Genomic DNA, 472,415 nt, shown 5'->3' on the forward strand with positions numbered 1-472,415 from the left:
CGTTCAAGATTTCAAGATTTTCTAAGGTTTATTGACATATCATATAGGCCTACACAACTATGGTGTAGTTCTGCACTGAATGAAAAATTTGGATCGCAGGTTCCTCAACAGTGCATTACAAGACATCTATCAATATGTGTGCATACCTCCAGCAATGTTAACTATGTTGAAGCACTTATTTTAACTGATATTATACATAATGTATTATACTCTTATAAGATGTATGCAGATATTTCATCTCCGGCCTTGTCAGGTATTGAACAATCAATAAATAAAGAACACAGAATTGTTAAATATAAAACACAGAATTTGTGTGAGTATACTAAATGATTTACAAATAAACACCACTGCATTACAACTGTTACACATGCTGATGTAAAGCAAATGTTCCAACTTGGGATCAATAAAGTATATCTTATCTTAAGCTGATCGATGGCTACTGCCATATTTGCAAAATTTGCCTCTGAACCTTGACAAGTGCATGTTTCAGGCTTATCAATTAATGTAATGTTATCAATGAACAAGAGGAGGGGTCACAAACATAAGACCAGCTGTTAAATAAAGCTCTTCTGACCTTAGCTGGCATGTGTGTATATATATTAATGCTGCCCATTATGGGCACGAGCAATTTTCACCCATTTGTTAATTATATGTTAAATGTGAGTGTTTCCTTTCCCCTAAACCTCCAGGGATGTACACAGTTTAATACTGGCAACTTCTTATTATGGGAAATACGAAAACGTCTTTTAAAACTACAACTCCCAGTAGATACGTGCCATATAGAGAACATGTTGCGAAACAGAATAGCCAGCAGGTGTAGTTCTGGGGACGGGGTGGGGGAGGGGGGGACGCGGTGGACCCGTTCAAATCCAGTTTTGAACAGTCTGCCGTGGTTCCATCCCATTTCAAGTGCTGTTCGAGGCTCGGTAACCCTGGAGCACACTCTCCAATCACAGAGCTTGAGGACTATCACGGGGTTTGTCAAACAGAGCACATGGTGTAGTCCAAACGATAGCTAGGGATTCTGGGTAGTGTAGTGTCTTCTGCCATCCTTTACTCCGAAAAAAGATTTGTTTCTCCGAATCGAAGGGGAAAAATACAAAAGCATTGCACACAATTTAAACCAATCAATGTTGTGTAATTAACAAGGATAATCTGGTGTTTTTTAGTCGATGAGTAGTGCAGATATCACTGTAAAATCAATCGACAGTAAGGGGAATACTTACTTCCGGGTGTACAATTCTCCGTTATCCAATGAGAATGGACGCTCTCATTGCCTTTAAGGGCAGTCGACACAAACGAATGCCGTGCTTCTATGAGCGTCCATAGAAGCATATGGACATCCCGGAAAGCTGAAAATGGACGCTAAGGGCCCTCCCCTTTCGTTGAAAATTGACTCTAAGGCCCCCCCCCCTTGCGTTAGAAAAAGCCGGCAGGGGACTTGACATAACGTCAACATAGGCCGACCTGGGAGTGAGGATGTGTTGGTCTCGGGGGCACGTCCGCCTGAGTTCTTGGTGTTACCTGCGTGCAGGTCGCTCCATAACTCCGCCGGGTTCCAGTGCGTAATTACCCACCGCAAGCCACATGAAGACTAGGGGAGATTAGGAAGATTTTGTTTAGGTAGTTAGGGGGAAGTTCTCTGTTGGGTTAATCTTATGCCCATGCGTGTTGGCAGTTTAATACTTTGCTTTCTGATTGGCTATTATGACTTCTTTGTCAGCGTTTGTGGATGCGCCCTCAGTGTCTTTATTAGATGATTGCCAGAAGGCGCAGTTGATCGAAATAGCAGAGCGCTATGATATTGCTGTGGTGGGGAGAAAGCGGAAACATGACATTAAAACTGTCATTGTGTCATCTTTGTTTGAGCAGGGGGTGTTGCAGAAGAGTAAGTCTGGTGCGGCAGGGTTCGTGCCGGTAGTGGTTCAGACAGTTAGTTTGACGTTCGAGCAGCAAAAGGAGCTTTTGGCCATGCAGTTTGATCAGGAGAGAATGAGGTTGGAGCAGGAGAAGTTACAGTTGGAGATGAGGGGTCAGCAGCAGGAGGTAGAGAAGCGTTTAGAGGTGGAAAAGACGCTGGAGGTGGAAAGGATGAAATATGAGGTGGAACATACTAGATTACGGCTGATGGGAGAGGGCAAGTTTTCTCCAGGGCAGGTTGGTGGTGATAGGTCGGCATCAGGCAGTGGCGACATCATTTCTTACTTGCGATTAGTGCCAAAGTTCAATGAGCGTGACCCGGACATTTTTTTCACTCCATTTGAACGCATAGCAGAGGCAAGAAACTGGTCATATTCGGACAGAGTGCTGTTACTTCAGTGTGTACTCACTGGGCGAGCACAGGAAGCCTATTCAGCTGTTTGTGGCGAAAAGGCTTTGGACTATGATAGAGTAAAATCAGCGGTGTTGAAGTCTTACGAACTAGTTCCTGAAGCGTATCGTCAAAGGTTCAGAAATTGGGTCAAGGGAGATAAGCAGACACATGTGGAGTTTATCCGTGAGTTAACTTCTCATTTTCAGCGGTGGTGCGCGGCAGCAAAGGTTGCCAGTTTTGACGGTCTTTGTGAACTCATTGTCTTGGAACAATTTAAAGACATTCTCCCTCAGCATGTGGCCACTTATGTGAATGAACAGAAACCTTCCACTGCGTTTAGAGCTGCTGAATTAGCAGACGATTTTGTGTTGACACATAAGGGCAGTTTTACTGAGAAGTATTCTAGGGGGGATTGGAAACGTGGAGAAGACAATGGCTATGCCCGCGGTGGTGCAAAGTTTTCACCAGGCTCCTCCCGTAGATTTGTAGGTACAGGGCGACCCGAGGGGGCCAAAGTGGACCTATGTCATTATTGCAGAGGAGAGGGTCATTGGAAGGAGCAGTGTCCGTTGCTGGAAACTAAGGGGAAGCCTCGTTTGGCACCACATGCTCCAGCCATGTGTTGTTCTGCCGTGTTTAAAAAAAACCCGTTGGGTGTAGGCTCGGGCATGGTGCCTGATAGGAAGCCGATTTGTGCTGACCCGGATGCAGGTTCTGGTTTTGAGCCGTTCATCACTGAAGCGGTTGTATCAGTAGTCGGTAGTGACAAATATGTGCCAATTAAGGTGTTGCGTGATACAGCGGCTAGATACTCATTCATTGTTGAGTCAGTGTTGCCTTTTTCGTCAGAGTCAGAAACGGAGGATTTTGTGCTGATGAGGGGCATGGAGATGGGCTTGATTTCTGTGCGACGTCATACAGTAGTGCTGGATTGTGAGCTGGTACGTGGAGTTGTGTCTATCGGCGTGCGTCCCGCGTTGCCACTTGATGGGATACATATGATTTTGGGCAACGATCTCGCTGGTAGTGCTGTGTGGGCTGGTGTGCCACCGCCTGTGGTGGTTTCCAGGCTGGTGGCATCTGGGGAGTCAGATGAGAGTGGTTTGCAATTTCCAAGTTTGGATGAGTAGGCGGAGTCTTGGACGCGATTGGTCAGGAAATGTGTGATTTTATGAGTGTCAATTAAGTTAAAAACTATCCGTTTTAAGCAGACCTTGTTGTTCTTGAAGATATCATATTTATGGCGATGCAATAATGAATTTACTTAAGCCTTTAGGGTTTTATTAAAGGTAGACAACAGTGTTTAATTTTGTATTTAAGCCTTCACTCCGCTTTTAGAACCATGACCTGATTAGCCAGGTTGGAGTGGGAAGGCGGGCCGTCTCCTATAAATGTGGTTGGGAAGAGAGGGGAAGGGGCATTCGTTTTTGTGTGTGTTCCTTGCTGGTGAATGCAGCACCAGGCATGTAGTTTGTGTTTCTGTGGAATAATGTGGAAGGCTAAGAATAAAACGCCTGTTTATTTTTGCAAGAAAACCCTCTCTCCACTTATCGTTCTTTCACCTGCACCTCACATCGTAACATACTTCGTTACTCTCTACATAAAGTAACTCGTTACTTTACTCGTTACTTTACTCGCAGGGCTGGCCCGCCCCTCCAGGCAGATCACGCAGACTGCGGCGCACCTACAGTGTAAGCGCACCACAGTTTTGCCTCTGCGAGACTCCACTTGCACCCCCAATTACTATTGCATTAAGGAAGACATAACACAAGTCTTTCTTTTTATATGCTCTAAAATAGGCTACCAGCCTACCACAACAAGCTAACAGTCTGTGAAACGTCAAGACACTAATTAATGAAACCAGTTCAAGACGCATTATTCTTATCATTCTTTATGAGCGCAGTAACGGTAAGGTATCTAATTACTTGTTTATTCAGTATTCCATAACTTAGGGTGCATTCACACCTAATAGTCCGCTCTCTGGTGCGCACCAGACGACAGTTTGTTACATTGTTTCATTTTTCAGAAGGTTCGGTTTGCGTTCACACGGGCAAAACTCAAACGGACTATAAACTTTAAACACAAGTCATGTGCTCAGAAATGCTGTTCAACCATTGGTCAGACATTAAGGGGGTACAAACTAGGGATCGACCAATATGGCTTTTTCAAGGCCGATACCGATACCGATTATTAGTAATCAAGGAGACCGATAACCGATATTTGGAACCGATATACATTTGCAGTAAAAAAAAAAATCTTGGTGTCAAAATGTAGAATAACACAAACTCCAACACAACTTCTTTGAAATGCATTTAAGCATAGCCTATATTATGTTTAATTAACTTTTAAACATCTTACAACTGGTTTCCTCTCTGTGCCCTTTTCTTTAGTGCAGTCATCTGCAATGAGTTAGAGAGAGACAAGAAGTGGGGCTGCAGGCTGACATGCTTAACTAACAATAATGCTTAATTTATTATATCTGTCTATCTAGTATAAAATCCCAATAAGCTGCTAGCAACTGCAAAACACTAGTGCTAATGTTTTGCAAACTATTAAAAGTGAGGTTATTAATGTAGACCTAACGTTAGTCTAGTAGCCTCACTTCTAATATTTTGCTAAACATTTGCTAGATACATGTTTGCTAGCTAATGAGCTTCACATATCAACCTGAAAAACTGCGAGGCTCCACTCGCAGCCCCCCCCCCCCCCCCCCCCCCCCACCACAGTAACGGAGCGTCCACACTACAGCTTCAAAAATAGCTTGGAGCTGGGCGTGTCTGGAGCTTGGGGATTTTATTCAAGCAACACGACCAACAACCAATCACATGAATCTCCCGCCCCCGACATACAAAGCAAAAACCCCCCGGGGATTTTATGCGAGCAATATATATATAAACTCCCCAAACAGGCGAAAACCTACCAGTTTCCCCCACTGTCTCTGCCACCTCCCTCCATGCCTGGTTCCTCCGGTTTGTATCCCGGTAGGTGAAGAGGGTCTGGTCATACAAAACCGGGTAATTTGCTACGGCGATAGTTAGTTTCTCCTCCGACTTTTTTTGAAATATAGAAATGAACGGCGGGATATCTCTCCCAGCTTAGGTTTGATTGGCTACGGCTTCAGCTGTCAGATTTTGGGAAACGGGATTTGATTGGCTGGCGCTGGCTACTCCGGAGACGCCTGAGACGGACCGCTCTGCTACCCACAATTCAGTTCGGCGAAAAAGCGCGGCTACGTGACGTCACCCCATTGAAAGTGAATGGGCAGATTGGAGCTTTCGACGCTGTAGTGTAGACGGGCCGTTACTCCGCTGCGAGACGCTTCACGCACCCCCAACTCTGACTGACTTCCCGCATCCCTGTGTAACTGGGAAAACTGATAGAATTGGATCATAAGATCGTGGTGTTTTTGCAACTTCAGCATAGGGGATAGGGATGTTTATTGAACTTCGGTTTAACACATGTATGGCTCTGCTGCTCAGCGCTGCTGCTTGCTTCAGTCTGTGTCTGCGTTCTTTCGCACCTGCCTGTAATCTGAGAAGGTCCCGCCTCTCTGGCTGGCTCCCGCCCGGAAAATCTTCAGTAATAGCCTATCACAGTGACCACCAACTGGCGGCCCGCGGGCCACATCCGGCCCGCCAGACATTCTCATCCGGCCCGCACGACGGGGGTGACTGTGGCGTTGGCGGAGTGCTTACTGCGTTCGCCCCCCACCCATTTCTTTGTTTACAACAACTCGTGAGGAAGGTGCAGTACCGGAGTCCAACAGAGAGGCAGCAGCTGCGGGACAGTAGACTGCGTACTGCGAAATCTTCCTTCCCCTGAAGAAGAAGAAGTGATCCATCATCCTTCGTTGTGAAGAGTCTGGTTAATGCGCTCTGCACCACAGCAGTAGCCCCGCTGCGACAGAGTCCAACAGAGAGGCTGGAGCTGCGGGACAGTAGCCTAGAAGCAGGGTTGGGTTGTAACGGAATACATAACGGCGTTACGTAATCAGAATACACAAATAAAGTAGGCTAACTGTATTCAGCTGGCGTTACATTTGAAAGACGAGTGATCTGATTACAGTTACTTTCGTAAACCTGAAGTGAATACATTTTGGAATACTTATTGGAGGAAAAGTTTCCTCACAAAATGTAATATTCATTACCGGCAGAACTGTGTGCACACTGCACAAGCACAGCGCTGCAGCAGGTCTGTGAGCGAGAGAGAGATGCAGCGTGTCTGTGAGGCCCCGCCCCCGCACGCAGATGAGAGAGAGAGAGAGATCTCTTTTAAAATATATTGAAAGTTAGAAACGGAGATGGTTAGATAAAATGTGCAAGATAACGTTTATGTATCATTTCTTTATTGTCGAAATGATGACATTTCATAACGGGATGAAATCAAAGTGAATGGCCTGCTGCTGCTGAATGCATGGGGAAAGTGACTGGAAAAAGTTTCAAAAGTTATTACATCGTTTCAGATAATAATAATAATAAATAATGATAATTCATTCTATTTAGGGGCGCCTTTCAAAGCACCCAAGGAGACTTTACAATGCATAACATATTCCAAGGAAAGGTTTTAAGACAGTACAAAGAATGCAGTCCGGGTGATGTTTTTTCTGTGGGGTGCAGATGAGGGGGAGCTGTCCAGAATGACAATGATGTTGTGTTTGTGCTCTTGATAAGCCATTAAAACAGTAAAATACGTGTCTCCTGTTCACCAAAACATACCCATCTGTTATGGAAAAAGAAAGTATTCCAAAAGTAATCTGAATACTATTTATAAAATTCTGGGCTATATAAAAATCGCTGGCCCGCGATAGTGTCTATTGGTTACATTTCGGTCCTTGGACAAATGTAGTTGGTGATCCCTGGCCTATCAGATAGCGCTGTGGGCGGGACATTGCTCGTGTACACAGAGTGGTGACTGCAGCCAGAGAAACGGCCGCATCAGAGCCAACGTTTTATCGGCAATTTGATAAAAAAAAGGCCGATACCGATAATCGGTCAAATGCGGAATATCGGCCCCGATAATCGGCCAAGCCGATAATCGGTCGACCCCTAGTACAAACGCAATCCCGGCAATTTCTAGCGGAGCCTCCGCCATGGAGCATCGGCACTTTCGGCAGGTTATTCTCATGCTGCTGTTAGTCTGGAGATCAACAGACACTAGCGGCCCGCGCAAATGATTATATAATCAGACAACGTCCGTTAAAAAACATTATTACATGGCTTTGTTGAATACTCGATTCTGATTGGTCAATTCAAAACACGTGACACGTTTTTAATCCAGAACAGACAGACCGCTGTCAAGGATTTATTGATCGTTGTTAAGGACGCTCACATCTGCACAAAGAAGTCCGTTCGATTTAACTGTATACAGTTTGGCTGAAACTAACTAACTGACAAGACAAGAGCGACAAGAAAACAGCGGAGAAGTAACGGGCAGAAACCCTCCTTTTTACGCAGCGGTCCAGACTATAGGTCAGACGGCGACACATATTCAGTTGCCAGTTACTTTGGCATTAGGGCAGGGATATCTAGATACTTCCCAAGGTTTGACATAATGAATTGTGCTACTTTTAAAGCAAGCAACGATTTTTTCAAATCTGTAATCAAAAAGCTCCTCAAAAACTCTATCGAAGCAGTTCCTGCCGTTGCTACGTTAGTTCAAACAGTAACAACGGACTATTTTTCTTTGCGGATGCATGTCAATTTAAATACAACTATTTTTTAAATCAATAAAATCATTTTCTAAATCCACAAAAGCATTTCAATTAATATTGGGAGTCATGTCGTTACTTTGTTGAGAATGTGGCCATGTAATAAGCGGGATAATGTGCAGCATTATCCATGAGAGACGTTCTGCAGAGGAGGGGCGTTTCACTGACGACAGGTGTTCTTACTTTTATGTAGCTGACGGAGAATTTTTACTTTACACGACACTGTTCAACACTTAATTCTGCTTTACTCTTTAACTAAACAACCGCGGATGTCTTGAAAGAGTCTTTCGCTAAAGATTTTTGAAGATATCCGCGTTCTTGTGACACGTAAATACTGCGCTTCCTATGTTTTGGTGCGGACTGCGTTCACACCAGCAATGAACCGCTCCAGAGTTCGCAAGCAAGCGCTCCGAGACCACCTATTTTAGCGGACCAGAGTCCGGTTGTTTAGTTCACTTAAGAGGTCTCGGACTGCGTTCACACCGACCCAAATGAACCGCACCAAGCGGCTAAACGCATCAGGGTTCGATTCAACCGGACTATACAAGGCAGGTGTGAACGCACCCCTAAGTAACATAGATGGTCAAACTAAAGTGGTAGAGACATGGCAGAATTCCTACAATGAAGCGGGATATTGAACTGTTCACCCGGGCGATCAACAAAAGAGAGTGAGCGGACCCGTTGAGGGAGTTTACAGATGAAAGGACTCAGCCATGTTTATGCAGCACTGCACGTGGAGATGTGGTCTCGCAAATCGCGCAGATTACATAGGCCTACATGTATATAAACCATAGTAAACCTGCGGCGGAAACCCCTCTTGTCTGTCAGTGAGTGTGATTATTTTATAAAAGTAACGAAGTAACGCGTGTCGGGGCAATGTTAGTAACTGTAGTGATTACTGAATTATAAAAGTAACGCGTTACACTACTCCGTTACCGACAAAAGTAATATTATAGTTGAGTTACACCCAACTCTGGTTATTAGATACAACTCCACCAGAGGCCTGTACTACGAAGCTGGTTCAACCTAACCTGGATATGTTTGAGTTAGCCGGTTGGCCTAATCCAAAACATACACGCTCTCGCTAAACGGTACTACGACGCGGGTTATCAAGTGGATCGTTCAAGCCAGCCGTGTCCTATCTAGTTAGGCGCACGTTCACATGAAAGGGGTGGTATCTGGAGCATTCGACCAATCACAAACATGGAGAAGCGAACTGACAGCGCAGCGTCGTACTTCCTGAATGAAAAGTCAACTATAATATTAGACATATGAAGAAGTTAAACTTTAAACATCTATGACTTAAACACTTTATCCAGGATAAAAGCCACATAGCTGCACCTGCAAGGTGAATACAGCTGGTAAAAGAAAAAGTTTGAATGCGTACATTAACAGGTTTATGATATCACTGCCCCGTCTAAGACACGATCTGACTTTAATTACATTTGTCAGATAAATAAATACATAGTAGGTGGCGATATATGCTGCAGGCAGACCCCTCTCGAAAATCCTGCTTCTTAGTAGGCCTATACCCCCCCAGGAGCTGTCCACAATGAGCTTGTGTCTATCGGCCTGGCATCGGTCACAGCACGAGGCACATAATGCATTCAACCCTTCGCTGATTAAGGTACATGGTTATGGGCTCTCTGTTTCAGTTGATTAATAAACAGTGCTTAATTTAAGACTTAAGAAAAACATTCAGTATTTATTCGTAAATCGAAAAGAGTCGGAAGCATTAAGAGAGACAGTTGAGTTTTTAAAATGTTTTTAATTATGAAATAGTTTTTTGAATTGTGGCTTTTTTTGTGGTAGCTGTTTGACATATGAAAAAGTGAAAGTGATTATGTTCTTGCTGCAAGCTGCCCAACATATTCTCTGCACAAATGTTTCTTACTTCTTTAAATCCACGTTTGTTGGAAAACACCATTTCTATCGGGTCATATAAAACATTTATTTCAAATAACTAGTTCATTGAAATATATAATAATAATAATAATAATAATAATAATAATAATTAACCAAACCGAAACTTAATATCACATTCCATTGGTTTTAAACCATATAGTAGCCAAAACTCTAAAGACCATGACCTGCCCATTAACAGCCAAAACAGATAATGTACGGCGAAATAGCATTTTTGTTAAGAATTTAAACAAAAAGTCATATAGCCTACAGTCTGAGCAGAACTTATCAATTATTCAGAAAAAATCAAATGACTTATTCAACTGTTAAAGTGAACAGAAGAGCGGCCTAAATAAAGCATGCAAATTATATCAGACGAGCAAAGTGCATTTCAAAATCAGAACAACCTATCACAACATACTCATAGCGAATACAATTATTGTTAAAATAAAATTCAAATTGTTCCCGTCCCCTCAAGTCAGATACTTATCTCCGAATCCTTGCTGACGGAATCCTCGGTTAACATGTGTACAGTCAGTGAATCACAGGAGGAGCTCAACTCTGCTCTTTGCAGGTCTGCTGTGGAGGGAATGGAATAGAATATGTAGGCCTATTGCAGTTATAGGCCGCATGTTTCCTTTTACCGTTTCCTGCATCTCGGGCACACTCTGCCCCACACATGCTTCACCGTGGCCTGCCTGAGAGCCGGGCTGCCCCACAGGTACACGGCTGGAGTGCACACAGCGTTCAGACGAGCCATAATTGCAAAGACATTGGTGGCCTCGTTCCTAAATATCAGCCCCCCTCCTAACAGCAGTCTGAGGACTATATTAACAAAAGAGGGACCCCACAACAGTAAAAAGATAATGACAACAAAGATGATGATTCTTAATGATTCCTTGTTGTTTTCTCTCTCTGCGCTGGGGGGGTCTCTTGCCAGCTGGTACCTGGCAACAACATACAGTTTGATAGTCATGATCACTTTGGTGAGCACTATGATTTGTAAGCTGACAATTCCGAAAACATACATCTGTATCGCTCTGGAAAGTGGCAAGAACAGTAAAATGATGGTCTGAAAATAAACATGAATCCAACAGCAGGCATTTACAGAGATTACCACCCGTCGGGTTATGAAGCGCGTGTACAAATATGGGTGGCAAACAGCAAAATAGCGGTCAAACTGTGCAAATAAAAACGTCATTAAGTTTACCCCAAGAAGAGAAGGTAACATATTATAACTGCCATTTCTCGAAGGAAATCCTTCCTGCACATCAAACAGACCGAGATAATACACTGAACACCCCACCAGCGTGTCACAAATACTGGTGTTCAGCATGAAAATGAACCTGTTCTGGAGGTGGAGAGCTTTGGTGGACAATATGGTGATGACTAAATGTCCTGGTACCAGAACAGCAGTTGTTGCAAAGATAAGTTGAAAAATAAAAATGGCATAATCCACAGGGCTGTCAAAGTTCACTGAGAGAGGTATACCTACTCCTTCAGCGTCTGTGGTGTTGCAGGGGAGCATTGTTCCAAACTTTCATTGTTAACATCCTTTTAAAGCTGATTATTAAGGCGTTGGCCGAACAATTTCCCCACGGGACGTTACCTAATCTCCCTTTTCATACTATTGTTTAGGGCTGAACCTTTAATGTGTTTTTTTAAAACATTGGAGTAGGTTTAAGGGATATGTTTTGACACAATGCATTGTATATGTAACAGTATTGATACAGAGGATGCTCACTCCATAATTATGTAAAATATACACACATGGTACTTTGTAATTATTCGATTCAACCATCCAAATATTTATATTTATGTTGGTGCCCCCACTGCTGCATGTTATATGTCATGTCAATTTTCTTTAAATAAAAATACCCAAACACATAGTGACCACTTTGTGAGGTACACATGAACAATCTGCAATCAATGTTTACTTTGAGTGGTAATAATTTTGGTTGTGGCCTAAAATGAGGTCGGACTGTTATATGAATTGATCATAGCTTAAAAACCCATTTGCCACAAGCATCAAGAGGTAAAAACTGCAGCAACCCTTATAGTTTAGCAACTTTAGAAGCCTAACATGCTTGCCATAATATTACTGAATGACATAAAAAGCAAGGCAGATTCTTTGTTTAGTTTAATTTCTTATACAACATTTAAATGAAAAAAATAATAATTTTGGAGCCAGCATGTGTATCTGCTACATCTGTATTGTGTTGCCTCTCCACAACAATTAAACTGCAACTATACAATCAGAGGTTGCTACATAATAATAATAATAATAGAGTTCTCTAGATCCCATTTGACACTAGCTTATTAAAGAAACAATCGCATTGATCTGCCTTGGTAAGCCGTTCTCAAGACAGGGGTATGTTAACATTTAGTTTATTGGTGCATTTAAAAGGATCCCAAGATTGAAAATTGAATTTATATGGAGGCATTGTTTTGCAATAGTCTTCCTTGATTAAGATGTATTGTAATTTACCTTGAGGTCCTCAACTGCTTGTGTAAACTCTTTTTGTGAGGAATTGTTTATTTTACAAATCAAGAATTCAATCTCCAAAATCACATCAAAGCATCAAGTGTGTCACTAAACTGGATATGTATATCTTTAAAAATCACCAAGATCCCGGGAAATACAAATAAATGGATTCATGCTTCGTTTTTCTCAAACAAACCTTTCAAAGCATCCTCTCAATGTCCCTTTAAAATAGTGGAGACTTTCTGACTCGATACTAGCAGGAACAAAAGAGTGGTATTAATTATATTATTTTTTGCGACTTGTCCATTTTTACAAAACCTATGTCTACTAGAAATATTTGTAACACCATGTTTTCCAGATTGTGGTTAGAGTCAATATGCCTCGATTAATATATGTGTAAATGCAACGCCTTTCTGTGAAACATCTATCCAACCGCAAACAAGCCAAACTTAAAAACATGCTACAATTCAGAAAACAGATATTGTATTACATTTTTTGTAATAAAAGTTGTGCCTTTAACCGAATCTGTATCAACATGTTGCTATACTTGACAGACATGTTATATATTATCGTTTCATAAAAAAAAATATTCAAGGAAATAATTCCGCCGAAACGTGTTTGATGATGCTGATAAGTAGAAGTAAAGAAAAAATGTTTTAGTTACACAGGATTGAACAAAAAACCCCACACAAAACAAGGAGCCTGAAAACTCTATCTGCAGTTGAAAGGCCTATAGCTTTTCACTGTTTTTAAAATCGTTTTGCTGTTTGAACTCCGATAGCAGTATTAGCAAACAATATTTGACTTTTCATAAACATTTTAATGTAGTTTCAATGTAAATGGTTATGCAATCTGTTGAAATGGAGCAAATGAAGTTGAACCACTCCAAAATCCAAATCAAGTATATGTTTTCCCTGCACTATTTGGGAGCAGCAGCAGACTGCTCAACACAGTTTTCCACGAGGCCTCCCGTAATGAAAGGAAAGGCTTATATCTCTTAATACACAATGTAATCATCTGTAAACATTCAAAATGAAGGATTTAAAACAACAAAATGGAGCTGACCAGGGTCCTGAACAATTTAACCCCTTTTAATCACAGATTGTGATTGAATATGTTGGCCCAATTGCAGCTATGCAATCATGAGAAATACCAAAACTGTACGGAACATGAGAATAAACCGACAACATTTTACAATGTATCGCCTATCCGTCACTGTAGTTCAAACATTAGGAGTCAAGCAAATCTACAGCGAGTAACCCACACAGCTCCATATCAGCACACTGGGCAAACATCGTTACACCTGTAGACATTACAAATACACTATTGCAAAAGACAGGGAAGTTACTAACTTCCCTTAAGGGAAGACTGAGTCTGTTAAACAGTTTCATGTGCTTGAAATTTTGTACATGTTTTAATAAACTTCACTGCAATTGTGCTGCTTAAAATGCCTTTGTACCAAACTTATAACATATCTGGGTATCAATCGGTATCAATGAGCATCATAGTAGGCCTATTAAACATCTAAACTGCTCGAGATTAATTCACCTTAAATGTTGACATGGTCTGTAATGACATATATCATTAGAATTATATGTAATTAAGCGAGTATAATGTTTCTTTAAAAAAAAGAAACATTATACTCTTGAATAGGAAAGATGCATAGTCAAAACAACAACAAAACAGTTTAAATGAAAAGTAGAGATAACAACAATCTCCCATAACCTGCAGCGTGAGCATCTGCAGAAACACGAGTTTTCCAGAAAATAAAAACACAGATTCCACAGATTTTGAAATAAGCGTAAGAAATTAGTCAGATTGTACAACACGTGTTTTCTAAATATAACTTTAATTTTACTCAGTTGAAAGCGTTTTTTTTTTTTAAAGTATCACAGGTGAGTTTCATGTTGAAAGAAATTGTTTCCAAATGAAGAATTTGGGGTTTAAGCCCCAAACTGTAATTGGTTGTCCTCGATAAATGCGATGGATCTCTACATTCTCCTCACCTATCCCCCAAAACAGGAGCTATAAGTTACTCCAACATTCATCTTTATATAAAGATCTCTCAAGTGGATTTGTTTTCAGTCATTTTCAAAACGTGATGATTGAGAACTCACATTCATTCAAAAGTGATTACGTGCACGTGTCATGTCCACTTCAGTCGCGTGGTTTGAACACTTATCCAATCTCCTTATGATGCCACATCATTTGTTCGTCATTAAAGTTAAAGCCAATTCTGAAAAACAGAGGAGAGAAAGAGAGAGTTTCTGTTATTTTCTCACACAATATTTGTTATTCACACACAACATTGGAAAAACAAAAAAAACTCATATGCTTAAAAACGTTGCGTAAGACACGCATTACACATAAATACTGACATTTGAAATCTAACAGTGTTCACAGACCAACTCTCACCTGACCCTCCGGCAGGGACACAACCTCCGCCACACCTCCTTCCACACGGCCTCTCGCAGCGCCGGGCTCCCCCAGATGTACACAGCCGGGGTCACCAGTGCGTTCAGCCGGGCCAGGATAGCAAACAGGTTAGTGGCCTCATTTCTAAACCTCATACCTTTCCTGGTCAACTGTCTCACAATTATATTGACAAAGGATGGACACCACAGAGCCAAGAAGCAAATAACCACAAACACAATGATGCGTAGCGACTCCCTTTTGCTGTCTCTCTCCGCACTGGGCACCTCTCTCGCCAACTGGTGTCTGGCTATGATGTACAATTTAATAGTCATCAACACTTTAATGAAAACTATAATCTGAAGAGTCATTACACCAAACGCGTTTATTTTGGCCGCCTCTGATATAGGCACCATGTTCTGCACGGTGAGGATGGAGTATGTGTAAATCCAACAAAACGCACAAATTCCAAACACAAAAGACCTCGTTATGAAACGGTTGTAAAAGAAAGGATGGCACACAGCGAAATAGCGGTCAAACTGAGCAAAGAGGAAGGTTAACACATTGACACCGAGAAATGAGGGCAAAATGTAGTACGTCCCGTTCCTCGAGGGATAGCCCTCCTGGACGTCGAAGAGGCCGAGGTAGTAAACCGAGAAGCCGGTCAGAGTGTCACTGATGCTCGTGTTCAGCATGAATATGAAGCGGTTCTGGCGCCGCAGAGACCGGGTGGAGGATATCCCGAACACCACCGAGCCGGCCACCAGCACGGCGCTTGTGGCGAACAGAATATGGAAGATGAAGATGAGGAAGTCCTCCGGAGTGTCGAAATCCACCGACAGAGGGATGGTGGCGTTAAGGGGCATCCTGGCACCTCGCCAGAAGACCAGTGTTCCTTTGTATTTATAGATGATTGATTTTCAAATAACAAACATTACACTCTCTAAAGGGCATATGTGACATGTTAACACTTCAGACACATGTCAGACGTAAAGAATAAACGAGGCCTGATCAGAGGAGCCTCAGGAGGGTTTGTTTATGGTAAACACAAAATGATCAGCAGTCTCTTGTTTTGCTTCATTTGGTTTCTGAAGTCTTCGTGTTTAAGGATCTACTTTTATCATTTTTGTTTGATTAACTCTCCCAAATTCTATACCTCTTCAGAGTTTTTTCTTAGATGGTTTCTGAATCAAGCTTGGTCTTCAAGAAACAAAATGTGCTGTACTTGCCATGCGTGAGAGCAGCTCACAAATGGAACAGTCTGTACTATATAACTGTAAATATATACAGTCTGTCAGGGGCGGAATGGGGGGGGGAAAGTGGCCCGGGGATTAATTGACAGACAGGCCCACTTAATGCGCGGCATGTATCGGCCGGCCGGCGACGAAAGTATGTTACTTAACAAAAAACCCTATGCCGTTAATGTTATTTTGGACAATTATTCATATAGTAATCACATTGAGCCCTTGAGTTGCCTAGATCAAAAATAGTTACGGCATATATTTAGTGATTTTAATGTTAACAGATCATTGATGCAATAACATTTTGACCCAATTTGCCTGACTTGACACACGGAATAAAACATGGGCGACATACGAAGCATCCTCAATGTGGGTGAGACAATTTAACAGGGGGTGTGGGCAGGTGGTGGACCTCACCTCCTCATTTTTTTTTAAATGTTGAAGTTAAATGCATCAATCTGGTCCATTTTGAGAGCAAAATTAGGGACTAAATCTATGGCAGTCAGTAGGGGCTTGGACTGTGAGCCGTAGGGTCGCCGGTTCAAGTCCCCGACCAGACCTATTTGGAGTGTGGACATCTACTTGGAGAGGTCCCAGTTCACCTCCTGCCCTGATGTGGTGCCCTTGAGCAAGGCACCAGACAAGGCTGTACCTTTAGTAATGAATATTAAATGTTGTGAGGAAATCTTTCCACCAATAATTTCAATAAGTAATCCAAAATGTATTCACTCCAGGTTTACGAAAGTAACTGTAATCAGATTACTCGTTTTTCAAATGTAACGCGAGCTGAATACAGTTACTTGATTTTTGTATTCTGATTACGTAACGCCGTTACATGTATTCCGTTACAACCCAACCCTGGCCACACCCTGGGCCGGAACACTTACAAATGTGGACCAGTAGGATTTAGGTAAGCAAACAAAAAAAGGGAGTGGCCGGAACACTTACAAATGTGGGCCACATGTATGATTTATTTATTTTGGCCCTCCGGCCCACACACAGCACCGGCCCACCGGGGAAACTCCCGGTATTCCCAATGGCCAGTCCGCCCCTGCAGTCTGTGGCCATATATACAGTCTGTGGCCGTTTCTCAATCGCGAGGAAACTGGCTTCCAAGCCAATATTTCAAGGATACTACGTCATCGAGTGCCGCCGAAGGACTGTTCCAATCTCCAGCATACAGCATACAGGACGACACCTTCTCTGCTCTGCTGTGCTGCTGTAGCTGAGGCCTGGTTCCACCTGCTCTGCTCTGCTGTGCTGCTGTAGCTGAGGCCTGGTTCCACCTGCTCTGCTCTGCTGTGCTGCTGTAGCTGTAGCTGAGGCCTGGTTCCACCTGCTCTGCTGTGCTGCTGTAGCTGAGGCCTGGTTCCACCTGCTCTGCTCTGCTGTGCTGCTGTAGCTGAGGCCTGGTTCCACCTGCTCTGCTCTGCTGTGCTGCTGTAGCTGAGACGGGGTAAAGAGGCTGCTTTGAAGGAGGCACGCCGGGAGGTTGCTCGCAAGCCCTGGCTCAGGAGCTTGTTGCCGGAGTGGCTACAAACCTTTTCAAGTAGCCCTGAGGAATTGGCACAAGCTTCTAACCCTTTCCTGGGATCCAACTACTGTCCTGTTGAAGGTCCACAGAGTCTCCAAGAAGCCTCTAGGAGACGCAGGGCCAGGATTCCAGCCCGTGCTCCAACAGCCATGATCCCGGCTTCAGTTCCGGTTTCCACAGCCATGGATCCATGCACCAGTACCGGCCCGCAGAGCTATGTTTCCTTGCTCGATTACCTGGCCCACACAGCCATGATCCAGGCCTCTGTTCCGGTTCCAGCGGCTCCAGTTCCAACCTCAGACCTTTTCTCAGGAACCCGTCTGGCGTTTGGAGGTCCACGGAGCCTCCAAAAGGTCTCTGGAAGATGCAAGGCCAGGATTCCAGCCCGTACTCCAGCGGCTCCGGCTCCAGTGCCGGTCCCAGCAGCCATGGTTCCGGCCCCAGTCCTGGTCCCAGCTGCCATAGTCCCTTCTCTAGTCCCTTCTCTAGTCCCTACTCAATTCCTTTCTCAAGTCCTTTCTCAAGTCCCTCCTCTAGTCACTTCCCTAGTCCCTTCTCCAGTCCCCCTTTTAGTCACTTCTCTAGTCCCTTCTCTAGTCCCTTCTCTAGTCCCATCTCCAGTTCCCTCTCGAGTTCCATCTCTAGTTCCTACTCAAGTCCCGCCTCTAGTCAATTCCCTAGTCCCATCTCTAGTCCCTCCTCTAGTCACTTCTCCAGTCCCCTCTCGAGTTCCCTCTCGAGGTCCCTCCTCTAGTCCCTCCTTTAGTCCCCGCTCTAGTCCCCTCTCTAGTCCCTCCTCGAGTCCCCTCTCTAGTTCCCCTCTCAAGTCCCCTCTCGAGTTCCCTCCTCTAGTCCCTCCTCTTGTTCCTCCTCTAGTCTCTCCTCAAGTCCCCTCTGGAGTTCCGTCTCTAGTTCCCCTCTCGAGTCACGTCTCAAGTCCCTACCCAATGTCCTGGTCCGTTGGAGGTTCCGCTGGGGGTCCTGCCAACTCCATGTCCTGTCCCGTTGGAGGCCCCGTCGACTACTCCTCTGCCGGGGGTCCTACCAATCGTATGTCTGTCCCGTTGGAGGTCCCGCCGTCTACTCTCCTGCCGGGGGTCCTGCCAGCTTCTTGTCCTGTCTCGTTGGAGGTCCCGCCGTCTACTCTCCTGCCGGGGGTCCTGCCAATCCTATGTCCTGTGCCGTTGGAGGCCCCGCCGACTACTCTCCTGCCGGGGGTCCTGCCAACCCTTTGTCCCGTCCCGTTGGAGGTCCCGCCGTCTGCTCTCCTGCCGGGGGTCCTGCCAGCTCCTTGTCCTGTCCCGTTGGAGGTCCCGCCGACTGCTCTCCTGCCAGGGGTCCTGCCAACCCTTTGTCCTGTGCCGTTGGAGGCCCCGCCGACTGCTCTTCTGCCGGGGGTCCTGCCAGCTCCTTGTCCTGTCCCGTTGGAGGTCCCGCCGACTACTCTCCTGCCGGGGGTCCTGCCAACTACTCTTCTGCCGGGGGTCCTGCCAACCCTATGTCCTGTGCCGTTGGAGGTCCCGCCGACTGCTCTCCTGCCGGGGGTCCTGCCAATCCTATGTCCTGTTCCTCTGGGGGTCCCGCCGACAACTCTTCTGCCGGGGGTCCTGCCAACCCCTTGTCCTGTTCCGTTGGAGGCCCCACCATCACCTGTCTCACCGGGGGTCCTGCCAACTACTGGTCCTCTTCCGTGGGGGATCCTGCCGAAGCCTGTCCCACTGGCTCCGGTTCCTGTTCGGCCGACACCGGGTCCTGCCCGGCCTCCGGAGCTGTCTGGTCTTTGCCCTCGAGCCCGGCCCCCTGAGAGCCGCGGTCTTCTCCCTCGAGCCCGGCCCCCTGAGTGCCGCGGTCTTCGTCCTTGGGCCCGGCCCCCTGACTCTTCCTGCCGCTGCTTTTGCCCTCATGCACGGCCCCCTGAGTTTGCCCACTGTGGCCTTCGCCCCTTTTTGAACTTTGCCTTGCCCCCAGGCCGTCCACCCGAGACCCTGTCTTTGGTCTCTGCCTTGCTCCCGGGCCTTCCGCCCGAGACCCCTTCCTTGGTCTCTGCCTTTCCCCCGGGCCGTCCGCCCGAGACCCGTCCTCCAGACCCCCTCCACCCACCCTTTCTTGGCCCTAGTTATGTGTCCTCCCTCCGGTCCCCCTCCACCCACCCTGCTGGACCTTTTTTTGGGACGTCTGGGATCCGTCCCTTGAGGGGGGGGTTCTGTCACGATTCTCATGTTATGTCACGTTTGTAGTTTTGTCTGTGTTGGTGTTTTTCTTGTCTTTGGGTTTTATTGTGTAAAGTGTTCACCCCCGTTTCCTGCCTGTCTGCTTTCTGTCGGTTTCCCTCCCTGATTACCCGATTGTGTTGTCCTTGTGTTTCTCCTCCCCTGTCCAGCTGTGTCTTGTTCTGTGATTACCCTTCTGTGTATTTAGTCTGTGGGAGTATTTGCTAATGATGTGAGTGACCACTGTGTTGTAGCCACAATTAGGGACACTAAGGTCCAAAAGGTTAAACCACGTATCATCACAAAGAGAGACAAAAAACACTTTGTGGAGCAGGGTTTTTTACATGATCTGTTTGATTTTGATTGGGGTAAAATCAATCTGTGTGCTGATGTAGAAACTGCATGGTCTTATTTTTATCTTGGTTTTATGAAAATTATAGATAGACATGCACCTCTGCGTAAATTTAGAGTGAAGAGACGAAACAATCCCTGGTTTTCTGCTAAGCTGTCCAGTCTACTTCATGGGAGAAATTATGCTTGGGCTAAGGCTAGGAAATCAGGCTCAGAGGTAGAATGGCTACGTTTTAGGCAGCTAAGAAATAGCTTCACATCTCAAATAAAAAGTGCTAAATCAAAGTACTATTTGTCGGTTACCACAGAAAACCTGAATAATCCTAGGAAATTTTGGAAAGCCATAAAATCGATTTCCACTGGTGATATCCCAAATGAGCTACCTCCGTGCCTTACCACAGCATCTGGCACTATATCAGACAGGGCTACTATGCTAAATTGCTTTAATAAGCATGTTGTGTCTTGTGGCTCTATGTTTGATTCTGTCACTGACTGTACTACTGCTTCTGTGAACACTCCAATCCTTGACTCTGAACAATGTGGTCTGGAAAACCCTTTCAGTTTTACTCCTTTTACTATTGTTCATGAAGCATTATCCAAGTTAGATCCTAGGAAACCGGCTGGCCCGGACAAGAACCTTTCTTTTTAAAGATAGCTGCAGATTTTATTGCTCCACCTCTTACTTCTCTTTTTAACCTCTCCCTCAGCACAAATGCAATTCCAAAAGTATGGAAGTCTGCTTATGTCTTGCCTTTGCTGAAAGGAGGGGAGGCAACTATTTTAAATAACTATAGGCCAATCTCTAAATTGTCAGTTCTGGCTAAGGTGCTCGAACGACTTGTGAGTGAACAAGTAAAGGAGTTTTTATCTATAAATGATATCCTGTCTGTTACGAATGGGTGAAGCAGGTAGGACTCAAATGCAGAATAACGAAAAGCGAGCTTTATTAAATAAATTAAAGCTGTGGCAAAACAAGGCAGAATCCAAAATATCCAACACCAACGAGCAGCACAAGGAACACAGACCGTGGAATGACATGGAGGGGAAACAATGAACCGACATGGAACACAGGGGAAGACTAGACTAAATACACAGAAGGGTAATCACAGAACAAGACACAACTGGACAGGGGAGGAGAAACACAAGGACAACAGGTGAACACAATCGGGTAATCAGGGAGGGAAACAGACAGAAAGCAGACAGGCAGGAAACGGGGGTGAACACTTTACACAATAAAACAGGAAACCCAAAGACAAGAAAAACAACAACACAGACAAAACTACAAACGTGACATAACATGAGAATTGTGACACTGTCTAAACATCAGTCAGGATTCAGAAAGAAACACAGCACCATCACTGCCACAATGAAAGTGGTAAATGACATTACTAGTATTTTAGATAATAAGCAGAGTTGTGCAGCTCTGTTTATTGACCTTTCCAAAGCGTTTGACACGTTGATCATCGCATCTTAAAGCAGAGGCTACTCAGTATTGGCATATCCAGCCTTGCAGTGGGGTGGTTTGTGAACTACCTCTCTGAAAGGTCCCAATGTGTTCATTTTGATGGACTGTCTTCTGAGTGGTTAAACATTTCTAATGGTGTACCACAAGGTTCTGTTTTAGGACCACTTTTATTCTCCATATATATTAACAGTGTAGGTGATAATGTGGATGAAGCTTACTTTACATTTGTATGCGGATGATACTGTGATGTATTGTGCAGGTCCCTCCATTAAAGAGGCTGTTGTTAAATTACAGGCTGTTTTTAACACTATTTCAGACTCAGCTCTCTGAATTAAAGCTTCTTTTAAATGTGGATAAAACCAAAGTAATGCTCTTTTCAAAAGCAAAAAAGACACCAGAGCCTGTTTTAGATATTGTAACTACGCAAGGAACAAAACTTGAAGTTGTTGCCTGTTACAAATACCTTGGTATCTGGCTTGATGATTGTCTCACTTTTAAACTTCATGTCAATAACCTGCTAAAAAAACCGAGGGTTAGGCTAGGTTTCTTCTACAGGAACAAGTCCTGTTTCTCGCTTGAGGCCAGGAAAAGGCTAGTCACTGTGACCTTTTTACCTGTGCTGGACTATGGTGATCTGATGTATATGAATGCACCTGCCAATTGCCTGGTCAAGTTAGATGCTGCGTATCACAGCGCACTAAGATTTGTGACAAACTGTAAAGCATTCACCCATCACTGTACCCTGTATGCAAGGGCTGGTTTGCTTTCACTAACTGTACGGAGGCTCAGTCACTGCTACATTTTTATATACAAAGCCATGTTAGGGAAACTTCCATCTTATATCTGCTCCCTGATCTCTCGGAGAATTGTAAGTGGCTACTGCCTGAGATCGAATGCAGTGGTTTTATTAAATGTGCCAACTGCTAGGACTGTCTTAGGGAAGACAGCTTTTAGATGCGCAGCTCCTCTGTCTTGGAATAGTCTGCAAATTAAATGGAAACTGAACAATCTGGTGCCACTAAATGTTTTTAAAGCTCGGTTGGATGCTAGTCAATCGGAAGCTATTGGTACCTGTTTATGTGGATAATTATGTAAATGATGCTGTATGATGTCCTTTTGTTGTTTTGTTTATGTTTTTATGTTTCATGTGGAACTACTTGAGCAGGGGCCTATGCTACGAAGCTGGTTCAACCTAACCTGGATATGTTTGAGTTAGCCGGTTGGCCTAATCCAAAACATACGCGCTCTCGCTAAGCGGTCCTCCGACGCTGGTTATCAAGTGGATCGCTCAAGCCAGCCGTGTCCTCTCTAGTTAGGTGCGCGTTCACATGAAAGGGGTGGTATTTGGAGCATTCGACCAATCACAAACATGGAGAAGCGCACTGACAGCGCAGCGTCATACTTCCTGAATGAAAAGTGAACTTTAATACTAGTCAAAAATGAAGAAGTTAAACTTTAAACATCCATGACTTAAACACTTTATCCAGGATCAAAGCCTCAGAGCTGCACCTGCAAGGTGAATACAGCTGGAAAAAGAAAAAGTGTTTGAATGCGTACATTAACAAGTTTATGATATCACTGCCCCGTCTAAAACACGATCTGACTTCAATTACATTTGTCTCGAGTGTTTCGTCAACTTAATGTGTTGCTTAAAATAATACTTCTGCATACAGTATGTGACACTGTGAGTGTTGCACGGCAAGATACGGCTCAGCTGACTCAGATAAGGAGAGATATGATACATTATGAAGTGATATGCCGCGGACTGTACTTAATGTACTCTGATCCGGTTACTTATGTTGTGGCCGATATTTAAGTAAGCTTTCTTAACGCTAATGTTATAATAGTCAGATTGCTCTGAAGATGGGAGGTGATATTCTATTAATGTTCACGTTCACACAGTCGGTGATTTTTGCCGGCCGTCTTTCCTGCGACGGCAGTTTTTCTGTATTTCCTTTCTCCTGTAATATGACTTGATCGCTTTAAACTCCGCACACTGAGCTCTGATTGGTCAGCAGGCGGTGTTTTCACTGAGTTGAGCTCTTAGCCTGCAACCTAACCTGGTCCCGACCAGGTTAGCTGCTTAGCATATATTACCATGGAGATCTAGCTTGCTAAAAAGAGAACCAGCTTCGGATGACCGGAAAGCCGGAGTTTTCCCTGAATTTAGCCGGCTAAGCGAAAATCCTGCTTCGCAGTATACCCCCCAGGTCTCCCTTGAAAAAGAGATCAATGATCTCAATGGGATTTATCTGTATAAATAAAGGTTTGAAATGAAATGAAATATAAAGCTCTTTATGATGGAACTCACATCAGGTCAATAAAGACTTAGATATAAGGTCGTCTTCCGATGTATTCCAATTTTTATTATTGTGGCATTAAAGGTCAAAGATCAGATGATGTTGTCCTGGGTCATGAAAGGAATATTGTGGTTTGTTTATTGTATTGTTGTTTTAAAAGTGTTTGATTTTGTCCTGGTTTTAAAGTATTTAACGTTTACCTCGATTTGAAGTATTTCATTATGTGCTTTGCAGCTGGAAATAAGACAAGATAACTGGCCCTTTATTATTTAAATATAAATTAATTTGTGTTTTGAGAAACTCACATTTTCTCTTGACACTGCAGGATAGTGTAAATCCTTTTAGGCCTCATTTTTATGAGACAGTTGCAATTCAAAGTTCCCAAAAATGCCTGATTTACTATTTGTAACCCTATTTCCAGTTGTTCACAAAGGGTCATGGCAGGGTCTTCTTCCAAATGAGTCTACATGGACATGAAGTGTTAAATCATAAAAACATAACCAACGCATAACATTACAAAAACATGAACACAAACCATAACAGACACTTTTAGTCCGGGTTCACATTGCAAAATGTTTAATAAAAAAATTCTCATAGAGTATTGATCAAACATCGTCTGTGATGACCATTCGATTGTATAATCATCATTTCATCTCCTATTGTTGGGTTGCATTAAAGTCTGTCCACTTTTTAGTCATTGAATCATACAGCACGATCTGTTAGAGCTTTCATCCTACCATATTCGACTAAGCCGATTCATATTTCAGCCACTAGAGAGAGCTATGCACCATGTCTCCACTATGATTCTAATATACTTTTCTATGCTCTTGGCAGTAGTCAGTCATCTCATTCTGTATAGGCTTTTCTTAACGTTTTGATTCCAACTAAGCTCAGACTCAATATATGCAGTGTAGTAAAGTATTGTCCTTGTTTACTTACATTGGCCCTCACCGTTTACAACAAGATGTAGAAATACTTTAGGTTCACTGCTTCATTCACTGAAGTTTTCTCTTCAAGCACAATCAATTATAACCAAAACATATAAGAAAACCAGTGTAATAAAAGTCACTGAAACGCACAGTTAAGTTTACTATACAAAAGTAGGTCTGTTTGCATGAATATGTGTAACTGTGATAGGCCTACTAAATGAGAAAGTGCATGTTTTATTTACACATTTAAAAAAGCTAAACCATCCAGTCAACTACCAAACCCAATGTGAATTCATAATCTGCCCTGTTAGAGAGGGTTTAGGCAACTGTTAGATAAGCTTGGAATCAAAATAAACTTAAATTGTTTTGTTTATTGCACATACTTAAAGGATTCTATTGATGCTCCTGCCCTCAGACCCAGAGCAAAGGGATGTTTTACAATCACTGAAGTCAGGACTGTAAACGGTTCATGGAACTTGAAAACTATATGCACAATAAAGTACTTAAGTTCTTAACCACTGGGGTTTTACAAATAGGGCTTGTTAACTTGTTGTCCATGGAAATTAAAGTTCAGCATTAATCAAAGTTCAAATTAAGGTCACCCAGGGCCTCCATCCTATATAAATAAGAGCAAAAATGAGAAGCCCCTCAGCTGCAGACACACATGTGTCTAAGAACCCATGCACATGTTCTCTCTGCTCCGATGACTAACAGCAGCCATTGGTTGTCTCCTGTACTGCCCCTCTCAAGCTTTGGCAATGTGTTGATGTTTATTTTCAGCATTTCTCTGGCTACATCTATCATTGTCCTCAACGTGTCTGTGTCCTTCTCCATCCTGCTGAACAAGGCTCTGCGCAGCCAGAACCGCTTCATGTACATGCTGAGCACCTGTCTCAGTGACATCTGCTCCGGTGTGTCCTATTATTATGCCGGTGTTCTTGACGTGAGAGATAGCTTCGACTCACCTACGAGAACTTTTTACATTGTACCCACATTCCTTGGGCTGTCTTACATGGCAATCCTGGCCGCACAGGCCGACAGGTACCACGCGGTTGTATCACCTTTTAAATACTCCCAGCTCATGACCCGAAACCGGACCCTGCTGGTCATCTTCGCCTACTGGGTCTACGCTTTCCTCATCGTGGCTGTGTACAACTTGGTCACAGTCGGGATGGCCAAGAGGGTCACGAGCATGGGTACGTTTGTAGGAAACATATTCACGGTGATTATAATGATAGGGCTGCATGTTAGGCTGTTCATTATAGCTAGGTTCCAGCTAGGGAGGGAGCCGCCCTCTGAGGAGAGGGACAGCAAGCGCTCCTCCGTGTATCTCATACTGGTGGTGGCAGTGTTTTTCTTAGGGACGTGGCTTCCTATATTCAGTCACATTATTGTCTGTAACATCATTGGTTCCACCTGTTATAGCTTCAGAAATGAAGGCACTGACCCTCTGCGCATTTTGCCCCGAGTTAACGCTGTTCTGACCCCCATCCTGTACATCAGAGGCTGCTCTGCGCTCAGAGCCACGCTGCTCACCAGAGTGTGGAGACACTGCTGCAGGAGGAGGGTGATGTTTGACGAGTCTGAATGTGTACGCAAACGTTGCAATACATGATAGTTAAATCCTTAACATTTTATTGGGACACACTTGAGCCCAGAATGAATTAAATCGGCTGCAGAAAAACGGATTTATATTACTTAAATCAATATGTATCATGCTTTTTGCGCCTTGTTGTTGACACGCATATTATAGCTCGCTATAGATTGCCACTTTAGGCCCTAAACTCAAACTACAGAATCTTTTGTATGTTTCCCCATGTTCATTTTTGTTGAATCTTGCTTGAATGTATTTCTCTTGTTGTCCTCACTTGGCTTTATGACACAAACAGTCCCCGAGGTTTGTTTCAGAAATATGATTGATGTCAAACGTAACGTGGTTTTAAATCCATGCCAACCACACGTATTAAAGACTACTCATGGGTTTTTATTATGAACGCAAGCTGTCAAACCTAGTTTAAGGACATTTTCAGGCTTTGTGTTTCTTGGAAGATGTTGAAAATGTTTCATCATGAAGTCACATTTTGTAAAGCTATATCATTTCCTTTGTTGTCCTCAAATCGCATTGAACGTATTTTTGATATCGTTGTTAAAGTTATAGTCTGAACTTCCGAGTATACATGTTCTACACATAAGCTAGTCAGTTGCAAATAAACAGATTATATATTGCCTGTTTGAATGTTATAGTATACATTACGATATTAAAAAAGTAAAGGTTGTCAATAAATAAAGGTTTACTTTGTAGGCTTTATGGCTTCCCTGTTGTGTCGGGACATCTTCATTTTTCGATATAAACTAATTCATTTCCTTCTTTGAAACAATAAAATCTGAAAAATGCAAATAAAGTGTGTCTGCCTTTATAAATACTTGTTCTGATAAGCTTTCAACGTCTTTCTGGTGCTGTTGGTCCTGTAACCTTGAATTAATATACAATTTGTTGCTGCAGTGAATGTTAACTGTGAAGACATTGGTGGTATGAGTTCACTGAATTCAAGTTAAACATAGATATTTGATTTATGTCATATCTTAATAACTTTTCCCCCAAATACTACCTCTTCAGAGTATATCTTCAGATGGTTATACATTGGTCTTCAACAATAACCAAAACTTGCTGTAGGCCTACTTAAACCAGCCATACCAGACACGTGAGCAGCTCCCAAATGTAACAGTCCACAACACCGTATATAGTTGTAAAGCTGATGGAACTTATCACATCAGATCAATAAAGAGTCAGATATAAGGGCATCTTCCGATGTATTCCAAATGTTTCTTATTGCAGCATTATAGGTCAAATGATGTTGTCCTCAGGGTCATGGAAAGTCTGCTATGTGTATTGTATTGTATTGGTCTCATACCTTTTGTGTCTCTTGTATCGTTCATAACTTTTATCCGGGGACTGGGGCTGGAAATAAGACAAGATGGTCTAAATCCTTTTACGCCTCATGTTTGTGACACAGTTGCAATTCAAAATCATTCTGTTCTCACAAATTCCTGATTTACCATCTGTAACCCTATTTCCAGTTATTGTCAAAGGACCATGGCAGGGTCTTCCTCCGAATGAGTCTGCATGGACATGAAGTTTTAAATAATAAAAACATAACCAACACACATCACATTACAACAACACAAACCATTACAAACACTAGCCCAGGTTCACATTGCAAAATGTTTAGCAAAAATGTCCTCATAAAGTATTGATCAAATATCTTATGTGATGACCATTTGATTGTATAATAATTGCATCTCCTATTGCTGGGTTACATTAAAGTCTGTCCACTTTTTAGTCATTGAATCATACAGTATGATGACCTATGAGAGCTTTCATCCTACCATATTCGACTAAATCAATTCATATTTCAGCCACTAGAGAGAGCAATGCACCATGTCTCCACTATGATTCTAATAGACTTTTCTCTGCTCTTGGCAGTAAATCCTCGTCCTCATAAATAGGCCCTCACAGTTTACACAATTATGTAGAAATACTTTAGTTTAAATGCTTCATCCACTGAAGTTTTTTCTTTAAGCACAATAAACTATAAATATAAAAACGCAAACCAGTGTCATAATAGTCACTGAAACTCACAGTTGAGTGAACCCATTCAAAAATCTTTGCTTGCATGAAGCTATTTTGGTGACATACTGTTCGCAGCTTTCCAGCAACAGTGACTACTAAATGGGAAGTGTTTTATTTACACATTGAACAAAGCCATACTATCCAGTCAACTACCGAACCCAATGTAAATTCATAATCTGCCCTTTAATCCTCCTGTTGTGTTCGCTTGCCCCCCCCCTTACTTTGGTGTTCCCGGTCAAATTTGACCGGTCCTGTTCTAAATGCTCTCACAATAATACAAATAAACATGAATCATCACCAAATTATATTTAACACCCTTTCAAATTGTAAATAATGTATCAGACTACTGCTATACATGAAAAACTGCAGTGAACAAAGAATACACTGATCATGTATTGTTTTGTATTTTTGTGATGTAATTAACATTTATTGTAAAAAAAAAAAGCATTCAAAACAGAGAGCAAATTCAAAGACCATCAGAACATCAACAAGAATAGTCGTCTGTGTGTTTGTGTGTCTGTGTGTCTGGCAGGTGTGGTTCACGTTGCGGGAAGGGTGTTCTTCAGTTGCCTCTTCCTCAGTGGCCTCTTCCTCGCCATCTCAAAAGAGTCTGGATCAAATCTGGATCGATATTGTCTTCCATTTCTGAGGCATCTTCCTCTATTTCAGGTTCCCTCTTCATCTGGCTCAAAATTGTGGTCAAGAACCTCTCTGACAGATAACAGCATAATCAGTTGCCTACTCATGGTGCTCATGGAGTCAAATGAGAGCAAAGCAAAAATAAAATGATACATGACACATTGTTTAGTCTGCCTCGTGTGGTTCACGTGGGGGGGATGGGCACATAAGAGCGGGAAATGCAACAAATTGGTGTGTGTGTGTATGTTTTTATGTAAGGGGGACCCTTATCAAAAAAGTTACATTTTATAAAAGGTGGGCCAGCAACAGCTCGTTTGCATTTAAAGCTACAGACACAGAATCAGCACTTTTGAAACAGGGCTGAAACAGAGGGGTTTACGGCATGCTACAATGACCTGTGTAGTATTTTGAGCAAAACACTTCAGAGACATGTTTTGTATATGTCTGAGACTTGTAATAGGATGTAGAAAAAGAGTATAATAGGGGACCTTTAAAATAACTCTTATTTGCCAAATGCATCAGAAAGCACTTTTCAAAAAGAAGCATTTCAAACTAATGTGTGCCATTTAAAAAAATACATCAGGCTTTGTATTTTTTCTAAAAGGAGAACAGATTGCCAAGTTGACTTGTTAAGGTTACAGGATTTGTTAATCACTCTAGCCAGGGTATTCTTTTTAAAGTTCACAGCTAAGGTGCCCATACAGAAGCTCAGGAGTAAATGTAATGTCCTGTTCGGACCTGCAGATCATTTCACAATAGCCACTTCTCTTCTTCATTAGTTTTCTTCTTCTCTTTTTACCATCTGGAAGGACTCTCCACCGAAGGTCGAGCCCCTGGTACTTTTGTTTGAGCTATTTAAGCAAGAGATGATAAAAACACGCCTTTAGAAAAAATAAGCTTGTCATAATGTTGTTATGACATTTTAAAGATAAAAATGTATTTCCTGCAAAATTGCATCGGACACAGCCTTGTCATTGAAGTCTGGATGGATCTGACTTTATTTTCACCCTCACAATCTTTACATGTTTTTTTTTGGTCCAAACAAACAGAAAAAATACATCTGTAAATGTACTTCATTACATTCCACCACTGCTTTCAATCACTTTGGCGTTTAGATATAGACAATGTACTTGATAGAATATATGTAATGCTCACCCTTATAGCAGTAATGACATTTGCCAGTACAGCCTCTGTCCCACCAATTCTTGGAAGAGGACCTTAACAATGTACAGGTTCCATCAGTATTTGCTGACCTGCCTCCCAGTGTCTTAAGGGACTTTTACTCTGATCCAACCATTGCCACTCATCTATAACCATAATATATTGGATACATTTCAGTCCGGCTTTAGAACTAACCACAGCACTGAAACAGCTCTAATGAAACGACCTAATGACATCACTGACTCCAACAATGTAGCTGTTCTCTTTTTGTTAGACCTGAGTGCAGTTTTTTGATTGATCACAACATTTTAATAAGTCGTCTGGAGAAGTGGGTGGGTCTCTCTGGGACAGTACTTGGCTGGTTTCGATCGTCTAAAAACGACAGAAAAATGTTTATAAACTTGGGAGACTGTGTGTCAGATACAGTCCACATTCAGTATGGTGTTCCTCAAGGAAGCATCCTGGATCTATCCTGTTCTCTCTGTACATGCTCCCTAGGCAACATTATTAATCAGAATGATGTCAAATATCACTGTTATGCTGATGATACGCAACTGTATGTCTCCATTTCGCCAGCAAACCCAAGTTCTTTTAATGCACTTTTAACCTGTCTCAATTATGTTAACATGTGGATGAGAAGTAACTTTTTAAAACAGAGTGCGTGTTCCCCCCGTGAATCTTAGAACAGCAAACTCCCTTGAAATGTTTAAAAGCAAATTAAAAACCTATCTTTTTAATATGGCTTTTAATTTGGGTTAACTTTCAATTGTCACTAGTATCATTGTTCATATTTTACTGTCTCCCGTCACCCCTGTGAATATTCCAAAAATATATTTTAAGATCAAAAGGTTCCAAGAGAATAGGAAAAACACACACATGCTTAGTTTGTATTGGTTTTCAGGTTTTTGCATGCACCTTTCATAAAGACACAGTGTCCAATTATCTATATAAAAGCAGCTGAGGCTTACGTTTTTGATCAATCTCAATCAAAAAAGGGTTAAACCTGATCAGAGGGTAATTTAGATGAACTAATAGGCTATTAAAGGTAAAAATAAGGTTACATTGATTTGTTTATTGCACATGCTTAAAGGCCTCTCTTGATGCTCCTGAACTCAGACCCAGAGCAGAGGGATGCTGCTCTTTTATTTTTTATAATCACTGAAGTCAGGACTGTAAATGGTTCATAATGGAACTTGTAACCGATGCACGAAAAAAGTAGCTGAAGGACTCTTTAGTCAAATTTGAATAGCTTCTAAATATGTTGACAAGTTGTTAACCTTTTTTTACTAGGGCTTGTTTACTTGTTGTCCATGGAAATTCAAGTCACCCAGGGCCTCCTCTCTCTATATAAATAAGAACAAATGAGAAGCCCCTCAGCTGCAGACACACATGTGTCTCTGCTGTACTAAGAACCCATGCACATGTTCTCTCTGCTCCGATGACTAACAGCAGCCATTGGTTGTCTCCTGTACTGCCCCTCACAAGCTTTGGCAATGTGTTGATGTTTCTTTTCAGCATTTCTCTGGCTACATCTATCATTGTCCTCAACGTGTCTGTGTCCCTCTCCATCCTGCTGAACAAGGCTCTGCGCAGCCAGAACCGCTTCATGTACATGCTGAGCACCTGTCTCAGTGACATCTGCTCCGGTGTGTCCTATTATTATGCCGGTGTTCTTGACGTGAGAGATAGCTTCGACTCACCTACGAGAACTTTTTACATTGTACCCACATTCCTTGGGCTGTCTTACATGGCAATCCTGGCCGCACAGGCCGACAGGTACCACGCGATTGTATCACCTTTTAAATACTCCCAGCTCATGACCCGAAACCGGACCCTGCTGGTCATCTTCGCCTACTGGGTCTACGCTTTCCTCATCGTGGCTGCGCACAACTTGGTCACAATTGGGGTGGCCAAAAGGATCACGGGCATGGGTACGTTTGTAGGAAACATATTAACGGTGATTATAATGATAGGGCTGAATGTTAGGCTGTTCATTATAGCTAGGTTCCAGCTAGGGAGGGAGCCGCCCTCTGAGGAGAGGGACAGCAAGCGCTCCTCCGTGTATCTCATACTGGTGTTGGCATTGTTTTTCTTAGGGACGTGGCTTCCTATATTCAGTCACATTATTGTCTGTAACATCATTGGTTCCACCTGTTATAGCTTCAGAAATGAAGGCACTGACCCTCTGCGCATTTTGCCCCGAGTTAACGCTGTTCTGACCCCCATCCTGTACATCAGAGGCTGCTCTGCGCTCAGAGCCACGCTGCTCACCAGAGTGTGGAGACACTGCTGCAGGAGGAGGGTGATGTTTGACGAGTCTGAATGTGTACGCAAAAGTTGCAATACATGATAGTTAAATTCGCCCATCTAATTTATTTTTGGACACACTTGAGCCTAGAATGAATTAAATCGGCTGCTGTGATTTATATTTAGTCAATATTTATCATATTTGTTAAGCCTTGTTGACATGCTAGCTCATTATGGATGGTCACATCTATGACTTGTTGCATATTTTAGTTTTTCCCCATGTTCATTTTTGTTGAATCTTGCTTGAATGTATTTGTCTTGTTGTCCCCACTTGCCAACCAAACGTAGGCCTATTCAAGACACATGGGTTTTTATTATGAATGCAAGCTGTCAAATGTATAGTTAAAGGACATTTTCAGGCTTTGTGTTTCTTGGAAGATGTTGAAATTGTTTCATCATGAAGTCACAATGTGTAAAGTTTATAATTTCCTTTGTTGTCCTCAAATCGAATTGAACGTATTTTGATATCGTTGTTAAAGTTATAGTTTGAACGTCCCAGAACACGTTGCACAAAGACACTAAGGAGTTGCAAATAAACAGATTACCTATTGCCTGTTTGAATGGTGTGTCATAAGTTACGATATTTAAAAATTAAAGGTTGTAAATATTTAAACGTTTACTTTGTAGGCTTTATGGCTTTCCTGTCCTATTTTTTATACTCATTAATTTCCTTCTTTGAAACAATAACATCTGAAAAATGCAGATAACGGGTGTCCACGCCTTTATAAATGATTCTTCTGATAAGAAGAATTCAAGCTGTCACCTTGAATTAATACGCTATTTTTTGCTGCAGTGAATGTTGATTCGTTGTCATTGAAAGGTAGCACACGGTGAAATAACAGTAAAGATATTGGTTGCATGTGTTCACTGAGTTCATATAGAAGTTGCCATAGGCTAGATATTTGATTTATGGTATATCTTATTGCATTTGTTTCACATGCTTGCCTTACATCCAGTGCAATTATTTGTGAATGACACTCAATTATAGGCCAGGCTTATGCAACACCACAAGGCCATCTGAGCACCTTTATCACACACCTCAGTGAAGGGCTCCCCGCAGAGGATGCACTTTCCGTGGCCACCACAGCGGGTCAGAAGAGCACTTTGGCACAGCGCCATAACTCCGATATCCATGGAATGTGAACCATAAACTTCAAGCATGGCAGATTAAAGTGCCACACTATATGGATCAATCTATACCTCTTCAGTAGCGTGCACGCGATGGGCAAGAATATTAATTATTGTTGGCAGCCAGATGGCATCATCAAAGTAATCTCATTGATAAATGTCCAGTAACTGTATGTAGGTGAAACCTATCATGTATCCGGGTTTCTATTGGCTGAGGGCAGGTTGGGGTCCTCTGGGCTAAGAGGAGGAGCCAAGAGATCGTCACACTTCCGCACATCTGGTGGCCAATGTTTGAACCAGAACCATCTCTCTCTATTTTCTGCTGATACCCATAAATCATCTGACCATTAATCATCTCGAGAACCGTTAAGGCTCTGAACTCAAATCTAAAGTTTCCAGTTGCATTTTTTAATCTTAAATGCACCTGATAATTCTAAATTCAAAGTGAACAGGGTTCTTTGAGTTTTCTATGATTGCAATATAGAAATGAATAAAGTGCGTATTGAAACTGCATAGTTTAATATTGAAGACTCGTGAGTTTGTATAGAAACATAATGCACACTGCAAAAAATACATTAGTAGCCTACACATAATCCGTATCCATGGAACCAGCTTCAGCTTGGTATATTAACCGGTTACAATCAGACAAAAAAACATATTGTTTACCATATAATGATCTGATCATCGTTGCCAAGTCATGGCCTACTCACACCTTTATACTATTTTGTTGAAACTGCACTCGAAACCTGCAGGTTTCACTAAGACCCTACCATAAAACTATTGAGTTGTTTAATTATAATTTTTTTAATCAGAGAAGCAGACCTATACATTGCACAATATAAATTGTCAGACATTTTTTGCAGCGTAGAGCTGCAGTCAGCAGTATGGCTGAGTCGTGCTGCTGGGAGAAGAAGGCCTACATATAATATATCCCTCCCTCAGTCTTTCTCTCCCTGCCATCTTGCAGGTAAAGTTGCCAGGGGTCCTGGGCTGAGAAAGTGGCCAAACCCTCCCACAGTGGGATGTTTCCTCTGCTGCACTCTGGGCTGGTTTCTATTCAAATGTGGGTCAGGGGTGAGGAAGCCTAACGTCATAAGCTTGCAACATGGCGTCCCGAAGGCTGTGAGATGAGCAAGAGGATGGTAAAGAACGCTTGAGAACGATCCTACCGATGTAATAAGGTATTTAAAAGACATTATTTATCTTTAAGGTGGGAAGTAAATGCGCAACGGGGTTGATTTCGTGTTTGTTTTGATCGGATCGCCTTCTCCCAGCTGCTGCAAGGATCGCACGGGTTTTCGGCGTTACGGTGGTGTTTTTTCCACGGCGTGCCAACAAAAAGGGTCTCCGGTGGTGCCTATTATGGCTCTACCGGCCTCCTTGGCACGCCGACAAATCTAACACTATTTGTTTTAGTTTATCGCAGATTCATCTGGAAACCGCTAACATGCTTTGCAAATGTTGTGGCGTTTATTTTGACGTCGTGGGCATAAAAGAGATGCCCCACGGGACAAGTGAGGACCAAATATTCACCAGGATGGCAAAGCACATTAGCGACAGAAAGGGTCCACAAACGGCTCGCTGCAGCGCCTCACAAACGCCACTTTATCTCGTTTTCTCTGGTTTTCTAATCAAAATGTTAAATGAATTGTTTACCGAAATGAAGACAAATTAGCTGTCGCTCTCATTTCAAACGATATGTCTCGTGTAATCATAACATCGAGTTTTTTTAATTGCAGTAACTTGCACTTATTGTGTAAAGTAACATGGATAACTTTGAGGATTTTACGCACTAAATGTTGCGCAATATTCATTACAATCATATGTTACAGCCGATACCTATAGTGTAGCTTGCATTGTTATGTAGATAGGCTTAGTTTTAGGTAGTCAATTAACAAATGATATAACATGATTGTCTAAAGTACAATTAGACTCGGTAGTTTTCTGATTTGAAACGTTTTCGGTTAAATGGTGTCGATGCATTGAATTGTATGTCTTATAGCATATAGGTGGGCTACTGCTATACATCGACCATCTTTGTGATCTGCTACAGTGTGGGTGTAACATTACATTGTGACCCAAAACTGCCTTATAGAAACAGTGCTGTATGATATTGATTCCCGTGTTCATTAGTATTCTGATAAAACGGAAAACTCCTGCATGTTGAATACTTGATAATTAATATTGAACTCAAGACAACAACAAATCGTTCAATAGTTTATTAAACTATGTATTTGCTCAGGTGCAAAGGCAGCTTGGCTTCTCAGGTGATTAGTGTTGTTAAAGTACCAAGGGGCATGAAGATAATGAGGTACAGGAATGTCAGTAATGTGGGTTCCTTTGACTGGCTGCCGTTTTTTTATTGCCAAATTGAAATTCTGCTAGAACACTTCCAACTCAGGTCTCTTTTGCTTTGCATAGTTTCAACTAAGAACAATTACACTATGTACTTCTGATAAGACCAATGATTTTCTCAAATGTATTCTTGTATTACTGTACATGTCACTTATGTTCCTTGAGTAATACGTCTTGCCCTAGCTGAAGCAAGAGACCCCACTTAAATAAGTTGTTATTTTTCAGTTTTTGTCATGCATGACATAAAGGTGCATTTAGTATTGTTTGTAGCTTAATCAAACAAAGTTAACTGTAATATTCTTTGGATTAGATACATCCAGGGAAGTTTCTGTCATATACTTATGTTTTGAGTAAGCATTATAGTATATAGTTTATAGTTTCTATAAAAGCTGAGGCATTTTTAGACTCTTGACTTGGGAAAGTTTTGTCACAATTTAAGAGCATTATTAAGATAAATCTTTGTATTTTCACAACCTGTTATCCTCAGGGTTACAAGGTGCTCTAACTTAAAATGTGAAGATCATAAGACTGTATTTTGGCTGGTTACACCCTCCCACAAGTACAGTTGAAGTGAGCAGTTGCTCTGCTTGTTAGTCTTAAAAGTTGTTTAGCAGTTAGCTCAAGTGTGTGTTTCAACAATACAGTTGAAAAGATTCTGAGCAGCATCAAAATACATATTACACCTAATGCACATAGTCCAATTTGTTGAGGCTTGTGAAGTTTGAATAGGGCTCTTGGCTGTGCAGTATTGTTTGTTTGATAATGACAATCTTGCATCTGTAACAGCTATCAGCTTTGAAGACTGACAGTGCTCAGTGCTGAATTAATTTGATACTACTTTAAACAGTCTCTCTTATGAACAGAAACACCCGTTCTTCATTTCAGAAAGGAACAATGTGTGTGAGTGATTATACTGTGTTGCATTTTTAAAGAGTGGACAATTATGTTACACTAAAACATGTTTTATGTATGCTCTGTGGCAGATAAGTAGCAAGCTGATAGCTTAACTAAAACACTGAAATGAGAAGGATATTGTGACTAAAAAGTTTGAGAATTACTCTGTTGCCTGCTTTCCACCAAGCCTGCTGGAAGCATTTTGTATCTGTTGTCCAATATACATTACATGTTGCTACATGCATGGTCTAGTAATAACTGTCAAACACGTTTATTTAGTGGCATTAAAATGACCAAGTCAACTGATCAGTGTGACTAGTTTCATTGATTACTATGGACTACAAAGGGGGGCATGGGGGGTAATTTGAGGCCTGTGTATGTGTGCCTCATGATCAGCCCATTGGTTTTGCCTCACCCTACATGTCTCTTCACTGACAACACACGGTATCCTGTGTACATTTTGAATGTGGCTTACAGTGGCGTGTGTGGGCAGCACAGCGCAGTAAGGCTACTTAGGCTATATGTTCTGCTGACATGATTGAAGAGGACTTATAGATTGTGCTAGGCTGTTGTATCCAAACTGATCCGCCTGTTCTGTTCTGCGCTGTGCTGCTTGTTTGAGGGCAGTTTGGTTGGTGCAGTGACTGAAGCACCTCAGGGCAGGGTTGTTGTTGTTCTTAAAGAAGAAGAAACAGTCTGTGGAATGTAGTGCTGATAGCCAGAAGGTTATGCAGTGTTTAAAGGCTGGAGGAGGGGGAGGAGGGAGGGAGGGAGGGGGGGGGGGGAAGTGGCAGCTCTGTAAAACCTTGGACGATCCAGGATCTCGCCTTACCCAACATGCCCTCTGTCCTTAGTCAAAGCATTAGGCTCCAGGTCATGTGGGTCTGCTGCTTTTTACAGGGGAAGTTATCTCATCAACAAAGTTGATTATCTCAAGACAGAGGCCACTTCATCATGCCAATCATACAGTATGTGCACTTGTTAGTGGAGCTGATGATTACTTCACATTAGGGGTGTAACGGTACACGTACCCGTACCGAAATTATTCGGTACGGGCCCTTCGGTTCGGTACACGTGTGTACCGAAGTGTACCGAACGAATATAACGTTAAACGTAAAAAATTGAGAACGTGAACAACTTCTTGGAAGTAATCTCAGGTGGCAGCTCTGTAAAACCTTGGACCATACAGGATCTCTCCTTACCCAACATGCCCTCTGTCCTTAGTCAAAGCATTAGGCTCCAGGTCATGTGGGTCTGCTGCTTTTTACAGGGGAGGTTATCTCATCAACAAAGTTGATTATCTCAAGACAGAGGCCACTTCATCATACCAATCATACAGTATGTGCACTTGTTAGTGGAGCTGATGATTACTTCACATTAGGGGTGTAACGGTACACGTACCCGTACCGAAATTATTCGGTGCGGGCCCTTCGGTTCGGTACACGTGTGTACCGAACGAATATAACGTTAAACGTAAAAAATTGAGAACGTGAACAACTTCTTGGAAGTAATCTCAGGTGCTGCGTCGCAGCAGTCAGAGTAATTTGCTCCTATTGTGATCAACGCGTCATAGAGCGAGCAAGTCATTTCATTGGACGAGCTGGTCAGAGGGATGCGTTCAAATGTAGTCAGTAATTTGAGGAACTATCGAAATGGCGAACGCAGATAAAGTTGAGCTCGAAAATCCTCCAGCATCATTGAAGTCTCCGGTTTGGGAACATTTTGGTTTCGCAGTTACGTACAAGGATGACGGACAAAGACAGGTGGACCGAACCAAAGCTGTTTGTCGGCATTGTTCAACTAACATTGGTTACGCGGCTGGCAATACATCAAACTTGCACACTCATTTGAAAAGGCATCACCCGAACGTGAATATCACCGGTACCAAAAGACTGAAGTGCAAACCCAACTCCCACTAGCATTTAAGCCTCCACCAAAAACTTCAGACCGAGCCAAAGCTATTACAAACGGCAAATATCCTTATGTTGCCATGTTAGCAAAGCGCTACCTGGCTGTATCTGCTACCTCTGTCCCTAGCGAGAGGGTGTTCTCCACGGCAGGAGACATTGTTAGTGCCAGCAGATCTGCCCTTTCTGCAGCAATGTGGACAAGTACATCTTTCTTTAAAAAAACATGAAATGACAAGCAAGTCCTAATGTCAAACTGGCTGCTTAGGTACTAGTACAGTACAGTACAAATACAGATTATTTCAGTTCATCGAAAAGCTGCACCTTAATGTTTATTTTATTATATTTTATATTTATTTGAGTGAATATTCATAGTTTAATAATAATTAAAAACCAAAAACTAATAGTTTGTTTTGTGAGTACTAGTCCAGTAAAGTTCAAATAGATTATTTCAGTTCATCGAAATGCTGCACCTTAATGTTTATTTTATTATATTTTGTATTTATTTGATTGAATACATTATTCACAGTTTAATAATAATTTAAAACAAATATGTTATGTTTTGTGATAATTTTTTCTGCTGTACCGAAAACGTACCGAACCGAACCGTGACCTAAAAACAGAGGTACGTACCGAACCAAAATGTTTGTGAACCGTTACACCCCTACTTCACATGTGGCGAGGGTACGCAGTTGGATACAGAATGTGTGGGTGCCCATCGATCGGAAGTATTTGCTGGTAGGCTCATTGAAAGTCTCAGTGTTTATTTCGGTCTTTATTTAATTACTCTAGAGGGCACTTTGATGAGGATTGAGGACACTGAACATGGATACATAAACCCGTTGAGAGAGAGAGGGCATTACCCTTTTACTGTTTTTGAAAAACGCCCACTTAGTCAGACAATTCTATCGGTTATTATCTGAATCTGAATGTCAGTCGAACAAAATTATCCTTTTGTTGATAAATAATATACATTGTCGTCTTGTTATTATTTGGATATGAAATTGTATTAATAAATGTTGTTAGATAAAATTACTGGAAGCTAAAGCTAAAAAGTTTAGTTAAGGCATTTGAAAGAATTTGGTAAAGTGCAGTGACTCTAACCTGCTCCTGTCATGTTGTTGCTTTCTGGTTCTTGACAGTTCTAAGAAATGAATATCTATATACACGGCACAGTTTTGCTTAAGATATAATTCAAATGTATTACATATATCAATGTCCTCCATAATAACCCATATTTCCAATAAAATATTGAAACACTCATCACACACATTTTTGCAGAAGTACTGAGAACCATAAAGGGAAATCTCCTAAGCCACCATAAATCAAACAAAACAGTTCCAGAGAATATACATTTTAGTAAAACATTGTGCTTTAGTGTACAGAACTTTTATCTTTTAGCTTTGTATTTTCAGCTTCATTCACATGACCCCTGACCCCTGCCTGCAAATACTCCCATACCTGGAGCCAGCCTTAAATCTAGCATTCTGCCCTGCTCCTACTTTTATTATATTCATTTAATTATGACATTAAATTGTCACATGCTGATGAATAACGTTTGGTTGTTTTTAAATGGGGGTTTTCCATATGGAGATTGTGCACAGTAGGGCTGTGCATATTCACTGGTCTCACGATTCGATTCGATTACGATTATCCTGTCAACGATTCGATTCAATTCGATATCCCGATGCATCACGATTCATACCAATGCGTTGCATCCTCAATTTTATATATTACTGCACATGGCTTATTTTTCATCAATGCATACATGCAGTAAATACATATGAACTCTCTTTTTATTATTTAGAAAGTGCTTCAGAAATCAATAACATAAATGTCTTGACATTAATTTATAAACCAAAACAAATGAATTGTATAGGTCTAGCCTCCGTGTGTGAAGTTGTTCCATCCTCAAAAACAAAAAGCTACTGCTTCTGCAGTCGAGCTGCAGCTTCTAGCCACAGTCTTCTGTTAAGAAAGGACACTGAATGTCCTGAATGAGGCATCACACACAGGACTTGAGTCTGAACACAGCAGACAACAGGAGTATTTACAACTGCATATACAAACAACATACTGCATGTGGGTGCACACTTACATTCTCTGTTTTACTGTTACATAAATCCCATGAATGTATGAGATTAAATTAGCTTCATTATATCTCAGTGATTAAGTGAATAATAAAGTTTCTATCGGGTCACTATCAGCATGTCACTCATTATTTTCAGGGAGGGGGCGGGGCTTGGAGGAACGGAGAGGAGACGGTGATCGCGGAAGCTTTTTTCCTCCTGCCTTCACAAACTTTACACACGTATATATCGTCTGAAAATTGCTAGAGGACATTCATACTCTGCAATCCAAGACTTAATTAAATCCACCAAAACCCTGACATGATTGTAACGCGATTGTTTTTGAAAAACATAAATCCCTGTCTGTGTCTCTGAGCCGCAGCGACACGGAGTGATTCAGAGCGGGTCCTTCTGCTGTGGGTTCTGGACTGGTGTTCTTGTGTTGGTGGATAAAGCAGACTGCTCCGTGTTTGGTGTTGCTGTGCCGCTGTCACGTCTGTTCCCTGATCTTTACGTCACCGATATTAAAGTGACAGAACAAAAAACGTTAAAGTAAAGTTTTCCGCGGCCGGAAAATCAGGAAGCAACGTTACTACGCTATAATCGATTATCTTCCGTCACTGCATCGATACCGAATCGTCCACGTCCTCATCGCAATGCATCGTAGAAACGATTATTTTCAACACCCCTAGTGCACAGGTTAGGCAACTGCATCCAAACCTGACAAAAACAATAAATGTATGAGGTTGTACATGCTATTTTTGCACACTTGATAAAGTATACTGTTATGCCCTCTAGATTTGGCTGTAGCTTATTTGTCTAGCTATGGATGAAATGCACACCACAGAATACATAAATAAATGACCTGTTGTGGTGTAGGAAAAACATTTTGAGACTTAGGCGACTGCTTTATCCTTTGAGGGAAATCTTAAGACACGTCTTTCTTCTTCGATGGTGTTAATGCCCTGCTGCAGGAAAAGTTGTCATTTACTACTAGGCATTTTCATTTTACAAAAGTGCATGAATTCAGTCATGAGTTTGATTACAGGTTGACTTGTGCTCCTGTAAGATGGTTCACATGTTTGTGTATGCATGTGTGTCTGTGGCATAGAGAGAGAATATGCTCTTCTTCTGCAGCACAGCCCTAGTACATATGAGGTTCACAGCAACCTTTGGCCCCCTCCTGTGAAGAAGTGGACGGGGCTCCTTTCATTCCAATGCACCCTGGGCAGGACTTATTTGTCTGTAACATGGCTGAACTGCCTGACAGACAAGGAGTCTTAATTGGAAGGTTTCTACCCAGACTGCGGAATAGATACTGTAATGCATGTGCCCCCCTCACCCTTAAGCTAAGCAGTACTAGGCTCATTCACCTGTTCACGAGCATTTGTATCCAAAAAATGTATAGAAAGCCACTTCTCTAAGACAGTAGAAATTAGCATTAACTTCTTATCTTCATGTTTCTCAGCATTTGTATAGCAGGACGTCTCCCCTGCAGCTTTTTTGAAGAGATTATAACCAGAAATGGATCAGTGTTCAAAATTCCAGCAGATGCTCTGCAACAGTTCTATTCAACCACATGCCATGGAGACACAATAAAAAGCAGGTTTTATTCCAAGGAAAGGCCACAGCTGGTGATTTCACTTTTTATTTCACCCTCTGTTTTCTCTGGTCCGAGCATCACCCTGAATATTCTGCTTTTCATGGCACCACATTGCTGCAGATAAATAGATAAACAAGACTATACGGCCAGTTTAGTTTGACTTTGCCCCAAAATTGGAAATAGTTTATTTTTGGAATTAACTTTATGTATTCGACACGTATAAATTACAAATGGTTTCTAACGTGTTTTTGTTTACCTATGTGTGCATGACAAAGACATCAGAGAGTGGAGGTACTGCTGTGGCAGCGGTGTGGCAGGATGAAAGAAACATCATTACTCTTAGAAGTGCTGCATGTAGCCAATAGAAACTTAAATAAGTAAGCCACAATACCACATCATAATATTGCTTGAGCATCCACACAGGATGCATTGCACAGCCCGCCCCAACCAAAAGCTTTGAAAAAAGGAAAACAGTTCCCTTTCACTAATAATATACTTATACATCATGATGTTAAATAAAAATCATCAAGGGAGATATTACTAACTGATAACATGCGTTTAACTGCAGGTTTTCCGGTTTCCAGGTTACTATAAAGAAACATATTAATTTCCTGATTTGTGCTCATATTTTCTGTGTGCATTTAAACATATTAAATGTCGACCTGAAATGTTTCTGCAAACTGAAATATTACTCAATCGTTAGAGATCGGTTTATTGCATTTCTTCCGGTGCAGCATATATTACACAGGTGTAAAGGAACATGTAGAGCAGGTAGCTAAAAGCACAGCTGTAAGTTTAATATTATCATCATTATGTGGTGAGCCATCCCTTCTCTCCAGCAGACCTGAAACCCAGTACCCACGAGTCTTGCGTGGATCAGCCTTACCCATGTAGCAGCGTCAGCCATGTTGGAATGGCTCAGAGGTGGTTGCTCTGTGTTTGTATTTCAAACTGGCTTTGTACCATCCCCCTAACCCCTCCCCCATTCCCCTGCCCACCAGCATACTCTCTGGGTGTGTGTGTGTGTGTGTGTGTGTGTGCCGTGTGCATGTGTTAACAGGCTCTGTGTGTGTGCACACTCAGGGAGGCCTTGCGCTCATGTACAGGATTGGCTGCCTTTCTGTCTGTTTCAAACACTCTTTACCTGCACATTGGTCTCCTCGGCCCACCCTCTGATCTATGTGACCCTCTCCTCTACACAGTTATACAAAGTTATTATGTATTGTTGAGAAGAATGGCTGTGAACCATAACCCTGCAGTAAAGCCTGGGTTAAATATGTTTTTAAAAGCCTAGATCTTGTTTTCTATTGGTTGTTTAGCAAATTACCTTTCCTAGTAGTAGGGTGTGTTTGATATTGCGCCACAGGACTTTGCCTCAGCTCTGCCCTCTCTCCTGGCTCTCTACCCTCTGTTCAGGAGATTAGTGCCACAGCCCACTGCATGCACACCAACTCTGAAAGGTTTACTAGCTTGCTGTTTAATCTATAAACTCCTTGGAAAAAAGATGCAATAACAGCCACCAGCAAATTAAGTAAAACCAGATCATCCAGATCACTGGTGTAACCAGTTTAATTTAGAGCAGACTCACCTTAACTCACGGCGTGGGGCACTGTAGCCATGTTTCCACTGCATAATGCAACACACCTCTACTCAACTCAATTTGCACCTCTTTGGTTTAAAATAAGGACACGTTTTTATTTTTTTTAGTACCATTTCGTAAAGGGTTCTAAACGAGCTGAGTTGAATCTGCAACACTGCAGACTAGGGCTGAACGATTAATCGATTTTAAATTGAAATCGCGATTTGAAATGATGCGATTATCAAATCGCAAAGCCTACGATTTTCTTAACATTTTTTTTTTACTTCTTGTGTGTCAGTCATCAATCAATCAATCAATCAATCAATCAATCAATGTTTATTTATATAGCCCAATATCACACATGTTACATTTGTCTCAGTGGTCTTCACAGTGCGTACAGAATATCAGTATGACAATACGACACCCTCTGTCCTTAGACCCTCACATCGTACAAGGAAAAACTTCCAGAGAAAACCCATCCACACCAGATGTGCTGTGCTCCACATGTACCAGCCATTGTTAACCAATCAGAAGTGGCCCATGATAGAAGGTGATAGACAGATTGATCCAATCATCTGCCAAGTATTTTTGAAAGTGCCTGCCCTTTCCAAATGGCTTCCAATGGAGCTTTCCTAGATGGTTTGGTGAAACAAAGCATCTGAGTCAGGTCAGTAATGCTCCATCACATGTTCTACATCTATCACAGGGTGAGTCTTAAACTGAAGCTTGACTTTAAAGCAATCCAATGGAAGTTTCATGTAAGTTTAGTTATTTAACTCGTAGCTCGGGCTGCGGGGGTGCTATAAACGGGAGCATGTTGATGCGACCTTCCTAGCTGGAGATATGGCCGCATTTTACAATAAAATTCCGCTGGGTGTCTTAAAAACAAATAGTGCAAATCGCAATATTTGTCAGAAAAATCGCAATTCGATTTTCCCCCAAAATCGTGCAGCCCTACTGCAGACCACTGAGAGGTTGGGGAGAATTGTAATTGGCACTTAAAGGGATCTCCTGCACAAAGCCCGGGTACTGTCAATAGCGATTGCATTTTTAAAATATCCCTGGATACTGTCCATAGTGGAGAATTAAATGGAGTAAAGCACATGGCAAGGCAAGGCAAGTTTATTTATATAGCACCTTTCAACACAAGGCAATTCAAAGTGCTTTACAAAAAACAAAAGACATTAAGAAAATGGCATTTAAAATCAGTCATTAAAAAGAAAAGATAATAAAAAAAATGGTACTTAAAATTAGTTGTAGTATGAGTTGGCATTTGATGCTGACTATTTTTCTCTCCCTCCTGGATCTACACACGGATATGTTATCCTGATCACACCTGTCAAGTCTGTGTATACAACTCTGTCTGTTCATCTCCTCATCAGCAGACTACTGACACAAGTCAATGTGGAGGCTAATCAGTAGGGTGCTGTGTCTTAGAAATTAGGTGTCCCCCCTCTATCATTAAGCCACAGTCATTTTTTGAACAGCTTAAAGGTCCCATGTCATGCTTTTCCGGTTATTACCCGTCCCCTTGTGTGTTTATGAAGGTTTTTATGCATGTAAACGGTCTGCAAAGTCACAAACCCTCAAAGTACACCCTGTAGCGATTAAAACTCTAACACAGAAAATACCTGTCTATGCTGCCCCAGAACGCCTCGTTGGAGATTTCTCTTTTTCTTCCTGGGCACACTGACGTGCCCATACTCAAATGGACCCATTGGTCCAAATGGACAAATCCGTGTGTTCGGGCTGGGTTCAGCTGTGTCTCGCTGTCTTGCAGACGGCCACTGGGCTCATATGGAGGAGGGGGGGCAGGAGCTCCAACAAGCCGTTTAGGACAGAGAGTGAATACACATACTATACAGAGATGAGCTCAAAACTAAATCTGGCACTGTTAAGCTTGATACATTTTAATGTTTTAAGTGTTCATTACTGTGCATTGTCCCTGCCAAATAAACTATTAAATGAGAAAAAATGCTGTATGAGAAACCAATGCGATTTTGGAAAATTGCACAATATAAATCTATTCTAGTATACCTCAACAATGGAATTATGATCAGTAGAAATGGCCATTACATGGGACCTTTAATACTGCAGAGAAGGTAAACTGATCCTGTGCACGAAGGGCAATGTCTATATCCTGGTCTGTAGTACAAGCCCAGAGCTGCTTTGATGGGTATGTGGGGCCATATTTGGTGATGGCAGGTAATGTTTTTTAACAGCATTGCTTTTAGCAGCCAACTTGCTATCTCTAAACCTCCTTGCCAGCTTTTAGGAAGGGACTTCGAAATACAGGGACACAAGCCAGCTACTGACCTTACATGATAACTGTGAGGCTGCAATGCTGTACCAGCCTACACCTTGTCTTGAAAATGGTTCTATAGACTGCAAGAAGGGCCATGCACTCACAGATGGAGCTGCCATCATAGTGCAGGCCTATCCGTCTCCTGTGGTATTAAGCCTGCCTTCCTGGGCAGCACCATTGGAAGGAGAGCTGGGCCTACACGTGTCCCACCCTTGCTGCATATAGATCAGCCGTAATCCATTAGCAGCTCCCTGGAATCCAGCCGGCACAGCACTGGAGGGGCCAGGGGGAGAGGGTAGCTGTGGGTGATGGGGGGGGGGGGGGGAGGAGGAGGAGGAGGAGGAGAGAGAGAACGAGGGATGAGAAGAGGAGGGGGTGGGGGAGGGCTTTTTCTCCTGAGCTTGCTTCTCTTCTCTGAGCCCAGCCCCCTTTTTATGTTGGCCTGCTGGAAAAGCCTCCTGAAACCCCCCCATAAAGCCTGCAGAGGTGTGTGTATGTAGGGAGAGAGACTTGACTGATATATGGCTTCCTGGCTGGCATCATAGCAGAGGCCCTTCTTTCTAGCAGCCCTCTTCTCCATTTCCGCCTGCAGGGCAGAGCGCCACACACCCCTCCAGCACATTCTGCAATTTAATGCATATCTTGGTGATGTGTTCCAGAATGGCTCATTATAATTCATGTTGGGGACAGCGAACTGTTCCTGGGATTTGTCTGCATGCCCGGTGAGAGGCTGGTGAGGGTGGGAGGTAATAGAGAGAGCGAGCGAGAGAGGAGAGGAGAGGAGCAGGGGAAAGACGGGGGAGGGGAAGAAGAAGAAGAAGAAGAAGACCATGAGTAGAAGTGTCAAAGCGGAGGAGACAAGCCCAGGCCTGGACCTGAGAATAATGATCACTCCAGCTGATTGTATCAGCTAGTATGACTGTTCAAACAGTCGCTCTGATACACCAGCCAGCCATCTCCATTTAACAATCTTCACCTTGTTGTTCTTATATGATTTTCAGTGTTCCCTTTATAGATTTTTCTCGTCATGTCTTACAACCTCCTCCTATTTTGTTTCAGAATGTAATGATGCATCAATATTGTGCTGGAAACCTCACATTCTTTGAGAAAGAATAGCTAAAAACATGCTTGGTTAATGTATTTACGCTCAACTGAATGGTAAAGAGCACAGTAGTTGTAGCTGATGGCATGCCTTCTACCTTTGTGCAGTTGTTCTTGATGGTATACACCAGACCTATTTGAAACTGGAAAAAAGGCTGTACTCCCTGCCCTCGGTTTAGTGTATGAACTTTAGCCTGATACATTCAGATGAGTTATTCCAGCAGGGCTTTTGAGAAAAGACGAGTTTAGTGGTGTGTATTTGCATTTAAGCTTTGCCCTCCAGTCTCTCTAGCTGACTTTAGAAACCCCTCCCTTCTTTTCTGCTGCACATTAGGAAACATGATTTTCAGAAAATATCTAGGTTGGCACTTGGTTTAAATGGCACATTTTCAAATGTATTTATGGCTTGAGTTAAGCATTTCCCTGCATTACAGTGTAATCTCCTATAATACGATATAACCTGCTCCGATCGGGGGCATTACAGATGTGTGTCCATACTCCCAGCATGCCCAGGGCTCTAGGAACATCATGAACACAAGTAAAGGACACTCCCTGCTACAGTTACATCACTCCTGAGCTCTGGCTATAGCTCTGTTATTGCAGTACACCAAATGTGTTCTTCAGTGTCTAGAAGTAGAGCCGTTTGGTACAGAATAGGTCATTAATATATGGTTTTAACAGTAATTGAGATTCATCTGTCCTATTTCCATATGAGGGCCTCTCGGGAGGATCAGGTGTTGCTGTCCTCTTCTTTGAGCCACACCCTCCCCCCCCCCCCCCCAGTCTCTGCCCTAGCTCCTGTGTAGTTTTACCTGCTCAGGTGTCACCTAATCCCTCCCCCCGGCCCTGCTGTGGCACCGACCCCCACCTCTAGACAATGGGGCAGGGCTGACATTACCATGACCTAATGGAGGCGAGAGTGAGCCAGGTTTCCAAAGAGGGCACCCCACCAAAACTAGAGTTACTCTGCGGTGATAGGGATGAGAAGCTGAGGGGAGGCACCTTAGGAAAGTAGTCACTCTGCCCTTTCTTCTTCTACGCCCCTTTGGCCTTTGTGCCAGAACAGTGGCAAGGTGTATCAGAACTTGATCCATGTAGAGTTTCAATTTGTTTAAAAGGGAAGTTGGGAGGAAGGGAAGGGTTCCAGTTTCTAAGCAGTTGTTTCATTTTGTGGCACGCCATGCTAACAGTTGACTAATTATGTGAGAGCTAATAGCTTGGATTGCTAACTCACAGTTGGAGTCATAACACATGAAGATTAATAGTTATAAATATCAGACGTCCAACCACTGTCACTGTCATGGTTTTTTCTTACTGCACTGCAATAAACAAACAATTTAACCAAGCTTGCACAAACGCACAACATTTTCTACAATGCAAGCCCTGTGTGCTATCTCGTACAACTCATTGCTTGGTAAAACAAGCTTTTTCTGAACTTGAGCATGTCACTCTTAAAACTGTATTGAAGAATAATTTATCATAGTCTAATTCTTAATGTATACAATGTAAAACTAACCGCCTTTTTCTTTGTTTTTCTTTCAGCTTCAGGTGGTGCTCGTGTAGGAAGAGAGAGAGAGAGCGAGAGAGAGAGAGAGAGAGCGAAGGAAAGCAGGAAGGTGGAAATGGAACTGCCAAATCATGCCAAACAACTGCTGCTGCAACTCAACCAGCAGAGAGCCAAGGGCTTCCTGTGTGATGTTATCATCGTGGTGGAGAATGCACTCTTCCGCGCCCACAAGAACATCCTGGCGGCCAGCAGCATCTACTTCAAGTCTTTGGTCCTTCACGATAACCTCATTAACCTCGACACAGAGATGGTTAACCCTTCTGTATTCAGACAAGTTCTGGACTTCATCTACACTGGGAAGCTCATGTCCTCCTCAGAGCAGAGCAATGAACAGAACTACACTGCCCTCTTAACCGCAGCCAGCTACCTCCAGCTCCATGACCTCGCTGCTCTGTGCAGAAAGAAGCTTAAGCGCAGTGGTGGGAAATCCCTGCCAAGTAAACCCTCCACTCCAGGTCCCCAAAGCCGCTCACGCCTCAACAACCAGCGCCTTTCCACTTCTACGCCAGCTGGCCCCAAAAACCACTATCCTCCGACCCCATCCGACGTCGACCAGCCACAGCCAGATGAAGGCCTTCGGGACAAGCTCTCAGATGACGAAATGTTTGTTGGCAGCTCTGGGAGGAATGGCAATGGGGGGAATGGCAGCAGTAATGGAAATCTCAGCAGTGGAGGAAGTGCTGGGGAACCAGACCTTGGACTAGATCTTTCCAAGAAGAGCCCTCCCTTTGCTGGCACAGCCACTGATGCCCTCAGCCCACACAGCATATCCCAAGAGTCCCCTCAATCTGCCTCAGTATCCACAACCAACAGTGCCTCACTGGATGACTCCTCTACCACCCTACCAGGTGTCGACACCGGCTCAGAGGAGCTCAACTCCTCCTCCAAAGCCTCAGAGGACAACCAAAACCAGCCAGATGGCCCTCCACCCCAGAAGAAATCTCGGCAAGGTGCCCGCAAGAACGAATGGCCTAAGAGAGAGGCATCAGGGTTGAAGTCTGAGGATCATGAAAGGCCTCTTGTTAACGGGGTGATTGTGGGTGCTAAAGATGGACGCTCCTCTGACCAGTCCTTCCAATGTAAAGATGAGGACGAAGGAGGGGAAAATGGTCAAGACCACACTGATGAAAGCGGGCAAAGTGACGGAGAGAGTGCAGGAGGTGGAGGAGGAACAGGAGGGGGAAACCACAGCGCCAACTACGTTTACCGGCAAGAAGGTTTTGAGCCAGCGTTTGGGGACAACCTCTATGTGTGCATTCCCTGTGGTAAGGGCTTCCCCAGCTCTGAGCAGCTCAATGCTCACGTGGAGACTCACAATGAGGATGAGCTCTACATCAAAGAAGAGGCAGGGACCTTTGTGAAAGAGGAAGACGAGGAGGAGGCAGAGGACCTCTCTGCCCCCGTGGGTCCCTCTAGCTTTGGCTCTGAAGCGCGTCCGTTCAAGTGTACAGTCTGCAGTAAGAGCTACAAAGACCCCGCAACTCTGAGACAACATGAAAAGAGCCATTGGCTGACCAGGCCTTTCCCCTGCAACATCTGTGGCAAAATGTTCACCCAGAGGGGCACCATGACACGCCACATGCGCAGCCACCTTGGCCTCAAGCCGTTTGCGTGTGAAGAGTGTGGCATGCGCTTCACACGCCAGTACCGTCTGACGGAGCACATGCGTGTACACTCTGGGGAGAAGCCGTATGAATGCCAGCTATGCGGGGGGAAGTTCACCCAGCAGCGCAACCTCATCAGTCACCTGAGAATGCACACCTCACCCTCTTAGAAACGCATCAAGCCAAAGAACTCTGGGAATAGAAAAAAGTTCTCTACCTTTTTTTCCATCTCAACAGCAAAGAAACGCACATGTCCACATTTACTTGCAAACACTCACAGTTCTTCATATTAATTCCAGTTTACGATGCCATGGCTAAGTGAAAGATGTAGCTGTTAGCCACAGTGGGCTCTTGGTGACGGTGGGAACTGTTGATGCAAGGATCATGTCATCATTAATACCAAGCAACGTCTACTCACCTGCTCAGCAGTTCAAGAGGGACAATTACTCCTGTCTCTCTCCAAAGACTTCTGGTCTGTCAAATGTGAATGTGGGTACTGATATAAAGTCAAGCCCCCTCGCCTCATACCCCTCAGCAGCCTTTCTCTCTTCTACCTGAGTATTGAGTTTTTCAGATTGGTCTTCATACTGATGAACTCAAAAGTCCCCTCTGAACTCCAGTGCTATTTTGACCAAAAACCTGCGCAAACAATACTGGCAATAATTCAGCAAAAGATTATTTTTACCCTCACAGCTTTATATCCTTTGTTATGTTGGTGATGGGGATCTGTATGTAAGAGGAGGGGTAACTGGGGTTGGGACCATCTCCATGCTTTAACTGAAAGACCTCAAAAAAGGTGGAATGACATTGGATTATGTTTTTATTTTCACAGACCATGAAAACTCAAAGTCCTCTATACAGCTGGAGGACAGGGAGGATTTTCAATGTTATTGGTTTTGCCTGCTAGTGCTCCCAGGAGAGAATCCTGGTTCGAAACCCCTTGAGGTACTTGATTTACTTAAAGAGCTTGTAATGTTTCAGTGAATGTTTAAACTGGAAAGTCTTGGGATGTTTCTTGTTGAGGGGAGGGATTTGGGCTGGGGGGGGGGCTGGCTAATGAGAAGGGGTTTTAGACTGAACGTTATGTTCAGTGGGTACGTATATTTTTTTGTCTGTATAGCTTTCCTCCCCTCAGAAAAAAGAAAAGTCTATTTATATAGGCTTGTGACCTCGCTACCTCTGATTATTCTTACGAACTCTATGTTGATTAGTTGAAAGTTCCTATGTAATTAATTGTAAAAAGTGTGTAGATTATGGTAACTTTTCACCTAATGCTTTAACCTGCCCATCTCTCAACACAGGTTTTTGATGCTCATAGGTTTTACACATTAATATTGTTTTTAGCTGTTGTATTTACTTGTCAAATATAGCTTTTCGGGTGCCCTGGTCAGTGTGGCCCCACCTCAAAGTGTACTGTAGCTTCCTGCCTGGAGCAATTAGTGGTTAGTTAGTGTAGATGTATAGTGTTCCAAAGATCTTATGAATGTTGAGGAGAACAGAGCTAACTAACATTGCTAGACAAGTTCATAACCAAAGTTTTAAAAAGATGTACTTAAGATTTATAGCATACTAAATTATTTCACTTTTTGATTTCCTTTTTGCTGTATAAAACAAATTATGAATTATATTCTAAGTCCAGACAAAGAAATCCACTCTTTTGATGGAATGTTGGCCAATGACTCTGAGACTGAGGAAGTTTATTGTGGTTTGCAAGGAAAGCTTGTGCTGATTGGTGGGCCGGTATAATTAAACTTTACCACCTAACGAAATGGTGAAGTTTAAAAACGTGTTCCCTGAACATGTTTTCTTTTCGTTTGTATCCAGAGTCCTTATCACTTTATATTCCCTGACTTTAAAAACAGGACTTGATGACATTGTATGTGTTCTGTTCAGACCAAAAAAAAAAGAAAAAGACAAAAAAGATAGGAATTATAATCAGAATTTTAATGTGAAGTTCAAGTTGCTTGTTAGTTTTTGAGCCAGACTTGTGAAAACTTGTAATAAGAAGGGAGAAGCAGAGATGCACTGGACAGCTGAACAACTCATCGGTCTCCTGCGGCATCCTTCTGTTTCTGATTGTATTTCATTATGTCACAGAATGATTTAAAATGATTTAAGACCGCTAAAGCTTTACCTCATCATAAGCAACCACACGTTGGGAATGGCCACTCTGTTATCTGTCCAGTGTATCTACTCTAACAGTTACACTGTGGAGCATGAACCTTCACTACAAGTTTTTGGTATAGGCATTCCTCTATTATGTTGGTTTAACTGTCTTCTTGATTTTTTGTATTCCTCTTTCGTCCTCATGTTATGGTCTGTGAAATGTTTGTTATCATAGGGATGCAGCTACAGTTACACAAACATCACTACCGTTTAAAGGTACCTGCGTCCTGGACTCCCGGGGCTGTTACTTGGTTATGTTGGATGTTGGTGTCTTGCTGTTTAAGCAGTTGCTGTTCAGTGATTGCATGGTACATCTATGAATTTTTCACACTCCCCGACCCAACCACAAACATGTTATTTATCGCCTGATCCACTGTTGCTTGTGACCTCTTCTAGCTTAAGAGGGAGTCCACAATGCATTGCCTTCAAACGTTATTGTACTTGTCAGCACTTACTGCAGTACAGCATAATGTCTGTCATGCAAAAGGTGTTTTTATACATCAAGATCTCTAGCCATCTCTGCAAAAGACTTTGCAGCTGCATTTGAATGCTTGCTTGCTTGACATAACGAAGAAAAAAACTACGAACTCCAAACTGTGACAATACTACTACTATTACTACTACTACTACTACTACTACTACTAGTACTACTACTACTCAAATACTTCAGGGATTGTTCTGCATCTGCGAACGCAGACTCTCAGCTACATTTGTAAGACATAGTATTGTATCGATTTCTCTGTATTTTAATCATGGGAAAAGCAAAACACTAGTTTCGTATTTAAGACAAACGGGCGGGGTACTTTTTCAACTAACACAAAGAGCCTGGACAAAGGCGAGGCAGCTTGAAACAAGTCTACATTTTAGTTGGTAACACAGTATGTTCAGAAATAGTTTCAAAGTTGTATAAAGAACTCAGAAGAAGAAGAAGAAAAGAAAAGCTCATACCCAAATCCACAAACTATTTTTTAAACCAAAGCACATTTGAATGATTATGGAACCATGTGTGGCTCTAAAAAGAAACATATGTATTTATCTCATTGTTTACATAAACTTTTACAGTTTTACAGACCTCAATCGAGGCTCGGCCAGACGGAGAGGTGATTTTGTGTATTTTGTTTTATTCTTAAAGATGCTTTTCCACAGAGGTTGCTGCCAAAGCAAAAGCATAGCGTCAAACATGGGGTGAACTGCTACATATTCAATTATGGGGAGGGGCTAGTGGTTTAGGGGCTCCCCCTTCTCTGCCAGCTGGCTTTGGGGTGACCCTGCGCCCCGCTCCCCCTGCCCTCTGGCCTGTCTTCTGATGGGAGCGCAGCGATGGGGGTGGGCAGTGCGTCCTTGACGTATTAATCAAAAGGCATTGTTAGACAGGGTCTTTAGCTACATTTTGTGACTCGGTTTGCCCAAATGCACTCGGACTACCTCTGCTGTGAGGGTCCCATGATGTAGTGGGTGGGTGGGTGGGTGATGCTAGAATGTTTTGGGTGGTTTTAGTAACATGGTACATCTCTCATGCTGGCGGTTCACGAAACCTATTTGGAGAATGTAGCTTTGATTTGTTCACTGCATGTAAACAGGCTCAGCTGATAGTCTTAACTGTGAATGTTATTGTCATTTTTCTGCTTTATGATGTTTTTTTCTTAGCTGCCTGTGTTCTGTGAGTAAAAGCAGCACAAACCTCTGGCTGGCCGGGCCTCAAACAAAGTTGGTGCACACACTTATTGACAGTGTTCTTTTTTTTTTTATCAAATGTCTATTGTCAGTGATGAATGTATTTATTTCTGGTCCTGTCCTCACCCCTGCAAAGAATGTGCTCAGTGTGTGAGACTGAGGTGGAGGCAGGACCCCTTTTTGTTATTTTTTCGTTTTGAGGATTTCAAGCTGAGAATCAAAAGTGAGACACAAGACCACAATATGTGAAGTTGACTTTTTTTTGTGGGAGAACTGATTTTTTTTCCAACTCAAAGAAAATGGTTTCTTTCTCAGTTATACCGGACGGTCTGTAAGGTTTTTATTTCATGTGATTCACGATGGGTGTTTTTTGCCCATGTGTTCTTGAGTTCTCACTGAATGACTGCACACCAGGGGAGTTGAATTGTAACCCCTTGTGTGTGTGTGTCTGTGGACACAGGCAGGACACAGACCTGCCTGTGCAGAACGGAGGCTACTGTATCTTTTTTAGCCTGCTCTCCCTGGGTGTTGCCATGCTGCTGCCATTTAAAAAAAACACACACATTCACAAACATGCACATAACAACTCTCTCTGCTGAATCGCAGTGTTCTCATGACTATTGTTACATTTCTTGTCTTAAACGACTAGCCACTTCGTCTTTCTTATTTACATGTATCCGTTTTTAGTGTCTATTAGTTCTACATTGGAGGATTTTAGAAACGTTGGGTGAGATAGCTTTACTAAGTGCACTTTGTATGTTTTTCAAAGCTTCTGGGAAGACCCAGGCGCTTTCATATCAGTTCCCATTAACTGACGGTTTACTCTTTGTCTTTCTCTTCTTACCTCATCATTGTTCCTGTGTGTTTGTTGAAATCTCATCATTATGCAGTGTTACAAAAGCTTTAAAATGAATATACAAAGCAGGAAACGCGGAGAGAGTGTACTCGGCTCTACATATTCACGTTTCCATTTCATTTCATGGTATTATCGTTGTTACACCTTGTAGGGTTGTGACTATCCTCTCCAGGCATTTTGTAGTAGAGGGTCTGTCCAGTTATTATGGAGATGCTCCTACTTACCTCGGCAGACTTAACCAAAGCCAGTTTTAAAATGGCCTCTGGTGCCATTGAAGCATTTCTCAGCTTTATTGTCCCTTGCTTTATCTCAGATACACCTGACTTCCTGCTTTAGCCCTTTGACTCTCTGTAATCTGTTACTGCCTAGGCGACTTTATTCTCAGCCCTGCTGCATTTGACATTTCACGTCAGTATTTACTGTACCTCCAGTGACGATGCGCAGTAGTGACTGAAAAACACCAAATTACCTCAAAACTTTCAGTGTTTACAGAAATGTGCTGTCTTGCCATTACATTCTAAGATTTATACTATTTTTATTTTGTTGCCGTCCAACTGTAACCAAAAAAAAAATCCTTTTTGAAATAGAGTTTGTAGCAGCCTATTTTCATACATAACCTTAATTTACATCTGTTTTTTCTAATTTACCATGGCACAGTGTCACTTTGGTGTGCACTACATTAATGGAAGACATGATTAGCTGCTAAAAAATGGTACTTGAAGAGTTGATCAGTGGAGCTCCCCATGAAGTGGGTGTATCATGCTTCCTCTCTGATCTGTTTTCTTCAGGATCATCCTCTCAATAATGTATCAGGTTCCGTAGGCTGAGAGGCTCTGGAAGGGACATGTAGGGTCTTTGCTGATGAATAATTAAAGGTCGAGAGGCCTTCCCCCCTTGGCAAACACACTTCACATGCAAAGGTGTACACACCCAGGTGCTTTTTCCTGGCTTGTATGCGCATAGACCTCCACTCATGCACACACAAATGCCACCGTCTAGACTTCATACACAACCGAACATGCAGACAGCAGTATTTAAAGGTGAGGTTCTGTGACCCTTTTTGGTGGCTTTTGGCAGCACCCAGGCAGGGCTCTCTCTTTATCTCCACTCCTCAGAGAGCTCGTATTCAGGTCAGAGCCACCGCCGTGCATAGCGATGGGGCTCGCAAACTCAAAGTGTCATAAAAGTGTAATACAGCTGACCTCAGCACTCACAACCTTGCAGTCTTAATGTACAGCAGTGAGGAAAGATAAACTGTTATTTTATGATCTTTTCATTAAAAGCTTGATTGAAAACCAAGAATGTTTGAGTTTCTGTCTTTTGTGTTCCTGTCTCGAGAACAAGTCTCCTTCTGCCTTTGTGTAAGGGATCCTTGTTGTAGATAATATATAATGGGTTCTATCTCCCCACTCACAGGTGGCATTTCTTGCCATAGTTCAGGTATTGCTACCCTGTGCAGTGTGCCTCAGGGTTAGTTGATGCACATTCTGTGAACATGCCTGTGACGTGTTGTGTACGAGTAATTCATTTGTGTGAAGTGAAATCCGGTTTCCTCCATAGACAATGTACAGGGTGGGGACAAATAACACTTGAAAACCAGTCATGCTGTAATTATATGTTTTCTGAAACACTGTTTTAAAGAGATATTGTCTTAATTTTGTGGTTATTTTTTATCTATAGCTTTTAGTATTTGCAAACCTCCTGTCAAGAATATTTTAAGCAGTTGACAAGGTGACCAACTTGTGAACACTAGCTTTCCTTTGATATACTCTGTGTTGGGTATTTCCTTTCCTATATTGCATAATCATACTTTTTTGCCACTGATGCACCAGCACTTAAATGGTGATGACTCTGGCCTATTTGTATCTCCATAGTATGGTCTTAGGCCCCGTCCACACGGAGACGAAAACGAACCAAATTCGATATCAAAAAAGTCTTCCGTCCACACGGAATCGGCTCAAGAAACGTGCCAGTCCACACCAAGCCCCCAGGAAGTGCACTGGACTCTGTGCCCAAAATTCGTAGTGTCCAAACGGCGGTAAAACAATTTCCGTATCAGTCCGTGATGTCACTGGGCCCAGAAATACTTTTTCCCATTGACTAACATGGGGAAAGAGGCGTCTGTAAATCAGCGGATCATTTTATCATCATCATGTTATAGCCCTTATTAGAATCATTAAGTCCTTAAAGTTGTAAAATGTACTAAAAGCTGAATCTAGATTTATTTTCTCTCCATTCATTCTACTGAGCCGAGAGTGGGGGTGCGGCATGCTCTGACTGCACATACGGGTTCTTCTGCTCTGACAGCCAGGCATGACGGGTAATCTGTGATTTTTAGTGAAGTGAGAGAGGAGACAGCGTCTGGCAGAAAACATGTGTCACTTGCACACGTTTGGCTGTCTGTGGAGACCGAGTTCCCCCACCTCGCCAAAAAGGCTGTAAAAGTGCTCATTCCCTTCACCTCCGCCTACCTGTGTGAGTGCGGGTTTTCCGCATTGACTTTGATCAAAAGCAAGTACCGGTCAAGGCTGCAGCCAGAGGATGATCTGCGTTTATTCCTGGCTACATTGCATCCCGCATCATCCGCCTGTGCACATCAAAGACGCAGACTCATTGTTCCCACTAAAGTAGGGGTGAGTGTAAAAAGGAGGCAAAGTTGACGTTCAGTGTGTTGCCGGGAGAAAGTTGTTGTTTAATGTTTTAAAGAGGTTACGCTACTCAGCCAATCAAATCGGTGCAGTCAGTGAGTCAGCACGATAGATTCAAACACACATACTACTTCCCTGATGGCTCCCACAAGATTGCTGACATCCTCGTGGATTCATCTTCTTATTATAGACGCATGCATTTCCAAACATTTGGTCTACCTACGTTGTAAATGTATTATCTTTTCGATTTACACACGGCATCTATTGCACGTCTGTCCGTCCTGGGAGAGGGATCCCTCCTCTGTTGCTCTCCCTGAGGTTTCTCCCATTTTTCCCTTTAAACTGTGGGTTTTCTCCGGAAGTTTTTCCTTGTACGATGTGAGGGTCTAAGGACAGAGGGTGTCGTATTGTCATACTGATATTCTGTACAAACTGTGAAGACCACTAAGACAAATGTAACATTTGTGATATTGGGCTATATAAATAAACATTGATTGAGTGATTGACACACAGAGACGAGACAAGAAGAAACAGTCGGAGTCATTTAAAATGGCGTGCTCAAAAAAGGTAGACAGCGAAAACAGAGCATTTAATGACATTTTCTCTTACTGGACCTCTTTGAAATGCAATTGAATACCCCTGCATTATAGCAACAACAACAATAATAATAGCAATAATAATTGGGAGGGGGGGCGTGGCTGTTCTTATGTTCTCTGAGGGGAGGCTCACCTTCCCACACTTTGAAAACACCTGGTCTATACGATAGAGAACGTTAGCGGATTCAACTGATACCGTCTCTGTGTGGACGGGGCCTTAGTTATTATGACTCCCCTGTGGAGCTGCAAATGCAAAAGTATGTAATGTGTCAAAAGGGAAAGTCTGAAAAGATAGGAAAAAAGCCAAACACAGGGGGTACTAGTCAGAATCAGAATACCTTTATTATGGCGCATTTCCACTGCAACGGGGTAGCCCCGTTTAAGCGTCCCTAAGCGTCCTCGCTCAGGCCTCGGGCTGCCTCGCTGGCCGGCCGAGGCCGTGGCGCATTTCCATTACAGTTTAGGACCTGGGGTAGCAACGCAGTGTAGGCGGGGCGATCAGCTTTTTGGTCGGAGCGACCCTGGGTAAAACTGCAATGGCGTCATCTTCAATGCGACACAACTCACAAAACACACACAACAATGGAGGATGTGGAAGCGATCGTTTACTTGTTTCTTGGTGTGTGGCTTGTTATCACAGCAAGAAGGAAAGTGATCACAGCAAACATTGTATTGTATTCATTGTATTGAACATAAATAAATCCTTTTTTTTCCATATACATGTGTTTGTCAAATGTTTTAAACAAATATTATCTGAATTGAATATTTGAAATTCAAGCACCAGTAAGTACTGCCCCATAATAACATTTGAGGAAATATCAGATCATGAAAAGAAAATCTTTCTAATCAATTAAGCGAATATCAAAGCTAACTATAAACATAAATACTAAAGTGTAAAACACAGCAAAACTATATTCATAAATGCAAGTGTAAAATAGTGTGGACAATTGTAAACATGGATGGAGACTAAAGTATCCACAACATAAAATAATATATTAAATATAACCTCAATCTTTCTTCTAGACATGTTAAAAGCTTGCTTGAATGGGTTATAGGTTTATTTTGTTCTCTCGTCTTTGAAATATATAAGGAATGTGTTGTTTGAGTCTAGTAGAACGAGGGTATTACAATTGAGCAATTTCTACATGTATTATGTATTTATCATGTATTCTTAAAACCATTACAAAATAAACATGTAATAATGTTTTAGAGTAGGACCTCAAGCTAGCAAACTCAATTTCTTGCTTTAAATCTCTTAAAAGTAAGGGGCTTTTTCCTAACTGATGGTGTTTGTTATTGCTTTATAAATTCATGTATGTTTATGATTTTTTTATGTTGGGTGCCATTCATTATCAACAAGAGATAAGATAAGTCAAAGAAGTACTTTATTGATGGCAGTATAAAAATACAAATGTTGTATCAAAAAAGGCATGCCATTAAACAATACAAATAAAAAATGTAAAACTGTATTGCAGCCAGCATAAATATACATGGAATTGTAAATATAAAATGAACATTTTAAAGAAAATAAATAAACAAGGAAGTACAAATGTTGCATTTAAAAATTAACTAGATAAAAAATATATAATATGTACAATAACTATTAAGGTTGTTTGAAGTATCAGGGAGCGTGGGCCACGTCGGCTGCCCAGTCATGGTGCCGTTCCTGCTGGGCCCGATCCTCTCCTCCTCGTTTCCTCTTGCCTGGGTGACAATAAGATAATAATTAGCAATAAGGAAAACACACAGGACAGGTACAGGTCACACAAGGATATAAGAATAACATGTATAAACAGAACAACAGTAAGGTGAACTAAAGAAAGTTCTGGCCCTAGATGTTTACAATGATTGTGAAAGTGAATTACATTATGTCCAGCCTCTTGATAATGAATATAAATATATGTATATGATAGGATGTCACACACAACTGTACTAGCTGCTTACTAGCTAAGACTTTACTTGTAACAGAGCATTTCCACACAGTGATATAGCTTATTTTAATTACTGACGATGGATGATCCACGGTTTAAAAAAACAAAAAAACAATTCCAGTCGTTTTGCCATTTCTATTTCTTACCTAGAACCACACGCTGTGGTGTCGTGATGGCACTCGGTGTTGGTGGTTGAGTCGGTGTCGATTCTTCGGCTGGGGTCCGTTCTGGATTCGATGACGATGTGGACGGAACACTGCCATCAACCGTTGTTCGGGAATGTTCCTCCTCACGAGTCCCAATGTAATCATCTAGAACAGCAAAATGACTTGTTAATTCCACAAACTACTGCAGCACAATACTAAATAGCAACAACAACTATAGAAAAGAAAAACTGAACGTAAACAATGGCACATATGGTGTTAGCAAACAATAGCTCTAGCTAAGGCTATCTGCCTAGGCTATCTGCCTTAGCTAGCTATGTAGCTCTTCGGAGCTCCATAAAAGCACGAGTTGTCGAACATTAATGTAAGGATAAAATAGACTTCTTTGTTAGAAGTGAGCGTACCTTGCAGGGACTCCAGTAAAGCCGTTGCCGTTTTCCCTACATCGCAGGAAAATCCGCGCTCGGACATCTGTGCAGAGACATCCTGGAACACTTTCACATTTCGCGTTGTTCCGTCGAGCTCCCGCTGGATTTTATCATCCCCAATGAGATGTAGGAACGTCGTCACCTCCTCGGTCGACCACGGTGTGCTTTTCTTCGACGTTGCCATTTTTGTAGCTCCTCCGTTTACAAAATGCTGCAAGCTTGCTTCTTGATATACATGTGACGCGAGGGATGATCTCGCGCGCGATCTTGTGACGATTCTCTCTGACCAATCAGCAGTCGAGTGTTGACGTCACAGCCCTGGCCTGGTCTGATAGAACCACGATTTTATGGGGCCGGAAAAAGAGAGAAAAAGTACCCGCTAGCCGGTACTAGGCTATATGGAAATGCCACCAAAAACTGGCCTGGCTGCTTGAGGACGGTCCAGGACGCTTAAACGGGGCTACCCGCTGCAGTGGAAATGCGCCATTAGTCCCACAGAGGGGAAACTTGCATCGTCACAGCAGGAAAGAGCCACAGACAGCTTAATGTTACCTATGTTAAGAAAAAAGTGAAAGTAAGTACTACACTTACTTTCAGTGGTCACAAGAAAGTTCCCATCACTCAGTGAGGGGCACCTAAAACATTTTGTTGCCAAGATACATTAAAATAGGCCAAATAATGCAGAGCCTTATTTTAGGCTATTCCTCTCACATCAGCTGATCATCTTCAGCTGTCACATATCATTAGCATATTATTGGATCATATGTTTTGTACCAAGAAACCAGTCATTAAATGCTCTGGTATTTATTCTGCTGATTCTCTTATCCCAAAGATGATAGCTGCACAACTGACAATCATCTTCAACTCTATTACAAGCTCTCAGCAGAACCATTTTTACTGTTTGGATTCATTGAGAGCCCCCTTAAAAAGAAGTACCTTTTCCCCTTGATCCAACTATATAATTATTGGCCAAAAATGCTTAATCCTTTGACTTGAGCGTCTCTAACAAAACTACATTCTAATGGGGAAATGTGCTGCTGTGAGGTACAGGGTTAGACAAAATACTACAAAATACCTTTAGTGACTTTTCACAAAGTTGCTGCGTCTGTTACCCTCCAGTCACCCTGCATTTAATCTTCCTTTTTAGCTAGCTACAGCTTCGTGGATAATACACAAATGGTATTGATGTTCTCATCTAACACTAGACATAAGTCAAAAAGTGTATTTCCCGAAAAAGATCAAATAAAAAATCAGAAAACTGGACACAGTGGCCTTCACCCTACTAGGCTTCCTTCTGACGCCTCCTCTCCTGTCGTTGGGACATACCCAGCTGTGGTAAACACTGTATCAATACCTCTACCCTCCCCCAGTGTCTCTTTCTCCTATTCCTTTTGATGCCCAGGCAGGAATGCCCATGGCTGAGGGCTGCTGACCTTCCCATCACTTACGGTAAACACACACTCTCATAGATCACACATACTGGGGCACGCACACCCTCCTCAGGTATGTAGATGAGCTCCTTGAAGCGTCTGGTATGCTTTATGTCTGTTTCTCTCACTGCCATCCATCCATCATGCTGTTGCTTTCTTGTCGTTAATATTGAGACTGTAGATTTGCCTTCCTTGTGCCATCCACCTTCCTTCCTCCTTATCTCTCCTACTTTGTTTCTCATCATGTTGGTTCAGGTCACAGTGTAGGGAGCTGGCACATGTGTTGCTCTTCTGTGCCATTAGCAAGGCACTGTGCCCCCAGAGGTGTCACATGCTAAATGACCCTGAATGGGGGTCGCTTAGAAACAATGGCCCTGGTGTCGTTAGCCCTACACTGCCCTCCCCCACCCGAGCCCCTCTCTTCCATAGCATCAGCGCCAAGAAAACACAATAGTGAGAGCGGAGGGGGGGTAGGTGGGTGGGTCGGCACAGGGTGGACGTTACCCACAGCAGAGACCTGGAGTGTTTGCCATGTCGAGTGCTGTTTTGGCTCCTCCAGAACAAGCATGAAGCTCGGCTGGTTCAAATACTGCTTTCGATTTGATCTGGTGGAGAGCAAAGAGACATTCCTAAAAATGCCCCAACGTCTCCCCAGCTTTTCTTATCCAAGTGGGTCTGCGAGCATGAGAGGAATTTACCAGGGTCTGCCCAGGTGGGTCCAGGCTTGCCTCTGCTCGTCTGGGATGGCCCTCTATTATCTGAGGAATGTGGAGCAGAGATGCCTGGCCTGCCCATGGTGGGCGAGGGAGATGGACAGCGTCTGTTAGGACCCACACCCACCTTTATCTCCACTGCCAGACGACCTCTCTTGTCTAGATGCTGATATTAGGCAGAATAACTCTAGTCTTGTCTTGGCTTTGTTTTAACCTCTGTGTGAGAGATAAGACCCGGGTTGACAGTTTTGGAAATACACTCATTTGCCTTCTTGCTGATAGTTATATGAGAAGATCGATACCTCTCTCACAGAAAAGGGTGGTATCAATCTTCTAATGTTGTGCTCTCCATCATAATGAATAATGTATTTCACAAACTATAACTTTTATCCCCGTAGAATGTGTCCTTTATTATTTAAAAATTGATCTAAAAATAATGTTTCTCTCCTTACTCTATTGTAGCTTTATGATTCTTGAGAAAATCTTTATGTTCTGTACATTCAAGGAAGGCTTGTCTAAATAAGAGGATTTTATAAAGATACATTTGATTTAAGAGCAGTTTAACCACTAAATGGAATATGTGTTTATGTATCTACTTGCTGTGTTGATTTTTAGGCAGAAGTTTGAAAAAAAAGGTGAATATCGGTGAGAGTTATTCATGCAGAGTCTGAATGTCTTTCTATTGGTCCAAAGTTGCTGTTGCTGTAAAGAATTAGGAAACCTACAAAGCAGGAAAAAACCTAGAGAGTGGATCCTCCACAAGTTGAATGTATGCATTTTGATCAATGTGCATACATCTTCAATGTTTTGATGCACATCAATTATTAACATGTGCTGAATTCATGCCTGGGAGCCACAGATTGTATATACAGCCGTTATGAGATGCTGCTCCTGGTGGAGCAGAGGAGAGAGACGTTGCTTTCCCGGCTGACGCAAAGCTCTGTCCCATTCTAACACTTTGTCTTTTCTTCATAGTTGCATCTTTTCATCTCCCTGGCTCTGCCTGTGGGGCCGTTCCCTCTGTCCATGTAGTTAACCGTGCCCTCCTCCCTCTCTTCTCCCCCACGGGAGAGTGCAGTGGATCCTGTCCATCCCACTGGGAAGATGTGTGTCTTGGCACAAAAGTGCAACGCTGCAGGCAATGTATATATCTCCATTTGTGTGGAATTTCATTGATTTTTGCTGTGTGAGTGTGCACCATAGACTGTATATATAAAGGTGTGCACACAAATATATGACAACACCTTGTCTTAGCTCTCTCTCATTATATCATCTCTCACACACACACACACACACACACACACACACACACACACACACACACACACACACACACACACACACACACACACACACACACACACACACACACACACACACACACACACACACACACACACACACACACACGTTTCCCAGGCAGTACTGATCTCATGATGGTGCGGTGCAAGGATTCACTCACCCCTTCATCAATAACCCATCAGTATTGATGGGGGCTGAGTACGCTCTCAGCATCAATACTTGATCTTAAATTCTGCGGGTCTGTTTATGGAGCATGGGGAGTATGTCCAAGGCCTCAGGTATGGTAACAAGACAAGGCCAAACTAGCCTCAGATGAGTGCTTGCACGAGATATACAAACTACAAGTTGCAGGTCGTGATTCTTGCTGTCCCGAAATTGTTATTTTCTCCAAGAGAGTTACAGAAACCTTGTCTTTCTGCAACAGCCATGAAAATCAGCCAGGTGCAGCTTAGGCCTCTCTTTCAACGCCAAACAAAATACAGTACCTATGTATCTGCCTGCTTCTTTCACCCCTTTCACTCTCTCCCACTCAAGAAATTAATCTTTTTTCTCTCTTTTTGTACCCTTCTTTTTTTCTTTATTTCATGAGGCCTCAGCCTGAATTGAGCCTGGACTGCTGAGTCACCGGGCGCTTGGCGGTGAAAGGCAGAGAAAGAGAGCAGAGCGAGAAGGGAGAGATGAAGGAGAAAGAGCTCAGCAGGTGGTGGGCACCGCCGCAGCTCCAGCCCGCCAAGTCTTTTCAGCTGGCACACAACTGCTAGGCTGCCACAGAGGCCCTGCTTTCCATCAGAATATTCCCCGCTCTTCCCCCTCTTTAAACGATAAACGAGGAGAACAGGCTTGGGCCAGAATAATAGGATCTTTTCTTTCTGCCTCTGCCATGTGTGAGGACAGGAACAATGGCAAGGACCGGGAGGGGAAATGATTCAAAGTGAGATTTTCACCTGCTCCCTTCAACCCCGGCCCTGCTCCTTTCAGAGCATGCTAATGCCAGTTCATTTACAGAGTAGTACTGTAAGCTGTAACACACAGGCACACACTGAAAATGCACAGATCCTTTTTCTCTCTTTGTGATGGACAGTTTAGATTATTGTGCTCCAAGACGTCCATTTTGGTAATCATACTCATTATCATCATTATCCCATTTTCAGGGCTAAATAAGAATTAGAGACTGGCTGACCTGCTTCGTGGAGGGGTCTCTGCTTTTGTTTTTTGTTGGTCAGAGTGAGGTCCCTTATTTTGTCAGCTGATGCTGTGGTTTTCTTTAAGAGCAATCGGTTTCCTTTAGGAAACTATTTTGTAAGCTTTAAAAAGGTATCCATTTCCAAGGACATGTTCCAACGACTACTCTCAACACCTATATTGAAAGGTCTTTGATATATTCATGAATACTTACTTATGTCTTTATTTCCGAGTGATCATTGCATTTTTAACACATGCATATATATATGTAGAAAGTAGTGTTTATGCCACAGTGAATGCTTTTATCAGCATTCTTGAGGGCACACTCCAATCTAATCCAACATTATTTATAAAGCACTTTAAAACCTCCAGACCAAAGTGCTGTACAGAGAAATACAGATTCACACAGCGCTCTCAAAATGCAAAATGCTAAGGAGAAGAGGTGGGCTTTAAGACGAGATGTAAAAACGGACAGTGTTGGAGCCTCTCTAATGTGGAGGAGAAGAACGGTCCACAGTTTAGTGATTATAGATCTAAACAATCAGAATTCAAACACTTAAATAAACTGATGTAAAAGTGTACTACATTCAATAGGGATTGATGCTGTCACATTGACAAGCTTTCTCAGCAGTTAAACTTACCCAGCTGTTGTCGATTTATTTTTCCTTGGTTCCGCAGCAGTTTACAAAACAATTTAAAACAAGTACTCAGAAAATACATTTATAACAAGGGTCATTCTCTGCTGATGAGGATCAGTTGTATATAAGCAATACAGAACAGCAGAGCTTAACATAACCTGAGTTGGGATTTGTGTTTTGCCATTGGCTGTTCCGAAGGTCCAAATGAACATTGAAAATCTAATAATTATTAAATCAAGGGGGAAATTAATAAACAACAATTCTGCCAAATATGCTCTGGCTCCTGCTTGTAAAATGTGAGAATTTGTTGTTTTATATAATGCAAAAATTAAAATCTTTGTCGCTCTTATTTAGACTCAACCATTAAATTGAAGTTATGACACGAAGATTTTGAATATTGTGAACTCTATTTTTGCATTTAATCAATTAATTTAAAAAAAGACTTCAATGCCACTAAAGCCACATTTATGGCAAACATCCAGCTCCTCCACAACACAAAGTCCCGTCCTTTAAATGTGATGTCATTCCGTTTCTTATTCATGTGTCCTCCATAACGAGCCATGTAGAACAATCAGGTCATAAACAGTGGCAGAATATCATGAGGGGAAAGGTATTTGTCTCGGAGTAATCAGCGTCATGGCGTATGGGTAAACTCATTTGGTCTCTAATCTCCTCCCCTTTGTACTAATTTGTTTATCTCTTTCCCTGTGTGTGTGTGTGTGTGTGTGTGTGTGTGTGTGTGTGTGTGTGTGGTTTTTTTATTTTTTTATTGTAATTCCCTTTGTTGTTGAGTGAATTAAAACTTGCCTAATTTATCATTCACTGGCTGACGTTGTGTTAATCAGTGTGCATATTAATACACACACAGTCACACACAGATAAGCTTGTGTGGAGACCATAAGAATGCAATTACTGGCTTTTATAACATGCTGCTGAATTTTACCACAAAAATCATTCAAATGCAGATATGTGCATTCACAATAGGGTTTTCTTATAAAAAAAACTAGGATGTATTACTTTATTTCACGTCAGCTTAAAAGCTTTCCTTATTTTCCAATTATCTGACCAAATGTACAAGTCAAAGCAGTGTATGTGAACAATATATAAAAAAACATGTAATTTCAGAGGAGAATAATTTAAATGGAGTAACGGTGTTGGCATGAAAGAGTCTTTGAATATCTGTCGCTGTTAGAAGATCAGTGAGTGAGTCTGTGAAGCGCCACGTGTTTCAATTTCAGAAGAATTCCTATTGTTTCCTTCTTGATCCTCATTACAGGCCCAGATGAGAAGCTTGTATAGGGGCTTTACATGGAAAGATAATAGTCATACTGTTGATTAAAAGGAGACATAACACACTTTGCATGTTGATTTGGAGTTATTACATCATGACTGTTGGTCTTTAAAATCAGCTTTTTGTTGTTGGTTTGTTACAAGATGGTGTGTGTTCCGGTTTTCATTATAGCCCATCAAAACATCAATATGTTCATATAGTTCATACAAGTGTTAAGCTTGTGCTTGTAAATAAAGCAGCATGTTTTTCTCTTTCTTTTAATTTATTTACTTTCTTTACCTATCTTTTTAGTTACACAGAACAGAATAGCACATAATACACTTTCTTTATATATATAAAAAGAAGCTTATTAATGAATTTACCTGCCTTCTTTTTAGTATTTACGACATTATAGCTTAATTTTTTGTCTCTGGCTTATATTCAGCGTGCAAATACAGGCCAAGTGACACGTCGGTTCTCCCATTGCATCTCATGTTGGATACATTTGAATAATTATTTCTTTATAATTCTGAATAAACAACACCCTCCTCTCCTCTCCTCTGTCCTGTTACATTAGTTTAGTAGGGAATACCTCCTCCTTCCTCTGACCGTTTCACTTTACGCCTGAGCTCCTTCTGTAATTGGACAGAATTTGAGCTGCTTCACTTTCTTTTTCTTTTTCTTTCTTTTGTCTTTTTTCTTATTTTCCCTTTTTGGTTACTTCTCTGTCTTGCTCTCTTTTCCCATAATTCAGTCTATTCATTTAAAAACCTTTGTTAATTCTCTCTGTTGCTTCCACTCTCTTTTGTGTCTTCACTTTGTGTTCAAAGACAGAGGAAGACCAGGGAAGAGAAGGAGAGTGTAATAGAATAAAGGTAATGGCTATGTTTTAACTGGCAGGAGGAAAGCTCCCTTGCGGCACAGAGCTACACCCTTTACCCTGAAGCCACCACAGTGCATTGTGGGAGGCAGGTCAGTGGCAGCCTCACCCCAGGGAGGAACAGGCAGTTTGCACAGCTCCTCACAACAAAATGGCATGAAATCTAAACAGCCATGTATTAGGGACATCAGGCTGTTCTGTGACTGATAATAATCTGCACCATCCCATTTAGGAAAAGTGCATTTAGCCAGGCTGTCTTTTCATTCAATGCATCCCATCAATGGAATTCAATACCACAATCTATAAGAGAGTCCTCATCCTACTACTCATTCAAGCACAATGTCAGCACTGATGTGTGGGTGTAGGTGTGTATGAGTGCGTATTGTGAATGTTTTCTTTATTATTAAGACTTGCTCCTTACTTGTATTCAGTGATGTCGTCTATTGTAAATATGTACTTTCTTTTTATATAAAAATGTGGTGGTGTTTTTATTCTTGCTTTTAGGATCACCATCATGCGAAGGGACTATCGGTGAAAACTAGCATTTTGGCTAATTTGAGTACATTTACATGTTTTTAATATGCTGATTAATGTACACTGTCCCTTGTTTTAAAGAAATCAATTAAATTAAATTCAACTAGTGACTGGAACCAAATGACAAAAACGACATGTTGCCATGTTGTTAAATATCATATTGTTGGCCTATGATGAAGCTCTTGATTTATGGTATATCGACGAATAGGGTTGTACACTAAAGTCTGTTTTAAAGGGGCACTGCAACAGTTATATACATGAAGTATAGCCTACTTTAATGTATAAAAACATAACCCTTTTTAAATACATTCTCCGATGATTTTATAATAAAATACTGATCATGGTAGAAAATATACAACTTTTAGAATGAAAAGGTGTACTGAGGTTTGTGAATGTTCCTTCCTTACGTCCTTATTTGCACGTACAGTACATTGTCTTTTAAAATTGATCCCTGTGGAAGCTTTTCTGTTCCTCCCACACAGAAATTCAATAAGGTCCGCCTAATGCTGATTTAACCCACCCTGACCTAACATTCCTAGCCAATTGTTTTTTAATTTTCTAATGTGCTTTAAGCCATTTGGGAAGTTGGACGGCATTTTACTGTCGCTCACTTAATTTTTTAATCCAGACAAGGACCCTTATCTGTTCCTGCTAAAAACCTTTGCACATACAAAAATGTGTTGCCACAGTATACCTGCTTTACGTACAGTTACATCTATCACATGAATAATATCAGTGAGCCCTAAGATGTCCCATAGGATGATCCTGCAGCCACAGTTGAACAGGATAATCTTTTGATTTAAGGCACGAGGAGTGGGTCTAATAACCTAAGAGCTGTTCCTCGCCCTGTATTCAACACACCATTACTATGTTAATGCTTCCACAGCAATTGTGGCAGTATTGTTCAGTGACGGCTTCCTCAAGCATGCTTGTATATGTGCACTAAAGAGGGATAGGGTGAGGGAGTGAGTGTACGTGTACGTGTGTACGTACGTACGTGTGTGCGTGTGTGTGTACGTGTGTGTGTATACGTGTGTGTGTATGTACACAATTCAGTTTGTGCCTGCAGTGGAATCGGATACTTCCGTGTGTGATACTTTCCAGGAGATAATGGAGCCCACAGTGAATGAGTGAGTGGCAGCTTCTTGCTGAGCCCAAGGATTCATCAGCTCTTTCTTCACTCCCAAGTTTCTCCGTGCCCTCCCCCAAGCCTCCTCTCCTCATTCTCGGCTTATGGTGATTGGCTGGGTGCATGAGAGGATGTTATGGTGTATGAATAATTGAGGGGAAGGAGAGGAAGAGAGACGGAGAGATGTGTAAACTGACCCTTAGCTGTCCTCCTCACCCATAGCCAGGCTTGCACAGGAATCCACGTTCAACTGTACACAACCCAGGTGTCAACCAGCCACCTATTGGAAAGGGTTAAAGACAGATCCAGTTAAATGGCGATGCTGGATTCCCCTTTGAAGCCTTGTGCTTGAATTTGTCTTTAGTTGAGTGTGTGCGTGTGTGTGCACATGTGTGTATGTGTGTGTGCACATGTGTGTATGTGTGTGTGCACAAATGCATGCACCTTCAATCAACCAAGGGTCAGTTTGAGGTTGCATTGCACTTACCCTCCATTCCCACGAGACCACCACATTCTGCAGCTCTCCGTGTGTGTGTGTGTGTGTGTGTGTGTGTGTGTGTGTGTGTGTGTGTGTGTGTGTGTGTGTGTGTGTGTGTGTGTGAGTGTGAGTGTGAGTGTGAGAGAGTGGGTGGGTGAGGCAGTGAATGAGTTTTATGCCCTCCTGGTTTCTTTTAAGCATCCCAGAGCGCCACAAAGGAAGAAGAGATTGTTGCCATGCAGGCTTGACCCTATTCAGCTCCTGAAAGACGTGGAGTTGGTCCGGCGAGGGTCGGTGCAGTTAGTGAAAGTGTGTGAGGCTGATGGGCACTGGAAATCCTTGAAGGCAAATAAACACACCACACACCACACACCACACACCACACACCACACACACACACACACACACACACACACACACACACACACACACACACACACACACACACACACACACACACACACACACACACACACACACACACACACACACACACACACACACACACACACACACACACACACACGCGCACACACACACACACACACACACACACACACACACACACACACACACACACACACACTCCCACTATACCTAGGTTGCCATGGTTTCTGGGGAATGTCGTTGGGCAAGTTGAAGCACATCTCTGGTAATTCCACCCTGCCTGGCAGCCATACCGTGTGTGTGTGTGTGTGTGTGTGTGTGTGTGTGTGTGTGTGTGTGTGTGTGTGTGTGTGTGTGTGTGTGTGTGTGTGTGTGTGTGTGTGTGTGTGTGTGTGTGAGTGAGAGTGTGTGTGAGTGTGTGTGTGTGAGTGAGTGTGTGTGTGGCAGGCAGCAGGAAGGAGGGTAAATATGCTGTGGCTTGCAACATAGGAGTGGATTCCAGATTTCACATGAGCGAAAGATGAGCAGCTTATCTATTTAATGTTCATTTGTGCTTCCGCAGCTTTATCAATTTTCTCTAGATGAGCACAAAAGAAGTGTGGATGATCCATGTCTAGAAACGCATTAATACAACGAGTCATAAGAAGGCCTCCGTGAAATCGATTACAGAAAACATTTCAGATTTTCTTTTGTGTGATTGTGTTGTGCTTTGAACATGTTACGTATGTAATTAACATGACATAGTTACAGTGTTAATGGTTATTGATTTGGTGTGGCAGTAAGGCTGTTGATCACAAGGCCGGCCTCCACTGTGGCATTTCTTCATGTCGTGTCTTCATCGGTCTTTTCCATTTGAAGGCCCCTGATGGCTCTCATTTAGGACAACAGATACTTTTCCTGCCATACATTGATCTTTATACAGCATATTTCCAGTAATCTGATAATGCAGTTTTGCTCAATGATTCCACTTCAAATCATAACATTTGTTTTGCATACTTTAGTCTATTTCCAAAAAAATACCATTTATTTTACATCAAACAGCTAAACCATGCTGTTGTATGTATTTCTAACATCTTATGCAGCTTCTAGTTTCATCAACTTAAAATCTGCATTACTATTATCAATGTTACAAATCAATTATCCAACCAAATATCCAATCTCACTTACCCTATTGTATCTAGACAAGTACTGTAGATATTTTTATTTTATTCTTGTCTTTTTGGCCACCACTTCAATGCAATGAAAATAACTTCTATTATGGTGCAGCATAGACAAAAATCCATAAAGAAATGTAAATATATATCGTTAACTGAACATGAGAGGTCGTGCCAAGAACTCACTTTCAATAGTTTTGACATGAACACATTTGTTGTTCATTGTAATTATTACAAAAATAAAAGCAAGTTTTGTTCGTATGATAATTCATGTTTATGAAGACAAATGTGTATGAAAAACAATGGCTAACAGTAAAACTAGAACATATATAATAAAAACATGTAAAAACCCTTCACAAATTAAAAGTAATCATAATAGTTATAGGTAGATTAGACCTATTAGCAAAAACACCTGTGTGGTCCTTTAAGTCAATTGTTTGCCTGCAAGCCTTCTGCCAAATAAAAAAGCGGTATCCACAAACACTCACACAAACACACACCTATGCATAAAAAGCTGTGTCTTGCAGCTCGGAAGTGGCCTTTTGACTTTGACAGTTAAAACAATAAAAGGCCACTTCATTATGGTCTCACCCCCGGCGATTGGACGGTTACACTGTGGCAATAAGTCGACGGGCAATAAAATCATGAACTACCTCAAGGGGACAGAAGAACACACACACAAATGGATTTAATAATCTTCACTCAGGGTCTTCACAGACACACACACGCACACGCACACACACACGCATGCACACACGCACGCAAACGCGCACACGCAGACAGAGTAAACCATTGGACTAAAGGTAAACTCAGCATTTTCTTTGTGCTTTCCGTACTAAAGCACATTTTCTTTTTGTGTTTCCTTTTTGAGTCTCTTCCTCTCAAGACTAGACTTCACAACCCCAAACATACTGACAGCTACTTCCTCCAGGCTTCCTGTTTGGCCTTTTTCTTCGAGTGTTCAAAAGGAATCAAGCTCTGTATCTGTGACTGACACTTTAAACATCAACTGTGCACACGCTAAAACTCCCAACCACTGCACCAAATGTTACAGTGACATACAAATTATGTCATTTCCTTGTAAGTGTCCTCTTTATAAGGAGAGTATTCTCACGTGTTTTCCTTTGCAGGAGGAAACGGGGGGAGATTATTTGCCTGTAATGGCTTTTCGTGGCCCATCTCAGCAGATCTCTCTCTTGGTGGGGTCTCAGTGGCCCTGTCCCCTTCTTCGCTCTCCAATCCAAATCACCCACCCTTCCCTTCCCATAGTGACACAGCCCACCTTGAGCCTATGTGGTTTAGCATACTCAGTAAAACTGTGGTAATCAGTAATCAGCCTATGGGTCTAAGCCTCTCCTCACACTAACAGCTCCTCAGTCATCACATCCCTATCAGAGGCATATGAGCGTAGCATCCCTACGCCTTCCTATTGCTCACACAGGAAAAAGCTATTGTCTTTTTTTGTATCAATGGAAAATAACTGCAATGATTGGCTGTGAAGAACTGAAAATAAAACTAGAGAATGCAATTCCTGAAGAAAGGGCTTGAATGTGTGATGAGAGAAGAAAATAAAGTAAAAAGGCTTGGAAAAGCAGCAAAATATTTGAACTGCAAACTTCTGAACTAACTTGATGGTGAATGATCTGTCGCCATGGCAACGGCATTTGATGACACCCCATAATATGCTTAGATGCGTTGATGGCTGCATCGTTATCAAACCTGTGATGTTTTGGGGCGTTTGGAGCAGTTTCACTGAAGTTATGAGAAAACCGTGTGTCATGGCGAGCATTGTGTTGCCATGGCAATGGCATTTGAAGAAATCTCAAAACTGTCCCGTAGATGTATTCACGGCTGGACTGTTAGCACACATGTGAAGTTTGAGCACTTATTGAACATTTTCATAGGAGTTATAGCGACATCATGTTTTATGGCAAGGGATGTGTCTCCATGGAAACGGCATATGGTGAGATCTCAGATTCGGCGTAGAGCAGTTGAGGCATGGACCGGTGATATACAAGTGAAGATAGGGGGACGATTGGACCGTGTCGATTGGACTTACAGCGACATCGTGTTTCATGGCGAGTGGTCTGTCGCCATGGCAACGGCATTTGATGACACTCCATACTACGCTTAGATGCGTTGATGGCTGCATCGTTACCATACCTGTGAAGTTTTGGGCTGTTTGGAGTATTTTCACTGAAGTTATAAGAAAACCGTGTTTCAAGGCGAGCATTGTGTTGCCATGGCAACGACATTTGAAGAAATCTCAAAACTGTCCCGTAGATGTCTTCACGGCTGGACTGTTAGCACACTGCTATCTGAAGTCTGCTGCTCTGAGCATGCCAGTTGGAGTGATGACATCATCGTGTTCCATTACACAGGTGTTTATATTTGAGCTAACGAGGTGTGCAGAGATCAAAGGTTTCCATTGTTCTGAATGAGAGATAAACCTCTTACATGTGAACGTTTTGTGGAAGAACCATAACAGATATCTGTGAAATTTCAAAACGTGAAGCATGTCAAGGAAGTTGAGTATCTGAAGTGTAATTTTTGTGTACTTTCGGGTTAATAATGTGGCCTTTTTGGCAGTTTAACTAAAGGTGTGCGGCTGCTACCGTGAGGAAATATCAGCCTGAAATTACAATGGGGTTTAATGGAGGCATGTTGAAAGTGTTTGTCACTTCATGCCCTCAAGAAGAATTTTGTTGAATTATTTTTGATTAATTATCTGTCATTTTTCAAGCTACGAGATGTTTTCCTACGTTTGTCAGGAAAAATTATGTCTCAAGAATGTAGGGTTTGGGAATTATGGCAGTTTAAAAAATATATATGAAGGCAAATTTCAAGATTTTCTACCCTCTGTGACATCACGCACTCTAGTTAATGTTAAAATCTGAAGAAAACCTCTTTAACAAGGTCTGAACAACGTTTAATATCTCTAAAAGTAAGAATCAGATTTAAAAGTTGTTTTACAGGAGTAATGTCAGAATGTTAAAAATGTGATGTATTATGGGATGTATCTCTGGAATTATGAAAGTTATGAATGAGAAAAGTATTAGCCATCGATTCCCGACCCAGCTGAACGTTTTTATGTATGAACGGAGTTTCTGCGATGTTCAATGCGGGAGGAGAAGCGCGGCAAAATACCGGCGGAATAATAATAAACTTTTCGTGCGTAGCATAACATTTAGTCGGAATGCTGTTATCAGCATTCCCACTAAATTATCAACTTTTTAAATGGCAGAAAGACTAGTCATAGTATTCCTGCCCGCAGATAAACTGAGATCTCATAGCGACAGCATAGTGTTTGCAGATTGACACCAGGGCAGACACACAGTGAGACACGTCTGCGTAAACACAGATAATTCAGCAAAATAAATGTATTTACTCGGCTCATGAGAACGTTTCAGTTTAGAGAAGATGACCTGACATTAACTGGGTTTCATTCAGACACACTCTGTAAGACTTTTTAAAGATTGGTTATCCAATATAGTGTGCTAATGGTTTTTTCTTTATAGTTGTACACACTCTGCAATCAGACAACGAGAACATGCTCCATTAAAAAATGGACAATTCTATGTGTTTGGCAGTGATCATAAATCTTAACTGTGAGAACACAAGTCTCTTGAAACATCAACCACAGATACACACCTGGTTAATGGTTTGCATTACCAACCTATGCAGCAGTAGCAGCACTTACATAGTATCTTGAGGAAAGGACCAGCACACATTGATAGGGGTGGGGGGGGTGTCATTAGGGTTGCCACAGCAACCTCCATCACCCACCTCCCTCCTGATTTTATGAATGTCCCCCTCTAATACAGCCCAGATACATGGTAGCGGTAGTAAATGATTTATTAACAAGCTGATGGAATTATTTCTGATCATCATTCATGAACATTAATTGTCAAAGTGCTCAATTGTGACATTGTACATGCATTAATTTGCAATATAAATAGGCATTTACTGGTTGGCAATTCACGGGGGTCATCATTATCATCTTACCTTGGTTCGCTTTCATTTGACACAGAATATAGAAGCACAACATCTGCAGCGCTATCATAGTTTATAATCGTAGGGTCATCATTGTTTCACTCAGGCTGCCTGCAGCGACGTTGAAAGCTTCACCGTTCAGTCTGTGTGCTTCAAGGCTGTTCACAAGATGGAATAACCCACTCCCATCCTCCATTCATCTGCAGAGTGTAACATTTCTGCAGCTCTTTATTAGGACCATGAATCGTTTCATTGTGCACATAGGAAGTACACTAGATTTGTTAGAGGAAATGTATAAACAGTTAGTGTTGACGCAAAAAATGAGAAAGTAGCCTAAAGTAGATTGATATGTTTCATCTTGTGCTTAACATACACCATAACTCTCCACTCTCAGCAGGTAAACTCATTGGGAACACATAAAGCCTGTTGGTCCTCCAACATACAAATATACATATGAAACACACTTCAGCATGTGGTTCATCCAAGCACTTTTCATAATACACTGTAACATATGCTGAAAAAACCATCTTTGATGCTTTGAAGTTGCTCTCTCATGTGATGTAGAAAAAGTGAATCATCTGTACTAAGGAGAATAGAGAAATGAAACATGATAGAGAATCAATCCGTTATTAGGGCAAATTGCACTCTATTGTTGAGATGACTAAAAGGATCATTTCATTCACTCTACAGTTATAGAGTATCTCCACTCCCACAACACAGACTTACATTTCAATATTTGTTTACATTATTAGCTTATTTGTGCCCCCCTTATATGCAGGGCAGGCCATCTCCTTTCAATGTGAGGCTTTGTTCTCCCTGCTGTCATAATAAAACCTGATCGCTATAAGATCTGATGGCTGACTGTGTGAAATTACATCCCCTCTGATCGCCCCCTTTTTTGCTGTCCCCCTTCACTTCATTCCCTTATTAATATCCTTCCTAGTATCTTGCAATCTCTCTCTTATTCCGCCTCTCTCATAACCACCCCCTCTCTCTTACTCAACCCGCTCTTTTCTCTTTCTCTGCTTTCTGGCATGTTCATTAGTCTGACAGGAGAGTGCTGTTAATCGGAGGAGGGAGGTGAGAGAGCCCCGGGTCCATAATGGGAACCAGCATGGTGCATATGGTACATACACACATCAATGCTGCCACCTCAGACGCCCTGCAGAAAGGGAACGGAGTACTGTGTGCACATCGCCTGCAAAACATCATTATCATGACCGTTACAGGTATGTGGCACACTAAGAGCTGGTCTGGATATCTGGAAAACAAATAGTGTTCAACACGTTCCCTAACACTCATTATACTCTACACAACGGTACAGGTCTTTACTTAAAGGTGCTGTTCCTTACATCATTGTCAGCTACACATTACATCCCGCTGGATAATCACCTCAAATACATGCTGGAGCCATGGTGGTATCAAGGTCCCATCATCACACTACAAAGCTCAATATTCACAGACCCTAAAATCTAAGACCACCCATATGCAATGTAGCAGTCTATTTAGGAAATCATAATGACACAAAATAACTAGTAGCCATTCAAAAAGCCTTTCAAAGTTGTATTGGTATTCTTTCTCACAGAGGTGTATTCAGAGTGCAATACTTCTAATTATTGACAACAACTTGAGCTGTTAGGCAGTCTTTGTCCATGTACCAACCACATCTAGTGTGTTTATGAATCAGTTTGGACACAGAATATTTCAATAACTTCCCAAAGGCATTTCTTTGCATCAATTCACTAGAGTGAATCTGCATCCGCTTGCATAATTACATTGACTTGTGTAATTGTGCAGCCTCTAAACATCCCTTGGCAATCAGTCAATCAAAATACAATGCAAATTAAACACATGCATTCAGAGGGCACATATCTGGCAAAGATGTTCAATTCAGACTTTAAATGCAGAAGGCCCAACCACATGTCATAATCACCCTAACTTTTCACCAAGCTCTCTTTTTTAATGTTTTTTTTTAAACATATTTGCTGACACATTCATTTGGTATAGGTAAAGATGAACACTTTTGCTCTTGCCAGTCCGGCTCTGGGAATGTTACAATGAGAGCCCAAGGAGAAATCATGAATAACCTTTCTTATGAAACCTTCATTAGGATCTGTCAGGGCTGTTTGATTAACATTAATGGGACCAGCCCCTATTTCTCAAATCGTTCTTACTGCTTGCCCTCTCCCCTGTTGTTCCTCCCTCCTCGTTTCTATTTCCGTCCGATCACTGCATGCTCCGTGGTCCAGGTGCATCTTTTTCTTTCCTCTCACTTTATTTTCTCTTGCTTCACAGACGTCATTCTCTTGTCTGATGATGATGATGATCCCTTCCATCCTCACCTCCAATGCAGATGGCCTCCCTCCAATCTAGTCCAACACCTGCACCCTCCCCCATCTAGTTTCTCGTGTTATAGTCTCACCTCCCTCCCTCCTTTTTTCTCCTCACCCCTACAGTCTCTCCTCTCTCCCTGCATTTTTCTCTCCTCACCTACATGTTCTCCTTCTCTTTCTCTCCTTTTTATGCAGAGAACTCCCTCCGCGCTCTGATCTCTGGACCCCTCGTTGCTGGAAGCCGTGTGGTCCAGCTCCATTCATCTCTGTCAGCCTTCATTAGTGGCACACACACACACACACACACACACACACACACACACACACACACACACACACACACACACACACACACACACACACACACACACACACACACACACACACACACACACACACACACACACACACACACACACACACACACACACACACACACACACACACACACACACACACACACACACACACACACACACACACACACACACACACACACACACACACACACACACACACACACTCACAAGCCAGGTCCCTGGTCTGGTCGGCCATGGGGGGGTGGGGAGGCCGTGACAGCAGGCCTCTACGAAGCTGGCCAATGAATATAGATCACCTACCTATTCCCAGCCATAGGGGCCCCGAGACCCTCGCTGGCCCTCTGGGACTCTGGGCCTTTAGACCGGGTCAGACCTGCTCCGTGTGCACATGCAGATAGAGCCTCCACCAACACAGCACCAGCACCCTTAATGTGTGCGTATATGAACGATTTGAAGTCCAGTAACAGGCAATGTTGCAGTATATACAGAATGCGATGTTATTCAGCACACTTCAATTTGATTTATTTGAAAGGAAACTGAAGTGTTGTCGCTCTGCTAGGAGACAACAGTCTTGGGAATAATAGAGGGTTTACTTTTCTCTCAGCAGAGCAGATGGGGCTGGAACACATGAGACATTTTCTGTCACAGTATAAATGAATACTTGTGCTCATAATATGGACATGTTGCTACGGCTGCAGGTTTTTGTGAGAGTTTATGGAAATCTTAAGTTTACTTTTTATAGCTAAAACCTCACACATATGGTATGTGTATTTTAAGACTCAATACATTTGAAGTTTACTATTTTACAGCCAGTAAAGATAAATAAAAGATTACGTTTTTCCTCACCAGGATTCAAATCACTGTGGAGGAAGCTTTACAAATAATTTAAACCGGTTAGAGGGTAAAGAAAGACATTTGGACCTATGGCTATAAAAATAAACTAATATCACATTAAAATCTCCTATTGCTTCTGTTTGTATGATTTTCTGACACCACATCCTTGTGATGATGTTTTTTTGTGTGCATGTTGTTATGAGAACAGATACTACTGCAGTCTGTGTAAAGAAACATCAGTTTAACTAAAGGAGGTCCTGATGTAATAATTGCAGTTATTGCAGACTGGTGTATTTCTTTTTACAAGGTTTATATATTTAAGTAAGCCCCACCGGTCTATAAACTAAGACTCAGAGTCTTAGAGGAACACACATATGTATTCACTCAATATGTAAAACATTGGAATATATTGTAAAGAAAACACATTTAAACATGTATTCGAAAGTCATATTGAGAAATAATACATGCCATATGCTCAGGTGCGTAGAGACCAGCATGCATTGCAGCCACGGGACTATTTGGTTTGAATATATGCTGTACTTCTCCCACTCTGTCACAGTTTGCTTTCTCACTCACCTATTTTCTGCATTAACTTTCCTTAGTCACCTGGTAGTCACACCCTGTCTCTCTCTCACTCTGTTGCACCCATCAGCTCCATTAGTATTTAGGCCCACTTCACTTTCACCTCAGTGCCAGATCGTACTTTGCAGCATGCCAGTCTTTCCCGCATTACCCTTCAGATTGCTCTCCCGGTTTCGACCCTGCCTGTCCCTGACCAGCCTGCCTCGCCTGCTCCCTGACCCGTGCTGTACCTGCGACTCCCGTCCTGCTTTCTCCTGGAACCCTCGCCTGTCCCCGACCAGCCCTTTGCCTACTATCTGCCGTTTTGTCTCCTACCAGCCTATTGCCATCAATAAAGCTGATTACCGACTATCCCTGGTTTCCCGTGTTCTGCACTTTGGTCCTCAGCTCGATTGTGACAGAACGATCTGGCCAGAAATGGACCAAGCAAACACCGGGTCTCCTAGAGACCGCTTTGAAAGGGTTGAGGATGCCATCCAAAGACAGGAGGTCACGATAGCTACCTTAGCTACCGAGACCCACCAGACAACCTCAACCCAGGGACAAATGCTGGATTACCTTACCTCCCAGATGCAACAGATGGGCGCCACGGTACAACAGCTAACTGCTACCATGGTTTCTACCGCCCCTCCGCCCGCAGCTCCGATGCCCGCTCCAGCCCCGGGCCCGACGGGATACGCTCCGGAGCCTCGTGTGGGAACGCCGGAACGCTACGCTGGTGAGCCGGAGGGATGCAGTCCTTTTCTCACAAACTGTTCCATATTGTTTTCACTGCAGCCCCACACCTTCGCCTCCGAGGCGGCTCGTGTAGCTTTCACCGTTAATCATCTGACGGGAAGAGCCCGGTTATGGGGAACTGCAGAGTGGGAGCAGCAGACGTCATCCTGCGCCTCTTTTGCTGCATTTTCCGCGGAGATGCGGAAGGTGTTCGGTTCCGTTCGTCTGGGTCCCGACGCTGCCGGGGGTCTGCTGAGTTTAAGCCAGGGTTCCGGCACGGTGGTGGATTACGCTCTTGACTTCCGCACCAGCAGCCGCCGCAGCAGCTGGAACGAGCCGGCGCAGTGTGACGCATTTCTGAGAGGATTAGCGGATTATATGAGAGATGAGCTGGTTTCCTATGATCTCCCTGCTTCCTTGGATGGGTTGATTGAGCTCACCTCTCGGATTGACAGACGAATCCAGACCCGGAGAGGAGAGCAACAGACGCGAGCGGCGGGCCGCTGCTCGCGACAACAACTTCCGGTTTCTGGGAGATTTCGACTTCCGGTTTCGGCGGAGAATTCCCATTCCTACTCTGACTCACGGTACGGGGAGGCCGAGCCCATGCAAGTGGGTCGTACCAGTCTTACCTCTGGGGAGAGGGAGTTACGTCGAAGAGGTAATCTTTGCCTTTACTGTGGTCAGGCTGGACATATGGTTTCCCGTTGTCCGGTAAAAGGCAGAGCTCATCAGTAATGGGGAGTATACTGGTGGGCCAAACCTCTGAGCTGATCCCCAATCTAAGACCCTTGTGCCATGCTCAACTCCTCCTGACAGGCAAATCTCAGGCTCTGGCTGTTTTTATCGACTCCGGATCAGATGTCAGCATCATTGACGAGGAGCTCGCACTACAGCTGGGCATCCAACAGGTTCGGTTGCTCCAGCCGGTACCGGCTAATGCTTTGGATGGTCACCTACTGGGAACAGTGACACACCAGACGACGCCGGTACATATGCTCATGTCGGGGAACCACCATGAGACAATCCAGTTTCATGTGCTACGGTCCCCCCAAATCCCTCTGATTTTGGGCTATCCGTGGCTCCGCCGCCACAACCCAAACATTGACTGGGCAACTGGGTCTATCTTAGGTTGGAGTTCCTCCTGTCATCAGGTTTGCCTCAAGCAGGCTTCCACACCTCAACTATCTGTGGATATGAACCTGGTTCCGGATGTTACTGGGGTTCCGGCAGAATATTTGGACTTTAAGGAGGTTTTTAGCAAGGCTAAGGCGACATCTCTCCCACCTCATCGGCCCTATGACTGCGCCATTGAGCTACATCCAGGAGCAGTTCCACCCAAGGCCCGGTTGTACTCGCTTTCGGCACCAGAGAGGAAGTCCATGGAGACTTACATCAATGACTCTCTGGCTGCAGGAATTATTCGTCCTTCCACATCACCCGCAGGAGCAGGTTTTTTTTTTGTGGCGAAGAAGGACAAGACCCTGAGACCCTGCATTGACTATCAGGGCCTGAACGACGTCACGGTGAAGAATCGTTATCCCTTGCCACTCATCTCGTCAGCATTCGAGTTACTACAGGGGGCTACAATCTTCACTAAGCTGGATCTACGAAACGCGTATCACCTGGTACGAATCCGTGAGGGGGACGAATGGAAGACCGCCTTCAACACCTCTTCAGGACATTACGAGTACCTGGTGATGCCATTTGGACTTACCAATGCCCCTGCAGTTTTCCAAGCATTGGTGAACGACGTACTCCGGGACATGTTGGATCGTTATGTTTTTGTTTATCTGGATGACATTTTGATCTTTTCAAGGAACCTCAAGGAACACGTCCATCATGTCCAGACGGTCCTCCAGAGACTTCTGGAGAACTCGCTGTTCGTCAAGACGGAGAAGTGCGAGTTTCACACTTCCTCGGTCGCCTTTCTCGGCTACATCGTGGGTCAAGGAAGTGTGGAGATGGATCCTTCTAAGGTTTCTGCGGTTACTTCGTGGCGGGTCCCTGATTCCCGGAAGGAGCTGCAGCGTTTCCTGGGATTCGCCAACTTTTACAGACGGTTCATCCGTGGCTACAGCACCGTGGCCGCCCCGCTCACCGCCCTGACCTCGTCCAAGGTGACATTCCGATGGTCCCCTGCAGCCGAGGAGGCTTTTCAGGACCCCAAGGGCCGGTTTACATCGGCTCCTATCCTGCAGGTACCAGATCCTGCTGGTCAGTTGGTGGTGGAGGTGGATGCTTCTGACGTTGGGGTGGGGGCCATCCTGTCGCAACGTTCTGGGGAGAACCAGAGGCTCCATCCCTGTGCTTTCTTTTCGAGGAGATTGAGTCCGGCGGAGAGGAACTATGACGTGGGGAATCGGGAGCTTCTAGCAGTCAAGTTGGCGTTGGAGGAGTGGCGACACTGGCTTGAGGGGACAGAACAACCATTTCAGGTTTGGACCGACCATAAGAACCTGGAATACATCAGGTCGGCCCAAAGACTGAATCCCCGACAAGCCAGGTGGTCGTTATTTTTTACCCGGTTTAATTTTTTCCTCTCCTACCGCCCGGGCTCCCGCAACGTTAAGGCCGACGCTTTGTCCCGGCAGTTCGAGAGGGGGGGAGACAACTGGGGTATTCCGGACACTATTCTCCCTGCTCCTCGGGTGATCGGCGTCCTCACTTGGGAGATTGAGGAGAGGGTTAAGACCGCTTTGGTGGACCAACCCGGTCCGAGTTCTTGTCCTCTCAACCGTTTGTTTGTGCCTCAGGTTTTGAGGGCTGAGGTGCTTCAGTGGGCTCACAGATCCAGACTTTCCTGCCACCCTGGAATTCAACGTACCAAGGGGAGGGTTCTAGAACGGTTCTGGTGGGCCACGCTGGAGGCTGACACTCGGGAGTTTGTGAACGCCTGTCCTGTGTGCAATCGGCACAAACCATCTCATCAAGCGCCAGCGGGACTCCTTCATCCATTACCGGTTCCACGTCGCCCTTGGTCACATATTTCATTGGACTTTGTGACTGGTCTACCACCGTCCCACGGACATACTGCCATCTTGACGGTGGTAGATCGGTTTAGTAAGATGGCTCATTTCGTACCCCTGCCTAAGATCCCGTCAGCTAAGGAGACGGCAGAACTGATTCTTATCCACGTTTTTCGCATTCACGGACTGGCGACTGATGTGGTTTCTGACCGGGGGCCCCAGTTCACCTCTGTGTTTTGGAGGGAGTTTTGTGAACTGATCGGGGCGACGGTCAGTCTCACCTCCGGGTTCCACCCACAGGCCAATGGCCAGACCGAACGGAAGAATCAGGAGATGGAGACCACTCTCCGCTGCATGGCTTCCGATCATCCCACAACCTGGTCAAAACAACTCCTGTGGGTGGAGTATGCCCACAACACCCTCATCAGTTCCGCTACTGGTCTTTCCCCTTTTCAGTGTGCATACGGTTTTCAACCCCCATTGTTCTCTGCATTGGAGAAGGAGGTTACCTGCCCGTCTGTCCAGGCTTTCATCAGACGTTGTCGGAGGACTTGGAGGCAGGCTCGAACAACTCTGCTTCAGTCTGCTAACCGGTACGCCACATCAGCGAACCGCCGACGCACCAAGGCACCTGTGTACCAGGTAGGCCAGAGTGTGTGGCTTTCCACTCAGAACATTCCCCTTCGGGTGGAGTCTAAAAAGTTAGCACCCAGGTTTATTGGACCCTTCGAGATTGTCAAGGTCATTAACCCCGCAGCAGTTCGACTGAGTTTGCCCCGGAACATGAAGATCCATCCCACCTTCCACGTTTCCAGGATTAAACCGGTCCGGGAGAGTCCTATGATTCCCGCCGCCCCTCCACCACCACCCCCTAGGATGATCGATGGGGGCCCTACCTACACCCTTCGTCGTCTACTCCGTTACCGTCGCAGAGGAAGAGGGGTTCAATATTTGGTGGACTGGGAGGGCTATGGTCCCGAGGAAAGGCAGTGGATTCCTGCTCGCCATATCCTCAACCCTCAACTCATCCGAGACTTCCACCTGCGTTACCCGGAGCAGCCTTCTAGGACCCACGCTCAACCAGGCGTTAAGCCAGGGGGCATTCGTCCGCTACAGACCAGAGGCTTCGTCGAGGGGGAGGGGGAAGCGTCATCAGTCGAGGAGGACGAGGATTTCCAGGAGGGAGAAACCGAGAGAGCATTCTCAGATGAGTATTAGCCTTTCCCCATACCTCCACCTTCCACCCTTTGTCTGTAAGGTTTTTGTCTATTCTTCTTAGATATATATATATATATATATAGTTTTTCTTTTTTTTTTTCTCTTTTTCTCCTAGAAATTTTCTTAGACGTCAGGAGCCGTCCATTAAGGGGGGGGTTCTGTCACAGTTTGCTTTCTCACTCACCTATTTTCTGCATTAACTTTCCTTAGTCACCTGGTAGTCACACCCTGTCTCTCTCTCACTCTGTTGCACCCATCAGCTCCATTAGTATTTAGGCCCACTTCACTTTCACCTCAGTGCCAGATCGTACTTTGCAGCATGCCAGTCTTTCCCGCATTACCCTTCAGATTGCTCTCCCGGTTTCGACCCTGCCTGTCCCTGACCAGCCTGCCTCGCCTGCTCCCTGACCCGTGCTGTACCTGCGACTCCCGTCCTGCTTTCTCCTGGAACCCTCGCCTGTCCCCGACCAGCCCTTTGCCTACTATCTGCCGTTTTGTCTCCTACCAGCCTATTGCCTTCAATAAAGCTGATTACCGACTATCCCTGGTTTCCCGTGTTCTGCACTTTGGTCCTCAGCTCGATTGTGACACACTCTAAACTATATATGACTCTTTCTCCTTTCTGTGTGCGCCTCTCTCCAACCTACAGCTGAATAAACACACCTGAGGATTGCTTACAGGAAGTCATAAAACAGACGTAAAGCAGTTTTTTTTTTTAAATCGTCACACAAATATAAAACAACTTACTGAATGCACCATTCAAACTAAATGTTACCTCTTTAAATAAACATTACACACCAGAGGAGATTATCTCTGAGTTGCAATGTGAGCGCTCATGTCATTGTTTTTGTTGATAATACTATGTATTGTTTAGAATGCAATATGACCTCTGTACAAACAGAAGAGATCAGCCCCAGATGATCAGGCTCAAACGCTTGAGTGCATGGTATGTGTACATGTGTGTTCATGTTGGTGTGTGTACTTGTATGTATGCTTTAGTATGTTTACAACATGCATGTGCAGCATATCTGGAAATAGTTGCATCATGTGTGTTTATGAATGCCTGTGTTATCTTATATGCAAGAGTATAAGAGGGAGAAATGAGCAGTATTAAGTCTTTCCTGGAGCTCTGTTCGGCCATGTGCCACTGTGGAGGTAATCTGTCTCGCTGTATTGTTGGACCTGTGTGCTTGTGTGCCCAATCCCCTGCAAGCATGCAGTAGGCATCCTAATCTGCTTGGAGAATTACTAAACCAGCTCTAAGCTCAATACTGCTGTTTCTTGAAAAACAGCATAGGAAAAAAGAAGGGACAAGTGTGTTGGACCTTTTCTAAGACCCAATTGTCTATTTGCGGTCATTTATTCAAAGCAGCAGTATTTTTTAAGCTAAACGGGTTCTTTCATCACATTGCAGGTCTCCCTTGAAAAACAGATCTATGATCTCAATGGGACCAATCTGGTTAAATAAAGGTTTGAAATGAAATGAAAATTGTATCATAAGTAAAAACAAATGTATGATTTAAAACACTACTAAATAGCTCAGGAAATAGTGTTGTATTGATGTACGGTTGGTGGGATCTCAAGCTCAAAGCATTGGGTCCCCTTCCTTGATCTCATTAGGTGCAAGTGAACCAGTTGGTGTTAGCAGATTGCCGATGTGTGGACCACTCTGAGAGCTAAATGGCACCACAAAAAGATTGCACTTTTACTCCTTTGTTCAACAATTTGATATTCTATACATGTTTGATCCTCCTGTTTTTATATTCAACTGAAGTTCATCATTTAAGAAAATCAGGACTACAGTATATACCGGAAGTGCATGATGCAACTTGGTTCAAACCTACTCCACTTTGAAACACATCTTACATACGGTGTGCTAAAGACTCAAGCCAAACTTAAAAATGTTTATAAGATGTCAAACTTAAACATTTGGATCAGTTTAATTCCTTACATTTATTATAGCGCTTTTCCAGATGCTCAAAGCGCTTTACAGATACACATTGCACATATCATACATGCAATGGTCACCACTGTGGACAATACCCACAGGAGCAAATCCGGGTGAAGTGTCTTGCCCAAGGACACAACGGCCTGACGCAGTGGCGGCGGGAGCGGGTTTCGAACTGGAGTTCCCCAACGCCCCCCTTGATCTGATGATCAGATGCACAGACCAGACAGTCCATTATTTTTTCTGTTCTGTTACACCAGTTTTAACTTTTCATTCACGTAAGTTCTGAAATGAAGCTCCAAGCTTCCTCTCACCCCTTCACTAACTGCAGGCTGACTCCTCGCCCACTCCCCCCTCTCTTCAGCTATGTGCAGTCTTCTAGTTGACTATCTTTCTCACACAGGTCTGTGGTGTTTGTCCTTATTTGATTACTATCACATTGTCACTCCCCTGTTCACTGCCATGGCAACTTATGGTTGGAACCTTTCCCCACACACACAACTCTGTATCTCGCCAAGTTTGTGGTATGCACAATTGTTTTCATTCTTCTGATCCACTACACCAATATTGTAAAACATATTGACACCATGTGAAGCTGCACAGTGTTTTCCTTGTACACATATTGAATCTGTTCTTAGTGGGCCTTTACTTATGTGTGTGTATTTCCGGCCTGTGTGTATGTAATTGGTAAAAGATTATAACAACAATTGAATTTCCCTCACATAAAGGAAAGGTTTCTTTCTTTCGCCCATCATCCTTTGTTTTCAACGTACATTAAACATTATATACAAATATTAAACATTGTTGAATGTTGCTAATATGAGCATGACTGTTCTTGCATCTTTTTCATTATTTGTATTTCTTATAATTTAAAGACGTGTAGAGCAGAAAGGCAACCAGTGAGAAAAACTCATTTAGCCTATGTTGATTATAGAAAACGTTTTCTGTTTCTGGTTACAAGTTACAATAAGGCATGCAGTTTGAGGAAACACTTGAGTTGCCTCTATGAGTCATGGCCAGTAAGCCACAGGTGTCACAGCAGGAGCTGTCCCCTCACATGTTTGACACTAAATCATAATAAATGTGATTAGTTATGAATACATTATGTTCAATTACATTACAACTAATAAAAACCTCACAGCAGTCTATTGAATATAATTTACAACAACAATTGTGTAACTTGTTTTACGCCTGCACATTTACCTCCAGGGTAGAAAGTCATGCTGGTCAAATTAAAGTAATGGTGCTGTGTGCAGGACGTGTATGTTTCAATATGTAATTCTATTTTCTTTTTTTTAATCCATATGTGTCTGCCTCTTTCTGCCTGTGTCTCTCTCACACGCCCAATGTAAATGTCCTTCTCATTTCGGCATATGTTTGCTCACAAACACTTATAGACACATACAAATACCCGTAAAACCTTTTGTATTTTACACACATATATTGCGAGGAACCAGTAGATGAGGGGCCACTGGTCATGCAGCAGTCAATAAAAACACACCAAAGTCAGTTACCACAATCATGAATGATACCTTCCGAACGCTGTAAAGTTGCAATTGTGTTTGGACAGTCCCAAAAGGTAGTCAGTGTCACAGTTGAAGATGTTTTATCATTTCTCCCAAGATGCAGAATTGCCATCCAGTGATGAGTAGTGTATCCCTGGGCTATTTGACATTCAAACAGACAGTTCAACTGATCACACATCCACTCCTATAATAGCATGCAAATAAAGGGAATGGCTCGCAGGCCCTCGGGGGGAAGTGCATAGGGTAGCAATTAGAGACAAGAAAAAAGAACAATAGATTACAGAGAGACAACAGACTGATGGTGACAGAGAACAGGCTACATTCCTCCATGCCATGGGAATATTTGCTGCAAAGAAAATAACTTCCTTACAATACCTGTCAATGTGAGCATTGTAAAGCTGTGCATTAAAACCTGTGGTACAGGTTGCCCTGCTGAGAGCTGTCACTAACATGCTTCTGCTGACTAAAACAGCCCGAGATTATTTGCAAGCTGTAATGCAATCAATATATGTGCACGCAGTGTCATAACTGTTTGTCCATCAGCCTTCAAACAAACAAGGACAGTTAAAAAAACATCAAATATATCCACTTTTTTGTTGGCGACACATTCAGGGACAGCCGTTAAGTTCCGGATTCTTCTTACATGTGGCACATGGGGCAAATATCAGCCGGCTAAGTGAAGCCATGTTTGAGATGGGAGTAAGGGATATATACCGAACAAGGTCTTCAAAAATATGAATACCAATTCGCTCAACACAACAATATTACAAGTCAGCACATTTTTCTATAAACTGTAATTACTTTTAGCAATGCAAAAACACATTCTGAGTTAACATTTTTTACTAGAACAAATGTCATCTCTTTTGGAGAAAAACTTTAAGTTATTGCTCCAAATGTTGACAGTGATCCCGTACTTCACCAACTGAGCCAGTAAACTCTGATTGATGTTGGGGTCATCATTTCTACAGTTTGGCTGCCCTGATGCTTTCTGTGAAACCTAAATGATCATGTGCCTGCTTTTGTTTCCTACCTCGTCAGACTTTTCAGCTTTATCGCCACCTTTCTGTGCAGAAAGCTAGACTCTGACGATGGCTAACATCAGAGCTTTTCAAAGTGAAAGACTGGTCTCCCCAGGGGGGCTCCAAAAGGTTTCATGAAAATAATATGGAATATCCTTAATGAGTGTGATTTAGTTATGGAGATGGTTCAGGTTGCAGTCTAACAAAACAAAAACACCTTGTCTCGATCGTGTGTGTGTGTGTGTGTGTGTGTGTGTGTGTGTGTGTGTGTGTGTGTGTGTGTGTGTGTGTGTGTGTGTGTGTGTGTGTGTGTGTGTGTGTGTGTGTGTGTGTGTGTGTGTGTGTGTGTGTGTGTGTGTGTGTGTGTGTGTGTGTGTGTGTGTGTGTGTGTGTGTGTGTGTGTGTTGGAAGTGAAAGAGAGAGAAAGTTGTTGCCTGCTCCCTGACCCCTCTCATGTAAACACGGACACACTCCGGCGAGGTGCTGAATGGCACTGATTATGAGAGAGCTTCAACACACACACACACACACACACACACACACACACACACACACACACACACACACACACACACACACACACACACACACACACACACACACACACACACACACACACACACACACACACACACACACACACACACATACACACACACACACACACACACACACACACACACACACACACACACACACACACACACACTGGGACCACTGCCAAGGAGGGAAGACCTACAGAGCAAGGCTTCCCCTGGCCCGCTGCCAACACTCCATTAACAAGCAGAGGAGGAGAGGGAGAGCAGGAGAGGGAGAGGAGGAAGGAAGAAAAAGGGAGGGAAAAGCAGAGGCAGAGGGGAAGGAAAGGGAAGCGGATAGAGTTGACAGTATGGGGAAATGGAGGAAAGAATAAAGTACTCAGTGACAGTGGATTCCTTTTATAATCTCAGGATTAGAGCTGGGTTGATAGGATAAGAAGGTTGATAGAATAAATGACTCTCACTAGATTCAATTAAATCTAGAAACTTGTCTTCAAACTGTAATTGTATGCAATTATATATTTAAGTTGAAAGACAGTGATTAGAAGCGGAAGTATAAGTATATATATATTGTTCTCAATGAAATAAACTGTAGAAAATGTCTGTAGTTCAAACAAAACTTTAATGGATTATGAAAGCAATGTTAACCAAAAGTTAATGAACAAATCCAACAGATTCACTATGTTTTAGAAAAATGGCCTTCAATCATTTGAATCTGATTGGTGACTGAAGTTTAATGGAATTTTATTTTATTCACTATGGTCGCTGACTAGTGTTTTTTTCATTTATATAACATATATTTAATAAGAATAATAACAATCCATACAATAATATTTGTTGTGATTGGACAGACAAAATAAAAATGGAAAATCAAGACAAGCAACAAAGCATTAATAAGGACCAAAACACGTTTAAAATTCATCAAAACATCCCGGTTGTCAGGAATTAGAAACTCAAGTCTCTTAAGAAAGCAATGCTATACAGATCCCTTGAACTCGATAATTAATCCCTGGAGCATTAGCTTCACTGACAGAGAAGTGCTTGGTTGAAAAAGCTGATCTTAACACACATCTGAGGAGTGTCAGAAAAAGCAAGCAATTATAAAAGGAACAAACAAGAACAAATAGACAAAGATATCTCTTGAGGTCTTGTGTTGTTTACCGAGTCATGCTTTTCCTGTCCTTTGCCCGTCTGGCCTGTTATCAGAGACTATCTCGGCCTGTCAGCTGACCACAGATGACCATGTGTTGACCTCCAATCAAACCACAGCTCCATTTGCTCCAGAGCTGCATGCTGATCTCCAACAGAAGAGGACTTTATGAAGCCTTTAAAAAAAAAGCTGAGCTCATGTCAACGCACTTAAGATGAGACCTCTGACTTGGAGGCACTTCGCACTTTACGTCACGCTCTAATCCAGAGACAGTAAATAACTGACAGAAAATGTGAGAGATGATTGGGTTTTACACTCAGCTCTATCCTTTTGTGGCTACTTCGGGGCCAGATAAGTATTTCAAAATATTTCCCTTTAATGTGATGGTATTTAGTTTCACACCACCAATATCCAATTGACGTGAGTCACATTAAGTCTCAAGTCAGCTTCCATCAAGATGACCTAAACAATGTTGATAGTATAGAAAAGCTCCTAAATAAACTGGGTTTGACATTGTGTACTTGAATTGCTATAACTCAAAAGAGTAATACAGTTTGTACACATACAGTCATATTTAAAGATATGTATCAGCTTTACTTCCTGTTAGTTTTTATGATAGAACTGTATTTCTTTAACCTGACTCTCAAAGCAGAAGAAATGTCCATCTTCCCCGATGAGACTGTGTCATCATGAAGAGCGCCTTATTATGAATTAAATAAAAGGTTAGTGCTGTATGAGGGATTGTCGGAGCACATTTTATCATGTTAAATTGTAACTCTAGCCTCTTGTACATTTTGATATAAAGTTACCGCAGACCAGCACTTATCAATATGATATGTGGCGACTGTGGCTCAGTGAATCATGTGCTGGACCTCGAATCATGGGGTAGCAAGTTCAAACCCCATTGCAGTCAGCATGTGGTTGTGTCCCTGGGCAAGACACTTCACCCCAAATTGCTCCTGTGGGGATTGTCCACAGTACTGAATGTATGTAAGTCGCTTTGGATAAAAGTGTCTAACAAGTAACATGTCTTGTCTGCAGTTTCTTTGGATGCCTGTTATTTTGGAGATGCTGTGTGCAGCTGTGGGAGTTGCTTGATTTTATGATTTATGTTGCACTGGACGGTTTACTAAATCCATTAGGAATACAAATCTAAAATCTAGTGTATTGTCTTGCAGCTGCACTGATCTACCACAACTTAATGGAGTGGCTTGTTGGAGCAGCAAACAAGTGTACATGTATCCCTTTCCTCCATCATCACATTCACATCTGATCTAATCTCACATGAGGGTATTTGTGTCACAAGCAAACCGCTACTGATACAGCAAACACTGTACATGACCGAGTCTGCAGGGGGAACGGAGCACATCACTTGCCGGAGGGAAATTAATTTAATGCATGTGTGGGGTTTTATAGTAGAGAGGAACAACACAGGCAATCTCACATAACAAAAGACACAACAGTGCACTACTACGTCTGGGTCCAGATTCAACTTTTCTTGACTGATTTTTCCATTTCAAACACTGCTGCAATTGCGGAAGATAAAATGTATCCCTCGCTTTTATGACCGGGTTAAGGGGACACCTTAAGCTACTTCTCAGTCCTCACAATCCCATGATCCACCATGCACCGGGGACTATTTGAATAATTTCCTTATGAAGTGTGGAACACAAATGGGAAATATCAATAAACATGGACTACAGAATGAGCTATTTTATTTAGGAGCATGATAGATTCCCCCCGAGATGCCACAATAAAAGCACTGTTATTCTTTTACTGTAATGCATCCTGATAGACCAGCTAACAACGTCACAACACTAGCTGTTCAATGGCGTGTCCAAGCAATCCTCATAAACCCGTAACGTTGGTAAATATGACATGACTTAAAGTATCACATGAACTAATGAAAATGAATCCGTCACATGGCTTTGCATAAGTTATTAGGATATGTTTAACCTAGACACCATTTGCCATTCATCCCTCATATGTTTGTAATGCTGTAAAATCTGGCATTGCTGAACTTGCTATATATGTTCCCAAAGTTATTCACACTTTATCAGCCATTTCTTATGTGCTGCTTGTGGTAAAGAAAAGACTGGCTCTTTATTCACTTCCTGATATTGGAAATAATATAGTGCTTTCCTTGGTCCACTGAACACCAGACCAGGCCTGCAATACGAGCCTTCCTCTGTGTGTGTGTGTGTGTGTGTGTGTGTGTGTGTGTGTGTGTGTGTGTGTGTGTGTGTGTGTGTGTGTGTGTGTGTGTGTGTGTGTGTGTGTGTGTGTGTGTGTGTGTGTGTGTGTGTGTGTGTGTGTGTGTGTGTGCGCGTGCGTGCTTGTGAATGGATTCAAAGCTCACATTTCTTTGATGCTGCTAAGCTGCCCCGGCAGACTGCAAAATGGAATTTGACCTATGTAATGTCCTTTTTAATCAGAGGTAATTGACACAGATAGACCTTCATCATAACTGCATATGCCCTTGCCCACCATGCCGGAGCCCTGCAGTGCACTGCCTCTATTTTCACTTCCTCCACTTACAGTAGACTGGATAAATACTTTCCCACAATTCAAAGATTAAGAAGCCACCAGGCCTAATTGAATATGTCACCTTAATGCAATGATATTTTAGAACAAATTCCTCTCTTGAGTATAAACTGTCCAAGTTATGTTATTTTTCTAAATTATGGAAATCCAAAGGAACCTCATAGTCAATGTTTCTATCCTTACTGTTTCTGTATCTAAAAATATTTCTCTCCATGCTCCCCTTTTTTGTCAGCCTTGCGCAAAAGAGTTATGTGCAAACGTTGTTCCATTGGATGGTTCAATTAATAATATACAGTAACCAGTTTCTCCTTTTACCCTCCATTCTCCTCCTGCCCCTGCTGAGGGGAAAAATGTGTCTCATTCCAATTTAATGCATGGCCAATTCCCACCTCGACAGAGCAGTAATTAAAATCCACACGCAAAGCCCCATTCATCAGCCGAGATGACAGAGAAAGAGAGAGAGAAGACGTGGGGGACAAGGGGCTCTGTTGCTGTACCCTTGGATTTAGAAATCCAAACTGGCTTGTGAAGAGTGAAAAACAGGAAGGAGAGTTGAAGCTGATTTCTCCAGACATGTGGTACATGTTGTTTTCCGTCCGTCAGCCCTGCATTTAACCCTTAAACAATCACATGCCTAAAGTCAGTTTGTGTGTGCACACATTGAAACATAATATATTTATGTGAGCTTGGATAATGCTTTAGTCACTACCCTGCAGTGTTACCATTTGATTAACATAGCATCCACCAGTTTAAGCCTATGTCTCCCCCCCACCCATATTACAGATCCCCCACCTTTTGCACCCCATGGCAAATGTTGTGTTTTGACAGCAGTCCTGCTGTGCTCTCTAAGCATCACACACACACACACCACACACACACACACACACACACACACACACACACACCACACACACACACACACACACACACACACACACACACACACACACACACACACACACACACACACACACACACACACACACACACACACACACACACACACACACACACATACACACACACACACACACACACACACACACACACACACACACACACACACACACACTCACACACACACACACACACACACACACAAACCCACACAAACCCACACACACAGAGGCACTGCATGACCATGACCCTCAGAGGGCCCTGTGTATATTCACAATGTCCTTCAGGGACGTAGGGACTCCAGCGGGGCTCTGGGAGGTTGGCGGGTGCGTGTGTCATTGTTTGCGGTCTGTGATTACGCGTGTTGCCACCCAGCAGCTGTTTGCATGTTTTATCTGCTGTCCAGCTACACAGGGATGGGGCCGTGTCACTCTGGAGCTCACTTACATCTTTTTAAAAAAAATTCCCCCAAAACATAACATCTTTTCGTGAAATCATACAGTACACATGCAGTGTTTTGAGAGGTGGATCAGAGTTGATATTATTTATGCACACCACCTTTCCATCTGTATCACTTTTATTCTTAACTTGAGATTTTAAAAGAAAGTAAAATGGAACATTGAAGAAATAAAAGCAACGTCTTTCTCCCTGCAGCCTCTGCAGTCCCAGTGGTGGTGGCATATGTCCAAGGCCTCTTCCAACACCCCGTACCCCCCCCACTCCCAGCCTTCCCTCTGTCTGCCTCCTTTCTCTCGTCCTGCAGTGGACTGCACTTGAGCTTGAATGGCCAGAGCAGGACAGGCAGCTGCCTGGGCCCGGTGCTCACAGAGAGAAGGAGAGGAGGGGAGTGTGGGGGGGTGCTCCGAATGTAATGAGATGCACAGTGTCAATGGCCACTCTCTCTGAAGAGGGCAAGAAGAAAAGGGTGCTCTCTCTTTCTCCCCACTCCCCTCTCTTCTGTGCCCCTTCCTCGGTTCCCTCTCTCTCCCTGCCCTCCTCCCCAGCTGGCGAAGGGCTTTGTTCAGCGCCAGATGATACCCAGATGCCCCAGCCCAGCCGCCCCTTTCAGCTACATTCACCAGCCTCCCCTCAGGTCAGAGGTCACCACCGGGCATCTGAATGGGTCTCCGTGGCAACAGTGGCAATGGCAGTTGAGAGAGTGGCAGAGGCTTTTTGTTGTTTGTTTGCTTAGTTGCCACGGAAAGAGCTTAATTAAATCTTATTTAGTTCGACTTAAGAACTGAAGTATGAAATGACAGAAATCTTACTTTTTCAGATTGATGTGGTCAAAACACAAAATAAATCTTAAGATGTTATTATATGGAATATTCAGATCAAAGCGTTGAAAGAACATTTAGTTCAAAATGAAAGTGGGACTCACAAAACGACGTGCATTAAGTTTTGCATATATCATACGGAGATCATCTGTCCTGTATTAATTGAGTCAGTGCTGATGTTCCTGCAGGTGCAGCTTCAGCCCTCTGCTGGGCAAACACACAACTGCATGTCTTCATCCGCTGTCTGGCAACAGCCAGTAAACTGTGGGTCAACTGAGAAGACCCGTAATGTTTTTGGAAATATTTTGTGATGCTGATTAAGAGAGAGATAAAAACAAAGTGCGAAAAATCTGTCCATACAATCCTTTTTTTTAAGGATTCAGCATGGCTGATATAGATCTGGATGTTCCACTTTGGACTGTTACAATAAGTACAATTAGATGTTCAATACGTGTCGGGGTGATGGACAGAAGAGGCAGCAGTGGTAAAGTGTGTCAACAGGACATAAGGGAGGGAGAAACAACAAAGGGTTAAGAGGGCAAAGGCTGACTATGCTATTTTTACTAGACACGCTATCTAAATGCAAACAAGTGGTGCCATGATGTTCCACAGAAAAGGAGATTTAGGTTAAAAAAAGTGTTGACATCCTAGTTTTCTTTCAAAAATTTGCATCCTGAGATCTCACTGTATATGTTGGGTGCTGGCATTTATGAAGTTGACTTATTTGGTATGTGAATATAGAGGGAAGACTCAGTAGAGCCCTGAAAGAATGTTACAAACAGTGTGTGAATAACACATTTTATTGAATCCACATAAATATGCACTTGATTCAAGTGAAATGTTGAGGCTTTTTCCTTTTTTTCACCCATTTAGCGCTTTAACGATTGAATTGTGCTGTTCTTCTCCTTGCAGCCTCTGTTGGTCACACTGTCCAAACAGATCAAAGATCACACGATAAGGAGAGGGCAAACACTGGGGCCCATTCAGCAGTGCGGACCAAAAGCGTATAACACGTGGGCACAGACAGAAAAAGACAGAGAGAAAGGAAAGAGAGAAAAAAGTGTTGGGCCCAGTGTGTCTTGACAAGTCCTTTCAGAGTTTTGGCAAAGTCTTTTCACAAGGGGAGCATTATAAAACATTGATTTGTTATGCTAGTATGGCAAAATGTGTTGAGTAAAGTAAAATGTATAGTTCTGCTGGATGCAGTCCTACAGTTGAAGAGCAGGACTTGTGCATGTCCTGTGTTTGCTGTTTGATACTGATTACATGTTGAAATGTACAGCGTTGCCACATGACTTTAAGCTCGCAGGTAAACAGTATATTTTGTTTAAGCCTGTGGGTCTGACCTCTCCCTTAAGCCATCACAGTCACACCATCAGATAACAATTGATCAACAGAGACACACTGCAGAGGAGAGGCTGGCCCTAACATCACCCTCTAGTCTCGTGCAAACTGTAGCAAACAGACGCCTCACAAATATGACCCAAGCAAACGACTTCAGTTTGGGCTGGGGCCAGTTATAAAACAATGGGCCCCTGAGCACTGACACGTAAAAGTTTCCACCACCCCTCCAACATAGGAGAAAGACACACACTCTTTATAGTTGTATCCTCCTTTTCCTGTAGCTGTGTGTCTCTTGTGGTCCTTTACTTTTATCTTGTTGTTGTTTTGTGTTTCTCCGTGCTCATTTTACATGTCTTTGTCATGTGAGTTTCTTAGAGTAACATTTTGCTGTTGGAGGCCAGCAACACCCTTAGACTTTGGCCCCTGGGCCTTTGCACGAGAGGCAGGTATGAGTTTGGGGGGGAATTGAACTGTTCTTTTTACGATCAAACACTTACTATACGATATAATGTTTAGTTTTTATTTGGCATGGTTGGAAGTGTTTGAGGGTCTTGATTCAACCTTGTGATTTCTTTGGAGGATGTATTTGAAGGTGCTGTTAAACTGTATTGTGTTTTACTTCGAGGTGTTTCTATTATTTTGTCCACCCTATCTTTTCAGTAATGCACATTTATCCATCTTGTGTGCTGAGACTGTTAACGCATGTGATCAGAAAGTGGATTGTAAGTAGTATATGAGCTTGTTCCTTGTTAAAGGGAAACTAGTGATTTAATATATATGCAAATTGTAATTTGTGTTTTCATTAGACCAGACATCCATCTTTGTTGAAATCTTGAAGTGACTTTTAAACAAGCTACTTGATCTAAACATTTGTGCTAAGATATGCAAACCATATCGTTAATCACACCCATGAGTTTGTTTGGTAGGAGCAGGAATAGAAGTAAAGGTCTCCTCTTAGCTTAACATTCTCTTTAAAACAAAAGCAACATTATTCAAAGTCTTTGTCATGGCCATTACAAATACCAGCCCTTTTATGATGCAGGTAATCTCTTAAAACTGAGCCAAAGATTAGACACTGGGGTCTAGTTGTATTGGATGCACTGATGATGAAGATGAAAATAAAAGTTATGGCAGCGGTATCGAGGGGTACAGCCTGACTTTTGTGTCGCTGGTTTCCCTTCTCCAACAAAATAACACACATCAACGCTGCTATTGAGGGCACTGCAGCCACTATTCCTGATTAGCTCCAGTATCTCATCAATAGGCCTGACTGTCTGCTCTGGCCTTTGGACAAATAGCCCTTTCTACTCAGCCTCACTCCTTATAGCTGTAATGGCTGGAACGGCTCAGAGAAGAGTTAATTATTGCATAGCACATGGCTGGCATACAGCACTGTGGCTGCACCAGAATAAGAAGCATGGATGTGTCACAAGATGCTCCGCAGTGAAATGCATGTGATGAGTAAGGATGTATGGAGCTATAGCATGTGTTTGCATGGAGGGAGAGAGAGAGCGGAGAGAGATTTCAATGAATAGATTAGGTGGTTTTACCCAACTATGAATTCATGCATGAGGTAATACAAACAGGAACACCTCAGTATGCACATGCTGGATGATCAGTCACATGTGCTGACAAATCAAATATCAATCCCTCCAACACCGCCACAAACATATAGCATGTACTGTACCACCCAAACACACACACACACACACACACACACACACACACACACACACACACACACACACACACACACACACACACACACACACACACACACACACACACACACACACACACACACACACACACACACACACACACACACACACACACACACACACACACGTCCACTGCTGTCCACGTTTGAAGTTTGCAAAAGAGCACCTGGATGTTCCACAGCACTACTGGCAAAATATTCTGTGGACAGATGAAACTAAAGTTGAGTTGTTTGGAAGGAACACACAACGCTATGTGTGGAGAGAAAAAAAGGCACAGCACACCAACATCAAAACCTCATCCCAACTGTGAAGTATGGTGGAGGGAGCATCATGGTTTGGGGCTGCTTTGCTGCCTCAGGGCCTGGTCAGATTGCCATCATCAACGGAAAAATAAATTCTCAAGTTTATCAAGACATTTTGCTGGAGAACTTAAGGCCATCTGTCCACCAATTGAAGCTCAACAGAAGATGGGTGATGCAACAGGACAACGACCCAAAGCACAGAAGTAAATCAACAACAGAATGGCTTCAACAGAAGAAAATACGCCTTCTGGAGTGGCCCAGTCAGAGTCCTGACCTCAACCCAATTGAGATGCTGTGGCATGACCTCAAGAGAGCGATTCACACCAGACATCCCAAGAATATTGCTGAACTGAAACAGTTTTGTAAAGAGGAATGGTCCAAAATTCCTCCTGACCGTTGTGCAGGTCTGATATGCAACTATAGGAAACGTTTGGTTGAGGTTATTGCTGCCAAAGGAGGGTCAACCAGTTATTAAATCCAAGGGTTCACATTTTTCCACCCTGCACTGTGAATGTTTACATGGTGTGTTCAATAAAAACATGAAAACATATAATTGTTTGTGTGGCTTTAGCTTAAGCAGACTGTGTTTGTCTATTGTTGTGACTTAGATGAAGATCAGAACACATTTTATGACCAATTTATGCAGAAATCCAGGTAGTTCCAAAGGGTTCACATTTTCTTGCAACTGTACATATCTTTGAAGCTCTCCTCATCATTCTCTCATGGTTCGATTATATACTTCAGAGTCAGGTTCAGCTTATGCAAGACATAAAAGAAATGTGTCGGTCTGTTATTTATAATTTCTCTTTTTGATGATGATCCATATCAAGCAGATGTTCACATATGACGATGTGTATGTGCTTGTTAAACATAATTGAAAAGGCAGAACATCCCAGATTTGAAGTGAAATGTAGGTATTATGTCCATCTTGAGAAACCTGGGATGTGCTACCTTTTCACATGCTCATTAGGTTTTGACTGTAGCACTTCACGTAGGAGATTGTGTCGAGATCGTAAAGTTTTTCTTTATTTCTCTAGAGATGTAGAGTTGTGTGATCTTCTCTATTGTTGCTGTTCTTTTCAGGCACTTCTCCACATGAAATAAATCTGTAACCCAGGAGAAATTCTTCAAGTAATGACACATTATGAAGAACATAATAAAGATGTCCTGACAATATTATACAATAGTCCATCCATCCATCTTCTCCCGCTTATCCGTGGTCGGGTCGCGGGGGTAGCAGTTCCAGCAGAGAGCCCCAAACTTTATTTTCCCTGGCGACATCAACCAGCTCTGACTGGGGGATCCCAAGGCGCTCCCAGGCCAGCGAAGAGATATAATCCCTCCACCTGGTCCTAGGTCTACCCCTTGGTCTCTTCCCAGCTGGACGTGCCTGGTACACCTCCCTAGGGAGGCGCCCAGGTGGCATCCTAACTAGGTGCCCGAACCACCTCAACTGGCTCCTTTCGACGCGAAGGAGGAGCGGCTCAACTCCGAGTCCCTCCCTGATGACCGAACTTCTCACCTTATCTCTAAGGGAGACACCAGCCACCCTGCGGAGAAAACCCATCTCGGCCGCTTGTATCCGCGATCTCGTTCTTTCGGTCATGACCCATCCTTCATGACCATAGGTGAGGGTAGGAACGAAAATGGCCCGGTAGACAGAGAGCTTTGCCTTCCGGCTCAGCTCCCTTTTCGTCACAACGGTGCGGTAAAGCGACTGCAGTACCGCTCCCGCTGCTCCGATTCTCTGGCCCCTCTCACGCTCCATTGTTCCCTCACTCGAGAACAAGACCCCGAGATACTTGAACTCCTTCACTTGGGGTAAGGACTCATTCCCTACTTGGAGTGGACAGTACATCGGTTTCCTGCTGAGAACCATGGCCTCAGATTTGGAGGTGCTGATCCTCATCCCAGCCGCTTCACACTCGGTTGAGAACCGATCCAGTGAGTTCTGAAGGTCGCAGACCGATGAAGCCATTAGAACCACATCATCTGCAAAAAGCAGTGATGCAATCCTTAGTCCACCGAACCGCAGACCCCCTCCCCCACGACTACGCCTCGAAATCCGATCCATGTATATTACAAACAGGATTGGTGACAAAGCGCAGCCCTGGCGGAGGCCAACCCTCACCGGAAATGGGTCCGACTTACTGCCGAGGACCCGGACACAGCTCTCGCTTTGGGAGTACAGAGATTGGATGGCCCTGAGTAGAGACCCCCTCACCCCATACTCCCGCAGCACCTCCCACAGTAACTCGCTGGGAACTCGGTCATACGCCTTCTCCAAGTCTACAAAACACATGTAGACCGGATAAGCGTACTCCCAGGCCCCCTCCAGGATCCTTGCGAGAGTAAAAAGCTGATCCGTTTTTCCACGATCAGGACGGAATCCGAATTGTTCCTCCTCAATCTGAGGTTCGACAATCAGCCTGACCCTCCTTTCAAGTACCTTAGAGTAAACTTTCCCGGGGAGGCAGAGTAGTGTGATGCCTCTGTAATTGGCACACACCCTCTGATCCCCCTTTTTAAAAAGGGGAACCACCACCCCGGTCTGCCACTCCTTCGGTACTGTTTCCGACTTCCACGCAACGTTGACGAGACGTGTCAACCATGACAGTCCCTCAACACCCAGAGCCTTCAGCATTTCTGGGCGGATCTCATCCACCCCCGGGGCTTTGCCACTGTGGAGTTGTTTGACGACCTCAGTGACCTCCCCCCGGGAGATTGGTGTTGATCCCCCGTCATACTCCAGCTCTGCCTCTAACATAGAGGGCGGAGTTGTCGGGTTCAGGAGTTCCTCAATGTGTTCCTTCCAACGCCCTAACACTCCATCAGTTGAGGTCAACAACGTCCCATCCTTACTGTACACAGCTTGGATGGTCCCCTGCTTCCCCCTCCTGAGGTGTCGGACAGTTTTCCAGAACAACTTTGGTGCCGCCCGAAAGTCCTTCTCCATGTCTTCTCCGAACTTCTCCCACACCCTTTGCCTCGGCCACGGATGAGGCTGCTGCCCTTCGGGCCTGTCGGTACCTTGCAACTGCCTCGGGAGTCCCCCGGGATAACAAATCCCTGAAGGCCTCCTTCTTCAGTCGGACGGCTTCCCTGACCACCGGTGTCCACCAGGAGGTTCGAGGGTTACCGCCCCTTGAGGCACCTAGGACCTTGAGACCACAGCTCCCCGCCGCGGCTTTGGCAATAGAGGCTTTGAACACCGACCACTCTGGTTCAATCTCCCCAACCTCCACAGGAATGCCCGAAAAGCTCCGCGGGAGGTGTGAGTTGAAGGCCTCCTGAACTTGGGCCTCCTCCAGACGTTCCCAGTTCACCCGAACTACACGTTTGGGCTTACCAGGTCTATCCAGAGGCTTCCCCCGCCACTCGACCCAACTCACCACCAGATGGTGATCAGTTGACAACTCTGCCCCTCTCTTTACCCGAGTGTCCAAAACATACGGCCTCAGGTCCGATGATACGATAACGAAATCGATCATGGACCTTCTGCCTAGGGTGCTCTGGTACCACGTACACTTATGAGCATCCTTATGTTTGAACATGGTGTTTGTTATGGCCAATCCATGACTAGCACAGAAGTCCAGTAACAAACCACCACTCCGGTTCAGATCAGGGGGGCCGTTCCTCCCAATCACGCCCCTCCAAGTGTCTCCATCATTGCCCACATGTGCGTTGAAGTCTCCCAGCAAGACTAAGGAGTCCCCTTCAGGAGCCCCATACAGGACTCTTTCCAGGGTCTCCAAGAAGGCCGTATACTCTGAACTGCTGTTGGGTGCATAAGCACACACAACAGTCAGAGTTTTTCCCCCCCATAACCCGCAGGCGTAGGGAGGCGACCCTCTCGTCCACTGGGGTAAACTCCAACAACGAAGCACCCACTTCGGACTTGTGAGTATCCCCACACCCGCCCGGCGCCTTACACCTTGAGCAACTCCGGAGAAGAATAGAGTCCAACCCCTATCCAGAAGTAAGGTTCCAGAGCCGACGCTGTGCGTAGAGGTGAGCCCAACCAGATCCAACTGGTACCGCTCCACCTCCCGCACAAGCTCCGGCTCCTTCCCCCCCAGAGAGGTGACGTTCCACGTCCCCAAAGCCAGCTTCTGTCGCCCGGGTCTGGTCCGTCGAGACCCTCAGCTTTCACTGCCACCCTTCTGGCAGCGCACCCGACCCCATCGATGTTTCCCGTAGGTGGTGGGCCCGAGGGACGGAGAAGCGGAGGTGTTGCCCACGTTGCCTTTTCGGGCTGGGCCCGAACCAATCTTAGTCTGGCCCCTTGCCTGAGACCAATTTGCCATGGGAGACCCAACCAGGAACACAAGGTTCCAGACAACACAGCCCCCAGGTTCATCAGGGCACACACACCTCTCTACCACGGTAAGGTGCTGGTTCTTCAGAGAGGTTATTATACAATAGTGATAACCATAATTAAGGAAGGTTGCTAACAAAACTTTACGTTGGTTGTCATTCATAGTTGATGGGACAGTGTAACTTTGAAGTTGCATGTGTCACTCTTTTGCATTAGAAAAGCAAGTGTGAATGTCCATACTGCTTTGAACACACACACACACACACACACACACACACACACACACACACACACACACACACACACACACACACACACACACACACACACACACACACACACACACACACACACCTGCAGGACCACAGGGAGTAGCCATGGCAGTCAGTGATCTGATCTCATCAAAAATACATCAAGGTGTTTCCCCTCTGGACATCTGTATGCAATGAAATATTAACTAAATATAGCATAAAGAATCCACACATAAACAACCATCACCACGTTTTCTCTTTTTTTCAATTAAATGTGTAGGCTTTTCATTAAATGCTGCTATATGTGCTGTGAGAACTGAAAGCCAGACCAACTCAGGGAGCTGTCATGGGATCTCTTGCTTTCTTTCTTTCTATTCGGCATTCTTGTTTTCGCTCTCCAACTCGTTGTTTGGCCTCCAGCACATTGACCTGAGCTGAAGAGGGTCTTTCCTCTAGGCTCTCATTCTACTCTCCTGACACACCCAACATCACTCACACACACACACACACACACACACACACACACACACACACACACACACACACACACACACACACACACACACACACACACACACACACACACACACACACACACACACGGTGGTCAGGCTTTTTAATCCCAATCTTTTTCCAGCATCAATGTGTTTAACATAACCTGTTTTGCAATAATATATAGAGAGTATTTCACACGGCTGTTTCAAGGCCGTGTTTCACAGCAGCAGAATCAGGTAAGCACATGTTAGCCTCCATTTGCACTCTGCTGTCAGAGGCCAAGATCTTCTTCAAAAGCATCAAAGCTTCAAGACCCACTCAAGGCCACTCTCTTTATGTGAGAGGGAAACAGTTTGACAGCTGTTAAGCCGGAGCTCTGCTTCAGACATGTTTCCTGATGTTGCTTTAGTATTTCCTGTGTCCAACAGAGAGGCTTCCTAAAAACAGTGCCGTGTGCTTTGGTGGCTGGTTTTGTCTCACACTGGTAATGATTGAGTGGTATCTTCTTAGAAGTGGAACCCACCATTACTTGGAAACAAATGAAATCTGTAATCATGTGCTGCCCTCTGGTGGATGTACATTTAAAATACTGCATGAAGGTGCTGACAGATATTATTTCAAACTAATGTGCGACTTTTTGAGAATAGAGAAAAACACCAGTCTTATTGTTTGTGATTTAAATAAGACAGGAGCTGTGAGTTGAAGAGAATCAATATAATGAAATAATCCTGTTATACTTATTACAATTATTTCAAAGGCAGCTCTATGTTTGGATATTTTTCACAGTCAGCTTCATAATAATATGGCCCTCTAGGTTTAATTTTGAGTCCATCATAAATAGAGAAGAAACATTAATGGAATCCTTATTGCATACAAAGAGTCAGTAAAACACACCTTGTGATTAGTGCACATGTAGAAAATAAAGAAATCAATGTGATCTCTGAAGTATTTTAGACATTACAATTTCAATATTTGTTGAACAATGAAGCATTTAAATATATATATATATATTCCGATAATTTTATTGAATTAATCTGAAAACTTCTCGTGGCACGGACCCTATGTTGAGAATCAGTGCTAACACGTGTAAAAGTGTCTTCAATATGGATGGGTTTCATAATTGATATAACACCACCAGCTTAAAGTTAATAGATCTTTAATTTATTTCATATCTTATGCAGTATCATTCAAAAAGGCATGAAGATAGAAAAGGAGACATAAAATGGGCCATGAATATAAATATACAAAGAGGCAAAAATCTTTACAGTCAGTAAACATTACAGAAAGGCTTAAGCGTTCATATGGACATGGGGCACAGCACTTAGGATTACTAAGGAAACTTTCACCAGAACCACATTGGACACAGGCTACATGGTCGTTGACGCTTAACTTCATGCAACTGCCCAACATTCAAGCTGTATTTTACCTTCATACACAAAAAATAAAATACAAAATGCTTTATGTGCATTATATTCTCTCCCCCTTTGGCAAGGCTAAATATACAAAACTCAGCCGGAGCATTTCCCCCAACTCTTCAGCATAATTTCTCCTGAACTGCAAATACGGAACCCTAAAAATAAAGACATGTGTAACTCCATATATACAGTCGTCACTGGTAAATACAAGACAAGTACCATGCTACTGATCAAAGAACTGGGACTGGTCCATTAAAAAGAGAAGCACAGTAGTACAGTCAGTACGAGATGAAAGAATAGGCCACATTGGTCGGATCTGAAACCGGTCTACTTCAGCTACTTCAAGTATCCAATTACATTTCAAACCCCATCTAAAATCAACAGCTTTAAGAATCCACATTCACAACATTTAAAGTGATTTAGAATTGGCACAAACTCTGGTTAAGTATTTACTGAATGTGCAGAATAGCAAGAGCACAGAAGTCAAGATGCTAGTGCAATAATATAATAAAAATGAATAACAACATTTCAACGTAACATAATAAATAGAACCTATATAAAGAAAAATAAAGTTTTGAGAAGAAACAAGAAGCAAACACAAAGGAGAACATCCCACAAACAGCAGAAACAATGAGCCACAGCCTTCAGTGTCGAAAACATTAACAAAGGCACATACGCAAACACACCATGTACCAGCCAGTATATGCACATGCTGAGGCACAGACGCTTAGTATGGGATCTGGTTTTGGTAATACTGGAGCATATCGTAGGTTCTACTCCTGTAAGACATAAACAAAGAGAAATCGGGCAAAAGTTAATAATGCATATTAAAATGAAATAAAAACGATAAAACAAGAATCTGTTTTAGGTTGCGCGCTGACCTGTTGCTAAGGAAGCAATTCTGGATGACTTTGATGATGAAGGACGCTGCGTCTTTCTCACTCATGCCAGGGTTGAATCGCTGCCTATGTTGGGAAAAGAGAGTTTTAGTTACCACAGAAAATTACAATAAAACTGCTTAGCCATTATCACATTAACACACACATGCCGACACATCCACACGCCTGACTCACTTGAGCAATTTGATGGTCTGCCCTCTGAAGCAGGGAAGGCCGGTGTCCAGCATTAGTGTTACTAAGGAGACCACTCCATCCATGTAGGGCCTGATTCACCAGAGAAACGTGTCTTAATGGTACATGTCAGCCGTCTTTATGGTGCAGTGGACACTTACTAAGCAATACTCACCTGACGGCCAAATATCCCCTCACACACATCTCCATGAACCATTTGAAGGGTGTCGCCTCCATCTTCCCTCCCATGATCATCACCATCTCATCGGTCAGTTTGATATCTGGCTCCCAGCCGAGGTTCCCACCAGGAGAGCTCTCAAAAATGAACCCAAAGTCTGAAAACACACAAACACAGGAATAAACACACTGACCTGATAGCTTAGGACTCGTCTTTACTGCTTTAGTATCATATTGTGGCATCAAGACGATGTCTGGCACTTTGAAATCAAATACAAACACTTCAAATGGTTGGTAAAGGCTGCAGTCAGAAGGATGCAAAATAAAAGCTTGGGTTACAAAGAGTTATAATCCCATTATTGTCTCAGGTAGGGACCGACATTTTTTAAGTTGAAATTCACTTTGACAACCTTAATACAGCCAGTGGTACAAATCATTCTCCAAAAAGTACTAAGAGTTTTTAAAAGTGTTTAGGCATTGTCCTCCGTTCGATACAGCCACAGATTTCTAAGAGAGAAAGTACATTTTTAAAGTCAACTTGCTACATCTAGTGGAGACATTTTATATTGCAACTGAGTACCCCTACACTCACCCCTTCCTTAACAAGCTTTGTGGAGAACTAAGGTGGTCTTTAGGTTATGTATAAAGGTAAAGGGCCCTCTATAGAAACAGAGTATGGGTTGTCCATCGTGGCTACTGTGAAAAGGACTAGCTCCCAATGTATATAGGAAAGGCTTATTGTAACAAAACCAAAGCCATTCTTATTTTTGGGTGATTATATAAAAACAAAAACATAGTTATCATTATTTTATAACATTTCTGTAAATAGATTTCCTAAAATCCTACACACTGGTCCCTAAATGTATTTTCAAGGTTGGTAATTCATGTAATTCAGTGATAGGGATTTGTATAGATGTTTACGTAACTAATGCATAAGCTGGTTTGAAGAGAAGATGCACTGATACTGAACCATTTGTCTGACTTGGATTGGACAGTATTGAGTCTGGTACAGCTCAAAGTTCACATCAGATCCACACATGCTCATCAACTTCAAGGGCACACAAACGCACCGATGTGGATCAGGTGGCCCTGGCTGTCCAGCATGATGTTGCCGTTGTGTCTGTCTTTTATCTGCAGCAGGAAGAGCAGCAAGCTGTAAGCTGCCATGCTGCGGATGAAGTTGTACCGTGCCTGAGAAGAGGGAGCGAGTATTAGTATACTAATAGTATATAGTTATATATTATAGTATATACTATATACTAATACTAATATATACTTAGACTTATGACTGTAAAAGGTTGGGAGATGTGCCCTTTACCTTCTGGAACGCCAGTGTGGACTCGTCTCCATACTGGTTCCTGAAGTAGTCGTACATGCCAAAGTCTGTCTGTCGGCCCAGCTGGTCACGTGACTTGCAGTCCGGGATGCACTCGATCACTCCGCACTGCGGTGGAACATCAGAGACAGGAATGAGGTCACTGCTGTCAGGAAGTAATATTGAGGAATGTAGGAAAAGTTTGATATGAACCTACTCCAGGGGCTGTGGCCACGACCCTATAAGGAAACACATAGAGATCCAGGCCCACCAGCTGGAAGATGTTCTTGAACAGGCTGATGATCTGAAGAGCCAGCATGTCCTGTTAACACAGAAAGGACCACATGTTGAAGAAATCAAAGGAAGATTATAAAATGGATGTGACACAGCAGTGTGGTAAGGGAAAGGAGAGAAGTGTCAAACTGAGACCTGTCTGCAGTCGTCTCCCACTTTAAAGATGGCCGCCTGCCAGCTTATTCTCTTGGCCTCCTCTTCACTCTTGGCTTCATCTACTGAATCTGAGCGACACTGCATGCCTGAGGGGGAAATGTCAAGACACGCTGTTTGTCTGCGCACAACATTCAAGAAATAAGATATCATCTTTATGTTGGTTAAACATTGTCAGTACCTTCTTTTTCCAGCTCACTGACTCCACACCTCCTAACTTTGAACTTGGCCAGGTAAGGAGCTTTGGCAGCACTAAAGAAAGAGTCACAGCGACAAAAAGAGTTTAGTGAAGCTTTCATATTTATTTGTGATTTCTGGTTATTGTTTGAAGCCCACCTCTGCATGGGGGTCCCAGAATTGTAGTCTATATCCAGAACGATGGCCTCTGGGTTACTGGGAAGATAACAGCCAGGTTGGACTTGGATCTGGGCCATGGATTCCAGGCAGGCCTTCTTCCTCTCCTCGCCTTTGGGGAAAGGTCTGATGAAGACAAACAAATCAACTTGAACACCTTCAGGACTCACTTCACGGAGAGTAGCATGCATGGGTATCTCAGTGAATGACTTCAGACCACAAGTGACAGCCGGGCTCTGCTGTTATTCACAGAGGGGAGTCACTGGGGTGGAGAGAAGGCCTAATAGAGATTGTTAGCAAAGGGACAACGTAAGTTTCTCCCCAGGGTGGCTGCAATTAGTGCTGTAATGAGGGCTGGTGGGAGGTTTGTCTGCCTCAAGTGGGTGAGCAAAACACTCTTTGTAAGAGCTAGCAATAATGGGACCTGCCAGAAAACATCCCGACCGGTGCATAATCGAAGAGACGTTACAGCCAAATAAATGAACAACAAAGGGATTTAGAGAGCAGAACACAGGTGGAACAAAGTGCAGAAATGAACAACACATATGGGCTCAGGGGATCACTTGTTATCACTTCATAAACACCTTGCAGATCGCCTCGAGGGTTCAGTCTAAAAGAAAAGATAAACTTTGGTTCTACTTTGAGGCCTTTAGCAAATAACAGCGTCCTAGTGGCTTCAAATATGTTTCTATTTTCTCCCAGTCAGATTATAAAATGGATTATAAATCTACTGTATTGTTGCTTGACATGGCATGGATTCAATTGAAGATAAAAGTTAGATATAGCGAGGTAGAGCTAAAACATATCTATAATGAGATTAAGCAACATTTTGGCAAAGCAGAGAGAAGATGAATAAATCAAGGTTATGTTGGGGAAAACCTTATTAATTGACAAATGACAGTAACGTAAAATGTTTGTCACCAATGCACTCAAGTTTTCAATCCATTAAGAAACAATCAAATAAATAAGGTTGGATTAAATAAAGAAAAATAATCGCGAAGAATAGCTGAATTGTACAGTCTGCACCTACCAGTTTGCTTCTATGGAAAGTGCTATGCTGATGTGATAAAATGACCTAAAACAGGATTATAAAGCACAATATGCTCTATTTAGCCAAAGAAAAAGACGTGTTCATACTTGATAATGGCTGACACATTGATGATCTTGTTGAAGAAGTCAAACTCTCTCTGGTAGAAGTCTTTGGCTGGGCCAGACAGAGAGCCTGTGATCTCTTCCACCATCTGCTCCAGGAGCTCGCCTATGTCAGCTGCAGGGAGAGAAAGGTCAATGTTATTTACATTTATACATTCACCTGTTATATATAGCACTGCAGTGAAGTTAGTTTAAGGTTGCATATTAGAAAGATAGTCCTTCAGCAGCATCTTCTTCCTCAGTTTCATTGACTATCTATAGTCAGAGGACAGTTAGCTCACATCCGATTCTCGCTCTTAACCACAGGGATTTAACCTGAGGACCATCAATAAATTACTGTTCGAATGACATAAAACCAATATTATGTGTTGGAGTCACATGATATGCACATTCAAAGAAATAGCATAGGTAAATATCTCACGGTCTTTCTGGTTTCCTTCATCGTCCAGGAATATGTTGGTCTTCATATTCCAGATAAACTGGTGGGCGAGAAGCTGAGACTTCTGAGCGGCCCACAGGATGTACTCTCGCACATAACCCATCTACATGATGGTGTAACAGGAGAGAAAGACAGGGAAAGATCTGATCATTTAGAGATCTGAAGAGAACCAACATTCAAGAGCACTTGCTTAGTCAGAAAATATATTTACCTTGTCGTAACGAAGAGCTTGGACAATTTGAGGAATGTAAAACAATATGGCATCCTAAAAAAATGGTGGAGAAAAAATGTTACCAACAGGTGAAAAAAAGAGCTACCATAAACATTTCATTGTTGTTAGTGAAACACTAGGTCCCCAAGAAATAATAGGGGCATCCCTGGAGCTTATAATAAGTAATAATATCAAGGACAGTGTAGCAATACTCTGTTAAAGGTGGGGTAGGTCATTTTGGAGAAACCAGCTCGAGTGCGCGAGAATTTGAAAATACACAGCCGGAACAAATCTGCCACTTCCTCACAGAGCCCCTCCTCCAACACACACGAACGCGCACATGACCAGTGAGGGCACGAGATAAGTGTGTGCACAGATGGAAGGCTGACAGGCAGTTAGGCCATCCAGTTATTTTAGCCGGGCCGACTCAGATGATTGGTCGTGCTTTTTACAGTACTACGGCTTCCACTGATGACATTTTTTTAATGGATTTCGGGATGTTAAGAGCATTCTATGGAATATAACAAAAAGTGTATCTCGAGCCGGTTTCTCAAACTTACCTACCCCACCTTTACATTTTACTGAAAAATTATCAGCATCAAAATGTACCTAAAATAACAGAAGTGGAAAATGTATCATATCAGAAATATATATTATATAATTATCATGGATTTATGCGTACATTACTTTAATATTGCAGCTAATGACAGTTACTTGTGTAGTGACTCGTTTACCTAAACTATATTAATACATCATCATTTATATTTGACTATACATTTCATCATTAATCTGGGTCTACAATACAACCAGTAACTAAGGTTGTAAAAAATAATTGTAAAAAAAAAATGCACTTGAAATGTGGAGGAAGTAGCTAAAGATGTTACTTTCCAACACTGCCATAAGTTATATTCATTACAATCATAGACACCTGAAAACTTAGGTCATGAGGGAGTTTAATAGTTTATGCTACTTCAGAAAAGAATTGGTAGGTTCATTGCAACAGAGATGATAATATCTGTATGTGAATGTGAGCCGTACTTACAGGAGGAAAGGAGCGGAGAACTTTGACCCCGTACTGGGCGGTCAGAGGGTGAGGAGGGTACATGGAGGAGAAATAGGACAGTCCAGTTGGGGGGTCTGCGGGGGCCCAGCACAGGATATGACTCAGCTCTGGGGAATCAGCATCAATCGTGTGCCACGTCACCAGGAACTTAAGAGGGGGGGAAAAAGACAACACGGTTAAACTATTATGGTCGGCATGCATTACAGGATCCATATCAACATATCAGATTTGACAGCAATCAGATGCGAGGTTATGACCCTGAGCCTGCCGGTGTGCTAACAAGCCTCCAGAGGAAACTGTGTTTATTAGTCAAGTAAATGACTGAAACTAACAACTGTGAGATGTCAAGGAGGATCATCTGTTAAATGATGGTGGCCTTTGGGGAAGGACATGCTCTGCCTCCCTTTCTCCTTCCTCTGACAGGTACGAGGCTCATTAAGAGTTCAGTCAGCTAGAAGTAAATAAAGAGGACTATAGGAAGCTGGAGGGAGAAGATGACTTCAACAACACCGACCTCTCAAGTGACTCAATATGGTAGCTTGAAGGCAACTACTTTTTTCTTCCATTTAACTTTTGTTTTAACTTTCAACTTCAAAAGTCAACGACCAAATAACCTAAAAAGTCACATGAGATCATAAAGCATCTTTAAACTCAAAGAGATTCAACAGCAGTCAATAACACCACCCTTACAATTCCTGTCTATTTGGATAATGGTGCTTGAGTCTATGGTTGGAATGAATTATGATTGTAATTGCTCAATATAATGAGGCCCAAAAGAGCACTTTAACCAAGACATAAACCATTTGAAGGAATAGTCAGTGCAGAAAACATATTGAAAACATATATAAGAACAGACCAGAAACAGATTAAGAACTTCATGGTGGTGTGACATATTTTGTATCTTTTCAAGGTACTTGAACGTCGAAATCCATTGTCGGTTATAGAACTTAGACAAACTCTGTCTGTTTGTGTTGTGATTTGCACAAAACTACTTCAGAATAAAAGCACTGATTGTGTCGGCGGGCGGAGGAACTCACCTTGATTGCTTCAGGAACATCACACACAGCAGCCGGATCCATTCGCACAAGGCGAGTCACCTCAGAGACAATCGCCTCTGTGTTTTTAAACCTGAAAAGCAAATTATTATTATATATATTATTATAAAACATTATAGCTGCATACCAAATGAAGGATTTTATGGGTTTAGATAAATTGCACTAGGTGTGTCATTTACTTTTAAGTTTGACTAAGCCATATCCTGCTCATAGACTAGCCAAATTCATATTTTTCATCTATTGGTGAAAATAATTATTCATATTAGATGCAGAATAAGAAGAACTATTTTTGTTCTTCTTTGGTTTGTTAGTTGAACGGTACAAACACAACTCTTAAAATGTTAACTCAACAACAGATTCACTCTTGTTTTGGAACGGGCTGTGTCCGCTTGGGGTTTCGCCTCTTTATATTTGCACTTTTGCCGTGGGGTTTGCCATTTTCCATATTTAGGATATTTTCATACAGCTAAGAGTGGGCTAAATTAATGGTGAGTGAGATTATATCACAGTTGTGAATTATTTGTTACCTTTGTCCTGTTGAAGTTTGTTATTAAAATAATTCTCACTGCAATAGTAAGCAACAATATGCATAAAGGTATACAGTTTCACTTTTAAAGCTTTTCAAACTTTCAACATTGTTAATGCTCAAATGATGAATTATTGAATCTTTTCAGATGTTCAAATGTGTCAGACAAAGTCTAGGGCATTTCAGTTCTCTGTGTACCTGGCAGGCAGCTGCAGGGCGAGGTACGGGGCTATGCTCCAGGCCAGGTTAATATTGTCCTTCCACTGTTTCTCCGTCAGACTGATGTATTTGGACCTCCAATTATTAATGCTGGTCTCCACCGACTGTTCAGTGGCAATGGCAAGCTCCGGAGTGGATAACGGGTTGTACCATATTGTCAGGCGTTCAATCTCGCTGGCCTGAAAAGAGACATACAGGGAATGGGACTCAAAATCATAATCAGTAAATAAAGATTAAGTGCAGAAACAGGATAGTTTTATTTTCTCAAATACCACATACTTATAGAATATATAATGATTATGAACATGTAAATACCAGTAAAGCCAATAACAGGGTCCGGCGTTTCATGTAGTACTTATGCAGCTGGATTCCTCTGCTGCTTTTTTTGGACAGTCCTGAAACAGTACAGAAACAATTCATCAGTAATACATTCTGACAGTGGGAATATTTTATAAATGAAGACCTATTTGTATATAAAAAGAAGAATATGGAGGTTGAGTTTCCATGTGACCATGTTAGCTTTATGTAATATATTGCATTGGAAAAAAAGAGTGAGTAAAAAGTAAATGGAGCATTGAAGTGACGTTGGATTCAGAGGGTTAGGTTTAACATCCAGATGTTTTACCGGATTTCTTGGATATGGTGGACATCCCGGAGGACAGAGGGTAGGTATTGATCCATCCCTGAGCCACCTGCTGCCTCTGGCCCATAGCTGCATCCAGATTGCTCCGGCTGTCGGCCCCTGCCACCACCGACAGGCTGTTCACAGACATGTCTTGGGGATCTACACAAAGGAAAAGGAAATCCACATATAAAGTGAGAATTCTGGGGCTGTGTAAAAATTCCAATTTAGGTCTGATTACTGAAAGACTAGTCTTCTGAACCTTGGGGAACCAGCTGGTTGGCCGCCAGATATTTCTTGTCAGACTGCATGCTGGCATAGAACTTGATCATTATACTGATGTCTTCTCTCAGCCTCTTATCCGTCTGGGTGGGAAATTTGGGAGTGACGCTACACAAAGACAAAGTTGGCAAACACGAGAGAGATAAAGGTTTAAATCATACTGAAATTGAGTTTTCTGTTTTACTAAAAAAAAAAAAAAAAAAAAAAAAAAAAATTCCACCTGAAGTAGTCAAAAGCCGTAGAATAGATCTTCTCTCGAAGAACATTTCTGATGGTGGCATTTGTCACAACATCAGCATGAAGAAGAGTCAGACCCAGAGTCAGCAGTCTAAAAAAGCAAAAGGTTGGACACAATATTATAGGATTTGGTATTTTTGCCCCTGAACATCATACTGTTATTTACGCTGTAGGGTCAGTTTTGATGGCAGGATAAACATACTGGTATCATTCAAAACTAGAAAAACCTAATGAATCAAGTGGTACCATGTAATGCCTTATTGGTGAGAAAGAGGCCAAATAACAAATAAAATAATAAAATGTTAGCAAGGGTAAAACTGTGGCCTCCATAATCCCATATGCCATAATCCCATGGCAGCAACAAGGGATTTAATGAATTTGCTGAAGTAATAATGGGCCAAGGTACCTGAATCTTGGTCCAATGGCAGCAACATGTCGGTTCAGACTGCTTTTGGGTCCTCCGACGCTCAGACTCAGAGATCTCTGCAAAATGGCGGTGAAAATCTCCACCTGGTCAGCACTGCTGTACTTGGCTATCTCAAACCTCTGCACCAGAAACTGGAGGGAGAGCAGAGAGAAGAAATAAAGAGGTGGTCGATTCCAACATTAAAAAGAATTAGCTCAATTTCAATTTATGAAAAATACATCAAATGATAGAACCTTTTGCATCACCTGTGCATTTTTATTTACATGAAATAACATGATCTCAAAAATAGAAAACATACAAAAGGCATAGTTTATGTCTGCTTGTCACTGACCTCAATCCAGAGGAAGTGAGGGATGATGTCAGGTTCACAGGGGGCAGGTTGACTCTCCTCTGATACAGCCAGAGGGCCGGCCTCTACCTTAGCCACCGAAAACAAACCCATCTTCAACTCTACGGACATTTGCCAAGCTCCGGCCATCTCACGCATGAACTAGATCAAAAAGTAAATAGGAATAGAAGAACATTCATTGAATCCATCTTAAACAAAAATACATATCAATTAGAAGAAATGCTTGACTTTTAAAAAGTGGAAAATATACATACTGGCACTTCCACCCCATTGTGTGCAGCCAGGAGCCATTCCCAGCAGGCGATAGCAGTTTCCATGCCATGCTCGGTAAACATCTTCAGAGGGGACCAACACAGATGGTGCAGGAGCTGAGGGTTGCAGTCTGAAAGAGAAAATATAGAAACTGAACATGATGAATTGTAACAAAGAAAAGCAGTACTTTTGCTGAAAAGCGTTATTATATAAGCAAAATTAAATGCGGCAGAGCTGCTTACTCTTGGTAGTAATGAGCAGAGCGGCCATCTTGAACATGGACTGGGTGAAGGCCTCTGGGTCTTTCCTGTCCAGAGCACTGGTCATCTGAAGGATTATCAGCTTGTTGAGGTCTGACTGGCTGTGAGTGGCCTCTGAGAACTGGATCATACCAGCCACCTACACAGATCATAAAACAGACTGGTTTGAATCATACTACATGCCAAGGAAAGTCTTAATTTTGAAATATTAAAAAGGGTAATTTCCCCCCAACATCAAAAATACATTTGTTTCCTCTTATCTGCAGTGCTATTTATCATTCTAGTTCATTTGGTTTTGGTATGACGAGTGTTGGAGATATAGCTTGTAAAGATGTCTCAAATAAAATCTAACTAGATGGCACTCTGCTTACTGAGCCTAAAGGGCCAAACAAATACATTTGACCAAATTAGTAGGTGCCCGCTTCCCTCTGAGTGGAAATACAGTTGCCGGGTGTAGTTCAATACAAAGAAAATTGTTCTTCCATGAGTAACTGGTTCATGATGAAGAAAATGCTGTAGAATTGTTGTGTATTTTTTTGCAATTTGATCAACACAAGCAGAGTTCCATCTAGCTCTAGTATATTGGAAAGCGTGCAGACATCTCTATGGATGATATTCACTCACACAAAACAATCTGGATGCAGTAAAGATCAGAGGAGAAATATGTATTTTCCAATTGTGGAGTGAACTGTCCCTTTAGAACTTCACCTCTCCTGTGTAGCGGTTGCGCAGGTTGAGGGACGCCATGAAGTTGGAGTAGTCCTTCTTCACACATGCTGGTCTCTCTGTCAGCTGGGTGGTCTGATGACAAACACAGTTAGGGGCCACATAGGGCCACACAGTCCCAAGCTAGCAAAGTAGAAACGTAGCTGTACCCTAACACTTGCTATACTGAAGGTATCGTGCCTGAGCCCTGACTCTCTGCATTTAGAGTTCAGACCAACCTGAGGGAAAGCAGCCTATGGTTGGCCACATGGTGGAGGACAGCACCAGCATAACCAGTTAGCCAAATGGGCCACCAGCCAACCAACCCACCAGTCCATTGCAGGTGAGTAACCAGGCAACCAGCAAATCCGCAAACCAGCCAAGCAACCAGGTAGGTAGTTCGGAGCAGTTTAATAAAGACAAAATAAAACAAATGAAGCAAATGAAAAGACAGATATAGCAGAATTCAAGCCCAAGAACATAAACGCAATGTATAGCAAGCAAAAATAATGTCATACAGACTAGTAAGCATGCACACATGGACAAAGGATGCTGAAAGCAACTAAACAATTAGACTCCCAATGTTTAAAAGGCTATGCAATATAGAAAACACATATGTGTAAAACAGATACGAGGCGTTTCTGTTCAGTATTAACAAAACTGCAAAGGCTTTGACAAAGTAAATAAATAGCACATTTTTAACTGAAAAAGCCATGTTGGATAATATTAGTAAGAAACAAATCAAAAAGCCTGTAGGGCCCAAGGTAGGAACCTGAAGCATCCTCAATGCTCTGAACAATGTTTGACTGTACTTCAAAATCTTTGGTACGGCTGTGAAATCAGAAATTGTGCTTGTGTTGTTGTGTTTATTTATGTTAATGTTTATGTGATTATCACCATTAATGTTGTTGGAATAACACCCCCTTTAAGTAAGGAAAGGGATCGAGTGGAAGCTACAAGATGCCGTAATGTGTGTGAGACTCACGCCCAGTGTGGTACTCTGTCTGTTGTAGCCTGCGAAGTGAAGGATGCTCTCCGTGGCCATGGCCAGGCCGGTGTGCTGGGACAGTCCTGACACCCAGTTCTGATGCTTGTTCAAGTATTCCTGCACAGCACAAAAAGGGAGTAAACAGGAAATACTTAGAGATGCAGAATATTAGGGACATTGACACAAAATCCATTAAAGATATACAATGAACTGTTTCCTTCAAAAAACGAATTCAAGTTATTTTAGGTATTCTGTATTACTTCTATAAGTAATTAAACTGAAGTAGCATTGCTTAAATTGCAAACAAAACCAAAGTCAGAAGTGAAGTTAAGACTTATAGTATCTTAACTTTCATTAAGATCATCACTGACTTTTTTAGATTTACTTACTGTATAGACACTTCTGTTTTGTTTGACTAAATTAAAAGTAGCTACAATTCCCATATCTGCTGATTTTTCTGACCTCAAAGACAAGATCTCCACTCTGAGGTAATAAAGGAGAAGGAACTCACCTGTAGGTGGGACTTGGTGACTGAAGGGGCCCATTTCATTGCCTCTTTCAGGATCTCACCACAGCGGGCAGCAAAGTCCTTCACTATGCTCTGCAAGGAGAAAAATAAACCATGATTGTGTTCATAAATTCAGAGTGTTTTTGGAGAATCAAATTTCAAATAAATCTTAATTCGGCAGACTCTTCTTTCATAATTATAATAAGCTCAGTTCGTCATATAAATGATGTAACATGGACACAACACATTTAATTAAACGCAAATGAAGTTGATGAACATGTGAAACAATCCAGAGTGAGAAGTAAGAGACCACGACTGTCTTTAAAACTGATACTCTGCTGTCCTCTAGTGGTCATCAGTGTAATATCAGTCTAAACTCACCTCTCGGGCCTCGTAGGTGTCAGGAACAGTGATCCTGTACGGAGTGTCTGGGATGTCATAGTAAGGCGGATCCTTGTGGATATCCTAAATAAACAGAAAAGAGGAACATATTCACCAAAGTGGATGAAGTTCTTATCTAAAAGTAACAATAGTTCAGTGTAGAAATACTCTGTTCCAATTAAAAGTCATGCTTTGAAATACGTATATATACACACATAAAAGTACAAGCTATAAGGATCCTAAAACATACTTAAATGTACAAAAAGTAAAAGTAGTCATTCTGCAAAACAAGACATTTCAGAATAATTTATATTGTATTATAATTGATTAGTTACTGGCCACCGCTAAATATTCCACACCAGTACCCACAGCACTTAGTGACAGCGAGAGAGTCTGCAAGATGTCCAACATGGTCTTCAACACACGACCACTCCAAAGCAGATGGGGGAATCTGGTAGAGGTAAAGCACATAATAAATATGATTAAAACTGTATAAACCATGATGGAGGCCAAACTTTCATCAACACTTACGTCTCAGCCAAACCAGAAAGGTATTTGTCCGCGACTCTGCGGATCCTCTTGTGGGTGTGGTTGAAGTTGATCAATAAGAATTGGGCATGTCGCTCCAATTCCTCCTCATGCCCTTTGGTCTTGGGCTAATAACATGATAATAATGCATTCATTGTAATTCAATTATACCACAAAATGAAACATAAGGGTCAATGACATTCAATTTAACTACCTTCTCAGCCATCATCAGGAGAAAGACATCAAACACCTTATCGCCAACACAAATGATGCACTGCATCATGCCTGAGAAGAGAAAAAAGGCATTGGAGAAAATGACTTAGACGACAAGAGGGGAAAGAACAGCCGGAGATGGACGGTTGTTAAGCGCTTACCAGATTTGTCTTTCTGGATGGCCTTGTCTTCAAAGTATCGAAACATGACCTGGAACCTGTCAGGATCATTGGATCGCAACATCCTGAAAAATAAATATTACAAAGTGTCATGATTTGACTTAAATGATTAAAACACTTAAATGTTTACCAGACACATGAGTGTAAAGGAGCTGACCTCATGTATTCTAGTCTGTAGACTGACAACAGGTATGTGGACATGGCAAAGTCTAGCTTGTTAATGAGGGCAGAGACTTCAGGAGACGGGTCGAGAAGATTGCTGATGGTCGATCGCAGTTCGCTCAACTCAGCCTGGTGGACAGAGACGGAGATTTAAACATTATTCCTGTTGTAACTGGATTCCAAAGTATTTTTTAACTACCTCACTACAAAAAAAGTCTGGATTTTGAACCCTGTACCGGCGTGACTGTATCATTCTTCAGGGCAGAGTTGTATTGCAGTTCGGAGCGAAGGGGTTCTCCACTGGGGAAGGTGAGAAGAGGAGATGTGGTGGCAATCTCACACACACCTTCATACCACTCCTCTGGCCAAAGCCCTGAAAAAACAAGTATATATCCAGTCATACGTCCACATCCAGAAATACAGGGAGTCAGTGGACTGCAGTAACTGATAATACACTCTTCAGTATGTTTTTGGTTGTATTTGGGTTTTTTGGTTGTACTTAGGTTGATACATCTGTCAACATCTGTCCAAATCTTCCCATTTGGCATGATATACATTTCCAAAATGTTATTTAAGGTGTTTCATCACATCTGCACAGCTGAGTTACAAAACATCCACATTAAACAGGGATGGATTTGGGAAGCTATGGACTCAGTGAACAAACTCAGGGTACTTCTGGAAGTGTTCCTCTCCCCCTGATTTTAGGTGCCATCTGCGCATGTGCAGAATCTACTAAACACGTTGCAACTAAAATGAATTGCTCACCTGATCCTTCCACAGCAAAACCCATGACCACCGAGTACAACCAGAAGTCCCTGAAGAGCTTCTGGAGCCTGGGCTTGGCCTCTTTGATTGGTGGAAGTCGTCTGGTCAACTGTGAGTACAAATATAATGTAGATTAAAAAATGCATTACTCTAACTAACGCACTTTGTTAAAAAATTCCTTCAAATACATACATTAGCTTAAATATATTTCGATATGCTGCTCATTATATTAAATAAAGATATACAAATAACATGTAAATTAACAATTGCATAAAACTCCTACCAGACTACTAGCCCTTCGCCAGTGAATTAGTATTGATTGTATTAGCTGAATTGTGAAGAGTTAAGGGTTTTAGTCAGTCACAGCACTTTTTGCTCTGTTTGATCTGGTCTATTTGTTCAGGAGAAGCCCACATCAAAGTTCAGTTCTGTATTCAATGCGTTGCTCTTAGTCCCACAAACAGAAGCAACAGAGCACTTCCCAGCAGTACACAGGTAAGAGATTTACAGAAATAAACTGCTTTTATGGTAGTTTTAACATTCGATACATCTTTGATAACTTTGATCCTACAGCGTTATTTAAACGGATATTTATCGAATCTTCTAAATGTTGATCAGATTAATAATTAGGCCAAACTAAATGTCTATTCCTTCTGCCTCAGACTTCAGCATGTGGGTCATCTCAGTCCTCTCCGTGGCCTGCCTGCTGGTCAGTCCGTCCCATGCTGAGATCAAAGAGCTCAGCTCTCACTTCGCTGACCCTGAACAGGTCCCCAGAGGCTTTGAGTCTGGGGGGGCAGTGGAGATTGAGGACATCCCCTTGGAGTTCCACAAAGAAAACACCGTCACTAATGACCTAGTTTTTGATGATTTTGAGGATGCAGATTATATTGATTTTGATAAGATCCTGGGAGCGGATGATGACGACTATACGTGAGTACTAACACTTGAGTAAAAACATGCTTTTTGTAGGCCTGACAGAGACAACTCTTATTATTAACTTGTAAACTGTCTGTTTTATACTTGATATTTTTCTGTCGTCATTGCTGTAAATATGTATATGTATGAAAGTGTATATATATAAACTTTTGAATTGTGTAGAATAAAATTTTCAACCATAACAAAATGATCAGTGACCTTTACAGCAGCTACTGTATAATTAAAAGGTCTTTTAAAACAAATACAGAGTTATTCTATCAGTGAATTTATGGATTACGAGTTTCTTTTATGTTTCAGTGAAGGGGATGAGATAGATGAGATCGCCACCCCCGCCCCGGACATCGACATCTTTGCTGAACCCTCCGACCCAAAGATCCGCCGGGCTAGACTCCTGCGGCTGTTCCACGCTCGCACTCGCCTCCAACGCCTCAACATTGTAAACGCACATTTCGGTTTCAACCTCTATCGAAGTCTTCGTAATGATGTCAACCAGACCGACAACATCCTGCTCGCCCCTGCTGGTATCTCTGTTGCCATGGGGATGATGTCTTTAGGAGCAGGACCGGGAACCCAGGATCAGATCTACAAAGCTTTGGGATTCGCAGAGTTTGTCAATGCTAGCCATCACTACGACAACACAACAGTGCACAAGCTGTTCAGGAAGCTGACGCACAGGCTCTTCAGGAGGAACTTTGGCTACACGCTACGCTCCGTGAACGATGTCTACGTAAAGAAGGATGTCGCGGTGAAAGATAGTTTCCGCACAGAGACAAAGGCTTATTATTTTGCAGAGCCGCAGTCAGTGGATTTCAGGGACCAGGCCTTCCTGAAGAAGGCCAATCACCGCATCCAAAAGCTGACCAAAGGGCTGATCAAGGAAGGGCTCAAGAGTGTGGACCCAAACATGGTGCTGATGCTGCTCAACTACCTGTACTTCAAAGGTGAGTCAACGGTCCATTAACTTCTTTAAGAGACAAACATAACATTTGTCTGGTTTCTTTGGTTATTCGTATCACAGTAAAGTAAACGTATGACTATTTGTTTGTATAATCAGGTACATGGGAACAGAAATTCCCCAAAGAAATGACTCACTATCGCAACTTCCGAGTCAACGAAAAGACAAATGTTCGCGTGCCAATGATGACCAACAAGGGGAACTATCTTGCTGCTTCCGACCATGAACTAGAGTGTGACATCCTACAGGTGGGTGGCCTCAAACTAAAAAAAATGTTTTACTTGGTGGACATTTCTTGATACAAACGCTACTGTGCAGCATAACAATGATGTAAACGTTCTTCTTCTCAGCTCCCCTACACAGGACAAATCAGCATGCTCATTGCCTTGCCTACGAAGATCACTGGCATGAGGACTTTGGAGCAGGAGATCTCTCCCACAGTTGTCGAAAAGTGGATCAAAAACATGACAAACAGGTCAGCAGCATTCTCCCGAACCGGATAGCTAAGAAAGCACAGTTCTTCTTTTTAGTTTAACGCTCGGTGAAAATGCTGAACATGTTTAGACCTAGCAGACATTTAAAAACTAAACCATGATGAAACTTGTTTATGCCTTCCTCCAGGACTCGAGAGGTGGTGTTACCTCGTTTTAAACTGGAGCAGAACTATGACTTGATTCCCAATTTGAAGGAGATGGGCCTCACTGACTTGTTCCAGGAGAGTGGAGATTTCTCTGGAATGACCTCTGAAAATATTTCCATGAACTGGGTGAGTAAGACTTGATCTTTCACGAGGCACACGTCAAACTAAAATGTTGATGTTGTTGTGGGCAATACAAACTCTTTCCAAAATAATGGAAGTTTCCTGGTCTCCCCCCCAGCTGAAGCACCAGGGAACCATCACTGTGAACGAAGAGGGGACTGAGGCTGCTGCTCTGACACAGGTGGGCTTCATGCCCCTCTCCTCTCAGATCCGCTTCATTGTGGACCGTCCCTTCCTCTTCCTGATCTACGAACATCGCACAGACTGCCTTGTGTTCATGGGTCGGGTCGTCAACCCTTCACAGAACTAAACTTTACCCAACAGTATAATATATAAATGGCTAAAATATACCAGACAAAGTCAATGTTTGGTCAGAACACCCATCCTAAACACTATGATATAATACAACCCTATAATAGCTGGGGTGTTGTTTTGTTTAATAATTTCTTCTATTAGTTTGGTTCAAATTCTGTGTTGTGATCCTGTTGGAGGGACTCAACGGTTATTTGTTTTCTCTCTGTTAATGTTTTATCTTGTCCAATGAGGCAAGAGGAGAAATGTGCTAAAAAGAGATGACATTGTATGACTGTCATTACTCTAATGCCGAACTGTAATAATTACAGAAAGACAAAATAAAAAAACAATAAAGGGGTAATAAACTAATATATAAATGTACTAGATAGGTATGTCTATGAAAATAAGAGTGTTAACAAAAAAAGGAGTATTTTTTTCTATATACATAAAAATATATATTTAATACAATAGCAATTTCATATAACTTACCTCATGTAATGACAGGTTAATAGTAAGAAAGCATAGTTCTAATAACCTCCGGCAGTGAACTCGTGACACAGATATTTGTACAGGAGCTAACAGGGTAAATATTTGTCGATAGAGGTAATTGCTCACTAAACAATTGGATTTGCCTGAAGCTCTCGCATGCTGTAGATGATTTAACTGTGCTCTAGGAGGGTATTGCAACACAAATTCTTGTCTTAAATGGATGGAAATTGTCTCCAAAGGTGCAGCAGTTTTTATAGAAATCATACACTCACCACAGCAATCACTGGAATGAGGACTCCCAGATTTCCAGCACTACTTGATGCCTGAGAGAGACAAAGAAGGATTAGCAATCTACCAACATTGCTGCTATCAACTTCCTGTTGTGTTTAGACGTTAGATGTATTTAGGCACTTACTTTCAGCGCTGGCCCCTTGTCTGAGGCCCTCTCACTGGCTCTCTTTCCTTCCAGGCCTAGTTGAACAAACAGCTCTAAAAGGTTCACCATCAGCTCATCCACCAGTTGCTCCCCCTGCAGGTTGGCTGCGATGTTGGCCAGAGCATTTATCACTGCCAGAGAGCAGTGCCTTGGGGGCAACACACAGGATAGATGAGGGGACAGTTTAACAAAGTAAATGTAGACACAAACCAAATTTGTTCTATATCAAATGTGCTCTAAAGATTATAGCAGAACACATGATGTATCAGAAATGTAGGAGAATTATGCTCTTATAATCTACTTCAATTAAGTAGCAGTGGCAAAGATGAACAAAGCTGGAACAGCTGGTAGATCTGTGAACAGGGTAAAGCAGATGCTGACCTGTAGCCGTGGTCTCTGTAGTCTTTGGTAGAGGAGTAGACCACTGAGCTGGCCTTCACACTGATCTGCTGGAACAGGTTCCACCCCTCCTGGTAGATGTATTGCTACAGACAGGACAGACCAACAGACATTAGAGTAAAACTGTGAAGGCAAGACATTGAAAGAGAATGTGTTTGTTAGCTTATAAAAACATTTTTTAAATCCAATAATTGTAGGGATCCTCCAAAACTGACTCAAATAACTGGATTGGAATCGATGACAATGGGGCTGATTTAAAACTATGTTCTTATTTTACAAGTAGTATATGATATACTGAAATGTTTATGTCTTGCTTTGAAGATTCTTACCAGGTGTACAACTGAACATTTGAAAAATAAATAAAAACTCAATGTATTTGTTACATTATAATAATAAAAAGTAAGGAAAGCAATGTTTAAGTCAAGCCACGTTGTTTTACACAGTGAGGCATACAGCTTAACAATGAAACACTGTATACATTATATACATATACATTTATGTATTGGCTGATTCCCAGAGCCCAGATATATATATCACGACTGAAGAGCTTGGATCGGTCTGTTGGCTACCAAATTATTAGCAAGTGTAGGCATTCTGAAAGTTGCCAGTATCTGCTGCATGAAGTCAGACCCTTTTCCAGTCCTTTGTTAACTGTTGTCTATTGCACTTTGGGTCAACCCCCCCATAACAGAACACTGGAACCTATTATTAATGCACAATGCACTGAGCAAGGAAACAGCAGCCGTCAGATTCCTAGTAATTGTGGCATGCCAGCCTCTCTGGGTTAAGAAACAAGGGTAGCATTGCTTCTTTTAGGCAACTGTAATTAACATGTCAACCTCACGCAAATAACTGCATTTCCCCTCCAACTATAACAGGGGTTTACACATTTAAATATTTCCATGTTGGTTACATTTTGCCCTTTTCAGCCAAAACACATTCAATAATGGAGGCAAATTAATTGTATCTTTGAACTCACATTTCCTGTAATGACCATGCAGCCCAGCTGGTCGATGATGAGTACATCCAGCTGGGATGGAGGCTGGCATAACTTCTGTTGAAGGATTTGTAGGATGTGCTCCATGACTTTAGGAGTGTCTCTCAGAGCCACTGCAATGTGACCCAGTGCTCGAATAGTGTGATCTGGGATCAAATGGGCATCCCTGGCAGAAAGACAAGTTTTATATTTACAGCAGCTGTGGTGTCAAGGATTTCAAAATCTCCACTGATATAAAAGGCACAATGGAGCTATTTTTATTTCAACCAATGGTGTTGCTCACTTGTCGTTCTCCTGTGAGATGTACAGTCGGTTAGACAAACTAGCCAGAAAAGCCTCCACTATCACATTATCCATGGTCAGGCCAGCTTTCAGACATCTTAGAGAAGAAATGGAACAGGGATTAAAAAGATGAGCAATTTGTGTAAATAAACACACCATAACATGGTATTTTATTATCATAGCGAGTGTTTGTGTCTGACCTGCATATGTTGTCAATGGAAATGTCTCTGAGCTGCTCGTACATTGACGGCTGATCTTTCCTGTTTGACAACAGGTTGAAGGTAGACTGAAAGTGCTCATTGGTCACATTTATCCTGATATCTCCTGTGGCTTCAAAAGTAAGAACAACACGAATCCAGAAACATCAACAAAAAGAGCATTAAAACAAGCTATCTGGAACCTTTTACGATTTAAAACATTGCATAAAACATTAACCTGCACAGAAAATAAAAAGGCTAATTGAAGTAACAAACTGGGCATGACATATTTAATAATCTAACAAATGTTCAACTACGTGATGATAAAGCAGCAGACTGTGAAAATCCTGGAATGCATTTCCGGTTGTCTGTAATTATAGCAGCTCATCAATGAACGCTCTGTTAAGATCAATAGTAGATGAGGGCTATGTTATTGACATAGATGTGTCACTGTGTCATCAGCTACAACAGTCCTGTTCACTTTTGGCTCTGATCATGTGTGCTGTATTAAGGATTAGGAGGTTTATGCTGGATATATCTTCGATACATTCAATTTTTTAAGAAGGTAAATGTTATTTAAATGGTGAAATCTACATGCTGTTGAAAGGTAATTATCAAATTCCAAAACTACAGCTGCTGTGTAGCCAGTTATAGGCTTACTCCTTTGAGTTTCAAACAGGAGTGACTGGTTTACCCCAAATAGTAAATAAATATCTGTACCTGTGTTGTACTGACTGTGATACTTATAGAGCTTTATAAGAACAGGGGATGGAACCACCAGGAAATCCCTGAGAGTGGTTGTGGCAGAGTGAGCAACTACTGGAAACCTCTCACACAGACGACCCAGACCCTAAAACAGAGGGAGAGGCAAGTGGAAAAAAGAAAAATGAATACTCAAAAAAAAAAAAAACATACGATATGCAAGACAAGTCTGTGTCAGTTTCATACCAGGCAATCGTGTGATTTAGCCCACTTATTCACCAGGATAATGGATATTAAATATTTTCTTTTCTGTTAGTCAAGTAACTTTGGAAACAAAAATTATGAACTAGTATATGTAACAGTTAACGTATTTGTATACCTGTAGGCAACAGATGAGCAGTGGCATGTGAGCGATGATGACTTTACTGGATGTTTTCGACTGCAGCTTCTCTGATAGTTTGGTGCACAGATTCTCAGCGCCTTGATAAAAAAAGGAACCAGGAAAGACAATGGATGTAACCAGGATAAATAAACACAATCCAATATCTGATCATGACATCTGAACACAATGCTAGGCTCAGGCTCTGCTACAATTACCTTGCTCATCTTTGACTGCCCACACCATGAGGTCTACGCAGGCAGCGTTGGCTTGGCAACGGAGCTTGAGGGGGCTCTGTTCCACCGTCACGCCGACCGCGTCATGGAGCACCCGCTGCAGCTCCGACTGACTGCTGCTGAACTGTTCCAGTACAAAGTCATGCACCTGCCGTACGAATGCTGGCTGCAGGTCTGAGAAACATGAAGAGAAATGTAGGTCCATTTGATAAGCCACAGTAAACCGCCTGATCCTGACTGTGTGTCTTGAGAACAAATAAGCTATTTATGATGCTTTACCTTTCATGTAGTATAGTGTGTCCCGCAGCATTTTGAACACGCACACATAGAGAGTGTCACTGAAGGTTTTGTAATAGAGGTTGATTCCAGGATTAGACTTAACAACAAACAGAAAAGAAAATTACATATAAGATAATTTAACTGGCAGCAATTTAACTTTAAAAATCAGCATTTACAATGTTTGTTAAAATAGTTACCTCTGTAACTTCAGCCATAGTGTCGTTGAGAGCATTCAAAAACGAGTCAGAAACAAACTTCTTCACCTGTAAATCGACAACAACAGATAAAGATGCGATATTCTGTATGTATACCAGATGAGAGACAACAGCTGCAGTATCTTGGTAAACGGGGAGTGGGCTACTGTACCATTGCCAGGAGCTGTCGGAGCAGTTCAATGGGCACCTCCACCTCACTTTCAGCTCCCATGTAGAGAGGAGACACTGAGAAACTGGAGCTTACGGTTGAGAAATAGACGTCAGGATCTACTGTGCTGCTTTCTGGGAGGTAAGCACCTGAAATGGAAGAGCCCACAGTAAAAACAATCCTGAAGGCATAATATGTCTTAGCAAGGAATTCAAATGAGGGTATACACAAGTACAGATAAGCCATTTGCAAGTACCTCATTGTTACATAGTGTGTATTGCTCACAATAATAAGCCACGGTTAGTTGACAACATCTAGGTTTACATTGGCAAACTCAATCTTAAAAAATAAGCTCTTGTTTTTTGGCTTTTACCTTCAAAGTAATGGGGGCCAGGGGTTGTAGGAGAGCAGGGTGAGTGGCCTCCTGAATCTTTACAGGCCTATGAGACAGCACATAATAGGACATTTCTTTAAACACTAAATGACAATCACAAAGTCATCAAAAGTGAATTTTTGTCATTCAAACACACACCAGTGCTGATGGATCGAGGGTGGTCCCTGTGCATCTGCGCAAAGTGTCATTCTGGTACACCGTAAGCAGTGAGGATGGCATGATAGAGCGAAAATCATTGAAGGATCTGCGCCGCACTCCCTCAGTTTCCTCTGTGACGCAGGGGGCCTGAGGCGAATCTTTGGGGAACAGCTTGGACAACAAGGATTCTTCTGTGTAGCTGTAGCGGCCAAATGCCCGAGTCATGCCGAGCAGGCTTGGGACAATATATCTGCACAAATAGACTGGAGAGAAAAAGAGAGCATTTTTTTTGAAGGACATTTGTAATGGCATCGTGTGTAAGTGTGTGTGTGCGTGTGTGTGTACCTTGGTCGTGGTTATCAGGGGTTTGGCACATGTCCTGCAATGACTGCATGACCTCCATTAAAGTGTTCAGGATCTGAAGGGGAAACAATAACTTAGCACTTCACTGCAATGCGGCCTAACCTTAGAATGAGTTATTATTATCAGCAATTTTTAGGCTGACCTCTTGTCGAGACTCTGGGTCCCTCTGAGCCACATCTGCCAAAAGAGTCACGAGACAGAAGCTGAAGTTTTCTGCAACCGGCAGAAATTCTGAAGAGCAGAGAACAACAGAAACACAAATCATTCTGTTAGATGTCACCTACTGTATGTGTGCAGCAAGATATTGCAATTTATAAAGACATTGGATGTAAATACTATCTAATTATGTATTTTGCTAGTACTGGACATTTGTCAGAATAATTACACATATTACATTACAATACATTATAGGTTCAATGATAGATTAAGTTTATAGAAGCTATGTAAAACAAAAGACCCCACTATAAGAGGATTGTACTCACCCTTCCCTTTCTTTCCCGAGCTCTCTTCGATCCATTGGACCCGTGGTAGCCCTCTCAGTAGGCTCAGCAAGTAGGAAACAAGTATGTCTTTGTGCTGCCAGAGTGAAGCAGAACATTACACACCACAAACCACTGCACTTGTTGGCACAGAGCAGCACTTTAGTTTGCCTTAATTGCACTGATAAATCAAAAATACTGTATATGGAGCCTTGTTAAGTCCGACTACAACCAGATCTGAGTGAAAGAAAATGTCAAATAACACTCTAATGTCAAAAAGTGAACTTACCATCTCTATCTAATGAGATGGCAGTAAAGTGTGATGAGGTTAGAGGCTTACATGGGCAGCGCATGTCTAATCGCCAGTTTAATCGGATTATGGAAATAAGCTTATTATGGTGATATAGGTGTAGTCCTGCTGAGAGGCTGAAAAAGCAGAGTCATACAACTACAATGAAACTAAGTATTTCTAGATATAACAGGTTATGGCATCGATGTGTAATAAACTATGGATAACTTTTGGACTTTAAACCATAAGGTCGATTTGTTGTCATGAGTCTAACGATGACATTTTAGGAGATGTTGATATCCACCCTCTGTGTTAAAAAAAGCTCAACAACATCACAATCTTTTCGCTGATCACCACCCACCTGTAAGCCAGATTCCACCAGAAACACAGCCAACGCAATAACAGCATCTCTGCGACGCACATCTAGAGTGAACACACCACGGACTTCCACAGGACACATGCATTGTAGCTTCTGGACCTGAAAGAGCAAAACAAATTATAATCTTGATACGACTTAAGATAAATCTAAAGTAATTGTCAGGTAGAGCAGTGTTGAATTTGAGGATATGTTTGAGAGTGACTGCATGTTTTAAATAAAGTTTGGATTTTTGCAAAAAATATAACAGGAATATCAGGAAACTGCCCCACTGATTTTGCACATTACAAAACATTTACGTACACTGGTCTTGGCTTACATAGAGAGCATACCATTCTGTCTTTATTATTTGTATATTGTTTTCTAGTGTCTGTTTTTGCTTCTACCTTATCAGTCTACATTCCTCCAGGGGATCAAGTTTAAAGTTTAGGCTACAATAAATAACGTTTAGACGACTGTATGTTACTATCAAGGTGGTAACCATAAGCTACTATGGATCTGCTTACTATATCAGTATGTATGCTGTTCACAGGGCCGGCCCTTGGCACTGGCGAACTAGGCGGTCGCCGAGGGCGCCAAATCTGGAGGGGCGCTGAGCTGGGAGCTACACATTTTTTTTAAATTTGTACTCTGCCTAATCTTCTGCCCTTGATGTAATACATTTACATTCATATTTGAATAAAAGTAAACACCCTTTGCACCCCGGGCCGGCAACATTTTGCATTTGCCCTGTACGATGGGCGCTGTAAGGGATGAAAGTAGGGGATGTTGACTTATCAGGCGCCCGCAGCTCACAGCCAAAGTGAGAGAGAGCCTCCGAGCGAGCAAGAGAGACAGGGCGCGCATCGGTACCGCAGATTGTTGTTGGATTGAGGCTGATAACTACAGCTCAGTGAGGTAAAGGACTCTGAGTGTTTAGATAGTTCACTTTAGTCTAAGTTATCTCAGTGGGTCTCAAACGGTTTGGTCACAATTTATGCAAACAAATATTTCCAAGGCACTCCTTTATAATTATTGGGATAAATAACAACAGGTTTGAAATCATTACAATGTATACTATAGGACAGTAACCAAAAATATCATTTAAAACTGGAGATATTTAAAAAGAAAAATGCATGAATAAATAAATGTTAACTAGGTAAAATAAGATACAAATTAACAACAACAATAAAATATGTTACATTTATTTGTTATTGGCTAATGGTAGGTTATTGGTGATGTTCACAGACTTATTTGATTATTAAAATGTAAACCGATCTTTTTCATATGGATGTTTTAGTTGTACCCCCTATATAGTCTCTAGTAATTCTGCTCAAAGTAATAATAATAAATAATAATTCATTTATTTTATATAGAGCGGCTGAAGGCTCTAGACCCCATGGTGGTTAAACGGAAGGGGGGTGCAGTGAGGCTGAGGGAAGCAGAAGATCTGAGTGTGCGGATGGGTGTGTTGATGTGCAGGAGGTCGGAGAGGTACAGAGGAGTGAGGTTATGGATGGCCTTAAAGGCGAGGAGCAGAATCTTAAAAACGATACGGGATTTGACGGGGAGCCAGTGAAGTTGCTGAAGAACAGGAGTAATGGAGGTGCACCAGAAAGTGCACCAGATTGAAGCATTTTGCTTTCAAATGTTAAAAAAATCTTTACGGGGGGGCATACCCCCCTAGAGGATGTGACGTCCACCCCCCAATTAAAACATGTTCATACAATAATGAATACATTTGAAACCTTCTTTATGTATATAACCAACATGTCAATACGTTTCAGTTGTTGTAGTGTATTGGTCTTTTGTAGAGATTTTTCATTTATTCTATTGTGTATTGCTTGGGGGGGGGGGCACCAAATCATAATCTCGCCTAGGGCACCAAAATGTCTAGGGCCGGCCATGGCTGTTCATATTTCACATAGAGGGAATTTTAAAAATGTAATTTAGTGCAAGAGAGTCACTTCACTATGCCTAAATACTGGCCATTGTCAAACCCAGCTCTTTTTCACAAATATTTCTGTATTGAAATAAAACCGTTACATATTGACCTGACCATCCCTGCAACAGGTTGGCATCTATGGTATGGTATGTCGTGTTAACAGGTGCCCTGTGATTTTTCTTTAGCAACCTGTTTGACTGCATTGCTGATCCAGCCTGACTGCTCTGTCTGATGCAGCAGCCGCCACACAAGCAGCGACGCCACTTTCTTCTGCCTTCATCTTTTCTTCTTTTTATATGGAAAAACATCTACCAGGATTCAAAACTACATGAGTACACACCTGTAAAAAAAGCGTGACTGTCACGACTATGATCAAAATAAACCGCCGCCTGTGCGGAAGCTGAGTTGCACCCAAAACACATTGTTGCTCAACGCCTCTCTCTAACGTTCATTTTAACAAATGTTTTTTTTGGCTAACTGGATTTTCTCCTTCCTCACCTTTTCAACCGGTGCAGGACGTTGGGCAGCCAAAGAACGGGCAAGCGACAGGACTGTGTTGAAGTAAAATCCTCTCATACCGCCTCCCATTACAGACATGTTTACCCATACATCCAGCGAGGGAGATCCAGCGATGAGGAAACGGGCGAACAGCGGCAGCTACAGAGCCGCAGTACGGCAACTCAGCAAGGACAATCTAAACGAGAGCATGCAGATGCCATTTAATTCACAAAACAAATACTATATTAATAGGATGAAGTCAAACTTAATACATTTTTTTCATATAGGGTCATAATTAAAGGTTTTTCGGTAAAAAAAAAAAAAAAAATACTTCGGTGTCCCTGCGTTTTTGTTGCGCATGATAGTAGTTGGACGCTGGTTGGACAGTGCGTCGGTACACGTGACCGGAAATCTTCTGCTGTTAACAGTCAGCTGATAAGGAAACAACAACGTCTACAGGGTTTGTCTCTTAATAACTCCATCCTATAAATACATAAACGTTTCTATGTTTATATAAGCCATCATTTATTCTACGACAAGAAAACCTTAATGTCGGTTTGTGTATTTAGCCTGCAATCTTTGTTAATTAACATTAGCAGTTAGCTATCAGTTGGCTAGCAACCTTACACCCCTTAGCTAAGGTTAGCATTATAACTTGGATTATTACTATCTGTAGTATTATGTCTTATTAGGTCTTATTTAGCAGGTCACTGTGGGAAACATCTTGAGATATTCCTAAAAATGGATTTTATCATCTTGAACGTATGCCTAACTGAAGCGGAAAAAACGTATTAATTAATTTACCCTAAAGTTAGGATAGCATTTTTCAAAGCAACATGTATACCGATCCGCAAAACAAATGTTTAACGAAGCAAGCATATCAAAACATTATTGTCGGAATTGCATTGCTCTATATTCTATATATCAATCTATTAATTGACTAACGTTAGCTGAACATATTATACTAATCGTCAAAGGCAAAAGGAATGCAAGCTATCGGAGCATATAATTAAAGTAAATGGTATCATGTATTGTCCTACTTCATTGATTAGTGTCCCCACTGCCATTTCAATATAGATGAGCAACAATTGAAATGTGTGAAGTAGTATTCAGTGTTACTGTATCAACATAGTTAATTTAATGTATTATTCAAACTGAAACCTGTTGATTTAATGTTACAATAATAATCATAATAACTGTTATTTATATAGCACCTTTCATGCTTGACGCATGACAGGCAATGACAATAAAAAGTGAGGAACACGGTTTAAACAAACAGAAAGAGTTATATAACTGAACCATAAAACATGAACAGTGATACTACTAAAAAATTACAATTGCCCCAAATCTTTAATTTACTTACAAATTACAATGGAGGTTGCTGTTCTAAGATCCAATGGAAGGCTGTATATAAAATATTCACTGTTCTCACTTTAAATGGTTCCCACAATATTGTGATTTGACAGAAAGTGTGAAAGTGAATTATTGACCTCAGTAATGGTTGTAAATGGTTGGTGGTGAGATATAAAGCTCTGTACATTTCCAATAGACCTTGAATTAATGTATCAAACACTGTGTATCTGCTCCACAGATGGCCTACCCTAAAACCCACAACCCGTTTGACGATGATGACGATGAGGCTGACTTTAGGCCTAAAAGAAGGGAGTTTGATGACGAGTCCAGTGACAGTGAATTGACTGATGCAGAGAGGAGACAGAGGTACCTCCAGCAGGAAGTGATGCATACAGCTCAGTCTGCCGTGGACAGCAGTCACCGTTCCGTTAGCCTCATCTATGAATCGGAGAAGATGGGTGTGGAAACTGCTGAAGTATGTTAAACTAATCAAACTTACAATTACAGACGGCCAGTGAATTATATTGTCTTAGAAAGACGATGACAATATATATTGTACAATATCTTTCTCTTTCTTTCTTTCTCTCTCTCTTTCTGTCTCTACCTCTCTGTCTTTGTCTCTGTAGGAGCTGATGCGACAGGGGGAAGTTCTGAAGAGGGCCGACAAGATGATGGACAACATGGATCAGGACCTTAAGACCAGCCAGAAGCACATCAATGGTATACAAAGTGTGTGGGGCGGCCTTGTTAATTACTTCAAGGGCAAGCCAGAGACAAAGCCACCACCACCTGAAGAACCAAAGGCCTACCTGGCCCACGACAGGTAACATTCAGTCCTATAATATAAAAAATGTTTGGACATATTAATGCGGTGATAACATTTTAAACCAGATGTGAAAAGAGTTGAGAAACGCAGTGATAATATCATAATTTAGAATACAAGACAAGATGTTATCTGGTATTTCATCTTCTGAACTTGTTTGGCCTTCTCTAAATGAATGGAATACTTCATCTATCAACACATCTCTCTTATCACCAACCCACAGTCAGTTTGGTTAGTTAGCTTACTGACTTAAATATACTAATTTTTAAAAAAACAACCTTCAAACATTATTCCATATTCAATACAATTATGTGAATAAATAATCAAGAATGCTTAACTTTAAATATATTACATTTCAGGGTAATTTGCTACATAAATAAGAATCTTAGGTTTCTAAAAACAGCAAAGTAAGATCATTTATTTATGGCCAAAATTGACTCGCATGTCATGAGTCTTAGGACTTAAAAGTGAGTGTCCTTTATTCCGTACACCAGTGCAACATATTTTGAGGTACTGTACAATCCAATCTTCCTAATGCAATACAATATAGATTTCAATAATGTGTGATGACAGGTGGAACCTCAAATGCAAATCAATGTATGGTCGGCAATTTGTATACCATGGATAAAGAGTTCTCATTTTAATTGTACTGTCTTAATCCGCTACTGAACTTGGCATGTATCCTTTTTATTCATCTTCCAAGTCAATTCTGATATAATCTGTCATTTTCATTACTTGTTCAAGGTGAGAGATACATTTAATAGGGCTTCAATATAGAGCAGTCCTGAGGCTTACTGCTCAAATATACTTTGTTTGTCCTTTGCTCTCTCCTAAATCAGTACGTTTAATCCAATCTAAATTTAAAAGGAATGAGCAGTATCTTCTGATCCAAACCTTTTTATTTTAACCACAACCCAGAGTGTAAAACAAAGTCTGATAAACCAGACACTTTTAGATATGTATGTTTAATAGGTATTTGTTGATCCACTAACACAACAGCAGGTACATGTCTTCACTGCACAGTAAAAATCACTAATAAGTATTTAGGATTTATTGAGCAAATTGGAGAGCGTTATTTAACAACAAAACCTTCATAACAACGACCCAGAATTAGTGTTTTTGTAATGCCAACATATGTGCAAAGCCATTCGCAGCTTCTTGCCATTGACATTGCTGAACCATGTTTCTCTGACTGTCAGATTGCAGAATGCCCTGTCGAGCAGCAGAGAAACTGAAGAGAAGTACCAAGCCAGCCACCCTAATCTGAGAAAGCTGGAAACAGGAGGTAAGAGTTGGCCCAAGAAAATCAGAATGGCGTAGCTTTATCACAAACTGGCTTCCACTGTCTCTAATTTCTATGTTCCAGCATTTGGAGCTTCTGCATCAACAGGTGACAGCTCATCAAGGCAGAATGGATACTCTCAGAACCAACACCTCAAACAGGCTCACCTGACCCTCGACAATAATTTAGGTAAAACTAGGTATTTATTCCTAGATAATGATGTACAGTTGAGAGTATTTTGACAATGTAAAACCTTACATTTAGCACAAGTTTCCATTACAATGAAACGTGTTATTCTTAAGTATAACCATCAATTATTATTCAGTGTCCTGTATAATCAAAGTTAGGTGTGAAAGTGTTTCCTGCTAAATCACATTTGATCTAATGTCCACTGTCCTTTCTGAATGACCTAGATGAGATGTGCGGTGGCTTGAGTAGACTGAAGAGCCTCGGACTTGGGCTCCAGGCTGAGATGAATGACCAGGACGACTCCATTGATTCTCTGATGAATAAAGTGGACAAGATGGATCTAAAAATCCAAAACACGAACCAACAGATTAAAAACCTCAAATAAAGCAAACATTTTGAATGAGTTTACAGAAACAAAAGAAGGCAACATGTCATCCTTTCACTTGGCTCTCCATCCTCGCCTATGTTCAGTACACTAAAGTGTGCGTTTAATGCTGGTTTAAGACATTTTAATTTTGTTCTTGAATGACGGAATTGTCATTTCTGAATATTCAGTTCAATGTCAGATTTGTCTATGAATTCCTTATTTTCAGTTTTTTACCGACATGATGATATAGTCAAATATTTCACAAATGTGATTTGTTAACTTGTTTGCTTTTCCTTCCCCTGCCTGCATTATCAAGCTCCCAGGTGGTCAGAGTTGGATTAGATTTTCTATATCGCCATTTGCCAAAGACTTATAATTGGCTATTTGTTTTCTTATCAACAGATGGTTTGACAAATAATGATAGATTTTTTGTATATTCATTATATCTTATACATCATATGTCTATAACTGGAATGTTCTGTATGTAAGGTTAAAATGTCAGCGCTAACTTCCTGGAGTTGCCTCCACCAAACACTTTGAACGGTCAGATCACTTTTGCCTTAAGCACAAAATGTACGTACAGTATGTACTGACTTTTGGTTTGCCACATGCCTTCGTCTCCATTGTTACAGCTTACCGTCTGACACTTTGTTAGATTATTAGAAGATTTAGTTTGAATTTCTTTCATGTTCTTCCCTGCTTCGCCTAGCTTTAGAGAAGACTTGTTTATTTTGCTAAATTGTATTGAATTCTACACAATGTGATTGAGTGAGTTTTGAACAGCGTAAACAATATTAATAATCACTATGTATGTTACCTTGGATACATGATTTATAAATTACACTAATCAATTATTTCACAAGGTAATTCTGTTAAAACGAAATGACCATTTGTGGTCAAAATGTTTGAACTTTTCATTTAATATCATGTATTCAAACTAAAACCATATACCCAATAAAACATTTCTAAGCACATTAACACAGTAACATGTCCCGTGTTTTATCAATTGTGTTTCTGGTAAAGTAGAGCAGTAAGTCAATAGCAACACAAGGTGGTGCCATATTTCCAGGGTGGAATTTATGAGCTCCTCCAGAAAGATACCACTGATGACTGCTTGAACATTTTCATGCATTGTAATGTAAGGTGTTTTTAAATGACAGGGGTTCTTAGCTGACATTTTATAGTGCAATTATACGTATAACTACGGAAGAGGATTAGGGCCACACAAATAATTTGGGGATTTTTTTTTCCCCTCAGAATTCTGACTTTAATCTCAGAATTCTCCCAAAAGAAAGAATTTACACATCCCGAAAAAATATGTTTCATGTGGTCCTAATCCTCTTCCGTATATAACTAGCTAAACATCACTCAAATATGTCCCGAAAACTCTATCCCCAAGTTCCCTTCAAAACAGACAAAAACTATCAAGTAAATAAGATAAAATGGAACATTATTAATCCCCGTGGGGAAATTCAGGAGTTTAAGCAGCAACAGCGTGACTGCGAAAGTACAGTACAGATGCACTGTAGATTAATACAATTAGAGATAAAGTTAACATTACAATTATATACAGGTAAGTAGCTGTTAAAACAAGAATTGATTTAATGAACATATACATTTGAGTCCGGATTGTTAAATATATTTACATGGATGTGTGCAGGTCAAAGTTTTTGTGTGTGTCACATTGTTAACCCCTTGTTGTGCAGCCTGATGGCTATACACAAAGGACTGTCCCAGGCGCTTGGTGCTGTGCCGAGGAGGGATGAGTCTGTGGCTGAACGTACTCCTCATCCTCACTAGCTCTGCATGGAGGGGGTGGGAGGGGTTCTCCAGGATACTGTCCAGCTTTCTCCTCGTCCTCCCCTCTGCCACCTCCTCAAGAGTGTCCAGTTGTACTCCAACTACAGAGCTAGTCTTCCTTACGAGCTTGTTAAATAATGTTTAGCATATAAGCAAAGAAGCTCATATTTTACTGCAAATACAATACACCAATCTTTAAAAACAAGACATTGATAATTGTTTGATCAGTATGTTCATCATGGGATGTGTGTGTGTGTGTGTGTGTGTGTGTGTGTGTGTGTGTGTGTGTGTGTGTGTGTGTGTGCGTGCGTGCGTGCGTGCGTGCGTGCGTGCGTGCGTGTGTGCGTGCGTGCGTGCGTGCGTGTGTGTGTGTGTGTGTGTGTGTGTTTACTGCAGTATTGGGTATTGGGTAGCAGCTGTGTTGCTGTGTGTAGCTCTGGTCCTGTCCAGGCGTCCATTCATTATCATTCCTGTGTTGGACCAGCTGCTCTTACACTAGCAACAAGCCTCCATTAGGATGACTCTAATTACAGTACACACTTCAAAAAATCACATACGTGCACAACAGGGCGACACAGCGGGGGAAATGGGGGTGCCAACCAGGGCCCCATGCTGAAGGAGGCCCCTGCACGTCTGAACTAGAAGGTTGTTCTATTGAGAGTTCCCAAACATTTCAAGCATGTATTTCATATTTGATTTATTGTTGCTTTATTTTGAAGCGACATTTGGTTGAATGCTGCAGTATCACCAACACAGATGCAAAGATCACCTCTGAAGATTAAGGCAACAAACAAACAAGGTAGATCAGGACCCAGGAATCTCAGCTAGGCCTACATTTACACATTATAATGGGAGGAAAGCTGTCAAGGATGGTCCAGTAGACAAAATGCAATAATACAGACAACCCAATTTCACCTTGATTAAGCAACTACCATTTTAGTTTCGTTCAAGAAAAGATGCACCTAGTTGGAGAGATCTTTTTTAGCTACAGGATATAACATTTCAAAAATTCTGTGTCACTTTTACTTGCATTTATCACTCAATTGTAATCACGTAAAACAATTTGTGTGAGATGCACAGACAGATGTACTGCTGAAGCGTCTTCAGGTGAGGTGATACCACACATCCCACAACACCACCAATAAACGGATGTCACCTCTTGGTTCTTTCCCTTAACGCCAGTTGTGGGGGCCAGGAGGGCTTTGAACAGCTGTCTTGTCAAAAGCAAACAGTGGCCGTGCTGTGACAAAGGCTGCTGGTGCTGGAATGCCCCCCTTTTCAGCGGGCATAATCCCAGAACACACTGCTGTCGGAGCCCATCAGGCACTGGGCCAGAGACGGGCCTTCCTGCCCTTTGGAAAGCGGGTTAGCAGCAGAGGCAGGGCAGCCAGGGGGGTAAAGCCTGCTTCAGAGGGGATGGACTGTCAGGCTGACAGCACTCTATTGCCACTGTTGTAGTAAAGGAAAATAAAGAGTTGTGCTGACGAAGGGGAGTCTGGTAGGGATCTGGGGACAGGGAGGAGAGAGGTGTGCAGAGAAAAGGGCTGGAGAGATAAATCGAAGAGGTCATTTCAATTGCCTCTGAGATGGAAGACATGAAATAAACCAAGATTATGAGTCATTTTCAATGGATTAATGTGGGATCCTGGGGTTGTGATGTTTTTATCAAAGCCCAAGTACTGCTCATTTTCAATTTTTTAGACAAATTTGCTCTGCTTTTGTGAAAAAAATTGAAACTTTTAATATCGTTCCTACATCATGCTGTTATAACTTTTCTTCAGCTGGGACTCCTCCTTACATACCTGCCAGCACGTACAGTGCATCCTGACAAATGAGCAATACACTTGATGCATTAGGAAGTTACAAGACAACAAAATATGGTAAAGTAATGTTCCAATAATGTGGTTTATTTGGTGTTTATAAACAACGATCAGGGTCCCAGTCAAGGTTTACACATCCACTCCTCCATGTTCAGTTAACTTGCTCATATATCACGCTAGGGAGATACAAAACTGGCTTACAAATTGGACATCTTGGTATTCTCTCTCTAGAGCTTCTGTAAAAACAAAAACGTGCGGGAAACAGAAGTACTACCAGATTGTTTAAGTTGTGCAGTGTTTAGCCGGTCCACACATCATCTCTGGCACTCACATCACATAAACAAACCTAAATTGTAGGAGAATGTGCCACAAATACATGATTATATACATTAGCTGTCATTTTGCTTTTCGTCATACCGCTTACACCACAGGGAAAGAAATGCCAGGAATTCAACCAAGTATGTTGATGGCTAAAAGTTTGCATTAGGTTACATATTTTCAAAAGCGCTCTTCTTTTAACTGTGAACTTCTGCATGTGAACACTGGTCAACGTGAGGGATATACTTAGCGGGGCCAGGCTCATAATAATAATTGCAGAGTAGAGAGGTCAGAAATGCTAATTGGGGTCTGTGTAACTTCTGAATGCAATGATGCAATGAAATACCAACATTTGAAATGATGACAAGAGAGGGAGAAAATGAAGGTATAGTTGTTTATTTTCACTAATGGACAGTGTACAGAGTATGCTGTGCTGCACTATAACATCATCACTTGTTTTACAATAAATAAACACACAAACACAGACACAGAAAAACCTTTACTGGGACTAAATGTGTCCTCTTCTCAAAGCAGAAGTGCAAGAGAATGTGTACTGGGCCAGCTGACTGACCCTGAGTCAGTAAAGGGCAGAGAGAGAAAAGAAGTGCAGATCAGATCTGTGGGGAGCGCCGAGAGGAGTTACTGCTAATGAATAACATGGGAGTAACATGGCTATATGCGATACTGTAGTTTACTGGATGACACGTTGCTAATAAAAAAAACTCCCTTGTGATGTAAGATGACTGAGCAGGGCAGGGAGCGAGAGAAAACAGAGTTAAGAAGCAATTTGTTTCTGTCTTGGACACAGAGGACAGAGAGAACCACAGTGAAATTCTCTTAAATGGCTCTTTTCACTCTCCAACAACATTAGGTATAAACAGATGCCATTAGTCTTTCAAACTAAACCTAAAAACATCTTTAAAGCTACTAACACATCTGACCATCAGATGGAGGCGGATAGGAAAAAGGGACTTAATGGGAGACAAAGACATACATCTCAGCACCTGAGAATCAATACCTGATATTCAACTGACTTGCTGGTATAAATGTTTTCTTTTGTTTAAAGGAAATAATAACAGGGACAAAACTGTAGGACACAGATATATTGACTTAAGGATTCTAGCATTGGATACAATTTGGATGAGCCAGTTTTCCGCATCTCCAGCCTGCAGGTGATTATCCTGGCTGGGGCTAAACTGGGTGCAGCAACGGCTGTTTAGTGTTTTAACTGTTTGAGACTAATAAGTGTAGCTATATAGACGCATATACATAACACATAAACAATCAAAAGTAGAAAATGTATAAAGCTAAATTATATATTTATATATTTATACATTATGCATTAACAAATGCACTTGCATTGATGGAGGTAGATAGCAAAGATTTAGAGGTAAAAAGGCATATAGATGTTGTGATTTGAAGGAAACAATGTGGCTGTAATATCTGAAGATGAATGCAAGAATGTCTGTGTGCTTAGTCAATACAGTACAGAGTGTGTGTATACAGTACAGAGTATGTGTATACAGAAGTTATGAGGTGAAAGGAAAAAGTGGCAGGATGCTGCTGATCTCCTAGAGTTACCCATCCAGTAATCTGGATCGGAGGGTCTGGCCTTGGGCTGCGGAGGGAAGTCTGGTCCCTGCGTACGGATATCTGGTAACTGCATGTGGGCTCACACGAAGAGCACAGAGTAGGGAGGACAGCGACATCCCTCAGAGGACGACTCCCGCACCCAGGAACCATGACAGCCCGGGACTGAAGCCGCCGCCCAGAACGTTCTAGGAAGAAAATGAACGTATATCAGGCATGGAACAAAATACAATTGAATTGTATTTTTCATTATAGATTCAAGGGTGAACATGTATGCATAGGTTAACCCAGCCTACACATAGTGACTGTAGTGTTGGCAGAGTATAGATATTAATTAAAAAATATGTCAAAAGTTGTATTGCATTAAAGACGCAAATAAATGCAAATAAAACAACTTTAAAACAAGATGAGGCCGATATGATTTTGGAGCAACAATTTTCCAAATGATCCAATGTCAAACGAACAAATCAATGCTTTTCATGGCGCTGCAGACTTAAAATGTGTGTTGAACAGAGGGCTTACAACTGCCCATATATAGCTGCATTTATGAGCTCAGATTTAACATTCTGGATACTCTTCACAGATTAAAGCCTGCCAAACGAATTGTTGCTAATTGCACAAGTAATGAAAGTATCTATTTAATATATAATATATAAACATATATGAACATATTTCATTCTAGTTGCGGTTTACACAGCAAATGATTACACCTACGATGATAGCTAACAAGTACAAAGTATTATACCATCTGTGATGAGGAGGGTGTTTCCCTTCTTTTAGATGCAGCTGCTACCTGATCCACCAGACATCCATTAAGCTACACTCAACATACTGTACGTTTAAATGCATGCTAAGTCATAACATATATTTTAATTAGTCTCTCAGTGCCTTGTTTATCTGGCTTTTCACTTGCTGACAAGGGAAAAAAAACATTGTTCTATTTTTAGTTTTCTTAAGACAAGTTCCCCAAATGACAAAAGCAACTTTATAGATGTCGAGGCCCACATCCATAAACTGTAAAACTGTCAGTGGTGTAATGCATGAACATGTCTTTATATTTTATTTTCATTGCTTGGTTTACCGGGTACTTTCTAAGCCGTCTCCTCCGCAGCGGTTTGACTTTGACATGGCATCACTCTGACACTCGGCACAGACCAGCCTCTCTCTCACCAGCTGAGCGCTCCACAGTTTGAGTTTACACGCTGCACTGGCCTGCTTCACCCGCAGGTACACACAGTAACTGCAAGCACAGAGTAAAGAGAGGGAGGGAAAGTGTCAACAATAATTGATACCATTTCACAAACAATTGATCCTAATATTTGGGAAAGAACATGGGTCATAAGGTCAAATCACACATTTCTGGGTCTAGAGCGAGAACTATTTCACAACTCTTTATCCGAGAGCTCAACATCTAATGTTGTTGTTTCTTGGATTTGGATTGTTATCACGACCTCACATAAACCTCTGCGCCATCAACATCAAAATAGGAAAATGGAAAACAGATGAAGGCACAGAGACACAAGCCAGGTTTAAACACTTTAAACAAAGACATCTCTCCTCTTCTCCTTCCCTCAGTTTAAGAGTAAAAAGCAATGGCATAATAACTGAAAGCCAAGTAGTGATCACAAACAGCCACATGTCACGGAGACCTGCAGTATCCTAATATAAACACAGCTCAGTCTGTCCTGGGAATAATAATAAAGTCTTGTTTTTCTGTTCATTGTGTTCTCTGGCGAGCACTTTGAACATCTGCACCATTTATTTTGTCTCTGATTCAGTCATCTGTGACAAAACACCATCCCCAGTGGGAAGGTTTGTCAAAGAAAACATAACGCTGCAGTTTTTATCAGTGATTCTTCCAGACTTTTTCCAACTATAACATTTTATTTTCATCAATATTTTTAAAATGTTCCTCTCATGTCGAATGTCCATGCTTGCATGTCAAGGTTAAATGAGAACATTTAAATAAAAAGAAGTGAATATAAGGTACAGAAAGTAGAGAAAAGTTACAACTCAAATTCAAAAAATAATTGATGCTTGATGGATTTAGATTAGACCTTTTCAATAAAATATAGCTTGGGATTGTTTAAGAATGACGCAGACAAGAATATATAATACATATAACAAAGACATGCCAAATTCAGTTCATGTGCACATGCATTTGCTTGAGGGTAGCCCTTACCCCCCATAATTAGGCTTGAATTGCAAAACATTTAAATAATGAAAACCTCAAACCACTCTACAACAAAAAAGATAAAATATTATTATGTCTTAATTCCTAAAACATATTAGCTCTGCTCTGTGTTGAGCCTTTAAGACTTTAAAGTCAGATCTGCATAACAGAATCCTGACCATGTCTTACCTCACCATCAGCATGACATATTACTCATTCAGCTAATCTCCCAGCTATAACTGGAGTCCCAAAGACAAATACAGACCATCATTTCCTATCATTTTAACCCCTCGTCCCTTTGGGTCAATTTCAATGACAACACCAGGGACCCACGGGAACCAGATGTCTGTGGGAAATCCCTTTAACTCAGTGTCATCCATGCTGGATGGATCACGTTTGAGTAATGTGCTTCCAATCCCCTGATGCTCTGTATTTCAGTCAAAACACAAGTATCCAATGTCCATCTTAATCAGTATGAAAGGTTTGCAGGCGATAAGGGAACAAGCAGTCATTTGTATTCCCTGATTTCTGATGTTTCTGCTCTGACAACATCTGCAATCAGCTCAGATCAAAGAGGACATCCATGCAGGGAGAGTTTGCCTCTTACATGGATTATGGTTGCCTTATCAGAGAAGGTCAGCTCGTGAGTCAAATATTCATGATTGCGGTAATGTTAGACAGTCAAAGCAATTTCAAAGCTCTGCTATGGCAACCTTGGACTTGATCTTTATTCTCTAATCTTTTGGAGCACAAGTTGATTTCAGAGTGACCTTTGGAACTAAGTCAAAACTGAGAAAAAACTGATATGGAACTGAAATATATTCCAGCTGCGTCAGAAAGGTTAAGAGTCAGCCTTGAGGCTTGGAACTCAAACTAAAGTGACTCCAACCAAAACACTTTTCTTATATATAATGATTACTGGCACAAAAGCATTGCATATTAATGTTTAAATGTAGTCATTAGTTAAATCTATGCTTTCAACATATTGAGCTGGTAAATTCTAAATGAAAAGCATAGATGTTTTAGAAATGGAACACTGTAAATCTTATGTTACTGTAAGATGTCTATAGAAATATATATACATGAAGCAATGCCCCACGCAATTGGGCTGTAATAACCCACTCTTTGCACATGAAAGCCAGCACTACAGACAAAACAGCGCGGGTCAGTCGTGAGCAGCCTGTGTGTTTGTTGGAGTCTGATTATAGAGGCCCTACCTGGCCTTCTCCTCCTTCATCAGCATGTGTGGTCGTCTCCAAGGGTCCTTGAAGTTCCTCTTGAAAGAATCAGGCAGGATCTTTGCCACCTCTGCAGGTCAGGTGTGGGGACAAAAAGGTAGAAATGCAAAAGAAAAAAGAGTGAAAATCTTACTTACACTGAAGAGAATCTTTTAAAAATAAATTACAGAAAAGTCAATAGAAGTATAAACACATCTTACATTTGATCTGTTAGAGCTCATACCATGACTCAAAATGACTATCGCAAATGACTCAAAGTGGTGTTCTTGGAAATCTACTTGGAAGTGTTTATCTGTGTTCTGGTGTTGAAGAAGGTGATTCAACAGTGTGCGCATAACTGAGGCAGAACAATAGTGCATCTGGAGATAAGGCCTATTATTTACAGTAAAAGCTTTAACAGCGTTTACCCCAGAGAATATTGAAACACCAGATAAATATGTACCAGAGGTCAGAGCTGAAGTGCGTGCATCATATATAAACACAAGCATTGGGGCATGTAGCAAAGCTCACAAACGTACCTTTGGCAGTGCTGCATATGGCGTTGTTTCCAAAGCATCCTCGACGCTGTTTGAGGTCAGGACAGGGCGTGCCTCCGTTTCTCGGAGGAACAGACACTAGGCGACTCCTCTCTGTGCTGCCCACTCCACACGGAGCTGTGCATGATGACCATGGACCCCAAGATCCCACCACACAGTCAATGGCTGCTAGGGAAGCAGAGAGACAGAGAGAAGGAAAGTCACTAAATGAGAATAAGTAATACAAAGAAGGAGCATAGAGTCCAAGCATATCAGTTTGAAATCATATAAAACAGACAAAATCAGGAAACACCCATAAGAGAGGTTAAAAGCAGCCTTTAATGTAATTTGTAACATAGATGATCAAATTGTTATCAAAACAGTTGGTATTTCTTTTTTAAGGTCTCTCCAGCTGTCAACCATTCTGAAAAATGCTTTGGATCTTAACCACAGAGGTAGATGCAAACGTTCCCCTAATCGTTGCTGACATGCCTAACTGCATGGCTGAAAGTACGAGTTGCAAACACACCCAGATATGGAGCTGCATTATTACCTGAGCATTTACTCAGGTAGGTCATGGTAGGCGGCAAGCGAGTGAAGGGGTCATTACCATTACCATCACACCATTACCACCGTCAGATCAGCTGAACCCCAGACACAGGAAGTATGTGACCCGGGTCGCATGTGTGGTGCCATTTAAATAAGGGGCTAATTATGCATCCTGTTCTCTCTGGTTTCCCTCTTCTACACACTTAAACACACACGCGCGCACACACACATACACACACACACACACACACACACAAACTGCAGACCACATAAACACAGCAGTAGCAGCAATCAGGCTTCCCATTCAGTAGGCTGATATAGCCAATTACATCAGGCGGAAGCTGTATCAGTTAGATGGCTGCTCTGATCAAAGCAAGTAATCAAGCTTTGTTCAACACAGAGATTTAAAAGCGGCAGACATTAAACAGCCTTGTTAAGAAGGAAGTGCCCACTCCATAAACACAAAGACAAATAAGCAAAGGGGCACTCCAACAAACACACACATTAATTAATGCAAAAATATAGGTACACACCATTTTATTCACAAAGCATGTTGATGTGTGTATTTGTAAAACTTTATTGCAAGTAAATCATTTACATTTTTCAGATAAATTCATCCTGCCAAATTCACATAAGTATAAGTATGTGTGTGTGTGTGTGTGTGTGTGTGTGTGTGTGTGTGTGTGTGTGTGTGTGTGTGTGTGTGTGCGTGTGCGTGTGCGTGTGCGTGTGCGTGTGCGTGTGCGTGTGTGTGTGTGAACAGTAGAAAGAAAGAGAGAGAGAGCTTTCAAGGTGCCGCCTGTGCGGTTTATTCCCATGGTCCTGTTGGGGTTTCGGAGGGGGGGCGGCTGTCTCAGTGACACAGTCGATCCACAAAGCCACTGTGGAATCTCTGCATTCCTGCACATTAGTGCTGCCCACCTGACACTCGCCTTTCCCAGATCATCACACACACCCACATCGAGAAAACAATTTCTGTCAGATAAACCCACCCACTTGGGTCTGTTCCAGCGTCAACCATCACCCTAAAACACACAGACATACACATTACACCGTGTCGACTTGTACAGGGAACTTTCTTGAAAGAACACTAAAGGGCGTGATCGAATCACACCAACACCGTATCAGCTTCCTACTCTTGCCCCCTCCACCTCTTCTTATCCTTACTCCTCGCCTTTCCTTTCCTCTTCGACATCCTCTGACGCTCTCAGGGGAAGTTTACATGTTGCTGCTTTTTGTTTCTTATGTTGGGAATAACACGAGCAAGCAGGGCAGTTGAGGTCTTTACTGCCGAGGGTGTCCAATGAAACCGATAGAGTCAGCGAGTTCCCGCCACCTGAGGGGAAAAGGGGCTACCCCACTGATGGACACTGACACACACTCACCAACACACTCACAGGAATAAGGCCCTGTCTGGAAGTCTCTGCCTGTTGGCCCCAAGCCACATGAGGTTAGAAGGCAATTACCAAACTGTGGTGGTGGTCCCCCACTCTGTTTCGAGTACCACCAGAGTGACAGTCCCACCACCCACATGATAACCCTGCTGACAGTCTGACACAGCCTGACCCACAGAGCTTACAGCCACCGCTGTCCTCTGTCCCCATTGTTGACGAGAAAGTCCCCAGTTAGAAAGCCTGCCAGCACCTCTGACCTCTGACCCCAATACAGGAAACAAATGGCACTCGTTGTCAGCATGTTCCGCTTTTGTCTTTTCCATCAGCTGGTATTTTCACAAAGTGGTTTCAAGCACTCTTAAGTTTTTGTTTCCGCTCAGAGAGGCTTCTATTATTAAACAGAGACAGTGTTTTATGGGCTACTTAGATCTGTATCGTCCAATATTTAGGAGGCACACAGTCAATCTTAACGTGACTTTTAAAACACTGACAAACTGACACAAGCTATTTAACCTGAAGGCGAAAATAAAATGTATGTTTTTGTTATTTAACCTCATAGATCCTGAATGTTTTCAGTTTTTACTAGTTGGGCTCAATAATGTGTACCAATTACCAAGGATTTAATATCAAATGACATTTAAATCAAATTACTGTCAATGAAATAATTCAACAGATAACCTGAATCTTAATAACGTACAACTTAAGGGTAACCACCACTTCTACACATCCAAGTATGTTTACAGGTTTGAGGGATTGCATAAGAGAAGGAAGGTGTATAAACCTTTTGTAGCTTCATCTGGAGCTGCACAAAGTCTCCTCAAGTGATCGCTCAGGACATGGAAGCTTTAGTTACAGATACAATTAAAAAAATGCTGAGATTAATGTAAGATGGGTTTGTTTGGAATTTGGAATTTCTTCAGCATTCTTTCCTGGTTGTTGTCGGAGCTTCAGACAAATGCTTTTAAATGAATCAAACCGCTGAATGTGTATCCAACCTCAGCAAATGTTATCTCCTTACTTGTCAGCCAATCTCCAGTCACACTTGATACAGTGAGATAATGGCATATTGGCATTCTTTCGCTCTCCCTAAATGCTGCTTCCCTTTTAGGGTTTCATAACAAAAGACTTATCAGCACTGCCCGCCCAATTTGCTTTATCTTCCTCTCCCTTTATCACTTTGTCCCACACTCTCCCTTGTTCTTTCTCCCCATCTGTCCCCTTGTTTTGGTCCTCTCCTTCACTCTCCCACCCCCTCTTTTCTTCCTCCATCAACTCTCTGATGAGACCCAGATGTCCAGCTGCTCTAAAGGACCACTGCACCTCCAACCCTCCACAGCCAACCCCCCTCCCATGTAGAGAGCTGGGCTGTGGTCCCATCAGACACGACTTATAATGTTCAGCAACACAAAAGGAGAGGCCTGATAAAAGGGGTGAAAGACACAGGACTGAGCCCTAATAACAGGTTACATGAATGCTTCCTGTAGACACCTCGAGAAGAGGAGCCAAGCAAAGTGACTAATTCAAAGGGTTCATAACAAACACAGCCGATAAGAGTTCACATTTCATGGCCTTCCAACACTTTATTATAGCTGAATTGTATAAACTGACGACATGGAAGAAATAATTATTCCTAATCATGACTCCCTTACAACAAAAGAACAATGACGCAAAACACGAGATGCAACTAAAAATGTTCTTTGTCAGTGAAAGGTTTGTCTGTTTATCTTCAAAGACTAAGTGCACTTTACCTCACAGTTGCGGCAACATGTGTAGAATTAAAGGCACAGCAGCTGCTTCACTAAACGTACACATCTGCCTCAGGTTCAATGGAAGCTTAAAGAGTATATAGAGGATAAAGTCATTCTAGGGTCCCTGTGAGGTTTGACATTAGCACAAGTTGAATGCTAATGCCAGTATGTTAACTTGCTCATTATAACAATGTTAACATACTAATGCTAATCCATTGTGAAACAAATGTCATGCTAATCCATAGTCGGCCAACAATCATCGTGGTACTAGAAGGACAATCAGGGGGCCCCAAATGTCAGAAGGATTCATCGACTGGGGACCATCATTAGTCTGGATCAAAGTGGTGGACAGACTGACAGACCAACTTTGTGTTACATAGAACCATGCGGCTAGCATGGCTCAAAATGTATTTGTATGTAAATAAGGCATTTGTCCTTTAAAGGTTGGATTACTGAGGTTTAAAAAGAACGCGTTTTCTCATTATTACCAGCACTATTTTGCCATGAACAACAGTTTGGTCTAATTTGATCAACTTTTGAGGCAGATGTCTTTTTGCCACAGAATGGAAGAATTGTAAAATATCAATCAAATGTAAAAACATTTTGTTGAAGAAACAGTTCCTGTGAAAACTGTTGACACACTTTATGATGGAAATAGAATAAGATATTTGCGTTTTCTTGTCATGAAGAGGCCAGGCGAGGGGCATCAGAATAACAACATTGAGCATCTATCGTGGTGCATGCAGTATGGGAGAAACTGGGCGCTACACTGTTTGTCGCAAAAACTACAACAGCTGGCTCTTTTCAGCCAACCTGGAAACAAACATTCACTACTAATAGAGGCTGAAGAGAGAATGTAGTGGGAGCAGGGAAGAAAAGGAGGGAGTGAACGTAGGTGGGAAGAAGCAAACATCATGGCATGACAGCATCGTTCCCCGTAGGAGAGACGGATGAATAATGAGCAAACCTCCGGGGTATCTGAGGCAGAGTCTTCCTGCTGAAGTGAGAACTACCAGACACCACAGAAAGAGGAGATGAGCTTCGATCCTCCTGTGGGACAGTTTCATCTCTAGAGACTGAGGAATGAGCAATTACAGACTTACTATAGTACTGCAAGGAAGTAACCAGAAATACTCCAACCACAGAAGACAACTCCCCCGTTGGATTTTCAATGCAAATGTGTCTTATTAAGTTTAAGTTGCCTCCTCCTGTTATGCTTGATATGCTATGTTCCTATATGTTAGTGAACCAGCTTTCAGTTCTCTGTATGAATTATATATCAAGATGAAGAAAGTGAAATATCCAAGAAAATATATCTCTTAAAAGCCTCCCCGAAGGAGCACCAATTAAAGTGCATGTTCCAAGCCTCTTTTTACCAGTACAGTATGTTTAGAAAAAGATGGATGCTTTATTATGCTTAAGAGAAGTAACCCTTTTTACTTTTGTTAGTGTATTTGCGAGAAGGATAACTTGCACAAAGGCTAGCTTTATCAAGATAATTAAAAATACTTCTAGAAACAAATCTAGAAACCTAGATAGAAACCAGATTATGCAGAGTTGTGTAGAGGACAAATGGTGTCATTTACTTATGCAAATAAACGCCACAAAATCTTTCAAGTTCTACAACCCCCAAGAACACACCGGTAATTGGCCTGAATACCGTCTGATGCAGAAAGACCTTATAGTTGCGAGACAACAGTGTTGAAATGAAAACAGGCCAAGAAATGCATGGCCCATCCTTCTAAGATGCGTTACTTTGTGTGTTGGAGGGAGAATTTGTTTTCCACCACACTCTTGTTTTAAGTTCATACCTCCCAGTTCACAGGAACATTCTCTTCATTCTAAATAAGTACTTCATTCGAACAACATCTCTAGAGCAAAACGTTTAAACTCTAAAGAGTTGTAAGTGTTTTTGTCCAAGTGGTGCAAGTAGTCTGCCAGTTTTTTCTGTCACCCACTCAAAACTCTTTGCACAGCTCCAGCTGACACGACTAAATTACAGACTGTGACAGACAGTACACAGACAGACTCCTTGATGCGTTGCAGAGCTGCAGGATCAGGATCAGATAAGGTCTGAGGATAAAGTGGGTGAGGGCGCTCTGATGGAAGTGAGCCAAGCCACATGTTGTGTTTATACTGGTGAGATGCTCAGGTTGCAGATGGAGGAAGTCGAGGTGATTTTCACAGCACCACTCAGTGCTCACTGATCCATTCACCATTTGTAGGTCATGCCCATGTTATGTTGACATTATTTTCATGTTCAGATTAAAACAAGACCATAAAGCCTTAAACAACACACTATACACATTTTTATAATTTACAGTTGTGTGAATAAATGTTACCAATTTGTAGATGATTTCTTCTTTTCAGTTGATTTACAGATATTCACATTCATCTTGGAAACATCGTCTAACCTGTAACACCTGCATCACACTGCTGTGTCATTTTCTTCTGTACTGTGTCACATCTCCATTGGCCTGTCAGAGCAACACACGAGCATCCACTGTGATGAATACATCCTCCTTGAACCGATGTGCATGGTGGCCGTTAGCTGACCTGCGGAGGACCAGCTGCTGTTAAACAGTGCAGTGATGATGAGTCAAAGCTGACCTGAGGTGCTCTCCTGAGCTCATTCTGCTTAATGTCAGCTTGGCAGGCAGATGGGAAAGATCAAGTGCGGCATGGACTCCCCTCAGCTGGCTGCTGTGATAAAGGCTGTCTCTTTATTCAACTTTGACTCTTTGGTGGATAAAAAACTCAATTTGTGATCTGAGCATGTCATATCTCTTCCTATGTGTAGTAAGTAGTTGTTTCGCAAACCTTGTAGAGTGGAAAAAGGTATATATTAACAGTAAACTAAAGCTTGAGGGTTCTTCCAATTGTAAAAATGCATTGAAGCACCAATTAACTATTGTTAAAGTGTTGAAAGAAAATCATATAGTATGTCACTTTTGAAAGTAAGTGCAGTAGTATACCATTCTGCTGTTAAAGAGGGATTCAAAGAGGGTTCAGCTCCTGGCAGTAAACCATAAACAGGGTGGTCTAATACATAAATTACAGCTTCCATAAAAGTACTTTTGTACACACTTTTAAGTGATTGTTTCAAGTTTGGACGCAGCAGGCTGTTCCCTTCAAAGCACAGATACATCACTCAAAAAAAGGTTCACCATGTACACAATAAATGTGCCTAAATAGAGGGATCTCTGCAGCATTAAAGTGCTCTTTGACTAGTAGGCTTGGCCCATCAGGTGCTTGTTTTTGTGCACTTAAGATGACATACTGTAAGAGCTCAGTTAGTTTGAGTGTTTTTATCTCTGTCACATCTCAGAGACAGCTCTTCTGTAATCCTGACCTTCTTTGGCAGTCTGTTCCCATATAGTGTTCATTTACTTATTTGTCCATATATTGCAGCAGCCACGATGATGGAAGAAGTTAAACACACTCACATTTGAAAGATTCGGTCAATAATCTTGATTTGGTGATTCATATTGCAGAGTACTCTTATTTTTGTTAAGGTGGAATTGGTGGTGATGATTTGGGACTTTGTTATGATCACTCGCCTAACTTTGCAGCCACTTAATGGACTGGATTGTTGGTTCAAAGGTCAACCCTACAAACTTAAAAACCAATACTCACAACCAGCTGTTGAAAAATTCTCTATAAAGCACAACCACACATCTATGTGTAGTATGTCTCACTGTCTCCATGTCACCTCAATGCCAGCCATCTCTGGCTCAAACGGGACAACAATGCACTACAGGCGTCACTGAGGACTCAATCTGAACAGGATAGGTGTTCCTTTACCAACAACATTGAGCTACGATCCCTGCAAGCATAAATGCATTGTATGTCAAATGTCGTTGTGTAGGATAAAATAAGCAACTCACCAGATATTTGGCACACGCGCTGATAGTCCTCGCAGCAGTCCCCGGTTTTCTGACAGTAGGTATCACAGTAGCACACTGTTTTTCTCTTGCTGTATTCAAAACATTCGTTGTTCCGGCCGGTGCAGCAGTTTGGGCTCTCCCTCTCCCTGCAGCCCGCCTCAGCCCGCGGAACAAGTTCCCCGAAGAAAAACGCTAAATATCCGCAGACGACAAACACAAGACGCGCTGATCCATGCGCTCCCATGACGGAAACTTTTCTGGCTCCACACTCACACACACACACACTCCGCTGGTGTATGCTTCACTTTGGATGGAGCTTAAAACTGAGTTACGATGTAAAGACCCTTGTCGTAATTTCTGTCTAAAATCCAAATCCAAGGTAAACTCAGCATTGACACCTCGACACAAACAACTGATGCGTAAAAGTGGAGGCTGTGTGGCACCAGCTCCTCTATCAGTCTGTCTACCAGACACCGCCCCTCCAGCTTCTGTTGGTTATTAGGGAAGGCGTACAGTAGCCTCTCTCTCTCTCTAACAACAAACACACACACACACACACACACACACACACACACACACACACACACACACACACACACACACACACACACACTCACGCTCACACTCACACTCACTCTCACTCTCACTCACTCACTCACTCTCTATCCCTCTTTTTCTCTCTCTTCTCTCTCACTTGGTTGCGTAATTTGTAGCTCTACAAAATAACAACAGCTATAAGAATATTTTAATTATATTAAAGCACATTGTAATTATGTCTGTTGCTAAAAGCTGAGGTGCAAATCAAGAAGTTGCTTATTTGTTGTAAAGGCTCCCAAACCAATCAAAATATAGAAGTTTTTTAAATGATTTGAAAGGAACTCCAAATATAACACACAAGTGGAAAAACACACTATCTGTAAGAGGAGCCTAAGCAACGTTTACATCAACTTGGTTCAAAGCCCATTCAGCACCGCGGACAGCGGCGCAGTATACTTTATATTAATATCATAACATAAAATAAACGTTAAGATAAACAATATGATTCAGCCAACAGGTGCTGTGGAAAGTGACAGGTCCCTTTGAGCAGTTCGGTAAAGTTAGAAGGTTATTGACAGATTCGAACTTGACAGATGAATAACTCATAAATACATCTTTGTTAAAACACAAACAAAATCTTATATAATCCGTAGGAAGGTAGACAGGGCCGGCCCTGACCAATATGCTGCCCTAGGCAAGATTTTAGCTGCCCCCCCCAAATGCAGACACTTACACTTACTATGACTCGCACGTGCACGTTTGTGGCATGACCACCAAAACAGAAAGATATGGACACAAGATGTGTGCAACTGTATTTAGTTTCCTATCAATTTGAACATGATTTAAGCGTGGGGGGGGGGACCTCACCTCCTCTAGGGGGGTCCGGGGGCATGCACCCCACTTTTTTAATATTGAAGTTAAAAGCATCAATCTGGTGCACTTTGAGAGCAACATTAGGACATCTATGGATACATCTCTCAACACCCATATGAAACAGAACTGTAAGCAGATTTTCTTCTTATTTATGGATATTTTACAAATCACTCCCCTTTCAAAATGTATTCTTGTTTATTAATTAAACAACTTTTTTTGTACTGTCATATAGTATTTTATACCTGTTTTTCATCTATTCTCTTATTTTTGTATAACTATAATGATCATATAAAGGTGTGCCTTCTCACTGAGCTGAGGTTATCAGAGCCGCTCAGTCTTTCAGGAGAGAGCTCTCTAAAGCGTTTTTTGGGAGTTTGATTTATTTTAAATTAACACAAATACAAAATTAAAACCTATAATTGCACACTAAAACCATTATTTCAAAAAAAGAACAATTTCACATAAACCTCTAGTTTTTACTGGGGCGGTTCAACTTGATTTTTTGGGGGGGGGTGCCACAGTTTATGGGCGCTGTACGCAATATAGGCGTAGTTCTGTTAGTATACGATAATAAGATGGACTTTGTTGATCCAAAATCGGGAAATTGTGTTGTTATGACATTTTTTTTTTTTTTTTTATTTCTAACTTCTTTTTTTTTCTTTCGGCGCCCCCTATGGGTTGATGCGCCCTTAGCATTCGCCTATACTGCCAAACCTATGCCAAGGGCCGGCCCTGAAGATAGACAACAAACTTCAATAGTTTTCATTCAAACAAGCCTGTCTTCGGAGCTGGACAACATTCATCGGTCTCTTTCTGCAGCCGTAGGAGAGACAAGCTCAAGGGATCATCTGCAAAGTGCAACGCCGAAAAGCAAAAACAAAAATAATGTTGTGGCATGATTAATAGGCGACCATAATGTGTTATGAGATGCTATTGGCACTTTACTGTATGACAGGGAAGTTATTTAACATTGTGTAACTTCTTCTGTTAACTCACTAGGCATCAGGGCCATTCGCTGTTGTGTGAGGTCACAAAGGGTCACTACTAAAAATAGATTATAAATGTTTCAATCTAAAAACCGCAGTGCCACAAAAGTAAGAACTACTTGATTTGTGAATGTTAACTGAGTATTTCAATTCTACCGTACATGTTGCAAAATAAAGGTAGGAGAGTTATGAAGCCACACCTCTCAGAAAAAGAGGGATCTTAACTTTTCATCTCTGGAGCTCAAAGATGGCTAATGTCTGCGAAGATGATGAGAGATTTTAGGCAATTTTGGCCCAATCCTCTTTCTGGCAGCAGAGAGGAGGAGGGGCTGATGATGTTAGGATGAAGGGATGTTGGTTCTCTCTTCTTTGACCCCTCTCATAAAGCCCTATTGTACAGATATGAAGGGAGAGGAGGCCTCTCTCATCACTGTGTGTGTGTGTGTGTGTGTGTGTGTGTGTGTGTGTGTGTGTGTGTGTGTGTGTGTGTGTGTGTGTGTGTGTGTGTGTGTGTGTGTGTGTGTGTGTGTGTGTGTGTGTGTGTGTGTGTGTGTGTGTGTGTGTGTGTGTGTGTGTGTGTGTGTGTGTGTGTGTGTGTGTGTGTGTCAGAACAGCATGGAGGCCACACATGTGATTGAGACTCTGGCAACAGCTCCACCTACTGTTCAAGAAGAACTACTAGCTTGTTATAGTCCCATAAACTGAGCTGCACACACAGACTGTCCACTGTCCTGCACCTTTAAGACAGTCATTCAGTACTGTACTTTTACAATTATAATCAACAAATACATTATGTTGCTTAATTACAGATTTAACTATTTTGTTTATAACTTAGTTCAAATTAGACTCACCTTTACATGCTGCAAAAAATGCAATGATGTTGTGCATTAACACGTAAATAACATCAATACAATGAAGTTTAATATTTCTCTTGAATGGAGCCAATCTGCCTGAATGCTATTACTTTGTAATTTAATTTTCGAAAATATTGACTCCTTCGCTTTCTCTTAAGTATAAGATATGAGTACGTTTTCACCACTGACAAATATTTATAATATTTCAGTACACTTTCCTCACTTCCAAAAATGTGCACTACATGCTGTCCTCACTCCCATCTTCTGCACCGAGCTGTGCATTCCTTCACTGGGGCACCACGGATGTAATGTTTGTGTGTGTGTGTGTGTGTGTGTGTGTGTGTGTGTGTGTGTGTGTGTGTGTGTGTGTGTGTGTGTGTGTGTGTGTGTGTGTGTGTGTGTGTGTGTGTGTGTGTGTGTGTGTGTGTGTGTGTGTGTGTGTGTGTGCGCTGGCGCGCGTGTGTGTGTGTGTGTGTGTGTGTGTGTGTTGTGTGTGTGTGTGTGTGTGAGAGAAGAGAGACAGAGAGAGAAGAGAGAGATGAGAGAGATGAGAGTAGAGAGAGAGAGAGGGAGAGAGAGAGCGAGAGAGAGAGAGAGGGAGGCTCTATATGAGCATCAGCCAACACTGGGACAATGAGTCCCCTGTTGGATTCCTGTTGGATTCCTCCCTACCTGCCCCCCATGGTTTGTCCCAACGTGATCTGTTGTAACCAAAAGGGTAGAACAACAAACGAGCAAGGGATGGAGAAGCTAAAGAACACAGTCTCATGCTTTTAAGATTTCAGATGCTTGTTTTAATGAGTTTCGAAACCCCCCTACTAAACAAGGAAACTGAACATTAAGCACAGACAAATAGAGGGGACAGTGTTTATGCTCAAGCTTCATCATTTAGAACCACATAGCCTCTGAATACATTGATTTGCAATAATAATTACATTTTCTCTTGGATATTTGGCAGTTAGTTCGGTATATATATATATAGTTCGGCATAGTTCGGTCAAAACAGAAAAAATGCTATTAAAAATGAAGAACATTATTAAAGAAATAGTGAAACACAACCCATCCGTATTTAAATTCAATTATTACATGAATACATATAGATCATGACTGTTTTCATTATCATTCAGTTGTTGTGTCGGTAAGATGAGATGAATATTCTATTGATAATAAATTAGGATTTACCTCAAGTAGCATTCACAGTGTAACAGAAAAACAAAAGGCACATGAGTGATACATAAAAATGAACCCTGAATGAAATACTGAATCAGAACACCAATGGTAATCTTAATATAAATATATTACATTTAAATACAAAATATATTATTTTGTATGTGTTTAGCAGAACAATATGTCTGTTTTTTCATTTTCAATAATTATTGTGTGACCCGCTGCCAGGGTCCACATATCTGGGAATCATTTATTTAGGGAAAATATGAAACCTGCTTCTAACATAAGCAGAAAACAATCAAGCATCAAGTTACCTGATGAACAGTAGTGCTTTCATTAAAGAAAACAGGTCAGAGGTTATTGTCATTGGGTCATTTAGACTCACAGTGAAATACAGCAATATCATATTTTCCTAACATCTTAAAAAACCTTCACACCGAGACCTGATCACAGAAACAACAAGTGGCCCACGATAACAGCAAGTCATTTCTCACCCATAAAGATATTGAACATTCAATTAATACATTTATAAAGAAGGTCACAATATAAGTCATAATACTCTTCTCTATTTAAGCACGTTATGCCACATTAGCATGTTCTTATTCTGAACATATTTTCCTAGTATAACAGGTTTGGCCTTTGGCACAAGAACAATATATATCATACTTTGCAACAAAACTATAATGCTGGTTATAAACTAAATAAGAATCTATAATTTATAAAAATAATTGGCATATTATAATTGTAAAATCATTCTATTAAAGGGTTAGTTATGGTCTGGCGCCTCTGAACTAAAAACAGACACAAGTAGAGGCAGAGAGCACATCTGACTTAAGAGAACTAAGTATGACACATGCATTACTCACAGTAATGAGTAAATCAGCTATGAATGACGAGAAATAAAGTTCTCCACTGAAGGAGGGTATTTTAAAAGCAGGATTCAAAGAAATGTAACCAGATAACTTGGAAAAAAGCTTACATTCACGAAATGTCTAAGCTAATCATGATGTGGACCCTCATATTGACATTTTGTTTAACTTGGAGAAATCATGACTTTCTAGGATATGCTTTTCCACATTATTTGGATCATTTTATGATCCCACTTTTGATATAAGATGTCTTGTTTTAATGCAAAGCTCTGCATACACACAGCTGTCCAGATGTGGACGGCACTATTTTCAGGCTTTGCCCCTTATCTAAATAAGCTCTTTAACTTCCTGTTAGCATTTGACACTCATCTAAGTTCAGCTCTCTGTCTCACCCCCTCTGGTTTTGTGATGCGGAGGAGGTCGGCCAAATGTCTGATGCCTGGAGAGTAGGGAGCCGCGGGCCTCTCTGCACATCCAGAGGCTCAGTCCGTCTTCCAGACAACATTCAGGACCTTCACCACCTCCTCATAGATGATGAAGACTATGGCCACGTCCAGACACACACGGCCCAGCCGAGGAACGGTCCCCTTGTAGAAACTGCAGGTGGACATAGAGAGGCAGAGAGAGGTCATTATAAAACATCTTTTTTTTTTAGGTAGACACATTTATTGATGACTTATCCATGTGTGAATGAAATACAAATCAAAAATTGTATTTGATGCTGGTTTATAAGATTTAATTGTTTAATTTAATGTTAAATGTGTTATTACTGTCTTTACCGTATTAAAAATGTTTTGTGACTTAAACAAATGTTTTAGACAAATATTTCTTATTTAAAAATCCTCCCTCAATATGTTTCTGGGCTGAGTACTTGCTGATTTAATTATTTTTGACTCAATGTCCTACATATTTTATATGATATTGTGTTATATAAACTGTATATAAATAATTGGGTTGAACTAGAGTCAATAATTTGTGTTTCCATTTACAACAGCAAGCTTTAAAAGCAGCAGAGCAGCAGGGATAAGAGGGGATAAAAGCCTGCTGTGCACCTAACTCTATAAACCAAAGCAAAAACAAAACAAAGTGAAGGCGTACTCACGCTGCCAAGCCCTCGTGTCTCATGATCTTTAATGCACAGTCCAATGTGCTTTTATATTTGTGTGCTTCCAGACCCTTTGGAAAGAAAAGAAAGATATTGTTATTTCTAATCAATGACCACAGGTGGTAACAACTCAAAAAAATGTCAACCAAAATGCCAGCAAAGAACACAAAAACCTGTGTTTAATCTCAGCCATCGAGTAATGTACCTGCATCCTTGTCTTGATGACATCTAGTGGTGTGTTTCCAAAGACACTGGCGGCTCCAGCTACAGCGCCAAACGTTCCCGTCACCAAGGGGTTCATGGCTTTATCTGGGTTGTCACCTGGTGAAAGGAGTCAGTAACAGTGAATGCTTTGATGCATTTTCAGTCCTGGTACATCTCCGCTGAGTGTGTACTGGAGTTACTATTAGCAGCTCAGACAGCTGTGTCCCAATTCCATACACTATGCAGAATTAGAGTAACATTCATAGCATACTATTGCTGGGTCAGAACATTTTGAATGAAGTCCATTTTTGAAATCAAATTACATGGCAGTTACATAATCCATTGGAAAACATAGAAATGTAATCTAACATGAATATATTTGAAATGATTTGTTTTATTTTTTATAAATTGTAAAAAAAAGTATTTGTTCAAAATCAATTATTAAAAATATTGCACATTTATACTTATATAAATCAAATAATCAAATAATCCTTATCCTAACAGTACTGGCAAAACATGCTGCAACAAACTTTTATTGAAAGTAATAGCATCGGTTTTCATGAAACAAAGTCTCATATTTTATAAAGTTGTAATCAAAAATGTTATTAAGTAATCCTTGTCAATATAACTTCAATACAGTTTTACGTGCTTACTTTTAGAAATCAGATTTCAAAATAAATGGTGATCATTTATAATCCATTATGACCAAACCCCAACTGTTCCCGGTCTGTATGCTTGCATTCTTTTGCAGGCCGACTTCTGCTTCTCAAAGGATCATGAAGCGTTTAGGCTAAACCATTACAGAGGAGCTACTTTAACAAATACCTCAACTCATTTACCAACCCATCAGCAGTATTGGTCTTTTTAAATATTTCTCACACTTATAAACAGACAAACACATACAGTAAATATTGATGCACACTGACCTTTGTACCAGTTCTTGAGAGAGGTCATCACATAGAACCGAATGGCTTGGTTGGAGCCTTGCTTAAGGACTGTGGCAGTGAGACCCTGGTATGTACCTCTTATTCCTGTAAGGCATGATAAGTAGGTACATTTATTATGCTCTTATATTTAATAAAAATCATCATGTCTGGGTGCAACATGTTTTAATAACATTATGTTTGCAGCTGCATTCCCCAGTCTGACCACTAGATGTCAGGTGAGCTACATGCATTGAAGCTGGTGTTTACCTTGGGCATTGATGATCTCCCTGACTCCGTGGTAGAAGCCCTTGTATTTTGGGTTGGCTGATGTCTGGTCATGAATGAATTTAACCTTCGGAGATTCAAAAAAACAAAAAACAAGGTCAACCAAAACATGAAATATTGCTTTGCTTTTTTTCACACTCACAAGGTGATAAAAACGGCACAAATGTTTAGTCTGGTTTTAAATGATACTGTCAATGTGCACGGACAGACACAATGCTTAGCAAACAATTCTACTGAGATTATAATAAACTGAGAAGAGTGTTATCACATCTGTCTGCTGCTGAGATTTGTTATAGTAATGTAGCAGATGTTATATTTAAGTCTAATTTATTCTGCGGATCATAAATATCTCCTAGATGCTAAATGAGAGTGATCATCCCCTATCAAAACAATACATTACTTCCATCAGGTCAGAGATACAGAACAATTAAATGGAGAAAAGCTTGCAGCCGGAGTTTTGTTCCTTCTGAAATAGCAGATTAGCCTTGCTGACACTGTTGTCAACAGGAACATTGAATTAATGTACACAATAAGATAATGCATACTGTCTTTATCTGCATGATGCCACGTGTATATCCATCTGTTGCTATCTGTCTGTTGTTAAACATACTGTATATCTGTGTGTTTCTGTATAGTGGCTGTGGAATCAAGTATCCCTGTGGGACAATAAATCAGGTGGTAACATACCTTAACAGTTTCCATGGGACACACCACAAAAACAGCCTCCAAGATGCCGGCTCCGAGCCCACACAGCAGGCCCTTGGTGCTGTCCAGGCGACCGTTCTCATCCCTCGCACGGTTGCTGAGGAACTCAAACACCCCGAACCTGAAGGGACAGAACAGAGACAGCAGGGAATTATGGGACATGTTAACACAGGATTGATGTAAGGCAAGAAACTAGTTATATTTGGGATTATTGCAGCTTAAAAAAAAAAAACAAGATCACAGTGTATGTAAAGATGATCAAGTAAAGTACATTTGTAAAGAAAACATACAGAAGAGAGTATTGCAAAATAGCAGAATTTACTTGTGCTACTATAGCATGTGAAAAAGGACACAGTAGATAATTATCCTGCACAACGTCAGCAGGATAATTATCTTTTTTCTGGAAGTACATGAGGATGTTTCCAAGAAACTTCCTAACACCTCAGATTTTAAGTAAAATCAATCAAAAAAACTGCTCTCATTTCAGAATATGATGTCAGCTTTTAGTTTATTGTCCTTAGTTTACTGGGCACTAATTAATGATGCACCAATAAAATGGTGTCTCAGTAACCGGAGAGTGACCAGCAACAGCTGCCATGGAGTCCAGCCCTGAGAGAGCGACAGAGACACAGGTGTGTTTTATGTATCTCTGCAATCAGAAAATGTTGTGCCAGTAAGTCCTGTGCAAGAAATGCTATTTATAGAAGGAATTCAATTGTAGAGAAAGATGGATGCTGCCCAGTACATTTAGCAAAAGGGCGGGGGAGGACACACACTGGCCTTGATGAATGCTTTGTTTTCCCCTCTGACGTTTCTTAGTCTGCTTTAACCATACCTGCCGCCATCACAGGACTCATCTCCTCTACCCGTCTCAGTGCCTTTCTTCCCATCTGCTTTTTTAGTTGAACATTTTCCTCTGCTCATTAACTTTCCACATCTGTTCCTCTGTCTCACTCCTTGCACACATTCAGTCCTGAAAGACTACACAATTAACTGACTCCTACTGTTGAACCGAAACAAACAACACATGAAAATAAATCCATCCTTTTCGCTCTCTTATGCACACCGCTTGCTCATTACAAATAGTGTTTTGGCTTTGGAGAGAATAAAAAATGATAGATTGTACTTAGGCTGCACCGAGATGGCGGTGCACTTAATGCCTAACCTTGTGAAACAAAGGCTATTGGTTAAAAGCTGCTGGAGAGAAATATGCCACTGTCAGGCCTGGTCCTGTGCCAATTTACTCCCTGAATACTCCTCTCCCCATTTAACAAGTGGACTAAACTTCAGCGTTCAAATGTGACACATTGCGTTTTGGCCGACATTCACAGTCGGAGATGAGTCATTCTGGACAGTGCTGCCAAATCTTCATTAGTGGGTCTTTCTACAAGGTCAGTTGTGCTGATTACAAGAGGAGGTGAATAAGAGAGAAAAGGGCCATCTGGAGACTGAAACAGAAAGAAAGAAAGGAAGCTGGGCAGACAAGGGCGAGATGTAAATATGGATGAAGGGTTAAGGAGAGGAAAAGGTCAAAGGCTCTCTTGTCTGTCCCTCTGATAGCTCAAGCAGGCGGTGTGACGCATGATGGTGCACAGGCAATCAGTTAATGGGATGGGGGAGAAAGAGGGTTGAGGAGGAAAGGAGCGATATACAGGGGGAGGGGAAGGATGCTAGAGGAAGTAAGAGGAGAACAGATCGACCAAGCGACTCAGGAGAAGTGATGTTCAATGAAAGTGCCATGGTATTCTCAATAAATCTAAATCTAACTGCTTCCAACGGCTTTAAATCTCCCCGTCATGTTCCATGTTTGTAATCAGTTTTTCATGTTTTGCTGTAAATAAACTAAAGGGAAGGCAAATGTAAATATAGAAGTATAAAATATTGTAAACCATTCAAAAGGAAGCTGATGCCAGCAGTAGGCAGATAATGGAGATCGGTACACTCAAAATAACTGCAGGACAAAGTCATAAGATAATTAACACAATAGTAAAACTGGAAAAGAACTTGCAAACAACAGGTTATATATTTATATATCTCATATGCAGAACCAGGAAATATTCTAAATCTCTCTACTACTCCATGCCCCCCCCCCCCACACGCGCGCACACACACACACGCGCGCACACACACACACACACACACACACACACACACACACACACACACACACACACACACACACGTCTCTATCTCAGTTCCCCTATTGAGAACCAGCCTGTTTTTGAGTGGCATCATCGCTCCGCCTGGCTGGACCTGTCTGCTTGATGGACAGGCAGGTCCAGCAGGGCTATTCCCATGATAACACCCCCCCCCCCCCCCCCCCATGCACACCCACAAACAATCACAAGAAAGAAAGAAAGAAAGAAAGAAAGAAAGAAAAAAAGAAAGAGAAGGAGCGAAATAATGAAACGGGGAAAAAAGACTTGTGGCAATAAAAGCGTCTGACTTATTTCTGTTTGAGCACACATGCACAGCGTAGTGCACCTTTGTCTGGAGATAAATGTCATTGCTATAAAAGAATAATGAAATTATACTGAAGGCTAGTGTGGCATTTATGCCTTGCATTGTGGGTAATGGAGCAGAATAATTGGAACGTGTGAGTACTGTAAGTGTTACCAGGTAAAAGATCACAACAGCTCAGCTAAACGTGCTCATTTTATTCCAGCCTTTACTGCACACATTTATTAGAACATATATACTGTATGATATTTAAAAAATGTAAAGTGCTGTAATATCACATGTAACAGGGCATGTTCAATTATTATTTGTATATGGGTTTTACATTTTGAGCTACTTTACATAGGTAGAAATGTATGTTGCAAATTTAATTTAGCGAATATATATTTCTTGTGAATGTGCTTACAGTAAACATTTCAGTTATTTGACTCACCTGACAGCAGATTTGGGTATGGATCCATACACCAGTGAGCTGAGTCCTCTGTACAGCCCTTTAACTCCGTGACCCTGTACCGTCTGTTTCACACAGTCCCCTACAGGAAGAAAATGTTTTTTTTTAATGTTTTTAATTCACGTTTTTTTAATTTCACAGTTACCTTACCTTTCATTGTAGTGAAATAGTTTATTATTTAGTTTTTTATTGATTGTGCCTTTGGTATGGAACGAGCCTTACACCAAAAGAGGAACATCTGTCCTAGCTAATCAAGAGGCTGTTTTCCCCAACAAAAAAAAATTGTTAATCTACGGCTTACTCTTGGAGATGTCTCCAAGTCCAGTTATCAAAGTTATGCTAGTTAGCCAAGTGCACGACTGAGCAGAGAAGCAACAGCTGTCTCGAGCACTCATTAGCATGGTCTCCTATCCTCAGCGCGTCAGCCAATATAACACTTCCTGTGTGCGTGCGTGCGTGCGTGCGTGCGTGCGTGCGTGTGTGTGTGTGTGTGTGTTGATGGTGGGTGTGCAGCGGTCTGTTCTAAGTCATATAAACAAGTGACAGCCTGCCAGAATCCCTAATGTACCTGGGGATGATGGGTAATTAGATAATGAGCTCCTGAGAGAAGCACAGAGACACGATGAAGTACAGAATATACTGTAGATAGATAGATAGATAGATAGATGGATGGTTTCTCTTAAAATTCATGTAAAATGTCAGAACCGAAACTGGAGAAACATTGTCATTAACACACAAAAAGCTCACCTATTCCTCTGTATTTGGGTGGATTGGCCCTCTCATCCAGCTGTAACTGGGTCTTGACATACTCTGTTGGGAAGGTGATGCAGATCTCTATTCCACCTGCAAGGCCCCCTGAAAAACACAAAGAATCATCGTTTGTTAATATATGGAACACAACGAATTGGTATAAATTAACTTTAATGTGAACAAAAAACGAATGCCCAAGCAGGAAAAGGAAGCTTTGTTGACATATTGCCTAAACCTATCATACCATGCCTGCCTGGCTGCAGCCTAAGAAAGCCTGATTCAGTTCCCCATCCCCTTTATGAATTGCAGGGATGTGCCATTACGTTTTGGATCATTACAGAGACTCCACAAATGGCTTTCCCTCCATAAACATTAAAAGCGCCTCAGCCTTCATGGAGGAAGAGTAACGAGTAGAGCAAAGATACATCAACTGTTCCTACCACGGCTAAACTACACAGCGCCTGTGCTGTTTGAGAGGAGAGGAAAGGGTTGTGTGAGACAATGTATCTGAATCTCAAATTATCGTATGTCTAGATTGAAAATACACTAAAAGAAAGAAATCATAAGTGAATGAATAAGCGTGTGTAAGAGTTCAGCCTGAAACCCGCACAGTGGATGAGTTGAGTGCATGAGGACAAGTGTCCAAACGCGAGGCCGAATCACAACACGATGAGTCACGAGGCCAGGAGGGAGGATGGAAAGAGGGTTGACATTAATTTAATTATCTGCTCAGGCTGCAGGGAGGGGCTCCATTACCCAGGCCAAGACCCTCCATTAACTCAATGACACATACACCCAAGCACTGGGCAAGGGATACACACAGACATAAGGACAGCCCCCCCCAAAACAAAACAAACATTATGAGGAAAATGTTACTGTACATAATGTGTATTTGTGTTAGTCAGAACACGAGACATTCAAAAACCCATGAATGGTCACAAACTGAAAAGCCTTTTCTGTCCCATGAACAGTCTAAATCTGGCACAAAGAGAAGTGGTTTCAACAGGAAGTGGTTGTCTATCTGTTTTTGGGAAATACCAGTTGAGATAGTAGCTCAGATGCTTTTAAAAGACTTCCCAGTCAAGAGTTCCCATTCGATTACAAACAATACCCTAAAAAAAAGCCTCTTCGTGAAGAATATCAAAGTGATTATAGCATCCTTCCAACTATTTTCATGGCATATGTTTTTGTTTGTAGAGAATCCAGATACACTGGTGCATTGATGTGCTGCTTTCCTCCAACTCTCTGTGGGGAATGTAATGTATCTTCTTGTGTTACTATGACTGAGAGCTTGAACCAGTCGTTTTGTCGATAATTGAGTCCTAAAATCCTATTTCTTTAAACAGGAGAATAACATAAATTCACGTAAAATCAACAAGTTTCAAAAACATTTTTAAATGTAATTATCCATCTTATCTTGTTTCTTGTTTGGAGTTATGAGATCACTCAAGATGTTTCTCATACTAAGACTACTGGCAGAAATGTTCTTTGTTTTAAGGAAAGGTGGGGTAGGTAATTTTGGAGAAACCAGCTCGAGTGCGCTAGAATTTGAAAATACACAGCCGGATTGGTCGCACATGACCAATGCGACCAATGAGGCCACGAGATAAGTTTGTGCACAGATGGAAGGCTGACAGGCAGGTAGGCCATCCAGTTATTTTAGCTTGGCCGGCTAAAATGATTGGTCGTGCTTTTTACAGTACTACGGCTTCCACAGATGGATTTTTTGTCAAAGCAATTAAGATATTTATTGCTATCGGGATGGGTTGAGCATTCCTCGAGGTAATTTATAAACACGCACACACACAAACAAAAGAAAAAAATTAAAGAAATCTAGACCGCATAATAAATTAAAAAAGCCTGTTTTTCCTGGCCAAGGTCAGGGTCCTTGAACACAACACAAGCCCGGCCCGTCCACACAGCGGCGTGCGCTGACGCTTGCCGGCGGGCGTGTCTGAAACTCGACCAACAACCAATCACATGAATCTCCCGCCCCTGACACACAAGCAGCGGTTTGATTGGCTAGAGCTTGTACTGGCATATGATTCGATTGGCTGACGCCTCACCGAGGCGTCAAAAGTTGAACATTGCTCAACTTTTGCAGCGAGCCACGCCAGCTACGCTCCACGTCGCTTCCCACGATGCATTTCGGCTAAAAGTGACGTCACCCCATTCAAAGTGAATGGGGAAGCGTCAACGCACGCCGCTGTGTGGACGGGCCGTCGTGTCATCACGTGGTATGTGTCTCGTCTGACAGGGGTGTAGTTCTGACGGGGAGCACCAGAACGCCGCTCCGCTACGGCACTTCCAAAAATTGCAGTACCCATAAGGAGCCGTACACATGCCGCAGTTTTTGCGTGGCTGTGTCTTAGTTGTAAGCCCAGTGGCGATCTGTCATACTGATCATACAGTCAATAACTTTGTTGTTATTAGCATCTGGTTAGCTAGCTATGCTAACGAATATAAGAAGCTTTTTCTAGAACCAGTGAGGTAAAGGCACATCTTTATTATAGTTGTAAAAAAATAAGAGAATAAAGTAAACAGGTATAAAATACTATATGACAGTAACAAAAAGTTGTTATTAATAAACAAGAATACAGTTTGAAAGGGGAGTGATTTGTAAAATATCCATAAAGAAAAAGAAAATCTGCTTACAGTTCTGTTTCATATGGGTGTTGAGAGATGTATCCATAGATCTCCTAATGTTGCTCTCAAAGTGCACCAGATTGATGCATTTAACTTCAACATTTAAAAAAAAAATCTTTAGGGGTTAGGTCCCCCCTCACACTTAAATCATGTGCACATGGATAGGAGTCTAAATACATTTGCACACATCTTGTGTCCATATCTTTCTGTTTGGGTGGTCATGCCACAACCGAGCATGTGCATGCATGCGTGAGTCATGGCAAGATATCTGGATTAAGAGGTTGCTTTTTCTTTGCACAGCATGAAAGAAAGGTGAAATGAGTGGGCTGTGATTTTAGTATTTTTAAGCAGAGGTCAATAATTTGTACGGCCCTCGGAGGATGTTGAAAACATTGAAATGGCCCTTGAGAGGAAAAAGGTTCCCCACCCCTGGTTTAAACCAACACATCCTCACTCCCAGGTCGGCCTATGTTGACGTTATGTCAAGTCCCCTGCCGGCTTTTTCTAACGCAAGGGGGGGGGCCTTAGAGTCCATTTTCAACGCAAGGGGGGGGCCCTTAGCGTCCATTTTCAGCTTTCCGGGATGTCCATATGCTTCGATGGACGCTCATGGAAGCACGGCATTCGTTTGTGTCGGCTGCCCTTAAAGGTAATGTGAGCGTCCATTCCCATTGGATAACGGAGAATTGTACACCCGGAAGTAAGTATTCCCCTTACTGTCGATTGATTTTACAGTGATATCTGCACTACTCATCGACTAAAAAACACCAGATTATCCTTGTTAATTACACAACATTGATTGGTTTAAATTGTGTGCAATGCTTTTGTATTTTTCCCCTTCGATTCGGAGAAACAAATATTTTTTCGGAGTAAAGGATGGCAGAAGACACTACACTACCCAGAATCCCCAGCTATCGTTTGGACTATACCATGTGCTCTGTTTGACAAACCCCGTGATAGTCCTCAAGCTCTGTGATTGGAGAGTGTGCTCCTAGGGTTACCGAGCCTCGAACATCACTTGAAATGGGATGGAACCACGGCAGACTGTTCAAAACTGGATTTGAACGGGTCCACCACGTCCCCCTCTCCCCCACCCTGTCCCCAGAACTACACATGCTGGCTATTCTGTTTCGCAACATGTTCTCTATATGGCAGTTGTAGTTTTAAAAGACGTTTTCGTATTTCCCATAATAAGAAGTTGCCAGTATTAAACTGTGTACATCCCTGGAGGTTTAGGGGATAGGAAACACTCACATTTAACATATAATTAATAAATGGGTGAAAATTGCTCGTGCCCATAATGGGCAGCATTAATATATATACCCACATGCCAGCTAAGGTCAGAAGAGCTTTATTTAACAGCTGGTCTTATGTTTGTGACCCCTCCTCTTGTTCATTGATAACATTACATTTCATTACATTAATTGATAAGCCTGAAACATGCACTTGTCAAGGTTCAGAGGCAAATTTTGCAAATATGGCAGTCGCCATCGATCAGCTTAAGATAAGATATACTTTATTGATCCCAAGTTGGAACATTTGCGTTACATCAGCATGTGTAACAGTTAAATATGCAGTTGTGTTTATTTGTAAATCATTTAGTATAATCACACAAATTCTGTGTTTTATATTTAACAATTCTGTGTTCTTTATTTATTGATTGTTCAATACCTGACAAGGCCGGAGATGAAATATCTGCATACATCTTCTAAGAGTATAATACATTATGTATAATATCAGTTAAAATAAGTGCTTCAACATAGTTAACATTGCTGGAGGTATGCACACATATTGATAGATGTCTTGTAATGCACTGTTGAGGAACCTGCGACCCAAGTTTTTCATTCAGTGCAGAACTACACCATAGTTGTGTAGGCCTATATGATCTGTCAATAAACCTTAGAACATCTTGAAATCTTGAACGGGATGTGCAAAATAGTCATTACAAACAGTCTTTAATGAACTATTAGTAGAGAATAATGAGTAATGAATATACTTTATAAGGATCCTATTAATATCTAATAATACAAATAATTAAATTCAATAACATGCTTTAACCACCAGGTGTCCCTTTATATCAGCTGTGCACCTTTATGGTGTAAATACAGCCTATCTACCAATTGGATCAAATATAAAAGTCAGCCGAATTAGTGTTGATACTGCAAGGAGACGTATTGTGTGAAAATAAATGTAAGATGTTGTTTAATGGCTGATATATTTATGATCCACGTCACGTTTTCAGTTCCTCATGTTTGTCTAGAGGTCTTCTCATCAGGGCTCTATAAATACAGAACTACGGCAGATATGTAATATTTAATGCAGCCGAACCGTGTATTACAATGCCGGTATGTGATGACTTTCAAAGAGAAAAGCAAGCACACTCGGAATAAGGTATTATTTTATTTTTTAAAAATGTTTTCGGTCTGTTTCCGGTATTTGTTAATGACGATGTGCTCTGAGATGTGAGACTGGAATTGCACAGGGGAAAATAACGTATCTTTAGATGCGGATTTTGTTTAATATGTTTGCGCTGTGGACCAACACTATACATTGACGGGGAAGGGGGTAGCAATAAAGATAACACCATTAAACAGTTACACAACATAACAGAAATAATATCGATAGCAGCGTCCCTAGCAACCACCTTGGTAACAATGAAAACGTTGGACGCAATTTCCTGAAGTAATCTTCATAATAACTAGCAAACTAAAGATCATGTACATCCACTGCACACATCATCTGAAATAACAACTCATATTTCTCGCATCAAATGACATCAAAACGCATTGTAATGGCCAAACTAACTTTAAAATAGGCATTTTATACCGAGAATAAAACGAAGTTCGGCCATGTTTTTTTTCTGCAGGGAGAAATTTGAAGATCACGTGACGTCAAACAGAGCTTATGGTGTAGTCCAAACGATAGCTGGGGATTCTGGGTAGTGTAGTGTCTTCTGCCATCCTTTACTCCGAAAAAATATTTGTTTCTCCGAATCGAAGGGAAAAAATACAAAAGCATTGCCCACAATTTAAACCAATCAATGTTGTGTAATTAACAAGGATAATCTGGTGTTTTTTAGTCGATGAGTAGTGCAGATATCACTGTAAAATCAATCGTCAGTAAGGGGAATACTTACTTCCGGGTGTACAATTCTCCGTTATCCAATGAGAATGGACGCTCTCATTGCCTTTAAGGGCAGTCGACACAAACGAATGCCGTGCTTCCATGAGCGTCCATCGAAGCATATGGACATCCCGGAAAGCTGAAAATGGACGCTAAGGGCCCCCCCCTTGCGTTTAAAATGGACTCTAAGGCCCCCCCCCCCTTGCGTTGGAAAAAGACAGCAGGGGACTTGACATAACGTCAACATAGGCCGACCTGGGAGTGAGGATGTGTTGTTTAAACATGCATGTGAGTGATTTAGCTCTGCAGTTTTGCACTCGTCACTGTTGTCAACACAACCTTTATCCCTGTGACACCTCAAAGCCAAGTCTCCACTTAAGATAAAAACATATATTTAACCCAGGACACACACTAAAGGACTATAAGTAGATGGCAGTGCAATTCAAATTAAATAACCAAAGTTTCTATGCACACTCAATGAACATAACAGTGTTTCTGATATTCCTTTTGCATAAGTGACGTCTCAGTTTGCTCAAGCCTTAAAATCAAATCAAGTTTTATTTTTACAGCACATTTATAAACGATTTTTGGTCGAGCCAAAGTGCTGTAATAAAAATAGCCTACAGTAGAGACACTTTACAGCAAATACAACAGCACCTCTGTCCTATCGTACAAGAAAAAACTTCCAGAGAAAACCCACAGTTTAAAGGGAAAAATGGGAGAAACCTCAGGGAGAGCAACAGAGGAGGGATCCCTCTCCCAGGACGGACAGACGTGCAATAGATGCCGTGTGTAAATCGAAGAGATAATACATTTTACAGCATATAGACCGAATGTTAGGAAATGCATGTGTCTGTAATAAGAAGATGAATCCACGAGGATGTCAGCTACAATCCTGTGGAAAAAGCATTTATTAAAAGCATCTGACTCACCGTGTTCTCTTTGTCTGCACCCCCCTTTTCTGTGAGAGCGACTGATTTAATAAAGGAAATCAATAAGGAAAATGGCTTTTACTTAAGGCTGCACACTTATCTAACATAATCATTAAGCGTCATTTATCCAATTCTAAATATAAAATTCTAATATTGAAATTGTGTGATTAAACTATTAGTTAAAATCCACACCAAAATGTTTTAAAGCATGACATCTGAAATAGGTTTGAATGTATGTTTCTATAAAATGTGGTTTACCTAAACTTAAAACAGCCATTTATCTTAATCATTGTCATAAACATGGTCCTTTAACATGTGTATGTCAGCACAACATTTTAAATTGCTAATCATCCATCTTTGATTTTACCTTGATCAAACTAATGATCCCTAAATGATACAAAACTGCAGCACCACTAAGCTGAATCATGAGAGACACACACACACACACACACACACACACACACACACACACACACACACACACACACACACACACACACACACACACACACACACACACACACACACACATACTTTAATCAACAGGCCAGTGAGCTGTAATTATTTTAATCCGAACAGAGTTGTAAGTATAAGTGTTAGGGGGCTAAGATGTAAAATAAATCCCACAAGCTTTGCAATGCTCCATTCCAGACCCAGATCCTGGATCAGTGGTTCAGTGTACCTTAGAGAAGAGGAAACAATAAACCTCATTCAACTGTGTTCAGCCAGACGCCACACGTGAAAAACAAGCAGCAATCACTCAGAGGTGGCGACTGCGCAACACACACACACACACACACACACACACACACACACACACACACACACACACACACACACACACACACACACACACACACACACACACACACACAACCAATCCTCATCAGAATCACAGCCCCCGTGGTGAAGGAGCTGTTTGTTGGTCTTCTAGTTCATTTTGCTACCTGCATCCATGTTGCTACAGACACCCAAAATGACTCCTGTGCAGCCGCCAAACGTGGGTTACAGGAGAAAAATGATCATTAATCCTCATCTTCACAAATAGACTCTCCTTCCCGTTCTATGAGCAGCACCTTCTTTCCTCTCTCACTAATCTCACAGCAACACCTCTCCACACTGTGTCATAAAATCAATACATCCACATAGATCCTTGACACTCACTATTACACGACAAGAAATTGAAAATGGCTTGAGTGATATTCAGAGCCCAGAGGAGGCGGAAACAGGTAGAGCCTGCCCTGCGTCTACAGACTCTGAGGAGACTGGAAACTACATCAAGCTAAGCGGCAGTTTGACAAATCGGAAACTATATGTTGATGTAAGGTATAGAAGGTAACACTGTGCATGGACAAAGTGATTTTATAGTTCTACCAACACTACATATGTGATAATTACCCCTGTATTTGAAAATTACACATACTATTTACGTACACGATATTAAAAAGCTGCTATAAAAGCTTCTTTCTCATGGATGACAACATGAACGTAAATGAGCTACTGATGTTGGGTGAGAAGGCTCCCTGTGAGCGTTCACGTTTTACCCAAAGATGTGTGAAGGTGTTAAGGTTGGGGTTCTAATGACGTTCTTCCATACTAAATTTGAAAATCCATTGCATTATGGACCTGGCATTTTGCACTAGAGTCACGTTAAAAACAGGATGGACGAAAAGTCAGGGGATCGTCAAAGTCATTGAGGTTTATCCTCTGGTCACTATGGACATTTTTAGTTACTTTTAGAGCAATCCATCTAATGATTGTTGAGAAATGTCAATAAAGAAAATATCAACCTGCTAGCAACACTTGAGGTTTACAAGACCATCCTCTGGGGACCACAAATCTCTACAATCCATCCAACAGCTTAAACTTCGTTACATATGTGTAAACACATTTCCACAAATCTACTGATGCATGCTGCACACACAGACACAACTTCAGAGCCACTTTTCTCACAGTAAAGAGAGACACAGAGGCCGCCAGCTGACAGGGAGGAACTGTCTCTGAAATCTTGTCCTGCCTGCTGTGGTGACTCTAATGAGCATCCAACACATCTGGTCCACAAACATTTATTTTTAGATCAGCTGACTATCTAGCATGGTGTCTGGATGTGGCAGGCTCGAAAATGTGTATTTTATTTTCCTTAAGATAAATATTTTTAAAGCAGTGTTACTGAAATGTAAGATGTATTGGTACCACTTTACAATAAGACTACCGTTATAAAGGATTCATGAAGGGTTTATAATTAGGTTATGAATTAGGTTGTAAACACTTTATTAATCATTAAGAACCATTTATAAACCAGTTCTAACATAGTTTTCATCAACACAAGCTCACTATTTGACAAGATGACTAAGCCTTATATTGGCTACCTAGCGAGAATCAACTCAGTGAGCAACAGATACCAAGGATGCTGGCTGATGAAGAAGACGAAGTAAGCTAAGTAGCCAATATAAGACTTAGCAGCACAGATAAATGTGGGCTCACTATTTAGCAAGCAACCGGTCACAGTTGCCCTGTTTATCTCATGTCTTATAAAATCACATTACATTACATGACACTCGTGAGACGCTTTTATCCAAAGCGACTTACATACATTCAGTACTGTGGACAATCCCAGAGGAGCAATTTGAGGTGAAGTGTCTTGCCCAGGGACACAACGACATGCTGACTGCAATGGGACTCGAACTTGCTACCCCCTAATTCGAAGTCCAGAACACTATCCACTGAGCCACAGCCTCCCTATCCTTATGAATGATTATAAAGTGTTCATAACCTAATTAATTACAAACTATTCGTAAACCCTTTATAAGGATAGTCTTATTGTAAAGTGGTACCGATTTATTTTTCAGTGACTCCATGTTCGGCTAAGACAAACTCATCCCAACAGTCAACAGTGTATATCTACTGTACGTGTGTTTTTGGTGTATGTACCAGCAGATTCATAAGCAGTTTTCCAGCATAATCAATGTATTATTCATCCAGATGTTCCTTATTAGATTCCTTTAAATTCTCTGGAGTCAGGGGGAAGATGTTATTAAGTCTATATCTCCAGTCCAAACGGAGAACATAGCCAGAGGACTGATGTACTTCAAACATGAGGTGTCCTAATAAGAGAGCCGTCATATTCCTGTTTGCCCAGAGCAAAACATGAGAAGAATTATTCATCTGACGCCTGGCCTTTAAGCCTTCCTCTGTCCCGCTCAACACTCCCTAATGCTTCACTGATATTTAATTACTGGGAGGATGCTGATTAATTTGACATAGGAACTGTTTTAACTGCAGCATGCAGATTGTTCACTGATTTACATGAACGGGACAACTGCCCACAGGTTGATTTGACACTGTGTACAGTAGTAGGCAAAGCTGCAAGGCTCTTACCAGATAAAGAATAAAACCGTTTGGCTTTCCATGCTTTACATCACTGATTCACAACTGTTTGTTTGTCAAAATTCTCTAAAAATCTTCTATATCACTCAGTAGGAAGCAGATAGGGAACAACACTTTGAGGCCTTTAAAAGATTGTTGTTGGGCGACCATCTTTCAACTCTACGACGTGTTTCACTAAGGTAATTACTTTAAAATGAATGACCCTGCTGTGATTATATAACTTTGACAAATTATAGCAAATACCTGACAACCCTGATTAATTATATCAAACAAGCCCAGTTTCTCTACACAATAGTGACATCAATTAAAACCAGTGGCTAATGGGAAGAGAAAATATATATAGAAACTCTCAGTCTGTTGGTGAAAATGATGAGGCAAACATCTAAAAGCATCTGTGTAGTGCGGTAATGAAGCAAGCAATTAAGAAACTAATAATGTATTATTAAGTCGGCAGTCACATGGGTCTAATATATTTAAATTACTGTGCTGATTTCTGCACAGCTATTTGTTTGTGTGGATGCATAACACCAATATGTAGCTGACAGGCGGGGGGGAGGTGTTAAAGGGGTGCACTGTAATTTATCATCTAGCAGCTCCTGGTACTCAGGGTGTGCAGGCATCAGGACAGGGGAGGGGAGGAGACTGTGTACGTCACCGAGGCAACATGGAGTAAGCGCACAGTTTGACAAGCCCTCTGAGCCTGAAAGGAGACAGCCACTCAGAGAATTTAACAGGCTGCCCTGAGGCCAGAGAGAGAGACGGAGGAGAGGAAAAGACGAAAAGAGAGCAGGAAAAGTGACATAAAAACACACTTGTCTCAGTGGAGAATCAAATCTATCCTGTTATCAAGATAATAATGAAAATACTTTCCCTCTGTCCATCCCTCTGCATTCTAGGCTCTTCTCAGAGGGGTAATAAATGAATGCCACAATAGAACAGTGTATGAATGCACAGCAGACAGTGAATCAGGACCAGGGAGCCATTGAGAGCGCTCTCTCTCCCTAAGGCTTCACACAGATAAAGCTCTCACTACTTCCGTGTCTGAACTTCAGTCATCACCACTGACTGTTGAGGGAAGACTTGAACTAGCCGAGAGCTCAGAGACCTCTAAAAGCTTTGGAAATGTGCACCCATCCTCCCCAACCACTGTCTATGTGGGATCTTTAATCCATTATGCTTTGACCTTCTACTTCTTGCTTTGTCTACACAGAGCCTTTGGGCATGTGCGTAAGGCTGGCTATCTGCACACAGACATACTGCTAAACATGACAGATACATTTTAAGTAGCATTAGCATGTCACAACACTGTGAGACATGTCAATTGGATGTATGCACTGCTACAGATAGGTGAGGAGATTTGGTATCGAGACAATGTAAACAATTAGCTGAGCTTTTTGATAGACGACATCTCAGGGCAGATTCCAAAAGAGAGTTAATCTACTGCTGAGTCATGCCAATAATGTACTATCATTAAACTACTCCTACTGACACACACTGTCATTTCCAAAATCTTTGGAAGACAGTGATAAATCAATGCTTTCTTGATCAGGAGGAGTCAGAGGGTGCACAGTGTTGAGACAGAGTGAATGAAGTCATGCTGCTGTTGCAAAACTGGACAGACCGGCTGAAGACGAGCTGAACGACACCGGGAGCAACACTGGGCCATTTCCAGTCAATCAGGCTCCACGGGGCTGAGGGGGGAGGGGAAAGGACATTTCCATTCCTCGGTGTCTGACAGGACGAAACGAGTAGGGACTAGAGGGACTTTTTCTCTTCGTCTCTACCATGTAACACATACATAATTTATGCAACAGTTGTTTTTATATGTTTTAATCCTCTTTGAATCTCTTTGGATACACCTTGTTGACAGGGCAGATTGGTGCGTATACAGTAACGAGTTCCAAAATACATTAGAGCATGATCTTTATTTTGAATTAGAGTACCATATCAATAGGAAGGTAAAAAGCATATGTGGATATAGGGTTTGATGGAAATGTAGACGGTCTGTAATGTCAAATGTATTTGTTATTCTTTATTTGTTGTCATTGTGTGATGCGGTATATGTTACTTGTGTGCCACATCATGTAAACATGAATCTAAATCTAAATTGAATCGGGCATTGCAAATGTTTCCCATTTACAGCAGCTGACAGAGCAGCGTGTATGTTACTGTTAACATATGACTACACTGAGCATGTATGCAAACACTTTAGAGTTTAAAGGAATAATTGATGATTGATCAATCAATTAGTATTTTCAAGAAAATAATACTAAACATTGGCTGGTTTAGACTTTTAGACAATTAGAAGATGTGATGCTTTTGTTTCTCATATATATTATGTTGAATTGTTTGTACACTTGGCCAGGTGAAACAAGTAATTTAAAGATGTCCCTTTCGGTTCAGAGGACTCGTGCAGGCATTTTGACTTTTTTCTGACTTTTGGTTCCAACAATTCAATTGATGAAAAAACCAGTAACAGCAGAAAACTAAAATAACTGTAAGTTGCAGCTTTAAATAGTTTTTTTCAATCTTCAATCAAAAGTAATTAATTCAAAACAATAAAATATTCAGGATGTATCTGGTGCCAGAAAACAAGACTGAAATCAACAGAGTGCAGCCAAATATCAGCATGTGGCCTTAATACAGCAGCATCTCTGTGAAGCGCTTCATCAACGGATCTGCTGCACCCGAGGGGGGGGGGGGGGGAGAGCAGCAGGAGAGGAGAGTCTGAACCTCAGCGGGGATAAACTGATGAAGCAGGTATGTCTAAAACAAGCATCAGCTGAAGTGGTGCTAAACCAAAAAGTCAATTCATAGATTTGTTAAAATGTTTTACTTAATATTAGTTGAATGTGCAGCTTCAGTTCATAGATTGTTTTAATATTCTGTTTCATATTATATACAATCATAAATGATGTGTTTTTTTTTTTAAGCTGTCAAACTAAGAAAGTCTGGTCACTCTCTGGGTACGTCATATCAATATTTTTGGACATTTTATTGACTATAGAGTTAACCCATTATATTCTATTTAAATGATTGTTGTGAGGAAACATCATTTACATCATTTATATTTGAGAAAGTAATCCAACTACGTCTATTAATTAGCTGCTCAGGGACTTTTAGATCTTATATACCATTATGTACACCAGAAAAATGGATTGCGATCAGTTATGGTAGAGAGAATGTATATTTGAATGTACAATTCCAGGAAAATTCTGAAAATCATATGATCAAGAGAAATGCTTAACATTAAAGGTCTGTCCTCTCGCTCACCTTCATACATGAGACATTGTTTAAATGGCTCTAGTGCTTGTCTCAGGAGAAAGTGTCCCCTTCACTGCTGCTGCATGCATCAAACCACTCTAATACCATTACGTAAAGTGCATTGGAGGTGATCTGTATATTAGATGGATACAATCACATCAGTGCTGCAGGTAAGATCTGCCTCTGGCACTGTCAGTAAGAAAACTCTTAAAAATATTTTTCTTTTACAAACTGCTTCAAGGGCCAGAATCAGAAATTGGTGGAAGATCAAGTCACACTGTTAAAATACCTCGTTTTACAGCTCATCGTTTACCTTGAGAAACATGTTTTGCAGCTCTCACATACTCTCACAGCTCCATTAACTAAAGTGAAACGTGTCATTAAGGAAGAGATCCGTGTAGCCAAACAGACTCGCGATAAAACGAAATGGGAAAAAAACGTCTGCACAGTCGTAATAAATAACTAACATCACGTTTATAATTTTACAAATGAAAACCTGTTTGTGCAAAATAACAAAAAAATGGTTGACCTTACATGACTTTCTTTGGGTGTGACTACATGAAGTTACCATTAAGTTAGTCCAGTTTGAATGGTTACCTGTTTTGCCTTCATATATATTTCCAGTATGCATTATTGTTGCAACATAATTTCACAGATGACAATATTCAACAATAATTATTACAATAAAGTTATAATCACCCAGCATTCTAACCAGTGACATTTTGTCCAACACGGACTTTTCCGCTTGACAATTAATTAACTTACCTGCCAGGATGGCTTTCCCCGGGTGGGTCAGTTTGGCTTTCCCCGCCGGAGCCGCGGCCGCCAGACACCGGGGTCTGGGGAAAGGGCTGGGGAAAGGGCTGATAAATGTGCCTCTACCCTGCATGATGACGGGAAAATGAACAGTAATATCTAGAAATCTAGTCTTGTGATGTTTTTCTTCTATTAGGTAGCTTGCCGTTTGTTTTCCCAAGTAGGCTGGAGCGCGCAACACATGGACGGATGCTGTCTGGTGCGCTTCTGATGCCGGTGATGCGCGGAGCTTCCAGCTGATCTGCTGACAGTGGGCGGAACCCGGGACTATCAAGGAAGTTGGGATCTTCTATAGCCAATATCTGCGATGTGTGGCCATGGTAACTAACGCTGTATCACGACTGAAGCGCGTAGGGGAGAGCAAAGCAACCCGGAAGCAAGAAGGCGCGGCCGGAGCAGTTTTTCCGTATCTGCCGCGTGTACAAAAGTGAATTTCAACAAGCCTGTAGTGCGACTGACAGGGGTCAGGGGGTGAGAGGATACGAGACTGGCCACCTTTATTCCACCACAGAAAAAGGGCGGCGCGCAGCCTCTCAGGGTTTACATTACCATTTAAATGCAGCTCAGAGAGGGAGAATAAAATCGGTTTCCCCTGTTATTACATATTTTACTACCAAAACCTTCCGTGTTTTCCCAACAGCAGCCAGTGATAGGTCGAGACAGCCCGACCACACCCCCCCCGAACAAAGACACACAGAAACCATCAATCGGGTCTTGGCAGCTTGGTAACCAAAATGTCAGTGTAGCAAGGGATGGGCAAAAGGGTGCAGCAAAAGAAACCATGGCATAAATGTTCCCAGCTGTTCACACCTCCAGAAACACAAAACATAGACATTAAAACCAACAGAGAGCTTGTTAATATTTCTTAAAATGTGAAGGAATTAAAAAAATTCACCAACACTAAACTTTATTCCTATTTCTGTATGCTTGATTTGTGCAGATAAAGGGAGTCAGTCGTGTGCAGCTTTTGCTTTGACAAATCCAAAGTTGACACCACGTTGGGACAGACCTCAGTGTATCATACAGGGACTGTCGGAAAGCAGTGGAAGTAAACAATCAACGAAACTGTCACTTTGAGCAGCCTTGCCTCAAGACTTTGCCATTTATTAACCTGCTGTTTTTGCATTTTGTCATTTTCTTACAAAAAAATCATTATGCATTTTGAGACTACAACAACACACTCTAGACAACACATAGGGTATTCCATAATATCTGACTTCTTTGATTAGTTAGGTATTTCAATATAGCTTAAATTATACAGTTTTCAGTACAATAATGATTATTTTTGTGAACCAACTGGCACCAGGATGTGAGCTAATGATCCAGCGTTTTCATTTACTCGAGTCTGTAGGAGCTTCATCACCGTTTTCTGTTAGTCGGGTGAGAAAGTTTCATATAACGTCACACACATTAGTAATACTTGATATATGCAACATGAAAATTGTGCTCCTGGTTGCAGCATTATAGTTTGGCAGCACATGCACAGACTACAGCGTTTTTTTATTATTATTTCACCTTCTTTCTTTCCTCTTTCTTGTTGTCACAAGCATACTGGAAATCCAGATGTCCGCCGTCCAAAAAGTCGATGAACGCAATCAACAGCTCTGAAAGGTTTGCAGGTGATGGACATTTCATTGAGTGTCTCTTGGTTTGTTGACGTATCCCTCAAATGCTTTAGAGGCTACATTACACACTCACTCACACACATCCACAGACAGTATCATAACCTCATAAACAAGTGTTCTCAGTCCATATACAGCAAACACTTGTGTAACTGGTGTGAGAAGACAAACAAAACTATTGCACAGTAACCATCTGTCTAACCAGAGCATGAGACAGTTGTGAAATGTAACATGAACAAATGAGCCAGTTTTTTTGCCGCCTCCTCAAAGTAAATAAAGCCGTAGCAGTGCTTTAGAAGGGACCAGGGAGACACACCCAAGCCCCCTCCTCTCCTCGGTAACAAGTCTCTTCCTCATCAGTGCTGAATCTTTTTGAAAATAAAGTAGCTCTATTGTTAATAAAGTCTATATGGAACAGCAACAGGTGGTTTAGTGTGACTCGTATTTTCTTCGGTGTGTTAATTCCTCTAGAAGCTGAGAGGTGACTTCATGCTGTGTAGATCAGGGATGCAATTATACTGTCCATGTGGAAAAAAGAAAGGGGGGGAGGGTACAGCAATCTTGTAAGAGCAGGTCGTTCTGCAGTATGTGTGGAGAAGTAGAGATGATGGATTTATATTGCAGTTTCAGTCTCATTGGGAATGAAGGACCAGGTCAGTTTCAGGGGTCTCCGTGCTGCCAATTGAGACCCAGAGCAGCACAGTTCAGTGTGGTTTAGGTCCAAGGTGTGTGAGTATGTGCAGGGGAGAGGGGTGGACGAGGCGGGGTCAAGCCTCTACATGGTGTAGCCGTAGGCAGGCTGAGCAGGGAAGCCCGCCGGGGCAGCTGGGTAACCGTAGCCTGGGTACGGTGGCTGGGCAGCCACCGGAGCAGGAGAGGCAGGCAACATCAGCTGCTGGCCTGATCACACACACACACACACACACACACACACACAAACACAGGGTTACATGCTAATAGACGAGATCTCAACTTTTGGACAAGTGTATGCATGTTGCTTTAGATATCATTTGTCAAAGAGTTTTTTAGTAACTTTGTTACCAATACTGATGTCTTTGTCATTAGGTTTTTCTTTGTTTGTAACATGGCCATTATGTGGAAAATAATCCCAAAAATTATGATTTACTAACAAATCTATTTTTGGGCACAAGCCATGCCCTTGTCCTGATTTTCCCAGATGATGTGCTTAAATTGTTTTCATGAAGACAAATATCATAGGATAAAAGCCCATACTGAATTTGCTGATGGTTTAAATACAAACAGGTGTCTGTGTTTGTTATCAGTAGTTTTCTTTTGGGCGTAAACTAAATTGACAAAAGGTTGTTTAGTTAAATGACAGATCTCCTCCGTCTGTCTGGTTTTAATTAAATGTGCACAAAATGGTCAAAGTTTGACAACAACGACGACGATAACGTTTTTGGCTATGTGCTTAAAGTTTCAGTTACTTCACCTTCATCCAATCAGTATGTGTTTGGGTAGTGTTACATTTCAAATCCAACAGCCATTTTCCACCAAGTCTTTTACAGACAGTTGGGCTTATTCCAAAAAAACAAACTGCAGGCCATTTTCTCCTATTTAGAAATCTCAACCCTCTGGTTAACTTACCGAACACTATGGGCTGAGGCTCTGTCACCTCCTCTTCAGTTTTCCTTTGGCTGTCTGCCTCCTCCAGTTCGTCCACCTGGCAAAAAAAGAGGATAGCTCAGACGAGTATAACTCATAAGACAGTCTGATTTAATATATTAAAAGGTGTACTTTGCTTTGCAGTCTGTAAACTAAATACAAATGTCAGATTATATCCCCTGTCCTATTGGTAGCATGAGACAAAACAATGCCAGCTTTCAATACAAATATATATTTATATTAATGTACGATGTATGATCACAGTGTGCCCGTTTTTTTTTTTACAAGAATATATGTAATGTCCCGCAATATACCCTAAACTCTAAATGCTTCAGCAGTAAGACTAAAGTTCTTTCATTTCAAAAAACAAATAGTGATGAATATGTTTGTTAACACTGTAGATGTATCATATCAACTTCTAGACAAACTACACACAGAAACTCCACAGTGCAGGTTACCTGAGAGAAGATGCCATGCAGGTTTGGTGAGACATTTTAAAACAGCTTCCAGTAGAAATGTTAATTCAACAATTAAAGGGCCCGTTCACCCCAGTCACAAAAAACAAATAACTACTTAACCCCTAGTGGTATCATACCAGGCAGATAGTGACTGCTGAGACTTAATTCCTACGATCACCCTAATTCAATCAAGTGGAATAAAATGTTACTTGAAGCACTGAAAAATGTGAACTCCAAAGCAATGTCTTTTTCCAGATAGGATGTCCGTTTTTATCATAAAAAGTTCAGACTTCATTATCAACAGTCGTTACTATTTTATACACTCAAATGAAAATAGTCGTTAGTGAAAAAAGTTTACAAGGTATGTGGGATATTATAAATAACAAGATAGATAGCAAGGACATCATATCTGGTAATTTAATGCTTTTTATTTACCTAATTTAAATTTTATTTTGTTTTGAGCAACAGAAATAAAGCATCGGCATGTACCTTTAAAACTCAGCAAATAAAACCAAATCTACATCATGGCTTCGTGCGAAGATACCCCTGGGGGAGATAGTTTTGTTTTTGTGTGTAAACTGTTTTTGTGTGTAAACTGACCCTTTAAAAAGACAATAGTTACCAATTAAAAACAATAGTGGTGGGACTCAAGGTTAAAGAAATATTACATTTTGTATTAAGTAAAGGAGAAGCTATACATGCCTATGTGCTGATGCTACATTTCAGACATTCCCAGTTAACAATCCCATATCAATAAAGGACAATCACAGCTTCCACATGCATCCTGTGCGCAGGCCCTCCTGACAGAACTCACCTGGTTAAATAAAGGCTACAAACAGAACTACATTTAGAATATGTCTTTCTGCCGGATTGCTAGCTACGTGTAAGAAGCTAGGTTAGGCTGATCTGTGCCAGGCATCAGTGTTTGGGCGGTGACATTGTTGTAGTGCCAATAGTCCTGCCCACTAAGTGTAAATCAATTATCAGGCATTTTGCTTCAACTGCTGAGGCAGCAGAATAGAACAAATATCAGTTCATTTCTGTTTAGTTATCATTTCGAAAGATGAGAGGGAAAAACAAAAAGGACTGAACTGGTAAAACAGCACTTGCACTGTGAATCACTTTTCTATACATTATAACAAATTATTATAAGGAGTGATAATAAATAATAATGTTTAAAACGCAGATTTGAAATACAGTCCAATCCAAATACATCCAATCGAAATTGATATGATTGTATCATAAAACAAAATATTATTTTGCTATGCTGCTTGTTGATTTCCAACAGTGAGACTAACAACAAAATGTTGGTACAACTTAAACTCTGTCTCCTTTGATTGAAAACTTCAATGTACAAGAAGTTGGTATTTCACTTCCTGAATGGCCACTACTTAGCAAAGAAATACGTATTCTTTTCCCAGAGACAGAAAGAGGAAAGGGCACTCCATAAACGTTGGTTAGTGTTTGAAGCCCTGCATTTAAATAACAGGTACATACTTTAAACCAACACTTGTTAACCAGGAGTTAGAAACATGGGGATGCATCTAACAAGTTAACAGTGGCTCGCTCTCCTGATATTTAAAAAGCATTAGCCAGGAGGGGAAATCACTGTGTTCCTTGTATTACTCTATATTGTGCCATATCATCAATCTTTTGCATCAGCACAACTGAAGTTGTCAGGATTTAATGAATGCTACTTAACACTAGATGCAGCCCCAAGAGAGAGGAGTTAGAGGGTGAGAGAGGTTTCTGTTAGGACAGGACCGACTAATCCTGAAGAACAAGATGGTGCACAGGCTTTGGCTCCAGCCATCAACACAGCAGCTCTTAGACGTTTACTTATACCACATTAAACCTCCTGGATACTACGACAATCTGGAGAGGTCTGTTTGTCCATTGATGATAAAATGAAGGCCAGTTAGGAGCTCAAAGGGAAAAGTTTAAAACGTACCAAACTAGTGCAATTATTTCCGTTGTTATCATATAAATATTGATAGTGCTTCTTTAAACCTTATAGTCTATCAATTCATATATCCAATCTGAGTCAGAAACTGCTCTAATCCAACTGTTGACTCTGTTATTCATATTTTCATTAGCTTGTTTCTGCATCACTAATTAAAGCCTTAGTTTTAACATTCATTAGCAATACAACTGAGACAATGACGTACCCCAGGTGGATAATTTAGAAACTGCCTCTATACAGATATACTCAAAATGTAAAACGTATTGTGTTGGTGCTGAAGTGGAACAAAAGCCTGCACAAACCACTACAGCTCTCCAAGACCAGAGCTAGTGAGGCCGTACTCAGTCTACAGTCCATGCTAGGTTCCTACATCATAAACCTAAGAGATAAGTTACAACAAAAACAGACAGAACACAAAGGAGAAATAAAAAAGAGGGCCAGAGACCGTCACCTTCGCTGCAAACTCATCAACCTGGAAGAGAACCCAAAGAGATGACCTCAAGTGACCTCTCATGTCTACAGGTCAGCATTTTAGAAAATCATCGGGACCAGAGGGAGTTCACTGGCAAATAATACTTCACTACTATTAAAGGCAGATGGAGAAGGATTTGTCATTTGCGTAGACACAACATTCAAAGTTGGCTCCTCATTCCCGGCTCTAAGATATCTAATGTTTGTTTTTTCTGCAGTATCTGCCATGTCCTAGGTTCCTGTTGGATGTGTGCTCACAACCTGGTAACGGTAACTAACCTATTCAAAAGGTGAAATACAGGAAGATGGCAGCAGGGTCTTTGTTTTGTTTCAGTTTTTTAGGAAAATCCCACTCATCCTGCCTTTAAGAAAGCTATATCTGTTTAGATTAAACTCATACTGTAGTATGACCTGGTTATTAATACCTGCAGGGAATGTTACAGACTATTGTCCATCTAAGAAAAATAAATACATTTTAGTACAGTCAAAATGCAGAATTTAAAATGTGTTTCCTCTAAAAGAAAATACACTAAGTAAACTTGATTTTATGATAAAGAAGACGCTAAAAATATGAAGAACAACAACTCTGTTGACGGTTTTTCTGTTGATTACTAACCTTTGTCATGTACTCTCTCATGACTTGGATGAAGTACGGCATGGCAAAGTCCATGATGTTGTTCCTCCAGGCCAGCTCCAGCACCACGTCCGGGTGCAGCAGGTCGTAGGAGGCGAACAGGCAGGCTGCGAAGCACTCCTTCCTGTCCTCCTCCAGGAACCACTGGAGCAGGGTCTCTGCCAGCTCTGCGTCCTTAGACTCTGCGGCGTACAGCATGGCATCCTGGGAAAAACAGAAATACAGTTTAATCATTTTTATTATTCAAGCCTTAATGAAAGTTTTGGAAGTAGTTTGAGCCATCATTTCTGTGAAGAGGAGGCTTCTGGAGAGGTAATGATTTGCTTTTCCTGTCTTTACTTGATGTGTTCGTCCATGTACAGTAGATCTATGGTTTGTACAGACACTGTATATCTTTCTAAGGAATAAACAAACAAACAGTGCCATCTACAGGACAATGGAAGTACATGAAAATGCTTTTCTCAAACATGTTCATTACCTTGTAGAGTTTGTCCTGCTTGCAGAGCTCCACACTCTGTCTCCAGCGGTTGTTGCCTTTGTATAGGTACGCTGCGATGCGCCTGAACTCAATCAGATCATGTTTCTCTAACCTCTGCGCCAGGTCAATGGTGTCAAAGTGATCATAGGCATCAATGGATGCTCTCAGGCCCTGTGAATTACACACAGAACAAAACAAATATTACACCACGGATTAAAAACAAAGTGATGCCAGTCAGTGCCACCTAGTGACCAAAGGAGCTTTAGTTTCTGCAGTACTGTATACATTTAATAATTTCGAAAGGCATGTACAACAGTGGGTTCCAACCTTTTGACCACTTTTGAGTAAACTGACACATTCATGACTGTGTGCCTGACTGTATGGATTTTCCATATTATGTTCGATGCATCAAATAAAAGGAAGGAACACTGAAGAACTGTGCAATTAACCCAGATAGTGAACACAATCATTTCAGGAAGTTGGATGAATTCTTAACAGATCGTTGTATGTGGGTAATGCATCAAGGATAAGTTTTCCTTTTATTTTTTAGGAACTTTTAATAACATTTTCTGTCATTATTAAGTGTTTTTGAAATGTTTAACAATTATAGATGTTTATTAGGTTTTGTTTTCTTCTTCCTGAGGTTTGGTCATGTTCTAATATCTCTATTTGATTTAAGGATATTTTCTATTTCAAGTGTCAATAAAAAGAAAAGCTGAGAGACCTGGAAGTCTTCCTCGTCTGTCAGCAGGTTGTTGAGGGCTTCGTTGACGGACTTGTTGTTGTGACTCTGGACAGACCTCAGGTAAGGCTTGACCAACTTCAGCTGGTTCATCTAGTGGAGCAGAAATAACCCAAATCATGTCAACTGTGTTACGTACAGCGTACAAAAGGTAAACAAATACAGAAGATTTGGCTGACAGAGGTTGACCTCGTCGCTGGTTACCTTGGTGAAAAAGGTGACAGCTCGGCTGTGGTCCAGCCGCGGAGACAGGATGGTCAGCAGGTCATTAATTAGGAGGGGTTTATATTCCAGGTAAAAGGAAAGAGATTTATAGTACAGCTCAACATTGGCAACCTGATGAGAAAAAAAATATATGATTAGAAAACATAATAAAGATGATAAGATATAAAGACAATGAAAAAGGGAAATGAAATGTTCAGTCACAACACATTTTTTACCTTAGCAATAATGTCCTTGAACGGCCCTTCTTTCCACGCATCTGTGGCATGAGACATCATTGTGATTGCGGAATTATCAAACTCCTCATATTTATCGTAAAGGAACACCAGCTCTGCCCATAGATGAGCCTGCTCTGCTGCACGAAGGACCTGACAAACACAGAAACAATCATTTCAAAGCCCTTGAGGTAATTGAAGCACTCATTCATTACTGTCAAGTAATACATTTATGTTTGTTTGCTTAAATTCACGCACTAAAATCTGAAATTTCTTGAAATAAATAACATTATATATATACTATTTTCAAAAAATCTTTAAATACTTTTGAACACCTAACTAGATCTGACAAATTAGACAGCATTTATCTATTTATTTTAACTCATTACTTATCACAACAAGAGAACGTGTGAGTATGATTTTGTAATAGGCAAATTTGATTGAAAAACTTGTCCGTAATCTTTCAAAAGGTTCTTGAAAATCAAAAAAACAGTACACAGACTTTTGACCACCTGAATGACAATTTTAGCATCTTAAAAGAATGTCCCTATTCCGATATATCTGTAGATGAATATCTAAAAAAAGCAGAGAAAAGCAACTCAAAGTGTCTTAGTGCTCACTATTACTTTCTTTCTAGGGTGCGGGGAAGAAGCAAATAGTTCACGACTCACAAGCAGCCTCCACTTATTTTTAAAACACATAGACACTCAAACAAAATCTACCTTTGGGATGTTGACTCTGGACCAGAAGAGCTCGAGGTGCTCCCTCATCTTCTCAGGTTTGAACTTTGAGTAGAGGATGGCGAGCTCTGTGAACATGCCCATGTGGGCACGCTCCAGGCCCAGCGCAGCCTCCAGCAGAGCGATGAGCTCCTCGAAGTATGCGCGGTCCTGATAGTAGCTGATCAGGTCCTCCAGCTCGTCAGCGTGGATCACAATGTGGAGGCCGCAAATTTGTGCCAACCGGAACTCCTCGCCATCCACACACGCGAAACACACCTGTAAATCGAAGAGAGGAGGTTTCTGAAGTCTTTTGTCTATACACTTATAAATAAGTATCTTAGACCATAAAGCAGGAGTGTCAAAACTCATTTTATGTGGCCCGCAAGAGCTTGTAAAGAATATAATACGTCTATTATACGGTTACATGCCGCTTTACAAAAGCACGTTGCCCATAAACTACATGCCCCACAATGCATCTCATTTTGTGACATGCACACTGAAGAGACTTGCAATTAGTTATTACCCTATCCGATAATAATCCAATGCAGAGGCAATAATACATTATTTTATTTATATATGTATATTTATATAGTCTTAAAGTTACAACCGGCCCTTTGAGTGCAACGATAATGCTAAAGTGGCCTGCGATGACATTGAGTTTGACAGCCCTGCCAACAACCGAATATATCTTAATGTTAACAAAAAATAAAACTGATCAAAAGAAGAGCTGAGACAACAGCTTATTGAACAGAGGTTAAAGGTGTTTGTGTGCCAGGTACCTCCTTCCATGTCCGTGTGCTGTTGGCCTTCCTGCCGCTGTCCACAGCCGCCTGGTACTCCCCGAGGTGGACGAGCGTCGAAGCGAGGCGAGCGAAGTTGGAAACATTGTTGTACAGGAGCTTGGCTGCGTCGTACATGCCCTCATCATAACATCTATCACCCACCTGTAGAAAGAGAGGGAGACATTTTCAGATGTATGACGTTACAAGCTCGAGTACGGGAAAGAACAACATGCATTTATCTTTCCTCTCAACACTGTGAAGTGTTTCTTACCTGCTGTATGTGAGCATTGTTGGGCCCACTGACAAACTCCTCCAGCTCTGCCAGACGGTTTGTTTTAGCTAAAGCAAAGATCAGCTCTGTCTCTACATACGACTCTCTCGCTTTCTTTCGAGCCATCTGGAGGAATTTGACCAAGTCTTCCCAGTTATCTGTAAAACACAACACCTCAGAAATCAACTCGCACAGGAGAGACGATCAGAGGTAACTGTGCTGCAGAGCGAAGGCTTACTGTTCTTGCTGGCTGCGTTGACCACCTCCATGTAAGCTGAAGGGTCAACGGCTTTGATATACGAGTCGATGGCCTCCTTCACCAGATCCCTCTGCAGCTGAGCTCTGGCTAACTGGCTCCACACCGCGGGCTCATTACAGCGCTCAGCAAACTCATAGGCACGATCCAAGTTCCCTATGTGCTCTATCAATACCTGGAGACAGGAGATAAAACACAATGAATAATATTGTTTGGACATTTATATTTTCAGATTGATTTACAGCAATAAGAGTTGATGTCACTAAACAGTAGTTAAGAGATACACTGATACAATCTGCAGCATCAATTCCTAAAACTGATTCTAAATATTAAACATTTTCAAATGAATTTACCTGTTTTACAAAAAAAGATCAATACAATGATGGCCTTAACTGCTAAAAAGGAAAGTAAGACAGGAAAATCCTTATAGAATAACAGAAAATGTGATCAAAATACATTCAAACCATAAACATAACGTACACATAATGTTTTTTAATAGTATTGAATGTCAGATAAAAGAAAAACTCTGATTAAATCTCAACTTTACCAAATACAATTACTGTTTTTGGAACTTTACTAATACTATTTGTGTATACATTCTTGTGTACCTGTATGGCTGATGTGTTAACATCAAATTTCTTGAAAATGGCAAACGCTTCTTCAAAGAGCTCATTGCTAATGGCAATATTAGCAATGTCTGGAGCGTCGTAGTTGTCTAGCTTGTTGATGTACTCCATCACACGAGTGCGATCGGCTTTGATGGCCGTCAAAATGAGCAGGTTCTGGAGATTTCTGAAAAAATACCACAGATGCAGAGGATTTTTAAAAAGAGGAAAGTATTGGGGTTACATTCGTATGCTGCGAGCTGCATGCCTGCTGTACCTGTGCTCACTGAAGACAGAGTTATCGAGAACAATCTTCTCCAGAAGTTCAATCAGCTCGTTCGGCAGGTCTGCCGTCATGAAGGCCTTAACTGTGACCGAGACCTCCTCTGGGTCCTGGGTCTCCGACAGCGCTGTCTGCACCACCTGAGAGGAGTAGGAGTCCAAAAATAAACGTTGGAATACCACTCATTTACATCTTGCATCACTTCAGGATTACAGCTGGACGATATCTAACCTGGTCGATTAGCTGTCTTCTGAAGGGGTTGTCTTCCTCCAAAACATTCGCCCATAGCTCGGGATCTTTCCTTCGCACCAGATATCGAGCCTCACTCTTGAATAAGGAGTTCTCGTTGCACACCTGAGAAAAAAAACATGTACATTTGTAGAAAATGGATCTATATTAGAATGATGCATTATCTAAATGATACATCATGTGATCCACACACTTTGATGAGATCCAGGTCACACTCTCCTCTCTCATACGCCACACAGGCCAGGTGGGGGTCTCTCTTCTCGCAGTATTTCCCGACCACGGCGCTGTCGTAGAACGTGTTCTCCTTCAGGAAGCGCTCGGGTGTGTTGTTGCTGTCGATGTAGATCTTAGCCAGGGCATTGTGGGTAGCCGGCTCCTCGCATCCATCATGAATACGGGACTCCAGCCATGGCAATAGAAGTTTTAACCTAAGAAGATAGCACAGCGTTTTAAAATATCTACATATAATACACAGCATTTATACAAATATATTAACTAACATGCAGTAATATTGGATATCCCTTCTTCCTGGTGGTATAAAGCCTGAGTAATATCTCTGGGGTGATGTCAGACGGTTACTGTTTCTGGAGTGTATTTGCACTGACACAGAACTAGATGGCAGTGTTCCGTCATGCTGTATTCATGTTCACAATCTCCCGTATTCACGTTCTAGTACAGAGTCATATATTACAGTGAAAGTAGCTTCACTGGATAAGGAAGGTATCATTTTCTTAGCATTATTAGAGGCGTCTGCTTTAATCACAGGCCACTAAATGCCTGTAAAGATTTGGAAGTACCTTTTGTGCTTTAAAAAAATATACGTTACATCTTCTGTAGTGCAGAAACTGCTGAGTGATAAGGAGCAAAATAAAAAGCCTGTATTTTGCCTCATATTTACATATTCACATATTTCAGTCACCTCTGTCTTTTCTTTGAATGTAGATGCATTTGGTGATTTATAAATGTATATCAGCTATTACATATTTCAATTTCTGCTAGCATAGTCTAACGTAATTTCTTCTGATTATCTCAATATTTATTTTTAAAGATGTTTTTATTTTCAAGTCATTGCTACAGTGACTTGCAGATCATTAATCTCTCTCATGCTGTTTCTGGAGCTGGTCCTCTTAAAGAGGTTTGGTTAAACATCTATCAGGTACCTACAGAGACAAATAAATATGCAACACAAAGTCACAAGTAGTAATCAGTTGCAACAAAAATGAACAAGAAATAGAGGAAGCCATTCATATTTTGGTCCTACCGGTTCCTCTTCTCTACTTCCTCCACCAGCTCATCAGTGGAAAATTGCCCTCTGACCACCATGATCAGGTTCTTAATGACGTCCTCGGCACAGTCCACATCCAACAGGCCACCTATCACTACCGGTAAACGACTGGGGTTCACCTGAAAACAAGTGCAACACATTCTAAATACAGACAGCCCAAATAAAGCTTAGATTGAGTGGAAACCAGATAGGTATAAAGTAGTGATCTTACTTTCTGTACGTAGATTTCAATGTATTTCTGCAGATTGTTGCGGTAGAGGTAGAGCACCAGGTCATGGACGAAGTCAAAGCGATCACACACAATGATGAGAGGAAGCTGGTCTGTCAGCTTGGCCTCCTACGAAGAGAAGAAAGAAGGTTCATTTGTGGTTAAAAAAATATTAAAAAAACAGATTTTTTTTTGAATTTCTGCTGAAAGATCAAATCAATCATAAACATTTTTGACATCTTTGTACCTTGAGGAAGTTTTTAACCCTCTCCGGGTCGTAGCAGTTGCTCTCTCTACAGATTCTCTCCACTTCTTTGATCTGGCCTGTTTTGCAGGCAGCCTGGATGTACTTGAAATGAACATCAGGCTCCTGGCTGAAATTCACAATCGACCCAAGGAAGTAAAACAAGCCTTGAATAGAGATGGCAGAGGAGAAACAGCAGAAAAGTCAGCTCAGTCTACAATGGAGTTAAACCTGAATTCAACATGACCGAGATCTGCCCCCCAACCCTCACCCACATGTGACACCTACCCTCATAACTCTTGAAGGATTCAAAGAGCTCCACTAAGGACTGGGTCCCGAGCTGCTCATGATACTTAGACGCTACCTGGACACTCAGCTGCAGGTTCTGCCTGATGTTAGCCGACAACATGGCCCTTAAACACTCCAGCGAGTCTTCCACTGATAAAGATCCAAAGAAGTTTACCAGCCACTAAGGAGAAAGTGAAACAGCAGGGCAAGAAGGGAGGATGGAGGTCATTTTCACACATCATCTAAAAAACAAATGAAAAGTCACTGCTCCAGAGAGCGATATTCACAGGTGTGACCCAACAACCACAGGCGTACCTCAGGGTTGAGCAGATGTGTGTGCACCACGGCCCGTTTGATATCATACAGGTCTGTGAAGTGTTCAAGAGCCCTCTGCAGCAGTCCTGCCTTCTCACACAGCTGAGCAACGTGGGCACGGTCATAGTGGGTAAACATCTGGTTCCCCAGGATCGCATCTGCTACCTGAAAAAGGTTTATACACGCATGAAAATACTAATTGTGTTTTATATTACCAAAGGTGAATTTGTTTTCTTCAATCAGGGCAGAGAGTTGGAACCTGGGGAGCATGTATGAGGTTCATCTCAAGCAGGCGTGTCTGTAAGTGTCCTTCGGCCGGGCGGTTGTTCTTTAGTGCATCCAACAGGAAGGAGGTGCACTGCTGGATCAGGTTTCCCTCCATGAACACATCTACAATCTGGCAATAGGCAAGAGGTAGAAAAGAAAATGAAATAAACAACAAAGTAAGGGAAAATATGAGATTTTTTTGAATTCCTCCCATCTGTGAATGAGTTAGCATGCATGGTGAGTTTAGAGTCACCCACTATTAGGAATCACAGGCACAGTAGCCAGATGTTTCAGCTTTCCTTATTTAAGGACATCTGTGGATGTCGTGTCAAGTTCTCTAGTCCAGATTAAGAGGCAGAGCAATGTGGCTTTAAAGGGAGGAGGGGGTCACTGACTCGGGGAATTTCTGGCATTGTTGGCACATCTGGAAAAACAGATGGAAGCTCCCACACTGGTCGTTGTGTTTGAGTGTGATTGTAGACATGCTATAAAAAGGTGGAAGTGACTCAGTATGTCTGAGTGAGACCATCAGCTGTTCTGTGTGTTACCTGGTTGATGTTGGCCAGCGGCTCCTCGTCCTGCACCAGCATCTGGGCGAACTGCAGTCCCTGGTCTGGGTTGACACGCATCACATTTCTCAGCAAAAACACCCAGTCTGGGGTGTAGGCCACCTACAAAAGTACCATTGATAAAGCAGATAATAAATGCATTTCTCTTTTTAAGGTTATATAGAAATCATACTAAGACACCGAATATTATATTCTGTACTAATGATACAAACTTTTTTTTAAATTAGACTACTAACATTCTACCGCAATATGTTTTCCGCAAAATATTATCATGTAGTGTTTCTTTCACATGCAGAAATAAACATGTTTTGATGCATAATTAAATGAAGGACTTGAAGAGCGAAGAAGTTATTTGAGTCCTTGATTACCTTTTTAGCGTACAACACTATCTTCTGGAACTGTCCCGTCTCAGCAAAGCACTGGATGACCTTGTTGGGGACGTTGGCTCTGAGGTACACACTGAGAGCGAGGGTGGCGTCGGAGGCCTTCACCAGGTCTCCCAGCTCCTCTGAGCACTCAAGCTACAGCACATATGAAAGCACATTTAATACAATGTTTATAATAGATTTACAGGTGAGGTTGTTCTATTCTTCTGGTCCTACCTTGTCCTCCTTTAGCCATTTCTCCAGCAGCTGTTTGCGGCCCTGCTGCAGGACGGGCCTGCACAGCTCTAGAGACTCAAACTTGTTGAGCTGGCCTTGGTCCAGCAGAATACCAAAGTACTGCAGCAGTGGAGACGCCTGCCCGGGCTGGGCAGGGACACTCTGAAACTTACGGATGGTCTCTGCTGTCCTCAGGATACCCTGAGGGGAGGAAGGGTGGTAAACAATGGAGGAATTATGGGTAGAAAAAACTAAGAGTAGGAATATAAATGTTATTACATTTTCTGCAGAATATCCACAAACCAATATACAATGCGTATGGAAAATATTAGTACACCCTTTATATTAGGGCTGCTCAATTAATCGTATCTTAAATCGCAATTACGATTATGGCTTGCAACGATTACGAAAACAACGTAATCGAAATAAAACGATTATTTTTTTTATTATTATTTCTTTTTTTTCTTAATTTTAATTGGTTTTTCAGTTGAATTATACTTAACGTTCAGGGTAATCAACTGTTAAAAACATACTGTTCACATTTGTTTTCTCCAATAAATTTATGTTTTCAAAGTAAATAGATAATCGTTTTTAATAATCGTGATATCAATTATTGACCCAAATAATCGAGATTATGATTTTTGCCATAATCGAGCAGCCCTACTATATATTTGTTTATGTTTTATATTTTACAATACTGAACTACAGCGAGTATAACTAAATCATCACCAGATAAATTCAAAAATGTATCTACTTAAAGTACAAATGTAGAAATGTGTGCAAGCACCGTTTCGTACAGTTGTTTCTGACTTTTTGCCAAAGCATCTGGTATGTATAAGAAGTGCAAACACTACAATTTAGCAGCAAATACAGACGTACCTTGGGTGCTGATGCAGCAACCTTTGCGGACTCTGAATAACTTCCCTGTGCAAACAGAGTGTTGAACTTCCTGTCAAAAATCTCCTCGGCCCCAGCGAGGTTTGACCTCACAGCAATTCTCAAGGCTAGATCAGGATTCTGCAGGACGTTGGTGGCATAGTTGACAATGTTTTCCTCCTCAACACACACTGACAACACCTGGAGACAGAGCAATAAACATACAGTGCTCAATACATTGGTTCTTTGAGGCCAGAATAACATTTAAACATAACATCAAAGCAGGTCTATTATTAATGTTGTAAAGCCGGTAAATAAAATGCCTTCTTGTTTCTCACCTGTCCCTTCTTGTTGACCCCAATAATTCCTGAGGTGGCTTCATGAGGGGCGGTAACAAAGATGGTCTCTGCACTGATTCGGTTCATGTAGATGCAGACTCCAGACTCCAGGTCATACAGGTGAATGTAACCATACTTTGTGATCAAATATATTACACCATGCTTGTTGCCAATCTGAAAACAATAATCAGAGAGAGAGATTTGATAAGCATTCACCCGTAGCTTACTCCAAACCAATAAATAACAGGGGTCCTTCCCTACCTGCATAGCAACAGGAAAGTCTGTCTGGGCCTCTGGAGGGAAGAACACGTCCACTGCTTTCTTTGCAAATGGCTGGTTTCCTGCAGCTGGCTGACCAACTTCAATGATGTGCAACTGGAGAAAAGAAATGACCACATTAGGCAGACATCCAAAGTACAGCAGCAACATCAACAAAAGGAGCTATTCTGGCCAAAAAGCACAAAGTATAAACATTGTTTTCCTATAATCCTAACAAAAATAACAACTTTTGTCTGCAAATCAGATATCTTTGTTCAGACAAATACAGTGTGATAACATCGTCCTGAGTGAAATTCCTGCGGGGCCCTCACCTTTCCCCCAGCCTGTGAGCGCACAGCAAAGCAGAAGAGGGTGGATGCTTTGGCATTTCCCTCCACCTTGAACTCCCCGAAGGCCGCAGCGTGGCCCTCGATGGGCTGGGACACTTTCCTGTCAACAGAGTACAGCTGCATCGCCCCTACCACACGGTTTTGCTGCATGACAAAGAGACAGAGTCAAAGAAATCATTGATGCAGTGAGTAAAGTCATTAACATTCAAAGGCAAAATGTTACATTAGGCGAAATGCGCTGAATCGATTGCTTGTCAAGAGTTAGACAAGAAAATCAATATTCTAGCCTGAAGTCTCTGCTCGTTTCTGGCAAACTCACGATGATGAGAGAAAAATAGTCCAGCATATAATCAACTTTAAAAAGGCACAACTTGTCGTTTTTGCACAGAGTAAACAAATGAGACATGCCATGTTTATTTGTCAATGTAAAGGTACCCAGAGGCTTTTTGTACCCCTTGAACAAAGCCATGCTAGCCATTTTCCTCCATTTCCATGACTTAATGTATGATAAGCTGAGCTAAGCGCCTTATGGATCCAACTTCATATTTTCCATAGGTCTCTAGTCAAGTGAATAAGTGTATTTTCAAAATGTCAAACTATTTCTATGAGATCCAAACAATCATCTTCCTCTTTAAAGCATCAACTAATACAATATTGTTTTCAGTTTTTGCCCAATAAAACAAATCACTTTAAAGGTGGGGTAGGTAAGTTTGAGAAACCGGCTTGAGATACACTTTTTGTTATATTCCATGGAATGCTCTTAACATCCCGATAGCAATGAATATCTTAAGTGCTTTGACAAAAAATCCATAAAAAAAAATTCCTGTAAGGAAGTGGCAGATTTTCTCCGGTTGTGTATTTTCAAATTCAAGCGCACTCGAGCTGGTTTCTCCGAAATTACCTACCCCCCACCTTTAAATGTTAATTTATAATTTTCCACGAAACTCAAAAAAATAAATTGAGAATTATCTATAGCAGGGCTTCTCAAACTCCGGACCCGGACCGAACTGCAAATCAATCCCGACCGAACCCTGTGTCCCATTATAAAAAAAATAATGGGACATAATTATGCTATATTGGAAAAATATATTGTAGGGCCAAACCTATACAAAACATGTCTGTGAAGTTTGCTTAAAATACCAAACAGTTCACCCATTGTAGCCATGCCTCATAATGCTCAAACCCCTCTTTTGCAGCCCTGTTAGAGAAACGCGGATTTTGGGCCCTTAACTTGAAAAAAAAAAAAAGAGGAGGCGGAGCTAATGCCTGATTAAACTTAATTAGTTAAATTCTGCTGTGTTAAAACGCCCTCCTGTTCTAACTTCAAAGATTATCTCTGAAACAGTATGGAGCTCAAATGCTTTTTCTCTTGCAGGTTTATCACAAGGTGAGTTCTTTTTTTATTTCCTGCTTTTTAAAACACATGTGCTCTTCAGTACAGGTTAGCTCGGAGTGTTAGCGAGGCTTGCTAATGTAAACAAAGACGAGATTACGTCCAAAACACGTCAGGCATTGTTTCTGATAGCAATCTTCTGTGGGTCCGCTGCCGATTTGACGTCAGATCGGCAGCAAATCTGTATCCGCTCGTTTTACACCCGTTTTTTAAAAGATTTGGGTACGGAGGAAAAGAGAGAGGGTTTTATTTTCTGACGCTGCGTGAGTTCCCCGACGCACCGGGACTTTACTAGCATTGATCCGGAGCATTGACCTTGTATAAAATTCACAAGTGGACCTTTAACAAAAAGGTACCCCTGATCTATAGAGTGTGAAAAACCAGGGTTACTGTGGACAGAGGGACAAAGCTGAGAGACAGACTTTTTGTTCCTTGATGCTATACATTACTGATCAGAGAGGAAAAATCATGCTATTGTATTGTCAAATGCACTTCTACTATGTGAGTAAGCATCTTCTACTGTGTGAGTAAGCATGTCCCTCTGTGTATTCATACCTGTGCAGAAATCCCGATCAGCAGTAGCCATTTCTGTTGTTCGTCAGTTCTGTAGTTAATGATCTGACATCCGGCCAGACTGGCGTGCCGATCGAATACTTTGGTGGGCTGGGAATCCCCCTCCATGCTCCAGTGATAGACGGCCGTATCTGTGACCAATGCAACGGTGTTTACCGATATCCACTTCCAGAACATGACCTCCTCTGTCATGGTGTGAGCCTTCACCTTACTCTTCATCTCGATGTTGAAGATCTGCAGCGTCTTGGCAGCTGAGGGAAGTAAAGAAACAGAGAGGAAGTGAGACAGAGTTTAGCCCAGAGGGTATTTAAAAAGGCATAATGTATTAATGATATTTTAATTAATTCTGGTTGCAAACTATCAATGTAATTACTGGCTTAGTACTCAAAATCATTATATGTTGTTTTTTTACTGAAATAGGTTTCTTCTGTGCCCTTAACTATTTATTATGGGCTATCTTTCTTAGTACAGTAAAAGCAGATTCAACCCACTTTATTGTGTATCGTGTATTAAAAGAATTACGAAAAAAAACGTATAACTTTTTTAATCAACATTTATGAATGAATTTGTGGGTGAACACACTACCCATGAGCACACATTAACCTTGATTTTAGTAAAACATGTATACAAATAAAACAAATCTGCATAGCTAGGTACAACTAGAGGACAGAGAAAGTCTGTTTTTTGTTATTCTGGTTGTGGGTGTTTGTTGGGCTAATGTTGCATCCCTCTGTACACACCAGCCTGGGTGCAGCTGTCCTCTGGCTACAGAAAGGAGATAGCAGCTCTAAGGTAATTACAGCTACAAACCTCAATTTACACAGAAACGGACAAGTGAATGGTAATGTATAAAGTAATGTATGAGTGAGGTGACTGTTGTACGAACTGCCATCAGCACACACAGCAATGATGACTGTACATTAATGGCATCCCTTATATGCACTAGGGAAGGATCTGATATGGCTGCTGGCACACGCTCAAACCGACGTGCAAAGACACAAATGGTGCCTCAACTCTTTTCAGTGAGGAACATCTGATGATGCATACCACACACACACTCACACTCCAGCAGAATACAATAAGTCATGCTAACACAAGTGTTCAAATTAGATCTGTGTACTTGAGAGGCGTATGTGGCAAGATATTATGAGAGACATGGCTACTGTATCAACATTACAAAGTGCCAGACAGACAAAAAGCAACTCACCGTCTGAGAAAGGGCAGCAAGCAAGGGAGAAAAAGCAAAAGTGTCAATCAGGTAAGAATGACAAGACAAAGATAGACTAGAGGGAAAGGGCAAATGGGGGGATGTAATCCTCAGAGGGAGGGGGAAGGGGAGGGGGGAGACAGAGAAGCATTATAGGCAAATCATTCTGATTGTGCAAAATGCAAGCTAGATCAAGCGCAGAAAATCAATTTGCACAACCAACTTAGTACATTCAGGCAATAGATCTGAGTGCACTCTACATATTCACAGCGTCATCAAAGCATTAGTCATTGCAAGACCATGGCATTCCCTCAGCAATACTAAAAGATGGCTAATTATGTAAGAACTAGACACACACTTCATCCTGGGAATTTGAACAACAATTCAAAACTCAGTGCTTGGTATAAAGCCATAAATTATACCAGCGCATGGTTTTTTCTCACAACAACACAGTATTTCTCATTTACTGTAATAGTGAGTGGTGGGGCTGTCTGGGTGTGTTGCTGTAGGTCTCACAATACATGCTCTCACCTTTCAAGGCGATGACCTTGCTGGCGGGGTTCATGATGGCGCTGTCAGCAGAGATGGGTCTCCTGATGGGGTTGGTGGGGTCGGACATGTCCACGATCACCACCTGGTTCTGATCGCCCACCTTCTCTCTGATGCAGATGAACTTGTCTGACTCCATGGTCAGATAGCTGAACCCAATGTTGGCCGGGTTCACACCCATGTTCTGCAGCTGGAAATATTAAACACAGTAACAATGACAATCATTACTTTAGTGGGGTAAAGTCACTGCTGTATGTATGCATCATTCAAAAGCGGTATAACTGTGTATTTCCCACTATAATGTAGCTGTAGATAGGGATGTTCACGACGACTCATTAGAACAGTCAACCAGTCTTAAAGTAAAACAAAAAATATATATATCATTTATGTACAGTAAAAGGTGTTTTATATTTATGCCATTTGCGGCTTTTATAAAAGCAACATTTGACTAGAAAGACATGAGATTTCAGAGCAAATTATGCCAATAGATTATTTTAAATGTGTACATCAATAAAGTAATTATAATTTTGCTAAAAGGTTTTATGGTGTATGCTAGCACAGGTAGCAAGGTTTAATCGAATAATCAACTAAACATCCCTAGTTCAACTAATACTTTGAGAGCTTATTCTTGTTTCTTTTGTCAGCTATAACCTATTGACAAATATAAAACATATAAGCATAACATGTATCTATATATGCCTAAAACTACATACTATATACATTCAATTCTGAAAAAGGGAGGGTGTTACCAAATAATTGCTGTAATGGATGAGCTGGTACTGAACTCATAGTTGTAATGGTCCACTAATATGTTGCATTATTAAAAAAAAAAAGGGAAGAAGAAAAGACTTCCATTAAAGTGTGTGAACAGTTTTTTACATTTTGACTTAGCTAGAAGTAATATTCCAACTGTACAGAGTTTTAAGGCCTTTGAAGGAGGGACACCTCCATCACAGCAACAAAAAATGCACTGGGAAAACATACTTGGCAGCAACTGACATTTCGCTTGCAGTGGGAAAAAGCAGCAAGCAAGTAGTGGACCAAAACAGTGTTTAGATTAAAATAAGAGCAGGTTTGCTCCAGTTTTCCAGGGATAGTCTTAAAGGTTCTTTCCAGACAGAAGGTCTAGTGGTACAAGGAACAAGTGTGGGCACACACACACACACACACACACACTCTTAATATAGCTTCTAATAATCTCCTACATTTATTAAAATATTTTGAGAACCAAGTTTGAAGATGGAAGGTTTTTATTTTACTTTCACAGCTATTATGTATCCCATCATGACATCTCAATTATAAAAAAAAGTAAAGAGTTACTCTATTTCAATGGAGGCTGTGATTAAAAGCTGACTCTGAATTTAATCGTCTGAGCAGTCTGCTGAAAAAAGGTGTAATCACCACCAGATTATTCAGCAGAAACCAGTCATTAAAGAAAGTCCTAAATAGACATCCACTAAAGTTAAGAATACATTTGAATATTTTTACTAAATCACCATTAGCAAATCCAATCCATTATTCAGCATATTTACTTTTCTAAAGGGAAATAAGTAGCTTAGCAGAACTAACCAACATGAAACTCTCCACCTGGGTAACCGGCTACTGAACAGAGGGAATTATTGTGCACATTGTCAAACTAACTGTGAACTGAGAGGACAGACCAAAACAAGCTCTCTCTCCCTCTGACGACTGAACACAGTGCATTATGCAGTCTGAGGCAAGCGGAAAGGAATCCTGACGCTCATCACAAGGACTGTACTATCTCACAGTTGGCTGCTGGAGCAGGACAACAGATCATGACCGCTGAGCCCTTTAAATCATTCACATAAGAGGCAGGATGAAACATCATCATCATCATCATCAGTGGGGGGGGAGGGGGGTCACAATGAAAGAAGCTGTTCTCTGGCAAAAATAATTATTAAATAATTACATTTAATTTATATCCAAAAATATACATCCTTAGATGTTCAGTCACACTAGGATAAAGCCGTGGTAATCAATGTTTTGTTATTTTAGAAATCCCTTTAGAATCAGTTTTTGTAATACAAGAGGGGGTTTTCAGTATACCTCTACTCTAAAAATACTAAATGTACTCTTCCAATATCAGAGTAGCACATGATAACAAAAGCCCTACGTAGCTGTGTATGTAACAGGATGTATGATTACCTAGAAGAGCGTCAGGACACACTGTTTTAGGCATATGATAGCTATGTGACAACGCTTATAGAGATAGACATTTTTAATATAACCAAAATATGTTTGGATTTTGACTTATTGGTCTAAGAAAATCAACAATTTTAAGATTTCGTCTTGTGCTCTGGGAAACTGTGAGCAATTTTCACTTCTTTTTGACTTTTTATATAAATAATTGAATAATGTACGGTTGATTTCTGTGAAGTTAAGTGGACGTACAAGATAAAGGCCAAAGAAAAAACCTGAGGGTAGATTGGAGCCCTATGTTGCTTAATATCCTCAAGACTGACAAAACTATCTCTGGGAGGAGAGGGGAGGAAAACCACAATAAAGATAGACATGAAGATAAGGATGGGAGTAAATGGAGGAGCTCAAGTTATTGTGCTGAAAACGAGGGGAGGGTGGGAGTTAGGAGAGAACCAGTGTGAAGGAGAGAAGCTACAGTGATTAATGTACCTTTCATGAGACATAAATAAAGAAGGAGGGATGAGAGTTATGTATGTACAGAGCACTTCCAGTAACACAGGCCTTTGGCAATCTACAGCACAGGGTGGGGCAATTTACAGGAAGTAAACCCCCCCCACACTCCTTCGTGGTAGAACATTCCAATCTAAAATCACACTTCAACTACAACCTACTGTCTCCAGTGTCCAACTACCTCTAGTAATATATACACACACACACACACACACCTAATAGTCTTCTTTCCTCAACAGCTGGGATCAACAGACACACACATATCACAATAACAAAGGCAGCAGAAGTTCACGGATGATATAGTGCTGACAGTATCTGGTGAGTCATAGGCTGGTTGGACGCACTGCTGAGGCACTGACACGTCGCATCAGCAGCTGAGGCTTTGGGTTCATCAGGAGATTACACAAGCACAATTAAAACTGAGGCAAGCAGAAAAAAGATGTGCAAGTTTTTGCTACTTCCCACTGTCTTCCACAGGTAGCAGGTACAGGTTAGGTATGCAGACTGTAGATTATGAGGTATATAATATAGCCGAAAATGAAAGCTTTACAGCTGCTCCAACAAATATGCTCCGCTATTAATAGATCAAATGAGTATGTGCAGGTCATCAGTAGTGATAAAACACACAGAAAACTGGAACTGGAACATTTCCCCTCAGCTGTACAGAGTTTATAGCATCTGTTTTGGTTTTAGGGCCTTCAACTTTTTCTGTTTAGGTAGACTCTCTAAGAATAAACAGTAGATGTGTGGAACAATTTAGCATGTGAGTTGGTGTTGACCAAAAAAGAGAGCTAATGTTGAACTAACATTCATCAGTGGTTAGAAACTGGACTCTAAATGAATGCTAATGTTGCTCTGTATCATCGTTAAACTAATCAATGGTTCAACTGACATAAGTTATCATAAACAATTAATTTGTTATGCACAAATGGCCGAAAATGCAGCATTCAGCCTTGGTTAGATTTTACATTAGCCTGTGAGAAATTAATAGACAGCTTTCAGTATTTTCTGACACTTATAGACAAAAAAGTTAATCAAATCTAGAATATAATCTGCAACTGAATTGTTATGGAAAATAAAAATCAGTTACAGTGCAGTTGATGCAGCTTTCATGTGTGTGACTTGTATGACAGTACATAAGAACACAATGTATTTATTGTATGTGTGAATGACTGCTCTTTTAACGCATTCATGATTCAGTTTTGGTGACTGAACACAGACGCTCATCCCCACCAGCCACGGTTGCGGTCACAGATGTGTCCTGTTACACTGTCATGCTGCATCCTATCCTGATGTGATTTGCCGGGCTTAAGTAGGGCCTGCTTACCTCATCTGCCTGTCACATCTGTTGACGTGATGGCATAATTTCATAAGCACAGAAACAGCATCACACACCATGATGTTGTAAACAACCGCAGAGAAGCAGGTTGGACTCTCCTAACTCGACTAGATAGGACAATGAGCTGCAGGACATTTTTGCACTTACACAAGCTGCTACAGTATGTAGGCTGCAGAGCCACATAAGCTACAAATGACTCTCACTTTAGCACTTTCATAACTCACTACACCATTTTCACGTCCAGATTTAACAAAAACAGCAGTATTAAAGAACAGTTTTGAGTGGAATAATGAAGATATTAGGAGCATTTGATTTGCTCTTTCTCTAATGCAGTGGTTCGCAAAGTTGGGGGCGTGCCAGGGGGGGCGCGAGAGGAGGAAAAATGGTTATAACATTTTATTTTTTTTAAAAGATAAAAAAAAAAAAAATCAGAATTTGAAAAATTATTGATTCGAAAATAATATGATGCAGTACAGTACTATTACGTCTGGGTCTCTGTGTTTCATTAAAGCTCGCCTCTGTGTGTCTGTGTGTGGAACGAGCCATTTTGTGTGCGAGAGCGAGAGCGAGAGCGCACCGGTACCGGAGATCGTTGTTGTTAGCTTCTGGTGCGAGCTACGCTAACGGATATAAGGAGTCTTTTCAACAACAAAGTGGAGGAGAGTCCTTTCCTGTCAGACTGAGAGACTCAGTGAGCTAAAGGACTCTGTGTTATATCAGTGGGTCTCAAACGTTTTGGTCACCATTAATGTAAACAATTATTTCCGAGGCACACATTTATATGATCATTATAGTTATAAAAAAAGAGAATAAATGAAAAACAGCTATAAAATACTATATGACAGTAAAACAAGAATAAAGTTTAAAAGGGTGATTTGTAAAATATCCATAAAGAAAAAGTAAATCTGTTTACAGTTCTGTTTCAAATGGGTGTTGAGAGATGTATCCATAGAAGTGCACCAGATTGATGCATTTAACTTCAATATTTAAATATAAATCTTCCTGGGGGAGCATGCCCCTTGACCCCCCTATGTTAGGTCCACACACCACCTGTAAAAATAGCACTTTACCCCTGCTTACACCTATATGCTGTGAGCTGATTATCGAGCCTTCATTGTAACAGTCGCAGGTACACTGTGTATATGCGTGGGGATTGTTGCAGTATAAAATTCCACTTTAGCGCCCGGTACATTAATGGGAAACCCTAAATGTTTGAGCACCCTCTATGAAACGTCAAGCTACCCCACAGCACCCCCAAAATAAATCTCTGGCGCCGCCACTGAGCCTGACTATTTGTGTTGGGGGGACCCGACTTTTTTTTCTCCAAAGGGGGGGCCTGACAGAAAAAGTTTGAGAACCACTTCTCTAATGCAACCTCTAGCTCTGAAGGCTGGTACCTCATCGTGAAGATGGGCCCACGTTACACCCCTGACTCCCGTCTCTAACTGCAGACACAGAGCTGTAAATACCAATCCAAGGAGAAAAAAAGTAAAAGGCTAAACATCTTGAGGCCCAAAGTCCTGGGTTTGCAAATTCCAAGCATTTTTCACTCGGCTGGAGCCACCTAGATTCACAGAGGAGCAGAGCTGGGATTTCACGGTAGAGGTCTGCTGCTTATCAGTCTCAAGGCGAGGGTTTCTTAGGAGATGTTTAAGGGAAAGGTATGTGCTGTTGAGAGCAATATGAAATAATAACCCTGACATTGCCAGGCTGTGCACTGCCCTCCATCAGCGAGCACCAGGCCTGTCAGTGAGGAGAGGAGCTTGGTTAGCTGCAAGCTCTCTTGGCCAGCACAGTTTTTTGGAGGATAAAGGCTCTTTGGCTGACGAAAGTGGGGCTACTGGCCAGAGGAAGGGAGCAGAGAGGGGGGTGGGGGCTCTGTGCCTCTTTTTTTTCTAGTGAAAGGCCATTTCACTGCCTGCTGTTACCATAACAACAGGCTACAGACAAGGGGAGGTGGAGGGGTGCGTCACAAACTTTCTCTTTTGACTGCAAGGCACCAAGCACTGGGGCTGCTATGGGACAATGATTAATAAAGTGCAAACCAGAGACAGAAAGGGGCCATAGTAGGAACATTTCTTCCACAGATTACCAAAGAACTGGTTGTTTGTTTAGGTTTTTTGTCACATATAGTAAAACGGGCATTTTGTGTGTGTTTTTCCTCCGCAACAGACTTCCAACCAAAGACTAAAGAACCTTTCCTACTAGCATTTTGATGCTGGTCATTTTAAAGCTGCACAGATGGGCCTCTGGCATGAAAATACCACCAAGCAGAGCAGATGGTTACATCAAATCACTATTGTATTGATGCTGTCATATGAAACTAGATCCCATGTGGGTTTGGATTATTGCAATATCAAGACATTGCTCCAATAATGTGTTGATGTTTTGTGAACATTATAACATTAACTGGTTTAGAGCAAACTAAATGTTTCAATGCACTCTTACCTTTCTTTACACACTTCCAAAAAGGACCCTGTGTAACACTGTGTTAACACCTTATAATTACCTAACAAATATAAAATGGTGTCAGTTATGCACAGCATTTGAAGAGACGCCCTGCCGGTGTAAAAAGTAGGAAAATGTTGCTGCAGGGAATGACAACACCATGGTAGCCACAAAGCTGGAGTGCAAGTGCCATTCAGGTCTCAGTTACAATGTTATCTCCAACAGCTGAGCTCAGTTGACTGCAGCATGAAATGTAAGGACACAGCAGTTTGCATCGACGCTGATCGAAAATGACAGCGGCGTTTTTCCACTTGGAGGAGAAAACTGCGGCGTATCCACACACACACCGGTCCGCAATGGAGCTGATTCTATGAGATCTCACTGGTCAATTTGTACAAGTCATCGAGAAAACTAGGCCTGTAGCTATATTGAGCACCACCCTGCAGCACTATTTCAGATTATATTTAAATGCGACATGTGCCGTGTGTGCGCGGAGCTACACGGGTAAAAGGAGAACGCAAAAACAAACGAGCAAAAATGTATTTGTAGGGCTTTTCTGTGTCTGCTTACCTGCAGATGTTCCTGAAATCGTATCGGCAGTATTTGAGCCATGACTGCAGGATTTCTCTTTCAGAACAATCCGTGAGAAAGGAAAGGGGAAGGGGACAACCGGAGAAATAGAGGTGATCTTGTTCTGTTTGTGCCCTAAACGTCCCAAAAAGTCAAATCCGATGGGCAGTGGTAGGTAGTCTGGTGTATTGCGTTGGTATCACACGAATCCAGTGACTGCTCCCATTCAGTAGCCCCCATACAGTAGTCCTGAATCAAAAACTCCGCACCTCCGCCAAGAAAACTAGTCCTCTTTAACTAGTGCGTGATCCAACAGAATTGTAGAAGGATAGAGGGGCGTGCTAAAAAAATCCACGCTGACTCATTGTAAGTGATGAGCTCTCGTGAGTTCCCTGTGTCGTAAATTCCTTTATTTTCTGTCAATGCAGGCGGTCGGATGTGCAGTGTGTACCCCTCCGCCGCAGCCCCTTCCCCCTTCCTGCCCACCAACTTCGAAATCAGGGCTCGTGACAAAACGCCACACCTTTGCATGATTTCTTTAAAATTATACTCTAAGAGTAAATAGTGTTTTTTTTAAGGATGACGCAGCCTTTTTTTCCCAAAGAGCTGAAACTGCATCTTTTTGACGTATACAGACACTATCATCATCAGGTTCGTGCATGCACAGTTATAAAAATGCTATGTGGTTTTAAACATCACCTAATGCCCTTCAGATGCATCAAGATATTTTGACAAACTTATGTTCTTACAAAATGTTGAATGCATAATAATAATAACAATAATTCATTACATTTTTCAAGGCGCTTTTCAAGGCCCTCAAAGCGCTTTACAATTACACATTACACATATTAGACATGTAACACTTATTACTGTGGACAATACCCACAAGAGCAAATGAGGGTGAAGTGTAAGAGGATAAGAGGATTTTGCATATAGGAAATGCAAAACAGAAAATAATTTAGTGTTTTAAACTAATTTGATCATTTAGACCTGTCAGCTGTTTGCGGTTGGTCTGAAAAATACTTCCTTTTAAAATCCACAAAGGCCTTTAGACCACTAATGTGAGTCAGTATTACACACATGATGTGGACAGGATCTGACCAACACTACAGTTTTAACTTCCTTAGTTATTAAATGTCAAACTTTCTGCCCTATACAAAACGTTTAGTATATGGCACAGCAGGATTAAATCACCTGGTATAGTATATAGATAGTTGATCCTATCAATACACAGAACGTTGTAAGATCTAAACAAAAAAATTACATATTCCCAGTATCTTTTTTAAATCTAATAAAGCAGTAAAATGATTACAGTTATAATGCACTACCTCATAATGGCTAAAATGCCTAAAAACTATGAAAATAAACCTAAGCTTGTGGGGAACTGAGTCTGAGTGAACAAATAAAAAAGATCCTTCTTACTTTAAAGAGCTTTTAGTCTAAATGTATGGTGAGCTGCTACATAAATGATGTTGCAAATCACACACATTTGTCTGGGTTTGGAATCCTGAGGATACATTGTTTTTCATCCCAGCAGTAATCCTGTAACAGAGCTTCAACATGGCTTACACCCACCTGCCAAATTACCCTGGCTCCAGGAAGTTATTTCGTACTCATTTACACACAGTGGCCTATGTAAATACAGCCAAATGTCGAACTCGCTCTACACTTTCAGCCTGTATTCAAATCTACCAGCTAATATGATAAAAAAAACGTATACGTTTTTCTGGTTTAATAAAATGGTAAATTCTAAAAAGAAAAATACATAATATGCCCCTTCCTGTAAGTAATATCATGACTTCAGGCACATTATAGCCATCATTTTTCCCTTACTTAGTTTTCCCAGTTAATGAGCCGATATCACTCTAAAACATATTTAAGATTGAACTCTAATATGTTTATAACGTTGCTGTTTACACTCTTTTAGTCAAATCATGCACACAGGACTCTGTTGTCTGCTGGCAGGCCCAGGATTTATGTTCTGGCCAGAGACGGTGGTTTCACCCTGACAGGAAGCAGGTGTTACAACAATGTCTGGTCAGTGCCACTGGAAGGAAGAACACACACACATCACACACGCACACGCATGCACACACACATGCACGCACGCACACACACAGCTCCTTGATGTTTAGTTAAACCCACAAACCCTGCGCTCACCACACTGACCTTCAGTGACACAGATTGACAGCAGTGAAGGTTTGAGTTTACTGAAAAGACTTCATCAAACATCAACCTTTTATTAAACACTAAATCTGTTATTTTATATAGTGTATTATTTGTGATATATTTCTCTATCTATCCATCTATCTATCTATCTAATCCTGTACATGAGCCACACCCATATAACACAATCATCAGATAAAGACAATGGTCCAGTTCAACTGGCTGTTACTGTAAAAACAGCGAAACTATGGCAAAAGAAAGAAACAAAAACAAAGTAAAGCAGTTTCATTTTGTCTTTGTATTGAACAATATCTACAATATCACGTCCTAAAAGATAATTGTAATATATCAAACCATTTTAAAGCTATCAAACTAAACTTGGGGGAAAGACTCACAACAACTCTATTGCTGTAATAAAAATGTCTGATTAATGGTCACATTTATCTCAAGAGTTCATCACACATGACCACCGTCATATGGAAATGAGCAGGAGGCACAAAGTGAAGAGTTAAGCTGCAACCTGGGAGGCAATGTGATGTGGTGTGGCATCTGTTACACAGCAGAAATATACTGTAATGCTAGAAAGGAGATTGAAATATACAGTAATATTACACTAACACCATTATCTTAAGGCGGAAACAAATAGTGAAATATGTTCCTTTTCACAAAAAAACTGTTAACCATGTCCAATTGTTGCTAAAGTTATGACAACACAATATCACTTTGCGAACCAACAGAAACTTTACTGTAAGGTTATGCTGTTCTTACATCATGCAGAAGCTGAGACTACTTTCTGGAGAAATGGTTGGTGAAATATGATATCTGCTAAGGTTCCATTGCATTAGAAGCTATTCCTATCTGTAAACAATATAAAGGAAACCATACGTTAGCTGATTGATTTCATAGAGTTAAACTTAATACACACATGTGACACACCGTGTACCTACAGAAACCTTCAAACAGTACAATGTTCATTATGTTACCCTGAATACAACCTGACAGAAGCTCCTAGTGTGGTTTTAAGGGCGTTCAGCATGGGTTAAATAAGTTGTTTGCTTGGCCTGGCTCTTGCTGTTGATCAGAAGAAGCTGGTTATTCTTGTGATGAGAAATCATCTCGTCGAGGGAGTTGAATATCTGAGAGAGGGACAGCAAGATAAACGGAGAGATGTAATAAATGAAAAGATTAACATTCTTCCAGAACCCTGCTCTATTTTTTGCGTTCTACACTCTGTGTCTTCCTACAGCTCACTCTTCTTTTTTAAATATTAATTTGCCATCACCTCTTCATTCTTCTTGCCCTCTTTTCCAAGGGCATACCCTTGTGTCTCCCCCATGGAGCGGATGGGAACGTTGTACACCTTTTTCTGGTAGAGCACAGCGAGGGTGTACGGCTGCCGGATGCTCTGAGCTGAGCTGTGTCGGATAAGAAAGGCACCGTCCTACAATGAGGACAACGAGAAGGGGAAATCCAAGCAAGATTTACACATCACAGTGCAGGATGGATAAAGAATTCAGGGTGATGTAAAAACATTGTCCATATTTTCCAGAGTAAGTGGTTGAATTTGGAAATAATTCACCTTCACAGAGGCCCTGAAGGTGTGTGACTCACTTTTAATTGAGCGTCAGCAAAAACATGCACATGAACACGCAGCAAATTTCCCCAATATCTGAGCAACACCCTTGCCTTAAGCCTTTGTGTTAGCTCAGCTGAACAAAAAGTTTGTTTGAAATGACGAATGAACTCCAATCATTATTCCCTAAAACCACTAAATGGAAAAAAACACATTTTATCTCCACATTAAATTCAACTTTACCTTGTTGACCCTCAGTAAGAGCTCCTCGGCTTTCTTTCTGTTGCAATCTCCAGCAAACCATTCTTTGTCCTGTAACATCGCATGGTCAACAATAGTAAACCATTCCTCACTATTTTGTATTTGATTTTCTGCGTGCAAAGATAACTTACCTCATTCCCAGACTGTTTGGTCACCCTCATGCCACCAGAGGAGACTTCAAGACAGACAACATGGTGTGTGTTTTCGCAGGTTTAGTAAATCCATATTCCCAAACATGTTTAAATAGATGTAAAGTATAGTCCATGCAACATTTGGAATTCTTCAAATATATATGCAGACCACAAATGGTCACAGTCATTTCTCAGGATTTAAAAAACACTATTTAATAAACAAAGATGTAGCTTACCCACAGGCTTAGTGTCTGGCATTGGTGCAATGCTAGAATAAAGACCATGAATCTCATGTTAAACATTGAATTGAATAATGATGTATGTGTACACTTTCAGGTGGGATCATCTGCAGAAACAAGCTGGAAATCTATGTAAATCATTGCCATTTAATGTTCAACTCGTGTTTCTTATGGCTTAGAAATGACTTTGTAGTTTTCACCTCTTACCTGAGTTTGCGTTCCTTGAGGTAGGCTAGCAGAGGGGGCTTCACACTGGTGGGGGGTAAAGGGAGTTTGGTAGGAAATGTGCCTCGTCTTGCTTCAACTGGAGGAGTTATAGAGACAAGATATGTTCATCGCTGTCATAATGATAACAACTATTTATTTGGATGTAGTTTGTACTGATTAGTGTTTCACAATTATAAAATTGTTTGTCTGTACCCGTACTTGAGTCATTTAAGGACGGCAGGGATGGATTCTGAAAGAAGGGAAATAAAAAGTGTCTGCTGTGTCATACTGATGAGTTTCATTTTCTACGTAGGAACTTGAAAAAGAGTATGAATAAAAACATACATTTCTGATTCAGCCTCTATTTTGACATTCTTTATTTAAATAGGGACAGAGCTTAGCATAAGGAAATGATAACAACGAAGCACTGAGAGGAATAGACACTCACAGAATGAGCTCTGGGAACCGGTGGCTTCCATCTGCAAATAGAGAGGATGTTCATTTTCATGGCATGTTTAGTACTAGGAATTCACTGTGTGTTGCCACTAACATTATCTGCTATATTTGCATTTTACTGTAAAACACAGCAGCATTACTGTCTGGTGTGACAGGTAGTATGAAGCCATGCAGACAGATTGTATCATTGGTCGGTACCAATCATCAGACGATGCTTTGAGTGCACTGACATGGGTATGGGAGAAGGTGCTGTCATGGGAGATGGAAGCATCCTCATCGGCTCACGAGGGGGAGGGGAGCAAGCTGAGGAGCAGGAGGAAAGGAATTTATAATATGTATTAGACTTTTCATCATCTGGAGAAGAAATACAGTCTGATTATCAGTCACAGACCAATAACTGAACATGCAAAGTACGGAGCAAGTTCTTGTGAAGTGTGGTGCAACCTACCATCTGTTGGTTCTAAATACAGCTCCTCATTGTCGTCCTGAAACACAGAATGACAAATTCATAAAACATAGCAGTGTATTCCTCTATACACATGGAGTAATGTGTTGAGTAATCATTCCTGTTGAAGCCCAGTGATAAACCACAGTTCATGCAGATAACTGAAGTCAGGCTTGTGACAATATCTGAATAATTTGAAGGTACGTGGCTGTTAACAGTCAGGGCCATTCTTACCCGTTATATCAACACATATCTGATACCATGGCCTTTTGCTGCCTTCTCCTTATGTATTAATGTTTTAGACAGGGTTGATGAATATCGTATATTACCTGATCTTCATTTGGATCCAGATACACATCTGAAATGCAGAAAGAAATTATTGGAGATCTATTACCTCTGCGATTCAGTCATTACCTAATTACATTATAAATATAACACTTTTTAAGTCAAAAGCAAAACATCTCACACAGTTTGCTCATGACCTTTGACCTTAAGTTTTGCACAATTAGGCAAAGCCAGAGAATGCAAAAAATAATCCACTATTGGGATGACAAAGTTCCCCATCTTGTAAATATACTGATTTTGGCAACATTTTCCATTCTTCTTTCAGATCAGTTTGCCAATAAGGCCTAGTCTCAGAGTGCAGTTCAGCAATACAACAGCAGGTCGCACCCTCTTCTTTGTTTCTGTCACAGCTTCAATCTCCTCTTACCCAGTTTTTTTATTATATTTTATCACAAACAAACAACCGGTTGCTGCTGGAAACATTAAACATTGATTGTGCAGCAGAAAGATTTTCCTTGGAAAGATGGATGAACAGATAGAGGAAATGCAAAGTCTTTCATAGAGTGGGTTGAGTGTTTCTGTAGCTAGCACAATACTAATAACAAACAAATAATGTATTTATTTGGTTGTTGTCATACCACCTGATTGATATATACCCTCCTCTCAGTCAACATACATTTAAAGACTGATAAAGAATGTATATGAAAGGCTTTGTGTGTGTAGAAGTGATCATAGCACCTTCGTCAATGGGGTCTGGAGGAGGCCCCTTATTCTTTCTTCCAGGCTTGTCATTTCTGTCTACCTCCGGTGCTGAAAACATAGGTTAGAGAAATGAAGAGAGGTGGGTTATGAATTCAATAAAGCACCGGCATGTTTGTGAACAGCAAAATAATACAGATGAAAGACTAACGTTTCTCGGTTTTGGGATCATGGAAGAAATCCTCAGTGCGTTGTTGAGGTTTCTGGATGACAGAGCATTATTTTAATTCAAAGAAATGCAGAGTATTTGTAGAAGGCTTGATGGATGCAGAGACACACAGAAACAGACTTCCAGGACACTGAGGTGTTCTTACTGGCCTGGGTGGAGGAGCAGCCTTCCTCTGTGGAGTAGGAGGAGGGGGAGGAGGAGTAGGCGATGTCCTCTCTGCAAAGAGTAACAGAATTTAAACATGGCTTTCTGTTCTTGTTGAGACCCTAACCCTATCTGCTTTATTGAGTCAATGTGTTTACCCAGATAAACATTCTCCTCCACTTGTGTCTGTGGGACCTTCGCAGGCGAAAGCTCACACGGAGGCACTTCATACGTGTCACCATCTTCATCATCCTGCCAATAGAAAATATAGTGGTGCCTTTTCACAAATACTCCTCCGCACAATAATACTGAGAATATAAGTATGAAGTTTAGTTATATTAAACTGTAGCATTTTACTGTATCCCTCTACAAAAAGAAGCAACAGTGCTTAAGATAAATGTCATAACTGTAGAATGATCAAACATGTTAAATAAAGCAGCACCCCTTCATATTAGCATACATTCAGAAGCTTGATGTCTTTCTACTCACAAACTCATCCTGCGGCCAACCAAACCCTGCACTGTCATCTGTGAAAAAACACATTAAACTTAAAGAAAAGTCCACAGTGAGGAAACAAAGACAGAAGGAACCCAAACTATTCCCCTTTATTTGTCGGTGTGGTCAAATCTCACCTTCCCTTTTGGGTGGAGCTGGAGGTCCATTGTGTCTGAGGGAGAGAGGACAGGGGAGATGCTGCAGTCATTTTATTTCATAAACAGCAACACTACTGAGTTTTAACAAACGACCACAATACTTACCGGTTCTTCAGTTTTCCAAAGAAGCTCTGAAAATAGAGAAATCGCAGATGAGTATCCAAAGAAATAAACTTCACTACTGGCTGGTAGTATTGACTTTAGTTATAAATCAGCTTCATCATCCTGACTCAGACGCTGCTCTTTGGGGAAGATCCACATCATGGACAATAGAGCTTTATTTAGTAAGCAAGATCATTTAGTACAGTAAAAACAACCAGAATACTAGGTAACACATACTGTATGTGTCACGTTCTGTCTGTGTTGTGTTTTGTCTTGTCCTTTTCTGTCTTTGGTTTCCTGTTTTATTTTGTAAAGTGTTCACCTCCTGTCTTGCCTGTTGCTTTCTGTCTGTTTTCCCTCCCTGATTACCTGATTGTGTTCACCTGGTGCCCCTGTGTTTTCTCCTCCCTCCTCACCTGTCTCTTGTGTGTTTGTTTAGTCCTGTGTGCATTTAGGTTCTGTGTTTTCTGTTAGTCTTTGTGAGTTCCTTGTTGTAGTTGGACTGTGTTCACGGGGAATAGTGTTCAGCTCTGTATCTGTAGCCTTGAAATAAAGGTATTTTCTGTTTATCTGCATTTGGGTCCTGCTTGCCTCATTCAACCCTGACAGAAGGAACTCACCAAGGATGGGCCCAGCAGATCCTTTTGAGTTGGAATTACTCCGTTTTTACTTTTCTTTGGCTGGCTGCTCTGATAAGTGGAGGGGAGTGTCTGCAGTTCAGCAGCGAGAGGCTGCTCTGGCTGAGGCACACCAGATGGGTATGGAGAAGCCAAGTTTAGTGAAATTCTTACCTGGCTGGATTTTGGACTTCCTCTCAGTGTGTGATTCCCGACCTGCTAGCCCCAGGCATGCTAGCTCCCTGCCTCCCAACTCCCAACCTGGCGCCGTATGCCTCGGTGTGTTCCATCTGGAGTCGGCCTCTGCTTCTTCCCCAGTTCCTGATCCTGTCCAGGAGCCATTCTCTGGAACTCGTCTGGCTTTTGGAGGTCCACGGAGCCTCCAAAAAGCTCCTAAGAGAAGAGAAGGAGTCGCATGTCCAGGCTAGCAGCCCTAGCCCCAGAAGCCATGCTTTGGGCTCCAGTTCTGGCCCCAGCAGCCATGGTTCCGACCCCAGTTCTAGCCCCAGCAGCCATGGTTCCAGCCCCAGTTCTGGCCCCAGCAGCCATGGTTCCAGCCTCAGTCCTGGCCCCAGCAGCCATGGTTTCGACTCCAGCCCTTCGTCTCCGGCCGACGCCAGCTCCCCGTGTCCTGTCGGCATTCCAGCCGATTCCAGCCCCCTGTGTTCTGTTGGTGAACCGACCGTCTCAAGTCTCCTCTCAAGTTTCTTCTCAAGTCCCCTCTCAAGCCACATCTCCAGCTCCCTCTCCAGCTCCCTCTCGAGTCTCCTCTCGAGTCACCCCTCCAGCTCCCTCTCGAGTTCCATCTCAAGTCCCTACTCAATTGCCGCTGGAGGTTCCGCTGGGGGTCCTGCCAACTCCTTGTCCTGTCCCCTTGGGGGTCCCGCCGACTACTCTTCTGCCGGTGGTCCGGCCAACCCTATGTCCTGTCCCGTTGGGGGTCCTGCCGACTGCTCTTCTGCCGGGGGTCCTGCCAACACTGTGTCCTGTGCCGTTGGAGGCCCCGCCGACTACTCTTCTGCCGGGGGTCTGCCAACCCTGTGTCCTGCCCCTTGGAGGTCCCGCCGACGACTCTTCTGCCGGGGGTCCTGCTAAACCCTATGTTCCGTGCCGTTGGAGGCCCCGCAGACTACTCTTCTGCCGGGGGTCCTGCCAACCCTATGTTCCGTGCCGTTGGAGGCCCCGCAGACAATTCTTCTGCCGGGGGTCCTGCCAAACCTGTGTCCTGTGCCGATGGAGGTTCCGCTGGGGGTCCTGCCAGCTCCATGTCCAGTCCCGTTGGAGTTCCTGCCGACTAGTCTCCTGCCGGGGGTCCTGCCAACCCTATGTCCTGTCCCGTTGGGGATCCTTCGCCCCACCATTGGCTCTCTCCCCGGGCCGTCCGCCCGAGACCCCCACCTGGGACTCTGCCTTGCCACCGGGCCATCCGCCCGAGTCCCCCTTCTCGGCTTCTGCCTTGCCCCCGGGCCGTCCGCCCGAGACCCCATCCTTGATCTCTGCCTTGCCCCCGGGCCGTCCGCCCGAGACCCCTTCTGGGTCCTCCGCTGTGCCCCTGAGCTGTCAGCCCAAACCCGTCCTCCAGACCCCCTTCACCAACCCTGTTGGCCTTGTTTTGTGTCCCTCCTCCGGTCCCCCTCCACCCACCCTGCTGGACTTCTTTTGGGACGTCTGGGATCCGTCCCTTGGGGAGGGGGTGGGGGGGAGGGGGGTACTGTCACGTTCTGTCACGTTCTGTCTGTGTTGTGTCTTGTCTTTTTCTGTCTTTGGTTTCCTGTTTTATTTTGTAAAGTGTTCACCTCCTGTCTTGCCTGTTGCTTTCTGTCTGTTTTCCCTCCCTGATTACCCGATTGTGTGCCCCTGTGTTTGCTCCTCCCTCCTCACCTGTCTCTTGTTTGTTTGATTAGTCCTGTGTGCATTTAGGTTCTGTGTTTTCTGTTAGTCTTTGTGAGTTCCTTGTTGTAGTTGGACTGTGTTCAGCTCTGTATCTGTAGCCTTGAAATAAAGGTATTTTCTGTTTATCTGCATTTGGGTCCTGCTTGCCTCACTCAACCCTGACAGTATGTATGTACAGTAGTACAAGTCCAAAATGTTTATGTGCACACCATTGTACCTATAACAAGGCTAGCTGTTAGTGAAATAATAATAACATTGTTAATTTCTTAGGTTTAACTTATTATACATTTTAAAGGTGTTAATGGACAGTATGCATATTCTAAATATCTATGTAAAGCCTCCTTAGAACAATTTTAGAATTTAAGTGCTGGTTAAACGCAAGTTAGTGGAACAAAACCATGTTGTTTCTCAAAATAATATCACATAGATCAATTAAAAGCAAGTTTAAAGGTGTTTTTACATTAGTTTTACAGTATGTAGTTTTAGTATATGAACTGTAATGTATTATTTGTGAATTTCATCCTTAGGATTGTATCTCTGTGACTTTAAGCTACTGTTTAATCACAATGGCTGTTTTGAAGCAGAGAATAATGAACATTATCAGTAAAAAGACAGGAGTTAATCTGCAGGTGAGTGGCTGAGGCTGGCACGGGGAGGAGGAGATAAACATGTCAGGTGAAATCAGGAAGTAGAGGGATGTCTTTTATTTTCCCACAGTGCCAGGCAGCTATAGAGGAAGTGATGGTTACAGGTGGTCAGAGCGAAGGTGACCGACTCCAGAGTTTCTATTTTTTACACATTGGTTCATAAAGTGTTAGATAACAGCTTCCTAATATTGATAAATGAGGCGCAGCTGAGAGGTGATACAAAGGACAAAGATAACTACTGTATTTACAGACTTTTTCTCTCCCAGTACATTGATTCAAAAAACATCTGCATTTAAATGGGTCAAGTTGCAGTGACAATGACTGCTTTGTGTCCAGCTACTTCTCTCTGATGAGCCTCCCTAAAGTTTCAGTGAAAAGTTATATCAGGGTCCCAGGAGGAAAAAGGAAAAGTCCTGTAACCATGAAGTGAATTATGATGCAAACTAGGACAAGACATACTGAACGTTATTCAAATGTTTTACTGTTCAGATAGAAATAGTGTGTCCATAGTATATTTAATGGGGAAATACTTTGATCACCACGATTCTCGATTCACGATTCTCTGCCTTTTCCACAACGGATTGAGTGCGTTTTATCGGCAATTGTTTTCTTAAACACTGCTGGAGTTAGACACTATTATTTACAATGATATCCATTTACTGTTCTAAACATCTAGATCAGCAAACATTATCAGACATATTCTTTATGTGAAATTAAATAAAGCATGTCTGTGACTCACTGGAGTCTCTACAAGGACGCCTGAGAAGTTTGACAACATTTGCACGAGTTACAAGAATTGAATCTATTAAAAAAGATCACCACCAGTCTGACTTATTGTTTTGTTGTCAGTACATTTTTCCTAGAACAGCTCAACTCAACTCAAGTTATTACATTTCAAATAAAAGAAAAGATTTTCAGAAAATAATGGATTGGATTTAAACCTGATGTAAATAAGACAAACCTTATCTGCATCTGTATTAATTCTGATTAAATGTTGTCATCAAATTTACACTAAACCATGGATAATACAAATGTAATGTAAGAAAAGCACAATGCCGATACCTGTATGTGTGTTTACTCAAGTTTGCCTTCATACTTCCAAACAATCTAAACTTTTAACAGTGATGCTGCCATTATAACATTTACCTTATTCCGAATTCCCTGAGATAACAACCTGAAATATAAGTTACTTCATGAAAGGTTTACAGAGAACTCATTTAAAAAAAAAACTAAAACTATGCCATCGACAACACTGACCACTCCCTTATCACTCTGCTCAAAGTTAGCAGAATGTAAACCAACATTTGACCAAAAATAAAACAGTACTTTACCATTGTCATGATTTGGGGTTGAGTCTTGCAGCTCAAGTCATGTGGAAATGTCTTTGTTTCGGCCCTTGGATGCAAATGGTTGGAAGATTGAGAGTGAACGATACAGAGAGAATGTGAAGAGCAGCTCTAACTCATCTCATTTGCATTTCCTGAGTGAGGCTGCCTCACCTGTTGCTCTGCCTTTAAATAAGCTTCCGACTCACGAAGCTCCAACATGGCTCCACATTTCCCTAAACTGGTCTTGGCCATATAACAAACTCAGTTATATATCTGTTTTTTGCAACTGCTAAATAACATCTCCTTTGTATTCTATCTGCAAACAAAAAGTGGAATTGAATTATGAACTCCTGATACACACACAGGCTATTAAGCTTGGCAAGTAAGCTACTGTCATTGATACAAGGTTAAAATACACAACAAATACAGTGGAGGTGGGGAACAAAGCACCCACAGAGTAAAACCAAAATGAGTTATGTCCAGGTTTCTCTAATCTTTCGATATGTTGCTGATTCACATTATGCTGCTTTTGGATACAGTTTTTTATAATGGGAAACATGTTTTTTTATCTCTGGTAAGGTTATGTTGTAACAATAAGCATATCTTGGCAATTACAACATCACTATCATTTTTTACAAAAAAAGTTTTGACTTAATTTCCAAGACGCTGAAAATATCATCAGTCATGTCAGGAATGTGCTTTAGGAAACTATTTTATTCCAAAGGTTAAGGCCTGAGTCTTCTTTACCTTACTGAACTTCACTCATTTGTGACCATTAATATTTCAGTGATTAATCGAAGCTAATAAAATCACACAACAAGGTCAAAAAGCAGGATGCAACTAAAGATGTATTCCAAATATTATTTATTAACAAAGGAGTATGTTGCCAGATGTGGTTATAATGACAGAGACAATAAATTACCAAACTACACACAGCAAAAAACGACTTTCTCTAATACAATATAAAATACACATAAATATTAACTTAGTAAAAAAACATTTAAAACCCAGTCACAGAACAAATGGATTATGTTTTGCAGTCAATAAGCAGTTTAACAGAGAACAGAACAATGTAAAATCAATATTCAGACAATATACATGTTAGGCTATGTACATGCTGGGCTCAACCCAGGTGTCTGTTGGAGAAGTGCTCTGGGAATGTGATTTTAAAACACGTAGTGAGAACAATGAACATGGCACAGGTTTTTGTAAAAGGAGTATATCTTTGCTTCCACCTGTCCCAAATGCAATCCATTTAAAAGGCTAACAGGAGTTCAAACTGTGAAAACAAGCAGAATCTGAGCCAGCAGATACATTTTGTGTTTCGGTGTGGATCTCCTAAAGCCCCAAAGTAAACTGATGCAGAACTTGCATTGACATCAAAACATATAACGCCAGCATAACCTCAAATACAATATTGGTTTAAAGCCTTCCTTCCTATGTGACTAACTGCGCTGTGCAAAGTAAATGTATTGGGTTAAGTGGAGTATTCTTTTGGATTAAAAGCACTTCTGACCTGAAGTCTACCGCTCTGACTTATTTGCATAAAATGGCACAAAGACAAGAGGGATGTACTAATATTCCCTTTTTCCTGTTAGCTTAGGCACCTCAATCTCCATTTTGTTGGAGAAAATATTCAGAAACACATCAAAACTGTGTTATTTAGGTCAAGATGACCCAGAAGATCAAAAAGAGTTTGTCCTGTGTTTTTGTCCATTTGTGCCGTCACAGTTAACCCAGTTGGGAACAGAAAAACATGAAACACAGAGCTACTTTGGTCTTTCTTGTGAGTTCCTGTAGGAGTGGTCCCGCTTGTTTAGAACCTCAATTAGTTTGCATTTAGATAAACAGCAGAGTGAGAGTCCTGTTTATCTCTCTGTCTATCTTCTCAATGATAAACATATCTGCTTTTGCTGTTCTACCCACTGTGTTTGTGGGTGCGGTCATCTATTAAAATCTTCTTTGCAGTCTCTCTTACTTTAGACTGGGTTTGCCTTAATTATACTGTTAATCCAGTCGATGTAATGGGTGACGCGGGTGTAGACTCCGGGCTTATCCTTCTGCCCACACCCATCGCCCCAACTGATCACACCCATCAGGGTCATCTTGTCGTTGTTCCGACAGACGAGCGGGCCACCAGAGTCTCCCTGTGGGGAAATGCAAAGAAGTAGAATTTAGAGAGAGAACAAATTATAAATAAGACAATCAGGATAGCTTAAAATATATTCAGCTGAATAAAAAATCTCACATCTGAGAAGCTGTAACCAGAAAATATCTGGCACATTTGATTTTAAATGTATCAAAACAGTTGCAGATGAATTGTCCGTCATAAATTAATGGTTAAGCACCATAACACACAAAGTGACTCACCTTGCATGCATCATCCAGGCCCCGGGTGTCACCTGCACACAGCATGTTGGGGGTAATTGTGCGTTGAGACAACACATCTGGGACGCAGCGCTCTTTGGGCCACAGGCGAACGTAACCTCTCTTCACACGCTCAGAGAACTCTGCAGAAACTGTGGAAAGAGATTTTGAATTACTAATCTGGCATATCACAAAAGCAAATACATTCTGGCTTTATGGAAGCACTGCCCTCTCCTGGTCAGTCAGTCAAGAGAAACATTTGCCAAATCAGTAGCCAGCTCTACAAAATGACAGTGCCATCAAAAAATAATGGATGTTGCTTACACTCTGAGTCTTTTCCATAGCCTGAAATCTCACACTCGGTCCAGTCGGGCAGCACAAGCCCGCGGTCCGGCAGACACGCAGGGAGAACTTCTGGAGAGTTTACAGCACAGATGCCAATGTCCGTCTTTAGCTTCAAGAGAGCTGCAAGTGGAAAATGACCAGAGGAAAAGTCAGGGTAAGGCACTCGGAAAAATTTGGATGAAGACCGAGGGAGGATTTAGAGTTTCAACAAGCGTTTGCGCGGCCCACATAAGGTTCCATATTATCATTAAAACATGCCATCATTCACTAAATACCATGCCAAAACTGTGTTTTTTATAAGTTCATAAAAAGCTGGCATTTTGATCACACAAAATGTTCTGTACCAACAGTGATAAATACAATATTCTATGAAGACAAAGGAAAACAGTGAACATTTGTGATAAATGTTTCTTGAAATGTTCTCTCACCAATGTCATTGTCAAACGTTTCGTTGTCAAATTTCTCGTGATTCCAGTACTTCTCAACCTTGAAAATCTGCTCGCTGCTGGAATTCTGTTTCCGAAATGTTCTTCCCAAGATCACTTCCAATTTTTCAGCCTTATCACTGAAAAAAGATAGGAAATATGTTTGGGATTTTTCATGGCAAGCGTGATACATTTTTGCATGTTGCGTTTGTGTGAGTATCATTCTTACTTGTCCTCAAAGCAGTGTGCAGCAGACAGAACCCAACAGGAGTCAATGAGGACACCTCCACATCTGTGAAAGTGTTTTCTGTGGCGGGCCTGGTAAACGTTAATGGCCGCCTGCCACGGCTGCTCCGTGATGTCGCTCTCTCTGCCCCCAAACATGCGGAACGACGGGCGGTTCAAGGTGTTGTCCAAGCGCAGCCCACATGTTGCTACAGGGCGGACAGGTTCCAAGATGATGGTTTAATGTAAAATTACCAAAAACTAAAATCATAACAGGAAGTGGCCTGAGGTTAATTTTGATTGAATATGAAGTTTGAAGTCGTCCTACCTCTGTTATTGTTGTTAGTGGTGGGGGCACGTGGACCGAGAGTGCTGATGATTGATGGACGTCTTGCTAAAAAAAGACAAGCATGGGTAAGAAGATATGGTAGCACATTGCTGCATTGCGAATGAAACAATGGAAGTGAGAAACTTACAGCATTTAGGTATGTCACACAGCTCCCAGGTCAGCTGCATGTTCTTGTAGGTGTGACACCATGGACCTGCATCACCGTCTGGATTCCTGTTATTTTATAGGGAAAATAAATACTGCTATTCTAATCTTTCCGCATGCAGAAAGGGAACCTCTGAAAATGAACAATGGTGCTGGCATATCTACCTGCAGAAGCTGTGGCTGCCCAGCCCCTGCTCCAGTGCATCAGATCTCCAGGCATTGTAGAGCTTGCGTTTAATAGAAGGAGCGTCCCAGGGCAGACAGCGAGAGCCGCTCTTAGTGACAGATGCTGTGCCTCTGTATGACTGACCCGAGCCCAGCACACATTGGTGGTTCCTATCTGCTCCAAAGCACATGAAGAAACCCAAGTGTAAAGCAATTAATGGTTTAATGAGAAGTATTTCAGCTCACGATATATTGGCTTTTGTAAAGCTGTACCTTTTGGACATTTGGGCATGGAACAGAACTCCCACACAATCTGAGTGCCTTTATAGACGTAACACCAAGGAGTGCTGTCATTGTCGGGGTTTCTGGGGGAGGGGACAATGAGGACAATGAGCAAACATACAACACATTGATGATGATGAAATGCTTTATCTGAACAAGATTTTGCAATGCACCTCATTTTTAAATCCTTCTAATCTTTGAAATAATGTTGTCATTTTCTCCAGCACTGATCACAATGGTCACATACCTGCAGAAGTTGTGGTTGCCCAGTCCGAGAAGGCTGGCGTCGGGCTTCCTGGCTGTGAACTTCTTTCCTCTCAGAGACGTGGAGTTCCAGTTGATGCACTCTGTCGCTGAATGGCTAATGCTCCATGTGCCGCGGTACCCTTCACCCTGCCCCAAAACGCACTTCTCATTGCTGTCTGTTGGACAAAAGGACACAGTTAAACTGGATGAAATGTCAGTCATTTATATATGAGACTGATATCACTCTAATAACTGACCTCGTTAATTTCTTCTGGCATTTGAGAAAATTATTAAAACAGTGTTATTGCTTATATAAGACATTAAACTAACGACGTGTGTCCTAATAGCATATAAATAGTAATTTTCCAATTAGTGGTTAAAACAAGGACTAAACACAAACTGTGAGGATTGTAAATGTGATCAGATTTATTGAGTCTGGCCATTGTAACTCATTACTCTTTCCCTGAAATCACTTGGCTGTGACCGCTGGGGTTTGCATAATAATTATGAGAGGGCGGGGTGCCCCTAAAGTCACCCGCAGAAACAAAAACATTCATATCCCAGAATGTCTGTCCATGGTTTATGATTCTTGTCTCCGAACCACAGGCCCATGACACCTCCTGTATGAGTCACAAGGTAAGACTGTGACCTTATCTAGAGTCATTAAATAGTACGTAGGAAGTTTTAATCAGTGTATCACGACGGATCAGCTTTTTACTCTCGCAAGGATCCTGGAGGGGGCCTGGGAGTACGCTTATCCGGTCTACATGTGTTTTGTAGACTTGGAGAAGGCGTATGACCGGGTTCCCAGGGAGTTACTGTGGGAGGTGCTGCGGGAGTATGGGGTGAGGGGGTCTCTACTCAGGGCCATCCAATCTCTGTACTCCCAAAGCGAGAGCTGTGTCCGGGTCCTCGGCAGTAAGTCGGACCCATTTCCGGTGAGGGTTGGCCTCCGCCAGGGCTGCGCTTTGTCACCAATCCTGTTTGTAATATACATGGATCGGATTTCGAGGCGTAGTCGTGGGGGGGGGGGGTCTGCAGTTCGGTGGACTAAGGATTGCACCACTGCTTTTTGCAGATGATGTGGTTCTGATGGCTTCATCGGTCTGCGACCTTCAGCACTCACTGGATCGGTTCGCAACCGAGTGTGAAGCGGCTGGGATGAGGATCAGCACCTCCAAATCTGAGGCCATGGTTCTCAGCAGGAAACCGATGGACTGTCCACTCCAAGTAGGGAATGAGTCCTTACCCCAAGTGAAGTAGTTCAAGTATCTCGGGGTCTTGTTCTCGAGTGAGGGATCAATGGAGCGTGAGATGGGCCGGAGAATCGGAGCAGCGGGAGCGGTATTGCAGTCGCTTTACCGCACCGTTGTGACGAAAAGGGAGCTGAGCCGGAAGGCAAAGCTCTCTGTCTACCGGGCCATTTTCGTTCCTACCCTCACCTATGGTCATGAAGGATGGGTCATGACCGAAAGAACGAGATCGCGGATACAAGCGGCCGAGATGGGTTTCCTCCGCCGGGTGGCTGGTGTCTCCCTTAGAGATAAGGTGAGAAGTTCGGTCATCAGGGAGGGACTCGGAGTTGAGCCGCTCCTCCTTCGCGTCGAAAGAAGCCAGTTGAGGTGGTTCGGGCACCTAGTTAGGATGCCACCTGGGCGCCTCCCTAGGGAGGTGTTCCAGGCACGTCCAGCTGGGAAGAGACCAAGGGGTAGACCTAGGACCAGGTGGAGGGATTATATCTCTTCGCTGGCCTGGGAGCGCCTTGGGATCCCCCAGTCAGAGCTGGTTGATGTCGCCAGGGAAAAGAAAGTTTGGGGCTCTCTGCTGGAACTGCTACCCCCGCGACCCGACCACGGATAAGCGGGAGAAGATGGATGGATGGATCATGTGACCTTGTTATGGATAAACAACTTTTATTGTTGTTGCTGTGATGTAAAACGATCATGCAAATTTAAAACTTGGCATAGTGAAATATCTAGATGTAGCTGCTGCAGTACATATGACTACATAATGACATTAACATTAATCATTGTGAGGGTCTGCTACTTTTATCAGCTTTTTTGTAAACTAAATATTGAGTTTTTTGGACAAATAATATCTGTTGGATTAAAGAGTCTGTTGAGTACTTACTTATCTCACACTGAGTCCCACTGAAGCCTGGGGGACACTGGCAAATGTAGTCAGAAGTGTAAACTGCCTCCTTACAGGTTCCTCCGTTGTAGCACTGAGACACGTAGCAGTCTGGAAGAGGCAGACAGAGAAACGGTTAGTCAGTCACACGTCATCCAGCTCTTCAGAACACAAATAATCAGAACATAAATGATTGACATAACCACTTGTGTTTACAGAGAATTTAATATGTGGGTTTGTGTGTCACATTTTACGTTTACATATTAAGAAGAACTTTGTGTGCATGGTTTATCCTGGCTCTCACACACTCTTTTTTTTAAAACCCTGCCATCCCAAGAGTTTCTTTCTAGCCCAGCACTGGTTTTTGGCAATCACCTGCCTGGTTTTTCATTTATTGTTTCAACATTTCCTAAAGGCTGGCGTTCAGAATAACAGTCGCTCTCCCACTCATGGTATGAGCTCAGAGTTTGGCCAGCTGAAAATGTGGTTGTAATTTGTCTGAGGGAGGAGCAATTATGCTTCACAGAATTCGTCAATGGGGGTGAAAGTGCGCACAAGGGCTTATACTGCCAGACGGCAGGAGTATTTCAAACAATCTCAGACTAAATAACACACACCAAAAAAAACACAGAAAGCCAATCGCTCTTCATTTGGATGCACTGAAATAACAGGGACGGATGAGCCAGGCAAAACAATAATCATGAGTGGATTTAACAATAAGTTAGAGGTACAGTGATGCTATAATGAGAGACAGAGAGGTCAGTAAGGACAGGCATGCAGACTGACACATTAACAAACAGAACATTCAATTCTACTCATGGGTTTGTATGTGTTTACATCCATGACACACTCACTGATGACGGGCACAATGTGACAACGCTGTTGTCCTCTTAATGCACAACGGCAATAATCCACACGCTGTCCCCTCCATCGCAGCCAAGTGTCCCCAAAACTACGCACTGCTGATGTTTCACTATCCACACAATGTACTGAGAACAAACACACAAACGCAATTAGTTTACAGCCATCAAACAGGAAGACAGACAGAAAACATAATCATTGACACATGTAAAAGAGGGTTACAAATAAAAAAGGTGCATAAAGAGAGAGAGAGACACAAACACGTGAATGACAACAGTGATTTAAAAGAAACTGATGGTGGTGAGGGTGATGGTGCATGTTAATAGAAAAAGACAAACAGAGAGTGATGGGGCTCACAGGAGGTGTCAAAGGAAGATGGAGACTTCTGGACATGAATAATCACAAGCGTCCGTCTTGCTGGCCGTCTGTCGGGCTCACCTCTGTAAAAACGAGTCCCTCTCTTAGTGCGGAGCAACTCAACCTGCAATAGAGAAGAGATAAAATAAACACATAGCAGCAGTAAAAGGGAACTGGTTGCATGGCATTGGTTTCCAACCAAGGCAGCAGGTGCTTTGAAGTGCTGCGAAAATGTACTTGAAACTTGCTTCACAAGCTATAAAAATACAGGACAGTAGAGCTCCAAAACCAAAGGCTTAAGAGTCAGCTGCAAAGGTTTAACAGCAGTACTTTTAAAAGAAAATAGATAAATAAACAAAAACAAAAATTCTAAAATATCAAAGAGCATGTTTGCTCAGATGGATTTTAAACCCCCAGAATCTTTTTTTATTTTTAAATAAGACCTTGTTTGACCTCCGTATGCAAGATTTGTAGTTAAAGGTCTGAAATCGTTGTTGAGGATGTCAGACTTACATTTTCCGCTAGGCAGCAGCAGAGAGCACACAGGAGCACAACTAGTTCAAGTGTTCTCGTCATGGCTTGTCAAGTCGTCTTCAGTTAACTGGAAGAAGAATAAAGTTACATATTAAAGACAATGGTCCAAAGTTTTAGCAAACGCAAACATGTGTAGGCGCTGATACCTGTCGATGCTGCATGCGCAGACTGAGCATGTATTTTAAATGTTGAATGTCTATCCATCTAAATCCTTTGTCATGAATCTGTCAACACTAAGCCAACAATAACAGGGAAACCATCGACACTGGTCACCTTCCCCTGACTATTCTGTTTCCTTCCTCCATCCCTAAGCCTGCCACTGAGGGAGATCACTGGAGAGGAAAGGGTGGGAAACATCAGGTCCTTTTTAGTTCCTTGAAGTGTTGACTTCTTGGCCCAAACAGGAAGTTTTAACAGCATGAACAATCTGAAAGGTCACCGAGTTCAACATACAATTCGTGCTATAGCATATGTCTTTGTTAACCTGCTCTGAAAACGAATTCCCCTTATTATCATGATTCCTCTATACCGGTTCAACTGTGAATAAACAGGAAGCAGATCATCTTCACTTCATGTTAAAAAAGAGATGTGGCTTTCTGCCACATCAAGCAACACAATTTGGACCCAGCACGCAACTAAAAGTTTCTGCACTATACTGACTGCATTCCTCCTCTAGCAGAGCAGATCAGCAGCTGTGGGAGGATAAAGGGACTCAGGACTTTAAAGGCAAGGAAGAGGACACAAAAAAGAAGCCCCAAAAAGTAACTACACTCATATTTTCTTTTTATACTTCTAAGGACATCTGAAACCAGACTTGTTCCTCTTCTCCATTTAAAATAATAATTCTATGCAGAAAATAGGTTGAAGAAGAGCACCTCTTCCTCCTAAGAGTAAACATGAGTCACATAAAGAGAAGGAGAAGGGGGGGTGATGGGGAAGAGAGAAAAATGGAAAAGAAAAAACAGAAAGTTGCACACAATGAGGTCTGAAAATGAGAAATTACCTGAATATAAAATATGTGCTTTAAAAAAAAGCATTAGAAACGTTTTAGACTCTTGCATGATAAGACTCAGACACAGCTTAGTGCTTACATGCCTGCATATTTGTCTACTCTTCTCTGTGGGCTGTTCCTCCAATGACTCACCTTCTGTGGTTGATCTAGCTAATAAGAAACAGTGCTGTGTTTTCATACATCCGTAAAACAGCTACGTTGGCATCCACACACACACACACACACACACACACACACACACACACACACACACACACACACACACAAAGTGTTCAGGAACGTGGAGCTAATCAAAACTCTTTAACACAAAGATTTACTGTTCATTGTGCTCATTGTTCATTGGAACAAAGACTCCCTCTCAGGATTTTACTTTAAAACCCAGACACATATATGCAGTCACACACTCACCTTTAAGAGAATGGGTCCCCTTGAAAGCTATCCCTGCCTCACAGAAATAAAACCCGCTGCTGTCCAGCGCTTTTACCCCCCAAATGAGCCTCATTGGCAGAGCAACAACACACTTCCTTTGTGTTTCCTTTGTGCAGCTGTTCAACTCCACTCAGTCGCCCCTATCTCCAGCCCTGTCAGCTGAAAACATATGTTTCCTGCTAAAATACTGCCAGCACGGGCCCCATGCATTTCGGAAACCTGCGTACATATCAACACATGTACGCCACAAAAACACACACCAACATGCACGCATTAGATATGAGCATATGTGTACCCCACCCTCTCTGTCTGTGGTATCTGACATGCAGAGGCCCTGTTTTGGAGCCATCAAAAGAACTCCCACTATGAAACTGACCTGAGTTTAAGCCATTTTTGTGGTGTGTCTTATAACATTTAATGCATATGAACAGACATCAACACAAGTTAGAAAACAGGAAAGTGAAACTGCAACTTTAAATGTTATGTAGTGGAACCAACTTCCTAAAAGTGATCAACTCTTTTAAATGCTGACCAAAACTATTTTTCTGTGTTGTGTGCAGTTCTTTTTAGGCTAACTAGGCTATCTGGAGACAAAGAAATATTAAATGTGAATTTATGTTTGCGGTGGGTTGGAAAAAAATTGTTTTATTAGAATTATATCCATCTATACTTAGAATAAAATCTCTATATATATCAAGTGCAAAAACTAACATTCCTTAAGATAATTGTAAGGAATGATCTATGGATCAATAGCCAAGACAGCTTCAGTAAATATTCAATAAACACTTTAAAGCCTCTTCTAACATTAAAGAGAAAAAAACAAAGTGGTGCTGTTTGAAACAACCTGTGAAAAGAGTGGCATCCCAATGATAACTAATTCTGCTCATAAAGACCAGTGCCAATCATATGTTGGCTAAAAGTCAGACAAAGCAACAGGTTCATGAGCAAGCCTCTCTATAGGACCAAGCCCAGTCTCAAAGTCATTGATAGTGGTCTGGACACACCCAATCAGTTAATAGGTTAAACCTGTATTAACGTATGCAGCCTGAGGAGAGTGTACTTCCCCTAGTAAGTAAGATATAAATGGAAGAAATTCAGAAATATTTGGAGCAGCAGCAGTCAGACTGTGAGTCATCTGCAGCTTCATTACAGCAGATTTAAGATGCACCACCGCAGCAGTATAGCAAACGCATGCAACAGATGATACGACAGACACACACAAACACACTCATTGTTTTCTACAAATAGAATTAAGTTCCTCTTACTGTGCAGTCGTGGCATATTCAAAAAGACTGGTTTGATGTTCCGACCACTAATCTTGACATCTTAGCGGTGAGTTTACCGGATCATTAACATGTGTCTGTAATGATGACGGTGCGCTGAGGTTGTAAGAGTTGGAGGTGAGACATTCTTGTCTTCCAGTAACAAGGCCGAAAAGTCGAAAATGGTGAAAATGGTTTCACAGCGTGCAGGGAGCATGGTGGCATCTGACTAAAGATCAAATTATTGTTCAATGCACATTTTAAAGCATTTCTGAGGTTTCTTTTCCTGTCATTTTTCTATGGAAAAATATCTTATTTATTAGAGGTTGTAGGTGAACAGCCCATGCTGGCAGCCAGAGAAGGAACTAGCCGAGGAAACACCTATGCAGTTAGTATTGTGGCACTTTTACTGCCTGCTGACATGTACTTCTTGGAGCACTCAACATCTGTGGGAATGAACAATACAAGCTATTCCCATTCTCATGTCACAGCAGGTTGGCAGAGGTGGCAAATCTAAACCTCAAAACATGTTTTTGAACTGTTTTGACCTGCTGGGATCCCTAAACATGCATCAACCATCTAGGTGTTGTACAGTTAAGAAGTTAGCATGTGTGTAGCATGTGTGTAGCATGTTTGCTGTGATTTGGCATGTGATGTCATGTCACTACTGAGCAGGAATTATGCATTCCTTACACAGGGGTTTTCGGTCAAGCTTCAATAAAGCAGCTATGATCCGTCTCTGAAGAAAGTTCCCAGGAACAAAGGGCGGCATTGTTGCCTTACAGACTCCCTCTGTGCACAATGTTTAGCCTTGAATTCCTTATCAAAAATACTCAGAGCCAAAAGCGGCAGGTAGAAATAGCAGGTGTTGACATTAGAAATAAGTATAAACTGAAATAATGGAACATGAGACAGCTTTATGGAAAGACATGAAAGGATGGAGAGAGGGAAGATGAATAAGTAAAGGGGGAGGTAAAACAGATCCCAAAGATCAGCCGAAGGACGATGAGTCATTCCAGCTTCCAGGACTTTACAGGGACACAGTAGGAGGCATTGATAGGATTTATAACCAGTTTTGACGCCATTAAATGCAGCAAAAAGTCACATAGGGAACTGTTTGTGAATGGGTGAGGGTTTTTGATTCAAGATTGAAGTGAAACTGTGGCTTAGATAAAGCTCAGTATTGATTCCAGTGACACTTTCTGGACCGTTGTTCCCACAGTCTGACCAACGCTATCCTCCGTCTGACCTATACTTTTCTTACAACTTGTAAACACAACAGGCTGATCCTGTGAGTCACAAACACCAGTGTGAGGCACTAACACAGCTGACCCCACAGCCAGGAAGGCAGATAATGGATACAAACTCTACTTTCTCTAAACATGCAACATACAGATTATCAGTGTGATGGAGAGCATCAGCGCTGACGGATGCCGGGGAGTACAATTCCCAAAGAGCAAGCTCCAGACACAAATCCAACTCATTAGCCTGATAAGTGCCTGCATAGCAGTGATCCTGTGCATGTTTTGGCTCCGAGTGATTCACAGATACACACACACACACACACACACACACACACACACACACACACACACACACACACACACACACACACACACACACACACTGAGATGAATCACAGTATCATAGCAGGCACGTTCACCGATAACAGACACACACTGAGTGCAGCAGCAGAACACAAAATGACCTTGTTCTTTTAGAATATTTAACATTATATCTTGCTTATATCTTAAAAGATTAAATGTGACCATGACGACATAAATTACTGTTTTTTTACGTTATTTGAATTGCTTGGGATGAAGTGTGAGTGTGACGCTGAGAGGTCAGTCATACTACTCACCAGTTTAAACAGGTGGATGTGGATGGTTGGAGGTAAATACCGAGCTGCTGAAGTCAGAGTGAGAAAGTGTTGGGATGCCAAATGAATGAGCGAGCACAAGGACATCCAAAATCGCAGTTTCACCTCCCATCACAGACTATGAACCATAGAATGTCATCTTTATCACAATAATTCTTTATCACATAGTCCACACCTGATGTGTTGGTCATTTTGAGTCAATTGTGTGTTTGAACTAATTGACTGATTTGATTACATGAGATTTTAATTTATTTTAATTGTAATTTGGCTTACTACTTTGAAATAAAAAGGGAGAACTACATTTCAAAATAACTCGATAGTATTATGTAATCACAAAGGGTTCAACTGTATTGATGATAGTACTTAACAGCGTTAATTGATCTTGATCTTTTGGTTAAAATATCTTGATTCCTTTAAAGTGCAACAGAACTTGTGTTTTTCTTGACACATTAAATAATAACCGTGCAACATGTCTAAGAAAGTATAACCATCCAAGGAACTCTTCAATCTCAGATAATTTGGAAGTTTATGGTATGAATTCAGAATGCATAACACCAATTAGCAGAATAGAACGCTGATGCTTCCCCCATAGATCCGCATTTCAGTCAAATACACACGAAAAAACAAGCTCTTACCGGAATAAAAGTCTCCTGAGTCGTTATCTTCTGAGTGTGTTTGCAGCAGTAGTGAGTGTCCTCAGTCTGAGCTCTTTACCCCTTTTCGCTGAGTTTTTATCGGAGCTCTCCGGTTGTCCCGGTGCGTGAAGGGGGAGGGATCAGCGGGGAAGCCGTCCGGCCGGATGATGATGCAGCCTGCTGGGCGTTGCTGCTGCAGGCGGGACCGTCCCAAAGGGGTTTTCATCTGTGAAGAATGTCATCAGGAAATCTGTAATAGGTCTATGGAATTCATAATTTGATTCAATCAAAAAAAATAAAAATAATAATATTACTCTGATCTGTTTTTAAATATTGTTCTATGTTAAAAACAGCCCACCTATCAACACCTGTGATCAAATATAAATATACTATAACATCAAGCATTGAGAGAAGCATGTCGAGACATATCATTGTAAAAAATAAAAATTTAAGAAACCTTAATTATTATAAACACATTTTGAAAATATTAGGATACAGATAGAAAAAAATTCTGTCAAGCTGGAAAATAAGTAAAACAGGTAAACATTATGTATAAGGGAAGTAACCTCATACAACAACATATTAATAATCAATAAACATATTACTACATTATGAACATCAGGCTAAGAAGAAGCCCAAGCATGCACCCAATAACACTTCACCACACATAAGATGGTATTTGAAATTAGGTATACTGTATTTTATCATTAATAAATGATTTAACTAAATCTAAAAATACCAGAGCTTTTAAGTTGAAGTGTGCAGTGCTATGAAAAGTGCCACAATATTGATTTATCAGGCTGTGATTGTCTGTGTGTGACACTGTCTGTGTGGTTAACCACCTGGCACCAGGAGTCATTTGTTACAACCACAGTCCTCTTCATTCAACCCACCCCTTCCTCGGGAAGTCTGTCACTATGCCTCAAGAATAGCTCCATCTTTTCTTAGCACCCACATAGATTTGATTTGCATTGGATAATTCATGTTCAGTGTTTTTACTGTCTGTTAACCCTGCATTAAATAGCTGAAAACATGGTACTCGAGGATTTAATGGGCCGTGGTAGATAGTTTGGTGTCTGCCATATTTGCTTCCATCTGTGTTAGATTTGACCGCACTCCCACTGCATGATGATGAAAATCACACACACAACTTAACTATTGAATATTTACTCTACACCTCCCTTGTGATGAATTTAAAAAACACTCCAGTTATCTTTGATTTGACTGCCCATCACTTACATTGTGCAATGATTGGCAATACAAGACATTTCGGAAACTGGACAAACTTTTTTAAACATTTCTGTTTACTGTCTTCATGTGTGGGTGAATGTGTTCACGATTCCATGGACTCAGACTCTCCTAACCTAAAACAATTAAGTTTAGCAAGACACAACTTTTTATTTGTTTTTCAAATACAAATTAGCTGAGAGGATAGCCCTTACTATTGTATTACAGACAAATGTATCAGTGGTATCGATCTTTTCATACTGGTGATTATTGAAAAGCATTTAAGCCTATTTAGCAAGATGTCTGACTTTTCCTTTGGTGGTTACATTTCTACAACACATAAGCCTCAGACAGTGAAGACACACATCAACAGATATGGCAAGGCAAGTTTATCTATAAAACCCACACACACACAGAAGCAGCTAAAAGCCTGCTTTACATAAAGTCAAATAAGGTTTGAAACATAGAGAAAAAAAAGTGTAAAACAATACAACAAATAATAATAGGAGACAAGCAAAGACAAGATAAGTGCAATTTCAGACCAAATCAAGTTGTTGATAAAGTTCCAACAGGGACATTTGGGGAGTATATTACATTACATTACATTAATCGATATTAAATCACACATGACAAGATGTGGGCCTCAACAATGTCAGTGTGATGGCCACAGCCACACAGGGTAAAATAATTATACTGTACCCTTACCTTCAGTAGTTTTACTTCAGTTCAGGTGCAGTAAAACATGCCAATTATTAACAACACACATTTGATTAAAATGGTAAACTTTTTATTTGCTTGTAATCGGACTTTACAGAGTTTATTTTCCAACATTTTAGCACAGCGAGCTAACACAAGTATTTGCTTGTATTAATTACTTTGTCTTTGAGTTACCGTGGCCGTTGGGGGGGGTTACTTCCTGGTTTAGCAAAAGGTGAGGTTGAGCGCTGAGGAGTGAGGACTCATAAATACTGCAAGCAGCCAATTGAGACAGATTGGGAAAAACCACCTGCTTCCATGTCAAAGAGGGGATTTGGATTTTGTCAGTATCCTTTTTGTATTCTGTTAATCTTAATTACCCCCTTTACTTTGGCGTAAATCCATTGGGTTGGCATTGTAGCAGGTCAGTTTGTTGAGTTAACACCTGTTAAGTTGATGGCATGTTTATTTGAGGTATTTTCTGTTGACCTCTTTTATAGGCCTAGTTATTAGATATTATTGGTTTATAAGGTTTTCTTTGGATTTTTGGGCAAATAAAAACTCAGTTAATTTAAACAACTCCCGTGTCCAGTTGCCTTACTGCTTGGTCCCTGACAGTCACTTATTAACTGTAAAGGTTGCTATAGCAATACAATGTTCAACTGAAATGTTGGAGGCAGAATTAAAAGGTTCAAATTAAACAGAACAACATAGTGGAGAATAAACTCTTACTACCTAATTGAGGACAACATTTAAGGCATTTCCCCAGGCTACGTTTACGTAACTGAACTAATCTAAATAAGACAAGAAAGGTCTCATCATGAGGTCCTTTTGACTTCCATAGAGCCCTCTCCTTGAGTAAAAACGTTTCTGGGAAAGAAAATCAGGAAGCGCCATAGTTTGTTAGAATAAACAGGAACATATTTCTACAAACATTTACTATCTGATAGTGCTCCTTACACACCCACAGATCACGTCAGAGGAGCATCAGATATGGGTTGGAAAACACATGCCGATGAAGTTTGTTGGTTACATCAGAGTGAGTCGTCAGTTTTCACCTGAAATATTCAATCTTTCAGTTTTGTCTTTCTTGTCATGGGTTTTATTTTTGCAATTCTGTTCTCCCTATGTCTTGTCTTCCTTCCTGTGTTTTCCCTCCTGTGTCTGATTGTCTGATTGTGTTCACCTGTTGCCCTTGTGTTTCTGCCTCCCCTGCCCAGCTGTGTCTTGTCCTGTGATTACCCTTCTTTGTATTTAGTCTTGTCTTCCCCTGAGCTCCTTGTCGGTTAATTGTCTTTCCTGTCTCCCTCCATGTTGGTCACGGTCAGTTTTTGTTTTGATGCTACCTTGTGCTACCTGTTTATTTTATGTCATGTTTTGTCAGTCATCAGCTTTATAAAATAAAGCTCGCCTTTTGTTCCTTGACCTTTTTGCCTTTTTTATTCTGCATTTGGGTCCTACCTTTTTCCCGAATCCTGACAATAACAGGTGATGAAATGAAAAACATCACTGGTTTAATCTGGAAATTCTGAAGTGCATCCTCTATTTATACAACACCCATTTGATCAACAATGATACTGCAAAAGTGAAAGAATGGTACAAAATAATAATGATATTGGATTAAGCTAAAGACACATTAAGCAGTTTGATTAACAATGTATTTCTAGTTATTTAGAACTCTTATTAAAGTTTGTTTTTAAATGATGTAATTGGTATTTAGTTTTAAATAAGTATTGTAACCTCCATCAGATGTTCGATGACCTTAATCCTCGATCTTCTTGGAAATGCATTTGAGTACATATTCATATTATATGACTAATACAATGAAAACGGCATATCAAAATAGTTTTTGCAAACCATTTGAGTCACAGTATCTGGATATGTGTGCAATATATTTTGAAATAATTATGATTCAGTTTTTATAAAAACAAGAACCACCTAAAAAAAAAAGTTATGAAAAGAAAGATAAACAAAAAGCTTTTCTAGCTTGAGAGGAGGTGTAATTTTCAGGGTAAGATGTGACGTATTATTTGTTCAGTGATGTAAGCAGATGTCCTGAATGGTTTGGGAAGTTTATCCATCTTTTAGTGAGAAGTAAACCGAGCCTATAATTGTATTATGTTCATTCCCAAAGCATGGCGCCACAGACTCCATAACATTAGTAAAATCATTGATTGTGCTTTTGTTAGCTTTCACACTTCTTTATTGACTAATAGATTATCCCACATAAATTATTACACTTTAAATGTCAGAATTAAATGGACCTCAGTGACCTCATGGGCTTCGTTCTGGGAAGATGACATAAATGAAAACTATATTCTCTAATTTATCAATTTTACCAATTTTCACATTTTGTAAACAAATTGATGTAAATGCTTTGTAATACCTAAAGTACCAACGTCATAATATTGAAGGACCAAAACCTGCACCATACATTTTTTATTATTGTATATAGGCCTATATTGTATTATTTAATTGTGTGGTAATGAGAAATTGATCGACAACTCCAAGCCGATCAGTATCCATAATATTTAACATTTTTATTTTATGTAAAATAAAAGCTAGTATTTCTACAACAAAATAATGGTATATTTCAAATGTGTACATGTGGGACATTTCAGTTTGAGTTGCACAAAATGAATTGCAGACTGAAATGACATGATATACATTCTTCTCAGTGAGCTCAATATCTATTTGACATGTTCAGGTGGAGATTTTCACATAAAATCATCTTAAAACAGATGAATAATATATATGTGTAAACATGTGAAACTTTCTGGCTAAGCGTAGACCTGCCGCTGCCAGCTGCTGGAGACTGAGCCTCTTTGTGGGCGGGTCCTTCAGGTTTACAGGAAATGTGAGTATCAGGAAGTCGAACTTTTTTGAGATGTGTTGTGTCGGCGAAGTGACTACCAAAATGTCCAACGTTTAACTTGTGTATATATATATATATATATACAGAGTGTTAAAGAAAATCAGGTGTGAAAGCTGCCTCCGAAGTCTAAGGTAGGATTTAGTTTAAATAAGATGCTACTTTGGAGCGCATGTCTGCATTAAATAAAACCCGAAAACATCTCTGCAGTGTTTGTTATAACTTCAGACAACAAGAAACACGCACATAAGGATAACCCTGTTCTGTCATTGCAGTATTCATGTAGGCCTGTTAATACAGTTTATGTAATAACTACTGCAGCCACTGACTGTGTTACCCGAGGTGGAAGAAGAAGGCTACTTAGCTCTTATTGAATAATACAACAGTGTAGAAATGGTGTTTATTAAGTGTATTATCATCCAAATATAGCCTACTTACAAAACCAAAAGTATAAGCACTCATTATGCAGAATACTACTAATTATTTCATTGGATTACATTACCCCTTTAATGTTGTAGCTGGTAAAGTTAAAACTTTATTCAAATCACATTATAAAAGATACTGTTGGATGGCTTAATCATTAATAATACCCGCTTATGTATTAATTAACTATATTTTTGTATTAATATCCGAATCTGAAATATGTAGTGGAGTAGTAGTGTGAGATGTGATGGAAAAAAGCATAAAGTTCCATATATGGCAAGTACAAGTAGGCTACCTCAAGATTGTTGTTACAGTTTTTCTCGATTGCCAACACACATTTTTTTTTTTAATTGCTCAGTTTCTCAGAACACTAAACACAATTCACAACCACACACCCAAAGTGCAAAACACCTAATTTCTCCTGCTAAATTAAGAACTGCACTCAAAACTACATAAACACTTACCAAATGCAAACTTTAGCACCAAATATAACACACTTCATTCTTAATACTAGATGGTTTGACCACCCAACTACACACTGCTGAGCATAATCTAAAGCACTTCCATCTGTTATGGGCTATGTTCTGTACAGAGAGGTTTCTGCAGAGAAAGATTGCTTGAGTTTACAGAAATACAGTAAAGGAAGAAATACAAATGAGTTGTTGAAAAAAATCACATTGTATTCAAAGATAACATTGTGCAACATGCATCTCAGCACATAGCTACTATGCTTCGGATCTCTCTAAGTGTGATGCATTGTTTGCCAAAACTCAGTTTGTAACTGCTGCTTCCTGCCTCATTGAAAATCCTTAGCCTTCCACCTGCACCTCTTTCTCAGTCCTTCAGATAAACAACAAAGATATAGTGGTCGGCCAGTGTCTGTGTTGCATAAAAGTAAGTTTACCACAGTACATTGTGCAGGATGTTTGTACAGTTATAGTATGCAACATGCCAACAATTCAATTACAGTAATGAAGTAAATACGTTTCACACAACAGATATAAGCACTGATATATCATGAGAGTATTCTTCTTTGTCCACGTCCTCTCCCTCCAGCTCTACCTCTACCTCTCATTCTTCCTCCTCGCACTCTCACCCCACCTCTTCCTCCTCCTCTCACTCTCAGCCCAGCTCTTCCTCTTGCTCTTGCTTCCATGTTGGCTTCCATTGTTGCTGTAAGAAAGTACTCACCTGTGGTCTTTTTATAGTGCTAACATCCTGATTGATGAGCCAACAATGATGCTACCAGGTGTTTGGTCAGGTGGAACGTGTTTCTTGATCATTGGTCCATGTGTGAGGCATTTTGAATATCAGTGTTTTAAACCTGCTAACACGTGACTTTATGTCAGATTCCTGTGTCTTACGTGGAGAAATGTGTGCAGTGGTTTGCAAAAAGTGCCATGTTGATTTGCAAATTGTGTGAAAAGCTGAAAACGTTTTTGGAGATTTGAGCCGATGTTTTGCTCTTTGAGTGTCCGTTAAAATAATTGTGCTTCATGTATAATTGTAGTGTGTTAGCAATCGAGAACAACTATAAGTACAGCCGCCTAGTATCTTGGGTAAGTTATGTCCTCAAATATCAACTGTACATGCGATTCACTTGTTTTTATAAAGATAACAACAAGGCACTTCTTCTAATGCTATCGTCAGGCTGAGGCTACATTTAAAAATTGTTGTGTAGTTAAGATCTAATATTAGCAAAGTTGTTTCTCCATATTCTACTAATCATACAATTAAGTTTTCTGGAGTGAGCTTCAAGGGAACACAATGTGTATAACTGTTGATTACTGTTATTGGTTGCCTGGGGTGAAGGCTCAGCGTCCGAGGCCATGAATCGAGTACCCCTGCAGCAGCAGCAGAGCTGTGGGTCCTGGGAGCGGAAGGAGCGCCTGGGCACCGGAGGCTTTGGGAACGTCACAAGATGGCAAAACAAGGTACACGGTCCGCACACTTTAAACACACTGTCTGCATCATTGTCCCCATGCGAGAACATTGTCTTTGTTGCAGTGATAGAACATGATCATAAACCTGAAAAAAGGAAGTTTAAATTATGGATTATTACAGTGACTGAGCTTTTTACTAGTGAGAAAAAACGTTTTTTTTGACATGGTGACGTTTCCCAGCCGCCCATCGTTCCATAATCAAAATGAGAGCTGTGAAAAAGAAAGAAAGAAAAGAAACACAATCCTTTGACTTCATAATTAAATTCTCAATTCCAATGAGGAATAGCTCAGTGTCTCCTTGATTGAGTGTCATTTGTGAAAACTTAAGACCATATTGTTATACTGACACAACCCCTATGATTTATGGCTGACCTTCCTTACCTCCTGAACCCAGGTTGCTCCTATAATGTGAGGGCTTTGAGTTATGATGACATGAAGGAAAATGTTACCATGGAGTCAACTGTGGGCTACTACTTGAGCCTTTATTTTTTAACTTTTGTTGTTATATTGGGACCAATAAGTATGTATAATTAGCTCTAAGCAGTTCCTGTTGGCAATGTATCACTACATGTACAGTCAGTTATCATAGGATTACCTGGATACTAAAGAGAACATAAAAAACCTGATGATTCTCCGATGAAGAAGGTTCAGTAATTTAGAAGGATTTTCTTTTTCTATAATTTAAAAGGAAGCTTGTTTGCAATAGAGGAATAGGTTATAATTATATCTTCAGGAAGAATAAGTCATACTGAATCTAAAAATATGTGTGTTATGTCTGTGTTGAGATTTTACTGCAATATTATGACTCAGAGAAGTGACAAAAAAATCCCTAAACATATTGCCCTCTGCACCCCCCTCTTAACTCACTGTTTGAAAGTCTCTGCCTTAAGACAATAGAATTGCACCAAAAATGCTTGCCTGTACTCAAATCCATGTTTTTGATAACTCTTTCGTTTACATCTTGCATACCAAAAAAAAGAACTGTAAACCGAATTTGTTCAAATGGGTTGTATGACATCAGGAGGGAAGCTGTCTCTTAGTCCTACAGAAAGCTATTGTAATGATTACCATTCGAGTCACAGGGTGAGGGAATTGTAAAGTTGCATTTGCACAATATGGGAACAAGGACCTTCCTCTTCCTCTTCCTCTGTGCGTGTACTTGAGTTGTATTAGTCACACTCATTTTCAAGGCACAATTAGACCTTGCTTTGAGCCAGACAGCATCAGCATTTGAATGTAGTTATAGAAGTGATGTTGAGTCCAAACGGCAGGAAAGCATCATTTCAAATACTTTAAAATATAAAAGATTATTATACAAACGCAACAGCGTTTTTTGACTTCTCCCTGTTCGGCTGCATTCCCTGCATAATTTGGCTTCAATTACACATATGCTGTGTATAAAAGTCTAGAAATTAGCAAAAATAAGTTTGTCATGTTATTTAATTCTACTGCAATTTACAGTAAGCAAGAAGTAATCTTCAATAGTAAATTATGTATTGTTAAACGGTAAAATCACAGCGAAGCATCAATGATGGCAGAGCAGTGTTTAAGAGGAAATGAAAATGACTATAAAGGGCACTGCAAATGTGATGTCTTCACTTCCTTTATAGGGATTTTACCTTTTTCCTTCCTTAATGACAGCACTATAAGCTATTATTAGTTGATAGATGAAGTTATGGGAAGCAGGGACTTCACTTCCTTTATAAGGATTTCCCCGATGTCCTTCCTTAATGACAGTACTATAAGCTATTATTAGTTGATAGATGGATTTATGGGAAGCAGGGTGGGTGTGCTTTCCTCATTGTGATACCTGTGTTGCTCATTATTTTTGGCAAGTTGTTAAATTCAGATTGTGTTTAGTGATTTGCAGGAAAAGTTGTAGTCGTTTATGTTTTGTATTTGTCATGGTTTGTTCTCCATTCCCTCTCTTTTTATCAATTATTATTAAGAAATACATTGGCAACGACCCTACTGTTAAACTTATATCCCCTGCTATGTACCGTCTCGAATGTGTTTTATTAATGTTCTATTGGTAACTGTTTACTGAAACAATGAATACTTGTTTAAATAGAGAAAATAAAAGGCTGATATTTTCAATATAAAATGAAATATTAGTTTCTGCCCTAAATCTAAACGCACAATGAACCATAACAACTTTAACAACTGAACTATACCTACAGTATAACAATGTGTGTGTATGTGATTTCAGGACACAGAGGAACAGATTGCTATAAAGCAGTGTCGTCAGGAGCTGAGCGAGAAAAACAAAGAGAGATGGTGTCTGGAGATCCAGATCATGAAGAGGTCAGTTTCACACTTGCACACAGCCTACTAAAGGGCCTCAAAACAATAACAAAAAAAACTTCCTGTTGGATCCAATCGGTCTCTCTCTCTCTCACCCTCAAACACCATTCATGTACAGGACATTCAGCAGCTTCAACATATATTTGCAATATGTGTTATTTTCTTGGCTGATTGCCTTTATTAGATATTTTACAGTGCAGGTGAAGACGGGAAATATATATAGAGAGAGAGACAGAGTGGGAGGCAACAAAGGTTATGTGTTTTTTGTCATGACCATTAAGACACCAGACCACTCTCCAATCAGTGTTTGTGCTTTAAACAGAAATGTATATGGGACTATGTATGAACCATATAAACACAAACTTAACTACAATATTAAAGCTGTAAAATGTATTTCGTCACAGGCCATGTCCTCAGTATTTGGCAATAAAGAAACACCTGACTACTCTTCTCTTAGGTCAAGCTCAGATAATAGTCACATTTCATTTATGATTTAATAAAAATTACCAAAGGTACAATAAGTTCTCATCAGTCACTGTTTTGTATTTAAAATCAAGCAGCAGCAATTAGTTGTGCAACATGCAGCAACTTCTTTTGTTTGTTTTTTGTTTGACCGAAGCACCTTGCCTAAGTTTGTCTCTTTGGATACAAATGATCGAGGCTGATTCATCTTACTGTTTGACACATTTAACTTAGCCGTCCAAACTATTTCATGCTTTGCCTTAAAGCTCTGTTTGGCATGAGAGACAAGTGTTGGTTTGACGTGTTGTAACTCACCGCGGTACATTCCATGACACGCTCGGGGCTTATGAGTTTGACATTTGACTTTATGTACCCATCTGTTTCACAAGTTTTCTCAAAATGCAAGAAAAAGCTTAATTTGTATCCTGAAATAGTAGAAATCACTCAAGACATTAAAACATTAGGTCAGCATGGGCGTTTGGGTTATTTCGGTCGGTTGGCGGTTATTTCTGACAGGATAATGTACCACCTCCTCATTTTGCTTTGCGTTGGAGGGTTTGATTTCCCTACATGTCTGCTTTGTCTATTACCGGTCTTAGTTTGGGTGTCCGGTCACTGGAGCCGGATCATGCAGGTTTTGCTTTTATTTGTGTAGTGTGTGTGTTTTGTCATTTGCTGGTGCAAACATGATTATAAAACCATTTCTTTCCTAGTCCCAGTTTAACAAGTGTGTTGTTTTCAGACAGACATGGTCAGGACCACAACCCTTCGTGCACCCACGCTCAACTTGTGGAAAAACCACAGGGCAGGGGACACATACATGGCACCCTACCATTATATTATTACAGCTACTTAACAAAGATGTACACATGCTTATATAACAACACATCCATTTCACAATGTTTTAGTTATAATGTGTTTACAGCGCTTGTATTGCAAGACCATCTGCTGAACAACATGAACAAATAGTTTATCAGACAATCTTGTTCAGGTTCACTGTTTTATCCTACACTCTCTAACTGTTTTTGTACCCACGCCCCCAAAAATGTGTTTCATGTAAGCTGAAGAGAGGCACAACAAAGAGAGAGATTAGAGTGAGAGAAATAAAGGTTTGCAGGGGAAAGATAACATCTTACTGGTTACAACTTAACCACAGCTTATGATTCTTGTAAAAGGTATCATACATCGCCATCGTCTGCATCTGGAATCAGTTTGAGTTTGTTATCTTTATTTCTCTTTTGTTTTTTTCAAAAAGTGCCTGACCCTGTGAGTATCAGGAACACATTGTTTCAATCAAAGTTATAAAACAGCAGGAAATGTGAAAAAGACAAAAGTAACAGAGCAGGTCAAGGGAGTATTGGGATTGATGAATAAACTGATGAAAAGGTTTGCCGTTATTGCGAAAGTAAGCCGTTTTAGTTTTTAGATACAGCAAATGCCATGACATGCAAGACAAATATTATTTCTGATTGATGTCATAAGCTGAGAAAATGATGTATTGTGTTTTTTCATAAAGGTTAGTCTAGATATGGGAAATGCCTCCCAAGAGGTTTCAAGATCAATCTGAGGAGTAGATCAACACGATAGTGAGGGGGGGGGAAATATAGTGGTCTACATTTTTTTTCAAACTTTTCTCAAATCTCTTTAATGTGAAATTCTTTCAAACCTACTCAAATAACTCTCGTTTAAGCCTTACAAAGGAAGACTCTCTTACAACTCTTCAAAGAAACTGCACAATGACTGCTATGTTTATAAATATTTAACGTCTAAAATGGCAGCCCTAGGAGTTGGATTATTGCGGAAGTTTATATCTGAATAACAAATATGAAACGATAACTTCTGCTCCCACTAACTGATGTCTGCTCCTCTTTACTCTCATAGGTTGGATCATGTCAACGTTGTCGCAGCCCGAGAGGTTCCTGAGGGAATGCAGAAATTGGTGTTCACCAATGACCTGCCGCTGCTGGCAATGGAGTACTGTCAGGGAGGAGATCTTAGAAAGGTATATATCTGGGATGTGTTTGGGAATGTGTGCACACAAATGTAGTTCAGGACACTGGATAAGAGCCCTTAGTCCTTTCAAGGAGCAGGAATCGTCTGTGTTGATAATCCTTCATCCTGACTTCCTTCAATAAAATCAGACTGTGTTTGTGGAATAAAGAATACAGGCGCATCAAAATGTCCCTTTTTTTATTGGGTTTAAGATGCTCACCCATAAATGTTTTTTTAATCTGAAACAAACTAAGTGTGCAGCCTGAGGAGCTAGACTATGTTGGCACCAGGCAGCCAGCAGAGGAGGAAAATGTCAACCGTCACAAACCACAGTGTCATAAAACTTTCAAAGCATCTAAGACAGCCAAAAACGAAAAGGTTGACTCTTTAATCCCGCCTGCCACAAGTAAAACAAATCAAAGGATTTACAACAGAAGTGCTAATTTGCCAATTTGTAAAAGTACTTTTAGTTTGAATCTAAAAAAAAATTATCTAAAAAATCTAATCAACAGCCTCGTGAAAGAATGATCTATTTGTGTATTAGAGAAAGTTGATACTAGTGATCGTTTTCTGCTTGAATGTGAGCCGATCATCTACTTTATGTCTAATCCCTTCCAAACACATGCACTTGGGGCGGTGGTGGCGAAGTCCATAGGGATTTGGATTGGCAACTGGAAGGTCACCAGTTCAAGTCCCGGCAAGACCAAGTGCTACCGAGGTGTCCCTGAGCAAGGCACCGTTCCCTACACTGCTCCCCGGGCAGGAAATGGCCATTTTATAAAGAAAAGCAGAACCTTGTACAACATTAATAAAGAAGACAGACATTAATGCAATTCTTTGTATCATGTGTCGGTTTGTTCTCTCTGCAGTATCTGAACCTCCTGGATAACTGCGCTGGAATGAGAGAGGGCTCTGTTTTGATTCTGTTATGTGACATTTGTGAGTATCCTGCCGATCCCCGGCTGTAATGGGACTATAACAACATTTTCAAGCATGTGGAGATGAAAGTGAGGGATTCATTGTGAGATTGGGTGAGCTGGCAGCGTGATTAGTTTCCTGTAGTACGGACAATCATGATGTCATCAATGACCCTTAACCACCAACCTCTTAGTCACCATGGCGACACGTCACGCTCAGACGGAAGTCTACGTCAGCAATTGGCAGCTCACGCTTTGACCCAAACATGATGTAAAAATGCTCACATCAACAAGACCTTGTATACATTGTATATTACACACTGTATACACAGCGACACAGAACACATATGGGATGGATCACACAGAGTAAGAGTGTGTAGAGAGTAGAGTAATCAACACACACACACAACTCACACAGATACACACACAGAAACTCCTTCTACTGTTACCCACTGAGGACATTTCCTAATAATGAGTGATCACCTTAAAACTGTAAAGAGTGAGGGTAAAGACATAGTCATGCACATCCACACACACACTCACAGTCAGGTGCTCCAATGGTTACGAGTTCCGCTTTGTTGAACACTCTTTGCCAGCACACACGCTACTCACCCTTTGATGCGTACAATAAAGTGACATTGTGGTTTCTGCTGAGACAAAACATATTAGACATCAACTTCAGTTAGAGCACACTAATGGCTACATAATGTAAATACCGGTCTTATCATCTTATGAGCTCTATCAACCCTCATCCAACCAATTTTTTTTCTTCTTGAATTATCATTGATTATGTAAATAATTAATTTGCACATCAAACTGGTTGCGGACAATTTGCATTGTTCGTCGATGTCTAGTTCACATACTTTGTTACTTTTTTCATATGAGAGTAAGCCAGAACTCTTCAAATCATTTACAAAGCATTCACCTTGTACTCTGCATTCTCTTTTCTTCTCATTTCCTCATGACTCTTATCCCTTCTTATTCCTTCTCTCTTCAGCGTCAGCTCTTACCTACCTCCATAAGAAGAGGATCATCCACAGAGATTTGAAACCAGAAAACATTGTGCTGCAGCAGGGAGAGAAGAGAGTGAGTTAATGACCCTGTGAACCGTCTTTTTATGACAAATGCACCCTAACCACAACAGAGAGGTTTATTTTAAAGCTTTTTGTCTCAGTGTGGGTTTTGTCCAATAAGTGCAGGAAACTTGACTCTCACGTCCACATGTTTACCCTCCACAGTTAAGCACAACTTTGCTGTACTGAATATTTAATTTGGAAAACTCACTCCTTTAGATTTGCACTTCATCTCCTACCTTCCTCTACTTTGATTTTACTTGTTGCATCCCCCAGCCTGCAGTAGATCAACAACAAATTATGAATGTCATATACATGAGGCCAGACATATAAAAAGGTTATATATTCACATTTATGCAAATTGCTAAGTTTATAGAAACAGACTATACAGTATCTGTGCCAAGTTTACAGTTGAACACTTGTTTTTGTCTGGCATACACTTATCTAAGATATAGACTTTTTGTCAGTCAGATATCAACAACATATGTTTGCCAGCACAAATAAAGCTGTTTTTAATGTTTTACAGGGATTATGCTGACCTTTACGAAACAAATCAAACTCCAAGATGTAGAGCTATTCCTTTAAGTTATTAATTTGTCAATGTAGAATGAAAAAAATGCTGATTTTTTTTCTCCCCTTTATTCTTAGTTGATCCATAAGATTATTGACCTGGGCTATGCTAAAGAGCTGGACCAGAGCAGCCTGTGCACCTCATTTGTGGGAACTCTTCAGTACTTGGTAGGTAATTAAAACACATTTTCCACATGATCTTCTCACCATATGCTGGACAGTAAGCGCTGAACATGTTTTCTCTTCCCTCCTCGAGGCTCCAGAGCTCATTGAGAGACAGAAGTACACGGTCACTGTGGACTACTGGAGCTTCGGGACCCTGGTGTTTGAGTGCATCACAGGATTTAGGCCTTTCTTACCAACCTGGCAACCTGTTCCTTGGTAATACCACATTTTGAAAATGCTTTTACCTGAACTAAGTTGTTGATTTGATTTGTTTAACGTGAAGTCGTGTTTTTCAGGCTATTTCGACAGTTATGCAAGTCTAAATGCCCACATTTATCACTTTTCAACTCCTATTTTCACTCTTTTTTTTGTTGCTTTTATACCTTTCTTAAGACGGGTTATCTTTTGCAAAACAAACCTTAACAATGACGTTTATCAACAATAAGCACTGAAATGAAAATGTATTTGCTATGTGACTGGCACACAGGGACTATATAAATAAACAATGCCAAAGCAAAGAATTGCAGGATATGTGGGTTGTGCCAACGTCAATGCCCCTTGTGCCTCACTAATATAATGAATAATAGATATGAAACTCATATGGGGGGGGGGTCTGGTTACATGTGAAAATACTCCCTCAGTAGAGGTTCAGTTTCTGGCGTGTAACTTGTTGTGTTTGCAGGCTGGAATTTCCCATTATCAAAAAGCAAATAAAATGTGGGAAAAAACATTTGTATGCACAATATTCAACTCCAGAGATTTTAAGGACTTTTTTCTCATGTAATCCATCGGTATTATTTCAGGCACAACAAACTGAGGCTGAAGCAGGACAAAGATATTGTCGTCTACGAGGACCTCTTGGGGGACGTCCGTTTCTCTCAACATCTTCCTCAGCCCAACAACCTCAACAGGTGATTTTGTCAATGACAGACATGCACAAAAAAATACTAATCTGATACTCCAATTATCTCAGTCTAATATGTTGGCTGGTGTTTGGCAGTCTGTTATTAGAGAGACTGGAGAGGTGGCTACAGCTGATGTTGAAGTGGTCTCCTCAGGAGCGCGGCAAAGAGCCCGGCGCTGCACCCATGGACTGCTTCTCCCAGCTGCAGGTCGTTCTGCAGCTCAAGGTCAATTGAGTATTTCAATAATTTATTATTTTCATGTTGTCTTACTTTCATGTTTTTATTGTTCAGTTAGGCCTCAGTGGTCTGATGTTGATGATATTATATTAGTAAAAGACGGCAACATTCCTAACTTTAAATGTTATAGAATTAGCACAGATGTGCACCTTTTTTGATTTAGACAAACTCGTTTTTCACATTCTTTCTGCAATGTGTTTGGCCTTTGTCTCTTCCCTCAGCTGGTCCATGTCCTGAACATGATTTCTGCTAAAATCCTGACCTACTCTGTCTCGGAAGAAGAGACTGTGGCCGACCTGCAGCTCAGGATAGAGAAAGACGCCAGCATCCCTGCAGCCAATCAGGAGCTGCTGCTGGAAGCGGGACTAGCCTTGGAGCCTCATGGACTGGCCACACAGTGCGCCATAGATTACTCAGTAATATCAGCATCAACACAGCACATGCAATACCTTCACAAAATAATCAACAGGAAATGTAATAATGGAGTGAGTTATAGAAATATTGTTATCTTTGTCTGTAGGAGATAGATGGGCGACGGACAGACTTGCCTCTGGTCTTCCTGTTTGATCGTTCCTCTTGCAGTTATGAACCTCAATTTGCTCCTCGCACCCTTCCAGAAAACATTCGCTTTGTCCGTGAGTACACAACAATAAGCTAACCTGTTGTTATCTACAAACATGTGTTGGCTTAAACACCATGGATACATTTGCTTCAACTTTTCAATTATGTGGATACTCAAGCTACTTTTGTTGTATGTATGTATCAAACATACAGCCTATATGAGACTAAAACCTTTTTGTACTACCTTAGTAAGATGCCTTTGCTCTCATGTGACTGTGTTTCTCTCTCTCTGGTCCTTTGTCTTTGTCACAGAAAGCGACCCTAAACACGTTCTAGCTTACAGCTCTCTGAGGAGAACTTGCGGCCAGGCGTGGCACACCATCCGCTCCCTGAAGGAAGACTGGCAAAGACTGCAGCAGGGCCAGAAAGCTGCCATGTAGGGCATACGCAAATACACACACAAACTCCCACACACAACATACGCATGCATTTAATAAAACAAACACATTTCTTTGCCTCTTTCTTTCAGCATGAGCCTGCTGAGACACAACTCTTCACTTTCCAAACAGAAGAACGAGATGGTGTCCATGCACCAGAGACTCATGGCCAAGCTGGACTTCTTCACCACCAGCCTTCACATAGACATGGATAAATACCAGGAACAGACAGCAACTGGGATCGGTACTATTTAAAAATAAGCATGTTTGTACAGAGCAGGAATTTTACACTACAGCTCCCAAAACTACATTTAATCCGTCCTTTAATGTTAATTATGATTTGCCTAATTTGGTAGAAAGTGCACCTGAATGGCTAGAAGAATTTAGTTTGCCCCTGACTAATGATAGTGCTTTTATATTTGTAGCGTCAGAAAAGCTCCTTGGCGTGTGGAGGGAGATGGAGCAGACTGCTGTCAGCTGTGGTCAGGTAGAGTTGAGTGTGTTTATGTGTGTTTATGTGTGTGTGTAAGAAGTAGTCACATGTGCATTAAAGACAATAATACCCATGTGTGTGTCTAGGCCAAGGTCAGTGAACTGGAGGAGGAGATGATGCAGCTGCAGCCAGACATAGTGGATGTGCAGAGACAGCCCTGTAGGAGTGGAGAGGCCCTGGACACACTGTAAGTGCGAACCCAACTCAACTTTAAAAACTGAAGAAATGAACTGCGTTGTGATCGTTAACCCTGCTCTCTTCCTCTCTTTGTTCCTCAGGGAAGGAAAGGCCATGGAACTGTTTCGCAAACTCCGAGAGAAACCCAGAGGTTTGGATAGCATGCCTCTGTTCGCCTTTTCATAACAATCATTACAGTGTTTCCATGTGAAAATAAACATGGCTTTTTTTTTCTTTCCCCTGCTCAGACCAGAGGTGCGCAGGGGACGGTCAGGAGGTGGTGCGCCTGGTGGTGCAAGCTGTGCAGTTCTACGAGAGGAAGCTCCGAGACTTCTACACACACCTCAGGTAATAAGACACAAAACACTATATATTTTCTGAAAGTCTAAAAAGACAATGGAACAAAGATGTAGCTCAATCTGAAACTGAATGAGTTCTGAGCAGCTCTGAATGTGCAATGCATTACTGTATCTGTATGAAATGAAGCAAGATATTGTCAAAAATACTTCTTTGATGTAACGGTAATGTGAATGGTAAGTGTTAAGTACATTTGTTTGTTTTATTATGCAGTAAGACAGCAGTGTGCCGTCAGCGGGTGATGGAGCTGCTGCCAAAGGTGGAGGGGGTGGTCCAGAGGATGGCTGAGAGCGAACAAGTGCTGATGAGTCTGCAGGAGAAACGTCAGAGGGAGCTGTGGAACCTGCTCAAAGTCGCCTGTGTAAGGACACACACACACACACACACACACACACACACACACACACACACACACACACACACACACACACACACACACACACACACACACACACACACACACACACCTACTCTCACTTGGGGGATGACTGTCAATTGCCTATATTTGTATTTAATGATACGAGTAGCCACAGTGTATAACCATATAATAGCAGCATGTATAGAAAAGTTTCACGTAATTCTCAAGAAAAGTGTATTTTGTTTACATTTGTTTCATCATGTTTGGTGGACTTTTGCGATGAGACCAAAGATTATATTTAAAGTAAAAAAGTAAAAAAAAGGCTATTCTTAAGAAGATGCTTGACCTGTGTGTTTTGTACCTACATGTACTCTACTTTGATATTTAAACATACAAATGCCAGAGACAAAGGTAAGAACTTCCAGGTGCTTGATGAACTAACACAGAATACAATTCATCATCTTTTCTGTGCAGAGCAAAGTTCGCAGCCCAGTGAGTGGGAGTCCTGACGGATTACGAACCCCCTCGTCAGTTCCGCCTCTGCTCACCCCCAGACACAGTTTACAGCAGTTGTGAGTCTACACACACACACGCGCACACACACACAGACACACAGACACACCCCACACCTGGGTATAAAATGGATTTCCATTTAGGGTTTAAAAGACTCATCTTTTATGAATGTTGTTTAGGACTATTTTTTTTTCAGGTATGCCTACTACTTTAATCATGCCGTTTTCCCTGTAAGCTGATGGTCTTCTACAAACTTTAATTTAGCTTTCACACACTCCACACTGCTTCTTTTCATTAGCAGAGACTTTCAGAAAGTCACAAATGCAATTACACAGATAACCTATCATCAAAACTACGAGTACTGTCTGCATGAATCACTGTTGGTTGTGTCTGTAGAGACGAGTCTCTTGTGGAGGAGAGCAGGACATTTGAGAGTCGACTCCAGAGTCTGCTGAATGACACCATCCAGGAGTCAGAGAGCAGTATGGATGTACGTACATAATGTATCTATCTATCTACATACTCTCCCTTCTTCAGCTCTCTCACACTGAGATGCCTAGCAGATGCCTGCTGTGGTTTATGATAATTGATTATCTGCATGTACCCTTTGTTTTTGTCCTAGATGTTGAGGGAGTGGACGTGGATGAGTGGCCAGAATTTCTCCAGTGACCTCTCCTAATTTGGGTTTCATTATTTTTGCTTCCATGAGTTACTCTACTGCCCCTGTGTGGAGGAGATGTCAAACTACATCAGAATGTAGCACAAGCTGGTCTGTGAAAAATGTGAATATAGAGGAATATCTGATGAAACATATTTGCTAAATTAGATTTAGGAGTAGGTAATCCTTCTCGGTCTGACGTTGTAAAATACGGAAATGAAATGTAAAGTGCTTTAAAGCAAATCTTTCCGATTTTAATCAGAGGAACTTATTTAAGCAGGATCTTATTTATGTGCCCATTTTCCATTTTAGCACAACATTTATTTTAGTTTTGGGGTAAAAATATCCATTTAATTGGTATCATGTATCAAATAAGATGGTCCTAACAAAGCATTTAGAAAATCTCATTAAACTTGCGTCCACTTGTCACAGCATGAAGGGAGGCTTGCACGATGTACAAAGCATAACACTTAATCTCTCTATAAAAAGCTGACACACATCGAGAGACAGTTTTATCTTTATATTTAAGAGTGATAGAATTCACGAATGAGATGAAATTGAGACAGCAATATTTCTCTTCTGTTTTTGAGGCATATTCATTTCCAATTGTTTCATAATGTTTGGTGGATTTTTATTAGGAAACCACTGATTATATTTTGAAGAATTATGTTCATTCATCATGTAAAACATTTTATATTCTAAAAATATCCCTTGACCTGTGTGTTACATACCTAAATGTCAATATTTTTGCATTTCTCATTGGACCAATATTGTTCTTGCAAATGTTATTTTATTAATGAAAAGTTTTTTGTCATCTATTGAATCTCATAGGGAGGGTGTGTTCAAAATAACAGCAGCAGTCCAGTATCAATAATGTATCTAGTATGCAATAAGTGTTTTGAGGCTTTTTATGTTAAATTCATGTTGAAACTGGTTCTCTCTTTGCTTGGTGCAATAGGGTGAAAACAAAGCACATGCAAAAGTAGAATCCAATTTATGAACTGTTGCAAACCTGTGAAAATGGCTTTAAAACTAAGTACATTTTAATGAACGTTAACAGGGTATTCTAGATATCATTCTAACTATTCGAGGTATTATTGTGTATAGATTCCACAAAGTGATGATAATGGTTACACATTCTATCATAAGTGTCGGTGATATCTTGCCTTTCTTTGAACACGCGCTGTGCTGTTAAGATTTTTAAAATGTAGAATTACACAATCTGACCATTACATCATTATGTACAACAACAGTGATGTTGTAACTTGAATACAGTATTTTACTGTACTGTAAGTGTTGTTTACTTAAAACAAATAAACAGCCCTCAAAATCATAGTGTTTAACATTGTTTATTCCATTAATTCAATAAAACCAGTTTGAGGTCCTAACTGTGGACTAACTCTCCTGTACAAAGCACAGCACAATGAAATGTCGTGGTAAGGGTTTAGTAGGTACAGGACACAAAACGAGACAGGATAAAAGAGTCTCACATTTCTGTTGGCCTTTTTACCAAACAGAACCTGAAAATAGATATTTAGGCAACTGAAGGTTCACAGTTTAAAACTGTTACTGAGGTCAATTGGTGGAATAAGTCAGTCCACTCACTCTGAGGATCTGCTACTATGTTGTATTTCCTGGATTTTCTCTCCAGCTTTTATTGCATCCGTTTACAGTCACCGTACTTGTCAACCTGACAATGAAAAGACAAAAAAACTTCTCCTCAGCCTTGAAAGCATGCAAATAACCAAAATATACCAAAACAAGCATCATCTAATAAACGTACTAATGGGCTAAAACAAGCTGACCACACAGTAAAATAAGAAAGTGCTTCAAATGTGAGAAATAAGACACTCAGGAAGAAAAGGATATGTTTAAGACGCAAATGCTCTATTAATAGTGCACTTTGTCTGGTAATAATCAGCCAATTATTTAGAGAATGGGGCGTTCACATTAATTTCTGTTTGTCCTTCTGATGTATTTTGATAAGTTATGCTCAAAGGTTGGTTGTGGGAGCTGTAAAGGGTGTAATAATCAAAAGTAATCAACACGAAACAATGCTTGATTCTTTATAAACCACAGTACCGGAGGTCTTGGAGGCTACTCTGGGATAAGGCCAACAAACGTGTGTTTCTGTGTGCATAAGTGTGTGTCTCAGTGGGAAGATGTGTTCACAAGTTGCTGGTTTCACTTTTGGGCTCTTTATTCTTTTCTTGTGTTGTTTTCCTCTTTTTTTGTCTGTCCTCCTGCTGTCTCTTTATGCCTCCAGCTCGAAGCCCAAGCCGATTTTGTGGCCACCTCCGTTCACGTTCTTCCCATCAATCAGGCCTGAGAGGGTGAGCTTCACTCCTGAGGTAAGAAAGTCAGAATATGTATCAAGAAGCCATGACTAAGTTGTATTGGATTGTTGTAACAGAAAGAAAATCAGCTAACCTGGCCTGAGGGTTTGTGTGTATCCAACTCCAACAAGGCAGGCGTTGTTAACTTTGGCCTGTGAGGAGAAACAAAACATGAGGGATAATCATGAACACAGCAATAAGAGAGTAGACAGATTGGACTGTTGGATGGATAATCATGATCACTGGTGCACACATTCCTGAAAATGAATGATAATAATTGGTGAGCTCATATCTTTCCATTATCAAATTTCACTATATCAAGTATTTCAGTTCATCACTAAATACCTGCAAAGCTAAAGACATTTCTATCAGCCTCAGCTAAGTTTAGTGCCAAATGTTAGCATGCTAATATGCTTAACTAAGACGATAAAAACATAGTCAAATATACTTGCTAAACATCAGCATTTTAACATTGTGTGCATTTAGCTCAAAGAACAGAGTTGCTAGTGTGGCTGCATACTCTTTGTTGTTTATTTTGTTCTTCTATTCTCTCAAATTGAAATATATAATTCCTTATGAGTGAGTTGTACTGAGGAACAAGTATCACATCACCGACGGGTGAAAAATAGTGTTCAGGGGTGTTCAGGTAACACTTAAAGACTTTGTTATGGAACGCAAAGCAGAGTAGGGGGCTAGTACACCCTCCTGAGGGTCCGATTGTGGATGTCATGCGAGCATAACATGGTGAAAACAGTCTAAATTAACAATCGGGATGGAAATGTTCGGATTTCCAAAGGGAGGTTCTGTGAATAAATAAAAAAATCAAGAACCGAAATAATTGAACTATTCATATCTTAGACTGCACTGTAACTTTTATCTTTTAATGTTTATTTTATTAGCTTTTCTTTTTAATGACTGATTTTAAATGCCATTTTCTTAATGTCTTTCATTTTTTGTTTTTCTTCTAATGTTTCTTTTATTATCTTTTACTGTTTTTAAATGCCTTTATCTGAATGTCTTTCATTTTTGTAAAGCACCTTGAATTGCCTGGTGCTGAAAGGTGCTATATAAATAAACTTGCCTTGCCTTGCCTTATGAGCTGCAGTCATTGTCACTGCTAAATCTGTCTTATCATTATAGAATCGTCAGTTCTTACAGAGAGGGAGGTATCCTTATCCAGCTGGTATTTGGCTCCAATTCCAAAGCGTGTGTTGTTGCTGCCAGCTGTCCAGGCCAGTTGTACAGCCGTCTCCAAGTTGCTGTTCACCTTTTGGTAGATGGAGCCACCGAATTCTGTGCCGTCATTACTGAAATACAAAAATTAATTGTTGGAGATAAGCAGGAGTGGAAATGAGTCGAAACTTCATGTTTCATCCTGGGGAAATGCTTCCTCTCATTACGGCCATCATCCAATATATCACTTCCTTTTCCTCTTTTTCACTTTACAGTGATATAGGGACTCACACGCTGGTGTGAAGCTGGAAGTCCCCGGCCTTGTATCCGAGAGCAAAGTTGTTCTGGGTCAGGTTAGATTTGGCTGTGTCAAAGGCCAACTGGTAACCCGCCAGCCAGCCCTCAAAGCCCAGCACAGCAGCAGCGTGGACGGTGGGACCGGCCATGTCGAAGTCCAGGTCGCAGCCAACGTTTACGAACTCACGCTTGTAGCCGGTCTTCAGTTTGGCACTCTTCTTGCTACAAGGAATAACAAGGAGAGACAATTGTGACAGTCATTAAGAAGTTAGTATTATGTTGATAGTACACCCATGTATTCATTTAAGAACTGTTTACACTGTATAGTCAATTATTTTGAAGATTTTGGAGCTATACTTGGCGTGAGCACAATTGCTCTTACCCGGTGTTGGGCACAAATGATGCGTCCAGACCGAGCTTCAAGCCCTTAGCCAGCTACAGACAAACAGAAACAGACCATGAGCTTATATTCTAACTGAAAGTTAATGTATTGATGTTATGAAAATTGTTTGAGATTACTAATATGCAATCACCTGGTCCTCCATGGTGATTTCTGTGGTCAGAGTGTTGTCTGTGTTCCATTTCTGGTTGAAGTTGAGGCCCAGGTCGCTCACTTTGTACTTGGTCTCCAGGTGGCCTCCTGACTTCCCTGTGTCGGTGTTGTTGGAGCCAGAGGTGGCAAATTCCTGCAGGACAAAGAGGTACGAAGTGATGAAGGGGGGGGATGGAGGCAGAAAGGCACATAAGAGCTCAACTACAGACACGAGTGGCAGAAAGGGAGAGAAAAAATACACAAAGAAAGAAGAAGAAAAGACAAAGGCGAGGTAAACAATTGTTCTCTGCTCTTCCTCTGCCACACAATCCCTCTCAGGTTTGTATGTCCAGTTATTTATCGGAGGATCTACACCTTTAAGATGGAGAAATTAGGTGGAATATTAAAATATAGGCAGGACTGTGAGGGAGAGGCTGGTTGTGTTAATTACACGGTGCAGCAGTTTGATTAGGGTGTGGCTCGGACGAGCTACCGCTGCAAAGACACATTAAGCACAAAGCCAGCACACAAACACATCACTGGTATAACTGGCTTATCCCGAGGTGCACCTGTGATTAAATATTATTTATGCACACAAACACTCTCTTACCATCTGACAGGAACATCCAAAGAAGAAGCAGAAAGAAGAGAAAGGAGAGAGTTAGGGGAAATCCACACAGAATGAACATGCTCTTTGGGGAAATAAATGAAAAGCAGAGAAATAGAAAGCAGAACCCTATGAGATTAGTCAGAGCGAATGCATTTATAATGTTTTTTATGGAAAATTCTGTGTGCAAGTGTACATTATGGTTTTTCCATGGCAACAGGTTTATAACAACACAGACACACAACATGTCTGGAGCAAAACACTTTTCTCAAATGGAGAATTGTTTTCCCCATCATGATACAACATGATAAGTAGCTTGAGGCAAAAGAGTATTGGTGTCAGTAAGGTGCCAAGCAGACAGAGTTAATCTGCTGATTGTGTAAATTACACTGAGTACATGTCAGGCAGCAAACACACTGACATGGAGTGCTGCATGGCAGTGAGAGAGAGGCATTAACACAGAAAACAGTAGTACTTACAACACCACTCTGGGACTTGGTCTTAACATCCAGCTTCAGAATTCCATATCCTGGGAAAGAAAGGAAATTAGAAAAAAAAGAAAGCCTGGGAAAATAACACACATCCTTTTACTGCACAGCAAGGCACTAAAACAGCTGCAGTTAAAATAAACAGAGTGCATTCAAAGAGCAAAGTGTTCTAACGTCAATCCTGTTTCAGAACAGCTTCATCCAAAACTGTTCGAAATATAAAGCAACATCGTATGAATAGTATTTAAATACATTAAGACAAATTGTATAGTTACCAAAGCCCTTGTTGAGGATGTCTTTGGCAGATTTCCCCAAGTCGGCGTATGAAGGAGGGACGGCCATTGTTCCTGAGGAAACAGACATTTAAAAAAACACATCATTCAGTATACACACTTTACTGCATCAAACTCTCTGAATGCATAATTAAAGGGATACTCCAGCAATTGAGTAATACGCTTCCAAATTGTAGTGATCAATGGTCTAAAATGGATGATGCATAATGCAACTCAATAGTGTGTTTTCATTCCATACTGAGTAGATGCCCACATCCTTAAGAGTTTGTAAAATGGTACTACCCATAACTTTTACGTAAAATTGTTGGAATGCCCCTTCAAATCAAAATGCTAGAACAAATGCTACAAATATATACAAGCTGAACCTATATAGCTACTTTGCGTTAGATGAGATATTTAACTCAGAGAGCACTAATAAGGGCTTAGGTTCACTATATTAGCCTGCACACAAAGCATCAAAAAAATCATTTCTACCAATTATTTACTTGCCAACAAACATCAGTATACATATTTGTTATTTGGGATGACCTCACCATCTGGAGGGGACCCGTTTGTGCTTCTCTCCTCCCCCTATTTCTTCCATATGACCCCCATTGATTGCCTGGCAACAGCCCATTAGCAAGCAGCACATCTTGGCTCACGTAGCCATCAAACATGGTCCTTTTTCAGCAAGACTTACTACTGTGTTTCACCATCAATAGCATCTAGGCTGTGATATGCGTGTGAAGGAGGACATACATATGTATGATGTGGACAGAGATACTATGCAAGCTAATGCAGTCAAGCTAGCCTAAGCAGTAGCAGGTTTGGTTAGTCAGCAACTACGAGTCCTGCACACTACTGCACTGCACCGGCTTCAGGCAGTCGTGTGTGTGTGTGTGTGTGTGTGTGTGTGTGTGTGTGTGTGTGTGTGTGTGTGTGTGTGTGTGTGTGTGTGTGTGTGTGTGTGTGTGTGTGTGTGTGTGTGTGTGTGTGTGTGTGTGTGTGTGTGTGTGTGTGTGTGTGTGTGTGTGTGTGTGTGTGTGTGTGTGTGTGTGTGTGTGTGTGTGTGTGTGTGTGTGTGTGTGTGTGAGAGAGAGAGAGAGAGAGTGAGAGAGAGAGTGAGAGAGAGAGTGACAAGGTGACTTTGCAGGGACATTTGTTCTACACTCCCTAGGCTGGTTTAATATTTTACCAGTGACTTGCCTTCCTTTCTTTGCCTTTGTCCTGCTGCTCCCTCCAATATAAATCTCACCTACAGTATGACATCTTTTGTGAAGAGAAATAGAGACTTTGGAGATCCTTATAAGCTAATGACTCAATGAGCCGGTGCATGTTTGGTTGCAACCAAAAACTGTGGAATTGAAAAAGATTTCACAGATTGCAAGTCGAGGTTAATGTCGCTGCAGCCAAAGCTCAATCCAGGGACCCTGACCATGCGTCATCTGTTTTACACACCCCCACTCACCATTTCCCTTGGGTGCGTGGTGCACACATGTCCCACAGTGGTCTTTGTTCTCCACCAGCTTGACTTGTTCCGTCTTGTGCTGCACCTCACTCCCATCGCCTTTCTCTGCCATGTCTCTTTAAAGGAAGGAAGTGCAAGGAGGGACGATAGAAACATTGGCAGTCTGGCCCTTTTTCAACAGCACCAATACACAATATATGGGTTTGTCTGCAGCTGCTATACATATCAGCATGCTTCTTTAGCATGCAGTCAGATCTTAGACGTTGCCTTACTATGCAGAGAACTAGCCTTCTATTGGATTATATTGAACAGTATTTGCAAAGGCCAGCAGTTGATGAACACATGTACTTTGTGCACAGCCTTTGAACATGATAAAGCCTGTGTAGAGCCTGGCATTTTTATCTGGCAAAGAATACCGATTGTGCATGAAGGGTACAAAATGATGATCTGGTGAAATATGCTGCTTACAAGGGCATAGAAAACAAAGCACACCAGTCAGGTGCCTGTCCACAAGCATTACATCAACAGTGCTGTGATGCTACTTCATGACACAGTGACGCTCACCTCTTACATGTCACCAAAAGATTAGCTGAGTACATGTACAGTAATCTCTCTCCAAATGTGTCTTCTTCAGATTCAGAGGAACATAACATATAAACGACTACAAAACAATAAGTCAGTGACCTACATCCCTATTTATTATATTTATATAACTGACATTTTTGCCACAGAGGACAAACACAACATATTATAATAGTTTAGGTTGAAACTTGTTAGCTTGTTATTGAGCACTTCAACAGTCATTTAGAATATGTTTTCTAACAAACAATAATTGTTATGGTCTAATTATACTCTTTTAGCTCAGTTTTGTTCGCTACCATTTACAAATGTAGCTAAATTACCATGACATTACCTTTTTCCAATCAAGTCCAAAACACTTCAAACCTAACCAACAAACAAAGACCACACATACAGAAATCTCTCTCTATGAAAATAGCAAATATAATTGGTCTTGTTGGTCTTATGGTTTCAACCCCTTACTCAACAAGAAATTGACCTTTAAGATTTTTTTTGGACCTTTAAGATCTCAATATTTCTCCCACACAGAATCCTGAGCATAAATCAAAGTATGTGTCATGAAGTCTTGTATGTCTCAGAGTTGCTCTGCATTTCTCAAATGGTAAGCAAATGTTTGCCAGCTGACCTGCTTTTTGCTGACCCGTGCATGTCCTGACCGTCTTTGTCTCCCAACATACACTGCTTATCGACCCTATCCCCCCTCTCCCCCAACAACACACAGTCCATTTTGGACCCTTTCCCTCCTGGCCTTCTTTCCTCAGTCTCGTCAAGCAGCTCTAAATATAGCCCAGGTGAACCTAACACATGTGACTAGGCTTTCAGCAAGTGTCCTTCTCCAGGTTCAATGTTTTAAATCCCCATTGAATACTAATTGAGTTGTCTGCATAGACACTTTATTTATACATCATAATTCCTGTTACCCGTCGTAACACTTTCATTAGCTGCAGCCTTGACTGAGCTCAAAGGTAAAAATGACACTCATAAACAACAGATGTATGTGAAGGGAAAACAGAGACTACACAAACAACAAGATGGTGGTTGTGTAGTGTTCAATAATCAAATAGAGACCAAAAATATATTAGAAACAAAACAAATGTCCTTTTTTTTCAATTAGCAATTTTCCAATGCTGGTCTTAATTGTAAAACACTGTTTAATATGAAAGCGGCTTGATGTAAAAACACATAGAAGCCTGATCCAAAAAATGAGGAACACCTGTAATATATTGTATAGTTTCAAATTAGCTCCAGCACATTGTCTCACTTGCTAAACATTTATTTATGAGCATACAATAATTGTTCATGCTACTCACCTGTCTTATTAAATAGTGTTTTTCTGCAGAGTATGACATATACAAAGCAAATAAGTGTTATCAGAATAAAAGTAACCGTAGTTAATTCCTCTGTCAAACTGCAAACTGATATTTCGATTCAGGGTCCATAAAATAATTTTAAAGGTAAAGCCATTGTGTTTAATGTTTTTCTTTATACATTTCTAACCAATCAAGATAATCGGTGTAGTTATCCTATATATTATCTGTCGTACTAGCAATAGCTTTGAAATGTATTAAATCATTTAAATAATGGAAAGAGTTTAGCAGTTGTAAACACCATGAAGATTGCCCCCCTAGCTAAAGAGCAGATAATGAATAAAATAGACTACAAACTTGAGTAAACAGGCAGTTACCCAACTGAACCCTCGGATAAGGTGAGGTGTGTGTGCCATGTAAGGGAGGAATGTAAGGGTGTGACATGGGTTCAAGTGAAGTCAAGTTACACTAACAATTTATAGCTTAAATGTTAAGAGCATGAGGTATGAGTTTCTTACATAGTTTGATATGATATGCATCCAGAGGTTTTCCTTCCTTGTAATGACGATAGTTAAGTTTGATGTGCAAGCACCTGTTTACCAGTGGGCTGCAGCATCCTGTATAAGAAGTAGTGAGTGTTTTCCGTTCTGAGGCAGTCTGGCCCAGGCCTGATATCACACCTACAGTATGGGCAATGTTCTATAACATATTCTATAAAATAATATATTACATTCCCACAATGTCCCCAAATATATAGATATATTTAACTGTTAAACTGTTTTTCTCCAAGCTGTCCATGATGTTTAATTTGCCTTATGAATACGCATTGTTGGTCACTGCCACACTGCGTCTTTGAGTGCAATGACATAAGAGTAAAGGTGGCTAATGCTAAATTATGGAAGTCCTTGCTCTGTAGCTGTTCATGGACCTTGTGCTTCTTGACAGACTGACAGATAAGAAACTTCCCTTCGCCTGTCCCATAAGAGAACGAGTATTCTTATTTTCCAGATATGTCCTCTGCTGGTTGCCATTGTTCGTGCGTCCATAAAACGAGAGTATTGCTAATGGGCAACCACCGAAGGCTAACGTTTTACACCAAAAAAGCTTGTTTTCAGATGTTCTATCCTAAATATTGCTTGGCCATAGCAAAAATATGCTACTTTATAGTATTGACAGAAAATAATATCCCCGCAAACCTCCCTTCCTCCCATGTGTCGTTTTGTGTCCCCTATCTGTAACATAGGACGACATTTAGTTATACTCCTTTTTTATGGTTCTTTATTACAGTTTACATATGCCACGGCACTTACAGGCCTGAACTGGCTTTAACACCCTCGCATACCCGCTGCAGCTGCTACAGCACACCCTTCAAATCTCACTGACAGTCAAACCACAATTGTCAACAGTTGATTGTCATGATGGAAACATCGATATAAGACTTTTTTCTAAAATAACAATTTGCTATAGTCAGTTGTTTCTTACCTTTCTGTATGGGGCGGGAAGTGCAGAGTTTAACGGTGCTGTAGGGTGCAGCGGGGCAAAGTGAAGGAGAAAGCAGGGAGAACACACTGGGCAGGCGCGAGGCAGACCTCCAGCCGGGGGCGGGGCTGTTGTGTAATGACATTGAGCAGAAATAACTTGTTAAATAGTATTCTACTCGTAAACACTTACACATGTACACTGGGTTCAGTCTTTAAGTTGCTCATTGCAGCTCATGGTCTTTTATTTGGGATCTACTGGTCTGTCAGATAATATCACTCGAATACTCATTTGATATTAAGGAAAAAACGGTTTATAGTTTTATTATCTTAGACTATTCTTATTATTATATATCTGACTATACAATATTTTGAGATTAGCTAATTACCCTGGTGCATGTTTTTACGGTAACAATTTAATATACAGTATATCACACACATTGCCATTACAAAGGAAATAGGAAAAAGAGTACATTCTTCCAAATATTGGTAAATCAAATATAGGGATGTACATAAGTAAATTATTTCAATGACTGAGTATTATGTATGTATTATACTACTCGGATTATACTGCTTATGTGAAACAACCACTATGGAAATGATGCATGTATTTGTTGTAGTAAGACTCTTTCACCACTCGGGGGAAATGACCTCTATAGTTTAGAATAGGGTGTCTTAGCCCTGAGATGAATCTGTCAGGCGTACCTAAATATTAGTGCAGTGTAGTATGCTCCCTCCTGTGTAGTGTACCCAATCATATAGTAACATTTCAGTTTAGGGTAAACTAGTTTAGATTAGAACTATAAGCATTGCGGTCGTAGATTACTAAATTAGATTTGTTTTTAATGTGAACCTGTAAGGCAATGCTCAGGGTATTTATATATACAGTCTATGATTTACACACACCCCAGCAGGATCACACTAGAAATATACCTGCTAGAACTTAAAACTGCAGGTGAGCACACGCAGGCTGTGGCTTATCAAAACGAATTACCTTTTAATGTGCGAGTTGCATATTCGTTCAAGGTGTCATTATTATTGATACAGTTATCAGCAATCCCTTTATAGAACCTCACCAAAAAAGTCCGCTTTGGCGAAACATAGTTGTATGTTGTTGTTGTTATAATTAGTTTGCATTGAACGTGTCATATTCGGATAAAATCCCAACAACCTATACATTTACAGGTTTTTAATTTTGAATAGGTTTGGATTTATATTGTGTTTGATAAAAGTGGGACTCGAATAGTATTTTGGTAGCCCAGAGGTAACCGCTCTTTTCTATTAGATCTAGTTCTATGTGCAACTGCCCCGTTGCCATGGGGAAGAGAATTGAAACAAGTGTTGATGGTTGATACCTCGGCGTCATCGCTCTGCGTGAACAAAATCCTCAGTGATAAACAACAGGACAAATAAAGGTAAACAAACTGTCTTGACTATTCTAATGCATCGCAATCCGTTCCAGGTGTTTGGTCGACGTAAAGACTTGCAATATTTGTTGGTGACGTTTGTGTTAAATCATCTCTGAGGAGGAATACGTCGAAATGGATCGTGTTGATTTTGCTAACTTTACAACAGGCTAGCTAATTAAGATAACATTATCTTTATTTAGACAGCGTTTAGGCAACTTAACGTTAGAAAGCAATCTAACTCTTCATGAACTACATTTTGATTATTATAATATCAAGAACGACTCATTGATTTGTTCATTCATTCATTCACTCTCATACTGACTAACTATTGATTAACATATAAACGACAATTCTGTATAGTTAGTCATACTGTAGTGTACAGTGTGATTTTATCACCTTCTAGGATGTATATTCCGCTAGAAAAATTGCTGCTATTACACCACCTGTAGTGCAGAGGTAATTAATTGGTTACTTATCTAGCTTGTCATTAAGTAAAATATTTCCTTAGCCTCTCAGTGCTGGCCTGGATATGTCCAGTAACTTTTCCCCAACCTCAAACGAGAATAGTTTTTTTGTGTGTTTGGGATCCTTTATCAGTGTCCTAACATTATTCTTTCAGCCTCTGGTGTAAATACCCTTTAGCCAGGGCAAACCACTGCTCACTTTATGTTCAGACGAAAATACTTCTCCTTGCAGGCCCTTGCGATTCTGTTAGGTGCTGTTTCTGCTCAGCTGGTACTGTAACTTTAACTGTTTTCATCTCCTTTTTTTGTAAAAATGTACAGCTTCAGATGTGTGAAGGACCTTCATCGATATCTGGGCCAATCCCCCCAGATCCTTCTCTGTTTCCACAGTACAAGCGACCTGCTTCAGGTTAGATGAAGCCTCTGGGCTCTATTAAACCCCCTTTAACAGTCTTTTTATTTCCCAATTAATTTGGGCAGTAAATAATATATATTAGCTAAAGACTAACTCCAACTGTTGTTTCCATTGGGAATTTCAGTTCAATTTTAGTTAGTCTTTTGACATCCATGAGTGTGTTTTAAGTTAAATAAATGATACGTTAAATAAATGATACACACAAATCATATGCAGGAAACTGCTATTAAAGAGTAATTTTCTGTTCATATTTGATAACTCATTGTTTATCATGAGCCTCAAGTGACCTTGTTCAGTTTTCCTTTCTTTCTCCAGCACGTGGCCGTTTAGAGGGAAACGACATTGGGAGTGTGGCACTCCTCTCAGGGCCGCTCGCTCCAGATCCTGTGTTGTACCCTCGCTGCTATAGTGCCCGTACCCCATCACATCCTCCCCGTATCGGCCCTAATGCCACCCATATTCTTGAACGCGGACAGAGAGGGGTAGTTGGGGAACTACTCAAACTAGGGGGTGTCTCTATCAGTCCTGTTCCCAAACAGAGTAAGTGCAATTGTTTTTTTTTTGTCTTTGCTGAAAAAGAGTGGTTCTGTTTTTTCTTGTGGTATACGTGTATCTTATTATTTTAGTTTTCCCTTTTTAATTTTTGAGTTGTTAAAGCAAGTAAGGTAGTTTGATTAAACACTTACTTGATCCGAAAATGAAAAAGATATTGAAAAAACTTTTGTGATTCTTCACTCTCAGAACCGCGAGTACATGACTTTGGTAAAGAGAATGTGCGTCGGCTTAGGGAGATTCAGAGGCGCTGCAAAGAGCAGGAGTCAGAGAGGGCAATGTCTCGTCCAGCTCCAGTCAAAGCTCTTTGGACCTCCTCCAAATATGAGAACGTCCCATCCAGGGTGATGGTCCAACTACAGGTAGGGAGTATTGCAAATTCTTAGGTTATAAATATGTCCTCATGATCACTTTTAATCATGTCTCCTCCTTGCAGGTTTCTAGTCCAACTTCTAAACCACAGTTTCAAAACTTTCTGAAGGCCCATTCTACTGCTCTACCAAGACCACGCTCTAAAAACTCTCCTGTAACTTTGCAACGGCGGACCTCCTGCAACTCCATACAGGACCACGACTTGCAAGTGAGAAGTGCAAATAAGTGTTTATTCAGTTCAGAGAGTATTTATAAAGGATTTTTTTTTTAATTCTATACATTTCTGTTTGTGAGTTATAGGTACAAGGCCAGATGATAGACTTCGTAAAACATAATGCCCGTTCTGCAGGAAAAACTGGGATGCGTCGATCCCAGTCATTGACCAACCTTAGAGATAAGCCTGTGCCCATGGCAGTTAAGGGACAGGTGCCTCAATAGTGAGTATTCACATGCCATATCTTAAAAAAGAATCACTGTCTACTCAAATCTTCTATTTTAACTGAATATATTCTTGGGAACTTCTGGGATTCACAGGACATACAACTTCTTATAGGATTGAAGTGCTTTTTCTATTAAAAAAAAGTATATGTTAAAAACCTATGACTCTTCCCAGCAAGCAACCATGTTGACACCCTGTTACTCATTCCTGTTATCACTCTCATTGACACACATTCAGTCTGGAGGAAAGGAAGGAGAGGTGGCAAATAGAGGAGGAAGAGAAGAGGAGGAACGCCCCTGATCCTACAGCCCCGACTGGTCACACGCTGATGCCTGAAAATAAGAGACAGGAAACACTGAAGTCCCTCAAAGAGAGTATGTCTCTGTTGTTCTTTATTTCTGCCCTTGTATTAATGATATCAACACAACTTAAGCTACGACATGGGTAGTGAGTATTTGCTCTTCTAATTGTATTGATTTTGTTTCCTCAGCCCATCGCTCACTGGTGACGGAACTGTTGTCATTCCCTCTCAAAGCTGACAATCTGAGTATTCGCTCACGTCGGGCTCATCTGGATTCTAGGCTTTCTGAAATTGAGGAGGCCATACAAATATTCTCCAGGGACAAAGTTTATGTGAAAATAGATTCCTAACCAATTAGAATCTGGAGAAGGTCCTGTATATGTACTGCTTCATTAAGCATCATGTAAAATAATGCTGAACTTGTAGAATTCATGATTATTTATACGTTAGCAATTTTCATTTCTATAATACGAGTGATTATTCCATAAGGTCAACCATTGAGGCTACTGATAATCAGTTACTTAAAGAACAATTTACATGCAACTAGAAAATATGCATTTTTAAACTATCAGATGCAATGTAAACTGTACATTAAGAACTGTTCCTTTGGTAAAACCTTCTTGGATGTGTTTTTCTTTTTGTGTAAAACTGACTGTTGGTTTGTAATAATGAATATTTTGGGAAGTGTATATATAAAAAAGCATTTCTTAATATTATTTTTGGCTTTTAATGCTGAAGATGTTGCAGACTGATAAAGAAGTAATTATTTCTCTGTTTATTCGGATTGGATTAACTATATTGGTTCTGTAAAACTGTCATGATGGCACAACTCAGTGATCACATTGTAGAAAGAATATATATATGTCCTTAATAATTTAAAGTATTGTAAACAAACTTGGAATACCATTGAAGACGTTCATTTTATCCAATGCACGTGTTTCTGTCTTCTATTTACGTTACGGTATATCGTTTTATGAAATTAAAAAGTGCTGTAAAAAAGGAAAACCGCTGAGTATGTATGACGTGTTGACGCATGCCCCGCCCCCTGTTCGTACTTCGGTCATTGTTCGGCTTGAGCTAGCTAGTGTGCTAGTTAGAATCGTGCGAAGATTACAGAGGTTTAGACTTCGTGCATTCATATAAGACCTTTAAGTCTTACAGCAGACATCTGAGAGCTTGTCAAAGCAACAATGAGCAAAAGGAAAGCGCCACAGGAATCCCCAAATGAGGGAATTACAGACTTTCTTGTCGGTACGTGAATGGAAGGGACGGCTGAGTTTGGCTAACAATAGCTAGCATAGCACCAGGGTTTAGTTTTTAAGTACAACTAAAAATACTTTTCACTAGAAGTAAATATTTGTAAAACAAATGTGCTAAATTATGTGGTTTGTGTGTCGTGTTTATCATATAGTTTGCTTCGACCTAAAATCTGAGTTTTGTCAGCTCTGACGCTGATAGTCACCGTGTTGTCATTTAAAGGCTTCCTGCCTTCAGCTGGGTTGAGGGAATAAAACAAATTGTGAACATAGTTTCAATAAACTTCAGAGGTAAGAGGTACATATAAAAACCATTTGATGTCTCTCTTGTCATTTCAGAGCTGGCCAATTATGAGAAAAACGTGAACAGGGCAATACACAAGTCCAACGCTTACAGGTAAGGTCTGAAGCTTCAGCAGTGAGAGTGCTTTGATAAGATGCCTGAAATACAACAAGGCATCTTAACAAAACAAATACATCAATATCAGATGCATAGAGAGCATAAACCAAACTGCCAGTTTAAGAGACAATCAATTTACAGAAACGATTTTAGAGGTGTTCATTCATGTATAATTATGCGCACTACAAACTACATCCTCCAAATTAACCATGAAGTAAAAAATATATGAATACATTTCAATGTTTTAACATTCATAGAGGTAGGGTTTGTTATGTTTTAGCCTGGCAAATGAGTGAATAATATATGTAATGTTATATGGGAAAAATAGTTGAATATTAATTGTGATTTGGCATTCAAAGGCAGCTTTTTATCAACAAATTATTTGCTTCTTTAAAGTCCTTATCATGTTCTATTTTGTATTAATCCTTTTGCTTTTTCCCTGTCTAGGAAAGCAGCATCAACCATTTCTAAGTACCCTAACAAAATCAGAAATGGAGAAGAGGCCAAGAAACTGGTATGTGCTCTGGATTTGGTTTCACTGTCTTAAAAGTAATTGCCTTAAAAACACATCAGTGAATGTTTGAAAAATGTGAACTGTTGACAATGATCAAGAGGCACATTTTGGAACAATAACAAACCTAGACACCGCAATGCAGAGTCCAGTCCTGCAATAAATACTACATTTTAGAAGGTTGTCATTTTTACTAGTTGTAGTGGAAGATGGTGCAAATATACTGGTTCTCATAGTTAATTAATAGCATTTCCTATTTCTTGGATTCATTTATTTATCCATCTTTGTATTGAACAGGGAAGCTGACTTGATGTTATTTCTGCCTTTCTGATGATGGTGTATTTCATGTAATGCTGCCTGGAAACTGGAAAGGACTCCATCACTGCTTGTCTTCTCAAGCACTACTCTGCTCTTGTTTCTGGGGACATGTAGAGCGCTCTGCTGCGGCCTTTGTTTGTCAATAGTACTACATCTTACATAACTGCTGCAAATAGCTCTATTCAGCTTTCTCAATTTTGTATTTTATTTTTACATTTCAACAGGAAGGTGTTGGAGCTAAAATATCAGAAAAGATTGATGAGTTCCTGCAAACTGGCACACTACGGAAACTGGAAAAGGTTAGTGTTCTATTTAATATACAGTCACGTGGTAATGTCTGAATAATGCCGCATTGTAAGAGTATGCGTTTAAAATAGCTCACTTTAAATGTATTACACAGACTGATGACTATTTTTTCCTCTAGATTCGTACCGATGACACCAGCTCTTCCATTAATTTCCTCACCAGAGTGACTGGAATTGGGTATGTCATCGGAAATCATCTAAATCAAATATTTATTAATTGGATATTCAAACTGAAATGCACCAGTTCGGCAGCCACTCCGGAGTGATGCAGGAATGGTTAGGATTTGAATACTGATATAGTTTTTAATATAATGCTTCATGTTACCAAATGCATCTCCTTGTTCTGACTTCAGCCCTGCTGCTGCCAGGAAGTTCTTTGAAGAAGGGGTGAAGACGTTAGAAGGTTTGTTTATTATAATTTTTCAAAACATTTAGGTAGAAATGGCTGAACATTTTATATGATGTACAATATACCGATCTCAACACATGTGCACAATGTAGATTTAGCTTTGGTGTGATTTATAATTGAGCAATGTTTTTTTCTGTTTCTTGTTGTATTCTTAGATCTGAAAAAGATCGAGCACAAGCTAAACCATCATCAACAGATTGGACTCAGGTCAGTTTGGCTGGATGTTGTCTGTAAATGTGTAAATACATTCATTAAAACCCAAATAATCAAATATATTAAAGTCTTTCTCTAGTATCACTCCAGCTGTTTCATGAATTATTTTTGCTGCTTTCAGGTACTTTGAAGAATTTGAGAAAAGGATTCCACGTGCTGAAATGGAGCAGATGGAGGTAATTGAAGTTTTAAAGTTGTTGTTATCTTCTATTACATTTTATTGAGAGTTTTCTTAAACCGTGTGTTTTGTTTAGACTTTTATTCATGAAGAGTTGAAGAAGGTTGATACAGAATATATTGGGACGATCTGTGGAAGCTACAGGAGAGGTAAAACTTTCCCTTCAAGTTGAATTTAAGTTAATAGTAGTTCAAACTCCATTATTCAAGCTATTGATTCACATGTTCATAATTTCCAGGTGCAGCATCGAGTGGTGATATTGATATTTTGCTGACCCACCCAGACTACACCTCTGAGACTGAGAAGCAGGTAAGACTCTTCTCTAGGGTATCTCATTCAAAATCAGTATACCGTCGATATTAAGATTAACTGCGGTTCCACTTTTGTCATCTTTTAACAATTTATTTTGTTGCATTTATCTTCTTTTACAGCCTAAGCTCCTTCATGCCGTGGTGGAACATTTCGAGTCCATTGGGTTTGTGACTGATAATATGTCCAAAGGAGACACCAAGTACATGGTGAGGCTTGTAGTTATTATCTCTCTGGTGCTCAGCTGTATGTGTGATCGATGTGTAACACAGTCAGTTCCCAGTGCATAAAGAACATCTCTGTGGTCACAATGTGCTGGATTTTGTTTTCTAGGGAGTCAGCCAGCTTCAGAAGAGCAACGAGGATGAGGAAGAATACCTTCACAGGCGTATTGATATCAGGTGCCCTTCTTTATATTACTCATCTATCCTCTTTAGGGATGCACCAATGAATGGTGCATGTGTTTAGTGTCCTGTTTGTCTGTAACTTTGTGTGGTAGTGTTACCACTGAACAGGTCTCTCTTGAAAATGAGACCTGTATAAATAAAGGCAAAATAAAAAATGAGCCTCTCGAGGAAACTGTCCGGTCGATCCGATATTATATCTCACACTTACACACATGTACTGCATGATGGTCTTATGTCACACATGTAGCAGGACAGACAGTAAAATCACAGCCACACACGTTTACATTATTGTTAAATACTGATTTCGAAATACTTTTGTTTTGATAAATGTATACATTGTTTTGGATATATAATTAATAGTGGACTTGTACTTTCTGTATAAAAACAATTATGATTTCATTAAGAAATAGAGAGCAGATAGATAGTGTTCTAAATAAAACTGAAAAACTATAATATGTTTCCTTTATTCTCCTATGATATGCATGAACCTTACAAGTCAATATTGAAAATAAGGTACAGTAATGTTTATGTATGCTGTTAAATATAGTTCTTAGAAAGAAAGAAAAATTGGAAAGGTACGGTCGGGCTTTTAAGAAATGAGGAAATGCAATTGCTGCATCTCTAATGATTTTCCAATGAAAACATTGCCTCTACGTACAACAATACTCAACAGGCCCAGTACAGAAGAATATACCAAGTAAAGAAGCCGCTTTCTGTACTACTTTATCTGTCTCTACTGCTCCCTGACTGACTGTTCTCCATTTCCCCAAGGTTAATTCCCAAGGACCAGTACTACTGTGGAGTTCTGTATTTCACTGGAAGTGATATCTTCAATAAAAACATGAGAACTCATGCTCTGGAGAAAGGCTTCACTCTCAATGAGTACACCATACGGCCTGTTGGAGTCACTGGTGGGTCTCAGTCCAATGTGACATATGACCCTGCTCACTCTGTCTGCCATGTGGTTCTTCTGGCATCAATCAGTAATCAATGATTCATGCTCTAACTATCAAATATTTTCCTTTCTCGATCTGTTGTAGGTGTGGCAGGGGAGCCTCTGTTGGTGGATAGTGAGAGAGACATCTTTGAATACATCCACTACAAATACAAAGAGCCAAGTGAGCGCAGCCAGTGAAGTTTACAGATACTGTTCATTTGTACAGCTTTCCTATAAACAAGATCGGAAGCATGTGTACACTGTATATGTTAGTATACCGTACAACTATGTTCTGAAAAAAATAACTGAAAACGAATCATCCGGTTTTTAATGACTTTTCAACCCAAATGCATACACGTCTTGCAAAACAAAATTATAATTTAGATTTATTTTTTTGTTTGATTTTCCCATAGCGTATCTTTGTAAAGACTTATTGGGCTCTTTTTTTAAATCATGCTCTCAACAGTAATTTTATTTTTTACAACGCATATACATTTCACTTTTTATATAGCACCCTTTAACGCTTTGTTGTTCAAACATGTTTTTATAACTGTTACACATTCCGACACCACAGCGGTACTGCGGTTGTTCTTACTTTATGTCAATCACCATGGACATTCAAGAATCCCTGTTTTTAAACTTGTGAGTATTAATTTTCCTATTTGGGCAAACTGATGGAAAGAATGCAATAAGGCAAATGTGATTTGTGGTTAAGGGGCTGGCTCCATGTTGGACAAAAAAAAGATCAATGTGTTGAGATGTTTTCCAGTTGTTGATTGATGTGTGAATGTTACTATGGTAGATTTGTTTCTCTTGCATGTGGTTGTGTGAACATTTTTACTTATATGATATTATTGTATCTTCAGTGCTTATATGGGTGGCATTTAGAAAGTATAAAAGTAATACAGTTATTCAACTGAAATACTGCTACCATGAACCTTGGTGATACAGACTTGAATCTGTATTGCAAAACTTAAATATTAGTATATGGACTCTGTTTAGTTTTCTTTATGGGGAGGATTGTAACCTTTTCTAAAAAGATATTTAAGAAAATAAAACCATGGAAACCTGTATGTGTCTTTTTGTCAAGTGTAGTCATAATATCTGGTCTGATATTATTTGGGATCATTGGGTCACATGACATATCAATCAATGTTTATTTATATAGCCCAATATCACAAATGTTACATTTGTCTCAGTGGTCTTCATAGTGTGTACAGAATATCAGTATGACAATACGACACCCTCTGTCCCTAGACCCTCACATCGCACAAGGAAAAACTTCCGGAGAAAACCCACAGCTCAAAGGGAAAAATGGGAGAAACCTCAGGGAAAGCAACAGAGGAGGGATCCCTCTCCCAGGACGGACAGACGTGCAATAGATGCCGTGTGTAAATTGAAAAGATAATACATTTGCAACATAGGTAGTCCAAATGTTTGGAAATGCATGTGTGTATAATAGGAAGATGAATCCACGAGGATATCCATCCAGGACCGATGATCCATGACCACAGCCACGACTCGCGATCCAGGACACAGGACCGCAGGATCATCCATGACTCCGGATCCCGGCGTATATAGACACCAAAAAGAAAGAAATTTGGGGAAGCTGGGTTAATCGGAACATGAGTACACAGGTATAGACAGAGAGAAGTAAGATGTCCCCCGACAAACTAAGCCTATATCAGCAAAACTAGGGGCTGAATCTAATCAGCCCTAACTATAAGCTTTATCAAAAAGGAAGGTCTTAAGCGCACTCTTAAAAACGGATAGGGTGTCTGCCGCCCGAACACAAACTGGAAGCTGATTCCACAAATGTGGAGCTTGATAAGAAAAGGCTCTGGCTCCCATTGTACTTTTAGAGACTCTAGGAACAACCAACAACCCTGCATTCTTGGAACGCAATGCCCTAGTAGGACAGTAGGGTATAATGAGTTCTTTAAGGTAAGATGGCGCCTGCCCATTAAGGGCTTTATAGGCGAGAAGAAGCATTTTAAATTCTATCCTGTGTTCTATAGGGAGCCAGTGTAAGGCAGCCAGAACAGGAGTAATGTGGTCCCTTTTCCTAACTCTGGTTAGTACACGAGCTGCATCATTTTGAATCAGCTGAAGTGACTTGACTGACTTCTTGGTACTCCCTGATAATAAAGAGTTACAATAATCCAGCCTAGAAGTAACAAATGCATGGACTAGTTTCTCTGCATCGTTTTGCAATGTTACGTAGATGGAAGTAGGCGGTCCTTGAAATTGATTTTATGTGGGTGTTAAAGGATCAATCCTGATCAAATATAACACCAAGATTCCTTACAGTCTCACTGGAGGCCAAATTAATGCCATCCATAGTTAGTATATATTTAGATAATTTGTTTCGTAGATTCTTCGGGCCAAGTACAATAACTTCAGTTTTGGTCGTGTTTAACATCAAAAAGTTTAAGGTCATCCACGTTTTTAAGTCCTTAAGGCAGTCTTGAATTTTATTTAGATGATTAATTTCATCAGGCTTGATTGATAAATATAGTTGAGTATCATCCGCATAACAATGAAAGTTTACAGAATGATTCCTTATAATATTGCCTAACGGAAGCATATATAATGTGAACAAAATAGGTCCGAGCACTGAGCCCTGTGGCACTCCATGGCTAACTTTGGTTTGCGTGGAAGATTCATCGTTAACACGTACAAACTGAGAGCGTTCAGATAGATAGGACCTAAAGCAGTTCCCTGTATGCCAACTAAGTGCTCTAGTCTTGATTGTGGAACATAGCCCGATAATAAGAGACATATTCATAATATTTAATAAAGAAGTGCTAATTAATGGAAAAACTTCCTTCAACAGCTTAGTTGGAATTGGGTCTAACATGCACGTTGATGGTTTAGAAGAGATAATCATTGAATTTAATTGTTCAAGGTTTATGGCTGAAAAGCATTCTAGTTTACTATCTAGTGTAATATTAGAACTTACGTTTCTGGGAGCTGTTGATAACACTATACTGGTCAAAGGCAAGAGGTCATTAATTTTGTTTCTAAGAGTAACAATGTTATCGTTAAAAAAGCACATCAAATCATTACAACTGAGTGCTATGGGAATAGAAGGCTCAATCGAGCTGTGGCTCTCTGTCAGCCTGGCTACAGTGCTGAAAAGAAATCTTGCATTATTCTTATTCTCGTCTATTAATGAAGAGTAGTAGGCTGCTCTCGCTTTACGCAGTATATTCATTGAGTGTAATATGGGGCGGTGGTGGAGAAGTCCATAGGGACTTGGCTTGGCAACTGGAAGGTCACCAGTTCAAGTCCCGGAAAGACCAAGTGCTACCGAGGTGTCCTTGAGCAAGGCACCGTTCCCTACACTGCTCCCCGGGCGCCGTACATAATGGCAGCCCACTGCTCCTAACACTAGGATGGGTCAAATGCAGAGAAACCGTTTCGGTACCTGTACTGTGTAATGACAATAAGTTGAATCTATCTATCTATCTAATATGCCAAATTAAACGAGATTCTTCAAGTTTAGTGTAACGCCATATCCTTTCAAGTTGTCTAGACTTTTGCTTTATTTTGCGGGTTTCGGCATTATATAATAATCATAATCTATGATCTACATAATCTATGTTGTTTTATTTTCTTCTTTTTCAAAGGAGCAACAGAGTCTAATTTTAGCGCATCTGTAGCACTATCAACAACATGATCAATTTGGGGTGGTGTACATTTTGTATAAGTTTCCTCCCTTACATGCAGACATGCTATCGAGTTAAGTATTGGTGGAATCTCTTCCTTAAATGTGGCTATAGCACTAACAGATAGGTTTCTGCTGCAAGAGCTTTTGACTAATGCTTTGTAGTCTCGTAACAGTACTTCAAAAGTTACTAAGAAATGGTCGGATAAAGCAGGATTATGCGGTTCGACTAATAGTTGCTCAATTTCAATACCATAAGTCAGAACAAGGTCGAGAGTGTGATTATAGCAGTGGGTTGGTTTATTTACACTCTGACAGAAACCAACAGAATCTAATATAGAGTTAAATGCAACAGTAAGGCTATTTTTATCATCGTCAACATGAATATTAAAGTCACCTACGATAATTACTTTATCTGTTTTAAGTACCAAAGTTGATAAAAACTCAGAGAATTCTGATAAGAATTCTGAATAAGGACCTGGTGCACGATACACTCTAACAAATACGATTGGCTGCAAAGTTTTCCAGGTTGGATGCGTAAGACTAAAAACGAGGTTTTCAAAGGAGGTATAATTTTGAGTGACTGGGAAGAAAATATCTCCATGGAGAAAGACCATGTCCGTTAAAACAGAAAAAAGAGAATGTCGAAAAGCTGAACGCAGGTGGCGAAAAACAAATCTCCAGGTTCACTTTGACATTTATAAAGAGAGACTTGGCCTTTATAATTTGGAATTTAAAAACGCACGACAATCGTTCTTCTCTGACATCATTACCAAAAACAAAAACAACGCACGTGCCTTGTTTGCTACCGTCGACAGACTAACTAACCCCCCAGTGTCAGTAGCCTCTGAATTTCTATCCACCAGGGCGTGCAATGATTTTGCCTCCTTTTTCACTGACAAAATTCAGAAAATGTGTTGTCTCTGTGTCCACTTAACATCAATTCAGACATCATGACACAATTTCATCAGATTAATGATAAAAACCTAGAGGACATTATACAACTTCTGAAATCCTCCTCCTGCTGCCTTGATATTATTCCAACAGGATTTTTCAAAGATGTTTTGCCTTGCATGGCCTCAGAACTACTTCATATAGTAAACAAATCTCTTCACTCAGGTATTTTTCCATAGGCCCTGAAAACTGCAGTCATTAAACCGCTCTTAAAAAAGAATAATCTAGATGCTTCAGTAATGAACAATTACAGGCCCATATCAAACGTCCCATTTCTAGGTAAAATCATTGAAAAGGTTGTTTTTCAACAGTTGAGTAATTTCTTGCATTTAAATAACTGTTTCGATGTGTTCCAGTCAGGCTTTCGTCCAAACCACAGCACTGAGACTGCTCTTGTAAAGGTCTTTAATGACATCCACTTAAACGCAGACAGTGGCAAAACTTCAGTGTTAGTATTATTAGATCTCAGTGCTGCGTTTGACACTGTTGACCACAGCATATTACTAGACCGACTGGAAAACTGGGTGGGACTTTCGGAAACAGTTCTAAATTGGTTTGAATCCTACTTAAAGGATAGAAACAACTTTGTTTCTATAGGTAAATACACATCTGAGTTGACAAATATGACATGTGGGGTTCCTCAAGGCTCCATCTTGGGGCCTCTTCTCTTTAACATCTACATGCTACCACTGGCTCAGATAATGAAGAACAACAAAATAAGTTACCATAGCTATGCAGATGACACACAAATTTACGTAACAATTTCACCAGGAGACTATGCTCCAATTCAAACACTGAGTAAGTGCATTGAACAAATCAATGACTGGATGTGTCAGAACTGTCTCCAATTAAACAAAGATAAAACTGAGGTAATGGTTTTTTAAGCCAAGGCAGAACGTTTAAAAGTTAGCGCTGAGCTTCAGTCTGCAATGTTCAAACCAACAGATAAAGCCAGAAATCTAGGTGTAGTCATGGACTCTGACCTGAGTTTCAACAGTCACATTAAAACAGTTACTAAATCAGCCTACTATCACCTAAAGAGTATATCTAGGATTAAAAGACTAATGTCACAGCAGGATTTGGAAAAACTTGTCCATGCCTTTATCTTCAGTAGACTCGACTACTGCAATGGTGTCTTCACAGGTCTCCCTAAAAAATCTATTAGAAAGCTGCAGCTGATTCAGAACGCCGCTGCTCGAGTCCTCACTAACACTAAGAAAGTGGATCACATCACTCCAGTTCTGAAGTCTTTACACTGGCTTCCTGTGTGTCAAAGAATAGATTTCAAAATATTGCTGCTGGTTTATAAAGCACTGAATGGTTTAGGCCCAAAATACATTACTGACCTCCTGCTAAATTATGAACCATCCAGATCTCTCAGGTCTTCAGCGACTGGTCAGATTTCTGTCCCCAGAGTCAGAACTAAACATGATAAAGCAGCGCTCAGTTATTAAGCTCCAAATATCTGGAACAAACTCCCAGAAACCTGCAGGTCCGCTGCAACTCTTACTACTTTTAAATCTAGGCTGAAGACTTTTCTTTTTGTCGCTGCTTTTAATTGAACTATTCATATCTTAAACTGCACTGTAACTTTTATCCATGTAGTTTTTATTTTAATGTTTAATTGAACTATTCATATTTTAGACTGCACTGTAAGTTTTATCCATGTATTTTTCCTTTTAATGTTTATTTTATTAGCATTTCTTTTTTAATGCTTAATGTCTTTCATTTTTTGTAAAGCACTTTGAATTGCCTTGCGTTGAAAAGTGCTATATAAATAAACTTGCCTTGCCTATAATTTAATTTTGGTTTAGTATTGATAAGTAAACTTGAGTCAAAGATTGCTGCAACTCCACCACCTCCTCGGCCCATGCCTCCGGCAATATGAGTGTTGATATGGCTGGGTGGAGTGGCCTCACTTATGCTGACATATTCTTCATGTCTCAACCAAGTTTCAGTGAGACAGCATATATCAATATTATAATCTGATATTAAATCATTTACCAATATTGCTTTAGATGCTAGAGATCTTATGTTTAAGAGACCACATTTAATCTTCCTGTTTTGTTGCACTGTAGTAGTTGTTACATTTACTTGTATTAGGTTATTATGTATAACACCTCTATTAGGTTGTACCTTAAATTGTCCGTGGGCAGACACACACACACCGTTAAAGGTGGGGAAGGTAAATTTGAGAAACCGGCTCGAGATCGCGAGAATTTGAAAATACACAACCGGAGAAAATCTGCCACTTCCTAATAGAGCCCCTCCTCCAACACACACGAACGCGCACATGACCAATGATGAGGGCACGAGATAAATGTGTGCCCCGGCCCGGCTAAACGGATTGGTTGTACTTTTTACAGTATTACGGCTTCTACAGATGACATTTTTTTATGGATTTTTTGTCAAAGCACTTAAGATATTCATTGCTATCGGGATGTTAAGAGCATTCTATCGAATATAACAAAAAGTGTATCTCGAGTCGGTTTCTGAAACGTACCTACCCCACCTTTAATATTGGGTATTTTATTGGGTTCGGGATTCCTATGGATGACTGCCTAGGAGAGAGCGCAGAGAAGCGTGTAAAACTGCGACTCCGCCTCCTGGTCTCAACTCCAGTTTGTCATGGATTAAGTCCACAAAGCCCTGAAATGTTTGCCGAAATGAGATCTGCACCTTTCAAAGTAGGATGAATGCAGTCTCTCTTAATCAGACCAGGTTTTCCCAAGAAGGCTGTCCAATTATTTACGAAGCCCACATTGTTTGCTGGGCACCACCAAGACAACCAGCGCTGAAATTATGACATGCGGCTATACATGTCATCATTGATCAGATTGGGGAGCGGACCAGAGAAGATTACGGTGTCCGACATTGTTTTAGCATAACTACACACCGACTCCACCTTAAGTTTGGTGCATTCTGATTGGCGTAAATGAACATCATTACCACCGACGTGAATAACAATCCTACTGTATTTACGTTTATTTTTAGCCAGCAGTTTAAGATGCGCCTCAACGCCGCCCGCTCTCTTCCCCGGAATGCATGTGACTGTGGAGGCTTCGGTCTCTAAATTCACGTGTCTCATAATAGAGCTACCAATAACCAGAGTTGGCTTCTCAGCGGGTGTCTCGCTGAGTGGGGAATATCTGTTAGATACGTGAACGGGTTGGTGGGGACCTGCGGGTTTTGCGTTATGCCCCTTCTGAACAGTCACCCAGTCTCCCTGCTGCTCGGGAGTTGCCGGGGAACGGCTAAGAGGAGCTACCTTTTGCCGGTCCGCACTGGCTAACATGGGCTTTACTGTAGCTGAGTTACTTTCTAAGATGCGGAGCCGGGCTTCTATGGCTATGATTCCCGCCTCCAACCTAACAACTATACTACATTTAACACATGTATCGGTACCAGTAAAGGAGGTAGGGAAGTAACCAAACATGAGACAGGAAGAGCAGGAATTAACACCCGAGGGTGGGGAAAGACCACAGTCTATGGGAAATACATAGATATGGGAAAGAGCCATGGCTAGTTATCAAGCTAAAGTAGCTACCGTTAGCAAACCCGAAAAGAGTGTAGGCAAATGTGGAGTTACAGTCGCTAAGAGAAGGAGAGTTGCGAGTGCTTAAAGGTGGGGTAAGTACGTTTCAGAAATCGGCTCGAGATACACTTTTTGTTATATTCCATGGAATGCTCTTAACATCCCGAGAGCAATGAATATCTTAAGTGCTTTGACAAAAAATCCATAAAAAAGTCATCTGTAGAAGCCGTAATACTGTAAAAAGTACAACCAATCCGTTTAGCCGGCCGGCTAAACGGATTGGATGGCCTACCTGCCTGTCAGCCTTCCATCGGGGCACAAACTTATCTCGTGCCCTCATTGGTCATGTGTGTGTTGGAGGAGGGGCTCTATACGGAAGTGGAAGATTTTCTCCGGTTGTGTATTTTCAAATTCTAGCGATCTCGAGCTGGTTTCTCAAACGTACCTACCCCACCTTTAAGCTGTAGTAACGTGTGATTACAACGTCAGGCAGTTGCCGTGATCAAGAATTTTAAAAAGATCGATTAAGTTAAGATAATAAGCTATCAGCAACAGAACAGGCACACGAAATGACAACAACCGGAAGTTACAACATGCTTACCGCAATAGTGGTCCGTGTAGAAACATAGAAGGTGTTGAAAGAAATATAAAGGTTTGCCTAAATGAACTAAGTCCAATAAACAGATGTGTGTCCCGTGAATTCAGTGTACTAATGAAGCTAATCAAAAGAAAATAGAGCTGAATGTCGATAAAAATAATATTTTACCCAGGGTGGACTAAAAGGAAGTTGAAGTCACTTGGTCACATGACATGTAAGCTTTTAAAGAAATGAAGGGGAAACAAACACATTTTTACATACAGATTAAATAGAAGGTGAATTAAAATCCAAATAAAAAGGAGTGTGTCTTAATTTTACAGTGTTAGGTTTGTATCTGGTTCAGATTGGGAGTCAATGGGTCTCAATATATAGAATGTATTGAAATAGAAATTACACTTTTCAACACACACAACTCAAAATAGTTGGTACAATAAAAAGTTCATATTTGTCCAGTGTACTAAAACAATGATTGGATTTTGAGTCTTTTTGAAAAAGACAGCCTACAGTAGGCTACTACTAGGATTTTTTTGTTTTTAAGAAAAACTGAACCACGACTTGTTATGTTGCATACTATCATTTATAAATATCTATTCAATGTTTTATCCTTTTTTATGAAACTATGCCATGACATACTGGATTGGTCATTATTAATAATTTTTTGCACACACTGTTGTATTGTGTTGCACTGTTGGTGGAGCCTGTGACCTAAGATTTTCATCGTCACAACTACACTGTAGCTATGTACGTATGACTATTAAAGCTGAAAAAAGGTAATTTGATTATTTTGTAAATGTGTTATGCCTTTATCTAAATGTAACTTGTACCCGTGCTATGGATAAGGATACAAGCATAAGTCATGTATTGAACCAATAACCTTTCCAGTTAGAAATAAATATGTTGCTTCTTCCTACAAAAATGTTTCACATTGACTAGGACTACATTTTCTTTAACTTCACTTACAACATGGTTGTAAACGAAGTACTAAAATATCCTGCCTAGTGCCTACCATCAGTGAGGCATGGACCATAGAATAACAGAGTGTTGGTTTAAAAAAAATAAAAAGTTATTTAGCATCTTTGGAATTAGCTATTTATTTACAGTGGTTGCCGCGGTAACGACCGTGCCGCAAGGCATGATGGTTTGAAATAAAATGCTGGCAGAAATACCAGAGACATTGGCCTGTACCAGCCAATGACAACGCCCTGTGCATTAATAACAGCCAATGGGGATATGGCAAGGCAGCAGTCTTCTACCGCTACACACCCACATTACTTTTGTGTCAACCACTTCGCGGGAGTTATCACAACAGGAGCGGTCATCTCTTTAAAACTAGACAACACTATACGAGAGACTAGTAAGTACATTTAACAATTTCGCATTTTAAAATGACTGCATGTGTACTTTACTTAGTTTTCATCATTATCAAAACGATTAAATCTGTGCTGACTGTTAGACGATGTTTATTTTTCCAATCTGAATGAGTAGCTAGTTATCGCAACCGTTAGCAAATGAGAGGCTCGTCGTCGCTGAATATGCATGCGTCGATGTCTGTTAGCAAACCCCCATGACACCTTACTTCGGATAAGTCATATGTATCACAAACGTTATGTTACTATGAGAAATGTGCCTTTTCCTGGTATCCTGCACGTTAGGGCAAATGAGGCGTGTCATTTCGCCGCTTTATAATGTTAGGTAACGTTTGTGGAAAATGGTCTTTCATTTAGTTTAATAGGATCCTGGATTAAACCTTGGACAAAATTGAGACGATAATCTAAAATGTCTTGCGTATCCATAGAAACTACGCAGCGCGCGCATCCTTTGAGCTTGATGGAAGTTGTTATGCAACACTTGTAGAAACGGCTAGTTAACATTATGTGTCTAATTATGTAACGATAACTCGTCACCAACTAACGTAAACCATTTGATTTGCTTAACTGGGTGATGACAACCAAGTACGTTAACCATACCGTATCGTTTCAGTGAATCGATGATAAGGACTGTTAGGATGCTCAGGGTCTTTTGAATTGTGTGTGTGCCAATGCGCCCGTGAAGATGATAAATCCTCCGCTTTTGGTTTCCCAGGGCAACCATGTCTGACAGAAAGGCAGTGATAAAAAATGCCGACATGTCGGAGGACATGCAGCAGGACGCCGTGGAGTGTGCCACTCAGGCCCTGGAGAAGTACAACATCGAGAAAGATATCGCTGCATACATCAAGAAGGTAAATACTACTGCTGACGCATCTTCCATTCATTAAAAGTCTTAAAGTATCAAAAAAGAAAAAGAAAAGATGCTTATCAAACAAATTAGTTATAAATTCAACTTAAGTTTAACATTTCTAAGTAAGAAATGTGTGCATCTTGATCGTGGCCCATTGGTCACAATAAATCAACCATATCCAGTTACAAAAAAGTTGTTGATACGTAAACATGTATTACTTGTTTGTTGTGATATAGCATATGAAACTACAAATAAGAAACATTACTTCACCATATAAGCATTTTATAATGTATTTTGTTTTCACCTCCAAACATGTTGGACCACAAATGTTTGATGAATACATTTCTTCGCCCCTCACAGGAGTTTGACAAGAAATACAACCCAACCTGGCACTGCATAGTTGGGAGGAACTTTGGCAGCTACGTGACCCATGAGACCAAGCATTTCATTTACTTCTACTTGGGTCAAGTCGCCATCCTGCTGTTCAAGTCGGGCTGAGAACGCATTTTCTCTAAATCAGCTGACCATACATACAGTGCTGACTGATTCGACAAAGGCACTTATCATTCCTTGGCAAGGGGCCGCTGCCTTTTTCTGTGCTGCTTTCTACTTTGTTCTGTTTTTGAGGATAAAAAAAAAACGTGGCCATGTTAAAGAGATGAAACACTTGTATTTATTTTTGTCTTGTTACATTAGACATGTCATTTTTTTAATTAAAGTGTAGCTGTTAAGCTGTCTGGGTCCAATGTCTGTGGTCACTTCATTATACACTAACTGAACCAGGAGATTGGTAATATTAGTAAAAGGCATAACATTACAAGTGGGATAAAATCCTATATTTGCAGTTAACACAGTGACAAGACATTTTTCCGCCATAACTTGAAAGACAAGTCACTCGTCATGCCAGCTTCTTAGAGCTTTTGTAGTAGAACAATTATCTTTGGCTATATCTGATGTTCATTTATGGTTGATTGCAAAGGAACTAAACAGAATAAACCTGATGATAATATTACAATGCATTTGAATGTTCAAACTCTTTACAAATATATTTCAATTCATTTGTATGCGATGTCCCACTCCAGTTTAAAAAGGGGAACATTGTGTTTTAGCAGAGATGGCAAAGTAGACATCCTTTACTCAAGTACAGATACTAGTGTTTAAAAATACTGTGATAGAAATACTGACTGATTTAAATAGCAACTAAGTAAAAAATCGTCAGAAATAAATAGTGGAGTAAGTACTGATACCAGAAAAATGTATGTAAGTAATGAAGTATTTATACTCACTTCCCACCTCTGTTGATTAATAAAATTACTAGTTTCGCAGATCGGTTCTCATACCCACTTCATGAAATGCAGGCATGGTTATGCAATTAACCATTAGCTGCAATGCTCCCAGCCACAACATTAAACTAATTTTATATTACTGCATCAAAAATGAGCCCTTTCCTTCTATCGAGTGCTTCAAAACCATCACCTACATTAAATATTCATACTTTTTACATGTACCATTTAAAAAATGCCGGATTTGGACTTATAGCACAGGCTTTTTAGTACAACTTCCATCATTGCCTTTACATACTCAGCTTCAGCACAAATGAGGCAGGAAAGATGATTAGACGGTGGTACTGTTTATTACAACACATTTAGAAAACCAGCTTGTGTGGAAAGACTCCATTTGACAGGCTGAAGGAAGAGCGAAGGTATCCTTTGAGCTGAGGTACTTTCTTGATGAGGGGCAGGAGCTGAGCGTCCACCGCTTTCTGGTCCTCTTTCCTCTGCTCGGTCAGCTGGTACTTCTGCACAGAGACATGGAGAAGAAATCCGTGAGTGACGTAAAAATGTGGAAGGCAAAGTCCTGTTGAAATGTTCAAAGTAAGGCATTAAAAGACAATAGCCCAGTTAGTTCACCTCTTTCTCTGTATCGAAGATCTCTCCCTCCTGGTGGCGGGGCTTCCTCAGCTTCTTCTTCTTGAAGTAGGCATCGTTCAGAGTTTTGGGGATCTTCATGCCAGTGATGTCAACTTTGGTGTTGGTGGCAATGGAGAACTTCTGGTGAGCCCTGCGCAGGGGTACTCTGTTCAGCGCAAGAGGGCCTACACACGCAAATAGGAAAATAGCAACGTTAAGAAAAGTAGAAAGATGCCCAAATAATTGCTGTTCTAATGTCACTGAGCTTAAATGTGAAGGGAACAGCATGTGCACCAAAAACAATTATCCTTACCAGTGACAAGCAGGAGACCACTTGAGAGCTGCTTCAGGAACACCACACGCTGAAAGACAAAATTCAAGTCTCTTTAGGATCAACCTTTTGTACTGGAGTTTCACACTATTCAGCTCAATTACTGAGCTTATAAGAAAACGGTAATTTGTGCCATTTGGTTAAGACATGTTAAATGGCTGCTTCCATTCCATGGTTTTGAGAATGGAGAAAAATAAATCTGACACTCCTAATTATAACAGGAAGACTGTCATATTCACAGCTGAAACATTATTTAGGTCAGCTACTGCTCAAAGTGTGTGTGGGCACACTAGCATGCCTCCATAACTTGCCCATGCATCATTTGAGTGTGGGAGGTAAAGACAATGGCCGTTTCTCAATCGCGAGTACACATGCTGCAGAGCAACTATTCCAAGTATACTACGTCATAGAGTGGAGCAGAATGCTAGGCATTTAACATGCATTTAAACGGTCCTTCGGCGCCACTCGATGACGTAGTATACTTGAAATAGTTGCTCTGCAGCAGTTTTACTTGCGATTGAGAAAACGGCCAGTGTCTGTGGACCTGAGGTTGTGTGATTATAGTGATGCATCAAGCACGCTTGTTAGAAAATTCCTTTTTTATTCACGATAACATGGGGCTTTTTTCTGGAGGGGCACTATTTATAGATACGTGGGTTGTACATGCGCCTTTATAAGAATGTACGTTGGGGAGAACCGAGCATCCATTATGTTGCCACTGTTAGACAGTTACACTTGTGACAGTACAACAACAAGCACAAGTCCACCTCTGATGCAATTAGTAAAACACACCAATGCCTTGATAAAAATGATGTACAGTGAAATATTGTGCAATAGGAGGCATACAAATGGAAAAGAGATGGCATTTCCAAATTCAGTAATTTAACATTACTCCAATTCCATTATTGAGGCTGTAACCAGGAGTTGAGCAGCGTTGGGTTTAGAAGATTTCGAGGTTAAATTACTTAACATGAAAATGATTAAACATGATGCTAGGCTAGCAGTCATTTAAAAAAAGAATTCACCCATTCAGTTCATTTGTACGCAGGCCAATTACCCCCTTTTTAGCCCTGAAGCAGAGAGAAAAAATAACTCTGACATCAGACTGTAATCTCAACATTACTTTATGTATAATCTTTCATGGCTTTGACCGTACAAAGAATATATAAGAATTCACCCATGTATGCTTCCTAACACACTAGAAGAATCTTAGCACTTTTGGCCTGTGTTGTTAATGTCCTCATTACTGATAATCCCTGAACATTAAACAAAATTAAAAAGGGAAGATCCGCTAGAAATGATTCTCACCTTTCCACGGTGGCGGCCAGTGAGCAGGATGAGGACAGTTCCTGGGGTGATGGAGCTGCGCAGCTTCCTCTTGTGCTGGCTGAAGGGTTTCTTCCCGTGGCTCTTCAGTTTACGGGGAACATCTTCTGTGGGGTAGTAGCGGGGCTACAGAAGGAGCACATGGAAATAAACATTACCATTTTAAATTGAGGTTTGCAAAAAAATATATAGTGGAAGACATGTCCATATAAAAAACCAAGTACATTTAATTGAACTCATAGCCCTGTGGAACTCAAGTGTCCCTGTTGCTTTATCGGCTTATATGAAAGTTGTAAGAGGAATTGACCCACTGCCCCTGATATTTTAAACTGGCCTCCAATTGTGCTCTCAAATACTTGAATAGAGATATTTAGTCAAAGTATATGATGGGAGTTAATTCTGATCTTAATAACAAAATAAACTCTGGGTTAAAAACAAGAAATTACACTTTGCTCACCATCTTGTGCTGCTTGACAACACGAGTGCCTCCATTCTTGTCTCCTCCAACTGTCTTGACAATAGTTGCCTTGGGCCTCTCCCTAATCTTTTTCTCCACCTGAAACAAAAAGCAAATTGTCATCAATACAAGAGTCAAGTGTATGGTGTTATCATTTATTTTTGCATGGTGTCACATATCTGCCCTCACCTTGGTCTCAGTGATCTTGCTCTTCCTCTTGTACATGGCCCTGCGTGCATACATAGCTGACCGGGAGTAACGGGCGATTCCCCGGGCCAGGACCGGGTTCCGGCTCCCGTGCTTCCTCTTGGGAGTCTTTTTGTCTCCGTCTGCCATCTGACATGAAAAAGGGTTAGTAAACCAGAAGTATGTGGTGTCCACTTTCAAATGAATTTATATGTAAATAATGTTCTAGACTCCAAACAGTATTCCAGCTTTGGTTGGAAAGTCTGCTGCACAGTTTGCAAGTACTATGATTTTGGTGTTCATAAACCTTAGAGAAGGCACTGTAGCAATACTACAGCCTATGAGAAAATGTGTCTAGTTTAAAATGACAACGCTTTTGCAGCAGCAGAAACAAATATTAAAATATGCAATAAGTTGCTTAACACAAGAAAACATCCCGGCAATACAGCTGATGATTACTAAACGTGCTTGGCTGGTAGCTACACACCACAGCCTTCGCCTATGCACTACAGGCATGTAACGTTAGCTAGCATTAGCAACATTAGAAGAAGAGTCGCTAGACAGCCACTTGCGTTCTTAAAACTGACAATGTAATGTTATAAAATACATCTAATGTGTCAGCGGAATTATTTAGTTTGTCGGTACGACCGACTAACGAAGGACCACACGTTTCTATTAGTCCGCTAGCTAACGTTATAGGCTAGCCGGTGGCCTAGGACTGCATATACACAAAACTGTTCATTATCACAGAAATATGACGGACGAATCGCAAAAATAACCATGGCTACCGCATCGTTATAGTACAAAGAGTCGTATCCTGATATTTAGAGACTGAAAGTTTAATTCTGTAACACAGATGCAAACAGATTTTATTTCAACAGAAACACGAAGGCAAGGCAGTCTTACCTTTGCTATGAAAAAAAGACCGTCATCCGGCGATGTGACGTATATATTGACGCTGAACGATGACGTTTACGTAATTGCGTCGCGTTACAAGGATGGTCTTTGTAGTCCTAAATATATTTCCCGATTATTCTCACTCAACATGAACATTTAATGCTTTTATAGAGCTTGTAGAAAAATGTATGCTGACTGTATGGTGGAATGAAGTTTGATATCGGAGATTATTAGCTGTAGGAGTATTGTTATTTATTTATTATCTTATTTATTCTTAAATTTGTTACTGTTTTTGAAGTGATCCAAAAACAATTCTACTAAGAGCAGAGCCTTAACAAAACCATAGTCTGAAGCACAAGTTATGTTTTCAGTTATTTGTTTTTTAAAACTGTACTTGCAATAAGTAACATCTAAATTCCAGACTTTTGTCTACTTTAAAAAAAAAAGGGTTCAAGCTTCTTTGTATTTGAGTAAGTCACTACACTTAGAAAGCCTACATGTCTGATATCAAAAACCACTCAGTAATCCTTTCTCCATGGGTATATGGGTTCAGTTTTTCATAATTAATTTTAAGCTTATGTATTGCAAGAAAAAACATTTTAATGCAATTGAAAATGTTATTAAAAAAACAAGCTTTAAAACCAAAGTACGTTTTTTCTGTTTGTCTCATGTTAATCCCTGCTCATCTAGAAAATAACACTTAAACACAATTCAACTTTAGTTTTTGAAAATGTTATTTATTGAGAATCTTTGACACAGGCATACAACATCAGTTTCTGCTGGAGCCCTCGCAGGTCAGACATATTTACTGGAACATCTGGTCCCTGATAATGGAGATAGAAAATGTAATAAAGGCAAACACCAGAATTCAGTCCTTACTGTAACCCAATACAGACTGTTCTTTATGGAGTTAATAATATGCTACACTTGTGAATGTGATCTAGCTCTGTGACACATTTACACACACAAACAGTCTCTTGCAGTCTGGTAATACAATCACAGAAACATGAGTTTGTTCTTCATCTTCAAATGGCTTCCAAGGCAACAATGGACTGAAACATTTATGATATTGTTTTTGTATGAATAGAACGTAAGGAGTTATAATGCTTAGCAAAATAAAAAAGAATGTTGATCTTTGTGTTCCAGGGTAAAAGCTGTGCAGCAGTGCCTCATGTTAACATTTGCCATTTCACAGTATCTAATGTAAGATTTTATGTTTGATTTATTTGAAGCATGTGTCAACTGTGTTTTATTATATTTGAGTGGACGGTGGTAAAAGACATTCTTCTACAGCATTCCTCTGATACTGGCAGCTGCTTCGTTCAGTACTTTTCCAGGATGATGGCGATGCCTTGACCTCCACCGATGCAGGCAGAACCAACAGCGTACTTGCCTCCTCGTCGCCTGTAGGAACAACAAAGTTCAATATTCAATGCTCCTTAATGTGCAACCTTCGCCTGATATAATGTACATTCATTTAATCAAACGATAAAATTACCTGAGCTCATGAACCAGGTGGGCAGTGATACGTGCTCCAGAGGCACCAAGAGGATGCCCAATGGCAATAGCTCCACCGTTAACGTTGGTTTTGGCTGGATCCAGTCCGAGAGCCTTAGCAACAGCCAGGTACTGAGCGCCAAAAGCCTCGTTCACCTGAGCGAAACAAAAGTCACAAATGTGTTATAGCTGAATCAATCAAAACACATATAAAAAGGCAGTTTTGGAAAGCAACTATTATTATAACTCAAGTACAATTTGAAGTTACATTAAATTTAGTATTTCCTTTATTTACCTTTATTCATTGAGTTTGATTCTTTTTTATTCAAACATATAATAAACCTAAAATTCCAACAAATTGTGAAAGATTTAATTGTTTTTTTAAAATGTTTTTGGCTTGTGACTCCTTACAAAAAAGCAGTGTCTACTCTGAGCACATTTAAAGATCTAAGAGACATTATCAGCTGCACCAAAACAACTTTAGTGAATTATTATTAACAATCTGATAAGGCTAAACAAAATAATACATCTGTGACATGATACACATATCTTTGGGAGAGAGTACTTGAAGTATAATTTGCTTATAATACTTCTGTACTTTCATAGTTCTAAACTAGTGCAGCACTTTAACTTGTAATAATGGATTTTCTTAGATTACTGTATTGGTGCTTTTACATATGTCAAGACTGAGTAATTATTTTACTACTGATGAAATGTCTGACAGAGTGAAATGTGTTGCTAAAAACAAACCTCCACAAGATCCATGTCATTGAGAGTCAGGCCGGCTTTTTTAAGAGCTTCTGTGATTGCTGGAACGGGACCTAAGATGTTTTAAAAGAAAACAGAGATACTTAAACCAATGTGAAATACCACAACCATTTATTTAGTTATTCATTTAATTAAAAAGAGCTTAAATTACATCTCAATGACAGAGGAATTACTTACCAATTCCCATAATGCTTGGGTCACAGCCTGACACATGATAGGACACAATCCTGGCCAGTGGAGTGAGCTTGTGTTCCTTTAGTGCATCTTCACTTGCAATCACCACAGCAGCAGCACCATCAGATACACCCTGGACACCAAGAGTGTTAGATGTAGTAACAGTAAGCTACTCCCATGGTATGAGTAACAGTAGTTAAAATATGTTTGACTTCAAATACAACTAAATGGCACTAACTCCTTAACAAATAAATGGTTGTTTTTAGCTTTAAACTGTTTGCAATTACATTTAAGAATAATTTTTTGTTCGAAAGTTAAACAGAAAAGAAATGCACCCCAGATCTTGAATAGGAGTCAACAGCATAAGAGTAAACTACAGACTGTATAGGCGTAAACCCACCGAAGCGTTGGCAGCGGTTACAGTCCCTCCCTTCTTGAAGACGGGAGTCAGTTTGGCCATCTGTTCAAGTGTTGTCTGTGGACGAGGGTGTTCATCCTGAGCCATGGACACCTTTCCCTTCCTAGCTTTCACATCAATGGGAGCAATTTCTGCTGTGTAGTAACCCGCCTCATGAGCTGTGAACAAAAACAAAAATCACAATTGAACCATAAACAATGAGCAGACAAGTTAAAAACAAAAGCCTGTCTTCTCAAAAGAAACATGTTTGGATGTTACCATGTGTAAGGTGAGCAGACCGTACAAATATTTAAAAGATGGATTTTTCTTTAAAGAAACCCGTCTTACCAGCCTTCCACCTTTGTTGTGACTGGTATGCATAGTTGTCAACTTCTTCTCGTGTGATCTGGTATTTCTCTGCCAGGTTTTCTGCTGTGATGCCCATTGGGAGTTTGATATGCAGGTCAGTCAGACCTGCCCACAAGGTGTCCTCTAGCTGTCAGACAAAGGAGAATAGTTTATTTTGATCACTGCCTCATAAGCTTCTGGTGTTTGAATAACAAGCTATATGTGTCAAGTGTTTTGGTTTTTACAAAGTAGACAAAATCAACCGATCACAAACCTTGAGATCGAATCCAAACTTTGTACCAAATCGTATGTTGCGCACAGCGTACGGGGCCTGACTCATACTCTCTGAGCCTCCGCACAGGACCACCTCTGACTCCCTGAGGCAAATCTCCTACAAACACACAGGGGTTTTTGGTCAGCAAGACAAAGATAAGGCCAAAAATGTGCAATTGATTTATATATGTGCTTTTACACATAGTACAGTAGTGTACATTACTACAGTTTATTCTACATTTGGATATCTGCCAGTGTTATATTTGAGTTCTTACTTGAGTGCCGTTGATGATTGACTGGAAACCAGATCCACACAGTCTGTTCACAGTGAGAGCAGGCACTGGGATGGGCACCCCACACCTCAGACCCACATGACGTGCAATGTAGGCTGCATCAGCTGAGCTCTGAAATGGGGGGGGGGGAATGAAAAGGTGAGAACCAATGTAAATGCACAAGTTAGGTATCAAATGAGCATGATAACATTTTTATGTGATGTTAGTTTTTATATGATATTTGTTCGTTTTTAAGTACCTGCATGACATTTCCCACGATGACACTGTTTACAAGTTCTGGTGCCACGCCACCTGCAGCGAGGGCGGCTTTAGCTGCGTGCTCAGCCAAGTCTGTCGCACTGTGATCCTTCAGCACGCCACCATAGGCACCGAACGGAGTGCGCTTGGCCCCCACAACAAATACACCTGCAAAGAGAGTATTTTAGTACAGCGACAACAAAAATACAACCACCAGTGACCCAGAGCCAGATCACAGCGTCAGGAAGTGCTTAGTGGTTCTTCATGCAGAGATGGTCAACACTGCCAGTGTATTGAGGAGCAGAAAATAAAGATACTGTACAAGAGGGCATCTAACACCAAGGATTGAGATGGACTGGAGAGAAAGGGGGAGCAAATAATCAAGATATCCAGCTCTTTTTCAGTAATATCTCTCAGATCCAAACGATTAATGTTCAGGGATGATTGAGTAATATATATTTGTAATCAAATCAGATTAAGTGCACATTAATGAATTTGCTGCATAAAAATCAATAAGACCATAAAACCGTGATGATTTTAACGGACAAGTTAAAAACAATTGTGGTGCCTTCTTTGGAAAGACATACTGTTTGGAGACACTACTAAGACTACTGTCCTTAAGTATTTTTCAACTTGCCCAAACCCCTCAAAAAAGAAATGTAAAGTTGTCTTAATGCATCAATTTCTTTACCTTGGTTAGTTTACTTTATCTCAACCAGAATTGCATTTTGAGTCTGTAAATTGCTTTGATGATAAAATGTTTAGTAATAAACAAAACATTAGTGGTAGTAGCTAAAGGGCATGGTAGTGCTGTTTATTTTATTTGTTGATATGCTTTTTAGTTTATGATCATTGTGTACTGTCACACCCTCGAGTACACTTCACCATTCACTGTAGTAATATGAGGGGGAAAAACACTAGAGGTCAGCAAAAACAACTCTCAGCCTGTCAAGTTGCTATTAAATAGCTACAAACGGGCATATTAAGATATTTTCTTGATGTGTGTACGGTGTACTCACTCACTGTGTAGGCCATTGATTTAAACAGAGAACTGGCTGAGGCGTACCCTGCCCTCCTCACTACTTTGTGTGTGGCTATTGTCATTATTGATGACCGTGAACACTATTAGTAGGTTGATAAAGAAGGTAAAAATAAATTGCTAAACGGTAAATATGATAAATATGAATTGCACTTATATAGGAGGTATTTGGGGATGCTGGCGATAAACATATGGTTATGAACTTGACACCATCTTGTCACCTTTCACCTATATTGTAGTTAACGCTGTGATCAGACTATACACTTTAACCATCCTCTTTCACATTTCCAATTACATTATATCGACTTTCACGTGACGACATTCTTCTCAGGAAACTATTAAAACCTACACTGCTATATAAAGGTGTCTTTAAAAAAGTGACGTTAGCCCTTTCTTAAAGTCCATCTGCATGCATTCCTGCTTTTATTTGCTTTCTATAGACCTAAAAAAAGTATGTGTTTACCTCGTAGAAGAGCCATGATGCAGAATCAACAAGCCAGCAGTGTCAGGATAAAACTCGTGGGCTGATATATTCTTTCTCTGCACCGAATGAATATCAGTCCGTGCAGAATACAACACTGCAGAGCGACCTTTGGACCTTTCCCCTAAATAGTGGGGCAGCGAATTTGGCACTCGTCAAATAAGATTCGCCAAAAATGTTACATATAACGTCGAACTTAAACATTATGAATTAATTGAGGTAATGTTATGTCTTGCATAACTTTAATTTACTTATGGTATTTTCAAAGTGTTCTATATGTAACTAATTTTATTTAGTTTTCTATGCTTTCAAAACACTCGAATGTGCCTCCGTGCGATCGTGACTTTTAGTCAACGTCATCACGTCACGTACGCAGGGAGGACAGCGGAAGACACTACATGTGAACATTTTTGACCCCGAGTTTGAGTTTAAACTGAAACAACGCAAGGTGGAAACAAACATGTCTATGTGTTTGTCGCGCAGTCTCTGCAGGGTGTTATCCCGACAGACCGCTTCGTCAAGGTGAGTGTTTGTAAAGTAAGATTTAAGCAGCTGACTGGGCGCTAGCTACCTGGAGCTAACTCAGCTAAGGTTATTCACAAGATAAAGTGCCAGGGAAACTGTCCCCTATATTAATCTATTGGGGTCAATGATTTAGTATTTTTTGACCTGTATTCTGTGTTGTGGGTTGCTTTTCAGCTTCATTTTGGGAGAACATCACCATGCTGTACGGACTCCTTGGTTTTCTTCTGTGATGACACTGAAGACATCTGCTTCTCTAAGGTAAGATCAAAAGTCCGAGGTTCACTGTATGTCCATCTGTTATTTTGGTCATTTAATTCATTGCAAGTTGTGTGGGAAAAGGCTACTACCAGAACATAAGACAGATCCTGCATTCAAAAGCGTATTTACAGGTCTTGCCAGTCTTATATTATATGTGCCAAACTCTACTTTTAACGTTGTATTGTTTTTGCAGTCACTATATTATTGTCATTTTAGCCAAAGTTGATGTTAACAACTAGTTTCCAAAATCCAAAGTCATGTCTTAATTTTGCCCAAATACATATGTTTCAATGGTGCAAAATGGTGAAAAGCAAAGAAACAAAGCAATCTTTACATTTGAGAGGCTGCAACCAGGATATGATGACGTTGCTTCACAATACACAGTTGTTAAAATTGTTAACTGATTTTCTTTCGATCAAATAATTTATTATTAGAATAATTATTACTATACAATATATACTACAATTCAACAAATGTAATGTCACAGAAAAACCAGTAACCAGCATAGTTTCCTCACTGGTTAGTTTCTGAATTTCTGTGCACCGCATCTTATCACTATGCACAGAGGGCTGGGGCTGGGGATGGAGGGTCAGTACATGTTCCCCGGGCCTTACATGTTAATTGACCAGGGGTTTGATGATTATTAAACCACATCTTACGGTTAAGATGTGTTCTAATTTCCCAGTAAAAAAGTCTATGAGCCAAATGCTAGCGATAAAGTCACAGATATGTGTCAAACCTAAATGTAGAACAGTAAATGATATCGATATTTGTTGATTCATTATGAAAACTCTGAACAATATAACAATACTTATCACAGTATCATAGTATTTATATATAGTGATTGACTATGCTGACATAGAGCTATGCTTTGTGTTTAAGAGCGGAGCCTAAAAAGAAGAAGAAAGTGTCCCCAATGAGCGAGCAGTTGCAGAGAGATCGGCTGAAAAAAAGAGTGAGGAGGCTGGAGAAGGTTCCCCCGGAGCTTATCCCCGTGGAGGACCTCGTCACTCCAGTCTCATGCTTGGATGAAACAAGGTACAGCTCATTTCACTGTGGTCCATAGTACTGTCATCAACCATTTTTATGGAATTCTTTCAATTATCGTAATAAAACAAGACAATGCCTGCCACATTCTTGGTCTTAGTACATTATTGCATTCAGATGGAATAACTTTGTATGTATCATCCATTTTGCTTTACCTAGCTTGCTGACTTTGATGCGTTATAAGTTTGAGTTTTTTCTTCTCTTCCAAAGGGAGCGCTCTGCAGTAAACCTGTTATTTGAAGAGAGTGAGCGTCGAGCCTCGCTGTTGAAGGAGTGGTGTCGATACAAACAGGTCACCACTTACCTCCAACACTCAAGCTTTTACAGATAATTGCGTGTCTGACCTCTGCCCTCCATCATATAAAGCAAGTGAGTTATATTTGTGCTCTTCTCTGTTTGGTCGCGCAGGAGCAGAACATGGCTGAAATGCAGGCTGTTGAACTCGCTCTAAAAGCGCAGACGGAGGCACTGGAGGAGCTGAAGCTGGAGTCTGAGGAGCTGTACCACGCATCGCTGAAGCCAGACACTCTTTTATTTCCCTTTACTCATGAAGGCCCTGTCCACACCCCACCAATTAAAGAGTACGAAGCTCCTGATGGGAAGTACAACAACATCACTAAAGTTTACACACAGTGATGGACTGGACACAGCTGTTTGCCCGGGTCAATTGTCATGGATTAAGTGTATGTTTCTACACAATTTAAATGATTCAAAAAGCATGATGGTCTGAAGGACAATTATTTTTCTTGAATTGTACAGTCTCCAGTGTTTTTTGAAATGTCCGTATAAAATGCAACAGCATTCATGAAAATGATGCATAGATTTATTTCTCACATTCATATTTATGTATAAAACAAAACTGAAGAAAAAATAAAGTAAAAATGTTTTTTATTGATCCAATTTGTTCAGAATAATTTTCAGCAGTGTGTCATTTCATGATAAAACTATAACCAAATACACATAGTAGAAAACTGCTAATGCTAAACTCCATATGGGTTGGACAGAAAAGCTGAAGTCAATAATACATACATTTTGTACAGTATATAATGTGTTCATTATAGAGGAGTATCTACAGCAAGTAAAAGAATACAGTGCTTTTGAGAAGTGTTGGTAGGGTAACGAGGGCCAACTCTCCGGTCAGATGCCATCAAAAGTGTTGGTACACTATAGAGCAGCATCACTACCCAGGTCATTCTTAACTTGGATGGAATATATTAAATCTTGTGAATGTATCCATAGCATAATTAGACCCGTAACTCACCTTTTTTCCTTACACTTTTCTAAACCTGAAAACAAGGCGACTAATTTTTAAATGTCTTAATGGTGGGTCTGTTAGTGCAGTCAGCCTTTGTGATTCAGTTAAAACAAGCTTTGGAAAATGTAGTACTAATGACAGGAACATCCCAACGCTGATTTAGCAGAGACCGGTTATTATCTAGTTGAATGGACACTTATCACAATTGAGGCTGCCGTTGACACATCTGTTTCCATACAGCAGCATCTACTGAGACAGTCGAGCGATGAACAGTCTCTCCGGCACGTGGTTCGAAATGATTTTTTCCAGTGACAAGAATATCAAATCTTCATGTAACTTGGTTGCCATGGGACTGAGACAGGAGGTTGATAGGTATAGTTCAGGAGTCCTGAGGCTTTTCCTGGTTCAGGGGCAGGTGCCAGTCTCCGGGGGGTACTTTCCTCAGTTCCCACACTGGGGTGAAGTTTCCCTGCTCTGCCACTCTGTCCCGCTCACTCTTCAGCAAGGCTTCCTGCAATACACATATATTATTTATTCAAAGGCTGATTTTCATTTGAAGATTTATTTTTCCAAGAGTTATTTCCGACAGCCTGGACTGTGTAAAAAGTTTGTTTTGATTATGTAGAATGGCAATAGTTTATCCTTGTCTTATAGGTTTAGGACTTTTAAAATGTGACCTCCTGCAGCTGTACCTTAGCCTCGGAACTTCTGCGTTCCTCCCACTCTCTGCAGTCATTGTAGTCATTTTTCCACTGCTGGCAGGATGGAACGGTACCGTAGGTGTAATAGTGGTGAAAACCATTACTCCAGCTTACACAATGTTTGAATTCCTCCCAGTAGTTATCACAGGCTCGGGGCGGCTGTACCAACAGAAAAAAGCAGTGATCATCATCCAGCCAACTTGACACATTACTATCAGTCTCAGGTGTGTGACTGCATCACTTTTTCTGGTTACACTTGATAAGCTCATGTTAAATGGATGCAAAATGTGAGCATGAAAATGATTTACCTGAAGAAAAGTAAACGTTTTATTATGAAATGTCATTCAAATTATTGAAAAATATGATATTTCTAAGACTTTGAGAACCAGGTCATTCTGAATATCAAACTCCAGGAAATAAATACATTTGACTTTTAAAAAACTACGCAATTATTTAAAAAAAAGAAGGTTAATTATTTCACAACTTATAGCATGCATTTGCCTAATATCATTAATATGATCGTCTTATTTATTTTAAAACGTACAGATATTGGAATTAATTACTCATCCACTGACTTTATTTTTGAAACGTTTACTTAGTATAAAGAAAAATAAACATCCTGAAGCTCCATCAGGTCACTTGTGTTTTAGACGAACCACAGTTTGCTCAATGGCAAATATAGTATAACAAACATAGTTGAAGTTTTACAAATGTATTCTCAAAGCAATTTTTTAAAGCAAATAATAAATACCTGAGTTTCTGCTAAACCCCCACTTCTCACTGATTTACATGTTATTGGTAGATAGCTAAGGTTACTTGGCAATTTAGCAACGCCAGCTAATCACCTTGTTAGGTATTTGGATCGTTGTTGGCACTTTTCACTCATTATCAGAACTAGTAAGAACAAGGCAGGATAAAATAAATTAAGACATTCATTCAAGGCCCATATTTCAAAGATAATATTTGATAAATTACCCTCCACGCTGCTTTTGCAGGTCGATCCATTGCTAGCTGGGCTAGCAAATACAGAATATATACTTCCGGTTCGATTTTGTTTCACAATAAAAGCCCAAGAATACAGTTCAACAGCTATAAGCTTCAACTTAAAGCTACAAAACACTCTTGAAAACATAACAATGAAACAACACGAGTGATTAATACTAGTAACATTAATGATTACTAACTAAACATCCCATAACCATAGTAACAATTGTGATGGATTATTTTAAAGCAAATCATATCAGTTTCATTTAATTTCCTTGTCATACTACAAAAATAACCTTAAGGGACAATTCATTCATTTCAAACACAGTTCTTTATTTGTCTATAAATAAACCAAGGGAAACAGGATGAAAAAATCAAAATCAGGCCCATTACTAAAAAACTCAATCATAAAATGATGTTGAGTTAAAAACCAAAGAATTTAGCTATCATTGCTTCCATTTTTATCAAAAGAATGCAAATCTGGATAGCAGCATATTTAAAGTAAATAAAAGGGGGGAAATACTCTCATATCACAATTATACTTCACAAGGTATTATTTGTGTTGGTGGTGTTGTGATATAATAATTTTTTATTTATTTCACAAACTCCAGACAGCATTATAAGGAGCTCAGCTTTTGTTGAGCAACATGTTACTGTCAGACCTTTAATAACATCAAATCCCAACTCAACAGCAACACCATTTCAAAGTGACAGAGTCAAAAACCACATGGATCTGAAGTTCAGTTTTTTACTTTGCTGTTTAGGGGAACAATGTATATTGCGAGTCTCTGCATGCTCGCCAGTCTCTCCACGTGGGCTCCTTCAAGGCTTTCTTCCCTTTTTGCGTAGTGACTGTCCTTCTCCAGAGAAGGCGATGAATCTGTTCATTTCATCCTCCTTGAAGGAAAAATAGAGAAAATCATGTATTCAATTCAAATAAATAGAATAAATCACACAAATTGTTTAGATTAAATGCTATGAAGAAAACTAGTTTGGTAGAAAAGAGCGTGAAGAAAGTAATGCTGAAATATTGCAAATAGAGCCAAGTTAAATATGTAAAAACATATGATGATATCCATCGCGTTTCTTACCTCATCGAAAGCTTTCCTGGGAAGAGGCCTTGAGTTTCTGATGAAGGTGATTCTGCCAACTTTGTAATCGTAGTTAGGAATGCCTCTGTGAGATGAAGGTTTAGAGCTAGTTAGTTATTTACACTGAAGGCTTGTAGAGTGGTTCACTGCTCAGTGATGTGTTGCAGAATGAGCATTGAACAGGGCAACAAGAGGTTCTGCACACAGGGTGGAAGACTCCAACGACAAAATCCTGTTGACTTTTTGTTGAGCTAACCAGGGCTTCACCAACATCCCGGTTGGCAAACAAAAGACATCTCCACTTTAACACTCACACATTTTGCAGTTCTCATCACGAATAGTTACCATAATGTTACAATATTGCATTTTTAGGACACTTCATTTCCTAATGTAGAGAACACTGAACATCACCTTTTGATGTCACTTGGGTCAAGAGGAACAGGGCTGGGCTCTATCCCTTTTAATTTTCCATCCAAACGATTGCCATTGCCGGTAAAAGCCTGAGGAAAGGAAACCGATGAGAAGGTATAACAGCTTTAGTTATTACGGTTATCAGATGTGATAAAGACATTTATTTGTCTCTAACCTACTGCACCATTTACTCACTCTAAATCCCAGATCCATGTCGGCGTAACTAGTGGGATCTGCTTCCTCCTCCTGTGAAGAATTGAATTTAATCAATTTGTTCAGAGAGTAAATTGTATAGGTATTTTCAGGCTTTGGTCCTTACTGTTGGTTCCTCCTGATGCTGAGGTCGTCGCTCAGGCTCTTTGTAACCCAAAGGAGCATCAAAATCCACCTGAGAAACAGGGTGGAAACACATTTAAACTGGAGGAATAAACTGAATCATTCACTGTGGTCTTCGATTGTATTATGAATCTTACGTTCATATCGCACTCGATGATGGACACTGCTTTATCTGGCTTAGTCTCCATGACTCGCAGCTCATAGATCTGAAACAATAAACCGATTACATTAGCAGAGATATAAGGTAGAAAGTAATATAGACAAAAACATATTCACATATTAGTCCAATACTACTTTTCAAGCTAATTCACCTTTTCATTGTAGTTGATAGCGACGACGTCACCAGTTGTCAAGCAGGCAAAGTTTCTCAAAGCATTCTCCAGTCTGTAATAAAGTGACAACTTAGTTAATCTTTATAGTTAAACATATAAAGAGAAAAAAAAAAGCCAATTTAACGTTCATAACAGATATTTCTTACACTGCCTTGGGGTTTGTAATGTCCAGGAAATCAGGGCTCTGTGGCTGGAACTTTGAGTAGGTGGCCACCATCAGGTTAACGCTTTCCACTTGGACCAGACCTCCTTCTTCTAGTAGAAGATTCTGCATCATCTGTAACAAACAAAATAAAGCAAATCATCAGCTTTCCTGATGTATAGTCTTATGATAGATATGTATTTATGTGTATGAATGTCTGGTAGACAAAGGTGTGGTTAAGGCAAGGTCAGAAGTGTAGTCAAAGTTGGCGTTAGGTGATGGCTTCTCGAAACAGGAAGGAGAGGTTGCTTTCACCAAGGTCACATCGTTCACATTTAATTCAGCATTTAGCATAGGAGCTTAAAATGACATCCAAAGTGAACAGAGTGCATTTAATCAGTAGCAGAGAACAATTCCGTTATTGACACTTATCCTGTTCCTCTCACCCAGTGTGGCAGGTAGCAGATTCCCTCGTCTGCCACAAACTCCAGTACGCCACAGTGTGTCATTCTGTCTGAGTTCTTGTTGGTCAGCTTGAACAGCATTGGATAGGTGATGTTAAGCCTGCCTGTTCAAGGAAAAGGAGCAGAAAGGTGAGACTCGTGGAAGGTTTATACAGGACTTTTATGGTAAAAAGGTGTTTGATTTTCCACTTACTGAGCTGGTCGAGAGCTGAAGGTGGCATTATGACTGAAAAACAAGCCGTTTATTAGAAAAGACCTCGCTATGTATTACACATTCTTGTTATTATTCTGTTTATTTTATTTACAGTAAGTACAAGGACATATTTTGTGTCAATAATACTTACTTTTGCCACCTTTCTCCACGTCTGAGCGGTCGTTGGGACCGGCCAGCATGGACACCGAGTAGCATCGGTACTGAGTGGAGAAGCGGTTCTGAAAGCCCCGGGACAACGGGTGATCGAACACGTGGAACGAAAACTGTGGGACAAACCAAATCCTTTATAAAACAAACATGTTAATCTGATAGCCTTTACGTCAACTTATACCATGAAAGTTAACTATTTGGCTACATAAACGCAGGGATCCAATCCCATCATGACAGGGCAGCTTGTTGTTGTTAGCCGCTGGCTAGCTAAACTGCTCCAAGTACGGTTTGTTTTGATATAAATGTATCATCAACGTTGGACAGAATCATTGAAATGTCACTCACCATGTCGACAGTTTAGGTCTTTAGTTGTCAAACTACTCAAATGACAATGTCTGTTTCTGTTTTCCTATTTTAAAGTTTAACGTTTTAAGCCCTGAATGTCCACTGTTGTCTTCCGTTTCTTCCGGAAGTGAACGAGTAGCCTCAAGGAAATGACGACATGAAAGACGTTAGCCAATCAGCAGTCCATTTGAAAACAAATATATATTCGTGTTTATATATCTACACACTCATATTTCTCTGTCTTCACATCATCATTAATATTCTTCATAACTAGTCAACTGTCATTAATGTGACACAATGATTGGTAATCATGTCCAACCAGTTACACACATACTTCATGAATAAATGCCACACCAGCCTCATTCAGAGCCACACAGTTTTAATGAGTCTTATGAAGACCAAATCAGAAAAACATAATTGACAGCAGGTCACTGATTACAAGTTAAAAGCCATTAAAGAGCACTAGATGAAAACTGTACAAGTCATAGATAGAGTACATACAAAACTGAGAAAAGGCAGTTGTGGTGTGGTTCATTTTGACATTTTAAAAATCCAGATGTCTGAAGATGACTTCTGACGTAAAGAAGGGAGTTCTGCCGATCTGAAGATCAACACAAATATCTCATCAAGTGTGTAATAATGTTTTCTGCCTTCTCATGTTAGATGAAAGCCTTCAGATCGGAGGCCAACTTTTGGCTACTTCTTGATGCATGGCTTCCGGTAACCACTGGCAGTATGCAGACAACAGAACTGTAGGAAGAGAAACATACACTTTCAAACAACAGAATTAAATGACAAGAAGGGTAATCGAATAAGACACATGCACATTAAATCCTCACATTTTTCGTCATCTTTCCAGACAGAGAGGAGGGCATCTCTGCAGTCTACCCTCTTTGACACCAACACTCCCATCAGAGCCTCTGTCCTGGGCTGCAGCCTGAAGAAGCAAAACACAACAGTAGGGCAAAAGTTCTTTCTTTAAACAAGGCAGCGTGTTGACTGCAGATCAGTGTGTGAGAGTATCAACTTACTTTGCCCATGATTTCAGCATGATGGATGGGTTTGAGAGAAGGTGGGTGCCATTTTTCTTCAGTTTAGGACAAACCTGCAAAACCAACAGAGAAGATGTTACTACAAACAAATGACTAGTTTCTATAATTTGTACAGCTTTTTTAAAGTTCTTGCCAGGTTTTAATTGAATTTTAGCTTTTTATTTTAAACTTTAGGATATTTTTTTGGGTGGAATACACAGAGAACCATGCAGATGGATAAAACATGTCAGTATAATCCGTTTATTTATATAAAAACAATAATCTAAAAAAGGTATGGTGTTAAAATATTTAAGAATGTTAAAAACATTTATTCTCTTTGAATTTGATATACACTATGTATTGTTTAGATTTGTAAAGATTCATTTATTTGTCTTATTGCATTGGGTTTGGTGTTGGGATGATAAGTGTAAACTGTTTTATTTGTTTTATAGAGTATATATATTTCTTGAATACACCTAAATATTAGTATGTAGACATTGTTTGCCAACAGCTGGAGATCCAAAAAAGCTGAAAGTAAGGAGGAGGCTCAATCGTTATTGAGGCTACTTATACTACAATCATTTAATTATTTAGGACATTATCAGTGACCAGGACTGGTTTTAGGTTTTCCTGCAGTACCTGTCCCTCAAGCAGAAACTTGGAGAACAGTTTGTAACGCTCCAGTCCTTCTGGATATTCCTTCTCCACTGCTGGCAGCGGCCAAGCTATACGGACTGCAGGAGAAACACAACAATTACATAATGTAAGCAGGTTGACAATGGTAGCTCTCAATGTATTTGATACAGTAGTTTCTGAGCTGTGGTGCTCAGCAGTAGAAAACGTACAGAAGGTGCTTGAGCAGTGACATTTGATGGTGCCGGTGGATGAAGAGAACCACGGTGACGGAGACTCCAGAGGGGAGCCAAAATGACAATACTGAGGCAGAAGCTCGGGAATCCACTCGGCTTCTACTGCCGACACACCTGATGGAGACGGAAAGACAGAAGACATTTCCCCAGGTGAGACCATCGGCCTGCAAATCTAGATGTTTCAATGCAGACTACTCATAACACATTTCGTTCTGCTGTAACCTGGCAGTTCAGAAATTTGTCAACAGTATTTTCACACACATAAAAATATTGTTGAAAATAAAAGTTGCACATCTACAATAATTAGGAATTGTAATTGGCTGATTTCACATTTACCTCTCATGTACATCTTTGTGGTCTCCATGATCTCCTGGTAGACGAGGAACTCCGGCAGCGTTTTGAAGAGCGCAGAGTGGGGATGAATGAAAACCGGGTCGTCCAGAAGAGGCGTCTGTTACCAAACACAGAGAAAGGTAAGAAGGTGAAGAAGAGCAGTGATAGACTCTCCTTAGTCACAATTACAGGTCTCAGAACAACTTGCCCTGTATGCCATCTTCCATTTTTGGTCGAGTATATCTTCTGCCTGTGCTCGCCGTGCGAGATGGTCTCCCAGTCCAGCCAGGACAATCTGCCGCAAGCACACCACCTGATGCTCTGTGGGCGGGGCCATCTTTGGATCCACAAACACTCCCACCTCTGGACACACCGAGTTCACTGAGGAGAGAGAATGTCAATGATTCTCTTGTGTCTGGAGAACATTATGTGTCAGGTTTTCTCTGTGTGTGTGTGTGTGTGTGTGTGTGTGTGTGTGTGTGTGTGTGTGTGTGTGTGTGTGTGTGTGTGTGTGTGTGTGTGTGTGTGTGTGTGTGTGTGTGTGTGTGTGTGTGTGTGTGTGTGTGTGTGTGTGTGTTAGTTTACCTGCATTGGTAAGTTGTCCTCTGAGCCTCCTGATCTCCACCATGGCTTTATACCTCAGGCCGTTCTCCTCGCAAAAATTCGGAGTACAACCAGCAAATTCACAAGCTCCCACAGCACCTGTTGTCACATGTATACAGACATATTAGTAAAACCCCATCACTGTCATGATGTCTCTACAATATTGTTTGTATATTTATGCATTTGTAAATCTAATTAAAATGCTGCCCTTAACTCTGTGAAGTCTAAATGTTTTGCTTATGCATATTCTCTGCATCAGTTTCAGTTAGACTTCTAATCAAATGTCTCCTGATGTTAACTCTCACAGCCCGTCCACACAGCGGCGTGCGTTGAAGCTTCCAACGCTTCTGCCCATTCACTTTGGGTGACGTCACTTTTAGCCAAACTGCATTTTGGGAAGCGACGTGGAGCGTTGCTGGCTTCAAAAGTTGAGCAATGTTCAACTTTTGACGCCTTGACGGAGGCGTCAGCCAATGAAATCCCGTTTATGCAAATCTGCCAGTACAAGCGCTAGCCAATCAAACCGCGTGTATGCTGGGAGAGACTACGCAGGACATTTCCTCATATTCAAAAAAATTTAGAGAAAATTAATTATAGCGGTAGTGAATCACCCGGTGCTGTATGATCAGTCTCTGTTCATCTACCGGGATACAAACCGGAGGAGCGAGGCATGGAGGGAGGTGGCAGAGACAGTGGGTGAAACTGGTAGGTTTTCGCCTGTTTGGGGAGTTTATATCCAGTTTACTTCGTTTTAACATTGCTATTGCTTTGTATGTCGGGGGCGGGAGATTAATGTGATTGGTTGTTGGTCGCAAAAAATCCCCAAGCTTCAGATACGCCCACCTCCAAGCGTCAACGCACGCTGCTGTGTGGACGCTCCGTCACCCTGAAATCCTAGCTCATGCTGCAACCTGGAAGTAATGTGTGTTTTTTAACTTCGTTATCGAACCCTAACACAGCGTCCACACGGCGGCGTGCGTTGAAGCTTGCCGGCGGGCGTGTCTGAAACTCGACCAACAACCAATCACATGAATCTCCCGCCCCCGGACACACAAGCAGCGGTTTGATTGGCTAGAGCTTGTACTGGCATATGATTTGATTGGCTGATACTTCTGCCGAAGCTTCAAAAGTTGAACATTGCTCAACTTTTGAAGCGAAGCAACGCGACCACAAAGCAGTTCGGCAAAGTGTGACGTGACTCCATTCAAAGTGAATGGGCAGAAGCGTTGAAGCTTCACGCCGCCGTGTAAGAGGTTTAACCTAGAAAACTAAGCTTCCGACTATAAATTCGCCAGCATTTCTACCTAAACAAGACTTAAGCTTACCCAGCATGACCATGAGGTCCCCCAGTAGGAGGGACGCTCCTTGCCCAGCCCACAGCCTCCTCATTTGGTTCAGCCGAGCTCGGCGCTGAGCAAGCTTCACGCTCTCATCTTCACTAGCAGCAGTTCTAGGGAAAAAAAAAAGTTATGAGTAAAAAGGCTAAATGAAGTATGCAGGTAAGAAGATTACTGAACCTTAAATATGTTGCATGTCTTCCTTTTAATGTTTTAAAGTCATTTTAAAAGGTTGTCATAAATCTGTGCCTTTCTGAAGTAACAATTTCTACAAGCAAGAATTTGGTAGTTTTGATATTCTACAAACAGATATCATGAGTGGTAACATGTGTCCTCACCTGTCTAGGTCTTCAAAGATCTCCCTGACTGTCATGGCTGCTACCACAGCGATGACGTAAGGAAGGCAGTCCTGCTGCTGACCAAGAGCTAACATTTTAGCGTAGCGTGGTGCCACAGGGAACGAAGCCATTGCTCTGCCCAGGGGAGTGATGGGGCAGCTCAGTCTTGCTAACTCCATCTGTTTCAAACTTTAAAAAAAAAAAATAGAGTTAAGACAAGGGAGATCACACTGGACAAAAAATAAAAATATGAACATAAAAATGCTTTGATATACTCTAAAATGTCCAAATACAACTGAATATTCTCTCAAATCATTTCAAATCAAATCAAACCACTTGCTTTATTTACTTTTTTTCTGTCAGTATCTTAGCAGAAACCACTATCCCTCAACTTTACCTAAACTGTTATAATAAACACTTATTGAATCCAGGTAAGCCAGTTGGTATTGTTTAAGGCAGGGAGACGTATCTTCAGATTTAGCTACCTTCCAGTGCGAGGCGGCTCTTTCAAAGCTCCCAGTGAGACTAACAGCTGCTCTGCTGCCACAAGAGCCTCTGTAGAGGGAGACGTGGGGAAGGGGAAATTCACCACCTGCCCAAAGAGAAAACATGAAGCTGTTTTGAAAAGGTGAAGCATTAAAATAAGAAGAACGCTGGTAAGTTAGAGTTGTTCCTCATTTTACTGACTTTATCTATGTTGAGGTCCTTCATCTGTAAAACCAGGTCCTCCACAGGCCGGCGGGTGATCTCCGCTTCTGAGAACAAACTGAAGTCTCCAAATACTGCAGACGAGTACAGCCTGCAGAAACGGAGAGAAACATTTGTGAATCCTCAAGTAAAGAAATGCACATGAGAGGCAAGCAACTCCAAATGAATTATTCTTTAAATCAAGGTCGATGTAATTCAGATAGGGGCTTTTAATAATTCTGTGTCACAGTCACAGTTTTCCAGTCCTGACCTGTAGCAATGTCCCGGCTCTGTTCGTCCCGCTCTGCCTGCCCTCTGATTGGCCGAGGCCTGTGAGGTCCATGAGATCTTGAAGGACGACACTCCGGTCACTCGGTCATAGAAACGTTTCTTAACACGGCCACAGTCGACCACGTACTTGATGCCCGGGATAGTCAGAGATGTCTCGGCCACGTTGGTGGCTACCACACACAGACGAGCTCCAGGTGGAGGAGGCCTGAACACCTGCAGTCAACAAACACACACACACACAAAGATATCCCATGTTACATGTTGTTTACTGTGGTGCGTCGTGTATTGCTCCTCCAGCTTCAATACTTACAATTGGTATGGAAAAGAGAGTTTTTGACTGGGGGATGATAATTGTGATCTTTGAAACTCACCTTGTAACGTACATTAATTATAACTAGTAGTATTATTATTATTAGTAACCATTGCAGTAAAATCACTCTTTCGCACCACAACATACACCTTATCAACAGTCCATGTTGATTCATAAAAAAAGATAAGTCTTTCTTGTATATTAGATCTTCAATTTAAACTTTCTAAATTTCCCTTTGATTACTTTTAGCTCAAGTAAAACACAAAAAATGCTGTTTCATGAATGTAATAGTTCCCTAAATACTTTGTGGAATATGTTGATAGAAATGGGGCCAAGCAGCTGCATATTGAAACATTATTTTCACATAGTAAGCTTTGGTCCATAGTGGACATTTACAAGTATAAATCTTTAAGTCTATCCAGGACACCGAAACATGAGGGAACCTGTACTACAGCCTCATCTTCACAAAATATTTTACTGCAAAAAACAGGATTGTTTTGACACAAGATATTAATCTCACCTTGGCCTGCTGCTCTGGGTCCAACAGAGAGTACAGAGGGAGAACATAGAGAGGAATGGAGGGGTCAGCCTTCACCTCTGCAGAAACAAAACACAGCAGAAGACACACAATTAGTAAAAACCAACATTACATCCAACTTGATTTAAAGAAAACAATTATTTGTTATCACTTGCCTGTGCTGGCGGGATCGTCTCCGAACTCCAGATCGGAGCCGCCATACTCTTCGTCTCCGATCCCCGCATCTCTGTCTTCATCACCTTCATCCACCGGGAGGGCAGAATAGTTATCCAGATCGATGCGAGGCAGAGACTGTAGACAAAGGTAACAGCCTTAAAATGTGCACACAAGAAATATCAGCAGAAGACAAAGGTCGCTGCAGAACATTTTTTAATTAGTTTTAGAGGCATTTCACTCAAAGTAAACTCACAACAGTCTTCTTCTGTTTGGTCTTCTTAAACATCCTCATTGCCTCTGAGGTGTCTGCGTCCTCATCTTCACCTAAACACAAAAGAACGTAAGCATATATAGTCAGAGTTGTGTCATGTGTTAGTTGAGCAAACAGGAGTTGTGTTAGACTCACCATTAGTAGTGTTACCCCTCCTGAAGGGAAAAGCTTGTCTCAGTTGTCTGCACAGATTGTTAACCTCTGCCTGCCCGGTCAGAAACACCAGGATACCACCTGAAGGACAGAGACGTGGCATTAGGGTGGTGGTGAGGGTGAAGGTTAAACTCCAGAAAATTGCTTCACAAACACATATATTTATGCCTACAAGCTACAAAGACTCATTTCTTTCTTAAAAATATGTAACTTTCCCCTGAATCTACTTGAATAAATAAGAGTTCATGTTTAAGGTCATGTAAGAGTCCCAATACTTCAATTCAGTTTAGTTGTAAACAAAGCAAAAGTAGTAAGTATAACATTTGGGAAAACATGTCTTGTGTGCACCTGGAGGCAGCATCCGGTGGATCTTGCAGGTTTTTTGGAAAACTTCTCCGGTGTAATCATCCACCGGGGTGCGTTTGTTGAAGTGTATAGAGACGGGGAACTGGCGAGCTTCCACCTTAATGACAAGTGGCGGTGTCCGGAAAAGCTTTGTGTTCTCTGTGAAGTCCTCCACTCGCAGAGTAGCCGACATAACCAGCAGCTTCATGGGCAAACCTTTCTGTAGAGACACGAGGGAGGGGGAGCAGGGAGACCAAATAAAGAAGGTAGGTTAATATATTGTCAAGCATGCAGTCGGTAATATTAGCTTTAAATATATAATAGATACACCCTCTCACCTTGTTCCTGAGCGGGACAATACGAGACAACAGTCCAATGAGGATGTCTGTGTACACACTCCTCTCGTGCGCTTCGTCTATAATTATCACACTGTATCTCTGGAGCAGGAAATCCTATCAGACAAGACAGAGACACTGAATATATTGAGGGAACATCAGGGGAATACAAATAAATGAAATGACAATAAAATGCTTTCCCATTTCTCTAAATGAAAAATCCTCTACAGAGAAAAGGTCCAAAGAACATGCTGTGTGCGGCTCTCAGTAGAATGAAGGAGAGCAGTAGTTACCTTTATTTATTTAGTAAGCTAAAGTCTGTATTGTTTATTAAATGTTTTTTAAATCAATGGAAAACAAAGAGGATACCTTCTGAATCTCCTTCAGCAGAACACCATCTGTCATGAACTTGATCTTGGTATCGCCGGTCACGTTCCCCTCATATCGAATCTGGTAAGACACCACCCTAAACACAAACGCACAAACACGTATTGTATAATTAAGTCTGTATACTTTCTAAAAGTATAGAAGAGTCATTTCTAGATAAATCGACTTAAAATGTGGTCTAAAAAAATTCATAATATAGTGAAAATCTAAATCTGAATTAGAAATACTTTAATAATCCCAGGGGGAAAAATGGTTTAATGTCTATCCCAATTTCTAGAAAGTCAAAGCTGATCTCATTAAACGTCTTTTTTTGTTACCCAAAATCCAAGGATATTCAGTTGAATAAAACATAGTTGGAAAATCATTGCATTGGTTGTGAGACGTTAATGTCAAACATTTCTGGATTGAAAATTACCGTGTTGACAGGTTCATCTCTTTAGCCACTCTTTGGGACATGCTGACAGCTGCTACCCTTCTTGGTTCTGTGATCCCAATTATTCCACTGCCACTGCGGAAAATCAGAACGATGAGATTACCATAACCACATGATACCACAAAATAAATATGCATCTATATGTAAAACGTTTTCCTAAAACAATATCAGCACCATAGAGAGGATGCCCTACCTGGCATAGCCGGCTTCATACAGAAACTGAGGCACTTGAGTTGTCTTTCCACTTCCTGTCTCTCCACAGATGACGATAAAGGGGTTTTCTCTCACTGCCTCCATGATGAGCTGCTCCTCCGCCAGCACGGGCAGCTTCAGACGAGCCTCCTGCAGCAACAGATTGAAATATGTTAAGTTACCTCACAAAAAAGACCCATCCGTCTGAGTGGCACGCCTTTTATTTTCACCCACCTGTATTTCTGGTAATCTGTTCACAGGAATGAAGACGGCCGGCTGCGACAGCATTTTGTTTTCAACTTTCTTCTGATTTGATATGTTCTTCTCATTCTGTCCATCTTGTTCTGTTTGATGTGGTTTCTCCTGCACCTCCTGTTTGTCTTCTGTCTCCTGAGGTGGAGCGGCTGTCATCTCTGTGGTCTCAGTCACTTCCTTTTCCTCCTCCTCCTCCTCCTCCTCCTCAGATGAGGTGTCTAGATCACTGCTTTCTTCTACCTCATCTTCATCCATTTCTTCTTTCCATTTTCTTTTTCTGTTTGCTCCACTAAGACTGCTAATCTTTGGCGCAGACTCTCCATCTTTTATTTCATCTGGTAACCTAAAAATAACCAGAAAATATAAAGACCACCAACTTCACCTTCTCTATATACTTAAAAAGAAAAACATGTTGCTTATAGATGACCTTGGTGCACTTACTGTTTTGTCTGGTAAAGTTTATCTCCTGTTCCCAGTTTGGACGTGGTGTACAGCAGCTTGAGTTCAGACTCTGGGACCTGCACTTCGGCCAGTTTGGTCAGGATGTCTGCTCTCTGTGCGGGACAGACAGACGGACAGGTGAGTGGGTTAAGATCTCTGTTGGCAGTCACTAAGTGATATTAACTTTCGATAATAAAGGTATAACAATGCCCCAAAGAATGAAAATACATGTTCCTCCGATTATTTAACATTGAATGGCTGTTCAAAGTTGGGTTAACCTGAATAAAAAATATGGTAAAACCATATTAGAGCTTTGTGTGAGCGGGCCGCCCAGGTATATTAATGGCCGCCCAAGTATATTTCGCAACCCATTTCGTTTTTTTATTCGTCCGTGACCACGACGCCATCTGCAATCGATTAACTTGTGGACAATGATCCCTCGCTCTACGCCTCCTGTACCCAGTCCCGGACTGGACATCGGGAGGTCCGGGGGGTTTCCCGATGGCCTGGCCTGTTAAGTGGCCTGCCTCACACAGGGTGACTGGCTGTCCACATGATGTGGCCTGCCGACATGGCCACTGTCATACAGATCATAAATCAAAGCCCTTGATTGGTCTCTGTGTCATTCAAGCTCGGGATAACCTCAGCTCAGGTGAGGTAAAGGACTCTGAGTGTTTAGATAGTTAACTTCGTCTAAGTTCTCAGTGGGTCTCAAACGGTTTGGTCACCATTTATGTAAACCCATATTTCCATTTGAGAGGGTAGTGATTAGTAAAATATGCATGAATAAAAAATAAAAAGTTAACTAGGTGAAAAAAGGTAAGATACACTTTTAAAACTTGTTGAGAGCTAAAACTAGTCTTTGCTGCTGCCTCAAAGAGGAGAAGGGAGGAGAGGAGGGAGACAGGAGAGGCTGATTCAGGAGCACAGACACACTCACAACTATAAATGAACCACAAATAAATAAATAAACAAGTTTCAGTGTTTTTTCATATTGGATATAGTATGTTATTGGTTATGGCCATCATTTTATGGTTATTGAAATGTATACAGTTCTGTTACATATAAGTGTTTCCATAGATCTAGTCTCTTTATTTTCCCCTCAAAATGCATTTAACTCCAACATTTTCAAAAAAATCTTACCAGGGAGCATGCCCCCGGACTACCCTAGAGGATTTGAGGTCCACCCCCACTTAAAATCACATTGATAGGTTCCTATTTCCTAAATACATTTACCATTTTTTTTTAAAATAGTAAACCATTTCCATATGTTTATTTGTGGGTAGTAGATTTAAACTATAGGGCTATCACTATGGGTCCTGCCTGTGCCTGTTCGCTCTGCCATCGCGTGAAGGGTCTGCTAACAAGCGACCAACTGAAAGGTTAATGTTGTTGCACGTCACCTCAACCCGCTACCACCACCCCCTGCAGCATCCATCTGTGTCTCACCTGAGCTTTCTTGTCTTTACGCTCCAGCACTTTCTGCAGCTCTTTCCTCTGCTTCTTGGTGAGGGGCTTCTTTCTGGAGAGAGGCGCCAGTGTGCCTTTCTTCTTCTTGGCTTTGTTGGCTGTGAGGACCAACGGGTTGCTCTGGTCTACTCCTTTAAGTCTGGACCCATCTGATGAAAACACACGTTACAAGCCAAACTAATTTACCTATCAATATAGACCAAATAATTTCACCAGCTTACAATGTTCTCTTCGAATGTTTACCTTGAAGTTCTACAACAACGTTTGTCTTCTCTTCCTCAGGTGGTTGTTCGGTGTCATTTTGCAGTCTTCCCTTCCAGTTGAATTTCCTCCTTAGTTTTCCCATTTTAAACTGACGTCTGGAATGTATACAAAACCACCACCTGATGACTTGTGTATAGCACCACGAGAAAGCTAAAAACGAGTTAACTTGATCTTAGTAGCCTGAATTAATCGTTATGAATATCAAGTGAAGTACAAACCTTTTGTTTGTATCAGGTGAAATTACAGCCGGTTATATTTGAACATGTAACGTTTGAAAAATATTGCCTTGAACACCCCTCACGTGTAAACACACAGCAGTCCATCAGCTATAAGGGTCCGCCGCTCAACCCTTGACTGAGAAAGGTTCCGCAACAAAGAACAAATAATTTTCAATACAGTCCGAGTCAAGTTAGTTTACCTTCGTCTTAATTATGTTTTCTTTATTAAACCAGTAAACAGAAAAGTGACTCAAATGTTGTTGTTTTTTCTTTTGCTTACTAAATTGCCAAATACATCTTCTTTGGAGTGAGTGCGGAGGGGCTCTGTCGGAAGTAGGCTACTTTCAAAACAAAAGCACTTGATGACAGATAAAGGTTTTGAGATATTGTTGGAATTACAAGAGAGGCCGTTTAGACATGCTTAAATGCCCCCTCTCAGTGGCTATTTTGGATATGACTAGCTTTGATGAGGGCTTTCCTAATTCAGTACATTTGGAACTTTACGGATCAATAAAACCACCAGACTCAGGGATAGTTTTATTTCACAGGCCATAAGATTATTAAACACCTGAACTTTTTAAAGAACATCCATAAACATGAATCTGTTTGCATCTTGCAAATTATTTATTTATATAATATTCCATTTGCTAGAGTCTTCTTGCACTATTTCAATTGTATTTGTATTTACTTCCACATCTCAAAACATTCTCTTGCACTATTTTATCTGTTTATTTGTTCTATGTCGTATTTATTGCACTGTTGGAGGAGCCGGACCAACAAAAAACTCCTGCACACAAGAATGTTTTGCATGCTCATGTCTTACTAGTGAGCACAGCACAGGAGAGCACCAGTCAGGCCCGGTTCCAGAACAAAATTACTAAGGGTGCATCTGAGATTAGAGAGGGTGCAGTGGTAAAGTGCTATTTTTATAAGTGGGGAGTGTACCTAACACCCTCTATGGGGGTCCTCACCTCCTCTGGGGGGGTCCGGGGGCATGCTCCCCCGGGAAGATTTTTTTTTTTTTAAATATTGAAGTTAAAAGCATCAATCTGGTGCACTTTGAGAGCAACATTAAGAGAGCTATGGATCTATGTGCTCTTTGCTTGATTATGCCTTCCCAGTCCCTATCACGTAGCCTATAAGAGCATGGCGCCAGTTGTTGTGGTGAAGGCATCTGACTTACTTGAACCGAAATGTCTGCATGCATAGCAGAAGATGGCATCTTTTTTACATGAATATTCCAGCCAATCTCTGTTTTGAAACCATGAGCTGCAAAATGAGCGCCTTACCCCACTGTACAGGCGAGTTGGGTACTTTTTTAAATATACCTGTGCAGGCTCTGTTTTGCAGAGGTCCTCTGGCACTTGCGGGCCGCCGAGGGGTGGCGGTGTTTGGGGCAACGAAGACGGCTGTGGCTGCTGCGCCTCTGTGGGCGAGGCGGGCAAAGCCGGCGAGTCGGGCAGGAGGACGTTAGTGTCCACTGTCCACGATAGTAACGTAATGTCCCCATGATCTGAACTGTTATTAGATGCAGTGTATGCTGGCGATAAGGGCTGGTTGTTTTAACCATGTTCTGATCCATCACTGACTGCTGTGTAGGCACCTTGCAGATGATGAATGTGCAGCGGCACAGGTCACACGCACCTGACATAATAACGTTACTTACCGTTTAAATTGATCAAATAAATGCAGCAGACAATGCTATTCAACCACAATTTATTTAATTTCAACTATAATCTTCTTCTTATTATTATTATTAGTATTATTATTATTACTACTGTTAGTAATAGTAGGCAAAATGTAATATTTTTCACTTTTAATTTTTTTTTTTTTTTTTTTACTTTTAATTTTTCAAATGAGGGTGCATAACGACTCAACTGAGGGTGCAATGCACCCTTATGCACCCCCGTAGAACCGGGCCTGGCACCAGTTCTTTACAGACCGTTAAAATTATGTGTGGAAATGATAGTACGGGAATTTCTTCAGTTATATTTCACATTTGGACATATAAGTTATCTTTTAACTATTTGTTTTAGTTTAAATCTGCAACTGGTTTTCATGTATCACATTCTGGTGTCTTTTTTTTTTTAGGAATTATACCTACCTCATCTTGACTGGGAGGACAGTGGCCTGCCTGATGATCCACACCATGGGGTCACTGTTCCTGAGACAGGCCATTTGTTGAGCCATCAACAAGAGGCAGCACTGGGGGCAGCCATAAATCCCCTGGCACAGTCCCAATCACATGGCTCAGACATTTATCTAGCTACTGTCCAGTATGTCCAACACCTTCTAAGCTTACAGTAAAAGCACAATACACTTGCAACAGACATGTTGAGTAAGGTAAACTTATCTGAACTTCATTTTGAAATCTTGTATAATAAACCTAGCCTGGAAATGTGCACAGAATTAACCGATTATTACTTCCATAACTAAGAGCAAAACAAGAACATTGAACAGTTGACAGTATAGCATGTAGCTTTAGGTATACAAGGTACAAGCTGTGGTATAACAGTCACACATTTTTCTGCCAACATTTACACCAGCCCAAATCCAGTGTCATTTGTGCTAAGACACGCCATCAACTCTTTCTTGAATGTTGGGTAGTCTTGGTAGTGGGCAGGAATACGGAGTGTTTCAAAGCATGTGGATGACTTTGGTAGGCCACCGTTAATCACATCCACTGTGAGGGTACTGGAAGGAGTCTCCCATCCAATCCAGAACTTTACAAGTTCCTTCAACTCATCACTGGATGCTGCAGAAAAAAACAATATATAAATACATAAATGTTTGCAGTAAAGGAGAATGCTGCACTTGATACACATTTCGCACAAGAACAAAACCAACTAAAATTCTTGTGTCAGGTACTGGGAAGAAGGGTGGCTGAAATCTAATACATTTGGATTTGCATTAAATACACTGCACAAATCAATATTAAGGTGCTCTGACTCTTTAATCTGTTTGATAAGGCTAGAAAGATAAGACTCAGATCTGGTGTTGTACGTGAACCTCCATTAAGTACTACATTGTAACTAATACGACACGTTTGTTCTTCGACTAGGATAGATGTGGATAATGAGAACACATGTGAATGCATTACACTTAAAACATACAGTACATGCATCAATCATTGCATGAAGGAAATATACCATCTTGAATGAAGCGACTGTGACTTAAGTTTCATTGCCATATATACACTGTGGCTAATGTACACATGACAATAAAGCCTTGAATCTTGAATCAAACAGAAAACGTTCTCAAAACACAAACAACGTCTTTTAACATCTGTAGTAAGGTAGACAACGAGCTGCAACCTTATTTCTCTCAAAACTAGCAGATGCCCAGGGACCGTCTACAAATTGCAACTCGACCTATTCCACAAAATACTTCGCAGTCATAAAGATCTACCAAAATCACTTCCCCTGTTGTACAGTTCAGTGCTACCAAACTTCACACATTAATGTTCTCTCTTTGGTTAAAATACTCAAATAGGTCTAAAAAATATTAATTTGCTCAATTTGGTTAATATTTTAGGCAAAAAATAAATAACTTCTCCGTGATACAGTAACGTGCTACCAAAATCACTTTAAACATCAATGTTCTACTGCTATTCCATAACGCTTTTTTAAATTAATATTATATTCTTAGCTTTTTATCTTAAAGGTGGGGTAGGTAATTTTGAAGAAACCAGCTCGAGTGCGCTAGAATTTGAAAATACACAACCGGAAAAATGTGCCACTTCCTAATAAGCCCCTCCTCCAATACACACGAACGCGCACATGACCAATGAGGGCACGAGATAAATGTGTGCACAGATGGAAGGCTGACAGGCAGGTAGGCCATCCAGTTATTTTAGCCGGGCCGGTTAAAATGATTGGACGTGCTTTTTACAGTGCTACGGCTTCCACAGATGACATTTTTTAATGTATTTATTGTCCAAGCATTTAATATATTAATTGCTATCGGGATGTGAAGAGCATTCCATGGCATATAACAAAAAGTGTTTCTGAAATAGATTACATACCCCACTTTTAATGAATTGTCAAATGATTGTGTGGCGACAGGCAGGGAGAACTCTCAGAAGTTAGTTCAAGAACTAAGCTTTGGCAAACTTCACCAGATATCTCATGGAAATAACGAGGTTGCTTTTTATGGCGTTTACTATTTTTAGAAAATGTGCTCTTTCATATGTAGGCTACATTTGTTTTGCTGGTAGCCTTGTTCAAACTCAAAGCATTGGTTTTAAATGTGGAAGTTAAACACCCAAGGATAACATATTTTGTATTTGGCTATGCTCAAAGTCATTTTTTATTTGACCTTACATCTATGTAAAATCACTTGAAATATGCTTCATTAATGCTGAAGTTCATTTAGGCTCCTGTGCCCACAGTTTCCCACCAGTAATGCAATCACCATGCCATTTACTTATAACAATGACCTAACGAAGATATAATGTTAAATTCAAAATGACTTTGAGCACTTTTAACAAAAGATGTTGAACCTCAGCCTCAGGCCCCCTCATGTATTTCCAAAGTTTGGACCTTGAGTCCACTTCGAAGGTGAAATCCGAAACCATAGCTGTTGGATAAAACAACATAACGACATGTACTTTCAATTCTTCTGACAAGATACACGTCTACGTGTCTTTAACAATATTAGTTGCTATAATAACTTCTCTCTGGAAGAGGATCATCACATGCCAAATAAATATTTTAAAAGTTTACAACACTGGGAATTCCCAGCTGGTCCCCCATCCAATATATGACCTTTATATATACACTCTAGAGCAGGGGTGCCCACACTTTTTGGGCCGGTGGGCTACTTTTGAAATGACCAGCTCACCGAGGTCTACCAACCAAAAATAAAATCCCAAATTGCAAGGAGCTGAATAACACGTGTTATTTATACATGGGATAACTACAACAACGCTATTTGGGTTCTTGAACAGAAACAACAGAACTAAAATGGCATGTTTACCTCTCTCTATTTCTCTCTCTCTCTGTTAAGAAACACATAACAAGCAGGCTAAGAAACCACTCTCCATGTCCTGAAACCTTAAACACAAATATAAGTACAAGGAATACAATAAACGAGTAGAACAGTCAACTTAGACACCAGACTCAAATGGGTCCTATGAACAGTCTCTCAAAGTTGTAATGAAATATACATAGGTCCAATATAGTCTCTCTCTCTCTCTCTCTCTCTGCTCTCTCTCGCTCCTCCTCTCCTCTCTCTCATCTCCAGCTCTCTCTCTCTCTCTCTCCTCGCTCTCTCTCCTCTCTCTCTCTATCTCTCTCTCTCTCTCTCTCTCCTCGTCTCTCTCTCTCTCTCTCTCTCTCTCTCCTCTCTCTCTCTCTCTCTCTCTCTCTCTCTCTTCTCATCTCTCTCTCTCTACTCACTGCAGCCCTCTCTCTCTCTCTCTCCTCTCTCTCTCTCTCTCTCTCTCTCTCTCTCTCTCTTCCTCTCTCTCCTCTCATAGCCAGCTCTTTTAAGTGAACGAGGGAGCCGGCTCTCGCCCGCGAACGAGCCGTTTTTTTTGCGGAGGGATCTAGATCGGCATGAAGGCACATTATGCAATCTGCAATGTGCACATTATCCCTTGGTGAGCCGAGCCAAATGATCCGGCTCCGGCACTTGACTGATGTTATATCGCTTTGCATTCTGGGTTAACAGACTGAAAAGCGATAGGTCGCTTTTTCTGTCAATCAAGTAAACTCCTGAATTAAGTGGCAGGGAGGACAAGGGAGGAGGGATCAAAACCTGTTTTGTCTATTTTAACGGAGCTTGATTTTTTTTTTATTTTAATGAATGACTCGCGGTCGACCAGCATTGCCCGACGTACTGGGCACCTCTGCTCTAGAGTCTAATGACCCAGCCCAATACTGCTTAGCTTCCAAAATCAGCTAAACTCAGGCTTTGACGCAAGGCGTAAATGAATGTCTACTAATCTGACCAGCCTTTTATTTATTTTTCTATTTCATTTTTGTATTTGTATTTGTATTCTATTATTTTCTAGTTTATTTATTGTTATTATTCACCCACCATGCCAAGTGGTCGAGTAACTCCACTAAATGCCATAGACTGTATACAACCAAAGACTCCGTAGTAGTATAACACAGTATATCCCGTTTTTCCTGTGTAATTTTAATGCAGCAGAAAAACGCCCTCTCCCCTGTGAAAAACAGTTAAGTGGAAGCCTATTGGTCAGTGCATGTGTCAATCAAACGCCTGGTTCGCTCTATTCCAGTAATCCCAACCTTCTCTGGATCCATAGGGATTGGTCCAAATACACAGCACGGGGCAGGTTTTATTGAAGAAACTGGATTATTTAAACCGATACATATTACAACACCGAAAGTAATAGCGTTCTACATAAAAGGTAATTTTGATGTTATTTCTAAATGTATAACAGTTTACTGGTACTGTAGATATCGTTGTTTTAACGAACATTAGTGGCCTCTTCTGCGTGTGGGTTGTGTTGTAATGTGTGCGGTGCTGGCGGCTAAATGGGTTCAAAATTACATTTAACTCAATTTATACACTGTGGCCCCTGGTAAAATGTTGTTATGAAATGATTGCTAACTAAATGTCTCAGTGTAATCACCGTCTGTTCGTTGTTTATGGTAGTACTTGCATGAGAAAGGTACCCATGTTGCTGCCCAGTTGCTAATGCTAATATTGTGCTGTGATGATGCAGTTCGGGATATATACTTTTTCGGGAGGAGCACAATCCAATCCCAAAATAGCTCATACACTTGAACACTTACTGTTTAAAAAGTTTAAAGTGCTTAAAGCATGCACCTAACTATAATATGTGTTTGTGTTTGGGACCCTAAAGGTTGGATATGACAGTACAGTAATGTGCAGTTCTCATCATGGTAGTTTTGTTCACAGATTAAAGCAAATCATAATATCTAACCATTTTCGTATTGATAACAATCCAATTTGTAATAGTATGGATCATAGGCTATTTGTTCTCTCTGTTGGTTTTTAAATGATAAGAACCATGAAACATACAATTATGAAGAAATATAGTGTGTTTCTCAAATATGGTCTACATGCTGCTCAGAAGAAGAGTTCTCACTGTGAAACTTGTAGGGAAAGTTATATCACTATATGTAATAAACTCAGTAAATGGCTGCATATAGAATTTAGAGTACATACTAATGTGTGTAATAATGCTGTTGTCCAATATCACGGGGGATTTTAAAATCAGGTGCTGAGTTTTCCTACCGCCATCGCAGTGTTACTCAATACAAGAAACACTGAACATTAGTCACCATAACAAATGATGATAATAAGGCACCTCCTAGTACCTGGCTGGAGAAAAGCCGCCCTGTTCGAGTGTTTCCTTTATTACCAGTAACTTTGTATTGTCTCTACTTAAAATATCAAAATAGTCTGTATACTTCTCTCAGGGTTGGACTGGCATACCTCTAGTGTGTGTCTTTCATTTCCTAAAGATAATTATCAAGAAATATATAAAAGCAATTAGTGTGTTTCTCAAGATACTTTTTTACTCCCTTCCTGTTGCTTCAGAGATTTACATTTACATTCATCAGAGTTTACAGGGAAACGGAAGGAAGGAAACAGTGTTTGGTTGACATCCAAAAGCTACACACACAGGACTGAATGTTCTCCACTGAGGTCAGAGCACAGCCATTTCACACACAGACACTCATCTGTTAAATCACTCTGGGTTTCACTTATTCTCTCACTTGCATCCGGCTTCCTCTGGTCCCATTTGGAGGTCAAACATAATTTGCACCAACTTTAGCTCATGTTTCAAAATGTCCCCACACTTATATAATACACTACAGCGTGGCTCAGTGAAGGCCCAGAACAGACACAGAGGTTCTTCCTGACTCCATTTCAGCCACCTCCCCACACAATTGAGAAAAAGAAAGTAGTAGCATTTTGTTTTTCTTCATGCGTCACACAGCTTCTCACTCAAAGCAAACAAAGATCATTTTTCACATGCCTGAACATTTTCTTACTTGCAAAACACATAATCATTGATAATACAGAAAACGAGGGGCGGTGTCCTGACTGAGTTTTTTACTGACATTTTGATGTCAGCTACTGTGGAGACAAATAAGGCAACTTTCAGTGAAATAATGTGGGTTTCCAAGAAATGATTGCCTCACTGTTTGATCACTCCTGCGCTGTATATTTTGGGTGTGAGTATACTTGGACATTTTCCATGGCTGCTTTGCCCTGCAAAAACAGAACAGTGGCAAAGTCCAGTGTGGAGAAGGGCCATTTTCTCAGGGTGAATCTGTTCTTTCCTATAAAAGGAGTACTGCAGGCAAAGAGATTGTGGTTTTGTTTGTTTTTAAGTATCAGAAACATCCTTGTGGTTTTCGTAGATTGCGGCCATGTTTATAAGGGCTGCTAGGACAAGTGCCAGAGCCCAGCAGAGAGGTATTGATTTATGTGCATTTGTAGCTATCAGTTTTCTTGGTAAGATTTCCCAGAATCTGTTGCTGTTTTACCACTTACCATCAGTGCAAGTTTTTTTCCAGGTGTTAGATGGTGGAAGGATATACATAGATACTTTTTCTGAAGGATCTGTGACCCTTTAAACATATAACTGCTCTTTTTCAAGCGCTGACCTTTGTGGTTCAGGCACAGAAGAGTACTGTGTGTAGTACACAGACTACACACAGCTGTATTTATGTTGAGCTATGCCTCTGAATTTCATCTGAAATACTTAAAAAAACTCCTGCCAAGAGTAGAAAACTCAAGAGTGATTGTGTTTAGTTTCTTTTTTGGCTGCAGAAGTAGTTGCTGCATTTGTGCGGCTCTACTTTATTCACGTCGTAAAACATTAGCAGCACCACGCCTCTACCCGATACATTTCTGTAAAAAATGCAAATTGGAACCAGTTATTATGTATTTAAAAAGAAAACTGAATGGACGGGACTTGAAAGTTCCTCCATGTAGGTTCATGTCTACGTAGGAGCTCAGCCCTCTTTTTTGATAACCGTATGTGAAACCACTTTAGTAGCCAGAATGAAAAAGAAAACACATCTCTTACTCCTGCTGCTGCAAAATCATCTTAAGGAACGCAAATGCAATCTCGTACCACATGAATTATTGTCAAGAAATTGTTGGTGTATTTTTAGTATCCTCTTTTTCTATCATTGCATTTATCAATTTATTTGCATCGGTCACCAGGATCTAGATAAAAATGACCAAATGACTGATTTGGAATAAAACGTGGAGATGTTGAATAAGCAGGCTCAAACAGTCTTGCTTCTTTCTCATAATGTTAGTTATCTCATCCCTGGAAGTGTTTGTGTAACCTCCTGCAGTAGAAGTATTTAGCACCTGCAGCAGCTTGTTTCTCTCACTGCACCAAGAAAGGAAAACAACAGTATTTCATTCACCATGATTTCGAAAAAGAATTGGAAGAATGGAAGAAAGTAGGTTGTGTTTTATTCTAACATCATTATTTGACACTACTTTTAGAAGGAATAAATAGCTGTTGGCATAGATGTCTTTCTTCTTTTTTTTTATCAATGTCAGATGCACTATATGACTTGCACTCTAGGGCTGTCCCGAATACCATTTTTCGGGCTCCGGATATTCGGTAGTAATCGTAAGTAAGTAAGTAATGCGGAGAGATATGTATTTTTTTTTAATACATTTTTTTTTCACATTTTTTTTTTTCACATTTTTTTTTTTTCCCAAAAGGTTTCATAACACGCTCCGAATCCGAGACACCTGACAACACGCTGTTAAGCAGAAGCGCAGAAAGAGCATACTATTACGATGTATATGTATTTATTGTCTCAGTACTCGCAAACATTAAAACTAAATGTGTCCTCTGCATTTAACCCAGCGCAGCACCCGGGGACCAAATCTGGTTCCACATTCCGTCTATAACATTTTACAACCTGAACAGTCAAACAAAGATACAAAACACATATTTCAGCTGCCAGCTTCATGTTGCTGGCATTGTCGTGGACAACGGCTACTCGCTTATAATTCGGAATGGCAAAGGCGTCCGCCACTTCTCCAAGCTGTTCTGCAATGTTTAGAGTTTCCACTCCCGAGTTATGAAATGACAGGTGACAGCCATATACGCCTCCAAACGCACCGAGGTCCAAATGTCCGTTGTAAAACTTACGGCAGTTGAGTTTTCAATCTGAGTTACAATTTGGTCTCGGTGATCGCTACTTCAGAGACATGGCATCTAAAATACTGGAGCGTTTGGGGACAGTGTAGCCGGGCTCCATCTTCTTCATTAATTTTCTGAAGCCTTCGCCTTCGACTATGTAAATGGTTCTCATATCCATAGCGATGAAATCTACTATGGCATCTGTTATCTCTATCTTTCTTTTCTCCGTTATCGGTTTTTGGAACTGTAGGGTCTGCTGTATTGTTGAGGATGTTGATGGCTGGGATGCGTGGGGATGCACCTATGGACACAATTTATTATTAGGCTGAGCTACTCAACTGTATGCCAATAATTGCCTTAGCCCCAGATGTTCCCACATTACTCCTATTATTTTCACTATTCTGATAAAAAATTTAAAAACTAATATAAAAAAACAATTCGGTTGCTTGCTTGCAACTATTTTCCATGCAAAGTAAGTGCACGTTTTTATCATGTTTAACGTTACTGTTTAAACGGCGGATAAAGCAGCTTCATCATGGCAACTTCACAACATCTAAGCTAAGCTAGGCTACTACTTACAGCATCCAGGTGACTTTTCAGAGTTGTTGTGCCACCGTGGTAGGCCAGTTTCTTATCACATATTTGGCACACTGCCTTCTTTTTACCGTCGTCCAATTTAAAATGGTCCCACACAGCTGAAGTATTCGGCATTTTATGGGTGAAGCGAGGTGAAGCGTGCCGTTTGCGTTCGTGACTGAACAGTGAACGCGATGTCAGGAGCACAGGCTGAGATTGTATATATTTCCGCATTTTAACAGTGCAATTCAAAAGTATAAATATAGTATAAGAATATGGCAATTCGCCTTTATTGATAGCATACATTTAGAAAAATATATTAATTTTTTTGAAAAAATATTTAATTTTTTTTAAAATATTTTTTTGTTTTAAAAAAAATAAAAAAACGAATATCCGAATAATGAAATTGAAACCCGAATAGTTGGCCAACGAACGAATATTCGAATAGTCGAATATTCGGGTACAGCCCTATTGCACACTACTTCGTGGTAGTTTTTCCTTTAAAACAAAAAGAAGATGCGGGATAAGGTTAGGGTTATACCATTTTGTTTAGTTATTCAAAATGCGCATTGCTTGTATGTTTTTATTTGGTGGTCAGCTCATGTTGTTGCAGTAATGGGCTTGGCAGTGCTTTAGGATTTCTTTTTTATTAAGCTATCACACAGTTTGAGGCCTGTCCCAGCCTGTCTCAAGAGAAACCAGACCAACTGAACGGCAGCTTCTGGGTGACAGTTACACACACAATGACTGAGAATTACATACACCTCCCTGCAGGTTCAACAAGGCCAAGGCTCATAACAAAATGATTGCAACATCTCCTCCAATGCTTAAATTAGACGGGTTGATCCTGTCTTTCTATTTGAAGAGAGAGAACATTAATCACACGCATTGCAGGCTGGGCATTGACCTTGCATTCCCAAACTAGTTGGTTCTGCAGATAACTTCTTTTTTTTGGTTTTCCAACTGTGTGGTCATATGAAATGCATTGTATCTTTTTGTAGTCCCTTTTGTATCCTCAAAAAGGGAAAACACTTTAACCAGTGGATTTCTGCTTGAAAACAATTAAGTATGGGGATGGCAGTTGACAGATAGCTACAGCCTGTCAACAGATTGTGGCAGTGCACCTATCTAGGAAGGTGGAAGGAGGCGGGACCAAGGTAGGAATCAATACATGAGGAGCTTCTATTGAAAATAAACCTTGTTATGCGGGTGGATGAATATTTCCCTGGAAAATAGTTGTAATGACTTCATGAGCAGCTTATGTCATGTACAGGCAGGAACATACAGGAAGAAAGCACACGGATACACCCGGGAGCAGAGATGTGGATCATTCCAATTTACACGATAAATAGTTCATAGCATCACAATAATAAATAATCAAGTTAAAAAGCCTTTCAACAATTTAAAAGTTTGAGTGCAGAGGGGATGAATGATTTTGAAGAGCAATTTGTCTTAAGAGCAGATAGAGCATATCTACGCCCTGATGGCAACAGATGAAATTAATGACCTGGAGAGGCCAGCATGCTCTCTGCTTTCCGCAGAATCTGTTGGTTGCAAAAGGAGTTTAAGTTTCACTCCGATGACCTAAGAGCAGGTTTTAACAATGTTGTTCAGGCTGTTCCTGTCTTTCAGTGTAAGGCTATGGAACCAGCAGATAAAAGAAAAACAAATAAGGCTCTTAATGAATGCTCGGTAAAAACGACAAAGAATGAAAGGCCTGACGGAGATAAAGTTCAGTTTTCGAAGAAGGTGCATTCTCTGTTGACCCCGCTTCACAATACACTCAGTATTCACATCAAATTTGAGGTGGTCATCGAAAATGGTGCCCAAGTATTTATATGATGTGGCAATTTCAACCTTGTCATTGTGTATGATGCACTCCTTAGGAACATGCTTGTGACGTCTAAAGTCAATTATCAATTCCTGGGTTTTAGAGACATTTAAATCCAGAAAACTGTCATCATCACACCAGGAAATAAAGTCAGTAAGAGCACACTCGTGGCCTGATTCTGAACCGCTAAGGACAGACAAGAGGGCGGCATCATCAGAGAATTTAACCAAGTAGCTGTTGTCTTGCATGCTTGTTCCTCTTCAAAATAGCAGCCTTCAATAGTTGTGTGTGTGGGTCTGTTATGCATGTGGAATAAATAAAGCTCCCGTGTACTTGCATGTAGCTGGTGATAGTTTAACTTGTAGAGTTGGTTGGGTGTATTCTCTATTCCTGTAGAACATTTTCCCACACTCTAAGGTTCTCCAGCACTGTGTACTTTGACTGAAATACCACATAAATGTTACTGAAAGTGGAATGTGCTGGAATGTAAGTATGTTATTTATATATTACCTCTAAAATACAGAGGCATTTCCTTGTGATTACAATGTGGGATCACATAAGGGAACATAACAACTAGATGGTATCATTGTTAGTAGATAAACAGCGATAAAAGCCTTGTCTTTGGTCCTGTTGGTCATCGTATGACAGCCTTGCTCAGTGTAGGCCGAGAGCAAACAGAGGTTTTTCCTGACTCCGGTTCAGCTGCCATCCCACACAATTAAGGAAGGGAAAATAGTAGCTCAGATTTTAAATTGTATTTTCTAAATGTCGTTGTGATCGTAAGATACTTTAAGGTTTGTCGTTGTGTATTCTGTTCAGATGGATAAATATAAAGAACTTAGAATATATCAAATACTGCAGGAGGTTAAATACATTTGGAAAACAATGTATATAAGATGGTTTTCATCACAATTTCACAATACGACAAGCTTGTGGTGGTGATCTGGAGTAATTATGGCTGTGTGTCTCCAATCCAGTTTTTATTTTTGTCCTTGGTTTGGCTCCAGCTGGGATAAGATTCCACTTTATACTCTAGGACAGGGGTGTCCAACCTTTTTTGAACCGAGAGCTACTTTTAAAGTTGCCAGTCTGCTGAGATCTACCAGTCCAAATAGAGAGGCGTAGCCATTACTGACAGCCTACTGCCAGGTAAATACACACTACTTGTATAAAACTGACCTTCGTACGATTAATACTTCATAAAATACTGCAGATCCTTTATCTCACCTCTTTCTAATCTACACACATACAAGTATTTAACTGAAGTTACACAACAGTGTTGTTGATACAGAGATGGAGTTTATCCACACGTCACACTACAGTGGGTAATGTTTTCAAGAAACATTGAACAGTGCTGCCGCATATGACACAGGAAAAAAGAAAAAACTCTGAACCCTTTCTTTGCCATTATATAAAAATAGTGTTGCTACAAAAGTATAAATTAGGCTTAATAATAAGACAACTCAGATCTGAAGCTACTCAGGAATCTGCTGCCAAAGTGCAATAAAAGAGACAACATTAATAGAATCAAACCCTTTTTTGTAGCATTTTAGTTGATTATAAAAAGAAATGCCTTTTTAAAATAGGATGCAAGCAACACTAGTTTCTTAACCTGAATTGATAATAGACTATAATCAATTTAAGTTTGCATTCTTATACCATTTTGTACAATAATTATAATGAATAAGTTCAAACAAACTAAAACTTACAGCTGATTAATAACGGTATCTAACCTGTTGAAATGCTTCTGTTATTTTTATTACGCATCGGCAGCCTCCAGGAATGCTTCTTTCACAACTTCGCCGTCTTTGAAAGACTTCATGTGTTTCGCAAGAACGTGACTGACACGATAAGATGCTATGGTAGCAGCCTTGCTCTTGTTGTTGGGCCTGGTGAAAATGGACTGCTGTGCATTTAGCTGTCCTTTCAGGCCCCTCCCCTTTTGGGAGCGTAGGGCAGAATTAGGAGGGAATTCCGTCTCGTAGCGTTTGTGCACTGTTTTGAAATGCCGCTCCTAAATTACCCTTCTTCGATAAAGCCACGCTCGCATTGCAGATGAGACAGATGGACTTTGAATTGGAATAGATACAAAAATAATCATCCTCCCACTCCGAGTGAAATGATATATTTTGGGCTTTTTTGCTTCTGCCATAATTGCGGTCTTGTGTGTGTGCGGACTGTCACTCCTGCTGACGGTTGACACGGTTGACACGGACAACCTCAGCGAAATAGTGCCCACTGCCCACCAGCCACGCCCCGACACATGGGGTCACGCCGGCCAATCACAAAGCTTTGATGCGTTCAAGTGCATTATTCTAGCACAGGAAGATTATGTTATATAGGACATTAACGATAACACAGAATATTGTTGTTCTATTTTTAGACACATCGACTGGTTGGGCACCTCTGCTCTAGGATATATTTGAGACTATACTGAAGTTTGACTTAAAGTCCAATGATGACGTTCCCAAAAAAGGTCATTACAATTAATAATAATGAATCAGTAATTCCAATTCGCTAACACAATGTAGTTTTTACGCATAGGGGAAAAAGTGTGCTAGCTACCACACATACCTTCTCATTTAAAGCAAACACAGATCATTTTTCACATGTTATTCAGCTACTCTGGGGTAGTGTTGTCACGATACCAACATTTTGGTTTCGATACCGATACCAAGTTAAGAATTGCGATTTCGATTCTTTTTCGATACTTTTCTTGATCAATAAAATTGTAGTTAAAAGTATTTTCTTACAACATGGTCTCTTCTTTATACTTGAGTTTATGTGATTTCTTTGATAGTTAACTTTATATTTTATTAACATGTAATAGTACATTCATATAAATAATTATTGACAAAATGTACATTGCAGATGTTAGCCACATTGGTAAGTTAACTAAAAAGATAGCCATATTAGACAGTTATCATTGCCATTAATTGCCTCGTCAAACGACGAAAACGTTCGTTTGTCACAAAATAAATGACACTTGTTTGACTTAGATTTGAGGGCATGGGCTTGAGCATGATGTAATTATGTTATCTATCACATTCGCTAACCTGTCTGCCTTTAAATTCTTTAAACAGCTCTGGATGCCGGTCGGCGAGGTGCTTAGCCAAGTCTGATGTGTTGGCTCCCTTGGTTTGCAGGGATCTAAAACATGTCTCACAGACAGGCCTCGTGGTGTCCGTAGGCTTGCCCTCACTGTCAGAGATATGCTAAAATACTTCCAAATTTCGCTTCTGGCGTCTTTTTTGTCAACAAGCCGAGGCGCAGCGGCAGTTGCACTCCCACTTGCAGCCACTTGCTCCCTGTTTTCTCACATGCTCTGGTAGCTAGCGCGTGCACGAGATAGTGGAGGGACTTGGAGCGTGCTTGAGAGGGGAGGGACTGGAGGCACGGCTGCAGTGCAGGGAGTGGAAGCAGAGCGCTGAACACGGCTCTTATTAAATCGGCGCTTTCTCACCAGAGTACTTTTCCCGGTCGTTCTTAAAGTACCGATACTAATGAAACGGAGGAATCGTAACGTTTTTAACGGCAGGGTATAGCGGTACCTTTCAAGTATCGGTACACCGTGCAACACTACTCTGGGGACAAGTAAGGCATTTTTTTTCTCTGGTCCCCTCCCCAATCTGATCAATGACGACATGAGTCTCATGTCATAATTTCAGCGCTGGTTGTCTTGGTGGTGCCCAGCAAACAATGTGGGCTTCGTAAATAATTGGACAGCCTTCTGGGGAAAACCTGGTCTGGTTAAGAGAGACGGCATTCATCCTACTTTGGAAGGGGCAGATTTCATTTCGGCAAACATTTCAGGGCTTTGTGGACTTAATCCATGACAAAGTGGAGTTGAGACCAGGAGGAGGAGTCACAGTCTTACACGCTTCTCTGCGCTCTCTCCAATAAAATACCCAATATTAACGGTGTGTGTGTCTGCCCAAGGACAATTTAAAGTAAAACCTAATAGGTGTCATACATAATAACCTAATACAAGTAAATGTAACAACTACTACAGTGCAACAAAACAGATCTCTAGCATCTAAAGCAGGGGTCTTCAACTAAAATTCAACGAGGTCCAGTTAGAGAAAATCTCCCCATGCAAAGGTCCGGAACATCAAAATGTCTAAGTTGCTTCATGAATTAGTGTGATATATATTGAAGTGACCTGTAGCTTTATCAACGTCTGCATGTAATCAACAACTGACTGCCAATCAAATAAAGAAAGTACAATTCAAAAACAACAATATTTATTGTCAATTAACATTACTTAAATACTGTGGATATGTGTAATGTTTAAATATTGAAGTTAAATGCATCAATGTGGTGCACTTTGAGAGCAACATTAAGAGATCTATGGATACATCTCTCAACACCCATATGAAACAGAACAGAGCATATTTTCCTTTTTGGATATTTTACAAATCACTCCCCTTTTAAACTCTATTCTTGTTATTTTTAACAACTTTTTTGTTGCTGTCATATAGTATTTTATACCTGTTTTTCATTTAGTCTCATTAATAACTATAATGATCATATCAAGGTGTGCCTTAACCTCACTGAGCTGAGGTTATTTGAGCCTCTCAGGAGATAGCTCTCTTCCACCTGGTTGTAGAAAAGCTCTTTAAATTCGTTAGCATAGCTAGCTAACCAGATGCTAATAACAACAGATCGCCACTGTGCTTACAACTAAAGACACAGCCACGCAAACACTGCGGCATGTGTACGGCTCCTTACGGGTATTGCAATATTTTAAGGGCTGGAGCGGCGTTCCGGTGCTCAGCACTCCTTTCAGACGAGTCATATACCACGTGAAGACAGGTTACGCTCGTGTTGTGTTCATGAACCTGTCCTTGGCCAGGAAAAACAGGTACTCGCTTGTTTAATTATTTTTGCGGTCTAGATTTCTTCTTTTTTGAAGTGAGAAGTTGTCCGTCTATCGGACTGACTCCCTCCCCCCCACCCCGAAAACGAAAACTCTTCGGTTCTCCACGAATTACACAAGTCACCCAAATCAGCGTTAAAAAAGCGGGAGGCGCCGAAAAATCCCCTATTAATGTATTGATTATAGCTCCGGGTCCGTATAGGTCGGCGTCTGGGTCCGGATCCGGACCGCGGTCCGCCTGTTGCCGACCCCTGATCTAAAGCAATATTGGTAAATTATTTAATATCAGATTATAATATTGATATATGCTGTCTCACTGAAACTTGGTTGAGACATGAATATGTCAGCATAAATGAGGCCACTCCACTCAGCCATATATTGCCGAGGAGGTGGAGTTGCAGCAATCTTTGACTCAAGTTTACTTATCAATACTAAACCAAAATTAAATTATACCTCAAATAACAAATAGACTTGTTTTTAGTCTTACGCATCCGACCTGGAAAACTTTGCAGCCAATCTTATTTGTTACAGTGTACCGTGCACCAGGTCCTTATTCAGAATTCTTATCAGAATTCTCTGAGTTTGTATCAACTTTGGTTCTTAAAACAGATAAAGTAATTATCGTAGGTGACTTTAATATTCATGTTGACGACGATAAAAATAGTCCTGAGTCCTGGATCCTTAGTCCTGAGTCCTAGATCCTGTGGCCTGGATCCTCTATCCTGAGTTCTGGATCTGAGTCCTGGACTTCGAGTTGTGGCTGAACCTGTCTCTGCGGTCCTGCCTGACTCTCACCATACTACTTCCCTGATGGCTCCCACAGGATTGCTGACATCCTCGTGGATTCATCTTCTTATTACAGACACATGCATTTCCAAACATTTTGTCTACCTACGCTGTAAAATGTATTAACTCTTCGATTTACACACGGCATCTATTGCACGTCTGTCCGTCCTGGGAGAGGGATCCCTCCTCTGTTGCTCTCCCTGAGGTTTCTCCCATTGTTCCCTTTAAACTGTGGGTTTTTCTCTGGAAGTGATTCCTTGTAGGATGTGAGGGTCTAAGGACAGAGGGTGTCGTATTGTCATACTGATATTTGTGAAGTCTACGGAGACAAATGTAACATTTGTGATATTGGGCTATATAAACAAACGATTGATTGATTGATTGATTGATGACTGAGCAAATGTGGGTTTCCAAGAAATTATTGCAGAGGTTGATCCGTCCTGCACAGTATATTTTGTGTGCGAGTATACTTGGACATTTTCCTCGGGATAACCCAAAATGGCTGCTTTGCCCTGCTGATTAGTCAAACAGAATAGTGGCAAAGTCCAGTGTGAGAGAGGCAGTGTGCTTTGGGTGAGATTATGTTTCTCAGTATCCTTGTTGTCATTGTAGTTTCTGTCTACATTTATAAGGAGTGTCAGAGCCCAGCAGAGAAATATTGATTTGTGTGCATTTGTAGCTATCCGTTTCTTGGTTAGATTTCCCAGAATCATAACAATATTTGATGTTTTTGCAGATAACCTCTTTTTAGTATGGAAATCTGAAACACATTCTATCTTGTTTTAGTCCCTTTGTATCCTCAATATAAGTTAACTGTTGCAGTATAACAATATGATAATACTTTAACACACTAAAAACTACACAACCAGAACCAGTGACGAGCATACTCACCTAACCTCTGAACCTTTCAAATAAAAACGACTTTGTGCCTGCAGTCTGAATATACACGGGGCATTTGGTTTGCATTTAAAAAAAACAGTTCACAGGTTTCCTCTTCTCAGCACCACCTTCACAGTATTAAACACCACTTGACTTGACTGTCTTCAGGAAACCAGTATTATTTAGACAAAATAGGTTTCCAAATGAGGGACGTTCTCATTTTGATTTGGTTGAAAGTGAATGTTGAATATGTTGTTTTACCAGATCTGTATTATTTATTCATTGTACATTTGACCTTGTTATCTCTCTCTTCTGCTGTCTGCTCCCCCAGACCCACCTTGCCTCTCAGGATGTGTAGCATGGTGTTGCTGTAGTGGACCTCAGGATCAGCAGACAGTGACTCCGCTCGTTGGACACCATGCCTCACTTAAGTGTCAATCCCAGCTCAAAGCCTAACTGTAGCACGGTATGGCTCATCTCTGTCCTCCTAGGCCTATTGGCTGTGCACACTAATGCCAATGATGGTAAGAAGCAAACTCCACTCTGATTCTTATACATTAATCATCTACTAAGCTCAATGCACACAAAGTGAAAAGTCTTGAATATTGATGAAAGATTGCAGGTCCATATGGAAAGCTGTCCTCTTTGGTTCTATCTGGCTGATACTAAGAAACATTTTGCAGCTATTAACTTAATTTGATTGAATTTACTCATTGAAATCACTTAATCATGGTCTTTTTTCCAGTCCTTACTGTACCACAGCAGGTGAGCCTGTCAACCAACATGGACTCACAACAACTATCCATATCATGGCTGGCAGGAGCAGCCACGACCTTTGACCTCATGATCCTAAGAACTGAACTCAATGAAAGTGTCTTCTACGTAAGAGCATTTCTTTTTTAGTTATCATCTTCTCTTATTGTACATTTATGCTACAAGTTGGCTACATCCTTATGCAAAAATAGGCATTAGGGATGTCCTGATCACCTTTTTTTGCTCCTGATCCGATTCCAATCATTTGATTTTGACAATCTGCCGATACCGATTTTTCCCGATCCGATCTTTATGCAATGCATTAAGAAAAAAAGCTGAACGTAGCCTCTCGTTAGCTTACTGCTACTATTAGACACTGCGCCCTGCCCACGCTGTTGCCAGATTTAAGAGAAATAAGCAACCAGGTCTATGAAAACAAGCCCAAAAGAAGCAACACATACATGATGTTGTGTAATTTTAAACCAAAACTAAGGCCTCAGGATGACTTTAAGACGTGAACATGGTCATTTTTGTTTTGTAACATTAAATAAAATAATAAAAATATTTTAGAAAAAGAAAAAAAAATTCCCGATCCCCGATATTTTTCTCCTGATTCCGATCTTTTGAAAAATACGTGATCGGCTCCGATCCCCGATCACGTGATCGGATCGCGACATCTCTAATAGGCATAGCCCGACCTACAATTTACATCTGACGCATTTGATGACAACTAAATATATTTTTGCCTTGGCAATACACTTTGCAATCATAGCTTATTTGATATAATCATTGAGTGCAATAATACAAGTGTATTTTCCTGTTTGATCGATGAGTGTCATCTAGCGCAGTGGTTCCCAACCTGGGGGGCTTTTTTTTTTTTTTCTTTTACATATAATTGTAAAGCAATACATGATTGTCACTAAAAGCCTTGTCTCTACATCACAATAACAAATACAAAATAATTGATTAATTAATTTGAATAACAATTCAAGTTGGTAGCTATTAAAGGCATAAAAAGACAGAAATGTATAATTCTTTCTTTAATAGAAATGTTTCTTCTGCCCGTAAAGTGTCCAAACCGGGCTTTTCTGCATAAGCGCATTTTTAAAACATAGTCATTGTCCATGCCGGGTTCAGTTGGATTATTTGTCACAGTTGCTCCGATCAGATCGGTCTCCTCCATTTTGTAGATTAATTACGACTTTTGAATCCACATAAACACATCGGCAAAATCCGGCTTACTTTGAGCATGTGTTTTAAACAGTTTAATCCCTTTGTGAATTGTTTCCACTTCCATTGTTTTCCGTCCTTTAATTTCTTCATACAGCGGGAATCCAAATGAATGAATCCTGAGTCCAATAACCATCAAAGTCACTCCAATAGTGCTCCTTAATTACGCTTTCATCCTCCTTTAACAAAATACTTCACATTCATCCAGTTTGTGACAGTAGTTGTAGCATTTTTGAGACTTTTAAACTTTAATTAACCCCCCCCCCCCCCCCCCCCCACACCCACACCCACACACACAGGGGGGGGGGGGCGCAACTTCCAACAGGAGTTATTTGAGGGGGCTCTTGGGAAAAAAGGTTGGGAACCAATGATCTAGCGTATTCATGTTCTTTCCCTCACTGGGTTTTCTGTGTGTTATCTGTAGGAGACGGTGTCTGTGATGGTGAGTCAGCTGAGCGGTCGGCATGAGTGGAACTGGACCTCAGTTGAACCGCTGCAGTGTACCTCACTGTCCATCAAAGTCCGCTCAAGAGAAGGACAGTCAACAAGTGAATGGAGCAACACTGAGATACTACAAGGTCAGAGGGGCCACAACTCACATAAACATAAATGCTGCTTTGCTTGACCTTCAATTTCTAGGGGGCTATTTCTGATTAATGTTTTTCTCTGAAAGCTTCTACAAAAAAATTGCTTTCCCTAATTATTAAAGATCACTATTTATATCTCTAGCTACCCTTTTGTCTGTCATTTGAACATTGTAAACACTACGTTCTTTTCTTTCTCCTTATTTAGGTAGTGACCTCCCCAGTGAAGAGGAATGGCAGATGTTCCCCCTCGACAGAGTCGTACCCGTGGGGGCCAATACCACCTTCTGTTGTATTGTGAAAGAGGGGGAGCAGTTTGGTACCATCAACTACGGCAATACAGTCATGAACACAACCCGACTGAGTAGGCGAAGTTACGCCACTACAGTGGTTAATCAGGGTCTGTCCCGCACATCGGGAACCAACGTCATCTGTTACAATAGCTTCAAAGAACTTAAAATTGGAGCGGTGGTGTTTGTTGGATGTAAGATAATAAAGAACTGAACTGTTAATCTTATTTTGTTATGTTTACATAGTCTTTATCATTATATGTACTGTATATTATTAAACAAAGAAGTTACTTACTAATTATTCTCCTCTTCCTCAGATCCTCCACTGCTCAGTGATTTTGTGTGTGAGACTCATGACCTAACCTCGGCTGTGTGCTTGTGGAACGAAAGAAACACAAATTTGAACACGAAGACACGAGGAACACGCCACACGCTGAACAATAGGTAACACAGTCACTCGTATATGCAAAACATTACCTTTAAAAACTGCTGAACCTCATCTGGGCTCACACATGTACCCGGCAAAATGGCTTTAACCCAACATTAAACCTTATGATACTGTAGGGCTCAGGTTGGGTAGCAGAACATCATCATTCTGTCATTCACAACAAGCTAATAGTTATTTTGTGAAAGCACCCAAAGCCTATTTAATTAAACAATAGTATATGTAGCTGACTAAGATATTAAAATGCTTTTAATTCAATGGAAATTGGAAAGTCATAAAGGTTCGGGATAGCAGTGGCAATGATGGATGTTTACCTGAGTCAGATTCTCAGCGATTTATGGACAAGACCGACTGGTACAACGCCATTTTCTGAGAAATTACCCATGCATTATTTATAGTTGTTATGACTGCCTTTCCGGGGAAAAAAAACGTTAACCAACAGAAAGATAATAAGAAGAAAAAAAAGGCACTTAGTCAAAGTAACCACTTGCTGCTTCTGTGTATCCATTAAAACATGTTGGTGTATATAGTGTGGGCTCTCTGCCAGGCCTTTTACAGGAATAGTCTGAAGGCTGGCTTGAAGATAAGTTACATTATGAATGTGTTCAGGCCTTTGTCTGTAGGTCAGATTGACTGTCTAAAGTGATTATATTTGATGTCATTAGGTTGCTTTGATATTTGTGTTCTTAGAGATCCCCGTTTATTTTACATCTATTATATTTTCTCTGTAGGACATTTACTTTGAGCCGGTCAGAGAACCCGAAGAAAGAGTGTCGTGTGGACCACTGGGAGGGTAACTGGACCCTGGTGGCTGTGAATCCTCTCGGCCAGTACAGCCTCACTGACTCCGCTGAGCTTAGTCACAGAGGTAGGTGTATCACGCTAACCTTATCAAAATCAACGGACAGTCTTTTTTTCAAAGTAAAGGTAATGTACACATAAAAAGCACAGCCCCACACCCCTCAGTTCACTGATTGTTTTCCCTCCTCAGTGACTCCAGTAGCACCAGAGAACCTGACCTCTGTTGCCCATGCCATGAATGCCACTGTGCTGTGGCAGTGGAAGTACGACGGCTACAGTTCCCTGGCTCTTGTCTGCCAGGTGGAGCTCACCTCCCAAGGGTACAAAACAAATGTGAGTTGTTTGCTTATTTGTGTGTATGTTGAAGATAAGGACCATTTGTCAATTTGCGTGTGTTTTTTTTCTCCTCTGCCTGTCTTAATGTACAGAACAATCTTTCTCTTCCTTTTTTTGGTCCATCTTAATTGGTTTGTGTATATTTAATGTCAGTCACACATACCTCATTCACACCAACGCAACTCCGGTTCAAGCTCCGTGCTAGAGCTTTTCAGGTTCAGAACCGGTTCTTCGGTTTAGCGGAGGCTCATTTCACACCGCCCAGAGTCCGACTGGTGCTGCGTCATTGCGTCATCGTTTTCGTCATGACGTAACCGTTTGCGTGCCTGCTTCATAAAGCCAGACCGCGTGGAAACCCCTCACAGCTGAAACCGACAACAACAACAACAATGGCCGATTGTGCTCCAGCTTCCTCTGTACCTCTTCGGAAGACCAGATTCCCAGTAGGTAGCTGGTCTCTTCTGTGGACCACTGCTGCTTGTTAAGTTTCTCCATCGTGGTGTACAAGCTGGATAAAACGCGGGCTTCTTGTTGTTGTTCAGGAGTTGATCTGTCTCTGCCCCCGCCTCGACGTAAGCGTGACGTATGTGGTGCTTTTGCTCTGGCCGTACAATTTTTTTGGAGCTTGAAACGAACCGGATTCCGGAGCTAAGAGGCTGCTCCGCTGCGGTGTGAACAGGAAAACCCGGTGCTTTTCAAGCTCCAGCTCCGAACCGGCCCTGAAACACCGTTGGTGTGAATGAGGTATTAGATAACTTCCATTGTTCACCTACATCACCTAACATTCTTTACATAATGGCCTTCCATTACTTTTTACAAATGCGAGCTTGTGTAAGCATACTCTCTCCGTTTGTGTGACCTTTAATAAACCACATAATAATGCTGTCTAATGTGTGTGTGTGTGTGTGTGTGTGTGTGTGCAGCATACCTTCTCTGGTGTGGATCTGCGGGCGGTAGTCCTACCCGACCTGTATCCTTACGAGGACTACAGTGTTCAAGTCCGCTGCGGTGCCCAGCAGAATTTCTGGAAGTGGGGGAGCTGGAGCGAAACAATGTCCTTCAAAAGCAGCAGCATCGGTAAAAGTTTTATCTTTTGTAAAGTGTCTTTAGTTCATAAGAGATTTCAGTTTTTTCTATTAAATCATTTCTTTCTATTAAAGGGTTAGAAACAGTGAAACTGCACATATTGTCAGAGCCCAAAGTGATTTCTCTCAGATTGCTTGTTTGATCTCCAACAGTCCAAAATACCAAATTGATTTAAACAGCTATTTCGTTTTCAGACACTCATTACAATATTCTGGGCGTTACCAGGATGTATTGAGCCGTTTATGTGTAATGGTTTGTAACAAATAATTTTGGTTGCTACATGCTGACTCATCTAAAATGATAACAAATACTCTGAGGAACAGCTTTTTATATAATCAAAAGATTTTCCTTTTATGCGCTGTGTTTATAGTAGAAGTGTTTTTGCGATTACGAAGCAGAGATCATTTTTATTCAGTTGTATTTTTTGTGTTCTTTCAGTTCCAGAAGCTCCTGATATGTGGGTGTGGATGAACAAAGACTACACCGGGCAGGTCATTTGGAAGGTATTTCTTCCTTTTTGTGTCTTGCTTTTTGTTACGTCCCCACTAAGGGGACCTGGAGACAATAACACACAAACCAATAAAAATGAGGGAGTCAGCGTAAAGGTTGACAAAAGGTGTATTCCTTGTAAACCTAACTGAACAGAAATAGTCTTTGTGTGAGGAGGAGACAAAGGAGATTGTGCCAAACAAAAGAAATAAGCATAACAAATCCAGGCCTATCTCTACATCTATCTGTTGAAACCAAAACTCAGACAAAAACCCTCACTAACTAAACTACTCAGAACTGGATAAAACAGAATACAGGGGTTGCAACAATCCACTAACCTAGTGTATCTTAACATTAGTTATCTACGTGATGAGAAATGTACAGGGTACCCCAGACTTACCTAACTCCCCCACCTCTCAACACACACACATTTACAAAGGTCAGAACAAACAACGTAGAATGACTTTCTTAACAAGGCAGTCAATTGCAGGCTCCTCAATCAGCAACAGGCCCAGGGTGAGAGAGAGCGAGAAGACTTCCTGGGTGCCTCCTTTATGGTCGGCCCTGGCTGCTGATAGGCCAGCTGAGGGTGAGAGGATCCAATCAGCCATCAGACTCATGTGCACAGGCAGATACCGATCAGCTGCTGATTAGCTGTGCAGAAGACAGGGAGAAGAGAGAAACACAGGAGGGAAGGAAAACCACACAAGTACAGCCTGCCTGGCACGTAACACTATTGAACTAGTTTAGACTTTAATCATGGATTTACAAATGATAATTTGCTATTTTTACTGCAGTAAACACAGACACATAAGTGCATTGTTCTATTTCAATGTGTATATACCTCGTCTCTGTCTAGCGTCCTTCCTTCTTTTACTCTCTTTCTCTATTTTGACATGAATAAACTTTACATGAAGTGAATAAATATATATCATGCATGCCTGAAATTTAAAAGGGGATTTAAAATGTCTCTGTCTTCTCTCCTCCCATCCTTCTCTTTGCTTGATTTCTTCTAGCCTCTGACTCGAAGACAGAGTCGTGGTCTGATGACAGGATATGAAGTTACTCTCTGGAGCCCGGGGGAAAGTTTACAGCACACAGACATCTTACCACCGGATACCTTTGCTGTACCAGTCAACCTGACACTGATGGCTACCGCCAGCAGTGACAACATGGTTATGGCAACTGTAACAGCAAAGAACACTGAAGGGGTTTCTCTACCTGCAAGTGTACTTATACATCTACGTTTGACAGGTATGTGGAAATGTGTTAACTATGTAAGAAGCAAGGCAGAAGGCAAAAGTGATTAGTTTAATTATTCTTAGAGGTTAAGTAAGTTATTATGACATACATATTGAGTTAAGTGTTTAGGTACTGAGAGCATCTGTGTAATTAGTTTTGGTTCCACTGTCTGGAAACACTTGTCTGTATTTTCTGTCTTTCTAGACGCTGATCCCCGTGCTGTGTCCCAGGCAGTTTATACAGACAGCGGCTTCTCTCTGTTCTGGCAGAGCGATGTCAACACCACCTGTGCTTATGTGGTAGAATGGCATAATGCTTCCTGCAAGTGGAACTGCCCTGTGGACTGGATCAAGGTTGCTCCTGGAAACACTAATGTCTCCATTGAGTCAGGTATGCATGGCTTGATGTCTCCTTTAAAAAGATATTCACTTTCAAAGTCTTTAAAAATGTGTTTTCAAAACATGAATGTACAGCACAGGCAGAAAAAACTCCACCATCATTGTCACCCCTTGTCATTCCTTACTTTGGACAGTTTTTAGTGATTTAAAAAATAAAACATCTTTCTTTGCCATCAGCCAACTTCCAGCCGGGTGTGAGGTACAACTTCTCCCTGTACAGCAGCTCCTCTGAGGCCCCAGAGCTACTGCAGCGCTGGCAGGGATACATGCAGGAGCTTGGTAAGGATAGCACTGCATGTGAAGTAACCTATACTTCCAGGAAGCAATTGCTTCATAAATCGTACTTTTACATTGTAATTGCTGAGTCTTTGTTCTAATTTCCTTTGTTTTGCCTCTCACCCATCCCCTGTTTTCATTTCCCCTTTCACAGTCCCTTCCAGTCCTGTCCTGTCTCTGTTAACCACCCAGGAGGACTCTGATATTCTCCTGACCTGGGGACACATCCCGCTGGTCAGCAGAAGAGGCTTCCTTCTGGGATACAACATATACATTAGCAGTGGCTCACAGCTCAGACTTCTAGGTAAATGTATACAAATGCATTAATTACATGCATTAAAAACAATCATCAAAATATGAATGTCCATTCTGTATCCTGTTAAACTTACACAATTTCCTTCTAATTTCTCCCTCCATTTTCCTTCTTCTTTTATTTCTATCCAATGCCACTTTCTTGCGTTCACATGTGCTTTACACAGCCAACCTGTCAGACCCAGGAAGCAGGAGCTACACAGTCAAAGGTATTTCTGAAGGCTCCTATAAATTTACTGTCAAGGCCTACACCTCAGCAGGAGAGGACACGGGTGCCACTGCCTCCATAATGCTGGAGCCATTCAGTAAGTTCACGTATAGTTATATTTTAATAACTTTAACTGGTAATTTACATTTGTGTTTATTCCACAACTATTACAAAAGTTGCATGTACAAACAGATTTTGTACAAATAAATATTAACAAGTGAGATTAACACTGAGTTATATTCCAAAGTAGGAAGAATGTAATCTTGCTTTAGTTCTAATATCTCAAATAACTCTACTGTCTTGTCCTGACAGCTGATTGGCTGATTCTGGAAATCTTGGCTTCCTTGGGAGTCACAGCCTTATTCCTGGTTATTGTCACCTTTTTATGCTACAAGAAACGGAAATGGTGAGAATGTTAAGCTATATCCTGTGTCTCTTTCATGTGTGATTTATAAATATTGTTGCAAATATCCAGCAGCAATAACCTTCAGAACTGTTTTGAAAATTCTCTATGAGGAGGTACTATTTTAATTTGTAATAATGTAATGAAAATGTTTTTTAAAGTGAAAATATTTGCTTGTCACCAGGGTGAAAAAGGCCTTCTATCCAGACATACCTGAGCCCAAGCTGCCTGGTGATTGGTCCAGGTCACAGGTACATTATCAGTCTAACTCATCTGACCCTTACCACTAAAATAATTATATATATATATAACTATTGACCTTTTTGTATGTTCCAGTTTTCTCCTGTGTAACTAATGAAGTGTTTAAAATAATGATTATTGTCTCACAGGCACCGTTGGATGTGAAGCCTCCTCACCACAGTTTGGTCCATATGGTAGAAAGGCCTGAGTGGGATTCTAGTAAAGAAGCGCTCGTCGTCATTCCTGAAGAAGATGAGGATGAAGATGGTCAGGGGATAGGAGACGAGCTAGTTGACACAGATGAGCCAACGTCATTACGCTACTACAACCAAGTAGTAGATGAGCGGCCCATAAGACCACGTTACCCAGACTCCTCTGATTCTTCCGCCTCCTCTTTAGATTCAGCACGCACCGATGTGACATACACGGGGATCCATACATCAGGGTCTTCTTTTGTCTTCCAGCTAGATCCTCAGGGCTCTTCTGAGGGCCACCAACCCCAGGCTGACCCATCCTTCTGTGCAGGAGGAGGGGGAGGTTACCGGCCCCAGATGCAATCTAGAGTCCCTAGTGATGACACGGGCCAAGCGTCACCCAATCCTTTTCCAGAGCCCCAGGCTGCTAGTGGCTACAAACCCCAGAGCTCCTGGCAAATGGACTCCCCGGTGGACGATGGGGAAGGTCGCAGCCATGCATCCTCTCTTGGTTCCCCCACCTCAATTGCTTCCACTCTGTTCCTCCTCCCTGATGGAGAGGATCATACAGAGGAGAAACAGCCCTCATCATCAGCAGCAACATGGTTGACCAACTTGCTGTCATCCACAAAACCATAAATCATCTCTCTCTCAATACTAGCCGCCAGGCCAGGGGGTTACATAACACGTTTGGATGCAGTGCTTTTACCAGTGTCATTTACAAAACAAGCCTAATCCATATGGTCTACATCAGTCTACATGTCCCCTCTGATGTAGTACTACATTACAGTTGCACTTAAACAGCAAGTTTATAATGCCATTCAAGTGGTTTATTCCAAAGATACAGAAAAGTGTATATAGTTAATTTTATGTCATGCAAATATCATTGATACAAATCTGTATATTTATATATCAGAACATTTATATTCTAGCAAACCGCTTAAAAGAATATTTCTTTATGATTCTTTTAAACCATATTTATAGCACCCCCTGGCAACCTGGTGGTGCTAACGTCCCCTCAATGCCTTTCCAGTGACTCCCTCTGAAGGCCAGTTAGCAATGGCATATCCTGTTACAATTGAGTACATCCAGTTTATCTTCCGTTTCAGATGTTTTTATTTGACTGTAATATGAACTTCACTACACTAGAGAAGAACCATTAAAATATGAATGTTTTAAACCAAATGACACCACAAAAAAGGTAAAGGATATTTGTTGGACAACACTACAAAAGAACAGTTTCTATAGAAAGTATCCATGTCTTCTGCTCGTCCGCCATTGGGATAATCTCGCCTGTTTTGTGAGAGTTAATTAGCTCCTGAAAGAAAAAGAGGCATTAAGCTGTAAATAAAAGTGATACCATTTTAAATGCATGTTAAGATGGCACTCTGCTGGATCAATAACAAGGTGGTTCCTATCCTCATAGATGTGATCTATTTTTTACAAATTACTGTCTGAACAGTGGGATGTTGAAAGATGAACTTTTAAATAAGAAAAGTTAATATTTTACACAGATACACAAGTGGTGCTGTCAGTAATGGTCTGGAATTGTAAGGGTGATGAGTCCTGTGGATATATACACTGATATAAGCTAGAACATTAATACAAACAGATTAATTTACTAACACACTGATATGTTACTTTCTTTTTGCAGTATTTCTTTTGTTGAACATGTATTTATTTTAGAGTAAGGTCAGTATCCTTTTTTATGTAGCTATGTGATTTGCTTTATCCTCAAGTTGATAATTGGTATTAGACAGATTATGTTAATTAACTTGGATGGTTATTTGCAGTGTTTTAATTGCCTTGATAAATATAATGCTTCCAGTCTTGTGCATCAACTTAATTTTCACACAATGCCTTGCTCCTAAATGTTATGTATAAGGAAAAAAAAAGTTTTACAATAAAAGCTTTATTTTATTGGACAACCAAAATCTTCTGACACCGTGCGTAACATCTACAAAGTAGTCCCTTTTAATCAACTTCAGTAAGCGCTGATTTTTTAAAAACTTTGGTTACAATAAAATTACCACATTGTTGTGAGTGAAAGCTTGTTTATTTTTTGGAAGATTTAAGTCTACAAAACATGTTTGTTTTCAAATGTAAAATGTTTTTATTCCCTTTATTTATCTCAACGCCTCTTGGAAAAAGGAATCTTGAAATGCTTCTATACAAAAATGTGTTGAAATGGCCTTATGAATATTCTTAAATTGAAAGCAATTCGTCATCTCCATTATGGGTCAAACAGCCCTAGGATTCCCAAAAGTATGATTTTTCAAATAATATTTTATATTCTAATCCAGCGGTAAACAGGATGTTTATTTTACAATATCTCTCAGGCCCATGTGGCAGCCCTTGGTTACTGTTTCTTAGTGCCTCCAGCCAACAAGCTTTAAGTAAAACTACTGTGATATGAATGAGGACTTTGACTATAGTATGGATGGCTTCACTGATGATGAATTAATGACAGGCAGCGCAGGCAGTCCTCTTTGACTACTGAGAAAAACGTCTCCTTGTACTTTGTCTTGTAACACTGATGTTAATTTTAACTGGGGAAAATGGTTACAAATAAAAGATAAAAGCTACAGCTTTCACTATCATATTGAATAAGGGGTAAAACAACCCGTTTGAGATCAGTGAACTTCAAGGCAGTGCTAAAGTGTGTTTTAAGTATTTAAACATGACTGCTTTCTCAAACAAACTCTGCTTTGCAGACTAACCTATGAATGCTATGTGTTACATGCTTTTGGGTTGATTTGTATTAACAAAAATGGCACCTTTTTATTTTTTTCTCTAAATCTTTGTTTTTACACAACTAATTGTACATATTTGTTAATTTCTTTCATTTATTTTCTCTTACGAAAATCAAATTGATATTACCTATTCTACAAAAAGCAGAGTTAATGTTGACTTACCAGCTCTCTTGTGAGAAGAAGAGCAAATGTTTGTTTTGGCGACACCAGATATGTAAAGTCCTCTGATATATAAAAGCATCACACTTGTCTGTATATTTGTTGTGTACTTATATACATAGAAGCTTTTGGTCGATACAATCATGTAAACTGATGTAGAATTGTGATCCTGGCTGCTTATAAAATGTATTCTACTACCTTATCACAGCAGTATCACTTGCCAGACAAATTGTAATTATTGGTAACACTATGCAGACTCTTACATGCTGACATGCACATTTCCGTTTAGTCCGCTACCTGTTTTCTATGGTCCGCCTACATTTTTTATTTGAACCGATGCTTACACTGTGGAAAGTTACACTTCTGTTCGGTTTACAGCAGGGTAAACTTGCTGCCTAACAAGTATTCATCTCTGGTCTTGGATGTTTTTTGTGAAATTATGCATGTTGTATAAACTATTACTACAAAAAAGTGGCTGGTAAATCCTTTAAACACCATGTTTATGTTACCTTATAGCTTAAAACAAATTGCATTGACTTATGTTGTGCACAACAACATGACTAAAAATAGGTGTTCCTGAAAAAGGTTTTCATTTCATTTGAATTGTCATGATATTTTGCAGAACATTTAACTATGGATAAAAAACAATGTGCTTCTGAGTTAATAAATACATGTTAACACGTATAACACAAATCGAAATGCTGCTTGTTTAAATGCAATAAAGTCATTTGTCTGGCAACTTGTCAGTTTGTCAATATGTTTTATTTTCCACTTCTATACAGATATTAAAAGTCTGTTGCCATTTACCATAACCAATGGGTTATAGGTTTTAATAGTACAATACACATACACTACACACAAGTGATTATGTTCTTCTCTAATTTGCAAAAGGATGGCTGCAGTGAAGTGCTGCTAAAAATACAAACGCCCCTGATGGCCCTTTTAAGTGTGGAGTTGTACAGGTTCTGGATCAGTTTGCAGTCATTGCATCCAACCATTATTTTAAGCGTAGAGAAGAAAACTGATTCAGGGCCAGCTTGATCCTCCCCCCGCGTGCTGGGCAACTCTGTTGACGCGTCACCATGGCAACAATGCCCCCTTGCCTTGGGATATCCTCGGCTGTTTTCCAACAGTTATTATCGAGCTCCTACGATTAACTTCAACCATGTCCAATGCAGTAGTACATAGTCTGGGTTTTAATTAAAAGACATAAGATGACGGATATTTTGTGCAGGTGGCTGAACGAGGAACTCAAACTGTCAAAAGCGATTGGTAAGTGTAAACAAAGTTATCGCTATCTAGCTAGCTACCTGCTAGCCTAATTAACTCTAACTTTAAATTTGAAAACTCTGACAGCGCCATTTTGGAAGCTAAACGTCGAATTAGAAAGACAGTTGATGACTTATCAACACAGTCAAGTGATATTGATTGGTAGGCTATGATGTCATTAGCAACGATAAAAAAGGACCAATAAAACATTTGGGGAAACCATGAAAACACATAATTACTTGCTAGGTAGTGAACATGTCATTTTAAACACTTTCGATAATTGAATGGTTTTTCAACATGTTTTCAGTTTGAAGCATAAAAGAATATCACATGTTGAAATGGTCACTGTTTGAGTCCATTAACGCAAGTTAACCTTCACAGAGCCAAAGACCTTTGCCAAGGATTTCTCCAGTGGCTACCTAATTGGGGAAGTTCTTCATAAATATCAGATGCAAAATGATTTCAGAATGTTTATGAAAAAAGAGTAAGTTGCCCTCTTTCTTCCTCTTGCTATCTATCATTTTATTTGTAATTGTTAATTCTCTATTCCACTTTTTGAGTGCACACTGCTGCTTCTGTAATGAAAGAATTTCCCAAATTGGGATCATTAAAGTATCTATCTATCTATCTATCTATTGTTTTTTTGTTGACAAACAAGCAGACGTTTACTTATTTTTCCAGCTCATTTAAAGTTTTCTCATAGTAATAATTAAATAATGAAAGTTATCTTATTTCATAGCACCCCCATCTCCAGAATGAATAATTTCACCCGCCTTGAGCCCACACTCAAGTTACTTGGGATCTCCTTCAACCTGAACACAGCTCAGGACCTGATGCAGGAGAAGCAGGGTGTTGCCACACGCCTCCTCTACCAGCTCTATGTCACCCTTGAAAAGAAGAAGAAAGGAGACATCAGTGGCACATTGATGGAAATCATGCAACCCACAGCCAAAGCAGGCTTGCACAAAAAGGAGCATGAAATCTACTCTGATGTAAGGGAGACTGTCAAGCTGTAACTGTAGTTTGTGCATTTGGTTTCGGGCCTATTTCTTATGGCAACAGCACATTTTATTTCTGTAAAACCATAATAGTGGTACTACTCTGTGGTCTGTCCTTTAGTCTTTCAATGATGTTTTAAAGTTTTTATTTACTTAATCTTATATCTACAAGAAGTAATCAATATCTACAAAAATATGTTACAATAAGCATATATTTTTCTTTTTCGACATAGCGACTGCATCAAGTGGTAAAGCGTGATGCAGATCAAAAGCTACAGAAAATTTCGCAGCACTATGAAGAGAAGTACCAGCCAATGGACGACAGGTTGGAGATGACCCGTCCCATCCAGCAACAGAGACCACTCGGAGTCCAGGATGAGAAGAGAATGAACAACAGTGAGAAGGTACTGGAAACCATTTAAAGTCAAATGCAGTATTGTAGTACATTTTTCCTGTATTCATTTTTTACCAGACTTCAAGGCCATCTTTAGTTATATCTTTATAAACTCTTCACATATTGTCCCGGCTGATACAACTAGAATTGAGCCACAGACGCTTGATGGATGCAAAGAAGGGTCATGCTAATGAGTGGAAACTGTTTATGTTGCAGTTGCTGGTGTCTCGTGAGAAGCAAAAACGCATCATTACTTGTAACCTGGCCGCTACTGTCCAGGTGCCCAAGCCACCTCCCTACACTTCACAGCTCAACCTTAAAAGAAGGCAACAACAGCATCAACGCCATGAACAAGAAGCGCAGGTGGGATTCAGATTAAAGAATGATGTGAAAATGTACCAACACAAAGAGGGAATTTCATTGATGGCTATAGAGAAGTATGCATAGAGTTTGTAGAAGCAGATGCTTGCAATGGACATTCAAAAATATCCTTCACACAATTTTAGCAATCCAGGCCCAACAACTCTGTGTTCGTCTTGTTCGCCATATGTTCCCAGTCACTGCTAATAGCTTGTTATTGCTTAACACTTGCTTTGTTTACAGAGGGGAGATTCATTCTAATTCAAATTCTCTGCCAAGTCTTTCTTTGGGATATTCCAGATTAAGAAGGAATTTCAACAGATGACCCTCTGTATACAATACTACCTCTAATGCAATTGTCATGCCATGAGTTCAACAAAAAATCCTTTAACTTTTCACAGCATACACAAAAAGTAAAGGAGTGACATGGGTCTGTTTGTCCTTCTGGTTTTTGCAATTGTCGTTCATTTTTGTCTGCAGACTGTCAAGACTGAAATAGCCCAGTTCGAGACAAGGAAGAAATTGCTTACTTATGCTGTTCCTTCCTCTTCAAGGTGAGACAATAGGGAACATTCCCTTCATTTGTTTTGTTTTTATGTGGTATTCTTTATTGATATGTTTGTATTGCTTTGGTTGTTTGGCAACCTGATAAAATCTTACATTGGGACAATGATTACAAGTGTGTATTGAACTTTTTCATTTCTAGTGGTCAGCCTGTCCCTAGAGATGTTGTTCCTGGTGGCAGCAGCCAGGGCTGTGAGCTCCCTGAAAGTGGAACTAAGCTGACCTTACAATCTAATAGCAAGTATATACAGAATATCCGACAGAGGCTTGAGGAAAGTGCTGGAGCTCGGGAAAAGAGAGAGAAAAGACGGGACAGATTCCTGGTGGAGCAGCTCAAGGCCCATGAAGCTCAAGAGGTGAAACTTCAAGTTGAAAATGTTTCAGATACATCTGATACAGGCTATGCTCTCACAGTGTGTTATTTGACATTCCTTAATTGATCAGCCACCTCTCCCTCACACTGCAGGATGCCCGGCGAGATGAGCAGCTGGTGAAGCGTCTGACACGTCAGACCCAGCAGGAGCACCGTTTGGCAACTCAGCTTCTGCAGATACGCATGCAGAAGGATGTGATACGGGAGAACCGCCTGTTCAGAGAGCAGCAGTACCAGCAGCGGAGGGAGAAGGACTTCCTGGAAGCTCTGGAGAGGGAGGCGGTGAGATAGGATGAATAACGAAGAAGAATAATTCTCTCTATTGTCATTTTGTATTAGGCTGTAATTGATAGTATGGGTGGTGTAATAGGAAGAGAAGAAAGGATGTATTTAAGTAGTTATCAACCAGGCTTTTGGTATTCTGACGAGAGAGAAAGACAGATAAATGGTAAAGTTAGACTATATAATTAATAAATAAAGGCAGATACTTGGATAAATGATTGGCAAAGGATGCAGCCATGGTCCAGCATGGTTTCAGTGTTAAATATTCAGTATGTTTTCGTAAAGTATGGTCCTGGTGTTATGTCTCAATTAGTCTCACAGCAGATTGTCAAGCTCATTTTAGATGATTTAGGAAGAAATATATATAATTGAATGTACATAAATGTTAAAGCTTTAATGTGGTATTATTGATGCTGTGTTTATTGACAAATTAGTAAACTGTATTAATCGTTACTTACAAAGATTTACATTTCTCCCTTTTTTCTGCAACCTCTAATATCAGACATGTACTGATGTCTGTTGCTTTGTGTCTCTTTAAGGAAACACAGTAAAACGTGTTGTTTGCACAATAAATGACCTATGTGACATCTTTCACTTTCCTTCTTTACTTACTGACTAACGGTGGTAACCAGCAGAACCATTTACATCCTGCCTTCTCCACTTATTTCATTTCTCTGACTGGGGTCTGGTATAGGCTTTGGCTCAGCAGGCTAAATTGGACCGTGCCGAAGATATCCTAAAGGAGCGTGAATTCTGTAAGAGGAATGCTGCTGAGCGAGCTCAGAGCAGATACAAGAAGCACTTTAAGAGCTGCAAGGACATTTTGGAGCAGATAGTGGACTTGACCACCAAGGTTGGAGAATACCGACAGCTCACTGAGAAGTATGTCACACAATTATTGTTATCAACTTCCATCTGCAATGATTGTAAAAGTAATTTAAGCCATCACATTTTAAGAGTTGAAATGACTGTTGTTTTAAATACATTTTCACTTAGTCTACTTCATTATTTGAGGTATTCATCAATGCTTGAACACATTTAACAGTACAGCAGTGAATAATCTAATTTGTTTTAATTGATCAGAATACAATTTTCTCTATTTTTAAATGAGTATACAAGATGACACAGTTGGTACAATGAACTATACCAACATAATGAAACATGGGCTAATGACTGACACCAAATAAAACAATTTAACAAAGTTCAGCTTGAATTAATTCAAGGCAGGAAATGGTCAAAAGAAAAATCACAAAATAAATGGATGAAGGGCATCGATAAAGCAAAACACAACAGATAAAAAAATAAATTATAGGGGCAAGGTTGTTTTTAACGAAATGTTTTGTGAGTCATAAACTTGTGAAAAGATCAACAACATGGGAACTGACCAGTGTAGTTAAATATAATCAGGAAGTGTTAACATCCTGTCTGAATCTTCTCACTATCAAATACATAATATCCAAATATATGCACTCCCTACACAACTATTCTTAACAATCATGTATAGATTTGTGCATTTCACTAGATTTTACATATATATCATATGAACTCTAAGATGAAACATTATTGAAATACAGTTGGGTTAAATCATTATTATGGCTCAATTGACACAACATTTTGATTCAATGTAAATAAATTTGGACATTAGTAGTTTAGCTTTGCCTTCTATAATTTGTTCTGCTGTCATGTCCAGTCAGATCCCAGAGAAGTCCATGAGAGAGTGGAAAGAACTGCTGTTCAATGGTCTGCCTCTCTATGAGCCGATACACTGCCAGCAGCCAGAGATTGAGTTCACTCCCCCACTAGATCCTGTAGAGCTTGAGAAGCAGGAGATACTGAACAACCAGGACTATGATGAATACACTGTGAGTTTATAAAGCAAGTGGAGGGAGTTTTCAGATCTTGCTTGTGTGTATTCCCACAAACGCTGAACTGAAGCGATTAACTGCTTCATCTGAGCGTGAAGATCCTCTTTGACTTGGCCACAATGTCACTTTTTCAGAACATGGTAGATGAGTGGGCATGGCCAGAGGAAGCAGGGGAAACCAAACCAACCCTGACCAACAACAACATTCTTGGACACGTTGTCCTACGACTGAGGAACATGGTTCATCAACCCATCACTAAACCCTCCTCACCCTCATTCCCTCACTTTACCTTTAAGGCCTGTGTCCTGGGAAAGCTTTGCTCTGGCAAGACCACCTGCCTGGCCAAGTTGGCTGAAGGTACACAGCCTGCGATCAGAACAAAGATGCAAGCATTAGCACAAACACAATTTCACACCACTTAATTACGTGTTTACTGGAGTGATAAACTGTAGTCAAAACATTTTTGGTATAAGAAAGTATGGTGTACTGAGCATGTGTGTTGTTTCCTGCTCTAGCCCATGGCATCAACATCCTATCAGCGGACACGCTCATTGAAGAGGCGCTGGATGCTAACCGAAATGGAGAACAGGTTTGTCAGATACAGTATAACAGGATGGTAACTTCACCAGTATTCAATTTTGTATTTATTCTTATCACATCATTAAGATTTAAAGGACTTTTCATGAGAATAATAATAATAATTTTCAGAAAATCTCAGTAGCTGTTAATGCTGGTGCCAAAATGTATAAACCTGTTAAAACCTCAATGATCTTAAACATTTGAACTTGAAACATCAGGTTCGGGTCACAGAAGAGCAGGAAGAGAAAGGCAATGAGCACTTGCTCACATCCTGCCCATCACTGGAGCCTGGTGGGTTACTGAAGCCAGCGTGATTTAATTGTATGCTACACTTTGATGTATATCATAGTGTTTTTTGCCTCCGATAAAAATGCACTGCATATGAAGCATTTCACTAATTAGTTTTTTTGATGTGATACTCATAATTAAATTGTTTTTCAGACCTTGAAACTGAAGAGACAAGTAGAAAGAGCACCTTAAGAGTGAGTGTTGTTTGTGATCTGCTGACAATAATGTAACCTGTATACAATTTATACCGCTAACCAACTTTCAACCATTATCCTTGATGATACAAAATTATGAATTTTTATTGAGTGTAATCATTTGAGAATATTGAGTAAAATACATCATTTTCTTCAGATTAAATGTGGACCTATCTGGAATGAAATGTATTTAACTAATTCCTGTTCACATGTTTCTTGAACAGCTGTCTACCCGGGCCATGCAGGGAGCGGCTGCAGACAAAGAGCTGAGGGAAGGCAACCCCATCCCTTATGATCTGGTAGTGGACATCATAGTAGAGGCTATCAGGTAAACTCATTAACTGTATTGATGTTAAACACAGAACATGTGATTTAGTCAACTGTATACTAATTTGACCATATTCAATTAATTTGACAGTCAATAGTCCAGAGAAATGTCAAGGATACAGTCCTACTTTTACAAACAGTTTGAATAAAATGTATAATAAACAAACCCCCATGATCACTCTCCTGACAGTGACATATTGTTGGTGTCCTTAATAGGCAGGTTCCAGCTCAGTCAGGATGGATCCTGGATGGCTTTCCATTGGACATCACCCAGGCCTTCCTGCTAGAGAGAGCCCTGGGTGGGTGTGTAGATGAAGGGAATTGTGTTGTGAACAGCAGGACAGACCTTGCTGCTGATCCTAACCCACCCGAACCTCCAACACCCCCACCTCCTGTACTGGACCTGGCTCTGCTGCTGGACATCCCTGAGGAGTGTGTGATCAGACGAGCTTTCAGTCATACAGGTATGTTACACTGGTGGGAGTTTGATATATTGTATAGTATATATAGTGAGTCTGTGCTGTCCTGTTTTTCACTCTCACTCTGTGGCTGCTTTAACTCCTGAATTTCCCCACGGCGAATAATAAAAGTCTGGCTGTGTGCTCCCATAAAGTAACTGTTAGATGGTGCGTGTATGAATACATTCACGAATAACCAGTTCAATATAAATATATGTTTTTGTGTTTCTCTTAACCCCCCCCCCCCCAACCTGGTGCAGATCAAGATAGTGCCTGTCCCAAAGACAAGACCTTGTATCTGGCACAGATTCCTCACAGGTACAAACTTAAATGAATACAATACTGCCACTGATTTACTGTCTGTCTGTCTGTCTGTCTGTCTGTCTGTCTGTCTGTCTGTCTGTCTAATGTATAACATCTTCCCCTTCCCTTTAAGAATTGCAGGTTTTGAAGACACCTGGCCCAAACTAGAGGATTGGTTTGGTGAAAAGCAAAGCATTCTGGTCCGTATTGATGCAGATGTGGACGAAGATGAGCTTTACAAAAGGATGGAGTCTGTCCTGCAGCAAGCTTGGATGAAAACACAGGAAGGTAACATGTTTTCATTTTAGTATTATTTGAAATGTATGTAGACTCAGAATACTTTTCTTCTTTATTACATAACATAATGAAAAAATACAAGTATTGTGTTTTATCAGACACTGATGACGAAAGAAACACAATATTTACTCACAACCTTCCGATATATTCCCTCACCATCTCTGGCTACTTCTCCCGTTGAAGATGTAATGTTGGACAGTGAGAAAGCTCCTGACTGCCCCTCTTCAGCTGAACTTCCACCTGTAGGCCAACCTCAGGACGTTTCACACGAAGCCCCCGATCCCACAGAGTCCAAAACCAACTTAAGTGAGGAAAAAGCACAAATGTCTAAAGTCCCTTTCCAAAACAAGCTTTAACTCTCCAAGATGTGATCAGTAGTCGTACATTGTGTTTTCTGACCATCGTAAAACAAGATTCTTCATCTTTATTATTATGATGATTTAATTACTTTTCTTCTGACTTCTCAATAGGGCACTCTAGGAAGGCATTCATGTCCTCAGTGATCAATGAAGCCTCTCAGGGGGTCCCAGTAAACCCACCTGAGTCTCCCTGCCCAGGTTATTCCAGCTGGGAATATGTGGATGAACCCCTTCCTCCAGTAGGATACACTTTTATTAGTATTTGTTTGTTTGGCTTATCAGAGTTGGAGGTGAACTTCCTCTCTAATCAGTTGTGGTACCCTACCTGTGTTGCCTTGCATAGTTTGTTTTAATTATTTGAAGATACAGTACATGTAAAGTGTCCTCTTCTTCCGTAAAATCTGTTGCATAACACTATATACTGTTTTGTTTGATTGCCCTCTATCCTCCCATGCCCCCTGCTATGTTCATCTTTTCCCTCCCCCTCTCTATTATTAGGAAGTCCCAGGGTTCATGTGCCCCCATTGGGACACAGTGTGTGATTCCTATGTGAAAAACGTAAAGACAGTAATGCAGCAGATCCGCTCGCAAAGCAGTGTTATTAACCATCACCTATTCAACATCAGGTATACTGCCGGGCCTTTGTAGTAGTGTGGACAAGGTTTCTTTTAGAACAATCAGTTCAAACAAACTCATAACAAAGCATTTTCACAATGCATGTCTTTTCTCCCTTTTTATATTTGATATCCATCGCTGAAGTTACATTATTGGCTTTTAAATGTCAGTACATTCTTACAACTGTGTATCTGATAACATGAAAAGCAACACATTGATGCCTTGTAAATAAAAAACAGTGTGGGTTGTTATACATCTTTGCTACAATGGTTATAATCCATTACAAAAATGCAGTATGTAAGTTCAGTATTTTGAAAACACTTATTTTCAGGTTAATTTTGTAAAATGTAAGACCTAAAAGAATTGTCTCTGATATATGTTTACATGTATTAATATCTAATTCCATGGTTCCCTGTAGAGAGGACTACAAGCATTACCTGGGACGTCCTGACTTAAGGCAGGAGCTGGTGTCTCATTGGCAAAAGGACTTCAACAGCATACCTGACGATATGAGGAAAGACGAGGATACCAAAGCAGAGCTGCATCTGAGGCTGGATGTGAGAACTATTTCTAATACATTACAGTTATTCTTGATTTGATCATGAAAATGGTATAAAACCTGCTTAAAACTGAAAATATAAAACTTGTGTTCAGGAACTGCGTGAACGTCTTTGGGACATTAGTGACAAGTGTAAGGAGGAGGACGAGCAAGAGAAGGCCGCTGTCATGGGGGATGGCTGGTTGGAGGAACACACGGTCGTCCTCATCAACTATCACTCTAAACTCATGCAGGTGCATCCTCATTTTCATCTTCTAACTATTTGACTTTTTTAAATGTTGTTGTTTATAAACTCATATAATGGATTATGTTTTTTGTTCTATACCTGTTGCACTGCTTGTTTTCAGTCCTTTTCTAATGATGTGTGCAGTAGGAATATTCAATGAATCTTTTGTGTGACCGTAACCTTGGATACACTGTGCTGTGTAGGTAGAGTCAGACCGTCTCCAGGATACACTCTGTATTCTAAGAGTCTACTATTTGAGCATGTGCAGAGAGGTGCTGCCTGAGCTACCCTCCAGGTTGGCTTGTATCCCCCTTCTTGACTTCCCAGAAGTGAAGGATCAGGACGAGAGGCAAGAAATACACCATTCATAACAACCTAAATATGTCAAAAACCTACAAAACTGTAAATAGTAAATGATTAGAAATAACTGCAGTCAGTGAAAGATCTATTTGCTCAGTACTGAGCAACTGTGCAGTCAGATAGAATAAGAGTACAATTCAAATGTAAGGATGATGCACAATCGCACACAGCATTAACTTTACGTTTACTGCAAACTGGTTTAGAAGACATTATGGATGTTATCATTTTCTCACAGCCCAAATCCTTCCCCGCGCAAACACATGCACACATAAGAAATGTCCTCCTCTTCTCCCATTTCTTTCCTACTCTGCAGTCCTGACTCCAAGGAGAAAATCCAGGATCAGACAGAACCTGGCAAGGTCAGGGCATCCCTCAGTCATCCTGAATATAACTTTCATCATTTTAGTCTTCCTCAAAATCACAAAGACTACAATATATATTATTCCAGCTATCTTTGTAATGTTTCAAGCTGTACCATATTTTAAGACAGTTTATGGTTGACATTTTAGTTTTGTCTTTCTTAAATACATTTGAAAGAAAATATTCTTCAAAATAATTAAAAACACTCAGTGATGATTAATTAATGATGATTAATGAACGATAAGAGAAACTGACTGTTTTCATTGTTACCTCTAGCTTCCCCAAGATAAACTGACCTCTGACTACACGGAGGCACTCAGAGGCATCAGCAAATTGGTAATTCTTGTTTGTGACAGTTTGCATAAGTAAATAAGGGGGTATATATACAGTCATATTTATTTTAATTCCCGACGTGTATGGGTTATACATGTGTGTAGGTATCAGCAGAAGCCCACCAGGGGGAGATGAAAGGGAAGAAGGGGAAACCACAAGAGAAGGAGAAGGCACAGCAGGCCTCTGCAGATGCAAACAAAAACGCAAAAGGGATGAAAGGTATGTCATTTGTAGAGTATTAAGGAAGCCGTGGAGAAGTGCCCTCTAACATGTTGTTTATGAAAAAGTAGGTATTTTTCATCCTTATTTTATCCAAGTTTTGTTCCTCCAGGTCCACCAACCCCCCACCTTGAACCCAGCCCTGCACCAGCTGATACTTATGAAGATGTCAAACTGAAAATACATAAAGAATATGCTGCCACACTGGCTCAAGAGGGTATGCGCTGCAGTTTCAGTAGTTTCTCTCACAATAACAATATATTTAATCTTCATATATGTCCTGAGACCCAGAAAGAAAAAGGTTTCAAATTTCCTTTTTTTTTTATCACACAAGTCTTTAGGGTGGTAGCTATAAACATAATGGCTAACAAAAACAAAAAATATATATTTTTATTTTTGTTTTATTGTGTCCTTTGTAGAGGACATCAGGGGCCTATACTACGAACCTGGTTCAACCTAACCTGGATATGTTTGAGTTAGCCGGTTGGCCTAATCCAAAACATACGCGCTCTCGCTAAACTGTCCTACGACGCTGGTTATCAAGTGGATCGCTCAAGCCAGCCGTGTCCTATCTAGTTGGGTGCGCGTTCACATGAAAGGGGTGGTATTTGGAGCATTCGACCAATCACAAACATGGAGAAGCGCACTGACAGCGCAGCGTCATACTTCCTGAATGAAAAGTGAACTTTAATACTAGTCAAAAATGAAGAAGTTAAACTTTAAACATCCATGACTTAAACACTTTATCCAGGATAAAAGCCACATAGCTGCACCTGCAAGGTGAATACAGCTGGTAAAAGAAAAAGTGTTTGAATGCGTACATTAACAGGTTTATGATATCACTGCCCCGTCTAAAACACGATCTGACTTCAATTACATTTGTCTCGAGTGTTTCGTCAACTTATGTGTTGCTTAAAATAATACTTCTGCATACAGTATGTGACACTGTGAGTGTTGCACGGCCAGATACGGCTCAGCTGACTCAGATAAGGAGAGATATGATACATTATGAAGTGATATGCCGCGGACTGTACTTAATGTACTCTGATCCGGTTACTTATGTTGTGGCCGATATTTAAATAAGCTTTCTTAACGCTAATGTTATAATAGTCAGATTGCTCTGAAGATGGAGGTGATATTCTATTAATGTTCACGTTCACACAGTCGGTGATTTTTGCCGGCCGTCTTTCCTGCGACGGCAGTTTTTCTGTATTTCCTTTCTCCTGTAATATGACTTGATCGCTTTAAACTCCGCACACTGAGCTCTGATTGGTCAGCAGGCGGTGCTTTCACTGAATTGAGCTCTTAGCCTGCAACCTAACCTGGTCCCGACCAGGTTAGCTGCTTAGCATATATTACCATGGAGATCTAGCCTGCTAAAAAGAGAACCAGCTTCGTAGGACCGGAAAGCCGGAGTTTCCCCTGAATTTAGCCGGCTAAGCGAAAATCCTGCTTCGCAGTATACCCCCCTGGTCCCGACCAGGTTAGCTGCTTAGCATATATTACCATGGAGATCTAGCTTGCTAAAAAGAGAACCAGCTTCGGATGACCGGAAAGCCGGAGTTGTCCCTGAATTTAGCCGGCTAAGCGAAAATCCTGCTTCGCAGTATACCCCCCCGGTGTTAGTTTTGCGAAGCATAGTATACAAACAACATTAACATACAAGTACATTTAGACAACGTTAGAGCACAAAAACTCAATGCAACACATATTGAGCCCTCATTTGTAGTACTCCATCCTTTTTTGAAATGCAGAGATACATCTGACACTTGAGGCACTTGGTGTATGTTTTCCCACTGCATCGGTCTGCCATGAACCCTACAGAAACCTACGTGTTTTTGCTCCATTTGTGTTGTGTAAAATGGGGGAAATAAAAAATTAGCAAATCCCCAATGTCCTCCTCAGAGGACATTCATAAAAACATTTAGTTGTAGGTCAAATAATTATTACACTGCTCTGAAACTCACTAAACTTACTATAATTAATTAAAATCTTGAACTCACAACACTGGTAATTACAAAATTACTAACTTACCATTTCTATTTCTATAAATAGTGCTGGTGTTGATGGACGCCATTTTGAAATACAATGAAATTATATTTTTCAAAGCCACACCCCCACATATGTCACATGTCTGAAAAGCCCAGGATGTCCTCTGTGGAGTACAATTGGACTTAATGCTGTGGCATGTATAACCTCATAGTTATGGACCAAAACCAAATGTCCTCCATAGAAGACAAAAATGAATGGGTGGGTCTCAGGGGGATATACATGTTTTTAATGTTCTAAGTGGCTGTAAGAACTGTATACTATGATATATATATATACATGCAGGTGAGTCTCTTGTGTATCCATGTGTGTACTTTTGTGCTTACTGTAAACATACATGTATGTGTGTACAAAATCATTATACTTATGTAGTTGTGTTCCTCTGTTTGTCTTGCTGTATGCATGTGTGTGTTTTCTAGAGAATGCAGCAAAAATGCGCATTGCGCTGGTAAAAGGTCACGGTCTGAGGATAGTGAACTCCCTGCAGAGCAGAGCAGAGGAGACTTTAACCAACATGGAGAAGTGGTTCGAAGCCCACTATCTTCCAGCCATGAAAAGGTATGGTACAGTTCAGTGTGGGTCAATGTATGGTATTGTGTGTGTGGGCTACATGTGCATGAAGAGATATTTGAATGTGAATAAAGCAGCAATAATGTAACACTGCACTGCTCTCCCTGTTTATCTTTTTCTGATTAGTGTTATAAATGCTGTCTTTATTTTGTCTCCATGTCATAATGCTATAAAGTCAATGTGCTCGTATGTTAGACCCATAATTGAATTGTATGAGTAGTGAGTTACTGTCTCGTTATTGTATTAAATAAATACAAAAATACATAATTCTTGTGAAACATTAGATTTCTGTCCCCAAACGTCCTGTTTGATGTTGCATGTGTCTCTTTTCTCTAGTATTGATCAACTCTCCGAAGTGATCCGCCATCACATTGAGGCTGGTGATAAGTTGAAATTTGAACTGGTGTTGGTATGTAATGAATTTTTAAAGCTTGTTTACTTTTTTGTAAGATATTTGAAAATTCTTCCCATATCTTAATTGGGGAGCTCACTGGTTGAAGGGAAGTTCGAGGATAACACTTCAATTGTTTTCCCAGCATGTGACATTTGAGTCTGACAGTGAACCACAATCTCTTCTAACTCTTCTATATTCTTTTTTCCAGGAATGTACTGACTTCTACCTCAATAGAGACTGCCTCATGGTGGCTAGCCCGGCCCCCCCCTCCCCGCCCAGCTCCTCTGGAGAAACCCACAGGGTCCACCCCAACAATCACCCAGCTACAGTCCCTCCACCAACAGCTATGCAACGTTGCTCCATCAGGTTAATACAGAGCTGACAGGATGTAATGTTATGGTATAAGTCCTGCCATTTGACACCCATCCTTTCCCTTCCTTTCTAACATTTAGGCCTCATATCCAGTTCTGAGTTCTACAGTTTGCTCAGGGATCTCATAGTTGACAAAAACACCTTGCCTGAGCCCTGGATTAAACAGAATGAAACACAGGTACTCTTCAATTATTCCAGACACTCAAAAACACAAGAGCACAAATGATTTATTATATTATATTTCTCACAGCATCAAATTCTAATTCTAATAATCCCTCTGCTGACTACAACCTAGTGTAGAGAAAGTAGAGCAAGACAAAATCACTCCTTCACCACACCGTCCTGTTACAATAAAAGAACCATCACATTGCTTACAGGAGAGTTGTCCTTTTCTCTCCTCCCCTTAGATGATGGAGATTGTGTCTCTGCTAACAGATGAATATGAGCTGATAGACTGGCGTAAGTTTCTGCTCAGTGCTGCCCTCCCTTGGCCATTCCCCTCCCTGTCACAGCTGCTGACTGTGCTCCAACGCTTCAAGGCAGCAGATCGTGGAAACACAGGCTATATAAACGAGGAGCAGTACCTACAGGTCTCTACACACACACACACACACACACACACACACACACACACACACACACACACACACACACACACACACACACACACACACACACACACACACACACACACACACACACACACACACACACCACACACACACACACACACACACACACACACACACACACACACACACACACACACACACACACACACACACACACACACACACACAACACTATAAACTGTATACTTTATATATTTTTGGTGACAACTGAAGCATCATTAAAAATAAAAATAAATGTTGAAGTTACTCGTCCTTTCTCACCAGACCGAGCTGTGGTTTTCCAGTGAGAGTGTCCTGCCCGTCCCAGAAGACCCCTCAGAGCCTCTACCTTATGACCGTCTGGCTAATCTACGCAAGGTAACATCCTGCTAAGTCTGACAATTTCACTCCAAACCAATGTAAATATTCATGAAATGGGAAATTCAAGTGGTCATGGCACACAAAAAACGTAAAAGTAAAAGGACCATCTTCCTTCTTAGTTTTTTTTCCAGTTGTTTGCGGACCACTCTTTCTCTCCATCTCGACTGGATTATTTAAGCATGCTGCAGTACTTTGCAGCTTTGTGTGTGTGTGTGTGTGTGTGTGTGTGTGTGTGTGTGTGTGTGTGTGTGTGTGTGTGCAACACGTTCTCACTCCCAACCCGTCACATATTGACGGACGGTCAGGGCCCCTCCCCGTCGCTATATTACGTACAGGGTACCCCTTGCCCGTCAGGCTTCTACGGGCAGGGCGTCCCATAGACCTTCATAATGCCTATTTTAAGGTTCATTTGGCCATTAAAATGCGTTTTGATGTCATTTTATGCGAGTAATGAGTTTTTATTTCTGATTATTTGTGCAGTACATGTACATGATGTTTAGTTTGCTAGTTATGACGAAGATTACTTCATGAATGCTAACGTTTTTTTGGTGGAAATGTGTTTTTTCACAGCAAAGTCACCCTCTGTACTTATTGGGAGAATCTAAAGGCAAAAACATCCCAAATATTAATTTAGGTCTTTATTGTAGACCTTTAGTGTTGCCGTCTGTGAGGAAAATACATGGGGCTCAGAGCCTCGTATTTTTAAAATCTTTTTTTCCTTCTAATTTGTTATTCTTTTCAAAATAACACACTGTTATTTACTCACCAATAACACACAATTATCCTTGCTTTTATTTATTGGTTTAATTCCATAATCTCGGTCTTTTTTGGCGTTCGTCAGGAACTGAATTTCAAAATAAAAATAACCGGAAACAGACGTAGGCCTATAAGGAACATTTCGAGCATCATTGCGATTGTCAAAAATGTTGAGTTAAGGATGGCCGAAGACACTACACTACCCATAATCCCCAGCTATCGTTTAGGACTACAGTCCCCGTGATTACTCTTCAAGGTCTGGGATTGGATGTTGGAGTGGCAGTGCGCCAAGGTTACGCCGAGCGTCAAACAGCTGTTTGAAATGGAACGAAACCACGCCAGACTATCCAAAACTGGAATCGAACGCCCCCCCAGAACTACACACTACACTATTGTGTTTCGCAAAATGTTCTATGGGACGTCTCTACTGAACGTTTTCGTTTTTCCCACAATTAGAAGTTGCCAGTAAACACATTGGTGTTATCAAATGTAAAACATATAATTAATAAATGGGTGAAAATCGCTGTCCATAATGCGCAGCATCAATATATAGCATTAATATATACCCACATGACAGCTCATTGATACTTTGTAATTCTACTCCACTACAATTCAGAGGTTAACTTGGTATTTTTACTCCACTACACTTATTTGAGTTACTTTGCAGATTCTGATTAATGATGTGAAATATAAACAACCCTTAAATCAGACTTTAGTTACACCTGAGTACAATTCAGGGAAGGTGATTGTCAAGTGCCAACAATCAGGAGAGATATTTGATAGTTGGTGCTTGAGAAGACTAAACATTAGGGGTGTAACGGTACACGTACCCGTACCGAAATTATTCGGTACGGGCCCTTCGGTTCGGTACACGTGTGTACCGAAGTGTACCGAACGCATATAACTTTAAACGTAAAAAATTGAGAACGTGAACAACTTTTTGGAAGTAATCTCAGGTGCTGCGTCGCAGCATTCAGAGTAATTTGCACCCATTGTGATCAACGCGTCATAGAGCGAGCAAGTCATTTCATTGGACGAGCTGGTCAGAGGGATGCGTTCAAATGTAGTCAGTAATTTGAGGAACTGTCGAAATGGCGAACGCAGATAAAGTTGAGCTCGAAAATCCTCCAGCATCATTGAAGTCTCCGGTTTGGGAACATTTTGGTTTCGCAGTTACGTACAAGGATGACGGACAAAGACAGGTGGACCGAACCAAAGCTGTTTGTCGGCATTGTTCAACTAACATTGGTTACGCGGCTGGCAATACATCAAACTTGCACACTCATTTGAAAAGGCATCACCCGAACGTGAATATCACCGGTACCAAGAGACTGAAGTGCAAACCCAACTCCCACTAGCATTTAAGCCTCCACCACTCGAAAAACTTCAGACCGAGCCAAAGCTATTACAAACGGCAAATATCCTTATGTTGCCATGTTAGCAAAGCGCTACCTGGCTGTATCTGCTACCTCTGTCCCTAGCGAGAGGGTGTGTTCTCCACAGCAGGAGACATTGTTAGTGCCAGCAGATCTGCCCTTTCGGAAAGCAATGTGGACAAGTACATCTTTCTTTAAACAACATGAAAATACAATGACAAGCAAGTCCTAATGTCAAACTGGCTGCTTAGGTACTAGTACAGTACAGTTCAAATACAGATAATTTCAGTTCATCGAAAAGCTGCACCTTAATGTTCATTTGATTATATTTTATATTTATTTGAGTGAATATTCATAGTTTAATAATAATTAAAAACCCTAAACTAATAGTTTATGTTTTGTGAGTACTAGTACAGTAAAGTTCAAATACAGATTATTTCAGTTTATCGAAATGCTGCACCTTAATGTTTATTTTATTATATTTTGTATTTATTTGAGTGAATACATTATTCACAGTTTAATAATAATTTAAAAAAAAAAATGTTATGTTTTGTGATAATTTTTTCTGCTGTACCGAAAACGTACCGAACCGAACCGTGACCTAAAAACCGAGGTACGTACCGAACCGAAATGTTTGTGAACCGTTACACCCCTACTAAACATGTATCTGCAATTGACATTAATGGAAACGAGTAATAAAGTATATTAATTACTCGTTATTCTCTACTAATAGTTAATTAAAGACTATATATTATGGCTATTTTGCACATCCCTTTCAAGATTTCAAGATTTTAAAGGTTTATTGACATATCATATACACAACTACGGTGTAGTTATGCAATGAATGAAAAACTTGGGTCACAGGTTCCTCAACAGTGCATTACAAGACATCTATCAATATGTGTGTACCTCCACCATTAAACTGTCATATTCTGCACATTTCTTATTCTATCTACATACATAAGAGTATAATCCATATGTATAATATCAGTTAAAATAAGTGCTTCAACATAGTTAACATTGCAGGAAAGCAATATATTAGACGTTAAGTACTTTGTCAGGCTTAATATTTATCTGTAGATAGATACCCCCAAAGTTTTTTTCTTATTTGAAAGAAGACCTTAATCTGTTATTTAATGTTTAAATAAAGGTTAATTCGTTTTTCGGTTTTGCACCTCCTCCTATTAATATCTGTGTACATCCTGCACTAAACTGTTTTATTGTAGAGATCACTTATAGTATCTTCTTGATTTTTTATATTCTATATTTCTATCACAGACCTTCTACTTTCCCCCTATGAAAGTATATGTACTCTTAATATTTTTTTAATCAAATATAACACATGAAAACAATAATTCAATAACGTGCTTTAACCACTAGGCGGTGCACACAAGGTACACACAGCCATAATAACTTTGTATTATTAGTGTAGGACACTTGTGTACAACATCTGAAGATGTGTAGTTTTATTCATGCCTTCACATCATTTTACAGCATATTGCTATACTATTTACATTCAAAATTCAATCCAATTCAAATCAGTAATATCTTTAAAAATTACAAGTCCTTTTATATCAGCTGTGCACCGTTATGGTGTAAATATAACCTATCTATGAATTATATCAAATGTAAAAGTCCACCGAATTAGTGTTGATACTGCAAGGAGACGTATTGTGTGAAGAGAAATTGAAGATGTTTTTTAATTGTTGATATATTTATGATCCACGTCAAGTATTCAGTTTCGGCGGCATTTCTTCAGTTTTTCCAAAGGTTTTTTCATCAGGGCTCTATAAATAAAGAACTACGGCAGATCTGTAATATTTAATGCAGCCGAACCGTGTATTACAATGCCGTTATGTGATGACTTTCAAAGAGAAAAGCAAGAGCACTCGGAATTAAGTATTATTTTATTTTTTTTAAATGTTTTCCGTATTTCATATAATATAAACACCAAATCCCAGCATGCATTGCGGCTAAAACATCCAATCAGCGTAGCTGAGGATCTTGGGTAATCGCTCGAAATGCCTAGGTCTGTTTCCGGTTATTTTTATTTTGAAATTCAGTTCCTGACGAACGCCAAAAAAGCCCGAGATTATGGAATTAAACCAATAAATAAAAGCAAGGATAATTGTGTGTTATTGGTGAGTAAATAACAGTGTGTTATTTTGAAAAGAATAACAAATTAGAAGGAAAAAAAGATTTTAAAAATACGAGGCTCTGAGCCCCATGTATTTTCCTCACAGACGGCAACACTAAAGGTCTAAAATAAAGACCTAAATGAATATTTGGGATGTTCTTGCCTTTAGATTCTCCCAATAAGTCCAAGTACAGAGGGTGACTTACACATTTCCACCAAAAAAACGTTAGCAACCATGTGTACACATTCATGAAGTAATCTTCGTCATAACTAGCAAACTAAACATCATGTCCATGTACTGCACAAATAATCAGAAATAAAAACTCATTACTTAAAATGACATCAAAACGCATTTTAATGGCCAAATGAACCTTAAAATAGGCATTTTCCACCGAGAATAACACGAAGGTCGGCCATCGTTGTTGATCACGTGGTCTATGAAGGTCTATGGGACGCCCTGCCCGTAGAAGCCTGACGGTCAAGGGGTCCGCTGTCCGCAATGAAGGTCTATGGGACGCCCTGCCCGTAGAAGCCTGACGGGCAAGGGGTACCCTGTACGTAATATAGCGACGGGGAGGGGCCCTGATCGTCCGTCAATATGTGACGGGTTGGGAGTGAGAACGTGTTGCACACACACACACACACACACACACACACACACACACACACACACACACACACACACACACACACACACACACACACACACACACACACACACACACACACACACACACACACACACACACACACACACACACACACACACACACACACACACACACACACACACACACACACACACACACACACACACAACACTATAAACTGTATACTTTATATATTTTTGGTGACAACTGAAGCATCATTAAAAATAAAAATAAATGTTGAAGTTACTCGTCCTTTCTCACCAGACCGAGCTGTGGTTTTCCAGTGAGAGTGTCCTGCCCGTCCCAGAAGACCCCTCAGAGCCTCTACCTTATGACCGTCTGGCTAACCTACGCAAGGTAACATCCTGCTAAGTCTGACAATTTCACTCCAAACCAATGTAAATATTCATGAAATGGGAAATTCAAGTGGTCATGGCACACAAAAAACGTAAAAGTAAAAGGACCATCTTCCTTCTTAGTTTTTTTTCCAGTTGTTTGCGGACCACTCTTTCTCTCCATCTCGACTGGATTATTTAAGCATGCTGCAGTACTTTGCAGCCGACCCTAACCCCAGACAGGGCTTCATCAGAGCGCTCAGTGTCGTGCTAGGACAACATCTCAAGCACTCCTCCCAGGGACATCTTGTCAAGGTGAGATAACGAAAGCACAAACATGCTCGAATGAAAGGAAAAATCATTGCACATTGTTATTTCCTGTCACAGGTGTCTTCAGGTGATCCAATATTATATAAGAAACCCTTTATTATTATTTTCAGTTATGCCAACAAGATTTGTTTTTATACATGCATCAGATATTTTTGTGGTTGGTGATTTGTTTTGGAAAGAAACAAGTGAGTGTTTTCAGTACAGACTATTGCACTTGAATTCAACAGTGTTACTTCAGTATGCTTTATACACACAGTCGATGCCCAGTATAGAAGAGGCTACAGAGTTGGATGAAGACTACAGAGAAGCAGAGTGTGCGTTAGCATCAAGCAGTCTGCTGGGGGAACAGGAAGTGTCCATCCCTGCTCTCCTCGCTGTCATCTCCCATAAAGTCACCAAAATAAAAGACGTCATCCACCTTCCTCCAGACTGCCTGAGTCAAGAGGAGCACACTGAGGTATAACAGTTCAAACTGGGCTTTAAAGGAAATGCACAAATTAGTAGTTTAATTCAATAAGGAATACAATTGTCGACTTAATGTACTAAAATATGAAAGGCTTCATTTTCAATTCAGCAGAATGTATTTATCCCTCAGGAAGATTAAGTATTCTATTTTGCTTTCTACTGTTCACCATCAATGTTTCGAAACAATTTTAAAATATAAAGGGGACAGTCCACACCTTATATAACATAATTCACTTAAAATAAATGACACTAAACCTTTTTCAATGAAAGCAATATACTTGAGCTGTTAATAGATGTAATTGAATGATTCTGGGTTATATGTACTCTGTAATCTTTTGAGGAATTGTTCTCTGATTAGAATTATTAACCATATTAGTAAAAGGAAATTCTTCCCTAATGGTTCTTCTCTTCTCTGCTTGCCCTTAGCAACTGGCACATATATTCAGAGCGCTGGGCTACATGCCTGAAAACTGTATCCCCTTCTCCGTTCTCTCTCTGCACCCTTTCATCCAGGATTTGATGGAGACCTCAACACACTTTCAGCTTGTAGTAAGTCTGGACACACATCTATTTGTGATTAGTTCTCCTAAAACAATCTTTGGTAGTTTGGAATCCACAAATAGCACACTGCTTGCTGCTGTGACCACTGTCCTCACTGTCCTCACTGTCCTCACTGTCCTCACTGTCCTCCCTGTCCTCACTGTCCACCATCATGTGCATCAAACCTCCTTCCAATTCACCTTTTGTTGTCATTTCTTCCTCACTTTTAACCTTTTTGTTTACCAAAACTATCTCTTAATCCCCTCTCTCTTCCTTTCTATTTGTCCCTCAGAACATTCATAGAGTGCTACTGGCTCATCGAGATGAAGGAGAGGCTAACAGCTCAACAGTTTCCTAAAGGATGACACACATATGTTCTGCTCCACATTGAAAATGCTTTGGCCACGTGTGAAGTATTCTCGTTACAGTTACCTTTGACATCTTCGATGATATCTGTGGTTTATTTCATTTTTGAATAAATATATTTACAACCGTAACTTGCATGTAGAAATGTCTGTAACAAACGGTGGTTGAAATGACAACAATAACATCAATGATGTCAGGATTGACCCCTCTTACTCGTTTTTCCCCCCGATACACTCCAGCAGTTTTTCTGACTGACTTGTTTTTCTAATGACCCTTCTGACACAGAAAGGCATTGGTTGTGGCTACAATGAGAGCATTGTCCAAGATAACCTACATCTCAAGCCTGACTTACCAGCAACTGCCTGCCAGGGCACCCTCAGCCTGTCACTGCCCCGTCAGCAGTCATGTGTTCTGGTGGCTTCTCTCTCTAGCAGTCAGTGCCGCCTGCCTATCAATCACAATTACGTTGTACGCTGTTTTCTTTTTTAATGAGCATGTAAATAAGGTAATCAGTTTTGAAAGCTGGCTGTTCTTGTGACTTGCCACTTATTAACACATTAATTTCAATTAGGTACAGGTGTCACAATAATATTATTATCATCATAAAATGCCTCTCTATTCTTATTGGTGGAGGGGGTCACATTCTTCAGCAACTTTGAGAGAATGTGACTCTTTCTTTTTGTCTGATTTGAAACAATATGGGGGATACCCCCCCCCCCCCCCCCTCGCACACACACCCCTCTGACCCACCTCCCTTTCTCTCTTCTCCTCCCTTTCATTATCACTGCAGGACAGGTCCAAGGCTCTTGGACCTCTCAGTGACTTATAGAGAAAACAGTGCTGCTGACATGTATCATGGAGACAGTATCATACTTGCAGACTTGCATCCAAAACCTTCTGAATAAGGAATTCATCAAAGTCTTAATGTCGGACCTTTGACATCGACCACTGCAGACATATGAACCGTCTTTACTCCTGGCTAAACGGACCTGAGATCCAAGGGAAGACTTTCAGGACGTAACGTGGTGCATTGAACATTTGATTTTATCCAGAATTTGAACACTTTCCCCCGAGTTCTTTATTGGCACTTCTGTGTTTTTTCCTGCTAATTTATCTCGGAAAATGTTTCATTGGTCTGGATCATAGCTCTGTTTAGGACCTGTTTGCTTCAGATATTCCCTGGATCTAACTTTGTTGCTGCGATTACGGAGTTAAAGGGGCATCATTTATCATAAGGACTTCTAGTTGACAAAGCAAGGTTGTCCTTACAGTTACATTTGAATAGGAAGACTATTCCAAGAAGACTTTGGCTGCAGGTCAGTGTGTGGCACTCTAAAAACAACATGGGATTTGTATTTTGGATGTTTCCTCTTCTGGCTCTTCCAGTACTTCAGTCTGCCAAAATCCTGACTGTCTGTCTAATTGGTGAGTAATGGAGTGCCCTTCAATGGTAGTAATAGATGTATTCATTTTAAAAATGTCTTCAGAAATATAAAATAAATGAGCGCATCCTTAACATTTTAATATTCAAATGTATGCTGTATGAGCCATTTTTCAGACATCATAGTGATTTGTTGTAATTCTTCTTCTCTCACTTTCTCTAGGAGGAAGCCACTACTTATTATTAGATGAAATTTCTCATAACTTACACGAGCATGGCCATCAGGTCCGTATGCTCTTGCAACTGGGCAACCCTGTTATCAAAGGTAAACTAGTACACACACACATGTACAGAAAGTATTCTTGCACAACTCATGGCACATTTTGTCACAGTTTCTTTCATAGAAATGACTACACATCTCTGAACCTGTGAATTCCTGTTAGGTTTTTCCTATGCTGGCCGTGCAGACAGTTACCAGACGACCACTTGGTCCGTAGGAGAGGAATACATCAGAGAATACAATGTCTGGTTCCTGGAGCAACAGACACAGTTTTTACTGGGAAGGTATCCCCAGATTTCTTGGACACTTAGATACAATTGAATTATTTTAGAAGAAAGAGAGAACTCTTATAAACTACCTAATTTAGTTTTCAACTTTTGAGTCTGGCATTTTGTAGCTCTTGAGTTTGTTTGATACTCATTTAGAATTCTGAACTTTCTTAGAGTTTAAGATATTTGTAACTTGCGTCATTGTATTATATCAGATTTAAATATTTTTATGATTTCGACTCCCCTCGGTCATTTTCTTGCTTTATTTTTTCTCTCTCAGGGATAGCTTTAAGAACTTTCTAAACTTCATGGGGCACCTGTCCTATCAGTGTGACAGGCTGTTAGCGGACAAAGACATTATAAGTTTCCTCCAGAGGGAAAACTATGACATCGCCATCCTTGATGCTTTTAACCCCTGCTCCTTCATCCTGGCACACAAACTTGGTACATCTGCTCTTCCTATCACCTTGGTTATTTTCATAATTACTGTCTTCCTTTAAATCTTTCCCATTTCAACAGTTATGTATTATTTATCAATACCTTGCCACTTTTATTCATTGCAGATATACTAATTCAAATTAATTGTGAGGCCAGATGTATGGTGTTTTATTTATCTACCAACAACCATGAATACATTTACAACAGTTCTATGCTCTTTACTCTTGATTTACCCCAGGGGTCCGTTACATAGCTTTCTACCCAGGCACTCTGAACGGCCCGCTGTCTATCGCCCTCCCCAGCCCGGTGTCCCACGTGCCAGTCTTCAGCTCCCAGCTGTCCGACCACATGAGCCTCTGGGGTCGTGCAAAGAACCTCTTCTATTCTGTCTTGTCTCCTGTTGGTAAGAATGCTCTTACATTAGAGATCACACAGTGTCTTTGTTTGCCTTGCATAATAACACACATGTTTAGGGTAAGCCACATGACACTCTAGATTATATTTGTATAGATGTCACGGTTATTTTACATTGTATTTCTTCTCACGTCTCATTCTTCTCTCAGTTCTCTCAGCTGCTTTTCAGGACATAATGTGAATTCAAAAATCCATCCTTTTTTTCTTTATCATCATTTCCCTTTCATTTTTTATTTCGACAAATTGTACATGTGGTGAGCATGTTTTCATTTGTTTCCATCATATATAAATCTTTCTTCTTTGCTCAATTTTTAACATTGTTCCCATCTGCATTGGCCTACTATCCTGATTTAAAAATATGTACTTTCTATTTGTTCCTTAAAGAATGTTCTGTGTTTGCAACTCGTCAGCAAGTGGTTTAGCTTAAACTCATTAACAAGTAATAAGGAATCTGAAGGACTTCTATAATGTTGAGCATACATGTGAATGATGTGTGTATTGTGTCTAGGCCAGGAACTTGTATGGCGGACATTTAGGGAAGTAGCTGAGCGCCACCTTGAGTCAGGACCCCCCCCTGGAGGTCTGAAGGAGTTACATGGAGGAGCTGAACTCTGGGCCTTCAACACTGACTTTTCACTGGAGTTCCCCCAGCCCCTCATGCCTTACACGGTGCTGGTGGGAGGTCTGCTGAGTAAACCTGCCAAGCCTCTGGAGCAGGTCTCTTCTCTTCATTCTCATATCCAAATGTCCAAATCCATCCGTGTGACTAAGATTTAAATGAACAAGCCTTCCTTCCCTCTCTTGACCTTTCTTACTCCCCCTTCACCTCTGCATCTACATCCTTCTCTCGCTCATCCTGCCTCAACTATGTAAATGTCCCTTCACACATTTCCTGTATTACCCATTCCCAAACCCTTTGCAGGATCTTGAGTTGTGGATCTCCAGTTTTGGAGAGGCAGGTTTTATTGTCGTGACTTTGGGATCAATGGTGTCCTCAGTCTCTGTGGAGCGTCTGCTTGTGGAGCTGGTGGCCGGCTTCTCTAGGATCCCTCAGGGGGTTTTATGGAGGTGAAAGCATTACACAATTCATACAGGCATAATAAATAACACTTTTAGCTTTCTTCCTCACAGATCTCACTTTTGACAAAGACATAAATGAGGGGAGGGAAAATACAAATATTTTTCCCGAATTATGGAAAGATGATTTTTTTTTTTTTTTTTTTTAAATCTATATGTAAGGATGTTGAGGGAAATGCCTTCAAATGCAGTGTTTGGCTTGCAGGTATGACCCCATGCGCTGGCCATCTCATCTGGATAAACCTTCTAATCTCATGATAGGGGACTGGCTGCCTCTTAATGATCTGCTGGGTAAGAGCCTCTCTTATTCTAACCTGTTAAAAATATTTTAAATTGCGGGCATTACGCACCACCTGAAGAACGATTAAAACAAACAATTTCAAGATATAATCGTGAATGCATGCACCTTCAATTTCAAAGTAATACAAAACAACTCAACTACTTGCTTTAATGTTCAGTTAAACAATTTGATCTCATTTAGAGTAGGAGTAAGATTCAAATACAGCATGAATGATCATGGTCGCTGCTCTGTGGTGTAATTATCTCGCTGTGCCCCCCCATCCAATGACTGTTGGCAGTGGTTTAGCCCTCAGTGTAATGAGCCTTAACCTATAAGATAGACCAGTGATGCTGAACCTTCAGCAAGATAGGTACCATGCAAGACTCCATTAAGAATAAATCATCAAAATAGACACTAAGAGCTTGATAATTTTCAAAAGGCTCGAGAGGAGGATCTTCCTGACAGATGTCCATGCTTCATTGCCTGTCTATTAATTTCTCTTATTTTGCAAAAGCGGCCCCCGGACAAAGCAAGTTCAGTATCCCAGAGTAAGACTGTTGTATTATTCTGTACCAAACCACAACACTCTAAATTCCTCTAATCAGTGATGATGTTTTCCCTATTTTCTGTTTACCCCAGGCCACAATAAAGCTCGTCTCTTCATCACCCATGGCGGACAAAACAGCCTGCTCCAGGCGGTGTACCATGCTGTTCCTGTGCTGGGAATCCCTCTGTTTGGGGATCAGTTTGATAATGTGGTGAGGGCCGAAACAAAGGGACTTGGCCTCATCATCAACCCCACACACATCACCAGGGAGCTGCTCAGCTCCACAATTCAAAAACTCACACAGGACGTCAGGTACAGTATGTGGGCAACATTGGTGATGCCAGTACAGCACAGATATATCTGTAATTACTCCTCATTTCTCTTTCTCCCGATTATATTCCTTTATAGGATCAAGTCTTCAGCTTTGTCCCTTAGCAGGATCCACAAATCTCATCCTGTCCCTCCAGCCCTTCGACTCATCCAGTGGGTTGAGCACATCTTGCATAGTGGAGGTGGAGCTCATCTAAGGCCTGCTTCACTGACACAAGCCTGGTACCAGAGATACCTGCTGGACCTGGCGCTTCTTCTCTTCCTGGGGCTTCTGGGACCTGTAGTTCTCTGCTGGACTTTCTGTAGGAAGAAGAATAGCAGGGACAAACACAAAAAAGTACAATAGCAGTGCTAAGGGACACTTTAGATGTTTAATTCAGTTCTGAGATTGAGTTTATGTTGGACTTGCACCAATGCCAATATGAGAATTTACTGCGAACCTAAAATACTGCCGAAGTACAACTAATAATCCAGTCTTGTTGTAATCTATTCATAACAATTCACCAGAAAATATTGGTATTTTAATTCAGAAAAAATTCCCTTTAATTATCAAAAGAAAAGTTGAAAACAATAAAAGAAAACATTATTGTTTTTAAGTATTTCACATAAATGTGCAAACAATGCATTAAAAACAGTTTTGATGGTAGGAATAACGTTGAATAACTTTGATTTGCTCGAATTTGCATACTGAATAGAGTTTCATATTCTGCGTTTCCAGTTTCTCTTAAGCCAGTAACCTTTTAATGCCAAGTGTCCTGCCCTCTCCCCAGCGCCATCGTGACTACCAGACATCTCATTTGTCCTGCAGTGCCACATTGTCCAACACCTCTGTGCTGCTTTGACCTGACTGTGCTGCAAGCAAGGGTGGCTGATAGTAGGCATGCAAACACACTCACCAAGCACTGCATTTGTGCTTTTGTGTTGTTTCGTGTGGCAGCCAGCCAGTAGATTGATGTTTGTTGAGAAATGTTTTGTGCTGCAATGCTAGGCTAGATGGGTACTTTTGTGTAGATGCAATATATTGATAGTCATAGAATATACCTGAACCCTCAAAAAGGTATGCTCTACCTGGAGAGTGTGTTTATGCACGTGTGTATCTGGATGTGTGTATTTGGGGCAGCGTAATGGTTTACTGGCTCTTCAATTATCAACCACCTGCAAGTCTCCCCTCTGACCCCCACACCCTCCTCTGCTGGTTTCCACTGAGTCTCCTTCCCCTTTCTAAACAAGGCACAAAAGCGTACAGCAGTGTTCACGGTCAGCGCTCAAGCCATCCTTGAAAGCAGCCCAGGCCTTGGAGGACCCCCCTCTCTGTTCTGTCCTCCCTCCCACTCTTCACATCTGTGTTGGGGGTTAGCAGGGAGGAAAATATAGATTAGCAAGGAAATAATGACCAATTAGGACAGCTTGTTCTGTGTCCATTCAGCTGTCCATTCTTTCATTCCTTCCCTGCATTTCATTCGTCTGTTGGGCTGGCAGTTGAAGGTGCCAGTGAGTCTTCCTCTGTCTCGCACGCAATCCTAAACAGGCAGGGCAAAGCAGCCAAAGCATGAGACAACAGGACCACCGGTGGGGGAAAAAAGGAAAGAGGCAAACACAGAGGAAACTTTAATAATGAAGAAGAAGGACACAACAATGAAAAAGAAAACACAGACAATTATTGAAATCAGAAACAAAGCTTTGAGAAAAAGAAGCTAGAAATAGTCATCATTAATAATATAACTACAATAACATTTTGTTATTTTTTTGTTTTAAGCTAGAAATTAAATCATTTATTTTAACTTGACTAACAACCATGGCATTTAGGCAAAACAGGACTACTTCAGGTGACCTGCTGTCACAAGCAAGATACTATCAATTAAAAATAAAAGGTAGTATAGTTGCATCACTATGTCACATACGTTGGGGCAAGAGGGAGGACATAATTGATGTAAAGTTTCTTAAATCATGCATGTGTTATTTTTAACTCAGATGGATGTGTAGTGGCTCTGATGTGTTTTTGTTAAGTGTGAAAAAGGACGTTTGACATAATTGCATTAAAACTGGATCTACTCTAGTAGCCTGTTCCTGTCTGTCTTTTTTCTTATTTTTTTTGACATTTAAATTAGGCTTGAAAATAGTGACACAATTGAAACAAAATATCAATATATTTCTGTATTTATAATTTGTAGTATATTTATGAATATGTACTGTAATTATTGAATGTCAAAAGTAAAACCCTAAGTTCAAAGACAAAACGATAAATACATTTGATGGGCTTTAATGTTTACCTTGGCTATTGGCTCTGTGAGTTTCAGTGAGTGAGTAAAAGGCAAATGGGAAGATAGAATCAGACAGTAGAGAAGGTGACTGTTGATGGATTTCATTTATCTGTACTGTTTGTGGATTATAGCTCCATCTAGTGACCTGGGAAGAAGACCTAATTGAGAAAGTGAATCTTGTGCCTAAAAAAACATGACTTATGAAACAATAGTTAATAATTCTAGGCCTACTTATAAGCAAGTATTATTATCAAATAGTGTTACTTAAGTTAAATGTTCTGAATCTGGTAGGTTAATACCAGGCATAGACTGTATATATAAAGGATAATACTAATGCACTGTGACTATACCATTAAAATACTAATACACTGTTAAGATTGTGTGCAACTTTACATTGCTGCAACACTAGATTCACTGAAATCCTTTTTTTTGTCTGGCTGTACTTAAAAAGATTTAAAAAATATATAAAGACAGTTATACAATTGTATTGCATATCATTAGGTGTTTCCAATATTTAGCTTATCCTCATATTTGGATGGCCAAATATTGAAGGGACACATTACAACCTTCATGTTTGAACTGCCCCTTGTTCTTAATTTGAGTATTACTTTATGTGTATTCGTTTGCTCTGCAATTAACCATGTTTAAGAGAGAAGCCTTGCACTTTCCCACTACATTTAGCTAAAAATAACTATATTAAAGATGATATTTGGTACACAAAAATATGATCAATTCAATTCAAAACCTTTATTTATCCAGGTAAAATCCCATTGAGATCAATGATCTCTTTTTCAAGGGAGACCTGCATGATGAACTATACAATGAAGCAGTTATAGCCTATACATTAAGTAACCTAATTCAATGTATAGATTCATTGGAAATGAGCTTTCTTCTGAACCCCCTACAATGTTATAATGCTTGTCAGGGTCATGATCTCAGAGGAAATAAAACATGTTTTGCAGATTCATGTAATGTTATGTGTCTGTTCAACATTAAAACACAACATACAAGGTCATATTTAAAAGTGTCTTTCCGCCTAACGGCGGAAAGACAGGAAAGACAGGGGAATCATGACAGGATTCCACTGTCATGGAATCCTCATTTTTTAGAGGATGTTCCTCATAAAAGTCTGGTGACTCGCACGAACCTGATTGGTTAAAATGCTGTCGTTTCATTGGTCAGGGTCGACAACGTGTGGGCGTGGTTAGGCGTCAATGTTTATGTAGCTCTCTGGTCGGTGTATGTAACCGACTGTTGCAAGGACTCTGCTATGTGATTTCCTGACATTGATTTATTTTATAGCCTCTGTTTTGTACATTATGCACCAGCTGTTAATATGGGGAAACACTAACAGGTGAAACACGGAAGATACCAAGGAAAACGCCGGAATGGCAGGCGCCTTCAAAGGCTGCCAGAAAATTCGAGGTCCGCAGCTTAGGAACCTGCTGGAGGCGAAGGACTTCATCCTGCTGGACTGCGACGGGGTCCTGTGGCACGGAGAGAAGGCGGTGACGGGCGCGGCGACGGTGGTTAATTCTATGATACGGAACGGTAAAAACGTAGTGTTCGTCACCAACAACTGCACCAGGCCCCGGGAGAAATATGTGCACAAGTTCTCTCGGCTCGGCTTCACCGACGTGATGCTGGAGCAGATCTTCAGCTCGTCGTACTGCTCGGCTCTCTACCTGAGGGACGTGGTGAAGATCACCGGCCAGGTGTTCGTCATGGGCTGCGAGGCTCTGCGCTCCGAGCTGCAGGAGGCGGGCGTCCCCTGCGTGGAGGACGCGGAGGACCCGGACGCCACCATCTACAACTGCCCCCTGGCCCCTGACGTCAAGGCAGTGCTGGTGGGACATGACGATAAAATGACTTTTCTCAAACTGGCCAAAGCGTCGTGCTACCTGAAGGACCCGGACTGTCTGTTTCTGGCGACCGACATCGACCCCTGGCACCCTCTGTCAGGGGGCCGGATACTGCCAGGTAGGTGGTGGTGATGATGCCTCCATTGTTAATGCTCGGCCTCTCCAGTGTTATGCACTGCACTGAACTTGTATTGGTGCCAAGTACCCTTTATAGATTATGGCCTATTAGGCACAGGCCCCAGTATTCAGCTAGAGCTGGAACATCAGTTTGGTGTGACCATTATAAGAATTTCTCATTGATTTTAGTTCTTTTTTCATTCATTCACCCACTTTTCCTACAATAGCTTGAAGTTGCACACCTAAGCTTCACTAAATAATTATTACCAGTGGTAAAAGAAGTATTGAGATAAGTTACTTTAGTACAAGTAATAATACCACACAGTGAACAAATAACTCCAATACAAGTAAAAGTTCTACATGGTTTAATCCCATGATTTTTTTCCTTTCTGGTATACACTGTTTAAACTGAAATACAAAAAACACTGGATGAAAAGATGCTGGAAAATAAGAATAAGCTAATATGAGCTTGTTTTTTGTGTGATAATTAGACTATATTGGTGTGTAAAGAATCCTTTTCAGTTTCCAAAGGAAGTGCAGAACACCTGGTTAAAATGACATTGTTTCTTGAAAAAGTATTTAGCTGTACCTTTTCAGATTTTGTATTTTTAAGATTGTTGCACCAGAATATAATTTAGCGCAGATACCATACCTCAAACATGGGCAGAAAGAACTCAACATCATATGTGTGGCTATTTGATTTATGTTGAAATCTTTAATGGGGATTGATAGCCAGTAAATTGTAAATCTGTAACCCTGTAAGGTGTCCTTGGGTGTTATGAAAGGCGCCCCCCAAAATAAATGTATTATTATTATTCACACTCACTGTGCATTGTTTATGTACACCATCATCCTCAAGGGGTCTACTATTTGAAGAGCAAGAAAGCCTGCACATGACAGTTTCATTGTATTATTTCTAGGGTAAATATAGCATATATTTATACCATAAATGTACCCTACAATAATGCAGGACCTGTTGAATGCCTTTAGCTTTAGCTCTGTATATTGCCATATATGTTGCGTGTACCCATAATCTTTACTTATTAACTGACAAAATGTGAACTACAGCCTTCCAGGGCCGCAGTAATGTGAGGCTCCAAGGCGGTTTTCAGTTTTGTCAATTATGTAATTAAGTTTGAAGAACCTGCAAATGAATTGTTATGTTGCACTTAAAGGAAGTGTCTCTCTGTAATGAAGCAATAATGTGTTAAGATATCTGCTGGCAGTTTCCTTAGATTGGAAATGTTAGTTAAAAGCAATGAATGAACTGCATACCTAAGTTATATAGACTTTAAATCAGATAATGTAAATTAGGGCTGTGAGATACGGAAAAGTATTGATATTGCAATTTAGCAGACAGGGATTTTAAATGCAGCTTGACTGGTTGAGGGAGTTTTACAGCAGTAAGTCATTCTAGTTAATCATAGAAAATCTTGGTTATTACTATGGGATTTGTAGTGGACTAGCACATGCAATACAATGGTCATAGTTAAGCACTAAAACCATAAATCAACATTGCAGAACTGTTTGTGATAGGTGGGTTGCTGTTGCTTTTTGGTACTTAGACAAAATACTTGAGGGAGTCGGGTTAGTGTGTGATTGTTGGAGGACATCTCTTAAGATTCACTTTAGTCTAACCTTTTTATCTTCACCCCCGGCAGGGTCTGGGTCCCTCACTGCGGCCCTAGAGGTGTCCTCAGGTCGTAAGGCCACAGTGATCGGGAAGCCCAGCCGCTTCATGTTCGAGTGCATCTCCAGTCAGTTCGAAGGGGTGGACCCCGCCAAGTGCCTGATGATCGGGGACCGTCTGGAGACCGACATGCTGTTCGGGGCCAACTGCAGGCTGGACACCATGCTCACTCTCACCGGGGTGTCTCAGACCAAGGATGCGGAGGAGTACAGGGATAGTGAGCTGACCACCAACCACAGCTTTGTGCCCGACTACATAGTGGACAGTATCGCTGATTTCTTACCTGCTTTTGAGGAACAGGACGAACAGAGCAATTGACGAGTCCTTTGGCCTCCAGTTCGAAGCAAAGATTGCTTCTGCTGTATTGCAATGTTTAGTGTGGCTTTTGCTCCTACCTTATCCACAACTAGAAATGTTTCTCAGTAACAAGAAGCTGTTAATGTTGTGACTGACGCGCGTAGAATAGAATATTCACCCCAAATAATCAGTAATTCAGTGTTTACCTCAGTGTTTCTTCTAGTGTTGTGCCCATTTGTGACTTGACAGTTCTCCTGTTGCTGTATTATATTATATATATGAAAATACAGCACTTTCTTCTTCATAAACTTCATAGGTCGTGTTTGAAATTGGTTTTGAACCTCCAGTTATTTTTGTAAAGCCATGGATTGTTGTCTAACGGAATTCATGCGTGTAGGAGTTGGTTGTTATTTTATTTTTTGCACAAAGGCAGACATGTACTTACTAACAGAGTGGTATATGTTATATGTGTTTGCCAGAGTGTGACTTCTCCTAATACTTGGCAAAAAGAGATAATTTAAAACTAAATTTGACAGCCTTTCTGCACTCTGGTGGAGACTAAGAAGACAATCTGCTAGTCAGATAGGTGAAGTGTATATTCACCTTTCTATCATGTCTGTATTCATGTGCCAGTATTCATAAGAACTAAACAGCTTACAGAATCTGATACTTGGACACCATTTACACATTAATGGTGGCCAATCATACTGTTGTGAAATGTCAATGTTGTTAATGTTTACCATAGAGCATGCTAGCAACAGTAACAATAAATGCCTACAATTAATATGAAGTTGTTCATCTTTTTATGAGTCCTTATCTTCTGCTTGTCTTGTGTCAACGCATCAACATCAAGCATGATAAGAACACCACATATAAAATACAATATTCTTTTAATAGTTTGAATCCAGCAGTAGTTCACATGAACTGAACACCATTTCACTCTTTACTTTTGCAACTTGAGATCTAGCATATTCTGCCTTATGTATTCTAACACACAGATCGGTCAATGTATTGCAGTGAAAGACATGAAAAGCAAACTAACCTTATCATTTTCTTGTATGTACCAGAGCCTCATGCTACAATTAAGTGTGGTGGTATTGCAGGGGAAGCGCAAGATAATCTGAAAATCTTTAGATGAGCTGCTATAATGTAAAAACCAAGGTTTTAAAAGAAGCCTGTGGGTAATATGTGCTGTCCCTATACAGGATATAAGGAAACCTGCTATTGTTAAAGCTCTGCTGTGTGTAATACAATGAAGATATCCCTCAAGTATGAACTTAAATACAAACGCATCTAAAATAATCATATGTACATTTTAACAGGCTTTATGCAATACTTTATTCTATATCATGTGGCAATAGGTTATCTTGTGCTAAATAACATAGTTAAAGACCAGTAATAATCTCTAACAAATAAGGACTTTGGTTGCAGTGAATAAGTTGCTTCATGTCACTCTGGTCCCCCACGCTGTGAAGAAAAAAGCATAAAACACGTTTATTAAGGTTTACTGTTTCAGATTTTGCCTCCTGTTGTAATATGTCTATAAATGGGTTACATTTTTATTTTAGAGTGCACTGAAACATCAACTTATGTATAACTACAGTACTAATGCGGACAACCGTTAAAACCTATAGGAGTCTTAGGGCCGCAGGTTTATTTTAACTCGAGGACAAAGGTCATGTGGTTCTCTGAGTGTTTGTGGCTCTGCCAGGGGGTCCCTGAAAAGTGTAAATAATTAAACCTATTCTAACTGATCTATAACTCCATATCTGCAAACATGTTTAATATGTGTTTCATACATTTCTCTTGTGTGGTTCTTTACAAAACTCAAGACCTCGGAAGTGTAAAGAAATTAGGCTACATCAAATTATTCCAAAGGACAAATGGAGAGTTCCTGGTAGATTCTATGTTTTGTAAAGGGTCCTTGGTTGATGAAAAACACATAGAACCTCTGTTCTAACTGAGACCAAATGCTTAAGGCCAAATTGTTGTGTGTTCAGTGTGGCCCCTCACCTGGATGTAGTCCATTTCCTCCACTGTCATGGGTCTCCTGCGGTACCTCGCAGGGAGAAGCTGAATGGAGGCCAGGGTGTCCGCCATGCCAGAGATCGGGGTCAAAGGTACATGAGGTCTTGGTATTGGAGGCGGCGCTGGAGCCTTGTGTGGAGAAGTGTTAACCACTAACGTTTTCAATATCTCTCCGACTAAAAAAAGGATAGAAACAAAATCACGATGAATAAAAGGCAACTAAAGAAGCACTAAGAAGAGTATACATCTTATTGAGTATTTTATTATTCTATTGTAAACATTTATCAAAATGATTGCAGTTTTACTGTAAATGCAACCAGAGAAAAATACACCTTGAAACAATAAAATAGGCCCAGAACAACTTAACACTAGTTTATATTATGCATTAAGGTCATCATGGACACTATCCGTCCATGATTCACCTTCTTTATACTCACCATTGGGCCTTGGGAATTCTTGTCTGTTGGGAAACTTGATGAGAGGTGCGTGAGGCCGAATAGCCTGCTAACACATAAACATTAAAACAGCGGTGTGAATAATAACTTGTCTATGAATTGACAGGTCCAATAACCCTGAATTAAAAACATATTTAACATTTTATTATGAGGTATTCACATAGTTTAGTTTTTTATTTGCTGTTTTTTGCAGTATCCCTGCTGAGAACTTTAATAACACTGTTGCAGTACGGTTGCAGATCCTTAGACAGTCCTAATCCACACAAACAATGTGTACCTGTTTGCTGGGATACTGACAGTGATGGAAGCTGTGCTTCAACTCCTTTATGCTGTTGGGCAGTTTAATGTACAGCAATTCAACTCCAAACCAAGTACCTCAAATGTATTACTTGGGTAAATGTACCTGAATAAAAGTACTACGTAGACTAGTGTTTCAAAGTCTGTGAGCCGTCTGAGAAAGTTTGGTTCAAAAAGCCTTGTTTCTTTTCAATAGCTCTCGTGTTATATGACCCATTGATTCCCAATCCATACTAGACCTTATTAATACACTAGGCAAGTCGAAAACATCTATTCTCTATTGAATGGACGTCTTCCATCTTATATTTTATGAAAAAAAACCTCAATGACAACAAATCAAAGCAGCATTGATTACTACACTGGACTAGTAGGACGCACCTGTTTTTATTGGATTTTTGTGATTATTCTATTTTAAACAAATGTTTTACAAAACTCAGCTGCTTCTTTAAATTGTAAACATTTCTGATTGTTTCAATGACTATTTTAAATGTAAAAAGAAAGCCGTTCAATAAATACACTGCTGAATTATCATTTTATAAAAAAAGAGAGTGGACTACAATTTAACAAAAAGAGGTGTGTCTTCTGGTATTTTATTGCCTAGGTGTAACCCTGTGTTGAGAGCATGGGCTCGTTACCATCCATTGCACACGTTTAACGTTTTCTAGACACGGGTATATAATCCTTACTAAAAAAAATAAACATTACGTTGCCAACATCTGTATGTCAATATTAAATGTATATCTTTTTTTGTGAAGTTTACCATTACATGTTTGCATGGAACTGTTTGTAACAGCGTGTTTCATGACGGACCCAAACAGCGTTGGGTCGGTCAGGTGGAGCAACAGGTGAAGTCAGGACTGATGCAGCCTCTGGGTGTTTCTCAATGTCGAGGACGCTTCCTTGGTAGCACATGTCTTCCGAGTCACTTGCTTCAGAAGCGAGGCAAGAATCCTTCCTGGCATTCGGAAAACGAAGAGTAGAACAGGCGAGCAAGTGTGCGTCATATGAGAGGCTCCGCCTTACATTTTCTGCCACAGATTTGGGGAAATTGGTCCGTGCGCAAAGCATTGTGGGGATTTTAAGACCGTGGAGGATACACATGTGCAGCCTCGAAATATCTCGCTACGAAGGACGCCGGGCTCGGTAGAATTCCAAGGAGCCTGGACATTGGAACAGTCCTTCGGCGGGACTCGATGACGTAGCATCCTTGAAATAGTGGCTCTGGAGCATCCTTCCTTGACATTGAGAAACACCCTCTCTGTTGGAGAGCTTTATCACCCACTCCCCACGAGTTGGTTTGGAACGGGATGCAATGTGGCGGACCCTCCACGCGACCGCTAAAACAGAGTGTAAAGTGTGTAGGGGTCGAATTGGAATTGGGCCTAAGAAACTGAGGAAGAAGACGACTCTGGGGCCCTTTCTCATCTCACTAATTACCCCTCCTCAACTCCTCGGTCCTCCGGTAGTGACCCGGAAATTAATTTCAGGGCGCCATGTTGAAGGACATCTAATTTCTCTAAATGCACTTCGAGGACCGAGGATTGAGCGTCGAGGAGGCTCTCTGGACGAGCTATAATCGAGGATACACTGATGGGTCCTCCACGGCTCCTCCGCAGATGCATTTCCGGCAACAGTGATGTTTCAAAGAGTCGTGACGCACGGTCGGACTTTTCTCAGCCAATGACAGCTCTGCATGCATCCCCTGGATATTATTTTATTAAGTGCCTCAATCGCGATGCAATGTTTACAGTGAGAACAGCTGTGAGGTCCGTGCAGAAAGCAGAGCAGTGTGTAAAATATATATCACTCAGTATAACAGGCCTACATTACACTTCACATAATAAAATACACAACGGCTGTATCCTGACATACATTATATGCTTTAGGAGCTGTAGGTGTGTGTTGCACTGTGTGTGTGTGTGTGTGTGTGTGTGTGTGTGTGTGTGTGTGTGTGTGTGTGTGTGTTGCGGACAGACGGGTCTCAGTTGGTTTGGTGTCCTATGCTTACTTTTAATACTTGTAAATAAAACTTTTTGCCCGTAATTTCATTTCCTAATTGTAGCGACTGAGAGGGGGGGGGGGGGGGGGATATATCCAGTCTCTGATAGTGTTACATTATTATGAGTGCTCTCATACTTGTTTGATTCTGAAATTGTATATATTTATATAATTATTATATATACCTGTGTGTGTGTGTGTGTATATATGTCTGCATCTGTAGCCTTTTATCGTCTCATTATACCGCACTGTCAATGAATTAAAAGTAAATATATAAGTCATCATGAACACAGTTCTGTCCATCAGCCAGAGCGCTGCTGTGCCTTCTGTCATCATTAATGGACATCTCTTTAAAATGACCGCTCAGAGGAGAGGTTTTCTAATTTCTCTAACCGCCTGCTGCTTCCCCTCCTCTCTCCTCGGCTCCTCCGCTCGCATCTCCTGTGGGCGGGATAGGAGTCGAGGAGGGGAATTAGTGAAATGAGAAAGGGCCTGGGTCCAGAGTGAATGTCTGCCGAATATCCAACCTAAATCTAACTTCACCACTGGCTACTGGGGCACACATGCACAGGTAAAACAACCTCTCAAAAATAAAATATATTTGTCATTGAGTGAGAGAATTAAACATAAGTAAAGAAGTCAAAAATAATAATATATAAATTAACTGCCAACAACAACAACAACAACAACTCACAGCAATGTGTTTTCTCTGGAAAAATAAATATAGGAAGTGGTGTAACCAAGTACATTTCTGTACTTAAATACAATTCTGAGGTACTAATACTTTACTAGTATTTCAGTGTTATGCTACTACTTTGTAATTCTACTCCACAACAATTCAGAGGTAAATATGGTGTTATTCCACTACATGTAAGCTGGTTTACATCTTGAACTAATCGGAATCAGTCGTGAAAAATGTAATATTGATTTAACAATTAAAACCTTTTTCCGGTTACTGTCCAAACACTGTGAGTTTTGCGCTTTAACAAGGACATCAACAAGGGTACGATGGTTTTGTCACCCTAAAAAAGGCCTCACCTTTAAAAATAATTAAATGTTAACACATACAGAAAAGCGACATTTTGAGTTTACAAAGTTAATGTAAGCTTTACTCAGTGATCAGTAGATTATCAAAAAACCAGGAGCTACGTTACCTGGATAACTCGAGCGGCCGGAGCTGCCATTTTGGAGCTGACTTTGCTCCCCATGACGACCTCACAGTTATACTTCCGGTATACAAATAAAGCTCCCTGCAGTTGCTGAAACACACCACAAGATGGCAATACTGTCATTATAAACAGCGAGGTCTATACCATAACGCACATAGTGGTCCAGATGATGTAGTTTATTATGGTGAGGGGTTAAGATGCTGATAACAGTTCACACATCAATGGCATCAATAGAAGATTAATTTTTAGACTATACAGCAATAACATAGATCTTCTCAAACCGGGTGATTAAGACTAGATTCAATAGTAAACCTTAAATGTGAGTATTTTATTAGGCTTGCCTTAAATATCTTTACCACGATTATTACACACAGACGACCGACGTGTAGACCCAGAGGTTGTCATGCGAGGTCAAATCCTCAGGACATACTGCAGCCGTCCCATCCCAGGTAGTGAGTTAGCCTCCTGTCAAAAAGGACATACAAAAATAGACCAATAAAAGACCTTAATCCAATACAAAGCTAAACCAGTCGAGGTTTAATGATGCTCCATGTCCCTTTTTACCTCATAAAGCAATTAAAAGGCAATTATATTTTCCGTGTGATATCACAAAATGTCAAAACAAGGCTACTGTGCTATGTCAAAGACAAATATCATACCCTGTATTTTATTTCACTCCGCATTGGGGGAGAAAAACCCGGATAACAAGGTCATCTGCTCAAAGACTGTCCAATCAACGACAAGGGAAGCAGCAGGGAGCGTTTATAGAAGAAGATGTGTCACCAACAGGAAATACACAAGGCATGCACTAGGAAATCAAAGCACGAATGTCTCATGCTCTAGACTAGTAATAACAAATTATAATTGATATTTATACTTAAAATCATCCCATAATAATTACAACATAAATTAAATATAGTCTAATAAAATTAGCTTTTTAAATATTGCTAGTCCATAATGTTTAAGATGTATAAGGGACATACAAATAACATTTAACTATCAATGTAGATAAACATCAAAGCAGCAAAGGCTGGGTATCCTGAATTTGTGTCCCTATAAAGAGTAAGATGCTGTATCTAAAATCAAAACAACGTAAATAGCTTACTTCATTTGGCACTCCCTGACTGGCTATGTGAATTGTTTTTAAACTAGTTTTCCTTTTATGTATGTTTAACTGTCCAACTAAAGGAAGAGATACCTTGATCATTTGGGCCAGACAACACTTACTTTCCAATCTTTTCTGAATAGTTTCTATGAATAGTAAAACCAATGGAATGGCCTTTCCACAGAAAATACTGTAAATAAATAAATAAATATTGGTAGATTGGCCCGTTGAGTCTAAAATGTACATATCAGAATAAAGGACAGCGTTTTTTAATAAGAAACACAATGCCAACTTCTTACCACCACTGCTAGCTGGTGGAACATCTTTCCTTTAAGGCTCTTTGTAAGTGCAGTCAGAAATATGGGCCATAAAATCCCAACACCGCCATCTACTGGATCCATCATTTATTGCATGACTCACTTAAGCCTTGCAATGTGTGGTGCCTTCAATCCTATGTAATTCAATCACAAATATAAACACTAACGCCCATTTCCCTTAAACCCCAGTGGGAGATCAGAACATTTCCTAACGTTATGCCATGTTTATTATCTGACATGATTCTGCAAACTGCAGAGAAACACATAACAGTATGTTGTTCTATGTGACCTAACTATTATTGATCTAATCATTAAATTATACTTGTCATTGAATTGAAACGTTGCTCTTTTTTGACATGTTTAAGTCTATGTTGTATGTTCGTGCACAGCTTTTTCCAAGATACATATGTGTGTGTGCATGTTCATCATTGTCACATACTGTATCTACCGATGATAGCACTGATAAACACCCACCCACCACCCACTGAAAGAAACCACACCTGAAGCATCAAATGGCCAATTCACACTTTATTAGATTATATTCTATTAAACAAACTGGTCCAGAATTATGGAAAAAAAAGGTCCCGATCTTAACACGGGTCGACACCTAACTTAAGACCCCGCTGTGGCTACACATCAACTTTACAATCAACATATTGCACAGAACAGTGATGGTCTCAAGTGAAGATGTGACCCCTGACATTAAGCTTGTTAGGTGCAGCACTGTTAGAGATAATGCACCCCACAGTTTAGCTGCACGGCTGTTTAACCCAGGCTTGCTGCCAGCTGACTGAGAGAGACTCATTGGCTCTTTGACCTGTCGAACAGCTGTTTGAGTTGGTCCTTAGAGGTGGCCTCTGATTGCTGCATGAGGTCAGAGTGGCCCTTGGTAACACCCCAGCCATCGGGGGAAGACATGGAGGGACACAGAGGACGACCAGAGGCTGGCTTCAGGTTCTCCCAGTAGTCGCGACGTGCTCTATAGGACACAAAAAGTCATACCCGTTAGAACCCACTGACACTTAATATTTTTCACAATTGAATGAGTTTAGGTGATATTGAGTGAAGGATTAAAAGTTGCTTCTGACCTGGCTCTGACCCAGGGCTTGGTGTGCATTTCCAGACCAGCACCCCAGTTGCCATGTTTCTCTGACGCTTCTGGGAGGAAACCTCTCTCAGGGGCCAGCTCCTCTGCAACAGCCCTGATGTGGTAAGGCTCAAACCCACAGCAGCCTCCAATGAAGCGGATGCCAGCATTATAGGCCTCTCTGGCGTATGCGTGCATGTCCCAGCGGGACAGGATCCTGGGCTCCAGACCTGACAGAGGATTTATACACATTTTATTCCTGAGCGGTTGCTTTTGGGTAATTTCTTTATTTCTACATCAAATAATTGACCTTGCTGGATTAAGTAACAATACACTAGCAGTGGTTATACTCTATGTGCATGCACACTGAGAAAACCTGCTTTTGAAGGGACAGTTAAATAAAAAATACAAAAAATACACATTATCCTCTGACGTGTAGTGCTATGTATTAATAAAGACACCAGCTAAGTGTATCACTGCACAGAAAGAAGTGTGCATCTATTTGTGGACGAGAAGCTTTCCTGAGCAATCTAACGTTACAGCCCAGCAAAGGAGGCACTATTAATGTTAACATCTCCAGCTGTCATGAGCCTCTCGTCCACGGGTAGATGCTCACTCCATTCGGTGCGAGTATACGATCGGCAGATTTGGTTATGTAAAACAAAAAAAGTTCCTACAGGGTCTGTATCATCTTGAATACTGGGTCACAATTAGGCTACTGGAAAGACATTGCTGTTAAGTTTTACAAATGTATTTGTTGGCACTTTGAGCACCACAAGCTGGGTGTGGTCTAACTTCTTTATATTCAAAAGATAGCAGGAATTTGTATAGCTGATATCTTCGACACAAGGCAAATCACTGCAAAACAATTAAGATTGATAAACATATTACAGGTCAGAGGAAAAATATGTATTTTTGATTTTAGGTTTAAACTGCCTCTGATATATTGTCATGTGTGGCATGGTCACATTTAAATGCAGCACAGTATATTATTACCGAAGGGGAATTCTGGCAGATCGATGAATCCCTGACAGCTGCAGTCTGGGGTGTGGTATGCCAGAGGCTGCACCATGTAGTGAGCCTTCAGACCGGCCTTCTCCACTCCCTCCTTCATCATCTTGACAGCTTTTACGCAGGTCATGGGGTCAAAGTGACAGTTGATTCCCACAATCTGAGCTCCTATAAAAGAATGTGAATTTATGTCAGCTGACTCTTACAGATGAGCAAAAAAAGAACACATGACGAAGAGACAGCGACAATTGTGGTTGAAGATTTTGGTTATATCTATAACACATTTTGCATTTGGCTGGTTTCTTTTTAATGGTAATCATGTTGGTGCAGCCTACGTACCAAAAAGGTTTTGGCACGTAGGCTTGCGCCAGTTGTTAATTAATGATACCAAGAGTCTACAAACAGATGTGTCTACCAGTTAGAAATCGGACCCTGCCAGGTCACACTGCAGAAAGGTCATGAGATGATAAGATATGTTTATATGAACAAGTTTAAACCTGAATCTCTAATATTTCGCTATAACTACTTTTTGTATCCATTAACTAGTTCTGTTTGAATTAAAGAACACTGAACTCACCAGCTTTGACCAGCCTGACGGCACACTCTCCTGGTGAGACACCGTGCATGTCTCCATCTGGTCCGATACACAGACAGGCAGCGACGGGCTTTCCTGTCTCCTTCAGCACCTCCACGGCCCACACAGCCTCTTCCACATGCTCAAAGTACTGCAGGACAATGACATCAGCATTTTCTTAATATCCAGGAAAAAAATCAAAAAAATCTGGAATGAATATGGTTATTCTAACGTTTTTATCCTTACCTCAGCAATCAGGAAGTCGACATCTTTCTTGACAAACACATCCAGCTGTTTCTTTAAGATGGCTTTAACCTCTGTCTCACTCTTGCAGCTCAGGTAGGATGGAGTCTGACAAACTCCCCCGGCAACCAGAGCGTCGCCCTCGTTGGCAACCTCACGGGCCAGATCGCAGGCGGCCTCGTTGATCTGAGCTCCCTGCAGAACAGAGCAATAAAGGTGAGAATCAAGAAGACAACCGTGATACACATAAATACATATTTAAATAGAAAGTTTGCATTGAGATTAACAGTTTAATAAAACTGCTAATGGGCATTTCATCCGAATGTTTTATTTTGTTTGTTGTGTCACTGTTTTCAATGCGCCACATGCAGGATATTCTGCTTATTCCTATGGCAGTGAGTGGTGTGATGCCCCGTTAACTTACAGTGAAGGAGAGCTTGTTGCCCCTGTTCTCCAGTTTGTCATCGCTGGCGTAGAAGGTGAAGGTCTGCATGACATTGGACCCGGACCTCAGGAACTCCCTGTGCAGCTGTCGCACTGAAATCATTAAACAAATAGGATTGCATATGGCACACACATCCAACTTAACTGTAACATACAGTAAAATGCATAAGGAAAAGGCATTTGCAGGTAACACATGCAAAGGATTATTTTAAGTAAGTTATTTGTAGGTTGAAATAGAGAAAAAGCTGGTAAAATAGTTGGTTCTCACCTGCTTCAGGGTGCTCTACGGCGGCCTCAGGTGTCCAGGGACCGGCCTTTACGTAGCCTCTCTTCTCCAGAGCAAACACAAAACCTCCATCGCCGATCACAACCTCTCCAGCGTCAAGACGCTCCAAGATTCCCTGTCATGACAGGACAATGTCAACTTAGAATCATGCAGAATAAACATGAATATTATGCTGGTGATGAGCCTCTAGAATAACTCTTGTAGATCACAATGGCTCACTCGGATCAGACTGATTCTGTTTGATTAGGCCGGAGGAATAAAGACACTGGAAAAAATATGGATTATGCTTAGTGGTTTCCCAAATTCAATGTTCCATCCTCCTTCTCTCAATGACCCTGGTTCGTGAAGACAGCAGCACATGTCTGACAACAGCTGCACAGCTCCTCATGACTGAAAACTAAAGTCACTATAAATGAGGGATAATCGTCATCGCTATATTTGTCCAAAAGGAAAAACAGGTTTATTTAATCATTATTGTATAGCGAGGGGTCGAGAAGAGTCTTTGTCTGGTCTTTTTTCAGGACACATTATAACTATATGTCTACATGAACTGCTTGAGGGTTAATTGGTCAGTGACATCTGACCAGATATGCCAGTTGTGCAGAAGATGCCTTAGATATACTATATCCCTCTGCCCAGAATAAGCACCACATATATGGTCATGGTCTAAGACACAAATATCTCAAAACCTAGGCAAAAAAAGCCAAACATAAACCATTCTTTAGTTTGCAGTTCAATATAATAAGACATAACAGACATTATAAATCCACATAACTAATTCCCTGTGTTGCTCTTCTGCAGGATGGTCTCAATAACATACTCTTCCTTCAAACAAAAGTTCACTCATACCTTCTTTGCTGGTGCCATAATCCTGCAGTAGTGTGGACCCCTGACTGGATTAGAGGGGAGCAGGAGGCCACTTTAAATCTCTCTGGAGGAGAGGAGGGGTCAAAGAAAGGGCTGCTCTGATTGGCAAGAGGCAATTTACACAACTGCAATATTGACTCACTCCCCTCCCTTCTGAACGAGAGTATTGTGAGTGTCCCTGTTAATTATAGGTTTTGGGGTGTTTGTCTGTCCTGTTGATTTATGTGGGTCTATGTTTTTTGGACCCTGACTAGACAGATTCATAACTTGATATTTTGGAACCACTTTTAACAAGCCAGGCAAAAATCTGTGCATATGTGAAATGTATGACATACAAACCCCAATTCCAATAGGTTGGGACGTTGTGTATAACGTCAATAAAAACAGAATACAACGATTTGCTAATCCTTTTCGACCTATATTCAATTGAATACACTACAAAGAAAAGATATATAATGTTCAATCTGATAAACCTTATTGTTTTTTTGTAAATATTCAATCACTTTCAATTTGACGCCTGCAACACGTTCCAAAAAAGCTGAGTCAGGGGCAACAAAAGTCTGGGAAAGTTGAAGAATGCTCAAAAAACACCTTTTTGGAACATTCCTCAGGTTAATTGGAAACAGGGAAGTGTCTGGAACGTGTTGCAGGCATCACATTCAAAATGAGTGAATATATAAAGTTGATCAGATTAAACATTACATATTGATCAGGTCGAAAGGGATTTACAAATCATTGTATTCTGTTTTTGTTTACGTTTTACACAACATCCCAACTTCATGGGAATTGGGGTTTGTATTTATGGTACAAGACACTGTTTTATATCTTTCTTAAAATGGAACAGTCTAAAAGTGCTTATTCCCCAATGACAACACATAAACATAGGTGACAAACTCAGGTTTATTTTTGGGTGTTTACATAGTAAGACTCTCGCTGTTTCAAGTGCTTTTGACATCCAAACTGAACCCGGAAAGACTTCCCTCCTTCCCCCGTCGCTCTCTTGTTGACAAACTGCAGGTATGGGTGCCTCGGTTTCCTCGTCTTGCTCATGCAGATGACTTGGCCTTCTTCTGCATCTCCATCAGATGCTTTATCTCCTGACTGCTGGTGGCCTCTTTCTGCTGCATGAGCTCAGCATGGCCCTTGGTCACACCCCAGCCTTCCGGTGTGGACAAGGACGGGCACTTGGGACGTCCGGATGCGGGAGTGATGTGCTCCCAGTAATCACGACGAGCCCTGGGGGACAAAAAGACACATGTTACACATAGATACCTTGTAAAAATGATCTATACAAAAATGTGTGCATTCAAGTATAATCAATATTTGGGCTGGTGTACCTGGCTCTGACCCAGGGTTTGGTATGCATCTCTAGACCAGAACCCCACATTCCATGTTTCTCTGAGGCTGAGGGAAGGATCCTTCTCTCAGTGGCCAGCTCCTCAGCTATAGCCCTGATGTGGTAAGGCTCAAACCCACAGCAGCCTCCAATGAAGCGGATGCCAGCCTTGTCGGCCTCTCTGGCATACACATGCATGTCCCAGCGGGTCAGGATCCTGGGCTCCAAGGCTGAGAAAAAGGAGGAGACAACTGTGAAAAGATGCCATATACACAACTGTCCCCTACATTTGTTTCCAAGACAAAAATATTACCAAAGGGGAATTCTGGCAGATCGATGAATCCCTGGCAGCTGCAGTCTGGGGTGTGGAATGCCAGAGGCTGCACCATGTAGTGAGCCTTCAGACCGGCCTTCTCCACTCCCTCCTTCATCAACTTCAGTCTTCACGCAGGTTTCAGGGTCAAAGTGGCAGTTGATTCCCACAATCTGGGCGCCTGGAGAAAATAGGAAATGCTTTATGAAATATCAGATAACACAGCTGACTTTAAGTAGGGAAACTAAGTTGTACATTGAAAACGTACCGGCCTTCACCAGCCTGACGGCACACTCTCCTGGTGAGACATCGTGCATGTCTCCATCTGGTCCGATGCACATACAAGCAGCCACAGGCTTTCCACTGGCCTTGAGCATCTGCACAGCCCACTCTGCTTCCTCAACATGCTCAAAGTACTGCAAGGACAAAAACAACACCGAGGTATTATTTGCTCTATTGATTATATTTCACATTCATTGAAGTATCTATGATATGACATGACATGAATCCACTTCAGCAATCAGGAAATCCACATTCTTCTTCAAGAACACCTCCAGCTGTTTCTTGAAGATGGCCTTTACTTCTATCTCACTCTTGCAGCTCAGATAGGAAGGAGTCTGACACACTCCACCAGCTACCATTGCATCTCCTTCACTGGCGACTTCTCGTGCCAGGTCACAGGCTGCCTCGTTGATTTGTGTCCCCTGAAAGATTAAGGCATTCTGTTGATGACCATTGATCACAAATCGCCATCATGTTTATTCATAAATTAGCGTGGAGTAAACTAGAATTGGCAAGATTTGCACAGTGGTGCATTGGCTCGGTACTCAGAGATTTTTAAGCTCTGACCCCTGTTCTCCAGTTTTCATCGCTGGCGTAGAAGGTGAATGTCTGCATGACATTAGATCCTGCTCTCAGGAACTCCCTGTGCAGCTGCCGCACTGAAGTAAACACACAAATGTGTCATTTATGAGGCAAAACGTTGTTCTTTTAGGTCTGTGCCCCTTCCCTACATGTAGTTTTGGATACAATATGTGTATGTAGGCTACTGCTTGACTAACCAACCTCAGGGTGTGTGACAGTAGCCTCAGGAGTCCATGGCCCGGCCTTCACATAGCCTCTCTTCTCGAGAGCAAACACAAAGCCTCCTTTGCCAATTACCACCTCCCCAGCATTCAGACGCTCAATGATACCCTGTGAGGGCAGAGGGACACATGCATATCACACTTTTTACACTGAATGGTTTAAAAAAAGAATCCTGATGTTTTTGTCGTCTTCATTTCTCAACAAGGACAACAAGGAATATATACAACTTCCAACAAACCAAACAGACAAAAGAATGCATGTGATTTTAAGTAATATAAATTACAATTTTATGTCATACAGTTCTGCAGTAAATTTTGCATTTTACAATAGATACATGTATGTTCTGTAAGTGTTTATGTGAGAGAAGCTGCAGTTCAAAGGTGCAAAGATAAAAGCAGTGTTTTGCCCGAGACTCTCCAGCAGTGACCGCTTTAGTCTGGCTATTACACAAACCTCGTGCAAGCTCGTCACCAAATACACACACACACCAAAAACCTGCACTGACAAGGTTTCTGTAACAACAGCACAGTCAATAGATCAATGGGAAAACTATGACCTGCAGTACATAGATGTTGCATACACAAAATATATACATGTATGTTGCCTCAAAATACAACATAGAAGTAATGCACATTCAGGTTAGTTTACCCTCCTGCTGTGTCCAAAGAAAGAGTTGATAGATACAGTACGTGTGTGGGGGAATGAACGTTTTAACTTTGAACCAGATCTTTGGGAAATATATTCCCTCCACCTTCCAAGGAGACAAGAAAACTGGTGTTCGTGTTTTACTCACCTTCTTACCAGATGCCATATCTTCTTCCCAGTTTAAGTTAGATCACTTATCACTTGGTAACAGCAAACCCCTGTTCTAGCCCGAAGAGTGCACACTGAGTTGCTGCTCACCACATTTATACTGCGGAGTGAATATGGGTGGATTTGGATGCCGAATTCATGAATAATTAGTCAACACAGTCAAGCTCACAGATCAATGCATGGGCAACAGTCGGTTCAAGTGGGGCAGAGTCATGTGGTCTGATATAGAAAGAGAGATATGCCAGTTTAATGATTTTATGAATATCTCTAGTTTAAGAAGTAAATGATGGACCATTTTGATGTTTTCTCTGTATTAATAGAAAAGTGCTGCATGTGATCATTGCATTAGTTAAGGCTAACCAGTAGCTCGTCTGCCCACAGTCTTCATTGCATAATTGCTGTCAGACACAGATTAAAACATGTACAGACACAGATACGTGGATATTGACCTTCAGTAGAGTACAGCGTAGTTCTGTCAGCTCTGGGTCTATCCAGTTTCAGCGGGAATGTTTCAGATCGCCCTCCTCGAGCTGTTCAACAGAGACAAAGTTCAGAATACGCCTCTAATCTATGGTTCACTATAACATTTCCTCTGCTTGCATTGGAGAAACACAGTTACTCTCTGATCATCTAATAAGACTGTTTATTGCATTGCATAACATTGTTAGATCCAGACATTTATCTGGCAATAGTTTGTAGATACGCTGTTTTTTCTACAGAAAAGTATTTTCTGTCATTGAAAATCATGCTCTGCAGCCAAGCATTGTACAAACTCATCGGACTAGACTTGATGTTGGACTGGAAATAGCAACAGGATGTGTTCAATCTTTGATGCATAATGCTACGTTCACACCGGACGCGATGCGATGTTTGGGGGCGGCGCGATTACATGTGAAGTCAATGCAGAGACGCGGACAGACGCGAATTCGCTCCGACTGCGAGCATGAAGCGGTGGACGCGGCGCGAATCACGCGATTGAACTGTGCCGCGTCAAACGCGAGAGTTCAATTTTTTCAACTCGAGCGTCAAATTCACATGACGCGTTCTCGCGGAAGCCAATCAGCGGTGAGGATCTCAGCCTGCCGTTACTGACGTTCTACCAGAAATCATCAGCCATTAGCTGTTAGCAGTTAGCACACAGAGATCACAGCTCCTCATAGCTGTTCAGAAACTGTACAGAAGTTAAACAAGTACAAACCACAGACTGTCTGTGTCATGGCGAGATAGGTTGTTGTGCTCCCTCTCTCTGTTTCTGTTTCTTATCCTATATCTAATAGAACTGCTCGGGTCTTGATAGATTGAGTGGGGAAGTTCATGAGATCTTTCTAGAGGGTTATCAAGAATAACTTTTATCCAATGACCTTTTCCCTCTCTGTCTGTGTCTGTGTATTCTCTTGTTCAGATTAACCCAGCCAAATCTTTTTTTTCTTGTTTTGTATCTATATCTACGCCGGGATCCGGAGTCAAGGCTGATCCTCTTGCTGTAGTCCTGTGTCCTGGATCCTCTATCCTGAGTTCTGGATTAAGTCGTGGACTTCGGGTCGTGGCTGAACCTGTCTCTGCGGTCCTGCCTTGGGTCTCGTCATGCTGCTTCCCTGATGGCTTCCACAGGATTGTAGCTGACATCCTCGTGGATTCATCTTCTTATTACAGACACATGCATTTCCTAACATTTGGTCTATATGCTGTAAAATGTATTATCTCTTCGATTTACACACGGCATCTATTGCACGTCTGTCCGTCCTGGGAGAGGGATCCCTCCTCTGTTGCTCTCCTTGAAGTTTCTCCCATTTTTTCCCCTTAAACTGTGGGGTTTCTCTGGAATTTTTTCCTTGTACGATGTGAGTGTCTAAGGATAGAGGGTGTCGTTTTTCTCATACTGATATTCTGAACAATCTGTGCTGTTGTATTTGCTGTAAAGTGTCTCTACTGTAGGCTATTTTTATTATATGTACAGCACTTTGGCTCGACCAAAAATCGTTTAGAAATGTGCTTAATAAATAAAACTTGATTTGATTTGATGGTGAATACAGTCGCTGGTTTATTTATGTCTGTAGGCCGTTGTTATAAGTGTGGAGTGAGCATATAAAACGTTAGCTTAGCCTGGTTGACCCAATCTCCATTCAGAAAACAAACATTTAAAAAGATTTTTCGTCTGCCGTCTTGTCTGCAGACTTGTCAAGCATTAATTCATGGTTTTTACTAACCGGTATCAGTATGTTGTTATGTCGGCATCATTTAGAATACAATTTAATCACGGTAAAATATGTTAATTTTGTTGTAGTTGTAGCTCCCGAGCCAGCGCGTCTTGTTTGAATGATGCGAGTAAACACAGCTGGCAGCCGCGGTGAAACTCGCGCGATTAGAGCGAAGCGAATATTCGCATTGCGTCCGGTGTGAACGCACCAATAGACTAGAGCAGGGATGGGCAAATGGCGGCCCGCGGGCCGCATGCGGCCCCCACCTCCTCTTTTTGCGGCCCTCAGATTAATTTATAAACAACGTAATTAATTAAAAAAAATATATATATATATATATTTTTTTTTTTTTACTTGTAGTACTGATACCGTCCACTAGACTCCTAGTTACGTCGCGAGCTGCGTAGATGATTTCAAATACCGCGAAATAATCTGTGACACATTTGTGTGTATTGTGTTTGTTTCCCGGGGAAACCTCACAAGAAACACCGGCTGTTGTTATGCCTGCTGTGACGTTAAGTTGCCTCTTGTAATTATGCCTTTACAAGCTTACAAGTTGTTTTTATCATCTGAATTTGGAGAAACAAGTTTAATATTCTTAAAACCAAGACTTTGTTTATTTGAAATCAGATGAAAACAAACTGTCACGGACCCTGCCGTGTTATCTATGATTACTACGCTTTTCATTCATAATTTCAGCGGGAGGGAGGGGGAGTGATGCTGAGGAACAGCAGTCTGTCTGTGTTGACATTCCCCTTATTGTGGAATAAGGGGAATGCAGAGACAGGCTACAAGTGTTTTAGGTTCAAGTTAGACAACTAATGTCTGGGTTAGTGTTCATGACTTCATGTGTATGTCATCTAATGGTTAATCTCAATACACACACATTTTCCGTGCTTTCCAATAGTTTAAAATAGTTTTATTCCACTGTTTAATAACCTGTTCAATACAAACATGCCACTTGTAAAAATGAAATAACATTTCTGTGAACTGATATTTGTTTTGTGAGCTTATTAGAGGATGTTCCCATTTTTTGGGGATGTTCCCTTTGATTGTAAAATGTCAATGAAGATGCCAGACTTAGTATATTTGTTAATAATTACATACAACACATGGAATTTGTGTGTGTGTGTTCCAAGTGAGTCTGCGGCTCCCTGGTGACCAGTACATCAATGATGTGGCGCCCACCACCATCAAAGTTGCCCATCCCTGGACTAGAGTGATGCGATAGGAGCATTTAGAGCGAAGCGAATATTCGCATCGCGTCCGGTGTGAACGTAGCATTTAGACTTAATGTTTCCATTTCATGAACATATCAACCCTATTTGGATATGTTACTCAATAAAATCATCACATATCTAAATGAAAAGCCCGGAACTAATTTATTTAAGGGGAAATAAAAGGGGAAATTAGACAGATTCTTGTTTACAGGTTGCAAACTGAGGTATCTTTCTTCTGGCTTTAGCTTTTATTAAGTGGTATCAATCTAACTCTCAGTAAGAAAATAAATAGTTAGCGTAATTCGGAAAATGTCCAAGCTTCTTAGCCAAGCCATTCTGAAGTTATGACTCACAACATAAAAGCAGGCTCTCAGACAGACAAGAGAAATGTGACGATAAGAAACACAGGAGACTGTGACCTTTAGCCTGCAAACAGTGACGAAACAGAGTAGCCAGGAGAAAAAGTTAAAAAGTCACTAAAAGCAGTTTCTCAACCTGGTGGGAAGGTAATGGCTGTTTACATACTACCCAGCATTCATCAAACAGAGAAGTCGTTTCTCCTCACAGGCAGCTGAGTTGTTTTGCACTGAGTGGTCTGTTTACCATAAGGTGCAGTGCTACAGTAGCTGCACTTGCAGAGGAATCACAGGAACTCTCTGAACCCTTTCCTCAGGCACAACTGTTTAAGTGTGTTGTGCACATGCTTTCTTCAAGTCAACATGTTTGCTAGCGTGTGGTATTTATGTGTAGAGCAGACAAAGCAAAACATATGTGTCAAGTGTCACTTAAGTGCAGAGTTGCAGAAAATATTCATGGGAGAAGAGACCCTCAAATTCCAAGTGCAGACAGACCCACAAGCCTGGTCTGAAAAGAGCTCAAAAAATGCACCAAAGTGAACTCTGCTCCGCATGTCCCTTATTAACTCATGTTGACTGACCTAATGTTATCCATTACACAACGAAGGGACCCAAGGAGCTCGAAATTACACAGGGGTTACTCTCCCCAAGTGATCAGTTTCTTTTGGGAAATGTACTGTAACTTCATTGACCTTCTCTTTCTCAGAGTTATAATACGATGCGATAAGAAGACTTTAATTATCAGATCAAGTCTGGTATTTGACTTGCATCACAGCAGCTCTTTCTGTAACATCAACATGGACAAACATCAAGACATAATACAGGGAAAAAAACCTAACATTTAACATCACAACCACTGAGAAAAACCCTTTAGCGTGCATTTGATCTGGGATTTATTTAACATATGGGTCCATATGATTTTCATTCAGTTCTATGAAATCTATTTATATGGTATGTGTCTACCATATATCATTTCTTCTGAGTTATTCCAGCTATTCCAGTCAGAGTATCATGCGTTGACCAGCAGCTGTACTCAGTGACATTTTCTCTTTGCAGCCACAACTAGTTCTCGCAGGCTGAGGCTGGAACTGAGGCCGTCCGTGCAGCTGCAAAGAGACCAAAGGCTGAAGCTCCAATAGTTGAAGGGGTGAGCATCGTGAGTGAGACTGGCGTAAAAAAAAGTGTGCACAAAATTGCATGCTTGGTTCTTTCTGTGAGGAAACACATATGTGAAAGACCTGGGCTGACACTGATAAAGTTGAGGTTAACTTTTAACTCCTGATTGATCAGATGTTGGGCTTGTCACATGGTTTTTTGGTCAGGTGGTACAAGTTAAAAAGATAGGTGGTCCAACATTTGAAATTGTATGTTTTTATATTGCAAACTTTATTGCAATGAAGGTAATGTTGCTTAACGTTAACTTTAATTACGTTTTCACAATTTCTTCAGTTTATAAGTATATCATTGGAAATTCACAAGTTTAAGTGTGTGTGAAAGTTCCCCATGTGCTGAGTACCCTAAACAATATCCCACATGTGGTGTTTCCTGTGTTGCCTGACTCTCTACTCTCCCTGTTATAGAGGGACTCCCTGTTTACCTCCACCCCTTCCTCTGGTCCAATCACAGCTCAAGCTGAAGAAGACATTCTGCTGAAACCGTCCATTCTTTGTGGATTTGAAGGCCGCAGAAAGACAGATAGGGAGAGAGACTGAGTGCGAAATGAGCCAGAGAAAGAGAGGGAGCACTCTGTGACCTTTTAAACTTGATTTAGTTTTCATAGGCTTTTTTCTAAAGTTTCTTACGATTCCACCACACTCTAGGGAATAACACTAAGGCATACTTTTTCATAGGTTCTTGAAATGTTTAAAATGTACTGGATAAAAAGAATGCAGTAAAATGATACACTGCAATACTTCTTTCAGACACCAGAGCGCACAATAGTGCACTTTCTTCAGTATCTGTTTGTCTATGGACAAGAAACTTGATTTAATGGGTAAAGAAACATGAATCAGATGTTTTATACAAGAGATCACAGAATTGTGTGTTTGTAGGAAATATGGGAATGACATGTTGTTGTGGGTCATCAAAACTCAATTTATTTAAAGTTGAGGTGACGTGTTGAGGCGTGTGTGCTATCCAACTCCATCAAAAAACACCAAATGAGTGAAACTGTTCGTGCCTTTGAGTTCTCAATCTGTACTGGAGGCTTTTGGCTAACACCTCACTAAGACAAATTATGGTCTTAAATTGTCAGGAATTAACACAAAACTGATTTTGTACGAATTTGACTTTTAAATGAGTCACCAATACCAACTAGAAAATGCATTTCCTGCAGAAAATGCGTGCGAATGCTGTAAACTGTGAACATTTATGGCTGAATTTAGCTGAAAATGCAGAAAAAGCTGAATGTGTTATTAGCTGAATTAGCTGCTTTTAGCTTTAAGGGGAACGTTAAGGGACATTTAATTTACAGCGCTGAGCGAACGAACCTCCGTGTTTGAACCTCTTAAATCGCTGCATAGCCGATTTATTTGGACTGGATGATCCCAGAGGGTCTAAAGATTCTTTATAACCCAGTTTGACATTTTTGAAACCTTTATTCTATTTGTGAAAATACAAACAAGGGAGATTTCAGTGCTTTTTTCGCATCCTGACCACATTAGACCAGGTCCTGATCTAAAACCACTAGACCTAGACTCATCAAATCTGGACTGGATTATCCCACGGAGGCTAAAGATTCTTTATAACACAGTTTCAGATTTGTGAAACCTTAATTCTATTTGTGAAAATACAAAAAAGGGAGATTTCAGTGCTTTTTTTTTTACATGTAGACCACATTAGACCAGGTCCTGATCTGAAACCACTAGACCAAGACTCATCAAATCTGGACTGGATGATCCCAGAGGGTCTAAAGATTCTTTATAACACAGTTTCAGATTTGTGAAATCTTTATTTTATTTGTGAAAATACAAACACAGGTGGAAGGCTGAGGTTGCTGCAGATCAGGATCAGAAAGTGAACCTCCCAGCGGGGGGCAGGGCACAAACAGGACGACACTCCCTCCCAGTACCTGCCAGAGGACAGCAAGGCAAGGAGCACAGACAGGCAGAAGGGGGGAGGGGTCGTCACAACATGTTCTTTTGTTTTTGTTTTATTGTTCTGTCTTTGTATTTAAGTATTCCAGTAATGTATGTTGCATGTTTTAATTTGATTGTATTTACTTGTTTAAATGAAATTTGTTTTAGGTTCACTTATAAAATCTGTCCAGGGACAACAGATGAAAAATAGCCTCTTGGCTAACTCTGGCACATTTACAGGAATGTTAATTAATGTGCACTGTCCCTGTTAAACAAATGAATAAATAAATAAAAATAAGTGTATGCTCCTCATTTAGGTGATAATTCTTTAGCTACAAAGTTTTCGTATCTTAAATACTGTTTCATAGCAAACAAAAAAATGAAAGGAATTCAGGTTCATGAGATAAAGAAAAAGGCTAACCTTCAGTCTTTCATCCATTTTGAACAGCTTCTGCTGTTTTGTCCTAAAGCAAAATATGAATAGCAATTATTTTTCTGAGAGAAGACAGGATTACAATGAACCAACTTTCTCATACATTGTTACCAAAGTGTTATTTTCTAATCTTGCCATGTTTTTCACATTCCAAGCAAGTACTCAAGAGGACATACTGTAATTAGGCAAACAAAGCTTGTTGCTTAAAGTAAACTTGAACAATGCTAGTTATAGACTATATTTAATTTCCTGTTGAAATGTTTTGCCTGCAACTGTAAATACATTACTGTAAGTTTATATAAGTATACCTACTTATCTGTTGAATTTTTATTTGCAACAAAAAATTATAATAAATTTGAGAAGTAAAGACTTTATTCTTCCTTAATTAGCTGTCCATACTTACCCGATTTGATGAGTATAGGTCTAGTGGTTTCAGATCAGGACCTGGTCTAATGTGGTCTACATGTAAAAAAAGCACTGAAATCTCCCTTGTTTGTATTTTCACAAATAGAATAAAGTTTTCACAAATCTGAAACTGTGTTATAAAGAATCTTTAGCCTCCATGGGATAATCCAGTCCAGATTTGATGAGTCTAGGTCTAGTGGTTTCAGATCAGGACCTGGTCTAATGTGGTCTACATGTAAATAAAAAAAGCACTGAAATCTCCCTTGTTTGTATTTTCACAAATAGAATAAAGGTTTCACAAATCTGAAACTGTGTTATAAAGAATCTTTAGACCCTCTGGGATAATCCAGTCCAGATTTGATGAGTCTAGGTATAGTGGTTTTAGATCAGGACCTGGTCTAATGTGGTAAAAAAAGCATTGAAATCTCCCTTGTTTGTATTTTCACAAATAGAATAAAGGTTTCACAAATCTGAAACTGGGTTATAAAGAATCTTTAGACCCTCTGGGATCATCCAGTCCAGATTTCATGAGTGTAGGTCTAGTGGTTTTAGATCAGGACCTGGTCTAATTTGGTCTACATGTGAAAAAAGCACTGAAATCTCCCTTTTTGTATTTTCCACAAATAGAATGAAGGTTTCACAGATCTGAAACTGTGTTATAAAGAATCTTTAGCCTCTCTAGGATAATCCAGTCCAAATAAATCGGCTATGCAGCGATTTAAGAGGTTCAAACACGGAGGATTGTTCGCTCAGCGCTGTAAATTAAATGTCCCTTAACTTTCCCCTTAACTGCCTAATTGGATGCTCTGAATCGGAAGCCAACTTCAGCGTCGTGCATAATAGTTGAATGGTTTCTGCAGCTGAAAATAAGCTGAAGGAGTTAAATATCAGATGTAAGCAGTGTTGTGCTAGTTACTGAAAACCAGTAACTAGTTACCATTACTAGTTACTTCATTTCAAAAGTAACTCAGTTACTTTACTGATTACTCACACCAAAAAGTAATGCGTTACTGTGAAAAGTAACGTTTTAGTTACTTAAAAAAGGGCTCCCATTATATTAATGCCCTTAGCCTTCATTTCAGTACTGTTATTGCATTGGAGAATAATACAATCTGTTGATCAACTTGACATGCATTATATGCAATCTGGATTGCATCGATATTAGCTGGCTTTCCCTTTTTGTATATTCTTTCTCCAGGTAGTTGGAAAAAGTTTTCCGTTTCATATGCCGGTGTGCCGCCCGGACATGCCATCATGCTAACTAGCTCCCTGAAAGCGGGTGACTCCACTGTAGCAATAGCCTGCATGTGTTCTACAACATACCGTGCAATGGCTTTATCGACTTTTCCCTGGCTAGCAGTCCCTCGGTTAAGATCCAGCCGCTGTTGCTTAGGTGCAGATGGAGGTGGAGTGGCGTCGGCTGACGGCCCGTCCACACAGCGGCGTGCGTTGACGCTTGCAGGCGGGCGTGTCTGACACTCGACCAACAACCAATCACATGAATCTCCCGCCCCTGACACACAAGCAGCGGTTTGATTGGCTAGAGCTTGTACTGGCATATGATTCGATTGGCTGACGCCTCACCGAGGCGTCAAAAGTTGAACATTGCTCAACTTTTGCAGGGAGCCACGCCAGCTACGCTCCACGTCGCTTCCCACGATGCATTTCGGCTAAAAGTGACATCACCCCATTCAAAGTGAATGGGGAAGCGTCAACGCACGCCGCTGTGTGGACGGGCCGTGAGTCTCTGTGGTCTTAGCTACTAGCTTCGTCCCAGCATGTTGTTTTTGCAGATGTTTTAAGAGATTTGAATCACTGGTTTGGGCAGTAGATAGGCTCTTTGACCCGCCAGGACACAACTTACATTTAACTAAAACGTTCTTTTCTTTGTGCTCGACAAAAGTGAAATAGTGAGAATATCTCCAGGTGGAGAAACTAGACTTGAGCTCCGCCGCCGCCATGATAGTCTTGTTAGTAAACAACACAAACACGCCCACAAGCCCGTCTCCGCATGTGACACAGGAAGTATTTAAGTACATTTACTCAAGTACTGTACTTAAGTACAGTTCTCATCTCTGTTCGCCTGGCTGTGTGTTGACTATATAAAAAAACTAACGCAGTAACGGAGTAACGCACCATGTAGTAACGGTAACTGAGTTACTACATTTAAAAAGTAATGCGTTAGAGTACTAGTTACTGCCAAAAATAACGGCGTTACAGTAACGCGTTACTTTGTAACGCGTTAGTCCCAACACTGGATGTAAGTAGTAGTGAATGAATTTGTATTAAGATGAGAAAATAAAGTAAAAAGGCTTGGGAAAGCAGCAGAATATTTTGACTGTAAACTTTTGAACTAACTTGATGGTGAATTATCTGTCGCCATGGCAATGGCATTTGATGACACCCCATAATACGCTTAGATGTGTTGATGGCTGCATCGTTACCAAACCTGTGAAGTTTTGGGCCATTTCGAGTATTTTCACTGAAGTTATGAGAAAACCGTGTTTCATGGTGAGCAATTCTACGGTGGCCCTGAAGTGCAAGACACCACAGCATTTCGATTTTCACCCATTTATTAATTATATGTTTTACATTTGATAACACCAATGTGTTTAATAGTGGCAACTTCTAATTGTGGGAAAAACTAAAACGTTCAGTAGAGACGTCCAATAGAACATTTTGCAAAACACAATAGTGTAGTGTGTAGTTCTGGGGGGGCGTTCGATTCCAGTTTTGGATAGTCTGGCGTGATTTCGTTCCATTTCAAACAGCTGTTTGACGCTCTGTGTAACCTTGGCGCACTGCCACTACAACATCCAATCCCAGACCTTGAAGAGTAATCACTGGGACTGTAGTCCTAAACGATAGCTGGGGGTTATGGGTAGTGTAGTGTCTTCGGCCATCCTAAACTGAAAAATGTTGACAATCGCAATGATGAACATGAATGTGTACACATTCATGAAGTAATCTTCGTCATAACTAGCAAACTAAACATCATGTACATGTAGCCTACTGCACAAATAATCAGAAATAAAAACTCATTACTCGCATAAAATGACATCAAAACGCATTTTAATGGCCAAATGAACCTTAAAATAGGCATTATGAAGGTCTATGGGACGCCCTGCCCGTAGAAGCCTGACGGTCAAGGGGTCCGCTGTCCGCAATGAAGGTCTATGGGACGCCCTGCCCGTAGAAGCCTGACGGGCAAGGGGTACCCTGTACGTAATATAGCGACGGGGAGGGCCCCTGACCGTCCGTCAATATATGACGGGATGGGAGTGATAACGTGTTGCACACACACACACACACACACACACACACACACACACACACACACACACACACACACACACACACACACACACACACACACACACACACACACACACACACACACACACACACACACACACACACACACACACACACACACACACACACACACACACACACACACACACACACACACACACACACACACACACACCACACGTGTTGAAATGTAATTGTATCACTGTATATATATATCATCATTATTAGTGCAGCATTCGCACTAATAAGGAGTTCTATATTCAGAAATGATACATGTATATTTCTTAATATAAGTTTGTGCACAAGTATTAAAAGAAAACATAAACCCAAATGACCTGGACATACAGCTTCTCACGGTTGCTATGGTGTCTATTTATGTTGTCTATTAAGTGTCAGCATTTTGCACTATGTTGACACTTCTCCACATTTTAATGTAAATTCTTGTATCAAAGTTTAAGTTTTTCAGCACACCAGCTACAGCTCAGTCACAGCAGCTGCATCGCAACAGGTGAACAGTACACACATTTTAGATACCCATAAAGTTAAAAGAGGTTTGTTCAAACAACTTGTAGTTCACTGTAATAAAGCAGCTGCACTGCTTTTCATTACATCTTGTTAAGAAGACATGTAGAACTTTATAGAAGTTGTACATCAACGTTTCACCTTCTTCTTATAATCACACAGCTTGACTCCAAAGAAAACCTCTTGAATGTGCATAGAAAGATAATCACAGGAAACATAAAATAATACTCTCTTTACATCCTTGTGTACATGTTCTATATTCAAAATCACTATTTTAGGATTTAGGATTGTGAAGAGCACTATTGAGGAATGAACCTTTAAAACTGAGTTAGCTGGTACCTGTTGTTTGTTAGCAACCACTGATGTGTTATCCAAACACAATTCATTAATCACCATCACCAAAGCGTTGTGTTGCTTCTGGCTAAACAAACTGCAGCGTAATGCTGTTGATGTTAGGTTGATGTGCTTGATCTGATTGTAGTGCATGCTGCTGCCTTTCAGGTTGTTACTTGTGTCTTCAAGTTGATTAATATGTTGAGATAAGTAGAAGAGGATTTGTCGGATAAACAAAATTCGATAAGCAAGACTCAAAATATTTGTAAAGCATGTGGTGAGCCAAAAGTAAAAAGTCCACAAAATCACCATATATGATGATCCCTTTGAGTGTTTATGTCTACACGTGTGAGTCACACACAGACTGCTTTTGTTTATGCATTAAATTAAACACAGTAATTATCCATCATGATGAAAATATGTTTTTCCTGAAAGGAGATATACAAGTTTTTTCTGTGTCTATTTCTGAAGCCTTAAATCATGCACAGCTTGTCCCAGCAAGGTCTGTTTGAGTGACTAACCCGGCTCGTGTCACCTTTATGTCATACTTTATTTGTGTTTCCTGTGAGTTGGCTGTGACCTCATTTCCAACATCAAACTCTATAATAGAAACACAATACTGCTGTGAAAACCCCCCAAAAACTAAAATAGAAATAATGGATTATTCTCTTTTATTTTTTAAATCCCTGTGACCACACTGCTGCCTGCTGTATGTTCACGTTTACCTCACTGGACTGAAGTATATACATTATATATATAGTAGTTAGTTCAACCAAAGTCAATACATGGTCAAAGTTGAAAGAGACAAAACGACTTACACTGAACAATAATAACTCCATCTACAAAATATTTACATTTTCATGTTTAAGATGTTTTTTTAACTACTTTGTTTTCCCAAACAACCATTATACAAAATGGATTGTTCACAACATTTCCACAAATAAACACCACAACTCAGACTTAAGTTTTAGAAACAGTGCATATATATTTAAAGCCCTACTGCAATTAACACAATTATACCAGCAATTATACCAGCCCTTATTTTCAGAGTCAAATACATATCTGTGCACGCACCAGGAATGGCATCATGGCATTATTTATAGAGTGTAACTTCCTCCCCACAGCCACTAACCATCAAAACCAATCCTCTCTCAGTGTCTATTAGGTCCATGTGTTTCCCATGGAGTTGCCCTGCAGCTCAGAGCATCTTCCTCCTGAGACCGGAGCGCTGTGGTCACTACACACTCATCTATTTACATACTCCTCTGCCTCCCACAGTGTTCTCACCAGGAGGACACACACAGACAGATCTGGTGTGCAAAGAGGAAGTCCTGAAGGCAGGGCCGACCAAATGACACAGTGGCTGGGCCGCGGTGGAGGAGCAAGGCCCCGCGTGAGCGAAGAGACAAACTGTAGGGTACGAAGTCTCAGGCTGTGAAGAATGTCAGGAGGGCAGCGTGAAGAGCTGCACTCAACAAACTCCCACTGCAGCATCCCACAGAGGAAATTAGAGCTGGTGTTAACAGGCTGGGGAGAGGAGTCGCTGTTTAAGGGTTTTGTATATGGTCTAGAAAATAACAGAAAAACAGCATGCAGTGAGAATGCAGTAAACCAATGTGGTCAAACTCATAATGATGGACTTGCTCAGTCACACACACAGTACAAATATGGGTTGGCAAGCCTATAACAAACTTGATGATGCATGTCAAACACATGAAGTAATCACAATTAGAACCTCATCAATGTGACGCTTTGTGGGGTCTTTGCTTATACCATTATTATTTATAGTCTCAACAAAAATGCTAACTGAACTGATATTGTAGTAACAAAGAATAAAAACGACATTGATGACCGTGCGAAAATATGTGTCTGGCACAAGCTGTATTTACTCATAGTATACCGTGTGTTAGATTAAAGTTAAGTTAAAAACTGTAAGAACCCAAAAAGACAAGAACGGAGAATCTCTACACCAGATTACTACGTTATATTTGTAAATCAGAACAAAAGTCACTAAATAGAGCAGGTAAAAAGATATGCAGTCTTCTCGGGTCTAACTTTAAGGGTGTATTTGATATGAAGGTAAGACTAGTTACAGGACATTTCATTCAAATGGGTAGCTTACAGAGCTTGCCATAAGGCTTAAACAACAATAAATAAGAAACACCAGCATGGGTAATTTAGGGCATTAATGATTTTTTTTTAAGGCTAAAAAAAGGTTTAAGAGGAAGAGAAACAAATAGAGGAGTGAGAAGGATAAAGAAGTACGTTTTTAAGATTGTATTTTTAGTAGAAGAGTTTACCATTAAGTTGATTCAGATTTAAAGCAAGTCCTCTTCAGCTGCAGTATTTGAATTACATTTTGTGATTTTGCTGCTTCATGTTTTTAGTTTGGACTCTTGGATCTGTAAGCCGACTGCTTTATGATTTAAACCAGACTTATAGACAAGGAGGAATATTTTAAACATTATTCCAAAACACACCAGAGGCCAATGCAGAGATCTGAAAAGACCATTGTTTCCATTCTGCACAAAATAAAAGCATGAACATGTTCAACAAACCTGTCTGTAAGGATATTCTGATATTCCAAGTGACTCTAAACAGATTCTATATGGACTTCCTCCAGAAATGTATCACTGTCAACATTTTACCATTGCTTACAAGCCACACACATCCTTCAAAACATGCAGTTAGGGCCCAGTGACATTCACTGTGTGGTTAATGTCTGTAGCTCAAGAAGAAATAACACAGTTTATTTTCTACAGGAGACACAGTTTAGGATTTAAAAATGTTTCTGGAGCCTCACATGAAGAAAATAATGAAGTGTGTTCTCTTGTTACTTAGTGCTGCCTAATGAAGCTAAACAAAGCTACAGTAGAGACACTACTGTTTTAGTTCCAAAGCCATCAAAACACATGGACATGAAAAATAATAATAATGAAATACAAATTCAAGACCCTATACCTGGCATTGTTCAAAGAGTTAATCAGGTCAAATCATTCATATTTAAAGGATGTTGCTTTGAAGTTTTTCAGTATCTTACTTTTGCCTTTGACCAGTGAGAAAATGCATTGTCAGCTTACTTATAAGTAGGCTACACTGGAAAAAAGGAGAACTTGAAACTGAGAAAAAGCTGGAAAAAAGCGTGACTAAATTAGCCTGGACAAGTTTCATGGAGTTTTTGGGAAGTCGCGTTTCAGGAAGTCGTCATCATCTTTGACATCATCTTCGCAACTTTTCTTCTTCTTTCTCTCTGACAAACGGAGTGGGGGAAGGGAGAATTGCGAGGGAGGAGAGAAGGGGAGAAAGGGCGACGTCAGACGGTGGTGGGATGGCTCTAAGTGAGGGGAGAAGGAAAGAGAAAACGTCCTGAAGAAAGGAGCTTGGAGTGAGTGAGCGCTGGGCTGCACCGGGAACACAGCAGCGGTTCAAAACAAAGGACGGCTTCTTCACGTCGGCTGCAATATCACACCACGTCGGCTCTGTGAGTAGAAGACAATGCGACGAGCAAACACAATGTAGCTCTTTTACGTTAAGATTTTACACATCTCCTTTTTGGCTGGTAGATTCAACTCGTGTTTCTGAAAGTGTCATTTACGAAATGGTCTTTTTTCTGATTGACATACTCAATGCAAGAAGTCTAGCTGACGTTAAAGTTATTCTAACTGTCAGAAAACCTACTTTAAACTTTTTTCTCAGTCAAGCTCCTCTTTGCATATCTATGTATTCCTAACTGCTATGGAGAAAGTGTGCATGCTTCATTGATTCACATGCTGAAGCAGCCACCTACATACAATTTGAATGGAGGTACAGTAGTTGATGAATGTAGATTTGGAGAAAGTGACATTTCTACAACTTCGTGTTCAGGGACACCATCTTGCAGCATTTGACACCACAGCACAGTAGCAATTAGAGAAATCTCCTCGACTAGAACCCTAACTATAGCATTTTTTGTTATTATTACTTAATCCATCTTTCACATGTCCCTTTTGATCTAAGTTTCTCTTTCCACCAAACAAGGCCATGTCCTTGAGGTGCAGGGAGGAGGTCAATCTGTGTGAGAGCCACCACGGAGCTCTCTGCCTGACACACACTGCACTGAGAGGGGAAGTGGTGCTACATCATAAACCAAACAAAACCAGGAAAAGGTTCAGTGTTTATACTAGCTGAGTTCAAGGACAAACTAAAGTGACACGATGAGAGGAGGGAATTATCACCACCCATTCAGTGTGCTATTACACTTCTATACTGTTACAAATCAGAGTTTTTGTATTAAATATAATAAATTCCAGGACTGATTTTATGATGAAATTGTGCTGTATATTATGTAAGTGGGATTGCTCTCACCTGCCTCCTTTTCCTATAATTAGTTTTGACAAGCGCAAACTTGTCAATGCTAAATGGATGGAGGGAGGTTTTATTCAAAAGTGAAAAGAAAAATGTTGATGCTTTAAAAACTGTCTTGTGGCTATATGTCAACTGGATTTATAGAGATTTTTACCAGATAGAAGAACAAATTGATTACTATGCCTCTACTGTGATTTATTTCGTTCCCTGTATTTGGAACATCAGCAGAAAGTTAATGAAGAAGAATCCATGAAGAACTTGACCGTGATTTATGATTACAACTATCAGAGAATTAAAGACTCCTTGTATGTTATAATATGTATTACTCATTGGCAGTTCTTCACATTGTTGCTTAGTTTCTTACTAGTTATTTTAAGTTTTAGGTTACTTGATGAATTTCCTATCTTCTAGGACACTACTGTCCCTCTCCATCTTGCAATTTTGAAATGATCTGTCCTGAAGTTCAGTTTTCTCAGACTGAAGTACTTTTCATTAGAGGTACACTGATCTTCTGCAGGTTTTCATATTGTATGGAAACCAGCAGCTACCAGTATAAGCAACTTTAAGTTAGTAATTATTCAACGTTAACGAAAACAACTGTGAGGTCCTTCAAACATCACTGTAAAAGGAACAGTATAGAGTTCTTAAGAAAAATAAGAAGTGAAAAGTTGGCATCCATCATCTTAAAAACAAGCAAGAAAAGGCGATGGGCTAGCAAGGCCATGTCATTCCTGTCTTTGTGTCAGTGAAATGTGAGGGTCACTCAGGGGCTTTGTGCGTCAGAAACGGTGGGACCACTGCAGAGTAAGCGCGGGGAGTGAGGGGCCGGGGTGTTGCGCAGATTGAATAGGTTAGGGGCCACATCGACCTGCCATTGAGAATGAGGGAGTGTATTCTGGGCCAACGGTGGCATGTCTTTGAGAGCTGAAGAGTGCGTGAGGGGGCCGGTGTCGGCATGTCTTTGTGCAGCCTTTGTTTAAGTTGAGTGGCACCAGATGAAGTGGGCCGATTTTATTCAGGCTTTTTGGCACAAACACATGCACACAAACGGGCTTGGCTGATACTTTCCTCAGGGAAGTCGTGCGTTTTGATGCGATTATAGCTTGGACAAGTGAGCACAGGATGGCAGCTTTCACAGTTTATGGCTGTATATTTATTTATATGTTTGTGCGTCAGTAAAGTGGGTTGTATTGTTTCAGCACACTGGTGGAGGGCTCATCACTTGTTGTGTACATTTCTACAGACCCCTTTTGTCATCGAAGACCTCAAGCCTCCTTGTTGTATTTGAAAGCTGAAACTTCTGGCATGTCTTTAATCTTAATACACAGTCAAAGAATAACAACTAATGGCTTTAAACATCTTGAATTGTTTTATAGTGTTTAATCTGGGTCTGTTAAATACATCTAAACAAACTCCAGAGCAAACAAATATGCTTTTGATGGCTGCAATCACTCACAGAAGTTATGAGACACACAACTTGTGGTAAGTGTATATCCATGGGAAGCATTTTCCCTCTTGCAACTCTTTTATTCGCTGTTTGTGGAGGGCTACCAAAGCAGTGGCTCACATGGTTATGCTTAGCAAGAACAAGCTCTTTAGGAGAGCAGCTTGAGTTGTCTCACATTATCTGGGGAAATTGAGAGAGCTAAACGTATCTCTGTCTGTTTGTTGTGTTTTGCAAGACTCTTTTGTCTTCTCTCCTCTGTGTGTAGCACACTGTGAGAGCAGGTGGATGTTTGCCTCCCTAAGGCTTCGGTGTGACAATCAAAGGGATGTACAACTCATTAGTTCCTCGTGCAAGTTCCATCCTTTTGTTCGAAAGGCTTTGTTCTCTCTACTTCTGATGGTTCAGGTTTCTTAAGTTCACAGATCTACTTTCACACTGCTAAGGGCAACTGAAGCACATTGTTGATCTGTTGTTGTTCAGCAGATATAAGGCTGCGGCCCCACGAGGACGAATTCGGTCGTTTGCGTTACTGTTTAGTGTCATATAGACCGTTCGGCCACACGAGGACGACCGAATATGGCACTAAACGACTGAGGAAACGACAACGGGTCCCAAGGTGGATAGAAATGCATACGCCACTCTCTGGGGGGTCAAACAGCTCCGTGTGTGCGCCCTATACGGACATTTTCAGATCACTGATAGTGATTGCGCAATAGCCCCGCCTCTCCCCACCTCTTCTGCTCACCTCCGCTTACCCCGCGCCAGTGCTGAAGTGTTTCGCCACCAACAACAACAACAATGGCGGATCGCAGAGTTGCTATCGTGCTCCGGACGCTATTGACCATGCTACAGTTGTTTGTGCAACAATAATGATGAGGCAATAGCCCCGCCTCTCCCCACCTCTGCTGCTCACCCCCACGTCAAAGTAAACTGCACCCTGAATTCAGATTATTTATCTTTCTCTCGCGAGTGAAGTCTAATCTGACAGGACGGAGACACGCAGCTCTGCTCACCTGCAGCTCCTCCCTCTGCAGCAAAACACACACTTCAAGTCAGATCATCACCCTTAGCTATTTTAATTACCTCTCAAACTCCCTAAACTAGTTATAAATATGTTTATTTTTACAGTCGGCCGGGTCACTGATTACTGGATGAGCTGCTGCATGAGACAGACACTGGCGCTGTCCGAAGAGAGGGAGGAAAAAGAGAGGCTCCGTGTATTTTATCATTATATTATATAGAGTCGTTATTCATTTGTTTTAAAGCTCAATAAATAACAAAGAAGACCTTTGACCGGCACTTTTATAATTTTGTCCGGAAGATTTCAACTTTAATACACGCTGACTGGCGAAAAACTCTGCCCGGTTCCCTCGGCCCCCACCGCGGAGAATAAACAGAAGGGCAACCATGACAACCATGCTTCTTCGCTGCTTTTGTGGAGGAAGTTACAGCGCCACGTAGAGGCTCCTGCATATGTACTGCAGCTTCTCCAGCGGTTGGAGCTAAACGGAGCGGTCTCGTGTGGGCAGACACTATCCGGATAATTATTGCATGTGGACGGAAGCCGTTTGCGATTGCGTTTGCGTTAATCCTATGCGTTTAGCCGTTTTCGTCCTCGTGGGGCCGCAGCCTAAATGAGAGTTCATGAGGCATTTCTGCAGGGTATGGGCGTCTCTATTCAGACTGGTGTTATGGCTTGCCTGTTCTTACATCATCCACTCTGCCATGCCAGCACAGATAATTTATAAGGAATGGGAAGCCTTCCCTTTCCAATGACTATGACATTTATTGAGATATTGAGAGTTGAGTGTGTAATGGGTGTGTGGGAGGTTCAGTATTCAAGCTACATTGCTTCATTCTCCCTCACTTCACCTGGAGCTCAACGGCATTCTTTTATGAAAGAGGGATATGTTTGGTCCTGCCCAACTCTGACTGTTTCATATCTCTTAGGTTTTTGGATTCTTGGAGATACTGATGGAAATGAAACCCTCATCAGTGGCCTGTGATTTCCTCACCATACACATTTTGTTTGTGTTGCTGTGTGTAGCCTGAAGATGGTGAAGCAGTGTCTTATGTGGTTTTGGTTTGAGGGCCTTCCTCCTGGCTGGTCCAGATGCATGACCAGAGCAGACCAGCTTAGGGAACAGATTGCCTTGGTTTGAGGTCTCTGGTACAGGATCTGTGCGTCAAGAGAAAATGAGCTAATCGAGTCCTCCCAGCCCAGATCAACTGGGGGGTCATCGGATCTGGGCGGTGGATCTAACAGCTTGAATACATTTTCCTAAACAGGGACACGCTCTTGCCATTATAGAGAAACAAAAGAATGTCCATCATCTCTCAGAATTGTTTTATTTTTGTAAATCAATGGAGTTGTTTATCTCAAACTCTGTGTCCCACCTCTTTGAAGAACAATCTGGGTCAACTGAGCTTCAGATCTCTGCTCCACCCACTTTCAGTCCTCATTCAGTTTCACTCTCAAGAGCACACTTCAGCGGCCGGCCCTCATTACCTCAGCACATTGGCATGCTACCAGAGCCTTTGCTGATATCTCGGACCAATTACTCTAGATTTATTACTCAGTGGGCTCCTTTAACTAACGGCCAACCGACTGACCCTCATATGCTTTGAGGCTTTGAAAGGGCTCCACTCAAACTGACGCTTCATTAGTAGACATGTTATTGAGCATATACTGTAGGGCTGCCTGGCAAAAACGTTTTCACAGCCAAACCTGTAGTCCACATGGCTGGCTGCTGGCCCGTGGTTTGTATTTTTTGTAAATTCCAAAAGAGGAAGTTTGTCTCATAGCAGCAAGGACACTGTTCATGTTGGCTGGCTCAATGAAGGTTTGGAGAACTGTGTGTAAGTTGGCTCCAGGCCTTCACTACATGTATATAATCCTGTGTGGCAGCACTTGGGTTTTTGTCAGGACATGAAAACAGTGTGGGAATCTTTATATATACAGTCTATGGTGGGAATGAGCCGGTCCAGATCAGATGCAGAACCACATTACTACTTTCATCTTGTATAGTATCTACTGTATCATCAGTTAACTAAGCATCGTGGAGGATTCATGAAAGAAGCACAAGACCCCATGACCTGTCAGTGTTAGTGATAATGCATATCTATGTCGGTGTCTCCACAGGCACATGGAGAGCTGCAGTCAAAAAGATCTGACAGTTCTTTAAGATACATATCTATCAAAAGCAACTTGGAGGCCGAGACCTCTCACCCACAGCGCCTTGATCGCGGGGTTATGAATAAGTCATAATTCTGATGTGCCGTGAAGTGTAAAACACTCCTCCCTCAGCGCTCACTTAAACACACAAAAAGTCTTGACCTTACCAAGGAAGTGCTGTTGAAGCACTTTCCCAGAAGTCTGTTTAACAACCAGCAAACAAGCGGAAAGTATTCATCACTTTCAGGATGTAGTGACCTTTCTGCTCACTTAATGACAAAGCAGCATGCACCCTAACACGCACATACACACATGCAAGCATGCAAAAACACACACACAAGCAAATCACCAGATTTCTCAAACTCAAATGATTTTAACACCAAAAAGTGCTAAAGATGTATTCATATTTAGATGATCAGCTAATATGTAGCATTTAAACACAACTGATCCTTTAAATAGAAAATGCATATGTTAATTGGGTTATGAAGGTGTTAGAATCATAATGTTCATCCTCGAAGACAACATACTTCGTCTAAATTCTCTACTCTTTACCCCACTAATACAAATAAAAAGTCCCTTCATGTTTCCCCCTTCCTCTGAGTGCAGTCCTCCGTGAGACTACAGAGAGCCGTGATGAGATATTTCCTGTAAGTACTGGGGGAGATCACACACTGTGCCTTCTGACTACCTTGACAAGGCATGTTTAGGCTCCATCCCGGTAGTTTAAAGAGGCAGAACTGCTAATTTGAGGGCATTGTAGTCTCAACTGAGAGCAGAGCACCATGCCCGGCCTGGAGGGGCTATAATCTGCTGTAAACAGAAGACTCCATGTTCACTGAGAATCCAAACCTGTTGACAGAGTGGCTAAAAAACTAAAACCCATTCAAACAAACATAGGCATTTACACACATATGTTTCTTCAGGATGCACACACACCACATCAGTAATTGCTGTAATGCTAAGGTTTGCTTTAAATAGTGCTAAAAGACGGTCAGGCAGAGTGAGTGCTGTTGTTGAAACCATTGAAACTTCTGCAGAATGGAAACTTTGATGACAATAAGGACAGCTATGACTTTGAGAGGAGGCCTGGAATGGACTAGAATAGAATAGGGCACACCCCAAACACAGTTCAAATATGAACATCTGATTATATTTCTTGTTCCTGGAAGTAGAAACACGCAAACATGTTTCTTCAGACATTTTTTCTATAAGTTTGGTGGACACTTGCTAGAAAATTCAGATTGAAAGACTTTTTAGCAGTTTATCCTGACCAGAGTTGGGTGTAACCGTCTATGGGTGTAACAAAGTAACGCGTTACTGTAATAATATTACAATACTTTTGTCGGTAACGGAGTGTAACGCGCTACTTTTATAATTCAGTAATCACACTACAGTTACTAACATTGCCCCGACACGCGTTACTTCGTTACTTACTAAAATCAGTCATAATCACACTGACAGACAAGAGGGTTTTCCGCCGCAGTTTTATATGTACGTAATCTGCGCGACATGCGCGTCCACATCTCCACATGCAGTGCTGCATAAACATGGCTGAGTCAGCGATAACTTTCGAGGGGTGGAGGTATGCCCATTATTTTGAGTTCGTCCGAAGAATAGACAGGAATGTGCCGGTGAGGTGCAAACTGTGTCCAGGCCAGAAGCTGTTATCCACTGCTGGAAACACCACCTCAAACCTCAACACACACCTGCAAAGAACACATGCTAAGGTGAAGCTAACGCACACGCTATTTGTTGTTTGTTTATATCACGTAGTCTGTTCTTCTTCTCTGTCTTCTGGTTGTTGCCTGTTTTGAATGACGAATACACACTACCGCCGCTTGCTGGTAAGGAGAGTTATTGCCACTCACGCATGCGCAGTTCGTACGTGCTCGGCGAGTAAAGTAACGAGTAAAGTAACGACGAGTAAAGTAACGAGTTACTTTATGTAGAGAGTAACAAAGTAGTGTAATATATTACTTTTAGTAATATGTAATATATTAAAAAAGACCCCATCTCTGATCCTGACATACACCAATGCTTCCTGTGTGCTTCCTGCTTGTTACGGCCGTTTCCTTTGTTGGCCGATAATAATGTCGTTGTAGTGTTTTTATCTATGTCTGCTATAACATTCAGCTCAGTTGAAACTGAAATGTACCTCAGTTTATCTTCAAGCTGGGTAATTATATGTAGACAGTGTATTCTGGCTGAGGGTTCTTGAAATTTCGAATTAGGATGCAAAATTGTAGAATGAGAATAAAGCAATGTTAAGCAGAGACGTTCCTGTGAAATTCTGCTAGAGCAAAGTAGATGGTAAGATACAAACTTGACGGTGAATGTTAGATGGGCCTCAATATCAAATTCAAGACAAAGCAAACTGGAAGCACAACAAACCTGTCACAACTACAGCAGAACTCCTTAAAAACACAACCGTGAAGTGCAGACTGCAGACATGAGTAAATCCCGCTGAACTGAGTTATGCCCGCATCTTAAGTGTTTCACATCTCATACCTTAGCTCTTTAGATGTTGTCATGCCTGTGACTGTGATTTGCTGGTTTCTACTCGACCCCGGCCTCAGATGAATCAGTCAGCCTTTTAGCTGCATGAGATAATGCTCCTAGTTTGTGGCCAGGGAATTGTGACTCAGATCATATCAGACAACATGCAGAATAGTGTTCATTCCCTGCAGATGTAGTGGGATGATTTACCATCCTGACTGGAGGCGTGCACGTTATGGATAACCTAATACCACATTCATTCCCCTCAGGTCATCAGGCTGACTTTTAATTAAGGTTTTTGGACAGAAGTTTTCATCACCAACAAAATGACACATTCAGTTAGAATGAGAGCATTAACATGATAACAGTCAACTCATCTGTTTAGCTGCCCTTCCCTTTTAATGTGAAAGCTTTGAAGAATTGCTTTCATTTCATAGTTAACAGCAACTTCTCTTTCTAGAAAAAATATCCTGTTACAAACCTCACTGTCAGCAGTTGAAAGGGACCTTTACTTCAGTAGGAAGAGCTGTTTGCCTCCATGGGACAATCGATTGACAAAACAGAGCTTTGTTGGTGGAATTGAGAATATGGACAACATCATCTAGTTACAGAGCAGGAAAGATAGCTAAATCCATGCGGAGCAGAATAAATCAGTACATCATCACAGATTTTTTTAAGTTGCTTTATCAAAGTTATAGCTGGGAAGATGACCTCTACTGCATCCTCTGTTACAAAAGAATTATGCTCATGCTGATGGGAACGTCACAAGACAAAGTAATCCTCACCTAACAACAGGAACAATCCTCAAATGAGATTAAACAAATAGGCATTTTGCTGTGATAATCCTTGAATTAGATTCTATAGATACTACTAGAGCTATAACAGCAGAGTCAACCTTGCATTTTCCTGTGTGTATGATAATGCTGGATGATGACATCAGAGGGTTTCTTAGAAAGCCTCGGTGCTCCCATGAGACCATAGCTGTGTCGAGGCTAGTTTGGTCACGGCAACTGTATCATAACATAGCAACAGTATCACAATCACTCTGATTGGGACTCATTTACGCTCACTCAAATACACAGACTTCCACTCTGAATCAAATTCAGACACACATGCAGCATTGAGCACTCAAGTCATCTGTTACAAGTTATACTTTTTTTTGTAATCAAGTATTGATTGCTGTTGAAAAAAGAACAAAGACATTTGATTTTGATGCAGACTGTAATTTGAATAGTGAACTCCAGTTGGTGTGACGTGTGTGCTTGCCCCTGCAGTTAGGATCTGGCATGTTACTGTGAAATGTAACATGCTGTAACAGAGCTCTGCGCTGATCTGTGCTGACAGCTGCTCAGTTGCAAAACACACAAGGCTCCTGTCATTTCACAGATACAATCAATGACTAAAAGGCCAGTACTCTCAAGTAAAATGAAGACAGTTTAAACTTGCAGTTTTGTGTGTGATTCATCGTCCAACAGACATCTGAAAGTGTTGCTCATGCTACACTCACAGCTGGCTGAATATGAAGTAGCTTACCATGGGAAGATGTTGGGTCCTAATTGATGACAATGGTACACATTAAACATCCTGTAGGAAAAACACGAGGGAGTTTGATGATTCATGGTGGATGGGAAATCATTTGCTGTTCAGCCTTCTTATCCTGTGTCAGGCATTTCTCCCCCTTATCTCCCCTTTCCCCCCTCTTCCCCCCTTTTCCTGTCAGTTGCTCCTACTTCATACTGTATGTTTACAGATTCTGCTTGTCTCTGACCCTCTTGTGTCTCTGTGTCTATAGGTGTGCTTTCTCAAACGTTGTCATGGCTGAGGGAAGCTGCTTCGGTGCGTTGTAGCTGTTTGGGATGACCAGAGCCAGACCTTGCCTCATTAAAGAAGAAGAAGAGGCGAGAGCAAAGAATACCGACTGAGAGGAGGAAAAACATCTGCTCAGAGAGGATACGATCAGAACAGGGAACCTACTGGAACCTTCTCTTTGTAGTAAAGGAATTTAAACTCCCCAGTATCAGTCAGTTGAAGGGTTCAAGAATTATATATTTTTTTACTTTGTGACCATCTCAGAAAGAGTGAGCATCATGTGCCATGTTATTGTAACCTGCCGCTCTATGCTCTGGACACTACTCAGCATTGTGGTGGCCTTTGCTGAGCTTATTGCCTTCATGAGCCCTGATTGGCTGCTGGGATCCCCCCGCTCGGACTCCAGTGCGAGCGGGGCGGGCGTGGACTCGGGGGAGTACCGGCCGTCTCTCGGCCTGTACAGCCGCTGCCTTCGTGTCGGGGCCCGGGGAATTGGGTTGAACTGCGGGCCCTACGCTCGGACATTTGGAGAAGTGGCCAGCGGCTTCTGGCAGGCGGCCATGTTGTTTCTGGCAGCAGGGATCTTAGTTCTAGCAGGAGTCGCCTGTATCTCCATCTTCAGCCTGTGCTTCCAGAGCATCCTGAAGAAGAGCATATTCAACATCTGTGGACTGCTCCAGGCTGTCGGAGGTGAGATGTCCGTTTGAGTTTATGTTTTTCATCAACTTCTCCAAGTGTTCATTCGGAGTAGACATGAACGATTTGAATGAGATAAAGAGATATCCGACCACAGGGCCAACAGGAAACCTACAGTAATATACATTATTTGTATATACTGCAAACAACAAAGAAACTCAAGAACTTTAATTTTCAAATGTGCAAAATTACATTTTTCTTTCCTTTTAGTAGTTAGTTCTTATTTTGCAATATATCTTAATTTCAGACATTTAATTATTAAAAAAGGCTGGTGGACTATGTGAACACAAAATACAATAGAAATATGTCTGATATCATGTATTTTTATAACTTTATAATAATGTTGTCACCAAACTGAATGAAAACTATTTCCAGACAAAATAAGATGAGGATCTCAGATCAGACCTCTGCAATATAAAGATGTGATGTCAAACAAAAATCTGGATCAAAATGATCAAATATTTTGTGTTAGTTAAGTAAATTAGAAGTTAAAAAAGAAATAGATTGGAAGTACAATAATCCTACCTGTATTTTTCAGTGACTGAGTTCAGGAAATGTAGGGAAGAGCCATCGAGAAACTCAAAATGCTGAGCAGCTGGATTGCATTTATCGTTGCTAATGCTAATAATCTAGAATCCCGGACACAGAGTTTATAGTGGTTACATGTCTATACAAGCCTATGATGGTTGTATTATCATGCCGAGCCTTCAGGGAATGCTTGTGTTGTTATTAAGTTTACAAGTTGAAACATCTACGTTTATAAATTGGCATCATCTAGTGACGTTCCTTCAAAATGTTCCTAGTTGTAGGTTGGATATTCTAACCAAACCTCTCCAAGTCTCCTTCATATTTCTACAACAATGGCCACATGTGTGTTTGATTGCTCATGTCTGTCAAGTAGGTAATCTATCATTATGTGACATGTGGTCAAATGGGCTCTTTCCTGTCAACACAAATCAAATGCTTGTCAGCTGAAAAATACATGTATTCTTTCCCAGAGTTGAGTCACCATGTTCCCAGCTGCACTGTGATCTGTTTGTGCTTTCTTCCCCGGTGTTTACGCGTACGTGACTAAACCACTGGTCTCATCCTCTGCTATGCTTCCAGGCCTGTTGCTGATGGTGGGCCTCATGCTGTACCCTGCTGGTTGGGGATCAGAGAAGGTGATCAGCTACTGTGGCGCTGAGGCCTTGCCCTTTAGGCCGGCCCTCTGTTCCCTCGGCTGGGCCTTCTACGCCGCGATAGGAGGAACGCTGGGGTCCTTCCTGTGTGCCGTTTTGTCTGCACAGGCTGAGATTGCCACCTCCAGCGACAAGGTCCAGGAGGAGATTGAAGAAGGGAAGACTCTAATCTGCCTGCTCTGAGCCTTCAAAAAACCTGGGGAAACCATCCTTGGTGTCTTTTCTCTTGTACACACATTTTTAGATCTCAGTGGAGGAGAACAGACATTTCTTAATGCAATTTTCTTTATGATGAGATTGCTGGTTGTTGAAAAGATCGAAGCCCTGAAAACAAAATATTAATATGCAGATCACGCTACCAATATCCTATACCTAATGGTAAACATGGACAAAGTCAAACGTATATTTCCCTTCTACAGCTGCAGGTTGAACTGCCAAAAATGCTATTGTACAGCAGCAGGCTAAAGAACATTACCTGCAGACGTATCCAATGTTTTTGAACAAGATAGTGTTTATTTTTTTAATTATCTTTGCCATAAACAAACCACTGTACTGGAGAAGCAGGAGATTAGTTAAAGAAATCGGTAGTCGAATAGTCATTAGCATTTTTGTGGACAGGTTAATGACTGCAAGTCAGTGCGTATGTTTATAACGTCATTATAATGTTCATTCACACAGTTCACCTGCAAAACGTAACAAACCACTGAATACTAGCAGATGTGTCCATTTAGACTCCCAACAAGGGCTTGGGAGTGTGTATGTCTGGGAGTGTGTGTGTGTGTGTGTGTGTGTGTGTGTGTGAGACAGACATTTACTGTTGTGTTTTCTAAACTTCTTTATGATCTGATTGTGTGGTACAGCAGGACTCTCTAACTTTCCATATGCCACTTAAGGGATCATTCACTTTAAAGGTGGTTTCCCTGTTAAATGGATTGTGTGTGGGTCTCTTGCAGCTTATTAACTGGCAGAGTGTGTGAACAGAACCGAGACTCGCCATGTGTTTCTCTATGGTGGACTTTCATGAGGAGATGTTTGCTCAAAGCGAGATAAAGCAGGCTGCACCAGAGATTATCACGGGTTACCTTATGACACAGCACACAGACGAGATCTGGTTTGTAAAGATGCCCAAAGAACCGGTTACATTTTAAAATGCTTTATTGAGCTTTTGCTAAATGAATGGGTTTTCAGTGATGCTTTGATTAGGGCAGACCTCTGTTTTGTTTGGTACTTTTGGAGATCACAGTATTGTATTTTGCACTTGGTTCTCAATTCATTTCAAATTGCTTCATAACTTCCTAAACCTGCTTCATCAAGTTGCTGTAAATGGAACATCATGTGATCACTTTTATTATTTGTAGATAAGATGTGCAATAATTCAACTATATAGTGTCTGCTGTGAGAGAGAGTGGACTGAGAGGATGAGACGTTTCTAGTCTGTCTGTGCTAAAATGTATATCTTGACTGTACTCTGTTTTGTTACATTAACAAAAGGGTAACAGCATCCGTGGCACATTGTATAATGCTGCATGTATGAGAGATCTGTCTGTACTTTGTACTCAAATAAACCAGGCCTTCTTTAAATATATCTGTGATGAGTTTTAAAACATGTATTTTTCTCTCAGTTACTTTTTTCATGTTGCTTTCCTTTTTAAACCAAACTAAGGAAACACTGACACCTAGAGACGAAGAGTAGACGGAACAGAACATTTGCTTTCCCCCCCCCGAGATTCACAACCAGAGATGCAAGATACATGCAAAGTTTTATTACATTTACTTTGGTAATCCTCTTAAAACCGTACCTTAATGTAATACGTTTCGATTGAATTACTGTCGACTTCTGTACGTTCAAACAGACAAGAGGGATGTTTCATTTTAATGGATTACTTAACTGATCTGAAGCAAATATTTCAGACTATCTTTTACACAGAACAAAAGTTCTGTAACGTTCAGGAAATAAGTCAATCAATATTTCTTTCAAATTTTATTCCATGTTAATACCATAAATATACAAAACTCAAACTATTTCACATGCAACAAAGGCCAGACAAGAGTGCATTAAGTTCTTTTTACATGTGATTGATAATGGGGATCAAATTTTCAACTTTACAAAATATACAAGTGTCCCTTTTTGAATAGGTTTCTTCTCTGATTCAGTGAAATAACATGGTCACGGGTCAAAAACACAGTGATGTGTCAGCAAACTTCAAATACATCGGTTATACTGCGGACCAACTTGCCCAAATACATCAAGAAATGATTCTGTGGCATGATTCTTGACAACTTTCCAAAATGTTAGACACATGGGAATCATGTGGGTGTTTGTAGCAAAATAAAAGTAATATCTTAAAGTAAAACATGGCAAGGGAACACATCACTAACCAAGATTTAAAAACAAATCTATATGGACATTTGGTAGATTTCTCACAGCTTTTCTGCACAGAATAACACTTTAGGGCCTTTCATACGAATCCTACACATTCTCATCCATTCCAGCACATCTTGCAGGGTCAAGTTGCAAAGTCATTAAACACTCTTAAATCTAGCTGATGCTATGATCATGTCATTACAAAACCACACAAACATAACACATCATGTAAAATCAAACCAAACAAATTGGAAAATGCAAACAATTTAAATTACACCATAAATAAAAACGCTTGTCTTTTGCACTAAGTTCAACGTAAAACAAGAAAGTGCAATGAACTTAAAACAAAAATATTAACAAACAAAAACAATAGTCGAGGCGTTGGCTGATTTCCTAACAAATCATTGATCGTCAACTTGGTTCTATTCACAGGATTATTTCATCTACTATAATGTTCGGTCCATACATTTGTAAAACCGGCATCACCAGTCATCGTGCACAGCTTCAGACGTTCACCACCACTACGAGGTGCAAAAGCGCGACAAATAACACATGTCCATATTTCACTTCACTGACAGTAGTCTGTACAACTTAGTTCTGAATAACACTGTTAATATTGTATATAAATTAATTAATTTAGTCATATCACTGAATCCTCTCTTACTAAATGTTCAATTTAGATATGAAACTTCTTATGCGAGAGGAAAAACAACTGGACTGAATGCTTTTGTCTTTAGAAAAGCAAATGGAGTGTTAGCTATGTTGTGGAGGTAAACACAGTATCACTTTCACTTTTTTATGTATACAGGTTAATCTCTAGAAAAATCTAAACCAATGTCATCGTCAAAGAAAGGCTGTTCACTTCTCTCCGTCCTCTCTATGAATGTGTCTTTTTCCAAAAGAATAATAACAGCACAAGATTCAGCGTTAGTTTTAAACAGAGTGTGAAGTGCTACAAAAACAACTGAGATGAAGCCACCCAGTAGTCTGTTAATGCCACACCTAAAGTACATAAAGAAAAGTGGATATTTCTCATGTTTGTCCCTTTTTAGTTGCACCTGGCCATGAAAGCATCTGACTGACCCTCTTTTGGGTTTGTGGTGAGAACTGGTGACCTGGGGGTTCAGTGTGTCTTCACAAATAGATCAAACATCATCAATCAGTCAACCAGGGACATGCACTGACTTCACAGCTCACTTCACACATAATCCAACTAGGGAAAAATAGGTAGGCCGACATTCCTCCCCCTAAACCAGTTCCCAGCTGTAACCAGAGAAAAGGCTAATAGTGGACATTGGCTTTGAAAAACAGCTACGTTGAGTGTGCTGAACATGCATGTCTTTATCATGCTGTCAAATCTTATGAAGCTATCCCACTTTGGTGTTTGAAGTATAGCTCACAAACAGGGAATATTTCAGAAATAAGTCACTGCTCAGGGCTGCAGGAAGGTCCTAGATAAAATAATACTGAAATACTTTTACTAATATGAATGACCAGGAGTGTATTCATCTCAGAATAGAAGTACAGATGTAGGACAAGGATGATTAACCTTTCAGATCTAAATGAAAGAGTTCTCGTTAAGTGAAGTACACATTCACGCGCAGGCCCAGCCATACAAACACCCTCTGTACTTTCATTTTGTGACCAAGGAAACAGAACTATGTGCAAAACACCATGATCATATTATCACTTTTCATTAATCTATACTGAATGTACCAGGCAGGAAGCTGTCTGGAGGTCATCACCATGACAAAAATACTGCAACCTCTGCCTGACTTAGAAACATCTCAACGGGAGGACGGGGAAAGAGGAGCGAGTTATGAAATCCCACACACTCAGAGCACATCTTGAGTCTCTTTGTGGATGATTCAACTACTTGAGAGTTTTTACTAAAACTGGATCTTAAGTGAAGGTGGACAACTCTGGTTACTTTTTTTTAGCAACGTGTGTAGGCCAATCTTAGAATAACAACATTCATAAATAGAATTCATTTGATCTGAGAACCTGCAAGGCCAGAGTTGTACACCTCCAACATTTGTGTGTGTGAGTGTATGCTTGTATTTATGAGCATGTGTGCATGTATGTGGGTGCGTCTGTTTATGGCTGAGGTTTGAAGGCCCCACGAGCAGCATTGGTTGCAGCATTAGCTGCGGCGTTGGCGGCCGCGGTCTGGACGGTCTTGTTAGACATGACCCCAGTTGCAAACTCCTGCTGAGCCTTCTCAAAACTGGCCCCGGTGGTACGATACAGTGCGTGCACCTGGAAAGAGCAGAAAAATATAAATAAGTTACGTTATACAAGTCAGGTAATATTAAATCTCCCGGCATGCCTTTGGAAGAATTACAAAATACAGTTAGGCAGAGGTTTAACTTCCTGGCTCATCACAACACTGACATTTGGCTCAACATTAGTAGTGACGGACAGTATTCTGTTTATTCTTGTCACTTTTGCCTGCTTGCACTCACATTTCATAATGCAGTCAGCTTGTTAGTCAGAGTGCATCTCCCCACTCTCTATTCAAACATTTACTTATAGTGTAGATAGCAATGGTGTTTAACTTATTTGCATATATTTTAACTTTATTATCATGGGCAGTCTCCAATAATGAGATGCTAGCTATTCAGGTAGAAACGCAGCCGGGACTGATATATTTTTTGTGTGATTGTGTTACCCTTTTAAACATGATGAGTGATCCCACGGACAGCGCAGTGAACAGAGCTGAGATCAGCACCATGATGATGCCCACTGGGATGTTGATATTCAGACCAGTTAAAGCTGCGATCCAACCACTACCAAAACAAAACAATAACAATGTAAGTAATCTTTAGCACTTACTCATAGAGTTACATAATCAGTAAAGGCACAATTACTAACCATGTACCCCAGCCAGCGATGCCAATACTTTGTAAAACGTGAACGCCAAACTGACAGATATAGATGAAGAAGAAGACAAAGAAGCGGAATGAACTGTCACTCCTGTAGAGGACACAGAGAACAAGGTAGTAAGAGTGGGCTATTAAATAAAAAGAGGCATTATTCATTAAACAGGAATTAATGTTTGAAGGTCTGGCTTTATTCATAAAGGTAAAGGTAGGGTAGGTAAGAATGGAGAAACCAGCTTGAGTAAGCTAGAATTTGAAAGTACACAAGAGATGGAAGGCTGGCAGGCAGGTAGACCATCCTATTGGCCTACCTGCCTGCCAATTGGTCGTGCTTTTTACAGCGCCACCGCTTCCACAGATGAAATATTTTTATATATTTATTCTCAAAGCATTTAATTTATTCATTGCTATCGGGATGTTAAGAGCATTCCATGGAATATAACAAAAAGTGTATCTGAAGTGAATTACCTACCCTACCTTTAACTTGGTACTTCATTATAGGGTTGGAACAAAAGAAGAGGATAAAGAATGAGCATCAATAACCTCAATAAGTAAGAGTATATTAAGGTCAAATGGCCACTGCTTTTTTGTTGTTGTATTCATACTTGGATCACATACTGCTAAGCTTAATTTGCACACATCATGGCTGTGCACAGTGAACTGTTCTCTAATAATAATAATAATCTCAATGTTATTTTCCATGTATCTGCTTACCTAAAAGCCCCGTAAAGCGGTCTGTACCAGCAGACAAAGGAACAGGGAGTGAACAGCAGGAACCATAGCATGGCCAAGCCAAAATCTACACCGCGAGATGTATCCACACAGAACCATGCCAGGCAGCCGAACATGTTCACAAAGAGCGTGCATGCATGGACTGGGAGAAAAACAACAAAATAAAAGACACAGTTAATCATACTTTATGCTCAGCATAAGTACACATATTTTTGTTTTCTAATGTCCTTGTTGTTGATGTGCTCGTGTGTTTAATGTCCAAATTCAATGCAGTCTCACAATCCCATATATTGCATTGAAGAGAAGCCAAGTGTGATCACAGGTCACAGGTATAGGAGGCAATACAGCTCATTAGGGGTGTGTTGGATGTTCCACTTACACATCCAAAGGTTGTACATGATCTTCACGGTCTTTTGGAACTCTACAGGAATGTCCACTGCAATGTCGTGGTAGAAACATGGACCAACGGGGAACTTCTCTGGCAGTGGAGGCCAGTTGTTCTTACGCCCTGTGTGGACAAAGGCAACAGTGTTTTAATGATAAGCAATGTAAAGAATAAGAGTTAGATTTTATACTATGAAGTATTATACTTTGAAGCAACATGTGTGTGTACAACGATAGAAACAAAAAAAGCGACCTTGGGTCCCTTGAAAGGCGCTATAGAAATCCCAGTTATTATTATTATTATTATTATTAAAATGTACAGTGTATAGTACAATCTGCAAATGAAAAATTACATAGAAAACCTGTATTTTGGAATTTTTTGGTTAAATCGAAAGCATTGTGATTACGGCATATAACCTGAAATATGCAAACAAATATTAAGGCATGAGTGTGAGTAAAATCTTTGTCACTTTTTTTATTCGAAATCGCCTATGTATTTTGATGCCTTAATTAGATTAGCAACCCTTCGTAGAAAACGGGGGGTTACGTATTGTAACCCTAGGCCTATAAGCACAGGCGGAGCCCTCTACTGGACTCTATGGGTACTACTCTCATCAATGATATGCGAGCATTCACACACTGAAGTTGTATAAACGTAGCCGGCCAATCAGGGCGAGCCTACCTGCATGTGCGTGCAGGCCCACAGTATATAAGGCGGCTACGCCTCCTGACTGTCATCCTACACCCTCTTCAGCGAGCGGCATAGGAAAGACAGGGCCCCTAGGTAGAGGGCTCCGCCTGTGCTTATAGAACTAGGGTTACAATACGTAACCCCCTATTCTATCTCACACAGACTCCGCCCTCTACTGGACTCTATGGGTACAGTGGGAGGAGCCCTGATGGATAAACGCCCTATCGCCCTACAACATCGACCCACCACACTGCCCCTGACCGGCATTTGGTTAACAGCCACTGCACCCCAACTTCCTATCATCCGGTTGTGACCGGGCGGACCGGGGCGTAGAACCTCTGGCGGAGGCGGCTCACCGGTTTCGGCGGCAGTGGTGGGGGGAGCGGTAGCCCTACACGCTCCGCCGCCATGGTCATCACCAGGGGGAAGTCCTGGCGGACAGACCTGGGCGGCGGACTTTCATGGACGACGGACCCGGAAGTGCCCAACAACGAGAAGTTCTCGTCATCCTCCTCCCCGGCAAACGGAGCCATCCACCCCGCTGGAATGGCGAACGTGAATGGCACCGCCTTGGCCATATCCTGGTCCCCAAACACTCGAGGCAGAGGTGGTGGGGATCGACGCCCGCAATTAAGCCAGGGCACGAAGGACAGGCCCGGGTCTCAAGAAGTGGCGACTCCATGAAGGTACGATAACTTCTTTCTTCTTCTTTCAAACGTTTTACTTTTCTGTCAGGTGTTGTCCTGCTCGCTGAAGAAAAAACGATGACAGTCAGGAGGCGTAGCCGCCTTATATACTGTGGACTTGCGCGCGCTTTCAGGTAGGCTCGCCCTGATTGGCCGGCTACGTTTATACAACTTCAGTGTGTGAACGCTTGCGTATCATTGATGAGAGTAGTACCCATAGTGTCCAGTAGAGGGTGGAGCCTGTGTGAGATGGAACCTACTTTCCTTTTGTTTTACAACACAAGTTTTCTCTTCTCATTCATGATATCATGACATGACTACCGTGAGTCTTAAAGGTAACCCTAACAAGTTTAAATTTGCACTGTTGACACTGCCATTACTTAATAAACCCTAATAAATGTGAGTTTTGTTTCTATGACAACAATATATTGACAACAAATCAGTGACTACACCAGGGCCTTTCTGAAAAGTTCTGGTATATTCAACAAGTAGGGCTTATATCAGCTGAACATAAAAAAAAACGTATAAAAATACTCAGCATACGTTCTATCCTCATTGATAAAAATAAAAAAAAGCCACTTTGTATGGACCCTCAGTCTAAAGAAACACAGTTTGATGTTTGTATTGAATGTAATGACTCAGAGATATGCTGTTAATCACAAATAGAAACAAATGATGTTGCTGCTATGGTAACACATCCACTTTCTGAGTCAAAACATTGTCATTAACCAAGCTTTTATTGGGATGAGCCTTAAGACTGAGGTTGATGAGTTAGTAATAGATAAACTGACTGACCTCCTCCGTGGGACTGGAGTTCTCTCTCCCGACGATCGAGCTCTGCCGCTTTCTTCTCCAGCTCCTCCTGCCTTCTCAACAACTCCGCCTGAACACGTGCTTGGTCCTGACACAGAAATACTTGTTAAAGTGACTGTCCAACATCTGACAGGAGGTATGATATCCAATCAGATAAGTAGTTAAGGTATTTTTCCACTTAGGTAAGCTCAGGGGTCTGCTAGTTTGAGAAGGAGGAAAAAAGGGGTTATAATTGGAAAGGCAAGGTGTTATTGTGGTTTACGCTTTTTCTCTTTAGGTTTAACCATGGGTTTAACCTATCTCTACATTTAAACAGCATGAGCAAAGCTGGGGAATGTTCTGAATTCACACTAGTCAAGACAAAGACACAATTCTTAAGATGGTAAACAGTACCTCATTGCGCCGCTGTTGGGCCATCAGAGAACAGATGAAAGAATGACGGAAAATAAGAAATGTGAACCAGAAACAAAAAGAAAAAGAGTGACTGTAAATATGCTATAAAACGGCAGGCGATTCAATATATAAACAAGTACCTGACTCTGTTGCTGTGAGTAGGCTGGCGGCTCCTCTGTGGGTTTCATGATGGCAGGTTGTGTGTTCTGCTGGGAAGGTACAGGAGTCGCTTTGGGAGCATTCCCAGGGGCCGCCTGTAAACCAGCATGGACTATTTTAATATATGTGCAACCTTAAGACAGACAGCAAATGTAAAGTGTAATTAGGCCACAGTCATTTTTTGTCACTTTGTAGCTGAAGGGAGAAGTAGGGTAGTGGATGAAATGAGGCTAATAAGCACAGAAACAACTGGTAATCATTTAGTAAAGCTGACCGTTTTGGCATCTGTGAAGGGATTATACTCCTCCAGACCACCAGGAGGAGCAGACCGGGTCACCTGAGTCACTGAGGGATCCTACAGGACAGAAAAGGGACCATGATGGGTACTACTACAACCAAAAAGCTTATATATTGTTGTTGTTAGATGACCGCATAATCACTTGGTCCAGTAATTCACTTGTTCTTGTCAGTTATTAATGTTGTATTGACAGCAGGTAAGGTGGAACCAGAGACTAAGGTTTAAATGCAACACAATACAAATAATAACCTAACAATAAACAATGTAAATTGGTCTTGATATTGCAGCCATTTAAGACTTTAGGAATGGGATCAGGAGGGGAACTGGGAAACACCAGGGACGTGTTTGCCAGGGAGGACAGTGGTGGTGTAAGGTTATGTTAGTGTAAGGTTATGGCAGTGTAAGGTTATGGCGGTGTAAGATGGCGCACCATGTAACATGAAGAGCCAACAGTTGACTTATTGTAAGTTGCTTTGGATAAAAGCGTCAGCTAAATGCAATGTAATGTAATTGACTGGTTTTCATTCCAACCAAGACTCCACCCACTGGTTACCACACCTGCAGGGGAGGGACTTAACATTTAAATCACCCACTCAGGTGAGCTGTTAGGATGAAGAGCAGCTGACTGTCTTGGTTGAAGGTAAGATCAACTCAACTATAGCCCAAAGAAACAGCTTGTTGCCTCCATCTAGCCTACAATACAAAACAAACCAGCCTTTTCTGTACAATCAGATTATGTAAGATGTAGAGAAATGACCGTTTTATATTATGCCACAATAAGATGAGTAGGAGGAAGTAAATGTTTTAGTCAATGTTGTGTGCGACGTTTATCTTTGAATTCGAGCACTGATGTGTTTTATATAGAACTCCAATAACACGTTTAAATGTCCAAGACCTGCGTGCTAGTGAGATTTGGATATAATGCTAAGCATACAATGCCCATAAGAGAGGTAACCATTCAGTTATCAAACTTATTTACCAAGCTAGCAGGTGACAGCAAGTGTTTATTGACGGTGGGCATCTAGCTAGCTAACATCATGTGTCTTTGTTCTTTGTTGCTATATACATTTATCGCAACGTTGATAACAAACATCCTCAGCAACAGATTGTTAGCTGAGCCTTTACTGCCTCGTTTACTAAGTGAGCTGCCATATACCGTGTCAGTGATGAGATGAATATTATGAATGAGGATTAGCTTGTTCTGCTTCCCAGGAAACGCTCTAGCTAACTAGCTTGGACAGATAGCAGGGATGCTAACCTAAGACTGGCCTCATTGGGCTATGAAGCGTGTAGGCTAGCAGGCTAGATGGCTCAGTTGGCTACCTGAAAGGGATTGCTGAAGTCCGGGTCTGCGAACGGGTTGCTGTCAAAATCGGACATTGTACAGCCTTTCTAATAACTGTTTCCTGTGTGGAAGAGCCCCCCGGTTCTCCAGGTAAGGTTCAGTCTCTTGATTCGACTGCTCTCTCTGTTTGCCCGCAGTCTTTCTCCGCCTCCTGCTGATGGAGACCCCTTGCTAAGCAAGTTAGCCAGTAGCACAAAAATGGCAGGAGAGGATGCGTGAAGAGCGTCAACTTCCTACGTCACTGCTTCAGTACCACGGACAGCATGACGTCTTGACAGGTACTGAACATCCATAAACTGTATGAAAAGTACATCGCAGTGTATTGTGTATGAGAATAATATGCCCTTTTGTCTCGCTGTCTCGCATATAAAAATCATATTTATTATTAAAACTGAGGATTAGATTGCAATATTGACTTGTCGGATACACACTTTCTCATTCAATCATGATTGTAATTTGAGACACATGGCAATGTAATGTCTTTTTTTTTATTATTCTTCTTTAATGTTGGACCCCTATTGACGTCCTCCACTACCATCTCCCACCATCTGTGAGTGTTGCAGGCCCACCTACCCTGCCTCCAAGTTTACAACAAGTACAGTGCACAAATCATTACATGGCATTTTCTTTATTCCCTCAGACACAACAATCAATCAGGCCTCATTAGCTGGATTACTGCCTGGTCCCACAATTTGTTTGTTTGTTTGTTTGTTTGTGGTCATTTAAATAAACATGTCTTTGTTTAAGGTTAGGTTTAAAACACATGGCCCACATCCCATGGCCCACTTATGAAAGAACAACCTGATTATTTGGATCTGCTTTAGATCACATCGTGATCACATTCCGATCCCATTACTGTATACTTTAGTGGTTTACATTCTCTGGCCTCTGTAGACCTGACCCTCTGGCAGTTGCCTACTTTCCCCAGTTTAATCCGGCCTTAATTCAATATTTAAAAAATGTTTACCTTAAGTCACGGGTGTTTTTCACTGAGGGCAACATATAGAAAAATATATGAAGCGCTGGGTCACTTACTAGAGCAGTGTTTCTCAAACTTTTTCATACCAAGGACCACTTAACCAATAAAACAACACTCACGGACCATCTAACTCCACAAATATCCAAAAACAAAAGGCCTGCTTACCCCTCCAATAGTTTATAACAAATTACACCCTAATAATGACAGCTTAACTTCTCTATATCGCATATAAGCATTCCGTTCAAATGCGATTTAAAATGCTCACAGGTTTTACACCTCTTATGAAATGTAGACTACATTTATTACGGAGTTTATGTCCAAGCCAACAGACTCACAGATCGTTGGCTACTGAGAGAAATGCAAAATACACCGCATGTAGTACGACACAAACTACAACATACAGTACAACTATGGTCGCAGGCCCAAGTTTAACTCTCTGAGGTCTAAGCCATATTTTCACATGTTAGGCTCGCCTGGGCTTTTTTTGTAAAAATGCTATTAAAACATGAACCTTGGTGACCATTGTGCTGGCCTGCATGGTCTGCTACAAAACAAAAATTAAAAAACTTTTATGCAGCCCCAACAACAGCCTCTGATTCATCAACAGACTTCATGCAATGCTTAATTGGATGCATTAGATAAGAATCTCTATCTCACTCCTAAAACATCTAAATCTACTTCCAGCATGGATAAATGTTCATAAAATACATCCATTGTTTGTTTTATATGCTTCTTGAAATCCTAAAAACACATTTTTTTCTGGAACAGATTACAAATCGCCTGAAAATGGTACAAACAAGTGGCAACATGTGTGACGAAGGAGTTGTTCTGGGCTATACCATGCAATCGAAAGTGAAACGTCAGTTATAAGTTACCAACTCAATAAAATGTAGATCAATTATGCTTGATACTTGAATATGATTTAAGAAAGGAAAAAAACCAGGGTTTTATTTATTTTGTTGCAAAAATTGTTGGCAGCTCATTCCTTAATATAGAAACCTCAGATTGCTTACAATAAAGGGAAATATGAAGGGTCTATTTCAAGCTAGTTATGCAAATAAGTTATTTGGCTTTTTTATGAAGTAAGATTTGTTAGAAAATGTTTTGAATTTTGACTAAATGTATTTGAAAAGTGGGCTCCTTAACACATGAATACTACGGTGTGATTGAGTTTACATATATATTTAAGAACACACATTTTTACGGGCCGCAGTTGGCCCCCTGGCCATAGTTTGGACACCACTGCATTAAGTATTTCCACTATTGTGTTACTGCATGTTTTCAGTCAAGCCCCAAATAAATAAAAATATATTTCTTTCACTGCACACACTGTATAGATTGAATGGCAGATCTCGCCCACATGGTATTTGAAGTTTCGAAAATAAAACAAGGTACATTTATAAATATGGTTGGTATTATTTTTATTACTTTCCATGCTTACTATGTCACACAGTATTTGAGCTCCTGTAGGTCAAACTCCTCAGCAATCTCCACCACCTGATGATTAAGTTGATGATGATGATGATGATGATGATGATGACGACGAGGATGATATATGGAAGTGTCTGCTGCCCAGTTGATCTCTTGCCTGTGAGAAAGAGCTGGAAAGGCTAACCCAGTGTTCTCATTTGATGATATGTAACACTGACCTCTTTCTCAGCAGCAATCCCAGACAATTTACTGAAAATCATTTTATTTAACTTGTCTCTATAAGAAGGATCGGACCACATTGGCTTTGGGCTTCTGTTAGTTGCCCAACATGGCCACTTGGGGGAGCTATGATTCAATATGTCTGCTCAACCAGTTCTTCTAAATCCTTTCTCATTTGCCATCAATTTATTTTCATTCAAACAAAGGGTGACCATGTGAAGAACATCACATCAGTTGACAGCCTGTAAATGTGATTTAAACATTTAAGCACCATTTACCCAGATTAAGTTTCAATTGAAGAACAAATGCTATTAGGTGGAAATCATACAGTATGTGGTAAATGAAGGAGGTTAAACATTTCCTTTTATTGTTTGATTCCTATTGCTCATTTTCAAACAAAGGCACTGTGTTACTTTGGTGTTATAGTAGATAACATGTTATACCTTATAAACTGTGTTATGATAAGTTACTAATCACCTAATAACCCTGTGTGCATCTTATGTACTGTACCTATAATGTTTTGCAGTGATACACTCTAGATAAACACAATCTGGATTCATTACAATTCAACTCCTGTCCACAAACACACACAAAATGAGCATCAGTTCCTTCCCTAATCTTGTATTAATGGACCCAATCACAGACTCTATGAATAATCAATGGTCAGTGGTCTGCACACAGTGCTGAGACCTTGAGTGAAACTGAATTGTTCTAATAAGACGCACGCGCACGCACACACACACACACACACACACACACACACACACACACACACACACACACACACACACACACACACACACACACACACACACACACACACACACACACACACACACACCACACACACACACACACACACACACACACACACACACACACACACACACACAGACACAGGCCCTAATAAGCACTAATGCACTGTGGGCTGAGAATGCGTCACATGGTTTGTTTGCTGCAGAATGTGAAAGATAAACATGCTGTGCAACGTTTGTGTCTGTGTGTACTGTAGATGTGTGTGTGGAGAAGAATAGTGTGAAAGCAGGGCGATGTCTGTCCTTGCTCACTCTCTCCTGCCTTTCTATGCTGCTTTCCACAGATGACTGTGAGGAAACAACCGCTTTGGCTAATAGCTGCAACATTAGTCTCTTAACCAGCTGGTCATGGCCATTTAGAAATGTTCATTAGGTCGCGGACCAGAGTGGATAGGTGTGATGGTTCACTCCCAGATGTTGACTGTAAGAGACAGAGAGAGGAGAGAGAGGCAGGCAGAAGGACAGACGGAGTGGAAGAGAGGCAATTTACTGGCCAACATTACACCCAAGTGTTAAAAGCCACAGATGCAATTATCATCATATTTCCCTGAATAAGAACCTTGTGCATAATTAGATCTCATTAAGGTCTATGAGTGTTATTTTAGGGCCCTGAAAAGGTTGGATAAGCAGGACTTGATATTATGGGTTATTAATGCTGCGACATCTGCTGCCATTCTGGCAATAGGCTGATAGTTGTCTAAATGGGCAGGGAAGTCAGAATTGAAATTATGTTACAACCATATGGTAAAATATAATATAGAATGCAATATTTTTCTATAAATATTTATATAGCACGGTATAGATATGGTTTAAAATATGGCTTTATATATTTTGTGTGTGTATGCTTGTGAATTTGTTTGTGCCTTCGACCAGTCGGAGCGCATTTCACACCGCAGAAGGAAACTGCACGCTGTCGCCGGAAAAGCGATTGATTCTCCATTTCCATATTAATGAGCAGATTTGTTAAGAGCCTGCAGGAGTGGGAGAAAATAACAGGGTCTTCATAGGGCACGACATTTATAAATAAAGCTGATGCAGAGAAAAATGGAAATTAAACCTTTTAGTTTAATAAATTTGAGGCGTCCGCAGCAAAGCGAGCGATTTGCATTTCCATTTGTGGCCAAATAATGAGAGTGCGGGTCCATGATGAGCTCGCTGGTGCTGCTTTTGGGTCTCAAACAGTCAGACAATCACTCCAGCGTGCAGCCCTCCACATCAATGTCATTAGATCAGGCCTGTTAACTTCCACTTGGCTTTCTAGGATGACTTGGTGAACTGCAGATTCCTTTTGTCAGTGTGAACGAGGAATAGCAATATGCTCAAAGTAAAATGTATCTTCTTATGCATTTCCTGTATTTCCCAGCCTGGATGTGTCATTATCTTTTTTTTTTCTTGAATATTCAACATTCTATATATTTTCAGATGTCATTTTAAAATGATCTTTTGTTGTTCTAAAACAATTCTGTCCGAAACAGTCTCTGTCTTTCGCTTTGCCGTAAACACTTGCACTTAGTCACACACAACGCGCAACTCTTACACACACTCGCACACACAAAGCTTCACTGATTGAATTTATTGGGGAATGGATGTTGACTAGACCACTCCAAGTAGGCTAGATTGTTGTTGTTCCCAGATTGACAGACAGACTCAGAGCGGCTGATTGAAAGTGCCTTTTAGCTTGCTCTCACTGTATATTTGATTTAGCAAAATGGAAGGGGAGTCCAGTCTTCTCCCGGGATGCAAACAGTCCCTGTGTGTGTATGGGTGTGTGTGTGTGTGTGTGTGTGTGTGTGTGTGTGTGTGTGTGTGTGTGTGTGTGTGTGTGTGTGTGTGTGTGTGGTGTGTGTGTGTGTGTGTGGTGTGTGTGTGTGTGTGTGTGTGTGTGTGTGTGTGTGTGTGTGTGTGGTATGCGACAGGTGGATGCTTTAGTAAATGCTGCATAAAACATACGCCTTTCAGGTATTAATTGAATAATGCAAGCACTCCTCTTGTCAGCCATCAAGTGGGCCACTTTCTCAGTGGCCTGTGCTGCTCTCATGCCTGTGAATTGACTAGATTTATCCGTGTTGTTCCAGCCAATGGAGGCCATTTGTTCCAAATGTTTGACATAAACATGTAAAGAGCAGAGGCGTGCACTCATAAAACAAGCTTCTACAGAGTTGTTTTACAGCCCAAAGGGACCGATGGGGGGGCCTCTCAGCCTATCGAATCATGTGGAGCTCTTGCTGAGCCAACGGCGTGTTAAAGTTCTCTTTCAACCAATGATGTGATGAAAAGGAACAATTGCCACCATAAAGAAAGAAAGGGGGGCAAGAGGAGAGGGGGACGAAAGGAAAAGGAGCATGGAGGAGAGAGACAAAGTACTTTGGGAGGATGGAGAGTGCAGTTGGAGGAGAGATGTGCAGCGTTCTGCTAAATATGCATACTTATTTTCCATGCTTTTAATGGGACACATCTCATTGGGCGTCTTATGTCTGCTTCCAAACTATAAAAGATATTTTACAGCTGCAGGAAATTCCCCATAATAAAGACAATATTGGCGTATGGAGTCCGCTGAATCTGCGCTATGCTTTCTAGTGCTGTTAAGACACCTATGGTATTAATGCTGTTTGAACTTAATACAACTCTTAACTTTTATTTGTGCACAGAAATGATATCAGGATATACTTTAATGTTGGTACTAGACATCTTGTAGAGGTAGACATTTTGCTCAGATGTTGTCTTTATTACTTGTATGGATTAGACTCAGGTGTGTGTGTGTGCATGGGTTTGTGTAAGTGTGTGTATTGTGCACACTAAGGTTCGATTTGCTGATTTAGCACCTCTCTAATTTTCCACAGGGTAATATTTGCCATCTGTTTGTATTATCTGGGTGAATATGTTTGTCTAAGGGATATCAATAATCAAAAACAAAGCCATGACTCTTTCACCCATGCCTCTGCTTCCCCCTCTCCATATCTCCAGCTGTCTCTCACACTAGAGTGCACACAGTCTGCATATTTCAACGTGCAATTTGTGGAAAGCAAACATTATCAACCCTTGTTTCAGTCAAACTATTGGCGCACACAGAAGTACATAACCACACACACACACACACACACACACACACACACACACACACACACACACACACACACACACACACACACACACAACACACACACACCCACACACACACACACACACACACACACACACACACACACACACACACACACACACACACACACACACACACACACACACACACACACACACACACACACACACACACACACACACACACACACACACACACACACACACACACACACACAAATTCACACACACTGTGCCGTGGCTCATGCCTTGACTGAGTGTGTGCTCTCCTATTACAGACAGTAATTACCGTCAGTCACCCTGTGTGTCCATAACAAGCCAGCATAATGCCCTAATCAGGCCTGGATTAATCCAACCCTCTCTCTAATCACTCTAAAAGTGATTTATATTGTTTTTCCTGTTCGGAACAAATGAAATCTGTAGCCTAAATTAATACTGGCTTTTCAGCACGGGAAGGGAAAAAGCCAGGAACCAGCACAGACGGGGCAGGAAGGCGGCAGCGGAGGACACACACACACACACACACACACACACACACACACACACACACACACACCACACACACACACACACACCACTACACCACACACACACACTACACACACACACACCACACACACACACACACCACACACACACAACACACACACACACACACCACACACACACACACACACACACACACACACACACACACACACACACACACACACACACCCACACACACACACACACACACACACACACACACACACACACACCCCAACACGTTCTCACTCCCATCCCGTCACATATTGACGGACGGTCAGGGCCCCTCCCCGTCGCTATATTACGTACAGGGTACCCCTTGCCCGTCAGGCTTCTACGGGCAGGGCGTCCCATAGACCTTCATAATGCCTATTTTAAGGTTCATTTGGCCATTAAAATGCGTTTTGATGTCATTTTAAGCGAGTAATGAGTTTTATTACTGATTATTTGTGCAGTACATGTACATGATGTTTAGTTTGCTAGTTATGACGAAGATTACTTTATGAATGTGTACACATTCATGGTTGCTAAGGTGGTTGCTATGGACGCTGCAACAGCTCCCAGACCACGTGATCAACAACAATGGCCGACCTTCGTGTTATTCTCGGTGGACAATGCCTATTTTAAGGTTAATTTGGCCATTAAAATGCGTTTTGATGTCATTTTATGCGAGTAATGAGTTTTTATTTCTGATTATTTGTGCAGTACATGTACATGATGTTTAGTTTGCTAGTTATGACGAAGATTACTTCATGAATGCTACATTTTTTTTGGTGGAAATGTGTTTTTTCACAGCAAAGTCACCCTCTGTACTTGGACTTATTGGGAGAATCTAAAGACAAGAACATCCCAAATATTCATTTAGGTCTTTATTGTAGACCTTTAGTGTTGCCGTCTGTGAGGAAAATACATGGGGCTCAGAGCCTCGTATTTTTTGAATCTTTTTTTCCTTCTAATTTGTTATTCTTTTCAAAATAACACACTGTTATTTACTCACCAATAACACACAATTATCCTTGCTTTTATTTACTGGTTTAATTCCATAATCTCGGTCTTTTTTGGCGTTCGTCAGGAACTGAATTTAAAAATAAAAATAACCGGAAACAGACGTAGGCCTATAAGGGACATTTCGAGCGTCATTGCGATTGTCAACATTTCTGAGTTTAGGATGGCCGAAGACACTACACTACCCATAATCCCCAGCTATCGTTTAGGACTACAGTCCCCGTAAGGTTACGCAGAGCGTCAAACAGCTGTGTGAAATGGAACGAAACCACGCCAGACTATCCAAAACTGGAATCGAACGCCCCCCCAGAACTACACACTACACTATTGTGTTTCGCAAAATGTTCTATGGGACGTCTCTACTGAACGTTTTCGTTTTTCCCACAATTAGAAGTTGCCAGTATTAAACACATTGGTAAAACATATAATTAATAAATGGGTGAAAATCGCTGTCCATAATGCGCAGCATCAATATATAGCATTAATATACCCACATGACAGCTCATTGATACTTTGTAATTCTACTCCACTACAATTCAGAGGTTAACCTGGTATTTTTACTCCATTACACTTATTTGAGTTACTTTGCAGATTCTGATTAATGATGTGAAATATAAACAACCCTTAAATCAGACTTTAGTTACACCTGAGTAAAATTCAGGGAAGGTGATTGTCAAGTGCCAACAATCAGGAGAGATATTTGATAGTTGGTGCTTGAGAAGACTAAACATGTATCTGCAATTGACATTAATGGAAACGAGTAATAAAGTATATTAATTACTCGTTATTCTCTACTAATAGTTAATTAAAGACTGTATATTATGGCTATTTTGCACATCCCTTTCAAGATTTCAAGATTTTAAAGGTTTATTGACATATCATATACACAACTACGGTGTAGTTATGCAATGAATGAAAAACTTGGGTCACAGTTCCCTCAACAGTGCATTACAAGACATCTATCAATATGTGTGTACCTCCATATTCTGCACATTTCTTATTCTATCTACATACATAAGAGTATAATCCATATGTATAATATCAGTTAAAATAAGTGCTTCAACATAGTTAACATTGCAGGAAAGCAATATATTAGACGTTAAGTACTTTGTCAGGCTTAATATTTATCTGTAGATAGATACCCCCCAAAGTTTTCTTATTTAAAAGAAGAGATATTAATCTGTTATTTAATGTTTAAATAAAGGTTAATTCGTTTTTCTGTTTTGCACCTCCTCCTATTAATATCTTTGTACATCCTGCACTAAACTGTTTTATTGTAGAGATCACTTATAGTATCTTCTTGATTTTTTATATTCTATATTTCTATCACAGACCTTCTCCTTTCCCCCTATGAAAATATATGTACTCTTAATATTTTTTTAATCAAATATAACACATAAAAACAATAATTCAATAACGTGCTTTAACCACTAGGCGGTGCACACAAGGTACACACAGCCATAATAACTTTGTATTATTAGTGTAGTACAACATCTGAAGATGTGTAGTTTTATTCATGCCTTCACATAATTTTACAGCATATTGCTATACTATTTCAGACTCAGTATTTACATTCTTACATTCAAAATTCAATCCAATTCAAATCAGTAATATCTTTCAAAAACTACAAGTCCTTTTATATCAGCTGTGCACCGTTATGGTGTAAATATAACCTATCTATGAATTATATCAAATGTAAAAGTCAGCCGAATTAGTGTTGATACTGCAAGGAGACGTATTGTGTGAAGAGAAATTGAAGATGTTTTTTAATTGTTGATATATTTATGATCCACGTCAAGTATTCAGTTTCGGCGGCATTTCTTCAGTTTTTCCAAAGGTCTTCTCATCAGGGCTCTATACATAAAGAACTACGGCAGATCTGTAATATTTAATGCAGCCGAACCGTGTATTACAATGCCGTTATGTGATGACTTTCAAAAAGAAAAGCAAGAGCACTCGGAATTAAGTATTATTTTATTCTTTTTAAATGTTTTCCGGATTTCATATAATATAAACACCAAATCCCAGCATGCATTGCGGCTAAAACATCCAATCAGCGTAGCTGAGGATCTTGGGTAATCGCTCGAAATGCTTACGTCTGTTTCCGGTTATTTTTATTTTGAAATTCAGTTCCTGACGAACGCCAAAAAAGACCGAGATTATGGAATTAAACCAATAAATAAAAGCAAGGATAATTGTGTGTTATTGGTGAGTAAATAAAAGTGTGTTATTTTGAAAAGAATAACAAATTAGAAGGAAAAAAAGATTTTAAAAATACGAGGCTCTGAGCCCCATGTATTTTCCTCACAGACGGCAACACTAAAGGTCTAAAATAAAGACCTAAATGAATATTTGGGATGTTCTTGCCTTTAGATTCTCCCAATAAGTCCAAGTACAGAGGGTGACTTTGCTGTGAAAAAACACATTTCCACCAAAAAAAAGTGAGCATTCATGAAGTAATCTTCGTCATAACTAGCAAACTAAACATCATGTACATATACTGCACAAATAATCAGAAATAAAAACTCATTACTCGCATAAAATGACATCAAAACGCATTTTAATGGCCAAATTAACCTTAAAATAGGCATTTTCCACCGAGAATAACACGAAGGTCAGCCATTGTTGTTGATCACGTGGTCTGGGAGCTGTTGCAGCGTCCATAGCAACTACCTTAGCAACCATGAATGTGTACACATTCATGAAGTAATCTTCGTCATAACTAGCAAACTAAACATCATGTACATGTACTGCACAAATAATCAGAAATAAAAACTCATTACTTAAAATGACATCAAAACGCATTTTAATGGCCAAATGAACCTTAAAATAGGCATTTTCCACCGAGAATAACACGAAGGTCGGCCATCGTTGTTGATCACGTGGTCTATGAAGGTCTATGGGACGCCCTGCCCGTAGAAGCCTGACGGTCAAGGGGTCCGCTGTCCGCAATGAAGGTCTATGGGACGCCCTGCCCGTAGAAGCCTGACGGGCAAGGGGTACCCTGTACGTAATATAGCGACGGGGAAGGGCCCTGACCGTCCATCAATATGTGACGGGATGGGAGTGAGAACGTGTTGCGCAACACACACACACACACACACACACACACACACACACACACCACACACACACACACACACACACACACACACACACACACACACACACACACACACACACACACACACACACACACACACACACACACACACACACACACACACACACACACACACACACACACACACACACACACACACACACACACACACACACACACACACACACACACACACACCACACACACACACACACACACACACACACACACACACACACACCACACACACACACACACACACACACACACATTATGAAAAGGAACAAATATATAAAGTACTATTCAATTAACTTGGCAAACTAATGGCATTCATCTTCGGCTGAGAAAGGCTTTCAGATCACGCATATAGGGTCATCAGAGTAATAAATACAATATTATTGCTACTATTTCATATTACATATCCTGCTTTCATTTAAAAATTACAATCACAAGATGGTTTCTGTGAATTACTTTTACATTGTACAATTGTATGTCACTTTTTGAAGCTCTACATTAAGTGCACTATGAGTTTATTGCTCACGTCTTTCAGGAAAGCAATATTTTTACTGTTATAGACATGAAATCAGTTTTTTGTTTGTCCATCTACCAATTATTGTGATGAAAAATGCTCTATATCATTCTGTACAAGTCATTTGTCAAATTGTATCAGCCACAATCTTGCAATTTCTTGGTCCCGAGCTTCAATTTAAGAAGGCATGCCTCCTACTTTGTTCGTTTTCCATTGTTAAACAAATCAATTCCAACCCTGACTCACTTCCCATTGTTTTTCATTATGAAGAACGAAGACCGGACACGAATCATAACAGAACCCTGAAATGTCCTGCTCACTACTCAGTTTGTGCTCGGAATACAAACCAACTCACAAGACACACATTTAACAAATGCAAATTGTGTGCCAATCTGGGGGAGCTATCTGGGGCTCTCAGTTCCATATTCATTTCCTCCTCCCCACTGTTCACAAACTCCAAAAACAATCCTGGGGTTAACCTGAGAGGGAAAGGAAATGGAGGTCTGACAGTGTCCACTATCTCGCTCCCTTCTCTTCACCTTCTATCTCTTCCTCTTCCACACCGTCTCTCACCTTTGCTCCCCTCGCCTTCCTCCCCTCTCCCCCTCTTCTCCCTTCAGTCCCCTCTCCCCTGTTCTCTTCATGCTGTGTAATTCTCATCTTACACACTCTGTTGCTCTGGACGATGAATAATGCATGGTGTGTGAGAAATCCTCAATCTCATGCTTGGCTCCCAGCGAGCATTAAGGAGCTTGCATCTCTATTACGGAGATGAATAGGAGAGAGGGGAATATCACATAGGATACGCTCTAACTTCATTGTTTGTTTTTTAGAATTGAAGTACACATTAATTATGTATTCAAAAATACAAGGAGAGACATGCTGATGAAGAATAATATCAAAACTGTTCTTATCCACTGTATCGTCACCATTTATCTCCAGTGTTACAATACAAATAGATATGAACAACAAGAGCAAACCATTTACAGCTCCAGAATAGATTCAGAATTCATGCACTCGGATTCTGACAGCCCTTGAAAAATAATATATTTTCAGTTAATCAATTTTTTATAGAGAACTACTTTATATTCAATCAAATAATGCTATAAAAATGCAGTTTCAGCATATTTTCGCCGCAATATGTTGCCCTCCGGTTTTCATTGTTAGCTTCTCTGATTTTGATTCTTCTGAAATGATAAGATGGCAGCTGCTGGGATCAAATTAACAAACAAATGCTGGAGTCTGGTTGGGTACATGTTTAGATGCATCTCTGTATCAGTCCCACCATTGGAAATTAGTTTATTGCTGAAATGCAAAAATCAAAGCAGAGTCAGAGTGCTGCTCACACCGATGAAAAAACAAAAACACTTTTAGAAAAGGTCAAGTAAAAGTCCATTATATTCAATCCGAACACAAGACTGCCTGGACCTTTCTGCAGACATAGTGGATGGTGTAAACCTCAGGATGTGACTCTGCTCTGTTGCTGGTGATGTGAACACTAAGCAGTTCACAAATGTCTCAACAGTTTCTTTGGCAATCTTTTCCAGTCTGTTGTCAACCTCTTCTTATTCACTATTGACCAGGGGACACTCACAATAACACATTTATCATTAAACATTGTTTTTAGAAAGATTCTGGATTCTTTTGACAACCATGCTGCCTTCGTAGCGTTGTGTGTGTGTGTGTGTGTGTGTGTGTGTGTGTGTGTGTGTTACTCTACTGTGTGAGCCATGCGACATAGATCCATGTTTTATGGAGTGTGTACATGCGATAAAAGCACTGAAGAGTTAAAGTGCTTTTCTACCATGCTCAAAGCCATGTGTCAGCACTAGACCACTAAATCCACACAATTCCCTTGAACAGTTTCCCTTCCTCTGATAGTCTATCATTCCTCTGTTTCAGGTGGCTGGCCACTGTGGCTGACAGGGCCAAGTCCTTGAGGAGATCATGTGTCTGTGGAAAGTACAGGACAAACACTGATGTTTGAGCTTTCAAGCCAGTGTCCCTTCTGTTGCCTTTTCCCCTTGTCTCTGCTGTGTTTCATGCAATGCCTGTATGGCAGAGGTCCATGGCTTAACACTGATTGTGTACTGTTGGAGTGCTCAAAAGTAGCATTTACAGTGTGATTATATACAATCATTAACATGTTATCCATTATTTGATCATGAGTATAAACCTCCTCTTTCTTGAATATGTTTTTTATATTTCACCAATCTTTTTGTTTTCCATATTGATGTTCTGCTTTACCCAGTATCGCACATCATTTGTGATATAAAGCAGGGATGTTATGGATAAAAACCTCCCCATTATTCCGTGCAGCTGGAACCTTAGAGAAATATGCCTCCTATTTTGGTGGACATGGCTTACTCTTTGTCTTTTTCATGCCCATTCTGGATTACGCCCAGATGAATCACACTAACGACCTGGGCCCTGTGCTGCAGCACTACTCCGAAATTAATATCTAAGGAATGGAGATATAGGGCGAATAGATGAGAATAGGAACCCGATATTCACTCTTGGGTACTACGTGCTCAGGCACAGACACACACACATACATGCAATTGCGTATACTGCACACAGAGCCTGACAGGCAGGCTATTATCCCCCAGCCCGGGCTGCCGTAATTGGCTATCGCTTTTTACAAATGTGGCTCCGTCTGACTCGCATATCAGCTCCCGTCTCATCAACCGTGTAGGGGTCACAATGTCCGTTCTTGTGTGTGTGTGTGTGTGTGTGTGTGTGTGTGTGTGTGTGTGTGTGTGTGTGTGGTATGTGTCTGTATGTGTGCATGTATATATGTAGGGGTCACTGGTGTGCCCATCCCTCTCATGTCTCCATTTCAAATTCTCATTTATGTCCATGCTAAACGAGCCCACGGTTGCTAAGTGTGTCAGTGGCTGCCTCCTCCTAGCAGTGCCGGAGTATTTAGCCATTAGACTGCTAATAGCATCAAGATCATTCCAACACTGGCTAGCTTATGATGAAATATTAGCTTAGCTCAGGCCATCATTAGTTAGTCTGGGCTTGCCTTGGAGGTCAGGTCCATCTTATTACCCACACACAGGAATCAAACCCAGTTATTAACTGAATGTATAGATTCAATTCTTGATTATCTCAGTTTAAATAAGTTGGTTTAATATTAAAGTCTTGTTTAAGTAATTTCTACTTTTCTCTTTCATCTGCTTGGAGTGTCATGATGTGCTTTTTGTAGCATTTTTTGCTTTTGTTTGACAGTTAACAGAGTTGGGACAGAAGCAAGTTTAAAAGCAGGGGGGCTTGACAAGCAACAAACTGAGGACAATGCGTTATGTTAGCACGCGGTTTTGTTGTACATTTTTACTAACTTAAAGCTTTAACATGTATTACCTTAATGTATTTGCTATTCCAGCATATTTTGTGCATTCGTGTTTATCTTCAAAATAATGTTCAGGGAGACAAACATACATTTCTACAAGTTAATTATGCCACTGTTTCATCTGCTGGAGTATTCTAAACACTGTTAGCTGTATTTAGCAGACATACAGGGTTTGATATGAATATATAAAACTGGTTATTTGATATATTACATTACCCTGACCTGTTGCATTCAGCTTATCCCACAGGAAAACACTTTTCACATCCTCTACGGTGTGAAAAATGCATCTGAGTTATTCGACACTTCTATAGATTATTTAAATAAAAGGCCTCTGTCTTTCTTTAAAAAACAAAGCACTTGTTCTTTAAACCTTAATTCTAGATTATCATTACTGAGCCATAGCCTCGAAGGAACCTGCATGCCAACCTGGATCGTTTAAACCCTGCTGTGCCCGGTCAAGCTGATATGCCCAGAGTTGGGCATTTCAAATTGGTCGATCCATCTAATTCTTTCTGAATACTTCATAGGGTTAAACAGCTTTCACACTGATGTGATTGCACAATGGGAGATGTTGCATGACTTATAAAAGATTGTGTGAAAATGACTGGCTGAATGAACCACCTCTCATTTGTGTCGGTGTGACTCAGGTTGGTAGTTTTACTTTAAGGAGAGTCCCTGAAGTCATGGCACAATTACTTTCCCACTAGGCGGGGCTCTGCAGCTGAAATTACATCCCACATAATGGGGTTGATTTAAACTTATATTCGAGAAGGCAACTGCTTGCCTATCATACTCTTGCACCTTGTTAATCCTTAACCAATGAATTAACCCTCATTACCAGTGTTTGAATATAGATGGGCGCTCTCTCTCTCCTGCTCTACTCCCAATCTTTTCCCCTCTATCCCTTTCTTACCTCCATCTAGCTTTCTGTGATGGGGGACGTCTGGGGTCAGTGATTCTGTCCTGTGTCGCCCCTGATAGTTCCTCCTGCATTCAGATTATTCTGACCTTAGATCAGCCCTATCAACTGACCACTAAAGCACTTTAAACCCCAACCTATCCAACAGCCAGCTGCTCCCCACAGAGCAAAGATTGCCTCATGCCGCTCAGCTTGTTTGTCTATCTGTCTCTGTCTCGTATGAACTGAGGGACCAGTGCGTCTAAAAAGGAAACCATGAGCGAATGTTCTTCAGCAACGCTTCAATTTCAAATGACAAAGTAGACAGAGGGCTGAGCGCTGGTGTGAGATGAGCTTTATCCTCAGGTGTCATTTAAACCTGGCCACCTCTAGTCCGTAAATAACATGCCTCAGCTCCTCTTTGCACACAAGAGTCAAGTGCTCTCAGCCAGGATTTGGGTAGTGTGATTGTGTGAGGAATCTTTATAAAGCGCGTGAATCAATTCAACTCTTAGAATTCCTTCCTGCCGTGACTGCGTGAGTTTTTTTTTTCCTTGTTTCAAAATCCAATATGTTTTTGAAGTGAATTCATTACATCACAGCTCTGTGCCCCTGGTGTAACAAGGCTGTTTTTCTAATGATTGTATTTGATTGACACCTGGCACTCAGTTACGCTTTGATGCAGCCAATCCTTCAGACCCCTGACAACAAGCTAAACACTAGAAAATGTGTGGGCAGAAAATGTGTTTCACGCATTAACGCGATACATAAAAACAAGGAAAAATCATTTGATTAACATGTTCTATACAAATACTTCATCGCAACACTTTTTTGGTCTTTTTTACTTTTTTCCTGTGAGAGGTGGCGTGCCTCTGCTTTTGCATCCAGATGAACGTTCAGTCTTATTGTGTGTGACCTCCGTCTCGCTGGCTGTTTGCTGTCTTGGATAACATTTTGACATTCCAGTCTCCTCTCTCAGACACTGCGATGCCTCGGACCCAGGGTGGATGGGGGGCCCAATGATAAGGCTTCACTCACAATTAGCAGGCAGGAGCAGGGAGGCGAGAGGGGGAAATTGAACTGTCAGAGAGAGAAGAGAAGAGAGGAGGAGAGAGGAGGGTGTGACCCCATCCGGCAAAATGGAGCCCGTCATAATTTGTTCATTTGGTGCTCATCAGGCTCCACCTTCCCTTTCTAACAGCGCTCTGCTGACCTCCCTCCCTCACTTTCACCCTCTCCCATCCCTCCTCACTCTTCCACCTCTCCTCCTCCATTTCACCTTCCTGCTTACCTTCACTCATCTCAGCATCCCCTCCTTATTTTATACTATTTTCATTCACTGTACTTGTCATATGAATGTGCTCTTTCCTTTTGCCACACTCACGCTGTAGCTATTAACAATATTATTCTTATTAATGCATCAATTGGTTATTTATGTAAATAATTACCCTGAGGTTTAAGAGCTGGGAGTCAGGAGAAAAGGAGCTGAAGGGTGAAGGCCCATGCCTGCTCGTCCTCTCCGTTGGATGTGATGAATGGTGATGTTAATATTAAAAAAGCAGAGAGGCTTTTAGCAGCTCTGTATTTGAATGCCAAATGCTGATGGGCCCTAATGAGATAATACTGCTCAGAGCAATTAGCCTGCTGCACACAGAATACTATTCACATCAACAAATGTAGAATCACACAAATACAGAAGTGTAATCATGTACTTATATAAATACTGTTCAATTCTGAGAAAAGGAAACAACTGCCTCTAAAGGGGACATTTACATATAAATCACAGCTGATTGTTTATGTTCTGAAAGTGTTAAAATAATGCTAACTAGAATGTTAACTCTTCTGTTATGTAACCAGGTGTCCCCACCAACAACCTACATTTCAGCTACGATTCTTATTAATCATCATACATTCACATACTGTACATGACATAGTATGTGTCTACGACTTTCCTCATAAGGTTTTCTCTGGCACAACAATCCCTTTTTTTGAAATATGTAAAATAAAAATGGCTTCCTTTTTATTATGGGCATGTTTCCCTATGTCACTGGAATGAATGCTCTCAAACATGTGCGCTAATGGATTCCTTAGATTGTATTGTTTATGTTTATATGTTTTCTCTGTGTCCGTCTGTTTTTACAAGAGCAGGGAAAAAAATGGTTTACATGACCAAATAATGACATGCACATTGTCGTATTACCATATTCATGCCAACAAATTAGCTAAAAACTCTGTCTCAAACACACACACACACACACACACACACACACACACACACACACACACACACACACACACACACACACACACACACACACACACACACACACACACACACACACACACACACCACACACACACACACACACACACACACACACACACACACACACACACACAGGATACAGGTGTTGTTAGTAAGCTCTGAAGGTGACTGCTGGTCTCATCCATCAAACAGGCTTTCCTCAGGCTGATCTCTAATGGATCCCCTCAATCAGAGCCGCTCACTGTCAGTCGCACTGCAACAAAATGAGAAATCAGGCAACTGGTCGCGCAGCCAAGGTTGTGATTCATATAAAGGGGACAAAGTGATAAAGACCAGCTCGTGTCCAGCCTGTTGATAAGTATTGAGTGAGCCGCTCATGACCAAAGCAGGACATCAATCTGTACAAAGCTAAATCTTCAACAACTAATTCAGCTGAATATTCTGTAATCTATACCAAGACCTGCAACGTTTGGCTGTGGTTTTAAGTAATGTACGTGCCTTTTAATTGCACTTGCTGTATTAAATTAACAATTTTTAATAATTCAATATAATCTGATAAGAGACAATAGGCTGATTGTTCCAGATGTTTTTATTTAATTCTGTTCAGTTGACAGCATTAACGGGAATTGTAAATAGGGTAAACCCTCTCTGTGCCTTAAAGAAAATAGTCCTGGGCCTGGGTTAATGCTCTTCACTTTATTATAGGACATTAAAATCTATGAAGGGAGGACAGATTCAAACAGAGCATTCACTTTACCCCTCTGGTTCCAGGCCTCTTCACTATGTGAACTGCTGGTTCTGTCTTCCCTTCATGGTGATTTGATTTGAGAAGCTAATATACTGAAAGCCTCTTCTTGCTGTTTGTCTCCAGCTATTCATTCTTTCAGCTTTAAAAGCCTAAAGCCTTTATTATTGAAAAGGCCTCTATTTGGTTTTAGGGTCTTACAATATGGGTACCACTTTTTTCTTGGTGAACAAAGAATGAAAAGGGGTTGATTGCCATTGGTGCCTAAAAAAAGATTCATTATAGTACGTGTGTTTGGCTTCTAAAATGAGAGGAAAGCCTGAGGGGATTAATAGAGATATAGAGGTACATTAAAGTAGTAACACTGAAAGCTCTCAAATATTATATTTCCATAGCCTTTGTAAGTTTGAGTGGTATCTTTTAATATGAGCTACTTTCCTAAAGCCAGAAACAAGAAAAGAAAAGTCTCAGACTTGTGATCATCAAGTTTAAAGTCAAGAACTGATTCATTAACACTATATGAGAGACTGATTTAGTGGACTCGTGAAACTTGTTTTTTATACCCAAGTGAGCGGTATACTATCGTCCTGTTGTTCAGTTGGGAAAACTGAAAACATCCAAATACACTCACATAACATTCCCCTGGGTGCTCTCTGTAACATAACATCCTTACTGGTTGTTAGTACTGGTTTTTAACCAGCTCTCTATGAAATATAATGTTGTCATGTTCAGTCCCCAAATGAACTTACATATTTTGTCAGAGAGAGCAGAAGGCTCATAGGCTTTGGCATACAGGGCCAAAAAGCATCCCCCCAGGACCCCATCGTGGTTAAGCCTGGCTCTGCGGCAGCTGTAAGTGTCCAAGACACCCTCAAACCTACAGTAAATAAACACAGTTTTATGTCATTGTCTTCCATAACGGCTCTTAGACTGCTTCTCAATGTTCTTATGAGTTTTTTTGTATCTCCCATCTCAAGATGTATGTAGGTTAAGGCCACTAAAACTAGGTTACGGTTGAGAAAAGATCGTTCTCATGGTTAGAAACTAAGATATTTACATCTTCAAGAGACAGCTTATCAAGTAAGTTTCTGATGTCAGAGTCAAATACTTTGTAAGTCAAACGTAGCCACGATTTAGGAACTTCTTTGCTAATTATATCCACAATTTGTTAAACTGTATTCACATATACAAGTTGGTTGTCAGGAAAACAAAACTTGGCATTTGTAAGCGTTCAAACAAATAACAACGTATGTAATGTTCCTGCTGAGATCACAGGAGAGAACAATAATGGTTACTAATATTTTTGGTTCTAGCCTTGTTGTGAATTAAGACACATTATAGTGTAAGTAAGTCCTATCCATTATATTCGTTCTTTGTCCTTGTTGCAGCCTGTTGACACACAGTATGTGCGGTGATATTAATATTGCTGGCAATATTGATTTGGAGGCCTGCACGCAGTCATACTGTACATACAGCTGTCTGGTGGTGGGCCCACCAATCACCATACAGTAAGTCAGTGTCTGGCTGGGAACACCAGGGGTGGTGTGAGCAGCCATCATGAATGAACCAGGGAGAATAAAATCAGCGTTCCTATCAACTACTGTTCTTCAGAAGTTCATACTGTTCTCACGTTATTCATACAATGTCATATTGTTAACTGCGTGTGACTGCAGTTTAAGAGAAACTCAGCAAATGAAAGTATGATGATCAGCTTTGGTTTGAAGCTACTGTTTTATAAATATAATTTACCTTGATTCTGGAGCTTAGATAATGCTGCTGATTTTGGATTTACAAACATTTTGAAAATATCGCCACAAGCAATGTCATATATGCAATTTAATAAGAGGACATCTGTCTTTACATCTGTTTGAAGTCTGGCCGCTCTGTGGCTCTTTGTTTCACCCTCCACATTCTCTTCTCTCTCAGAAGCTAATGAAGGCTCCTTGGTTACAGTCCATGATTATCATACAGATAGGATCATATACCATTGATTTTATGCAGATGATCACCTTTCTGTGTACGCAGGGTAGATGGTGGTAGTAATTTACAGAAGAAAATCAATTACCCTTCTCGTCTGCAGGAGTAATTGTTTATTATTTTCCTATTAGACAAACTGTGTTGATCAATGTTATGGAAAGATTGCCCATGAATACTATCAACAGAAATAGATTTACCTTCGACATTAGTACCAGTTTTCCTTTTAATGACCTGTACAATGTCAGACCAATGGCACAGGCTGAGATTTAACCTGTGTGTGTGTGTGTGTGTGTGTGTTTATAATGGTCTAACAATGGATGCAGTGTTTCTTTGTGGAGGAAATTCAGAATTGTAACTTTTTGCAAGCCTCTGGATCGTCTCTAGGTCTTCACTTTACCTCCACGTCCACAGATATGTACTCCATGGAGGTTTGGCACGATGAAACAATTACATTGAAGATACTTAGCACAGGATCCTGCTACGACACTGTTGTTGTTTCACAAATGTGCTGCTGATGTGAATAGTCAGTGGTTCCCCTGGCCCCATCCACAGCCTCTCTGCAGGTATCAGTGTGGATTGATCTAGACACAAACTAATCACTATTACTCACTGAAGTAATTGGCCCGGCCCAGATCACAGAGTAGCAACCGATCGACTGGTTGGGGATCGATACTCTGATCAGAAGAGGTGGAGGCAGAAAGAGAGGGCTGCAGAGGAAGGAGGAGGGATGTTTTGTAATGTGGCAGATCAATCCGGCTGAACAACACAGTTTCTGGGTGTGTTCTTGTCCACCACCACATCAACTGTGCAGCCTATTTTAACTTTGCTCCTGTGCTAATTTCTTAGGTGCTCCTATGTTCATTTCAAATGCTCACACACTTCTTCTCAAACTTCCTAGTCTCTACAAAAAGCCATCATCATCAACAAGTTACCAGATAAAGGTTGGACACAGGTTGGCCAACACACACATCACAGCAATTCCATTATAAAAGAAAAGGTAAGTCGGCACGACAGCAGGATTTTAGAAACTTAAGTCAATGTCTAGAAACGACGAGATAACATATAGGCACGCCTGGTATTCATTATTATAACCTCCACCTGCTCCTGATACTGGTTTCATTGTGAAACCGAAAGCTTACAAATGCAAAAAATACCCTGTCTTTTAGAGTAACTCCACTCTTCATGTCAATCTTGACAATTGCTAAAGGGGAGCAAATATAATATATCTTTAAGATATTAAATTGAACTCTTTTAATAATAATAAAAAATAATTGTCTGCTTTTGAAATGTAACTTATTTTCTTAAGTTTAAAATCATTGAACAAATATATTTAGATATTTAACTGTACTGAAGATGGTCTCTTTGACATACATGTGTGACATGTGATTAGCATTTTTAACATCAAGAGAAACAATCAAAATATGAACAAATTGTTTAAATTACAAATTAATAAAGTGTGAGCTCTTTAATATTACCGATGGGAATTCTATTTGATCCTTGATCTGTCCACTTCAGCTGATTATGGATTGTAGCTGAATTGTGCAAAGAAACCAAAGCTGCCAGAAGGAAGTAAATAACAAACAAACAAACAAACAAACAAACAAACAAACACATAAAACAAGAAAGACTCTTTTATCACAGAATGGGATTCCTTATCTCCTAAGAGGCGACAGAGCCAACGACTGAGCCACTAAGCCCACTCAGAACACAATACACATTCACCTGCTCAGCCTATTTCATGAAAAGCACAGGTGGTCCTAATATTTCATGCATTCAATATGTTTGCAACCCTTAGCCCCCCGACTCCTGCCCCTGTCTTTTGCTCATCCCACTGAGCCCACTTCTCTTTCATTCACGCCGGTCGTCGCCCTGCTTTTAGGAGCTTCCTGCTCGGCCAGACAGAACGCTGAGCACAGTTTCAGAGCGCTGGCCCTCCTCTCAACATTCTCATCTCAGCATCTCCCCCGACGCTGCTCCTGTCTCGCTTTCTCCTCTCCTTCATCTCCCTCTGCTGCCCTTCTCCCCCTTTGCTTTCCTCTTTCTTCCCCTTCTCTCTTTATTTGCCTTTCCCTCTCTCTTTCTCTCTCTGTGGTTGTTGATTGGGTGTCTGAGTGCTTGTGGCAGCTGTGTGTTGTGTGTAATAGAGCAGAGAGGCTAGTCTGAATACAGCGATGGGAGAATTTGTTTATGTGAGAGATGCATAGATGGAGACAGGTCTCCAGACGCTGCAGGCTCTCTCTTGCTGTCATCCTGCATTCAGGCTCTGACAGGAGATCTGAGATGGCCAAATATGCCAGACGCTCAACCCAAATCCCCAAGCTGCACCCCACAATCCAACCGATGTGTGTTTGTGTTTATTCAGATTTGACAGACATTCTGTGTGTGTGAATGCATGTGTGCGTGCACGTGTCTCCAGGATAGCTTGCGTGATCAAATTCCCCTGCCACGGGCTTGGTCCAGGCTCCATTACCACTGAGCGATAGAGAGGAGAGACTCTGCCAACTATCCTCTTTTTATCCCATCCCAGTGATCTCTTTCTCTTTCTCTGATATGTTAAGTCTGTTCAGTGGGGCAAGGATTCAGCTCCCTTCGCTTCCCGAGATGTGTGTCCACCTCAAACAGCTCATTTAACATTTTCATTCCCCTCTACTTGGTGCATTTGTATCAAAATGTTTGCAGCAGTTTGTCCAAGTTAGCCTTGTCACTTCAACCTCACATCTTCAGGGACTTTTTTTCTTTGTCTTTGTGTCACTGTGATGTACGACAATGTGTTATTTAAATCAACTGTTTCAATTGAATAACCTCTGCTTTTGGTTCTTACCGAGCTTCCTTGACTCCTCCAAGCTATAGACACTGCGCTGCCTGGTGCTGTACTGAGCGGCACTCTTTTTCCTGAATGAAAACAAACTAATGTATCGCAATGATATGCTTAGAGGAAAAGACACTAAAGCAGACGTAATGAAGAGTGAATCTGGAACGGCTGGTTGGCTCTACAGCTGTTGTTAGGATCCATGCTTACATCAATGCAGCTCGACGTAACGCAAAGGCTGCAATCTCAGAGCGACCACAGTCGGCATGTTGTGGCCTTTAAACTGCCTTCAGCAATCCCATTTGATGCTCCTTAATTATCAAACACTCTCCCCTTCTGCCTTGCTGCCTCCTCCCTGCTCAGCCGCAGAGACGGTGCGTTTGCTTACCGCTCTGCCTCTGCCTAAGTGTTCGCCTGCATGTAAATTAATCTTGATTCACTTTACCCTGCCCTGCTGAGTGCTACAAATTACCCTATAGCAACGAAACAGCACTAGTGAAAAAAGCCAAATTGCTGCACTTGATAGGCTGTTGCTCCTGTGCTTTATGCCATTACATTAGGGCTACATAATGAATGCTCTCTTTCGAGTAGTAGTGTGTTGTGGCTTTTTAATTCATCCTGAATAGGGAATGTTTGTGCATCTTTGTCTCACTGTGTTTGTCTGGAGGGAGCTTTAATAAAGGAGGCCTTGCTGGGTTACCGTGAAGCACACATTCACTCCCAGTGCCCCCCTCTCACCTCCCAAACGTCAGCATCCATCATTCCATTTACAGGAGCTTGACAAAATTAGCTGCCTTTGTGCCATAGTCCCTCTAATTGGGCAGAGGAAGAAAAACAGGCTTTTGACACAAACACAGGCAACGCATTCATTTACCGCAGCACTTGTCTCTCTGTGGATGTTAATGTGATAGAGGTTTAGGTTTTAATTCACCAGAACAGAATAGCCTCTGGCTTGAGTGCTTCGTTGTCTACCCTGGCCGCTCTTCACAAATTTCCCTTCCGTCTTTTATTGCTTTTAAACCACAGTTTTATGTTCTTTTTTCACTGATGGATGTTCACTCGGTACTTTCTTGTCTGGAGAGAATATGTCCCTTAAGAAGTCAGTCTTTGTTCTGCCATAATGACCAAGTATTTTTGATTTGCTGTGTTTGATATTGCAATTTTAGTCAAATATTCTACTGCATATAAAATAACCTTGACTATTGACAAAGCAAGGACACTCACTGTGGGTATGTTCTCGGGTGTGTGTGTTTGTGTGTGTAAATCAATGACAGTGAATGGGAGGAACCCCTCTACAAACCCTCATCTTTCATCTTGAATAACCGATATCATAAACAGACGCTACTCATCAATCTCACCTGTGTTCCCAATACAGAGATGGGAGGCAGGCCTATTTCCCTCTCTTTCTGCAGACCTGATGACATTTACTAAATTGCCCTATGCGTGTGTGTGTATGTATACGCAGAGAGCAAGTGAGTGTGTATTTCTGCGTGCATGTGCCCGATGTTAATGCTGGGCAACATTTGTGCAAACTTGATGCTGTCTGTTTGTGTTCCAATAATATTGTAGATCGATGTGGTTTGAGTGGACAGTTTGCTTTTCAGTGATCTTTCCCTCTTTTGTATTTGCAGTTCTCCGTGCAGCTGCCGAAGCATCCACAGAGGGGCAGTGCAGCAGTTTGCAGCTACTGTTGACCGGGAGAGAAAAGGAATAAAAGTGGGGATAAATCAGGAAAACCAGCGCACATGAAGAGGAGGTAAAGATTGAATTATGTTTAATGATGTCATTTGGAGAGGAGTGCGCTATATTATAACAAATGATAAAAGTGTGTTTTAATGAGTAGTCATAAAGACTCAGTAGACAATCTTATTCAATAGGCTTCAGAATGGGCTTGCAATGGTCCTCAGAGTTGAAAAAGAACAAAGTGACTTTGGGACAATTATTGCACGACTGTTTATTATCACTCACCAAATTCACGCCAAATTGAGTCTACTGGAAGTGTGTGTGTCTGTGTGTATGTGTGAGCTTAAGCTAGTGTGAGTAGCCCAAGGTCATGGTAAACATTGTACATCACTACCTTCAGGCAACAGTGATAATCCCTGGATAAATAATAGATGAGGTATATAAATCAATTAGCCCCATAAAGACATTTATCCTTCTGAGAGGGGGATTACCAAAATAAGACCCTTTGTGTGTCTGTGCGTGTGTCAGCAGAGGTAAAGAACGACCACCATTAATTAAAGCATTTTTATCAACACATTACTGCCACCCAAAACCTCCACTCTTTATCCTTATTATTGCTTTTTCTTTGCAGAAACATTACACGAACATTTGTCGCGAGGTTCAAACTTGCTCAATTAAATGTTTTCCTACCAACTGTTTCCTTTCCAAACTTAAACCAAACAAAGTTCCCAGCAACTGCAAAACAAGCTGTGTCACAGCAATTAGGGGGGAACAATTAAATATCATTATGTTGTAATTAATCTGCACACAATTCATTAAATACTAATTCCATATGAAAATCGGGTTGAGAAGAATGCCATCAATACGATGCTTTAATTAGCATGTGATTGACAGCGTGCTGAAATGGAGAGTTTTTGTATGGGATGACTCGACATGTGTGTGAGAGTGTGTGCAAAGTGGATCATCTTAAGTGCGTAAAGATAAACTCCCCTCTGTCTGTTGATGGTAATTAAGCGTGCTCCCTGTGGGGCTGCTGGTATGGCCAGGTGGGGGGGGAGAGGGGTGGGGGACATGATCCGTGCTAATTGTTGTACATGAGTGTGTGTGTGTTTGTGTGTGTGTGCGTGTTCAAGGGGTGTGAAACTGAATGGAGCCATATGACTAAGGTTCACACCCAAAGTGCCGTTGCTAGGTTACACATCTGAAGCATTATGGAGGGGAGGTACCAGGGTACTCCATCTTCAGCACCCCCCCACCACCCTGATCCTGCTTCCTCCCCTCTGTCCCCCGTCCACTTCCCCCTGGGGTTTGGCTGAATGGCCGGGGCTGACAGGGGGGTGGTGTCCTATTTGTTCCTAAATGCTTCTCTATAGACCCCTGATAATAGACTGGCTGCCTGTTCCCCTTCCCCACCAAACCTCCGCCGCCTCTACGGCCACCTTCACCCACTCTGTCTCTGTCTCCTTGTCTCATTGTCTCCCCCCTCACCCCCTCTGTCTCGCTTTCCTCCCTATCATGTCTCCTTCTCTTTCTATCTCTTTCTCTGTCTCTCTTTTTCTTTTCTCTTCCTGCTGCTGCACCTCTTCGGGTTAGGCTCAGATGTATAAGCATTCTTTGCTGCTTGTTAGATTGTCTGTGTGCTGCGTTCAAGTGCTGGCAGTGTGCATGTGAAAGCAGAGGGTCACTGCTTATTACTTACGTCTCCAGCTCCTCAGCATTGTCCAGCAGCTCGGGCTCTGCCAGTGTTAATAGGAGCTGCTTTTGATGTTGTTCTTTCATGCTTTGTCGGGAGACATAGCTGAGGATATCTTTGATGACTGCAGGCCTGTTAGTCAGGCTGTGTGAAAAATGAGAGGAAGTAAGGAAAAGTCTTTTTAATGACAGATGTATGATCAAAACAAATAATAATGAAGCGATGAATCCAACCTGAACAGAAGCTTTGAAAAGAATACGAAGATCAAACCTCTGTATTCAGCACACACTCGAAAGGGAGGCCCACGGATAGGTCAGCAACCTGCATCTGGTTTACCCCCTGCTTAGTGATTAACTCCTATCATATGTTTTTGTTTGCTTCACAGTGGGAAAAAAAAGTGTTTACTTACTTGAATGTGCATGAATGCATGCTTTATTTTATGCTCGTCTGTGTCTATGTGTGAGCATGCTCGTCTGTGTTAGGGGTCAGGAGTGAAGATGTTACCCTCTGGTCATTCATCACAAGCATGACACGCTCTCCCCTGCGCTCCGGTACGCAGAGGCAATGTTTTATAAAAGAATAACACGTCAGCGGGCACCTGCCGGCCATCCATTACCACCCTGTGCAACCTGCACAGTGTACAAGAGACTCAGATATCTCATGCACTCACTGCGCACCACACTTATTGTCTGCATACAAAATATTTTATGATGTGGGGGTCTTAGAGGAGCACATTTTAATTTACCTTAAACCCTGCATCATTTAGCACTGTGTGCAAACAGGAAAGGTAGAACAAGGCAGAGGATGGGTAGGTGTAAGAGGCAGGAGGCCTGGGAAGCAGAAGTAGAGTTTGTTTAGGGTAGCTAAACAATTATTGAGAGTGGTCGGTGCGGAAAATGTCTTTATCTTCCATTTCACACACACACACACACACACGCACGCACACACACACACACACACACACACACACACACACACACACACACACACACACACACACACACACACACACACACACACACACACACACACACACACACACACACACACACACACACACACACACACACACACACACACACACACACACACACACACACACACACACACACACACACACACACACACACACACACACACACACACACACACACACACACACACACACAGTCAAGGCTGCCTTTACATGGCTCATCACTCATCTAGCTGACAGCACCTGCTACACACATTCATAAACACTTACTTTTGTCATTTTAATCAACAATATAGAATGTAGAAAATCATATTGTGTGTATGCAAACTCACAGTGAGTCTGCATGTGAGGGAGACATTTATTTTATTATATCATTATTGAGTGGTACAACATGAGACCACATATATCTAATATCAAAAATCTCAAAAGAAAAGCCTAATCTGTTATTTTTCAAAATCTACATTTTTTTGTATCACACACTGATCATAATTTAAAAGGAATTTTTCCATAATATAAGCTTTTATACTTTCTAGCGGTGTGGTTCAGAAGGTTGATACTCCTTTCGGTGCCAATTAACTTAAAAAAAACTGAAAGCTCTGGGTTACAGCCTAAAGAAAATGTAAAGATTACAAGTTATCTGTTTATGGTTTGTCTTGATTGCAAAGCTTCTAAGCAATAATTGGAGATAAAAAAACATGTTATCACTGCCAGCCTAAAAATATTCTGACATAACCCCATATCATAAATAATATAGTGATATAATATTGAAAATGGTTGTTACAGATGAAGCACTGATCTGTTAATAAGTGAGTTTCAGAGGTGTTTCCATTGGACAAAGCAGGCTATCGGCGGCCTTTGTGCTAAGCTAGCTTACTGTCTGCTGTGTCCAGATTCACATATAATGAACAAACATACAAGTGTTATCGGTCATCTCCTCCAGTAACTCTCCAACAGACGGCAAAGGGTCTTTCTCAAAATGTCAAAAATATGACTTTAAGGGATGAGTGCTATATAGTAAATAAGTATTTCTTTGCATGTTTTTTGACAATCAATGCCATTTATGAACAATATTTGATCTCTGATGTAACAAACAATAACCAGCTCTACACGTTTTAAAGACTTAGATTTATTTCACATGTATTGGTGTGTGTATTCAAATACCAATCAATATATTTGAGAGTGATTTGCAAGTTCCAGTGTAGTTTTTTCTCATATGTCTTTTCCCTTTTGTTTACATTTGCATTGTGGTTTGTGCCTTTGGGCGAATCAGTATTTTGGATGCGACAGCTTGTGCTGTGTAAGACAGAACAAGTTGAGGACGTTGTGAGTTATTGAGCTCTTAGACCAGTTTACGAGGACTATTATCTCTCAGTTAGTCTCAGTTTTATGTGCATTTTCTCTGGGCTGGTCTGGAACCATCAATTTAATGCTTTCATAAAGCAAGGTTAGATAGCACTGAATCAAACAGAACGCTCGCTGACACTCTCCTCTGCTTTAGAGTTAAAGTCACAAAGAGGAGACGAAAGAAGACGAAGAGAGGGGATGAAAGATGGAGAGACAGTTTTATGATGTCTTTTTAAAGCCAATTTGTAGCAAAAGTTTAGTTTCCAGCTGCAATAACAATTAGAAATGTATTCCCACAGTGAACCCCAAACAAATATATGTCCCCCTGTCTGTTGAGTGTGTGTTGCATGGACACTTTATTGTCTGGCTTGAGTCCGTGTTCATGTATCAAACAGACGTATGCGTTTTTTGAGGCACCCATTTTTATGGTACTCATGGCTAGTTTTATAGCATATCATTCCCTTCATGATGTTGCTCTATCACCTGCTGTTTCCTGTCAGCCGTCTGAGAAACAAAGACTTTGTCGTTAGTCCCAACATGTACGCACTTCAAAACAAATGACAAAGAGAGATCGATATGGGTTGAAACGGAGTGTAGTCCTTATGGACAAAACCCAGTTTTTGAAGCAGGCATTCAATAAAGTCTGATTCCATTTCACCTCATTTATGATGTGTGTGTGTGTGTGTGTGTGTGTGTGTGTGTGTGTGTGTGTGTGTGTGTGTGTGTGTGTGTGAGACACGGTGCATGTGTAATCCATCTGCTGTAGTGTAAAACGTTAATTTTGAATGCTGGTGGAGACACAGCAGGCATAGAAAACAAATGGATGAGGGTATGAGGGGTGGAGGAAAAAAGAAAGGAGGAGAGAGTAAAGAAAGAAAAGCTAAAGTGACCCAAGTCGAGATTTGTTTGTGTACGTGTGTGTGTGTGTGTGTGTGTGTGTGTGTGTGTGTGTGTGTGTGTGTGTGTGTGTGTGTGTGTGTAAAGATGCAGTGCCAGCACTCGCTGACAAGGAAGAGGAGATTTATCACCTCTCAGTGGTATCTTACACCCTGACAGAACCGCAGTGTGAGAATCCCCCTGACACATAAACACAGATGTACCCTGGTGTGTGTGTGTGTGTGTGTGTGTGTGTGTGTGTGTGTGTGTGTGTGTGTGTGTTGTGACAGGCTGCAGGTCCTTTTGTCTGGCTTTGACGAGTATGTCATTAGCAGAGACGAGGAGAGACAGAGGGCCTCATCAGTATTTAAATAGTCTGACATCTCTGCCCCCACATTTCTGTGGGGGCTTCCTGCTCTCCATTTCCACTTTTCCATATTTTCTCTTATCAGCCCTTTTTATCCATCTGTTCTTTTACTCACCTTTCATCTATATTTCTTCTTCCAGGCCACTCTCATGCTCTGTCAATTCCTTTTTCTGCTCTTTATATCAGCGACTGTGAAATGTATTCCCTTTCTTTTTGTTTTGTCTCAGTGTGTGTTGGAATTTGTCACACTGTGTTACCCGCTGTGCCTGACTAGCTGGTGTAAAGTATTAGATTCTCTTTACTTTGGCTGCGCTGAGTGAGTTTTTGGCTCTAGTGAAATTTAACATGGCGACAGTTCAAGATTTCCATTTTTCTGGCAATATTCCATGGAAATGGTGGCTGTTCATATCTTTCAGGCTTATACTATTCAGGCCAGCTTTGTTTGAGGCAGCTGGACGTCCCTGACAGAAGTCCTGTTCATGAATAAGCAGCAACGCATCTCTTTATACAAAGATGTACTCAAATCTACAGAAGGAAAAAAAAACAGGTCACGACTGGCTTCATTATGATTCTGATTTGAATGAGAAAGCACCTTAACAAAAGGGCCATCGGAGGCAGAGAGGTAAAAGGTTTTACCTTTAACAAGCGCTGCGCTAAAACAACTCTGAACCTGAAGAGGTGCGCTCTGAAAGGCATGTATAAAGCTCTTTGTAAGTGTCTGCTTAAGAGTGTGTATACGTGTTAGCAGTTGGTCATGTGTTTGTATGTGTGCATGCCCAACACACACACACACACACACACACACACACACACACACACACACACACACACACACACACACACACACACACACACACACACACACACACACACACACACACACACACACACACACACACACACACACACACACACACAAACACAGACACACACACACACACACACACACACACACACACACACACACACACACACACACACACACAATGATTTATTCCAAGCACAGGGCAGGTAAATTGAAGCAGGCCTTTCAGGTTGGTTTTCAGCTCCAGGTCTAATGAGAGCAGCGGTCCCCGTCCCTCCAAACAATGTGCTGCTGTCTCTTAAGAGCCCTTCCACCCGCCTGCAGCCGAGCCACTCTACATTAGATCTGTGGCCTGCAGCAGCCACTACAGTGAAAGGCCTCAGCCTCTGAAATGGCTGTTTGATTCTCTCCCTGCTTTGCCTCTAAATGAATGATTTATTGGCTGTCAATGAGGAGGCCAAGCGTAATGGACAAAAGCAGCACTGCAGAGCCCCAGTCAAGAGGATGTTGTTGTGGATGTTCTCTTTGAGGATCTCCCTGCCTCTGTCTGAAACTGTAATGAAGAGTAAACATCCTTGCTAGTGCCAGACCAAAGATAGTTGGGCCGCATTATGTAGGAAACACATGACTTTAAGTTGATGTTGACACATTGCACCTTTTAGCATTAAGTACAAACATTTTATACATTTAATTCAAGTTTTAAGAAATTGTTGCAACAATAACATGTTTTCTCTAAATATTTGGGTAGTGCTGCTTTTAAATTGTCTGCAGTCATATAGATTAGGATTGTGAGAATGAGCTGGACTTGTGAGCCACAGATGCAGGTTGAGGTAGGCTATCAGACACACCAATTCCTTCTGTTAGCACACGACTGCAATCAATTAACGCCGCTGAGTATAAGATTCCACACTCACACCATGACTGGAGTGGACGCAGGCGGCAGTGGAGACGTGTTATTTAAAATCCCTACTGCTTTTGTTCCCGTTAAAGGGGACATTAACACCCGCTCGTCCTTTGGCCTCTGCTTGTCATCCAAACGGCTAATTTCCCCAGATCCCCCTAATCCCCCAGGAGGGCCAGCAGGGCCCAGGGCCAGCAGGGACGAGGGCCTCAGAGCCCGGCCGCTACAATAGACAGTCGATGGGTGCTTTTAGAATTGACGTTCTAAAACGTGCCTTTGTTTGCATCATGCTCCCTGGTGTCCCGCCTTTCAGCAGCTCTAATGATAAGTGACAGGCCATTAATTGAAGCTCTTTAGGAAGCCATCATCAGACACACGTCTGATCCTTCTCCTCTGAGAGCAGAACAACAGTATTGCAGAATGGTACAGAGAAAATTGTAGGGTTAGGTTGCTAATCGGTTCGAATTTAGTGGTGCTTGTTATAAGAATGAGGATATTATTTGCTGGAAAATATTTTCTTTATATAGCCAAATGTTTCTCCTGCTTATAGTGTAATTGTAATATTGTAGTGGGAAAATGTTGGTCAATTTAAATTCATTTTTTTTGTTTAAAACTAAAAGAAGAAGTTACTGTCAAAAAACTAAAAGGATTTTTAGTAATGGAACTACAGTTTTTATTTGTTTTCTTGTGCTTTTTATTTATTTTGTAAACAAAGAAAACGCATACAAACTGTTACAATCAAAAGTGTTGCTTAAAGCAAGGTCATGTGTTCTCATATACTGCATATTTTAGAAACGTTACAATAGGCAAAAGAAAAGAAAATAGTCAAATATATGTGTAAACATTTATTTAGTAAACCACTGTCTACATAAAAAACATCTTATCTTAGTCTTTGTTCCAAGCATGATGTATTGCGTTCATAAAGCTCACTGTGAAGCCATCAACTATTTTTATTTTGTTTTCAATGTGTGCTTCCACTATAAGCTGTAGTCTCCCCCTCTCAACGTGATATTTTCCAGCACAAATAAACACCAGGAGTGTTTTGCTCTGCAGCTTGGGAAATATAAAAGTATATATAATTATATAATACATTTGCATAATTTTGATACATAAGTTCCAGTTGTTAATTTGTAGTTTTGCTCCTAAAATAAACAAGAGCAATTGTCTTTGCTTTCCAATTTAAACCCACCAATAGATGAAAAATAAATAGGAACAGTTTAAATAATAAACTACAAATTAAATTAAATTAGCAACTGTTTTAACAGATATTTTTCAGTCTAATATCCCTTACCTTAACAATTGTTTCAACCTTTTTAAAAACAACAAAATACATAATATATAATGCTGTCATCTCCCCAGTGACTATCTTATAGTCTACAAGGTCAACACCTTCACTGGCCACAATAAAACGAGAATCATCTGAACTCCTACAACTGAGACCTGCATTGAATTTAATCTACATCCCCAAATGCAGTCATCCAGCTACAGTTCATTCCCCTCAACCAATTTACCATCTGTGCATCTCTCCATCTTCTCCCTAAAACAGGGAAGGAAACAATTGTCGCCGTTTGGGTTTTAGGGGCTAAATGATGTCGCTAATCACCAGCCTTTAGTGGGGCAGATTTATGGAAGGGACATTAATTGTTATAGGTTGACTTGTGTGTGTGTGTGTGTGTGCGCACGCGCGCGTGTGTGTGTGTGTGTGTGTGTGTGTGTGTGTGTGTGTGTGTCTGTCTGTCTGTGTTTGGGTAGGTGTCAGAGGGGCAGCCTGTGGGATAGGCTAAATAGTCCTATTATTTATCGTCTCAGAGCGGCCTCTCTGAACGGAAGAGCGGCTCTCCAAATTGAAATATAGCTGAGTTTACCCTTCTGATTACCGCAGTAGTTTACTCCCAGCGCCCAAGGAGATCATTAAACAATGGCCGCCACTAGCAACTCAGCACCCCATTATGGCCCAGGATAAATGCTTACACTGTGCCTTACAGGCATTATTTTCTCCCCCTAGAAAACCTACATCAGTTGTTTCTTCAACCCATACCGTCATAAAAACAGCAATTGTGCCTTGAGAGATTTCTATATTTTTGGATGAGAAAAGGCACTCTATTTTGATAGTAAACTGGCCAGCTAATGTTGTGACAAGCACTGTAATTAGTTAAAAAATCTAACAAGATGATTAAAATATGATAATGGATAATGAACAAACATTGAGTACACATGAGTGCCTCACTGTCCTTATTGTTGTTCAAGTTATTCAGCATGATGGCTTATTACAAAGTTATTAAAATGAAAACATTTTGTTTTAAGTTAGTTTCTGTGTTTAACGTAGTCAAGAGAATATGAGTATATAAAGATACAAGAGAGACACTGATGGCAGATGTGAGAAATATGGGTTATCTCAGAGGAACCATGTCTCATTCTATCCCAGCCGTCACCATCATCCAGCATTTCCACAATGACCTTTGCAGGCATGATGTTGGTCGGGGTTGCAGGCCCAGTCCTTCACACGCTGCTGCTCTGATTACTGCAACATCTGTAACATAAACAGCAGAGCAGGACATCAGCACAGACCTAACAGCCATGACAGTGAAGTGACAGTGTCAGCTCAAGACAAGATGACAATGATGTTTCTGTCTCAGTGTGTTGATTATGCACCACAGTGTGTCTCATAGAGCTAGAGGCTGTTCTGGATAAATGGGGAATGATGCTCCGGCGTACATCATAGCAGCCTTTTATGTCACAAAATTAAACCTTGACCTGCGATTACTTCTATGATTAATGCGAACTGCACAAAAACATTTCTGATAGGACCGTGGCACAGTCTGGTTTGTGCTGCAACACGGTACCCCCAGAGATGTCTGAGGCTTTATTAGAAATTAGTATGTATGTCGGTACACAAGTCAGCCAGGAGCGGCTGGAGAATCATCACCAGTAATAATCAACCTTATTCGATAATAGCAGCATAAGAGAAAAATAGGCTTGCATACTTCTGAAACTGGAGCTAATATGATGAGTTGGCTCTGGAGACGCATTTTATCGAACCGCTGAATGGAGGGCTGGAGCTTTGTAAAATTAGCCAAGCAGTCTTTAAGGTGGTGTAAAGACATGCAGGTGAAGTTTATAGTCATCAACTGCTTGTGAAACTTTATTTGAGTCTTCACAAAAAAAGCCCAATGATTTATAATACAAATCATGTTGTTCTTTAACGCAAGTAAATACATTGAGCAGGTTTCTGCTGTTTAGTGGCTCGACATGGCTCCCATGTAGCAGGCTGTTTTTGTGGCTGTTGTTGCTGTCTGTCCTAACACATTTACCTTAAGCCATCAGCACTCATTAAATGCCTGCTGGTGCAGGGAAACAAAAGGCTGCCTGGCGAGCCAATATGCGCCTCTGACACGTCAGCCAATCCCCAGACGGTCCGCAGAGCCTGGCTGCGCCACGGAATTCTCAAACATATTTTTCTAATTTATGGATGGATAATAAATCAACATTAAGGCTTGGACAACGAGTTATACATCAGAGGGAGATGGCTGCAAACTGGGCCACAATGCAGCAGAGGAGACTAGCGCACATCTGCACTAAAGTCACACTGTGTGTGTGTGTGTGCTGTGTGTGTATGTTTGTGTGTGTAAATATGTGTCTTCACTGCCAAACTCAGTTTAATTTCAACCTCTAAGTTGGTGGATGCAAACACTTTAATGTGACAAAGAGGTGGAGAGTATGAATATTATGAATAGGAAATAAGACCATTTGGATTTACTACTGGAGGGATGGTGCTTTAAATGCATCATAAAATGTAACACTGTGAAATATGCATGCGTTTGCATTTGAATGCCCATGAATTGGCCTTTCACCGATGTGGTAGGTCACTGGTTCTATACGGGTCTATGTGCTGAAGCCCTGCAGGAGTACCCAGGGTACAGGAGTGAATCCATATTATAGAACTGATTGACTTACTATCTTCATTCTTCAGCAAACGATCAATATTACAAAACAAATTGAGTTATTGGTCGTTTCATGAAATACTGCAGTTACACATGGATTGTATTCTGTTTGTTTTGATGTCTATCTATTATTTTCTTTGACCTGGAAAAAAAACAATTGACAATATGAACCCTGCAGTTAGACTAAATCCAGTCTAGATCATTTAGGGGGATATGTTTTTGCTGTAAATTAAATAGTTATGCAAATGTTATTGAACACATTTAATAATAGGTCAGAAAATTGTTTTTTCAGAATTTGACTTTTAACGACAAGATTTTAATTTAAATAAACCATAGCAGATGAAAAACTAATGATTTTGATGAAAAATATCACAAATATATAGATATAATGTTTTTTTACCCATAAATAAATGCAACTACACCATCAGTAATAGGCTTTCTCTCCTTGACAACCTGCTCCCGTTTGTTGTTTCAAATGTTTATATTTTTTCAAAAAAAGAACATATCTTGGCAGGAGAAAAAACGTTTATAAAACGACAAATATTCTTCTACATTTGGTGAAACGGGAAACCAACCTCTAAAATGTTTAGTTCATCTCAGTTTAATGACAAAGCTGACATTGATGTTGTTGAATGGTGAGTCAGTTTCCTATTGCTCTTCCTCTGTTGAGCGTCTGATGCATCGTGTGGCTAAGCTGGAGCTGCACTCTAAAATTATTAGACCTAATCATTCATTAACCTCCATTAGACTGATAGGAGGGTAAACCTAACGCCTGATTACATCTCGATGCGTGTGTTTATTTGTGGGTGTGCGTATTCACTTTGTACATAGAATATGTGGATGTATGTGGGAGTGAAAGACGCAACCTGTACGTTTCTCCACACACTGCAAATATCTTTATTGTATTGATACACAGTTTCCGTGTGTGTGTGTGTGTGTGTGTGTGTGTGTGTGTGTGTGTGTGTGTGTGTGTGTGTGTGTGTGTGTGTGTGTGTGAGAGCATGCATGTGCAGTGGAGAAGGTTTGTCATTCATTAGAGTGGAGCACAATCAGAGCTAAACTAGCCATGGCGGCCTGACTCATTATAAGCTGAAGGTTTATTTAAAACCTCACACTGCCTCATTCCCAATCAACTCACCGCCATATGCATACAGTAATTACACAAGTAAGGAGGAGGAGAAGGTTGGTGAGCTGCTGTTGTGTGTACGTGTAGCTGTGTGAGTGAAAGAGAGAGAGAGAGTAAGAGAGTGAGCCTGCAAGCCTGTGCGTATGATTATTTTTCATTCCATGTTTCGCCTGAGTTCTGCCCCTATAACTGAGGATCTAATCAATCTGCCGGCTATTAAGTTTGTTAATTGATAATGCATACTAATTAGGCCTGGCTCCGTTTCCACAGCGACGACGAAAAGGTGATTGTAGGCAGGAGTCCAAATGGACTTTTAAAGCAGGGAGCGTGAGGTGGAGGCCATCAAGCCCGTATGTAGACACGCACATGCTCCTGGCGCGCGCACACACACACACACACACACACACACACACACACACACACACACACACACACACACACACACACACACACACACACACACACACACACACACACACACACACACACACACACACACACACACACACACACACACACACACACACACACACACACACACACACACACACACACACACACCTCTGTGGGAGGCGGGGGGTTTCATGTTACTGAAACCTGGTTAATTCTAATAGGACACTACATTTCATAAGCTGTAGCGACTTTAACAATATTTTCATATTTACCAAGCATCATAAATGTGTTAAAGGCCATTAATAAGACTTGAGGATTTCCAATCCGTAAAAAAGTATCTATAAATATTATAATAATTAACAATAAAGACAAATAGATATTTATTAATATTAAGTAGTGGAACGTAAGTATATGTGCTTGACTTAAGTACACATTTGAGGTTCTTGTTCCCTGGGTTTTTCAGTTTCATGCTACTTTATTTCCCGTTCAGTTAGGCGAAATATGTAGGTTTCTTTTGCTCCTATACAATATGTATTGACTGCTTGAAGTTACCTAACAATTTAGATTTCACATACGAACCATGACAAGTGTATGCAGCCAAGTCATTTACACATTAAAGACAATCATTTGATAATGTTATATATAATATACATTTTACTGACAGGAGCTTATTTATGAAAAGTACTGGATTGTTAAGCTTGTAATTCTTAATTGACATTTTCATTGCAGAGATTTTAATGGAGCATTTCTATATTGCAGCTTTGTATAACATTAAAATATTACCATTTCTTATACTATATAGACCAATGGTTTATTATAGTGAGACCCCATGGGGGTATGTGTACATGTTTTGATCAACATATGAAACTAAATCACTACGAAATAAGAAAAAGATAATTATAATTAATGGCTATAAATCATGAATAAATCCTAACTTAGGCATCAGTTAAGGCATTAGTTACTATATATTTGAAATGCCTGTTAGAAATGGTGGTTTTTATAAGAAAATGTTACCAAAACACAGCTGCAGTGACAGCTAATCCCATTATTGGAAATTCGAGAGCAACATAGTGCAAAAGCCCCAACAAATATTCAATTATTCTGCAGCCTAATGGAACAAAGTTGATCTTAATTGCAAAACAGCAATTTCTGTTACAATCTAGTACATTACACAACACTGATTCATGAGCAGGTGTGTTCTTTAATCGTGTGTGTGTGTGTGTGTGTGTGTGTGTGTGTGTGTGTGTGTGTGCTTTGCCTCTGTTTGTCTAGCTCAGTGCCTCTCCATTTGTTTTCGCTTTTGTGAATTAGATATGGACTCACACAGAGACACATGCACGTGCTCACATGCACACAAACCATTTATCACCTGCCTGAAAGACCCTGAATTATTATCTCTGTGGTTCAAGGTCAAGGAGATGCAGAAGGTACATTTACGTCTGAGAGGTCAGTGCCGTTTGATCACTCTGTTTCTTCGTGGAGCTTTGGAGAGATAACTCCAGAAAGGACTGTTTTCTTTGTCTTATGACAGGGATGATAGAGACATTATCTTGATTCATATTTGACAGGCCTTATCTGTCTTCAGATCCATCTAACCTCATTCCCTCTGACCCGTGTCACTTCCTGCTGTCCAACAGGAAGTAGTCCTCTGGGTTCACCTCTGCACATGCTGTCACACAGAATACGC

General features: G+C 40.9%; 29 protein-coding genes and 1 pseudogene across 48 annotated transcripts; 13 read left to right on the forward strand and 17 right to left on the reverse strand.

Annotated features, from left to right (window-relative positions):
* Window positions 1-14,819: 14,819 nt before the first annotated feature.
* Window positions 14,820-15,686, reverse strand: LOC117452590 (sphingosine 1-phosphate receptor 3-like). The gene has a single exon (XM_034091300.1). The coding sequence runs from the start codon at window positions 15,684-15,686 to the stop codon at window positions 14,820-14,822; it is 867 nt and encodes a 288-aa protein (XP_033947191.1).
* Window positions 15,687-34,690: 19,004 nt separating this feature from the next.
* Window positions 34,691-54,303, forward strand: hic2 (hypermethylated in cancer 2). Its single transcript, XM_034091646.2, has 2 exons — window positions 34,691-34,897; window positions 49,072-54,303. Exon 2 carries the CDS (start codon window positions 49,152-49,154, stop codon window positions 50,868-50,870), a length of 1,719 nt encoding a protein of 572 aa, XP_033947537.1. The 5' UTR covers window positions 34,691-34,897; window positions 49,072-49,151; the 3' UTR covers window positions 50,871-54,303.
* Window positions 54,304-105,695: 51,392 nt separating this feature from the next.
* pi4kab (phosphatidylinositol 4-kinase, catalytic, alpha b) lies at window positions 105,696-133,205 on the reverse strand. Its single transcript, XM_034091253.1, has 54 exons — window positions 133,027-133,205; window positions 130,590-130,706; window positions 129,943-130,036; window positions 129,603-129,691; window positions 129,443-129,515; window positions 129,098-129,360; window positions 128,939-129,005; window positions 128,569-128,714; window positions 128,400-128,465; window positions 128,203-128,299; window positions 127,906-128,097; window positions 127,688-127,788; window positions 127,327-127,456; window positions 126,610-126,739; window positions 126,411-126,506; window positions 126,110-126,293; window positions 125,113-125,216; window positions 124,711-124,879; window positions 124,568-124,618; window positions 120,859-120,967; window positions 120,330-120,466; window positions 120,089-120,222; window positions 119,914-119,996; window positions 119,754-119,824; window positions 119,543-119,667; window positions 119,381-119,462; window positions 119,012-119,095; window positions 118,634-118,723; window positions 118,120-118,239; window positions 117,138-117,230; window positions 116,412-116,568; window positions 116,172-116,299; window positions 115,900-116,058; window positions 115,548-115,699; window positions 115,125-115,232; window positions 114,885-115,012; window positions 114,626-114,784; window positions 114,316-114,395; window positions 113,980-114,179; window positions 113,238-113,328; window positions 112,180-112,347; window positions 111,138-111,191; window positions 110,909-111,029; window positions 110,473-110,602; window positions 109,318-109,461; window positions 109,163-109,233; window positions 108,964-109,070; window positions 108,752-108,856; window positions 108,538-108,663; window positions 108,290-108,410; window positions 107,218-107,377; window positions 107,046-107,135; window positions 106,854-106,937; window positions 105,696-106,751 (listed from the first exon to the last, which is right to left on the reverse strand). Exons 1-54 carry the CDS (start codon window positions 133,123-133,125, stop codon window positions 106,700-106,702), a joined length of 6,291 nt encoding a protein of 2,096 aa, XP_033947144.1. The 5' UTR covers window positions 133,126-133,205; the 3' UTR covers window positions 105,696-106,699.
* Window positions 120,878-124,187, forward strand: serpind1 (serpin peptidase inhibitor, clade D (heparin cofactor), member 1). 4 transcript variants are annotated; one of them, XM_034091256.1, is made up of 8 exons: window positions 120,878-120,969; window positions 121,265-121,353; window positions 121,521-121,791; window positions 122,095-122,738; window positions 122,852-123,000; window positions 123,103-123,227; window positions 123,374-123,518; window positions 123,631-124,187. In XM_034091256.1, the coding sequence occupies exons 3-8, from the start codon at window positions 121,529-121,531 to the stop codon at window positions 123,820-123,822; spliced, it is 1,518 nt and encodes a 505-aa protein (XP_033947147.1). In that variant the 5' UTR covers window positions 120,878-120,969; window positions 121,265-121,353; window positions 121,521-121,528; the 3' UTR covers window positions 123,823-124,187. The 4 variants fall into 4 exon arrangements, with proteins under 4 accessions (XP_033947147.1, XP_033947145.1, XP_033947146.1 ...); XM_034091254.2 differs by having other exon boundaries at window positions 120,879-120,969; window positions 121,262-121,353; XM_034091255.1 differs by having other exon boundaries at window positions 120,879-120,969; window positions 121,268-121,353.
* A 194-nt stretch (window positions 133,206-133,399) lies between the features above and the next one.
* On the forward strand, window positions 133,400-138,018 carry snap29 (synaptosome associated protein 29). The gene is made up of 6 exons (XM_034091258.2): window positions 133,400-133,486; window positions 134,618-134,854; window positions 135,006-135,202; window positions 136,402-136,487; window positions 136,569-136,673; window positions 136,898-138,018. Exons 2-6 carry the CDS (start codon window positions 134,618-134,620, stop codon window positions 137,056-137,058), a joined length of 786 nt encoding a protein of 261 aa, XP_033947149.1. The 5' UTR covers window positions 133,400-133,486; the 3' UTR covers window positions 137,059-138,018.
* Window positions 138,019-141,358: 3,340 nt separating this feature from the next.
* On the reverse strand, window positions 141,359-154,639 carry LOC117453175 (somatomedin-B and thrombospondin type-1 domain-containing protein). 2 transcript variants are annotated; one of them, XM_034092075.2, is made up of 5 exons: window positions 154,073-154,639; window positions 146,498-146,680; window positions 145,959-146,049; window positions 143,650-143,808; window positions 141,359-142,756 (listed from the first exon to the last, which is right to left on the reverse strand). In XM_034092075.2, the coding sequence occupies exons 1-5, from the start codon at window positions 154,314-154,316 to the stop codon at window positions 142,651-142,653; spliced, it is 783 nt and encodes a 260-aa protein (XP_033947966.1). In that variant the 5' UTR covers window positions 154,317-154,639; the 3' UTR covers window positions 141,359-142,650. The 2 variants fall into 2 exon arrangements, with proteins under 2 accessions (XP_033947966.1, XP_033947965.1); XM_034092074.2 differs by having other exon boundaries at window positions 146,498-146,683; window positions 154,073-154,637.
* A 3,454-nt stretch (window positions 154,640-158,093) lies between these two features.
* Window positions 158,094-180,836, reverse strand: LOC117452510 (tricarboxylate transport protein B, mitochondrial). The gene is made up of 9 exons (XM_034091196.2): window positions 180,359-180,836; window positions 166,239-166,346; window positions 165,474-165,573; window positions 162,566-162,704; window positions 161,861-161,945; window positions 161,594-161,698; window positions 160,669-160,784; window positions 160,461-160,534; window positions 158,094-159,955 (listed from the first exon to the last, which is right to left on the reverse strand). Exons 1-9 carry the CDS (start codon window positions 180,480-180,482, stop codon window positions 159,841-159,843), a joined length of 966 nt encoding a protein of 321 aa, XP_033947087.1. The 5' UTR covers window positions 180,483-180,836; the 3' UTR covers window positions 158,094-159,840.
* A 641-nt stretch (window positions 180,837-181,477) lies between these two features.
* Window positions 181,478-208,763, reverse strand: cltcl1 (clathrin, heavy chain-like 1). 2 transcript variants are annotated; one of them, XM_034090420.2, is made up of 32 exons: window positions 208,355-208,763; window positions 201,310-201,517; window positions 199,554-199,822; window positions 197,588-197,749; window positions 197,259-197,372; window positions 196,998-197,171; window positions 196,663-196,860; window positions 195,784-195,984; window positions 195,550-195,702; window positions 195,161-195,283; window positions 194,605-194,742; window positions 194,346-194,510; window positions 194,031-194,211; window positions 193,746-193,909; window positions 193,502-193,627; window positions 193,267-193,409; window positions 192,199-192,433; window positions 191,988-192,110; window positions 191,751-191,896; window positions 191,477-191,660; window positions 190,851-191,043; window positions 190,613-190,770; window positions 190,339-190,503; window positions 189,560-189,835; window positions 188,841-188,990; window positions 188,605-188,736; window positions 188,383-188,493; window positions 187,659-187,829; window positions 187,163-187,384; window positions 186,521-186,547; window positions 183,637-183,712; window positions 181,478-182,931 (listed from the first exon to the last, which is right to left on the reverse strand). In XM_034090420.2, the coding sequence occupies exons 1-32, from the start codon at window positions 208,394-208,396 to the stop codon at window positions 182,807-182,809; spliced, it is 5,055 nt and encodes a 1,684-aa protein (XP_033946311.1). In that variant the 5' UTR covers window positions 208,397-208,763; the 3' UTR covers window positions 181,478-182,806. The 2 variants fall into 2 exon arrangements, with proteins under 2 accessions (XP_033946311.1, XP_033946313.1); XM_034090422.2 differs by lacking the exon at window positions 186,521-186,547 and having other exon boundaries at window positions 208,355-208,762.
* Window positions 208,764-210,853: 2,090 nt separating this feature from the next.
* LOC117452890 (SH2 domain-containing protein 6) lies at window positions 210,854-217,202 on the reverse strand. The gene is made up of 21 exons (XM_071204293.1): window positions 217,014-217,202; window positions 216,823-216,954; window positions 216,736-216,777; window positions 215,948-215,973; window positions 215,822-215,856; window positions 215,679-215,716; window positions 215,348-215,441; window positions 215,191-215,261; window positions 215,028-215,079; window positions 214,856-214,927; window positions 214,162-214,190; window positions 213,836-213,872; window positions 213,618-213,690; window positions 213,380-213,410; window positions 213,151-213,181; window positions 212,932-213,028; window positions 212,722-212,753; window positions 212,486-212,529; window positions 212,337-212,405; window positions 211,803-211,961; window positions 210,854-211,656 (listed from the first exon to the last, which is right to left on the reverse strand). The coding sequence occupies exons 1-21, from the start codon at window positions 217,200-217,202 to the stop codon at window positions 211,540-211,542; spliced, it is 1,470 nt and encodes a 489-aa protein (XP_071060394.1). The 3' UTR covers window positions 210,854-211,539.
* A 4,074-nt stretch (window positions 217,203-221,276) lies between these two features.
* Window positions 221,277-234,206, reverse strand: plat (plasminogen activator, tissue). 5 transcript variants are annotated; one of them, XM_034090833.2, is made up of 16 exons: window positions 234,077-234,206; window positions 233,424-233,470; window positions 228,839-228,926; window positions 228,326-228,449; window positions 227,962-228,096; window positions 227,108-227,218; window positions 224,979-225,153; window positions 224,723-224,814; window positions 224,450-224,624; window positions 224,268-224,353; window positions 224,120-224,185; window positions 223,796-224,000; window positions 223,570-223,706; window positions 223,121-223,261; window positions 222,800-222,948; window positions 221,277-222,576 (listed from the first exon to the last, which is right to left on the reverse strand). In XM_034090833.2, exons 3-16 carry the CDS (start codon window positions 228,899-228,901, stop codon window positions 222,409-222,411), a joined length of 1,827 nt encoding a protein of 608 aa, XP_033946724.1. In that variant the 5' UTR covers window positions 228,902-228,926; window positions 233,424-233,470; window positions 234,077-234,206; the 3' UTR covers window positions 221,277-222,408. The 5 variants fall into 5 exon arrangements, with proteins under 5 accessions (XP_033946724.1, XP_033946721.1, XP_033946725.1 ...); XM_034090830.2 differs by lacking the exon at window positions 233,424-233,470 and having other exon boundaries at window positions 234,077-234,205; XM_034090834.2 differs by lacking the exon at window positions 233,424-233,470 and having other exon boundaries at window positions 228,407-228,449; window positions 234,077-234,204.
* A 4,677-nt stretch (window positions 234,207-238,883) lies between these two features.
* ikbkb (inhibitor of nuclear factor kappa B kinase subunit beta) lies at window positions 238,884-254,749 on the forward strand. 4 transcript variants are annotated; one of them, XM_034090829.2, is made up of 23 exons: window positions 238,884-239,005; window positions 240,805-240,853; window positions 241,107-241,228; window positions 243,447-243,541; window positions 245,885-246,005; window positions 246,865-246,934; window positions 247,910-247,998; window positions 248,634-248,723; window positions 248,812-248,936; window positions 249,524-249,631; window positions 249,721-249,850; window positions 250,084-250,278; window positions 250,383-250,497; window positions 250,736-250,859; window positions 250,953-251,104; window positions 251,286-251,347; window positions 251,440-251,540; window positions 251,632-251,681; window positions 251,779-251,878; window positions 252,101-252,248; window positions 252,720-252,817; window positions 253,155-253,248; window positions 253,381-254,749. In XM_034090829.2, exons 3-23 carry the CDS (start codon window positions 241,124-241,126, stop codon window positions 253,435-253,437), a joined length of 2,229 nt encoding a protein of 742 aa, XP_033946720.1. In that variant the 5' UTR covers window positions 238,884-239,005; window positions 240,805-240,853; window positions 241,107-241,123; the 3' UTR covers window positions 253,438-254,749. The 4 variants fall into 4 exon arrangements, with proteins under 4 accessions (XP_033946720.1, XP_033946718.1, XP_033946719.1 ...); XM_034090827.2 differs by lacking the exon at window positions 240,805-240,853; XM_034090828.2 differs by lacking the exon at window positions 238,884-239,005 and having other exon boundaries at window positions 239,012-240,853.
* Window positions 254,750-264,068, reverse strand: vdac3 (voltage-dependent anion channel 3). 2 transcript variants are annotated; one of them, XM_071204357.1, is made up of 10 exons: window positions 263,958-264,059; window positions 260,590-260,703; window positions 259,125-259,196; window positions 258,841-258,890; window positions 257,756-257,908; window positions 257,605-257,657; window positions 257,217-257,444; window positions 256,909-257,059; window positions 255,847-255,904; window positions 254,750-255,762 (listed from the first exon to the last, which is right to left on the reverse strand). In XM_071204357.1, exons 2-10 carry the CDS (start codon window positions 260,699-260,701, stop codon window positions 255,671-255,673), a joined length of 969 nt encoding a protein of 322 aa, XP_071060458.1. In that variant the 5' UTR covers window positions 260,702-260,703; window positions 263,958-264,059; the 3' UTR covers window positions 254,750-255,670. The 2 variants fall into 2 exon arrangements, with proteins under 2 accessions (XP_071060458.1, XP_033946729.2); XM_034090838.2 differs by lacking the exon at window positions 254,750-255,762 and having other exon boundaries at window positions 255,842-255,904; window positions 260,590-260,705; window positions 263,958-264,068.
* A 1,162-nt stretch (window positions 264,069-265,230) lies between these two features.
* On the forward strand, window positions 265,231-268,880 carry enkd1 (enkurin domain containing 1). Its single transcript, XM_034091394.2, has 8 exons — window positions 265,231-265,368; window positions 266,148-266,235; window positions 266,557-266,781; window positions 266,983-267,155; window positions 267,230-267,373; window positions 267,466-267,602; window positions 267,842-267,978; window positions 268,095-268,880. Exons 2-8 carry the CDS (start codon window positions 266,154-266,156, stop codon window positions 268,253-268,255), a joined length of 1,059 nt encoding a protein of 352 aa, XP_033947285.1. The 5' UTR covers window positions 265,231-265,368; window positions 266,148-266,153; the 3' UTR covers window positions 268,256-268,880.
* Window positions 268,881-268,962: 82 nt separating this feature from the next.
* polb (polymerase (DNA directed), beta) lies at window positions 268,963-274,219 on the forward strand. The gene is made up of 14 exons (XM_034091395.2): window positions 268,963-269,156; window positions 269,501-269,558; window positions 270,009-270,075; window positions 270,615-270,689; window positions 270,815-270,873; window positions 271,049-271,098; window positions 271,260-271,311; window positions 271,439-271,493; window positions 271,572-271,644; window positions 271,734-271,804; window positions 271,927-272,013; window positions 272,138-272,205; window positions 272,983-273,122; window positions 273,252-274,219. The coding sequence occupies exons 1-14, from the start codon at window positions 269,096-269,098 to the stop codon at window positions 273,344-273,346; spliced, it is 1,011 nt and encodes a 336-aa protein (XP_033947286.1). The 5' UTR covers window positions 268,963-269,095; the 3' UTR covers window positions 273,347-274,219.
* Window positions 274,220-283,133: 8,914 nt separating this feature from the next.
* On the forward strand, window positions 283,134-284,866 carry dynll1 (dynein, light chain, LC8-type 1). The gene is made up of 3 exons (XM_034090689.2): window positions 283,134-283,259; window positions 283,988-284,126; window positions 284,486-284,866. The coding sequence occupies exons 2-3, from the start codon at window positions 283,995-283,997 to the stop codon at window positions 284,621-284,623; spliced, it is 270 nt and encodes an 89-aa protein (XP_033946580.1). The 5' UTR covers window positions 283,134-283,259; window positions 283,988-283,994; the 3' UTR covers window positions 284,624-284,866.
* Window positions 284,867-285,739: 873 nt separating this feature from the next.
* Window positions 285,740-288,504, reverse strand: rpl6 (ribosomal protein L6). The gene is made up of 6 exons (XM_034090688.2): window positions 288,339-288,504; window positions 288,150-288,248; window positions 287,675-287,818; window positions 286,349-286,397; window positions 286,036-286,220; window positions 285,740-285,923 (listed from the first exon to the last, which is right to left on the reverse strand). Exons 1-6 carry the CDS (start codon window positions 288,483-288,485, stop codon window positions 285,771-285,773), a joined length of 777 nt encoding a protein of 258 aa, XP_033946579.1. The 5' UTR covers window positions 288,486-288,504; the 3' UTR covers window positions 285,740-285,770.
* Window positions 288,505-289,948: 1,444 nt separating this feature from the next.
* acaa2 (acetyl-CoA acyltransferase 2) lies at window positions 289,949-294,882 on the reverse strand. The gene is made up of 10 exons (XM_034090357.2): window positions 294,722-294,882; window positions 293,221-293,387; window positions 292,965-293,093; window positions 292,691-292,807; window positions 292,417-292,564; window positions 292,072-292,247; window positions 291,675-291,804; window positions 291,480-291,550; window positions 290,731-290,885; window positions 289,949-290,636 (listed from the first exon to the last, which is right to left on the reverse strand). The coding sequence occupies exons 1-10, from the start codon at window positions 294,735-294,737 to the stop codon at window positions 290,555-290,557; spliced, it is 1,191 nt and encodes a 396-aa protein (XP_033946248.1). The 5' UTR covers window positions 294,738-294,882; the 3' UTR covers window positions 289,949-290,554.
* A 201-nt stretch (window positions 294,883-295,083) lies between these two features.
* Window positions 295,084-297,464, forward strand: mrpl40 (mitochondrial ribosomal protein L40). The gene is made up of 5 exons (XM_034090359.2): window positions 295,084-295,261; window positions 295,439-295,522; window positions 296,405-296,560; window positions 296,780-296,861; window positions 296,978-297,464. Exons 1-5 carry the CDS (start codon window positions 295,200-295,202, stop codon window positions 297,203-297,205), a joined length of 612 nt encoding a protein of 203 aa, XP_033946250.1. The 5' UTR covers window positions 295,084-295,199; the 3' UTR covers window positions 297,206-297,464.
* c9h22orf39 (chromosome 9 C22orf39 homolog) lies at window positions 297,441-299,727 on the reverse strand. Its single transcript, XM_034090360.2, has 3 exons — window positions 299,501-299,727; window positions 298,517-298,684; window positions 297,441-298,335 (listed from the first exon to the last, which is right to left on the reverse strand). Exons 1-3 carry the CDS (start codon window positions 299,528-299,530, stop codon window positions 298,204-298,206), a joined length of 330 nt encoding a protein of 109 aa, XP_033946251.1. The 5' UTR covers window positions 299,531-299,727; the 3' UTR covers window positions 297,441-298,203.
* A 94-nt stretch (window positions 299,728-299,821) lies between these two features.
* ufd1l (ubiquitin recognition factor in ER associated degradation 1) lies at window positions 299,822-303,134 on the reverse strand. The gene is made up of 12 exons (XM_034090358.2): window positions 302,995-303,134; window positions 302,630-302,762; window positions 302,479-302,511; window positions 302,268-302,389; window positions 301,826-301,956; window positions 301,659-301,731; window positions 301,485-301,553; window positions 301,331-301,399; window positions 301,207-301,257; window positions 301,012-301,100; window positions 300,601-300,685; window positions 299,822-300,406 (listed from the first exon to the last, which is right to left on the reverse strand). Exons 1-12 carry the CDS (start codon window positions 302,995-302,997, stop codon window positions 300,332-300,334), a joined length of 933 nt encoding a protein of 310 aa, XP_033946249.1. The 5' UTR covers window positions 302,998-303,134; the 3' UTR covers window positions 299,822-300,331.
* Window positions 303,135-303,356: 222 nt separating this feature from the next.
* On the reverse strand, window positions 303,357-317,006 carry dhx37 (DEAH (Asp-Glu-Ala-His) box polypeptide 37). Of its 2 annotated transcripts, none has more exons than XM_034091379.1 (27): window positions 316,356-317,006; window positions 314,013-314,128; window positions 313,749-313,918; window positions 312,300-312,412; window positions 311,838-312,201; window positions 311,605-311,753; window positions 311,394-311,486; window positions 310,961-311,057; window positions 310,595-310,708; window positions 310,260-310,476; window positions 309,894-309,992; window positions 309,741-309,811; window positions 309,487-309,622; window positions 309,314-309,390; window positions 308,464-308,696; window positions 308,193-308,304; window positions 307,991-308,097; window positions 307,506-307,694; window positions 307,156-307,280; window positions 305,813-305,929; window positions 305,436-305,608; window positions 305,231-305,345; window positions 304,871-305,008; window positions 304,665-304,759; window positions 304,026-304,099; window positions 303,834-303,931; window positions 303,357-303,744 (listed from the first exon to the last, which is right to left on the reverse strand). In XM_034091379.1, exons 1-27 carry the CDS (start codon window positions 316,439-316,441, stop codon window positions 303,668-303,670), a joined length of 3,555 nt encoding a protein of 1,184 aa, XP_033947270.1. In that variant the 5' UTR covers window positions 316,442-317,006; the 3' UTR covers window positions 303,357-303,667. The 2 variants fall into 2 exon arrangements, with proteins under 2 accessions (XP_033947270.1, XP_033947271.1); XM_034091380.1 differs by lacking the exon at window positions 316,356-317,006 and adding an exon at window positions 314,252-314,370.
* Window positions 317,007-320,418: 3,412 nt separating this feature from the next.
* On the forward strand, window positions 320,419-346,270 carry lifra (LIF receptor subunit alpha a). 2 transcript variants are annotated; one of them, XM_034091382.2, is made up of 19 exons: window positions 320,419-320,435; window positions 320,526-320,630; window positions 333,660-333,852; window positions 334,074-334,210; window positions 335,736-335,889; window positions 336,104-336,259; window positions 336,503-336,629; window positions 337,362-337,498; window positions 337,622-337,764; window positions 338,691-338,844; window positions 339,292-339,356; window positions 340,359-340,596; window positions 340,789-340,974; window positions 341,160-341,261; window positions 341,413-341,562; window positions 341,738-341,875; window positions 342,091-342,184; window positions 342,366-342,432; window positions 342,571-346,270. In XM_034091382.2, the coding sequence occupies exons 3-19, from the start codon at window positions 333,747-333,749 to the stop codon at window positions 343,252-343,254; spliced, it is 2,838 nt and encodes a 945-aa protein (XP_033947273.1). In that variant the 5' UTR covers window positions 320,419-320,435; window positions 320,526-320,630; window positions 333,660-333,746; the 3' UTR covers window positions 343,255-346,270. The 2 variants fall into 2 exon arrangements, with proteins under 2 accessions (XP_033947273.1, XP_033947272.1); XM_034091381.1 differs by lacking the exon at window positions 320,419-320,435 and having other exon boundaries at window positions 336,104-336,379.
* A 326-nt stretch (window positions 346,271-346,596) lies between these two features.
* Window positions 346,597-368,572, forward strand: spef2 (sperm flagellar 2). Its single transcript, XM_034091517.1, is given in 40 exon segments — window positions 346,597-346,799; window positions 347,178-347,280; window positions 347,536-347,788; window positions 348,028-348,198; window positions 348,405-348,551; window positions 349,029-349,102; window positions 349,255-349,468; window positions 349,579-349,767; window positions 350,462-350,649; window positions 351,458-351,629; window positions 351,767-351,989; window positions 352,148-352,221; window positions 352,430-352,502; window positions 352,653-352,693; window positions 352,918-353,021; window positions 353,237-353,484; window positions 353,739-353,796; window positions 353,915-354,069; window positions 354,262-354,384; window positions 354,549-354,676; window positions 354,936-355,063; window positions 355,471-355,609; window positions 355,707-355,844; window positions 356,041-356,186; window positions 356,511-356,556; window positions 356,834-356,893; window positions 356,995-357,109; window positions 357,222-357,326; window positions 359,578-359,716; window positions 360,065-360,137; window positions 360,331-360,384; window positions 360,386-360,488; window positions 360,575-360,672; window positions 360,902-361,084; window positions 361,391-361,483; window positions 366,670-366,762; window positions 366,885-367,055; window positions 367,327-367,527; window positions 367,962-368,084; window positions 368,368-368,572. Coding segments are annotated over 40 exon segments (5,070 nt in total). The 5' UTR covers window positions 346,597-346,741; the 3' UTR covers window positions 368,434-368,572.
* A 94-nt stretch (window positions 368,573-368,666) lies between these two features.
* On the forward strand, window positions 368,667-375,499 carry LOC117452765 (UDP-glucuronosyltransferase 3A1-like). Its single transcript, XM_034091518.1, has 11 exons — window positions 368,667-368,946; window positions 369,232-369,866; window positions 370,046-370,147; window positions 370,266-370,386; window positions 370,652-370,815; window positions 371,048-371,212; window positions 371,732-371,940; window positions 372,146-372,291; window positions 372,506-372,591; window positions 373,220-373,439; window positions 373,536-375,499. Exons 2-11 carry the CDS (start codon window positions 369,785-369,787, stop codon window positions 373,801-373,803), a joined length of 1,563 nt encoding a protein of 520 aa, XP_033947409.1. The 5' UTR covers window positions 368,667-368,946; window positions 369,232-369,784; the 3' UTR covers window positions 373,804-375,499.
* Window positions 375,500-376,898: 1,399 nt separating this feature from the next.
* Window positions 376,899-380,468, forward strand: pdxp (pyridoxal (pyridoxine, vitamin B6) phosphatase). Its single transcript, XM_034090547.2, has 2 exons — window positions 376,899-377,698; window positions 379,359-380,468. Exons 1-2 carry the CDS (start codon window positions 377,107-377,109, stop codon window positions 379,703-379,705), a joined length of 939 nt encoding a protein of 312 aa, XP_033946438.1. The 5' UTR covers window positions 376,899-377,106; the 3' UTR covers window positions 379,706-380,468.
* Window positions 380,469-380,557: 89 nt separating this feature from the next.
* kgd4 (alpha-ketoglutarate dehydrogenase subunit 4) lies at window positions 380,558-386,359 on the reverse strand. Of its 4 annotated transcripts, none has more exons than XM_034090549.1 (6): window positions 386,291-386,359; window positions 385,973-386,096; window positions 385,617-385,721; window positions 382,150-382,216; window positions 381,698-381,888; window positions 380,558-381,151 (listed from the first exon to the last, which is right to left on the reverse strand). In XM_034090549.1, exons 3-6 carry the CDS (start codon window positions 385,668-385,670, stop codon window positions 381,134-381,136), a joined length of 330 nt encoding a protein of 109 aa, XP_033946440.1. In that variant the 5' UTR covers window positions 385,671-385,721; window positions 385,973-386,096; window positions 386,291-386,359; the 3' UTR covers window positions 380,558-381,133. The 4 variants fall into 4 exon arrangements, with proteins under 4 accessions (XP_033946440.1, XP_033946441.1, XP_033946442.1 ...); XM_034090550.1 differs by lacking the exon at window positions 386,291-386,359 and adding an exon at window positions 386,196-386,284 and having other exon boundaries at window positions 385,988-386,096; XM_034090551.1 differs by lacking the exon at window positions 386,291-386,359 and adding an exon at window positions 386,196-386,284 and having other exon boundaries at window positions 382,150-382,213.
* Window positions 386,360-387,563: 1,204 nt separating this feature from the next.
* LOC117452088 (betaine--homocysteine S-methyltransferase 1-like) lies at window positions 387,564-391,609 on the reverse strand. Its single transcript, XM_034090546.1, has 8 exons — window positions 391,548-391,609; window positions 390,681-390,813; window positions 390,393-390,505; window positions 389,972-390,163; window positions 389,729-389,876; window positions 389,137-389,319; window positions 388,142-388,370; window positions 387,564-388,032 (listed from the first exon to the last, which is right to left on the reverse strand). Exons 1-8 carry the CDS (start codon window positions 391,563-391,565, stop codon window positions 387,855-387,857), a joined length of 1,194 nt encoding a protein of 397 aa, XP_033946437.1. The 5' UTR covers window positions 391,566-391,609; the 3' UTR covers window positions 387,564-387,854.
* Window positions 391,610-392,447: 838 nt separating this feature from the next.
* On the reverse strand, window positions 392,448-395,272 carry LOC117451956 (betaine--homocysteine S-methyltransferase 1-like; annotated as a pseudogene).
* A 14,983-nt stretch (window positions 395,273-410,255) lies between these two features.
* On the forward strand, window positions 410,256-423,703 carry LOC117452939 (LHFPL tetraspan subfamily member 2a protein-like). The gene is made up of 3 exons (XM_034091764.2): window positions 410,256-410,453; window positions 420,227-420,933; window positions 422,047-423,703. Exons 2-3 carry the CDS (start codon window positions 420,522-420,524, stop codon window positions 422,301-422,303), a joined length of 669 nt encoding a protein of 222 aa, XP_033947655.1. The 5' UTR covers window positions 410,256-410,453; window positions 420,227-420,521; the 3' UTR covers window positions 422,304-423,703.
* Window positions 423,704-424,088: 385 nt separating this feature from the next.
* LOC117452511 (secretory carrier-associated membrane protein 1-like) lies at window positions 424,089-433,065 on the reverse strand. Of its 2 annotated transcripts, XM_034091197.2 has the most exons (10): window positions 432,847-433,065; window positions 431,500-431,580; window positions 431,207-431,320; window positions 431,067-431,078; window positions 430,656-430,761; window positions 428,479-428,607; window positions 428,082-428,241; window positions 427,360-427,461; window positions 427,157-427,274; window positions 424,089-426,744 (listed from the first exon to the last, which is right to left on the reverse strand). In XM_034091197.2, the coding sequence occupies exons 1-10, from the start codon at window positions 432,901-432,903 to the stop codon at window positions 426,583-426,585; spliced, it is 1,041 nt and encodes a 346-aa protein (XP_033947088.1). In that variant the 5' UTR covers window positions 432,904-433,065; the 3' UTR covers window positions 424,089-426,582. The 2 variants fall into 2 exon arrangements, with proteins under 2 accessions (XP_033947088.1, XP_033947089.1); XM_034091198.2 differs by lacking the exon at window positions 431,067-431,078.
* Window positions 433,066-472,415: the final 39,350 nt, after the last annotated feature.

The sequence above is a fragment of the Pseudochaenichthys georgianus genome, chromosome 9 (assembly GCF_902827115.2).
Source record: "Pseudochaenichthys georgianus chromosome 9, fPseGeo1.2, whole genome shotgun sequence".
Lineage (NCBI taxonomy): Eukaryota > Metazoa > Chordata > Actinopteri > Perciformes > Channichthyidae > Pseudochaenichthys > Pseudochaenichthys georgianus.

Coding starts and splice junctions, on each gene's coding strand:
- LOC117452590 (XM_034091300.1), bottom strand. CDS start 15,686: ATGCCCCTTAACGCCACCATCCCTCTGTCGGTGGATTTCGACACTCCG.
- hic2 (XM_034091646.2), top strand. CDS start 49,152: ATGGAACTGCCAAATCATGCCAAACAACTGCTGCTGCAACTCAACCAG.
- serpind1 (XM_034091256.1), top strand. CDS start 121,529: ATGTGGGTCATCTCAGTCCTCTCCGTGGCCTGCCTGCTGGTCAGTCCG. Junction 121,792..122,094: donor GCGGATGATGACGACTATAC/GTGAGTACTAAC, acceptor TTTATGTTTCAG/TGAAGGGGATGAGATAGATG. Junction 122,739..122,851: donor CAACTACCTGTACTTCAAAG/GTGAGTCAACGG, acceptor TTGTATAATCAG/GTACATGGGAACAGAAATTC.
- pi4kab (XM_034091253.1), bottom strand. CDS start 133,125: ATGTCTGTAATGGGAGGCGGTATGAGAGGATTTTACTTCAACACAGTC. Junction 128,715..128,938: donor TGGCCCCCATTACTTTGAAG/GTAAAAGCCAAA, acceptor CTTCCATTTCAG/GTGCTTACCTCCCAGAAAGC. Junction 127,457..127,687: donor TGCTCATCTGTTGCCTACAG/GTATACAAATAC, acceptor CCTCTGTTTTAG/GGTCTGGGTCGTCTGTGTGA.
- snap29 (XM_034091258.2), top strand. CDS start 134,618: ATGGCCTACCCTAAAACCCACAACCCGTTTGACGATGATGACGATGAG. Junction 134,855..135,005: donor TGGGTGTGGAAACTGCTGAA/GTATGTTAAACT, acceptor TTGTCTCTGTAG/GAGCTGATGCGACAGGGGGA. Junction 136,488..136,568: donor GAGAAAGCTGGAAACAGGAG/GTAAGAGTTGGC, acceptor TCTATGTTCCAG/CATTTGGAGCTTCTGCATCA.
- LOC117453175 (XM_034092074.2), bottom strand. CDS start 154,316: ATGGGAGCGCATGGATCAGCGCGTCTTGTGTTTGTCGTCTGCGGATAT. Junction 146,684..154,072: donor GCGCGTGTGCCAAATATCTG/GTGAGTTGCTTA, acceptor CTGCTTCCCTAG/CAGCCATTGACTGTGTGGTG. Junction 146,050..146,497: donor CATATGCAGCACTGCCAAAG/GTACGTTTGTGA, acceptor CCTGACCTGCAG/AGGTGGCAAAGATCCTGCCT.
- LOC117452510 (XM_034091196.2), bottom strand. CDS start 180,482: ATGCAGGGTAGAGGCACATTTATCAGCCCTTTCCCCAGCCCTTTCCCC. Junction 166,347..180,358: donor GGGGAAAGCCATCCTGGCAG/GTAAGTTAATTA, acceptor TGTGTTTTTCAG/GGGGCCTTGCAGGTGGAATA. Junction 159,956..160,460: donor AGACACGAGGGCTTGGCAGC/GTGAGTACGCCT, acceptor GTCCACCTGCAG/TTTCTACAAGGGGACCGTTC.
- cltcl1 (XM_034090420.2), bottom strand. CDS start 208,396: ATGGCTCAAATACTGCCGATACGATTTCAGGAACATCTGCAG. Junction 191,661..191,750: donor TCTGTCTTCAGTGAGCACAG/GTACAGCAGGCA, acceptor GTATTTTTTCAG/AAATCTCCAGAACCTGCTCA. Junction 188,991..189,559: donor CCAGAGTCAACATCCCAAAG/GTAGATTTTGTT, acceptor TGTGTTTGTCAG/GTCCTTCGTGCAGCAGAGCA.
- LOC117452890 (XM_071204293.1), bottom strand. CDS start 217,202: ATGCCGACAGGACACGGGGAGCTGGCGTCGGCCGGAGACGAAGGGCTG. Junction 216,955..217,013: donor GGCCAGAACTGGAGCCCAAA/GCATGGCTTCTG, acceptor CTCTTCTCTTAG/GAGCTTTTTGGAGGCTCCGT. Junction 214,191..214,855: donor TCCAGACCCCATTGACGAAG/GTGCTATGATCA, acceptor TCTGCATTTCAG/ATGTGTATCTGGATCCAAAT.
- plat (XM_034090833.2), bottom strand. CDS start 228,901: ATGACGAGAACACTTGAACTAGTTGTGCTCCTGTGTGCTCTCTGCTGC. Junction 224,354..224,449: donor GGCAGCCACAGCTTCTGCAG/GTAGATATGCCA, acceptor ATAAAATAACAG/GAATCCAGACGGTGATGCAG. Junction 222,577..222,799: donor GCCTGGATGATGCATGCAAG/GTGAGTCACTTT, acceptor ATTTCCCCACAG/GGAGACTCTGGTGGCCCGCT.
- ikbkb (XM_034090829.2), top strand. CDS start 241,124: ATGAATCGAGTACCCCTGCAGCAGCAGCAGAGCTGTGGGTCCTGGGAG. Junction 246,935..247,909: donor GATTCTGTTATGTGACATTT/GTGAGTATCCTG, acceptor TTCTCTCTTCAG/CGTCAGCTCTTACCTACCTC. Junction 251,541..251,631: donor GGAGAGGCCCTGGACACACT/GTAAGTGCGAAC, acceptor TTTGTTCCTCAG/GGAAGGAAAGGCCATGGAAC.
- vdac3 (XM_071204357.1), bottom strand. CDS start 260,701: ATGGCAGAGAAAGGCGATGGGAGTGAGGTGCAGCACAAGACGGAACAA. Junction 259,197..260,589: donor CCACGCACCCAAGGGAAATG/GTGAGTGGGGGT, acceptor CTGTTTCCTCAG/GAACAATGGCCGTCCCTCCT. Junction 257,060..257,216: donor TTCCAGCTTCACACCAGCGT/GTGAGTCCCTAT, acceptor TTTGTATTTCAG/TAATGACGGCACAGAATTCG.
- enkd1 (XM_034091394.2), top strand. CDS start 266,154: ATGTGTGAAGGACCTTCATCGATATCTGGGCCAATCCCCCCAGATCCT. Junction 266,236..266,556: donor GTACAAGCGACCTGCTTCAG/GTTAGATGAAGC, acceptor TTCTTTCTCCAG/CACGTGGCCGTTTAGAGGGA. Junction 267,374..267,465: donor TACAGGACCACGACTTGCAA/GTGAGAAGTGCA, acceptor TGTGAGTTATAG/GTACAAGGCCAGATGATAGA.
- polb (XM_034091395.2), top strand. CDS start 269,096: ATGAGCAAAAGGAAAGCGCCACAGGAATCCCCAAATGAGGGAATTACA. Junction 270,076..270,614: donor GAGAAGAGGCCAAGAAACTG/GTATGTGCTCTG, acceptor ACATTTCAACAG/GAAGGTGTTGGAGCTAAAAT. Junction 273,123..273,251: donor ACGGCCTGTTGGAGTCACTG/GTGGGTCTCAGT, acceptor GATCTGTTGTAG/GTGTGGCAGGGGAGCCTCTG.
- dynll1 (XM_034090689.2), top strand. CDS start 283,995: ATGTCTGACAGAAAGGCAGTGATAAAAAATGCCGACATGTCGGAGGAC. Junction 284,127..284,485: donor TCGCTGCATACATCAAGAAG/GTAAATACTACT, acceptor CGCCCCTCACAG/GAGTTTGACAAGAAATACAA.
- rpl6 (XM_034090688.2), bottom strand. CDS start 288,485: ATGGCAGACGGAGACAAAAAGACTCCCAAGAGGAAGCACGGGAGCCGG. Junction 286,221..286,348: donor TGGTCTCCTGCTTGTCACTG/GTAAGGATAATT, acceptor TTGCGTGTGTAG/GCCCTCTTGCGCTGAACAGA. Junction 285,924..286,035: donor TCTTCGATACAGAGAAAGAG/GTGAACTAACTG, acceptor GTCTCTGTGCAG/AAGTACCAGCTGACCGAGCA.
- acaa2 (XM_034090357.2), bottom strand. Junction 292,565..292,690: donor AGTTTGGATTCGATCTCAAG/GTTTGTGATCGG, acceptor TTTGTCTGACAG/CTAGAGGACACCTTGTGGGC. Junction 291,551..291,674: donor CCCAAGCATTATGGGAATTG/GTAAGTAATTCC, acceptor AAAACATCTTAG/GTCCCGTTCCAGCAATCACA.
- mrpl40 (XM_034090359.2), top strand. CDS start 295,200: ATGTCTATGTGTTTGTCGCGCAGTCTCTGCAGGGTGTTATCCCGACAG. Junction 295,262..295,438: donor CGACAGACCGCTTCGTCAAG/GTGAGTGTTTGT, acceptor GTTGCTTTTCAG/CTTCATTTTGGGAGAACATC. Junction 296,862..296,977: donor AGTGGTGTCGATACAAACAG/GTCACCACTTAC, acceptor TTGGTCGCGCAG/GAGCAGAACATGGCTGAAAT.
- c9h22orf39 (XM_034090360.2), bottom strand. CDS start 299,530: ATGGATCGACCTGCAAAAGCAGCGTGGAGG. Junction 298,685..299,500: donor CTGCAAAAGCAGCGTGGAGG/GTAATTTATCAA, acceptor CTGTTGGTACAG/CCGCCCCGAGCCTGTGATAA. Junction 298,336..298,516: donor GCAGAAGTTCCGAGGCTAAG/GTACAGCTGCAG, acceptor TGTGTATTGCAG/GAAGCCTTGCTGAAGAGTGA.
- ufd1l (XM_034090358.2), bottom strand. Junction 301,957..302,267: donor TCTGCTACCTGCCACACTGG/GTGAGAGGAACA, acceptor TGTTTGTTACAG/ATGATGCAGAATCTTCTACT. Junction 300,407..300,600: donor CCAGGAAAGCTTTCGATGAG/GTAAGAAACGCG, acceptor TTTTCCTTCAAG/GAGGATGAAATGAACAGATT.
- dhx37 (XM_034091379.1), bottom strand. CDS start 316,441: ATGGCTCAACAAATGGCCTGTCTCAGGAACAGTGACCCCATGGTGTGG. Junction 312,413..313,748: donor GTAAAGACAAGAAAGCTCAG/GTGAGACACAGA, acceptor TGTCCCGCACAG/AGAGCAGACATCCTGACCAA. Junction 303,745..303,833: donor CTGGAAAGATGACGAAAAAT/GTGAGGATTTAA, acceptor CTCTTCCTACAG/TTCTGTTGTCTGCATACTGC.
- lifra (XM_034091381.1), top strand. CDS start 333,747: ATGCCTCACTTAAGTGTCAATCCCAGCTCAAAGCCTAACTGTAGCACG. Junction 338,845..339,291: donor CTTCAAAAGCAGCAGCATCG/GTAAAAGTTTTA, acceptor GTGTTCTTTCAG/TTCCAGAAGCTCCTGATATG. Junction 339,357..340,358: donor CCGGGCAGGTCATTTGGAAG/GTATTTCTTCCT, acceptor GATTTCTTCTAG/CCTCTGACTCGAAGACAGAG.
- LOC117452765 (XM_034091518.1), top strand. CDS start 369,785: ATGGGATTTGTATTTTGGATGTTTCCTCTTCTGGCTCTTCCAGTACTT. Junction 370,148..370,265: donor GGGCAACCCTGTTATCAAAG/GTAAACTAGTAC, acceptor AATTCCTGTTAG/GTTTTTCCTATGCTGGCCGT. Junction 371,213..371,731: donor TTCTGTCTTGTCTCCTGTTG/GTAAGAATGCTC, acceptor TATTGTGTCTAG/GCCAGGAACTTGTATGGCGG.
- pdxp (XM_034090547.2), top strand. CDS start 377,107: ATGGCAGGCGCCTTCAAAGGCTGCCAGAAAATTCGAGGTCCGCAGCTT. Junction 377,699..379,358: donor AGGGGGCCGGATACTGCCAG/GTAGGTGGTGGT, acceptor CACCCCCGGCAG/GGTCTGGGTCCCTCACTGCG.
- kgd4 (XM_034090549.1), bottom strand. CDS start 385,670: ATGGGGAGCAAAGTCAGCTCCAAAATGGCAGCTCCGGCCGCTCGAGTT. Junction 382,217..385,616: donor CGGCCGCTCGAGTTATCCAG/GTAACGTAGCTC, acceptor TTTATGTGTTAG/CAGGCTATTCGGCCTCACGC. Junction 381,889..382,149: donor AGAATTCCCAAGGCCCAATG/GTGAGTATAAAG, acceptor TCCTTTTTTTAG/TCGGAGAGATATTGAAAACG.
- LOC117452088 (XM_034090546.1), bottom strand. Junction 388,371..389,136: donor TCTGCCAGAATTCCCCTTCG/GTAATAATATAC, acceptor ATCCTCTGTCAG/GTCTGGAGCCCAGGATCCTG. Junction 388,033..388,141: donor AAGCCCTGGGTCAGAGCCAG/GTCAGAAGCAAC, acceptor TGTGTCCTATAG/AGCACGTCGCGACTACTGGG.
- LOC117452939 (XM_034091764.2), top strand. CDS start 420,522: ATGTGCCATGTTATTGTAACCTGCCGCTCTATGCTCTGGACACTACTC. Junction 420,934..422,046: donor ACTGCTCCAGGCTGTCGGAG/GTGAGATGTCCG, acceptor CTATGCTTCCAG/GCCTGTTGCTGATGGTGGGC.
- LOC117452511 (XM_034091197.2), bottom strand. CDS start 432,903: ATGTCCGATTTTGACAGCAACCCGTTCGCAGACCCGGACTTCAGCAAT. Junction 427,462..428,081: donor CCGCTTTACGGGGCTTTTAG/GTAAGCAGATAC, acceptor TGTCCTCTACAG/GAGTGACAGTTCATTCCGCT. Junction 427,275..427,359: donor ATCGCTGGCTGGGGTACATG/GTTAGTAATTGT, acceptor TTGTTTTGGTAG/TGGTTGGATCGCAGCTTTAA.